The sequence below is a fragment of the Anolis carolinensis genome, chromosome 6 (genome assembly GCF_035594765.1).
Source record: "Anolis carolinensis isolate JA03-04 chromosome 6, rAnoCar3.1.pri, whole genome shotgun sequence".
Taxonomy (NCBI): Eukaryota; Metazoa; Chordata; class Lepidosauria; order Squamata; family Dactyloidae; genus Anolis; species Anolis carolinensis.
In genome coordinates, this window is record NC_085846.1 from 67,998,505 (window position 1) to 68,486,091 (window position 487,587).

The 487,587-nt window shown below is 40.4% G+C and overlaps 8 protein-coding genes across 14 annotated transcripts in view; 2 read left to right on the forward strand and 6 right to left on the reverse strand.

The window, feature by feature from the left end:
* Positions 1–96,982, reverse strand: part of LOC100563610 (phospholipase A and acyltransferase 3) — a 192,691-nt gene extending 95,709 nt beyond the window's left edge. Inside the window, exons 1-5 of one of the 2 annotated variants that reach the window (XM_008112776.3) lie at positions 96,725–96,981; positions 92,217–92,316; positions 91,110–91,375; positions 90,918–90,985; positions 86,292–90,815 (exon numbers count right to left, since the gene is read on the reverse strand). In XM_008112776.3, coding sequence (XP_008110983.2) covers positions 90,737–90,815; positions 90,918–90,985; positions 91,110–91,375; positions 92,217–92,316; positions 96,725–96,742 — 531 coding nt within the window. In that variant the 5' untranslated portion in view covers positions 96,743–96,981 and the 3' untranslated portion in view covers positions 86,292–90,736. Of the gene's footprint in view, positions 1–86,291; positions 90,816–90,917; positions 90,986–91,109; positions 91,376–92,216; positions 92,317–96,724 lie in introns of those variants that run through there. The other variant, XM_062957329.1, reaches the window with a different exon arrangement.
* Positions 96,983–122,598: 25,616 nt separating this feature from the next.
* Positions 122,599–188,082, forward strand: nphp3 (nephrocystin 3). Its single transcript, XM_062957376.1, has 29 exons — positions 122,599–124,845; positions 131,464–131,589; positions 131,802–131,952; positions 133,517–133,624; positions 139,973–140,017; positions 141,891–142,024; positions 143,788–143,948; positions 146,966–147,113; positions 148,271–148,345; positions 149,545–149,724; positions 150,421–150,524; positions 152,518–152,632; positions 154,814–154,957; positions 155,608–155,705; positions 156,576–156,678; positions 160,690–160,772; positions 164,506–164,644; positions 166,066–166,230; positions 167,307–167,401; positions 168,020–168,142; positions 170,820–171,009; positions 173,284–173,525; positions 175,035–175,110; positions 175,756–175,883; positions 177,803–178,043; positions 180,659–180,784; positions 182,343–182,458; positions 184,962–186,345; positions 187,771–188,082. The coding sequence occupies exons 1-28, from the start codon at positions 124,492–124,494 to the stop codon at positions 185,140–185,142; spliced, it is 3,951 nt and encodes a 1,316-aa protein (XP_062813446.1). The 5' UTR covers positions 122,599–124,491; the 3' UTR covers positions 185,143–186,345; positions 187,771–188,082.
* A 390-nt stretch (positions 188,083–188,472) lies between these two features.
* On the reverse strand, positions 188,473–203,463 carry uba5 (ubiquitin like modifier activating enzyme 5). Of its 2 annotated transcripts, XM_003222197.4 has the most exons (12): positions 203,154–203,463; positions 198,678–198,723; positions 197,997–198,086; positions 196,881–196,990; positions 196,270–196,356; positions 195,640–195,724; positions 194,301–194,405; positions 194,004–194,131; positions 193,762–193,897; positions 193,499–193,574; positions 191,254–191,360; positions 188,473–190,858 (listed from the first exon to the last, which is right to left on the reverse strand). In XM_003222197.4, exons 1-12 carry the CDS (start codon positions 203,312–203,314, stop codon positions 190,775–190,777), a joined length of 1,215 nt encoding a protein of 404 aa, XP_003222245.1. In that variant the 5' UTR covers positions 203,315–203,463; the 3' UTR covers positions 188,473–190,774. The 2 variants fall into 2 exon arrangements, with proteins under 2 accessions (XP_003222245.1, XP_016849893.1); XM_016994404.1 differs by lacking the exons at positions 198,678–198,723; positions 203,154–203,463 and having other exon boundaries at positions 198,002–198,088.
* Positions 203,464–207,032: 3,569 nt separating this feature from the next.
* Positions 207,033–255,168, forward strand: acad11 (acyl-CoA dehydrogenase family member 11). The gene is made up of 20 exons (XM_003222207.4): positions 207,033–207,301; positions 210,887–210,986; positions 212,115–212,240; positions 214,269–214,430; positions 215,231–215,395; positions 216,279–216,417; positions 217,697–217,818; positions 218,436–218,542; positions 220,098–220,224; positions 221,525–221,602; positions 224,271–224,409; positions 224,513–224,620; positions 227,519–227,617; positions 238,314–238,380; positions 239,041–239,126; positions 247,554–247,625; positions 250,587–250,741; positions 251,227–251,343; positions 252,899–253,008; positions 254,572–255,168. The coding sequence occupies exons 1-20, from the start codon at positions 207,165–207,167 to the stop codon at positions 254,684–254,686; spliced, it is 2,331 nt and encodes a 776-aa protein (XP_003222255.2). The 5' UTR covers positions 207,033–207,164; the 3' UTR covers positions 254,687–255,168.
* ackr4 (atypical chemokine receptor 4) lies at positions 232,281–236,979 on the reverse strand. Its single transcript, XM_008112775.3, has 2 exons — positions 236,834–236,979; positions 232,281–233,614 (listed from the first exon to the last, which is right to left on the reverse strand). Exon 2 carries the CDS (start codon positions 233,604–233,606, stop codon positions 232,539–232,541), a length of 1,068 nt encoding a protein of 355 aa, XP_008110982.2. The 5' UTR covers positions 233,607–233,614; positions 236,834–236,979; the 3' UTR covers positions 232,281–232,538.
* Positions 255,169–256,586: 1,418 nt separating the features above from the next.
* Positions 256,587–360,157, reverse strand: dnajc13 (DnaJ heat shock protein family (Hsp40) member C13). 3 transcript variants are annotated; one of them, XR_506603.3, is made up of 58 exons: positions 359,887–360,157; positions 329,071–329,151; positions 323,979–324,054; positions 322,314–322,463; positions 321,137–321,178; positions 319,444–319,644; positions 318,680–318,886; positions 317,483–317,578; positions 317,193–317,284; positions 315,743–315,909; positions 315,535–315,614; positions 315,282–315,451; positions 310,669–310,768; positions 309,715–309,822; positions 309,285–309,440; positions 308,975–309,031; positions 307,873–307,994; positions 307,512–307,587; positions 304,767–304,862; positions 304,439–304,582; positions 303,168–303,182; positions 302,453–302,535; positions 302,114–302,267; positions 298,540–298,643; positions 298,297–298,456; positions 297,404–297,466; positions 295,509–295,610; positions 295,308–295,412; positions 294,613–294,815; positions 293,683–293,767; positions 293,265–293,419; positions 291,793–291,838; positions 290,652–290,806; positions 290,246–290,447; positions 289,814–289,929; positions 288,956–289,034; positions 286,064–286,199; positions 285,328–285,512; positions 284,478–284,552; positions 283,843–283,962; positions 282,094–282,273; positions 279,512–279,679; positions 276,938–277,051; positions 275,897–276,013; positions 275,262–275,439; positions 274,930–275,021; positions 271,139–271,238; positions 269,899–269,973; positions 269,684–269,796; positions 267,723–267,892; positions 267,395–267,437; positions 266,923–267,096; positions 265,013–265,192; positions 262,117–262,257; positions 260,689–260,832; positions 259,459–259,558; positions 258,916–259,027; positions 256,587–257,425 (listed from the first exon to the last, which is right to left on the reverse strand). XR_506603.3 is itself a non-coding variant. In XM_008112773.3 (57 exons), exons 2-57 carry the CDS (start codon positions 329,136–329,138, stop codon positions 257,328–257,330), a joined length of 6,738 nt encoding a protein of 2,245 aa, XP_008110980.2. In that variant the 5' UTR covers positions 329,139–329,151; positions 359,887–360,156; the 3' UTR covers positions 256,587–257,327. The 3 variants fall into 3 exon arrangements, 2 of the variants coding, with proteins under 2 accessions (XP_008110980.2, XP_003222244.3); XM_008112773.3 differs by lacking the exon at positions 258,916–259,027 and having other exon boundaries at positions 359,887–360,156; XM_003222196.4 differs by lacking the exons at positions 258,916–259,027; positions 303,168–303,182.
* A 20,732-nt stretch (positions 360,158–380,889) lies between these two features.
* Positions 380,890–419,631, reverse strand: LOC107983016 (prostatic acid phosphatase). Its single transcript, XM_016994674.2, has 11 exons — positions 419,482–419,631; positions 411,923–412,018; positions 410,280–410,366; positions 408,604–408,756; positions 403,726–403,824; positions 400,766–400,870; positions 394,176–394,308; positions 390,118–390,200; positions 388,541–388,647; positions 386,308–386,487; positions 380,890–381,091 (listed from the first exon to the last, which is right to left on the reverse strand). Exons 1-10 carry the CDS (start codon positions 419,587–419,589, stop codon positions 386,328–386,330), a joined length of 1,131 nt encoding a protein of 376 aa, XP_016850163.2. The 5' UTR covers positions 419,590–419,631; the 3' UTR covers positions 380,890–381,091; positions 386,308–386,327.
* Positions 419,632–425,216: 5,585 nt separating this feature from the next.
* acp3 (acid phosphatase 3) lies at positions 425,217–469,204 on the reverse strand. Of its 3 annotated transcripts, none has more exons than XM_016994403.2 (11): positions 468,826–469,202; positions 453,989–454,084; positions 446,449–446,535; positions 441,456–441,608; positions 439,704–439,802; positions 438,005–438,109; positions 437,136–437,268; positions 435,068–435,150; positions 432,819–432,925; positions 428,213–428,382; positions 425,217–426,098 (listed from the first exon to the last, which is right to left on the reverse strand). In XM_016994403.2, the coding sequence occupies exons 1-11, from the start codon at positions 468,937–468,939 to the stop codon at positions 425,935–425,937; spliced, it is 1,311 nt and encodes a 436-aa protein (XP_016849892.2). In that variant the 5' UTR covers positions 468,940–469,202; the 3' UTR covers positions 425,217–425,934. The 3 variants fall into 3 exon arrangements, with proteins under 3 accessions (XP_016849892.2, XP_062840380.1, XP_062840381.1); XM_062984310.1 differs by lacking the exon at positions 468,826–469,202 and adding an exon at positions 447,460–447,772; XM_062984311.1 differs by lacking the exon at positions 428,213–428,382 and having other exon boundaries at positions 425,961–426,098; positions 468,826–469,204.
* Between the last annotated feature and the right edge of the window lie 18,383 nt (positions 469,205–487,587).

Genomic DNA, 487,587 nt, shown 5'->3' on the forward strand with positions numbered 1-487,587 from the left:
GGGTGAACTACAACTCCCAGATTCCCAGAGCAATCTTCTTGAAACACCTGCCAGTATTCACAGTTGGCCATGTTGAATCTGTGTGGCATGTTTGGTTCAGATCTGTCATCTGCTGGATTCAGTATTCTCTGAATACTGGTGAACTATAACTCCTGGATGTCAAGGTCAATCACACCCAAACCCCAGCAATAGGCAAATTTGGCCTTGTTGGATCTGTGTGCCAGGTTAGTTCCAGGTCTATCGTTGGTGGGGTTGACGATGCTCTTAGATTGCAGGTGAACTATACATCCCAGTCCCTACAACTCCTATACATTCTCCCCAAACCTCTCTCTAGTATGTTCAGTTGCTGATCAATTTCTCTATTTGCTGTGTGCCATAGGAAAGGGTAGGAAAGGGTTAAGGGAGAGGCAGTGGGTGTGGTCATGCAAATAGAGAGAGAAAGGAACACTGGGATGTGCTCACTGTAACCTGCAATGTCCTGGGAGGGAATGACTTGGTGGCTCCTCAGCACTGTTTGTGGAGACTGAAGGCTGTCTGTGTGAACGGACACCCGTGCCACATTCGCACATACAGATTTTTTATGTTAGATGGGGAATTCTGGGAGCTGTAGACCAAAAAATTTCCATTCAAGTATTAGAAAAGACAAACAGAAGCTACACTGTAGACAAGTGTTGGTTTTGCACCCTGTTCAGAACCTAATTTAAACCACATGACAATTCTTCAAGCTGACCTTCCACTTTATACAGCTTTAATCCATTTATAATAAAGAACTTATATCAGAAGTGAATTTACACTATACCCCATCAAGAGCTTTTCTTTGCATTCTCCCAGTTTGTGTATCAAGCTTCTTTTAAAAAACTCCAAAGCTCTCCCCAATGTAAGAAAAAAGCAGCCTAAAATATTGCTGTTGATCCCTGAACGAAGAAATGATCCTGTCGTATCCATATGGAATGTGAGCAGTACAATCATTCAGAATATACAGAAAAGAACCTAAGGAAAACTAGTCAATTGATATGGAGTGGGAAGTTAATGACAAATGCTTCTTGTCCAAGAATACAGGCTGGACTTATCAAACCTTTATAGATATGACACATACCAACGTTCTCACTGCAGTACAGTTGACTTGCTCTTTTATGGCAGGTCAAAACCATTTGTTCAGCTAGCCTCTTTTATACTTTCCTCTTACTATGCAAATGTCTGAGGCTTCCATTATTACAACTAATCCTTAGAGGCAAAAACGTTTGTACAGCCAAAGCAATGCCGCTCTTTTTGAAGTCAATGAGCTCCTTATTTGAATAGTCAAGTCATAGCGGCTTGGAGAGTAGCATAAGAAAGCAATTACATTGTTTGAAAAGTGAGTGGGAAGAGGCATAAAGATTTATTAATTTCTTCTCCCTTAGGACTACACAATTATTTTCTTTTTTAAAAAAGTATACGGAGTCATAGAAGCACACACACATGGGAAGCAATATAAGGAATGATCAGAAACTCATCAGTTCATAAAGGTTTGTATTTTTCCCATTGTGACCTTTGTCCTCTTTTGTTGTTATTGCCATTTTTAAATTTTGCATTTAACTGGGGTCTCATCTGACTCCTGCAGAGGTCAGAGGATCGCACCTGCCTTGGACAGACAAGAGTTCTTTCTCCCACCCTGGGCATTCCACAGATATATAAACCCCACTTGCCTAGTTTCCAACAGACCTCACAACCTCTGAGGATGCCTCCCATAGATGTGGGCAAAAGGTCATGAGACAATGCTTCTGGAACATGGCCATTAGACTTGTGCATTTACATGGAATTACTTACAGTTTCTGTATGTTCCATTCGTATGGCCCCATTTCCATTTCTGTCTGCCGCTTATGAAAATGGGAGCCTATATGAATGGACTTTTCAGTCCAAGGTCTTAAAAAAACAAAAATTCAGGCCTTGGGTGGCAAAGTGCTGGGCCCAGTACGCAGGGTCTACGAGCACCAAGCGCTCAATGTCTTGTAGCCCCGGCTGCCGGGCCTGTGGTCGAGCACTCAATTATGGCACGTAGGTCCTGGCTGCTAGGCCTACTGTTGAGCACTCGACCGTAGGCCCGGCAGGCAGGACCCATGAGAATCGAGCGTTTGGTGCTCAACTGTAGGCCCTGCAAGTTGAGCCTACTAAACATTGAGCCCTCGATGTTCAAAGGCCCAGCAGGCAGGACCTACAAGCATTGAGCGTTCGGTGCTCAACTGTAGATCCTGCAAGTTGAGCCTACTAAACATTGAGCCCTCGATGTTCATAGGCCCGGCAGGCAGGGCCTACAAGCATTGAGCGTTCAGTGCTCAACTGTAGACCGTGCAAGTTGAGCCTACTAAACATTGAGCCCTCAATGTCCATAGGCCCGGCAGGCAGGGCCTACGAGCATCGAGCGTTCGGTGCTCAACTGTAGGCCCTGCAAGTTGAGCCTACTAAACATTGAGCCCTTGATGTTCATAGGCCCGGCAGGCAGGGCCTACGAGTATCGAGCATTCGGTGCTCAACTGTAGGCCCTGCAAGTTGAGCCTACTAAACATTGAGCCCTTGATGTTCATAGGCCCGGCAGGCAGGGCCTACGAGCATCGAGCGTTCGGTGCTCAACTGTAGGCCCTGCAAGTCGAGCCTACTAAACATTGAGTGCTCGATGTTCATAGGCCCGGCAGGCAGGGCCTACGAGCATTGAGCACCCGGCGCTTGGCTGAAGGCCCTGCAAGTCAGGACTCACAGCCAAGCACCGAAAATCAGCCGACCAAACAGCTACCATTCCCCCTCTGCCTTTAATTTCTTTTGTTCCTGTGGGGTTGTACTGTTCTGTGCAATCCGAATGGATGAAAAAGTACAAAAACATGAAACAGATGAAACAGGATTCAAACCCTACTCTAATGCCCATACAGCCCAGAAAACTTACAGCAACCCAGCTTTACCTTTTTTTCATCTCCATGAGAAGTAGGTCTTCTGTAGAGCCAGTTATTAGTTTTCTATTCAAGGGCAAGAGATCCCCAAATGCTCTGTTTTAAAAGTAGTGATAACTTACAACAATATATTGTTGCTGGGGAAATCTACATTCCTTCCTCCTACACATGAGTTAATTTGGCTTTAACCCTAATCGAAACCATATCTAGCAAACCTTAATAAAAGACAAGCATCCTAACTGTGGTGTGGTGGTTAATCACCATGTATGAATTGAAGAGGCAGCTGCTATTATTTAGAACATTTACAAAGGCATGTTATGTAATGAAACTTGACAGGAGTCTCCATGATATAGGCGCTTGGTTTGGACCTTGAAAAATGCATACCACAATCACATAGATTTAGAAAAATGTGCTCAGTAATACACATGCAGTTTGTTACAAGGGGAAACATATAACCCTTGCAATCTGATACGGATGCAAATCACAATAAGCTTCAAAGTAGAAATTGGAGAGCCTCGACGAGCTTAAATTTTGCTTGTTTGCACATCATGTAATTTCATATGGTAAATGGAGAATATTAAATTGATAAAGTTTGTCTAGTCAGGTATCCAAGCTAAAGTTTGTCTATTCTCTGGTGTCTTTGCTGCTTTACATTTGTAGGCATAAGTCAGAAAGAATCTTATTCTAATGCAGGTCTTTGTTCATTAATTTTGCCTCCTTTTTGTTGTTGTTTTGTTTTCCCTGCTAGACAGTAAAGAGAAGGAGAGAGACTGGGAAGGGGTTTCTTGATGGTTGCCCCCAGGTCTTTGAAAATTCTTGCAAATGAAGATTTAAGCTAGCTCCCTCCCTGATATCCTTCCACGGGCACAGAAATATGTTTTTATTAAGGCAGGCTTTTGACAAATGTATGACTGATGAGAAGGGAGCTTTGAGCAAATGGATGCTGTAATTGTTTTTTTAAAAAATTGATGTTTTCATTTGATTTTAAGTCCATTGTGTTTTAATATAATTCTTTTATAATTTAATTGTGGTTTAGTATCTGTGTCTGCTTTTACCTCATTTTTAGCAGATTCTCTGGGTTGACTGCTCTCTGGATAAGGATGAAGCAGAGGCTTCAGGATTAATGGAAAGGAAGAGGATGGCATAAACAGGAATCTGGAGGAATATGTGATATAGGAGCAGAGGGATGCGCTTGAGGCTGAGCAACATCTGCGAAGTGTGTTAAAGCACTGAGCTGCTGAACTTGCAGACCGAAAGGTCACAGGTTCAAATCCCGGGAGCGGAATGAGCACCTGCTGTTAGCTCCAGCTTCTGCCAACCTAGCAGTTCGAAAACATGCCAATGTGAGTAGATCAATAGGTACCGCTCCGGCGGGAAGGTAACGGCGCTCCATGCAGTCATGCCAGCCACCTGACCTTGGAGGTGTCTATGGACAACACCGAATCTTTGGCTTAGAAATGGAGATGAGCACCAACCCCCAGAGTCAGACATGACTGGACTTAACGTCAGGGGAAACCTTTACCTTTTTACAGCTCCCAAAATCAAAGTCAATTCTCACAAACCCCTGCAGTATGTTCAGTTGATCATGGGGCTTCTCTGTGCCAAGTTGGGTCCCAGTCCATTGTCAGTCAAGTTCACAGTTTCTCTGGATGCAGGTGAACTATAACTTTGGTAAATCAAGGTCAATGTCCCCCAGACTTCTCCAGTATGTTCTGTTGGTCATGAGAAGTCTGTGTGTCAAGTTTCACCCAGCTCTGTCATTTTTGGGGATTTCAGTGGTGTGTTGAAATTGGAGCTGAATCGGGTGAAGGTACTGCAAATCCCATTATCCATGGTCCATCCTCCCCAAAAACCACATAATGCGTAAAGTGGGTAATGGGGGGGGGGGGTCAGTGTGCCAAGTTTGGTCCAAGTCTGTCATTTGTGGGGTGCAGATTGGGGGAGGATGGACCACAGATGATGGGATTTGCAGTACCTTCACCTGCTTCAGCCCCAATTTCAACAGACCACTGAGACCCCCACAAATGATGGACCTGGATGAAACTTGACACACAGACTCCCCACGACCAACGGAACATACTGGAGTAGGTTGGGGATCATTGACCTTGACTTATGGGAGTTATAGTTCGTCTGCATCCAGAGGAACTGCGACCTCTACCGACAATGGACTGGGACCCAGTGATTTAGTGAGGCCCAGGACATCCCTGGCTGAGCAGTTTAAAGGCTCCTCCCTAAACTATACACCCCAGAATTCTGTAGGAGGCTACCACAAGATTTCAAATCACAGTCTTTACCTCTTCTTTAAGCTCTAATGTGATAAGGTCAAGTTGGACACTGAAGGGAAATTGCATGTATGGGGAGGTGCAATATCCTCACACTGTCTATTTCTAGCTATACCTGTTCTGTCACGTGCTGGGCCTATAACTATTGTCTTGGTATAGGACGTATACTTTATGCCCAGTAGGAAGCCAGGGCGCCTCAAAGAGAGGTTCTTGAGGATTTTCCTGAAAAGGATAGTCCTTTGAGTCTTTAATGAGATAACAAAGCCTTTATTGTTGAACAAATAATAAATCTTCAAGGAGTCAAATAACACTTCGAGGTTTCCTTAATAAACTGTTGGCCCTTTCAGTCTTGTCCTCAGGGGACAGGCAATTGGCTTTAGATAACTGTGAAAACCCCTCTTATAATCTCTCCCAGGCTGTCTATTATATGGGCCTAGCTGATGTGGGACACACTACCAATTCCAAATGCGTCTGGGTATCGAGTGGACCTACCAACCAAGGCTTGTAGATGTTTCAGCTGGGGTTCCATGGATCTGTGGGGCAGTTCTCTTTCCGAGGTTTCTTTGGAAACTTAGGGCTGTTTCCCTCATGAGCTGTGAGGCTGAGAGGCTGTAAGCTCTCAGCCAGAGCCTTTGGGACCTTTTCCCCTGGAATTTCCATTTCTGTTTTCTCGGATGTTCTATATCCCCGGATGTTATTGAGATATGAAGCTTCTCTACGGGACGAGCTAATCTACGTTGTATAGCTTAGCTTCCTTAAGTAAGACTGACTTAAAAATGGCTCCTTCCCTCCCAGAGCCCTGAACAAGGGGTGGAACCAAACTTGATGATTGACAGGCGGCCTGTCCTATGATTGCAAATGTTAGCAGCAAGAAAATAAAGTCGGAGCTTCTGGTACAGCTGTACCAGCACAATACATCTAAAGGACTTTAACTTACTTCCAGAAAAGTGCATGTCCACTGTCAATCCAGTTGGCTTATGTCCATGTTTGTGTGTGCACCAGTGTGTCATCTTATTCTTTGTCCCAGGTAGCCAGATAACTTGGGCAAGGCTAAGCTGACTGATGAGTACCTATTGTAATATCGTCTAGTACTTTATTCCCAACACTGACTGCAGTGGAAATGCACTTGTTCCAATCATCTGCATTGCTGGCAATGAAATTAATCACTGAAGGCCAACAATATAAGCAATGTGTTGGGATTTTCATAATCATCGAGAGCTATTGCAGATGTTGCTCAGCCTCAAGCGCATCCCTCTGCTCCTATATCACATATTCCTCCAGATTCCTGTTTATGCCATCATCTTCCTTTCCATTAATCCTGAAGCCTCTGCCAAGGAAAAAAGAGAACATAGCTTTGTAATACAAGTGTGCTATTCAGACTAAGAGAAATAAAAATCCCGACATAATGACAGCAAGTAATGGAGGAGATTCCCCATTCTTTTAATGAGAGCTGAGCAATAGGAGCTAAGCTATAAATATTTTAAAATAATTAAAATATATTGCCAGCCCTAAGGAAGCACCGGGCTGCTGAAGTGTCAGCTTTGGTGCTAAGGGAAATTGTTTTCTGAAGAAATGAATAAATGGAACCGCTTAAGTAATAACATTTTATATTTGCCAGTCCTCCCACCAAAAGGGAAGTCACTGCAAAGCAGGGTCTTTTAAATGTCACAAGATTAATCTCCAAGACTGGCAATAAAAACATTGATTTCTTCTTGCAGCTCTGCATATTTTGATATTTGGTAATAACAACACCATGAGGCTTATGGCCTCTTTCTTTCATATCTAATTATGAGGAAGCATAAATAATTCAATTATCTATAGCAGGGCTTGGTTGGTTCAGTGACAAGGCAAAATGAACCCTACTGATGTCATTAACCAGCCAAATCTTCCTTATTATCTGGGACCAAGACAGTATCCTCATCACCGTATGGGAACTCACTGGTGGAAAACAGCCATGTGATGGATCAAAGAAGCAATGGTGATTAGAGGGAGTCATATCAAAGCAACAACAAGAGTGGCTGAAAGCAGGTTGTTTGGTTTCCCCCCCTGATGTTAAGTCCAGTCGTGACCGACTCTGGGGGTTGGTACTCATCTACATTTCTAAGCCGAAGAGCCGGCGTTGTCTGTAGACACCTCCAAGGTCATGTGGCCGGCATGACTGCATGGAGCGCTGTTACCTTCCTGCCGGAGCGGTACCTATTGATCTACTCACACTTGCATGTTTTCGAACTGCTAGGTTGGCAGGAGCTGGGGCTAACAGCGGGCGCTCATTCCGCTCCCGGGATTTGGACCTGGGAACTTTCGGTCTGCAAGTTCAGCAGCTCAGCGCTTTAACACACTGTGCCACCACCAGCCCTGAAAGCCGGACCAGAGAAGGATTATCTCATTAGAATTTTTCAGAAACATTTGTTGTCCCTGTGACAGGTTTTGAATTCAAGGAAGTCAGAATACCATAACATTTTTGTTGCTATATCTGTTCAAGTCACCTTCAATAGGTGACTCTATCCTCAGTTATTTTGGCAAGACATATTCAGAGGATTTTTTGGTATGCAGTTTATTATAGCTATGGTACACAACAGAACAGATCATAGCAGATATAATTAATAGGCTTGATCGATCCACGAAAAATTTGATTCTAAACTCGTTTCAAAACTAGAGGGGGGCAGCTTTTCGTTTCTGATGGTATTTCCGAATTTGGCCCCCCAAAAAATTCGAAATTAACGAAAATTCGTTATTTTCTAAATTAATTCGTTAATGGCGGACGCGCATGCGCAATTCCCAAAAACAGCACAGAGGGAGAGGACTTTACAGGACTCTCCCACCCTCATTTTTTGAGTGATCTTCTTCCAACTTGGTACAGTGGTAGAACACATTTAACACTGATAGCTCACCAAAATTTGGAACGTTTCCCTTATCCTCTGATTTTTGGCGAATTTTCATAGCTTTTATAATAAACCATTTTTTAATAATTGCAGAAATCTGTTCCTGGTTTGAAAGTTTTATTTCCTGTTAAATTGGGTTGTCTTTACTGTGAAAGTCATTGTTCTACTTCAGAAACTTTGTTTTTGTGGCTGAAACTTTGTTAAATTGGTGTGTGTGTGATATATACTGTGTATATAGTCCCTGCATAATGTGTGTGTGTGTGTGTGTGTGTGTGTATATATAGGTAAAGGTAAAGGTATCCCTTGACGTTAAGTTCAGTCATGTCTGACTCTGGGGGTTGGTGCTCATCTCCATTTCTAAGCCCAAGAGCCAGTGTTGTCCATAGACACCTCCAAGGTCATGTGGCCGGCATGACTACATGGAGTGCCATTACCTTCCCGCCAGAGCGGTACCTATTGATCTACTCACATTGGCATGTTTTCAAGCTGCTAGGTTGGCAGAAGCTGGAGCTAACAGCGGGCACTCACTCTGCTCCCGGGATTTGAACCTGGGACCTTTCGGTCTGCAAGTTCAGCAGCTCAGTGCTTTAACACACTTCGCCATCGGGGCTCATGTATATATAATATACATACACATACACACAATGTGGAGAATATGTGGAAAGGGATAGATAGATAAGTTGGGAGCCACAGCGAAGGCACCTTCCTGGGAGCAAGGTCTAATAATAATAATAATAATAATAATAATAATAATAATAATAATAATAAAAAATCCCTTACAATATCCAAGATGGGTACCATTATTGGCAGAGAAAGCCAAGCTGTAGGAGTTGAAATCCAATCATTTATCCTCCCTATAGAATCAATTTTATATGCATTTTTAGCTACAGAAAAGCTAAAATCAGGACAGTAAAAGAACAACACCCAGAAAATGGGAATTCCAGACAGGAAACAATCAGGGCCAGCTAATACCTCCCAACAAAGGATTCCCCCAGGTAGGAAGCAGCCAGGCTTTGAAGCTGCAAGGCTATTCAATGCTAATCAAGGTGACCAATTGCAACATTCACACTTGCCTCCCACAGACAAGAGTTCTTTCTCCCACCCTGGACCTTCCACAGATATATAAACCCCACTTGCCTAGCTTCGCACAGACGTCAAAACCTCTGAGTATCAGGCCTGAGCTGAGGCGAGGCGGCGGCGGCCATTTCCCCCCTCCGTCTTCCTCCTCCTCCTCAGCCTCCTTCCCCCTCGCCCCCTCCCATTGGCTGAGCCCGTGACGCCCCTTTTGCTGAGGGGCAAAAGGAAAGGGCCTGAATGGTGGGAGTTTGGGTGATTTGCAAAAGCTTTTTTTTCCTAACGAAAAAAACGACGACATAACGAAAAACGGCCTCTCGCGATTCGAAACCACGATATCCAGACGTGTGGACAACCAATGCTTCAAAATTGCTTCAAAACAAACGAAAATAACGAATTAATAACGGTTAACGGGGAAAACGAATTATTTGAGCAAGCCTAATAATTAAGTAACAGTAATTTTGATATATACATGCATATCTACATTAGTCAATTGACTAATTAGTCTGACATTGAATGCATATTAATATAAGTAACTTAACTTAAATAATTTAGTCTTGCTATTTTTCTGGAGCCCCTGGTGGTGGCGCAGTGTGTTAAAGCGCTGAGCTGCTGAACTTGCAGACCAAAAGGTGCCAGGTTCAAATCCCGGGAGAGGAATGAGCACCCGCTGTTAGCCCCAGCTCCTGCCATCCTAGCAGTTAGAAAACATGCCAATGTGAGTAGATCAATAGGTATTGCTCCGGCGGGAAGGTAACGGCGCTCCATGCAGTCATGCCAGCCACATGACCTTGGAGGTGTCTACGGACAATGCCGGCTCTTCAGCTTAGAGATGGAGATGAGCACCAACCCCCAGAGTCAGACATGACTGGACTTAACGTCGGGGAAACCTTTACCTTTACCTTTTTACATAACATTACCATGTATTGAACTGCTTTTTCTGTCAATTTGTTGTAAAACATGATATTTTGGTGCTTAATTTGTAAAATCATAATGTAATTTGATGTTTAATAGGCTTTTCCTTAATCCCTCCTTATTATCCAATATTTTCGCTTATCCAACGCTTTTATTTTTCAGTGATCAGTTTGGGGGGGGGGGGCAAAATTCTGTTCGCTTACACTTGAAAATTACCTTGGGCCGGCCCTGCTGACATCACAAATATATGTACCGTTGCTTCCTGGTTGAAATCATAATTAGAGTAGGGGGCTTTGAGTTATTTTAGAAACCTGAACCTGACTCATCAACTTCTTTTTGTTTGAAGTAACAGGAGCCTTTCTGCTGCCACCTGCTGATTGAACTCCATACAAATCACATACCTGGTTTGCTATTCCTGGAATCTAATCTCTAGCAGCTCATACTGGAGAGATACAGAGACACACGCCATCTGTTAGAGGACATACAACACATTTTAAAATGTCTCCATCTTCGTGGGTCATGTAAGGGACACATACTCATTAGCTCTATCTTTGAATTAATTGTGAACAAAGTCAAAGGACGTAGGAGGCATCTACACTCTAGAATGGGCTTCCTGGCACAATTCAATGTGCTGATTATTGCCCTTAAAACCCTAAACAGCTTGGTTGCAAGACAGTGAATGCCCAGCCTTTCCCACATGTCTCTGCTTTGGATCATATTACCATCTGAGGTTTAGCTGGCAAGCATGTGGGGCAAGATCTTCCTTCTCAGCCATGGCACTTTGCCCTGGAAATCCTGTTTTGTGGTCCATCTATTGGCATTCCAGTGCATATTTCCCATTTCCTATGCTTTGCCATTGGTCTGTTTTTTTATTTCCAGCAGATTGTTTCATGATTCGACAGCTAACATTTATTGTTGGAGTGATATTGTTTATTTTTGCTGGATGCTTTTATAATGCTATTTTGTTTGAACTGAGTTTTTGTAAGCCTCTGCTGTGGGGGAATGAAATGCGGGATACCAATATTTCAATAAAAGTAAATATTGGAATGCAAAGTGCACCAGATGTAAACTAGTAAATTACAACAAGAAGAGAACAGACAACCTCCGCTTTCTTCACTGTCATGCTAGTTGAGCAATATTTCATGTCCACCTCTAAGAATAAGCTTGATAATACTCATGCTGAGTTAAATCCAGTGCCCACAGGGACATTGTCACATTTGCATATGGGGGGGAAAAAAGCAAAACTGTATCATGAGACAGAAATAACCTCTGAAAATAGGTTGGGTGTCCTGATAAAGTAATGCAGACTGAACACCTCTCATATTATTATCATCAGGATATTAATTTAACAAATGCAGTGTACTGTATAATTGAACTATTACAATCAATTCCAAGTCAGTTGATCATTCTGTACAATCCATAAATTTTAAAAGGACATTAAAGATGCTACTTTAAATTTTTTTTGCCATATTCTCGTCAGGCAAAAAGGTTGTCTAGAATGTTCTTAAAACTGAACACCATAAAGCAATCACTCACAGGCTTCATGCCATGGAGAGAGGGAACCAGTATATGTACAAAGAATAGAGGAGATGACCCCCGAGGGATAGTCTTCGACTCAAGCTGTGCTGGGCTTTATTTCTAGTGTGCTTTTGCACTGTGCCCCTCTTAATTAATCCCACAGATTTTATTACTCTCTTACTGAATCAACATAATAATTCATCTTTAAATTTCACTTGAGAGAAAATCTGCATTAAGGCCTACCTCACATTCAGCGGCTGTGAAGATAGGCTGCCTAATGAATATTCTGTGAAATGTGCTGTCACGCCTGGGGCTATAACTCTTAGCAAAAGAGGCATGGACGTGACATCTTTCCCCAGGAGATTGCTTCTTGCCCTCCTTTAGGGAAACTGCAAGGACCAAAACACTGTAGAAAACTCAAAAACTGGTTTTATTGTTCACAAAAGGTTATCCCAATAAGCTGGAAGTTTCAAAGAGGTAAAGGAAAATATACATTACAGTCTTTGGTTGTTTTAAGTCCAAGGAGCTTTGCAGCTGAGAAGCTTTTCCAGGTCCCTCTTTCTCAATGGCTGTGAATGCCAGAGCAATCCTCAACCTCAGTCCAAATGGCCTATGTTTGAAGACACGGTCTTCCTCTGTTGCCAAAGGACTGATTTGAAGGCGCTTGAGACTCCTCAACGTCGTTCAGGTTGGCTCTGAACATGAGGCGTAAGTCTCAAGGGTAAGAACCTCAGAATTGGTGCTGAGAGGTAACTTAATCAAGGGCTTTTAGAGCCAAGTCTCTCTCTCACGTCCATCTGGTAGAAAGCTTGATGGTGGAATGAAAAAGGAAACACTGTCCTACTTCAGGAAAGGGTGGAGTCAAACAATTGAGCTGAGGGAGCAATATAACAGGTGCAAACAACATTGATTGATAGCTACAAATAACCAATCAATCCAACTACATTTACAGGGTAAAAGCAAAATCAGGCATGATATAACAATTCAAATCTTGGAACTTACAGTTCCACATATAGATGGCGCCACTCGCGCCATCACAGAAATCTGAGGGAACGGCACTATTTTTTTTTTCTTATGGGGCATTAGTGACCTTTATAGCTTATTAGCTTGGGGACCTGGTGATGCCCAGATTATTTGAAAAAAGCATTATTAGTTTTTGAATGTTAGGTATTCTCAGTTTAGTGTGGGTGAATTACAATTCCCAGAATCATGTGTCAATTCTCCCCAAACCTTGCCAGTATTCAAAGTTGTCCATTTTGGGTCTGTGCACCAAGTATGGTCCAGATCTGTCATTGGATGGTCATCATCTGGCTGCAGTGCTCTCTGGATAGGGGTGAACTACTACAACTCCCAGATTCCTGGGGCAATCTTCCTGAAACATCTGGCAGTATTCACAGTAGGCCATGTTGAGCCTGTGTGCCAAGTTTGTTCAGATCTGTTGTTGGTTGGGTTCAGTGCTCTTTGTATGTAGGTGAACTACAACTCCCAAAATCAAGGCTAATTCCCAGAAACTCCTGCAGTATGTTCGGTTGTTCATGGGCCTTCTCTGTGCCAAGTGTGATCCAGATCAATTGTTGGTGGGATCACTGTTTCTCTAGAGTTTTGCCATATCAGGATGCATCTTTTTTTGTTTTTTACGATTACACAACAATAACAACCCTTTTGCTCTGCAACCTAGAAGTGAAAAATGTGACGGTGTGAGTGGAGCCATCTATATGTCAAACTGTAAGTTGCAAGATTTGAATTGTTGTATCATGCCTGATTTTGCCTTTACTCTGTAAATGTAGTTGGATTGATTGGTTATTCATAGCTGTCAATCAATATTGTTTGCACCAGTTATATTGCTCCCTCAGCTCAATTGTTTGACTCCACCCTTTCCTGGAGTGGGTCAGTGTTTCCTTTTTCATTCCACCATCAAGCTTTCTACCAGATGGACGTGAGAGAGAGACTTGGCTCTAAAAGCCCTTGATTAAGTTACCTCTCAGCACCAATGCTGAGGTTCTTACCCTTGAGACTTATGCTTCATGTTCAGGGCCAACTTGGACGACGTTGAGGAGTCTCAAGTGCCTTCAAATCAGTTCTTTGGCAACAGAGGAAGACCGTGTCTTCAAACATAGGCCATTTGGACTGAGGCTGAGGATTGCTCCGGCATTCACAGCCATTGAGAAAGAGGGACCTGGAAAAGCTTCTCAGCTGCAAAGCTCCTTGGACTTAAGACAACCAAAGACTGTAATGTATATTTTCCTTTACCCCTTTGAAACCTCCAGCTTATTGGGATAACTTTTTGTGAACAATAAAACCAGTTTTGAGTTATCTACAGTGTTTTGGTCCTTGGGAGTTCCAGTTTCCCTAAAGAATGACAAGAAGCAATCCCCTCGGGAAAGATGTCATGTCCATGCCTCTTTCACTAAGAGTTACAGCCCTAGGTGCGACGGCACAAAAAATATAGAACAAAATGATACAGAAGAACAATAACGACTCAACAACTTTAGGAAACAAGTCACTACCAAAGATGAAAATAAAGCTTGATGTCTAATGTTGTTGTGTGTTATATTACTGAACTTTAAGAGTCAGGGAATAAGTTTTGGAATAAGTTTTGTTGCCTGAGGATAACCTGCCTGGAGCTCATGGAGGGGAAGTAGACCTCAGAGTTTTGAAATCAGTCTTGTGAAGGTTTATCGGAAAGACAGCCCTGTTGTGGCCAATGGGGTTGCATCCTTGTAAATGTACAAAGGACTGTAGACTCCTGCTCCCATTTGTTCAGGGAATTGCATTAAAAGTTTTGGTGGGCGTGATTGAGACAGATTCTTAGCAACAAAAAGGGAAGGAAAAGAGAAAGCTTGTCTCTTCTGTTCAAACAAAGATTCCTTAAAGCTTGCCAAAGGCTCTGCAATGCTTTAATGTCACATTTTATTTACCCCTTTCATAGTGAAAGACATAATCTGCAAAGGCATAAGCATAAACAGATTTTGTTATGGGTTAGTATTGAGATGCTGTGAACTTAAAAAACATTCACCCAAGCATTGTTACTGAGCCCAGTGAATCTGGAGATCAAAGAACTTGTCATCCAACCTAGAGATAATCCGCAAACAGCCTAAAGAGGATTCTCCAAGTAACATAGTTGTCTATAAACACTAGAGAATTTTACTGCATCCGATAGTGCTTAGTAACATGCGGTATAAAAAGATTACACCAGTGGCATGCCACTAAATCAATAGGCTAACAGGTCAACTGAGCTTTATTCCCTAACAAGAATCGAAGCATATGTATTGTTCCACAATCTGAACCATATCCAGTGCATGGCTCCATCCCCCTTCAGAGTAAAAAATGCTTTTTAGAGAGTTTGAAAGGAGACAAGACCCTGAATATTAATACTGTGCATATATATGTAAGACTTGGAGATCTCACCGTTTTTATTTCCCTAGGTGAGAGAAAGGATTAAGGGAACAAAATGGATTAGAAAATTTCTCCATAAATGCTACATGTTATGTTATGCAATATCTGTGTGCTGTTTCTGTGAAACAAACAGCTTATATGACAAAATTTTAAGGAAGAAAGGAGAATGTGTCCATGCTTTTTTTTCTTTGCGTATGAGATTTCTTGGGTATAAACTCATTTTTTCAGATGCTGCAAAGGGTAAATTAAGGCCTTAGGTATAAAACACCTTTATACAATTGTGGGAGTGGGATGAAATATAATAGGTGACACATACTGTACATCTTAAATTCAATGTAGTACTTACATCTATAAGTCTGGTGACCAAAAGGTGAAGGGTGGTGAAATTGAAATTAATCTTTGGATACATTTTGGAATAACCTTTGAAGTGGTTTGTAGAAGATTCTTAATATTCTTGTTTATTTGTACAATATTCACGTTGCAGCCCAGCTGCCTGCATTACTCCTTTTCACCCAAACACCACACAGTTCAACAATAAATAATAAGTTTATCAAGAAAAGATTATATAATAGAACAGGCATTTTTAAAAATGAGTAGACAATAATCCAAAAGTCATTCAAAAATCAGCAGACTAAACAACCACTAAGGTACAACCAAAAACCAGATTGTAAAAGCATTTTCAAAATTATAAACATAAGCTTGATATTCTTGAGCATAACAAATAGCAGTGACCAGCTTTGAATATTAATCTAAAATCCCAAAAAGTAAAAACAAGAAACTGTAACACAGGGGTTTCAACACTTAAACCAAAACTATATCCAAAGGCTTTAAAACTTGTACAAAACTATAATCTAAAGCAGGTATGGGCAAACCAAGGCTCGGGGGCTGGATGTGGCCCTTTAAGCTCTTTTCTCAGGCCTCCTCTCTCTCTCACTATCCCCGGACAGAGCCTCTTCCTGGCCTACTGCTCTTTGTTGGCACGCTCCCCTTCTTCACAGCCCTCTGGGTGATGAAGAGGGCAGTTCCTTCTCTGCCTCCTCTTCCTCCTCTGCCACCTTCTTCAAGGGCAAGTTCCCCCTTGGAAAGTTACTCCGTGAAGATACATCGGCTCCAAGGAGGAGGCCTTTAGGTGTCAGCCCACATTGTTGCCTGAAGAAGGAGAAGGATGGAAGGGATAAAAGGAGAGCCCTGTTATACCCCAGCCGCCTTTGGGTTCTGAACTTGATTCAGAAATGAACTTCGTATTCTGACCTGTTACCCAGTTCTTCTACGAGCTCCTTTCAATTACAGACCCTAGCTGTGGATAGCTCCGATGCTTCCTTAATTGGGTGAGATACTGAAAACATTACTCCCGTGGTAGAACCAGATTCCCGAGTTCCCCAGAGAATGCATCCTTTAATAGAAGGGAGTTTTTGCATCGCCAGAGATCACAGAAATAGGAACTTAGAAGGAGTAAACGATTGGCATCTAGAGGGGATACTGGATAGGAGATTCCCTTGCGAACCTTTGGGGAGTTGGTTTCCCTTCTCTGTGATTAGATCCAAGTTCCATAAAAGTGTCTTACACTGTGAACAATTCACGGTGTCAATGTAGCGTCTCCCTTGAGAACACTTCACCAACTCCAGTTCCCTGATTTCACCAAGCCGAACCTTCTGTTTCCTGGCGGCCAAGCCGAGACGTGTCTCCTGATCGAACTGGGGTAAATTCACTTCCTTGCCTTGTTCCTGAATCCAGATTGGTTTTAACTCCGTCTCGTTCCTGCCTTGATGACAAAGACTATCTAGTGACTTTGGACCTTGTTCTTTGAACCTTGCTCTTTGGACCTTGTTATTTCACTCTTGCTTCCTTGTTGTTTTTCCCCGCTCAAGAACTTTCAACAGTTTTGAGCGTGTTTCGGTTTCTGGACTTTGGACAATAATACTGGACATTTCTCTTCAACTCTTTGGACTAATTCATACCATATCATAAAGGACTATTGCTCACTCACCCTTTCCACTTATTCTTTCCTGAATTTATAATTGTTTTAATAAAGATATTAGATGATTATTGGTCTCTGTTAGGTTTCCAGTGCTCACGCTGCCTTGGAGTGCAACAAGCCCTGGGCAGCCGCTTGCCGAGAGGAGGATTTGACACGCTCTGCAGGCTCTCCTTCCATTCCCTTTTACTCCTGTTCTTCTTATTTCCAAGGGAGAACTTACCCTTGAAGAAGGTAGCAATGGCAGAGAAGTAGGAGGAAGAGGGGACAAAGAATTCCCTCCTGGTCCGCCCATCCCACTTTGTCCCATCATGCGGCCCCCAAGTTAGGAATTTTGCCCATGCCTGATCTAAAGGCTTGAAAACTTGAACCAATAACTGCAATCCAATCAAGAGGTGTTGATCTTAAATAGGAACGCAAAATACAGAATCAAAGACACGAACTCCGAATTTGGAGTTCCCACGACAGGCAACTTGACCATGAAATCCAAGGTTGATCTCCCAACAATCATTATCTTTAAACGATTAAGAATTCTAATTCTTACCCATGACATCACTCTTCTTACACCTGGGTTCCCTTTGCTTATGTTTCAGCCTCTGGGAACAACAAATTTGTCTCTGCTTTGCACTATCTTTTCGTAACGATAATAGTTGAGTTATAGACATAGCTCTGTCTCTTCCACATTCCTTTCAGAGTCAGTCCCTGGCAGATTCTCATGAGAAACATTTTCTTTTTCCCTATCAACTGTGATGAGTCATGGGCCATGTAGTCCCGCTCATGGCACTGTAGTGCCAGATGAAGAGGAGAACTTGGGTTTTTCACCGTCTCAGTCAGAATTGGAATCTTCCCAGCCAGATTTGGGAACCTTGCACCTGCAAGAGATTTGTCTTCCAGAAATCTGTCAAACAAGCCCTGAGCCTAAATCTCCTGTGTTTTCTCGCCACGAGTTTTGTAAACAACAGAGAGGAGTTCAAGCGGCCTCTCGCAGGAGTGCTAGGATAGCTGCTAAGAATTCAGCTGATTAAGCCTGCTTTCCATGGGAATCTTTAAGGAGTCATACATCTGGACTCAGAGATTAGCTTTCGTTTCTGGTTCCCCAGAGAACTGTTCCTTGGTGGGAAAACTAGACCCTATTTAGGTGTTTTACCCACAAAGGGATCTTGCGGAGTCAATTCGTCAGCTACTGGAGTAAGTTGTGTGTGGACAGCGCGCTCCGTTTCCAAGCCTCGTTCCTGTTTCAAGCCTTGTTCCTGATTCCAAGCCTTCGCTCCTGTTTCCAAGCCTTCGTTCCCGTTTTCAGCCTTGTTTACCTCCACGGACCTTGCCTTGTTTTCCAGGGCTCAGCCTTGCCTTGTTTTCCGGATTTTGCCAAGTAATTCCACGGATCTTGTTCTTGCTCCTCGTTGCCTTGTTGCCTTGAATCAAGCCTTGTGTTCCAAGTATCAAGTTATTTCCTAGCCTTGCTCAAGTTCATGGACTAAAGGACCTTGTCATCTCCCCTCACTTGCTTGGCAAGTGAGTGTTTCGGTTATTGGATTACAACTTTGGACCTTAATATTTCATATTGGACATTGTTTCTTTGGACTAATTTTGACCTTTCCTGAAAGGTCTACTTCTGGACTATTTCATACACTTGCTTTTATTAACTTTATATATTTCCTTAATAAAGATATTAGATAGATTCTGGCCTCTGTGTATGGTTATTGGTGCTCTGTAGCCTGGGTCGTGACATCAACAGATCTAACCAAAACATTCCCATCCTCAGGAGGAACAATTTCATTTTCCCCACAGAAGTGATAGGCTCAGAAGTAAAAACCTCAGACTCCACCAAAAAGTCCCGCTCCTCATCCTCAGAGATTTCACTGGCCTCAACAATTTACCTAACCTACATGTTTTTTTAATGTTTTTAATTCTTAATTAAAAAATCTGCTAAAATACAATCAAGCTGCTCTTGTTTTTTGTGGTGAGGGGACCAGTTCTGATTCATGTTCAAGCTACTCTTGTTTTTTGTGCTATCAAAGCCTATCCATGTTCTTTCTATGTTATTTCTGCCCTGGTAACACATTTTCTGCTAAAGAAATAATGTCTAGGAACACATTGCTGTTGGAGGGCAACCTGAAGATTCATGTCTAGCACTAAATAACACTTTTCACAGGAAGACAAAAAACTGTATCTTGTTAAGTTTCAAATATAAAAATGAAACCTGTTTGGGAAATGAAAAAGTTCAGGAGCATAATGATCTCTCAGTCATTTATTTTAGAATCACCAGAGCTTGGGTAGATCTCACAAAACATGCGCCTTTGTACGAGGGCTATCCAGAAACTATATTATGTTTTGGAATTAAAAATTAACGAAGTATAGGATAAAATATTTATTATTTGCAGTTAAAAGCCATACTTCAATAGTACCTTTAAACATAGTTCCCATTCAAAATTAGGCCCTTTTGGAACTATTAAGGAGTTTACAAACTTTTTACCCTCTGCAGTTTCCCACCGCGTAATGAAACTCAGCCAGCTGAAGAATGAATGCAGGAGGGAGGAGAAAGCAAAACACCCGCTCTCGCTTCTTTCGCTTCTTTCGCAAGATCTCAAGAATCAAAACATTGACCCTTCCCCTTCCTGTCAGCTCAAGGAAAAGGCGTGGGTTTATCTCTCTTTGTGAGGAGGAACAGCCAGAATCGGCCAGGACTGTGGCTGCTTCTCCTCGGAGGCTACACCGCTTTCCTCCGCACGCGGGTTTACCTCTCCTTCCGAGGAGAAGTCCTGGCCAATTCTGGCTGTTCCTCCTTGCAAGGAGAGATAAACCCACGCCTTTTCCTTGAGCTGACAGGAAGGGAAAGGCTCAATGTTTTGATTCTTGAGATCTTGCAAAAGAAGCGAAAGAAGCGAGAGCGGGTGTTTTGCTTTCTCCTCCCTCCTGCATTCATTCTTCAGCTGGCTGAGTTTCATTACGCGGCGGGAAACTGCAGAGGGTAAAAAGTTTGTAAACTCCTTAATAGTTCCGAAAAGGGCCTAATTTTGAATGGGAACTATGTTTAAAGGTACTATTGAAGTATGGCTTTTAACTGCATATGATAAATATTTTATCCTATACTTCGTTAATTTTTAATTCCAAAACGTAATATACTTTCTGGATGGCCCTCGTATAATATACATACAATTCAGATGTCAAGCAAAAAGAAGTGATGTTTATGGCATACATATTCATGATATCTTATGATCGCCAATAGTGTATCATTATTATTTTTATCGTGTCAGAAGTGCCTTGTTTATCCCGCATATTAATCCCACTTTTTTGTGCTGTCTAGAAGCGCCCTATGAAAGGTCCTTGATGAAATTATGCTCTGAAGCTGTTCTTTCCAAAGGAAAACTGGCCCCTTTAAAGGTAAAACCTTGGTTTGATCATCACCTATAAGAAAACCTTTTCAGGAAAAACTGAACAGTTATAAAATGAAGCATTTAGAAAATGAAACATAAGGCCCAATTGATGGGTTTTATAATACATTGGTTAGAAAAGAAAAGAGCTGACATTTCAATTGCTATTTTTCTTGGGGCTACACTTTATAAATCTCTGCTCTACCTCCCGAGAAACTAAAATACGTATCCAATTATTTTGATTTGCCTGCATCTGAAATTGGTGTCTTGATGAATTCTTTAAGTGGCATGTGAATTGGTTTCTTCTGCTACCTTTCCTTCTATTTCATCATTGCGCAAAAGCAGAGAACTGAAATGCAGAGAGCAGTTACTCAGGGAACAAGTGAATAATGATTACAACTTGTGAATCATGGGTCAAGTACTGTCTGTTTAGTAAAAGCAATTACTGTATATACTTGAGTATAAGCCTAGTTTTTCAGCCCTTTTTTTAAGACTGAAAAAGCCCCCCTCAGCTTATACTCGGGTGAGGGTCCTGGTTGGCTTATATTTGGGTCAGCTTATACTCGAGAATATATGGTACATTTATTATTTTTCTCTATTATTATTGGTATTATTACATTTATTATTTTTCTCTCTTATTATTGCTACTATTACATTTATTTTACTCTATTATTTTATTATGTCATAGCAAACAAGATAGATATGCTGGATTTCATATCACAAAATCACAAGTTGAACACTTCCCAAGTGTCTAGGACTGTGTGATGTATTTTCGGATGATGCGTGCAGATCCCAGCAGGGTGGCCTTTTGCAGTTGGCAGATCGCAGGTGCCACCTTGACGTGGTGGTGGGGCTTAACCATTCCGAGGACGCTGAGGGTTGTGCTGGCGGTAGTGTGACTACCGGCAGGTCCAACCAAGCCAGAGAGGTCTCAGCTGAGGAATGGAACCAAGAGCACCTAACCCATTAGCATTATGGAGAATCAAACCAAAACAAAGTCTATACTGGCTCGGTCGTCGCCCAGAATAAAAAGGACCGCGGTGGATGCTGCTGATTCTGGACATCCATCAACAAGTGGGCTACGGAATCATCAAAATCCAAATGAACAGTCACAGAAGCAGCAGAAATATACAATGCCATAAAACCGTACAGTAATGAAATGCTATTACATTATTATTATTATTATTATTATTATTATTATTACATTTACTATTTTACTTTGATATTATTATTATTATTATTGCATTTATTGTTTTACTCTATTTATTATTACATGTATTATTTTCCTGTATTTACTATTATTATTATTATTATTATTATTATTATTATTATTATTATTATTACATGTATTATTTTACTCTATTATTATTAAAAGGATACATAAGCACATTTACATTGAAGAAGGTGGGAATAATGATTTAATCAGAGGTAAACAGTCTTATCTTAAATTAGAGCTTGATGGAAAGATTCAAAACATTTAACCTACTGATGCCTCAATTAATGTAATTTTTTGGTATCTGTTTTTATTTCTGAAATTTCCTACCCTCGGCTTATACTTGAGTCAATGATTTCCCAGTTTTTTTGTGGTAAAATTAGGTGCCTCGGCTTATATTCGGGTGGGCTTATACTTTAGTATATACGGTACTTATTTCTAATGAACCCAGACTCAGAACTATTCTCTCTTCCTTCTGTGCATGGAATGAGAAGGGTATGCCATCTTCATTGTTTGCTTAGGCAACTTGGTCAAGTTTCCTACAACGTTTAGGGTGCATCTAGAATGAATGCAATTGGATACCACTTTAACTGCCATGGCTCCATGCTATTGAACCCTGGGATTTGTTTGATGAGATATAAACACTCTTTGGCAGAGATGCCCAAAGACCATGTAAAACAACAGCTCCCGTGATTCCAAAGCATTGAGCTCCAGCAGTTAAAGTAGTGTCATACTGCATTAATTCTACAGTGTAGATGCACCCTAAGATAACACTGAAGAAAGAGACAGATGCTTAGGATGATGAGAATGGGATAAAGCACACATTTTCTCACTGCCATCTGCACTCTGATATCACCATCAAGCCCTCTATAATGGCAAATATAATAACATACTTGCTGGCTTACATTAACAGGTGAAACCGCATTAGTCCCAACATGCATAGCATGTTAGCTCAGCCTTTGTTTCTTTCCTTTGCACAAAATGCAGAGCAGGTAACAATAAGCCGTCCTAGCTTTTCCCATCCAGGTTAATGAGGCAGCTGTCAAGAGGGTGTCACCAACATCAAAATGGCCTCGAGTTGACCTGAGCGTCCAAGGTTTTTATTTTTCATTGTTACCACAGAGAATGCCTGTTGTAAGTTAATACCAGTGACCCCCTTCCCTCCTAGTTACTAAGGCAAGAAATTGCTCTGCTCTTTCTACGTTGTCAATGCTAGCCAGCAGTTCTTCCCTCCTTTTGATGTGTGTTCCCAAAGGCTTTGCTTCCAGATGGTTCACATTCTCATTAAGTGTGGTGAGAGTATCACATGGGACACCAAGCAGGCTCCAAAATAGAAATGCACCTTCTCTGAGCACAAGATACATAACAGGTGGCTCCCTGGGAATTTGTAAACTGTAGCCTTCTGGGAACTTGCCAGATATAGTACTAAACTATCCCTTGTACAAGGTGATGCTCCGATCTCTTTTTCAAAGGCACATTAAATTTCAAGCCAAGGATTGGTCCTAATAAAACATGTAAACTGCAGTTGAAGTAAAGTACAATCCTGAGGAACTGTTGTTTCATTCCCACTAATTTCAAGTAGCAGGATTAAGCACAGGAGAAGGAGGCGTGAAAATTGTTGGAAGGAACATCTGTAACAGATTAGCCTACCTTACAAGGTCGGTGTACAGGTAGTTTTCAGGCCTTACTTGCAAAAACTAAGCAGAGCAGGGGGGAGGAGCGATCAGGCAGCCATTACTTGGAGTACAGTCTGATTGGCTGAGGTAAATGGGAAGAGTTGCTTAGCAAATGGAGATGGGCGGAGCCAAAGTGACAGTTGGAGCTATGCAGCCAAAGAATTTTTCATTCAGTTGGGGGTTGGTGTTTCAAGTGTGAAGATAGAGATAGATTTTGGAACTGTGTTATCAGAGAGATACCTCTTTGAGAAATATAGTGAGATACCTCTTTGAAGGATATAGTTAAGAGCCTTCAGGGAAGAAAGGCTGAGAACTATATTGAGCCACTATAGTTTAGAGTGCTGGTGTTGAATCCCAGGAGAAGTGAATTTAAAAGTTTAAATTGTCCTGTTTGTATTTCCTGTGTGAAGGAACATATTTCCACAGAATTCAAGTTATAAAACTATCCTTTGTAAGAGAAAAGCCTAACTTATTATTGAAACCGCTACACATCTGTACTGTTCAACTACAAATAAACAACAACTTCTTGTTTTTCCTCACATAAAGTGTCCCGCGTGATTCTCTAAGTATCCTAACACAGAGGAGGCTCCTGAATATAACATTGGTAGCAACGTTAGTAATGGTAACGAGTTCAAATCCTCAATATATTAGTGTCAGTGAGAGGTGGTCTGTCTATCACCTGTCGAGTCCTCCATATTTTTGGAGGCAGCTGAAACCAATCCTCTGCAACATCAATAATTTAAAATATGCAGGGGAAACCATACCACTAACAGAAAATCCCAAAGACCTAGAATGATTCCTGAAGAAATTCAAAGAAGAAAGTGCAAACTCAGGTTTTCAGTTCAACAGTAAAAAAAAAAAATCACAAATAATTTTCATAACTTTAAAAGCAGACAATGAAACCATTGAATAGTTTGAGATTTTCTATACCTTCAGTCAGATTGAAGACTGGGGCCAAGAAACCAGAAGAAGACTAGATTTTGAAGGGCAGCTATGAAGGAACTAGGTCATATCTTGAAAAAATCAAGATGTATCATTAAGTCAGGACTGTCCATGCCATTGTGTTTCCCATTTGTATGTATAATTGTGAAAACTGAACAGTAGAAAAAGCTGATAGGAAGAAAATCGACTCATTTGAAATGTGGTGCTGGATAAGAGTACAATGGATATCATGAATGTCTAAAACAGGTGTAGGCAAACTTGGGCCCTCCTGGTGTTTTGGACTTCAATTCCCACAATTCCTAACAGCTGGTAGTGTTGTGACTCAGCTGGAGTCTCAGATGGGGATTGTGGGATTTAGGTTCCAGGTGTTCAAGATGATGGGATTCAGGTTCAAGATGATTCTGATGAGAATTATGGGATTCAGGTTCAGAGCATCCCTGCTGTAAGAGATGAGGAGCAGGGAGGCATTCCCACGGCAGGGAATGGTGTTGATGATACTGGAGATGATACCGAAGCTAGCCAGGTGCAAAGGGAGGACAGTTCCCATTTAGATAGCATGCAGACAGAGGGTACTGCTAACAACCTGTCTGGCCTTGACGAAACGGAATCTCTGGATCGAGCTGGCCGTTTGGAATTTCGGGTTCACAGGAGTGTCAGAATAGCAAACAAGAAAGAGGTCAGAGGCCAAAGAAATGCGTTCATGCTATGCAGGCAATATTAGAGTGTGTGCTGAGAGAGAAATCTTTGTCAAAAGCAACGTCTCGTTTTGAGTTTAGAAGCAAGCTCTTGCTTTCCTGGATTACCTTGCAGCTTTGGGTATTCAAGTTCATGGGACTTTGTCATGCATTCATGGAACCTTGTTTTATGCCTAATGTTTTCTTGGATTATTCTTTATAGCCTTGGTTTTGCAACAATCTTTTGGATATTTACTTTTGCTTTTTAAGAACTATTTATTTCCTATTTCCTAATAAACTACAAAAGACTTCAACCTGTGTACAGCCTTGTGTGTTCAGCAAGGTGAAATTAACCTGAGGTGCAACAGGTAGGCTGTTACGAATTGTGGATGTTGAAGTCCAAAACACCCAGAGGGCCCAAATTTTCCCATGCCTGGTCTAATCATTCTTTATAAGAGAAAAACTTAAGCCTTTGTTGAAACTGCTACACATCTTTACTGTTCAGTGGTAATGAAACCGCTATGCTTCTTTACTGCTCAAATACAAACAAACAGCTTCTTGTTTTTCCTCACATTAAGTGTCTTACCTAACATAGAAGAGGCTCCTGAATAATACATTGGTTGCAGCATTAGTAGAGGAGGCGAGTTCAAATCACTATGCTGGCTGTTGTATTGGATCACATGTCGGACTGTATATAGGACTGTGTGATGTGTCGGCGAATAACGTATGCAGATCCGAGTAAAGTGGCCTTTTGGAGCTGGCAGTTGGTAATTTTGTCAGCGCCGATTGTATTTAAGGGCAGGTTAAGGTCTTTAGGCACTGCACCCACTGTGTCGATTACCACAGGGACCACCTTTACTGGTTTGTGCCAGAGTCTTTGCAGTTCAATCTTTAAATCCTTGTATCGTGTCAGATGATGATGATGATGATGATGATGATGATTATTATTATTATTATTATTTCCAAATCACAACCTCCCCGAACAACTGCAAGCTGGATAACAAATGTCCCAGAGGCAAGCAAAAATGCAGCAGAGTTCTTTTCACAGCAAAACATGTGCTTCGGCCTGTCTATTAGCAGAGTCCAACAGAGTCCATCTGACCTTATCTACACACTGTTTTAGTAAACTCACAGATGCAGGTTTTCATCCAAACTATTCGGGAGCTTTAATCTTCACAGTTGCAATATATACAAGTGTACAAACAGGATACCCAGATCCACTTTCCTTGTACTTGCAAACAGAGTATTCAAATAGTCACATACAACATAGGCAGATACTCACATTGAGTCACACAGGAGAGAGAAATATGGATTTTTTCATCCTCCTTATATAGCCACCTGCTGATAGGTCATCAGGAAGGGACACTGGCTGCTGCAACCCCTTTGCAATACATCTCACCTCACATAGTGACTCAGTCATTACCACATTCTCTTAGGTATTTGCATCATGACATTCACAGTCATTATCCAGGGGTTCTCAATCAACCATATGTTTATCAAATAGTATTTTCTTCCATGATTAGAAATGCTTTGTCATTTCTATCAAACATAATTATGTTGCCCTGGCATTGAAAACCTCGTAGCCCGCATAAAATTACGTGGCAGGCCAAATTCGGCCCGCAGGCCTTGCTTTTAACATGTGTGGCTTAAAGCATTTTTAAAGGATGCGTTTTTGAGATGCCTTTCCAAATGGAAATGTTTTTGCACTTGATATGTGACATGCAGAATGCTGCAGCAAATCCTGTTTACATGGTTTAAATAAATAGGTGGTAAGTGACCGTGCAAAGCCAGTAATGTGATTTAAAGCACCATGTTTGATCTCAGTGTAATATATTCTGAAACGTTACAACAGTTTTCTGACCTACCAATCTGATATAGGTACACAGAAAGCAATTTTAGCTTCATGGTTGTATTAGAAACTAGAAAGGATGGCGGAGCTGTTCATTTCTTATTCAAGAACCGTGGAAACCTCACATGGACTATTTCCCTAAATACAGGTAACACAGAGATGAGCAAAGAAGCTACTTAGCATAAACAACGTTGTGTGACAAGAAGCAATAGGTACGATGCACTGAGTCTTTTGGAGGCATAAATAGAGTTAAGTAAGAAATGAGAGGCAAATAGTTAACACTTGGAAGTGTACAAACAAAAAAGTAGGCTGAATATATTCTCCTGAAATTTAGGAAGGACTTTGATATTATATTTTTTGAGAACCAGGAGTTCATATATACTGTAGAATTAATGCAGTTTGGTACCTCCTTGATTGCCATTACTCAGTGCAACGGATGTAGTTTTACAAGGTCTTTAGCTTTCTCTGACCAAAGAGCTGGTGTCTCAGAAAACTACAACTTCCATGAGTCCATAACATTAGCCCAATACTGTAGATGTTCACTAAATTATGACTTATTCATTTGGGGAAGGTTTTGCCTTGTCTGTATCTGATTTTGGATTTGTTGTTATATGCCTTCAATTTAACTCTAACTTATGGTGGTCATCTCACAGGATTTTCTTGGCAAAAATTGGTCAGAGGAAGTTTGCTAGGATCACCTTCATGTTTTTCCCACATATGGGTTTCCATATATGAATGAGGATTCAAACCCTGGTCTTCTAGCTTTTGTTAAAATGCATGTCCACATAAGAACTTACAGACACTTAGTAAATTTCTATAGGGGGGAAAAGCAAGTACAGTAAAACCCCGCTAAATCGAGCCCTGCTCGTCCGAGCGTCCAGGCAATTCGAGCCAAATTCCTCCCCCCCCCCCTCACTCACCCCGACATATCCCAGTGCTGCCGGAATCCAGCTGGGTGAGTGAATGAGCGAGGGATGGAGGGTGCGCTCTCTCTCTCACTCCTCTGCCATGCTGGGCACCGGTGCTGCCGCCCCCCCCCCCCCCAGCATGGCAAAGGAGCCGAGGAGACAGTCTCAATACAAAGCTGAACATGAATTGAACTACTATACAAAATCCCAGAATACTTGTAAAGTATCTACACAAACACAAGATGGTCTATGTACAAAGAAGTTTAGAAGATTCTTTCAGTAGGGTGGTTCTATCAATTTTTTCAGCTTTAATTAATGCTTTTTTAATGACATGTTTAGGATAGCCTCTATTTCTAAACTCCTGGCTTAAGGTATGGTTTTCATGAATGAAGTGTTCATTAGAGCTTGAGTTACGCTTTAGTCTAAGTAGTTGTGAAAATGGAAGATTGGTCTTTAAACCAAAGTGGTGGAAGCTGTTATAATGGAGAAAAGAATTTTTATCATTTTTTTATTTTGGTCAAGAACTTCAGAAAAACCTCAGATAAAAATTCTTTAATGAATCACTTAATTTTAGCTGTTTCCTTTAAGTTACCAAGTACTCTTTAAAAACCTTTGAATGAACCTCCAGAATCACTCGCAGTTGAAATCACCACAAGCAGAGTCACTCTGTGTAAACAATTAGGCACTATGTAAGTATATAACTACCTTTACTTCTGTTAATACTGCTGGTAAAATACTTGTTACTCTATGTTTTGTTTTAGATATAAGTTCATTGTTGCTGAGTATACCAACTCCTGAAGAAGAGGATTTTCTCCCCGAAACAAGGTACCAAAATACCCGGGAACCCCTGTAGACTTGGGACTTTATTTGGACTTCACTTGCGAAGACTTTTTTGAGAGTGGTGCTCCATCATTATTTTCTTCATTCCAGTATACAGCAACATAACCAACCATTTGTTTACTTTGTTTGGAAGATATTTTCACTGACTATGTATCCCTGAAGCCTATATACATTGGAACGAAATATCAGACTTGGATACTTTTGTGTTAGAGCTGTTGCTCCTTTTCATTTTGTCTGGTACTGCCAAATTGAGCTTTGTACGGGGAACTTTAATAACAATATATGCTATTTGGACATATTTTCTTTGTACATAGACCATCTTGTGTTTGTGTAGACATGAATTGAACTACCCATCTAGTTTGCTTCTCTGTGTAGAGTCAAGAGGATGCACACTTGCCCTTGTGTCAGGCAACAAAGTGCCTTTGGACACCCAGATACACACAAAATATATACAAACAGGCTCTGTGTACGTAGTCAGGGCTCCCGCCTTTCATAGTTGGCACTCATGTGAATTGTTTCACATGGATGTGCATAATTCTCTTGCTCATTTGGGTAAAGATCTGCACATATACATTCGTGGAATTAAAAATGACCCACCAAATTGTTTCAATTCCTCCCAACCATGAACTTCACCCACCTCACATTTCCTAAGGCCTAAGACTGTGGAATGACCTGCCAGAATAGATTAGACAGCTAAATCAGCTGTCGGAACTTAAGAAGCAACTGAAGACCCATGTCTTCCGGCAAGCCTTCCTTGTGCCTTTCATTAGCAAATTTTAACTTGTATTTTAATTCTCTGTATCTTGTTGTATCAGTTTTAATACTGTTATATCTCTTGTTTTGGGAGCCCCCGGTGGCACTGCTGAACTTGTTGACCGAAATGTTGGGAAATCATCCTGGACTACTCAAGTCCAAATGTAGTTAGATAGATGATAGAATTAGATTGAGGGAATCCTTTCCCTGTTTCCAAAGCATGCCTAGACAGGCTTTACTGTGTTTCACTCTATCCTGTTTACGTCACGTCCCTTACTTTGAAGTTGGTAGAAATGTGAATCTTTAGGGACACTAACTTCCAATTGGTCAGAGTGTCTTTTATGGCCCCAATAAACTGGACCATGAGGTTGGAACCATTTTGGTTCTCTCTCTTCTCTCTTTGTTCTTCAAACTAACAAGCAGCATCCTGCCATCTCTCCTGGCAAGATGTAACTATGTAGATGTTTGTTATTTTTCCTTACTTATTTTTCCTTAGAATCCAGTCTATAGTAATCTAGACAGCTCCCAAGGCTTTCTATCTACAATGGAGTTCCTTTTACCTGAATAAATACTTTTTTGAACTTTTATTGAGACTCTGCAGTCCATTGCAATCCTAAAAAGGCTTCTCTTGCTCGCCAGTGTAAGTAACTGTTGCATTTGAAAGCTTTGCTTTTGCTACTCTGCTGATTTTGGTGGAATCTCCCCCAGAGAGGGTTAAATTGAGTCTAACCGCTCAGAGATTACCACAACAAAGGGTTTACGGGCCCAGACACTGCGAGCTGAGCAAAAGGGAAATAGCCTGTTTTTTAAAAGGATTGAATTGAAATAAGGAGCAGAGGAAAGTTCTCAAAAGATTTGAGACTTAATTTCAAGATTTTTAATTTTTTTTTTGATTTTTCTGGATTATTCCAAATATTTTGATTTTTGGAGATTTTTAATCTTTTTTGGAAATTGAAAGGATGGAGCAAAACAAAGAAACCTCTTGGAGCCTACCCAAGCTGCAGGATAATGGAGAGAACTACCTGAACTGGAAAAGAAGACTGGAAACCATGCTCAAACCAGCACAACTAAAAGTGCTGCAAGAAGGCGGGCCACCAGAAGGAGCCGGGGAGGAGGCTATCCAGACGTGGCGGGAAGATGATCGTTTGGTGAGATGCATAATAATAAATTCCCTATCAGAGAGAGTTTTTCAATTTGTAAGAGATGCTTCTAATGCAAAAGAGATGATGGACTATTTGCAGACTAATTACAGTAAAGGGTTGGAGGCAGATATTATATTTGCATATAAAAGACTCTTTAATTCAAAAATGCATTCAGAAGATGATTTGAATGATTACCTGCAACAGATAAGATCTCTAGTTGATCAATTGAGATCTAGCGGAGAACCAATTACTGAGAGAATGTGCATAGGATTAGTTGCATGTGGGATCCATCCATCTTACAAAAGTATTATTACAATTTTACGTAATACACACAGACTTGAAAGTGAACAGCTTACTCTTAAATCTATCACGGCTGAGTTGAAATCTGAATATCTCGAAAGAAATGGATCTGATCCCAAAAATAATATGCAATCTGAATCTCAGTCAAAAAGCATGGCTCTGAAAGCTGGGCACAAATTTAAACTCAAGAATAAAGTGATTTGTAATCTCTGCCAAAAGGCAGGACATTTGCAAAGGGACTGCTGGTTTGCTAAAAACAATCAAACTAGTTCTACAGCTTCTCACAGCAGGAGTCAAGGATCAAAGCCTAGGGCTTTCAATACCCAGGTCAGAAGACAAAGCCAGTTCTCTGCCAGTGAAAATGCAAATGAGAGATTAGGTCAGCACACCTCTGCAAAGCATGCAAATTTGGTGTTACCAAGTGACACAGCTGAGTCAGAAGGAATTAATGATTTCTTTGGAAGTCTTGCATTACATGTGACCAATAAGCTTGTTAATGAAAAAGATATCTTATTAGATTCTGGAGCGACGGACCATTATTTTTGTCATTTGGATTATTTTATTGAAATCGAGAAAGAAAAATCTACTGTGAAAGGAATTGGATGTCAAAAAGTTAATTGTACAGGGCTAGGCAAAGTGAATCTTGCATGTGCAGACTCTGGGATCAATCTAACTCTCAGCAATGTTTACTACAGTAAAGACATTGGAACTAATTTGATTTCTGTGGCAAAGCTGATGCGTCATGGATGTAAAATTGTTTTTGAGAATGGACTATGTAAAGTGCTGAAAGATGGAAAACTTGTTTTAAAGGCTGAGGAATATCATGGGATATTCAAAGTTATGTTTGAGCCAAAGTTTTCAGGATTAGCCTTACCAGAATGTGAGAAACGAAATTGTGCTTGTTTATGGCATGAAAGATTTGGTCATGCAAATGAGAAATATGTCTGGAATGCAAAAGAAGTATGTAGAGATATGGAAGTAAATTCATGTTGTAAGGAGATATGTGAAACTTGTATAAAGGCCAAGGCATGTGCTCCAAATGTTCCAAAAGACAAAGAATTTGAAGCGCAATGCCCTTTGCAGGTCATATCCAGTGATGTATGTGGCCCCATGTCTACATCATTGGGGGGGTCTTTGTACTTTGTGGTTTTCAAAGATTCATTTTCTGGATATACCAAAGTCTATTTCATGAAGCACAAAAATGAATTATTTAACAAATTAAAGGAATATTTGGCCATGGTTGAGAATCAATTTCAAAGGATGCCAGAAACTCTGAGGACAGACAATGGAGGAGAATTTTGCAATAAAGCAGTGGATGATCTATTGAGGAAATATGGGATTAGACGCCAATATTCTCTTCCCTATTTTCCACATCAGAATGGCATTGCAGAAAGAAAGAATAGAAGTTTGATTATAATGGCAAAATCCATGATTTATCATGCAGGAATTCAGCGTAAATTCTGGGCTGAGGCCATTAATACTGCTTGTTATTTGCAAAATAGAATGCCCAATGCAAAAAGTCATGTAACCCCATATGAATTGTGGTTTGGTCATTCTCCAAGTGTAAAGCATTTGCGTGTTCCTATGTGTACATCCCAAGAGAAAAGCGAAGTGGGAAGTTTGATTGCAGCTCTAAAGAATGCCTACTGGTTGGTTATTCTGATGAACATAAATCTTACCGACTTTATGATCCAGAAAAGAATATAATTTTTGTAGGAAAGACGGTTTACATAGATGAAAGAGTTGGAAGAAATTTACAGCCTCCTGTTGATGAGCCTTTGTTAAGAAATGACTCTGATGACTTAACATGCGGTCTGCAGAGTGGAAATGAGCCAATTGCGCCATCTGCTGGAAAAGTCCTGCCATCGCTGGTCAGAAGGGCTGATCAAAGAAATGAGCCAACGCCACCCAGTGGAGAGACCCTGACATCTGAGGTCGAAGGACCCGATGAAAGGATTGACCCACATAGTGGCATGGCAGAGGAACATCAATGGCACCCTCAAGGACCAGATGAAAGTGCAGAGACACCTGATGGACAAAATGAGCAATTACCACGCAGATCTCAAAGGACAAATCGTGGGGTCCCTCCCCAGAGATTTGCTTATCTTACCAATGAAGCTGAACTACAGGAACCATCATCCTGGAATCAGATGCTGAAGTTTCCAGAGGATGAAAAAGAAAAATGGCTTACTGCTGCATCAGATGAAATAGAGTCATTACATAAAAACAAGACATGGACACTTGTACCACCACCAGAAAATAGGAATGTAGTTGGCTGTAAATGGATTTTCAAACTGAAACGTGATGAAAATGGACAGATACAGCGATACAAAGCCAGACTTGTAGCTAAGGGCTACTCACAACAATATGGAGAGGATTATGATGAAGTTTTTGCACCTGTTGTAAAACACACCACCTTGAGGACATTGCTTGCAATTGCAGCCTCTAGAAAAATGAATGTTGAACACCTTGACGTTGCTACAGCTTTTCTTCATGGCGAATTAGAAGAAGAGATATTTATGCAACAACCACCTGGATTTGAAGACAAGGCACACAAAGGATATGTATGCAAATTGCAACGATCTCTCTATGGTTTAAAACAAGCAGCAAAATGCTGGAATCAGAAATTAAATCAAATGTTAATTGAGAAGGGGTTTGCACAAGGGAAAGCTGATCCTTGCCTTTATTCTAGATTCAAAAACAACAGATGGACATATGTTCTAGCCTATGTAGATGACATAGTGTGTTGCTTTCAACAGAAATCTGACTTTGATGATCTTGTACAACATTTGAGCCGTACCGTTGAAATCAAACAACTTGGCAATTTGAGTCATTATTTGGGAATACAGGTTGAAAGAGAAGAAGATGGGAGCTTTCTCCTGAATCAGAGACAAAAGATTATTGACTTGCTAAAACATCTTGGACTCTTAGAAGCAAATACAGTGACTACACCCATGGAAGTGAACTATTGGAAAAACACTTCAGAAAGTGAACCATTGAGTGACAACACCTTGTATCGAGAGGCAATTGGGAAAATGTTGTACATCTCTCGAATCACAAGACCAGATATTTCAGCAGCGGTTGGGATACTATGCAGGAAGACTAGTAAACCAACCAAATATGACTTAATTGCAATCAAAAGAGTTGCTAGATACCTAAAAGGCACACTGAACTTCAAGTTGAGACTACAAGCCACCAGCAACCCTACACTGACAGGGTATGTGGATGCTGACTGGGCCAATGATATTACAGATCGCAAGTCTACCAGCGGCTATCTATTCTTCTACGGAGATGCACTGATAGACTGGACAACACAGAAACAAAAAGTAGTAGCTTCATCTTCAACAGAAGCAGAATATGTTTCCGCATCAGAAGCGTGCAAACAATTGAAATGGCTACATATGATGTTATTTGATTTTGGAATCGAAGAACCAACACCAATACAAGTTTTTGAGGACAATCAAGGTTGTCTGAAGTATACTCAAACAGAGAAGATCAGTGCATTGCTCAAGCACATTGACACAAGATACCACATCGTGAAGAATGCACACGAAGAAGGATTTATGAGGTTGGAGTTTTGCAGATCTGAAGACATGATTGCCGACATTCTGACAAAACCCCTGCCTAGACATGCTCATGATAAGTTGAAGAAGATGTTGAACCTGATGGACATGAGCAGCCCAGGCTGAAGAAGGGGATTGTTGGGAAATCATCCTGGACTACTCAAGTCCAAATGTAGTTAGATAGATGATAGAATTAGATTGAGGGAATCCTTTCCCTGTTTCCAAAGCATGCCTAGACAGGCTTTACTGTGTTTCACTCTATCCTGTTTACGTCACGTCCCTTACTTTGAAGTTGGTAGAAATGTGAATCTTTAGGGACACTAACTTCCAATTGGTCAGAGTGTCTTTTATGGCCCCAATAAACTGGACCATGAGGTTGGAACCATTTTGGTTCTCTCTCTTCTCTCTTTGTTCTTCAAACTAACAAGCAGCATCCTGCCATCTCTCCTGGCAAGATGTAACTATGTAGATGTTTGTTATTTTTCCTTACTTATTTTTCCTTAGAATCCAGTCTATAGTAATCTAGACAGCTCCCAAGGCTTTCTATCTACAATGGAGTTCCTTTTACCTGAATAAATACTTTTTTGAACTTTTATTGAGACTCTGCAGTCCATTGCAATCCTAAAAAGGCTTCTCTTGCTCGCCAGTGTAAGTAACTGTTGCATTTGAAAGCTTTGCTTTTGCTACTCTGCTGATTTTGGTGGAATCTCCCCCAGAGAGGGTTAAATTGAGTCTAACCGCTCAGAGATTACCACAACAGTTTGAATCAGGGCAGTAGGGTGAGCTCACGCTGTCAGCCCCAGCTTCTGCCAACCTAACAGTTTGAAAACATGCAAATGTGAGTAGATCAATAGGTACCTCTCCAGTGGAAAGGTCATGATGCTCCATGCAATCATGCTGGCCTCATGACCTTGGAGTTGTCTACGGACATCGTTGGCTCTTTGGCTAGGAAATGGAGATGAGCACCAACTTCCAGAGTCGGACACAACTGGACTTAATGTCGGGGGAGAAACCTTTACCTATCTCTTGTTTTAATCATGTTCTACCCCACCTCGGGCCACAAGAGAATTCGGGTAATACAATTATTATTATTATTATTATTATTATTATTATTATTATTATTATTATTATCTGCTCATTGAGATGTATGTGTGTGTGTTACATTTCACTTAAATATAAATGTATGTATGTGTTGGGAGGCATTTCATTTCCCTCCCTCAGTGCAGGGGGGAATGGGGATTAGGTGGGAGAAGCAATGAAGGTGAGGAAATTGACAGGGAAACAATAAACACTATATGATATGTTGGGAAGAAAAGACGTGCATCACTTTCATAACAATTTGAATTCAGGCATGGAGATGTGTGTCTATTCATTTGGAGTCTGGTTTATTTGGAGTCAGACCAACAGGGTGAATCTGGGGTGAATCCAGGGAAGAATACTGCGCATTGCAGCTGAATTATTTTGCTGGTACAGACAACTTCATAGTGTGCAATTTAGCTTTCAGATCTTGACAGAGTACTTGGCAAACAAAAATGTAAAATATTTATGCCCGTGATGATGCTGACTATGAGGTACACTATAAATCTTTCCAGTTGTACTGGATAGCATCCTTGGAATATGCCTGCTTGCTGTTTTTACCCCTTTGGCTTGTAATAAAACAGACTTCAGGCAATTCTTTTACTATCCTTTTAACATCCTATTTTTTTTATTACAAGCACAAATACAGCTCTATGGGTTGATTGATGACCTGACTGAGATTCTATTACTCTTAAAAACTTGTCTTTCCAAACATTGAAGTAGCTAGGAACTTCTCGATCAATTATTGTCCACAAGGGACAATTTCATTGCAATCTTCAGAAACATTTCATTTACAGTAGAGTCTCACTTATCCAACATAAACGGGCCAGCAGAACGTTGGATAAGCGAATATGTTAGATAATAAGGAGAGATGAAGGAGAAGCCTATTCAACATCAAATTAGGTTATGATTTTACAAATTAAGCACCAAAACATCATGTTATACAACAAATTTGACAGAAAAAGTAGTTCAATATGCAGTAATGCTACGTAGTAATTACTGTATTTATGATTTTAGCACCAAAAATCACAATATATTGAAAACATTGACTAAAAAAATGCATTGGATAATCCAAAACGTTGGATAAGCGAATGTTGGATAAGTGAGACTCTGCTGTACTTGGTTTTAAGTGGTTAATTTCTCTCAACAAGTAGATTTCATTACTTTAATATTCAACTGTTGTTTTTTTTCCTTTCTCCATTTCAGGCTATTGGGATGTCATCTTGTCTTATTTGAGATTTCTAAAGGATAGAGAAAGAAAACAATGTACTGAAGAGCTTGGAGCAAGTGTTCTTCAGGGTTTTTTGTAATATTTCAAACACATTGATGGAGTGATACGATGAGAAGCCAAAAGCTCAAAGGGGAGAAAAAGCAGCCAAATAGTACATACTGCAAAACTACTGATCTGTGCTGATGTGTTCAGAATTAATTATAGTCTTCCAGGAAACAATTTAGGAGTTATCAAAAGCAGTTGGATTTGGAGCTGAGCTGTGAATTTTCTTGTAAAACTTTTTTTTTAAGTAACAGTTCTTGTGTGCTTTGTTTTTTCTTCTCAGATGTCTCTTCTCCATCCCAGAAATAGATGCCACTTTGAAGATTTGACTCTCATTATTCTCCATCCCCCTCTTTTCTCTTTTTCAGTGGTAGTTATTGCTCTATGTACGTATATTCACAGCTGTGGAATGGCACTGTGCCCATTTTATTTATTGTGTCAGAAGTGAATTGAGAATACAATTATAATGTACTTAAAAACACAATGTTAAAAACTTGGGATTATACTATATCTCCTTTGACCAGAAACTGGCCACTTGGTGTAGCTGGGAGAAGGTCCGCTATTGTGCATGTGGCAGGACTCAGGTTGCATTGTAGTAAGTGGTCTGTGGTTTTATCTTCTCCACAGTCGCATGTCGTGGACTCCACTTTGTAGCCCCATTTTCTAAGATTGGCCCTGCACCACGTGGTGCTAGGGCGCCATTTGTTCAGCACCTTCCACGTCACCCAGTCTTCTGTGTGTCCAAGGGAGATTTTCTCATCCGGTATCATCCATGGGGCTTGATGAATCCAAGGCTGGAGTTAAAACTGCTGGAAGAAACATTAACAATCTTAGATATGCAGATGATACCACTTTGATGGCTGAAAGTGAGGAGGAGCTGAGGAGCCTTATCACCAAGGTGAAAGAAGAAAGTGAAAAAGCTGGGTTGCAGTTAAACATCAAGAAAACCAAGATTATGGCAACCAGATTGATTGATAACTGGCGAATAGAGGGAGAAAACCTGGAGTGACAGTGACAGACTTTGTATTTTGAGGCGTGAAGATTACTGCAGACGCAGACTGCAACCAGGAAATTAGAAGATGTTTACTTCTTGGGAAGAGAGCAATGACCAACCCTGATAAAATAGTGAAGAGTAGAGACATCACATTGGCAAAGAAGATCCTCATAGTTAAAGCTATGGTATTCCCCGTAGTAACCTATGGATGCAAGAGCTGGACCATAAGGAAGGCTGAACAAAGGAAGATAGACACATTTGAATGATGGTGTTGGAGGCAAATTCTGAGAGTGTCTTGGACAGCAAGAAAATCCAACCAGTCCATACTCCAGGTAATAATGCCCAGCTGCTCACTGGAGGGAAGGATATTAGAGGCAAAGATGAAGTACTTTGGTCACATAATGAGAAAACAGGAAAGCTTGGAGAAGAGAATGATGCTGGGGAAAATGGAAGGGCAAGATGGATAGATGGTATCCTTGAAGTGACTGGCTTGACCTTGAAGGAGCTGGGGGTGACAATGGCTGACAGAAAAGCAACTGAACAAATAAGCAACAACAATCATCCATGGATTGAAGTTCTGGGTTTTAGCCTGCCACTTTTGGACACTCACTTGCTGAGGTGTTCCTGTGAGTATCTCTGTGGATCTTAAGAAGCTGTTTCTTGATTTAAGACGTTGGCATGCTGGCTGATATCTGAACAGAGATTGGGCCGGAGATGTCAATGCCTTGGTCCTTTCATTACAGGCTGCTACTTCTCGATGGATGTCAGGTGGTGTAATACCAGCTAAACAATATAATTTCTCCAGTAGCGTAGGGCATAGGCATCCTGTGATAATTCAGCATGTCTCATTAAAGGCCACATCCACTGCTTTAACGTGGTGAAGTCCAGAGGACTATGAATGATAGAAAAAGATGCTCAGGCTTTCAGTGCACTTTTAGTACATTTAGTTTTGTTTCCATGAATAGCAGCTGGATAAAATAAGTAAAAAATTGTTTAAAAAAAGGAAAAGAGGCAAGAGATGATGTGTCATTAGTGGTGAAGAACATCTTGAAGAACTGCTGGAGAATGTCTTCTCCTCTTGGAGAAATTCCACGAAATTGCCCTATTGCCATATTTCTCTGTGGGAAAGATGTTTAAGACTCTGTTTGTCTAGCAGCCATGCTATTTGGCAAAAAAAAAAGTAGAAGAGATTTGACTAATTAGGGTAATTTTAATTTCATTTTGATTATTTAGTGCAGGGGTCCTCAAACTTTTTAGGTTCATGGTCTCTCAGACTATTTGGGGGCTGGATTATAGTTTGAAAAAAAATGAACGAATTCCTATGCGCACCGAACTGTCAGCTCACCACAGCCGCTCCTGAATGAACACACAAGACTCTCTGTGATATCACCAGAAACTTTTACTGTAGGAAACATGAACATCAGAAAAGCCAAGAATGGGATACTACGGCCAACCCTCCTTTATATACCCTCCCCCTCATTTGAACAGTCTCTTCCCGCTCAGTAAAACCCCGCGCAAATTCCCCGCCAAGTCCAGCAGCCGTTTCTTCTCCAAGTCCTGAGCCGCAGGTGTCTTATCAATGTCAGTGACCCTGAAACTCAGAGCCACATCCAGGCTCTAGTAGCAGGGTTCTGACATGGCGTCCTCCTCCCCTTCATCCTGGAAGGAAAAGATTAAACACAACTATTGTTCTCCGCCGTCCAGAGTTCCTTTATACTTTTTTAACAGGCTGCAATGGAATACCGGGTGTATCTTTCCTAGGTCCTTGGGTAGCCTCAGCTCATAGGTCACTTCGTTTATTCTTTTTGCTACCCTGAATGGTCCTATATAGCGTGGAGCCAATTTCTTGGATGGGAATCCCAATTTTAGGTTTTTTGTGCTCAGCCAAACCAGATCTCCTTCGCCCAATTTGTCCCCCTCTCGGCGCCTACGATCCGCAAAGAGCTTGTACTTCTTTTGTGTTTCCCGCAATGCCTCTACCACGGTTTGCCACCCTTGCTTGATTTTGGCCGGCCATTCCTCGTCGGTCTGGCCCTCCCCTTCCTTCCACTCGGGTAGCCTGGGGAAAGGTGCCACCTCCTGTCCGTATACTATTTCGAATGGGGCACGACCTGTGGCCGAATGTACGGCCCCGTTAAAAGCCATCTCAGCAAACGGTAGAAGGTCCGCCCAATCATCCTGTCTATAATTGGTGTACATCCTTAAAAATTGGCACAGTGTCTGTTGGGTACGTTCGACCCCCCCGTTGGTCGCGGGATGAAAGGCCGAGCTCAGGTTCCTTTCTGCTCCTAACAGCTGTAAGAATTTTCCCCAAAATTTTGCAGTAAATTGGACTCCCCGGTCGCTAATTATTTTGTCGGGACACCCATGTAGGCGATATACATGCTTCACATACAAATCAGCAAGTTTTTCAGCTGAAGGGAGTTTTGGCAGGGCCACAAAGTGTGCCTGTTTTGAGAATAGGTCCAATATTGTCCAAATGTATCTGTGGCCTCTGCTGGGGGGTAGTTCGCCTACAAAATCCATGGCTACGCATTCCCATGGCCTCATGGGCTCCACCACCTTCTGCAATAGCCCCTGGGGCTTCCCCGGTGGTGTTTTTCCCTCTGCACATAATTCACACTGCGTGACGTACCCCCTGGCGTCTTTCCTCATTCCGGGCCACCAGCATTGTCTGGCCAACAGTTTAATAGTCCTGGTGGGGCCTAGATGACCCGCACCTTTGTTATCATGGTACTTCCTTAACATTTCTCGTCTTAAACATTCAGGGATATACAATTTCTTATTTACAAACACCAAATCCCCACACAATTCTCCCTTTTCTTTGTTAGTTTGTAACCATTTGTCCATTCCATACGCTCGCTTCAACTCTTCCTCCCATATTTCTCCTCCCCCCGTGGAAATGGCAGTACGTTTGTTTTCTTTGGCCGCTTGTGCTCGAGTTAGTACTGCCAGGCCCCATTGCTTATCTAGGAATAGGCTCCCTTCAGATTCCTGAATTCCTCCCCCGTGCTGAGGCATCCGAGAGAGAGCGTCAGCGAGTATGTTATGTTTCCCCTGGAAGAATCTGAGTCTGAAATCAAAACGGCTGAAATATTGGGCCCATCTAATTTGCTTCGCTGATAGTTTACGAGGGGATCTTAGATACTGTAAATTTCTATGATCAGTCCACACCTCAAACGGTGTTCCACTTCCTTCCAGAAAGTGTCTCCAGCACTCTAGTGCTTTTAGAATAGCTAAGGCTTCTCTCTCCCAAATTGGCCAGTTTTTTTCTGTATCGCTAAACTTTTTTGACAGATAGCCACATGGCTTCAGGTTCCCCCCCTCGTCTTTCTGTAGCAGAACTGCCCCATATGCCCGGTCTGATGCATCGCAATGTAATACAAAGGCTTTAGACATATCAGGGTGCTGTAGGACAGGCTCCTCAGTAAAACGCTTTTTAAGGGCTTCGAAAGCTTCCTGGCATTCTATTGTCCATGTCAGTTTGGCCCCTGGGGCCTTCACTTTGGCTGTTTCTCCCCTGCCTTTAGTCTTTAACAAATCCGTTAATGGCAAAGTGAGGCGCGCAAAGTCCTTGATAAATGTTCTATAGAAGTTTGCGAACCCTAGGAAGGATTGCAGCTGCTTCCGTGTTTTGGGGGCTTCCCACCCCCTCACGTCTTCTACCTTCGCAGGGTCCATCGCCACTCCCTGGGAGGAAATCCTATACCCCAGAAAGTCTATCTGGTCTTTATTGAACTCGCACTTGGCAAGCTTCGCATACAGTTTTGCTTCTCTCAACTTTTGCAGGACTTCCCTGACTAGTTCTATGTGTTGCTCCTTAGTCCGAGATATTATCAATATGTCATCTAAAAAAACAAAGACCCCCTTGTACAACAATGGATGCAACACTTCGTTGATTAATTGCATGAACGCGGCACCTCCGCCGCACAAACCGAAGGGGAGCACACGATAATTGAATAATCCGAATGCACAGGAGAAGGCCGTCTTCCACCTGTCCTCTGGTTTGATCTGCAATTTATGGTACGCTTCAATTAAGTCCAATTTAGTGAATATCTGTCCCTCCGATAACTGGGCGATCAAGTCCTTCACTAAGGGTAGGGGGTATTTATTTACAGAACTGATTGCATTCAGGCCCCTGTAGTCAATGCAGAGCCTCAGCGTTTGGTCCTTTTTCCGCCTGAACAACACAGGCGCCCCTAGAGGGGAATTTGAAGGCTCTATGAAACCCCTCGCTAGGTTTTTATCAATGTATTTTCTCAGTTCCTCCTTTTCCCTAGCCGACATTGGGTATATTTTTGCCTTGGGAAGCTCTGCTCCTGGGACTAGCTCTATCTTCACTTCAACTCTCCGCTTCGGTGGGAAACTGTCTGCTTCCTTCTCATCAAATACGTCCACAAAATCCCGATACTCTGGGGGTAATTTATCTGCCAGTTCTGCTATCCTGATAGAGTCTTCCTCCCCCCTTTTCCCCGGCTCTCTCTCCACTTCCTGGCTCCCTTCTTCCAACTTCATCCTGAAGATCATGCTCTTATCCTCCCAGTTGATTTGCGGGTTGGCCTGCCCCAGCCATGGCATGCCTAGTATAACATTATAGCTGGCTATTTGTGATATCACAAATGACACCTTTCCTTCCCAACTCCCTATCTTACACTTTACATCTTCGGCACTGTACTTAGCTAATGATCCCGATGCTGTGGATCCGTCCAACTGCGAGAAAGCTATTGGGGATTCTAGGTTCGTTCTTTCGCATCCCAATCCCTCGGCTAATTCAGGGGAGATGATGTTCCTGGAACATCCACAATCCACAAATGCTTTGCAGGTTGCTTGTTTGCTGCCACTTTCAAGCTGAATGGGGACCACTATCATGGCTTTGTCCTGACTTACCAACCCCCCCGAGTGGTGCCTCATCGGTGGTTCTTCCTCGGCGCGTTTCCCTGCCACGGCTCTTGGTTTGGGCGGGCCTCCGCCTTCCCCTTTTCTCTGCCAGCACTCGGCAGCCCTGTGGCCCAAACGGCCGCACACGAAGCAGCCCCTCCTGCTGGTGCTCACGTTCCCTGTCGGCTCCGTTCTCCTCCCGGCTGGGGTTGATCCCTCCTTCCGGCTCCCCTCTTTCATCTGCGGCCGCTGCTGTAGCCCTCCTCGGTGCCTCCTCGCCTGGGCCAGCGATGTCTCGATGCGCCCCGCCAGCTGAATCCATCCGCGCAGTGTGTCAGGCTCATCACGATGCACCGCCCAGGAGAGGATCTCCCGCCTGAGACCCTCTTTGAAGAGTTCTATCTTTGTTACTGCAGACCATTCCGGCACCTTTTCAGCGAGGCATTGGAACTCCTCCGCATACTCAGATACTGACCTCTGCCCCTGGGAGACGGTCTTCAACTTCTCCCTCGCCCGGATCTGCTCCAGTGGATCTCGGAAACGGGTCTCCAGGGCCCCCATAAAGCGTCGGAGTGACCCCAGACATGGGTCGCGCCGCGCGTGCAGTTGAACGTACCAGCTGGCCGCTCCCCTCTTCAACACTGCACCAATGGCCCGTACCCGGCTGGATTCCGTTCTAAAAGTGTGAGCATTGTCCCCCATATAGCCCCTCACCGTGGTCAGGAAAAAATCCAGTTCAGAGGACTCTCCCCCAAACTCGATCCTTAGTTCCTCTCGTCTCGGTAGGGGTCCCTGTGGTGGCAATCCCCAATTCTCCGCCCGTCGCAAGCCCCCTTGCGGACCAGTGGGCCCCGCTGCTGCTTCTCTTGGCCCTGTGCCACGCCCGGCATTCGCCAGGGGCACCAGGGTCTCAGTTGGGAGCGTAGCCGGGATTCTCGGAGGCTTTTCCCCTTCGTCGTCACTCTCCTCCACCCGCGTCAGGCTTGTTTGGATCTTGGGCCGGGCACCGGGCTCCTTTCGCATTTCCCTTCCCTTCGGTGCTGGGAGGTCTGCAAAGCCCTGGCTGCTTCCCACGCTCACGTCCCACATTGAGCTAGCCCGAAGTTCCCTTCCTCTCTCCGGCTCCGCCAAAACCGCCAGGCGCTCCATCGCCCTCGACATCACTGCCAGGGTGGTCTCCATCGCCGACATCCTCTCCTCCAGAAACACCATCCTTTGTGGGCCTGGGGAAGGTGAACCTTCCTCTCCTCCGGTGCTGTCTCCCCGCACCACTCCACGCCTCTGGGTTACCCCATTTGGCTGGGCATAAGCGGTGGATGACGCCAGGGCCGCCAGCTGGTGGAACTCAGCGTCCGGCTCGGGAGTGGCCCTTTCCGACCTTCCTCCTCCTGCGCCCAAGAGCTCTTCATCCTCCACTTGCATGTTACACCTCACCGCTACAGCGGGATGGTGTCCGTATTCTTGGCTTAGTGTCAGCTCACCACAGCCGCTCCTGAATGAACACACAAGACTCTCTGTGATATCACCAGAAACTTTTACTGTAGGAAACATGAACATCAGAAAAGCCAAGAATGGGATACTACGGCCAACCCTCCTTTATATACCCTCCCCCTCATTTGAACAGTCTCTTCCCGCTCAGTAAAACCCCGCGCAAATTCCCCGCCAAGTCCAGCAGCCGTTTCTTCTCCAAGTCCTGAGCCGCAGGTGTCTTATCAATGTCAGTGACCCTGAAACTCAGAGCCACATCCAGGCTCTAGTAGCAGGGTTCTGACACCGAACACTTCTCATTTGTAGTGCAAAAAACCATGAGAGAACACAACAATATTTAAAATGAAGAACAATTTTAACCAAACTAAACTTACTAGTATTTCAATAGGAAGTGTGCGCCTGCTTTTGGCTTATGAGTGAGTCAGGTTAATTAGGATTGTTGTTTTTGTGTGTTTTCAAGTCATTTCAGACTTAAGGTAAAGGTAAAGGTTTCCTTTTGACATTAAGTCTAGACGTGTCCGACTCTGGGTGTTGATGCTCATTTCCATTTCTAAGCCAAAGAGCTGGCATTGTCTGTAGACACCTCCAAGATCATGTAGCCAGCATGACTGCATGGAGCGCTGTTATCTTCCGACCGGAGCGGTACCTATTGATCTACTCACATTTGCATGTTTTTGAACTGCTAGGTTGGCAAAAGCCGGGGCTAACAGTGGGAGCTCACCCTGCTCCCTGGATTCGAACCACCAGACTTTCAGTCAGCAAATTTAGCAGCTCAGCGGTTTAATCCGCTATGCCACTGGGGGCGACCTTAAGTTTAAAGTTTAGGGCGCGGGCTGGGTAAATGACATTGGAGGGCTGCATTCGCTTCATGGGCATTAGGTTGGGGATCCCTGATTTAGTGAATACACATATAATACATCCTACAAAATCTATTACAGCTATTTCTAACTCTGAGGTGCTTCTCTTTAGAGTTCTTCAATCACATAGCACTTTTCAATTATACAGTCCAGTGACTGAAGGGCAGCAAAGATGATAAGGAATATGGAGAACAAAACACCTTAGGGATGCTGGAAGGAGAGGGCATGTTGAACTTGATGATAAGCAGAATGAAGGGTGATATTATTTTATTTTTTCAGTACCTCAAGGGCTGCCACAGAGAGAAAGAGGCAGGTTTGTTCTCTGCTGCCTAAGGAGATAGGACCAAATCTAATATTTTGAAATACCGGGAGGCTAGGCTTTGATTGAACCTTAGAAGGAATGTCTTGATAGTAAGAATATTTCAGCCATGGAACCTATTGCCTGGAAGACACACAACAAAGAAAACATTGTAAGCTCACTAACATCTGTCCCATAATATCATAAAGGTTGATCTCTAGATCTCAGGTTTTGTCCCTGGCACAGTAGTGGCACGGCAGTCTTAACAGTGGCACAGGCTTAGTTTGGAAGAAATGTGGGGAAAATGAAGTTACTTCAGTCCATAGTTTTTGCTTCCAGGTAACAACTCATTCAACTCTGCCCAGCCTAGCCTATGTGGATAACCGAGAAGGAAACAGTAAAAGTCAATTATACACTGGAGGCTGAGGGTTAGGGTTAGATGATAATCATACTTGGCCACGAGTGATCACATATAATAGTGATAGTAGAAAGGGAAGGCAAACAAACAGGCAACTAGATCACAGCAAACAAAACAGTCTGCCCAAGTAAGACATGGCAACTTTATTTGCTGTTCTAAAGTTTGCACTTCCCTGCTCCCTGATGGTTGAACCCAAGGATAGTAAAGGTAAAGGTGACATTAGGTCTAGTCGAGTCTGACTCTGAGGGGTGGTGCTCATCTCCATTTCTAAGCCGAAGAGACAGCGTTGTCCATAGACATGCAGTCATGTGGTCAGCATGACTGCATGAAGCACCATTACCTTCCTGCCAAAGCAGTACCTATTGATCTACTCACATTTGCATGTTTTCGAACTACAGTAGAGTCTCACTAATCCAAGCTTCGCTTATCCAAGCCTCTGGATTATCCAAGCCATTTTTGTAGTCAATGTTTTCAATATATCATGATATTGGTGCTAAATTCATAAATACAGTAATTACAACACAACATTACTGTGTATTGAACTACTTTTTCTGTCAAATTTGTTGTATAATATGATGTTTTGGTGCTTAATTTGTAAAATCATAACCTAATTGATGTTTAATAGGCTTTTCCTTGATCCCTCCTTATTATCCAAGATATTTGCTTATCCAAGCTTCTGCCGGTCCGTTTAGCTTGGATAAGTGAGACTCTACTGTACTAGATTGGCAGAAGCTGGGGCTAACAACAGGAGCTCACCCAGTCCCACGGATTTGAACTGCCGACCTTCCAGTCAGCAAGTTCTGCAGCTCAGCAGTTTGACCCGCTGCATCACCACTGCATGTCTCTAAGAACATGGTCTTCTTAACAATGGGACCTTTCCCATTTTTATCCCCCTCACATAACCACTTGGAGGATAACACCTAAATAGTGTTTTAAGGTAAAGGTTTTCCCCGGACGTTAAGTCCAGTCGTGATCTGGGGGTTGGTGCTCATCTCCATTTCTAAGCCGAAGAGCCGGCGTTGTCCATAGACATCTCCAGGTCATGTGGCTGGCATGACTGTATGGAGCGCCGTTACCTTCCCACCGGAGCGGTACCTATTGATCTACTCACATTTGCATGTTTTCAAACTGCTAGGTTGGCAGGAGCTGGGGCTAACAGCGGGCGCTCATTCCGCTCTGGGATTTGAACCTGGGACCTTTCGGTCTGCAAGTTCAGCAGCTCAGTGCTTTAACACACTGCGCCACCACCAGTGTTTTAGGGACTGGTAAATACATTAACTCAAGACTTGGCTGTTTGGTTGTGCATTTAAGTAAATCAGATCTAATTTGTAAGTCGCTCGGAGCACTCTGGTGGAGAGTGACTAATTAAGAAATAAAGTGAAGTGAAGTGAAGTGAACTACTTGCTGTTGTTTCTTTTATTGTTATTTATTTTTTTTTAATCCTTTTAATAATAATAATTATCATCATCATCATCTTTATTTCTAGACCACCCTCTCTCCTCCAAAGGGCTCAGGGCAATTTACATACAAAAGTAGGCAAACATTCAATGTCCTACATAAGTACAAAACACATCAAAAATACAGAATAATAAGCAATAATAGCAATAAACGTATAACAAAGGAATTAAGTGTCTAAATGAAAACAGAATAAAAATGATCCAATAAAATAGAATAACACCAATAGCATAAGTTGACATTTAGATATATCCCATTGTGGCTCTGAGCACATAGTATCAAGCCTGGGGAACATTTGGCCCTCCAGCAGTTGATAGATCAGCACAACCCATAGTCATGAAAGCGGCAGTCCAATAATATTGAAAGAACTACAGATTCTCTAGTCCTGACACAGCAGCTTCTTGCAATGATCTGCAGGATCTCACAGAGCAAAATGCAGGGCAATAGGTAACCACTGAACCTGCCACATATACACAAACTGAAGCTTGAAACATTAAGACTACGGCCCTGTGTCTAATTTCTTGGGAAAAATCTATAAAATCAAGTGGAATTTGTACCTGAACAGAAATGTCTAGAATTTATCTGTAAGATATCTTATGATGTCAAACTCATGTACTGTACATTCTCAGTTCATTTCAGCTATTTTAATGTCTCTGGCTTTCTTTTTTCCCTTCTAAATTTTCTCTAATTAAAGAGGAAAAGGAAGAGATGATGATGATGATGATGATGATGATGATGATGATGATTGATGATGGAGAAGGAAGAGGAAGAGGAAGAGGAAGAAAGGTGGATTCAGATTGGATTGCTGTTGCCTGAAAATATGACACCATTCCAATATGTCCTGCTTTTTGAACACAACAGGAAATACATAAAAGGACACACAAACACCCCTAGTCTGATGCTTGGAAACTGAAACAGAATTCCAAATTAGGTATTTTTGTTTATCTGTCAGTGGAAATCTCAAACAATGGCAGGAATGTTGTCAAAGTAACATACGGTTCATCCACATTTACAAAAACAGATAATATATTCTATTTCTGAAGAGTAATAAATTATTCATAATACACTTACACCTTCATCGCTCAAGTGCTTTGTGGGCAATTAAAATGAAATCATCACAATAAAGGAATAAATAACCTTAATGAAAACAGTGCATTGGAACGCTGAACCAAGATGTAGCTGTGTAGTCAACCGGGACCTGCCTGTTAACATGCAATTTTACATTACTGTCAGCTAGATCTAATACAGATCTTAAAAGAAAGGCTTAAGAGACCAAAATGTGGATTTTATGAATTCCCGGAAGAGCTGTAGATCTATACACAGATGAAATCATTCCTATGCACATTCAAAAATCTTGCAAGTTATGGATAATAATTAATGTAACAATTTGCTCTGTCGTTATTCTATTGCACTGATGGAATGGATACCCTGCTCTAATTTCCTTAATTATCCAAATCACCCGTTATCTTTTTCCCCAGATCTTTATCGGATTATGTTTATCCAATGATGAAAAAGCTATATTAATTAGTATAGTAAATTGATTTAAGAAATATGGGGAAGCATCTGTTGTCTAATCATTTCTATTTCTGAAACACATGTATACAATGCAAATAAAGGGGGTGACTTTGGTTTTGTATATTAGCTCCACATACCCAGATTAGCATGACTGTAAACAATCCTTCTTCTTTTATCTGATGCTGATATGGCAATAACATCAATTTTTTAAACATGACACTTCATAATTGACACACTGAATGGCACCAGTAAAAGTGCTAGAGATCACTTTAAGGCCTCTCTAATTCAACAACTGTGGTGAACCTTGTCTTGAATTTAAACGTGGATGAAAAGAGGCTCCCTGTAATAAGTCAGAATTAGCTGAGTGCTAGTGATGGAATAAATATGGAATTAAATATATTGTCCAGCATATTTTCTGTTAATCCCATCTGGAGTGCTGCAATCTATTCTTCCAATACAATTGGAAACAGAAAAGGGAATGTGTGATAAATTTACTCCTCTTTAATTTTTTAAAACATGTCCCGAAGGCTGTGGTTTCTTAATAGGATTACATCTGGAATTGTATTATTGGGTTATTACACACTTAAAAATTGCAAAACACATAGAATCATAGAGTAGGAAGAGACCTCATGGGCCATCCAGTCCAACCCCCTGCCAAGAAGCAGGAAAATCACATCCAAAGCACCCCCGATAGATGGCCATCCAGACTAGCCCACACCCTGGCTATATTCTATAAACATCTGAAAACCTGGCTATTTAAATGTGTGTTTGATTAAATTGGCATAAATTGACAACTGTTCCATACCTCCACTTAGACCCAGTTACTGCACTTCTTCTGGTCCATTCATAGAATCATAGATTCTATTTTTCACAGACAACATTTGTCTTACCCCCAGTGGAATATGTTCACTGTGTCTGACTATTCGCTATTTGTTTTGAGTATGTTTTAATGTATTATATGTTTTATAATTTTATGTTTACATGTTTTAAATGTATTTATGTGATTGTATTTTATTGTGTATTGCTAGGCTTGGCCCCCATGTGAGCTGACCCGAGTCCTTTCGGGGAGATGGAGTAGGATATAAGAATAAAGTAATTATTATTATTATTATTATTATTATTATTATTATTATTATTATTATTATTATTATTATCGTGGGGTTGCTTTTCATAGATCAGTGTAAGAACCCAATTTTTGCCATTTCAATGGACAAAAATACAGGTGGGCCACCTTTTTGCTCTTTCTATATGAAGGCAGAATGTTTTTTGTGGGAGGATTTCGATATTTTATTGTGGTCTAATAACTGAATATGTGAGGATTTGTAAAGAGGCACCATGGTGTAATGGGTTGACTGGAAAGGCATGTGTTGACCGCTGATTGGCTGAGCCAGCCAGGAGCCAGAATTCCAATTGGCTACCGTCTCTAGTTTGCTGCTTAGACAAACAATTTTAACTGCCACTTTCACCTCGGAGAGTGAAGAGGGCGCTGACTAGAAATGGTTAGGAAAGAAATTGCCACCAACTCTCCAAAGCATGATTATTTATAAGGCAAATGAGGCATATTTAAATACTGTTTAAAGGGACTGTTTATTTCCTCCATTCTCTGTGTAAATTCAGAAAGACTGCTGTATATATTGTTGCCCTGTTTGATCTTTTGAACTGAAGTAAAGATACTGTTACTTGTTACATAAACCTGAGTGACACTTTATTATACTGCAGGGTTTATCTTGGCTCAGAAACTGTGGTAAAGCTTCTATTTATTTATATCTACAACATACAACATAATATTCACAATCAGCCATAGAAGTCATGTCAGTAAGTACCATTGGATTCCTTTTGTTCTACATAGAAACGGGTTTATTTATTACAATATTTATATCCCGCCCTTCTCATCTAATAGGGGACTCAATAGGGTTCTGCTATTTATTTCTATGGGATTTCTGTTTGGGGCTATAGACAGACTGGAACATTTTGAGATTATTTTTCACAGCACTTCATTGAAGAAAAGGTAATTTTTCTCTCTATTTTCATACCATGCATATCTTAGACTTTAAGAAACGGAAGCCTTTGATATTCATTAAACAAAAGAATTGTTTGCTGTGATTTAGGGGTAGAAACCCTAAAATCATGGCTTATACAATAATTATCTGTGACAGCTCACTTTTATATCACTTTTAATGCCAAATCTAATAGATTTTGTCTTTAATTTCTAACTTCTAATCAGAAAAGAGGAAGTGTTGACTGAGTGCTGAGATGAAATTCTGATCTTCTCAAGGTAACATTTTTAGAAATACCACTTTTTAAACTATATGTATCAGTCAGCTTCTTTTGTCCATAACTTCTCACTTGGAAGGAATATTTTAGCCATGCTTTTGAATTCTTACAGATGACTAATTATTTTGGATAAGAGGACAGGCATGTGTTTATTAATAAGCAATATCTAAATGTCATATCCTCAAATAAACAGTCTATGCATTCTGAAAATGGGACTCTGGAGCTCTTACCTGAATGATTTTAAAAAGCTTTTTTATTTACTTATTTTAATTGTGTTTGAACTGCTTTGTTCTAGTACTTGTACAACTTGAATTCCATTTCAATATTGACCTTTTGAACATTTTAAATGTTATTGCTTTTTAAGCGCATATTGAATCACAATACTGAGAAATAATAATGATAACGATAATAATAATTGGCTAGGCATAAGTTCGCTGTTGTGTCATGTTTTGGAGAGGTAGTTTGTTACGCCTTTTCCAAGTCACAAGAAGCAAATTGTTCAGAAATGGAAGCAGATTTTGTTATCCTGACTCTGACGGGTTTTCTTTTAATAGCTTTAATAGTTTTAATGGTTTTAAACTGGAAATTTTAACATATGTTTATATTTAATCCTGTTTTAATGCAGCATTTTGGAGACGATGCGCGGCTGGTTGATGCGCGGCAGAGTTTTTTGGGGAAGGATTTGCCAAGCTCATTCATTGCTATAAGTGCCTAGATTTGAATGGCGACTATGTTGAGAAGTGGTATTTGGGTGTGGTTTTCAACTGCATAGGGTAAATGTTTTCTCCTATACTTTGTTCATTTTTAATTCCAAAACATAATCTACTTTCTGGATAACCCTCGTACATTGTTCTGACTGGTTCGAATTATGATCCACTGTTTTATTTGTTCAAAATACATTCAGGTTATCATATTTTACACCTTTTGATTGGCAGAGTGTCTATGGCAGGAACTTTAATAAAGTTTTCATTGGTGGAAAATGGGAGGTCTTCTGTGTTGTTGTGGCGGCAAAATGAGCCGGCACCTGAATCTATCTGTTGTGCCTGAGCCTTTAGGATGGAGGGGATTTCCTGGGAAATGGGTGTTGATTGGAGACAATGATAACTCTCAGGGAGGAATAACCTTTAGGTGATGAGATCTTCTAATCCCTCTGATGAAACAATGGGGAGTTTTTGGATTGCTTTGGTTAAGATCTATTAGCCCTGGTATGATCAGCTTGTTGGCTGATGCCCAAAAGGTTCAAGTCCTATTGAAACAGCAGACAAAGGTTTGAGGCAATGAGACAAAGAGAGTTCCGAGCGCTGAAGAAAAATGTTTATTCTCAGTGGCCACAGAGAATAAGCATAGGAAGGACCCTCTCCTGTAATCAGGAAAGCAAGGGTACACAACAAAGAAACACAGGCCTTTTAATGCCATTTTGCCTTCATCTACCTACGTCATATAGGCATTATCCATCACCAATTAGTGTCAAAAAAGTCTTACTTTGCACTTTACTAAAAGCTACTTTTGCATTTTCCTAAAACATAGGCTACTTTCAAGACCTCTGACCCTCCATAAGGCCTTATCTAAGGAATTCCTATCTAGGCTTTCTGGGGTTCCATTAATTGAGGAATTCCCCCTATCTTAGCTTTTAGGGAGTCATTAGCCCCTCATGGCGCCAGGTTACCTCAAGCTTATTTTGACATCCCAAAAGCCTTAATTTGTCTTTTGTCCATTAGCATGGAACTTATCTAGTCTTATTGACACTTGACAGATGTCTCTGCCACTTTGGGTGAACTTTGGTCTCTGCTATGAGGAGACTAGGCAGAAGGTATTTTGGAAAATATATGCACACATTCTGCTTGTGATTATATATATATTCTATTCCCATTTCTAATATGATTACATTCAATATATAGTTTCCAATACAAGCATTTTCCCAATACACCTTCATCACTATCAAAAGTGGGAGGGACAGAGCCCAAACCCAAGTTCTGAATCTGGGTTAGTCTCTCTCCCCCCACACACACTTTCCTGATTTAGATGAATCTGGAAAAACACAACTCTTCAAGCTTTTGTGGACATAAAGCAGCAGTGGGAGAAATAAGAAACTTCTTTAAAGACATATAATAATAATAATAATAATAATAATAATAATAATAATAATAATAATAAAAAAACTTTATTTATACCCCGCCACCATCTCCCCGTGGGGACTCAGGGCGGCTCACAATGTTACAAAAGTAACAGCATTAAACAATATACACAGTTTAAAACACAAATACATTAAACAATATACACAGTTTAAAACACAAGAAGATGATAAAACAGAAGTTAAAACAAAGGTTTATATAATAGTAATAATATCAAACAACCACCAATGCAAATCCGTCAACTTCAAAGGTGGGGGGGGGGGGGGCTATAGCAGCAATATAAGATAAAATCATTAGATTAAAATACCCCGATGAAAGGAGCCTAATAACATTCAGGATAGAATTATTATGAGGCTGGTCATCCAATGGCTGTCTCTCCAAAGGCCAGCCCGAACATCCAGGTTTTCAATTGTTTCTTAAAGGATGGTAGGGAGGGTGCCAACCTAATCTCCCTGGGGAGGGAGTTCCAGAGCCTAGGGGCCACAGCCGAGAAGGCCCTCTCTCTCGTCCCCACCAGACGTATCTGTGAGGAAGGCGGAAGTGAGAGGAGGGCCTCCCCGGAAGATCTCAGAGAGCGCGTAGGTTCATAGGGAACGATGCGGTCACGAAGATAGGCAGGTCCTGAACCGTTTAGAGCTTTATAGGTAATAACCTGCACCTTGAATTGGGCCCGGAATATTATCGGCAGCCAGTGGAGCTGCTTGAACAGGGGGGTTGACCGCTCCCTATAAGCAGCTCCAGTTAGTAACCTGGCTGCCGACCGTTGTACCAACTGTAATTTCCGGACCGTCTTCAAGGGCAGCTCTACGTAGAGTGCGTTACAGTAATCCATCCTTGAGGTAACTAGAGCGTGGACCACCGTGGTCAAGCCAGACTTCTCGAGGTACGGTCACAGTTGGTGCACAAGTTTTAATTGTGCAAAGGCCCTCCCGGCCACCGCCAACACCTGGGCATCAAGTGACAGCGATGAATCCAGGAGGACCCCCAAACTGCGGACCTGCGCCTTCAGGGGGAGTGCGATCCCGTCAAGCACAGGTAGCCACCCTATGCCCCGATCGGTCGAACGGCTGACCTGGAGGACCTCTGTCTTATCAGGATTAAGCTTCAGCTTGTTGGCCCTCATCCAGCCCATCACAGCGGCCAGGCACTGGTCTAGGATCCGAGGGGTTTCCTTGGAAGTAGGTGGAAAGGAGTAGTGGAGTTGAGTGTCATCTGCGTAGAGATGGCACCGAACTCCAAAACCCCGGATGACCTCACCCAGCGGTTTCATGTAGATATTAAAAACATATGACCTTGGATGAGAGTCCTGCAGATATCCTGAATGACAAATGGAGGGATTAATGAGCAAAGCAAATCTGAACTCTCCCTTGATGACAAAATGACTGAGACTTTGGACATATCAAGAGAAGATAGAAGACATTGGGAAAGACAATGGTGGAGGGCATCAGGAAAAAAGGGAGAGTGCATAAGAGATGAATGGATTCAACCACAGAAGCCACAGCTGATGTTTTAAGTCTGCAACATCTGAGCAGTGCTGTTGAGAACAGAGGGACTTGGAAGTCTCTCATTTCCAGGGGCATCATAAATCTAAGTCCATCCGATTGCTATTAACAGCAGCCAAATCTTTGTTCTTGTTGTTAACAATAACAACAACAACAACAACAACAACAACAACAACACTTTATCTCCCCAAGGGGACTGTGAGCGGATCGCAGTACACATACACGGCAAACATTAGGCTGGCCTCATTTCTTTTAAGCTTCCGATGGGCAGTCAATACAGCACTGTTTCACTTGACATTCAGAGTTTGAAATTGCTGTTTTGACAGTTTTAAAATTGGACTCCCTTATTATTCTTTGAGTTTTGTTGGTTCATCACCTCAAGAGCCCTTGAGTGCTGGGAGGCAATACGGACTGCATCTACACTAACATATAATCCAATTTCTGAATTCAGATTATCTATTTTGAACTGGATTGTATGAGTCTACTCTGCCATATAATCCTGTTCAAAGCAGACTGAATTTAGCTGAATTTAGAAACGGAATTATATAGTAATGTTCATGGGGCCAGGTTCGAATCCCACCCGGGGAGAGCGAGGATGAGCTCCCTCTATCAGCTCCAGCTCCATGCGGGGACATGAGAGAAGCCTCCCACAAGGATGGTAAAACATCAAAACATCCAGGCGTCCCCTGGGCAACGTCCTTGCAGGCAGCCAATTCTCTTACTCCAGAAGCAACTCCGGTTGCTCCTGACACACACACACACACACACACACACACACACACACACACAAATGGGGCCATAGAAGCATTTCAAACAAACAAAAAAGTGAATATTTTCTCTTCTGGGACTGGATACAGGTTAAATGAAAAGAGTATAATCCTTACTCTAGGGGGAAAAAACCCAAACCTGTTTATGTACTGTCGGTTCTGTACAAAATTGCATCTATTCTAGTTATTCTTCCAGCATTTAAAAACGATTTTAATGTGCTTCCTCCTAAGTAACCAAGCCTTTATTACTCATTTAATTGGGAAACAATTACTTGCTGTCTAGATTTATCTTGCAGACTTTCCACATCTCAAAGCTCTTTCAACAGTTGATATTTAACGAACAAATGGCAGGTGTCCTCATGAATCCAAATGGAATGCTTTCCTTTCTTTAATGAAACGGGGGAATTGAAGCAACCTTTCTGAATCCCCAGTTCTTCCCTCTGCTTGAACCTCCAGAGACACTGGGACCAGACCTGAAGGCAAATGGGAATGATAGAGCATGGAAGGGGAAATGAAACTGAAAATGCAAGCTAGAAAAAATAGTTGTTTTAATTAGAGTTGAGGAAAGTGGCCTTAAGCAAATATCACTCAAGAGAATAAATGTTTTCCCCATAGATCTGAGTTACTTCGCTTACTTCAAGCTCATCATGCTTTCCACTTTCTCCATTATTATTAGTATTGCCGCCACAGCAGTTGCTCCTTTTCCTTTTCTTCTTCCAATGACTATTCTATCCTATGCTATATCACGAAATCTCAAGACAGTGTACAAATAAAATCATTATAAACAGATTAAAAATAATTGACAATATATTAAGAATATACAAAGCACATAAATAACTTAAAACAGGTTTAAAGCGTTTAAAAGTTACAAACATTTTAAAGTCCATGTATTGAAGGCTTTCATGGCTGGAATCACTGGGTTGCTGTGAGTTGTCCGGCCTGTATGGCCATGTTCCAGAAGCATGCTCTCCTGCCATTTTGACCACATCTATGCATCCACAACTAGGCATCCTCAGAGGTTGTGAGGTCTGTTATAAACTAGGCAAGTGAGGTTTATATAACTGTGGAATATCCAGGGTGGGAGAAAGAACTCTTTGTCTGTTTGAGGCAAGTATGAATGTTGCAATTGGCCAGCTTGACTAGCATTGAATGGCCTTGCAGCTTCAAAGCCTGGCTGCTTCCTGCCTGGAGGAATCCTTTGTTGGGAGGTGTTAGCTGGCCCTGATTGTTTCCTCTCTGGAACCCCTGTTGTTGTTTTTTTAGTGTTGCTCTTTATTTACATCAGGAGACAATGCTTCTGGAACATGGCCATACAGCCTAGAAAACTCACAGCAATGCATTTTGAAGTCAATTGGTTAGACCCAAAGGCTTCGATTTGGCTCATCACCAGACATCACTAGTTTGGAGAATAACTGTTCAGCAACTGAAGTTCAGTGTAGTAATTATTTTGTTTAGGTGAGAATAGGTGGGATAAAATGGAAGTCTCATCTGCCTTGAGACAGAGGCTGGCTTTACACAGTAGAATTAATCCAGTTTAACTGCCGTGGTCCAATGCTATGGAATCCTGAGATTTATAGTTCTACTAGATTTTTACCCTTCTCTGCCAAAGAGTTCTGGTGCCTCACCAAACTACAATCGACATTTATACAATTTTATTTCTAAGTTGTGAAAAGCAACCTCTGTTGTGTATTGCAAGCATGACACCAAATTTGCATGTAGATCAGTGGTTCTCAACCTGGTTTCCCCAGATGTTTTGGGCCTACAACTTCCAGAAATCCCAGCCGGTTTACCATCTGTTAGGATTTCGGGGAGCTGAAGGCCAAAGACATCCGGGGACCCCAGGTTGAGAACCACTGATGTAGATATTTCCTGACTATTCCAGCCCACAAACTGACTTATACTCACAATGATCACCACTTTCAATACACAAAAACAATGTCCCTTTTTTCCTAATGGCAACAAGTTCCATGCAAAATATACTTACAGTATTTGTGATTTACAAGCATTTTTTTTGCCAATCTGATGACTATATTGTTTTTGGATCATTCCTATCTTTTGGCCATGCTAGGTAGAGTGGATCGGAGTTCTTGTCCAGTGTATCTATGGGGCATCAAGCTGGGGAAGAGAAAAACAACATAAAAGGTAAAGTCCTAAGAAGAAGCCTTGTTTCTAATGGTTTCCTTGAGTTCTTTCAGGGCTAGAGTGCACACAAATCATTCATTAAATTATTATTAAACAGGGGCTGAATGGCCATCTATCAGGATTTCTTTGATTGTGTATTTCTACATGGCAGGGGACTGGACTGGATGGCTCTTGAGGTTTCTTCCAACATTATTTCTATCATTGTGCTTCCAATGGCAGCTGGTGACTTCCTGGTCAGTGGCACATTGAAACGGCCTCAAGTTTTAGTTCAAACTTTAAATGAGTTGGGTTGCTGTATAGCCATGTTCCAGAAGCATTCTCTCCTGACGTTCTGCTCATATCTATGGGAGGCATCCTGAGAGGTTGTGAGGTCTGACCTCACAACTCACAGCAACCCAGTGATTCTGGCCATGAAAGCCTTCAACAACACTTTAAATGGATTGTCTGAGGAGTTGAAGCTTATCATCAAAACAGGTTCAGCCCCTCCAACAGTCCCTAAAAGACTAAAAGTGGATTCACGGTTCTACTGACAACAGCAGATGGTCCCAGCCACCACTGTCTGCTTCATACTCTATTTTAGAAAAATAAGATGATAAAACCACAAGTTGCTTTTGAAAGAAGCTTTGTGCCTATAACTCCCCATAGGGAAAGTGTAGCAGGAGGAAGCCTAAGGGATTACTTTCTATCCCCAAATGATGACAGAGAACATTAATACTTTCATGCAGCGTTAAATCTGATAATAGAAGAGAAAATGAAGGACTTGATGCTTTTCCCCCTCCTTGATAATTATGAACATACACATTGACTGGAAATGAAAGGATCCAAATTCTTCTGTTATATATTGCTTTCAGTTAGTAGCCATTGAAACAAAAGTGTTTCAGGGAGCCTGTCCTGTCCCACAACTAAACTTTCTGCTTAGAGTTTTGTAAATTTACAGTGTTTAGATTTCCAGAACACGCAGCTGGCATGACCAGTAGATGATGGAAGATATTATCCCATCAAATGCTAGTTAGATCATCTTCCATAGATGTATTTATTTATTTGCAGTATTTATATTCCGCCTTTCTCACTCTGAAGGGGACTCGGCGTGGATCACAGAACATACATATGCGGCAAACATTCAATGCTGTTTATACACTGACAAGACAGACAATTGTACATAGAAAGAAATATATAGGCTTTTCCCATCTTCAGCATCTTGGAGGCTTGTGCTCGGTTCTGGCCACGGGGAGGTGCTGTCGCTCCATCTCCCTGCTGAAGAGCTTTGTTTGTAAACTTTTTCCTTGATCAAATTGCCGGCATTTTTCTGGCATTTTCTTATGGGTGCCTTAAAATACCTCCCTGCTTTTAAGCAGTACCTATTTATCTACTCACAGTTTGCTTTTGAATCGCTAGGTAGGCGGAAGATGGGCTAAAGGCCAGGACCTCACCCTGATCCGGGCTTTGAACTGTCAACTTTTCAACTGACAAGATTTACTGCAACTGGTGGTTTAACCTGCTGTGCTATAGCCTGGCTTTAATTTCATAAAAGCATTAAAGGCCATAAACAAACAAACAAACAAAAACGTATAAATATCTGAGACCCCCCCCCCCCCTTCAATAATGTCAATCACTGGAAATTGTACTCATCTGTAAGAAATTGGCCAGCAGAGCTTACTAGATACAAAAGAGCACCACACAATTGAACTACATAATATAATACATAATGACAGACTCACTCATTCTGTCCCAATTGAATACATTTTTCTATGGCAATACTCTAATGTCCATTCTTATTTGTAATATCTCTTCCCTTCAAGACTGTGAATACATAAAGACCAAACACAAGCAGCTAACATTGTAAAAAGTTATATCCAGATTTCACTGAAAAAGAAATAGAGTTGTGCTAACTTTTAATTATAATGGATGTGTTAGGCTCATCATAGAGTGATGACACGAAAATAATAGGGGCCTATTTTTATCACCATGAGACTCCAGGCTGCTGCAGAGAATATGATTGAAGACAGAGGGAGGAAAGGGGGAAAATGTTCATCTTCAATTGGGGTGTCAAACTCATTTTCATCAAGAGATACATTAACCTTATGGTTGTCTTCAAAAGGCCATTGAATCAATGGACAAAGAATCCATGGATACAGAGGGCCAACTATACTTTTTTTCATAGTGGTTGATCTTTAGTTTCCCTGCAGATATTATTGAACTACAACTCCCATTACTTTTTATTATTCACCATTCGGACTGGGTATTATGGGAATGACAACTCAACAGCACTTGTGACTCTGAGGTTGGTGAAAGGTTAAAATATATTTTAAAGTCAGACATCATTCTCACAAGCCTTGTATCTAAATTCAGACCCCGCTATCCTGACTAAGCTTTCTTCTCTGCATTCATTTATGGATTCATATCCAGCTGAGCTGTTCAGAGTGGTTAGAGGTTTAATAATAATAATAATAATAATAATAAGAAGAAGAAGAAGAAGAAGAAGAAGAAGAAGAAGTTTATTTATATCCCGCCTCCATCTCCCCTGAAGGGGACTTGGGGCGGCTTACAGCAAAATAAAAATACAAGCAATGATAAAATATGAAACATCAAAGGACAACAACAGAAACCAATAATAAAATATACACAATAGGCGAAAAAACACAACACAGAATTAAAACATCAAATTAAAAACAATGAGGTTGCAATAGTGGATAAGCAAGGTGCACATTATGAGTAACAAATTCGTAAATAGATAAAGTGCAATAGAATTATTTAAGGTCACATTAAGTAGGGAGGAGTCCTGAATAATATCAAGCAATCAGGAATCAGGAGAAGAGCGACCAGTACAAAAGGTTGAGGAGCATAATAATGGTGATGGAGAAAGGCGATCTTAACCAAAGGCCTGGGTGAAAAGCCAAGTTTTCAGACTCAGGTACCTACCCTCCCCTCCAAACCCATTGCTAGAACCTTCAGTAGCTCACTGTGATGCCTTTAACAATACTTTTATAGCTATAATCTCTCGAATGACTGACTTGGATGATATTATTGGAGCAGAAGCCAACAATGAGGTGTTCAGCAACTCTGTAGGTGGGATTACACTGGATCAGTTTCAGTTAGTGAGTACTGTGGACAAGGTGCTGGGGTAAGTAAGGGCGCTTCCAGACTGGGTTCAAAATGCAGGGTTTTTATCTGAGGCATCCAAATGACACCTCAGGTAAAAGCGAATTCATTCGAGACAAAGCAGGTAAACCCTGCTTTATCCCAAATTAATTTGATACCCTATTAGACCTGGACCTTCCTGAAAGACCCGGGTCTAAAAGGGTATGGGGTCTGTGGGGCCTGACCCACCTGCTTCCACAGTCTTGGGGCCAGTCCCCATGGCCCATCCCAGTTCTTCAGGCTTCCAAAAGCCCGGAGAATTTGATCTCAAATACAACAATTATTAATGCATCTCCCAGGAAGGAGAATTTTCCATTCCATTTAAAACAATCAGTAGTTAGACCATTGCTGAAAAAGCCTTCCCTGGATCCCCTGGACCTTACTAACTACAGACCACTGTCTAACCTTCCTTTTTGGAGGGGCAAAGTGATTGAGAAGGCTCTCCAACTGCATGCAGTCTTGAATGACACACACTTCCTTGACCCATTTCAAATTGGTTTCAGAGCAGGATATGGAGTTGAAACTGCTATGGTTGCCTTAGTGGATGATCTCCATCTTAACATTGACAAGGGGTGTATGTCCCTGTTTGTGCTTCTATTAGGAAATGACATTTATAACCCGGGAACAAAAATCATGTTACATTGTGTTATAAAACAGCAAGAATATATGCTATAGCACTTCGGTTTCTAAAAATGATTGCTGGGTTTTTAACCATTTCGAATTTCAACATCATCCACTGTGGAGGAATTTGTTGTAGTAACATCAAAATATGATTCCTTTTAAAATAGGAGTAAATGTTGCTGTTTGTTGTTTTTTACAGTAATTATGCCTCAAAATGAAATGCAATTTCCACAGTAGACAAGTTCGAGTTTGAATTCTTAGTGGTGAACATGTTTACATATTATTTCCTCCTGCAGCTTCAAAAGATAATGCTGTGTGTCTCAGAGCTTAGAAAAGTTACTTTTTTGGATAGACCATGCTGCCAGAAAATTCTGGAATCTGACATCCATATGCCAGATTCACCAAAAATACCATCTGTCTGCCTGTTCAGCCAGTTTCCCAGATGCAAAAATGAGTATTCAATTAATTCTTTCTTGCTATATCATTATATTTATATCAAATCCCTCACTCATGATTAAGGATAAAATTTCGCACTCATGCTTGATTGGTTATTATTAAATTTATATGTATATATAAGTGAAATAGAACAAGTGTTAATGTACTTTAATTGATGAATCAATGTGATTTTGAGTATGCTATTGAACACTGATGCCGAACTGAAAGAAACCAGATTGCCTAGGGTATTAAGTATGATATTGATTATGCCATTGACGCTAATACATCTAATTCTATTTCTATTTCCATGTGGCTAGTACATTTAGCATAACATTGGGCAACAGCTAGAGAGCTTCAAACACAGCTGGAGGAGGACACACAACCAATGCTTTGTACTATTCCTACCCCTGATACATTAGTTTGTCAACATATTTGGGCTGCAAATCATTTTATCATTTTTATAAATCATACAAGAAGCATGGAGGAACTGAAAAAATGGATATAGGAGGTATAAGTGTTGTAGTGGGCTCTATAGAGATGCAATCATACTTGTACTTGACCTATATTCCAAAGCTATGTATGTATGTATGTATGTATTTATTTATTTATTTACTACATTTATATCCCGTCCTTCTCACCCCGAAGGGGACTCAGAGTGGCTTACAATGTATTATATTATTAGCGTAGCACAATATTAACATTATAAATTACTATATTGTAGTTTACCATTATACTATAATAGTGTGATATAATATTGGCTGCCATGGATCTATTCTATGAAAGCCTGGCATCAGTAATTTACTTTGGTGAAGTACTAAGAATTCTCTGCTAGAGAGCTCGAGGGCACTAGGGTTGTCTAGCAAACAATTCTCACTACTTCACCAAAAGTACAAATTGAATGACATGGTTTGATGCTATGAGATCCTAGGATTTGCAGTTTGGTGAGACATCAGTACTCTTTGGCAGAGAAAGCTAAAGACCTTGTAAAGCTACAACCTCTATGATTCCATAGTATTGACCCCTGGCAGTTAAAGTGGTATCAAATTTAATTAATTCTGCAGTTAAATGCATCTTTAGCTGCTTTTTGTAATGAATTTGAAGCTCTGTTCAGGCATTTTCCTGAACATACTAAGGCTAAAACTGGGGATTGGGACTCGAGTCTGCATTAGAGTTGTGCAATCCGGGTAAATCATGAGCCATTTCATGTCCCGGCTTTTGGTGGGGGTCCCAATCTGTTTTTGGAAGCCTCTCGATTACAGGAGGACAGATATCTGTTTTCACTCTGGGGGTGCCAAAAGATCCGTTTTTTATCGTCCCATTATGTGGGGGGCTCCCCAGGCTCCCCTTATTATTATTTTAGGCATTTAAGCTGTTTGTTTCTACTCTAGAGGAGAGGCGCTCGGCTGCAGACAGGCACCGCACTTTAAGGAGGCTTCTTATTCGTAACGTAAAGCTGTTTTTTCTACTCCAGAGGAGAGGCGCATAGCTGCAGGAGAGGCAGGCCCATGTGCTTTCTCTCAACAGCACTAGCACACCAAGCAGCTTTCCAAGAGGCATTTTAAGGAGGACCAGAGGAAGAGTGATGACCTGGGAGCTCAGTGGAACTGTATCCTCTCTGAACTACCTTAAAAATCCCCTGTCTTGCCTGCAAGGCTGCAATCTTCATTCTGCCTAGGGTTTTGTTTCTTTAGCTGTTTCTACTTTGTACTCCAGAGGAGAGGTAGGCTCTTTTTGTTTGCTGGGATTACTATTATTATTAATAATTGTTATCTTTTAGAAGGAGAAAAGAAGGTAAAAGGGTGACTCTGTGCCCCCAAGCCTCCAAAAGCTCACGCATGCAACCCACCCACCGTCTATCAGGTCCCCAGTTTCCAGTCAGTCCCACTAAATAAAAAGAATCAGGAAAATAAAGGAAAATAAAAAAGAATCAACTGTGATGCCGAAAAGGGGAGGAGGAGCCGAGATCAGCTCCTGCTTGCTTTCATGTTGGACAGATTTTCGTACGGGGAGGGCCATTCCCATTATGTGCTCCTGGAGTACCGAAGGTACCAGATGAAATGGGGGAAACGAATTCCATGCACATCATGCCACCCAATATCCCTGAAACCATTCCCTGAAAAGGGTTTAAATCTTATTGATTTCAATGAGTCGTTTTAAGGGCCCTTCCAGACAGGCCCTATATCCCAATATGTGATCTGCTTTAAAGTGGATTATATGAGTCCACATTGCCAAATAATTTGGGATAAACAGAAAACCTGGGATCAGACCCTGGGATACAGGGCCTCTCTGGAAGGGCCCTAAGTGTAACTAAATCTGGATGCAACTGACTGATGTGATTTGTATAAACTAGAGGGAGTGTGTGGCGGCTGCTTTTAATTGAAGTATATTATGCAAGTCAAAAATGACACAGCAGGCAGTATATCATTTCAGTTCTTTATAACATTGTGGAATTGTCTATGAGCTATGAATGAAATGGTCCAGCTGTTCTTCCCCATCACCAAGATCCTAAAGCTGTTGTTGCTAGGCAACTCATGCCTTTGACTCCACATCTGTTGCTGTGACACATTTGACTTGTTGTTGTGTGCCTTCAAGGTTGTTTCCAATATTTGGCGACCAAAGGATGAATTTATCATGGTGTTTTCTGAGCTTGAGACTATGTGCCTTGCCCAAGGGCACCCTATGGGTTTCCATGGATGAGTAGGGATTTAAACCCAGATCTTCAGAGTCATATGGTACAAAAGTCAAACCACTACACCAGGCATGTCCAAACTTTGCCCCACGGTCCAGTTTTGGCCCGTGTTCAAATTTCCACTGGCCCTCTCCAGATCTCCCTCCCTCCCTTGCTTCCTCCCTCCCTTCATTGGCTTCCTTCTTCTCTTCCTTTCCTTCCTTCTTGGGGATCAGGGCCCCAGAATAGGTGAGCCCCTTGGGAGGAGAGGAGAGATCCAATTTGTCGTCAATCCACTCCTTTGGGCTTCACGCAAATATACCACTTGTCAAAATATATGTCTGGTACATTTACGTTGGTTAAAATTGTTCTTTGTTTTAGATATTGTGTTGTTCTTTCATATTTTTTGCACTACAAATGCAGTGTGCATAGGAATTTCTTCATGAGGTTTTTTTTTTTCAAACTATAGTCCGGCCCCTCAACAGGCTGAGGGACCCTAAACTGGCCCTCAGCTTTAAAAGTTTGGGGACCCCTGCAATACACCATGTTAGCTCTCCCGATCTGATTTTACTAGATTAAAATCACACTGCCCTTAAGAGGTTTCCTGAGACAATACGATAATGTCACCAAAGGAAGGCCCATTACATGGACTTGGGATGGGGGCATCTGAATAAGCTGGCTCTTATTATTAGACAGACTGAGGAACGTGCTTAAGATGGCAGTTATGTGTGGTTGGGAGAAAGAAACCACAATTGCAGAATCCTGGTCCTTTTTCTTTGATCCTTTTTCCCATACTCTCCAGCTGATCTCTCCCTCTTCAACATTCCTAATTCCACAAACCCTTAATACAGTTCCTCCAGGCATTCTTGGTAGACGCTGATTTTCTAGATCCGGCGCAGTCTGGCTTCAGGCTAGGACATAATACCGAGACAGCCTTGGTCACCTTAGTAGATGATCTACGCCGGGAACTGGACAGGGGGAGTGTGTCCTTGCTGGTTCTAATGGACCTCTCAGTGGCCTTCGATACCGTCCATCATGGTATCCTTCTGGGACACCCTGTCAGGATGGGTCTCGGAGGTACTGTTTTGCAGTGGCTCCGGTCCTTCCTAGAGGGTTGTTCCCAGATGATGTCACTGGGGGACACCTGCCACAGCCATTGTCTTGTGGGGTCCCGCAGGATTCAGTATTGTCCCCCATATTGTTCAACATATCCATGAAACCGCTGGGAGAGATCATCCGGAGTTTCGGGGTGCGGTGTCATCTGTATGCAGATGATGTCCAGCTCTGTTACTCCTTCCCACCTGTCAATAAGGAGGCTGTCCAGGTCCTGAACCGTTTTTTTGGCCGCTGTGTTGAACTGGATGAGGGCCAACAAATTGAAATTGAATCCAGACAAGTCAGAGGTCCTCTTGGTCAGTCGCAGGGCCGAACAGGGCATAGGGTTACAGCCTGTGTTGGACGGGGTTGAACTCCCCCTGAAGACACAGGTCCGCAGTCTGGGTGTTCTCCTGGACTCATCGCTGAGCCTGGAACCCCAGGTCTCAGCGGTGTCCAGGGGAACATCTGCACAACTGAGACTTGTGCGCCAGCTGCGCCCGTTCCTTGGGAGGTCTGACTTGGCCACGGTGGTCCACGCTCTGGTCACATCCCGGTTGGATTACTGCAACGTGCTCTATGTGGGCCTTTGAAGACGGCCTGGAAGCTCCAATTAGTACAACAGGCGGCAGCCAGATTAATAACTGGGGCGGCATACAGGGAGCGTACCACCCCCCTGCTAAGCCAGCTCCACTGGCTACCGATATGCTACCCAGCCCAATTCAAAGTGCTGTTTTTGACCTATAAAGCCCTAAACGGTTCTGGCCCAATCTACTTGTCTGAATGTATCTCCTCCTATGAGCCAGTAAGATCCTTAAAATCATCTGGTGAGGCCCTGCTCTCGGTCCCACCTGCCTCACAAACATGGCTGGTAGGAACGAGGGACAGGGCCTTCTCGGTAGTGGCTCCCCGGCTGTGGAACACCCTCCTCAAAGATATTCAACAAGCCCCAACTCTACTGGGCTTCAGAAGAGCCCTAAAAACATGGTTGTGTGCTCAGGCTTTTAATGAATAAATGACAAAGACAACATGGCTAAAGCATGAGGTTTCTTGGATGTATGGATCTAACCATATGTTTTAAATTTTTATATTGTATTTAATAATTTTTAATTGATTCTATGTACTGTTGTGATTTTTAATTATGTGTAGGCATTGAATTTGTTGCCATGTGTTGTAAGCTGCCCTGAGTCCCTTCGGGTGAGAAGGGCGGGATATAAATGTTGGAAATAAATAAATAAATGTTGTGGTGACCCCCAACCATAAAATTATTTTCGTTGCTACTTCAGAACTGTAATTTTGCTACTGTTGTGAATTGTAATGTAAATATCTGATATCCAGGATGTATTTTTATTCTCTGGACCAAATTTGTCACAAATACCCGATACGCCCAAATTTGAATACTGGTGGGGTTGAGGGGTTGATTTTGTCATTTGGGAGTTGTGGTTGCTGGGATTTACAATCAAAGAGCATTCTGAACTCCACCAACAATGAAATTGAACCAAACTTGTTACAAAGAACTCCCATGATCACCAGAAAATACTGGAAGAGTTTGGTGAGCATTGACCTTGAGTTCGGGAGTTGTAGTTCACCTACAGCCAGAGAGCACTGTGAAACCAAACGACAATGGATCTGGACGCTGCTTTTAAAGGACAGAGTTGTGTATGTCCTGGAATCCCCCAAATCAGCCTGCTGTTTCCTTAGAAACTATATTTATTGTTTAGTGGCTTGCTTGCTTTTATATCCCACCCTTCTGTCAAAAAGGGTTCCAGAAAGACTTTGCATCAGCTACTAGAATGGATTCGCCCCGCTGCCTCTCTCTTTTTTTGGGTGAAGAAGGACACTTTGCCCGGTCTTTGTAATAAGGCCTATAGTCCCATTGCCAGTCTACATGGAAGACACATTTATAGTCATCCCTCCACATTCACTAGTGTTAAGGGCACACAATCTTCGTGAAAAAAAACAAACCTATAAATAAAGACATTGCTATTTTTTTTACCTGAGAGAACATCTCTCCGGGAATGTGTAGATCTCCTAGCATGACTGTGTTATCAACTCTTTCTGAAGTTGACCATAAAATTGCATTGAAGGATCTAGAAATTCCTAGAGAGGTAGTTTCTTTAGAGATCTCTAGGTTATCCATAGAATCATATTGGAGGATTCAGGGCCTTTCTAGAAAAAGCATTTGAAATCGAATCCACTAATAATCAGAAAAGCTCACAAAAGCCAGGGAGGATGACTATACTAGTCCTTTCAGCTCCTGTGAAGGAACTAGGCAGACATGAGTCCATATATATCAAGAAGCAAATATGTATGGATAGAATTTAATGCAGTTTAACGGCACTGGCTCAATGCTATGGAATCTTAGGAATTGTAGTTTCGTGAGGCACCAGTGTCTTTTGATAGAGAAGATTAAAAAGTTTGTAAAACTGCAACTTCCATGATTCAATAGCACTGTGACATGGTAGTTAAAACTGTGTCGAACTCTATTCATTCTACAGTGTGGATTCACTGTAGCATTGAACCATGGCATCTATACTCTAGAATTAATAGAGTTTGACACCACTTTAACTGTCATGGGTGAGCCATGGTGACGCAATGGGTTACACCCTTGTGCTGGCTGAGCTGCTGACCTGAAGATCTGAAGGTCAGCGGTTTAAATCCGCAAGATGGGGTGAGCTCCCGTCTGTCAGCGCCAGCTTCCCATGCGGGGACACAAGAGAAGCCTTTTACAGGATAGTAACACATCCGGGCATCCCCTGGGCAACATCTTTGTAGATGGCGGATTCTCTCACACCAGAAACAACTTGCAGTATATTCTCAATTCGCCTCTGACACGATTTTAAAAAACTGCCATGGGGTGAGTTCATAGCAATTCAGGGCTGTGCTAAATGGTGAAGTTGTGTCTGATCACAAGATGCAAAGGCTGTGTTTACTTTTGTTTGCCAAATGCTGAATATTCATGTTTACAACTATGGAGAAAAGACAGGTCATTTCTGGGGAGTGGGGCCTGTCACTTCAGACAACAGCATTCAGTGAGAATTAAAACTAATCAACAGCTATCCATAATGAGATCTTCTGAGATAATCCCTCTGAACCAATCAAAGGATTCCAATCTTCAGCTCGTGTGGTGCCCATAATTATATGTTTATTAATGCATCAAGCTGATATTTTCCCCTCTTGAATTGTTTTGTGCCAGTTAAGTCAAGATGATTTTAAATCAAGATAATTTTACAATTATCACTTGTGGTCATGAAGGAAAGCTTCTGGTGGCATTTATAGATACAGCTTATGGAAACTGCAAATGTTTATATTGCTGCTCTGTCACCACTGAGCAAGGAGCACCCGGTGATGCAATAGATTAAACCCTTGTGCTGGCAGGACTGTTGACCAAAATGTCAGAGGTTCGAATTCGGGGAGTGGGGTGAGCTCCCATCTGTCAACTCCAGTTTTCCATGGCATGAGTATTCAATATGCCCAAATTTGAACTCTGGTGGAGTTTGGGGAAAACAGATTTTGACATTTGGGAGTTGTAGTTGCTGAGATTTATAGTTCACCTACAATCAAAGAACCCCATGAACCCCACCAATGGTAGAATTGGGCCAAACCTCCTACACAGAACCCCCATGACCAACAGAAAATACTGGAGGGATTTGGGTTCTTAAGACTATCCGAAATATGTGTTGTCTGATGGTTTTTGGGAACCCCTCTGAAACCCCCTTTGCGACCCTTCAGGGGTCCCAATCCCCAGGTTAAGAAACGCTGGAACAAGAGAAAAATGGTTGACGTACAAACAAATGCTTAAATTGGAACATCAAGAATTAACCTTTAAGACGCACGAAGAAATTAAACAAATGGAGCCAACCATGGTTGACATACTGGCAAATAAAGGAAAGCTTTGTAAGGGACAAAAAGAAAGGTTTTGAAAGGAAGGATACAAATTGGGACAAAATACTAAAAATGGAAACAAAAGTAATAAAGATATTGTACCAACAGTTACTAGAATGGGATACAGAAGAAGTGTTAGTCAAAGAGACAATGACAAAATGGGCGAGGGACGTAGGCCACACTATAAATTTTGCCAAGTGGGAAAAGATATGGAGAAAGAAGCTCAAATTTACATATGCGGCTGAACTAAAGGAGAACTGGTACAAGTTATTTTATAGGTGGTACTTGACATCGGATAGAATAGCAAAATTCAGCAAGGGGAAAGGTGACGGGAAATGCTGGAAATGTGGAAAGCATAAGGGTGATTTCCTTCATATGTGGTGGAGGTGCAAGAAGATTAAAAATTATTGGCAAGGAATCCATAAAGAAATGGTGAAACTATTAAAGATTAAGTTCGACATAAAACCGGAATACTTTTTGCTAGGGATAACGGACTTCCAGATGGACCCCAATATGGACAGGCTTTTCACATATATGGTCACAGCAGCTAGGATATGCCTAGCAAAAGTCTGGAAGATGCAAGAAATTCCTACCGTGAAAAATGGATGCTGAAAATATTAGACATAAGGAATATGGACTTACTCACACAAGCAGTTTCACAGAGTAATCCACCAAGGGAAAAAACGGACTGGACTTGTTTAAAAGCAATCATTGGCTCATAAGAACCCTAAGGGCATTTGGAGGGGAAATGCCCAAAACAAAGGAACTTGATTTCATAATGCAGGAGATCTGGGAGGGTAGGGGGTGGGCACTGGTTCATATATTCATATGCATATGTATACCTGTATATATATAATGAGACCTTTTTCTCTCTCTCTTTTCTCTCTTTTTTATAATCTTATATGATCCTTTCTTCATTATACTATTTTATGTTCTCACAACTTTTTATGTATTTGGGAAATCATAAATAAAATTTAAAAAAAGAAAAGAAACGCTGGGACAGAGGATGAGCTGAAGATGTCAATGCCTTGGTCCTTTCATTATTGGCGGCTATTTCCCAACGGATGTCAGGTGGTGCAATATTGGCTAAACAATATAATTTCTCCAACGGTGTAGGGTGTCGACATCCTGTGATGATACGGTACGTCTCATTAAGAACCACTTAATGAGAAATGCCACATTATCACATTTATGTACAATGTTTAAATCTGATGTATAATGTTTAAATCTGAATCCAACCTTGTATCTTGAAATCATCATCATAATCACTATCATTTTTCTGGTCATTTCAAATATTCATTACTCACTTCCAATCCTCCTTTTATTTTTTATGTGCTCATCATTCAGAGGCACAGCTTCAAAAATGCATTTTTCTATTGTTGATTCAACTGCATTACATTTCTCTAGTGTGCTTTTCCTCAACTGACAGGTGAACCTAAATAGACAAAAGAATTTTATTCTGTAGCAGTAAGAAATGCAGCCAGCAAGTAACTTCCAGATTGCTGCCCAATTTGCATAAATATTACAGTTGGCATTTATAACCTAGACTTTGAAACTGGGAGAATAATAATAATAATACTCTTCAATTTTTTAACTTTGCAAGTTGGTTATCAAAAAATCAGATGGTTGCATTGCAAAATGGTATGCCTCTCATCCATTACTTTGCCAGATGGGTTTTCTTCACTGAAGATTTTAGTAGCCTCATTACTCCAAAAGCCCCATATTGTAATCTAATGTAACATTGCAAGACAGTAAAACAGATGGTAGTAGCTAGCTAAAGAACTATTTATGGCTCGAGTCACTTCTATTCTGTTTTTATCATTTACCCCATGTAAGTAAGCAGAAGACAAACATGCCATCCGATAACTTCATGACCCTTGGTAGATTGTTTCACCTGGTCAGGAGAAGACAGGGACATGAGGGATGGCAGTAATGAAACTCTGAAATTGAAGGCTTTCTTGTGTGACCAAACTGTTCTAAGCTACTGGAATGGAAAAAAGAACAAAATAGGCATCGCACCCCTTTTCCAGTTCTGCATTTTATAGCATCTTTTCGTAGACACCTTCTGCATATCTCTCCGTTTACAAATTCTCCTTTTATTTTCCATGTCTCACTATAGTTCGTTATTCTTTTCAAACTTTTGCTTGGTAGTAAAGGCAAAGGGGAGTTGTGGGTTTTCATTCATTTGATCATAAAACGTTTTAATTCTATAGATGATTTGCCTTTGTTTTTGTTTTTAAATAATTTGTATACATGTATATTTCAATAGATATTTTGTTCTAATTTTTGTAAGTTTCCTTGAGAGCCAGTATTTGGTGTGTATGTGTGTGTGAAACAAATAAATGGTTGATTGATTGATTGACTGATTGAATAACTAAATGAATATTATCTATACACATAATAAAAGGAGCCCTGGTGGCGAAGTGCGTTAAAGCACTGAGCTGGAGACTGAAAGGTCCCAGATACAAACCCCGGGAGTGGCGGGAGCGGCCGCTGTTAGCTCCAGCTCCTGCCAACCTAGCAGTTTGAAAACATGCCAATGTGAGTAGATTAATAGGTACCGCTCCGGCGGGAAGGTTTTTTTTTTTCGTGTCAGGAGCAACCGGAGTTGCTTCTGGAGTGAGAGAATTGGCCGTCAGCAAGGACGTTGCCCAGGGGACGCCCGGATGTTTTGATGTTTTACCATCCTTGTGGGAGGCTTCTCTCATGTCCCCGCATGGAGCTGGAGCTGATAGAGGGAGCTCATCCACACTCTCCCCAGGTGGGATTCGAACCTGGCAGCTTTCAGGTCAGCAACCCAACTTTCAAGTCACTTAGTCCACTACGCCATCTGGGGGCTCCGGCGGGAAGGTAACGGCGCTCCATGCAGTCATGCCGGCCACATGACCTTGGAGGTGTCTACAGACAACGCCGGCTCTTTGGCTTAGAAATGGAGATGAGCATCAACCCCCAGAGTCAGACATGACTGGACTTAACGTCAGGGGAAACCTTTACCTATACACATAATAAAAGTGAAAATGTGTATGGGTGTATGTGGCACAAGTGTCAATTTACACAGACAGCCTCCACAAACTGCTACAACTCCCAGTGGTGAAGAGCCACCAATGGCCCTCTCTCCAATGACATTGCAGGTTATAGTGAGTGCCATGAACATGTCCTCCACAAACACCATACTGCCCACCACCCAAGTGAAGACTTTCATACAGGGACAATTTCATCCTAGATTTTCTGTTTTTCCTCCATCACAGACATCCCAATGTTTCTTACTCTCTCAATTGGTGTGGAATTTGCATGGCTCTGCCCACTGCCTCTCCCATAACCCTTTCCTATTCTTTTCTATGGCACACAGAAAACAGAGGAATTGATCAGCAACTGAACATACTAGAGAGGTTTGGGGAGAATTCACCATGATTCATAGGAGTTGTAGGTACTGGGATGTATAGTTCACCTGCACTCTAAGAGCACTCTGAACTCCACCAATGATGGACCTAGAACTAACTTGGCATACAGAATCCTCATGACCAACAAAAAATACTGGAGGTTCTTGGATGGATTTATAGAAGTGGTAGTCCACCTACATCCAGAGCGCACTATGTACCCAAACAATGATGGATCTGGACCAAACTTGACATGCATACCCAAATTGCCCAAATCTGAATACTGGTGGGTTTTGAGGGGAATTGATCTGGACGTTTTGGAGTTGTGGGTACTGGGATTTATAGTCCACCTGCAATCGGTGAGCACTCTGAACTCCAACAATGATGGACCTGGAACTAACTTGGCATACAGAATACTCATGACCAACAAAAAATATGGGAGGTCTTTAGGGAAAATTCACTTTGATTTGGGGAAATTGTAGTTCATTTACATCCAGAGAGTACTGTGAACCCAAACACCGAGGGATCTGGACCAAACTTGGCACACATACCTGATATACTGCAATTTGATTGCTGGAGGAGTTTGGGGTGAACTGATCTTCCTTTCTGGGAGTTGTAGTTCACCTACAACCTGAGAAACTGATCTCCACCAATGATGGACCTGGACCAAACTTGGCACACAGAACCCCCATGACTAACTCAACCTACTGGAGGGGTTTGAGGGGACTGACTCACCAGTGTGGGAGCTGTAGTTTATCCTACAGCCAGAGAGCACACTGAACCTTACCGATGATGCATCCAGAGCAATCTTGCCCAACATAACAAAAGTTAAGTACTGATGGAGTTTTTCAGGGTTAACCTGGCATGATGTCAGTTGTACTTCACCCACAACCTTATGCATTTTGTACAATTGAAAATTGACTTTAAAAAAACCCAGGCAAAGGTAATCTAAATCTAAATCTAAATCTAATCTAAATCTAATCTAAATCCATAATAAAAGTGAAAACCCGTGTGTGTGTATGTGGCACAGGTGTCCGCTCACAGACAGCTTCCGGCCTCCACAAACAGGCTATAGCTTCCACTTCTGAAAAGCCAGCAAGTCACTCCTTTTCACTGACATTATGGTTACAGCGAGTTCCATGAGCATGTAGCCCAACCCCTGCCAATGTCCTTACCAAACACTACAGCCCACCACCCAAGGAATGCTTTCATTTGGGGACCATTTCATCCTAGATTTTGCTTTTTCTTCCACCACAGGTAGGTATCCCAGGGTTCTCCATTGCTGTGGAATTTGCATGACCCCACCTACTGCCCTTCCCTTTCAAATCTGTCTGCATAACAAACAGAGCACAACTGACCTACAACTAAACTTACTACAGGAGTTTGGGGCTTGGCTGCACAAGGTGGAAGTTGTACTTCACCCTGCATCAAGTCAGAGCACTCCCAACTCCTACTGGGAAATGTAGAGGACTTGTAGTTCATCTACACCCAGAATGCTATGAACTCAAACAATGATGGGTCTGGACCAAACTTGCCATGCATACCTGATATGCCCAGATTAGAATACTGGTGGGTTTGGAGTGGAATTGGCCTAGACATTTGGGAGTAGTGGGTACTGGGATTTATAGTTCACCTGCAATGAATGAGCACTTCGAACCCTACCTATGATGGACCAGTACCACACTTGGCACACAGAGCCCCCATAACCAATACAACATATTGAACAAGTTTGGGGAAAAAGGAGTTATAGTTCACCTGCATCCAGAGAAACAGTGACCCCCACCGACAATGGATCAGGACCACACTGCACAGAGAACCCTCATGACCAATTGAACATGCTACAGGTGTTTGTGGGAAGGGGTCTTTATTTTGGGAGTTGTAGTTCACCTGCATCCAAAGACCACTGAACCCAGCCAATGACGGATCTGGACCAAACTTGGCACACAGACTGAACATTGCCTGCTGTGGATACTGACACATGTTTCGGGGCAATTGCCCCGGGACTCTGAGAGTTGTAGTAGTTCACCCCCCATCGGGTACTGCAGCCACCCGATGACCAGCCAACGACAGATCTGGACCACACTTGGTACACAGTATCAAAATGGCCAACTTTGGATACTGGCAGGGTATGGGGAGGATTGCGCCACGATTCTGGGGATTTCAGTTCACCCACTCCAAACAGAATACATAACATTGCAAGACAAATAATATCATTCCCAAATGACCCGGGCACCGCCGGGTCCCCAAGCTAGTATAATAATAAAATGCATACAGGCACTTCAATCCATGGTGCATGTCCATTTTAAACTAAAAAAAATGCAAAGAATGCCATGCTTTCTTTTCCAGAGAGGAAATATTCAACCGAGGAGTTTTGTGAATGGAAAAGGAGGAAGCTGGCAGAAATAGACTTGGTATATCTTTTCAACCTTACTACTCAGCGTTATGTCAACGGTCATCCTTCTCACTCATCTCTGTTGGCACTCACCATCCACATTTCCTAATAGAGGAAGTATTATAAATGTTATCACTCCAAATTTATTTAAATTAAAAAAAACCTGCAAAATTCCAACCCCTTACAGATCATTGTGAAGTATAACACTCCAGAGTTTTAGTACAAATTGAAGCCTTTCATTTAAAATGAGAAAACAGACATTCACATCTGACAGGAAGGCAGCCCTAGACTGTCAGGTTGAGAAAGGCTTGCTTTCAAAATATGCCACTGTCAGGCTCACTTCAAAGGACCAGTCTGAACGCAGATCAAAGATAGCTGCTCTCAAATCCAATCTTTATTGAAGAATACATGACTTTGGAAAAGTCGAGAATGACCTAATGTTTACATACATCCATTTTTATCACCTCTGATGCAACGTAACACCACACGCAAATATCATCATCAAACCCCACCCTCTGGATCACATTACTACTATTCCCACACACTATACCAATTATAATTGTTTATACTTTCAACCCTGAGTTCCCAGGCTCATACTATCTTCTCCCGCCAGGTGCTTTCAGGGTTATTTATGTTATGACGCCAGATCCAGGGCTCGGGAATTCAGCCCTGGGATCTGGCTCCATGACATGGCGCCCTCGTTTTCTTCATCCTCCTCTTCGGTTCTTCTTTCATCACAATCCTGAAATAAATCAAACAATAACTCTATGTGTCCATTTTGTCCAAAGTCCCCATATACTTTTTCAGTAAGTTGCGATGGAATACTGGGTGTATTTTCCCTAAACTCTTTGGCAATGCCAACTGGAAAGTTACTTCATTGATAACACCCTGTATTCTGAATGGTCCAATATATTTGGGGCCCAATTTTCTCGAAGGTAGCCCCAATTTGATGTTTTGGGTACTTAACCACACTAGATCTCCTTTCCCTAATTTATCGCCTTCCACTCTTTTTCTGTCTGCGAACGTTTTATACTTTTTATGTGCCTCCTTTAAGGATGCAGTCACTTGACTCCAGCATTCTAGCATTTGAGCTTTCCATTTCCCTGCCCCTGTTTCTTCATCCTCTGTCCATCTTGGCAACTGGGGCAAAGGCTGTATTTCATACCCGTAAACTACTTCAAAGGGAGTTTTATTTGTTGCTGAATGTATAGTCGAATTAAAAGCTAGTTCCGCAAAAGCCAGCCACCTAGACCAGTCATTTTGTCTCATGTTAGAGTACATTCGAAGGAACTGCCCCAGTGTCTGTTGAGTACGTTCTACTGCCCCGTTTGTCATGGGGTGAAAAGCAGAACTTAGACTCCTTTCTGCTCCTAGCATTTCCAAGAATTTTTCCCAAAATTTTGCTGTGAATTGAACTCCTCTGTCACTGACCACTCTACTGGGACATCCATGAAGTTTGTAAATATGGTTTATGTATAATTCAGCTAGTTTCTCTGCCGATGGTAATTTCGTCAGTGCTATAAAGTGGGCCTGTTTAGAAAACAGGTCTAATACTGTCCAAATATAACGATGTCCTTTGCTAACCGGCAGTTCCCCCACAAAATCCATAGCTACACATTCCCAAGGTCTGGTAGGTTCCGCTACTGTTTGTAATAATCCCATTGGCTTCCCTCCTCTCGATTTATTTCTGGCACAATCGTCACATTGAACAACATGATTCTTTATGTCCTTCCTCATTCCTGGCCACCAACAATGTTTTGCTATTGCCTTTGTTGTTTTTGTAATTCCTGTATGACCAGCGCTCTGGTTATTGTGAAAACGATGCAAAATCTTAATCCTTAATATTGCTGGGATATACAGTTTCTTGTTCACAAACCAAAATCCCCCCTTCTGCTCCCCCTTTTCTGCGTTGGATGCGATCCACTGATCTCCTTCATAAGACTGTTTCAGTTCTTTTCCCCAACTATTTTCCCCGTCGATTTCAACAATAGCAGTGTTCTCTTTTTGGGTTTGCGCTCTTGTCCTGACAACTAAGCCCCATTGTTTATCAGAGAATATTGTTCCCTCTTTGGCTGTGGTTACGCCTTCGTGTTGAGGCATGCGTGAAAGAGCATCTGCCAAGACATTCTGCTTCCCTTGGAAAAATTTTAATTGGAAATCGAACCTGCTGAAGTATTGTGCCCATCTAATTTGTTTGGGGGACAATTTCCGAGGCGATTTTAAATACTGGAGGTTCTTATGGTCAGACCAAATTTCAAATGGGATTCCGCTTCCTTCGAGGAAGTGTCGCCAGCATTCTAAGGCTTTTAATATGGCTAATGCCTCCTTTTCCCATATGGGCCAACATTTTTCAGTTTCACTGAACTTCCGGGACAAATATCCACAAGGTTTTAAGTTCCCATTTTGATCCTTTTGCAATAGTACTGCCCCGTATGCACAGTCCGAAGCATCGCAATGAATTATGAAAGGGCTCCTTATATCGGGGTGTTTTAGGATGGGTTCTTTTGTGAAGCATCCTTTTAGGGTTTCAAATGCCTTTTGGCATTCTGGCGTCCAACTCAGTTTGGCGCCAGGAGCTTTCACTTTTGCTGTCTCCCCTTTCCCTTTGTTTTTAAAAGTTCAGTAAGGGGTGCGGTCATTTGCGCGAAGCCTTTTATGAAGGATCTATAGAAATTTGCAAACCCCAGAAATGATTGCAATTGCCTCCTAGTTTGAGGTACTCCCCATTCTTTTACGTCTGATACTTTAGACGGATCCATAGCTAACCCTTCTGGAGATATCCGATACCCCAGAAAGTCAATTTGAGTTTTATTAAATTCACATTTGGACAGTTTTGCGTACAGCTTTGCTTCCCTTAGTCTCTGCAAAACTTCCCGGACCAATTCCACGTGCTTTTCTTTATCTTCGCTCACGATCAAGATATCATCAAGGAATATGAATACCCCTCGGTACAACAATGGGTGTAGTATTTCATTTATAAGCTGCATAAAGCAACCGCCGCCATTTTTTAATCCAAATGGCAAAATTTTATATTCAAAATGGCCGAATGCGCAGGAAAATGCAGTTTTCCAAGTATCCTCAGGTTTGATTCTTAATTTATGATATGCTTCAATTAAATCAAGTTTAGTAAATATGCTCCCTTTCTTCAATACGGTGATTAAATCCTTTACTAAGGGCATAGGGTATTTATTGTCCTTAGTAATTGCATTTAAGTTTCGATAATCAATGCACAATCTTAGGGAGTTGTCTTTCTTTCTCCTAAATAACACTGGGGCTCCGAGAGGAGAATTGGATGGCTTAATGAAGCCTCGCGCCAGGTTCTTATCGATATATTTCCTCAATTCCTCCTTCTCCTGAACAGACATGGGATACACTTTTGGTTTCGGTAAGTTTGCTCCTGGGGTTATTTCAATTTCTACTTCTATATTCCTCTTGGGAGGTAATTTACTTGCCTCTTTCTGATTGAAAACATCCACAAAGTCTCTGTATTCAGGTGGCAATAGCTGTGGGTCTATTTCACCTGCTTCATCTCCCTCGTCCTCCTCTCCTGCAATTTTGCTTATCTCCCATTGCGTCTGTTGTTCTTTAAATGCTAGGCTCTTTCCTCTCCAATCTACTTCAGGATTTGCCTGTTCGAGCCACGGTATCCCTAATATTACGTGGTATGTGGCGATAGGGGCTATCACAAAGGATATTCTTCCTTCCCATTTGCCTATTTTACATGGGACCCCCCGTATTTCCTTTGTAGATACTTCCCCAGCCGCAACTGATCCATCTAGCTGCGAAAATGCAATTGGGGAGTCAAGCAACATCTGCTGGCATTTCAGCGCTCCTGCTAGTTCCGGAGTTATAATGTTCCTAGAACAACCACAATCCACGAATGCCCTGCAGGTGGCCCGGTTCTCTAGCCCCGATAGGCAAATTGGCACTACTAGCATGCGTTTGTCTCGACTCACCAGCCTTTCCGAAGATTTTGGGGCTTGCACCTCCTCCTCCGCACGCCTCCCGGTTGCTGGCTTGGGCTTTGAGGGTCTTGGCGGCTCCCCCTTCCGGGCCCAACATTCTGCTGCTCGATGGCCCGTCTTCCCACATACAAAGCATCCCGGTTTGGGTTTGTTGTCATCTCCTCTGAAGGGGATCCCCGGCCTCCCTCCGGGCTTTTCTTGCTTCCTCGTTTCTCCTCGACCTCTCGCCACCGGTCTTTGCTGGCCGCCGCTGCTCCTGAAGCGCTTTACTTGGGCCAGGGTGGATTCAACGCGCCCCGCTAGTTGGATCCAGCCCTGGAGTGTTTCGGGGTCATCTCTGTGCGCTGCCCAGCTAAAAACCTCGGGGTGTAGTCCCTCTTTAAATATCTCCACTTTGGTCACTTCAGACCACTCTGGTACCCTTTCCGCGAGGTGGAGGAATTCCTCTGCGTACTCGGGCACCGTTTTGTCCCTCTGCTTTATCCCTTTAAGCTGGTCTCGAGCCCTCAGTTGCTCTAGCCGGTCTCTGAACCGGTTTTCTAGTGCGGCGAGGAAGCGAGGCACTGACCTCAGGCATGGGTCGCGTCTGGCATGTAGTTGTACATACCAGCTGGCAGCTCCTCTCTTTAGTGTGTTGCCGATGGCTCGAACCATGCTTGCTTCGGAGGGGAATGTGTGTGCATTATCTTCCATGTATCCTCTGATGCTAATGAGAAAAAAGTTCAATTCAGATGATTCCCCTCCGTATTCTAGTTTGAGATCTTCCCTCCTTTGCATCCACTCTGCGGCCCGTTGATGCTGTCTGGGGGGCATGGGGAAGGGTTGCATCGGGTTTCCTTGGGCGGCCCCTTTGAACACGCCGCGCCCCACTCCGGTAGTCGTTCTGCGCGGCTCCCGACATTCTGCCGCTGCTGTCGGCCCTTCCACCCATCCGAATGCGGGCCTCGCTGTAGTCCCCGCACCTCGCCTTTCCTCGTCGTACGGCACATCCTCCTCCTCTTCCTGGATCTCCGGCTCCTCTCCGCCTTCGTCTGCTAATCCACTGGACCCGATCCCTGGCCCCAGTGGCCTTTCCACCCCGACACCCATTCGGGGGGTTGGAAGTTCTGTTGGAGTTGGCGGCCTCAGAGTTCCCAGAGCTCGCTGGCGCTCCATTTCGCGGGCCATTCTGTCTCGGAACTCCAGCTCCCGCCAGTATTCCTCATCTCCCTCGTCCCTCGCCGCCACGGGACTCTGCGTTGATGCGCGCTGGCCCCTCTGGCTCCAATCTCCTTCTTTACTTGGCTCTCTCTCGGCGCCATATCGGATGGGCTCTTTTTGGAGATTCTCTTCCAATAGTGGGACCAACCTCCCCACGGTTTCCGACAGCCTGGATAAATTAGTTTCCAGGATGGATAACCGCAGGGCTACGGTCTCTGGCATGCTTCCTCCAGATCCCCAACTGGTTTCTGCAGCCGCAGAGGCGCCTCTTCCTCCTCTGGGAATCCTCTGAGTCACGCCGTTCGGCCTGGGGTACCCCGTAGAGGAAGCTACGGCTTGCAACGTCTCTTCTCCCAACGGCCGGGCCCCTGCTCCATTTGGGCTTTGATCTCCTTCTCCACTCATTATCACTTCACTGCGAATCCGCAGGAGGGTGAGAACGGGATTCTCGACTTAAATGTCAGGCTCACTTCAAAGGACCAGTCTGAACGCAGATCAAAGATAGCTGCTCTCAAATCCAATCTTTATTGAAGAATACATGACTTTGGAAAAGTCGAGAATGACCTAATGTTTACATACATCCATTTTTATCACCTCTGATGCAACGTAACACCACACGCAAATATCATCATCAAACCCCACCCTCTGGATCACATTACTACTATTCCCACACACTATACCAATTATAATTGTTTATACTTTCAACCCTGAGTTCCCAGGCTCATACTATCTTCTCCCGCCAGGTGCTTTCAGGGTTATTTATGTTATGACGCCAGATCCAGGGCTCGGGAATTCAGCCCTGGGATCTGGCTCCATGACATGCCACGACACTAACAAATTAATGCATGCAGTAAAGTGCATTATGCTTGATGGCTAGGACATATTGTTGAGAAGCTTAAGATGTGTTTGACATTTTCTCATAAGGTTATTTTAAAATAACCCAGTAGAAATGGCCCCAAATGAGGCTGTCCAGTGCTGGTTTGGTTCCACAACAAAGCAGCATAAGTAGCCAGGATTTTGAAGCTACCAGTCAATAGACAGCACTTGCACTTTAGCAGATTGCAACTTGAACTATATTGGCAGTCTCACCTAAAACAGACCTACTGAATGGATTATTGAATTGTGTGTCAACTCTTATGTAAACCACATTGATTCACTGTCTCTATTGTAGTTGGGATTCAAAAGGCATCCGGGTCATTCTGTCACAGTCTTCACTGTACTGAAATAAGTCGTCTTTTCTTTTTAAATAATAGTGATTATTTCTAAATCTGTATCCCATCAAGACATATCAAAATGTTCAATTTTTTTCTCATCCTCACTGAGAAAGACTATCTTGATGCAATGAGTTGTCACACTGAAAATAATAGTCAGCTACTCTGATATTTTTCATGTTTCTGTTCTACCCAAAGTATATTTTATGTAAAATCACTTCGGGTTTTTTCACAAACAGCTTTCAAGAAATTTTCATCAAAAAGTCTAAATATGTGAAAATCCACTGGAAAAAAGTGCTAATTTTTATAGTCTCTGCAATAAGGAGGAGATTTGTCAATTGCCCATTTTCATGAGTAAGAACCAGAAAGCCCCTGGTTTTAGCAGATTGATTAACATATGAGGATTTTATGCAAAATCCCCATCAGTATGGGGTATAATATTAGTTCTGATATTAGACTATTAGCTATTGGTTTTGAGTATACTTTTATATGTTTTATGATTTTATGTTTTAAATGTACAGTATTTATGTGATTGTATTTTATTGTGTATGGCTGGGCTTGATCCCCATGCCACCACGAGTCCCTTCGGGGACATGCGGCAGGATATAAGAATAAAGTTATTATTATGTTTATTTTTCACAGTAACTCTCAAGCAACCAGGCACTACATTTACTTTTATCTATCAAACCCCATGTGCGCTGGTTAACTGAGACCCCATATACACTGCCATATAAAATCCAGATTATCTACCTTGAACTGGATTAAATGGCAGTGACGACTCATATAATCCAGTTCAAAGCAGATAATGTGGATTATTTGCTTTGATAATCTGGATTATATGACAGTGTAGAAGGGTCCAGAGAGTCTACAGTATTTATAAAATAAATAACCGTTGTTGCCTAAAAACTATTTTAAAAGACTGTCTTACAATACAGTCATTCATTTCAGACCTATTGATTTTAAATTTGAGTTTTGTGAAACGGAAGTGTCACAAATTATTGATTTGTATTATATAATCCTTGATGGATAAGGTGAATGTCAGATTGAGTATGAGACCAGCAACACATCAACAGAAAGATAACTGAATTTAATATTCCTCAGTAGACGTTCAATCCATTACTGAGACTAAATTCATTTTAGTTATATTATAGCCTTGCTTCCTTTGGATGGCCTCAGAAGTCATGTTTTACTTTGTTTCAGTTTATTTTATATTTTACTGTCATGAACCATCTTTGGGAAGCTTTGCATTGAAAAGGAGCATAGAAATATTTGACATGAAATGGGTGCTGTAATAATAATAATAATAATATAATAATAATAATAATAATAATAATAATAATAATAATAATAATGATAATAATAATAATAACAACATGTAATATTACTAATAATATTACAGTATACTGGTATAGTACAATATTGTAATATATAATGGTAATATTGTGCTGTGCTAATAATATAATATATTGTATGTACTTTACATATAATTTGTAAGCCGTTCTGAGTCCCTTCAGGGTGAGAAGGGTAGGATATAAATGAAGTAAATAAATACATAAACAATCAAATGAATAGATAAACAAACAAACAAATCTAAAATACCACAATATAGAAATCTTAATATGATTAGCTTGCTTTTCTTTGGTTTAACTTTTGGTGTAAAACCTTGTAAAAGCTAGAAATTGACTCTAGAATCATCAAACACCAATTTCCTTATAGTTGAAGGTAAGCTAAATTGAATCGTGTTTTTCTCTCTGATATAAAAGGCATCTTTTACTCTGACATTTCACTTACTTTAAAGGAAACCACATGAACCAAATGACCTTCTGACAAAACTGATAAAACTCAGGACTGCTGTTCAAAAGCTGTTTTTTTGTCTTTGGTTTGGATACAAACAAAAGCACATCTCTCGGTATTTTGAGATTTTAAATGTCATGTAGGTTGTACTTCTTATATGTAAAATTTCCCAAGAAATGGGTGCTGCCATGATTTTTTCCTCTTTTGATTTAAAGATCATACAACTTTTGACAGTTTGAACTTTGCCTGTTAATGGGGATATTTTGTTCAAGAATAAAGGGGATGCTAACAATAAATTTATGGGCAGACTGGCAGTGGACTTCCTCTCCTATCTTAAAGCCACGAAAAATGGCTTTGAAAAGCTGAGTAATAAAACCCAAGAATTCATATCTGATCAGTACAGTAGAGTCTCACTTATCCAACATAAACGGGCCGGCAGAATGTTGGATAAGCGAATATGTTGGATAATAAGGAGGCATTAAGGAAAAGCCTATTAAACATCAAATTAGGTTATGATTTTACAAATGAAGCACCAAAACATCATGTTAGACAACAAATTTGACAGAAAAAGTAGTTCAATACGCTACATAGTAATGCTATGTAGTAATTACTCTATTTATGAATTTAGCACCAAAATATCACGATATATTGAAAACATTGACTTCAAAAATGCGTTGGATAACCCAGAATGTTGGATAAGCGAGTGTTGGATAAGTGAGACTCTATTGTATTAGTAAACATGTCCTAAATGTTTGATTTATATATTTAAATTTCTATTTTTGTTATTTTGGAGTTGTTCGATAAGTACACCTGATGTTGCTCATTTTATTGTTTATGATTTGATCAGTCTGTTATGTTTTCTAATGTATGGTTGGCATTTTGCCATTATGTTGTAAACTGCTTTGAGTCCCCCCAGGGGTGAGAAAAGCGGTATATAAATGCAGCAAATAAATAAATACTTATGGGGGGCCATTCTTATGCAGAGGTTCTACTATAGTTGAAAGTAATCCATTTGACAATTTAAAGAAAAACATCCCCTTAGGAGTAAGCATAATTTCCATTTTGTTTTGTAAAGGAAATAATATAAAGTAAAAATATTAAATGCCTGTTTAACCATCTCTGTTTTCTGGCATTAGGTAAAGGTAAAGGTATTCCCATGATATTAAGTCTAAGGGTAAAGGTAAAGGTTTTCCCCTGACGTTAAGTCCAGTCGTGACCGACTCTGGGGGTTGGTGCTTATCTCCATTTCTAAGCCGAAGAGCCGGTGTTGTCCGTAGACACCTCCAAGGTCATGTGGCCAGCATGACTGCATGGAGCGCCGTTACCTTCCCCCGGGAGCAGTACCTATTGATCTACTCACATTTGCATGTTTTCGAACTGCTACATTGGCAGGAGCTGGGGCTAACAGCGGGCGCTCATTCCGCTCCCGGGATTTGAACCACTGACCTTTAAGTAAGCAAGTTCAGCAGCTCAACAGTTTAAACCACTGTGCCACTCGGAGCTGACATTATCGGGGAGGGGGGGAGAGAAAAAATGGAAAATATACTAACTTGTGTATTTCTATGAAGACAGCATTCTAAGGGCAAAGATCAAAACTGAGGCTCCTGCTACTAATAAAGAGGATATGGATCTTCATTCACTTTATTTTAGCTGCATCTTAACCACTTGTCATGAAGCCTGCTTTTATCCATTAGAGCCTATTCCTTACGTGTCTTGGTGTTGTGAAATGTTGAGAAATGGCTTTTATATGTACACATAAGGGACCATCTAGAGAACTTGGAAAGTTACTTAGAGCAGTTTGTCCCTAGCAGCCATTTAGGAAAAGGCAATTCACTGATGTTGCTGACTGCAGTGCTTAAAAGCTAAGTTGTTGTTATGTTCATAACTTTTTATTACCTCTTTCTCTCTCTCCCTCTCCCTCCCTCCCCCCCCCCTCTCTCTATATATATATATCCTATCAAAATTACCCCAGAGACACCCCTTAAACATTAACTTTTAGAAGTATTTAGAAAGCCTTTAGCCATTGCTTCAAATAAAGTAACTTCATTTGGCCATGTTGGCTGGAAGATCCTGACGGCTGTAGTTTTTTAAACAAGGAACATTTTCAAGGTTTGCTTACTTCCAGCCAATATATTCAAAGCAATGTTCATAATGTTTTGGCTAGAAGCCAAAGAGAGACTAATTGCCTCAATTGCATGAACGGTTTACTAAAGTTTCTTTTTGGTTGGAATTCCCCTCTTGTAGAAGGAGTATTTCTTTTTTGCATTAGTATGCTTGCTTCCTTCCTGAACTGAAAAGAAATAATGCTAATAGCAGTTTATTTAAAAAGGTCATATATAGTCCTGGTTATTGTTCTGTGCAACCGAGGCTGTATCTTTCATATCTGATCCCAGATTATCTGCTTTGAACTGGATTATAGGAGTCTACACTGCCAGATAATCTGGGATAAGAATATAATTTGGGATCCGATCCTGGGATATAGAGCAGTGTAGATAGAGCCTAAGTCATTTCCAACTCTTGGAGACCTTGAAGTGACCCCGTCCTGGGATTTTCTTGGTAAGATTTATTTGGAAGGGGGTTTGCCTTTGCCTTTCTGTGAAACTCAGGAAGCCAGTTAGGAAGAATATTATAGGCGGGAATTTGGAACAATTTTTATCCAGTATTCACAAACTTGAAATGCTTCAGGAAACTATTATGTGCAGAAATAACTGGGGTGTTGGTGTGGTGGAGTAGTTTGCTTGAAAAATATGTTTTGCATAATCCCTCATTTTTGCCAAATATTCCAGTATTTACTCAAGCCTAATGCTCACTTTTTTTGACTAAATTACATTGCCAAAATTGAGGGGTGTGTTACATTTTATGGTATGTTAGACTTGACTAAATACAGGAACTTTTATGTAAAATTTGTTTTATTCAAGATATATGTTTAGAGTGGGTTGCCTGTGAAGCTGAGGGCGTATCCAAGGCCCTCCTGTGGTTTCCATATCCAAGCAAGGACTTGAACCTTGGTCTCCAGAGCCATAGTCTAATGACAAGCTGGTCCTCACAGACCAAACAAAGGTTCTTAAACCTGGGGTCCCATAACTGAATCTGGAGGTTGCAACTGGCACCTCCCTCCACAATTCTGCTTTTGCTTTTTAAAAATAGTACATACACACTCATACACATAGGCCATTATTATTTTTAAAAAATAGTGCAAAAAGGTCCTGCTCAAATTACGTTCAAGGACACATTGTAAAACTGAGCTACTCTTAGTACAAATCATAGCTTTATTGGTTACAAACAGGTTTTATTTTTATTTATCGTGTCACATGCGAATTGAGAATACAATTACAATGCATAAAAAACCATGAATAGTTAAAAACATGACATTATGCTAAATTTCCTTTGACCAGAAGCTAGCCACTTCAAGTGCCTCTGGTGTTGCTGTAAGAAGGTCCTCCATTGTCCATATGTGAATTTTCATTGTGCATTTTATATATGAATTTTCCCCTTGCTTGATTGCAAGTTTCTGCGCATCCTATATAGATATAGATATCAAAAAATATAGAGGTATCTATATATCTGTAGTGTTCCCTTGCTACTTCGCGGTTCACTTTCTGCAGATTCGCTGTTTCTCAATAAACTCTAAAAGACTATTATAAATCATAAAAAATTACAATTTACAGCTTAAGGAAGGGAGGAAGGAAAAGCCAAAGTGAGAGAAAAGGAGCAACGGGAGGAGGTGGTTTATCAACACACGACTGGTTGATAAAAGCTTAAAATAGTGTATAACTACTAAAACAATGTATAAATATTAAAATAAATATAGTGTCCCTACTTCGCGGATTTTCACTTATTGCGGGTGGTCCTGGAACCTAACCCCAGCGATAAGTGAGGGAACACTGTATATCTCTCTCTGTGTGTATTTGTGTGTGTATGTGTGTGTATGTATGTATGTAAATGGAGAAAAAGTGGAGGCAGTGACAGATTTTATATTTCTAGGTGCAAAGATCACTGCAGATGCAGACTGTAGCCAGGAAATCAGAAGACGTCTACTTCTTGGGAGGAGAGCAATGGCCAACTTTGATAAAATAGTGAAGAGCAGAGACATCACACTGGCAATGAAGGTCCATATAGTTAAAGCAATGGTATTCCCCATAGTAACCTATGGATGTGAGAGCTGGACCATAAGGAAGGCTGAGCGAAGGAAGATAGATGCTTTTGAACTCTGGTGCTGGAGGAAAATCCTGAGAGTGCCTTGGACCGCAAGAAGATCCAACCAGTCCATCCTCCAGGAAATAATGCCCGGCTGCTCACTGGAGGGAAGGATATTAGAGGCAAAGATGAATTACTTTGGCCAAATAATGAGAAGACAGGAAAGCTTGGAAAAGATCATGATGCTGAGGAAAATGGAAGGAAAAAGGAAGAGAGGCCGACCAAGGGCAAGATGGATGGACGGTATCCTTGAAGTGACTGGCGTGAACTTGAAGGAACTGGGGGCGGCGACAGCCGACAGGGAGCTCTGGCGTGGACTGGTCCATGAGGTCACTAAGAGTCAGAAATGACTATGTGATTGAAGAAGATATATATAAATAATTGTATATATATATTTATTTATTTACAGTATTTATATTCCACCCTTCTCACCCTGAAGGGGACTCTGGGCAGATCACATTATATACATATAGGGCAAAGATTCAATGCCCATATACACATAAAATCGAGACAGAGACAGACATAGAGGCAATTTTTAACCTTCTCCTGAGGGGATGTTCAATTCTGGCCACAGGGGGGAGCAGCTGCTTCATCATCCACTGTGACGGAACTTCCTCATTCCAACGTCGTAAATTAGTTAAATTTGCCTCCCCACTTTATAAGTGGTACCTTATTTCCTACTTGATAGATGCAACCATCTTTCTGGTTGCTAGGTCAGCAATGAGCAGGGGCTATTTTTTTTTAATTGATGGGTGCTCACCCCGCCACGGGCTGGCCTCGAACTCATGACCTCATGGTCATGGTCAGAGTGATTTATTGCAGCAGGCTGCTTCGCCAGCCTGTGCCACAGCCTGGCCCCTCACATGTTTGCACAGTGGCACAGTGTGTTAAAGCGCTGAGCTGCTGAACTTGCGGACCGAAAGGTCCCAGGTTCAAATTCCAGGAGCGGAGTGAACGCCCGCTCTTAGCTCCAGCTTCTGCCAACCTACCAGTTCGAAAACATGCAAATGTGAGTAGATCAATAGGTACCGCTCTGGCGGGAAGGTAATGGCGCTTCATGCAGTCATGCCGGCCAAATGACCTAGGAGGTGTCTACAGAAAACACCGGCTCTTCGGCTTAGAAATGGAGATGAGCACCAACTCCCAGAGTCGGACACGACTGGACTTAACATCAAGGGAAACCTTTACCTTTATCTATCTATCTATATATATATATATGTGTGTGTGTGTGTGTGTTATGTTCATTTTATTTTGGAATAAACAACAAAGCCACTGAACCAAATCACACCAAATTTGACCACAAAAGATATAGTCATCCAAAATATGTCTTTCAATTAAAAAAAGAAAAGAAAAATAAAGTCCTAATTAGAGGAAGAGGAAGAACTGTTTTTTCCCCATTGCTGCCAGTTAGAAAGGTAAGCTCCGCCCACTTTGTCTCTAGCAATGGCGCCCAGGGCCTCTTCAATCAGGCCTCTTCCACACTGCCTATAAAACAAATTATCTGATTTGAACTGGATTATATGGCAGTGTAGACTCAAGGCCCTTCCACACAGCAATATTACCCATTTATAATCTTAGATTATCTGCTTTGAACTGGATTAACTTGAGGCCACACTGCCATATAATTCACTTCAGTGTGCATTTTATACAGCTGTATAGAAGGGGCCTCATATAATCCAGTTCTGAGCAGATAATATAAGATTATATATATATATAACAGAGTCTCACTTATCCAACATAAACGGGCCGGCAGAACATTGGATAAGCGAATATGTTGGATATTAAGAAGGGATTAAGGAAAAGCCTATTAAACATCAAATTAGGTTATGATTTTACAAATTAAGCACCAAAACATCATGTTATACAACAAATTTGATAGAAAAAGTAGTTCAATGTGCAGTAATGCTATGTAGTAATTACTGTATTTATGAATTTAGCACCAAAATATCACGATGTATTGAAAACATTGACTACAAAAACATTGACTACTAAAAGGCAGACTGCATTGGATAATCCAGAACGTTGGATAAGTGAATGTTGGATAAGTGAGACTCTACTTTAATATGAAATAATTGCTGTGATATAATAATACAGAACAAGATAATCTCTAAAACCAGGACATTAAATAAAGAGCAACACTCTGAAAGCAGGGAAATTGGGAATTCCAGAAAGGAAACAATCAGGGCCAGCTAACACTTCCCAACAAAGGATTCACCCAGGCAGGAAGCAGCCAGGCTTTGAAGCTGCAATGCCATTAAATGCTAATCAAGGTGGCTAATTGCAGCATTCATACCTGTTACACTGAGACTATTAATTGCTATTCAAACTGGCCAACCAAGGATTCTGCAAGGTAGAAAGCGGCCAGGCTTGAAAGCAACAAGGCTATTCAGTGCTATTCATCCTGGCCAACCAAGATTTCCCCTAGGGGAAAAACCCCCAGGCTTTGAAGCCACAAGGATGCTCCGTCCCATTCAACCTGGCCAACGAAAGATGCCCTATGTAGAAAGCAGCCAGGCTTTTAAGCTGCAAGACTTTTCAGTGCAATTCAAGCTGGCCAAACAAGGATTCCCCTACAAAGGAAGTAGCCAGGCTTCAAAGCGGCTCTTTGATTGAGCGTGCTACTCCAGCTACTTCAGAAAGCGGCCAAGCTTTGAGGCTGCAAGGCAATTCACTGCTATTCCACCTGGCCAACAAATGATTTCCATAAGCCACACCAACACGTGGGTGGGCAAAGCTAGTTATCTATATATAGAGAGCTGTCTAGATAGATATATATAGATATATAGGTTTTGCAAATATTACAGGGGGAAATATACACACACAAATATATATAGACATGTTTAGATAGATATGAATATAGATATATAGGGCTTACAAATATTGCAGGGGAAATGCACACAGATATATATAGAAAGATGTCTAGATAGATATAAACATAGATATATAGGGTTTGCAAATACTGCAGGAGAAAAATGCAGAGAGAGGATTTGCAAATGTTTCAGGAGAAAATGCATATGTGAAATTAGTATATATAATTATAGATCTATATCTAGATCTGCATTGTTTATATAGGCATTGAATGTTTGCCTGTTACTATGTTGGAAGCTGGCCTGTGTCCCATGGGGAGATAGGGCAGGATACAAAGTTTATTATTATTATTATTAAAGTTATTGTTGATACTTTATTGTTTTTGTTGACCCTACCTTTCCACTTAGAGAGCTAGGTTACTGTTTTTCTTTGAAATACAGTAAATATTCAAAAACATTAAACCCACTGATGCCTCTATTAGTGTAATTTTATTGGTATCTATTTTTCTTTTGAAATTTACCAGTAGCTGCTGCATTTCCCACCCTTTGTTATACTCGAATTAATAAGTTTTCCCCGCTTTTTGTGGTAAAATTAGGTGCTTCGGCATATATTCAGGTTGGTTTATACTCGAGTATATACGGTATTTGGATTGTTCATGCTATTTATCATACACTGAAAACCCTATTTTACTGATGGGTAAGTGAGTTATTTCTAAACAACTGTAGGGCATTTTTCATCAACTGCATCACTGGATGCTCTGGGATTCTGTAGGAAAGAAAAGATTTCAGAGTTTTTATACACAGCAATTGTCCTCCAACAAGATTTATCTGAAACTTTGCTAAAGCTTTCTATATTTGGAAATATTACCTTGATGTAGCAGGAGCAGCAGCAGGAGCAAAGAGCGCTTCCTTAAGATGCTCGATTAGTCTGAGGACCTGCAGGAAATGGGATTTGGGGGTTTTGACACACAGCAACTGCTTTCCCAACAATATCTCTCTGAAATTTTGGAAGGTTTGGGGACCTCACAGTTTCCACCAGCAAATATGCATTCCTACATACCTGGCCACTTTCAGGATGCCCGTAACGTAGGTCGGTAGCAAAATGCTCACAGTTCATTTTCAACAGATTGTAGTCTATTTTTTCTCCAACCATTTGGAGTGCAGTTATAACTATTTCCCATATGGGTTTGGGCTTGTGTTCTTCATCCAGCTTATTGTTGACTCGCCACTTATTTTCCCCTGAGGCTTCTGAAAGCAACTGACACTTCACTACTGCCTTTTGTGTTCTGACAGACAGAGAAAGAGGTGGATTTTCACGAACCTCATCTAAGAACAATAAAAACAAACACAGAAATAGTAGTTCTTAGTTCAGAATGTTCTGCGTTTCATTAATAATATACAGTGTTCCTTAACTTATCATGGGGGTTACGTTCAAGGACCAATAAGTAAAAATCTGCAAAGTAGGGACACTATATTTTTATTTATGCATGATCTTAGTAGTTATACACTATTTTAAGTCTTTATCAACCAATCATCTGTTGATAAATCGCCTCCTTCTCCCCCGTTGCTGCTTGGGTTCCTTTTCTTCAGCTTCTCCTTCCTCCCTTCCTTAGGCTGTAAATTGTAATTTTTTATGATTTATAATAGCCGTTTAGAGTTTACTGAAAAACCACAAAACAGCGAATCCGCGAAAAGCAAACCACGAAGTAGTGAGGGAACACTGTAACTCTAACTAGACACTTATTTTATATTCCATTTTCCCCCCACGTAAACATCTTTAATGAAAAAATAAATAGTGTGAACATTATGGTGTCACAGAAACGAAAAGGAGATGCTTGGTAAGATCACTGAGGGCCCATCAACACAAAATCCAGCCCTAGCGCACTTCTAGACATACGTTAAACCCACTTCGGAGCACGTTTAAAGAAACCCACTGTGAAGCGGGTTTAAATCCCCACACCCCAGCTTTATCCGTTGACTGTCCCTGTGCCATCCTGAAAACTTTCAGGCCACCCAACCCCTGCCAAGCCTTGAAAATGGACCATCACCCTTATCTTGGCTGTTACTGGAAGCCTTTGCCAATGACGGGAAAGGCACCTACACAACTTGGGGAGGGGAGGGAATCTTCTTCTCCGTAAAACCTTTTTTTTCATTCTTCCAGTCTTACCATCGGAAACCAGATGCACCACATATCCATCATCAATATAGACGGCCCAATGTTTGTAAAGAACTCGGTCAATCTCAATCAGGTCTCCTGGTTTTGGCTCCTGCAAAAATAAAATGAGACAAGAAATAACCTTACCTGGGAAGCTCTAATTCTACAATATTTCTTGTTGCTAAGCTTTTTGTAAGGATGGTATGTGGATCACCAATTAGCATCTCAAATGCAGTTGTCATGTTGATACCTCATTGCCTGTTGTATCAATATTTTATTTCAATTGCAGCCTTGGGAGACTGAGGCTGGATTTACACTGCCATCCAGATTATCAAACTATAAAATCCAAATTATTTAATTTGAACTGGATTATATGGTTCCACTCTGCCATATAATCCAGTTCAAAACAGATTATCTGGATTTTATATGGCAATGTGCTTTGAAGGTACTATTTTAAAGGAACTATTTCTGAAGATGATGCGGTCAACTGGGCTTCTGGGACTACGTTTTAATTTTCCTTAGCAAATGTCTACTGGCAGGAGAAGAGGAAGCAGGAGGAAAGAAAATCATAGTTGTGTTCCCTGTCTTCTTGAAGGCTTGGCTGATATTGCATGGAGGAGCCAAAGAGGCCCAGGGACAGAGGAGGAAAGTGAGAAGGAGAAGCAGCTTTTAAAAGCAGCTGAGAAAATGGAACAGCTAAGGATTAACTAGATTCATCCAATTCAAACTAGCATAGTTGGATGGTGTGTTATCATAAATATCATAAAGTCACTCCTTGGGTAAACTAGTCAGTCGGCGGCAAGGCTATCAAAAATAGGGATGGGACTTCCTCGGCACACTAAGGGCCCTTCCACACAGCCCTATATCCCAGAATATCATGGCAGAAAATCCCACATTATCTGAGTGTGGACTCAGATAACCCAATTCAAAGCAGATATTGTGGGATTTTCTGCCTTGATATTCTGAGATATAGGGCTGTGTGGAAGGGCCCTAAGCCACCAATAAGCTTTTCTCTGATCAAACTAAATAATATTTAAGGCAGCACACCATTCAAATATTCTAGTTTGAGAAGGATGAATCCAATTAAGATTCTGATGTCCCACTTTCTCAGGCCCCTTCTACATTGCCACTATCAGATTATCAAATCAGTTAATCCACATTATCTACTTTGAACTGGATTATATGAGTCTACACTGCCATATAATCCAGTTCAAAGCAGATCTCTGGATTGTATTTAGCAGTGTAGAAGGGGCCTCAGTTACTTTTCATATGTCTCACTTTTTCTCTCCTCCTCTGTCCTTGATTTACTTCAGGTGCTACATACTGAGTTTAAAGTACAGGCAGTCCCTGGATTACAAACATGCCACTTACAAATGACTCATAGTTAAGAATGGGGGTGAGACAACAGGAAGTGAGAGAAATCCTTTGAAGGGAAATTCACTCCTGAAGGAGTTATCATGGGAAAGGTGTCTCAACTGAAGATTTATCAACAATCCTTGTTTCCACAGCAAACCAATATTTCAAAATCCATTTATCACAGGGACAGAAAGTGAGGCTGAAGCTGGAAAGTTTGGAGTTTTGGCAAACCCATGGATTCCGAGAGAAAAAGCCTGGCAAGTTCCGCTAACTGTTAAATGTTTTAAGACAAAAAAAATTGGATCTCACTAGCATGAAGGCAAGCGACAGAAATTTTATTCAATCTGCAGAAGTGATGCTCACATGGCAACAAATGCTTGAAGTATGTAAGCATACTGAGTATAAAAAGGCAGGCATCTTTATACACAAAAACTCCATGCATTAACATTTCTACCCACTTGAAATTCCCTCCCAGCCCACTGATTGGTCCATTTGGAGAAGCCAGCTGGCTTTTTCCGGGCCTCTAATTGGTCCGGAGGCCAGACCTTGCCAGCTCGCTCCCTGATAGGCTGCAGAGGTGATGATGCAATCAGGATTCCCCTCACAGCTGGGCAGGGAATCCCTGGAGCCTCCAATGGTGATGTGAGGGACAGCTTGGGGTGGAGAGGTCAAGTTCTCCTTAGGGGATGTTGCAATGTTAAGCCCAAGACAATGAAGGTCTGGAAAATTGAATGAGTGGATTACACGAGTATTGAGTCCAGGATTCAGGAACAAAGGAGACTTGGTAGACCCAAGTACGTTCTCAGGTGAGGGACAATGACAGGGTTCCGCATGTCAATAGGAGACTTGAGTGGATTATCGGTGTCTCCTCTCAGGTCATTGTCCACAGATGGTGTTGATCTCCCAGAGGAAAGTTTGGGGTGGCATGTTGGAGCCCTCCTGCTGTTTGTCAACACGTGTTTTTCTCAAATTGATGGTTATCTGAAAATGGCCGGGACGAGGAGGGTTCCTAGAGTGAGACTGTTTAGAAGTTACTGGAATTCATTTATGCTTTCTAGAGAGGGAATTCCAGAGCCAGGGGGCCACCACCGAACTCTCATTGACCACCAACCATGCTTAGGAGGGAGATGGGACTGAGAGAAGGGCCTCCCTGGAAGATCTCAGAACCTGCATAGCTGGAGTTACTCAGAACCTGCATAGCTGCATAGCTTGTTCGTAATTTGGGGACTGCCTGTACTGAAATAGTCTATACTCCGTTAACTCAGTCCCCTTTTACACTGCCAGATAATCCAGGTTATCACACCAGATGATCCACATTATCTGATTTGAACTGGGTTATCTTAGTCTACACTGTCATATAATCCAGTTCAAAGCAGATAATGTGGATTGTATACAGCAGTGTAGAAGGGCTCTCAGCAGGAGGGGCAGGAGAGAAGGAGGCATAGGTTTGACCTGTCCAGTAATCTCTCCCCCCGCCCCCCGGCCATTTCTTTCTTTCTTTAAAGTAAAATAAAGGTAAAGGTTTCCCCTGACGTTAAGTCTAGTCATGTCTGACTCTGGGGGTTGGTGCTCATCTCCATTTCTAAGCCGAAGAGCCGGTGTTGTCCGTAGACATTTCCAAAGTCATGTGGCCGGCATGACTGCATGGAGCACCGTTACCTTCCCGCTGGAGCAGTACCTATTGATCTACTTACATTGGCATGTTTTCAAACTGCTAGGTTGACAGGAGCTGGAGCTAACAGCGGCCGCTCACGTCGCTCCCGGGGTTTGAACCTGGGACCTTTCGGTCTCCAGCTCAGTGCTTTAACGCACTTTGCCACCGGGTTTACGGAGCAACATGTATTAAAAGATCGAGGAAACCGTTTGACAACACATAAAACTATAAATGTTTGTCAATAGTATTGTACTTTATTTGGCTTTACTTAATTAAGCACATATATTCCAGGAGTTCTTTTCTTAACACAGTTGTTTTGAGAATTGGCTTAGCCACATTGTTTTGACCACACTGATGTTGGGAGAGAAGTGGGCAAAGTGGGAGGGAAAGTAGCCAACGAATGCTCCCTCGCTCACTGAAGGATGGCATGGAAGAGCTCTTTTCTTGACCTCTGCTGGATTTCTTTATAGCAGTGGTTCCCAATCACTGGTCCCCAATAACTAAAATATGGTCCACGGCCATACACCACTGCAACAAGAGCGGCTGGTCTCACGAAACCCTCATATAGTGCAGAGACAACGGGGATATAGTGAGGGGAGAGGCTGACTACCCACAAAAGACGCAACAACAAGTCTCCTGACTGCTGCTTCTCCTCCCTCCCTCTGAATGGAGCCATTCAATGTGGCGCCTGGAAGCGGGGACGCCTTGGTGTGTTTGTTTTTAGGCCTGTTTCTGGGGTTATTTGGGGTGTTCATTCAGAAAATTGCATTGGATAGACCACATTAGCTCTAGATTATTAAATATGGTTTTCTGTGGGCGACCAGATGGCAACTACTGGATGGCATATCTTCTGTATTATAAACTGGAGCTGATGTGGTCTATCCAATGCAATTTTCTGAATCAACACCCCAAATAACCAAACCAAATCTAAAGCTGACCAAAAATGGATTCATAACCTTTTTAGTACTAATGCTGGAGAGTGGTCCCTGCTCAAAGGGGTCCCTGATAAAAAAACAAAAAAAAATGGTTGGGAACTACTGCTTTATGGTATATAGTCAGAAGGGTTCCCCCTTCCTTCTCCCTCCTTTCCACACATTTACAGTAGTTTCCTGCTTCACCTCCTCTCTTTTGACATTGCCGTCATTCCTTTAAACAATTAATATTACAAAAAAATCAGCTTAATTTCCCCTCTCCTCGCCATACACACAACTGCTCTCCAATCAGCAAAAACAACTTTTGAAGCCAGTAACAGCCCCTTGCAGTTCTTCCCACTGTATGCTATGGCATACTCTGATTTGCAAAGACAAATATGGGCTAAATTTGCAGTTCTGATTGCCCAGACACACACTGTCTGCTGCTACGCTTTTTCACAGACCAGCCACCCTTCTCTGCAGCTGCTCCTTCTACAGTGCCTGGGAAACAAGGAAGAAACAGTGTTGTGTACATGCCAAATCCAGCAATACAAACATAAAACAGAGTTATATTTCTAAAGAACTTGCATAATAATTACCAAATTTTCCTCAGCCATGGCCTTTCTCCTTGGGATCTTAGCTGCCTCTGAGTTACTTTCGTTTTCCTTTTCCAAATATATAGCCCTGTGGACCTCCTAGGTATGCTGCTGTTTTTGTTTTTTCAGCTTCAGGGGAAAAGGACAAAGACACATTTCCATTGTAGTTTAAGGATAATCCACAGGCTTGGCAAAGGTGTTACCCACTATGCTCAATAAATGTGACTAAAAAGCAAAAATATACTATTCTAGGAGTAAGAACATGATTTATACTAGCCTTAATGAAGTATAGACTTATCATAAATGCACGTTATATTATCCTTCTATGTCTCTCTGTTAACCAAATGATGACATACTGCTTGGAAATCCTGACTATTTGTATTATTATTATTATTATTATTATTATTATTATTATTATTATTATTATTATTATTCCAACTGTTGTACCGGAACAACAATGATTGTTTAGTTTAACTTTAACAGTTTTTGGCAGTTCTTTGTTAGAACATTACCAGTGTCAGCTGCTTCTAACCTAGCGATTTTACTCGAAGTGTTTAGTACTAATGCTTTTTTGCTTTTGCTTTTTGGTGTGTTTCTTTGCCAAGTAATTTTGCATTTTTATATCGCCATTTGTCCAGATTTATTATTTTTATTTTTTATATAAATATGGACACTTTAGCTTTGTTTTTGGTTTTTAGTTTTTTCTCTCTATCTCCCTTTTTGATCTTTTTTAATCTCAGTTTTCCTACTTTCTATACAATCAAATGTTCTCACTCTTTTGATGTTATCTTATAAGGTAAAACTACAGTAGAGTCTCACTTATCCAAGCTAAACGGGCTGGCAGAAGCTTGGATAAGTGAATAACTTGGATTATAAGGATGGATTAAGGAAAAGCCTATTAAACATCAAATTTGGTTATGATATTACAAATTAAGCACCAAAACTTCATGTTATACAACAAATTTGACAGAAAAATAGTTCAATACGCAGTAATGCTATGTTGTAATTACTGTATTTACAAATTTAGCACCAAAATATCACGATATATTGAAAACATTGACTACAAAAATGGCTTGGATTATCCAGAGGCTTGGATAAGCGAGGCTTGGATTAGTGAGACTCTACTGTATATATATTTTTAAAAAATAATGGTTACAACAGCCAAGGGCTCAAACCACAAACCAAGACAATCCTTGATTTGAAGGTGGTAGAAACTCAATGAGATACTTTATTGAAAAACTAGAGCAAAATGTGTTATAGAAGGATGATATTCTTCCCACAGAAATAATTTTTTTGCAGATTGATAAAATAATAATAATAAATAAATGTGACTTTCAAACTATTGTTGTTGTTGTTATTTATATTTCATTTATAAGTGATGCATTTTCTTCTGTTTCCCACTTCTCTTCTGTATATTTCACCATGGTTAATGCAATTTGTCTTGTAAACTGTGTAAAGATACTCAAAACTAATCAGTCCTGCAGGGGAGAGATAATATTCATACAATATTTGAAGTTACAGTTTTTGTAGGTAAACTCAAAAGAAACCTAGGGAGGAAATAATATCTATGTTAACTTGAGATGAGCAACTTTGAGACAAGCAATACATTCAGGTTTCGAGAATGGTCCTTGAGATACCTAAACCACCAGTGAGCAATAGGCCATTTCACATCATTTGCACTCAGCCTAATCATTCTTGGTTTTTAAAAAATGGCCCATACGTATGTGTACAATGCTCCATTGTTGTTGAGCCACAATGACCTCGGCCAAGATCCATAGTCCGCCAAGGGCTTCGTAATAAATATATTATTTTTTATCTTTTTTTTATTGAACTTTTGCTTTTTCAAAGCAACAGAGATTGGGAACAGACCAGTGGCAACTCCCCCCCCCCCAATACTTTATCATTCTAACCCTTTAATAAACTCTATCTGCTTTCCTTGACTTTCTGTGTAACTTGTATTTTTCCTTGTACTGTATCTATTTCTTTTATATAAAATGATAAACATATTTATAAAATGTAACAAGCTATATCCCAGAGACAATCACTTGTCCATAACTCTGCTGAGTATTTCCATGATAACAAGAAGATTGGAGAAATCCCCCTGGCTGTTTCCCAACCAGGCAATAATCAAAAATCCATTTGTTCTTGTTTGTAGAGATGGATACAGTTTCCCCTGTTAGCCCAGATAAGCCCAGAATTATTTGTCTAGATAAATGGTCCACTTGAGGCGGAGAGATTGCTGACAGTGGAAACAGAAGCTCAGAGTGTATACATTTGTGAAACCTCTTTATTGACAGCCCACCCATTGATTGCCAAAGATCATTAACTTTTGTTTTAGGAGTCTTGTGCCTTTGTCTGCGGAAGCCCCTATCTTTCTCAAACACAAAACTGAACAGTTGAACTAATCAAAAGCGCATTATCATTTCTTTAACATTGTCTTTGCAAATGACACCTCCTCTCGGGGGGGGGGGGGGGAGGTATGTGCCACCAGCTGATTGGTCCTTCAACCAGTCAATTCCAAGCTGTCATTTCCCTGCAGAATCCCCACCTGGAGGCGATGATCAGGGTGCGGATCAAGACCAGCCCCTCTTTCACCCAACCAGGGAAGGGAGTGGTGGTTTTAAATAGTTGTCAAACTGTACAAGACATCTTGCTTTCTTTGTATATTTTATACTTGTGCATTTTGAAGCATCTACTTGTACTTGCATCCCTTTTGGCTGAATTGAATAAACCTCTCTGGCTTGTCTTCAACCTGGCCCATTTGGTTTAGCATGAGCTCGCTGGGCACATCTCCTTTTATCCACAGTCCTAGTTATCCACTTCACCATTGTTCCCCCAATTGTTCATTTTTGTGGGCCAAAATTTTTAAAGGAGGGTCAGGACTTAGGAGGCTGGAGTTAAAATTGCTGGAAGAAACATTAACAACATTATGTATGCAGATGATACCACTCTGATGGCTGAAAGTGAGGAGGAGCTGAGGAGCCTTATCACCAAGGTGAAGAAGAAAGTGCAAAAGGTGGGTTGCAGTTAAACATCAAGAAAACCAAGATCATGGCAACCAGACTGATTGATAACTGGCAAATAGAGGGAGAAAACGTGGAGGCAGTGACAGACTTTATATTTCTAGGTGTGAAGATCACTGGAGATGCAGACTGCAGCTAGGAAATCAGAAGACGTCTACTTTTTGGGAGGAGAGCAATGGCCAACCTTGACAAAATAGAGAAAAGCAGAGACATCACACTGGCAATGAAGGTCCACATAGTTAAAGCAATGGTACTCCCCATAGTAACCTATGGATGCGAGAGCTGGATCATAAGGAAGGCTGAGCGAAGGAAGATAGATGCTTTTGAACTTTGGTGTTGGAGGAAAATCCTGAGAGTGCCTTGGACCGCAAGAAGATCCAACCAGTCCATACTCCAGGAAATAATGCCCAACTGCTCACTGGAAGGAAGAATATTGGAGGCAAAGATGAAGTACTTTGGCCACATCATGAGAAGACAGGAAAGTTTGGAAAAGATCATGATGCTGAGGAAAATGGAAGGAAAAACGAAGAGAGGCCAACCAAGAGCAAGATGGATGGATGGCATCCTTGAAGTGACTGTCTTGACCTTGAAGAAACTGGGGGTGGCGATGGCTGACAAGAAGCTTTGGCGTGAGCTGGTCCGTGAGGTAATGAAGAGTTGGAGATGACTGAGTGAATGAAAACACACACAGGACATAGGAGAAAGCAGGACTTGGAGGCTCCAAAAATGCAGAAACAGTGTCTTTCACTGTACAGCTTTTACTTACAAAAGGGATATATGATAGCACAATCTTAACTTTAGCATTCAATTACTGTATTTCAATTAGAAGGCACATTTTCCCCCATATACATATCTGCAAAAACAAGGTGCATCTTACAACTGCCATGGAAGTGCCACTACTGACTCTGACTGCTAACTCAGCCATTACAATTGCAGGAACAGGAGCATAGTGGTTGAGAGAGCAGTAGGCAAAGGCAGCAAAGAGAAGAAAGTGGAGGAGATGGCAATGGTGACTAGATGATGGTGCAACAGTCTGGAGACCAGAAGGCACACTTTCTTGCCTCTTGCCACCACTGCCACCACTAGCTGCTCTTCATTGCCATTGCCTTGCACTCCTGGCTCATGTGGCTTCTTTGCATTTTCGGGCTGCTGCAGACATGCCTCATCTCTTGACAGCCACTTCTTGCTCTCTGCTGGCTTTGCCTCCCACTCTCTCGGCCACCAATGTCTTGCAGTTGTATTGGCTGAGCTAGCAGTGGGAATCAGAAGTGATATTTCCAAGGCAGTGCAAATTGGGTCAATTGAGAGACAACATTGAGATGGTAACAACAACAACAACAACAACAACAACAACAACAACAACAACAACAGTAGGGTTTTCTGAGCGAAGTCACAGTGGGTTTTCTTGCCCAAGATTACCCTGTGGATTTTAATGGTTAAGTAGGGATTCAAATATGTTGTTCAGAGTTGTAGTCCAAGACTCAAACCACATCATGTTGTCTTATCTGGTGTATACGTGTAAAACCATTGCTCAACAATTTGGATCATGGATTGAAGGTGTCAATGGTTTATAGTCTTTTCTCTCTCCCTGCTCCCCTCCATTTTTTATTTATATATCTCTTCCTTGATTCATGCTAGCTTTTCCTTCCCCCAACTTTCCATTTTCTCTGGTCACAGTTCATTACTACAACTCTCCTGAAGGAAAATGTCTCGTGGCAGGAATCTAGAATGTAATCATAGACCTTTCCACTATCAGTCTGAAGGTCTCCCAGCAGAATTAATGCAAAAGGCTGTTTCAACAGAAAAAAAGCAACTAGATTTTTGATTGCTCTTACCTTCCCCATTGCCTGCTTCAGTTTCTAAAAATACATACCAAGTTAAGGCTGTTCTCTGTGCAACAATGTATGCAATCCCTGTTTCATGCAGAAATATTTAATTATTATATCTAAAGAATCAGAAATATTAAAAGTCATTCAGATGTTAAATGGGATGTGCATTGCCCCCAGCGGCGCAGCGGGTAAAACCGCTGAGCTACTGAACTTGCTGACCAAAAGATCGGTGGTTCGAATCCAGGGAGTGGGGTGAGCCCACATAGTTAGCCCCAGCTTCTGCCAACCTAGCAGTTCAAAAACATGCAAATGTGAGTAGATCAATAGGTATCGCTCTGGTGGGAAGGTAACAGCGCTCCATGCATGCCGGCCACATTACCTTTAAAGTGTCTACGGACAACACAGGCTCTTTGACTTAGAAATGGAGATGAGCACCAACCCCCAGAGTTGGACATGACTGGACTTAATGTCTGGGGAAAACCTTTACCTTTACCTTATTGATAGCACTCATGGTGTTCAACCATTTGTAAGGGACAGATCTTACAATATGTCAATACACACTAGATAGTTATTCCTGAAGGAAATCTGAAAATGTTCAGCTGCTCAATGGAGTCATCCACATCCTTCAAATGCTGAACACCTTGCTTAACTTAAGCAATTCCTCCCAGATCAACAAATTTTAGCACTAGTTGTATTTTTCTGTATGGTCAACATGGCTCTCACTGAATATGTTGGTTTTTTTTTTTTTTGGATGTACATGTGCAGTACATGAACTGTGAATTCAAATCTCATCTGAATGATAGAATAGGAATCGTTCCCAGTCCTATGTGGAGGTAATATGGAAGTTGAGATCTTGCACAAACAAAACATGTACCGTACCACTAAGTTATAGCACTTTCCCACTACTATCTAGTACAGTGATCCTCAACCTGTGGGTTCCCAGGTGTTTTGGCCTTCAACTCCCAGAAATCCTAACAGCTGGTAAACTGGCTGTGATTTCTGGGAGTTGTATGACAAAACACCTGGGGACCCACAGCTTGAGAACCACTGATATAGTGAGATACTACTTAACACTTAGCACATCACTTAGGAGGTTTTTTTAGAGACCTGCATTCATTAGTTTAATATTTAAATGTTATTAATAAAATGTAGCCAGATTGATTTAATTTGCTTAATAAATACATAAAAATGTGGCAGTCCTATTTTTAATACAGTAGCCACAATGTGATAAAACAGCAGACTGTAAATCAGAAATGGAGAAAAGCGGCACTGCGGCATTGAAATACTGTACAGTCACTCCCAAATGATGAGCTAGCGCACCTTCTGAGTTCAATTGATTAAAGTATGGAAGGTAAACACATGGTTATAAATTCTCGCCCATGTATCATTCCAAGAACTAGCGCTAATTCCTTCTAACCTCTGCTGTGGGCAGGGAATGGCACATGTGTATTGCACGCCATTGCTTCAGGCAGTAGATTATGGGTGTCATGTTTGGGTAGCAAATTGTGCATCCTAGTAATGCAGGAAGTTATTTAAATTATTATTGTGGAATTCATATTGTGAGTACGAACACTGTTGTATGTGCCAAAATAACTTGGCAGACTTTGAGTGTCAGTGGGTGGACGCTATTTGCTGTTCTATCTTAGACTGCAAAATGTGTAGTGCTGTCATTCCTTTCTACATTTTTAGACCCTTACAACAGTACCAAGCAGTAGGGCATTCCTATATTGAAAATCAGGGACCAGGGCTTGGATGAAGCATCTTGCAAACAGGTGACCTGTACATATATGACTGAATAGGTCTGTTGATGTCACTGGCTTAGCTGGTGGGACCATTCTGGGAAATGGGAGTCATCCACCTCAAATATTTTCCCAAGTTCTGCTCCTTTTCAACTCCCTTATTATGCATTCATGTTGAAAGGGAGATTTTCACGTGCTGAGATTCTGACTCACTGTTTCATAGACAAAGTTTCTCGAAAGAATGACAGTGAGATGAAGCTGTTACAGAAAGACATCTGAGATTGGAACAGAGCCAGATTGCTGAATCATGAGACAGAGTGAAGATTTAAAGTTTTCTTTGACACTTGACAGCTGTCACAACGTTCATCCCACTTCTCATTATCAGTCTGAAGTTAACAGATACACTTCAGATCAAAACCTGATATTGTACTTGACATCAGGTATGATTAAAGGAGAAAGTGGGAAACCCACAAATACTAGAGTACAGTTCCCTACAGAATAAGGCATTCAGCTGCATCCACTGATATTTCCACCCACCTCCATAGAATGAATGGGTGAGAATTTCAGCTTAATTTATATATGAAGAAGCTCACATTTCTTTATATTCAGTATGGAAAATTTTATTTGTTTTAGAAAATGTGGATGCATGCAAAAAACAAAACTGACAGATTTATCTATCAAAATGTGAATACCTTTATCAAGGTTGCCACCTTTGAAGGATCTCATGCGTTGGCCTAGGGCAAGTGTGAAGCTCTATCTGTTGTTTCCACTGTGTCTACCTGCAATCGAAATACTACTAAAATCAAAACGTGTCTATGTGTCTTAATCATGTTGAAAAGTCTAGTAAACACAGGCTCATATAGACTGGGATAGGCTCTCTCTTGGAGGGCAACACTATACTATTTTGAGCTGCAGCAGCAGAGCTCCAAGGGTCACAGTGTTACAACAGTCATTTTGGGTGACATCAAAAGTGACACAATGTCAGGAAGGGTCATTTGGAGCCTTTATTGGGACAGGGCTGTAGGAGACATTGTTAAGTGCAATCTGCCCTGCCTGGGGATTTTTGATCAATAAATGTGCTATGTGTTGTCGAAGGCTTTCATGGCTGGGATCACAGGGTTGTTGTATGTTTTCCGGGCTATATGGCCATGTTTTAGATGTATTTTCTTCTGACGTTTTGCCCACATCTATGGCAGGCATCCTCAGAGGTTTTGAGGTATGGAGAAACTAAGCAAGGAAGGTTTATATATATCTGTGGAAAGTCCAGGGTGAGAGAAGAACTCTTGTCAGTTGGAGGCCAGTGTGAATGTTGTGAAACTGGCCTCCAACTGACAAGAGTTCTTCTCTCACCCTGGACTTTCCACATATATATATATATATATATATATATATATATATATATATATATAAACCTTCCTTGCTTAGTTTCTCCATATCTCACAACCTCTGAGGATGCCTGCCATAGATGTGGGCGAAACGTCAGGAAAGAATACTTCTGGAATATGGCAATACAGCCCGGAAAACATACAACAACCCAATAAATGTGCTTGCTGCTTAAACATTTAGGGGATGCTGAAGCTTTTTGTTATATGCTCCTCTTCTTCTGAGGAGGAGGTAGAACAGGAGGCTGAAGATGTAGGAGTTGGGGATTCGGGGCCAAGTGTTGAGAAGGAAGAAAAGGGTGAGGAAAACATACTGCTGGTTCCTACATTTCAGGAACCCCGAAGGGAGAAAGAAGAAAGGAGAAGGTCAGCGAGAATTGCTGCAAGAATGCTGAGCAATCAGACCTCACCCTAGGAACACCTTTGCTGGGAGCTGGGGGCTATAAATCAGCCATAAAGCAAGTAGTCAATGCTGGCAGCAACCATTCTACTTTGTGCTTCTGTGCTCTGGTTTCCTGTCTTGCAGCTCCAGCGTCTGTGAAGTGCCTCACAAAGACCTTTTGCCAAATACTCTTGTTTCATATCTGATGTAAAACTTTTCGCTTTGCTTTTAGGATTCACCTTCTTCTCCCTTGGTGCTGTTTGTTACATCAATATCATTTTGTCAAAGTAAAGCTTTCTTTAGTTGCATTGACCCTTGTTATAAAGCTGTTTCTAGGGCAAAACAGGACACTTTTGGGGGACAGTTGGAGTCTCCCAAGTGCTGCATAGGATTTCTCTTAAAGGATCACACTATTCATGCCTTTAATTTAGATGCTGGATATATGCTAGATCATTTTATTTATTTTCTAAAATTCTGAATATTTTTGTAACTAGTGTCAAAATAAAGATGGGGTGATCATCCTTGGGCCCTTCGATACTAGACAATTATAGTACTATGATTCAACTGCCATGGCCAACTCCTGTTGAATCCTGGGATTTGTAGTTTGGCGAGGCACTAGAGAAGATCTCTGTTTAGACTTCTCCCATCCCAGAATTTCATAGGATGGAACCATGGAAATTAAAGTACCATAATTCTGCAGTATAAAATAAAGGTAACAAAGGATTTTTGTTCGTTTAAAATCCAAAGGGCTGCATGATATTATTATTTATTTATTTATATTTATGTTATTGTTTATGCACTTCTATGTACCATGTATGTACTTAGTATGTTCATATTTTATACTTTAACTATGTTGATTGGGCTTGTCCCATGTAAGCCGCCCCAAGTCCCTTCGGGGAGATGGACGTGGGGTACAAAAATAAAGTCGTTGTTGTTGTTGTTGTTGTTGTTGTTGTTATTACTATTATTATATTTATTTAGGATATTTCTATCCCGCCTTTCTCTGCAACACGGACCCAAGGTGGCTTACAAATAGAATACAAACATTCAAATCCTTCAATCAGGAGAACAAAATAGATCAAACCATGATAAAACAACAATCAATAAAATCCTACATTTCAGTTAGAACCATAACGTCCTCCCCCATGTATCCCTCCTCCCTCCTGATCATAAAATCCCCAAATCCTGCCATGGCTCAATTAAAGGCCTTGTTAAATAAGAGCATATTGACCCCTTTCATAAAGCTGAGCAAAGATGGAACAGCCCAGCACTTAGTTCTTCAGGGAGGGAGTTCCAGAGGGCTAGAACTGCACATATTGGCAGGAGCTCATGTGTTGATTCGAGTTTCCCCGCTTGCTCTAAGATGTAACAGTGAAAATGGTGCTCAAGATAAGCTGGACCGAAGCTGTATATGGCTTTATAGGTGATGACCAGCACCTTAAATTGAGCCTGGAACCGGACAGGCAACCAATGGAGCTGCTTCAGGGTAGGCGTAGTATGCTCCCTGAAGTCTGCACTCATCAGACATCTAGTCGCTGCTCTCTGAACAAACTGCAATTTCCAGACATTCTTCAAGGACAGACCTAGGCAGAGCATGTTGCAATATTCCAATCTGGATGTAACCAATGCCTGCACCACTGAGGCCCTGGTCCAGAATCTCCAGGAACAGGCGCAGTTGGTGCATAAGCTTTAGTTGTGCGAAGGCCGATGTAGTCACCACCGCCACCTGGGCTTCCAGGTTTAAAGCAGTCTAGGATGATGCCCAAACTGTGCACCTGAGATTTCAGGGGGGAGTGCAACCCCATCCAGCTCAGGTTGAAATGCCGTTCCCAAATCCCTCCTCCAACACACCAGTAGTACCTCCATCTTGTCTGGATTGAGCTTCAACTTGTTCATCCTCATCCAGTCCATCACTGCTTTCAGACAATGGTTCAAGGGCAGGGTAGCTTCCCTAGCATTAAGTGAAAAGGAGTAGTAGAGTTGAGCATCATCCGCAGATAGATGATACCTAACTCCAAAACTCCAGATGATTTCTCCCAGTGGTTTCAGGTAGATGTTAAATAACATTGGGGATAAAGATGAACCCTGTGGGACCCCACATCCCACCAGCCATGAGATCAAGCAGAACTCCACCAAAACCACCTTCCTGGACCAGTCTGCGAGAAATAATTATAATTATTATTTATATCCCACTTTTTCTTTTTACAAGGAGACTCAAAGTGGCTTACATTAAAAACATTTCAATACAATTTAAAATCTACAAATATACAAACATTACAGAATTAAACATCAATGGTATTTTTAAAAATCATAGTTAAAATACATATAGATAATAGTTATTTTCCATGATAACAGTATTCCTTCTTTCACCCTTCTAAATACTGTATCAGGTTTTCTGCAGCCGGAGTTCTCAGACTTTAAGTAAATGTATAACATAACTTTGTTGATCTAAAGGTTCTTCCCTATTTTTTAATCTATTAAAGTTCATTTTTATCATGCCCATGTTCATGTTAAATACAGGGATTTCAGATTTACTAGCATGTGCTCAGATGACATATGGCTGTAGGGTCTTAAGCTATGCAATTCACTTAGGAAGACGTAATGGGTACAAATAACTGTAATGCTACCCTCCTACAGGTGGGAGATAAGCGTTAATATATTTCATATCTTTCACTGTTCTTTCACCTCTTTAAATGAAATGAATGAAATTGTAGTTCAAGGCCAATAAAATAGATAACTCATTGATGTTTCACCTGCACCACACTGGGTCCCCACAAATGGGGGCAGACAGGAAGGTTACACATGACCAGGCCCTGGAGGTCCAGAGGAGCTTGAAAATGTAAGCTACATTGCTTGGAGCAATATATATATTTATCTCTGAATTTAAAGTGTAGTTAACATCCGAGGATATATATAGAAACCTATTTCCTTGTATCCATTTATCTATTGGTCAGATCTTGTGAGATTTGCTGGAGCCAATCAGAAGCAGAGTTGGAAGAATTTCCCGCAGCTTTCTGAATTGCTGAGCCTTTAGCCTAATGCCCTTCTGCAAAATAGAGAAAATATGTTTATGCTGTTAAGCTTGGATATTACATGATAATAGCCAAGAGGCTGAGAAATGAGGGTAGTCTGGCTGCAACATCTGTCACCTCATGGATAGTCAGGGTTGAATTGGCTGATCTGACTGGCTAGCTGTCACCTCCCTCCCTTATCATGCCACGTGCATATCTTTTGAAGAGGACAACTGCCCCAGATGGAATAAGTGTACTGTATAATCAGCCCTATATATATTCTCTAGAGCTAGAGGCACAGGACCCCCATGAAAGTGAAAAACCGTGAATAAAGGAAATATTTGTTTTAACGGAGAGAACACCTAGTAATTTCTAAGGTCTTCCCGCATGTCTTCTATGTTGGAAACTGAGCATAGAAGTGCATTGGAGAACAAAGAGTTTCCTGGAAAGGCATTCTCCCTAGGTCACACGAGCGGACCTAGAGACTCCCGAGAAGAAGATTTTTAATCAAATCTGTGAATAATCAAATCTACAAAAGTGGAAGAATGATTACATTGCTCCTCAGCCAAAGGCATGCTATCATTGCACTCACCTCTATTGCATGAAGACATAGAAGTCCCAGAGGTCCTTGCACATAAGCAGAAAAAAGGGATGTCACAGACCAGACAGACTGACCTCAGTAACAGAAAGCTATGCAGTGATCAGTAGTTGCCAACAAGGGTTTGTCAAGAACAAATCCTGTCAAACTGATCTTATATCTTTTTCCCAATCAGATCAATAATTTGGTAAATGCTAGGAATGCTATGTCGTTTATCTGGATTTCAGCAAAGCATTAGATAAAATCCCCTATGATATTTTGATTAGCAAATTGATTATATTTAGAAAATATGGCAATACTGTCAGGTTGATCCATACCTGGTTGCAAGGCTGTACTCAAAGAGTACATCAGTGGCTATGCTGCAAACCAGAAGGACCCATAGCCCCCATTTTCCATTATCCTTGGTAGGTGTAATTTTGTGAGATCGGGAATTCTCCAGCACAGTCCCATGAAATGCAGTATTAGTTCTGTCTATTAAAGTATCTAAAATTGTGCAATATGGACAATACTGAGAGCAAGTGCTACTGTTTCTTCTGGTAGGTGGTGCATTCCTCCCACCTTCAATTAGGTGCCTATTTTATTTGGGACCTCATCATGAAGGCCAGGCAAACCATCCCACTTTGCTGGCATCATGGCAAAAGGAGAGGGGCAGTGGGGCAAATCTGTCCTCACCCTCCCGGAGAAGACCCGTGCTGGATCCATTGGAGCCGGCAATCCTCCTGTGTTGTGGGGAAAGTATCCAGTGATACTTTCACTCCAGTTCAGGGTGGGGCTTCTGCAGGAGGTCACATGACATCGTGTGATGGCTGGTGTGGGACTCTGTCCAATAGACAGGGTGAAAACGTCCTAGGACGCTAAATTCTCCCTGGAGGCCCAGGTGTCAGAGGTGGCTGGGAGGGTTTTTGCACAGTTAAACCTTGTGCACCAGCTGCACCCATATCTCGAAAAACCCAATCTGGCCATGGTAGTACATGCCTTAGTCACATCTAGACTAGACTACTGTAATGCGCTCTTCTGGCTGCACCAGAAGAGTGTTCGGAAACTTCAACTGGTGCAAAGGTCAGCATCTAGACTGCTCAAGGGAGCTGGATATAGGGAAAGAACGACCACACTCCTGAAGCAGCTACCAGTTTGTTTCCAGGCACAATTCAAGGTGCTGCCCTAAACAGTCCGGGCCCAGCCTATTTGAGGGACCGCATCTCTTCCTATCAGCCCGCATGAACCCTGAGATCATCAGGAGAGGCTCTTCTCTTGGTCCCAACACTGTCACAAGTACGGTTGGTGGAAACGACCGAGAGGGCCTTTTCAGTGGTGGCCCCATGGCTCTGAACCTCCTTCCCCAAAGAGGTGTGCTTGGCCTCCTTATTACTGGCCTTTCGCTCCCAGGTTAAAACCTTTTTATGGAAGCAGGCCTTCCCTGACAACTTGTAATAAGCAGACTATCTCAGTCTCAGCCAAACATTTGGAGCTTCATGCTTTTTTAGTACAATGTTTTAAGGACAACCTCAGTGGCCTGAGGCCCAGGGATTTTTAATAATAAGGATGTCATTGTTTATTAGGCTTATTTTTATGGTCTATGTAATGTGTTTATGCAATGTCTTGGGTTTTTTTATTTGCTTGGGTTGGGGGGATGGCGTTGTGCTCCTGCATTGTGCAATTTTTGTTTTTAATCCATTTGGGAGAAAAATAACAACAACAACAACACACAGTCCTAAATGCTTGGGAAGTGTTTGACTTGTGATTTTTGTGATACAAAATCCAGCATATCTATCTTGTTTGCTGTGTCATACTATGTCATTGTGTCAATAATAATAATAATAATAATTATTATTATTATTATTATTTTATTATGACACAGCAAACAAGCAACTATCTTGTTTGCTGTGTCATACTATGTTGTTGTGTCAATAATAATAATAATAATAATAATAATAATAATTTTATTATGACACAGCAAATAAGATAGAAATGCTGGATTTTGTATTACAAAATCACAAGTCGAACACTTCCCAAGTGTCTAGGACTGTGTGATGTATTTTCGGATGATGCGCGCAGATCCCAGTAGGGTGGCTTTTTGCAGTTGTTATTATTATTATTATTATTATTATTATTATTATTATTATTATTATTATTATTATTATTACCCATGGTTCATGAGACCAAAGTTGATGTGGAATGGAGGCCTCTGTCCTGAATTTGGACTCTCCTCCCTCACCCACTCTGCATGGACTGCAGTCCTATTGGACATATTGACAACATTTTTCTTGATTCTCTACGTCTTAGTGCCCTCTAGTGAGAGATGCTGCTCTCAGGGTGTTTGCAGCCTTGTTTATTTTAAAGAGAAAGATTTTCTATACAGTGTTATTATTCTGAAGCAAATATTACTAGGTTATCATGTTTAAGACTGTAGCCTAAGGCTGTTTCAACTCCTTGAGTTTTGTTGGCAAGAAGCATGCATCTGAATTCCCAAACTTGCCTTTTAAAAAAAAGCATAATAAGAAATAGGACACTTTATCATGTAGATTCTGTGGGCTGCCTCCTGCATTTCTGTTAGTGCAGCTGCAGCATAGAAATGAACTCTTACAATAGAATCACTTTGTTGATTTGAATGTTGAAATTGATCCAAGTTCCCTATTGTTGATATTCAGGGAATATTTGCTGCTTAGATTTGCTGATCCAGCCAGGTAGACATTGGTTTGGGCATAAAGTAGAAATGTTTTGCTTAAAAGAAGAAGAAGCTCTGAATACAAAAGCATAAAGGAAGTGATGGCTAGACCCAACCATCTGCTAACATTTTAATTTTCTTATTCGAGAATGTAGGAAGGTATCCTTTATTCCCAAGTCCTGCTAGGGCCATAATTCTACCAGAATACGCAGAGCCCAAAACATAATCCAAGTTGGTTTATCCCTGTTTTAAATCCAAGGATCTGTATGCATCTATATTCTGTCTGCATGTTTGTGTTAAGATTAAATGCAAAATGGGAAAATACTCATTTAAAATTGCTATATGCTGTGCATCTCTGGAGCAGTTTTAATAAATAGAACCAAAGCAATAGCACACATTATAATGAGTTCTTTGTTTTATTGCCATATGAAAATGGGAGGTAATGCTGTAATGGTTTCAGATTTTACTAAATAATGCATAATTTTTTGTGGGTAAAGGGAAAGCTCAAAATGCTAAATGGAAGCAAAAATTCCAAACACAATCACATAGAAATATATTTCACTAAAATCACTGGCCTTTACTTTTAAGTAAATCCATATCCATTTTTTTTGTTATCATGTCAGAAGCAAATTGAGGCAAGTCACTTCTGGTTTGAGAGAATCAGCCGTCTCCAAAGACGTTACCCAGGGGACACCTGGATGTGTTACCATCCTGTGAGGGGCTTCTCTCATGTCCTCGCATGAAGCTAGAGCTAACAGATGGGAGCTCACCCCATCTCGCGGATTCAAACCACCAGCCTTCAGGTCAGCAGTTCAGCCGGCACAAGAGTTTATTGGGCTGATAGTCTAAGAATATTCTCATTGCTTTCAGGTGTTCTTAAAAATATTTGGTGTGTTTAAAATTGAGCTGAATTTAAATTTGGGGAAAAAACATTTTATCTATGACTGTGTTTTACTTAAAGCTTTTGGTGTATCTAAGGCTATAATTTATCTGCACAGCACCTTAGTGAAAAATACATTCCTACCGCACAAACAGAGCATGACAGCTCGTGCTTTGAAAAGCTAATTTCAGACGCATATGATTTTCGCTGCTAATTTCCATACCTCTTTATATTAAATTCTGCTGAATTCCTAATGCGACCAGCTGCTGAATTGGTGAGCTTTATAAGCCGAACATCTGCTTAATTCAGGACTTGCATTGCTTTCATAGTATAAAAAAAAAGCACTGGGATATGCATGACAGATAGTAGCAATTTTATTTGTACAATCAAACCTCTAAATCTACCTTAATTTTGCATGAATGAATAATACATAATACATGTTTCACTGGTAGGCCACTGTCAGAACCCTGCTACTAGAGCCTGGATGTGGCTCTGAGTTTCAGGGTCACTGACATTGATAAGACACCTGCGGCTCAGGACTCGGAGAAGAAACGGCTGCTGGACTTGGCGGGGAATTTGCGCGGGGTTTTGCTGAGCGGGAAGAGACTTTTCAAATGAGGGGGAGGGTATATAAAGGATGGTTGGCCGGAGCCTCCCATTCTTGGCTTTTTTGATGTTCATGTTTCCTACAGTAAAAGTTTCTGGTGATAACACAGAGAGTCTCGTGTGTTCATTCAGGAGCGGCTGTGGTGAGCTGACACTAAGCCAAGAATACGGACACCATCCCGCTGTAGCGGTGAGGTGTAACATGCAAGTGGAGGATGAAGAGCTCTTGGGCGCAGGAGGAGGAAGGTCGGAAAGGGCCACTCCCGAGCCGGACGCTGAGTTCCACCAGCTGGCGGCCCTGGCGTCATCCACCGCTTATGCCCAGCCAAATGGGGTAACCCAGAGGCGTGGAGTGGTGCGGGGAGACAGCACCGGAGGAGAGGAAGGTTCACCTTCCCCAGGCCCACAAAGGATGGTGTTTCTGGAGGAGAGGATGTCGGCGATGGAGACCACCCTGGCAGTGATGTCGAGGGCGATGGAGCGCCTGGCGTTTTTGGCGGAGCCAGAGAGAGGAAGGGAACTTCGGGCTGGCTCAATGTGGGACGTGAGCGTGGGAAGCAGCCAGGGCTTTGCAGACCTCCCAGCACCGAAGGGAAGGGAAATACGAAAGGAGCCCGGCGCCCGGCCCAAGACCCAAACAAGCCTGACGCGGGTGGAGGAGAGTGACGACGAAGGGGAAAAACCTCCGAGAATCCCAGCTACGCTCCCAGCTGAGACCCTGGTGCCCCTGGCGAATGCCGGGCGTGGCACAGGGCCAAGAGAAGCAGCAGCGGGGCCCACTGGTCCGCAAGGGGGCTTGCGACGGGCGGAGAATTGGGGATTGCCACCACAGGGACCCCTACCGAGACGAGAGGAACTAAGGATCGAGTTTGGGGGAGAGTCCTCTGAACTGGATTTTTTCCTGACCACGGTGAGGGGCTATATGGAGGACAATGCTCACACTTTTAGAACGGAATCCAGCCGGATACGGGCCATTGGTGCAGTGTTGAAGAGGGGAGCGGCCAGCTGGTACGTTCAGCTGCACGCGCGGCGCGACCCATGTCTGGGGTCACTCCGACGCTTTATGGGGGCCCTGGAGACCCGTTTCCGAGATCCACTGGAGCAGATCCGGGCGAGGGAGAAGTTGAAGACCGTCTCCCAGGGGCAGAGGTCGGTATCTGAGTATGCGGAGGAGTTCCAATGCCTCGCCGAAAAGGTGCCGGAATGGTCTGCAGTAACAAAGATAGAACTCTTCAAAGAGGGTCTCAGGCGGGAGATCCTCTCCTGGGCGGTGCATCGTGATGAGCCTGACACACTGCGCGGATGGATTCAGCTGGCGGGGCGCGTCGAGACATCGCTGGCCCAGGCGAGGAGGCACCGAGGAGGGCTACAGCAGCGGCCGCAGATGAAAGAGGGGAGCCGGAAGGAGGGATCAACCCCAGCCGGGAGGAGAACGGAGCCGACAGGGAACGTGAGCGCCAGCAGGAGTGGCTGCTTCGTGTGCGGCCGGTTGGGCCACAGGGCTGCCGAGTGCTGGCAGAGAAAAGGGGAAGGCGGAGGCCAGCCCAAACCCAGAGCCGTGGCAGGAAAACGCGCCGAGGAAGAACCACCGATGAGGCACCACTCGGGGGGGTTGGTAAGTCAGGACAAAGCTATGATAGTGGTCCCCATTCAGCTTGAAAATGGCAGCAAACAAGCAACCTGCAAAGCATTTGTGGATTGTGGATGTTCCAGGAACATCATCTCCCCTGAATTAGCCGAGGGATTGGGATGCGAAAGAACGAACCTAGAATCCCCAATAGCTTTTTCGCAGTTGGACGGATCCACAGCATCGGGATCGTTAGCTAAGTACAGTGCCGAAGATGTAAAGTGTAAGATAGGGAGTTGGGAAGGAAAGGTGTCATTTGTGATATCACAAATAGCCAGCTATAATGTTATACTAGGCATGCCGTGGCTGGGGCAGGCCAACCCGCAAATCAACTGGGAGGATAAGAGCATGATCTTCAGGATGAATTTGGAAGAAGGGAGCCAGGAAGTTGAGAGGGAGCCAGGGAAAAGGGGGGAGGAAGACTCTATCAGAATAGCAGAACTGGCAGATAAATTACCCCCAGAGTATCGGGATTTTGTGGACGTGTTTGATGAGAAGGAAGCAGACAATTTCCCACCGAAGCGGAGAGTTGAAGTGAAAATAGAGCTAGTCCCAGGAGCAGAGCTTCCCAAGGCAAAAATATACCCGATGTCAGCTAGGGAAAAGGAGGAACTGAGAAAATACATTGATAAAAACCTAGCGAGGGGTTTCATAGAGCCTTCAAATTCCCCTCTAGGGGCGCCTGTGTTGTTCAGGCGGAAAAAGGACCAAACGCTGAGGCTCTGCATTGACTACAGGGGCCTAAATGCAATCAGTACTGTAAATAAATACCCCCTACCCTTAGTGAAGGACTTGATCGCCCAGTTATCGGAAGGACAGATATTCACTAAATTGGACTTAATTGAGGCCTACCATAAATTGCAGATCAAACCAGAGGACAGGTGGAAGACGGCCTTCTCCTGCGCATTCGGATTATTCAATTATCGTGTGCTCCCCTTCGGTTTGTGCGGGGGAGGGGCCGCGTTCATGCAATTAATCAACGAAGTATTGCATCCATTGTTGTACAAGGGAGTCTTTATTTTTTTAGATGACATATTGATAATGTCTCGAACTAAGGAACAACACGTAGAACTAGTCAGGGAAGTCCTACAAAAGTTGAGGGAAGCGAAACTGTATGCGAAGCTTGCCAAGTGCGAGTTCAATAAAGACCAGATAGACTTTCTGGGGTATAGGATTTCCTCCCAGGGAGTGGCGATGGACCCTGCGAAGGTGGAAGACGTGAGGGGGTGGGAAGCCCCCAAAACACGGAAGCAGCTGCAATCCTTCCTAGGGTTCGCAAACTTCTATAGAACATTTATCAAGGACTTTGCGCGCCTCACTTTGCCATTAACGGATTTGTTAAAAACTAAAGGCAGGGGAGAAACAGCCAAAGTGAAGGCCCCAGGGGCCAAACTGACATGGACAATAGAATGCCAGGAAGCTTTCGAAGCCCTTAAAAAGCGTTTTACTGAGGAACCTGTCCTACAGCACCCTGATATGTCTAAGGCCTTTGTACTACATTGCGATGCGTCAGACCGGGCATATGGGGCAGTTCTGCTGCAGAAAGACGAGGGGGGGAACCTGAAGCCATGTGGCTATCTGTCAAAAAAGTTTAGCGATACAGAAAAAAACTGGCCGATTTGGGAGAGAGAAGCCTTAGCGATTCTAAAAGCACTAGAGTGCTGGAGACACTTTCTGGAAGGAAGTGGAACACCGTTTGAGGTGTGGACTGATCATAGAAATTTACAGTATCTAAGATCCCCTCGTAAACTATCAGCGAAGCAAATTAGATGGGCCCAATATTTCAGCCGTTTTGATTTCAGACTCAGATTCTTCCAGGGGAAACATAACATACTCGCTGACGCTCTCTCTCGGATGCCTCAGCACGGGGGAGGAATTCAGGAATCTGAAGGGAGCCTGTTCCTAGATAAGCAGTGGGGCCTGGCAGTACTAACTCGAGCACAAGCGGCCAAAGAAAACAAACGTACTGCCATTTCCACGGGGGGAGGAGAAATATGGGAGGAAGAGTTGAAGCGAGCGTATGGAATGGACAAATGGTTACAAACTAACAAGGAAAAGGGAGAATTGTGTGGGGATTTGGTGTTTGTAAATAAGAAATTGTATATTCCTGAATGTTTAAGACGAGAAATGTTAAGGAAGTGCCACGATAACAAGGGTGCGGGTCATCTAGGCCCCACCAGGACTATTAAACTGTTGGCAAAACAATGCTGGTGGCCCGGAATGAGGAAAGACGCCAGGGGGTACGTCACGCAGTGTGAATTATGTGCAGAGGGAAAAACACCACCGGGGAAGCCCCAGGGGCTATTGCAGAAGGTGGTGGAGCCCATGAGGCCATGGGAATGCGTGGCCATGGATTTTGTAGGCGAACTACCCCCCAGCAGAGGCCACAGATCCATTTGGACAATATTGGACCTATTCTCAAAACAGGCACACTTTGTGGCCCTGCCGAAACTCCCCTCAGCTGAAAAACTTGCTGATTTGTATGTGAAGCATGTATATCGCCTACATGGGTGTCCCGACAAAATAATTAGCGACCGGGGAGTCCAATTTACTGCAAAATTTTGGGGAAAATTCTTACAGCTGTTAGGAGCAGAATGGAACCTGAGCTCGGCTTTTCATCCCGCAACCAACGGGGGAGTCGAACGCACCCAACAAACACTGTGCCAATTCTTGAGGATGTACACCAATTATAGACAGGATGATTGGGCGGACCTTCTACCGTTTGCTGAGATGGCTTTTAACGGGGCCGTACATTCGGCCACAGGTCGTGCCCCATTCGAAATAGTATACGGACAGGAGGTGGCACCTTTCCCCAGGCTACCCGAGTGGAAGGAAGGAGAGGGCCAGACCGACAAGGAATGGCCGGCCAAAATTAAGCAAGGGTGGCAGACCGTGGTGGAGGCATTGCGGGAAACACAAAAGAAGTACAAGCTCTTTGCCGATCGTAGGCGCCGAGAGGGGGACAAATTGGGCGAAGGGGATCTGGTTTGGCTGAGCACAAAAAACCTGAAATTGGGGTTCCCATCTAAAAAATTGGCTCCACGCTATATAGGGCCGTTCAGGGTAGCAAAAAGAATAAACGAAGTGACCTATGAGCTGAGGCTACCCAAGGACCTAGGAAAGGTACACCCGGTATTCCATTGCAGCCTGTTAAAAAAGTATAAAGGAACTCTGGACAGCGGAGAACAATAGTTGTGTTTAATCTTTTCCTTCCAGGACGAAGGGGAGGAGGACGCCATGTCAGAACCCTGCTACTAGAGCCTGGATGTGGCTCTGAGTTTCAGGGTCACTGACATTGATAAGACACCTGCGGCTCAGGACTCGGAGAAGAAACGGCTGCTGGACTTGGCGGGGAATTTGCGCGGGGTTTTGCTGAGCGGGAAGAGACTTTTCAAATGAGGGGGAGGGTATATAAAGGATGGTTGGCCGGAGCCTCCCATTCTTGGCTTTTTTGATGTTCATGTTTCCTACAGTAAAAGTTTCTGGTGATAACACAGAGAGTCTCGTGTGTTCATTCAGGAGCGGCTGTGGTGAGCTGACACACTTTATGTTTTCTTTTATTTGATGCCTCATTGGCATCCAGTGGCTAGAATCCAAGAAGAATTCCCAGTTACAAACAGAAGAGGGTTGCTATGAGTTTTCCAGGCTAGATAATATTATTTGTGATTGTATGAGTTTGAAGACAAAATGTAGTGGCTATGGCAAGATTTCCCAATATCTGTATCATATGGGTTGCTGTGAGTTTTCCGGGCTGTATGGCCATGTTCCAGAAGCATTCTTTCCTGACATTTTGCCTGCATCTATGGCAAAAATCCTCAAAGGTTGTGAGGTATGTTAGAAACTAGGCATGTGGGGTTTATGTATCTGTGGTTGGATTAGGAACATGAAGGCACTGCAAACTAACTCAGCCACAGAAGTCAGCCACAGCAGAACACTTGATGAACCAACCTGGACACAGCATATTATTTAAGAACACAGAAATGCTGGACCACTCTAACAACTACCATGCCAGACTACACAGAGAAACCGTTGAAACCTTGTTTTCTCAAGGCAAATGCCAGATCAGCACACAGGAGCTGTCATCACATGAACATGCTCTTATGCCCCAGGCTATAGACTCCAGGAAAACGGCACAAGAGAAACAATTGTCATCCAGTGACTAAACTTTAAATTTCTGTAGATCATTTAATGCATTTTGTAAAGTAAACCACCCTGTCTCCGCATCCTGGGAGGCTGGAATTTTTTTAACAGCTGTGCAGGAATATGAACAGCTGGGTGTCTGGCTAAATTATACTGAAGGGTGATATAATAACTAATTCTTGTCAATTGAAATTTACAAGTTAAATGGTGAAAAGAATATGCAAACGCCTTCCAAATAGGACTCATTTTCAATGCTTTTCAAAGAATGGGCACATCAGCTCCAGATCCAGGAATATTGCTTAGGGTGGCTCTAAGTAACTTTTTTTTCTTTTTTTTTAATTACAGACAGCCTTTTGTGTCCACAGATTCAACTAACCACGGCTCAAATATATATATTTTAAAAATCCCAAAAGAAAATCTTGATTTTGACACATGCTGAGCACTGTGCTGATGCATAAACATATCCTGCTGTAGCTTCAGACACGTTTGAATTGTTTGCCACTTTACATAAGGGGCACCATTTTGCTATGCCGTTGTGACATATGTGAAAGATTGAGAAGCCTTGGTTTTTCTTTGGAAGATAAAAGGGAATAATATAACTGGATTTTGATAACAATTAGGTTTGGATTAGTAGAAGTGTATGAAGGTTTTTTTGTGTGTGTGTGTGTTTTGCAGAAGTAAGATTTTGTAGATTAGGTTTTATAAGCACTGTGATGACTGCCATAAGCCCTTGAGATATAACCTCTTCATTTCAGTTTGAACAGTTAGCTCTCTTCATGCTGGTATTGAGGGACATAAGCTTTTCAGCATACTATTGACACATCAGTATCTCTCACACTAGAAGTGACTTGAAGTATGCAACCAGACAAACAAGCAAACAAATGGACTAAAATCTAAAATCAGGACAGTAAATAAAGAACAACACTCTAACCAGGGGAATTTCAGACATGAAACAATCAGGGCCAGCTAACACCTCCCAAAAAAGGATTCCCCCAGGCAGGAAGCAGCCAGGCTTTGAATCTGCAAGGCCATTAAAGAGTTCTTTCTCCCAACCTGGACTTTCCATAGATATATAAAGCCCACTTTCCTAGTTTCTAACAGACCTCACACCTCTGAGGATGCCTGTCATAGATTTGGGCAAAACTTCAGGAGAGAATCCTTCTGGAACATGGCCATACAGCCCAGAAAACTTTCAGCGACCCAATAAATTGACCTTTTCAGGACCGACTATGACAATAATTTCAATTGACATCGAAGGCATGTCAGCTGCCAAAGAACAGTGGCTTTATGAACTGTGTCAAGATAGGAAATGTGATGTGATGTGTGTTCAAGAAACACAAAGGGATAAACAACAGAAATGACCAAAAGTTCCAGGAATGATTCTAGTGGTGGAAAGACCACATGCACAGTATGGAAGTGCTGTCATTGTAAAACCAGGCCTCCAAGTCAGCAGTGCCCATAACACTGAAGAAAACAATATAGAGGTTAGTAACATTACAATTACCTCTATGTACAAGCCCGCAAATGAAGAGTACTGTTACTCCTCTCCTGAGAACTTTGATAGGCACCAAAGGACAGTAGTAACCGGTGAATTTAACAGCCATAACCACGTATGGGGTTATGGATCAGGAGGATTAAAATGGAGAGGCTGTCCTTTCCTGGGCTGAATTGCATAAACTATTACTTATTCATGATAGTACCCTCCCACCATCCTACAACAGTGGGAGATGGCACTGAGGATATAACCCAGGCCTCCTATTTGTGAGTGACAGTAATGTGCAACAATGCATCAGACGATAATATGCCAATTGCTTCCAACTATAAGGGCTCAGGAAGTTCAATTTAAATGAAGATTCATGCTGGTATTGTTGCATTCTTCCATTTTTGTGCTAATAACAATCTTGCTGCAATGGTAATATATCATAATGGACTTCCATTTTTCATTTCCACCTTTTCATCCATATGTCTTAAAAAAGAATCCAGGTTTTAAATGAATATTAACTTCTAAAATCTTTGGTATTCTTCTTACAGCCCTTGCAGAAGTACAAGCAGTCCCCGAATTACAAACATCTGATTCATAGTTAAGAACAGGGATGAGACAACAGGAAGTGAGAGAAATCTACCCCTCGGAAGGGAAATTCACTCCTGGAAGAGTTAGCATAGAGAAAAGGTGCCTCCACTGAAGCTGTATCACCAATCCTTGTTTCCACAACAAGTCAATTTTTTCAAAATCCAATTATCACAAAGATAGAAATGAGGTGAAATCTTCTGAACAGGGGCACAGACAGCAAAACAAACACTACAGGGGTGTTAATGTAAACGCTTCCCTATGCTATTCAAAGCTTATCTATATATGGGCAGAGTTGCACATAAAAACCTACCTGTTCCAACTTACATACAAATTCAGTTTACATACAAGCAAACAAAACCTACCTTGTTTGTAACTTAGCAACTGCCTGTACCAAGGAGGTTGAGAGACTTCTGCTTTTCCTTGGGCAAGGAGAAGAGATTGAGGAGTACACGGCAATATCAAATCTGTTGTTAACTGCCCTCAAGGATCCTCATAAGTCCCTTTGCAGTCCAAGGCACTCTCAGAATTTTCCTCCAACACCAAAGTTCAAAAGCATCTATCTTCCTTCGCTCAGCCTTCCTTATGATCCAGCTCTCGCATCCGTAGGTTACTATGGGGAATACCACTGCTTTAACTATGCGGACATTTGTTGCCAGTGTGATGTCTCTACTCTTCACTGTTTTGTCAAAATTGGTCATTGCTCTCCTCCCAAGAAGTAAGCATCTTCTGATTTCCTGGCTACAGTCTGGGTCTGCGGTAATCATTGCGCCTAGAAATACAAAGTCTATCACTGCCTCCACATTTCCCCCCTCTATTTGCCAGTTATCAATAAGTCTGGTTGCCATAATCTTGGGTTTTTAAAAATGTTTTACCGCAACCCACTTTCTTCTTTCACTTTGGTTGTAAGGCTTCTCAGCTCCTCCGCGCTTTCAGACATCAAAGTGGTATCATCTGTGTATCTAAGGTTGTTAATGTTTCTTCCAACAATTTTAACTCCAGCCTTGGATTCGTCAAGCCCCGCATATTGCATGATATGTTCTGCATACAAGTTGAATAGGTAGGGTGAGAGTATATAGCCCTGCCGTACTCCTTTCCCAATCTTGAACCAGTCTGTTGTTCCGTAGCCTGTTCTTACTGTTGCTACTTGGTTGTTATACATATTCCTCAGGAGACAGACAAGGTGACTTGCTATCCCTATACCACCAAGAACTTGCCACACAGTCAAAGGCTTTAGAATACTCAATAAAACAGAAATAGATGTTTTTCTGAAACTCCCTACCTTCCTCCATTATCCAGAGGATGTTGGCAATTTGGTCTGTCATTCCTCTGCCTTTTCGAAACCCAGCTTGGACATCTGGCAACTCTCACTCCATGTATTGCTGGAGTCTATCTTAGTGGCATGTGAAATAAGTGGCACTGTACCAAAGTTTGAGCATTCATTAGCATTTCCCTTTTTGGGTATGGGGGATATAAGTTGATTTTTCCCCAAGCTGATGGCCATTCAGGGAAGGCTTATGCCAGGCATGGGCAAACCTGGGCCCTCCAGGTGTTTTGGACTTCAACTCCCGCCATTCCTCACAGCCTCAGGCCTCTTCCTTTTCCCCCTCAGCCGCTTAAGCGGCTGAGGGGGAAAAGGAAAAGGCCTGAGGCTGTGAGGAATGGCGGGAGTTGAAGTCCAAAACACCTGGAGGGCCCAGGTTTGCCCATGCCTGGCTTAAGACTTTGTAAAACTACAAATCCCAGTGGAGAGACATCCTTAGAAAGTCAGCTTTCCCTCTCACAAGCCTCTAAACCAGACTGAGGAAAATTGCCACGTCATCACTCTCCTCTCCGTCCCGCCCCCTACTCGAATTCCGACGAGAGCGAAGAAGAGGAGGAAGGCGCTGATTGGCCAACCCCCGCCTCTGTCTCCGCCAATCGCTTTCGGCTCCGTGAAAACTTATGGCGCGCCTCTTCCTTCGGCGGGGCTTCTTTCGGGCTTTTCCGGAGGAGCCTGCCGAAGGCTGTGAGGCCAAATCCTGCTCTTTTCTCAGGAGTGTCGGGATTGGAAAAGTTACAGCTGGGGGATGCTAAACTGTAGATCTTGGCAGAGCGGGAGGGCTTGCAGCTTTGATGGGGCCACGTCTAGGTTTAGTCCCGCCGACTTTATTGGGATTTACTCAACTCCCTGAATCTTAATTTAATTTGCAACATTTTAAGGTTAGAGCTTTCCCCCCTTTGTTGTTGTGTGTCTTCAAGTCCTTGATGCTGGCCTTGATCATGGCTTGATTGGCTGAAAGGGTCTTTGCCTCCCTATGAAGCTGAGAGAGTGTGACCCTCGTGGGTTTTCTACTGCACTTTTCTTTTATTGGGTTGCTGTGAGTTTTTCGGACTGTCTGGCCATGTTCCAGAAGCATGCTCTCCTGACGTTTCGTCCACATCTATGGCAGGCATCCTCAGAGGTTGTGAGGTCTGTTGGAAACTAGGCAAGTGGGGTTTATATATCTGTGGAAGGTCCAGGGTGGGAAAAAGAACTCTTGTCTGTTGGAGGCAAGTGTGAATGTTGCAGAGGGCCACCTTGATTAGCATTGAATAGTCTGTCATCTTCAAAAGCTGGCTGCTTCCTGCCTGGGGGAATCCTTTGTTAGCTGGCCCTGATTGTTTCCTGTGTGGAATTCCCCTGTTTTCTAAGTGTTGTTCTTTATTTACTGTCCTGATTTTAGAGTTTTTTAAATACTGGTAGCCAGATTTTGTTCATATTCATGGCTTCCTCCTTTCTGTTGAAAATGTCCACATGTTTGTGGATTCAGTGGCTTCTCTGTGTAGTTTTGGGTATATTACTAACAACCAAAAACTACATTTATCTGGCATCCCCCATGGGTACCAGTTACGGTAGCTGAGTTACAATAACACTATGTAAGAAAAGTTGAATTTTTTTCTGTTCCTTGTTTGAAAGTGTTATTTCCTTGTGCAATCCTTACTTTGATAGTACAGTGTTCCCTCACTACTTCGCGGTTCACTTTTCGCGGATTTGCAATTTTGCGGTTTTTTGAATAAACTCTATAAAAGACTATTATAAATAATAAAAATATAATTTACAGCCTAAGGAAGGGAAGAAGGAGAAGCCAAAGGGAGAGAAAAGGAGCCCAAGCGGCAATGGGAGGAGAAGAAGGCGATTTATCAACACACAATTGGTTGATAAAGACTTAAAATAGTGTATAACTACTAAAATAATGTATAAATATTAAAATAAATATAGTGTCCCTACTTCGCGGATTTTCACTTATTGCAGGTGGTCTTGGAACCTAACCCCAGTGATAAGTGAGGGAACACTGTAATTGTTATACTCTAGAAACTTTTTTTGTGGATGCCACAAACTATGTTGAATTGGTTGAGACTGAGATTTTCATTGAAAAACTATAGGAAAATGTGCTGCAGGATGTCCCGCAAAAACAAATATTTTGGCGTTTAATTAACCTTTTCCATATTTTTATGATAAAACCAATTAGGAAATGACATTAATAAGCTGAGAACAAAAATTGTGTTATATAGTGTAATTATAAACGGCAGAGTTTCCGTATTGAAGATTTTGAAGGCTGCCTAGAGAGATTAAAACCATAGCCCTGTGCTGTATCTAAAAGTCTGTCCAAAGGAAAGCAAACATGAAGTATCTCGCCTGTTAGAGGATAACTGGGATGAGATGAGAGGATCACGATCCATACCACAATCGTGGTTTGAGGTGTAAATAACAAGGAGAATGGCTCATCTTCTGGCACAGAAATTGGGGGCATTATCTTCTATCCAGAGGAAGTAGAATTGATGCGGATCCTCTGCAGTTATGGGAACTGCCTCCTCCTTAGTAAGCCCTGTAGGCACAGTTGGTGAGGTGATCGAGGACACCTATGAAGGCGGTGGCGGCGAGGCCTGCGAGATCCCTGTGGAGGTGAAGCCCAAGGCTCGCCTCCTGCGCAGCTCCTTCCGACGCGTGGGGACGTCACGGCCCGGAGGCCTGATCGGAGCCAGCTTCAAGTCCACGGCCTCAGTCCAAGAACTTGAGTGCATGGCTGAGTACGAGCGCCTGAGGAAGGAGTACGAGATCTTCCGCATCAGCAAGAACAACGAGGTGGCCTCCATGATGAAGAAGGAGGCCAAGTTGGACAAGGAGAACAAGCGCTTGCGAGCAGAGCTGCAGGTAATTGGGGAAGGTGGTGGTGCTATGAGATGGCAAAGGAGCAGAGGGTTTCACTTTGGAGCACAATTCCTAAAATCTCCCAATACCATAGCAATAGTATTGCCAACTGGAATATTTTGGGAGTTGCAGTTCCCTAAAATCATAATTACAATAATCATTACCTAGTTCCTGAGGTTATTAGGGGTGCTGATTTAGAAAATTGCATTGAATAAATCGCATTAGCTGTAGTTTCTTAGATATGGTTATGATTTTCTATGGGCGAGCATATGGCAATTGGTAGATTACTATATGTTCTGTATCTTAAAAACTAGAGCTGATAGGGGAAAATTTATTATTTATTTATTTACAGTATTTATATTCCGCCCTTCTCACCCCGAAGGGGACTCAGGGCGGATCACATTATACACACATAGGGCAAACATTCAATGCCCATAAACACATCAAACAGAGACCGAGACAGACAGACGCAGAGGCAATTTAATCTTCTCCTGAGAGGATGTTCGATTCTGGCCACAGGGGGGAGCAGCTGCTTCATCATCCACTGTGACGTCACTTCCTCATTCCAGGTCATAAATTAGTTAAACTTGCCTCCCCACTTTTATAAGTGGTACCTTATTTCCTGCTTGATAGATGCAACTATCTTTCGGGTTGCTAGGTAAGCAACGAGCAGGGGCTATTTTTTTATATTTTTAATTGACGGGTGCTCACCCCGCCATGGGCTGGCCTCGAACTCATGACCTCATGGCCAGAGTGATTTATTGCAGCTGCTCAACAGCCTGCGCCACAGCCCGGCCATTTTTGGAATCAGCACGTCGAATATAGCCAGAAACCGATCTAACATCTGAGGCACCAAATGCCAATGTTTTGGTTGTTGTCATCATCATTATCATTATCATTATTATATTTATTTACTAGCTTGGGGACCCGGCGGTGCCCGGGTTATTTGAGAACTGAATTGTTTGCCTTTGTTCCAAGTTTAGTCTCGATCCAGTGTCAGTTGGTATTAGTTGGTACGGGTGAACTACAACTACCATATGCAAGTCCATGGTCGACCCCCCTCCAAACAGCTTCAGGATGTAAAGCAGGTCATGGGGACTCGATGTGTCAAGTTTGGTCTTGATCAGACATTGGTGAGGGTCACAGTGGTCTGGGGAAGTGAGTGAAGGTACTGTCAATCCCATCATCCATGGTCTGTTACTCCCTCAAATGATAGGAGGATGTAAAGTGGGCCACATTGCACTTATATGTCAAGTTTGGTACAGTTTCATCATTCATGGGCATCACAGTGGTCTGTGGGAGTTGAATTGGATGAAGGTACTGGAAATCCCATCATCCTTGGTGCATTCTCCTGCAAACCACACCAGGACATAAATTGTGTGACATTGCACCTGTATGCCAAGTAAGGTACAGTTTCGTCTTTCATGGGTATCACAGTGGTCCGTGGGAGGTGAATCGGATAAGGGTACTGCAAATCCCATCATCCAAGGTCCATCCTGCACCAGACCAGATCAGGACGTAAAGGGGGCCACATTGCACCTTTGTATCAAGTTTGGTACAGTTTTGTCATTCATGGGAATCACAGTGGCCTGTGGGAGGTGAATTGGATGAAGGTACTGCAAATCCCATCGTCCTTGGTCCATCCTCCCCCAAACTGCTGCAACATATAAAGTGTGTCATTTGGGATATATATACCAGATTTGGTTCAGTTCTGTCATATGTAGCAGTTGCTGTGGTCTCAAGAAGCGAGTGAAGGTAGTGCATGTCCCATCTGTGTGCCAAGTTTGGTCCAGTTCCGTCACTGGTGGGCATCGCAGTGGTCTGTGGGAATCGTAGCGATTGAAAGTACTACATATCCCATCATCCATGGTCCATCATCCTGCAAACGGCACCAGGACATAAAGCGCATCATGGGGTAGGCTCTCTGGAATTGTGGGAGTTGGAGTCCAAAACACCTGGAGGGCCCAAGTTGGCTCGTGTCTGGTTTAAAGGCTTCTATACAATCCTAGAGTTAGAAGGGGTGCCCATCTAGTTGAACCCCCTTCTGCCATAGAGGAAGACACCATCCAAGCCCTCCTGACAGATGGCTATCCAGTCATAAATACGATTGGGAGATAGATAGAGTCCTAGATTTGAAAGGGGTCTCTGAAGGTCATCCAGTCCAGCCCCTTCTGCTGTAAAGGAAGACACCATCCAAGCCCTCCTGACAGGTCATTCCAACCATACATACGATTGAGACATTTATTTATTTATTTATTTCTGATATTTCTCCCCCGCCTTTCTGCAATGGACCCAAAGTGGCTTGCAAGGTCATTAAGCCACGTGCTAACATCCACCATATAAATAAAACATAAAAGTAATGTCAAGCAATAGTAGTATAAATAAGAAATAGCTGTGTTCAGTGGGGGCAGGTGAACTACAACTCCCATATGCAAGTCCATCATCCATGGTCCATCCCACCCCAAACAGTGCCCGGGTGTATAGTAGGCCATGGGGACTGTATGTGTCAGGCCTGTTAGAGTTAGTAGGCCCAAGCCTGCTCTGTGGTAGTTTTTTGCCTCAGTAAAAACTGGGGGGGGGGGGGAGTAAACCATCCTTAAAAGGAAAGAATAAAAAGATAGTCATTATTTTCTCTTTAGTCTGCTGTGAATAGTACTGTGTCCCAATGAGCCAGGGAAAACCTGTCTTCTTTGGAGCAATTTTGAAGAGGCAAGATGGCCCCTCCTTTGCGGCCTAGCAGGGCCTAGCAGCCTGCAAAGGCCCAGCCCAGACATGTCAGTAGAAGCGCTGAAGGAGGTGAGGTGAGGGGGTAGAAGTTTTCATAAACATACCCGTAACCATTGTTGAAAAGGAAGCATTAAAACATAATTATTTTCCATCATTAGTTGGATGCAGAATGCTGTGAATGTGTGAGTGAACTGTAATTCCTAGCACCCAAAGTTTTTTTATAATCAATATGACAGTTGGCCATGTTGGGTCTATGTGTTGTCGACCGCGCTTTAGGGGATCGGGCCCTTAAGGAGAGTCCCGATCCGGTCCTGAGAGAACGGACCTTGGCGGAGCCAATAGGAGAATATGAGCCGCAATACAACCTGAGGCCGAAATGAAGAAGGTCCGCCAAAGTTGAAGGAAAATCCGCCAAGGAGTCTTTATTGAGCGATTCAGCTGAAAAGGACTCTAGTAGTGATCATTCAGTCTACTAGGGTACCATATAACCAAAATAAAGCCATATTTATACAATGTTTCAGTCTGACAGCCCCTTGAATTTCCCGCCCCGCTCCCCCGCCCATCTGATCGCGGATAGGCTAGAGGGTTGAACGAGGCGGGCTTTCGTTTCCCGCCTTGCTCTGCTGGCCCAATAGGGAGCTGCTTTTTGTCCCCACTCGAGCCAATCAGGGAGGAGAAGGCGGGAGTTATTGAAACAATGAAGTGACTGAGCAGGAAAGATCGGATTAATTCCTGCCCGGCCGAATTCTAAAGGGATTAATGACAGCAATCAAGGGTTCCTGTCACGTATACAGATTTCAGATATGCCTTGGGGTGTCAGAGGTGGAAGTAGGGATGGGTGGTGATGGGCTCAGCAGGGCGCCTTCCTGAGGTGTCCTGGATTTCCTTTTGGAGGAGATATGACAATGTTTGCCTTGAGGGCGAATCACCTTTAGGTCAAATACTCCAAATTCGGCGACTCAAGCCCTATATTGTCCATGCAATCTGAATTTGATTGGGTTAAGCGGCAGCGGATTAACCTTTTGTTTTTGGGAAGGTAAGCCTGGGTCATAGAAAATGGGGCAGGTTCTGGGGTTCAAGTTGAGTTCGAAATATTCCCTATTTGATTTCATGACTTGGCAATTATATGAAATAAAATGAAAAATAAAATAAAGTTGGAATATAAACCCTGCTGGGAAAAATACATATTTTCCGGGGATCCCAAAGAGTACAAATACATATAGGCAGATAGATAGATTTCAAGGAAGTAAGGGAGAATCCATAGAGGTGGGTTACATTGCATAAAGGGGAATCATGAATGATATAAACAATTGAAAACATTTGATAAGAACGAAGTTCACAACATCTGGGGAACCCAATATGGAAATTCATAAAAGTGGAGTTTTAGCAGCATGATTTTACAATTCATGAAGTTAGCCCAACGATTAGAAATTCATACAACAGTGATTCATGAGGGTGTCCAGGTACATAGAATATGAAAATTCACGGATACATGAGGAAAAGAGTTCATCTGTGGTGGAAGGAATTCATAGAGATGGCATGGGGAAGAGGCACATGTGGGTTGCAGTCTTTGGAAGTATAAGATTTCATAAGTTCAGGGATAGGTCTGGGGAAGAGTGTTCTTCTCCTTCATAAAATTATGAAGGTATGAATGAAACGTGGAGGGCGCCCGTCCAGGCACCCTCCTGGCAGCTGTAGAGAGGGTGAAGGTCCTTGGAGAACTATGTCTCCCCAGCGGGAGAGCGATCCCCCATCCACAGTTCACAGAAAGGGACCAGTGATCTCTTAAAAACCATCCCGCGGGTCGCGGGGATAGAAAAGTCCGGGATAAGGCTGGAAGAGAGCAGTCCGGCTTGAAAAGAGCAGTCGGTTCCGTTTGACAGTCAGCTGATGAGGTGCCGAGAACTGGACCGATTTTGGTTCTGCTGGTGGTCCTTGGGTCAGGAGCCTTAGAAAGGGTTAGGACTAAAAGAGGAGTGTGCTAGGGGTAATTTTGGTAAAGATATGAGCCAATTTGTATCGCCCGCCGTATTAATCTATGGCGGAGGAGCCTCAGCCAGAGTTAAAAGGACGGACGTGTTAGATAGAGAGAGAGAGAGAGATTGCGTGCAAAAGAAGGAGTCAGGGAAAGACACAAAATAACCAGATAGAGAGTGTTACTGTTAAAAATGAATGCTACTTTTATTGGGGGATTTGTTACATAGTTCAGGGAAGGGGAAAGTGAAGAAAAAAAGATCTTTTAACAATAGTCTGCTGCGGTCCCGCTCCGTTCCTTAGGTGATGGATCTGCGGAACTCTCCGCTGCGGGTTCAAATCAATTTGAAAGCTGGGGCCTCGGTCATCATATGTGGTCCAGATCCGTTGTCAGTGGGTTCATGGGTCGTAGGGGTGATGTGTATCAGGTTTGGTCCAGTTCCGGCCTTCCTGGTGGTCCCAGTAGTGTTTTGGATTACCAAAGTGTAGGCCGAGACTGTTAACTGTCCCAAAGCTAGCATCGTTCTGAGGAGATAAGTAGGCCGAACGAAGCCAGTTGGTAGTAGTTTTTCCCTCAGCAATCCCAGTGGCCTGTGAAAGTGGCGGCCAATCAGAGCTGGGCCATATTCCGGCTGGCCAATCAGAAAGCTGACCTATATTCCGCCAGGCCAATCAAAACGCGAGCACATACACCGCCCGACCAATCAAAACACTGACACAAACATACAAACATTCACTTTTATTATATATATATAGATATAGATATAGATATGCTTACTCCCTCTATTAAAAGAGACTCAAAGCAGCAAACAGTTCTAAATGCAATACAATATAGACTGGGTCTACACTTCCCTATATTACAGGATCTGATCCCAGATTATCTGCTTATCCCAGATTATCTGGCAATGCAGACTCAGATAATCCAGTTCAAAGTAATCTGGGATCAGTCTTGGGATATAGGGCAGTGCAGACCCAGCCCTAGAAAATCTAAAAGCTATAAACACTAAAATATAATAAAAGCAAGCAATGTTTACAATTAAACAGTTCATACCATTAACAACTTACTTAAGAAACATCTTAAATAAGTTTTTACATCTGACTTGGTCTTAAAACTTTCTAAAAGATAGGGAGAAATGCAGGATGTTGGTGATAAAAAGCAGGATATAAATATTATCTCGATTGAGATGCAAAGAAGCATACAGCATTAAAAATCAGTGCAGTTTAAAATCAGTGATAGTAAAGGTAAAGGCTTTTCCCTGACATTGGGTGTAGTTGTGTCTGATTCTGGGGGTTGGTGCTCACGCCATTTCTAAGCCGAAGAGCCGGCGTTGTCTGTAGACTCCTCCAAGGTCATGTGGCCGGCATGACTGCATGGAGCGCTGTTACCTTCCCGCCGGAGCGGTACCTATTGATCTACTCACATTTGCATGTTTTCAAACTACTAGGTTGGCAGAAGTGGGGGCTAACAGCAGGAGCTCACCCCGCTCCCCGGATTCGAACTGCCAATCTTTCAGTCAGCAAATTTAACAGCCCAGTGGTTTAACCCACTGAGCCATTGGGGGCTCCAGAAAATCTGTGATATATAAATTTTAATACAGAATTAAACAAACCAGTCAATTTAAATCAAAATTACTCAAAACATCAACGACATGCTTTTTACATTCATTAAGACCCATTGAGTTCAATGGGGAATGTTTAAAATGACAGAAAAAACTATGCTGTTGGCCTTATAATTCCGTAATTGTAAAACTGCAGCTGAAATATAAAGCAGTTCCTCCTTTGCTGTTGGGAAGCACCAAGAGACACTTTCTGCAAACTGCTGATTTTTTTTGTTCCACATTTCAATAGTTAGCACTTAAACGCTTGCAGGCTGCAATTTTTCACTCTGGGGAAAGAAAACTAATGTTGGTCTTTTTTCAGGCACTCCAGAAAACATATCAAAAAATACTTAGAGAGAAAGAAAGTGCTCTCGAAGCCAAGTATCAAGCCATGGAGAGAGCTGCTACATTCGAACACGATCGAGACAAAGTCAAAAGACAGTTCAAGGTAAATTGCTTCTTCAAACAGCCAGTTCAGGTGTTGGGTGCAAAAATGGGGTCACTGAGAAACAAGAGGAAAATATAATCATCTTTGAGGAAAACCCAATAAGTTCAAGAATTACAAGTTCAAACTAGGCTGTATGTCAGCTTTACAAAGAGGTGCATATCATTGCAGGCCTGGTCATCATTTTTACACATTTAATTCTGTTTCGCATACAGATTTTTAGGGAAACTAAGGAAAATGAAATCCAGGATTTACTGAGGGCCAAGCGAGAGCTGGAAGCAAAATTGCAGAGGCTGCAAGCTCAAGGCATCCAGGTATTTGATCCTGAAGAGTCCGATTCAGATGACAGCTGCACAGAGGTTACTGGTAAGATTTCCATATACAATAGAGTCTCACTTATCCAAGCCTCGCTTATCCAAGCTTCTGGATAATCCAAGCCATTTTTGTAGTCAATGTTTTCAATATATCATGATATTTTGGTGCTAAATTCGTAAATACAGTAATTACAACATAACATTACTGCGTATTGAACTACTTTTTCTGTCAAATTTGTTGTATAACATGATGTTTTGGTGCTTAATTTGTAAAATCATAACCTAATTTGATGTTTAATAGGCTTTTCCTTAATCCCTCCTTATTATCCAATATATTCGCTTATCCAAGCTTCTGCTGGTCCGTTTAGCTTGGATAAGTGAGACTCTACTGTATTGTCTTTTTGTGTTATTTATTATACAAGTTTCTGAATTATAAAACCTGACACAAAGCTATTAGCTACTGTTCCTTGTGATGGTTTTATTTAAAAATCTTAACTGCTATCCAGTAAAAAAGTCTGAACAACATTTTATGGAATAAATTCATCTAAACCAGTGGTTCCCAACCTTTTTTTGATCAGGGGCCACTCTCCAGCCTTAGTACCAAAAGGGTTATGAATCAGTTTTTGGTCAACTTTGGATTTGATTTGGTTATTTGGAGTGCTGAATCCGAAAATTGTATTGGATAAACCACATCAGCTCTAGTTTCTCATATGGAACATATGCCATCCAGTAGTGTCTCCATCTGCACGCCGACAGAAAACCATATTTAATAATCTAGAGCTGATGTGATCTAGCCAATGCAATTTTCTGAATCAGCACCCCAAATAACCCCAGGAAGATAGCAAGAAAAAAAATTTTTTTGGTTGGGCTGTGTTATTATCCAGTGAGGCTGCAGACCATATTTTAGTTCTTGTGGACCACTGGTGGCTCACGGACTACAGGTTGGGAACCACTGATCTAAACCAATTACTCTTCCATCTCCTATCTGCCGCCTCTTTTCAAACACAGATTTATTTTCCAAATGTAAGGGTGGCATTTCAAACTTTGAGGAAGAGAATTTAACAGAGAGCCTTATTCAGATGCTCAGTGTAATAAACTTTTCTCAATCTTAATTTGGTTAGTACTGTCTTGATTCACCGAGAAAGTGCTCTGTATGTGAATGTATGAGAGAGAGAGAGATAGGAAAGGGATTTTTTTAAAAAAAATGGAAAAGTAGGATGGAGGGAATTAAATAATGTTTTTGAAGAATAATGATCATTTGATTGTGCGTACATTTTTTCAGACTAGCTGGGAAATTCATTCCCTTTGCAGACCTGATTGGTGCCAACCCTGTCTTCCTTGTCGTGGTTGATCAAGACATATATCAAAGCCTTTGGGGGTTTAACATCTGTACCCAAATCTTGATAGATTTTTAGCAGTTTTCATCCAGCCAGAAAAAGTAACTTTTGGGAGCTGTGGCTCTCAAACTTTCCCAACCAACATAACTACTGCTTTTGTTTACTTGCTACTTCTGAGAACTGTTGTCCAAAAATAAATCAAATAATCTGCCATTAGAAAAGAATGGTAATTTGGTTGTATTCATGCTGTTTCAATTTGGTCTTGGTTTTTATTTTAAGCCGCTGGCGCTCAGACTGAATACTGGACAGGCGGAGCATTGGGGAGCGAACCATCCATGGGCAGCATGATGCAGCTCCAGCAGTCTTTTCGGGGCCCAGAGTTTGCACACAGTTCCTGTTATGATTGAGCCTCGTGGCTCTGTTTCTGACAGGCGTGGGCGTAAGACTCCTCGAGAGTCGGATACTCTCGAGGAGCGAGAGAGAAAAAGACTGCGAGACATATTTGCAGCACCCTCTGACGAAGAGTCTTTCGAAGGGTTCACGGAGAGAATGGAGGAAGGGCTGGTTAGCTCAGAGGAGGATGAGATGGATTGGACTCGGGTAAGGGAGGAATTGGGGGCCACTGGCCATGATGGGGCAGAAGATGAATGGGGACCTTCAGGATTAGACCCATGGCTTAGCTGGAGGGATGGGACGGGATCCACAGCTGGAGATGCTGTTGGGCGTAGTCAGAGGTGTTCCAGCTCTGACGAGGAAAGTGATGAGGAAACGCCCGGGTTAAGGAGGGCAGCTGACAGTGATGAAGATTTGTAACTGGCATAAAATGGGGCTTGGGAGCAATTGCAAATTGCGTCGGGCAAGGTAATCTGGGCAAACGCTTGGGATTCGTGTGTGTGTGTGGGACGCTTCCCTGAAGACTTGTGTACTTTCCTGTGCTGAGACGTAAGTTGATTGGAATCCAGGGTCAGACGGCGGGAGGGATTGTGTGGGCATTTGTTTGTGCAAACCTGTGCTTACTCTTATTAGCTTGACCTTCCGTCGTCTTCTTGACGGACGCCATCTCCTGCTTTGAGAACTCGGACTGAACTGACCACGGCTTGTCTTCCCCCCCTTCTTGGACTTGGAAAAACTACAAACGTCTGCTTCTGGCTTTGATCTACGGAACGGAACTGGTCTACTCTACTGCTAAAATCCCTGGCTGATTTGTTCGTGTTGGAATCCTGTCTGCTGTGTGTGTGGGAGCGACGCAAGTTACTCTAAACTCAGTGTTGGCAGCAGAGAGGAATCTGCTGCCAATTAGTTGCATTCTTTGTATCTTTTGTTCCTTGCCTTTCGTTTTGTTTATACCCAGGCTGAAGAAAGCAGTTTGTTTTTACCCGGATTAAACTCCGGTTTAATCCGGTTTATCTTTTGAACATTTACTTTTGTCCCTTTTTTGCTCCTAAAGGCAAAAATTGCCTGGCCCTTGTGTTTTACGGGCATTTTTGAGTTCTGTAATCTAATAAACTCTGTTACTTTGAATCTTGTGGCGTTCTGTCCTTGACAGATTGCCCGACGCCCATAAAAGGTTTATTGCAGCAATAAACCCGTCAGGAAGACGATGGATGAGTTAAGGGTCAAATTAGACCAATTGCAAACGGCTTTTACCGTTAGCCAAACCGCTCATGCCGTGAAAGGACATGTTTTGACTCCTGAACGCTTTGACGGAACCAGGTGCAAGTTGCCAACCTTTTTGGCACAAGTGGAGCTTTATTTTTCTCAGCTCAGTGCTCATGCTTTTCCTACAGACACTAGCAAAGTGGCTTTTATTTTGAGTTTGTTGACCGGTCCCGCAGGACAATGGGCCACTAATTTAATTTTGGGAAATGACCCAGTCAAGGACAATTTGAATAATTTCAAAAAGTTGTTAACTGATACTTTTGGGGATCCTCTCCGCACGGAGAACGCTGGGTGGGCTCTGTATCGGTTGAAACAGGGAAAGGGGACTGTTTTGGATTACTTAAATAAGTTTAACCTGTATCGCCACCAGCTGGATTGGGGGGAAAATGCATTCATGCTTTTATTTACTGCCGGGTTAAGTGATATGCTCCAGGATGAATTAGCACGCTTGGAGCCGGCTGAAAGCTGGGACGCCTTAGTAGCTAAGGTGCTGCGTTTAGACGCAAGGTTCGAGGCTCGTAAACATTCAAAAGCAATGTGTGCGCCACCCATGCATGTAACCAGGGCACCTGTGGTGATGGGGGAAGAGCCCATGGAGCTTGGGGTCTTTAAAAAGCTGTCTACAGAGGAAAAGAGCCGTAGGAGGCAGCTGGGCTTGTGTTTGTACTGTGGGAATGCTGGGCATTTTGCCAAAAGTTGTAATGTGAAACCTTCCCAGCTTTCGGGAAAAGGCCAGCCCTAGTGCGACGTGAGTCCAACGCACTAGGGCTCCTCAAGCAGTCAACTGAGGGGAGGAAGCATGTTTTCGTACCCATTACATTATCTGTTGGGGGAAGGGAACTTGTTTCTACTTTGGCACTGCTGGACTCAGGAGCCACGGTCTCTTATGTAGATATTGAGTTTGCTAAGAAGCATGGCATTCCTAAGGTGCGCAAGGCATGCGACGTGTGGGTGGAAGGAGCAGATGGGAGACTGCTGGAGACTGGGGTGGTTAACCAGGAAACCTCGGCAGTAACGTGGGAGGTGCAGGGAGTAACGGGAACGTTTGTGTGGGATATTACGAGCTTGCCTAGATATGATGTGATCCTGGGGATGGATTGGCTAGCTGTAGTAAACCCACAAGTAGATTGGGCAACACGTAAAGTGATTTTAAAGAGGCAGGATTGTTGCACTCTAAATGTTACTCATTCTGATATGGAGGGAGTGCCTGCTGAGTATGGGGAGTTCTCTGATGTATTTTGTAAAAAAGAAGCGGACAAATTACCACCGCACAGGCCATATGATTGCGCCATCAAGTTGGCAGAAGGTGCGAAACTGCCAGCAGGGAGGCTGTATGCCTTGACTGTACCGGAAAGGCAAGCTTTGCGGGAGTTTCTAGATGAAAATTTAGCCAAGGGGTTTATTCGCCCATCTAGTTCTCCAACTGCGGCACCAGTATTCTTTGTAGCCAAAAAGACTGGGGAACTTAGGCTGGTCTGCGACTATCGGATCCTAAACAAATACACCATTCGGGATAGGTACCCGCTCCCTTTAATCTCGGAACTGTTATCAAGGGTGCAAGGGGCTAAGGTCTTTACCAAGCTTGACCTGCGGGGGGCCTATAACTTAATCCGTATACGGGAAGGGGATGAATGGAAGACGGCATTTAACACGTGTTTCGGATGCCACGAGTTCCGAGTCATGCCTTTTGGGCTTTGTAATGCTCCTGCGGTCTTCCAGAGGTTCATGAACGATGTGTTCAGGGACCTAATTGACCAATTTTTAGTGATTTATTTGGATGATATCTTGATTTTTTCTAAGGACGAGAAAGAACATCGTCAACATGTCAAGCAGGTTCTGCACCGACTGCGGGCTAATGGGCTTTTCGCCAAGGCTTCCAAGTGCGTCTTTCATGTGCCTGAAGTGGAGTTCCTAGGTCATGTAGTGTCAGGTAGGGAACTTAAAATGGACCCACATAAGGTTGACGCCGTCAACTCATGGCAGGAGCTGAAGACTAAGAAAGATGTACAAAGGTTCTTAGGTTTCGCTAATTACTACCGGGAGTTTATTCCGAATTTTGCAAAGCTCACGGTACCTTTGACGCAGCTTCTGCGCAAGAAACAGCCATTTATGTGGGGGCGGGAAGCTCACGAGGCATTTCTACAACTTAAGTCTAGTTTTCAATCGGACAACATACTAACCCATCCTGATGTTGACAAACCGTTCGTGGTAGAAGCGGACGCTTCTAGCTACGCGTTGGGGGCTGTATTGTCTCAGAAGGATTCCTCAGGGACCTTGCGTCCCTGTGGATTTTACTCGCGGCAACTAACACCCTTCGAGCAGAACTATACCATATGGGAGAAGGAGTTGTTGGCGATTAAGGTGGCGTTTGAGGTGTGGCGGCACTGGCTTGAAGGGGCACGGCACCAGATCGTGGTCAGGTCTGATCATAAGAACTTAGAGCACTTGCAAACAGCAAAGAAGTTAAACCAGCGTCAAATTCGCTGGGCTTTGTTTTTCTCCAGGTTTAACTTCAAGGTGCAGTTCGTGGAGGGGAAGGCAAACTTGCGGGCCGATGCTTTATCCCGCAAGCCAGAATTTAAGACCAATGAGCAGGTAGTATGTCAGACCATCTTGCCTACTGCCTCGCTGTGTGTTGTAGATAATGAGCTCGGGTTACATGACCAGATCCTTGAGGCTCAGAAAGATGATGTGTGGACTCAGGAGCAACTGATGTTGCTCTCAGCAGGTAACCGTACCATACTGCCGCATCTCCAAGATCAAGACGGGGTATTGGTGCGTAGGGGTCAGGTTTACGTACCAGTGGGGGCCCTCAGGTTGGAGGTGATTAGAGCCCACCATGACGAACCCATGGCTGGGCACTTTGGCAGGTTCAAGACCGTACAGCTTATCACCAGGAGCTACTGGTGGCCAAAAATGCGGCAAGACATTCTGCGCTTTTGTGACAGCTGCGCCGTTTGCCAGCAAAGTAAGACGCCTGTTGGGCGCCCTAGAGGGTTGTTGTCGTCTTTACCTGTTCCGGAGAGGCCATGGCAAATCATTTCCATGGATTTCATTTCAGATTTGCCTAAGTCTGGGGGTTATACTTGTATTTGGGTGGTGGTGGATTTATTTAGTAAACTGGCTCATTTTATTCCTTGTTCAACCATTCCGGCGGCCCCTACGTTGGCCTTACTATTTACAAAGCACATCTATCGCTTGCACGGAGCACCCGAGGTGATTATTTCCGATAGGGCTCCGCAATTTGTGTCACGCTTTTGGAAACACTTCCATGAGTGCTTGGGGACTAAGTTAAACGTGTCGTCCGCCTTCCATCCGCAAACGGATGGACAGTCGGAACGGGTTAATGGGCTCTTAGAGCAGTATTTGCGTTGTTTTTGTTTAGATCAACCCACGGCTTGGGTGAAGTGGTTACCGGTGGCGGAATTTGCTTACAACAATGCGGTGCACACGTCTAGTCAGCATACGCCGTTTGAGCTTACTTATGGCTTTCACCCACGGGGAGGTGTGGCGCCGTCGACCAATGTGGTCTCTTCGGACCCTGTGTACCGCTCTACGGAAATGGCTGCATTGCATGATGTTGCCCGTCGCTTACTGTTGGAAGCTAAGGCAACGCAGAAGACTCAGGCTGACCGCCACAGGCAGGCAGGGGAGGAGTTGGAAGAAGGGGATTTGGTGTGGTTATCTTCCAAACATATTAAACAGGCTGGGGGAAAGTTTGCGCCTCGGTATTTGGGTCCCTTTCCTATCGTTAAAAAGATTTCTTCTGTTGCGTTTCGTTTGCGTTTACCGTCTAGTTTAAAGGTCCATCCAGTCTTTCATCGTTCGCTGTTGAAACTTGATACCTCTAGTCGTCGTGGTGCTATAGCGGAGGGTATCACTGCCACTTCTCCGCCATCGGGGGAGGAGGCCTTTGTGAGAGGGGATAGTGTTATGATTGAGCCTCGTGGCTCTGTTTCTGACAGGCGTGGGCGTAAGACTCCTCGAGAGTCGGATACTCTCGAGGAGCGAGAGAGAAAAAGACTGCGAGACATATTTGCAGCACCCTCTGACGAAGAGTCTTTCGAAGGGTTCACGGAGAGAATGGAGGAAGGGCTGGTTAGCTCAGAGGAGGATGAGATGGATTGGACTCGGGTAAGGGAGGAATTGGGGGCCACTGGCCATGATGGGGCAGAAGATGAATGGGGACCTTCAGGATTAGACCCATGGCTTAGCTGGAGGGATGGGACGGGATCCACAGCTGGAGATGCTGTTGGGCGTAGTCAGAGGTGTTCCAGCTCTGACGAGGAAAGTGATGAGGAAACGCCCGGGTTAAGGAGGGCAGCTGACAGTGATGAAGATTTGTAACTGGCATAAAATGGGGCTTGGGAGCAATTGCAAATTGCGTCGGGCAAGGTAATCTGGGCAAACGCTTGGGATTCGTGTGTGTGTGTGGGACGCTTCCCTGAAGACTTGTGTACTTTCCTGTGCTGAGACGTAAGTTGATTGGAATCCAGGGTCAGACGGCGGGAGGGATTGTGTGGGCATTTGTTTGTGCAAACCTGTGCTTACTCTTATTAGCTTGACCTTCCGTCGTCTTCTTGACGGACGCCATCTCCTGCTTTGAGAACTCGGACTGAACTGACCACGGCTTGTCTTCCCCCCCTTCTTGGACTTGGAAAAACTACAAACGTCTGCTTCTGGCTTTGATCTACGGAACGGAACTGGTCTACTCTACTGCTAAAATCCCTGGCTGATTTGTTCGTGTTGGAATCCTGTCTGCTGTGTGTGTGGGAGCGACGCAAGTTACTCTAAACTCAGTGTTGGCAGCAGAGAGGAATCTGCTGCCAATTAGTTGCATTCTTTGTATCTTTTGTTCCTTGCCTTTCGTTTTGTTTATACCCAGGCTGAAGAAAGCAGTTTGTTTTTACCCGGATTAAACTCCGGTTTAATCCGGTTTATCTTTTGAACATTTACTTTTGTCCCTTTTTTGCTCCTAAAGGCAAAAATTGCCTGGCCCTTGTGTTTTACGGGCATTTTTGAGTTCTGTAATCTAATAAACTCTGTTACTTTGAATCTTGTGGCGTTCTGTCCTTGACAGTTCCATTGATGTGGAAGGGCCATTTGCAAATGTCAACAGGGGTAAGAACTTCATTCTTTCTCTGAAACAAAAATTATATACAAACACACACATATACGAAGGTTGAATGAAAAGTAATGCCTCAATCTTCGTAACTCCTCAACAGATGGCAGTACTGCTATGCGGCAGGTACTGGCTTGTTCAGTAGATTCTCCTCTACAGTTCCATTTGGTGGGAAGCCTTAGCATTGAACGGTTGTGTTGTTAAAGTGCGAAGTATGGAACCCTTCAAAGACTTAATGCGACTTAAACAACATGCAGTCATTGAATTCTTGACAGCAGAAGGTGTCACCCCAAAGGAGATTCTCAGAGAATGCAAGCTGTTTATGGTGATTGTGCTGATGTGAGTACTGTGCATCATTGGGCGAGTAAGTTTAAAGATGTTGAGGTGGGAACATCTGACTTGCATGACAAAGAGTTGGATGTCCTGTGACAGCAACCACCGAGTTTCACAAACAAAAGGTTGACAGATTGATTCAGGACGATTGTTGTATCACTCAAAGAGAAATTTCAAGCATAATCGGCATTTCACAAGAACATTATTGCTTTGCTTGACTATCTGAAGATCTGTGCACGATGCGTACTGTGCGACGCTGGTTGTGGAAACAGAGTGTTGACTTCTTCCGTGACAGCTTCAGAAAACTTGTTCATCATTGGCAGAAATGTATCCAAATGTCTGGTCATTATGTGGAAAAGTGAATAGTGGTAGTTAAAGAGCACATTCTAAGGATTATTTCTGCATTTGATTTATTAAAATGTTCCCATCCAAACCGAAGTAACGAAGGTGGAGGCATTACTTTTAATTCAACCCTCATATATTGATACATAGACACTCAGAGTATTACCACTGTACCCACCACACTAATATGTGTGTTTTACTTATCCAGATGTGACGAATATGTCCTCTCTAGGTATTTTCTAGGTCCTCCAGAGAGTACTGTGCTATGTTTCAGCTGGAGGTTAGCATAGTGTCACCAAGGCATTCATTCCAATAGAGTTTCCTATTATCTACGGTTTCCTGTTTTCGTTGTAAGTCGAGGAACAAATCTCCTGCGGATAAGGTTGTTGTACTTTACATTTTGTATTTTAAAGAGATTTCCATCAGGCTTCATAGCTACTGGAGATGGATGTTGGGAGCTGCAGTTTGACAACTTTGGTTGGCTGCAAGTTTGAACTGTGATAGTCCACTTGTTATAAAAACTTCGTGTGTTGAGTTTTAAAAGAGACTTTCTCTTTGCTTTACTTTAACCATGGCATTGTACATAATGTTTTCATTGCCTTCTCTGATGGATGCATCTTCTTATTGGCAATTTGATTTATAACAGAATAATTTTTTAAAGTTGTAAATGTATAAATATTGATAACTCTCTAAGAAGGTGAGAAGGAAACCAGGAAAAATATTAGTTGGAAGGAACAGTCTGAGCTCAGCATGGCAGCTGTTGTTCTGTTAGTAAATAAAGATCATCAATAGTAAACATACATGCAGAAATATTAAACATTTTGGCCATTATTGAACAGTTATATTAATAGTCTTGAATTGTAATCAGCTTTGAAGTCTCCCACTGAAATAAAGGGGACCACCTTTTAGATAAACATGCTGAGAACTGGGTTGACCTAGAATTTCAACTACTTTGCATATTTTACATCAATGCATGTTATTACTTCCAATCAAACAAGTAATTTTTGCTGCTAATTTTGGAAGCATTCCTATGCATTTCATAGCTATCTTATTATATGAACCCTTTGCTATTTTTTTTTAAATCAAAGGCACATTGTAAGTATTACTTATAGTTTCAGGAGTTCAAGATAGTTATCTTATTCTTAACATGCCAAGTAAAATATTTTTTTTCACTCCTTTTTTCTTTTTCTTTTTTAGATGATTGGGATACAGCTGTTGCCAGTTTGTTGCAGGTAACGCCATTGTTTTCCCACTCTTTGTGGAGTAACACAGTAAGGATATATCTCATCAACACAGAGGAAACTCATCCAGAAGTGGACATTTTCATACAGGTATGAAAAGCAAAATATAATATAGTGATTTTGCAGTTTCTTGTTGTCCAGCATAGAGCTGGCTAAACACTTCTGGAAGTTATAGGCCCAAAAAGTAATATTTAAAGCTCTACAGTGATATGTGATATCACTCTAGAGTGATATCATATCTATGATATGATAATTGTCCGAATTTTACAAAATTCAGGAGGGGAACCCTATCTCAATAGTAAGACATTTTGTTTGTTATGTGGCAGATCTTAAGTTCATTTCTTGGCATTAAAAAAACCTTTCGCTTAGCAAAATTCCTCCAATTCAACTCTGATATGGTTTTGAGTGCTGAGGCACTGAAAAAGAGATTACATTGGGCAAGTGTTTGATGAGTGAATTCTATTGGCTTCGACTCGGTCCGGATTAAGGTTTATGTACAAGGTTTTGCGGACGAATGGTTCAAGGATTTTATACTGTATGGTTTTAAATGTATTTATTGTATTTTGTTAAATTATTCAATTGTTTTAATTGCTTATGTTTTATCTTCTTGTATTGTATATTGGCATTGAATTTTTGACAGATTGTGAGCCGCCCTGAGTGCCTTCTGGTGAGAAGGGCGGGATAGAAATGAGGGAAATTAAATAAATAAATAAATAAATGGCTTGTAAGTGAATATGATAAAACTAATATAACGAATACTTTCCCTCACAAGCCATTATCAAATTCAGAACTTGAAAAAAATATTTTGCATGACAGTTCCCCATGCTAGCTGGTGAATTTCTGGCTTTGTAGTCCAGAAAAGCAATGTTTCCATGATCAGATCATGCTTATAGTTAACAGGAGATCATATAACTGGGTTGGGGTTGATGTCTAATGTATTACAGGCTTTATACTAAGAACAGCACAAGCTTAGACCTAAATTCAGTTGTTGATCCCTGCCAAATAGATATGTTACATCATAGAAAACTTGGTAAATTAATGCTGTTGTAAATTTCATTGATTCATAGGTGTACTGCAGTAGGAGCTAACAGTTAACATTAGGCCTTTACTCATGCTTAGTGCATATTATGGCTTGTATTGTGCACTTACACCTGGAGTAGACCCATTGAACGCAATGCACATCGTCCGCTGAGGTCCCTTTCACACTGCCCCTATATCCCAGGATCTAATCCCAGATTATCTGCTTATTCCACATTATCTGTCAGTGGAGACTCATATACTCCAGTTTAAAGCAGATAATCTAGGATCAGATCCTGGGATATAGGGCAATGTAGAATGGGCCTGAGTGTGATCTTAAGTGGGATTATTGTTGGATTTAGACTGTGCTTTATTATATTAATCCGGCAACAAGGATAACACATGGCCAAAAATGGAAATGAATAGAATTACCAACAACGGAATAATGGATATTAAAAGTGATAATGAAATCGGATTTATTAACACAGGCAATTACCCAAGATTTACAGAAAAGAAAAACAACAGATTGGTCAGTAATGATTCAGTTTATGAAACAGGAAAAAATGAATTGGTTAGAAGAATCCACGTATTGAAGTAAAACCAGCTCCTCAAAATGAGACGTGAAGAGAGGATAACACTAAAGCAAAATTAGAAATAAGATAGCAAGAAAAACCTACAGACAAGATTGGAAGTTAAACACATGTTTTCTTCACTTTTGAAATATACACAATTCAATGTTTTTTCTTTCTTTTTCTTTTTTCCCTATTTCTCTTGTGTATAGAACTTCTTGTTTGTCTCCCCAAAACAAACCATGGCTTTTTTTCTTACTTTTTCAGAAATATTCGCCAAAACTTCGGAAATATTGTGAGACAATGGAATACTTCTTCCAAGTTGTCCATTTTGCAGTGGAAACGGACAGTCCTTTCCAAGCCGTTAGGAAATGGGAAATTGAGAAGAGTTCTTTAGCCATTTTATTTCTACATCTCAGTTTGCCTAGGTGAGTCTACAGTTTTGAAAAGGGATAGGAAATCTACATTCTAGAAAAGGGATTTTTGTGTGTGTCAGGAGCGACTTGAGAAACTGCAAGATGCTTCTGGTGTGAGAGAATTGGCCATCTGCAAGGACATTGCCCAGGGGCACCCGGATGTTTGATGTTTTACCATCCTTGTGGGAAGCTTCTCTCATGCCCCCATATGGGGAGCTGGAGGTGGCAGAGGGAGCTCACCTGCTCTCTCCTGATTTGAACCACTGTCAGCACAAGTGTTTAACCCATTGCACCATTGAGGGCTCCAGAAAAAGGAGAGGACATAAAAATACGAAATTGTTTTTGGAGAAAACAGTATCTTCAATCATTTTGTTTTAAATGTACTGAACTTTTCTTCATACTTCAGGCTTCCTAACAAATACTAATTAAAACTACCCTTTTGCCCTAAATGACATTGTTCATTCCAGACAGCATGGACTTAATTGAATCAGTGGGAAGTTTTTTTAAGCACTCACTTACGCAGCTTATATTGGTTCATTGTAATTGCGACTATCAATAGGATTTAATTCATTTTGGTTACCTAACATTTATCTAAACATAAAGCTGCCTGTTAAAAGAAAACCTTGACTGTTTCTAGATGCCATGGCCTGTAGACATTTCCAAATATGATTGAGATCAAATGAAGGGAGCAGATGGGCCATGAAGGTATCTAAATCAGATAAGGACACTGTGTGAGCAGCCTGGCTGGCAAGAGGGCAAAAAATGGCCCTGTCCCCTTTGCATGATTGTAATTCTGTGTTTGATATTCAAATATAGAGTATGGAATGTTATTTTAAAGAGTAATTATGGTTGCAAACTTCCCCACTCCATAGTTCATTATCATTGCAGTAGTAGCTGTTTGTATTACCTTTTTGTGAAGTGCAGTTGGAATGGTTACTTTTCCAGCTGTCCCTCCAGATTTTGAATTTTGTGGATTTGATTATTCATGGATTTGATTAAAACATTGTCTCTAGGAAACTCTAGGCCCTCCAGTATGATTATGATCAACTTCCTTTAACATTTATTTATTTATTTATTTAAATGTTATTTTTCTCTCTTAAAATAATAATAATAATAATAATAATAATAACAACAACAACAACAACAACAACAACAAATCTTTATTTATATCCCGCTTTTCTCTCTCACGGGACTCAAAGTGGCTTACAACATATTAAAAAAAGAACCCCAAAGCAGCAATTTAGATCTCTAAATATGCAGAGAAAACACCTCTAAGAATCTCTAGGTCCTTCATTGTAATTAGATGGCTACCATCCAGCCGAAGTTGACCATAGAATCATACCGGAAGACCTAGAAATGATTAAGACAGGTGTACTCTTAAATAATAAAAAATATTTGTGGTTTTGCACTTTCACTGAAGTCGTCTGGCTCTAATCCCAGAGAATATGGAGATCTGACTGTAATTACTTTTTTATAATTGTGGGGCAAAACATGCTATCCTCCTGTTACAGCAAAGCATGAAGCAGTAGCGTGAAGCAACTCTTGAAGCATATGATATTTTTCCTCTATCATTTAGGGAGGTTATACCCCATGATTATAAAAATAATAAGTTGTATTGCAAAAGGAGTGAATTGTTTCTCATTTAGTTATAATTTTATGTAATATGGTTATGCTTGTGGTGCTGGGAAGAAGAATTATTTACAAAAAACAGCCATTCAATAGCATAGCTCAGGGTCTAAACTATTAGGAATTGACTGGATTAGACCTGTTAGGATCACAACCCATCGGGGTATAGATTATGACCTGTTAGGATCACAACCTAATGGGATAGCAGAGTTTATTTGGTAATGGATGATCGCTGGGCACGTCAATATTTGGTTTCTATTTGATGCTTTCTGCAGGCAAAGATGCAAGCAGACTTCTTTTAAAGATAACGAGTTTGTTTACTGATAACTTCATGTATTTAAAGATATAGGCACATTTCTTCTCAGGTTAAACTTCAAAACATTCAGAGAGTTTGTATCTTAAACTTATAAACTTCAACAGTCTCTTCATAAACTATTGCTTTATACATCTCTTATTCATAAGAGTTGACCTCCTGAGAAAACACAAGCCTCAACAGTTCTAGCTCCTAACACTGCCTCTGCTCTCAAGCTGACTCAAGGCTCAACACTGACTTCAGTTGACTCAAGCCCCAACTGACTTTTCTAACTGTCATCCTTTAAAAACTGAACATTTTAAACCCGCACTGAGTCAGTCACAAGACCTGCAGCCCCTCCCACTACTTTAGGTATATAGAGATAAGGAAACTACAAAACACTAATAGGACACATACTTCAGGATATAAACTGACACAATATAAAACAGACAAACATCAAATAGAGGAGGCTTGAGAAGGTTGCTTCCTCCAACATAAAGTGATGGCCCAGATTTTTCATCGATTTTTCCGCTATCCCTTTTGCTCTACCAAAAATGCAACTCTTAGTGTGGTGGAAGGGGCAGAGGTGAAAGGCATAACTAGTTACTATCTTTTTATGTATATATAAGAGTTACCTTCCATCTAGGTGTATCTACACTGTAGAATTAATGCAGTTTGAAACCACTTTAACTGCTACGGTTCGGTACTGCAAAATTATGGGAGCTTTAGTTTGGCGAGGCGCCAGCACTCTTTGTCAGAAAAAGCTAAAGACCTTGCAAAACTACAACTCTTAGGATTCCATAGCACTGAGCCATGGCAGTCAAAGTGGTATCAAATTGCACCAATTCGGCAGTGTAGATGTGACTTCAGCCTCTGTTTTTGCAGACGTCATGTTCAATACAGCTATGTAGATAGGATGGGTTAGATGTTTAAGCATTTCTTTGGCTCAATACTTCATTTGGTCTTGGTTTTTGAAAACACATCATTTGAAATGGCTTGACCTTTTGCAGTGGAGTTGTTAACAGAAAAAGGCACCCTTGGGGGCTGATGTTCATTGGACTTTTTACTGTAGCAAAAGAGTATCGTTCAAGCATGCTGGTTTCCGTTGCAGCTGTCTCATGGATGAGTGTGAAGAAGCCTTTTTGAAGAACCCCGAAGGGAAACCTCGGCTTATTTACCGCCGGCTGGAAGAAGGCCAAGTCAGTTCAGATGCCGTAGAGCAGTTAGTTGAGCAGGTTCAAATTGTGAACAAAGCCAAGGTAAGGAGGAGTTATGCATTCTTGGTATATTTACTGCGGCTGCTTTTCTTCTTGTTTATTGTACAGCATTTGTTACAACCAGTGTTAACAGAATCTCCACATTGTCCTCCCTTTCCCCTAAATACTAAGGGTACACTGGAGTATCAAAGAAGCTAATGGAATTGCACACACTAATAAGAGCTGACTCTAGCATGCTGGCTAGGAAGTTCGTAGGGAACTGCCATTTTCTATAAGGAATACAATGTTATTACACCATAATATAAATGGGACTTGATGTTGTGACTCAGCTGGCACCTCAGAGTGACTTTGATGAGGATGATGGGATTCAGGTTCAAAGTCAAGTTCAAAATGTTCCTGTTGTAGAAGATGAGGTTCTATTTCCCAAGGCAAGGAATGAGGTTGTTGATACTGAGACTAGCCAGGTGCAAATTGACTGGGAAAAGGAGGACACTTCTCAGTCTGATAATGAGGCTCAGCCAACTAACAAGCTGGCTGACCTTGACAAGACAGACGAAACAGATTTCTTAGATCGAGCTGACTGTTTGGAATTCAGGGTTCGGAGGAGTGCGAGATTAGTAAATAAGAGGGAGGTCAGAGGCCAAAGAAATGCTTTCATGCTGTGCAAAGGGTATTAAAGTAGCATGTTTGGAGACAAACCTTTGTCAAAGCAACTTTCGTTTAACCAAGAAGCAAGCTCTCGGTTTTCCTGGATTATTTTGCAGTCTATGGATTCGTGCAGCCTATGTGTTCATGTTTGTGGGACTTTGCCATGCTTTAATGGGACTTTGTCATTCCATGTGGTTCCCTGGATTATGCTGTAAGGATTTATTTTGTAACAATCTTTTGGAACCTTACTTTTGCTTTTAAAGAACTCTTTTATCTTTTATTTTCTAATACACTAAAAAGACTTCAACTTGTGTGGAGTTTGGTGTATATAGCAAGGTGAAGCTAGCCTGAGGTGCGACACTTGAGTATCCACAGATTTTGGTATCCAGTTTAGCTTTGGAACTAAAGTGTAGTGGATATCAAGACCCCCACTGTATATGCTTTCTGACTAGGATATAGCTCTTGTACAAGGCCTTGTAAAAAAAACTCCTTTTCAGTCTTGGCAACATTGGAAGACCTAGTAATTTCTGTCTCATTTTCCCTTCCTCCAGATTATCAACCATACAGGAGGATTAGAGGAAGGAGCCTATGAAGTCTATAATTATGTTGAAAAAACCATAAAACAGGTATTTTTCTCACCCCTGCTTCAAGTATCATGTGTATGATGGAAAAACAGCATGTTGCTACTGTTAGGTATAAATGTATTATGTATCTATTAATGTAACTCATAAGGGAGACGCAGTGGTGCAGCAGCTGAACTGCTGACCTGAAGGTTCGGTTGCTGACCTGAAGGTTGCCGGTTTGAATCCACAAGACAGGATGAGCTTCCGTCTGTCAGCTGTAGCTTGCAGAGAATGAGAGAAACCTCCCAGCCTGATGGTAACACATCCGGACGTCCCCTGGGCAATGCCTCTGTAGTCGTTGTCTCACTCATTCAATCGTTTTCGACTCTTTGTGACCTCATGGATCAGTCCACGCCAGAGCTCCCTGTCGGCTGTTGACGCCCCCAGTTCCTTCAAGGTCAAGCCAGTCACTTCAAGGATACCATTCATCCATCTCGCCCTTGGTCAGCCTCTCTTCCTTTTTCCTTCCATTTTCCCCAGCATCATGATCTGTCTCTGTAGACAGACAGCCAATTCTCTCACACAATAAGTGACTTGAAGTATGTTCTCAAATCGCTTCTGACATGATAAAAAAGTAATTAATTGAACAAAATATTCACTTCCCTTTCCCTACTACTACTAACAATAAGCACAGATTGTTACTTCATTAAATTTCTTAGTGCTTTTTAAAAATCCATAAGCACTTTCAAGTCTTTAAAAAAAACTTTCAATTGGACACCTTAATTTGGCAGTTTGGGCCAACTCAACAACAACAATCCACTCTTCCATCATTGGTGCTTCATTCACTTTCCATGCTTATGTCTTAATTGTGCCAGAGACATGAATTAAGGACAGTACAGTATGATTATTATTCACAGATTCGATATCAACAGTTTCATTTATCCACACTCCAAGAAAATTCCCTGTGGAGGTATTTGTCGGCCCCTCTAGGTCCTCCAATGTGATTTTATGGTATAATAAAAATATAGGGTTTGCTATTATCCATGATTTCATGGGGGTCTTGGAATGTTTTGCTGTGGATATGAGGGTCATACTCTATTTGAGTTTTGGCTTCTGTCCTTAGTATATCAGCTTCTTTTAGGATTAGTAAGGTATGATTAAAGGGTAAGTCTAAACCCAGTACTTTCATTTTTTAATTAGCTGCTTCTTAGCAAAGAGTTGTTCACTGCCTCTTCATAGGATCTCCTTATGTTCCCCCACAGGATATATTAGGCTGTGAAATTACACAGCTAGAAAAGAAAGACATAACCGATAATAGTGACTCTTCTATTCTTGAAGAGGAGGTTTTTGGAGATGTCCTGTGGGATGCTCATGACGAACAAGAACAGATGGAGGCTTTCCAGCAGGCTTCCAATTCTTCTTGTGAGCTAGGATTCGAGAAGGTAGGTTCACCCACGTTTTTAAAGCCAAGGAAGCATCTGCATCTGTTTTTCCTTCCCTCGCAAGAAGGCTGCTGCTCTGTAGAAGGAATAGCCCTGGAGGCTTTCAGTCCTCAAGCTAAAGAAGGCCATATGTGTAGGCAGATGACACACTTGGCTCTGGGAGAGATGCCAAAAGTGTCTACATTAATGCCTCGTCAATGTGGTCCTCATTTCTCTCTTTGGCAAGGGAATGTTGTGATAATATTGCAGCATATTCTATGCTTCCAACTATGGAAGCAGAAAGGAATACTTCTTGAAGTCTTTAAAACAAACAAACTTAAAGTTTATGGTATTCCAAGGTTGGGTAGATGTACGGGTGGAGATCGAGGAAGTAAGAATTGCATAAAACCCAATCTATCAGGACTTTCTAATGTCATTATAATAATTTTAAACACTCTAGCATGGCTGCAAATTAAAATCAGTGAGACTTAGAATCATAGAGTTGGAAGAGACCACATAGGCCATTCAATCCAACCCCCTGCCATGCAGGAAAAGCACAATCAAAGCATACCCAAAGTAACAGAGTTTAGGTTGAGATTTGGGCATTTCAAAATGTATAGCTTGCTATATGATACCAAATGTTACGAATAAGTGGGGATGGTAGTCCTTTCATTTTTTGAGTTGAATTCTCCATTGTTTTGTTTGTTCTGTCCGCAGTATTATGAACGACTAAATGACTTAGTCGCAGCCCCAGCACCAATCCCCCCACTTCTTGTCTCTGGAGGACCAGGATCTGGGAAATCTCTCCTTCTGTCTAAATGGTAGGTACCACTTTCAAAATGTCTTTTCCAAGGCATTATGGTTTTTTGTCTTCTTCCAAATTGACATCTCTCACCGCAGTATCAGAATAATACATAGAAGATGAAGCAAAGAAAAGTCAGATCACATTTTTGAAGCTAAACAACTAGTTCAAGCGCAACAGGAGCTTAGCAGACATAAAAGCTAGATTCATACATACAGTAGGCCTGTCTATTATGTGCAAGCTCATTGAGTACAATTTCAGTCATATACAAATAACTTTGCACTATATGAATTTTCTCTTTACACCTTCAGTACAGTTCCATGGACAACTTCTGCTCAAAGCTCAAGACATTTTTCATTTCGGATAAGAAAAATAGGGTTTTAGATTATATGTGAAAATTGTATTACTCGAAGGGTCCTGAAATGGATCCCTCACATGGGCCTACTGTACTGCTAAACTTGTGTTGCAAGCATAAATACTGGATATTATGTGGCTGACCATTCTATGCACTATGCAGAGTACCATTCTGCAAAGTGTTATGTTCAGTCAGTGTTCTCATTTTCTTCCAGCATAGTACAGCCAAAAGAAAGAAAAATAAACATTTCATTTTGATTTATGACAAGTACGTCACTAAACATGGACACACACACATCTGCTACATACTGGTAGTGTTCTTTCCATGCATGCATAAATAATAATAATAATAATAATAATACACAATACTCTTGACCTCACAATCATGTTAAAAAAACAAAGGATGGATTGTCGATGTTGCAATCCCAGGGGACAGCAGGATTGAAGAAAAACAATTGGAAAAGCTGACACGATATGAGGACTTAAAAGATTGAATTGTAAAGACTCTGGCACAAGCCAATCAAGGTGGTCCCAGTGGTGATCGGCTCACTGGGTGCAGTGCCTAAAGACCTTGGCCTGCACTTAAACACAATCAGCGCTGACAAAATTACCACCTGCCAGCTGCAGAAGGCTACCTTACTGGGATCTGCACACATTATTTGCCAATACATCACACAGTCCTAGACACTTGGGAAGTGTCCGACGTGTGATTCAATACAACAGCCAGCAGAGTGTCTGCTATGGACTCCTCTTGTGTTTCTAATAATAATAATAATAATAATAATAATAATAATAATAATAATAATAATAATAATAATTTTATATCTGCTGTATCTCCCCAGAGGGACTCAGGGCGGATTCCAAACATAAAAGGCAAGCATTCAATGCCTGAACCCAACAACAATGAAAATTGACCACCCAACATATAAAAACAAATTATGACTTAACAACTTAAATTCAATTAAGGATGCAACCTGTTATTTTGGACAAAAAGCAAAACATTGAGCAGAAGCCTTCCCAGTTTCTTGGGGCTATAGATTGATCATTGCTCAAGATGTCTATTGAGCTGGTGGGGTGAACAGGGCATGGATACAGATAGTGGTTATTAAATCAAGGAATAATGGTCGTATTACCATTTATTCCTCATCCTTGTAAGCCAGTGAGCAAAGGTATGTCTTCAGCTGTTTCTTGAAGGTGGGGAGAGAGGGGGCCATCTTTAATTCCTTAAGAAGGGAGTTCCAGAGGTTGGGGGGGGGGCACAGACAAGACCTTTTCTCTCATTCCCACCAGCCTCTCTCATTCCCATGAGACCGAGAGCAGGGCCTTCTCTGATGACCACAGTGTCAGATTTGGTCTATAGTGGGAGATGCGGTTCATCAAATAGTCTAGACCTAAGCCGTTTAGGGCTTTAAAGGTAAGAACCAGCAAAATTAGTGTTTGGTGAACCAGTTTTATGACTTGTGATGCCCTACTGTGATTTTCTCCTCTTTCCTCTGTTTTAATAACAGATAGGTAAAGCAATTTGAAAACATTAAGGAAAGGTTTACATTTACATTAATAATTGACATTATGATAGCTTAACAGGGCCATTTAGATGTGAACATGCAGTTTCAAGGGACATGGTTTGATGAACACTTTTCTTCCTCCGTCTGTCATAGGATTCAGTTGCAACAGAAGCATTCACCAAATACACTCATTTTATATCATTTTGTTGGGAGACCCATGTCGAGCAGTTCAGAGCCTTCACTGATCCTCAGACGTCTCACTTTAAAGGTATCCCCATTTTCTACTATGAATCATTGCATGCTTTTAAGGAATTGAATGCCTCTCCCTTCAATAATAAGATTGGAACACTATTTCACCAAAGCACATTATAATATACTTCCGTATATTTCCTTTTTGGCTGAACTCAGTACCTATATTGTCCTAAATTCCTATAAACCTTTTTAAAAATGCAATGACTATAGCGTGCATATGCATGTATTTGTGTGTGTGTGTGTGTGTGTGTGTGTGTGTGTGTGTGAGAGAGAGAGAGAGAGAGAGAGAGAGAGAGAGAGAGAGAGAGAGAGAGAGAGAGAGAGAAATGTTTTTGTAGCTATTTCTAGCCATCTGGTCAAGGAAGAGAAGACATGTGCCATTTCTTTTGCTTATAGCCTTCAGCAATTTCAGCCTACGGTTTTTTCAGTTGGCAGCACATCATACTGCCATTGGGGTTTTCTCACTTGATTTAGAATCATAGACTCATACATTTTGGAAGAGACAGCAAGGGCCATCCAGTCCAACCCCTTGCCATGTGTTTAGAGTTATGTGATACAACCATTTTAAAATACCTTCTATGCACAGATAATGATTTTGAAGAGATGTGAAATTTCTACTGATTTTCTTAGTACAGCTAGTTGTCTTATCTGTGATGTCTGAAAGTGGAATCCTTGATGGAGTATATTGATTTGGATTTGTAATTTTATTTCTGTTTTTAATAGAATAGTTTTGGTTCTGTCTTATGATGTTGTTTATTATGTTTACTATGTTTAATTTTGTTGTATGGTGTTTTTTGACAATTGAATATTTTTATGTCTATGTTGGAAACTGCCTGGGTCCTCTTGAGGAAATGGAGTGGTATATAAATATAGTATGTTATTATTATTATTATTATTATTATTATTATTATTATTATTATTATTATTATTATTGTGTGACACAGCAAACAAGATAGATATGCTGGATTTCGTATCATAAAATCACAAGTCGAACACTTCCCAAGTGTCAAGGACTGTGTGATGTATTTTCGGATGATGTGCGCAGATCCCAGTAGGGTGGCCTTTTGCAGTTGGCAGATCATAATTTTGTCAATGTCTATAGTTTCCAAATGCCAGCTGAGATCTTTTGGCACGGCACCCAGTGTGCTGATCACTTATTATACATTATTATTATTATTGTTATTATTATTGTCATTATTATTATTATTAAGTAGGCCCTGATGCAACACTCGGCCAACACACATTTTGGTGCTTCAAATGTTAAGACTTATTTTTGGGTATATTTAACCTGCTGATTTTTAAAAAATTGCCTCAGTTTTCTCCTATCCACTCTAGTTTTTGAGATATGCCATCTAGCAGTTGCCATCTGCTCACCCATAGAAAATCATAATCATATCTAAGAAAATAGGGTTGTTGCAGTCTATCCAAGTGCAATTTTCTGTATCGGCACCCCAAATAACCCCAGGAAAAGGCCTAAAAACGACACCAAGAAAAATTTGTTTTGGTTGGGCTATGTAATGAGTACTTTCTCCCAAACCTAAATCAGTGGCCAGGTTCTCCATCTGCTCTTCTTATGCTTTTCAGCCCTATTTGGAGTACGTGGGTTTACCTAATGCTACAATCCATTTTCGTTTCTTAACATTTTGCATTTGGACACCACTAACAATTAGAATATAAGAAACAATTTTATAAAGTCTGTAGGACTGGACTACCCAAATTCATGTATCAATGTCCATTTCTCTAAACTGAATAGTATCACCATAAAACCAGCTTTTGCCTCCCAGCTCTAAGACATCACAAAAGCGTTCTTCCGTTCTGACGTCTTTCACACATCCCCAGCAAGAATGCTTCATCTTCATGCAAGACATGTTTTTAATTTTCCAATGTTAACATAATTGTGTTTTCATTCATTTTTGTATCTTCCTTTTCCAGTGAAATTTCAATTAACAGGAAATGTCATGAGATAATTGATTGGAAGGTTTATCTTGAATTTCCAAATGCAGAGTGCTTAAGACAAGAAAAAGAATGGAAGCTTGGTAAAAATGTATTCTCTGGATTACTGTTCCCCAAATCCACCAACCAGGGAGTTCTAGTCCAAAAATAGTTTTTATAATTGCTGCTTGTTATGTGTGTGTGCCTGTTTCTTTTTTATATAAACAAATGTAGATAACACGCTCTCATATCTATCACTGTGTAGCTTATGCAACATTCCTGGTCAGTCTCTCCTTTGACTCTGGATCCCACAAAGCTATTGGAAGAATTTCCTCATTGGTTGGAGAAACTTTCTGCTCATCACCAAGGGGGTGTTATTATCATAATTGACTCTATTGATCGGATCCAGGTAATATTTTGTAACATTTTTATCTCTCACATTACCAAGAACTGCATGTATTTCTCTGTATAGCTATTTTACCTTTCAATCTTTTTGTTTCTGTAAATGCAGTTGGGTCCAAGGTTATCTGTTTTGTAAAACAGATGAGCTATGTGAGAAATCAGCAGAGTTTTTTTTTTCTTTTTAACTTTGCAAAGTGGAGAGATTAATCTCCTTCCAGAATAAACACACACAGAAAAGAGAGAAACATTATTGGGACTGTGTGACCTGGCAGCATTGCTTACCGAAATCAAATTAATATTAAGCTTTTTGCTGCGGTTGTCTGCAACACTGATACAAAAGTTGAAAAAGTTACTTTTTTGGACTACAAATGGCCATTCGGGGTATGGGGCACTGACAATGATAGACCGAAAAAGTAATGTTTAGTGCTCAGGCCCACTGACCCTCATTGGTATGGAGTTGTTTCTAATTGGAGAGTTTCAAGCCTTATACATTAAAGTAATATTTATGTGAGAAATAACAGACCTGTGATGCATATCCTATATAGAGGCCGCTGAAAGAGGAAAATCTTAAGATGCTATTTCACTAGAAAACAATACTCATGTATTCAGCGTGCTTTGGACGTCTTGATTTTTCCTTAAAACCATCTTGTTTTTCAGCAAGCTGAAAAGCACATGAAGTGGTTGATCGATCCTCTGCCAGTGAACGTAAGAGTTATAGTATCCGTGAATGTCGAAACTTGTCCGCAAGCATGGAGGTACATTGGTTTTAGAAATGCCTTAAAGCAGCCTTTCCCCAGCCCTTATGGAATATTGTCATTTGTTTTTCAAAAAAATTTCTCTGTGTTGTTTTAAATAATTGGCTTATTGTATATTGCTTCAAAACTGCAGAGGCCAGGGAGATATGTAATACTTTAAATCAATAAATAAATCTTGTGCTGTCTCAGTATATCCAGCCACCATTTCTGTTTCTATTAAGTTGAAATCAAAATAATTAATATTAAAATCAGTTGAATATGTGTAGTATTACTCCCATTCAGTATAACACACTTTCCCAGCGTAATGAATGGGGAAGTTTGGTATGTAGGGAGAGCCATCCTATATCTTCTGGCTAAATGAGGGTCAGAGATAAAGGATATGAAATATCTGTTAAAACTTGGAAACATTAGTTTTTTAGACCCCAACTTCCATAATTTCCCACCTAGTACATACTAGATGGAGAATTCAGAGGCTTGTTGCCAGAAAAGTAACTTTCCACTCAATTCCAGATTCAGGTGAAAGAACTTGTATTTATTTGCGCTCATGTTTTTTTTATTTTAAATAAACGTCTTCTGGAATAATTTCCCTGGCTTTCTGGATATATTTTATTTGTTTGTAGCTCTCACTATTGAATATGGTTGCTTTACCATGTTAAGTTTTTCTCTGTTATTGCTGAGTTACTGCTGGATTTCTTTCATGCAGTAAATTGTAATGATAGTCAATAATCTGTATAATAGAAATTACAACATATGCAGATTAAAATGCAAGATTTTTTAATCTGCATATGTTATAATTTCTACAGACTTAAGTATATTGTATCTAAATATATTAACAATCTAGAAAGTGATTTTCCATTTTCTCACTGAAAGACTATGGCCCACCCTTCATCTTGATCCATTAAATGCTGAGGATGTGAAATCTCTCATTAATGAAGAGTGCAGTTCTGCAGATCTCAAACTGACTAAAGAACAGGTATCGATGTTTTATATCTGCATGAATATTCTACCTTGATAGCTGTCAAACCCAGTTACTGTGGTACCTTCGTAGGTCAAACAAGGAAACTATTATATTCCTCAGTATAACTGTGTTTCATTAATTTTAAAAAGCGCTGCATGTTGATAATAGATAAATCAACAAAGGTGGAATTCTCCCAAGTGGAACGATCCAACATATATAAAATCCCAGGGAGCTTCATTTATGTCTTAACTGCATGTTTTACATATTGAGTACATTGTTGCTTGGCATATGCTTCTGGATTGTTTCTGTAGGGTTTAGCTTTCAAAATGCTGGATGAACAATTGGGAAGAAAAGAACCAAACAATCGATAATCTGAGTAGACATATCTAGTGACCAACCATACCTATGTCCTTATTATCAACATTCTTATCTTCAGTTTAAGGCATTATACTTAACCAAAGGCAACATAACTACGGTTTGGGATGCTTTTGCTGACAAAAGCTGACATGGTTTGGGATTGATAAGAAAACTGGCATCAGAAACAATATTTTGAAATGTCTCAACAATGGCCATTTATGTTAATTACAGTTATTGAGAACTGCTGGACCACTACGCTTCCTTAGGAGGGCGGACTCAATAATATAGAAACTGGAATATTTAATAATATGGAAAACAAAATTAGCAGACTATTTCGAGCTATGATTTTCCTGAACTCTTGAAATCATGGTTTGGATTTTAAATAGTATTTAGTATACTATTATATATATATATATATATATATATATATATATATATATATATATATATATATATACACACACACACACACACACACACACACACACACACACATATATATATACACACACACATATATACACATACACACACATATATATATATATTATACGTGGTGTGACATTATTTTTTAAATGAAAAAGGAAGTGTGTTGAGAAGGCAGATTGCTACTATAGTAAAAAAAAAGGCACAATTGCTGTATAATATGTGAATAATATTTTTGTGAAAATGATATAGAATCATAGAATAGTAGAGTTGGAAGAGACCTCGTGGGCCATCTAGTCCAACCCTCCGCTAAGAAGCAGGAAATCGCATTCAAAGCACCCCCGACAGATGGCCATCCAGCCTCTGCTTAAAAGCCTCCAAAGAAGGAGCCTCCACCACAGGAGAGAGTTCCACTGTCGAACAGATCTCACAGTGAGGAAGTTCTTCCTGATGTTCAGGTGGAATCTCCTTTCCTGTAGCTTGAAGCCATTGTTCCGTGTCCTAGTCTGCAGGGCAGCAGAAAACAAGCTTGCTCCCTCTTCCCTATGACTTCCCTTCACGTATTTGTACATGGCTATCATGTCTCCTCTCAGCCTTCTCTTCTGCAGGCTAAACATGCCCAGCTCTTTAAGCCTCTCCTCATAGGGCTTGTTCTCCAGACCCTTAATCATTTTAGTCGCCCTCCTCTGGACGCTTTCCAGCTTGTCAACATCTCCCTTCATCTGCGGTGCCCAAAATTGGACACAGTATTCCAGGTGTGGTCTGACCAAGGCAGAGTAGAGGGGGAGCATGACTTCCCTGGATCTAGACGCTATTCCCCTATTGATGCAGGCCAAAATCCCATTGGCTTTTTTAGCTGCCGCATCACATTGTAGGCTCATGTTTAACTTGTTGTCCACGAGGACTCCAAGGTCTTTTTTGCACACACTGCTGTCAAGCCAGGCGTCCCCCATTCTGTATCTTTGATTTCCATTTTTTCTGCCAAAGTGAAGTATCTTGCATTTGTCCCTGTTGAACTTCATTTTGTTAGTTTCGGCCCATCTCTCTAGTCTGTCAAGATCGTTTTGAATTCTGCTCCTGTCTTCTGGAGTGTTAGCTATCCCTCCGAGTTTGGTGTCATCTGCAAACTTGATGATCGTGCCTTCTAACCCTTCGTCTAAGTCGTTAATAAAGATGTTGAACAGAACCGGGCCCAGGACGGAACCCTGCGGCACTCCACTTGTCACTTCTTTCCATGATGAAGACGACGCATTGGTGAGCACCCTTTGGGTTCGTTCGCTTAGCCAATTACAGATCCACCTAACCGTAGTCTTGTCTAGCCCACATTTTACTAGTTTGTTTGCCAGAAGGTCGTGGGGGACTTTGTCGAAGGCCTTACTGAAATCCAGGTACGCTACATCCACCCAACTCGTATCGACCCAACTCGTAACTCTATCGAAAAAAGAGATCAGATTAGTCTGGCATGACTTGTTTTTGGTAAATCCGTGTTGACTATTAGCAATGACCACATTTGTTTCTAAGTGTTTGCAGACCACTTCCTTAATGATCTTTTCCAGAATCTTGCCTGGTATTGATGTGAGGCTGACCGGACGGTAATTGTTTGGGTCGTTCTTTTTTCCCTTCTTGAAGATAGGGACCACATTCGCCCTCCTCCAATCTGCTGGGACTTCTCCTGTTCTCCAAGAACTCTCGAAGATGATTGCCAGTGGTTCTGAAATAACTTCCGCTAGTTCCTTCAATACTCTTGGATGTAGCTGATCTGGCCCTGGCGACTTGAATTCATTTAGAGTGGCCAGGTGTTCCTGGACAACTTTTTTCCCTATTTGGGGTTGGATTTTCCCCAATCCTTCGTCCATTCCATGTTGCTGAGGTTGAAGATGGCTTTCTTTTTGTGAGAAGACCGAGGCAAAGAAGGCATTAAGCAGTTCTGCCTTTTCCCTATCCCCTGTCACCATCACCCCATCTTCTCCTTGCAGTGGCCCTATCGCCTCCTTTTTCTTCCTTTTTCTACCAACGTAAGCAAAAAAACCTTTTTTGTTGTTTTTATGTCCCTGGCAAGCCTGAGCTCATTTTGCGCTTTAGCCTTGCGAACATTTTCCCTACAGGTGTTGGCTATACGTTTGAATTCTTCTTTGGTGATTTCTCCCCTTTTCCACTTCTTGTGCATGTCACTTTTGAGCTTTAGCTCAGTTAGAAGTTCTTTGGACATCCATTCTGGCTTCTTTGCATTTGTCTTATTTTTCTTCTTTGTTGGCACTGTTTGCATTTGCGCCTTGAGTATTTCACTTTTGAAAAACTCCCATCCATCCTTAACTCCCTTGTTTTTTAATATTGGCGTCCATGGGATGCCACTCAGTAGTTCCTTCATTTTTTGGAAGTCAGCTCTCTTAAAGTCCAGAATGCGTGTTTGACTTGTCTTAGTTTCAGCATTCCTTTGTATTGCAAACTGCAGGAGCACATGGTCACTTGCCCCTAAGGATCCAACCACTTCAACTGTATCGATCAGGTCTTCCACATTTGTTAAGATTAGATCAAGAGTTGCTGATCCCCTTGTTGCCTCTTCTACCTTCTGGACCATAAAATTATCTGCAAGGCAAGTAAGGAATTTGTTGGACTTTGTACTCTTAGCCGAGTTTGTTTTCCAGCAGATATTGGGATAATTGAAATTGCCCATGACTACTATATCTCTTCTTTGTGCCTGTTTGGTCAGCTGTTGACAGAAAGCTTCATATGATACATAAAGTATAAATAACACAATGTAACATGATTTTGGTTCTATCATAAAAACATGAAAAAAAGTTTATTAAACTGCAAACACTTTGTTTTTGCGAGACATCCTGCAGCACATTTTGCTATAGTTTTTCAATGAATATCTCATAGAGCCTCAAGCAATTCAACATAGTTTGTGGCAGCCATAAAAACCAAGTTTCTGGAATAGAACAACTATTTTCAGTGTAAGTACTGCAGAATTAAACAGGAAACAGCACTTTCAAATCAGGAACAGAATTTTTTTCAAATTTTGTTACATGGTGACTCCATAAAAGTATTTTTATTGCATCCTGTAAACCAATGATAATTTTGAGACATCATATTTCCTATCAATTATACTCTCAAGAACTTAGTTTGTGGGGAGTGCTGCTACAGTGTGTAACTGTGACAGATGTTTTTATGACAATGTGTTTTTTATGTTTCATTTGAGGTTGTTTGTGTACAGTTTGCTTTGTGTGTTCAAACCTCTTCTAGGAAAAGAAGCTGGAGAAACACAGTCATTCTACTACAACGTGCAATGCTTTATATGCCAAGCTTTTGGGCAGAATGGTGGCTAGGTATGTTGAAAAACGCTGCGGTTGTGTAATGTTTTACAAGTACTTTGTCGGCAAGTAGTTATTTCCAGTTTAAAAGATAAAATTGTGGGTGAAATTTCCCCCAAATCAATAGATTTGTTATAGTCTTAGTGGCATGATTTGTATGTAATTCAGTATCATAGTTTTAGCATTTGTATGAACATGCTGCAGGTTTGCATGTTCCATCTCATCTGTTTTAAACAAATTAATGTTTACCATCATTTCTGAACTGGAGAGTAATCTTGGCTAATTTATACCACATCTGGGAAAAGTGTAGCTTTCCAAAAGTTGCAGTCTCTTCAGCCTTGTACAGCACTGCAAATGGTTTAAGTCTCTTTTAAGAGAGAAAAAACAGGATATGTGATAGATGATGATGATGACGACGACGACGACAACGATGTTGGGAGAAAGGGTCATAGAATTTCTATTTGTAATTCTGGCTTGTTGTCAAAACATATTTTAAACAAAACAAGGTACCGTATATACTTGAGTATAAGCCGGCCTGAATATAAGCCAAAGCATCTAATTTTACCACAAAAAACTGGGAAAACTTATTAACTGGAGTATAAATAGTCCAACAAGAGGCAGCCAGGTTAATAACTGGGGCAGCGTACAGGGAGCACACAACTCCCATGTTGTGTCAGCTCCACTGGTTGTCAGTTTATTTACAGTATTTATTATTTATTTACAGTATTTATATTCCGCCCTTCTCACCCCGAAGGGGACTCAGGGCGGATCACATTATATATGCATATAGGACAAACATTCAATGCCCATATACACATAGAACCGAGACAAAGACAGACACAGAGGCAATTTAACCTTCTCCTGAGGGGATGTTCGATTCTGGCCACAGAGAGGAGCAGCTGCTTCATCATCCACTGTGATGGCACTTCCTCATTCCAACGTCATAAATTAGCTAAATTTGCCTCCCCATTTTATAAGTGGTACCTTATTTCCTACTTGATAGATGAAACTATCTTTCGGGCTGCTAGGTCAGCAACGAGCAGGGGCTATTTTTTTTAATTGACGAGTGCTCACCCGCCACGGGCTGGCCTCGAACTCATGACCTCATGGTCAGAGAGATTTATTGCAGCAGGCTGCTCACCAGCCTGCGCCACAGCCCGGCCCTCTGGTTTGCTACCAAGCACAATTCAAAGAACCGGCTTTGGCCTATAAAGCCCTAAAAGGCCTCGGCCCAGTTTATCTGTCCGAATGCATCTCCCTCTATGAACCACCGTGGAGATTAAGATCTTCTGGGGAGGTCCTGCTCTTGGTCCCGCCACCATCACAGGCGCGATTGGCGGGGATGAGAGACAGGGCCTTTTCAGTGATTGCCCTTCAGCTATGGAACTCCCTCCTTGGCAAGATTACATAAGCTCCCTCCCTCCTGTCCTTTAGAAAGATGGTAAAAACTTGGCTGTGGGACCAAGCCTTTGGGACAGTGCAGTAATGGCAGCAGTAGGAAATTTCACCCTGCTGACCGGATCTGGTATGGCTGACTTGTGATAGTTTTAAATAATTGTTTTAATGTGAAGATAACTGATTTTAGTGTTTACGTATATTTATAGTTTATTTTATGTTCCGGCATTGAATGTTTGCCGTGTATATGTTACTAGCTGTGCCCGGCCACGCGTTGCTGTGGCGAAGTATGGTGGTATGGGAAATAAAGTATATTATCTGCTTAGAACTGGATTATATGAGGCCCCTTCTACACAGGTGTATAAAATGCACACTGAAGTGGATTATATGGCAGTGTGGAGTCAAGATAATCCAGTGCAAAGCAGATAATATAAGATTCTAAATGGGTTATATAGCTGTGTGGAAGGGCCTTGAGTCTGCACTTCCATATAATCCAGTTAAAATCAGATAATCTGTATTTTATAGGCAGTGTGGAAGAGGCCTAAGTGAAGCCTAACTCTGTCTGTCCCCTGGGCTGAGTGGGTTGCTAGGAGCCCAAGTGGGCAGAGCTTAGCCTTCTAACTGGCAGCAATTGGATAAAAACAATTATTCCTCTCCCTCTAATTAGGACTTTATTTTTCTTTTCTTTTTGTTGTATGAACATAGAGGCATGGATGAGGGGTTGTGCTGCCAAGTTTAGTGTTTCTGGGATGTGTAGTTTTGTTGTTTTGTCCTAGGCCGAAATTTCATTACCCTTTTATATATATAGATGCTCTGCCCTGACTCCCCTTCGGAGTGAGAAGAGTGGAATATTAATGTTTTAAATAAATAAATAAGACGAGGGTGGAAAATGCAGCAGTTACTAGTAAATTTCAAAAATAAAAATAGCAATAAAATTACATTAATTGAGGCATCAGCAGGTTAAATGGATTTGAATATTTACATAAAACTGTAATTTGAGATAATAATAAGACTTTAATAAGATAAGATTGTCTAACTCTGATTACCTATATACAGTAGAGTCTCACTTATCCAAGCTAAATGGGCCGGCAGAAGCTTGGATAAGCAAATATCTTGGATAATAAGGAGGGATTAAGGAAAAGCCTATTAAACATCAAAATTAGGTTATGATTTTACAAATTAAGCGCCAAAACATCATGTTATACAACAAATTTGATAGAAAAAGTAGTTCAATACGCAGTAATGTTACATTGTAATTACTGTATTTATGAATTTAGCACCAAAATATCATGATATATTGAAAACATTGACTACAAAAATGGCTTGATTAATCCAGAAGCTTGGATAAGCGAGGCTTGGATAAGTGAGACTCTACTGTATTCGAGTATAAGCCGACCCGAATGTAAGCTGGCCAGGATCCTCACTCGAGTATAAGCCGAGGGGGGCTTTTTCAGCCTTAAAAAGGGCTGAAAAACTCAGCTTATACCTGAGTATATACGGTAATTACTTTGAAAGAGATGCTTCTGATCTTCTTTTCTTGGCTGTGCATAGGATGAAAGAAGGTCATACGCTCATTTTTGCTAGTTCCATTGTGTTTTAGTGTCGAGAGTGAAATTGATTGTGGTGTGCATAAAACCCCAGTATTTTTTTGTTTCCAGACCAGCCTTTTACTCTGCCCTGTTACAGAATCTGGAATATATATATCTTTTGACATCACTTTGCTTTGTGATAGAGATAGAGCTGCCATCTGCTTAACAGATCTATCTCATGAGTGAGGCATTGAGACCAGTAAAACCCCACAAGCTGTGACTCAATTCTGGCACAGATGTTGGAATTCTTAACAGTTACTGTAAAATATTCACCAAACTAAAGTTTATGAAGCATTCTTTTTATTGTACTTTAATTGGGACTTGCTCATTCAAAGCACAATAAATGCTTACCTTGATTTGAACATTCTTTAAAAAATAAAGAAGAAAAGCTACCACTGAATATTTTTAGCTTCCATTCTTTTATATTTCAATCCTCTTATTTTGCAAGGTTTTTTTTACCTGAAGGCTTTTCTTTGTAGTAGATATTTCACTGTCTAAATGTCAAGATCAGAGGGGTTCTTTGGGGGAAAGTATTTCACAATATACCTTAAATGCAGGTAGTGCTTTGGTTTCTTTTTCCTTCCCTTATCTTTCCAGCAAAATCTGGTGTGCATTAGCCCACATCTTTGGGACATAATTATAAATATGCCTAGCAGTTGCTGAAATTCGTAATAGTAAGCACTGCCTGTAGTTATTACACTTCAAATTTGATGTGTTTTTCTTTTCTAAGTCTTTTCTATCTCCCTGCCTCCCCTCTTTTTCAGTGCTGGAAGCATCGAAAATAGTGATGTGATTCTTCAAAACTGTCTCCGCTGCCAAGATACGGTGTCACTGTACAAGCTGGTTCTGAGATCAGTTGAAGAATCTTTGAAAAGTGATAAAGACAAAGACCTAATGAAAGAGGCAAGTCTGCACCTGTCTTTTTTGCTTTGGAGAGATGTGTACACATCCATACATCGGACTTTAAAAATTAGCACAGTACTAACTAGAGCTTGGAAAAATGATATGATTTTAAACAATTCCACAAATGCTCCAACTAGTATAGCTCCACTCACCCTGCTCTTTGCTTTCCTCTTGTATCCTATGAAATACATCTCAGATGTAGGAAGCTTTATCTGTGTCTTTATTATTTTGTTTTACTATATCTCTGTTTTAAAGATTTACCAGTGGTCAGGACAGTCAGACCAAATGATTGATTTGTTAACTAGTTAAGCCCCTGGTGATGCAGTGGGTTAAACTGTTGAGCTGCTCAACTTGATGCCCAAAAGGTCAGTGGTTCAAATCCAGGGAGCAGGGTGAGCTCCCACTGTTAGCCCCAGCTTCTGCCAATCTAGCAGTTTGAAAACATGCAAATGTGAGTACATCAATAGGTACCTCTCTGGCGGGAAGGTGACAGCACTCCATGCAGACATGCTAGCCACGTGACCATGGAGGTGTCTACAGACAACGCCGTCTCTTCGGGTTAGAAATGGAGATGAGCACCAACTCCAGGGTCAGACACAACTAGACTTAATGTCAAGGGAAAACCTTTACTTTTACTGTGTGTGTGTTTCATGTCAGGAGTGACTTGAGAAACTGCAAGTTGCTTCTGGTGTTAGAGAATTAGCAGTCTATATAAGAAGGTTGCCCAGGGGATGCCCGGTTGTTTGGATGTTTTTATCATCCTTGTGGGAGGTTTCTCTCATGTCCTCACATGGGGAGCTGGAGCTGAGAGAGGAAGGTCATCCATGCTCTCCCTGGCGAACTTCAGGTCAGCAAACCAACCTTCAGGTCAGCAGTCTTGCCAGCAAAAGGGTTTAATCCATTGCACAACCAGGGGCTCTTTTAAGTGTTTGAATAGTGGGTTAACCCTAAGTGCCATGAATGCTTTTCACTGAAAGAACGAAAACCCGCATGGATGAATCTTACACATAAAATTAAAGAATTCAATCTCTTGTAGATATCTTGTCTTCAGAAAAAAGCCTATTGAAGCAAAGAATTGAATTATGTAGCTCCACAGATCATCTATTTTTGGTTTCATAGCATTTTAGTAAGTAGTAAGTTGGCCCACCATATCCATGGAGCCTGCATCCATGGATTGCTCCATCCCAAAAATATCTCAAAGCAAACCTTGATTTCTGCATTGTATATAAAGGATATTATTTTCCTAAGCCATTGACTATAATGGAATTTGAGCAATCATGGATTTTGGTATCCACAAGGGGTACTGGAACTAAACCCCAGCTGATAGCAAGGGCCCACTGTAGTCAGATTTGGTCTACCCGATTCAGTGAGCGGATGATGCTAATAAATCTGTCAAAACTGCTTATATGTTTGCTGTATAGGTTCTTTGCCTCATTAGTGTCAGTCACAATGGAATCAGTGAATCAGAACTGACAGAACTGTGTCCTGAACTGTCTTGGGAATTGTTGGCCTCCTTAGTTTACAACTTACACAAGACGTGTTTTTTGACCTATGGCTGTGGCTTGCTAAAATTTCGGCACCTCCAGGTAATGCTCTTTTGTCAAGGATATTAGTTATCTGCAAGTTTCTGCTTGTGTTTGCGGTAATTTTAAAGTTTAGAAACATAAGGCGAAGTAAATTAATCAACATTCAAACATCTAAACATCTACCCAATCTACACTTTTAAGATTCTACTAAAATTGATGACATTGCTTTTAATTACACTATTTAACATGATTTTTGTTCCTCTGTTATACATGCCATTTCCTAATTGGTTTTATTTATTTATTTATTTATTTATTTATGTACAGTATTTATATTCTGCCCTTCTCACCCCAAAGGGGACTCAGGGCGGATCACAATGTACATATACATGGCAAACATTCAGTGCCATTAGACAAACAACATATATAGACAACCACGTATAGACAAACACAGAGGCAATTTAACATTCCAGCTTCTGGCTTCATGAGGATATGCTCGATTCTGGCTACAGGGGGAGCTGCTGCTTCATCATCTACTATGATGCTGAGTCCTTGATGGAAGTACTTCCCCATCTTCCTCACACTGTTGGAGTTTTTATGGCGTTGTAAATTAGTTAAATTAGCCTCCCCGCATAAGCAGTACCTAAATTCCTACTTGACAGATGCAACTGTCTTTCGGCTGCATAAATCAACAGCAAGAGGGACTATTAATGGTCAGGAGGTTACCCTGACCCAGGCTGGCTTCGAACTCATGACCTTTCGGTTAGTAGTGATTTATTGCAGTTGGCTACTAACCAGCTGCGCCACAGCCCTGTCTATCATAAAAATATGGAAATAAATACCTCATAAGAGCCTCAGCCAATTCAATATAATTTGTGGTAGCAACAAAAACAAAGTTTCTGTAGTGTAAGAACTATTTTCAAAGTTAGTACTGCACAATTAAACAGGAAATAACACTTTCAAACCAGGAACAGAATATTTTTCGAATTTTGTTTCATGGTGTTGTTAGATTTATCTACCATCCATCCAACTTAACAAATGATCCAAGTGTAGCTTGCAATCAAAGAAATCTAAAACAGTGAGAAAATGAATAATAAAACGAGCAAAACATGAACAGTACAAATAATGTCCTTTTTCAGGCTTTGGAAACTGTGAAGCTGGAATACATGGAAGAACAGAACACTTTGGCTGCTTATCGAAAAAAACTGATTGCATACTTCAGCATGCAATTAAGGTGAGCTTTCTAACATACAATGAAATGAAATAATTTAGTTAATATATAGGTACCTGTAACAATTAACCAATATATATTGTATATAGTGAGGAAGGGAATGAGCTGTAAACCAAGTCCCTCTTTTCAGATTTTGTTATGATCACACTAAATTGGGGATGATCTACTGTAGGAAGCTAAGGGGGCACATTGGTTTCAAGTGGGACTTCTCCTGCTCGTAATTGCCCCTTTTTTAAAATGACAAAGCTTGGGAAAGTTATTTTTGTATTACAACCCCAAAAATCATCAGTGAAGATGAATCAAGCTCTGTTTATAAATACATGAAAAAATGAATAGAATAGAAGACAAAGCATTAGTTCTATGAATTATTTTGATGTTACAAGTGGCCTCATCTTATTATTTTTTTAATTACTGTTACAGAACCTTTAAAAACGAGTGTATTGTCTTCTCATTATCATCATTACTGACCACTTCATATATTATAGGCAGAAAGGCAGAATGTTATAATAAATTTAAAAATATCCAAATAAGTGTTTTGGCAAGTACAGTGCTGTTATTTTAAGTGTAAAGCAGATTGTTTTATTTTTCCTTTTGCTTTCCCTCTCTCTTTTCCTTCATCAGTGAAGAGAGAGTGACTTGGCGGAGTGCAGATGAACTCCCCTGGTTGTTCCAGCAACAAGGTGACAAGCAGAAGTTACACAAATGCCTCCTGAATCTCTTTGTATCTCAAAACTTGTATAAAAGGTAAGGAGTTTGGACTTAAGGTATTCCTTTGTTTGCAAGTTCTTGCTGCCAAGGCTTAGTTTTTTGAAAGAGTTCAACCATGTTTGTATTCTAGAGCCAAATAAAGAATTATACTGCTAGCTAATATAGCTTCGGTAAAATCCTTCTGAACAGCAACAGAGATTTGCAAGGTCCGTGTGACTCATTTGCCTTGTGTTTTGATCCATGCACAAATATTAGCATCCAGGATATGTGAGAGAAAGAGAGATGTGAGGGCTTTTGTCATTCTTAGTCCAGGGTTGGACCAGGGAGTCAAAGATCTCATTCTGTGTGTCTTGGTGTGAGTAAAACAGATTCATAATAGGGAAGGAATATTCTAAAGAACAAACTGTTAGGAGATCAGAGCTGTTGAGAGGAGCTGCCTTTGTCCAAACTATGTAGGATTGATGAATGGATGGAAGTGATGTCATTTGTCTCAGTATGATGATAGCATAGGGAAGGCTATGTATTTTTTGAGGAGAGGATTTTCTTGAGGAGAGATAGAATATAAATAAATTGCAAATGTGTGTAATAAGACTGGGGAAAACCTCTTTCTAGGGCTCCTTCTACACTAATATATGAAATCCACATTAACTGCTTTAAACTGGATTATATTGCAGTATAATCCCGTTCAAAGCAAATAATGTGGATTGTTTACTTTGTTAATCTGGATTACTGTATATACTTGAGTATAAGCCTAGTTTTTCAGCCCTTTTTTAAGACTGAAAAAGCCCTCCTCGGCTTATACTCAGGTGAGGGTCCTGATTGGCTTATATTTGGGTCAGCTTATACTTGAGAATATATGGTACATTTATTATTTTTCTCTATTATTATTGGTATTATTACATTTATTATTTTTCTCTATTATTGTTGCTACTATTACATTTATTTTACTCTATTTTTATTATTATTAATACATTTATTATATCACTCTGATATTATTATTATTACATTTACTATTTTACTCTATTTTTATTACATGTATTATTTTCCTGTATTTATTATTATTATTACATGTATTATTTTACTCTATTATTATTAAAAGGATACATAAGCACATTTACATTGAAGAAGATGAGAATAATGATTTAATCAGAGTTGGACAGTCTTATTTTAAAATTGAGCTTTATGTAAATATTCAAAAACATTTAACCTACTAATGCCTTAATTAATGTAATTTTATTGGTATCTATTTTTATTTCTGAAATGTACCACTCTCGGCTTATACTTGAGTCAATGTTTTCCCAGTTTTTTGTGGTAAAATTAGGTGCCTCGGCTTGTATTCAGGTCGGCTTATACTCGAGTATATACGGTATATGGCAATGTAGAAGGGGCCTAAGACTTTGGAGAAGAGCTGCTAATAGGTCTGAGTAATCCTTGGTGAGATGACCACTTGGTCGGGTTGCATTTTTGAACTGCAGTTAGCAGAATGTTTTCAACTATGCTGGTTGCAGGGATTTTGGAAATTCTATTTGTGTATTATTTTAAATATTCAGATTACAAAACAGTTCTTACATGTTTTCAGGACTGATTGAACTAAGTAGAAAAAAACAACCCAGAGAACTCACTGTAACAAGATTAGCACATAGAAACAGTGGGGGAAGCAGAGGTGTAGGGTTTCTGGCTTGTTGACTTCTTTTATGTCCTTCTGGTGCACTCAAGATTTCTTAAATTTCTCAAATGATGAGTTTCCCCTTCTAAGCTTCTTAACTACAGTAGAGTCTCACTTATCCAACATAAATGGGCCGGCAGAACGTTGGATAAGTGAATATGTTGGATAATAAGGAGGGATTAAGGAAAAGCCTATTAAACATCAAATTAGGTTATGATTTTACAAATTAAGCAGCAAAACATCATGTTATACAAGAAATTTGATAGGAAAAGTAGTTCAATACAGTAATGCTATGTAATAATTACTGTATTTACGAATTTAGCACCAAAATATCACAATGTATTGAAAACATTGACTACAAAAATGCGTTGGATAATCCAGAACGTTGGATAAGCGAGTGTTGGATAAGTGAGACTCTACTGTAGTTAGGAATTCCTTGCAGCTCATGATTTCCGTGTTAAAACTTCCTTCTTCTGTGCTAAGCATACAATTCTACTGCATTATCCTGTTCCTCTGCTTGGGAAGTGGTGCTTTTATGTTTTTAACTAGCTAGAAGTCTGCATTCTTGTGCTGGCCTTGGAGAAGAGCAGGTTTCTCATTCCCGCACAGATAGCAAGGTGTGCTGTCCTGTGCCTTTAAGTCATTTTCTGACTTAAGGCAGTTCTAAGGTGACTCCATCAAGATTTGTTCAGAGTGGGAGTTGTCATCACTTTCTCTGAGGATGAGGGGGGAAGGTAATGTGTGTGACTTGCCCTAAATCGCTCAGTGGGAATTCTACGTCAGTTGAGATGCTAAGCCGAGTCTCCAGAGTCATAGTCCAATGCTTAATCCGCTACACCATGCTGACTCTCAGTTGGGAAATATGAACTTCTAAAAAAAGTGCAACTTGTCATGTTTGTGAGTTGACGTACAAGATTGCAGTGATGTACTGCTTATTACACTCCTAGTGCAGATGGACCATGCTGGAAACAAAAGTGCTTGCTGTTAGTTTGCTTCATTAGAATGTGCTCCTTTGACCTTCTCATCCGTTGTATTTATTGCACACAGGGGCCATTTTGCAGAACTATTGAGCTACTGGCAGCTCCTTGGCAAAGACAAGAGCTCTATGGCAGCAGAATATTTCAGTTCTCTGAAGCTCTATGAGAAAAGCTGCGAGGGAGAGGAAAGCATGATCACATTGGCTGATCTCTATGAGACTCTGGGGCGATTTCTTAAAGATCTAGGTCTTCTCAGTCAGGTGAGGGCTTCTCCGTGGCGTGTGTCTTATCCTGACTCAAATGTGTGGGTTTTTTGTGGAGAAGGGGATTCTCAGAGTGCTTCAGTTTTATTTTCAGCAAAGCAAGCTGCTCACTTTTATACCTGTAGAGCTGGCATGGGCAAACTTCAGCCTCCAGGTGTTTTGGACTTCAACTCTCAGAAATCCCAGTCAACTTACCGGCTGTTCAGAATTGTGGAAGTTGAAGTTCAAAACACCAGGGCTTTGCCAGTACGCAGGCAGAGGTGAACCAAAACAAACACCCAGCTTGTGTCAAGCTGTTTAATTAAAGCAGCACTTACTGTCTGACTGTTTTCATAGTCCAAAAGAAAGCACTCAGCCACAGAATATAAAACAAAGACTGATAGCAAACACCAATGCATGTTCAGGAGAACACAGTAGTCAAAAGGTTCAGTCCAGTAGTCAAACGCTGAGAGTTCAATGCTTAAAGTCCAAGGATCAAGAGTCTATACTGTAGTCAATAGCCAGTCCAGAGAATTAAGGTTCCAAGAGTTCAGGAGACAGGTCAGGATACCGAAAATTCACAAACCTGGGGGGAAAACCAGCAGCATCTACAGCCAAATAGGACAAATACGTTTCTGCTGAAGATCAGTCTCCAGGCTAGCTTCTTATATTCAGTTAAACCCAGCTACATCCTATCTCTTGCATGCCTCTACCCTTAATTGCTTTCGTCTGAAAATTCTTACTTACAGATTACTCTGCCCTTTAGAGCTAGAATTGACATTAACCCCTTCCATCACCAATTGCTAGATCTGACACCACCAACTACCATCAACTGTGGAACATGATACATTACATGCAGGGCCAAAGTTTGCCCATGCCTGCTGTAGAGATTGATGTGTAAACATGTGTATGTGATCTTCGCAGAGGCTTAAGAGTCTTTGGTTCCTTATTGCCTCCTAGCTTAAAGTGTTCTGAGTGAATTCCAAAAACAGTTATTCAAAACCAAATAAATGTGGAATGAAGTGCATTCAGGCAGTTACTGTTGATTACTTCCATATCAGAGGGTAAATCCACTCGGTATTTTATGTGAATTTGAAAGGATCTGTCGAAGATGATCAATATATTTTGGGAGATAAAGGGTTCAGCAGCTTGGATAGGCTGGTCTAATGTCTAGACTCAAGTCCAAAGCGGATTAACTTTCTCACTGATATGGAACCATGGCAGGCTTTCTGGATAGGATTATTTTAGTGGTCCCCTCTGAGCACCCAGCAAAATTACAGAATCTAGGTGACAAAATCAACATAAATGCAGCACCAGAAAAGTAAATGCATAGCAACCACAGATTAAAAAATCGAAGGACCCAGACTATGTGAATTATTTAATTAGCTTGAGTTAAAGTGCAGTTATGAAAGTGTTGTAGCAAGGAGCTCCCTTATATGATGTAGTTGGGGATGGGGAGAACCTCTGATCAAAAGCATCATCTACAAGTTCCTCACTCTATCCTCTTTCATTGAAAGGGGGAGATAAGTCCACATAATCTCTGATAAATGATTAGATATAGTAATGATCCCATCTCTCAGTGAGTGTTCCAAGAACTGCTTAGGATCTTAGGACACAGCTGGGTCTTAAAATGGATGGCCAAACTTCACCCCTATTTCCTATATGAGGGGGAAGAAGAGGATCAAAATCCTAGTTCCTCAATAATAGATGAAAAAGATCTGTCCAGTGCTTTGGGCGGGAACCAACAGACCTGAGGCCTGTGGAGAAGAGGGCTAAAGGTTTGTATTCAGTGGAAAAGAACCAAAAGTTGACCCACTCAGCCCCAATGCCATCTTTTTGTGTACTTTCCACATATTATTTCAGAGCATTGAAGTGGTGGTCCTAGGATCAGTGCTGGTCCATTAGCCATCAATTCCCAGCATAGGCAGAATTTTCATAAAAGAAATAGTTGTAGAGCTCGGGTAACAAATATTATACTGGTTCCTGGCAAACTGGGAAAAATTACTCATTTGGGTGTTTTCACACAACACAACAATAATAATATGAGTATTTTGGTTCCATTTTAACTTCCATGTAATTTCAGGATTTGCAATTCAAGGGGGAGATAGGTAGAATTCTCAGCCAGAGACTATAGTGATTCATTAAACTACAAACCCCAGAATACCTAAGGATGCAGTCATGTTGAAATTGTAATATTACAATAGTGTTATTGGGGAAAGACTCAGGTAGCTGAAGCACTGTTGTAATTTACCCTTTCTGATCCTCATATCTCACCTTTTACTGTCTTGAAAGTCTATTGCTCCCCTGCAACGCTCCCTGGAGATCCGAGAGACTGCCCTCGATCCAGATCATCCCAGAGTAGCCCAGTCCCTCCATCAGTTAGCAGGCGTTTACATGCAGTGGAAGAAGTTTGGCAATGCTGAGCAGTTGTACAAGCAGGCCCTTGAAATCTCTGAAAGTGCTTACGGGACTGAACATCTCAGGGTTGCTCGGGAACTGGATGCTCTCGCCACGCTGTATCAAAAGCAAAACAAGTAAGGAAACACTGCTCCTCATTAAGGATTTTACTTTAGAGCAGAGGTGGAATTTCATGACAGAGTGGAAGACCTATTGGGCAAAGATTCTGGCCTTGGGAGATATTGGGTGTGTAGACTGGGAAGAAGATTGTTGCAGTTTTTAGACTAGTTCAGGGAAAGAGAATTTCTTTATATTTTGAGTCAGTTGAGTGAGATGAGTCTATAAATATTTGGAGTACACAATAGAAGTATTTATAACAATGTTTATTTATTTTATTTATTTATTTACAGTATTTATATTCCGCCCTTCTCACCCCAAAGGGGACTCACATTATATACATATAGGGCAAACATTCATTGCCCATAAACACATCGAACCGAGACAGAGACAGACAGACGCAGAGGCAATTTAACCTTCTCCTGAGGGGATGTTCGATTCTGGCCACAGGGGGAGCAGCTGCTTCATCATCCACTGTGATGGCACTTCCTCATTCCAATATCGTAAATTAGTTCAACTTGCCTCCCCACTTTTTATAAGTGGTACCTTATTTCCTGTTTGATAGATGCAACTATCTTTTGGGTTGCTAGGTCAGCAACGAGCAGGGCTATTTTTTATTTTTAATTGACGGGTGCTCACCCCGCCACGGGCTGGCCTCAAACTCATGACCTCATGGTCAGAGTGATTTATTGCAGCAGGCTGCTCTCCAGCCTGCGCCACAGCCTGGCTTTGAGAACATTAGAGAGGACTAGGAAAAGAACTTTTGTGTGAAGCAAAGGATACTATTAAACTAATAGCACCTGTGTGAAACCCACTCTATTAACTTTGTGTGTCAGGGCAGGGGGGAATTTAACAACAACAAATGTAAGTGACAGTTTTTATTTGGTTACTTGTATGCTTACATTTCCCCAAACATTAAACCTTTGTGCATTCCATAAATGGCTACATGAGGAGAAATGTCCGTTTTCTATTACTATGCTAAATGGCATATACAGGCTGAGTATCCCTTACTGGAAATGCTTAGAACCAGAAGTATTTTGGATTTCAGTTTTGTTTTTGTTTGTTTTTTGGGAGGGGGGGATTTTGGAATACTTGTATTTATAGATATTGTAAACAATGAGACACAGTGGATATGGGACTGAAGTCTAAACATGAAATCCATTTATGTTTCATATACCTCTTAAACACAAAGCCTGACAATAATTTTATACAATGTTTATGCACTCCAAACAATCAGAAAATAAAGGGGTCACTATCTTAAGCATCTGTGTAGACTATTTTGGATTTTGGAGTATTTCAGAATCCTAGAAAATCGGATGAGAATGAAAGTAGATATTTTGTGATATTGTTTGATGGAGTGTATCCTCACTCCATCATTCAGTCTTGATACCATTTTCTCATACATTTTCCTCCTGAGGAACCCAGATATTCCAATAACATGGTGATACAGAAAGATTATATTCTCCTGTTAAAAGCTGTATTGGTATCCTGGTCATGCTGTTAATTGGGTCTCTTTTCATTTGTTTTAGATATGAACAAGCTGAACATCTGAGGAAAAAATCATTCAGAATTCAGCAAAAAGCTGCTAGGAGGAAAGGCAGCCTGGTAAATAATAATAATAATAATAATAATAATAATAATAATAATAATAATAATAATAATAATAATAATAAACTTTATTTATATACTGCCCTATAGTACACCTTCATTTTGTTATTTAATCTATATAACAAACCACATCAAAACCTTTTAGCTGTTAGCTTAGTGTCTCTTTTGGTAGAATATGAGGTGACAGTTGTATTCAATAAACACAAATATGGTGCCCTTCCTTAGCACATGATGGGCCTCACATCAGTTCACTTAGGAAGCACTAGTGGAGATGGTGGCATCAGGAAATCACCATAACAGCCATGAAGGAAATAAGGAGCAAGAGATATAGGCTTCTCAGAGTTGGCAAATTCTTTCACCGTTCCTTTACCACCTGGAAGAAGTGTAACTACAAGTGTAATATTTGAACTTAAAAAGCCAACTAATACAATTTGGGAACAGATTTCATGGCTGGATGAGAAGATTCAGCCCATAAGCAACTAGAGATTTAGAAGATAATGTGCATGTTGACTCCAAGCAAATCATTGGTTTGAGCAAACATAATACAGGTCCTTTGGTGTAACTCACTGTGCGTGTGATTTCTCACTTAAAGATCTTAAATAATTATGTCAAGGCAGTAAATTTCTCATTGTCCTCTTTTAGTATGGATTTGCACTTCTTCGCCAACGAACCCTTCAGCTGGAGGAATTGACTTTGGGTAAAGATACCTCTGATAATGCTAGGACACTTAATGAGCTTGGAGTCCTCTACTACCTGCAAAATAATCTTGAGTAAGTAATTATTAGTGGTTGCCTACCTAGACTTCCTTCATTGAAGGCATGAGCAATACCATAAAATTTTTATTTATGACAGTATTTAATATAGTAGTAAAAATTTCAATTATTTTGTGAGGATATATTTTCCACAAACACACATATGTAATTGTCCATGACTCAGGGTTGTATTTCATGTAAACAATAGCCAAAATGCACAGGTATTTTCTCGTGTGAACAAGTTATCCGACGTGGGAAGGAAAACACGAGACCACATCGTGCACTGGTACTGAAGCATAATTTTATAGCTAGCTTTGTGGACCAGAAATATGGACAATGTAGCGCCCAAGCATGATAGAGGATAAGGATCTATTGACCTAATCTCAAGACTTCTCTGTCTCTCTTCTCTTATTTTCGTATTAAATATTTTAAAATTCCAAAACATTAAAAAATAATACAGTTGTCTTATCACATCTTCTGTTCCCAGATCTATATCTGCCAATCACCCCATTACTCACATAGCATTATAAAAATACATTGCTGTCAATTCTGTGACTTCTATGTTGTTCTAATTTTATCTGTTACATATAATTATTGTGATCTGTTTACTAACTGCTCAACCACAGTCTTGCATGGACTTTTTGGTTATTTAAATTCACCATTGCTTTTACACATGAAGCTTAATACATGGTTTTCAAATGCTATCAAATAGATCTTCTTTCAATTCTCCTTTTGCTAATCTTAAATAGGTTAACTTTTCTCATAGGGCTGTCATCCATATCCTATTTGGCCAGTTCTTTATTGTCAGATTCTCAAACATTTCCTTTATTTTGAGTCTTGTGGCACATAGCCTGAGCAGTATAACATTTTTATTTAGCAAATCCTTAGACTCACTTTTGAATACAGAAATTATTAATGTATTGTTTCCCCTAGTATTTGCTTATCCATGATAGAACTTCATCCCAGAATCTCCATACTTTTGGACATGTTAGCTACATATGGCTCCAGTCCTCTATTTCTCCGCACCTTTTCCAACATATTTTAGAGATCATTATTCTATGTAGTTTGAGTGGATAATATTACCATTGATCCATAATTTTCAGCGTATTTTCTCTCAGTTGTGCTGGGATTGATTTATGTGCTTGGGTTTTCCAAATTGAGTTCCGTTGTTTCTCTTCTATTTTGAACCCATAATCTGATTTCCATACTAATCTCAATGCATTGAACGATTCAAGTTTTACTTCCTGAATTTTCTGATATACAGTAGAGTCTCACTTATCCAAACCTCGCTTATCCAAGCCTCTGGATTATCCAATCCATTTTTGTAGTCAATGTTTTCAATATATTGTGATATTTTGGTGCTAAATTCGTAAATACAGTCATTACAACATAACATTACTGCGTATTGAACTACTTTTTCTGTCATATTTGTTGTATAACATGATGTTTTGGTGCTTAATTTGTAAAATCATAACCCAATTTGATGTTTAATAGGCTTTTCCTTAATCCCTCCTTATTATCCAAGATATTCGCTTATCCAAGCTTCTGCCAGCCCGTTTAGATTGGATAAATGAGATTCTACTGTGCTTTTGAAACGTATCCTTTGGTTTGATTCGATTTATCATTGTAGGTTGATTCAAATAACGTTAGCATCCCAGGGCAGGGGTGCTTCCTTTCTGATTATATTTTTTTCCAATGTCACACATTGTATTTTTTTCTATATAGAGGCAACTGAGACTTTCCCATGAAGCTCCCAGGCATCCCACAAGTGTCTGCTAAAAGAAATACAATTACCCTCCCAAATGTCAGAAAATAACTGAAATCATTGCAGTATCAAGCTTTCTAGCCTCCTCTCCACAGCAGGCAAATATTTACTTTACGTGTCTTGGTGAACTTAGTGTACATTTATACTAATTATAAGTTAAACTCCTTTATAGGACAGCAGAGCTTTTTCTGAAACGTTCTCTGGAAATGAGAGAACGAGTTCTTGGGCCTGAGCATCCAGACTGTGCCCAGTCTTTGAACAACCTGGCAGCTCTCAACAATGAGAAGAAGAATTATGAGAAGGCAGAGGAGCTGTATGAGAGGGCCCTGAATATCAGGAGGCAAGCATTAGCGCCTGACCACCCTTCCTTAGCATACACCGTTAAACACCTGGCTGTACTCTACAAGAAGTTGGTAAGAATTGGTGCAATATGTGTGAATTTTCTATTTGTCATTTAAGTGTTACAATAGCTCCTCTAATATCATTCTTCTGTACACTGTACAGCTGGGTGCTTTTAGCATGATCTGCGAAACTACAATCGAATTAAATATCAAGATGCAAATGGTTGTTTCCAGAGCAAACAACTACAAATTCCATATTAAAATGCCACTTCCATGCACCAAGCCAATCTAATGTTTTATGTTTTTAATTTGGCAAATAATGCCAACAAAAACCTCTAGGAAAATTACAAAAATGGAAGGAGAATACAGCAAAAATTAAATAGAACATCTGTGCTTACATCACAGAAGGGACAGATCGTGCCATCACTGCTCAAGCAGGGAGCTTTGAAATGGTTGAACAGAAGCTCTCTGAAGCTTTAGGTGTTCTTACTGCCTATTACAGAGAAAACCAGTTCACTCCTAATCCATCTAAAATGCAGATGTGTGCATCTTGAGCAGACAAGCATCTTGAGCTCTGAGGATTACCTGGGAAGGAATCCCACAGGAGCATTGTTGTGCATCAAAATACCTGGGAGACACTCTGGACCGTGTTCTGACTTATAAGAAGGACTGCTTGCATATTAAGCAAAAAGTGGGTGCTAGAAATAATATCATACGAAAGCTGACAGGCACAACCTGCAGATCACAACCAGATTCAGTGAAGACATCTGCCCTTGCGCTTTGCTACTCTGCTGCTGAATATGCATTCCCAGTGTGGAATACATCTCACCATGTTAAACCAGTGGATGTAGCTCTTAATGAGACATGCCGCATTATCACAGGATGTCTTCACACTACAACGCTAGAGAAATTATACTGTTTAGCTGCTATTGCGCTACCTGACATCCATCGGGAAGTAGCAGCCTGTAATGAAAGGCATTGACATTTTCAGCCCACCCTCTCTTCAGACATCAGCCAGCAATGCCTTAAATAAAAAAACAGCTTTCTAAGATCCATAGAGACCCTTGCTGGAACACCTCAGCAAGCAAGTGTCCAAAAGTGGCAGGCTAAAACCCAGAACCTTAATCTGTGGCTGATACTAGATGAGAAACTCCCCTCTGGGTACACCGAAGACTAGGCAACTTTGAAGACGCTGAACAGACTATGCTCTGGCACCATGAGATTCAGAACCAATCTTAGGAAATGGGACCACAAAGTAGAGTCCACGACATGCGAGTGTGGAGAAGAGCAAACCACAGACCACTTACTACAATGCAGCCTGAGCCCTGCCACGTGCACAATGGAGGACCAGAGGCATTCCAGGTGGCCAGCTTCTGGTCAAAAGAAATTGAGTATAATGCCAAGTTTTTAACTGTTTGTGTTTTTAAATATATTATAACGATCCTCAATTCACTTCTGACACGATAAATATTTATGTGCTTACATGAGAATAGCAGGAAACCAACATATAGAAAGATGAAGGAACAAAGACTTATGGCAAAAGAGGAAAGAAAAGAAAATGAATTGTGAATGTTTTTGCAATGGTGGAAGTGCATAAACTGCTTATGGTGAATGGAGAAAATACAGAAGAACTTTGTCAAGGACTGGAAATCATTTTTGAATTTTGTGCAAAGAAGAAAAGAAAGGAAGATTTCTTATAGAAGGCCTTGTAATTTGGTCTTTGTTAGAATCTGTGCATGAAATTTGTAGCTCATGAAGGAAGAATGGGAATGTTCCACTGGGAAGGAGGGACATTGTTGTTTACGAACGTCCTCGTCTCAAGTAACAAGAGATCACTTCAAAGGGACGGGTGGGTGGAGGGAATAATATAATGGGAAGCAATTACTATATGGAAGTTAGGCAAATATATTTATGTCTGTGCATATACATATGTATATATTTTTGTTCTTTTATTAAATGTGCAAATTTAAACTAAAAAAAATTAAATGAAAAAATACAGATTGGTCCCTGATGCTCCCTATGAACAGCAGAAGGATAATAATGAATGTCAAACATAGTATATGCAACTATATATAGTTCTCCACATTTGTGGCTTGGTCTTGCAGATATTACGTATTTGTAGATTTGATTAATATGGTGTCTCTAAGATTTTATGGCTCCTCCAGCATAACTCTTTGGTCAAATCCTGCTGGCAGTTCAACATGGAGCTGTGCTGGAGGATATAGAGATTCCTAGAAATAACATGTCTCTTTGAATTTCTAAGTCTTCCAGTACAACTCTGTGATCAGCTTTTGCCAGAATGTGGCCATAAGGCTGCACTAGGGCAGGTATGGGCAAATTTAGGCCCTCCAGGTGTTTTGGACTTCAACTCCCACAATTCCTAACAGCTAAGTCCAAAACACCTGAAGGGCCAAAGCTTGCCCATGCCTGCACTAGAGATTCGTAGCAAGGTGTTTCTCAGGTAAAAAAAATAGTTTTATATTGGTGTTTTGTAGAGGCCCTGATCCTCTCACCCCAGATGAATGTGAAAGGCTGACTATATATTTAATTTGAAAGAATTAGTCACGTTGTAGCGTTCTGTTCTTCTTAATTTAGAATATGCTGTTTATGATAGCATAAATTAAGTGTTCTGCACTGCTTTAAAAAGCCTTTAGAAATTATTCAAGCATGTTTCATTTGTTCCCTAGGGAAAGCTTGACAAAGCTGTGCCCCTGTATGAGCTGGCTGTTGAAATCAGGCAGAAATCCTTTGGTCCGAAGCACCCGAGTGTGGCTACTGCTTTGGTGAATCTGGCAGTTCTTTGTTGTCAAATGGTAGGTTTCCTTCCTCTTTTCTTATTACACAAGATCCTCTCCCTCAACCAAATCCATTTCTATATGTTCTCTCAGACATCCTAAGCATCATTTTTTTCTTTGCATTGTTTTTGTCCTAAATTATTAAAACTGCTTCAAAAGACAGTAGTTTTGTTTTGCCTGCCTTTTCACTGCTTGCCAAATCCTCCAAGGGGGAAAAAATCTAGCCAGAAATGATCCCAAAATGACATTAGAAACTATCTCCACCATTTCTAGTTTTGGAGAAGTACCAACCAGTGGAGTTTAGGGGAAGAATGGCTCTCAATAGCATTCGTAGCCCAGCATAATTCCAGGCTCTGTATCATAGAATCATAGAATAGTAGAGTTGGAAGAGACCTCATGGGCCATCCAGTCCAACCCCCCGCTAAGAAGCAGGAAATCGCATTCAAAGCACATATGGCCATCCAGCCTCTGCTTAAAAGCCTCCAAAGAAGGAGCCTCCACCACAGAAGAGAGTTCCACTGTCGAACAGCTCTCACAGTGAGGAAGTTCTTCCTGATGTTCAGGTGGAATCTCCTTTCCTGTAGCTTGAAGCCATTGTTCCGTGTCCTAGTCTGCAGGGCAGCAGAAAACAAGCTTGCTCCCTCCTCCCTATGACTTCCCTTCACGTATTTGTACATGGCTATCATGTCTCCTCTCAGCCTTCTCTTCTGCAGGCTAAACTTGTCCAGCTCTTTAAGCCGCTCCTCATAGGGCTTGTTCTCCAGACCCTTAATCATTTTAGTCGCCCTCCTCTGGACGCTTTCCAGCTTGTCAAAATCTCCCTTCAACTATCTATCTTTTGATTTGGCAATGCACCTCCTTGTTTGTATTATGCTGTATCCAAAACATGGACATAATTAGGGTTTCCTCCCTTAGGCTGATAAGATATTCCGTTTATGCAATACAAAATTTCATTCAAAAATCTAGGACATCTAGATTGTCTAGATCTATGTCGTTGTGTAAAAAAAAACATTAAATGTTTGCCACATTTGTGTTCTGTAATCTGAGTCCCCCTGGGCAGATAGAACAGAATATAAATAAAGATTATTATTATTATTATTATTATTATTATTATTATTATTATTATTATTATTATTATTTATTTTGTTGTATGACACAGCAAACAAGATAGATATGCTGGATTTTGTATCACAAAATCACAAGTTGAACACTTCCCAAGTGTCTAGGACTGTGTGATGTATTTTCGGATGATGCGCGCAGATCCCAGCAGGGTGGCCTTTTGCAGTTGGCAGATCGTAATTTTGTCAATGTCTATTGTTTCCAAATGCCGGCTGAGATCTTTTGGCACGGCACCCAGTGTGCCCATCACCACCGGGACCACCTGCACTGGTTTCTGCCAGAGTCTTTGAAATTCAATCTTGAGGTCCTGATAGCGGCTGAGTTTTTATTATTATTATTATTATTATTATTATTATTATTATTATTATTATTATTATTATTAAGATGTATTTCAATTGAGGGGGTAATACATATTTAACAAGTTTTTGCCTGGTTGTCTTTTATGCTTCCTCTCTAGAAAAAACACTCTGAAGCCTTGCCTCTTTATGAACGGGCTCTAAAAATTTATGAAGACAGCTTTGGGCGTATGCATCCTCGAGTAGGAGAAACGTTAAAGAATTTGGCTGTGCTGAGGTATGTTCTGTCCAGAGAATTGATCTAATGTTTATGCTGTTTGTGTAATTCAAATGCTGTTTAACCTTTAATATACCCTGAGACTGCCCTGTTCACTTCAGCCAACAAATCAAATGAGATAGCACATTCCTTTGTGGCTATGAGCCCACAATTTCCACTAAAATAAAGGTGTAGCAGTTTAGAATGCTTCCCCAACAAAACCTCTTGCATCCATTTACAAAAATGAATCCCCAAATGGGAGCAAAAAGATCAATCCACTTTATGTTGTAGTCAACCACAAACCTCCATTCAAGATTTTTAAAATGTAGTAAACTGGTATAATGATTTCCTTCATCAGTTTGTTAATTTGGGGGAGCTTTATAAGGCTCACCTAGAAAGTCTATATTGATTAGAGGAAATCATGTTTTATCATCTTGTAATTAAGAAACACTTACAGAACCACAATCAAAAATAGGCTTTTTGCGAACTAAAGACTGGTTATTACACAGATCACGGTTTCTTCTAGAGGTCAAGGGCCTTAAAAAAGTTAATTGGCTGAACCATAGAAAAAGTTCTGTGAATTGTATCGAATGAAAATAGTAATGATGAGTATCATCTAAAAGCTTGCAAGCTGGAAATGAGTTCAAGGGGGGTTTGCTTCAAATACTATAAAGTAATGATGGACACCGTCTTTGTGTTCAGGTGATAAATCCGTGGTGGAACTCCACCAGGCTATAAATGAAGGTTTACATGGCTAAATATTCTGTATTTTAAAAAAGGAAAACAAAAAGTCTCCCGTAATAAGAAAACCACATATAGAATGCCACAGGGAGACTAGGCTTAGTTAATGTCGAAATCAGCATAGATTTTCTCCTGTAGTGAGAGCCAGGTCTTGAATTGTCTAAGACACTTGAAGCAACACAGTAATTCTTCTGATCAGTGGATGTTTTTGCAAGATGTAGAAGAAAAGAAGATTGGTGGAGGGCCTTGAAGTGAACTCCTGGTCATAACCAAGCCCTCTATAGATCTCTGTTGACTATGGGGATCTTTAGAAGGTTAGGTTTGGCCTGGGAATTTTTAGCTAGAGTCCTCTTGGTGACACATTTTAGGTTTGTGTGTGACGAGATGAGGGGAAAGAAAAGAAATGTCTCCATCACCAAAAAAAGAGCTGCTCTGTTGACAACCAAGCTTACTTACTTACTTAGGCGATCCCTCATTGTCTTGAGTATGATGGTCTTCCAAGTGTAGTTCCTTGGTGGTAAATACATAGGTGACTGTAGAGCCCTATACTTGATCCACATGTTCTTCCACAGTGAGGACATCGGTTTCCAGATTGAAGGTGATCCTGGTCAGGGTCGGCTTGACACACTTTCCTCTTTTCTCCCTTTCGCCCCCCCTTCATGCCCCTTCAAATTCCACAGCACTGTTGGGCACAGCTGACCTCCAGTTAGAGCGCTCAAGGACCAGGGCTTCCAATTTCTCAGTGTTGATACCACAGTTTTTAAAGTTAGGTTTAAGCCCATCTTTAAATCTCTTTTCCTGTCTACCAACCTTCTGTTTTCTGTTCTTGAGATGGGAGTATAATAACTGCTTTGGGAGACGGTGATCGGGCATTCGGAGTTGATGGCATAGGAGCATCGCTTCAATGCTAGTGGTCTTTGCTTCTTCCAACACACTGACATTTGTCCGCCTGTCTTCCCAAGAGATTTGCAGGATTTTGCGGAGGCAATGCTGATGGAATCATTTCAGGAGTTGAGTGTGATGTCTGTACATAGTTGGGGGACATTAGGTAAAGGTAAAGGTTTCCCCTGACGTTAAGTCCAGTCATGTCTGACTCTGGGGGTTGGTGCTCATCTCCAATTCTAAGTCGAAGAGCCGGCGTTATCCGTAGACACCTCCAAGGTCATGTGGCTGGCATGACTGCATGGAACGCCGTTACCTTCCCACTGGAGCGGTACCTATTAATCTACTCACATTGGCATGTTTTCGAACTGCTAGGTTGGCAGGAGCTGGAGCAACAGCGGTCGCTCACACCGCTCCCAGGGTTTGAATCTGGGACCTTTCGGTCTCCAGCTCAGTGCTTTAACACACTTCGCCACCGGGGCTCCATGGGGGACAATAGCTTTATAAATAAGCACCTTGGTATCCCTATGGATGTTCCGATCCTCAAACACTCTCTGCTTCCTTCGGAAAAATGCTGCACTCGCAGAGCTCAGGCGGTGTTGTATTTCAATGTCAATGTTGACTTTTGTGGAGAGGTGGCTGCCAAGGTAGCAGAAATTGTCAACATTTTCTAATGTTACACCATTAAACTGTATTTCTGGCTTTTCTGACAACAAAGCAATCCAGAAGCTGTCAGAACAGCTTACTCTCCACCTGTATCAATGTTAATCAGTGCCTCTAAATACTATTTTTGTAGCAATGCGGATTTCATTTTAGGGGCTATGTTCCTCACATTGTGTAAATGGTAACGCTATGATCTTTCAAAACTTATTTATTCAACTCTCATTTCTTTTTCCCTAAGCTATGAAGGAGGGGATTTTGAGAAGGCTGCAGAGCTGTATAAGAGAGCCATGGAAATCAAAGAAGCAGAGACTTTGTTGATGGGCGGAAATGCAGCTTCCCGTCACTCGTCAAGTGGAGATACTCTCAGTTTGAAAAGTGCATTATCTCCCAATGTGCTCCTGCAGAATGCTCGAAGGTGATGCGCACACAGGCCAAGAAGCAATTGCCTCTCCAGCACCAAGAGAATCGAGAGTTTCTTCCCTTTTCTCTTTTGCTGCAGCCCTCCATGGCAGCAAAATACACTCTGAAGGATCTCCCTGTCCCCTCTCCCAAGAGCAATTTTAGTTCCAAGGTGATTGCAGACTGGATGAGTGATGCCTTGTACCAATCCAACTAAGCGCACTATTGGATCCTGGCCAGAAAATACGTTAAAATGTCAGTCTTTTAAATGCTGTAATTAAGTGTCAAAGTATTAAAGTGGTAAATGGTGGACACTATATTGAGAAATAGTGGAACAGAACACGTGTTTAGAACACTAACCCACTTCAAGACACAAACATTAAACCATTTTCAGTGTTGCAAAATACTGTGGGGATTTATCCAAACAGTTTAAAAAGTAGTGTTATTTACGATATCCAAAACTTCAATATATTATGAGGGTTTAGGTCCCATTTATTTCAAGACTTGAGTTGTTAGGCACTTGTTTACCGATTTCTATTCTTTAGACTTTACTGAACCTTTATTAAGGTTAGTATGTATTTGCACTGTAGGAAAACTATGGTAAACTTCTACCTCTTTCAGGCAGATTTTGAATTAGGAGTACTATTTTTAAGATAAAGAATGTGTGGACATCACTTCGTGATGACTGGGCTTTCAAGAATATTTTAAGTGTATGATAGTTTGTAAAGGAAATTCCATTAAGGGTTTTTATACTGAGCACATTTCACATTCTTCTCTCCACATGTGAACAGTTTGTATATGCAATCATTAAGTTCAGGCTTTTATTTCAGTGAGATTAATATCCTTTGATTACTCTTTTAGTCAAATTTAATTCTATTAACATTTGTATGAGTGGAATTGCCAAGGTCTATTACTGAAAGAATTAGAGGTATCGTGAAGGAATTCTTCACAAATATGAAGTTAGTATAATTTTGTAAAAAAAAAAGTGGAATGGAAAATTGTTCTTTAAAAAACCCCACCTGCTTACATATAACATTAAATGGTGGCTGGATATTGCTCAAATGAGACAAAGGCTCATTTATTCCGCCCTTTGTTTTGAATTGTGGCAGTGCATTAGATCAAGCCTGCATAGTGATAAGAAGAAATGGATCTACAGAAAAGGGCCTTTTGAAACAAGAAAACTTTGAACTGATTTATCAGGCTCTTAATAAACCATAATTAAGGTCAGGGCCGGTCGGAGATAAATTTAAATATTAAGCGGGGGCGCTGAAAAGCGCCCCCCGCCGGCCCCGCCTCCTGCGCCCTGGCCCCGCCTCCCAACCAGCGTGCCCTGGCCCCGCCTCCCGCGCTGCGTGGGAGGCGGGGCCAGGGCACGCTGGGTGGAAGGCGGGGCCAGGGTTGGCCCCGCCTCCCATGCTATTCGCCCTGGCCCCGCCTCCCACGCAGCGTGGGAGGCGCGGCCAGGGTTGGAAAGAGGGAGGCTTCGCCGCCCGGGGAGGGAAGGAGGGGATCTCCCCTCCCCTCCCCGGGCGGCGAAAGAAACCGGCTTCGCCGCCCGGGGAGGGAAGGAGGGGATCTCTCCTCCCCTCCCCGGGCGGCGAAAGAAACCGGCTTCGCCGCCCGGGGAGGGAAGGAGGGGATCTCTCCAACCCTTCCCGGGCGGCGAAAGAAGCCGGCTTCGCTGCCCGGGGAGGGAAGGAGGGGATCTCTCCTCCCCTCCCCGGGCGGCGAAAGAAACCGGCTTCGCCGCCCGGGGAGGGAAGGAGGGGATCTCTCCAACCCTTCCCGGGCGGCGAAAGAAACCGGCTTCGCCGCCCGGGGAGGGAAGGAGGGGATCTCTCCAACCCTTCCCGGGCGGCGAAAGAAACCGGCTTCGCCGCCCGGGGAGGGAAGGAGGGGATCTCTCCTCCCCTCCCCGGGCGGCGAAAGAAGCCGGCTTCGCCGCCCGGGGAGGGAAGGAGGGGATCTCTCCTCCCCTCCCCGGGCGGCGAAAGAAGCCGGCTTCGCCGCCCGGGGAGGGAAGGAGGGGATCTCTCCTCCCCTCCCCGGGCGGCGAAAGAAGCCGGCTTCGCCGCCCGGGGAGGGAAGGAGGGGATCTCTCCAACCCTTCCCGGGCGGCGAAAGAAGCCGGCTTCGCCGCCCGGGGAGGGAAGGAGGGGATCTCTCCTCCCCTCCCCGGGCGGCGAAAGAAGTAAGGGCCAAATGAGCTATCTGCGCTGTGCGCACGAGCACAGCGCAGATAGCCCATTTGGCCCTTACTTCCTGGTCGCGGCCGCCGATCGCCCGGGCGATCGGCGGCCGCGACCAGGAAGTAAGGGCCAAATGGCCTAGCTGTGCTGTGCGCGTGCGCACAGCACAGATAGCCAATTTTGCCCTTAGTCTACAAACTAAGGGCAAAATGGCTTATCTGGCTGTGCGCATGCGCACAGCACAGATAGGCCATTTTGCCCTTAGTTTGTAGACTAAGGGCAAAATGGCCTATCTGCTTGTCGTGGTTTGGCATGGGCGCGGGGATTGAAGCCCCGCGCCAACACCGGAGGCGTCGGTGGCGCTACGGGTCGCTGTCGACGCCTCGACAGCGCCCCTAGCGGCCAGCGCCCGAGGCGGCCGCGTCAGCGGCCTCGTAGAAACAACCGGCCCTGATTAAGGTTGACTGCTTTTTAGCAAGTCATCCAATCTGTGTATTTAAAAAAAAAAAAAAAGCAAACACTTCCAATGCTTATAGTGTTATACATGAGTGAGTCTTATTCCAGTTAATACTAATCTTGAAGTCTTTTATAGATCAGCAGCAAATAGGTGAAAAATAGATGCTGATTTCTTCTGTGTTGACTGCTGGTTGTTGTATCAACTTGACCATGCAAGTTAAATCTTTTTGAGATTTAAAAGCAATATAGGAAGTCGCCACCAATGTTACTTTCTTTGCAGATATATTATATGTCAAATAAATTACTTTGCAATAATCTTCTTTCAAGACTTGTTATATAATAATCAAAGGCTGCGGTGATGGAGAAAAATGGACTTAAGAAAATAGTGAGACTGAAAACAAATAATTCAGAAAGCTACACTTTTGCAGTCCTTATTTTCTTTTAAGAGTTTTTTTGCCCCATCTTCCCAGGAATTATAGTTCACAGTAAATATCTTCTCTTTGGTAAGTGATACACTTTATGTATAATCTCAGAGCCAACAGTGTGGGCAAGTGAAACTCAGCAGTGAGGTTTTTAATATGCTGGTCATGTATGCATGATTTGAAATGTTAGGCAAGGTTGCACTGTTGAATCAGCTCAAAAACAGAAGATGCCATGTAGTCCCTAATCATTTGCACAACGTTAAATAAAATAATTATAAGTGGGTTTTGTAGAGACGTATCAGAGGATTTTATTTCATAGTGTTGATAGCAAAATGTACATAAAACAAGTCATTCTGCTGGAAGCTGAACTCTTTTGCAATTCAAACTTCCAAAATCCATTACTATCACATAACCATTGAATAGTTACAATTTCATTCCAAATTCTACAGCAGAAAGCTTCAGAGGATCACATACATTAGGGAAGAAGGAACTGTCTGCATTTTGAAAGCATGAATTTTATACATAAATAGGAGCAACTCAAGCTTTTTAGTATTTATTGGCATTTGAGGCTGGTAGTGCCAAAGAAGAGGTAAGAACTGTTTTTGTTCTTTTTCTTCAAATTGTTACCGATTTATAGAGACCCTAAGGTGACTTTATCATAAAGTTTTCTTTGGGGAGGGGAAAGTTGTCTTGGCCTCCCTCCGAGGCCAAGGAAGTGTGACTTGTTCTGCCCTGTTCTCCAGAGTCCTAGTTCATGCTGACTCAATACAGATAAGAATACAGTTGCAAAAATGCACTGAAATTACAGTGTAATCTACAGGAATCGAGGTTTTGAGTCAATTGTGAATTTGTTTCAAGTGTCAAGGTCCCATACATACATGTATATATACACAAGCATGTTTCTTTCTCCTCCTGCCTGATTACAGTTGAATAGTCTTTAACAAGAAGTCTGTCAGTTTAGAGTTCAGTAGAAAAGCAATTTTACAAACAGTTTCCGAAATATATCTAGTGTTATTCCAGCAAGCAAAGATGGACTGAAAGGAGTGCTTAAATCCTACAGTAGTTGAAGTGAACCCCACTAATTGTAGGACTGCTTCTCTTCTGGATTGAAGCATCTCATTCAGATAGCTGGAGAATAACTTACAAATATGTACAGTACTTCAGAAAAGTAACCATTACTTTAAATTTGTATTATTAAAAATACTTGTTACAGGGTACAGCAAAGATGGTGACAGACTTTCACAGGTTTTAACTATTCCTTATTCGCCTTGCCTCCACCATTTTTGATAGCTGCATAATCAACAGGCAGGTTTTTATGCAGAAGTCTTATTCTCTCCCAACACAGTACAATTTTTATTATATTCAGTTTTGCGTTCACAAGTAACAGGCACAGAAAAACGTGATTTTTGGATTCAAGGAACACTTAAGACCTCATGATTCATACTGAGGCAAAGTGTTGTAAAGGAAGTAACAGGCATGTGTGATGCATTACAAAATGATGGACCTTGTTTACAATACAATGCTAAATTATGATGTAAGGTGACATGTCCTGTCAGCCTAGCGAAGTTTTAGGCTGCCAGAAGAAATATAGGAGAAATAATTCTTTCACTTTTCTCAGCTCCTGGCTTGTAGTTACATATAAACCATTCATCGTGCAATTCCACTGCAAAACAAATGATTGTGTAATGAAACTGGTTAATTTAACAACATAGTCCTTCAAAGCCATATTTCTACATGACAATAAAAAACCAGTATTCTAATACAGACAATGTGACAATTAGAGAGTGCTCAAGCCTGCAGTTTTTCTTATGCTAGCAGAGATAAGTGCATAAGAAAACTGTTTTTTACAATATAGACCCCTTTAATTGGTTTGACTGACAACTCCCAGAATTTCATCATCCACAATGAGCCCCCGGTGACGTAATGGGTTAAACCCATGTGCTGGCAGGACTGCTGACCAAAAGGCGGTTCAAATCTGGGGAGCAGGATGAGCTGTCTGTCAGCTTCAGTTCATGCGGGACATGAGAGAAGCCTCCCACTGGATGGTAAATAACATCTGGGCGTCCCCTGGGCAATATCCTTGCAGACAGCTAATTCTCTCAAGTCACTTCTCACACCAGAAGCGACTTGCAGTTTCTCAAGACGCTCCTGACGTGAAAATAAATAAATCATCCACTGTGACTAAGGCTGATGGGAGCTGTAAGCCGAAACATTTCAGAGCTGCCTATGTAGAGGAAGGTCTATGAAATTACCAAGTAATGTTTTAAATAGGAACTAAGGTTACAACAGCTATTAAGGTATTTGAGTCTAAATTACACATTTTAGAAAATATTAGATATTTTGTACAATTACTTTATGTCTGTTTTTCTTATATTGTCATGCTAGCAAGTAAACTGCTTACCATCCATACTTGGTCTACAAGGCAGTTGCCATTGTGGATTACACACAAGTAAATTTTGTTGGACCCTCATACATTCTGAAAGATGTGAGTTTACAGTTATTAAGTTAACATAAATAAGCGGACTAAAAATGGGCCGTCATCCATGAAAGGCCAAACATGATACAAAAGTAATGCTGAAGTAGTGCTACATAGTCTTCATTTTAGCCATAAGTTCTTCTAGACTTTCCTCGGACTCAGCAACAGTTTCTCCATCTATAGAGTTTTCTTCCTGTTAAGGACAGAAAAGAAGATTAACATGATCCCCTGCTTCTTTGCCCAAGACAAATGACCCCAACAAGCTAAGCCTCTCAAATGCCACATAATACAGGCCTTGAGTAGAACGTGCTGTATCCCATCACATAATAGCTCCATTTTTGCCCTTTTTTGTTGGAAAAAAGGGGGAATGCAATAATTACGTGATAGAAAAATCTATCTTTTATTCTCTGGTTTCTGCAGAATTACAACTATTGCAAGAAATGGGCACTCTAATAGATATACATGAAAGAAACAAGCACGACTAGAAATTAACATTCACATCTTATTCTGAAGTAAATTCAAGTACAAAGCCAGTCCAAATTGAAAATATTACATTTAAAAAGTATGGCATTGAGAAATTCTAGTGACCTTGTTAGGTATTGTATATGCCAGTGTGATGCCTTCTGGAAGATCAGGAACTGGACCTGAAGCAGCTTTCAACTCCTCTTCAGAAACTTCTGAAACCAATTCTATACCTGAATCACATAATAAAAATGATTATCTGGTGGAGGTTTTTAAAGTCACTATTGCAAATTGATCCTCTTTCCTTGGAAGCGGAACAGCAAAAGTTTTGGCATGCATCATAAAAGCTTCCCTTTGCAGTTTGGGTCAACAAAACTCTTGGTCAGATAGTCCTCAAACAAGTTACTGACATCTCAATTACTGACAGGCAAGTTACTGACATCTCTTATCATTTCTTCTTTATAGGACACAGATTTAAGGGCAAATCCTCCTGTCCTTTTCTCTTCCTCCTCCCAGCTCCACCCTTCACAATTAAAGCCTCAGCTCACATCTCCTTCCTTTGAAGTCAGGATTTTTCCCCCCTAAGGGCAGTTCACTCCTTACTGCTTGTGATAAATGTGATGTGTGGTTTGAATGAAATTGTATGAAAGGTGTATGACTGAGGCCTATAGAGGCTGAAGATATCATTCTAAGAATATTGAAGCCTAGAAAGTTGCAAAAGGAGGCAAAGAATTCATGAACTGCAGAACTGTGATTGAAAGTTGCTGATGAAAACTGTTGACATGACCAGAGACAATTATTAACTGTGGTGGAAAACAACATGTTTACATAGTCAAAGACAATTATTCTTTAAGGAAGCAAACACAATGCACCTTACTTAAGAAGGAAAACCAACATCAGTTAAAAAAACCCCTAACTTCTGTCTGGAACTGCAAAACAACCTGTCAGTTATTTACAACCATTTGGAACAACAAAGCAAGAAATATGCTAGATAAGAGACCTCTTAACTATTTTACACCATCCCAAATCAATTCCTTTTTCAAACAATCCTGATAGCAAGTAGTTTTTAGAAGTGTGTGTGTCATGTTGCAGTCAGAATTTCCTAACACTGATATGCCAATGTTTTATACAACAGAAACACTAAACATGGCCATAAAGTTACCACAGCAGTAGTAGAGCCCTTGTTGCAGCCCAGCCGCCTACTTGATCCCCTTTTCACCCAAACACCACACAGATGAACAAGAATAGTAAGTTTATTAAGAAAAGAGTATCTAATATAAAAACAGTTTCAAAATGCACCCATGAGCTAGATTTCCAGAAACTTAACAAAAAGCAATGACCAACTCTGAACAGGAATTCCAAAAATCACTTAAGGCAAAAACAAGAAATTGTAATCAAAGGTTTGCTGCACTTAAACTAAAATTATATCCAAAAGCTTGGAAGCTTGATATTTGAACTTGATTATAATTCCAAAGGCTTGAATCTTGAAACAAAATTTGTAATCCAAACAGGAGGCATGGAACTTGAACAAGAAAACAAGATACAGACCCAAGAACAACTCCTAACAGGCAACTTGGCACATGAAAATCCAACGTTGATCTCCCCGCCAAACATTGACTCCAATTCCTTAAGAATCTTTCCTCTTGCCCATGACATCACTCTTTCTCACATATGGGTCCCCTTTGTTTATCTTTCAGTTTCTGAAAATCCTCATCTTCATCCTCAGAGGCTTCACAAGCCTCAATAGCCCTTTACCTTGTATTCAGCCACACTTCTGTACCTTAGAGACAACATTCAGTGGGGATAAATTAATTGGGGGGCCCTCCATCACTGACTCTTTGTGCATATTGTCAACATATGAGTGTTTCAAAAAGATGGACCCAATTTGAAATCGCTGCATCTCTGCAATCATGAAGCACCCATAAATGAAACTTACCACTTGAAAAGGTGAGGCACAGAGTTTCAAATTATTGCTGCTAAAGATGCTTCTCCCGGGTCACAAACAGCCCCTGGCCTCAGTTAATCGCAAGATGGCGACTGTACAACATTAGATCTAATGAGACATTCTCCATTCGCAGGATAATTATTTTCGGTTTGTTTCTGGCTCAAAGTGGTTAGTAAACTTCATGGCTCGTTAAACCGTTTATAACTTTTTGTGTAATTGTAACATGTTGCCATCATGAAATATATTGCTTTGAAACTGGGTCCATCATTTTGAAATATACTGTTTGGCACTCTGAAGATTCCCCTCTTGCCATTTCCTATGAGAAGGAGAAAGACTATAGGACTCTGGTTAGTCTTCTCTGAGCAGGGTCCCATCTCAATCCCCCATTAGCCTTGATAATCCTGTTTTTAAAAAGTCAGGGCTCACCCCAATCGTTTTCTTCATGTACTATTTCTTCTGCCTCTTCACAGACCTCTTGTTTAGGGTTAATTACTGCTTTTGTCTGCAAATACAAAGGCACTGTGAATGACAACAGCAAAATTAAACAGTGGCTTTCAAAGGACTTAATGTGAGCATTTATGCTGAGAAAGTATTTATGGAAGAGTTCACACAATACTTTAAAGGTCATCCTGAATGAGTGACCCATCGCTTTAAAGAACTTTAAAACGCTGATGTTTTATTAAATATACCTTGTATTCTTCCTGTTGCTTTCTACAGTTTTTGTCATCACACTGTGGATTGGGCTTCATAGTCATGGAGGGAAAGAAATCCTGCATTGCATTGTAGCCAAGGTAAAAGCTGACAGTACCGAAGTTTAATAAATATCTAGAAAAAATGTGACAATACATGAAACACATGTCAAAAGGTAGATTCACAATATGCTCATGATGACCTAGCTAAAAATCAAAGCAACTTAGGTTTAGCCACGTACTTGAGGACATTTTGCACAAGGAGGCCAGCAACAACTCCCATAGTCGTGGGCAAACTGGCTGCGCATACACCCTCCCGTTTCAGTGTTTTCTCATCTATATTTGCTGCAACAACAAGTGGTGGTGCACACTGAGCAACAGGGAAAAAAGAGAAAATATGTTTAAGAAACAATATGAAAAAGGCAGAGAAAAAAATCAATTGAGTGAGTGAGTCACTGAATATCAAAAATTTCCATCAGTCCCCACCCATCCTTCTCCTAGGAGGCCAAAGAATAAGAGATAAGTAGAGCAACACATACTGCGAAACAAGCTGATTCACCAGGTATGATTAGCTGGATATGGCCGGAGACAGCATTTTCACTTACTCCTGATTCCATCCATACTTGTCCAAGTTCATTGCAAACCTTTAAAAAACCAAAGTGAGAGTGCGATCAATTTATACACAGATAATCTGTATCTACCTACCTATAGAATAACAGTAAAAGTATGTTTGTTTGTTTGTATGTATCTGTTTGTATATCACAAGATGGTTCCCACATCCAGAGAGAACTATGAACCCCATGGATCTGCACCAAACTTGGCACACAGACTCCCCCCCGCACCACATGATCAACTTAAAATACTGGAAAGGTTTCAGCTGAGATTGAATGGGAATGATGGAAGCTGTAATCCATCCATATCAAAAAAACTCGTGTATATCTGGAAAGCTACCTGTATTTCTAATGGGACCATTCATAAAATCCCAAACCAAACAAAGACTATTTCTAATACTGATCATTAAAAAATGTCTAATCCAGGCATCGCCAGGTGCCTAAGCAAGTCTGCTATAAAATCTATAGCAGACCAAAGGAAGATCTGATCCTGCATCATGTCTCAAAGAGCAACTATAAGCAGGGTCAACAGAGAACAGATCTCTCTCACCATTATTCTCTAACAACAATATACAGGCAAGCTCTCTCTGATCCTAGATGCTGCACAGCTATCATGGCTAGTACCCACTAATAGACATATTCTCCATCAATTTACCTTAGTTACTGCAACCTATTCAAACAAATGTCTGTGTCCCATCATTATAGTTCACTGAATGGCTCTAGGCTCTAATGTTATGAGAAGTAGATAATACACTTTTCATCCATTTTCTCCATAGCATACTATTTTATAAACTGCTACAATTAAAACCCCGCTTATATTATTTATTTACTGCATTTATATCCCAGCCCGAAGGGGACTCAGGGTGGCTCACTTCTCTGAACCAAATCTTTCCGAACTTCCTGATGATAGTGATAAATCACTTTGTTAGATCCTGTGCCAGGCCACAACGCCTTAACCTCACTCTCCAAAAGAGAGACACCACAGTAATTCACATCATACAGGAGCCCTCTGCATTCATCACATGTATAACTGCTTTCAATAGAAATATTCACAAGACTAAAGAAAAATATTTACAACTGCAATACCCTAAAATGCAACAACTGTGTGATTTTTTTTCCTGCACTGATTAAACAATTGAGCTTGTGTAACATTGGTGCATTAGCACTTACATTCACAGTCTCTGGCAGCATATGTCTTATCTATATGTAGATGGGAGTAGGTTATCAGAAAGAAAACATTAACCCACAGATGTTATATTGTACTTACTGTGTTAATTGCCATACGGGCTTCAAAGTTATCCACACAGCTTAATACCAGATCAACTGGTTTCCCTTCTTCTAATCCACCATTACTAAAAGCAAAAAAATAAATAATAAAATCCAGATTTCTAAAGATAACTAGCAAGTACAAGCTTTTTCAACAGCTCCCCTTTGTTCCCCTAGCACCATAATCACATTTGACTGAAGCTGAGAATGTGGGACCTTTTTTTTGCTCGAAGAGCCTTTTTTTCTCCAAGCAGTTGCTCCAAAAAATATTGCCACCTGGAAGTGTTTTGAGCCTCTCTAGGTCCTCCAGTGTGATTCTACATTATGCTTCTGACCCAAGTAAAGACAGAACATGGATTACAGACAAGATAGATTCTGTAAGTTTGTTCTCTTGTTAAACTTGTATGTAAGTTGGAATAGGTACATTTTAAATGTAATTTCAGCCCCCCCCCCACACACACACAAGCTTTGGATGCCTGTATTGTCAAAATATAAGATTTGCTCTTATCCATGATATCAGGTATACACTGGAATGGGGGAGGGTCTCTGACTGTTTCCTTGGTATACATACTGTAGTAAAAACATTTAGGCTAAAAGAACACCATGCTCTTAACTTTAAAATGAACTTTACCTGATCCTATCCATAAACTGTTGAAAGTTCTCCATAGTTGTGATGTTGTAGTTATGTACTTCAAACTGGACATCAGGATTGATGTTCCTAAAATGCAAAAAAAAAAATTGTGTTGTCTAAAGACCATAAGTGAAAACATCCAACAGAAATTCCTACACATTACTTTTGCAAGTTCTAAGGCTGCATTCCTTCTTGAAAGAAATTCTGTGGAAAGTAAATGTGCTGGGGAGGTTGGAAGTTTTAAATACAATTTTAATTGTATTTCTTATATCTTAACTGTATTTTAACTTATTATATCAATGATATAAATATTTACTTGCTTTTAAATTGTTTTTAATGTTTGTATTTGCCGTTTTTAAATTTATTGGGTTGTGTCATGCAATTATGAGCCACCTTGAGTCTTCATGGGGAGAAAGAGTAGAAATAAAGTACATAAATAAAATAAATACATAAACCAACTTTCTAATAACAACATGCAGTATTAGGACAATCAATTTTTGAGATTTGTTTATTTGCAAGTGGCGTTTTTAAAAAAAGATCAGATTATCTGAAAGTTTGGGTTTACATCCTATACTCCAAACACTTGGGCTGCCATTTCTCCCACCACATACCTCAGTGTATGCTCTGCTGCTTGAACTTTACTTAGTCCAGCCTGATGGGGTTGGAAAAAAAGCCGGTTCATATTTGCCAGCTCCACCTTGTCATAATCAAATAGGAGCAGCTAAAAGAAAAGAGTATAAACAATACATGAGGGATTCTACTTTAGAAGAAATATGGGCAAACCTCTTGGCCTTGCTAATATTTATTCAATTTATGCATGTGGTTTTAAATTGTTTTTGTATTTGTTTTAATTTTGTAAACTGCCTGAAGTCCTGCTTGCAGGACAAAAATGTCGGATTTAAATAAGGCAAACATCTTGGCACCACAGACTGCTGCAGAAAGGTATATATACCAGTCAGTACAAAGCAAAAAAAGCAAATCCAAATGGCAAATGTGGAAGGGGTCTTTTCTTTACTTACAAACCTAGACCTCAGTTTCAGGCTGATCCGAGTACCCCCTTGGTCTTGTTAATATCCAATAAAAATTAACTTAACATCTTCTATTAAAAAATCTCTCTTTTGTCAATAAAATCTAATGAAATAATTGGGGCATTAGCAATATTCCTTTAAGAACAAATAATAACTTCCAAAATGAGAACTACATCAATTTCTACAGAATTAACACTTTTAAAATTTCATGCACTTGTCATGCATCTCAATTTTCCATCCATTCAAAAGAAAAGCTTTTATGGTTTACATGTTATGAGAAGGAGGAGCTCCCATTTGTTTCCCACTTGTCTCTCCAGAAGACAGAAAGACTAGAGTGGGATACTGTTCAAGAGTGGCACTCAAATATAGCTGTACCTTGGATCATGGACAAGGAGAAAAGCAGGATTCTAATAAAATTGTACAAGCACACATACATGGAAGTGGATGTGAAACCGAGAGATTTGTAAACATGAAATGTAATTCATGTTTCAAAACACATGGGCTGCGATTCTGTTTGAAGCCAGTGGAGCATAAACATTTTGCCAGCACATTTATGTTACAAATTCAGAAGCAGGAGGCTGCTGTTTCTTCCCCAACCATTGGTTCATAAGGTTAATGGCATGGGCACTGAACTTTCTCTAAGCACCAATGATTTTATGCAGGATTGTGTTGTTGTTATAATGAATAAATATATATTACCTTACCAATGCCACATCTTGTCAGCATCTCAGCCGTCACGCTGCCAACTCCACCAACACCCACAATGGCTACTGCAAAGGAGCGGATTTGCTATGACAAGAAACCAATTCTGATAAGTATAGCAGACTCTCAGTTAACCAGAATTCAAGCAACTAAAACTCTCAAGTAATTGGCAAAATTATCAAAGAAATAATACTTTTTAGCTTTGATTATGTTTTTATAGACTTTAACTGATTTTTAAATACCATTTATATTTAATTTTGTTGTAATGTTTGTATAATTGTAGCTGTTAAACTGTACTGAAAAGCTCTTAATGAAAGCCGCTTTGAGTCTCCTTATTGGAGAGAAAATGGGTATAATTAAACATAATAAAAAATTAAAAAGCTGTTTTTATAATATAGTAAAAAGTAAAACTTTGCTACATTATGATACATTTCTCTTTATTTCCTTTTTTTTTACTGTATTTCAACATTAATATCAAGTCAATACAGAGTTTATGGTATGGTCTAGTACGGGGTATAGTATTAGTTAGGCCTATTTTTAATAGTAGCTCTCAAAGAACCACTACATTTATCTGGCACCTATCAATTCCCATAGGTGCCGGTTAACTGAGTCTACTGAACTTTTGTTCCCTGAGGCTATCCCCATGAAGCCAAATGTCTACAAGAAACATGGACCCACCTCATAATTATTCACAATTCCCATTCTTTTCAGTGCCATCAAACGACTAGAGAGAGAGAGAGAGGAGAAAACAAAAACACTTTTATTAAGAATGAATTTTCTCAACTCACACACACACACACCATTGCTATTTCAACTGCAGTTTGAAACCAACAATTCAGCCCTTCATGACACAATCCTGATACATCATCATCAATTCAGTTTTTTTTACTGAGGCCCAGTTTGGAATTCTTCCGAAGTAGTAACCAGAAATAACAGTACAGTAGTCTCACTTATTAAACATAAACGGGCCGGTAGAACGTTGGATAAGCGAAAATGTTGGATAATAAGGAGGGATTAAGGAAAAGCCTATTCAACATCAAATTACGTTATGATTTTACAAATTAAGCAGCAAAACATGTTTTACAACAAATTGACAGAAAAAAGCAGTTCAGTACACAGCAACGTTATGTAGTAATTACTGTATTTACAAATTTAGCACCAAAACATCACAATGTATTGAGAACATTGACTACAAAAACATTGACTACTAAAAGGCAAACTGCGTTGGATAATCCAGAACGTTGGATAAGCGAATGTTGGATAAGTGAGACTCTACCGTAGTTTCCTTGATATACTGACATTCTGTAACAATACCAAATAGCTTTCAGTTTAGGAAAAAAGACTAAACAGAAGAACTGAAACCCTTTAAAATAAAGCTTTCTGCATGGTGTTTTGGGACACAATAGTCAGCTGCAGTGTAAAAATGTGCTACATGAACATAAAATGTAAAATAATAAATCATTTATTTTTAAACATACAAATGAAAGGTTTTCATGACATACGTTGTGTCTCCGTACATTTCATTATTACAATATATGTATATGTCTATCTCATACAAGGGGCTTGTTTAACCTCTGGTCTGCTAGGAAAACTGGATTGCTGTGTCATGAAATGATACATGTCTAAAAAATGTGTCACCAACTTTAAGTGTTTGGAAAGCTCTGATCTAACAACTTTCAATTTAGCATAAAAGACGAAACGGGAGAAGTGAAACACTTTAAAGATCCTGAAACATTGCAGATCTTATAAACACCAACAATCTCTGCACTGTATTCATGAGCAACCATAGTCTTGCTCTTATTTTCTTCCGTTCTTTTTACCTATACAAACATCTCTAAAGATGGAGTGTATCTCAGAATCGCAGGCATATCTTAGGTATTTTTGTCATGTTATATAGGGACCACATCTCCCCCTACCAGCCCATAACAGGTAATGATCAGACAGCTATGGGTAAGGCATATCAATAAAGGCTATCTCGAATCTGACTGTTTACACAGCCTAAAGAAGCGGAGCTGCTAAGATTTTTAGTACAATGTTTTTATGGATGACCTTAGTAGCTTAGGTCCAGGGAATTTTAGTGGCATGTGTTGTCTTTATTAAGCTTGTTGTATATGGTTTATGTAAGTCTGAAAGCCAAAACCAAGGTCACAACAACATCTGTATAGGAATTCCAATATGCCGATGATAATGTAGTCTGTGCACATTCAGAAGAAAACTTACAAGCCACTCTAAACACCTTTGCAGAAGCATATGAGAAGCTTGGCCTCTCATTGAATGCTGAGAAAACCAAAGTGCTTTTCCAGAGTCACCAGCCAACCCCCCTGCAATGCCAGAAATACAGCTTAATGGTGTAACATAAAATGTTGATCATTTCCACTATCTTGGCAACCACCTCTTCACAAAAGTCAACATTGACAATGAAATACAACACCACCTGAGTTCTGCGAATGCAGCATTTTCCTGAATGAAGCAGAGAATGTTTGAGGATCGGGGCATCTGTAGGGATACCAAGGTGCTTGTTTATAAAGCTATTGTCCTCCCAACCCCGTTATACGCCTGAGAAACATGAACTGTCTACAGACATCACACTCAACTCCTGGAACAATTCCATCAGTGTTGCCTGCAAATCCTGCAGATCTCTTGGGAAGACAGGCGGACAAATGTCAGCATGCTGTAAGAAGCAAAGGCCACTAGCACTGAAGGGATGCTCCCACGCCATCTACTTCGCTGGACTGGCTACATTGTCCGAATGCCCAATCACTGTCTCCAAAAGCAGTTACTATACTCTCAACTCAAGAATGGAAAACCGAATGTTGGTGCACAGGAAAAGAGATGTAAAGATAGGCTTAAAGCTATCCTTAAAAACTGTGGCATAGATACCAAGAACTGGGAAGCCCTGGCCCTTGAGAACTCCAACTGGAGCTCAGCTGTGACCAGCAGTGCTGTGGAATTTGTAGAGGCATGAATAGAAGCTGAAAGGGAGAAACCAAAAGGAAGGCGCATCAAGCCAACCTAGAAACCTATGTCCTCACTGTGAAAGAACATGTGGTCAAGAAAAGGACTCTACAGTCACCTACGGACTCACCGCCAGGACACTACACTTGGAAGGCCATCATATTCTGTCAAGAAGGGATCGCCTGAGTCAGTGGTTCTCAACCTGTGAGTCCCCAGGTGTTTTGGCCTCCAATGCCCAGAAATTCCAGCCAGTTTACCAGCTGTTAGGATTTCTGAGAGTTGAAGGCAAAAACATCTGGGGACCCACAGGTTGAAAACTGTCCTAAGTAAAGTAAGCATGGTAAGTATGTAATGTGTGACTGTCTGGGGGTGTCAGAGCTGTCACCATACACCAACAGAAACTACAATTACCATAATGATGGGTCAGACCCCCCTCAAACCATATCAGTATTCAAAGTTGGTTGTATTGAGTATTGTGCCAAGTTTGGTCCAGATCCATCAGTTGGGTGCACAATGCTCTATCGAGGTGGGTGATCTATACCTCACAACCTCTGAGGTCAGTCCCCTCGAAACCCCACCAGTATTCAAAGTTTGGCATGTTGGGTATGTGTGGCAAATTTACTAGTTCCATCACCAGTTTGGTACAGCGTACTCTCTGTGTGTTGGTGGACTACAACTCCCAGAATGTCAAGGTCTGTTTTCCCCAAACTCCACCAGTGTTCACATTTGGGCATATTTATTTATTTATTATTATTTATTTACAGTACAGTCTCACTTATCCAACATAAACGGGCCGGCAGAACGTTGGATAAGCGAATATGTTGGATAATAAGGAGCAATTAAGGAGAAGCCTATTAAACATCAAATTAGGTTATGATTTTACAAATTAAGCACCAAAACATCATGTTATACAACAAATTTGACAGAAAAAATAGTTCAATAGGCAGTAATGTTATGTTGTAATTACTGTATTTACAAATTTAGCACCAAAATATCACGATATATTGAAAACATTGACTACAAAAATGCGTTGGATAATCCAGAACGTTGGATAAGCGAGTGTTGGATAAGTGAGACTCTACTGTACCATCATGATGGGTCAGTTCCTCCTCAAACCATACCAGTATTAAAAGTTGGTTATATTGGGTATTGTGCCAAGTTTGGTCCAGATCCATCAGTTGGGTGCACATTGCTCTGTTGATGCGGGTGAGCTATAACTCCCAACATCTGAGGTCAGTCCCCTCGAAACCCCACCAGTATTCAAAGTTTGGCACGTTGGGTATGTATGTGTGGCAAGTTTACTAGTTCCATCACCAGTTTGGTACAGAGTGCTCTCTGAGTGTTGGTGAAGTACAACTCCCAGAATATCAGTCTATTTTTCCCAACTCCGCCAGTGTTCACATTTGGGCATATTATTTGTGACAAGTTTGGCCCAGATCCATCATTGTTTGAGTCCACGGTGCTCTCTGGATGAACTAGAACTCCAGAACTCAAGGCCAATGCCCACCAAACCCTTCCAGTATTTTCTGTTGGTCATGGGAGTTCTGTGTGGCAAGTTTGGTTCAATTCCATCATTATTTTTATTTATTATTTATTTATTTACAGCATTTATATTCCGCCCTTCTCACCCCGAAGGGGACTCAGGGCGGATCACATTACACATATAAGCAAACATTCAATGCCTTTTAACATAGAACAAAGACAGACAAACATAGGCTCCGAGAGGGCCTCGAACTCATGACCTCCTGGTCAGCGTGATTCATTGCAGTGATTCATTGCAGCTGCTCTCCAGCCTGCGCCACAGAGTTCAGAATGCTCTTTGAGCATAGGTGAACTATAAATCCCAGCAACTACAACTCCCAAATGACAAAATCAATTTTCTCAACCCCACCAGTATTCAGATTTGGGCGTATCAGGTATTTGTGACAAATTTGGTCCAGGGAATGAAAATACATTCTGCATATCAGATATTTACATTGCGATTCATAACAGTAGCAAAATGAGAGTTATGAAGTAGCAACGAAAATAATGTTATGGTTGGGGGAACTGTATTAAGGGGTCACGGCATTAGGAAGGTTGCGAACAACTGGTTGTTAGGAATTGTGGGAGCTGAAGTCCATAACACCTGGAGGGCCTAAGTTTGCCCAATGCTAAGTTTGCCCCACAGGCGCCCCTTCGACCTCGCAGGCCCCTGCCCACCTGTACGGGTTGGAGTCCGTGACCTCCGGGCTCATTTGCTCGATCCGCGCTCGGCAACTCTGCCCCTCGCCGCCGCCCTTCGCCCTCTCTCGGGCCAGTTCTTCCTCCAGCTCCTTCACGCGGTCCCGCAGCCGCTCCACCAGGCCTTCTGAGGCAGCCATGGCCGGCCTCCCCGAAACGACGCCTCAGGAAAAGGTCCCAGGATCCTCTGAGGCTACAAGGCAGCCGCTCTCCTCTTTGCGACTGAAGAAACTCGGCCGACAAGAGACACGTCGCCTTGAATGGCTCTTCCTGGAGTAACAGCAAAAGGCGTCCGCGGTTTGCTAAATCTCGTTGCTGAGGTTCCGGCTACAAATGGTTCCTCCCTCTATCCCAGGCATAGGCAAACTTGGCCCTCCAGGTGTTTTGGACTTCAACTCCCACCATTCCTAACAGCCTCAGCCCCTTTCCTTTTCCCCCTCAGCCGCTTAAGCGGCTGAGGGGGAAAAGGAAAGGGGCTGAGGCTGTTAGGAATGGTGGGAGTTGAAGTCCAAAACACCTGGAGGGCCCAAATTTGCCCGCCATGCTGTAGTTTCTCCTGCCAACCTAGCAGTTTGAAAACATGCAAATGTGAGTAGATCAATAGATACCGCTCCGGCGGGAAGGTAACGGCGCTGCATGCAGTCATGCCGGCCACATGACCTTGGAGGTGTCTACGGACAACGCCGGCTCTTCGGCTTAGAAATGGAGATGAGCACCAACCCCCAGAGTCGGTCACGACTGGACTTAACGTCAGGGGAAAACCTTTACCTTACCTTGCTGTAGTTTCACAAGGCCTTTCACCATCTCTGCCCGACTTGAGCATCGCCAAACTACAACTCCCAGAGTCCCATAGATGTTTCAGACATGGCAGTAAAAGTGGTATCAAACTGCATTTATTCTACAATCTAGATGCATCCTTGTTTGTCATTGGGATTCCACAGCATAGTTGAGGCACCTTACAAATTTGGAGGCCAGGGTTTGAATCCCTGCTCAGTCAGAGTGCCTTGGGCGAGTTGCACTCTGTCAGCCTCAGAGGAAGGCCATGGCAAAACAAAAACTTGTCAAGGAAACTCCACGATCGATGGGTTTTGACATCAAGGGCTTGGGCCGGGCTGTGGCGCAGGATGGTGAGCAGCCAGCTGCTGGCTGCAACAAATCACTCTGACCAAGAGGTCATGAGTTCGAGGCCAGCTTGGAGTCTGTGTTTGTCTCTGTCTCTGTTCTATGTTAAGGCATTGAATGTTTACCTTATATGTGTAATGTGATCCGCCCTGAGTCCCCTTCGGGGTGAGAAGGGCGGAATGTAAATGCTGTAAATAAATAAATAAATAAATAAATAAAACACACCTAAGGATAGAATATAGCATCATTGTGATGTGATTTTATAAGCTCTTGTGGTTTTAGTTTTAATATTAATGTTGTTTAAAATATTGTTTGAATATTTGTATACTACTTTTAACTAGACCTATTGCTTACACCAGCAAGAGCAGGTTATACGAGCAGGTTAATGTTTTATATGTCCTAAATAGAGTCCCCGGTGGCTGAACTTGTTGACCAAAAGGTCGACGGTTCGAATCCGGGGAGCGGGGTGAGCTCTCGCAGTTAGCCCCAGCTTCTGTCAACCTAGCAGTTTGAAAACATGCAAATGTGAGTAGATCAATAGGTACCACTCCGGCGGGAAGGTAACAGCGCTCCATGCAGTCATGCTGGCCACATGACCCTGGAGGTATCTACAGACAACACCGGCTCATCGGGTTAGAAATGGAGATGAGCACCAACCCCCAGAATTGGACACGACTAGACTTAATATCAGGGGAAACCTTTTGCTTTACTTTTGTGTCCTAAATTTTACTTAGTTTTATACTTATGAGTGATGTTAGAGTGATACTCAACGTGTCTATTGTTATTTTTCTTTCTTATGAATTTTATTTGGCTTTACTTTGTTGATTTAATTCTCCCGTATTGTTATGCGCCTACTTTTATTTAATGTGTTGTCAAAGGCTTTCATTTATATTGTGTTTTGTTTACTTTTATTTACTTTTATTTATATTGTGTTCCTGTTGTAAGCCTCTCTGAGTCCCCTCAGGGAATGGTGGCGGGATATAAATGAAGCTTTATTATTATTTATTCATTCATTAAATATTTATTTATTTACTTTATTTCTACTCTGCTCATCTTGCCCCGAAGGGGACTCAGAGCAGCTTACAGTTGAGCCACCTCAGTGCCATATTGGAAATACAAAGTGTATAAATATAATACAATACAAATCAAAGCACATTTAACATAAAATACAAGACAAAAATCACACAAAGCATAATAACGTCCAGAAACAAGATATAAATAAATATTAAGCATTAAAAACATTTAAAACCAATTACAATTATTGTGGAGACTCATCAATTAAACAGTATATTTCACTAAGCTCAGTCATCAGTGATAAACATGAGCCAGTGAGAAAATTAAGAGAGATCTCCACAAAATTATTTACTTATTTACTTTATTTCTACCCCGCTCTTCTCACCCTGAGTGGGACTCAGAGTGGCTTACACATTTTGGTAAAGATTCAATGCCACAGTTATACAATAAATACAATATATCATTAAAATCAATAAACATATAAAATTACAATTAAAACCAGTTAAAACATATATAGCTTTTATGCTGTGTAGTTCACTTTACGTTATAGTCACTTCAACATAAAGGACACAAAGAAAAAAAATAATGGCTCTACAGCTTTGTTAAAAAACAAATGGAAGAGAAACTATTTATTTATTTATGTAATTTCTATCCTGCCTTTCTCACCCGAAGGTACTCAAGGCGGTTTACAGACCTGGCAAAAATTCAATGCCAATAAAAAAAATTAAAAACAATTTACATTAAGCATTAAAACATATAAGACACTATACAAAACTTAAAATATAAGAAGTGATTAGAAAAGAATTATTGAGTGAACACAAACACTGCTGTCATTGTTCCTAGGCAAAGTTTAATAATAATAATAATAGTAGTAAAACTGCAATTTTTACTATTACAATAGAGTCTCACTTATCCAACACTCGCTTATCCAACGTTCTGGATTATCCAACGCATTTTTGTAGTCAATCTTTTCAATACATTGTTATATTTTGGTGCTAAATTCGTAAATACAGTAAATACTACATAGCATTATTGCGTATTGAACTACTTTTTCTGTCAAATGTGTTGTATAACATGATGTTTTGGTGCTTAATTTGTAAAATCATAACCTAATTTGATGTTTAATAGGCTTTTCCTTAATCCCTCCATATTATCCAACATATTCGCTTATCCAACATTCTGCCGGCCCGTTTATGTTGGATAAGTGAGACTATTGTATTTACAAAAGCTGCTAAACTTGCAGACCGAAAGGTCCCAGGTTCAAACCCTGGAAGCGGCGGGAGCGGCCGCTGTTAGCTCCAGCTCCTGCCAACCTAGCAGTTCGAAAACATGCCAATGTGAGTAGATCAATAGGTACCGCTCCGGCGGGAAGGTAACGGCGCTCCATGCAGTCATGCCGGCCACATGACCTTGGAGGTGTCTACGGATAACGCCGGCTCTTCGACTTAGAATTGGAGATGAGCACCAACCCCGAGAGTCAGACATGACTGGACTTAACGTCAGGGGAAACCTTTACCTTTAATAAAACTGCAATTATTCCATAGCATTGAACCTTGGCACTGAAAGTGGTGTCAAATTACATTCCTTCCACAACAGAAAAAAAAAATGCAAGAAGCTGCAGGCAAAGACTCTTGTGTTGTTAATTGGCCTGGGCTTTCATTCCAGCAGGCGGTACGCAGTTTGCGTGAGGTAGTGTCTCCCAGCTGTGAGAATACGACTTTGCCGCTACCAATCGGAGGCTTGACGCTGTTGTCGCGAGCGAGGGGCGTGGAGCCTGGGCCCTTTCCCTCGCGGGGCAATTCTCGCAAAGTCTTTAGACAGGCAGGCTGTGGAGGCAGTGAGGGGCGACTCAACATGGCCAGTGAGCCGGACACCACCGAAGTGAGGGCCCAGCACAGGTTTGACCAAGGAGCCTTGGAGAGATACCTGTCCCAGCACCTCTCGGGCTTCCCTCAGCAGCAGAACGAAGCGCTGGAAATCAAGCAGTACAGGTAAGGCTGGCCAAGGCCCTGAAATTACCATCCTTGTGCAAAGGTTCTTCACAGGTAAATAGGTCCTGAATCATTGCTCCCTATTTAAGCCAGTTCTTGTCAGCCACAAAGGACAACAGTTTCCACAACTGGCAAAAGTTTCTTTCTGTTTACTTCTCCATTCTTCTTATTTACTTTACATGCCATGACCCCTTAATACAGTTCCTCATGTTGTGGTGACCCCCAAACATAAAATTATTTTCATTGCTACTTCAGAACTGTAATTTTGCTACGGTTATGAATCGTAATGTAAATATCTGATATTTATTTATTTATTTGCTACATTTATATGCCGCCCTTCTCACCCCGAAGGGGACTCAGAGCGGCTTACAAATTAAATTTACATACAATATTATATTATTAGCCTAGTACAATACTGGTAATAAATTACTATATTGTACTGTATCAATATATTGTAATATTTTTAGAAATATTACATGTAAAATATAATATATAATTAATATTATTATATTGTATTATTAGTATTATATCGTATTACAATATAATATTATGAATATTATATGTATATACAATATGTTATAATTATTATACATTATTGTAAATTATATTGTGTATATATATACACACAAACACACACACGTGTGTGTATATATATATATCTACACATATATACATATATATAAAACTAGCATAGCATGTTATTGCGGGGAGGAGCCTTCAGCTGATGCAAAGAGATAAGATGGAACTCTCTTCATGGCTCCCACTTAGCTCTGGCACCTGAGCATCAGTTGGACATGCAGGATGTATTTTGATTCAATGGACCAAATTTGGCACAAATACTCGATACGCTCAAATTTGAACACTGGTGGTTTTGGGGAGGGGTTGATTTTGTCATTTGGGAGTTGTAGTTGCTGGGATTTACCGTTCACTTATGCTCAAAGAGCATTCTGAACTCCACCAGTGATGGATCTGAACCAAATTTGGCACACAGAACTCCCATGACCAACAGAAAATACTGGAAGAGTTTGGCAGGCATTGACCTTGAGTTTTGAAGTTGTGGTTCACCTACATCCAGAGAGCACCGTGGACTCAAACAATGATGGATCTGGACCAAATTTGGAACGAATACTCAATATGCCCAAATGTTGACTTCTGGCAACCTCGTTAATTTCATAGGGTTTTCTTAGGTGAGAAATCTGTCATTCGTTGGCAGTCTCCCATCCAAGTACTAACCAGGACTGACCTGCTGAGCTTCCAAGATCAGACAGGATCTGGAGCCTTTTGGATACTTACAACAATGTAAAAACTGGAGACAATGCTGGAACCTATTCTTACCTTTTGACATCTGTGTTTCTCATGCGCAACTTTGAGAAATTTGGATGTCACCGAATTAGAGTTACGTACAGTTTCTTAAAACCAGCTGCCCTTCAAAAACACCAGAATAATTCCTCCCCATTGCCAATTATGCAATTGGTGGTATAAGGAACAGGCCCAGCGTGAAGCAGCCGCCCCAAGCATTACCAAACGGCCCCAAGTTGTTACTTAATTTGTCATTGTTACATTTTCTTTGCTGCTTTTTGTCAGATTTATCTTGTCTCCTTGCTGACTTTGGACTTTAATACACTATTATGCAAGTTCTCCAGGGAGTGAAGAGTTTGGAGTTGCAGGTGGGCCGGGGGGGGGGGGGGGGGGGGAGAGAGAGAGAGAGAGAGAGAGTTTTGTCAGGTTGGGTTTTCTTTTGGTTAAAATTGTATACCTATATACAGGTTGAATATAGGTAGTACGCCACACCAGAAAGCTCCAGCTGTCACCATCACCCCATCCCTGAATTCTAGAGAGACATTTGGCAGTGTGATTAAAATACCTACAACTTCTTCAGTTTCACTCCAAATTCTTTACAGACAACTAATTTATAACTGGATCCTTTAAAATAATATTATGAATATGATCCACGTATTGGGTCTTGATGTTATAACTTGTTATGTTTTGAGTTTTACCTGTATTTGGTCATGTTGTGGGGACCATGGGTCGTGGTATTGCTTGAAAGGCAGGCTATCAAACAAATTAACTCATCTTTCTGGGAGTAAAGGGAGAGAAAGGGCTGTCTCTTATCTTGCTGAGCTTTTTTTTTGTTCCAGGGCAATGAGATTTACCTGACAAACAATAGTTGGTAACTTTGCAAATAATGCAGCTTACAGCAGTGACCCTAGATCCATTAACTCCTTCCTGTCCAGTCTACCAATTTTAGTACAATAGTAAACAATTTCCAGTTAATCTTGCTCAACTTCTTACCTCTCAAGAAAAAATGAAGCCTCCTTCTAAGTTCATAAGTTGGTATGGTTTGGCAATTGCTTTATTAGAATCAGCCCACATGCACATGAAATTGTGCAACCTTAATGCAACTTGCTTGTGCTGGTTGCATTTGAACAGGTTTAGGAGAGGTTGGGGAGGATGCAAAGGAGATTATTGCTTACAGTTGTTGTTGCGTCCCTTCGTGCTGTTTCCAGTTTATGGCAACCCACGGGATTTTCATTCCAAGAGTATGTTTGCATATGCCTTCACCTTCCTCTGAGAAAGTGTAACTTGCCCAAGGTCTTCTAATGGGTTTCCATGGCCAAATGGAGATTTGACCCCAGCTCTCCAGAGTCATAGTCCAATGCTCAAATAAATCATTATAGCATTGCTGGCTCTCGCATTGCTTACTGCAGTTGCTACTACTTAACTAGTTTTGAAACAGTGTTAACAAATAGAAATATTGTGATATTACAATACTCTTTGTTCTTCAGAATCGGTTAGCGTTTGAAATGGGCATTGTAGAACTAAATTGTTTCTCATACCATAAAGCAGAGAAACACATTGTATTTTTCTTTCAGACTGTTTTCCCATTGCAATACAGAATAGGAGAAAGAAATCACCCCCTATGTAGTTTTCAAGGATTAAATTCATTAATCACGCTAGTGCATGTTTTGACTATCAGTTACAGAGTTGGCATCTGGGCCAAAGGTGTGTCAGTTTTATCAGCAAATCATTATGTTTATGTAATGGAATTTTATTAAAGACTATCATAGGCATGGTTGTTCTCCCATGTACTCCCTGACATAACTCTCCACAAGGTAATGAAATACAGTACTATAGTCTGTGGGATTTAAGCAACTGGGGCTATGGGTTTGTAGCGATTACAGGTATTGACCCGAAGGATTAAACTGTGTTTATATGGGAGGTATATATACAAGATCAGGGATCTTGGGAGACAAACTTAAGGTCTTCAGAAGGGTTGCACACAGCCTTTGGCATGTAAGGTGTAGATTCCTGATTTAGGGGAACCATGATGTTTGTGGGATACTGTGTGGATTAATCCCCATCTAGAATGTTTCTATGGCTTTCTTAGGGATTGATTTGCATTTTTTCATGACTCCGAAATTAGAATTTGCCTCTTGAATAACATGTAACATCTGTACTGATTTTTGGCCACTTCAGTATCATTTGGTTAATAAAGCATATTTCAGAAATGTTTCCAAGTGAAATAAAATGCATGCATTTCTCTCTGGCCCACGATGGCTGTAATCTGTCTCTTTACTCACTTAGCTCTGGACAATCCAACCCAACCTTTTATTTGAAGAAAGGCTCAAGAACATATGTGCTTAAGAAGAAGCCTCATGGTCCTCTACTCCCTGGAGCTCACAGGGTATAGTAAAATTAGTTCTAACACTCCCTTCAGGATATATGCTTGTGGAATGGATTTCATTTAGAAGCACTGATGCCTTTAGTATTATCATATGTAATTTGGACAGATAAGGATTGGGAAACCTGTGCCCTCCAGATGTTGCTGTACTACAACAGCCATCATATCTGACATTGGGCATAGTATTGTGATGCGAGTCAGAGTTTAATTAACATCCAAAGGACTATGAACTCCACAAGTTCTTCACCATAGGGTAGGTGCTAAAGACTGTAATGATGTGATTATATCTCTGTTATTTCAGTGGTGCTTACTCCCAGGAAACTGTGAGATTGCAGCATTCACACTGTAGTCTTTAAAACATTTTGTCTGGAGGAACAGCCTACCATTAGGCAGAATAAGGCATCTGGCTCAGGCACAAGGTGCTGAAGGCAGTAGCAATCCCATTTCTCCTGAATGTCTAACCATTCTGGTTTGTTTAAGTGCTGCTTTTACAGGGCCTGCCCAAATAGTTTTCTTCCTGCTATTGCCAATATGGTTGGTTGCTTTGTATAAAAAGGAATGGAGTGTCATTTTGTCATTTGCCTTGAGTAGCAAATTGTCCCATACCAACCATAGAGTAGTTTCCATTTCACTTAGTAGAACATGCACAATGGGATGTAGTCACGCAATCCCAATTTTGACCCCTTTGAACTTGCGGCAAGGCAACACTCAACATTAATGCGGGCTTTGGTTGCTTTCACCCCATTCTCAAAATAACTAGAAATTTACCTAAAGTTTTTATTTTCCCACTCTATTGCATACCCATTTGGTAAAGCAAGACCTAATTCCTTGTTTATATTTCAAGGATAATCACCATTTCTGGAGGGAATTATTTATCCTTGTTTTATTCCAAAGATATTTTTCTGGTGAGTGGGGATGAGATGTCTAATTTCCCACATAATTGTCGGGCACACATAAGGCACATGTTGCCTCATAACTTTTTCTTAAGACTAATGGTAATCTATATAGATCAAGCAAGTAGTTGAATTACTCACTTCTGCTGATCTGAAAGGGTCAAGAGCATAATTTTCTGTGATTACATCCCAAATCATTTATGTTTTTACCTTCTCTCGTCTGTCATGTCCTGTTCAGATTGACAGGGAATACCGTGTTCAAAAAGCCTTGCTTGCCACTGGATTTCCTGTTCCTGAGCCCCTCTTATACTGCAGTGATACTTCTGTGATTGGAACAGAATTTTATGTGATGCAGCATGTTCAGGTTAGTATTTTCCTTTTCGTATTTTGTGAATTTTAATAAAAAAATTTTGTAAGATCCCTTGGTCTCAAGCTGGGAAAATTACTGGATAGAAATAAATATCATCATCATCTGAAGCATATGTGGAATGCTACTGTATTCCTTCTAGCTCCCATCATCTCCAGCCAACCTGGCCAATGTTTGGGGGATGATGGGACTTGCCTTTAACATCTGGAGGGACATGATTGACCCATCTCCCTCTCTTCATTTGAATATTTTTGTTTCTTTCATGTATGTTATTTTTAAAATTGATTTCTGTTTTTTACCTATATCTCAGCTAACAAAGTAGATATGTTACTGGACCTTCCTTTGGTACTTTGGTCAAAATAACATGAACAAAGAGGGACAGGTTCCTGCACCACAAAAAGGAACAGTGAACTTTTTATTCAAAACCAACATTCTAGATGTGTGAAATTAAAGAACCAGATCAGATAAGCCTTATATAAATGAAAAATTTCTGCATTTTCAAGAGACAATTTGAAAGCTTCTTCCAAAATACATCCAGAGATGATCTTTCCCTTTCAATAGTCTCCAGTTTTCTTGTCTCTTTTATTTCAATGGCCAGACTTATAGATCTATGCTTTTTTAAACATGGTGGATGTATCTGGTGATACATTTTCTCTCTCCTTTCTACATGTTTTAGGGCTTGTGCATATTTTGCCTATGTTTATCTTGCCAGTTGTAGGCAAGCACCCATGGGCAACTGTGGGATTGATTTTCTGGATTTCTAAATTAGAATCCCAGTCTTTCATACCTCTGGCTATTATTGCATTACACACTTGTCTTTCCAACCCAGCACCAAAAGTCTGTTTCTTTATCTCTCCTTCAACATCCTCCCAATGGTGCTGCTGTTGGAAAACTTCTATACAGATAGAATGAGAAGTTGGGACTGGAGGCCCTTAAAAAAGACTTTGTAAAAATGAGCTTCATTGTCAAAAGTTTGTTAATTGAAGTATTACCACAATTTTATTGTATATTTAAAGTTGTATTGTAAACTTACCAGATAATGACAATCAACCACTAAAGGAAAAGGCATGCATTTCAGAAATAAATATTTAGTGTCAGTATGGAAACTGGGTCATTGCTGGTATTATACTGTTCTGTTCCCAATGCTTTTTAACCTTCAATGAAAAGGTGGAAGAGATCATCTGAATGCATGGGGTAGGGTGCTATTAGTATGCTGATGATACCAAAATATATTTCTCCATGCCTTCCAAAACAGCTAAGGATCACATATTTCCTCTGAATGAAAGCCTGGAGGATGTAATGGGCTGGATGAGGAAAAACAAATTGAAACTGAATTCATATAAGACAGAGGTGCTTGCCATTAAGGGTCCTAATCTGTGGATGGAGGTGTGTCAGCCAGCCCTGGATGGGTTTACATTCCTGTTGAAAGACTGTTCACAGCTTGGAAGTGCTCATGGATCTGTCTATCCAAATGTCAGCTATGGTGAGGAGTGCTTTCTACCAGCTTTGGCTGATACACCCAATCCGAGAATTAGAATAACTAAAGATGGCAGTGCATGCACTGGTAACCTCAAGGCTGGACTTCTGCAATGCATTATATATTGGGCTACTTCTGTGCCAAATTCGGAAACTCCAATTAGTTCAAAATACAGCAGCCAGACTAGTTACAGGAACATCTAGGAGTTAGTATATTAAAACCAATTAGTTATTGTGCAAAGAACAAAATGTTGGTTTGATCTTTAAAGCCCCCCATACAATGCGCATGGTACACTTTGGTCCTCTGTGGGCGGCTGCTCCAACCAGTCAAAACCCAACTGGTGACTGTCACCCACAGGACCTTTTCATCAGCTGTTCTGAGACTGTGGAATGACTTGCCAGAAGAGCTCTGACAGCTAAATGAGTTGTCAGAATTAAAAACACAACTAAAAACCCATCAAAGTTAATGTTGATGTATTAGATTCATCTTATTTTTGTCAAGTTTTAATGTTACTCTGTCTTCCAATGTCTAACTCACAATGTCCATAGGGTCGCATTTTTCGTGACATCACACTGTCTGAAGTAAGCCCAGTAGAGCGGTCTGCCTTGTATGTAGCTTTGATGGAAACCTTGGCCCAGCTGCACTCATTCAACATGAATTCACTTGGACTTCAAAGCTATGGAAAAGGAGCTGGCTACTGTAGGAGACAAGTAAGTGCCTAAATTCTCCACTTTATTGTATGATTTCTTGTGCTAGTATTTTGTATGCAAACACTCTCCTTGCCATTTGAAGAAAGAATGAGTGTATTTTGCATTTCAGACATTGCAGGTTTAATTCCAAATTTGCAGGTTTAACTTTTGTGGATTTGATTATTCACATATTTGATTAATGTCTGGTAGAAGTTGACAATACAGCTACTTTGGAAGTTCTAAAATTTCCTAAAGAGAATAACTCCATGGCCAACTTACAGAGTCACACTGGAGGGCCTAGAGATTCCTAGAGGAGTGTTACCTCAAGTGAAAACAATAGTATTTATTATTCATGCTTTTGTCACTTTCACAGTGGTGCTGCACCCCTAACACCTACTAAAAGTGAAGGGCCTGGGGTCATATGAACATCTGAATTTCCACAAAATCTGTCATTTCTTTATTTTTTGTTGCAGAATCCCTATAGAAATAGACCTTCAGTACTGACCTTCGATGACTTTGTCAAACAATTATAAATGGATTGCCATGTCCATTTCTTCTATAAACAAACAAGGGAGTGGGTGGGAAATCTGGAACAACTCCCTCCCCAACAAATCTACGATTTCAAGTGGCGTATCCCTCCCACACACTCCATAACATGATTTATTACTACAAATCATGCCCTATGCTTTTTGGAAGATTGCCAAACCATGATGCAATGGAGTTGAACTGATTTAGTCAGTGTCATTGGATTCAGGAGGATGTGAAAATTCTCACTGAGTTGAATAAATGCAAATTGCATATCCATTTGGATTTGTTTTTAGGTATCTGGTTGGAAAAGACAGTATAAAGCAGCTGCTCATACCGACATCCCCGCAATGAATGAGTTGGCTGAATGGTTAATGAACCATCTCCCTTCCAATGATAATGAAGACAAGATAACCCATGGAGACTTCAGATTAGAAAACATCATATTTCATCCACGAGAGGTATCTGTCAAGCGGCTTGTAACATTCTCAATTCTGTTTGTAGTGATGGGGAACCATTCCAAAGGTTCAGACATTGGTAGTGGTTGGGGGTTGTGGAAGCCTTAGTTAAAATGGAGGACCAAGATTCCCTTCATTTGGCATAGAGGCTTAATATCAACATAAATACAGAGGCTGAATTTACAATCCTAATCTAAGTGCTAAATTGAAAGTGACTGAGGAAATGTCTGCGTGAAAGACCACAAGAACACTTCTCCCCCCCCCAAAAATCCAAGGATTGTTTTTTCTTTCTTTCACTAGTCTCTATTTTTGTTATGATTCCATTTTGATGGCCATACTTATATATCTCTGCTTTTTTTTACATGCTGGATGGAGCTGATGAAATAAACTTATCTGCTTTTTCCTCTTTTCTCAATTTTGCTGCTCACACATGGTCGGTATGGGGTTCTGGAAGCAGCTTCTGTTCACCTTGCCCTTTTGTAAACATGCCGGCCACATAACCTAGGTGGCGTCTATGGACAACGCTGGCTCTTTGGCTCAGAAATGGAGATGAGCACCACCCCCAGAGTTGGACATGACTAGACTTAATGTCAGGGGAACCTTTACCTTTACCTTTTGAAATGGAGCGGTTATGGCCCAAGAATACCATAGAGTCATGCTGGAGGATATAGAAAGTGCCTAAAATGAACATGGTTTGTTGGACAAGGATAAATGAAACTACGCATAACAGTCCTTTAGATCCAGAGGGTTGTACCGTATGTGCAAATATATATGTTACAAAATTTATAACATGCATATAAATTTACTCTTTTGAGGTGGTGAATCTTTCTAAACCATTTTATAGCCAATTATTCAAAGTTTTCTTTCTGCATTTCTCCACCTCCAGACTCGTGTTGTAGCGGTGCTGGACTGGGAACTTTCAACTGTGGGACATCCTCTCGCAGACTTTGCTTATGCTGCTTCATTCCTCTTTACCCCCAGATCTCTTAAGCATGTATCCTTCAAGAATGTAAGAAATGTTGCAGGTATGTATCCTTCTGTATTGGATTCCTTCTTTATGTTGTCCCCACAGTTCCAAACACGTGGGTTCCTGACACTCATTTGTCCCCTTGTCTGCTTGTTATCCCTCCATGAATCAAATAGTTGGGAGAGGGCCTTCTCCATGGTGGCCCCCCGGCTCTGGAACTCGCTTCTCATGGAGATCAGGCAAGCCCCCACTCTGGCAGTATTTAGGAAGAGCTTGAAAACCTGGCTCTTCACACAGGCCTTTGGATAATTAGGATTGCCAATCTCCATGATAAATCCTGTATCTATGACCAATTCCCCACCGGTTGTACTTCTGCCTTTTTAATCTGATATAACCGCAGGGTTCATTCCCAACCCAAATTGCCCTCTCATGAAGTTATAGCACTTTATCTTCTACCTTGGGTTTACAAAATTCACATGGCACACTTTACCCAGTTTGTTTTATAATCTTTCTGTGTTTAAATTATGTTTTATTAAGTTTGCTATTTTATTTTTATATGTTAATGCTTAAATTTTATAATTGTGCATGTCTTTTTATTGATGTGTTTTATATTGTTATTGTTTTTATTTGGGCTTGACCCCATGGAAGCTGCCCCGAGTCCCTTCGGGGAGATGAAGGCGGGGTATAAAAATAAAGTAGTAGTAGTTGTTGTTGTTGTTATTATTATTATTAGTGACTGTCTTTTTTATTGCAAGCTGGCAAGTTCTGTATGAGCTAATATGGATTTCAGATAACTTAATACAGCATATCTAGAAATTATATCTGCAGCAACACTTAATTTCCCAGAATAATGTAATTAATTTTATTCTGGGGACTGTTTTTGTAGAAATATTAAATTTGGTGTGGGTGTGCACACATTTTTTTTTACTTAAAAAGAAGGGAACATAGAAATAGAAGCAGGAAAAGATCAGGATAGTGCTTTTGTGTTGCAATCCCTCACTCCCCACATTCCTGAGAAATAAGATAGGCCTGGGATCAGGAGAGGAGTATGTGCAATAGTGAGTCAGGGCACAGAATCTTCTTTTTGCAGACCTCCTTGTGTAAATGCCACATTGACTTAACCAATCTGCTTGAAGAGAGATCCCATTCAAAATTTGGAATAGTTCATTTTGGGAGGCTTCAATATGCAGAAGTCCCAGTGGCCATGCTGACTGAAGCCCAAAACAATGCCCAAGCTTTGGTTCAGCATACCTGAGGGGGCTGTAGGTTTTTTAAACACCTGTGTAAATCACGTGCCAAAATCAAAATTCTCACCCCATTCTGTGTGTTTTTTCTAGGAATTCCTTCATTTGAAGAACTCTGCATGGTTTACTCTCGCAGCAGAGGTATCAGTCATGCTCTGCCTGACCTGAATTTCTTTCGTGCACTAGCATGTTTTAAATTAGCATCAATAAGCCAGGTAATATACCCACTGTTATGAATATATGAAAGTTGTGTAAGTTTCAAATGGGAATGTGAAGAACCCTATTTCTCAGTTTAATGATACTAAAGCAATCTATAAGAAATAAAAATATTATAAGCTATTTTAGCTAGGAGCAATCTCTCAAATGTATCAATTATTTCTGAGGAAGATTTGTTCATTTGTGTTGTATTATACGTTGTAGATTATTCAGGTATGTCTCAACATTATAGCATTTTAGACAGATTCACCTGTCTGTACAGTTATTGTACTATAATTCCACTTTAACTATTGTACTATAATTCCACTTTGACAACACCCATTGGAATACTAGGATTTGCTGTTTGGGGAGAAGCATTTTGAATTTTCATTTAGAAATCTTGAACTCTAATATTTTACCAAACTACAGGTCACAGCAGATAATTGTATACTGTGAAGAGAACCCAGATGTTCCATATTTATGTTCTGGGAGGAAGTGATAGAATGTATTTCTTTCTTTAGCCACTGTTCACATTTGCCTTTCATATTTTGATACTTTTTTTAAAAAAAACCACAACCAAATCAATCTATCTGAGCTGCTAGCTCCATCACTCAGATGTAATATATTTGTTCTTTAGGGTGTTTATGCCAGATACCTCATTGGAAATTCTTCCGCAGAAAGCAGTGTTGAGTTTGGTGAGATGGTAAAACCTTTGGCAGAAGTTGGATTACAGTTCACAAAAAAGTAAGTACTGTTTATTTGGAGGGTTTTTGGCATGTATCTTGTTCATACCAAAGTAATTGCTGTGTGTGAGTGATAGTGGATGTATGGCAACTCTCCATTCTGTTGTTGTATTCAATGCCTGGGATAAAAATTGTTGAAATTTGAAATATATATAGTTTGGAGTGGTCAATAGTTGTTTGATCTTGGGGTTCTCGTGAAAAGTCGGCAGAAGTCTGGCCCTCCCTAGTCCATTTACATGAAAATGCAAATTATAATCTTGCCTAGTCCAAAGGAAAGATGTTAATTAATATTTGCAAAGCTTTTAGAACATCTATAGCCCTAAACCAGTAGCACCAGTGTCAAGCTTATAAGTGGCTGGGTAAAACTATTCTGCTGTTGAAGACAAAGGACAAAATGGTATCTTTTTGTTCCACATCCAGCAACTTACTGATTTGGCAGTTGAGTTTTACTGGCAATGAGACAGTATCTTCCAGTGCATAGATGGCAACAGGCTACTTTAGGGACACACAGGGCATCCTGAGCAATATGCACATCCAGGCCCATATTCAGAAATTTTTTTGGGAGGGGTTGAAACTTCTTTCTCCTGTGGTGACTTTTCAGGCCAGTGTCTCCTGATCTCGCACAAGATCACAACAAGGCCCTGAAATTTCCATTATTATGCAAAGGTTCTTTACAGGTAATAGATTCTGGATCATTGCTCCCTCTTAAATTCAGTTCTTATCAGCCACAAAGGACAATTGTTTCCACAATTGATGCTTCTTCTTATCCACAGAAAATACATATCCTGGCAATGTTGTCCATGGATTTTGCACTAACTGAGCATTCACTTGGTCATCAGAAACAGTCTCGTTTGTATAGAGTTCAAGGTCTAACAATGGCACAGCTTATCTTTGCTCCTGTTCCATGGTTTCCTTGGCAGGACTTGGATTAGATGAGCTAGTGGGAGATACCTCAGTTTCCACCTGCAATCCAGGTCAAATCCTTCCCTTCTGCCCCGTACCTTAGGCCTCGTCTGCCGGCTACGGGTAGACCATCTTGGTCACTTTCACTATGTCAGCTATTGCTACTATTGCAATGTAAATTGGTAGAAAGGTAGCTAATGACAGTGTGAATAATTAAAATTTGATTGAGATGGTGCTTGCAGTTCTGGAGAGACTCTAATTTTTGTTTCTTATATATTTGGCAGTTAATATTCATAAATAAACCTGTTTTTTTTATTTGAAGAGATTCAGGGATGGTTTGAACCCCAAAACTGTCTTCTTGGCTACAGGCTTGTGCACATCTTTAGCCCACCATATCATATTGTTTACCATCCATCAATAACTGTTGCTTGAGGTACCACTACTTACTAATTACAGTGTTAGTGTCTCAGCTCTTTGGCAAGGTGATCAAAGGGATAAAACCGTTCAGTTTCATAGTAGAATAAATTTTCTTCTTATTAGGTAACCCTAGACGCGATTCCATTCTTACCAACAAATGGGAAGGAATGTTGTTGTTGTTTTGAAAAAAAAAGAGTTGAAGTTTTGTTCAGGCCTCATTTTAGTTTTTCTTCCAGAACATTTGTCCCCACTGATACCCAATGTGGTAGCACAGGGGAAGGGTTCCAGCAGTCTAAAGAGGGCATGGAAATGCTCCAAAAGGTGAAGGAATTCATGAAAAAATATGTCTTCCCAGCCGAAAAGGTGAGATATATTAAGAACATTGATGCAAACAGACAGAAATTGGGGTCCTACCATCACTTTATGAACAGGAAAGAGACTTGATTTTACTTTGGTTCATATTGTATTTGTATGTGGACTGAATTGTGATTCCAAACGTGAGACACCATTTTTACTCCCTATCACAGTTCAACAGCACTAGTAAACAGAACCTTGTTTCTCCCACATTAGTTCCATGCTTACTAGACAGAAGGAACCACAGGTGAAAAAGGTCAGGATTCCTGTATCATTAGTAAGGTTTATAAAGAGGAGATTTCCATGGGTCTCCTGAGTAGGTGCATAATGAAGAGGTTTCAGTTGGTTTTGTGGCAAGGACTACCTTTAGGCTGTTAGCAAAGTGTCCTTTAATGGGAAATTATTTTCGTTGTTGCCCCCTCGGACCCACCAGGTAAATAGTGTAGTGTGACTTGTATTAAGCATCTGAGAGCTCTCTGCCATCTTAATTTACTGTAATTGTAGAGTGATCATAGCCTGAATCGTGTTGGTTAATCCCAACTATGGCTGACTTGCTAAATGATTATTTAAAACATAGACATTCCTTGTACTCAGTTGGTATATTCTAATTAAGGCTAGTAATCAGATTCAAGGTCATTTATCATGTTTTGTAAAAAAAAGTAGTTCCAAATTTGTGGATGAAGGCAGTCTTCTATTTAAAGCTGCCTTCTATATGAAATACAATGTATTCCAAATCTGGTATGAAGATAAAGAACTGTAAGAAGGAAAAATGGATATCTTGATACAAACAACTCCTGGGCAATTGTTGAGGCAGATACATAAGTTGCCTGGTCACATTCTTTCTCTTTATTGTGGGTTACAGTTCTTTCAAAATTTGTACTTCTGTTTCTAAATTTGTGCCACACTTTTTATGCCACTGTGTCTTGTTTTGCTTGGTGATGTTTAAATGGCTGTGTTAATAACAAGGAAATAACAGACACTGAAACAGTGTGTAACACAGTTATTTTCTGATTGAATTGATAGGTAAAATATTAAGTAATGTGTAAGTTTAATGGTATTTTACTTTGAAGCAACTTAATTATGGTTTGTATTATTGTTATTTGTCCATTCTATAGCTCTTGTTATTTAAAGTTGAAGTTACTAAATTTTAATGATCTTTCCTTCAGTTATTTATATATTCTTATCAATTTGAGGAAAATAGAATGACGTTGTAATAGTAATATGATGAGGTGTATATATAGAAATATTATGCACTGATCTCAGTATATTACCTTATTGTGTTCTCTATTGATTTGATTCATTTTCTCAGGAAATGGCAGAGTATTATGTCAGAAATAAAAATTCCCCTGATGTATGGAAAAAGCCTGCTGTGCTCGAAAGACTGAAGGTACTCACCTTTCCATTTTGCATACTGTAATTGCAAGACATATTTTATGCAGCTTTATACCCCTTCAGTGATTAGTTGAAGAATATTGTATACAGTATATGTCTTTAAAAATAATGTGTACTTAGAGGCTGTTATGTAATGTAGAGGAGTTTATACATCTTGAAACCGGGAGTACAATGTATTTGCTCGGTTCATAGGCCAGACAAAGTGAGTCTGATGATCGAGATTTGAAAGAGATTTCTCCCACTGATTTTAGCAGCAGATAAGAAATGCCAAGTTCCTCTCTATTTTCACTGGCTTATGTGTCAAACTATTCATTACAAAAGTTTTACTAAGGATGTTCTCTGCAGCACTTTAAGCTTTTGTATCTGTGTTATGATTTTTGTATAATAAAATAAAAACATATTTTCCAAGTAATACTGTGGGTATTGTTGTCCAAGTAATACACATGGACAACAATATAAATATTGAACTGTTTTGTCCTTGGAATCAGGACAAATAATCCTCCCTCTCTCTCACAAACACACACACACACACTGCTGTGTTGGTGTAGTATTTGTACATCTTGAAGTGTTTAGGGAAACTCTATGCAGAATATATATGAGAACCATGGGTTTTTGGGAAAAATTTATTTTGTGCAAAACACAATACAAATACAGTACCGCAATCTGGCACCAAAAATAGCCAAGTGTGTGAGTGTGTGTGTGTGTAAGATTACTCTTTTTGTGTGCATCAAACAGCAATTTTGCATATGCCTATTTGTTAACTATGCCCCCTCTGTATGTATGTATGTATGTGTGTGTGTATAGCCACTTGTGCAGTATAATTTGCCCAAAAAACTAGGGTTATTGGAATACTTGTAGGTAAAAACCATGCAAAAAATTCACCTCTTTTTATTCTTCCTGGCTATTGTGAAACCATTTTTTGGCCAGGAAATGAAAAACTGAATATTCCAACCATGTAGGACTCATTATTATGTATAGATTCAGTTTGTACAGGACGAGAGTTCAAGAAAGGTTGGGTGTGGATATGCATGGAACTGATAATATTTCTAACCATACTGATTTCAGTTCTAGCTTGAAAAGAGAGCATTACTGTCTTTTAAAATAGTATTAAGATTTTGTCCTTAAGTCAATTTCCAAAAGTTCTGTAAGCATCTTTGTTGTTAATTTATTTTTATATAGTTTGTGTCTTCAAAAAACATATGTCTTTTCTAAGTAAAGTAGTGAAAAACAAGAGCTTAGTCCATTCCAAGAGAACCCAAAAGAAGCATTGATCCACCCTCTCTCTGCTATGGCACCATTTTTGGTCTTTTTGAATGCCTGTTTTGGAAAATGGATAGAGCTACTCGACTTATCCAGAGGTTATATGTAAGGCCATCAATTTTAGCTCCAAAGCCTGCCCTAGACTTATACATGAGTATATGCAGTACTCAAAAAGTATCACCTTGTCCTAGCTACCATATTTACTCGAGTGTAATGCACAATTGAATCCAAAGCACATCTCAATTTTCAAAACCCTGAAACCAAAAAATGTAATGCGCAGCAGCAAAAAGTGCACTCTTTGAAATTTGGATTAAAAAGGTGCAAATTACAATGGCTGCATGCTTATAATTCCTTCTTTTAAAACAAAAATGTTAGAACACCAAAGCTTTCAGCAATGGAAAAGAAAACGTTAGGGTGCATCTGTGCTATAGAATGAATCCACGTTGACTTTAATGTGAGCTCCAGGCGCTCCTGAAGTACTGGGTTGCGGTGATTTTCTGGGCTGTATGGCCATGTTCCAGAAGCATTCTCTCCTGATGTTTTGCCCACAACTATGGCAGGCATCCTCAGAGGTGTGAGGTCTGTTGGAAACTAGACAAGTGGGGTTTATATATCTGTGGAAAGTCTAGGGTGGGAGAAAGAACTCTTGTCTGTTTGAAGCAAATGTGAATGTTGTGAATGTCGCCTTAATTAGCATTTAATGGCCTTGCAGATTCAAAGCCTGGCTGCTTCCTGCCTTAGGGAATCCTTTGTTGGGAGTGTTAGCTGGCCCTGATTGTTTCATGTCTGGAATTCTCCTGTTTTCAGAGTGTTGTTCTTTATTTAGTGTCCTGATTTTAGAGTTTTTAAATACTGGTAGCCACTAGCCAGATTTTTGTTTTCATGGTTTCCTCCTTTCTGTTGAAATTGTCCACATGCTTGTGGATTTCAATGGCTTCTCTGTGTAGTCTGACGTGGTAGTTGTTAGAGTGGTCCAGCCTTTCTGTGTTCTCAAATAATATGATCCTGAAGTAATTTGCACTTTTGCTTTGGCCCAGCACAAAGATTACAAATTTACCGTATTTCGCAAATCTAATGCACAGCAACTCTAATTTTGGGAAGGTAACTTAACCAAAACAAGGTGAGCATTAGATTCAAGTAAATATAATATTTTTACATGTACATGTTTGCCACTGATTTCTGTACAAATAGACCCCAACCAACATCTGCTTAGGATTTCAATTATATTACAATTAGTTTTGAGCACCTCAGATTTGAAAAGTTACTTTTTTGAACTTCTACTCCAAGGAATCTCCAGTACAATTGCTGGATGAGGGATATGAGGAATTATATCAAAATAAAACCCTCCCACCACTTTTTCATATTGTGAACATATTGTTGGTTCATCTTCCTCCTGTTCTCAGGAAAAGGCCAAAGAAGAGGGTCTCTGGAATCTTTTCTTGCCTGCAGTCAGTGGTATTGGCCAGCTGGACTATGCATTAATTGCAGAAGAGACTGGGAAATGTTTTTTTGCTCCAGAGGTGTTCAACTGCCATGCACCAGGTTTGTGAAACTCCAACTTCCTTGTCAATTTTTTTTTTAGGTTTTATACCTTATGCAATTTGGTATAGAGCTTTAAAATCGCACCCTTCTTTGTGTCCCTTAGATACTGGAAACATGGAGGTCTTGCACTTGTATGGGACAGAGGAACAGAAGAAGCAATGGTTGGAACCTCTCCTAGATGGGAAAATTAGCTCTTGCTTCTGCATGACAGGCAATTATTATTTTTTTCTTTTGTAGTTAGAACTGTTCCCCATGCAACATGGGGGAATAACACAATTTTTAAAGACTTCTTGGGCATAACTTCTGTTATAACAGAAATATAGATTAACATGTTTCCAGATTTTCTCTCTCTTCCTCAACATCCTGTATCTTTCTGTGCCTCATAGAAGTAAACATCTGTGTAGTATTTCAAATCTAATTAGAAAGCATAGTTCAAATGCACATGTCTCTGTCAATATATTGTAGGGATGGTTGAGGTTTTCTAAGCTTATAGAAATCTAGAAATTATTAAATATCTTCAAAAAGTAAATGTAAAATCTCTTTTAATTTTTTTGAGTTTCTTTCAGAAAACTTCCAGTCCTTTTGACTCTAAAGTCTTATTTATCTTTACTCTCAGCCAGAGCTTGGAAAAATTACTTTATATTAGACTTAATTTCCCAGCAGTGTATCCCAGTATTTCTCAAACTGTGTTCCTCCCAGAAATCCTAGCTAGTTTAGTAGCTGTTAGGAATTGTGGGAGCTGAAATCCAAAACATCTGGGGGAACACAGTTTGAGAAACTCTGGTGAAGTCAATTTTAGAGTTATAATCTTTAAATGGTAGCTTTTCCTAGTTCTGCTTTCAGTCCTGAAAAATCATCTTGCCTCTCCTTCTACGGTTGATGATGGCAGCAGCTCAAGGATATATTGAGGAAGAAGGAGGGGAAGGAAATTGATTTCCCTTTTGCCATTCCTTCTCCATCTCATCCTTACATCTTTATAGGAGCATTGGATGCATGATGAGGAATTGTGTATGAGAGATATATCTGCAAATACACAGTCCATGCATTTTGACATGCTGCTACTCAGAGTCATGAAAGAAAGGGAGAACTAGGGACTGAAAGAACGTTTTATCTTATTCATTTCCCAGTTCGAACTAGGTTTTTCTGACAATAAAAAGGAAGCATACTGGTAATAAAACTTGGACATTTTTGTACACTCTGTGCACAAAACACCCACCTTTTTTGCACAGAAAAATTATAACACATAGTAACACTAACATATGGAAGTAATAGTGTGTAAAGTATTTGTACTCTCTTACAGTAGTGAGATTATTTTTCCACACAGGTGAGGGGAAAACAATTGAAGAGTTTCAACCCATTCTTGTTGTGTGCCTTCATGTTGTGTCTGACAGATGACAACCATAGAACAAAGCTATCTCGGCAAGATTTCTCTTCCTCTAAGGCTGACAGAGTGAGCCAACATGCTGTAGTGGGACACTGGAAAACCAGGGTTTGAATCTCCACATAGAAACCTTCAGGTCACACTCTCTCAGCCCCAGAAGAAGGCAATGACAATCCTACTCTGAACAAATTCTGCCAAGAGAGCCTCATGATATGTTTGTAGGGTTGTCATAAATAAAAAATGGTTTGAAAGCACCCAACAGAGCTGACGGACTGTGACTTGACCAAGTGTATTTCTATGGTTGAGTGGAGATTAAAACCCTACTCAGCCATGGAAACCAGCTGTAGCTCTCCACCTATTATTCCATGCTGCTTCTCATCTTTTGCAGGAGCTTACTTCATTCCTCTCCTTGCCTAGTAACCCTGATAATATTATTCTCACCTGCTACTTGCACGTGAGAAAATATTTTATTTATTTATCATGCCAGAAGCGAACCTAGGGTACAGTACATGTGAAAAAGATCTTGGAGTCCTTGTGGACAACAAGTTAAACATGAGCCAGCAATGTGATGCAGCTGCTAAGAAAGCCAATGGGATTTTGGCCTGCATCAATAGGGGAATAGCGTCTAGATCCAGGGAAGTCATGCTCCCCCTCTATTCTGCCTTGGTCAGACCACACCTGGAATACTGCGTCCAATTCTGGGCACTGCAGTTGAAGGGAGATGTTGACAAGCTGGAATGCGTCCAGAGGAGGGCAACTAAAATGATCAAAGGTCTGGAGAACAAGCCCTATGAGGAGAGGCTTAAAGAGCTGGGCATGTTTAGCCTGCAGAAGAGAAGGCTAAGAGGAGACATGATAGCCATGTACAAATATGTGAGGGGAAGTCATAGGGAGGAGGGAGCAAGCTTGTTTTCTGCTGCCCTGCAGACTAGGACACGGAACAATGGCTTCAAACGACAGGAAAGGAGATTCCACCTGAACATCAGGAAGAACTTCCTCACTGTGAGGGCTGTTCGGCAGTGGAACTCTCTCCCCCGGGCCGTGGTGGAGGCTCCTTCTTTGGAGGCTTTTATAAGCAGAGGCTGGATGGCCATCTGTCGGGGGTGCTTTGAATGCGATTTCCTGCTTCTTGGCAGGGGGTTGGACTGGATGGCCCATGAGGTCTCTTCCAACTCTACTATTCTATGATTCTATGATTCTAGTTGTAATGCATTTAAAAACACAAACAAAGTTAAAAACTTGACATACTAAATGTCCTTTGACCAGTACCTGGGCACTTGGAGTGCCTCTGGTGTTGCTATAAGATCCTCTATTGTGCATGTGGCAGGGCTCAGACTGCATTGTAATAGGTGATCTGTGGTTTGCTCTTCTCCACACTCGCATGTCGTGGACTCCATGAGAAAAGATGAAAGTATGCTAAGTCTCTTTAGTGTGGCTTCAGAAAGAAGTGATTGATGGCCCAAGCAACAAGGCATGTTTTATACCAAAATGGTTGCGTAAGCCTCCCCTTTTCACTTGGATCATGAACGTCTAGATCAGAGGTTTCCAAAGTTTTCATGCTGGTGATGTGCTTCTTAGACATGCATCCTTTTGTGACATACATGGCAATTCAGTTTTACTAGCAAATGGGAAGTTAAACCATCCCCTTAAAAGAGTTTCATACTATATATATAGCATATAGTACTAATATATATGTTTCATATGTTTCTGTCATTCTGCTTGATACAGAACCTGATGTTGCTTCCAGTGATGCTGCCAATATGCAATGCAGCCTTCAGAGAGATGGGGACATCTGTATTATCAATGGCAAGAAATGGTGGAGCAGTGGTAAGTCAAAAATATTTCCCATTGCAAAATGTGTTGATTCTACTACTTAGTCTATTCCTCCCATATTTTTGCATTTGCTTCACGAATGCTAGAAAGATAGACTCTGGAGAGCATATGTTTTGTTTGAACAGCGTTTGCAAACATGAAGTTCCAACTTCAGTGTTTATTTCACTCATGGATTAGCTCATATATGACTTAAATATAGAATCATCTATTTTAGTTGAAACCTGAACTCAGTTTATCTCAACCGTTCTAAAAATAATGGAGAATTGTTTCTGAATCTTGTTATATATCCGGTGTCTCTTGGATGTAAATAAATCCAATAATGTTGGAATATGTTTTAAATATTTTAAATAATTTAAATAATTCTTGTAAATGTTTCAAAGGCTGTTTGAAAAACAGTTTTATTTAGATACAGTGTTTATGTTTTATTCTGCGTAATATAAACAAATTCCAAACAGTTTACATCAAGCATATTTCCTACCTTTCCCTAATCGTTGAGATTCAAAACCACTTACAAAATTTAAATAAAAATGATTAAAATACATACAAAAATAGCAGTAAAACATATAAAAGTTTTTTTTAAAAAATGCAGGTAAACAATTCATAGAGTTAAAAGACAGTATAAAAGATACAATACAAATCTTGTTTAAACATTACACATTAACGTAACTGTATTATTCAGTGACAGTAACTTACATTATTATGGTAAATCTGGAATGATATCCTGTTAACTTCCCAAATGGCAGAATACAATTCCTTACTTTTTATGAATTGCAAAGGATGCAACTGTGTTACCACTTATTTGAAAATAATCCAAGTTGAACTCACTGGAATGTCTGTATAGATGCAGAAACACTGTTCCATCAATTCAAGTCTCATCTGTTTTGTTTACTAGATCTGCTTCTACTTTGGTCCTCTTTTTTGGGGGGAGGGGAGGAATAAATGCCGCCTACTTGATTTGAAGGATTGATAAATCTAGGCTTTGGATTGTCATGATATCTCAGTGTCCTTTAAGTAGCACATAGAGATGCCTTTAGATATGTTATTATCATATATAGAGTATACTTATTATTAATATGTCATTATAATATATAGAGTATAGTTTGGAGTAGCTTGCCAGAAGATATTTGACTACTGAATGAGCTGTCAAAATGTAAAACAGAATTAGACATCTATCTTCTGGCAGGCCTACCCAATCAATTTTAAATAATGAATTCTAACTTTTCATTAGTATTGGTGTTTTCATCTTTGTCCTATGTACTTTAATGTAACATATTTTAATGGCATTGTGTTTTATCTCTCTGTTCTACGTTGTATCTGGCTTTGAGCCATGTGGGGAGGTGGGTAACAAAATTTATTATTATATTGTTATTACATATTGGAATTCAGCTCTGACATGAAGACTGTTGCAGATTCAAGCCTTGAAATCTCCAGATCAGACTAAAAAAGACGGAATGTTTGGCCAGAAAAAAAACCATTGGCAATGGGAAATTGCATTATTTCATTAAGACATGTGAAAATGAAGTATTTCCAAAGTTGGCTTCCTGTTAGCTGAGTTTATAAGTGTTTTCAAGTATTTTTTTATTATTTGGGGACTCATAAGGAATATTTTTGCTAAAATTCTGTAAAACTATATTTCCACCCAAAATTTGTGTTTTTTTTAAAGCATATTTTGTTTTTCATAATGATATTATTTCCTGCAAAATGCAACAGTGTTGGCTTGCAGGTATAAAAGAAAACAAAGTATGAGGTTGCTAAGCAATTGAGTACATTTTTCTACAATAAAACCAAAATCAAACATAGCACTAAGATGATAATGTGGAAATAAAATATAGAAACAAGTGATGCAAATTAAAATGGTTGTAAAACAAACGCAACATGGGATTACATTTAATCAACAAAGCTCAAATTATAGTTAAACAATGCTCAGAATGCAACAGCTAAAACCAGAAGCAAATATTAAAATAGCAGCCATTTGAAAATTATTGTAACGGCAGTTAACATATTCTTTAGAGTCCTTGAATTGTTCACTGTACTGCCTCCTGGCCAGTTAATAAAAGCTTTTTGAATTCCTGATTTTCAGCTACATAAAATTTTAATCAAAAGAAAATTAAGGAAAGGGTGATTAAATCCACAGCTGAAGCCTGATAAGTTAAAATAGGCATGTTTGAATCAAAGTCTTTAAAAACTAGCTTCTTTAAAAAGATTAATTTAATTGTTCCTATTTCAGTATGATATATGTTGTCTTCTGGACTAAATTCTACAGTTAATACCATTAGAATAGGTAGGGATTTACAGTGTTCCCTCAGTTACCACGTGGGTTACGCTCCAGGACCACCTGCAATAAGTGAAAATTCGTGAAGTATGGACACTATATTTATTCTGTTTGTGGAGGAGAGCAAACCACGGACCACTTACTACAATGCAGTCTGTACTTTATTTTAGCAGTTACAATGTACAGTACACCGGCAGAGAAGAAGAATGGAAGCTAAATAACCCTTTTTTATTTCCAACCCTTCCCTACCCTCCCCCCTCCCTTTATTTCTTCCTTATTTCTCCCTACCTCCCCCCTTCCAAAACCCTTTGCACACCGCAATAACCTGCGAAACAGAGAAAATACCACGATAAATGATTACATTAATATTTATTGAAAACCCACAAAACAGCGAGGGAGCGAAAAGTGAACCCCTAAGTAGTGAGGGAACACTGTGTATTACCCAAGCATCCACACTGCATACTTGTGAACAGTTTGATCTCATGTGTTGTCGAAGGCTTTCATGGCCGGAATCACTGGGTTGCTGTGAATTTTCCTAGCTGTATGGCCATGTTCCAGAAGTATTCTCTCCTGACGTTTCACCCACATCTATGGCAGGCATCCTCAGAGGTTGTGAGGTCTGTTGGAAACTAGGCAAGTGGGGTTTACATATTTGTGGAATGTCCAGGGTGGGAGAAAGAACTCTTGTCTGTTGGAGGCAGGTGTGAATGTTGCAGTTGATTATCTTGATTAGCATTTCCAACCCTGGACATTCCAGATATAGACACCCCACTTGCCTAGTTTCTAACAAACCTCACAACTTTGAGGATGCCTGCCATAGATGTGGGCTAAACGTCAGGAGAGAATGCTTCTGGAACATGACCATACAGCCCAAAAAACTCACAGCAACCCAGTTGATCCCACTTTAAAATGATGACTCCCTCCAATGGAATTCTGGAATGTGTAATTCATTGAAGTACTTCTGCTAAAATACTAGTTATCTGGCTGACAATTCTAAGGACAGCCGCAAACTACAAATCCCAAGATTACGTAAAGTGGGATCTAATTGTTAGGAACTGTGCAGTATGGAGATCTCTTTTATTGCATATCTACTGCAGTTAATAAAAGCACAGTACATACATTCAGATCTATTCAGCAGTAAAAAGTTGGTGCAAGCATCACTGTGATCATCATAATCCTTTGAAGATACATATTTGTGTCAAGATTCTTTGATTGTGTGATTATGGCTGGGAGGGGAGGTCACATGAAATACTTATTTGAAGGGTTTATTTCTCAATGTCCCTGAAATTTCTTGCTTGGTTACTTGCTCCATCTTTCTGACTTCTTCCGCGTAAAATGGGATTTCAAATTAGTTTTTGCAAGGTAGAAAAAACTCTCGAATGTTTTATTTAAGTTGTGGGATTACTTTGCTCTCTATCTTTATCAGTAGGCTCAAACTTCAGTTACTTCAGGTACTAAAGTTGTATAGGAGTCATAACAGCGTTTTTAGCTTGCTCTCTGATCTAAATAAAGCTCATTCGGCAGATTTGTGTGTTTCCTTTTACATTCCAGTCCCAAGGACAAACCAATAACAGAGGAAGAAAGGAGTCTGGGGGAAGGGGATAATTATAGCCCAATTTTTTGGCTCAGAAGAAAATCCAGACATGCCTGGTCCTCCTTCCTTTTTCCTAGAAACCCTCCAGTGGATCAGATAAAACAGCATCCTTTTTTCTGATCCAGGCTCCCAGACAAAAAATGTCAAAGGAAGAACAATAGTTTTTGAATGCTTCTGAATACCCCACTTCCCTGCTTTAAGCACATCCCACATTTTGCCTAATACAAATTGCTTGAAATAAAGTATTTGCTCTACTTGTAAATTAGGTTGTATAAACTAGATTGCATTCCAAGGGGGGGGGGGGGGGGTTCTTTTCAGAACACAACTCTCATTATATCTATGTGACCATTCTGGCAACTGATTGGGAAATTCTGGGAGCTCTAGTCCACTGAAATAAGTTATTTTTATTTTTTTATTATATTGCACTATAAGGTGTAAATAAAACATATATGTTATGCCTGTGTTGACTGGAGGTCAGATAACTCCAGGTATCCCTTTAAAAGTGACCTTACTAGAGCTACTCAGTTTAATCAACATGAAGTTTTTAATTAGCCAGTCTTTTTAGATGTCTTGGAAACTGTGGACTGCTGGAAAGACAGATAAATGGGCCCTAGCTCAAATTAAGCCTGAACTACTCCTAGAAGCTAAGATGATTAAACTGAGACTTGTACTTGGGATACATAATGATAAGGCATAACCAACTAGGGAAAAAACCAGTAACGCTTCATATGATGGAAGGCAGGAAGCCATAGCCCTGAATCTGAAGAACCTATTCAGGGCTGTTTATGACTTGGAAGACTGCCATTCACAGGGTCACCATAAATTAATGGCGGTTAACAACAACAGAGGAATTATTCCCAAATAATTATGCAATGAGTAGCCAAAACAGACTGAGTTTAACAGTAATCTATCTCTGCGTTTTCCAAAATGGTTGAAGACCCTGTTGTTGGTAAATTTCAGATGTTGCAAAACTTCAGATCCCATCAGTCCTGATCAACATGGCTAGTGGTCAAAGATATTGAGATGTCCAGCAACAGGCTGGCCATTTCCTAAATAATAAGACTGCTTGTTTGTTCTGCTGACTCTTCATAGTCCATGGGAATCTCTTCAGGTGGTATGTTCTGTTGTCTTCTCCAATAGCCATAACGTTTTGCCAGTTTCACCATATGCATTTTGAGGGATGCTCCCATAAAAAAATACAAGAGCGGGTTCAGGCAACTATGAAACAAAGCAATGCTGTTTGTTACTTCGAATGCAACATCCATGGCTTTGCTTGCTTTGCAGTTTGTGATCAGGGGATAGATAATGTCTATGGCTCTCCAAAGTTTGATCACATTGTAGGGCAGCTGGGTGACAATAAAGACAGAAACAACTGCTGCAAGAACTTTCAGAGGCTGGGTCTTTTTAACACTGGGACTCTTGAAGAGAGCCCTGGCCACAGCTGAATAGCAGGTCAGCATGATGAAGAAAGGCAACACAAAACATAAGGCCATTTCTCCAACTTCAATTGTTACTTTAATTATTTTGCTCAGACTCTCTGGAAATGTAGAAACACATGCAATCTTGCCATGAAACTCCTTGACTTGGTTGAAAATGAGATCAGGAAGGCAAAGAAATGTACCCGCCATCCAGACAAAGAAACAGATTTTACTGCATAGTTTTGTGGTTCTTTGTTGACTTGGGGATTTGACAATGGCATTGTACCTATCCACACTGATCCAGGCCAGAAACTGCATGCTGACACTGAAGGTCATGGTGTAGATGGCAGTGGTGATTTTGCATAATGGGTTACTAAACACCCATCCATGTACAGCATTCGTAGCCCAAAATGGAAGAGTAAAAAGCAGTAATAAATCAGCAATTGCCAAATGCATGATGTATACGTCAGTCCTGGTCTTTAGCTTCTTGATGTAGGCATAGATTGCAATCACAAGCGAATTCCCAGGAAGTCCAATAAGAAAAGCAATGGAATAAAAGGCTGGTAGAAAAGACTTGTTGAATGTTCTCACTTCTTCTTTGAGGCAAAGCATTTCATGTAAGGCATAGTCCACAGTAGCATTAGATTCATCATAATAAGAGTCGTAATATAGTTCAGAAGGGTTTGTAGCAGATTCCATGGAAGAAGCTGGCAGATGATACAAAAGGTCACTGTCATTTATATTGTGAAACATTTATGAGCATGTTTTCAATTAGTAAAGAACGCTTTCCAGATAATTTGAAAGTGAGACTCTAAATACAAATGTATTTGAATTATGCACCTTTTCTGCATGTCAGTCAAAACAAGATGAAATAATGAATACACAGTGTTGTCAAAAATGGAAACTGCAGCAGAGTGATTTAGAACAGTGGTCCCATCCTTTGTTCCTTCATAGGTTTTGGACTTCAGCCCCCCCCCCCCCCCCAAATGAAGGTGGCTAGGGCTTCTGGGAGTTAAAGTTCAAAACACTTGAAGAAACAAAATTTGGAAACCATTGACCTAGAACAGTGGTTCTCAACTTGTGGGTCCCCAGGTGTTTTGGCCTACAACTCCCAGAAATCTCAGCCAGTTTACCATCTGTTAGGATTTCTGGGAGCTGAAGGCCAAAACATCTGGACCCGTAGGTTGAGAACTACTGACCTATAGGAACTGGGAGAGGGGCAGGGCAAAAAAGAGGACAGTTTGTCAAGGGATCCTTGATCGCTGCCCCAGGCCTATCATATTGGTTGCCTAGACCCCCACACAAACATGGGTTCCTGTGTAGGGCTGCGCTGACACTTCCAACATAATGTTTCATTAAGGACCCATAAACCCTTTGGTTGTATGCAAGGATAGAAATGAAATCTGCACTAACTGAGATTTTTTAATGAATTTGTCCAAATGCTGCTCTTATGAGATTACTAACATTATTAACATTTAACATTATATGCACATTTTTTAGTTAGCTGCCTGCAAATGTGAATGAAAAGGTCTTTTCTTGAGCCTATTATGTTGTTACTGATTAAAGACTGCTATTGTGTGTGAAGCCTCCCGCATCTGATTTAATCAGTATGAAAATGATATCACTGAACAACATTCCCAAGCTTCTTTGATGTAAGAGACCAGGATTTCAAGAGCTATGTTTGATCTATGGGGATTTCTCAGCCTTTTCTTTACTCTTTCTTAGTGAAAATATTAATGGTTGTAGGGAAGTAGACGTTGGGTTCTTCCAGTCCAGGCAAATGTGCAAGGTGGTTGCTGGAAGTTGAAGTATTGGTTGCTGTCGTTCTCAAGGAGCGGGGTTGTTTTGTTTTAAAAAAATATCCAAACAATGGTTGACATCCTGTTTGGGACATCTGCATGTTGAAGTTTCCCTTATCCATGAGAATCTTTTTGTTTTCCTTCCTCTGTAGAGTCTGATCTGTACTCCTCTTCAGCTTACTGAACAGTCTCTGACACATCCTCCCTTGCAACTACTGTCATTCCTTGCTTTGTGGGGAGCAGAAAGGATTACAGAAATACTTCCCCTTAGCCTGATGCAAAAATGTTGACATCAGACTAAGAATTGTCAGGGTCTTCCATCTACAGGCCCTCTTGATCCCCATGAAGCAGGTAGTAGCAGTGGGGGGCATCAGAAGTTGTTCAGTAAGTCAAAGGCTCAATTTAATGTAGGTCTTCATGCCAACCTACTATGCAAGTACAATATTGCGTCTAAGCAAATATACAAAAGAGAAAGAGAAACCCATGAATGTGGAAGGTTGATTATAGTCTACAAATTTCCGCTTACAAAGTATCTGTGGTTTGTCCAGTTTTTGGATTACAGCCTAAGGAATGTATTTATTTTGCCAGTAGGGAGGTAAATAAAGAATATGTGCACAATCCGTTCTCAAAAGGAGAAAAGCTGGAAGTGGCATCTAGCCATCCTAATTCCTTCACCAAAAAGATTCAGAATACATCTAGCAACTATCCGTCTTACTAATTATAAAACCTGATGTTGCAAGACACTCTGGTAATAATTAGCAAAGTAGAAATGCAAGAGCCTATTCAACTAATTAGTCAAATAGTTTGAACATGTTTTCGAAATGCTTGACATCGATTTGCTTTGGTTGGAACTTTGAAAGTATGTGAAACATTTTGCTGCAAATTCATGACCTTTCTGGTTTTGCCATCTAAGACAGAGAATAATTTGTGGGCAGATTTGACTGCCACAAAATTAAAAAAATCCAATTAAAATAAGGGTGTTCACTCACAAAATAGGCATCCATTATCTACCCTTCCACTCAAATAAAAAAGTCGGAGAATAACCAATGTGTGCGTATTAAAAGTATGTTCCATCTTCAAAAGGAAAGTTAGTAATACAACAAGATAAAAACCATTCTTGGATTATAACATTTTCTTAAATCAGACGGCATTCCTGTTTCCATCACTCATTTTATCTCCACATTTTATCTTCACTTGTGAAGAAGATTATACTTTAAGACACTGACTAATTTGAGGTCACCCAGTGAGTTTCCTGGTTTTTGGAAGATTTTAACTTGGTACTTTGTAGCTCTAACTGGATACTATGACCTACAGCAGGGATTTTATGGATTACAACTCCCATTATCTTCCTGTATTAGACTCAGGCTGAAACTTGTCCTGTATCTGTTTGCAGTGTTCTTATCCTTGTTCATATGCATCTTGTATTGCATGTTGTCCTGTGTTTAATTAGTTTTATCAGTTTATTAATCTGTTTGCAGTTGTGCACCTTTTACCGCTGAGCAAATTGGGTCTTTGGACTGTAATAAAGTTTTAATTGATTGAATTTCTGTCCATCATCACTGGTTCTAGCTACACACACACACACACACACACACACACAATTGCTTACTTTTCTATAGCACTTTGGTATCAACAACACCCAAAGGGGTGGCCGGATAGATATAACTTGACTATGAATGATGTTTAACCTCAGTGGTGTCATCATATATGCTCTTTATTCACATTCATTCCACATTCATTCCTCTTCAAGATAATTTTGATAGAAAATGATAAGGGGAAAAGGAAATCTTTAGACTTGTCAACATCAGAGCAAGGGGAACAGAAACTGTCCATCATTCACCATGGATGCAGAAGGTCCTGGGTTTAATTCCTGGCACCTCCATGCAAAGCTATGTAAAATCATTATAATAGAATTTCTAGAAAGCCTATTCTGTTCCACTTAGTGAAGATGAGACAGAGACAAACTAATGAGAGTTAATACAAGACAACGTCTTCTGTCTCTTCATCCCCTTGGTTCTATGATGGAAAAACTGCTAATTGTTTCTAAACAAAACCCTCCCAGATTTTCCTCCTTTTTTCAAATGCAAGTAAGCCTGCTACAATTCAGAATAAAAAGGAAAAACCAACCTGTTTTTTCCTTCTCAGTCAAAGGAGCTGCCGTTTTGATCTTTGCTGGTGGAATGCAGTTTCCTTTTCAGCTTCAGGATTTCTGTCTCCCCTCCAACACTACCACGCCTTTTGTTTCCAATGCATCATTGCTCATGAGTTGCCATTGTCGGCATGGGTTGGGATTTCCTGAAAATCATCAGTCACATCTGGACTGCTCCAAATTGGCCTTCAACCTAGAAGTCCAAAGCTTTGCAAAAAATCAAAAATCTCACTAAAGTCACAGAGCTCCCAAGTGTTAAGCTTAAGGAATAGTGAAGCCATTTGGGCAAAGATATGGCTTTGGTGTGGTCAGTGGTATGAATGCAGTCCATAGGGCAAAGATTTAGAGAATCAAGACTTCACTTCTAGACAGCATGGTCAATGTTGAAAGATGGAAGCAGTAAGCCATCACATCTTGAAAGCCACAGGTTTTCCACCCCCCCCCCCCCCAAATAGGGTAAATACCTGACTTTTCATTTACAGTATCTCTCTCTCATTCTTTAGTACTAATTTTAGTAGGATAGGTGTTAATCACTAGATTATGCTCTAAAAGAAATGAAAAATCATCCCAATATAGGCTGTCAATGAGGCCTGTCCAACCCTTGGCCCATGGTCTAGGAAGGCTATGAAAACAATACAAAAACGTAAACTTACTTAAAACATAATGAGATTTTTTGCGATTTCAACTGCATGGTTCTCAGGTGCAAACTTTGTAGATGAAAACGGAATGGAATAAATTAATCATAGTATGTTATATCAATGAATATTGGAGTAATTCACATTATAATTGCAAACAGTTCAGCTAGAAGAAACAAAAAAACCTATAATTTTCTAATGAAGAGCTAGAGGTACAATTGTGAAATTGTAAATTGCAAAAACAGAATTCAGAATAGTGCCGATGCATGCTGCACTCTTGTTATTTGTACTCTTGCGTGACTCAGGTTTTACAGTAGTGTGCAGCCCAAAACAATTCTTCTTCCAATGTGCTCCAGGAAAGCCAAAAGATTGCTGTAAATATATGCATTACTCAAAATTGTATGTTAAACATGTATCAGATTTCAAGTCTATTAATGGATGCATTCCCAAATCACTTAAGTTAGTTGAAATACAAATACTCCAGTTTTGTCTGTTTTGTGGGAAAATGCTAGTCAACAAGATTCACCAGATTTCTTTCAGGTTGCTAGCCTTATACAGAGCTTGGAGACTTTCCTTTTCGGATTCTCAGAACTGTAATCCAAACAAGTAACTTTTCCAAGCATTTATGACATATCAATATATTAATCAATCTAACCCAGTATTTTCAACTCTAAATGATAGCAGTTCTCTAGGATCTCAGCCAGAACGTTTTTGTTTCACCTGTTCACAGATACATTGTTTTGTATGCATTGCCAAACAGGACTTACAGCCCAATCATTTTAAAACTGTTCCAAGAGCAGTCTTCTTTCTGTTTGCCTCTTAGGAGCAGGAAATCCAAATTGCAAGTTTGCTATTGTGATGGCCAAAGATAAAAACACATCTGGATCCAGGTAAAAATTATGTATAATTTTAAAATAATAGCATCAGGAACTGAAATGTTTGATGGGCTTCATATTGCCAGAGAAGCAAAGAGGAACAGTTAAAATGATTGCCCTTCATTTTTCAGCATTGTATTTGGAGACAGAAATGTTTATGCACCCTCATTTCTCTGTTGGTCAACACCAGTGGTTCTCAACCTGTGGGTCTTCAGGTGTTTTGGCCTATAACACCCAGAAATCCCAGCCAGTTTACCTAGCTGTTAGGATTTCTGGGAGTTGAAGGCCAAAACGTCTGGGGGCCAACAGGTTGAGAACCAATGGTCTACATAAATTAGAGAAAGAAAGGAAACTCTGGAATGGCTTTGTACTATTCTGAGAGTAATCGTGTGTGAATAGCTCTGCAGCATTGGGCTGTGCTCTTTTCAGTGTAGAGCTTTGAAAAGTTCCTTTTTGCACTCAAAACTCTGGAGCATCTTGCACAGGCAGCATTGGACTAATTCACCCCCTTGCCAATGTAATCTTGCTAATGTTAAGTGCCTGGATAGACTTTGTTTAAGATGCATTGGTAATAAAAGTTTGGAAATCCCCATAACATCTTGAGAGCTTATTTCCAGTGTATCACGTTACTTACATTTTAAAGACTGAGATTCAGTTATGTTATCTTTCCGTTAGATACAAACAGCACAGTATGATAATTGTGCCAATGGATACGCCAGGGCTCAAGATCGTAAGGCCACTTTCCGTTTTTGGATATATGGGTAAGTAGAGTTGTTGAACATATGAAAGTTCAGCCTGACAAATAAATTTTAAATCTGGTGCATTTCAGAGCTGGTTCATCAAAAAATTGATGTTGTTGATCTCACATCTTGAATTGTCAAGATTCTATCCTATTTCTGCCTAGGTTTGCCTGTTAACCTAGGATTGTGTGCACTATAAATCAGTTAGGCAGCTTTCTTGGTGCCTGTTTTAAATCATTCATCTTTGTGTACCTACCAAAGCCAGTATCAGGATTCTTAGTAGTCCTTAGATTTATGTATAACTACTATATACAGGGAATATTTTTCTATGTCAGCTAGGTAAGATAGCAATAGAACACCTAGAAATCTGGACTTGTCCTTCTCTTACCTAAATCCAGGGATGGACAACTTGCGGCCCTCAGACCAATTCTGTGTCCCTCAACCCAATAACAATATCCCTCTGTAAGTAGTATTTTCAAACCTTGTAGCAATTGGAACAGCTGGGCTGAGTTGGAGCAATAATGGAAAGAAAAAGAAGGTCTCATTCGCTTTTGACTGTGACCCCATCTATAACCAGGGAATGGGTTTCCCAAAAAATGCTGCTCATAAGTTTGGAAATCTCTTCCATTTTTCTGGTTGTTCATGTCAGTCCATGTAAATGTATGTAAATCAAAACTTGGAGTAGATAAGAGACAAAGGACTTGCTCAAGGCCATCAACAGAAACAGAAACACAAAGCCTTCAGTATTTCTCTTTTTTTAAAATCACTACTTTGCCTGCTGTTTGCTGCATGTCCTGTATTACCCTCTCTCCCCCTTTCAGTCTTTCTGTGTTTGCAAAGGGAAAAAGAAATGAATCCACCCAGCCACCTTATTCACACAAGGCAGAATGAATTTATAGAACTTCCTCCAGTGGATGGCCACATATTTAAGTTTTTTCAAGAGGTTACGCAAAACTGGAAATTCTGAGAGTGAAATAGAAACTACATTTCAGGCATTTGTTGTTGTTAACTGTAACTCCACCTATCATCCCTTTACTCCTCTGCCTCCACTTTAAAGGAGTAAAAAGACTCCGAGGAGCAAAACCTTTACAAGATAAGACATGTGACGTTTAGTCATTGGAGAAATAGTCATGTTGCAAAGACAAAAAAGGGGGTAGAAGAAGAATCTAGCACTAGTGGCCCTTTTAAGACTATCTTATCTATTTTTGCATGAACTTTCTTAGATTTTTCCTGCTTCTTAGCAAGGGGTTGGACTGGATGGCCCATGAGGTCTCTTCCAACTCTACTATTCTATGATTTCAATTTAGGTATCAGATCCTTTGATAAAGTGACATTAATAGTTCAGTACAGATTGAGCATCCCATATACAGAATTCCAAAATCCCAAACTTTGTTTCATGTGAAAATTATTTTAAAATAATAATTTTATGTTTGGGTTTAGTTCTCTGCTCCAATGTATGCATGTATATGCATATCCTGTAAAGGCATTCCAAAATCTGAAGAAAATCCAACATCCAAGACACTTCTGATTCTAAGCATTTTGGATAAGGGATACTCCAACTGTATTTGATAGTTTAAGCAGATCTTGACAGACATATATGATCTTGCACAGCTCTTTGAAGGTTTACGGCCAGGGGCACAATTTTCATCTTTTAGTTCTATATGGAAGAAATGGATTGATATCCTTTAAAGCACATGCTAAAGTCCCCCCTCTTTCCCACCTTTTTATGTAGTTGGGTCAGCAGCTCTTGAAGTAATTAATTAATCTGACATTACAACACTAGCTGAGCTAGGAAAAAACCTGCTTTGATTGCAGCCTTTAGACCAGTCATTCCCAACCTGCGGTCTGTGGACCACCAGTGGTGCCCAAGAACTAAAATATAGTCCGCAGCCTCACCATTACTACACTGTTGCAACAAGAGTGATGGGTGTTGCGAAACCCTCTATAGTGCTGAGGCAACAGGGATGTCGGGAGGAGAGAGGGTGACTACCCACGAAAGGCAAGTGACAAGCCTCCTGACTGGTGCTTCTCTTTCTCCCTCCCCCTGAGCAGAACCATTCCATATGGTGCTTGTAAGTGAGGGTACCTTGGTGTCTCCGTTTTTAGGCCTGTTCCTGGGGTTATTTGGGGTGCTGATTCCGAAGATTGCATTGGATAGACCACATTAGCTCTGGATTATTAAATATGGTTTTCTGTGGGCGAGCAGATGGCAACTATTGGATGGCATATGTTCTGTATCAGAAACTAGAGCTGATGTGGTCTATCCAATACAATTTTCTGAATCGGCACTGCAGACAATCAAACCAAATCTAAAGTGGACCAAAAACTGATTCGTTTTTGATGAGGTGACAGAGAATGGAATCCTTTCGAATCCCACCGCTGCCACCAATTTATGTGGAGATCTGATGGTGGCAGGGAATGGAATCCCTTTTAGAATCCCTCAGCTATACCACCAATATGTACAGAGGTGAGGTGTCTGACAGGAAATGTGTGACAGAGATGGAACCTTTTCGATCCCACACACACACACACAGATACCACCACTTAATAAAGATGTTTTATGAGAGATGATGTTAAATAATTATTTGTTTGACTATCTTCTTCTTCGCTGCCACCAATAGAAGAGACGTCAGGCAGATGGTACTGGTTCTTATAAGCTTTCTCTAGATGTTCCACTTTAGATGTTGATGTTACTTAACTTAATATAAGATTATGACAGAGGCTTGGTTAGAATAAAAACAAAACAAGTTTATTGCAAGTACAGAGCTTGATGGTTTCATATAACTTAGTAAAGGCACTTCGCTTAATGGTTACAAACGGTTATGAGGTGGTCAAACTTTCAAAATACTTCTTTCTCTGGATTACACTAAACCCTGATCCTCCTGGATCCCCTGGGATTAATGTTCCCTAATCCACAGACTCTATAACTGACCCTAGACAAATCACCTAACTTGCATAGTCTGGTCCAACCTAAATCTGACTCAAATCTTTCTATTTAAGCCAGCCTGATTCTCCACACAAGAATCAGATCCTTCTCTGTGACTAGAAAATCACCAACTGCTTCTGGGTTTTAAAATATTCCCCCTCTTCCTTTCCAGGCGGCGGTTGGCTCCGCCCCTGTTGCTATGGTAACCTGTTCTAGCACTCTAAGATGGCTACCTTCCCCCATACATATTGTCAACTTAAATACTCACCATTTTAAACTTAGCCAAACCTGACTGTTTAAACAAAATTAAATACACATTTCATCTATATACAAAATATAATTATACACTTCTTTACACACCTCCCAACCCATAAAGATTATTTTTGACTTTTCTACATCCTAGAATGGTCAAAAATAATAATGTGGATTGTAATTAAAAATATACAACAATACATATTAATACACTCTTAACATATAATATCAACACATTATCATGCAACATATATAAACACAAACCTTTATTGTTGCAACCTCTAATATGTCCTGGAAAGTGAATCCGCTACAATGTTGTTTTTACCTTTTACATGTTTTATCTCAAAGGGGTATAAATGGTCATACTTATTTAACAATTTCTTAACTTGTTTCTGTTGACTCTGGGACAATCCCTCGTCAACTTTTACTTGCTCGCTGCTCCTATAGGCTTTCCTATTCCCTTCCGAAAAGGGAAAAGTACCTGTTTCCTCCCCCGAAATTATCATACATACATTTACAGATCTATTTACATATGGCTTTAACATATTTACATGCACCAGCTTTTCCACATTAGACTGTTCATCATATATAGAATAGTTCACGCCACTGTGTCTTTTGATGACTTTCCATGGTCCAGTCCAATCTACTTGGAGCTTGTTGGTCTTGGTTGGTGTAAGATACAGGACCTCATCCCCTATCTCGAAGCTCTTGCATCTGGCAGTTGAATCGTAGTGGGCTTTCTGTCTTTGCTGGGCTGTCGCTAGATGTTCTTGGGCGGTGTTCCTGGCCATTTCCATTGTTGACTGTAGATCTTTGATGTATTTAGTTACTGAAACAGGTTCCGGTCTTGGACTTGCTTCCCAGAATTCTCGAATTAAATCAAGCGGTCCTCGCACTCGCCTCCCATACAACAATTCAAAGGGGCTATAGCCAGTGCTGTCCTGGGGAACTTCCCTATAGGCAAATAACAATTGCTGGAGCTTGATGTCCCAGTCATGTGGGTGTTGCTGACTGTAAGACTTAATCATGCGAACCAAGGTCTTATTTAAGTTTTCAACAAGGCCATTGGTTTGTGGATGATAGGCTGATGATGTCAAGTGCCTTATTCCACACAGTTCCAGCAATCTTTCCATTAATCTAGAAGTGAACTGGGTTCCCAAATCTGATACTAGTTCTTTAGGGTAACCTGTTCTTCCCCATATTGAGAGCAGTGCATTGGCTATGGTTGTTGTCTCGATGTTTGTTAGGGCCACTGCCTCAGGATAACGAGTTGCGTAGTCAATCATAGTCAAAATATATCTGCATCCTCTCCTACTGGGTTTGGGAAGAGGACCGATGATATCTATGCCCACTCTAGAAAAAGGTTCCCCAATTAATGGCATTGGGACTAATGGAGCCTTAAGTTTATCTCTTCCTGAGCTGATTCTCTGGCATGTGTCACAGGATTGACAAAACCTTTTAATTTGCTGGTACATGCCAGGCCAAAAGAAATTTTTAGTAATCCTTTGAGTGGTCCATCTAATTCCTAAATGTCCCCCTTGTGGGCTGTCATGGGCTACCTCCATCAACTGTTCTCTATACTTCTGAGGTACCACAATCTGCGTATAGGAAGCGGACATCTCTGGGGCTTTTTGATTTAAAACTTCCCTGTACAAAACTCCATTTTTACTAATAAATCTGGTGGGCTTTTCTAAAGTTAAATCTCCCTCAGTGTTTTGGGCTTGCTCAAACAAAGGCTGCAATGTGTCATCAGACTTTTGCTCCTTTAGGATTTCTCCTTCCCCTTCAGTCTTATTTACCAAATCAGCCATTACAGAACTTGCCTCAGGATTTTCCTCTAAGTTCTGTTGTATAGGTAAACAGATAACTTCTTTATCAGATTTTTCCTCTATACATTCACCCTCATTAAGAGTCTTTGGTAACTTTTTGACTTCTCTGGCAAGGTCATTACCAATTAGGCATTTATATGGAATATCAGAACTAATAGCAAAGTCCCATACTCCTTCCCACTTGCCATATTGAACAGGTAAAGAAACCACTTCGCTTGGGATCACGGGACCCAAACCTTTTAAATTAACTTGATAAGTAGGGTGTTGGCATTTTGATGGTACTAATTCAGGTCTAATGATACAGACTTCTGAACCTGTGTCCCTCCATCCCTGTATTTGGTTTCCATCAATGTTGATGTTTTCCAAATATTCATCTGATGTTTGATCTAACAAAACAAACAGACATTGCCTCTCCTTTTGAATTTCCTGAGGTAAATCTTTTTGAACCTTAGCTGGTTCCTTAGTTGCCTCTTTGGTTGGGACTTTCTTAACATAGAAAGAGGGTTTTTCTTTCTTTAAAAGACCACATTGTGACCTATAATGTCCTGTTTTACCACAGTGAAAGCATCGAATATTTCCCTCCATTTTGGCAGGGTTCATTACACTAGCCATCCTCCAGGTGGTGTTTTCTATGGAAGCTCCTCTCCCTTGCTGTGCGCGCGTGAGGGAAAAAGATGGCTGTTTAAACTGTTTTTCCTTAAATCCTCCTTCTTCCCTTTTAAAACCTTCCTTCAATGTAATTAGTTGGTCCACCATCCCAGCTGCTTGATTAGCAGTCTGAGGCTTTCTATCTTGTACCAGCCATCGATAATCTGATGGAACTTGCTGGTATAGCTGCTCTAATTTTATTAAATCCTTCAGCTGCTGGAAGTCTTTTACCTCAGAATTCCTCAACCAACTCTCAAAATATTGTGCCTGTTTGGCAGCTAGTTGTAGGAAACTTTCATTTTTCTCTCTCCTCAGTGTTCTGAATTTTGTTCTATAAAATTCAGGAGTTAGCTGTAACCTTTGTTGTACCAGCTGTTTAAATATGGTGTAATTTCTGCGTTCTTCTTCCACCATTTCGCTATAGATCTCCAATAGCTTTCCACAAATCTGTGGCCTGAGGTAAATCATCCAATTTTCCTCAGCTATTTCCAGATCTTTACAACACCATTCAAACGAAATTAAAAACTGCTCCACATCATCCTCCTTGTTGTATTTAGGAAACCTCTTTAAGGCTGAATCAACAGGATTAATGATGGGAGTCCCTGGTTGTGCCTCCCCAGAAGGCTGAGACAGTGTCAGCTTCTGTTTTTCCCATTCAATCTCCATCCTTCTCATCTCTATCTCTGCCTGTCTCCGTTTCTCTTCTGCTTGTCTCTCTTTATCTTTTTCGTCTGCTTCTTTCTCCAATTTCATCTTCTCCATCTGTGCCTGTCTCTGTCTTTCTTTCTCCTGTGCTTCTGCCTGTCTCTCTCTCTCTCCTGTGCTTCTAATTCTAATTTCCTCATCTCTAATTGATATTTCATCATTGCTTCTGACATGGTGGTCTGTTGTTCCGAATCTGAACTCTCTTCCTCTTGGTACACCTCTACCTCTCCTGCTCCTCTTTTCTGCTTTCTGGTGGCCATTCTTTATAACTTTTACCTCAGAAATTTTAATGAGCGATCTCAGGCACCAAATTAGGGATGTTATACGTATCCCGCCGCTTGCCGCCAATTTATGTAGAGAGGTGATGGGGTGACAGAGAATGGAATCCTTTCGAATCCCACCGCTGCCACCAATTTATGTGGAGATCTGATGGTGGCAGGGAATGGAATCCCTTTTAGAATCCCTCAGCTATACCACCAATATGTACAGAGGTGAGGTGTCTGACAGGAAATGTGTGACAGAGATGGAACCTTTTCGATCCCACACACACACACACAGATACCACCACTTAATAAAGATGTTTTATGAGAGATGATGTTAAATAATTATTTGTTTGACTATCTTCTTTTTCGCTGCCACCAATAGAAGAGACGTCAGGCAGATGGTACTGGTTCTTATAAGCTTTCTCTAGTTGTTCCACTTTAGATGTTGATGTTACTTAACTTAATATAAGATTATGACAGAGGCTTGGTTAGAATAAAAACAAAACAAGTTTATTGCAGGTACAGAGCTTGATGGTTTCATATAACTTAGTAAAGGCACTTCGCTTAATGGTTACAAACGGTTATGAGGTGGTCAAACTTTCAAAATACTTCTTTCTCTGGATTACACTAAACCCTGATCCTCCTGGATCCCCTGGGATTAATGTTCCCTAATCCACAGACTCTATAACTGACCCTAGACAAATCACCTAACTTGCCTAGTCTGGTCCAACCTAAATCTGACTCAAATCTTTCTATTTAAGCCAGCCTGATTCTCCACACAAGAATCAGATCCTTCTCTGTGACTAGAAAATCACCAACTGCTTCTGGGTTTTAAAGTATTCCCCCTCTTCCTTTCCAGGCGGCGGTTGGCTCCGCCCCTGTTGCTATGGTAACCTGTTCTAGCACTCTAAGATGGCTACCTTCCCCCATACATATTGTCAACTTAAATACTCACCATTTTAAACTTAGCCAAACCTGACTGTTTAAACAAAATTAAATACACATTTCATCTATATACAAAATATAATTATACACTTCTTTACACAAAGTTTGGGAACCACTGCTTTAGACTTTGAGATCCTGAGATTTGTAATTCCCTCTTACCCCAAAAGTGCTTCTCTGGATTTGGAAATTACCCGTTCTCTGACTTTTTTCAGACAATCTCTCAGCCCCTAAAGACGGTTTCTATAAGTAAATGAAGGATGAATAGTAAGCAAGGAAAAAGCATTGAAGTGACTCTTGTGCAACTGTGTTGTCGAAGGCTTTCATGGCCAGGATCACAGGGTTGTTATATGTCTTTCGGGCTGTGTGGCCATGTTCCAGAAGTATTCTCTCCTGACGTTTCGCCCACATCTATGGCAGGCATCCTCAGAGGTTGTGAGGCATGGATAAACTAGGCAAGGAAGGCAACTGATTTGCATTTTGGTTGATGATACACTGCTCTGAACTGAAGGGAGAAGAATACCAGAAAAGAAATGGGGAAAACAACGTTGTGTTGATGTAATAAAAATCAGTGCATGCATACCAGAGTTCTGACCCAGAGATGTGGATAAATAAAGAGAAAAAAGAAATGAAGAATATAGCAGTCTCAATTGCTAGCATAAGATCAAGAACTGTGCTGAAAATATTTCTTCCATTAAGTTCCTTTGTTTATTTTTCAAATAACAAGCAGATTGTTTTTTGTTGTTTTACCCTTAAAAAGGTTCTTTGTCATACTTTCTGTGTACACAAAGAATGACACAGATCTGTTACTTTAAATAAATATTGACATTAGCAGAATTTATCTCCACTGACCTTCACTTTTGTTATTGTCTTGGTTTTCTAGATTATTTCCATGGTGGACATTTTGAAGTTCATTTTAACAATGTTTGTGTGCCTGCCTCCAATTTGATACTTGGTGAGTATTTATTTTCTTGACAAAACCTGGGAAGCTTTGTGAACATCTGTAGGTAGGAGGAGCTTCGCCAGGTTTATATCTACAGTTCTGTTGGGCAGTTCAGGACTTTGAATTAAACTTCATGCCACATTTAGTGCACAGCTAAATTTCACTAGAGCCAAGGTGACATAGTAGTTTGAGTATTGGACTACAGCTCTGGACATTAGTGTTCGAATCCCCACTTAGCCATGGGAGCCTACTGGATAAAGATTCCACCTGAACATTAGGCAGAACTTCCTAACTGTAAGAGCTGTTCAGCAGTGGAACTCTCTGCCCCCGAGTGGTGGTGGAGGCTCCTTCTTTGGAGGCTTTTAAACAGAGGCTGGATGGCCATCTGTCGGGGCTGCTTTGAATGCATTTTTCCTGCTTCTTGGCAGGGGGTTGGACTGGATGTCCCATGAACTCTCCTCCAATTCTATGATTCTGTTATTCTAAGTCATATTTTCTCAGCCTCAAAATTAGACTTACTGGCACACTTTTCCAAGAAAACCCTGTGACAGCTTCTTCTCTGGTCACCATAAGTCAGAAACTACTTTAAGGCATACAACAACAAGAGTATTTTAGCTAAACTAGGTACTTTATTTTTGGGTGGGCTATTTTGCATGGGTACGTGGCACAAGCTTAAATTTTTCCTTTTCTTTTCTGTGGGTACATGATATAATCTTACCCCTAACCAGGGAATTAAAAAACCATTGACATCAATGGTATTTCATTCTCCTTTAGGTAAAAAAGCACTGGTAAAAAGGTTTAAGCTTTTCTTTTTCTTTTTTGTCCATAGTAGTCAATATGTAGATTAGGATCTTGTGTACCTACCTGCGATTCAAATAAAAGTAAAGTTTAATTGTGTATTGAATGTGTTACATCTCAACAACAGCAAATTGTGTAATTCACTTGTTGAGGATCTGAGTGTTATGAAACCATTTAAAGAAAAGGCAACACGTTCTGGTGATGGATTTAGATCACTATTGTAGACAGGCAAGCAGTTCAATCTCTGGGACTGGGACATAAGAAATTAGTTTCCTACAAAATGGTCTATGTGTCTACTGAGGAGTAGCCCAAGTTCAACATAATGTAAATAGTATTGATATAGAGCATTGCATTGTAAATCTTAACCTTTTGGTCCAACAGACAGAGATGTTAGAGTATATTCCCTCCTCCAAGGCTGATAACATTAATGATGATGGCTGATTTACAAAATTAGTATATGATATGATTTTTGAATAATAAGTCAGACTGTAAAGCTGAAGACCATTTTCCCTTCTGTCTCTGAAACAGATTTTTGCAGATAGCTACAGAGAGATATTTGCTACATGTGATTTTGTGGGACTCTGAGTGCAAAAGATTTCTAGAACTATCTGCAGCAGCCCTTCTCAGGTCTTGCAAACTCGTGGCTCTGGCTTCCTTTACTGAGTCAATTCTTCTGTAACACGCTCTTCCTCTTTCCATGATCCTTTAACTTTCCCCAGCATTATTGTATTTTCTTCTGAGTCATGTTTTCTAATGATGGGTCCAAAGGAAATGGTGATTCTCTGATTTTTAAATCAATGTAGCTAATTCAAGATCTGCAGGACTAGTAACTCTACCTTTCAGTGTCATCTTTCAGAAAAATTATGAGTGAAAATATGCTTCCACCTCACTACTTATCTGCAGATATCTGCAAAGATTTGAAAAATGCGCACAAAGGTGCTACAGTCTATGGCTGCATTAAGAAAAATATAAAAAATACATTGTTGTGTGCCTTCAGGTTGTTTCTAACGTATGGCAAATCTATCATGAGTTTCTTGGCATGTGTTGTTCCGGTGAATTTTCCTATTGCCTTCTTTGAAGCCTCAGAGATTGAGATTTGTACAAGGTTGCCCAGTAGGCTTTCATGTCTGAATAGGGAATTGAATCTTGGTCTCCAGAACCATAGTCCAACATTCAAACCATTGCACTATGGCAGCTTTCAAAAACCTACAATGCATATACAGGCAGTCCCTGAGTTACAAACATCTGACTTACAAATGACGCATAGTTACGAATAGGGATGAGAAAACAGGAAGTGAGAGAAATGTATTTATTTATATATTTACAACATTTATACCCCGCCCTTCTCACCTGAGGGGACTCAGGGCGGCTTACAAAAATTGGCAAAATTTAATGCCCAAAATGCAATCATAAAAGCAAAACAATATAAACAAATCCATTAATAACATTGTTAAAACACATTATAAAAACCTTAAAACGTATATATAATTATCTATCCCTAGAAATCTATCCCTAGGAAGGGAAACTCATGCCTGAAAGAGTTATCATGGGGAAACCATCTCCACTGAAGTTTTATCACCAATCCTTGTTTTTGCAACAAGCCAAATTTTTCAAAATCCCATTCTCACAGGGACAGAAAGTGCAATGAAATCTTCTGAATAGGGGTATAGACAGCAAAACAAACATCACAGAGGTTTAGCCCTTCCCTATGCTATCCAAAGCTTTAAAAGATATATTTTTGGCTGGAGTCACACTTAAAAATTGTATCTGTTCGGACCTGGATTCAAATTCAGCCTAAGAACGAACCTACAGAACCGACCTTGTTAATAACTTGGGGACTGGATTTATTAGGAAAATTACATCCAAATTTCACCCATCCAAATACCATATTGGATTGGGGCAGCTGATGGGTTGCTTCTGTACAATCCGATATGGTACTTGGAGATCTGAATGCTAAGAAATGCAATCAAAATCAAACAGAATTCATTTGGTAATTAAAATATATCCATGGATCTCAGCAAAATCAATACAAACAAACATAAAACTGTTCCTGCTTAGTGAAATCCCCAGTTTTGTGCCAGCCATCTAAGGATGTCAGTTGCCATAAGGTAGATGATGCCCCAGAAAGGCAAATGTCACAACTGAAAGTCATTTCTTTGATTTTTTGTTACACAGGAGAAGGAAGAGGGTTTGAAATTGCTCAGGGAAGACTTGGGCCAGGCCGCATCCACCATTGTATGAGGTCAATAGGGGCAGCTGAAATTGCGCTGAAGATCCTGTGTGAACGTGCAGCCCAGAGGGTGACATTTGGGAAGAAACTGTACCATCATGTGAGTCCATAGTCTGTTGTCAATTTCTATGCCCTTAAGGCCCGATTCAGGAAGAAAGAAGAATTTCTTGTTTTGTGCTTTTGAGAGATGGTAAACATTCAGTAATGCTATTTATCTCTGTTTTGGGGGTGAGGAGAGTATGGCTCCTCACCAGGAGATTTTTTTGCGCCCCCCGTCATGCCATAGCCCTCTAGAGCCTTATTCCAATTTCTCGGTGCCAAAATTGCTCCAAAAGTGTTTCAAAAGTGTTGAAAATATTGGACCACTGGTCGTGGAGCCCCAGAAGAGCTGCAGTTTGTACTCTGATATCCCTTCCATTCTCTTTTTGGTATTTTTAGCAGTTGTACAAGGGTTTACACATTAATATATGGACCTGATTTTTTTCAAAGCTGGTTTCTGATTCCTTTTTAGATTCATGACTATGTTTCTACAGCAGGGTGATTACCATTTTCTTTTTCCTTTCTTTTCTGTTTATGTTCCTAAAGGAAGTTGTGGCTCACTGGATTGCTGAATGCCGCATTGCTATTGAACAGGCAAGACTACTTACATTGAAAGGAGCCAGCAAAATAGACTCTTTGGGCAACAAAGCTGCCAGAAAAGAGGTAACAGAATTATGTGTCTAAGTGCAAAGGGACGGGAGGAGAATTCTATTGCCCAAGTTGAGAACGGAAAGGATTGTCGGGCTTCATAACCACCTCTGAGCAATATAGGCCTAAATCCTATTGGTTAATCCTGATTAGCATAGACCCATTGAATCGCGTCCTGAGTGGTGAGTCCAAAACATATGCAATGTCTAGTGATTCAGTGGATCTGCTCAGGTTGGGACTATCAATAGCCTATAGGCCACAACAGGTTGGATCCATAAAGTGGGCCTATTGAAATGCAAAGAACTTTAGTAATGAGTAAGGTAAAACTCATTTATAGGTTTACTCACATCTGAATCTAACTCATAATTTTTAAATTACAAATGAGTAAATGCAGGCAGTCCCAGAGTTTGAAATATCTGACTTATAAATGACTCACAGTTAAGAACGGGGGTGAGATGACACGAAGTGTAAGAAATCTAACCCTCTTCACTCCTGAAAGAGTTATCATGGGGAAAAGGGGTCTCCGCTGAAGCTTTCTCACTAATCTTTAGTTCACAGCAAGCCAAATTTTTTAAAAATGCAGTTAACACAGGGACAGAAAGTGAACTAAAATCTCCTGAACAGAGGCACAGACAGCAAAACAAACACCACAGGGGTGTGAAGCCTTCTATTTGCTTCCTCTCCTCTCTCTGTGTTTGTATCTGTGTCCGTCTCTGTGTTTGTCTGTCTTTGTGTCTGTCTGCCTGCGTGTCTGCCCGTGTGTCTGTCTGTCTGTGTGTGTGTCTCTGTCTTTGTCTGTCTGTGTATGGTTGTGTCTGTCTTGTCTGTTGCCAGAATGGTCCCCTTCCTGCTGCCCTTCTGACAGCAGGTTAAAAACTTTTTTGCTTACATACAAATCGTGGTGACTGCCTTTAATTGTAATGGTTTCATGTTATTCGAAGGTACATATTTCTCTTTCTGTCCACTTTATGCGTGAAAAACCCCTTCTCAGACCAACCAAGGGGTGGGAGTGCCTGCTCCCAAACTTTGGAATCCTGTCTTGAGAGAGACCCTTGCTCTTCTGGTATTTTTATGCCATCAGGCTTTTATAAGAAGCATAGGCAGAGTGTCTGAAAATATACTTTACAATTTCAACTGACACTCCCCCCCCCCCCCCCCCCCCGGTATCCGCAGATTCTGCATTCACTGATTCAATTATCCATGGCTTAAAATATGTTTTAAGAATCCAAAAAGGAATCTTCATTGTGTCCATTTTATTTAGTGTACACCTTTTAACTACTTGACTGTATATAATGGGATTTGTGCATCCAGACGTTGATATTCACAAAATGTCCTGAAACCAAACCCTAACAGATATAAAGCACCTGTAGTATATAGAATTGAAATTGTAATTTTTGGACACCCTGTATATTAACTAAAGACTCTTCTGCTTTTTGTTACTTTGGGTCCTGAAGAGGCAGATTAACAAACAATAAAAGCAGATACATAGTGTTGTTTTTTTTCAGTTATGCAGTAGAACTGTGATTCTATACCTGAAAAAAATCTAAGCATTTCTCACTCATCTTTGCAGGTTGCGATGATCAAAGTGGTGGTGCCCCGGGTAGTCGTTAAAGTAATTGACTGTGCCATTCAAGTGTGTGGAGGTGCTGGATTTTCAGAAGACTTCCCATTGGCTCATATGTGAGTGAAAGATATTATACAGAGAGATACACAAATCCAAACTTTTTCCTACCAAAAATAGGTGGAAAATCATGGTGGAAATCCTTTAGCAGAGCATAAGGCTTGCTGGTATATATGCATGGATGCTGCTGCTGTGACTGGTGGTTTCCTAACCATTCTGGCTGCCAGATCTGGTTTCTACTTCAGGCATATGCCTTGCATAAATGGTTTTGCTATATAATATGGACTCAGGTGGCTAGTAAGTTGTGAACATTGGGTTGCTGTGAGTTTTCCAAGTTGTATGGCCATGTTCCAGAAGCATTCTCTCCTTACGTTTCACCCACACCTATGGCAGGCAACCTCAGAGGTTGTGAAGTCTGTTGGAAACTAGGAAAGCGAGGTTTATAGAACAAAGAGTTATGTTTTGTAATCCGTCTAAAGCCCCCAAAAGATTTGGGCTCAAGTCTCTTACTTTTGCTATTTACTTGCCTGGACATAACATAATTACTAAAATGCAAGTTTGCTACTCTGTGTTTTTGTCTTGAAATTGAAGAATATCAATGCTGGGTCCAGATATCAGCTCTTGGTAGGTTGACAGTAGTGGACAGCTTAGTTAATGTACAAAGGCTACATAGTAATTTAGTTCCCACCTTTTCCTCTAGAGCAGGATGCCTGGTATGGATGATGCCATCCTTGCACAATACTGCAAGGATCGAAGCATTACATTAGGGTTATTTCATCCAGTTGTCAACTTTATGATGTCTTGTTTAGCACTAAATGAAGTTAGTTTAGATTGATGATTTTTTTAATGTTAAAATTCAGTATATTGTTTTGAGATAAAAACAGTCAGTTCTCCACATTTGCTGGATTTAGAAGCAGAGGACCTACATGAAAATAATGAACCGTAAATAAAGAAATTGCTATTTTTTACATCATAGGAATTTCTAGGTCTTCCAGTATGACTTTCACAGGAGCCTAAACACAGTGATAGAAATTTTAAGAGAAGTATTCTCTTTTTGTCCTTCAGTATGACTGGAGGAGGTTGACCATAATAGTCACACTGGAGGACTTAGATATTCCTAGTGAGGATATTTTTAATCAAATCCACAAATGACCAAATCTGCAAATGTGGAAGGATGGCTGTAGTTTAAAACATTGTCATTTGGTGCCTGATGGGGAGTTGTGGCCATCTGAGAAATGCCTGTCCCCAAAACCAGACCATGTTCTTTGGAGGACCCCAATGGATCTAAGAGGATGCCATCTGGCTCTGGGGATGTATCAAGCCACTCACCTCATTCCCTTCCCTACTAAATGGCAAGGGGTGGTGACAGTAAAAGGGATAATGTAGTCCCCCTCCCCCCGAAAATGTTTGTTACTCTACGAGTTATGAGATCTTGACTAATAGCAAAATTCTGTACTTGTAGAATATCCGTCCAGTGAGCCTAAAAAATGCTGACCATTTATTATTTCTGGCTGTTTCATCTTAAACTAATTTTGATGTTAAAAATATAATTTAGGAAATACCCTGAAGTTCTTTCATTTAGTCAAAAAGATGTTTACAAACATATCTCATCCCTTGCATAGGTTTGCCCACATACGGTCATTGCGTGTCGCTGATGGGCCTGATGAAGTTCACCTCTCAGCAATTGCAAGACAAGAACTTCTTGAACAAGCCAAGCAACTGAATGCCCACCTTTAATATTTTGTTTATGTGCCTTCAAGTCATTTCCAACTTATGATGACTACAAGGTGAATCATATCATGGGGTTTTCCTGGCAAGATTTGTTCATGGGGGATTCAAAATCTGGTCTCCAACTTCGTTGTTCAATCGCTACATCGCATTGGTTCAGTCTTTAATATTACGTCAGTAATTTAGCTGTTATGGAATCACCATGATTTGTAGTTCTGAACTAAATCCCCCCTCTGAAAACTGGATGGGAAATCTAGAGCATAAGATAACAAAGCTAACAAAATTTCTAAAAGTATTACTTTTGATTTTCTCTATCTTTGGATATTTTTAATAAGTTTAACTTTTACTATTCCTACTGATTCTTTCATCTGACCTAATATATGAATTATTATTTCACTTAGTGTCAATGGAAATTGTTGTAACTGTACTTGGACTTCTCACCCCAAAGTTCAAATAGTGAAACATTGGTGATATAAAAATATTTCTACTTATTTGCACAGATGGTCTTGCATGAAGCCAGTTGCTTAAAACCAGTACATTGAAGCACAATACTGTACAAAGCTAACATTTAACCACCTTCCGGGAGTAGAAGGTTTTTTTTTTTTCGTGTCAGGAGGAACTTGAGAAACTGCAAGTCACTTTTGGTGTGAGAGAATTGGCCATCTACAAGGATATTGCCCAGGGGAGGCCTGGATGTTTTTGATTTTTTTTTTACCATCCTTGTGGGAGGCTTCTCTCATGTCCCCGCATGGAGCTGGAGCTGATAGAGGGAGCTCATCCACGCTGTCCCCGGGTTGGATTCGAACCTGGCAGCCTTCAGGTCAGCAACCCAACCTTCAAGTCACAAGGCTTTAACCCTATGCCAACAGGGGCTCCTGGGACTAGAAGTACCCTTCACAAAATATTTTTCCCCCAATAATTATAATTGTAAGTGTGATGTCCCTACGAACTGAGCCATTTATTTGATAAACTTCAAATAAAATTAAACTCGTTGATGCTGTAGATGTGCAATCAGAGGTGGGGATATCTGGTTAGGCAATCTGATCTGCTCCTTCAGTCATCTAAAACACTGCTTCTTAAACTGTGAGTCTCCTTAGCTCAATTTTGAGTTTACAAAAAATTTTGGGAACATTAAGTTTCCTGTTTATACAAATCTGTTAGCAATAACATGCAGTGCAGTGCTTTTCAACCTGGGGGTCCCCAGATGTTTTGGCCTTCAACTCCCAGAAATCCTAACAGCTGGTAAACTGGCTGGGATTTTGGGGAGTTGTAGGCCCAAACACCCGGGGACCCACAGGTTGAGAACCATTGACATAGTGTTTCCTTGGACTCCACAAAAATAGCCTGTTCAGCAAGCCTTGGAAATGTTGATTTTTTGCCAGTAAATATTTGGTTTTTATACCTGCTTTATATACCTATACATCTGGGGTCTGGGAGCCCCTGGTGGCGCAGCGTGTTAAAGCGCTGAGCTGCTGAACTTGCGGACTAAAAGGGAGTAGAGTGAGCACCCGCTATTAGCCCCAGCTTCTGCCAACCTAGCAGTTCAAAAACATGCAAATGTGAGTAGATCAATAGGTACTGCTCCGGCGGGAAGGTAATGGCAATCCATGCAGTCATAACAGCCACATGATCTTGGAGGTGTCTACGGACAATGCCAGCTCTTCGGCTTAGAAATGGAGATGAGCACCAACCCCCAGAGTCGGACACAACTAGACTTAATGTCAGGGGAAAACCTTTACCTTACCTACATCCAGGGTCATGAATGGAAAAGGTTTAAGAAGTTCTGATCTAGAAAATGTGCTGAAGTACTATTTCAGGTGCCTTGCCAGAACACAGAACTGCTGGGACAAGGGGACAATATGTGCAAAATCCTCTTCCCAGACTTACAAAGGAGCCGTAGAGTACGCACTTTTGTCTCATCAACAAGGCTTTCAGTTCCCTTTATTTTTAAAATTTTATGTACATATGAATGATTTGTATAATGTACATTCAATATAGAAAGTTTTTTTATACTGGATAATGTATAGAACAGATCACAATTACACTATGTTTTTATATAACATGTTAACATCATTTTTAAATAGTCTTTTTTGTGCATTTTAATTTTTCAATTTGGTAAAGCCAGTTATACATACAAATATCTCATTAGGTCTTGTAAGGGAAATGTTAATGATTGAGGACAAAGGCGAACACCAAATCTGTCAAGTTCTGGGAGGATGTTCCCTGGGAGAACAGTTGGAGAAAGCCATTTTTCTAGTGAGGATCAAGTGATTTAGCCCAATTCTTGAGACTGCAGTTCAACTTCAGTCATGCTAGTTCATAAAATACAAAAAACTAGGAAAATTGTTTGATTCACAGTCTTGTAAACAAAAATATAAAGGAACAAAATGTGCTTATGTACAACAAGAAAAAAAAACATTCTTGTGTACCCATCTAGGCTGATCCACAAAGTACTCTTTTCTTATGTTACAATGTGATAGAATCGTGAATTTTTTTCTAAAAAAAATAGATTCATAGAAAAAGGAGTAACACTGTCATGAAACTGGGAAGGCAGGCAGATTTTGTTCCAACGGCTGAAACCAACGAATGGGACCTCCCTTATCGCTGGCCAGTCTGCCTTGGAGATTGTTGAACAGGCGTTTCAAGTCCTTTAGCCGGTATCTCCAGCTTCGTGGTCGACTGGAGGAGGAACGTTGGGCAGGACAGAGGAAGTCCTCCCTGCAGTCAAGTAGCCAGCCACTCCAGGTCCTGTTTCAGGGATGAAAGATAATGCATATAAGAGAAGTACATTTGAAATTGTTAGCTACAAGAACTAAACATCAGGTTGCAATTACATCCAACATTATTTTTACTGGGACTTCCCAACAACCCAACAAAAAATTCAAGTCAGTACATTATATGATAATTGCAGCAACACTACTCTATGCACATACATGGAAAATTAAAAAACTACTCCTAAAAGAAAGGTGGATTTCAAAAGTTTTAGAATGGGCAGAAATGGGCAAGTTATCTTGCTTGATTAAGGAGAAGTCCAATGAGATCTTTTTTTTTAAGAATGGGAATATTTATATATTATTCATAAAGAAAAAGGGAAATGTTAAACCACTGGTGGGTTTGAAGATTGGGAAAAAAGATAATAAGGTAGAATGAGGAAGATGTCTAAACTGTTAGATCAGGATGGGCAAACTTTGGCTCTCCAGGTGTTTTGGAAATCAACTCCCACAATTCCTAACAGCCTACTGGCTGTTAGGAAAGGTGGGAGATGAAGTCCAAAACACCTGGAGGGCCAAAGTTTGCCTATGTCTGTTAAACTACTGGGATTTTTTCACTTAGTCTCTTTAAGGTGGGAAGTTGATTTTAATCGTTTATTATTGTTTTCATTGTCAAAGACTTTCATGGGCGGAATCACTGGGGTGTTGTGTGTTTTTTTGAGCTGTATGGCCGTGTTGCTAGGACACAGCCATATTGTGTTGTCGAAGGCTTTCATGGCCGGGATCACAAAGTTTTTGTATGTTTTCCGGGCTGTATGGCCATGTTCCAGAAGTATTCTCTCCTGACGTTTCGCCCACATCTATGGCAGGCATCCTCAGAGGTTGTGAGGTATGGAGAAATACCTCACAACCTCTGAGGATGCCTGCCATAGATGTGGGCAAAACGTCAGGAGAGAATACTTCTGAAACATGGTCATACAGCCCGGAAAACATACAACAACCTTACAGCCATATTGCCTGGAAATCACACAAAACCCCATTTTCATTATTGTTTTGCAATGGGAATGGTGGGGGAAACTAGTTTAAATTGGTGTATATAGTGATATAAGTCAGAGAGGAAAAATTATTGTCTTTATAAATTATATAATACTTATATTGCTGAAAAAATAACAGATTTTTAAAAAGGATTTGTACAAAATTCATTTCTATCAGGACTAATGATTTGCCAATCTATCTATAGCATAGTTCACGTTTAAAAATCTCTCACTTGAATGTTATCTCCTACTGACTTCTCCTTTCCCACCATTCATTGTACAAACAGATGGTTCAGGACACCCACAAAAACACATACAGTTATCATTTAAAACATGAAGTCACTGTTGCAAAAAGCACAGCATGCCAACTATAGGATTCTGCGGCATTCTACAAATATCAAATGTTTGCTATAACTATATGCCATGCATCTAGTAAGCATTTAGTCTAGGAACACTGCAGATGCGACATGCACTGAGCAAAAAAGATATCTACCTGCTTTAGAGAGTGCTAGAAAGTTTAGCAAGCTGCCTGCCAAAGGAGATCTAAAGCCCACTTCTGAGATGAAGGGGACTGCTACCAGAGAGAAGGGAAGGAGAGGAGATACCTGAAGGAGAAAGAAACCAGAAGCAAGGGAAGTACGGACAGCAAAGCACTTGGAAGCAAAAGTGAAGCATAGCTCCATTGTGTCTTGAGGAAGATTCTGGCACAACATCAGTAACCAACACAACACTCTACAGTTCTGGGAGAACCAGCTGTGCTTCCCAAATGCAGAATTAAAGGTGGGACATTTCGTTTCACCCATTTTCTGAAATCAACTGGCAGTTATTATTGCATATGCATCTCTAGTTTCGAAACAGAACAGGAACCCAGCTTTACCAGGAGTTACTTTAGCCCATTTAAACTTTTTTTTCATTAACAAGTTTGAGCACAGAGACATGTAAGAGGAGGTAAGTGAATTAAAGGTGGTTCCCAGGATAAACAAATCACATGGGGAACAAAACAAGCAAAAGGACACACGTTGGGATATTCACCCACCTGTGAGGTACCCTGCCGTTTGTGTCTCAGAAATGAACAAGTCGTGTTTCTGATCTTTGAAGGCACTCCATACAGAGGAACGAGACAGAATTTCATTCACCTGAAAAAGCAATATATCAATAACCAACTGAAAACAAAGCACTGCAACGTTCTTGTTTTTGGGTTTACTTTCTTGGTGCCCGTTCCAAAGATGTGGAATTCCTCACCAAGGTAGTAGTAGTAGTAATAATAATAATAATAATTATTATTATTATTATTATTATTATTATTATTTATAGCCTGCCACCATCTCCCAAAAAGGACTTACAGAAGCACATACAGTGCCATAACCACATAAAATACTGATAAAATCACATCAACAAATTAGACGATGACAATAATGTTAGCTTGGCTGGCCCTTCCTTGTCTTATTCCTGAAGACTGGCCTTAGTTTTTAATCAGATGAAGGCTGATTACTGAGAACTGCCCTGCACCCTATTTGTGGGCAAAGTGGGGAGAAAGGCTGGATATATATATCCAATCAAATGCAATGAATGAAGTGTGTGGTCTCTTAGCTGCAGGGTTTTTTTTTTTTGAACTGCACATTTATGAAGAATTGGTCTCCTCTAAATGTAACTGTAAAATATGAGTATTGTACCTTATGCGATTTACAAAATACCGTATTTCATCACAAAATAGTCACACTTTTATCCTTTTTGATAAAAAAGGGGGAGCGACTATTATGCGATGAAAAAATCTGCCTTTGTTATAAAAAATCAGAAACCGGTGAGTCAAACTGCCTTACCTCTGAAAGAAGAGGAGGGGAGAGGGATAATCAAGCCTCAAACAGCTCAGTTTCAGTTTTTTAAAATAAAAAACCTGATTTCCCTTGGAGGAAAAAGAAGGGAGGAATCCCTTCTTTTTCTGAAAGCAAGGCAGTTTACAAAGTCTGAAATGGAGCTCTTTGGAGAAAGGAGGGAGGAAGGAAGAGCCGAGTTCCAGAAACATCAATTTGAGGGCTTTTTAAACTGCCTTTCCTTGGAAGAAAGAAGGAAGAACAAAGCTCCAGAGACCCCCCATTTCATATTTTTTATACTTCTTTGCCTTTGGAGAGGAAGGAAGGGAGGGAGAATAAGCCCCATACGGCTCTGTGATAATTATGTGAAGAACACAAAAATACAATTTTTCCACCCAATTATAGTGGCTACTATTATGCAATGAAATAATTGATAAAATGTACAGAATGTTTACCTGCTCTCCATATTGTAGACTTCGAGTCATTGATTTCAATGCTTTAACAATCTGTGCTTTTGTAGCTGAAGGGCTATCAAGATTCTCAAGGCCAACACCTTCAAGCAATTTTAGGAGATAGGGGACCAAATCCGCTTTCAAAGCCTGAAAAAGATGGTTATTATAGCACATTTCACAGATCTGTTCAGGCACAGCTCACATTTTCTTCCACGAGGGAGTAAGGATCATCCAAGATATCACCTGCCTCACTCCCAATGTCATTATCATGTGGACATGATATGCTTGAAAAATAAAACCTGACAGGGAGGCTTTCCATGTAACCTGAATCACCAGTTTTCTGAATGATCATTTAAGTGATTCTTGAATTCTCGCCCATGTGAACAAAAATGCCTCTCAGTTACATGTGAAGAAAGTAACTAAAAAGGGGACAATGACCCAAACCAAAGACTGATGACCCCTTGTATCTTACTAGACTTACATGAGAACTGGGAAAAGATACAGAAGTCTTTCTCATCCAACTTTCACTTATCCAACGTTCTGTATTATCCAACGCAGTCTGCCTCCCGCCCGAATCTACAGCAGTTTCTCTAGGCAGCAATGCGCAGCGGGCTAACGCCCAACAACAACACAAGTGCAACTACACTTCCAAACAAGTGGCAGACTTGTTGTAAAACATGTTTTGGTGCTTAACTTGTAAAATCATATGATAATTTGACATTTAATAGGCTTTTCCTTAATCCCTCTTTATTATCCAACATTTTCGCTTATCCAACATTCTGACGGCCTGTTTATGTTGGATAAGTGAGACTCCACTGTATAATAACTTTCCGCCCAAGTATAATAGCAAAATATTTCAAGTAACCTGTATAGACTAGGTTCATCCTTGAAGAGATTGCTCACATCAAGAAATCTTGAAATACAATAAAAATGCAAGATGAATTTGCCATCTCACCAGCACTGAAGATCATTTTTCACAGAATTGTGGTGAAAATCTGATTACACTGGCCAACAAACATTTTGGTGCCTCAAATGTTAGCCCTGTTTCTGACTCCAAAAATGGCACCAATTTCCCCCATCAGCTCTAGGTTTTGACATAGAGAACATGTACCATCCACCAGTTGCCATCTTCTCGTCCATAAAAAACCATGATAACCATTTCTAAGCAACTAGAGCTATTGTGGTCTACCCAATGCAATTTTCTGAATCAGCGCCCAAAATAATCCCAGGAATAGGCCTAAAAATCAAGACACCAAGAATTTTTTTTGGTTGAGTATACCTCTACCACCCCCACCTATACAAAATATGTATTTTCTCCCACTGACACAAAGAAGAAAACCTGCATATTCTAGTATAGGAAGGCTAGATGACTGCAATGTAGATTATTACAAAGTAAAACACAATGCCCTGGGAAAATGAGAACTTGCTTACTTGGACTACTAGATCATTTTGTTCTTTTTGAAACATCCGATTAAGTGCTTCACAAGCCACGGCAATAGTATCTGCCCGTTTCTTCATTCCATTCATTATGGGGCCTATGGTCTCTAGTGCTGCCATCGAACGAACACAAAGCTGTGTGAAAGGAAAAAAAACCCAGCATTCTTCCATCTGTCAATGTTTCAAATCCAAGAGATGAAACATACAGTATAACAATGTATGATTGATCAACTATGTTACAAGTTGCGTTTCAAAAGATAACATGTGAAGCTAATGGAAGCTAACTGTTCATAGTGAGGATTAATTTCAGCTATTCCATTATGGAATTCAAAAGGACTTGAGTGAACAATAACTCAGTAGTGTGTTTTAGGAGTTCCTTGACTGCTCTGGCCTTTGGTGTTCACTGGAAAAAGTTTGCTCGCAGAGGAGATGGTGACTTGTTTTCATCTTGGTCCGCCCCAGGAGACTTATGGATCCTGAGGGATTCCTGAGGTCTCTTGGGGATCTGTCTGCCATGGAGCCTGACGATCCTGTCTATGCCTTGGTCGCTCGCTATAACAGTGAGTTGTCCAGGGCAATAGACATGATCGCCCCCGAACGTCCCCTCTCGCTACGTGGAGTTGCCCCAGCCCCCTGGTTTACTGGGGAGCTGGCGGAGATGAAATGTGCGAGGAGGAGACTAGAGTGCCTCTGGCGGACAACTCGCGATGCATCTGACCGAGCACGGTCTAGAGCCGCTATTAGGGCCTATTCCGCGGCGCTGCGGGCAGCCAGGAAGGCTTTCTCTCAATTTTTGGGCAAGGTCTTGGAGCGGGTGGTTGCCTCTCAGCTCCAGGGATTCTTGTATGATACGGATTTTCTGGACCAATCGCAGTCTGGCTTCAGGCCTGGTTTCAGTACTGAGATGGCTTTGGTCGCCTTGGTGGATGACCTCCGCAGAGAGCTGGACAGGGGGAGTGTGACCCTGCTGGTTCTCTTGGATATCTCAGCGGCTTTCGATACCATCGACCATGGTATCCTTCTGGGACGTCTCTCCGGGATGGGCCTTGGGGGTACTGTTCTGCAGTCCTTCCTAGATGGGCGTTCCCAGATGGTGAAGCTGGGGGACACCTGCTCGGATCCCTGGCCATTGTCCTGTGGGGTCCCGCAAGGTTCTATTCTGTACCCCATGCTTTTCAATATCTACAAGAAACCGCTGGGCGAGGTCATCCGGGGTTTTGGAGTTCGGTGCCATCTCTACGCGGATGACACCCAACTCTACTACTCTTTTCCACCAAAATCCAAGGAAGCCCCTCGGATACTGGATCAGTGTCTGGCCGCTGTGTTTGCCTGGATGAGGGTGAACAAGCTGAGACTTAATCCTGATAAGACAGAGGTCCTCCAGGTCAGTCGAAAGTCCGATCGAGGTATTGGGTGGCAACCTGTGCTTGATGGGGTCACACTCCCCCTGAAGGCGCAGGTCCGCAGCTTGGGGGTCCTCCTGAATTCGGGGCTGACGCTTGAAGCTCAGGTGTCGGCCGTGGCCGGGAGGGCCTTTGCACAATTAAAACTTGTGCGCCAGCTGCGACCATACCTCGAGAAGTCTGATCTGACCATGGTGGTCCACGCCTTAGTTACCTCTAGACTGGATTATTGCAATGCGCTCTGCGTGGGGCTGCCTTTGAAGACAGTCCGGAAACTGCAATTAGTTCAAAGCACGGCAGCCAGGTTTCTAACTGGAGCAAATTACAGGGCACGTTCCACGCCTCTGTTTAAGGAGCTCCACTGGCTGCCGCTTACTTTCTGAGCCCAATTCAAGTTGCAGGTTCTTACCTACAAAGCCCTAAATGGTTTGGGACCTGCCTACCTTAGAGACCGCATTTCCCCCTATGAACCCGCACGATCTCTTCGCTCGTCGGGGGAGGCCCTCCTCTCGCTCCCACCACCCTCACAGGCGCGGTTGGTGGGGACGAGAGAGAGGGCCTTCTCTGTCGTGGCCCCCCAGCTTTGGAACCTGCTCCCTAGGGAGATTAGGCTGGCCCCCACCCTCCTCTCCTTCCGGAAGAATCTGAAAACCTGGCTTTTCCGGAAAGCCTTTGATGAGTGACTTTTGTTGGTTTAAGATGCCTGCCTATGTAATAATAGACCCATTGATCTGCCCTTTTATTGTCACTATTGTCATTTATAGTACTTCACTGACTATGTCAATTATGTAACTATCTCCTCCTGATTTGACACATTCACCTTTCGGCCCAGACTTGTGTTTGATATACCTGTTTTAACATTTCATCTTGTAAGATTGTCCTTTTTGATTGTTTTACCGATATTGTTGATTTATTGTTGTAAATTTGTGTTTTTGTTTTGATTTTATATTGTGATGTTGGACAAGGCCCCATGTGAGCTGCCCCGAGTCCCTTCGGGGAGATGGGGCGGGGTACAAGAATAAATTATTATTATTATTATTATTATTGGTAAACTTATATTTTAACTGTGTGTATCTTGTTGTATGTGTTTTAATAGTGTTTTATATCTTGTTTTAACAATGTACCTACTTTGAGCTGCAGGGAGAGGTGGGTAACAAATTGTTGTTGTTATTGTTAGTAGTAGTAGTAGCAGCAGCAGTAGTGAATGATTACAGCCAACTGTCAGATTGCAATGAATATGGATCAGGAGACATTTGGATCTATTCAAAGGCCAGAGTGAGTTTTGCAAACTGTATATCCAGCAATTTTTTTAAAAAGCTGATCAGGTTTGTAAAGTCTGATACTTGCCTCATTTGAAAGATTTCAACCTTCATAATAGATTATCCAGGCTATAAATTAAACACACACCAGGAACAGTAACCATTCTGGAAGACCCTACCTATTCTTGTTTAAGACATAATTGCTGAGCCTGACTTAAAGTAGCATACCTCATTATCTGACAGGATGTGTATGACACGCATGGCGCTTTTAGGGATGGCATTGTTCTTGTGATTCATGGCGTGGAGAATCTTAGGAAGGTGGCCAAGTGGGGGGACTTGGTCCGCCAGCTGAGGCTGAGCACTAAAGAGGCACACAGTTGCTGTTGTTACAGTTTCTAATGTTTCCCCCTGTTTCAAAACAAAACACATAGTCAATTTGTTATTTCCAAATCTGAAAAATTCAATTTGTTTAAAGTCAGTGAATGAAGTGCCACATTCACATGAAACTCCTTAGCAACACTTAGGATTCATATCATTGTAGCATCTTAAAAATACCTGATGACAATAAAGGCTTATTATATTTAGACATTTAGAGTGATGGCCAAGTCTCAACATACTGAACAGTTGTTTTCATAGGCAAGTATCATGAACCATCTAAATTACATCCAACAAATCTGGATATTTGTATATGCCCATTTCTCCAACTCAACTGTTTGTATAGAGGAGATAATCTTTTCGGAGTCTTCATTGTTACCTAACTGCACTAAGAGCCAGTATTGTTCTTTAGCCATCTTCAATTATCACCAATCTGTTAGTAATATATAGAGTGTCCCCCAAAAACATATACATTCTTAGCAGCTTGTAATTCTGGAAAAAAGTTTTGGCTTTTTTTTTAAAAAAAAAAAAACATGTCTTTGACATGTTTAAAGATTATAATAGTAGAGAAGTGTTGCAAAATTATAAGAGAAAATATAAATTAGGTTTGCAACTCAGCATTTGCTAGGCAGGAATGACAATTTGAACACCTTACATAAAATCGTAAATTAAAATGAAACGTGATAACTGAATAAATCAGTTATCACTTATACTTTAATATGAAGGTATTTATTTAGCCTTCAAATAATCATATCGATGATTAGCAGTTCAAGGGTGTATACATTTTGTGTCTCCCTGTATACTAAACATTTTGGGGTGCCCTGTATAGTAAATACTTTACTATGGATAAAACAACTACTTCTGGGGGGGGGGGGGGACCCTAACTGGGCAATCCTATCAAGTGTTGCTCAGAAGCAAGTTCCAATATCATTTTTTGAACTCTACATTAAACTCCAGTTTTTTGAATCTTGCTATCAGGGTGAACACTTTACTTCAGCATTGTACTGAATTATAATTTATTTATTTCTATTGTATTTCATTTTATTATTTCTATTCCATGGGAACTCCAGGCGGCTTACAACAAAACGGTACAACACAATACATTTGAAATCACGGCAAATAAAAAAGTTTAAAAAACATAGGTAAAGGTTTCCCCTGACGTTAAGTCCAGTCATGTCTGACTCTGGGGGTTGGTGCTCATTTCCATTTCTAAGCCGAAGAGCCGGCATTGTCCGCAGACACCTCCAAGGTCATGTGGCCGGCATGACTGCATGGAGCGCCGTTACCTTCCCGCCGGAGCGGTACCTATTGATCTATTCACATTGGCATGTTTTTGAACTGCTAGGTTGGCAGGAGCTGGAGCTAACAGCGGCCGCTCCCGCCGCTCCCGGGGTTTGAACCTGGGACCTTTCAGTCTCCAGCTCAGTTAAATGCATTAAAAATAGTCATACAATTAAAAGTAAAATTGGAACTAAATATCCTCTCACTTGAGCAGGTGATGGGACAGAGAAAAGCCCCTTCCCAAATGATTGCAACGTTTTTACAGGCAGAGAGAGAGAGAGAGAGAGAGAGAGACACACACAGAGACAGAGACAGACAGACAGAGACAGACAGACAGACAGAGAGAGAGAGATATGCAGTTCTTCAAACAACCTGGACCCAAGCTATATGAAGAATCTGAACATTCTTCTGAAGCGCTTCAACGAGTTGGTGTTTGTTTTAAAAATGTAAACTGTTACACAAAACATAGATGCTCTGCTTACATGGGGGTTGTTTTTCTCCAGTAGTTCAGTGAATTTTTCTAACAGTGCAATGAGAAATTCTCTCGGTTTCCGTAAGACCCAGGCCGGCTGGGCGATAAAGATCCTGAGGAAGACGCCCCCCACGGACAGTTCGCCTTCCGCTTCGCCATAGACCACAGCAAAGTCCTCTGGCAACTGGATCAATCAGAAAAGGAGAAATGTCATGCTGTTCATCCATTAGATAAATTCATTAAGATACAATGGGAGATAGCTAAAGATGTGAATCCAATTGCTACTGCAAGGATGCATGTTTTAGAATATTCTATAGTATTGCCTCACTTGTCGCATCTAACAAAAAAAAGACTGTGCACTGATACAGGAAATACCTGTGACAAATTAAATGTACATATTATATATACACACACACACACACACATACACACAAGCTAAGAATCTCTCTTAACTCTTTTTGTGGATATACACTTTTTTTTACCTTCCAGTTAATGTCAGGGTTGTCCCTCTGTAGTTTAAAGTGCCTTTTAAGAAAAGAAAATAAGAGTATTAACACATTATCTTGCTAACAGAACAGTTTTAAAAATGAATGAATTTTACTTCTGCTCAGCTGAGACTCAGATCAAAACAGCTTTTTAGATTCAGTGTTCTAGTGCTCTACGCATTCCAGCAAAACTATGTTAGTATTATATCCTTTGAACAGACTGTTTACAACAATCCTAAGGGACTCCAGACCAAATCAAAGCCTGTGTTTTACTACAATTTTGTCTACCCACGCACAGCAGTTATTTATTATTTCTGTGACATACTCTAACATCATTTCACGAACAGTTGTAGACACTCTCTCTCTGGAGTTGTCGTTCCATATCAACTCTGGATTTTCATGTGTTCCTTCAAAAATGTGGACGGCAGCTTCAGGATTATCTCTCATGGCATCCATAAAGACACCAGGCAGAAACTTCATTAGGATAATTCTAACCTAGAAAAGAACCATGTACAAATTAGAGAGTTCATCGAAGTATTATAAGTTATACTGAGAGTTAAGCAAATGACTACAATGTTTTTGAAAGAAACGTGACTTCTCAATGAAAAGGCCCATTTTCACATGTTTATTCAATGTGCTTGAAAATTCCCATTTCCAGAAAGGTCCCAGATGTATTGTATGACCACAGATGAGCTAAACTGGAAATAGGGAGGGGTATAATTGGGAAAACTGGCTTGTTAAGGGGCTTGAATTGTGGGTTGCAACCCCATCTCATAACTGAATGTGAGGGTTGTGAAACAAATTGGCAATAGTAAAAGGCTTCTAAAATGTTTACAGCAATAGACAATTTTATAATGGAAAATAACCTTTTCAAATATTTAATAAATGGTAAAATTATATGTATAGCAAACAATTGTTTTTAAAATAAATTTCTTTATTATTTATTTATTACACTCTGTAAAATTTGATTTAATTTCCTGTTCCTAGTTTGAAAGTGTTATTTCCTGTGTAATTGTGTGGTAATTACTTTGAAAGTGTTATAAACCAGAAATTTTGTTTTTGTAGCTGAGGTTAGTACTATTATTTCCTTTAGTATAGGCACTTCGTTTGCAATTTTCCTTAATGACAATATGCCTTTTTAACGTTTGTGCAGAAAACAAAACAAAGTTTTTGCAATTTAATAAACATTTTCCATGTTTTTGTGATAGAACATATTAGGAAATGCCATTTATAACCCAGGAACAAAAATCGTGTTACAAATGTCTGATTTGTATATCTATATACCCAGGGTCATGTAAAGATTTCTTGAATGTAAGGGGGTCATGAATGGAAAACATTTATGAAGTCCTGCTTTTGACAAGTGGGGATTTCAACACAATCCAAGGCGAGTCAGTTTTAACTATGAATTTTTAAATCGCATTCTAAGTTTATTGTGTTTTAATTTTTGTTCCATGCATTTTACTATGTGCATTTTAATATGTGCTTTTATGGATGTATGTTGTGCTCTTCCTCGAGGCACCTCGTAAAGAGGGGCAAGTTAATAATAACAACAGCAACAACAACAACAACAATAATAATAATATAGTAAAGAAGTGTACAGGCAGGGTAATTTGTGTTGCGGTTTATATGGAATATAGTCCATCAAAGACACAGTAGCTTCACACAGATGAAAAAAAAACAAATTTACTCTTGTGCAGCAAAGCCAAGAACATAAACTTGTGGCACTGCATCAAAAATAAATCCTTCAGAATAACAGAATTTACGTAGCCCTTGTATGCATCACATAAACTTTTTCAATTTCTGCCCCTGCCTTATGGAATGCCTTGCCGCCCCATATGAGAGTCATGCGTGAGTTAGGGCCTTTTACCCTAGCATTCAAGACCTGGCTCTTTACTAGAGCTTTTAATCTATGTTAATTTTATCAATATTTGTATGTATATATTTTTATCCTTTACAATTTTATCTTGTAAATCGCCTAGAGAATCGTGGATGGGGGGCGATTAATAAGTAATTAAATGATGATGATGATGATAAACGCAGAGAGCATGGCTTCTCCAACTCTCATCACCCCAGAGAGTAAGCAAGGGAGAAAGCACCATGTATCCCAAAGCACACAAAGTAATTACTAATTATGTCAAATCTTCACGCAATGCTATGACAACATTTTGGATGTGCATGCCTCAAATCAGGTCCAAGTATGGGATAGTGCCACTTTAATGCACACTATAAAAAGCATAGACCTTTTTTTAAAAGTTCATTTCAAATAGCCCCTAATAACTTCCTTACCTTTGGACCAACAAGCTTGTCTGCTGTCATCTTAGCAAAGAGCTCTGCTGTCTGAGACCGAACTTGTGGGTGTGTTGAATTGCAGAACATATCAAGTAAGTAGATTAAAGCACCTAGGGAAGGACAGAACTGTTGATACTTTTAATCACAATGATTCTGGAGCCATTAATTTTGGAATGTTGTAATGAAACAAACTGAACAGAAAGCAAACATACCTTTTGCCATGGCCTCCTTAACTATTTTGGTACTGGAAGTCAAAGCATATAGAGTTTCAAGAACAAGCTGTCGACCTGCCAAGATTAATGGTTGTTAGGGAAACATAGTTTTTATACCTACTTGACAGAGAACAATGACACAAGTTTATTTAAAGAAAATCTCTGAGCAACATGCTCAGATTATTTGGTTCAATAAAAAAGAATGATTTAAAATACAAGAAAAATCTTACACAAATGTAGTTTCAAAAACATATTTCTGGTTAGCTACAATAATGAAGGCTTTCATTTTGTAGTTTTACCATTATTCATAAAATCTGGAATGTTAATATTTTATATGGACATTTGTGTTTGAATGTGTAATTTATATGAAAAGACAACAACTGTTTTATCCCAAATGCTCACTAGAACAGTGGTTCTCAACCTGTGGGTCCCCAGGTGTTTTGGCCTACAACTCCCAGAAACCCCAGTTTACCAGCTGTTAGGATTTCTGGGAGTTGAAGACCAAAACATCTGGGGATGATACTAGAGGCACAAGGAAGGCATGCGTTTTTGGCATTTCTTAAAGACAGGAAGTGAATTAAAATCACTTCCTGTTCCAAAAAGGCCTCTCTTGGTCTTAAATTGGGCCAGGATGGGTCCAAAACCCAGTGGAAATATCCCTGTACCCAAGAGGGTATTTTAAAGGCTAAAATCATTTTAAAATCTTTTTGCAATCTTTGACAATGCTTTTTGAACCTCAGATGTAATAGAAATACCCTCCATACCTTCTATAGGGCTTTGGGGCCATTTCGCAGGTATTTTTGAACCCCCCGCCCCCAAACTAAATTGCAATGGGGTGCTACTCACCCATTTAAATATATTTTGATTGTCAGGACAAAAACCTAGTAAATGAATGCTACTGAATACCTGGTGGGTGGTTCTGCTTCAACAGTGAGCAACGACCACAGTGGGCCTTTGGTATCTGCTGGGGTTTGGTTCCAGGACCCCTGTGGATACTAAAATTGATGGGTGCTCAAGTCCCATTACAAATAATGACATAGTAAAATGAAGTCCCTTATACAAAATGGCAAAGATCACAGTTTGCTTTTGGGATTTTTTTTTTCGGGGGGGGGGGGAGGAGTATTTTAAAGCTACAAATGGTTGAATCTGTGAATATAGAGAACTGACTGTGGTTATTTTACCTGCTACATTTCACATTTAGAGGCAAGGTCTACAAGTCAGAGAATTTCTTTCTACGTACTTGAAGGTAGTGAATGCAGGAGGGCTAGCAAGTTGGAAAGAACCATGGCTTCTGCAATATTATTTACACATTCCTGGTTACTCGTTACAATGTTCACCACCTAATAAAGAAGGGGAAATCATTAAAACGATTAGATCAGCAAACCTTTTAAGAAGCAGATAATTTTCATACAAAGACAGGACTGTCAGACTAGGAACCTATAGCCTTCCATACTGTTGTGAACTATTATAGCTATTATCATTCAATAATGGCCAGGCATATTTCCCAATACTAGACTAGGAAAAATTAGCAAGTCTGATTTGAGATTTTCCCTGTAAAGATCTACTATACTTTACCCTCTTATCTATATTTCCCAAAACTTTATTTTTCACAGCCATTCATTTCATGATCCTTCCACTAGCTGCTTTTTTTCTGGCTCTCTCTCTCTATATGATCCCAGCAAAGGAAGGGTCATATATACAATGTAATATGACACAGACAAATCAGATTTGTCTACATAAGAGATGAACAAAATGTGACTCTGAGGCTGCCTGCAGCCAGCCAAGATTATTTATGTAGACCTCAACCTTTCCAGTCCTTAATCTTTCCAAGCCTCAACATTAGACTGCTATGTTTGATCTCTCTCTGAATAAATGTGGAGAAATTAACCCAGTGCTTTGCTGCTCTGGTGAGGGGTGGGGCAGGGGATAGTAAAAATATTTTGAGAGGTATTGAGGGGAGGGACCGTAACTGAATAGTAGATTATTCTCTGCATCAAAAAGCTCCATGCTAATTCTTTGAAATAACATTATAAAGCTACTACCAGTTATCCAAGGCAGCGCTTAGCCACATGTCAAAGTAGCTTCCTATGTTGACTTTTTTCTTGATTCCTATAAGGACATTCCTTAAAACCCTATTTACATCTATATATATAAAAGAGTGATGGCATCAGGGCAGTGGACAAAACAACAAAACTACAGGCCCCCCAACCTCGAAATTTGACAACACAACCCATCATCCACGCCTCTAGGTTGATACAACAAAAAGAAAAGAAAAATAAAGTCCTAATTAGAGGGAGAGGAATAATTGTTTTTATCCAATTGCTGCCAGTTTAGAGGGCTAATCTCTGCCCACTTCGTTGCCTAGCAACCAAGGGACAGCCAGGTTTCAGTTAGGGGACAGGCAGATTTAGGCCTCACTTAGGCTTCTTCCACAGATTATCTAATTTGCACTGGATTATATGGCAGTGTAGACTCAAGGCCCTTCCACACAGCTATATAACCCATTTATAATCTTATATTATCTGCTTTGCACTGGATTATCTTGACTCCACACTGCCATATAATCCACTTCAGTGTGCATTTTATACAACTGTGAAGAAGGGGCCTCATATAATCCAGTTCTGAGCAGATAATATAAGATTAGAAATATACAGTAGACTCTCACTTATCCAACATAAACAGGCCGGCAGGATAAGTGAATATGTTGGATAATAAGAAGAAATTCAGGAAAAGCTGATTAAACATCAAATTAGGTAATCGTTATACAAATTAAGCACCAAAACATCATATTATACAACAAATTTGACAGAAAAGGTAGTTCCATGCGCAGTAATGCTATGTAGTAATTACAGTAGAGTCTCACTTATCCAACACTCGCTTATCCAACATTCTGGATTATCCAACGCATTTTTGTAGTCAATGTTTTCAATATATTGTGATATTTTGGTGCTAAATTCATAAATACAGTAATTACTACATAGCATTACTGCGTATTGAACTACTTTTTCTGCCAAATTTGTTGTCTAACATGATGTTTTGGTGCTTCATTTGTAAAATCATAACCTAATTTGATATTTAATAGGCTTTTCCTTAACGCCTCCTTATTATCCAACATATTCGGTTATCCAACATTTTGCCAGCCCACTTATGTTGGATAAGTGAGACTCTACTGTACTGTATTTACAAATTTACCAGTAAAATATCACAATGAATTTGAAACACTGACTACAAAAACATTGATTATGAAAAGGCAGACTGTGTTGGATAATCCAGAACATTGTATAAGCTAATGTTGGATAAGTGAGATTCTACTTTGATATGAAATAATTTCTAGGATAGAATAATGCAGAACAATATAATCTCTAAAACCAGGACAGTAATAAAGAAATAAAGAAATAAAGAAAGTAAATAAAGCAAGGAAATTGGAAATTCCACAAAGGAAACAATCAGGGCCACCTAACACCTCCCAAGAAAGGATTCTTCCAGAAAGGAAGCTGAGAAGGCAGTGAAGCACTATGTATTACCAAAGTCATTATTATTACTATCATTACTATCCTTACTATTATTATTATTATTATTATTATTATTATTATTATTATTGTGTTGCGGTCAATCGTGAAAATGAATATAATCTGGCTCCAAGTATTCAAAAACACTAAAATCAGAATATATAAAAATTAATGTGGTATAATAAAACAGAACAATACAATCTCTAAAATCAGAACACTAAATAAAGAACAACACTCTGAAAATAGGGGAATTCCACACAGAAAACAATCAGGGCCAGCTAACACCTCCCAACAAAGGATTCCCATCATCAAAGTCTGGCCAATCCTCTGTTTTCTCAGGTTCTGCTTCTCACAGACAGTAGAAGCATATAAAATATCGCAAACAACACCACTCTGAAAACAAGGTAATTCCAGACAGGAAACAATCAGGGCCAGCTAACACCTCCCAACAAACAAACTACTCAGGGAGGAAACAGCTAGGCTTTAAATCTGCAAGGCCATTACATCCTAATCATTTTTCCTAATTGCAGGATTCATACTTGCCTCCAACAGACAAAAAAAAAAAAACCAAAACAATCAGAAATATTGCATATTCACAACCTTTAGGAAATAATGTCCCCTGGTGGCACAGCATGTTAAAGCGCTGAGCTGCTGAACTTCTGGACCGAAAGGCCGCAGGTTTGAATTGGGGGAACTGACAGAGCCCCCACTGTTAGCCCCAGCTTCTGCCAACCCAGAAGTTCAAAAACGTAAATGTGAGTGCATCAATAGGTACTGCTCCGGTGGGAAGGTAACGCCGCTCCATGCAGTCATCCCACATGACCTTGGAGGAGTCTACGGACAACGACGGCTCTTCGGCTTAGAAATGGAGATGAGCACCAACCCCCAGAATCATACATGACTGGGCTTAATGTCCGAGGAAAACCTTTACCCTTGACCTTAACTACCACTAATTCCTTAATACTTTATTTCCCATACCACCATTCTTCGCCACAGCAACGCGTGGCCGGGCACAGCTAGTATTCTATAAACCTACAATCAGAGGTTAAAATAATTGGCAGTAACTATTTGGTTACTATTTGGTTATTTGGTTATTCACCCTCAAGCTATAAAATTCCAAATCTGAATCACTGTTGGCTCAGAGCGATTCTAGAATGGGGCCACATTTATTGGTGTCAGGGGCACAATAAAGGGGTGGAAAACATATACATACAAAAAATACTCATTTTTTACCTGAGAGAATACCTCTCTTTGAATTTTTAGATCACCAGCCTGACTCTTTGGTCAACTTCCAACAGAAGCTGACCAGAGTCACACTGGAGGATCTAGATTCCTAAAGAGAACATATTAATCAAAATCTGCAAATAATCCAATTTGCAAAATGTAATCTCCAAATATGGCCAACTGTACTTAAATTTATTAGATATTATGAGAAATGGACTATCACCTTTATTCATCTACACACAGGACAGTAATTAACATTTCTGCTACAACAAGCCATGTTTAAAAGTTATTATTTTACCTCCAAAGCCAATTGTTGCACTTGACCAGCTCCATGGACACGCAGCAGTGAGAATATTAACTTAAAGTGACCTATGCATTCACATTCTGAACCTAAATGCAGAAAACAAAAGAATGACTATAGTCAGAGTATAAAGAGGAACTAAAGCTGGCTACTTAATTTTAAGGAGAGGAAGCAGTATCCCAATGTGGTTTTTTTATTTTAAAAGTAGTCATGTTCTTGCAGTAAACAGATGTGAAGATGTACAACTGAACTTTCATCCAAACCCTGAAGATCTAAAGTTAACCTCTTTTTAGCGTATGTGTTTAAGCCATCCAATACACTTCACTTACCGGGGTTGTGCTTTATTACATTTCTCAAAGCCTCCAAAGCCATTTCAACCCTTCTGAGCCTGTCTCCATGTTGGTTAGACTCAACTTTTCCTGTCTGAGTCATAGCCATTAATGTATGAAGGTACTGTGCTTGTGAGCCTATGTAATCCAAAAGGCTTGCAGCAAATGCTTTTGGAACCTGTAGGTCAATAAACACACTAGTTGGAAGTAATGTAGTAAATATGAAGGTATTTGTTTGAAGGTAGTTGTTTTCAAGAAATGTAAACCATCAATCACAAAATATTTACAAGTAATCACAAATATCAAACGCAGTATCAGGGTAGATTGCCCAATTTTAGTTAAAATATATTCCCTGGTATATGGCAGCCTAGGCAGTTATCCCATTCTGAATAGTACCTCTGTCAATTTTTGTATTGTTAACAAAGGAAGAGGCAAGCAAACAAATAATGAAGACAAGAAAATGGATATGAACTTTTTGAAGATATGCACTAAGCTGAACAATGAGCTCAATTCGAATCAATTTTTTTTCAACTGATAAAATCCAGAGAAAAGAATCAGCCTGGCATATTTTATGCAAATATGTACACAATTGATTAACTTTCCCCCTTTTATATACCAAAAAATTAGAGTCTCACCTCTAACTGGAATGTGGGCACTTCATTGTAAACTCTGACAAAAATCTCTCCTACAATAAGTTCTTTTGCATGATCGCTGAAGAGAAATTCTGCTCCATAGCTTTTATCACAGTCGCCCTTTAGAAAGAAATGTTTGATTTTGTATCTGCATATAGTGAATACTATTCTGAAATAATTTACAGCTCCCTGGAATATTAACTGAATTAAGAACAATGTGGCATTATCTACAACCGTATGTTGTATTTTAAACATTTACTATTTAGTCATTAGATTAAAACAATATAAGCATTTGAGTTATTTTTTTAGAACATCTGAGAATGTAGGAAGAAAAGACTGGAAGGAATCTGACCTATATATATATATATATAGAGAGAGAGAGAGAGAGATAGATATAAATTCAAGTCTTTCTTATGACTTTTACTTGCTACTTATTTCTCAAGCCCCACTCTCAGCCTTTGTGCTGTTATAATCCACAAGCATTGCTGCAAAATGAATCCTGCAAATAAAAATCTTGCCAATTTGAACAGAATTTCTGCAATTGTTATTTCAATTGCAGAATTTTAATTATTTGCAAATAATATTGCTCACATGCAGGGTAAAAGACGACAAAAAATGAAAAATGTAGAAAGCTACAGCATTACTGTGTTGTAACACTGAGAAGAACACTATTGGTATCTCTTGAGGGTAATGTCTAGCTTCAAATATTTTTTGAAGGCATGCTATTAAGAAGTGATGTTGTTTATATACATGGCATACAGATCAAATCTAATGGATCCAGTGGCCACTTTAAGTGGATTCAAGATGTTGCTAAATGATCACAGTAAGCCTCAAAAGAAGAGGCTAGAGAAAATTTTAAGATTAAAGAAATCTATAACCACCAGTCACAGAAGGCCAGCAACCTTTACTAGGGTAGCATATGAAAACAGAGCTCTAAAATAACCACACTGCCTGCTTATTTACCGATTATGAAAAATGTACCAATGGGGTTTGATTGCCTCTATTATAGTATCTCTAGCTTGGAAACTTTGAAAAAGGGCTTACTCTTTTAATCATGCTTTCCTGCTGAGTTTCCAAAAACTCAAGGAGTTCAGCTCTTGTCCGATTGTTCCAAATTAGATAAGGGCTCTCTGTATTGCTATTCAGCATTTTCAGAATCTAGGTAAGAAATAAACAAAACAAAACACATTTCTCACAACAGTAATAACATTTTTTCTACTTCTAATCGGCTTCAGGTCCCTGTAATACTTTCAGGATCACCACTGGCCTTCTGTTTTTTAATACTCCAAGACAGCACTTTTGGTTCATCTTTCAGACATTTGTATTCACAATCTTTCTTCATTTAATAAATACAGTTCTAGCCAATTAGGTCCTATATTTAACAGAAGTGTTTTAGGATCCAGCTCAAACAACCTCCACTTTATAACTGTTGCATGCAGAGAAGGATGTGCAACTGTTTACATGCCGTTTTGCCACACAGATCAACTTCTAAGATGTTGTTTTTCTCTCAGTGCAGATATCCAACCTCTAATATCAATCAATCAATCATGCTTTTATTACAGTCAACAAACCATACAGCACTGCAATAGTTATATACATCTTACACACATATAGAAAGAAATGTGTGCACACTATATTGGGAAACATAAATATATGTTGGGATGGTACAAAAGAATAAAAAGAATGGAAAGGCATTGTAAAAACTGCCTAATAAAATGTTTAAAACTCAATGCAAAACAGATACAATTAAAACCAAGCAATTATATGAATTAAATGTACATTAAAACCACACTGCCTTATTCTTACTGGTAAGCAAGAATTTGATAGCCCTCCTGTTCCCGGAACTAAGATCCCCAAGTTTGTTGTTTATTCATTCAGTCGCTTCCAACTCTTCATGACCGCATGGACCAGCCCATGCCAGAGTTCCCTGTTGGCCATCACCACCCCCAGCTCCTTCAAGGTCAAGCCATCCATCCATCTAGCCCTTGGTCAGCACATCTTCCTTTTTCCTTCCATTTTCCCCAGCATCATTATCTTCTCCAAGCTTTCCTGTCTTCTCATTATGTGGCCAAAGTACTTCATCTTTGCCTCTAATATCTTTCCCTCCAGTGAGCAGCCGGGCATTATTTCCTGGAGTATGGACTGGTTGGATCTTCTTGCGTTCCAAGGCACTCTCAGAATTTCCCTCCAACACCACAGTTCAAAAGCGTCTATCTTCCTTCGCTCAGCCTTCCTTAATGTCCAGCTCTCGCATCCATAGGTTACTATGGGGAATATCACTGCTTTAACTATGTGGACCTTCATTGCCAGTGTGATGTCTCTACTCTTCACTATTTTGTCAAGATTGGTCATTGCTCTCCTCCCAAGAAGTAAACATCTTCTGATTTCCTGGCTGCAGTCTGCGTCTGCAGTAATCTTCGCAACTAGAAATAGAAAGTCTGTCACGGCCTTCACATTTTCTCCCTCTATTTGCCAGATATCAATCAGTCTAGTTCCCACAATTTTGGTTTTTTATGTTTAACTGCAGCCCAGCTTTTACACTTTCTTCTTTCACCTTGGTTATAAGGCTCCTCAACTCCTCACTTTCAGCCACCAAAGTGGTATCATCTGTATATCTAAGATTATTAATGTTTCTTCCTGCAATTTTAACTCCAGCCTTGGATTCCTCAAGCCTCACATGTCTCATGATTTGTTCTGCATACAAGTTAAATAGGTAGGGTGAGAGTACTCCTTTCCCAATCTTGAACTAGTCTGTTGTTCCATGGTCTGTTCTTACTGTTGCTACTTGGTCCTCAGTTAGACAGGCAAGGTGACTTGGTATCCCCATACAACCAAGATCTTGCCACATATATTATGATCCACACAGTCAAAGGCTTTAGAATAGTCAATAAAACAGTTCTAGATCCCTAGGTAACACCTAGCAAGTTTGGTCCATCGGCAAATCCTTACATTATGAAAACAGTAGCAGTCAAAGTCATATCAAACTGCATTAAATTCTGCAGTGGAGATGCCCCATTGTCTTTACATCTTTCTTTTGAATGGCATGCATGGAATTCTTTTCATTCATCTCAATGAGAATATCTTTGAAAGCATTCTCGTCAAAGAGAAGGTTTCTTCCAAAGGGAAATGTAAGCAGCAATCTGGATTACATGTTGGTTTTAGTCAGATTAATCTCTTCAACTCAGTGGGGACAGCTGTTCAAGGAAGGAGGAAACAGCAGCAAGTCTGGCGGCATTAACCACAAAAGCTCAAGATTTATCAATGTGAGAGGAAGCAGACAGAGGAAGCAAAATATGAAGAAAGTATAGAAAGAAAATCTGAGACAAGAGTCATATCCTTTCCTGGGCATGGCAGGAGAAAATATTGAGGAACGATGTGGTGACGGTCCAAGACAAAGACTCTGTTTAAAAACATGCAATGCCTTGCTTCACATGGACGGTGAAAAAAGTTAGTGCATGACTCTTACTCCACTGGCTAAAACGTATATTCCAACACACTAACAGACAAATTATTTTCTTCCTCAACACTCTATCAGCCTATATATACTTGTAACTAATCTGTCATTGTATTCTTTTAAAAGTGAAGTGCATTATTATCAATGTTATAGTACTCTCATACCTCTGTTGGACTAACCACTGCAAGTTTCCTTGCAATATAAGGGGTCAGCATGCCTGCAAGACTTTTTCTTATCGTCGGATTTTCAGGTGTAGCTTGTTCTCCCGGAAGATAGCCACCAAGGCGACTCAAAGCAAGGAGACTCAGCTTGGCAAGGGTATTAGCTACTTCCTGTTAAAAGAAAATAATATCATTTAAGTGGTCTGAATAAATAAGCTAGGACCTTCTTCTTCCACAAGTCATACACCAAAGAAATACTGGCATAGGCTCTGGCAGATGTTCTTCCCTCACATGAGGCAACTGCCTTTCCTCACTAAAGCTTCCAGGGCCCAAGCTATCCTAAAATCAGGAAGCTGTCACACAGCATTGTGAGTTGAGGCAAGCCACTTTTGAAACACTTCACTGGGAGCCATATAAACAAGCAAACAAGACTGATCTTCAGGAACTTTTCTGGACATTTCCTTTATGAGAAATGGAAGGTCTCCTGATTTTGCCCTTCTTCTAGGTTTATGATGCAGGACATTATTATTTATTTAGAGTATTTATATTCTGCCCTTCTCACCCCGAAGGGGACTCAGGACGAATTACAATGCATATATACATGGAAAATATTCAATGCCTTTAAACATACAACATATAGACAGACACAGAGGCAATTTAACATTCCCAGGTTCCAGCTTAATGAGGGTATGCTCGATTCCAGACACAGGGGGAGCTGCCATTTCATTGGCCATTTGTGACACCGATTCCTTGATGGTAGTACTTCCTCATTCCTTTCTGCTCACTGCTGGCAGTTTTTATGATGTCATAAATTAGTTAAATTAGCCTCACCGCATAAAGCAATACCTAGAATTTTCTACTCAACAAATGCAACTGTTTTTCAAGCTGATTAGGTGGGCAGTGAGCTAGGCTATTAACGGTTGGGAGCTCAATCCAACCCAGGCTTCGATCCCATGACCTCTCGGTCAATAGTGATTTATTGCAGCTGGCTATTAATCTGCTGCGCCACAGCCCGGCCCATACACTAATGAATTATTTTTGCTTCTTCAGAAGAATCTTTGCCTAGCTGTGCAATAAAGACATAATTATGGCTTAATAGGTTAAGATCATTAAACTAAGATTTGGGGACAGAGATTTGGGGAATGTCTTCCCACTGTTCATTAGGTTGCAGAATATGCATAAAGATGAGGTAATGTTAAGAGAGCATCAGTATTATGGATAGCGTAGATGAACCCAACCTGAAACAGCAACTCCCTTAACCAGACATGGAGGCAGTAACTTCTCAACCTGCTGGACAAACTCAAGTGGGGTTGATGGAGCAGGCTAGGGAAGGGTTAAAAGAGCGCTTTTGTTCTGGAGCACAGAAGGGAGAAAGCACAGTCAAAATGATCTATTACATTAGCAGAGAAATTGGCCAGAAAACTGCTGTAGAAACCAGATTTAGGGTATTGCAGCCTGCTGGTGGCAATTTCTTACATTCAGGCCTGAGAACTGGTAACCTGAGTGGGGTGGAGTCTCATTTCTTGTTGAATGATAATAATGTTAATAATAATAATAATAATAAAACTTTATTTATACCCCGCCACCATCTCCCCAATGGGGACTCGGGGCGGCTTACATGGGGCTATGCCCAAGACAATACAATATAACCATAACATAATACAATTAAATAATACATTACATAAAATAAAACAGTACAACATAAGATCGAAACAGCAATATAACAAGAGTGGGTTGTTGAAGTGGTTGTTAATGAATATGAAGTGTCAGACCTTGGAACAGACTATTAAAGATTATTTGGAGATTCCTTGGCAAGGTATTTGAAAAGCAGACACAGAACACAATTACAGGAAGAGCTTGATGATTGTCTGTACACCAGTAAGACAGTACTGTAATTGTCGAAGTACTGTACTGTAATTGTCAATACTCTTTTCTCTGCTGGTTGGTTTACAGATCTAATCTGTAGACTTGTATTAATATATTAATGGGAGGATCAAGTAAAAAACCAAGATTTCTTTCAAGGAAAGTGAAAATGTTGCTTGACTCTTGGCGCTAGGTAATGAAGTAAAAGCAAAACAAGAATCTATTAGCATGCCCCTTGTCTCTTGAATTGGTAAGAGAAGTTGCCTTGTAATATATACAGTAAGAAGTCACAACATTATATAACCCACAGGTTGTCTGCATCTCCCTATCCATTTTTGTCGCTCAGTTCATCAACAGTCTCCTGCTGCTATTACTGCTAGTAGTGAAAAAAGCATAATTTTATCATTTAAAAAGCATGTTTTCTTTTACAAACCATTCATATTCCACACATGCCTAATTTACTAACAGGTTTCACTCCCAGAAACAAGGCACATGGCAAAGCCAAAATCAAAGCACTGCTTTTTTGTTACTGTGGCAGAAAATTCAGTTGTGGGGGTGGAATGGCTCTTTGTCACCTCAGAGGATATAGATCCAACCCCCAAATCCCCAAAGTAACCGGAAAGCACAGTATGTTAAAATAATGAACGTGAATTTAAAATAATTAGCACAAGTTCCCCAAACCATTTTTAAAATGTTCAGTAGTATATTTATAATATGATTACCTGCTGATTGGAGTCTTCACTCTTTTGGATACCACTCTCTTCTAGTGTGTAATCATAGTTGAAAAGGTAGCCCAGCAAATACCACAGAACTCCAGCTTGAAAGAGATGTGTCTGTAGCCAATAATCCACAGCAAATGAGCTGACACATTCTACACCCAGAGAAGCCACGCGTGCAATGTTCTAAAGAAAACGGAACATATTTATTCACTTTGCTATGTGAACAAGACATGTTGCAGCCCAGCTGGCATGAAAGGGGATATAAACAAATGCAAAACACACAGATGAAATAATCTTGAGATCTACAGGGAAGGGTTTTTATTTTGTTTGGCCACCATCACAGGTTGCAAGTTGAGGACAGAAGAGACAGCATTCTCAGTGGCTGCTCCAATCCTCGGCAGCTGCCATCCTCTGGGATTGCCTTCTGTAGGATGCTAGGCTGTCCTCCTTTCAGTGGTACACAAATATCTTTTTAAATAAACAGACTTTTGATATCTACTGTATTTCAACATACAACGATTGCATTTCTATACCATTTTTTTTTGCAAAAAATAAGGGTGTGACCATTATGTGAAGAAAAAAATTGTGTCTTAAATTCACTAGTTTCTAGTTGTAAAAAAAACCTGTCTTAACTACGAGAGAGGAGGAGGGGAAAGAGGGAAAGACCCAGCCAATTCTGGTTCCTGGGTTTTTTTGTGGTTTTTTAAACCCACTTCTCTTGCCTCCTGGAAATGCGGAGGGAGGAAAGGGAAAAGGGAGGGCTCAAGACCCTGCTAACTCCATTTCTGTTTTACCTCTGAGAGATGAGGAGAGGGAAGGAGGGAAAAGGGAGGATTAATGTGACAACTAAGTGAGAAAAGGCAAGAAACCAATTTTTGGACTAGAAAAGAGGGAAGCAATAATTGTGCGGTGGTGCCTATTACACGGTGCTTGAAGGGAGGCTTCTTATTGGGGCATGTGCTTTGTTTTAAACATCTGTATGCCTTTTAGATGGCATATAAATGGAATCTATCCTCAGTCTTCTTGAGGTTGGTGGTCAGCTGTTGTTGGGCTGCAACTCCAGGCATCTCTCAGAACTAAGTTGGTCAGATCATAGGAGTTGTAGTCCAATTATATTTCGAGACCTACATTTGCCTAAACATGTTGCAGGAAAGATGAAGTATAAGCCCAATGAATGTTTGTTAGGAAACTACACAAGAAAGAAATGTCTTAAACATGTCTCAAAGACCTATTTTGTATTAGGGTGTTTTCCAAACCTTACAGAATTCAAGAGTGCTCCATCTATTTAATGGATGTCTCCAATGTGCTCATTTTTCTCGTCACACGCAGGAACTATTCCATAAAAGGTCAAAGGAAGTCAGAACACAGTAGCCAACCCACTTGTATTATATGGCTGCTGATACATCTTAAATGAACCATCTTATTGATCATTTTTAATGTAACTGTATTTTAATTGCTTTTAGGGTATATGTTACAATGTTTACTCATGTTTTAGTTTATTATATATCTTATTGGATTGTTTCTGTTTTATTTTCATTTTGATGCTTAATTCTGTTGTTGCAAATTTAATGTTGTTATTGTGCATTACCCTGTATTATTTTGATGTGTTTGTACTAATTTGAGGCATTAAATGTTTACATTTTTTGTGTGTGTAAACCACCCTGAATCCCTTCAGGGAGAGAAGCTGGTCTAGAAATAAAGATGATGATGATGACGACGACGACGACGACTACTACTATTAATTGAGCCTACCTTGCCATGATACAGCACTCTACAGAGATCCTTGATGATATTTGGCATTTCAGTTATTTTCTCTCTGCAGTCTTCAAATTGGGCTGCCACGCTGTAACATTTACTGATATGTCCGCATACCTATAAATAGAAAGATTTTCTTAAGGTGCAAAATAGTAAGACGGTGTATAACAAAGGCTACAAGGGAAGAATAAATATGTGTGCTTTTTAAAGGAATGAAAGAGCTTCAAACAATGTAGATACAGCACTACTATTTGCTCAGATTTATCTTGTTGTTCTCTTGCCACATACTGCCAACTGATGTTGCGCTTGGGAGGATTTCAATTTCTACTTGATGTGCAACAGAGGATTACAAACAGCAATCTGTCCAAAGTCATTCAACAGTTTGTGGATAATGAAGTGTGAGGAGAGCTCTTCACAAATACAATTCTTGTATTCTACAGACAAAGCTGGGAAAAACTCTTGTCAGAACTGCTGATGTTCGGTTCACAACTAATACTGAACTATATGAAATAACGGACAGACAAGGTTTAAGGCAACTTTCCTGTTCCCATGAACTTGACCATGTAACAGTTTATATTTGAGTTTAAGCAGCTATACAGAACGAATTCTTCATTACAGAATTTAAAACTTACTTGAACTGACATATCGTCTGGTTTGCTAGATCGTGTCAAGACTGCAACACAACGATTAAAAGCCTCTTGCAAGATCTGTGGGGAATAAACATTTTTTTCTGTAGCTTGCCAAGAAAGCTATCAAAATAATAAAGATTTTTCTCTGTAAACTTCTAATACTATTTTAGAACTATGAGATAAAATTGAATATATTCTGTATAAGCAATATTCCCAACCAGACTGCTCAAACTGTTTATAGAGTAGTATAGCTTTCTCCAAAGCAATATACCATTTCTTTTTTCTGGAAGAAAATAAGCATTTTAACATTTTTTTTTCGTGTCAGGAGCAACTTATGTTGCTTCTGGAGTGAGAGAATTGGCCGTCTGCAAGGACGTTGCCCAGGGGACGCCCGGATGTTTTTGATGTTTTTACCATCTTTGTGGGAGGCTTCTCTCATGTCCCCGCATGGAGCTGGAGCTGATAGAGGGAGCTCATCCGCACTCTCCCCAGGTGGGATTCGAACCTGGCAGCTTTCAGGTCAGCAACCCAACCTTCAAGTCACTTAGTCCACTACGCCATCTGGGGGCTCCATATTTTAACATTAATTCATACAGAGTGAAAATAGCTTAGAGTAAGCAATGTGCTTAATATTTTTCACTAATTTAGTGTAATATATGCATTTTAGTGTTGTTTATACAAATTTACTGACTAGCCAACAACAACAGTTTAGGAACATCATCACATGAACAGCTAGCAAGACTACTTTCAAGAGAATATGCAACTATAGTAATAAGAGTGTTATTTAAACGAAAGTTTAACAGAAAGACAGAAATAAAACTATTTTCTAAGCTCCATTACAACAGGATTCTACCTCTATTCCACTCTCTCTTCTTAGTTCTTCTGCATTAAGTGCTGAACAGTTGACAGTGTAGAAAGCCAGCTCAGTAGCAGCAGGCAACAAGGGAGACTCTTTGGAGAACAAGAGGTCATCTGAAGTCTCTATTGTGATTGTTTTGATCAACATAGGGTAGCCTGCGTATTTATAGGGCTTCAAATCTTGAAAAAGAAGAGAATACAAAAAAGATGAAATCGGTTGAGTACAGACATTTAGTTCTCCGGTCCCATTTTTGACTTAATTCCCCCTTACTTCATCTATAGCAGGGATGTCAAACTCAAGGCCCATGGGCTAAATCTGGCTCAAAATGTCATTTTATCTGGCCCTTCAGATGCTGGACTACAACTCCTATATTCCTCATAATCAGACATTATCATGATCAGAGCTGATGGGAGTTGTAATACAGTAACATCTGGAAGGTTGTCATTTGCTCTGTTTAGTCAGGAGAGTGGGTTCTGAATTTAGGTGCAAAGCTTGTGAGATGATGTCTGCCTTTAAAATATTCTTTAACCTTTAAGCTATCTCAGAGCAACAAGTGTTGTTGGGTTGCAATTTCCCAATACACCTGTGCCTTCAAAATGAGTCTACCACGAGACATAAAATGGAGTAAAATACCTATTCTATAAAATAGAATACAGGTAATTTTCCTTATTTGCTGCTTCTGGTAATGCCTCAATGTAAGTTTGTATATGCACATGCTAAGCCAAGTTACCTTCTTTGTGTCTGTTGAAAAGGATGCTTTGAGCTTTCAAAATCAAAATTATGTTCTCAGGGTCTGGACCATCTACCATTTTGGCTGACTTTGTACACAGAAATTCATATGCCTTATTCACTTTTTCAAACATATCCTGTAGATATATGCATATAAAGAAACATGAGTTTCATTTTAAAATACATTCACATTTGTTACAAAATAGTGAAAAGACTTATCAACCAAGCTACATTTCAGAGAAAAGCTGGATTTTACTGCATCACCTTCAAATATATTTACCCATTTCTCAGATCGCTTTAATGTATTTCCAACTTCCAACAAAGATTTTCTTCTGTAAAGTCCTGAAACATTCACCCCCACCCTTAGCAAGCTTTGCATGCACAAAATCAACTTCAAAATATGTACAATCTATTCAAAACCAAATGGTGTTTAGTATTCCAATGCTTCAAATATTTTAAGTGTAGGAATATGTTTGACAAGGTCCCCCATGACATTCCCACAAAAAAACAAATAACGTGGGCTAGACAATACTACTATTAGGCGGATTGGGAATTGGTTGACTGACTGAACAAGGGTGCTTCCCAATGGCTCCTCATCCTGGAGCGAAGTGACTAGTGGGGTGCCACAGGGGTCTGTTCTGAGACCAGTGCTACTTAACATCTTTATCAATGATTTGAATGATGGAATAATAATAATAATAATAATAATAATAATAATAAAACTTTATTTATACCTCGCCACCATCTCCCCAACGGGGACTCGGGGCGGCTAACATGGGGCCATGCCCAGAGCAATACAATATAATAAAATATAAAAACAACATATCATACCACAATTAAAACAATACAATAAATAATAATATATATTACATCAAGAAGTCAAAGAAACAGTAAAAACAAGGGCAGGCCGCATGAACACAGAGATAAAAACTCGGAGTGAGAGAGACAGAGGACACTGGGGACAGGAACATATGAAAGTGGAACAGTCTAGAGGGTAGATGTTGGAGGGGAGTAACAAAGAAATATATGGCAGTAATTACTCACCAAAAGCACAGCAGAAGAGCCATGTTTTTAAGTCTTTTTTAAAAGCTAACAGAGTGGGAGCTTGCCTGATTTCAATGGGCAGTGAATTCCATAATCGGGGGGCCACAGCAGAAAAGGCCCTCTCTCTTGTACCCACAAGGCGGGCCTGGGATATAGGCAGTGGCGATAAAAGGGCCTCCCCGGATGATCGCAAAGATCGGGCAGGTTTATGGTAGGAGATACGGTCACGGAGGCAGGTGGGTCCCAAACCGTTTAGGGCTTTATAGATGATGGTCTGCACTTTGAATTGGGACCGGAAGATGAACGGCAGCCAGTGGAGCTCCTTAAACAAGGGAGTGGATCTCTCCCTGTAACTTGCCCCAGTTATTAATCTGGCAGCCGAGCGTTGGACCAATAGAATAGAATAGAAAGCATACTTATCAAATCTGCAATGACAGCAAACTGGGAGGGATTGATAATACCTCAGAGGACAGGATTCAAAATTACTTTAATAGATTAGAAAACTGGGCCAAAACTAACAAAATGAATTTCAACAGGGAGAAGTGTACGGTACAACACTTTGGCAATAAAAATGAAAATTACATATATAGGATGGGAAACACCTGGCTTGAAAATAGTCTATGTGAAAGGGATCTAGGAGTCTCAGACCACAAGCTGAACATGAGTCAATAGTGTGATGCATCAGATAAAAAAGCTAATGCAATTCTAGGCTGCATCAACATAAGCCATAGTCCCCCTCTACTCTGCTTTGGTCAGACCTCACCTGGAACACTGTGTCCTGCTCTGTGCCCAGCTCTGGGCACCATAATTTAAGAAAGATTTTGACAAGCTGGAATGTGTCCAGAAAAAGCTAACCAAAATAATCAAATGTTTGGAAGCCAAGCCCAATGAAAAATGGCTTAGGGACCAGGGGGTGTTTAGCTTGGAGAAAAGGAAGCTGAGACATAACATAATAAGGTAAAGGTAAAGGTCTTCCCCTGACATTAAGTCTAGTCGTGTCAGACTCTAAGGGGAGCTGCTCATTTTCATTTCTAAGCTGAAGAGCCGGCAATGTCCGTAGACACCTCCAAGATCATGTGGTCGTCATGACTGTACGGAGCGCCGTTACCTTCCCGCCGGAGCGATACCTATTGACCTACTCACATTTGCATGATTTCAAACTGCTAGGTTGGCAAAAGCTGGGGCTAACAGTAGGAACTCACCCCTCTCCCAGGATTCAAACCGCCGATCTTTCAGTCAGCAAGTTCAGCATTTCAGTGGTTTAACCCATTTTGCCACTGGGTTTAAATATTTGAAAAGATGCCACATTGAGAAGGGAGCAAGCTTGATTTTTGCTGGTCTAGAGCCCAGGGCACATAGCAATGGATTCAAATTATAGGAAAAAACATTCCATCTAAACATTAGGAAAAACTTCCTGAGAGTAGGAACTGTTTGGCAGTGGAATATGCTGCCTTGGTATGTGGTGGAGTCTTCTTTTCTGCAGACATTTAAGCAGAGGCTGGATGGCCATCTGTCAGGAGTGTTTTGTGTTCTTCTGCATGATGGGGGTTGGACTGGATGGCCATTGTGGTCTCTTCCAGCTCTATGATTCCATGACCAAGAATAACTTAATGTAAAGACACAACGACTGAACGAAACAGAGTTGCATTCACATTATGATGAAATTGCAACACGAGCTGCCGCAACAGTATCCAGTGAAGGAAGTGAGTGAAATACGAGTTCAAGTGCAAAATCTCCTCCAAATTGAGCAGTTACAGATATGCTCTGGAGATCGTATAGTCGTAATAATCAACAGACCAGGAAATACACCTTTAGCAGGCATAATGCATATTTAATGTGTAGTACTTACTCGACCTTCTGGATTCTTGTCAGGGTGATATTTCTGAGCCAGTCTAAAATAAGCTTTCCGGATCTTGCTTTCTTCATGTCTAACAGAAAAAAATAATAATTCCTTACCTAGGATTCAATATCTCATCATTCAGAGAAAAATGATTTAGATTTTACACACAGAATAGTAATAGATAAATTGTATTCTGTGTCCTCTGGAGATGGTTATTTTGAGTTACAGATTTTAGCCCATTGCCCAAGCATTTTTCAACTCATTTTTTCAAAAACAAGACACACATAAATCCCAATCTCCTGCTTTCTGCTGAATGCTGGCAGTAGCAGTAATGGTACACTTACAACTCCTTCAAAAGGAATGTACTACCAACACTTAGGACATGGTAGATCCCTAACAATTTTGTAACTGCAGGAGGGCCAGAGCTTTTTGGTATAGTGAACTAGTTATAAAATATCGAATTCATTCCCATTACACCAGAGTTAGGTGAATGTGTTACCCTGTGATTATTGTTGGATTGTAACTTCCATCAGCCCCTGGCCGAAAGAACAGATGGTAAGGGGTGATGGGAACAACAATCCAGCAACACCTGAAAGATTAAAATTTCCTCGCCCTGACACTATATTTGTACATACAACTAGTATTCTCAACTATGCGATACAGAGCCAAATCAGTGGATACAGATATTCTCAAACAGATTTGCTCTCCATGCTGAATTACTAGAATACTCGTACCACATAAAAATGTAACTATATCCTGACAGTCACTCTTCCATCTTTAGAAGCTAACCAGAGGTTGATTAAGTATAAGGCAATGTAAGTAAGGTTCCTTCATATTAAAATTTCATGTTAATTATGAAATACTTACTGTCCTTGTCCCTTTGGAAGATGCAGGACTTCATAAGCATCATCTATTGACATTGTAGGTGCCTTTTTCTCTACCTCCTTCTTCCAAGCTTCTAAGGTATCTTTCAAAAGTTTAACCTGTGTGAAGGAAATTCCCAATGAATTATTTTAAAGGAGGGGTGGAACCAATGTTGTGAAGCAATTGCTGTAGCTCTTGAGAGTTGCAGTTCAACAAAATCTGGTGGTTGAAACAATTCTGTTCTTCTTCTAAAGTGCACTTTGGGCTTTTCCAGGAGAGGATATTCAAAAGTTGATAAGTACTTTAAGCTTAATTTTTATCAGTAAACTGAGGATTTCCAGCTATGCAATCACAGCTTTAATCATTCTTTGTGAATGTCATCTTATTTCTCATTTTGCAGTGTTACCGACTGAGAAGAGTACAAGTATGACTTACGGGATCTTTAATTGGCCAGTCAGGAAACCGGAGCTTATCACAAAGATGCCTGAGGTAATAAATGTTACAAAACAGCTCATTTTCCAGTTGAGGGTAACTGATGATGGGTATGGGACAGTACTGGTAAAGTGCCCTTGTATTGCTCTGAAGACGAGGAGTGAAGTCAGCGAGATGAGCAGCTATCTTCTCTATCATGAGGCGCCTGTGAATTGCAGAAGCAAGCAAATGCTGATGTTCAGAATCAGATAACTTATACTCTCACATTATTAAAGACAGTTATTTGTAGCAAGACAAAAGACACTCAAATGATTTAATCAAAGCAAGAAAATTACCAAAAAAAACCACAGCTCAGGTTTGCCTTCTACCCAAAGCTCACTATTTATTTTACATAAAACATATACATTACCTCATTTCATTGCTCCAAATAGCCTCTGGAGTGTCGAATTCACCCAAAAAAATTTCAGAAAACTTTTCAGCATCATAATTTTCTAGGTAACACACCATAGCTTCTGGTAGGATATGCCCAAGGATACTTCTCTGAACTATATCTTGCCCCTTGGTCTAAAATGAAAGAAAAAAGGGATGAACTGAGTCATAAACTAGGAGTGGAACAACAACTAAAAGTTCTTCTCCTTCAGGGCTTAAAGTTATAAAATTATATAAAAGGAAAAAGGAAGGGGAGGAAGTAGGGAACAAACAGTTGTTCAAAAGGGCTGTTTGACAGGTCTGCTGATCAAATGCAACAATATAGCAAAAAATAACATGATATTTGCAAACCCATCAAAGTTTTCTGACATTTTTAAACCCATCAAATTTTTCTGACAGGAAATTTGGCCCTCTTTATCCATAGGTTCTGCATCCATAGATTCAATCAACCATGAAAATATTAGAAAAAATATTTCAAAAAGCAACCCTTGCTGTTTGCCATTTTATTTAAAGGATACCATTTTACTATGCCAGTGTACATAATGGAACTTCAGTAGCAACAGAATTTGGTACTTGGAGGGTTCTGGAATCTAACCCGTGAGCACCCACTGTATTAACATTAACTGCTATATTTCCATTTATATATGTAGGGAAAGCAAAGTTATCTCTAAATATTGGAATGCATTGGTTGTCTTCAAAGTAAATTCAATAAAGTCTATGGGACTTTTGCAATGAATAAGTCCCATACCCCTTTTTTGGGGCGGGGGGGAAGGATGTCCCTGCATATACGACTAAATTAGGCATAAGCATTCTGCCTTCTGGGAATTTTGGGCTTCAGCTCCCACAATTTCTAACAGCTGGTAAGCTGGCTGGGATTTCTGAGAGTTGAAGTCCAAAACACTGGAAGGGCCAAAGTTTGCCCATGCCTGGACTAAATAATCATTTTTGTCTAACTTCTAGGGAATTAGAAACTTCTGAATGCGAACTACTTAAGAGGTTGGTATACAGGAAAATTCTAGCCAGCACGCAGCTACAAATTCATATATTAATTGCTCAATAAATCACCAGAGCTGGTTACTTGAAAGAATATTACAAACTTTATTCTAATAATTGCCATTTACCTCCTCAGATTTGAAAGCCTGCTTTGCATGTGTATACTTCAGAAACCTGGAAGATAAGTTACAATTTAGTTTGAAGGCAAAAGCTTTTAGCATACAGTTTAATGTATATTTTATGCAATCTCTGAAGGAAGTCACATGTATTTTATGAAATTCCTCATCACTTTCACAGGTATCCACATAGCTGCTATTTTCTTTCCAGGTATTGTGAAAAGCCACTGGAGAAACTACAAGGGGTCGTTTTTATATATTTGTCAACTTTTCTGAGTTAAAACAAGGTAATGTTAAAATAGTAAATGTAAAGTCTCTGAAGTTTTATAACCTTTGTTATATGCCTCTGAGCTTTACCTTCAACTTATCCATAAATCATATTAAAAGCAATATTTTGGCCCCAAAACCTGCCCTTGACTTACACATGAGCATATACAGTTTATAACTTTAAAGCAGATGGAGATGATACTGAATTAGATCAAAATTATCCATATCTTGTCTCAATGATAAACCTGAATGGAGATTGCAGTCAAAATATCAGAAGAACATTTGGACAAAAAGCTATCAAGGAACTGGACAAGAGCTTGAAGTGTAAAGATATATAATTGAATAATGAGGTTGGGATTGCCTATGCCATTGTATTTCCCATTTCTATGCATGGTTTTGAATGCAGTGAAGAAAGCTGTTAAGAAGAAAATCAACTCATTTGAAATGTGGTGCTGTTGAAAAGTTCTATGGATACCATGGATGGTTAAAAAAACCAATTAAACGATTCTTAGAGCATTTTTAGCCTGAACTCTCCCTACAAACTAAATGGCTAAACTGAGAATTTTGTACTTTGGACAAGATATGGCTCAATAAGAGAGACAATAATGCTTGGAAAGTTTGGAGGAAAAGAGAAAATTCATATTACAGATGGATAGACTCAGCCAAGGAAGCCACGGCCCTGTCTGTAAGATCTCAGCATGACTGTTGATGACAGGGTGACTTAAAATTTTCTCATTTATAGGCTTGCCTTAAGTCAAAGTTGATTTGATGGCTGTTAACAAGTGTGACATAAGTAAATGAGCTGACCCGAATATAAGCCGAGGCACCTAATTTTACCACAAAAACTGGGAAAACGTATTGACTCGAGTATAAGACGAGGGTGGGAAATGCAACAGCTACGAGTCAAATTCAAAAATAAAAATAGATATTAATAAAATTGCATTATTTGAGGCATCAGTAGGTTAAATGTTTTTGAATATTTATATAAAACTGTAATTTAAGATAATAATAAGACTTTAATAAGATAAGACTGTCCAACTCTGAATACCTATATACTCAAGTATAAGCCGACCTGAATAGAAGCCAGCCAGGACCCTCACTCAAGTATAAGCCGAGGGGAGCTTTTCAGTCCTAAAAAAGGGCTGAAAAACTAGGCTTATACTCGAGTATATACAGTAAGTAAAAAACAAATGCTGATCAATTTTTTTTGTTTTCACCTTGCAACAGGGAGTACATTGGAACCAGTGTACATCATAATGAAGAAGAATACTCCACTGAGGTAAAGACGAGGTAATTGTGGGTTATCTTGCATGATGTAGAAAAGTAATATGGCGACTTTCTCAACGAGAATGGGATCAAAAGTCAGCAAAAGCTGCAATGTAAACAATAACAATTACAAGTCATGTACAAATTAAACTACTGTTCTCTTTTCTAGTTAAAACATGTATTTCATAAAATAAAGAAACAATAGCAAAGCAGAAGCTGCAATGTAAACAATAACAATTAAAAGTTGTGTTCAGTTACTGTTCTCCTCAATTAAAACATGTATTTCTTCAAACAAAGAAAGAAAAGCAGAACACACACTGAAGAGCAAACAACCTAATTCTAAGAAGATCAGTTGGCAGCTCAACATACCTGAATAATATGTGGAAGGCAGGTGCTGTCTGAAAGAAGCCGCTTCACCCTGGGTAAAGGTCTTATAATAGCATTATCTTGATCCCTAAAATGAAAAAAAAAAGTTTTCTGAATTGGGTCTATGAATAAATTTTATTCTAATTGCTTTCCAACTTATTTTATAGAAGTGGAAAATTATTTTACAGACATTCAATTCAAGATGCACTTTTTCAATGAACTATCTACACTTTCATTCTATTGTCAATTGTGAGTCACAAAGGTCGGAGTAAACTTGGCAGCAATTTAAAATAACTTTTCTAATTGTTTAAACTGTTAACTTAGGGCATCATTATACCTTTTGCAATGTTAGCAAAAGTTATACCTTTTGCTATGAGAAATTGTTTTCTATTTTTGGTCAAAATGGTTTTCTATTTACAGGTGGCCTAAATACTCCAAAAGCAGTGTTTCTCAAACTCTGCTCTTCCAGGAGTTTTGGACTTCAACTCCCAGGATCCCAGCCATTTTACCAGCTGTTAGGAATTGTGGGAGCTGAAATACAAAACATCTAGAGGAGAAGAATTTGAGAAACACTGCTCTAAAGGCAACAGATCTCTTCTGATTTTGGAAACTAAACAGAACCAGCCCTGGTTAGTACTTGGATGGGAGATTATCAACCAATACCAGTTACTGTAGATTATATTTCAGAGGAAGAAACCGGCAAAACCATCTCTAAGAAAGTCCCATGTAATACATTGGGTAGCCATACTTCGACAGGTGACTGGAAAGAATGTACACACACACATTCCTATTTATTAATTTTGAATTTACATCCTGCCTTTCACTTCCAATGTGAGACTCAAGGTGGCTGGATCCAGTTCTATTCTAGATCTTTGTATATGAATTCATTTTACTACAGAGAAATACTTATTTATACAAATCTAAATTCCTTACCTACTGGGAAAATAGCTACACATTGTGACGAGCATGTTAAGGATCAGCGTGGCAAGATCTGTCTCATTCAGCACAGCCTGTCCGGTGGCAAGCAGGCACCACTTTAGCTGAGGGATAACTTGCAGCGGGCGCCATCCATCCATGCCCTGAGCCCAGCAGCGTGTTTTCGAGGTGAGTGTCCCTTTGTTCCACAGCTCCTGCATCTGTTAGAAATTATTTCAGTGAACATGAGCAAGGGTTTTTGTTTTGTTTTGTTTCCTAAGTTGTTCTGAAAAAGAACCATACACTTTCAAGCATTTTCAACTAATTATTGACATAACCATACTTTTAAGAACAATTTATTATAGGAAGTATGAAGCAATTAAGAGAATTAGTGAAAACACAAGGGCCTGTGATCAAATGAAAACAATCCATCCAACACATCTCAAAACTAGTGATTCACAAGATGGCTGTGGTGCAACAAAATTAGATAACACAAGCAGGTGAGTTTCCCCACAGCGTCGTCGTCGTCGTCATCATCATCATCATGATATTTTATTTTTAACCCGCCCTTTCTCCCCAAGGGGATTCAGGGCGGCTTACAATAAAAAAACATTTCCTGTCTTCTAAATAATGCTTACATTGACACGTCTGATGATATTGAGCTTTCATGTAAAATACCTTCAAATTAACAAGAACAAATCCTTATCAGTTACCTCATGAAAACTGTAAGGACCGCTCCTTTCCTTGTCTGCATTTCCAAAGTACCATTCTTTTTCACTCTCTCTCTTCATATCAGGTGAAGCTTCAATAACATTGCTCTAAAGAAAGAAAAACAATTTATCTAATCATTACTTTAAACAAGGAAATACAGATTAAGCAAATTTACTTGTTAGTAGTTGATTATGATGCCATACTTGCAATGGGACTGTTGCCCTGCTTGTATGAAGATGAGCCAGAGTGAGGAGGTCTACCAGGATTCTAATGCCATTTGAATCCATAAGCTCCTTGACATTTTTCTGCAAGTGAAATGAAAAAAGATCTCAAAAGTAAGTCTTTTAAAATGTAAACTCTTCAACAGTTTGTTTTGTAACACAGTAGTGCAATACTGGAAATAAAGGTTTCTGCTAGCACAAGTGCATTTATTTAATTTATATCATGCCTTCTTCAGAACTAGACTTTGTAGCAAACAAAACCAGTAATATTTTTAAAGCCATTTAGATAAAAACACCCACAGATGAAATGTAATTTAACTATACATAAAATTAACATAAAGCATACCAATAACAAGTTCAATACATTATTAAAATTCCTTTTCTTGGGAACGGTTTCCAGGAACCTCTCAGAATAAAATATGACTTTATCTACAAATATAAAGACAACAAAGAAGAAGCCAATCTAGGGACGCCAGAGCCTAGGAAAACCACTCAGGAACATCTAGCAAAGCTTCCAGATTTTGCATACCTGTAACTGTGATTCTCTAAGTGGTAATACATGGCACAACCCATATATGTAAGTCAAAACCACTACTATATTTTGTTTGGATGACATCCAGCAGGCTCCATCCCATCTGGGTTTTAGAAAAAAGCTGAAGACCTGGCTATGCATACAAGCATTTAAAGAATAAGTTTTTTATGGCTTAGACATGGTCTGGATTAAGGATTATAGGCAAGGTTTTTGGATGAATGGAACTATGCACTTTCTATGTTTTAAGTTTTGTATACTGTTCCATGTGTATTAATACTTAATTTAAATCATTTTTAACTGTTTGTTTTTACTGTATTGCTGTTTTCATCGGCATTGAATTTTTGCCAGATCTGTAAGCCACCCTGACTCCCTTCGGGCAAATAAATAAATAAATAAATTTTGATAAATCACTCTCTAGAAAATAGAATTGCATTGTGAAATCTATTCTTACCATTTGTATTACAGTGTTCCCTCACTACTCCGTGGTTCGCTTTTCACGGACTCGCTGTTTTGTGGTTTTTTAATAAACACTAAAATAATAATATAAATCATAAAATAATATTAATCCCTCTTTCTACTTCCTTCCTAAGGAGAAGCCTAAGGAAGGAAGGAAGGAAGGCGAAGCTAAAGGGAGAGAAAAGGGGGCTGAAGCAGCTTTGTTTTCACCTCACAAGATATGCGCATGCTTGAGAGGCGAAAACGGGACAGAGACGTTACTTGCCAGTGAGATTGTAAATAACACAAACATAGTGTCCTGAACAACACACAAAGAAATATATATCTATTCGGCACGCATGAAAGACTATTAACAAGAGACATGTTCAGATAACCATGGCCTGAAGGTCATTGGCAGGGCCCTCCTATCAAGATTATAGCAACAACAACAAAGCCACAATGCTCTGGGAATCAAGCTTGTTTTAAAGCACAGTTAAGCGGAGTATGATTTTGCTTTAAAACTAGGCACACATTTCCTGTGTACTTTTGTTGGGTTTTAAAAACTGTGATTTAGTTATTGTGCAAAATCCAGTGATGCAATGGTCTATTTGGTAATAAAGAAATACTGGGTAGCTCTCCTGTTTGGGCGCTAGTTTGTCTAAGATTCTAATCAACTGGAACATGACAAAATTATGGAATTATTTCTAGACTTTTGAGATGTAATTTTTAGGTAAACTGATGATTTAATCACTTCCTTTTTGATACCCCTAGAAATAAGGGGAAATTCTAATAAAGAGCTGTTCAGGAGAAAGATGTCTTTATGGTCATCTTAAACTGCCACGGTGCTTTAATACTTCTTCAAAATTTCAGAATGTAACAATTCTAATGGCCTTGCAGTACTGCTGCTCACCTTGTTTAGGATCAGTTTGTTAAGGAATAGTATCAGCCGGTCCCGCTCAAGTCTATCAGTACACTAGAAAAAAATACAAAAATATATTTTAATAAAGAATACAAAGAGATATTTTAATTGGAAATAAAAGCCTGAGATATAAAATATATATGCATGCTTTTATTTTCTTTAGAGTAAATACATGTCAACAGCAAAATTTAGACAATATTATCCTTGAATTCCTCAATTTTGCATGCTCTCTTTGTGCAAAAAATATAGTGAAATGAGAACTTGTTTATTGTAATAATAAGTTAGAAGCCAAGAGCAACACAAGTCTTTTGAATTTGGCTCTAGTAAAAAATGATCTAGAACTCAGATCATATTAATGAAACGATTATAAAAGCTGCCTCGATAATGAGTTGAACTTTGGCCTCTTTCTTGTCTTACTTGCTAGCTATAAGTATTTTTTTCTCCAAAAAGGGCTTTATTATTTGATAAATGTGGTAGTGGTGGCTGGGCCAGGGTAGGGAAAAGAGCAGTGTTGACCAGAAAGATTTGGGAGAAATTTTAATACTGAAAGATCTGTCTTAGATATAGGCCACATTTTATGCATGGAGAATTTTGACTGTTATACAGAATTTCACAAATTGCACTGCTCAGATATGATGCTTCACAGCTATAGGAACAAAAGCTGCAATACTGTGATCTAATAATACCCAATCTGAAAGAAAAGAATAATTAAATTATGTTCAGAATAAACATAATTAAATGTACTGCTTTATTACAGTACAATATGAAAACAGCAAATGATGTGTCTCTGGAAGCTGTTTGAAAAATTCCAGAGGAGTTTCATTAAGTGATGCTTGCCTGCTCCATTCTTCCCAAATTACATGCAGTAATAAAAATCAACTCACCCTTTCCAACATCCCTATGATATATCTAGTGTCACCAAATGGACCTATCTCTTCACAGCATCTTCCATAAACAATGGCTAGGGCTTGTAAGCACAGGCATTTCATATTTATTTTAGGGGTGAGAAGAAAACGATGGTACAATTCATTGAAAAATTCATACCTGTGACAAGAAAGAACAAAGGGTTTGAGGGGCATAATAGTAGATTTAAAGCCCAAGAGGATATCTGAATAATAGTAACTCACGATTTTTTTATTGCTCCGCTTTCGTCACTTTCATCTTCTTCCAAGAGCAACCTCAAGTAATAATCACCTATTTTTATTTCCTCTGACAGGCACTCATATTTCACCTTTAAAAGAAAATGGGAAATTAATTGGCATTTATCTTATCCCCTTCTTATGAAGTCTGAAGACAGGGGTGCTTTGAATGAGATTTTCCTGCTTCTTGCAGGGGGTTGGACTGGATAGCCCGTGAGGTCTCTTCCAACTCTACGATTCTATGATTCTATGACAGGCTATCTTTCCTACATTATCCAGGACAGACAAAATCACATATTAATAATTGAGGAAGAGGTTATAAGTCTCTGGCTTGTTTCAACTACTGCTGAGCTTAGCTCATACTTAAAGGGGCAATGAATGTTTTGATCCAAGGAAAAGTTGATAGGTGGGGAAGAGGGTATACCTGCCAAAGTCTGATTCTGCTGAGAGATATTTATTTATTTATTTCCATCATTTCTATCCCGCCCTTCTCACCCGAAGGGACGCAGGACAGCTTACAAAACTGGCAGAATTCGATGGCAATATACAACAATATAAAAGAATAAAACATAAGCAATTAAAAACAGATTTAAAATAATACAAAATACTTGAGCCATTCATCCACAATATATATAGATAGATAGAGATGCATATAGCAGTGGCAGGTGAATGGATGGGCCTATGTTACCATGCTTGTTTCCACCTTAAGGTTGATACGTTGATAAAGCTTTGGTTCACTATCTGATCAAATGTGTTTCCACCACTAAAGGGCACTAAAAGGCACAGAAGCTACTGGAATCAGTATGGAAACCTTTGAGGTTGAAGACACAACCTGTCTATCAAGGCCATGGAAGTTAATTGTATCTCTGGTTTTGGGCATACTCATGTCAGCATTTCAAACGTTGGTTTGAAATGCTGTGAGGACCGACAGCATTTGTTCTCCTGGGTAAGGCAAAGAAGGAACTGGATGAGGAGGTGAATATGTCAAGCTTTTCTTATGTTAACAACTTATGGTCCTGCCTGTCCAAGAAACAACCTAAATTCTCAGATGTCCCCCTGTGACTTCCTAGAGAAGTTTTTAGTATCAGTCTTGCAAGAAAACATACACCATGAAATGAAGTGTTTTTCAATAAAGAAATAACTGTTACGAGGCTGCAGTTGACAAGTATCAACTTAGGTGTAGCATTTTTTCCTATGGAAGAGAAAGAGGAACACTCCAATGATATATAGACGCATCACCTAAAAACATTTTTTTTTAGTACAGGCAGTCCCCGAGTTACAAACATTTGACTTATAAATGACTCATAGTTAAAAATGGGGTGAGACAACAGGAAGCCAAAGAAATTTACCCTTCAGAAGGGAAATCCACTCCTGAAAGACTTATCATGGGGAAAAGGTGTCTTCACTGAAACTTTATCACCAATTCTCATTTCTGCAACAAGTCAAATTGTTCAAAATCCAATCATCACGAGGACAAAAAATGAGGTGAAATCTTCTGAACAGGGACACAGACAGCAAAATAAGCACTACAAAGTGTGTGTGTGTATGTGTGTGTGTGTATGTGTGTGTATGTGTGTGTGCGTGTGTATGTATGTGTGTGTGCGTGTGTGTATATATATATATATATACACACACACACACACACACACACACACATACATACACACGCGCGCACACATACGCACACACACTTTATTGTGGGGCTGGCTGGAGTTACACTTAAAAAATGTACCTGTCCTGACTTACATTCAAAATCAACTTAAGAACAAACTTACAGGACTTATTTTGTTTATAACTTGGGGACTGCCAGTATTATTCTTATTTGATCCAGCCATTAATTATCTATCAAGAAAGGATTCTATGAAGATTAGTTTGGAGTTAGTCCCACAAATTTAATAGGTTTAACTCAAAATAGGGAGGAATGCTCACTTGAACAATTGCACAGCAGAACTCATTGGATGAACTGACTTGATTTCTTTAATCAAGCAATGGTCCTAATGATTAGCAATGTGAATAGGAACTGCACAGACAAAGAGTATATGCTTGATAAAGGATATTTTATAAATATAACCACACTATTTCAAATAGAACCTTATGCTTTATGAACCTTTTATGTAACTATATATACATCTCTGTGCTAATAAAGGTATATTAAAATTAATAAAACTCTGTGTGCAGAACACATTGGGTAAAGACATACTGTTGTGACTGCGCCTTCGGGGATTATGGTTGATGGTGATGGGATTCGAAGAGGAAGAAAAAACCCTCGTGATGAGGGTTCACTGGAGGAGTTGCGCAGGAAGTGACTTAGAGAGCTATATGGGGGATCTTCTGAGGAAGATTCAGATGGGGAGTTTGGGGAAATGGATGCTGAGGAACAGGTGGTGGCTGGGGAAGTGGGCACTGAATGGGCACAGCCACCGGAGATGTCTGGGAATTTGGGGCCTATGGATACTACTGAACCTGGGGTTTTTGCAGGAGCTGATCCCACTTGGGATGCTTGGAGAAGGGAGGATGGTTCTTTAAGTGTTCATGGGGCTAAGTGTGGGCAGGATGATTGGGACTCCGACGAATTGCTAGGTACTCCGGATCCACGAGCTCTAGCTGTGTGGAGTTCGGACTCTGAGTAGATTTGGGACACCTGGTGTTTGGGCGTGAGTGTTTGGTCACCCAGGAGGAAGGGGAATAAAATGGGAATGTTTGGCCACTGCACTTTGCGTGTGGCAAGGTGTTGCTGAGGCGCCATTGGGATCTCTGTGTTTCCGTGAAGACTGGACTTGGACTGTGATTCGGATGTAAGTTATCTGGGACTGCTCTGCAGCAGAGCGATGGAACTGTGTGGGTTTCCCTGGACTGCACTCTGATTACTATTTCTAGCTGCTGATACCATCTGGCTTGGCTCTCGCTGTGTCTTATCGTGGACCTGGTTTGGATGACTGCACCCTCTTCAGACTTTGGATTGAATTTGACTTGGCTTCTGTCTACGCCTTCTGACTGACGACTACTCCCAGCTTCTGACTACTGGTTTGCTTTTCGGAATTTGCTGCTGCCTCCTGACCTGACCTTGGATTCTCCTGACGACGGCTATTCATCATCCCTTTGAAGCTTTCGGCTTTATCTGCACCGTGGAAGCAGTTTACTGCTCTTCTAGTTTGTTTGTTTTCAAGCCAGTTTGCTGTTTTTCTTTTGGGAACTGTCCCTTTAAATCCGCAGAGCCGGCTGTCTGTTTTCAGAAACGGTTTGAAGCCAAAAGAGGCTTTTGCACTTTCAGTTATACTCTGCAGCTTCTGGAAGGTTCAAGCCTTCGTTTATTTTGCATATTTTCTTGCAGTCAACTCTATTTGTTCTCCAAAGCTGAATTGAAGTGTCTTTTAGTTTTTATTGAATGCCAGCATGGGAAAATAGCGTGGCTTGTTTTTGAGTTATTTTTGTCCAAACTACTCTTGAAACACTGATAAGTGAAGTGTTTCAAGGATACTTTCTGTGTTTATGTTATTTTTGGCTTATCTTCGGAATAAACTCTGTTTTGTTTGTTAACTGGCGTCTGACTCTTGACACATACCTCAAATTCATGGTGATTCCAGGAAATGACATTAGCACTGCCAAGTTCTCTGTCAATCTGAAATGCCCGCATTTCAGACTCCAAAGTATCTCTCAATTCTTCTCGTGTTTTGAAATTCCAAATCAGATTGGATCTAGCATGATCTTGAAGAAATCTGTACAAAAGAAATGAGAAGCAGTTTTGTTGTTGTAGAGTGTCAAGACATTTTCAACTTATGGTGACACTATCATGGAATTTACTTCATATGATCTGGTCAGAGAGGGTTTGCCATTGCTTCCCTCTGAAGCTGTAAGTAAGACTGCTCAATTCCCCACAAGCATTTTACCCCTAAATATTCACCTATAATAAAAGAGTTCCCAGTTTGCTTGTATCTTTATTCTTTGCCGTCGCTTCCTCAATATTACAGGCTTTTGATTAATATTCTGCAAAGAAGATGCCAGATTTGAGTCCAGAACAATATCACAACATATTATGAAATAAGATGAGAAACATGATTATAAAACATTGATGAAAATAAATGGAAAGAATAGAACAAAACTCCAAATTTGAATATATTTTCTTCTATCGACAATAAATATTTCTGAATTTAGAAGCATTCTTCACCCAATGAAAACAGTAAGAGGGATTATACAGGATTTAGAATGGACCAAATATCAACATGAACCAATTTTACAGAATATAAGCAAATAAAATATATTTATCCATGCTGAAACACTCTCTTTACCTTAGAATTGGTGACATTTGACTACCAGTGAATCCAATTTGTTGTTTAATCAGGGAGGGGAGGGCATATAATAAACCATACCATGTTACAGAAAAACATATGCATAACTGCATATTTTCAATAACAGGAAATATATATTTTAATTGGGAATTGAATATGCATAAAAGGACGAGAAAGTTTAGAACAGAAAATAGAGCGTATTAATTCCTAGTAGAGCGGAAATGCTAAGGATCAAGCCAAAGGCAGCCAATGAGTTTTTCTAATGTAATACATACATACACTACATGCATTCAATACAATCTACAGAAAGGGATAAGGATTCAAACTCACCATATTGTTTCTGTCCTGGTTGGATTTGGGAGTAGAAAGAAAAATAAAATTGAACATTTTACAGGAATGCCTCTCAAATGTGTGAATAGCTTGATCAATCTACTACAACCAGCCTTCCAAGTTAACTACTTGAAAGTGCAGTATCACAAACCACCTCTTCAGTCTCTAACCTATGCAGAAACAAGTTCTGGGATACATTAAAAATGCACCTTCTGCATAATACGTCAGCCTGGAATACTGAACTAAATCCAACATTAGTTCGATTTAACTCAATGAAATGTCAGTAATTCATTTCAACTATTTTTCTTTAGGTAACGTTAGTGTTGAATTTAGCCCTTTAATTTTTGCCCCATGACATTTGCCACCTATGAGGGAAAAGCATGTATAAAACAAAACATGGCTGTTTCTTCTTCTATAATATTTTGTTCATCTTATAAAAAGTCCTAAAACCTTGGGAGTCACCATATTATACAGCACAATATAAAGATAAAAGTGTCTTAGGGTCTTTCACATAGTTTCTTCATTAATACCATATCCATTGAACAATAGGGATTTCGTAAAGCACACAAATGCATCTTCCTTTCTACTTGCCATATCCACAGCAGACAACAATTCCTCAGACACTAAAGGGCAGCATATTTAGCAAATGGAATTCTGATTTTGACTTGTTAACCATACCAAAGTACAGAATACAAACAAAAAAACCACAAACCAGCCATATGCACTAGGAATAAAGAGTGAGCAGAAGGAGGAAGGAGGAACCAAACAAGATGCAAGAACACACATCCAAATTCCACAATAAAAATATGGCTGCTACTCATTCCCACCTATTTTAAAATTTATCAACAAAGAAGAATAAAACTTGATTATAAAAAATATACCCAATAACCACATATAGAACAAAAAATGACTCAATTTCATTTAAGATGAAGATTTTTAAAAAGAAAAAACAACCAATAGCTTCAATACCCTTGGTCTAAAATTATTGAAAACATTAAGGGAAAACCTCCAATTCAAATGTTCAAAATCCATATGAAACAACCCAGAATTGTTGTCGCCAGTATTAAAGGAGACAATTTACACAATTGACAGTGTAGCCCCCTATTTTGATGCTTCAGAAAATACTGATGTTTATCTCCAGTCATCATTTTTTTTAAAAAATTGATTGCAATGTCTCGTTGTTTTAAATCAACATCAATAATATCAGTCAAACAGAATAATCTTGAGTTTTGAAGGAGCATTTAAATGGATAAAACACAAAGAACTCTTACCTCTTTCTGTGCTATTCCCATTTTGTCTCTCCAGTGCATCAAAACTAAATCTACCTTCTCTTTGGCAAATTTCTCAACCTCTTTAGCAGCTTTTCCTGCAAGTCTCTGCCACTCCGGCACTTTATTGAACTTTCCATACTGATCCTGTACAACAAAGTTTATCTTTAATAAAAAGTTCATTTAATAGGAATATGAAATACAGGTTTGCAAGATGCCTGAAGCTATTAGATTGTGCTTTGCCCTAATATTACAAAACAAGTTCTAGGCTGTGACAATGCACAATAAGAGAATTCAAACCCATTTGCAGCTAGGGAAAAATTATACTTACATTTGCAATTTTTAAATTATCCCTAATATGCATCCGATCAGAATCCTTTTCAGGAACAGGGTCATTACTGTCCAGGTATAAGAGCAAACCTGATGGCTAAGGCCACAAAGAAGAAAACATAAGTTGAGCAATTTAGAACACAATTGAAGGATTAATTAAAACTAGAGAAAATTGTTAATGGGCCTGAAAGGAATCAAGCTTACAGTTAGCCTTTCCTCAATGGACTGTAGCTCTTTTTATCAGATACTTTAAGGGATTCCTATCCAGCCTTGGTTTTCATCCATTCTTGCAACTAAAAGTGACTGAATTCATTCACGATTTGCTATCACTGGAAGTGTCCCAAAAGGTTTGTAGGGCCTGCTGCACTGTCTATCATAAAAAAACACCAGACACATCTTGTCTGTTTTTCTGTAGTTCATACAGTCCCTGAAAGATTCCAGTAAAAGAAACCCTCCCTCTGGACCCACTATAGTTGTCCAATCCTGTGAAGAGCGGCTGTAATACACATGCTTTTTTTTTTAAAGTCATCATGTCATATGTAAAGCTACTCACACATTTCCTCTGGATGCCCTGTATAATTCATTTATGCAAGTGCTATTTCTTGTGTATGGTTAAATTCAAAACAGGTATGTTAAGACTTGGTAATGGATTGGCATATTGGGTTGGTACATTGGAGACTTTACCATGATGGTTCATTCTTGCCACGGAGAAGGAGCCATCCATGAATGGGTTAACCTCTGTTGCTGCTCAAGCTAGGCCATTTATCACATTATTTAAAATTATCTATTAATCTTCATCTCTTCCTGCTTCAGTTTCTTCACAAGGGGAGACACAGAAAAGAATAGAAACATCTTCCTGTGTCCAGTAAAGGATTTAGATCCTGCCATCCGGAGTGGGGCTGAAGGGCTCCTTCTCCTTGGCAAGAACGGATCTTCAAGATAAGTTCACCAATGTGCCATTCTCAACTAGAGGAGAAGAAGCCAACCATGAATGGGATCTACTCAAGCAGACATGTGAATTAGGGCAGGAGATGGGAATAATGTGTTTTAATCTGATACTTACTTATTGTAAAACCTTTCTACCAAAGGAGGCTTTGGCTGAAGTAAATTGGTCTAATTGATAATGTTTACTGAATGTGGATGGAGTAGCTCATATGGCTGTTTGGCAGATTTCCTCTAGGGACGCATTAGTAGAAAATGCAGTAGTTGTGGATACTGATCTAGCTGAGTGTGCTGTTTGACAGTTTTAAAGTCTCATAGATTTGCTCTAGATTGTATGTCAGCATTTCAATGTTTGAGCTACTACTTCTCACTACTGTGGAGGCAGAGATAACATGGGCTGAGAACAATAATGAATCTCTAGTGTCATCTACTAAGGATTTATAGATATTTAGGAATGGGAGCTGTGCAGGGATTTTGCATCTAAATCTGGGTTGGTGAAAATATCCTGAGAACAGAGCATGGCTAATCTGGCTATCAGGAAAGCTGTAGAGGACATGACAGAGAAGGCTAATGTCTTATTGGCACGTGTAAGAGTTGCATCTGTCCTTTTTTTCATTTTGGATCCTTAAGAGAATGGTCTTGTTTGGGTGCAAAAATTTCCATGAGAAGAGCCAAAATGCCCTATAAATAAGATGATTCCACCGTTTTGTTAGCATGTGCAGCTGCTATTAACGTGCTGGTGTGTGTGTGTGTGTACTGCCATTTGTACATCTTTGTGGTTCCTGGAGAAACAGTAAGGAGTGCAAACATGTCCCGGACTAAATGGAAGTGTCTTTGGGCAGGAGAGCTCAAAGTAGAGCTTGGTTTGGCAGACTTTCCTCATCCTGAGGGTAGGTTTTGCAAAGAGGAACAAAGCAGAGACAGAATAACAGAAAAGGAAGGGGAAACTGTGAGAGACAAAACTGGTGTGTGTGTGTTTTGGGGGAAGACTAAGAACTTATTAAAAATAGTAGATGACTGCAGAAGGAAAAAGATAAAACAGAGAAATGTAAATACGTAGAAGTAAGGCTAGAGAAAGAGGAGATGGACATACAACCTTTCTCGAGAGAGGCAAGAACTAAAGCAGAAGATGAGGATCAATAGAAGTTCTTTTTAAAAGAACATTATCTCTCCTAGGAGTTAAGCCATTCACAAGCTCTTCTCCACTGAGAATGTTGGTTTTGTTCTTTCTCTCTAAGCAGCCAGAAATATCCCTCAAAAATTAAAGTACAAGCAGTCCCTAAATTACAAACATCTGACTTACATATGACTCCTATTTACAGACGAGGATGAGACAGTAGGAAGTGAGAGGACATCTACCCCTAGGAATGGAAATGCACTCCTGAAAGAGTTATCATGGGGAAAAGCTGTCTCGACTGAAGCTTTATTACCAATTCTTGTTTCCACAGCAAACCACAATTTTCAAAATCCTACTGTCACAGAAAGGTGAAATCCTCTGAACAGGCGCACAGATAACAAAACAAATGTTACAGGGACATTAATCCCTTCCCTGTGCATTCCATTTTTTATTGGGTGGGAGTTACACTTTAAAAAGAACCTGTTCCAACTTGCATACAAATTCAACTTAAGAACAAGACTACAGAACTTATCTTGTTCGTAACCGGGGGATTGCCTGTAATCCTGTTTTAACCAACAAACCTTTGCTGAGGAAAACCAGGAGGCGCCTCGTTTAGCTTCAAAGATATTCTACAGTTTGTGAACATGCAATTACTGAAGCGATCCATGAAGGCAGGTTTTCACTTACCAAAATACGTTTCAGCAAGTTCAAAGCAGTTGCGTTTTCAGCTGTCCAAAGACCCACAAGATGCCTGCTCAACTGTCTGATAACAAATTATGAATTGTATTACTGCCCAGTTTCTTTATGCTAATTCCCAATTAAAATATTTGCTACATTAAGATCTCAGGATAAAGCAATCATATTGATCTTAAAATTCAAACATTACTAAAAGTTCTACCATTTAAAATTAGTTTGTCATTTTAAATTCAGTTGGCCAATTACGGGGCAAAAAAGCCGCATATTTTGCTCTGATGTGATCGGTTTTAAAAAGGGAAGATTATACAATGATCTATAAGTGATAACATGAGATATATCATTCTAGACTTACCTGTTTGTAAGCATCCTTTGATCTGTGCTAATTGTAAACATAGCAGTGTGCAAGTGTCGAGGTAAGGCACCTTCACTGAGGGCAAGATCTTGCATTTTGGTGGCTATCTCTTTGTCTCCCTCCTTTGGAAATGGAAAGAAAATAGTTATAGAAGTTAATTTACACCAATGTATGTATGCCTGTGTGCACACCTTCAAGTAGCCTGTCAACTTAGTGACCTCATAAATTTCATAAGGTATTCCTAGGAAAGAAAGCACCTGGTGTTCATTGACAGTCTTCCATCCAAGTTCTAATCAGGGCTGACCCTGCTTAGCTTCCCAAATCAGAAAGAATCTGCTACCTTTAAGTCCTTTTTTACTCTACTTACAGTATTAAATGCTGAAGTGCTGGAACTGATAGCACCGTTTGTATTTAAAATTGAAGCCAAGGTACTTCTCTGAACAATGCTTTTTTTTTTTAACTTTTCCTTTGATTTAGCAAGAATCCTGTGAGTGCTGACTAATGATACCGATTGGTTCTGATGTTTTCAAATATAGCCACCAAACATTTCTCCAAAAGTAATCAAATGACCCAGTAAAGAATCTCCAGAACATTATCTTAAGATAAGCATACAATTAAAGTGCTGCTCATGCCGTTACATCTAATAGAAAACGGCTACCACCTTTAATTTCTTGGTCAACACTTATCCTGAGGAAAAGTTCCATGAAGCTAGAAAGCTAGATCACTACTCTATGATTTTTAACTAATCCTATAATTGCGTGGTATTCCTCTGCTCAGGATATTTAATAATTGCCACAACAGCCCTTATAAAGGGGACATCTGATACATACTGTACTCGTTTCAAGTGGAACATCTCTCCAAGAAAGGGTTTTTGAAGACAGTCTTTAACTATGAAGGTTTGGACCAAAAGTCAAACCTAGCTGATATGGTTGATTACTTTCTATATGGCTAAATATATCTGGACAAAATAAATAAACATGAAACTATTTTTCTTCCCCAAACAAGCTTTTCTAGATGTTTGTTTTGCAGGTATTGACTGTCCAAGTCAACTGTTCTTTATAAAAGAAAACGAACTATTACAAAAGTGTTACACAAGTCTTACCTCTATTATTGCCTTCATAACCAATCCAGCCCCTTTCACAATAGCCATGGAAGGATGCTGTGAAAATCAATTATAAGAGAGCAAAATATCAGTATTTCCTGGGCTGGCACTAACTGACCACTCTGAAGGGAAATAATTTACAACAGAAGCACAGGACAAGCTGTCATGCTAGCCCCAAGTAATTTTTGAATGAAAATTTTGACATGTTTTATTTTTCATAGTCAGTTTTTATTTTTATTTTTTAATGGAACTCACAAGAACCAAGTAAAACTATTTTATCAGTCTTATTATTTCTTGAGGTTAAGCTCACCTGAAAGAGCTTGAAGAGGGTTCTCCCATTAGATGCAACCATCTCCAGTAACATATCAAACTGTTGCCCCTCTGTTGTCTCACTATACGGGGCACAGAGGGCAAAAGTGAGGAAGTCCAGAAGTGAACTAATAACTAGGGCACCCGTTCCATATTCCTAAAATTAAAAACATTTGACACATGTTATTATAGTGTTAGCTTTATTTAGAAAGCCTTTGTAGAAAAAAAATATGGCTCATGCTTTCAATTATAATTGCACATCTAGTGCCATATTCAAGAGTCATGTGATCACATCCACCATCATGTATCCCCAAAGCCATGCAGAGATAAAATCCTTGCAGATTTTTAGATTATTCAAGTTGAATGACCTCCTTCCCCCCTGCACTTTCAACACAGCAGTCTTTAGTATTTCACTGATGTAAAGGACTTACCACATGGGAATTAAATTTCTCCAATAAATTTTCCAAGAACTTCTTTGAAGAAAGAAGGGATGCTTTGTTTAGCTGCTCTTGCCTCAAGTCATAGTCATCATGCATAGGCTAAAGAGAAAGGCAGTCTTTCATCAGAACTGTTTCAAATCCTCAAACAACTTTAGGAGTCTCCTTTCTGAACGCTCTATGCTTTAAGGCTTTATCAATGAGAGCAGGAAACCCATGATTCACGGTCACAGCTTGTTTTATTTATTCCAAGATAATGAAGATTACATCTCTATTTAGGATATCACATGGAGAGCCATGCATTTTACAAAGTAAACACATTGCAGTTTCTTCCCCCTAAAGCTAGTTTTAAGATATTAAAGACCCTTAGGATATAACGAAGGCTTTCACGCCACCTTACTTCCTCTTACCACCAGTAAAGAGTACAGGAAAGCAAAAATCTTTTTTTTAACCCTGCTCTCACTACTCAGCCAAATGACGCATAGCCATCCATGTTGGGGAGGGCTCATAAGACAGATCTGATGGATCACTCAGAACATGTATTGAAATATTAAGGTGCATAGAAGGCAACTCCTACTTCTATGCAATTTTATGTTTCCACAAGGAAGAATTTATCTACTTAAGAATCACTACTTAAAAATGGAAAGCCAACTTAATGTAGTGGTCCAGACTACTGAGAGGTGGAACATCAACCTTCGTGACTCTACTGAGCTAAGTAACTCACTGGTTTGCTTAGGGTCAGTCACAGTCTCTCAGCATGATCCACCTCATGGGGTTGTTTTGAGGTCAAAAGGCAGAAAAAATGGCCTTGAGCCTTGAGCTTACTTATGGGAAGGTGAGATATAAAAGTAACTAATGCACAACACTCCATGGATAAATACACGTATATATTGCTGTTTCAAATATTCTAATTATTCTGGTCCAGCAAACTAAGATTAAAGTACTTACACACATGAGGGCACAAAGCATATCAATGGAAGCATGAGTTACTCCATCATTGTTCCTTTTAAGAGCCTTCACTACCTTCACACCCAAGCGTTCCCGAAATCTTTCAAAATATAGAAATAAATAATATTAAGGACCTAAATGGCAGAAATATCTGTGACAAGTAGTGCAGGTGCAAATTAAAACTGGTCTTCCAGTTTGAGATGCAGACCGGCTAGGATATTAAATAAACAGATCTCACATCACCATATATAAATGCTTTAAATAAATAAAGTTGGCACGGTGTAGTAGTGGTTTGAGTGATGATCAGGGTTCGAAGCTCGGCTTGGTCTTGGGAAAACACTGGGTGGCCTGGAGCAAATCACATTCTTTCAGCCTCAAAAGTATCAAACTGTTTTTGGTTGTATTCAGTGACTATTAATGACTAAACAGTCAAGAAAAGATACAAGATTTCCCACCAGCTGAACACTCCTTTACAGATGCAAACACTGAAATGAATGCATGCCAGCACTGATATACGGCATCTATCTATATCTATATCCATAATAAAAGTGAAAATTCTGTATGTGTGTTTGTGGCACGAGTGTCCGCTCACACAGACAGCCTCCGGTCTCCACAAACAGGCTATAGTTTCCAGTGCTGTGGAGCCACCAAGTCACTCCCTCACCTGACTTTGCATGTTATAGTGAGCACCACGAACATGCAGCCCAAACCCTGCCAGTGTCCTCTACAAACACCATTCTGCCCCCCACCCAAGTGAAGGCTTTCATGCAGGGACAATTTCATCCTAGATGTTATGTTTTTCCTCCAGAATGGACATCCCAGGGTTCCTTCACTTGCATGACCCCGCCCACTGTGTCTACCGTAACACTTTCCTACCCCTTCTTATGGCACACAGTGAACAGAGGAATTGATCAGCAACTGAACAAGAGGTTTGGGGAGAATTCACACCATGATTTACAAGACTTGCACTTGACCTACATCCAGAGAGTACTGTTCACCCAGGCAACAATGCACCTGGACCACACTTGCCACGGATGATGGGACTTGCAGTACCTTCACTGGTACTGTGACCCCCACTGATGATAATAATAATAATAATAATAATAATAATAAAAAAACTTTATTTATATACCGCCCTATCTCCCGAATGGGACCCAGGGCGGTTTAGTCATAAAAGCAACACAAACATTACATAACAACATAATTTATTTCGTGTCAAAAGCATTGCATAACAAATACATTTTTAAAAATGATGGAAAATCATTTTCCGGGGCTGTGGCGCAGACGGGAGAGCAATGAATCAGTGACCAGAAGGTCATAAGTTCGAGGCCCGCTCGGAGCTATGTTGTTGTTTGCCTTTGTCCTATGTTAAAAGGCATTGAACGTTTGCCTAATATGTGTAATGTGATCCGCCCTGAGTCCCCTTCGGGGTGAGAAGGGCGGAATATAAATGCTGTAAATAAATAAATAAAAATAAAAAATAGAGGAAATCACAAAACAACTAAATAGTTTTAGACCAAAAGTGGGCAACAGCAACTGCATTGTCCGTAGCCTTAAGCAACTCCTCCTCTGTACATGAGGTAGGACATTGTGGGCAAGCATACATATGCGGAGTTGTTTGTTCTGCTCCACAGTCACACAAGGTGGAGGATTCCTCCAGGTAATGCCACCTCGCCAAGTTGTCAAGCATTGGATGAATGGATGAATACCAAAGGTCTTTATCAAGACCATTGCTAACGATTATGTCTATTAATATAGAAGGTTTGTCACTTGCTAAGGAAGAACTATTAGCCAAAATGTCTGAGGACATTTCGTGTGAAATCCTATGTATACAGGAAACACACAGAGACATCACAATGAGAAGACCAAAAATTCTTGGAATGCAACTGGCAGTGGAACAACCTCACAGACAATATGGCAGTGCCATTTTTGTACGATCTGGTGTAGCAATCTCTGCAACTTCCCTTACAGAAGTGAACAATATTGAAATCTTATCTGTGGAACTTGATAGTTGCATCGTATCATCACTCTATAAACCACCTGGGGCTGATTTCTATTTTACGCCCCCAACCAATTGCCACAATCATGAAGCCCATTTTGTTGTGGGAGATTTCAATAGCCATAGCTGTGTCTGGGGCTATGACGAAGATGATAGAAATGGCGAAGCAGTTCTAACGTGGGCCAACAACAGTAGAATGAGCCTCCTCCATGACAGTAAATTACCACCATCTTTTAATAGCGGCCGATGGAAGCGTGGTTATAACCCTGATCTGATTTTTGTAAAGGAAAGCATAATCCACCAATGCATCAAAAGGGTATTAAACCCGATACATAACACACAACACAGACCAATATGCTGCGTAGCATATGCAGCTGTAAGACCAAAAAGTGTCCCATTCCGCAGAAGATATAACTTCAATAAAGCTAACTGGACAAAGTTTACAGAGACCTTGGAAGCTGCTATTTCTGATATAGAACCTTCTACAGAAAATTATGACCTGTTTGTAGAAACTGAAAAGATCCTCAAGGCTCTCAATCCCTAGAGGCTGTCGCACAAGCTACCTACCAGGCCTAAACGAAGAATCGCTAAATCAGCTACAGGAATATCTCAGACTATTTCAAGAGAATCCATACAGTGATGGGACTATAGCAGCAGGCCAAAAACTATCTACAGCCTTAGCTAATGCTAAGAAAGACCGTTGGATAGAGCTGCTTGAGAACCTTGACATGTCCAAGAGTAGCCGAAAAGCCTGGCAACTGCTGAGACGCCTGGATAGTGACCCTCTGGTCAACCATGGACACGCAAACGTGACACCAGACCAGATAGCTCACCAGCTAATTCAGAATGGGAAAACCAACTGCAGCAGAATAAAGATGAAAATCAACAGGGTGCCAGAACTTGAAACCCACTAGTTGTCTTCTTCTCTAAACCTGAAAGAACTCAGAGAAGCCATCAAGCGATGTAAGACTGGTAAAGCACCTGGCCTAGATGACCTGATGATGGAGCAAATCAAACACTTGGGCCCCAAAGCTGAAAACTGGCTTTTGAAATTCTACAATCAATGCTTGACACACAAACAACATAATAACACATTATTAAGCAAAGTAAAATAATACAATTATAACAATAAATGGATAACCGACAATGGATTAGGATCGAATTTGGCACAGAGAAGCCCCATGACCAACTAAACATACTGCAGGAGGTAGTGGGAATGGACCTTGATTTTGGGAGTTATAGTTCACCTGCATCCAGAAAGCACTGAACCCAGCCAATAACAGATCTGGACCAAACTTACATCCCAAAACAAATAGTGCCTTCTTTAATGACCCGGGCACTGCCGGGTCCCCAAACTAGTAATCATATATAAGTTGATATCACGTATAAGTCAATGGCAGGTTTGGGGTCCAAAATAATGGATTTTGATTATGAATAAATCAAGGGTCATTATATTGAGAAATGAAATTGTCAGCACCATCTCAGGAGGCCAGCAGCCCCAGGCCATTGCCATCACCATCATTTTCCTGCCCAGGCATTCAAAAAAGTGTTTTGCCACTATATTCAGAGATGGGGATAATTCTTTTTTGTATATATATAAAAGTTAAGGTACAGAATTAGCAAACCACTGCCTTCTTGGAGGAGATGATGAAAGGAAAGAGCTTGGCCCCTCAAAAGAGAACCTTAAAGAAACACTAACCCCTCTATCTTTTCATAGAATCACAGAATCATAGAATAGTAGAGTTGGAAGAGACCTCATGGGCCATCTAGTCCAACTCCCCGCTAAGAAACAGGAAATCGCATTTTCAGCACTCCCTTTGAGGCAAAGTGCCAAAGAACTGCTGCCACTATTTTACCACCCAGGCATTTAAAAGGGCCAGAAATGGTACCTTGGCAGAGACTGTGCTACTTTTAGGTTCTCCCAAAGTGGACTGTTTTTGCCTTTTGTCACTCTGCTCAGAGAAAGGAATAGTTCTTTGTTTATTAGCACAAGATTTTTTTAATGTAGGGAACTGTAGATACATTGACCCAAGTTTTAAAAACTGTTTTTTGACTAAAATTTCTAAACTTATACACAAGTATATACAGAAATTTTAATCTAAGGTCTTCATAGGAATTGAGAAAGCTACACTCAGGTAGCATTCCGAACATTCAATTTTGAAATACAAACCACTTCAACATGTAAGCAATCTTTGAATCGTCACAATGGATGTCTTCTGCATCAATAATATGCTAAGCATGTTTCTTCTGTATCATCAAAATATGAATTTATAACCATCTGGTTCTGTAAACAGGTAAATTCAGCATAGTCTATAATCCTTTATTACATGTACTATATAAAAATAAACAGAAAATACAAAGGGAATGAAAACCTGAAGGCTATTTCCTGGGCACCACCCTCTTTAACTGCAATTAAATAATTAAGTAGTCTATACAAATAACATTGAAGATTACATGCCACTGGCATCACTTAATAACAGTTAACAGTAAAGCAGGAATTATAACTGTCACTACAGCATTGGGGTTACTTTGCAGAAGCCCTAAATTTACTATATGATGAGAAATAAACATGTATAGAATACTATTTGGCGGTTGTTGAAAGTCAAGTACTTACTTTGGAAGCTGAGTGAAAGCAAGGAATCCGGCTTTAGAAGCAACTAATCTTCTAACAGCTTGGAATTGGCTTTCAAGCTCAGCAGTTGATGCTGTAAGGTCACCCTCTTGTGAGAGCAATGCTGTTATAGCATTATTTATTAGCTTCTCTTTATTTTCTGAAAATAGGCCCTAAGAAAAAATGTGCATTGGTGGGTTTTTTTTATCAGTAACAGCTTAATTTTAAAGAATAAAATGATTTTATTTTAACTCACATCTTGTGTTACTGCATGCAGAACCCCACTGTATGAAATGTTAGAATTGAACCGGAAGACAGCATCTGCAAAATTGCCATCTGCAAAAGAAAAAGAGTGGATAAATATTTAAGATGGAGCATTACAAGATATCAATACAGATTGGATTGATCATTTTGCAGAAATCTTACTAAGCATTCACTTCAAAGGCTACAAACCCAAAACTTACTGGGAGGTGCTGCCAGGAACCTGAGATGAAGACTTTCAACTTCCTCATCCACCGGCATACTCAACAAGCCCCAGCGCTGGCCTTTATCTGTAGGTGTCATTTTCACACAGACATCCCTGTTGCCAGAGGCTCTTACTCCATCCAGCAAACTGGCTAACAATGAATCCCTAAGGAAATGTTTTAAAAGTTAGTTTTTCATACAACTGAACTAAATATGATCATAAGTAGTCAAGGACATGTGCATTTCAATATGAGAATTCTATGCAGACTAAGTATTTAATGGAAACTGCTGTAAATACAGAATGTTTCATAACACAATGTTTCAACTTGATTCAGCCCATAAATGTATATCACTTTACATGTGGTGGGGTAGAAAAAAGACTGTCCTGTAAAATATGTTTTGATTTGATGCAGCACATTAACATTTGAGGACTTGATTAACACTGATATTTGAAGGTTTGGTTGCCAATCAATTTCTGGCAACATATAAAGTATTGGTTCTAATCTTTAAAGCCCCATATAGTTTGGGTCCAGGCTATCTACAAGATCATTGTCTCCCATATAATCTACCCCATAAACTTCAGTCCTCTGGAGGACGTTTACTCCAACCAACCAGAACCCAATTTGCAACCGTCACCCAGACGGCCTTTTCATGGGCCGCCCCAAGACTGAGGAATGACCAGCCAGAGGAGTTTTGACAGCTAAATGTACTGTCAGGATTCAATTGAAAACCTATCTCTTTCAACAGGCCAACCTAGTCAATTTTAAACTGTGAATTTTAACTTTACATTTTATTAATATTGGTGTCACTCTTTGTACTCTGCATTTTAATATATGCATTTTATTATATTTATCTGTGCATTTAAATCATACTGTACCCGACCCACAACCCGTGAGAAGCGGTGGGTAAAAAACAATAGCTTGTGAGATCATAGGAAGTATGTGATTTAATAAAGAGCTTTGGGCAAGGCAGTGGGCAAGATAACAGAACCTAAGTTTCTTTAACTTCCACATCATTTGCAAAAGGAAAAAAACTAATCTGGTGTTTTTACACACTTGATTTCACTATTTCTGCAAAAGAAATTCATATCTCATCTCCCACAAATGTGGCATTTTTCTTTTAGGAAAGTGCTATTGTGCTCTGATTGGAAACTGCCATTCTGTCTATCTGTCTACCCATCCATCGGAAATCTTATTTCCAGAATCCTACTTGAATTCTCTCTACTTTTGCAGGGCATGCTATCAAGATCAGGAATCTACTGCATTCCATTTCTAGATTCAGCATAGCCATAGGTTCTCTGCAAAATGAATCAAGTGTAAATGTAGGCACTCTGTGACCTAGTTACCGCAGTGAAACTATTCATGTAAGTTCTATCTGCTATGCATAAGTTTACTATGTAAACTAACACTTCAATAAAGGAATTGGTAGTTCAAGAAGATTTAAAAATACCTCTCTGTTGAAGAATATTTTCGGATTTGTCCCTTGATAAATTCAATGGTAAAAAGCTGTGGATTTTCAGAATCACACACTAGTGCAAATACCTTTAAAGAAAGGGTACATCAAAGAGGCATTTACTAATTTAGTACAGTGTATAATTAAACAAGTCAAAACTTTCAGCATAACAAAAATATTTTAGTTTTTTTTCTTCTACAACAAGTGAACTGAAACAGGCTATTTCTTTATTCTATTATTCTTCATATACTAGCCAATTTTCTAAAACAAACTTTCTTTCCCCTTACCTCTCCTAAGGGTTTCAGTGTTGCAATATTGTATGTGGCTGGGTCACGTTCTACTAAGCATGTTTCTGTGAGAGCCAATATCCTTTTCACTGGTTCCTTGAAAAAAGAGGGAGAGCACCATTAAACTGTAATTGTTGTAATTGTAGAATTTTTTTCTAAAATGTTTCTAGTAGCAACATATAGCTGAGATAGCTAATGGCACTAATTTTATTACATTTAAGTTATTATGGAACAGTGATCATGAAACCCCAGAAACATATGCCAAAATGTTAAATACAGGAACCCTACAAAATATTTTACACGACTACACCCAGTTTGCTAGCTCTGACTTACTGTAATCAAATAAACAAGGAATCTTAAACTCTGTTTTGCAGAAGTAAATTGCAGATATTTATGACATGGAAGAAAACTATCATGAGGGTACCATGATAAGGAGTCATCATGAGCAATACTTACAATATGTTTCTGATCTTTTAATTATAACTCTGGACTTGTTTTCCTCCCAAATTTAAATATGATAAACAGATAAATATCTCAGAAAACAGTTACAACTAAGATTGCAACCAAAATATTGCACAGAAATTAAATACATTTTCAAACCATGTTTTTCTTCTGATTTTATGTTTGCCAAAAGTTTTTTAAAAAATAAGGCCATGATGATCCAAGTACTGATGTAGCTCATAAAAATAACACAATTTGTTGAGTACAACTTGCTAATCTTTCTTTAAACTGTTCACTACCTTCAATATATGACAGCATTCTCAAAATGCCCATGATATATGAAGGGCTACTGTTCTATAAAAAGACATAAAAAGCCACGTCTTCGCAGAAATCGTTTCTGTTCTCCAGTTACTAGATGTCCTACACCAGTGGTTCTCAACCATTGAAATTCTAATAGCTGGTAAACTGGTTGGGATTTCTGGGAGTTGTAGGCCAAAACACCTGGGGACCCACAAGTTGAGAACCACTGTTCTACAGTTAAAAGATCTGTCAAGATATTTTTGAAAAAAGAACCTTTAGGTATGGCACAAAATAGCAGTGTGTATTCTCTTCAGAAAAAAATATAGTCATTAAAAAGAAACTTATGAATCAAGTATAAAAATGAGTAGAGCCAGGGAAGAGCCAGCAGAGATGTATGAGAAAGGGAATTTTCCATTTTAAAGTCACAATCAATGCATTAAAATCATTAGGCCTTACCGAATGCCTAGGAGATATCTTTTGGACCACAAATTCTGCTAATGATGTAATTGATTCATCATTGCTGTATTTCCCAAAGCGAAGACTCAAATACTGTTCAAACTCTAAAGGTTCTTTTCTTATTCTCAAGGAGATGCCAACGTAATTGCCAGCATGTTCTATTGCACTTTTGATAATGTCTTCCCTTTGCTCAGAAGCAAATAAATGCTGCAAATTTCAAGAGACTTTGATAAATGTATTGGTATGAACATATTAATAACAGAGATAAACTGAAAAAATAATCATTCAAAAATTTTAAGGCACTGCCATTTCTAAAACCGAACAATGAATATCATCAGTCAATAAACTAAGCTTTTCTTAAGTGAAGAAATAGCAACAGATAATTAAAATATCTAAGAACAATCAGCAGGGAAACAGTGTTCATCTAATTAGCTAAAACAGTAATGCTTTCTGATTAAACAGAATAAAAAGACATAATCATAGCTTAATAAAGTTCAACTATATATTTTAGTTCAAATACTCTTTTTGGCAGTTAAGACACAAGAAATATACAGTACTAAATGCAATTTTAGTCATGACTAGAGTAGACTAATTGGAATATAAGATATATTACTGTTAACTAATAAGGTTTATTCATTTCATTCAATAGGCTAATTGAGATTAATGTTGGATACAGCCTGGAAATGCTAAATAGCATTTCAAATTTGCTAAACTAGCCATCTAAATCTAAATTCACATTCACACTGCATTTTAATAGTACTTACTAGTCTACTAAATCCTCCATAAAGTATACAGAAACCTCCTGGATAATCAGATAGATCGACAAACCCTTCAATATTTCGGTAATCATAAGAACACAGTACTTTATTTGTTGCAGGATTAATTTGGTCAAAGCCTCCAGGAGTCACCTCTAGAATTACAGGTATTCTTGTATCACTCCAATGATGTTTGTAACAGTTGTATCTCTATAGTTAAAAATAATGTATACAAGAACATATCTTAACAGAACAGTTAACATGGAAACCAAAATCTAACAATATTTGGCTGATGCAGTTCAACATTTTAAGTGTGTTTCAATTAAAACATTTTAGGCTCTCTTCCTTGTAGATGTAGTCTACAAGTAGACCATACTTGTGTAGGAAGTGCTGTTCTAATTCATCATTTTACATCATGTAAATGCTGGAAAACCAGCACCAATAGTGCTTTCCCAAAATAATTACAAGCTGCAAAATAGCACATGTGCACCCCATCAAATTCTACACAAGTTTCTGATTCAATCCTACACAATTGCTTTCTCTCGAAGAAAAATGCAATATACAAAACAGCTCTAAGGAAAGATTAGCTAATAATGTTCTCTTACTGGAAAAAATGAGAAATCTAATCCTGAAGTAAATACAGTAGAGTCTCACTAATCCAAGCCTCGCTTATCCAAGCCTCTGGATAATCCAAGCCATTTTTGTAGTCAATGTTTTCAATATATAATTATTTTTAGTGCTAAATTCGTAAATACAGTAATTACATCATAACATTACTGCGTATTGAACTACCTTTTCTGTCCAATTTGTTGTATAACAGGATGTTTTGGTGCTTAATTTGTAAAATCATAACCTAATTTGATGTTTAATAGGCTTTTCCTTAATCCCTCCTCATTATCCAAGATATTCGCTTATCCAAGCTTCTGCCGGCCCGTTTAGCTTGGATAAGTGAGACTCTACTGTAGTTGTAATAATGAGAAAAATAGAAGAATAGCAATTTTTTATTTCCCTTTCCTCCAATATAAATGTTGCCTAACCGAAACAAACTACAGAACAAAATATTTACCAAAACCTAGAATAAAGTAAGCGTTTTTACAGAATTTAACTTCATGCAAACTCTGTAAGCTAAAATGGTTACAACTTTTATAGGTTATGCTTTTGTTTATATTTTGTTTAGTGTAGTTTATCACAAACATTAGTACTTGATTCCAGTCCTCTGGTACTGGAGATGCAAGGCAGGAATGATTCCAGTCCAACATATGCTGTGCCAGGAACCATGCTGTGCCAGGAACCTTCACTGCTAGCAACTTTAGCAAATTAGCGAGTTTATTCTGAATATAGTTCAAGGAAACAAAAAACCAACCCATACGCCTAGAGGATAAAAGATATACCTCATGAATACATATGGGTCAGAAAAGTTATTTTAATATTTAGAGCCCATTTATCTTCAAAATTAAATGTGTCTCGATGCAATTTAAAGACACTGAAACAACATGAAGGCTGGACATTATAAACTTCCCTGTCCGACTGCAGTTCCAGGGCATGTGAATTAGGCTTATCATAAAGGAAATAAATGAAAACAGACAGACTGATCGGGTAAATTTGTCATTCAGTTTGAGTACAACAAAAATCAACTGAGCTTCTCAGGATGGAGCAGAACCTAAACTTCTAATAAAAATGTAGAGAAATGAAAGATACTTGCCCTTCCTGTGATTTTTCCTTCAGCAAAATCAGTTCGGAATCTCTGGAGTGGAAATGAGGGAGTAAAAGATTTAAAGGCAATTGCTAAGTTATGTTAGATGTAGTGGAAATAATTAAAATTGTAATATGGTTCCTTAAATTTTTGCATACTCTTGATTTCTGAAGTAGCCTTCAACCAATGGAAATAACCTCACATCCAAAGCAAAGCTAACTGACCACCTGAATAGTATAACTACTTGAGAAATGTCAAACTGCAGTTGGTCCTCCACATTTGCAGTTTTCACTTTTGTGGATATGATTATTTCTGAGTTTATGTCTGTTACTTAACTATATTGACCTCCTCAACCCCCAGTATTTTCCCTGCATCTCCACCAGTCCTGCCAAGAGTGCCAGCTCTTCAGTCTCTTCTTCTCTTTCTCATCAAAGCCTCATCCAGATTGTAAACTCCTTCCTCTGTTACTCCATTTGGGTGAGCATAAGGAACAAGTGTGATGGAGAAAAGGTAGATTGATTGGAAGGAGCTTTGAATTTAGGTTGGAGCATGTGGTGAGATGATGGGCAATGGAGTGGGAGCACTGGAGTGGGCAGGCGAAGAGACAGTGAGAAATTGGGAGAGGAAAAGGAGTGAGTGAGGAAGAGACAGATGGGTGAGGAAAGGCTTCAAAGTTATGCTGATGCATGTGAGAAAGGGAGTAACTAGCCAGGACTGTTGGCAGGAAATAACTCTAAAGTGTATGTCTGGTTGGTCCTAGAGGCTTTTTTCCACATTTTAAAAAACTTTTCTGGCGATCTTGATAGCCCCTGAGGAATGTGGAGGCCTAACTGTAAATCCAAAGATAATATGTGTACAAGGCTGCAGAAACAGAAACAGTAAAACAGAACTCTTTAGCAAACACTTCAAATGATGGTAGAATACTAGTTTTCTAAAATAGCAATGATTAATTTCAGCTTTTGAAACCAACACAAAAATACAAAAACAAACCAAGCTCTCTGCAGAATCTGCATTCAAACCCGTTAGTGGGATCTAACTGTTCTTGCATGATTTATCTATAACAAAACTGTAATTAAAATTTTAATGCAGCATGTAAGATTCAGAAGAAAACGTATATTTAATACAGTTAGCAATAGAACATGCAAAGCAAAATAAAATTCAGATCTTTAACTCTACAAGTTCTTACCAGAGCTTCTGTAAGGAGTTCTGTTCTGTGTTCTGTAGAAAACTTCAGGGTTTCAGACTTCTTTCCACTTCCCTTACGAAATGTAAGATTGAATTCTGTTCCTTGTCCTTTTCCAACAGGGCTAATGCCACAGATATCTCCATAAGGCCACTAAACCAAAAGATCAGAATCTGAGAGGCTAAAATGAGGTGGCCCACTCTATATTGAAATATATTTCACGAGAAAAACCCACTAATGGCTCTGCCTATTAATTCCTACAAAATTAACTTCAAGAATTATTTCTGTGCTATATTTTGAAATCTTGGGTGAAATCTTAGAAGCTATTAGCTTTATAAAGCATGAAACAAAAGAGTTTTGTCTCTACTAATATGGTGACAGACATCAGCGATGGGAGCTTCAGAAGGCAATGCAAACAGAAGACTGGAGGAAGCTACCAAGATAATTCTGACTCTGTCCCATCTATCCACAAAACACAAAATGTAACTTCTGACTTAAGTGTATTGTTGCTACTCCTTCAGGAACTCTAAAATCACAAGACATAGAGAAAATCAAATTAACATTTTGATTATGTATTCTAGCACCAATAGCTACAATTACATATAGATATATTTAATGAATATGTATTAGTTAACTATGTCAATAAGCAAAACATAGTCAATTTCCAAATTAACAGTTTATGTCTCTTGACTATAATGGACGATACTATACATTTGTTCTGTATGTAACGCTCAGTGGCCTAAATTTAATTGAATGGATGAATGAAATACATTCATTCAGCTCATCTAGTCTAGCTGAGATTAGCAACTGGATTTAGGCCAACACAAGTAGCAGTTGAACTTCTGCCAACTATTATTGTCATTATCTAATCCTACCAATACCTCTCCAAAAACCAAAAGCAGCATACATTTTTCTTTTCCATAATGATGCAAACAACTCTCTAATTCAGTGTTTACAAATAAAGACTACAATTCCCACCCCCTTTTTAAAACTTAAAAATGTTTATCAAAAGGATGGAAAAATATTTCCTTCGATGTATCTATCTGACAATGTAGTTGCACAATATATCTTGGTCATGCAGCTAAATACAAATCCAGTGACATAAATTAAACAGAGGGAGAAATACAAAGATTTCCTGACAAAGTCAATATTCCCTGCCTTTAAAAAAGTGACTGATATGCCCTGGATACCAAAAGGTACTTTACTGATTCTAAAGGAGTTGAAATGTTAGCGTCCTTCATTTTGACCCCTACAATGCTAAAAAAGGGGGAATGAACTTTTGCCTACACTGAGATCCCTACAAATCAACTGAACAACAGAAATAACATCTAGCACAAAATGGAAGCCTGTGACTCCAAGAACATCACTTTTTTTCTCCTGTATGATTTTCTAGACATCTTTTGCTTGATGAAGAAGTAAATTGGGTTTGAAGTATTTTATGCATTTTGGTTGCCTGATATAATCTTTTCCAGATTTTATATTTTGTTTTATTTCGCTGTATAGCCAACATGACTACCCTTAAATATGTTACCAAAATCATCATTTTTCGTTAACCAATACAATTTACCTAAGTCCTCTCAGTATTCACTTAATCTAAGAACATTTGTCAACTTATTTTCACTTTGGAGATAGTATATGCTAAGAAAGCCACTGTCTAAACACCATTACCTGATTTGTAACTTCTAGTGTGTTAGGGTTATATGTTGTGATGGCATGAGTTCCAACTGAGAAGACTCTTTTATACCTACAATGATAAAAGAGAAGAATTTTAGTCTTTGCCTGTCCCACGTCCTAATGAAAACATATAATACAGCTTCTGTCTATTATAGGGGATTATTCTATGTACTGGTCTATACATATACACAGAAGTAACACTGTTTCCCACATTCATCTAGAGACACTTGGTGACACTAAATATTTTTTTCTCTGGAGAACATAAGATAATATGTATGGTATGACTCCTAACTGTTATAGCTTTGGCACACTGCCTGAAAAGATAGAAAGAAGCTGAAGTGAAAAAAGTAATGTTGAAGTGTCCAAATATAATTACATAAGAACACAGTACATATGACTGACATATACTGACACAAAAGTACTGCTGGTAGGGTCTCCCATGTCACATAGGGTTTTGTTGAGGACTGAGGCTAAATGTGCCACAGCTACTAGGCAGCAGTACTAGTGAGAACTAACAGTGGCAAAGAATCCTTCAGAGACAAGAGCAAAAGCACCAACCATATCTAGCATTTGTTAACACTGTACAGAGGGGAAACATTGTAAACCCCTGATGAATGGTTTCTGCCATGAAAACCCTATCCTAAGAAAATCCAAAATGGAACAAGGGATTGGGCCAGAAAATGAGACTCCCAGGTCTCTGGAGGGAAAAAACCCAGAACTTTAAGTGAATGACACATGAAATAATAATAATAATAATAATAATAATAATAATAATAATAATAATAATAATAATATCAACTTTATTTTTGTATGCTGCCTTCATCTCCCCAACAGGGACTTGGAGTGGCTCACATGGGGACAAGCCCAAACTCTTCAAGCAGTTATGGACAGACAGAAAAGAAGTAAAAGTAAAGAGACAGAAACAGCATCAGAATCCTGAATGCAACCATTAAGCAACTTGGGCAGAGGAACAAGTAGAACTACAGTAGAGTCTCGCTTATCCAACCTTCGTTCATCCAACGTTCTGTATTATCCAATGTAGTCTGCCTTTTAGAAGTCAATGGTTTCATAGTCAACGTTTTCAATACATTGTGTTGTTTTGGTGCTAAATTCATAAATACAGTAATTACTACATAACAATACTGTGTATTGTACTGCTTTCCCTGTCGATTTGTTGTAAAACATGATGTTTTGGTGCTTAATTTGTAAAATCATAATGTAATTCGACGTTTCTTAGACTTTTCCTTAATCCCTCCTTATTATCCAACATTTTTGTTTATCCAACATTCTACTGGACCGTTTATGCTGGATAAGAGAGACTCTACTGTACTATAATATCCAATGCAGAGAAAAAAATGACAAGAAAAAAGAAAGAACAAGAGAACTTTTCTACACAGCCTGAAAAAAAATAAAGGGAAATTTAAGCCAAGAGTGTGGATGCCATATGACCAACAGGGAAACAATTGTTTATTATTTAGTTAATTTTTATCCCACCTTTCTCCTAACACAGGGACAAGAAAACTGAGAAAACGTTCAATACAGTGCTCATAATACAATGCAAATATGTTAAATTAGAAATATAAAATATAGTACAAATAAAAAAATCGATGGAAACAGTACACTGAAGAACTATATAAAAGGGATAAGGATAACAGATTGATTTAAGGAAAAAAATTGAAAATAAATCAACAATTTTAGAAAATGAAGAGAAGCGGTATTCAGGGCACTTAAGAGAAATAAATTACAAGGAACATATGGCATATCAGCAGAGCTGCTTCAAGCTACACGGACAGATCACCACTTTCCCTTAAAATCTGTCAGCAAATATATATATATATATATATATATACCGCTTCTCTTCATTTTCTAAAATTGTTGATTTATTTTCAATTTTTTTCCTTAAATCAATCTGTTATCCTTATCCCTTTTATATAGTTCTTCAGTGTACTGTTTCCATCGATTTTATATATATGGTCCATAGATTGGAAATGTTCAATATACATATCAGTCGTTAACAACAAACATGTGATGGAGCTCAGTAAAACTGAGGAAAGGCAAGAAACATCTCTAAGTTATTCAACAAGAGCCTGAAGTGTATAGAGTACTAAAAAATGTGAACCAGGAAAGAGAAAAATAATTTGGTTATTGACTAGAGCCAAAAAAAAATCTATAAAATTTATGTACAGAGAGGACAAAATCCAATATTTCAAAGAATGCCAGATGCATACAAATACTATACTTTTCTCCTGCAACATTGATCCAATTTATGTGAATAGTTATTCTTAAACAGATCTAGATCAGATATTATGCAGTCCATGTAGGTCGTATATGCAATACTGACCTGAAATAAACTTTGTAAAGTTTGTCATTACATGCAAACTAGGAAGTGTGTTTTAAGTAAACTGCTAAAATCAAACCACAATAAATCAAAGTTGTTCTCCTGGCTTGTTTAAAAGTTAAAATTTTAACTCCCAAATCCTGTTCTGCAAGCAAACCAGAAATATAATACAGCAAAACTAAATTTTGACCTATTCTTTCTCTTGCTGCTATAAAGGAATGAAAGAAAGTGCAGGCTCCTTTCTGCTTGAACAAAGAGCAATGCATTATACAGTAAATTATAAAAAACACTGGCGGTCCTATATACAATATAGCAGGGGTCCTCAAACTTTTAAAGCAGAGGGCCGGTTCACAATCCTTCAGACTGTGGAGGGGACGAATTATCATTTGGAGGGGAAAAAAAGAACAAATTCCTATGCACACTGCACATGTCTTATTTGTAGTGCAAAACAACAACAATGAAAACAATTGTAACCAACATAAACCTATCAGGATTTCAATGGGAAGTGTGGGCCTGCTTCTGGCCAATGAGATAGTCAAGTTAATTAGGATTGTTGTGCCTTCAAGTCATTTCAGACTTTGGGCGAGCCTAAGTCTAAAATTATTTATTTATTTATTCATTTACTACATTTACTTATTACATTTATATCCCACCCTTCTCACCCCGAAGGGGACTCAGAGCAGCTGTATGTACATACAATATATTATATTATTAGCATAGCACAATATTAGCATTATATATTACTATATTGAACTATACCACTATACTGTAATATTATATGTAATATATATCATATAATTAATATTATTATATGGTATTATTAGTATTATATGGTATAACATAATATTATTATCAATATTATATGTATATACAATATATTATATTATTTAAAATGATATAAAAATATTATATTATAAAACTGAGGGCGGGGGCCAGGTAAATGACCTTGAAGGGCCGCATCCGGCCCCCGGGCCTTAGTTTGGGGACCCCTGCAATATAGGTTTGTCTTAAAGATAAAAATCAGTATTGATCCCATGTCAAAAAAGAACAGTTTAGGAATTTATTTGAAATTACTATTATGGATGAAGAAATGATGGGAAGTCAGAAAACAGGTGTTGTGAACAGTAAAATGATAAACTAGTACTTAGAGCAGGGATCACCAAACTACAGCCCGTGGGGCGAAATCTGGCCCACCAAGGTCATTTCCCGGCTCCTAGCACTTCTACCATGTACACTCAGGCGGCATGCACATATGGATGATATATAGATGGTGCATGCGAGCACACACATGACCGACGCATGCATACATGTGGCAGAGGTAAGTGTGTGTGGGGATGGGTTTTGGCGGCAGGGCGCGTGTGTGTGCAGCAGCAGTGGATATATGGCATGGCCAGCATGCAGCTGGACGCAGCTAAAGCCCCCCCCCCCGCCCCCCAAAAAAAACCAAAACAAAAAAAAACAGTCTGAGGGACTGTGAACCAGCCCTCCATGTGAAAGTTTCGGGGACCCCTGACTTAAAACAAAACTACCTGTTTTGTACAAAGAAAGCCATGATTTCTCATATAACTTCTTCCATACATATTACCAGTATGGCTCTCTTAGTACCTCAAATGATGCAAAGTACTTCCTCCATTCAAGTGTGTATGTTCTTCTAGATTTGGTTTTGTGCATACCTTCATACTGGCTTTTAATTTATGGGGTCTCTATAAATTTCATATGATTTTTAAGGCTATGAATAGGGGGTGTTCCTTTGAAATATAGATTACAGCACCTGGTATACCTTGGCAGTCTCCCATTCAAGCAGTAACTAGGTCTGGTTTAGCTTTTAAGATCAGACAGTGTCTAATGCTTTCCATGTGCTTAATAAAATAAAGGTGATTTATTCATTATGGAACTTAAACATAACTAAAATTACACAGGCAATATAGGTAGATACATCAGAACACGAATGCACCACAGAGATAGAGAAGGTGCACCTCATTCTTTTTTTGTGGCCTACAAGCTCTCTGCTCCCTGACTCACAGGTCTTTTTTCCCTGAGGGAAACTCAAAAACTGATCTACTGCCCATCACAGAGGCTGTAGAAGCTCTGGGTTACTTAAAATCATTGCCTCACATCTGATTTCAGTAGATAATGTAGTGCTTCAGCTACTCATCCTTGATGAACGGATTTTCTAGGACATCCTGGAACTGAACTCTACCATGGAATACTCCTGCCCAGGTTTCCTTCTATAAATCCCCTCTTTCAAGATATACTATTTCAGCACTCTCAATTTCCATTCCACCTTCTATTAACCAGTACCAATCGACACTGGACTGTTTGGGGCATTTTCTTTCATAAGCATGTGTTCCCTTTTCCTATAATTAAAAAACACTAAGGGCAATTTTGCTATGCTCCCAGATGGTGTCAATTTGGCAACAAAAGGATCATATTGTCTATAGAATATGATTCCTATAATGTGTAGGAAGAACTCAAATTGACAACTCATCAACACAGTTTTGCGATATGGTATGCAGACTAAGAAACCAGCTAAAAAACAATTTCACATTCGAGCAGGCTGTGTAGATAATTTAGTAGTGATATTTATAAATTATAAATAATCAAAGGGAGATCTAGGATGAATAGTGTTTTCTATTAAAGTTAAAGAAATTTTGAATACAGCAATTTGAGAACTCACAGTGGAATATCAGAAGTGCAATATAGCATAATAACCCCAAACTGAAGAACAAAGTAAGGCAGACTACTTACTTCCCCCTCCATGAATGCTTTGTTGTGTAGAAACAGGCCAAATCTTTATTTTCCCTAATTATATTCATTTTGTGTCAGGACCTGTAACAAAATAAGCTATGTATTAATAAGATGTATTAACTATAACAAATTATTCTACTAAATACCAAAACATTCTGAATACAGAACTATAAATACAATGCAGTTTATTGATGAGGCTGATTATCATTCAAAATATTTCAAAGAACTAGAAGTGAAAAGCTATTTTTTCAGCAATATATCAAGAGTGTTATATGCATTTTTAAGCAGCTACAACTGGGTCCATATTTCCACGAATAAACTATTAAAGAAGACTACCCTGCTTTGTATCGAACCCAGCACTTTTACTATGCTCCTTTTTTAAAAAAAACTTATAAAAAGAAAAATGAGTAGATCAGAATAAAATATATACAATATATACTCATGTATTAGTCCACCTCATGTATGAATCAGGGGCAGATCTGGGGGCCAAGATTATAGATTTTTAAATGAACTATGGATAAAACAAAGGTCTTTCTGTGGAGAGAGAAAAGCATCAATATCACTTCAGAGCACTGGCTACTACCATCTCCCCACTCAGGCATTCAAAAGCCAGAAGTAGCATTGTGGTGGAAAGAGTAGAGGAGGTAATGCTTCTTTTAGGTTCTCCCAGGAGACTAACCTTTGTCTTTCACCACTCTATGCAGAAAAGAGTATGGTTCATTTTTTGGATAAAGCTTAAATCAGGGGTCCCCAAACTAAGGCCCGGGGGCCGGATGCGGCCCTCCAAGGTCATTTACCTGGCCCCCGCCCTCAGTTTTATAATATATTTTTATATCAGTTTTAATAATATAATATATTGTATATACATATAACATTGATAAAATATTATAATGTTATACAATATAATACTAATAATAATACCATATAATATTAATTATATGTTATATATTACATATAGTATTACAGTATAGTGGTATAGTTCAATACAGTAATGTATAATGCTAATATTTTGCTATGCTAATAATATAATATATTGTATGTACATACAGCTGCTCTGAGTCCCCTTCAGGGTGAGAAGAGCAGGATATAAATGTAATAAATAAATGTAGTAAATGTATAAATAAATAATTTTAGACTTAGGCTCGCCCAAAGTCTGAAATGACTTGAAGGCAGACAACAACAACAACAATCCTACTTAACTTGACTATCTCATTGGCCAGTAGCAGGCCCACACTTTCCATTGAAATCCTGATAGGTTTATGTTGGTTAAGATTGTTTTCATTTTTAAATATTGTATTGTTCTTTCATTGTTGTTGTTGTTGTTGTTTTGCACTACAAATAAGGCATGTGCAGTGTGCATAGGAATTTGTTTGTATTTTTTTTCAAATGATAATTCGGCCCCTCCATAGTCTGAAGGATTGTAGACCGGCCCTTTGCTTTAAAAGTTTGAGGACCCCTGGCTTAAATGCTCACATTCACTTGCTGATAAGTCAACTCAGCTTTTTTTGGGCTATTTTTTAAAAGAAAATGTTTAGTCTTAGTCATGAGTCTATAGTTTATGTGGTAAATATCAACATTTACAGTGTGTGTTGCAATAACAATCAAACAAAAGGAAAGGCGTTTTGCCAGTTTCTTCCTTTTGAAACACAGCCTATAGCACCTAGTATTCACTGGCAGTCTCCCATACTAGTACTAACCAGTATTGACCCTGCAAGATCAGAAATCATTTGATGTCTTTATTTGTGTTCCTACTGTGTTCTCCAATCTAAGAAGTACAGATTAATGGAATCAAAACAGTTCTTTAAATCCGCGAGTCTCCTTGAATCTCACTTTAGGAGAAAATGGCTTATAAAATAAACAAGTACAGGCAGTCCCTGAGTTACAAACACTTGTCTTACAAACTACTCATAGATAAATGAGAGAAATCTACCCATAGTAAGGGAAAATATCTTCTGAAAGAGTTAACATGAGGAAAAGGTGTCTCAACTGAAGCTTTCTCACCAATGCCTGTTTCTACGACAAACAAATGTTTCAAGATCCAATTATCACAGGGTCAGAAAGTGTGGCAAAATCTTCTGAACGGGCACAGACAGCAAAACTAACACCACAGAGGCGCTAACCCTTTCCTATGCTATCCAAAGCTTCTCTCTCTGTGTGTGGCTGGAGTTACACTGAAAAATGTATCTGTTCCGACTTACAAATTCAACTTAAGAACAAACCTACAGAACCTATCTATTTGTAGCTTGGGGACTGCCTGTAAATCAATTTTTAAATTGCATTCCAAGGGACCCTAAAAGTAGACTGAATATCTGCTTTTCTCAACAGACTCCTTTTTAAAAGAAACCTCTCTTTCATTTTCAGCCTTTCCAAGGGTGTGCAGATGCAGAAGGGTGCCAGGCTTTCTAAACTGCATTCATTTTACAAGCCAGTGACAAGGACCAAGATACCCAAGGGCAATGTTCTTGTTGAACATATCACTGGGACAGATCACAGCAATTTCTACACTAGCATTCATGACAGATGTAGAAGGGTTCCTCTGCATACAACCTCATGTGGAAATATTCAATGTAAGTATAATATGTGAAAATGGTTGTGTTAAAACAGTCAAGTTCTGAGACTATATAGAATTTAACTTTAATTAGTAGGTGAGCCTATTAATTAAGTTTTCCAGTTTCTTCTTTGCACTTCAAAAATGATCCATATGCAATTTCCCATTTTCCTCAACAATAAGGAAGTGTGCATATCCACATTCTAAATTCCTGGCAGCCAACACATATGAAATGTTGTCTTTACAACAGTAAAAATATATACATTCCATAAATAATAAATAAAAAGCACAAATACTAGAAAAAGAAAGAAGAACCGCGGGGGGGGGGGGGGGGGGGGAAGGGGGAGGAGACACCTGAGCCAGTGTCTGCATATAACAGAAACAAATCCAATATCCAGTGTCTTCATAAAATCTCTATTACAATACAAACAAAAGCGAGCCAATTTTCTCACACCTCTCCTATCTTCACTCTCACACTTGGCAGAACTTGAAATGTCACACATCACATCCCGTTCCAAGATGTGGCCTGAGAATAGCAATTTTTATTATTTTTGTAAAGGTTGGGGTGGTGGTGAAGTGAGGGACAAGGAGAGCCAAGCCAACACAGTTGTATGTGAACATTTTTCAGATGACCAATTTGTGATATTTTTTTTTTCATTTGGGGGAAGTCCACATGAGAGTTTTGAGGGCTTCAAAAAGAGTCTTAAGGACCACATGTAGCATATTTTCTCCACTCCCTGCTATGAACTCATTCGTGCACAAAGGTTTTGATGCAGAATTTCTAAACATGTAAAACCATGCGGTAATTATTTCTATGGCTGCCAAAAAAGAAAGAAAACCATGTACTGTTGGTAGGATGCACCACATAGTAAGATTTAAAAAAGAAAAAAAAAACAGCTCCACCAAAAAGTAGGCTGAATCTAAATAGCACATTTATCAGGTGAACCACAGAAAGTATAACCTGCAGAATGCCATTAAAATATCATTAAAGGAGCAAGTTGACACATGATTATATATTTTCAACAAGAAAAAAAAACCCTTCTAAAGTTTGCTATATTAAACAAACCATTCAGTTAACTAAAGGCATTCTTGGGTTTTAAGCATTCTTGTTTTAATATTGCTTTATAGACTACAGTGCATGTGTAATAAGAATTATATAAGATTTACCATATCATTACCTGCAAGTTAAACATTCTATGTCTGAAAGACGCTATCCTGTTATAGACAGAGATTTATTGAGAGAACAAATTTGAGTTTTAACTCACAACAGCTGAGCTAACCAGTTGTGATATAGTGAAACAAACATGGTGTCTATAAAAAGAGGCAATATTAACAATCGTATGAAGAGGCGCAATCATATGAAGAGCAGGAAGCCACAGGCAAAATGAAAATTTTTGGCCTCTGGAACCAAGCTGGAATGTGAAGCAGTGAAAGTTGTTTGTTGTTAGTGCACAGAGGGAAATGTAAATAATATTCTTGCAAGTTCTATAAAACCAGACTGTTCGAGACCAAGTTGTTTATAGGCATTTATGTCAGAAGAAGCTGCTGTCTAGCTGTAATGCCATGAGTGAGAATATTTATTTACAATGAAATGTCATCCTAAAAGATAGAAATTTACATTCTGCAGCAATAACTTTGTTGAATTAGTACTGTTATGATTGAGCCTCATGGCTCTGTTACTGGCAGACGTGGGCGTAAGACTCCTCGAGAGTCAGATACTCTCGAGGAGCGAGAAAGAAAGAGACTGCGAGATATCTTTGCAGCACCATCTGACGAAGAGTCTTTTGAGGGGTTTACGGAGAGAATGGAGGAGGGGCTGGTTAGCTCGGAGGAGGATGAGATGGATTGGACTCGGGTGAGGGAGGAATTGGGTGCCACTGGCAATGATGGGATGGAAGATGAATGGGGACCTTCAGGATTAGACCCATGGACAAGCTGGAGGGATGGGACGGGATCCACAGCTGGGGATGCTGTGGGGCGTAGTCAGAGGTGTTCCAGCTCTGATGAGGAAAGTGATGAGGAAACGCCCGGGTTAAGGAGGGCAGCTGATAGTGATGAGGATTTGTAACTGGCATAAAATGAGGCTTGGGAGCAATTGCAAATTGCGTTGGGCAAGGTAATCTGGACGAACGCTTGGGATCTGTGTGGGACGCTTTCCTGAAGACTGGTGTGTTTTCGTGTGCTGATACGTAAGTTGTTTTGGAATTTGGGGTCAGACGGCGGGAGGAATTGTGTGGGCTTTTGTTTGTGCAAACTTGTGCTTAATCTCATTAGCTTTGACCTTCCATCGTCTTCTTGACGGACGCCATCTCCTGCTTTGGATTTCAGACTGAACTGACCACGGCTTGACTTCCCCCTACTCGGACTTGGAAACTACAAACGTCTGCTTCTGGCTTGAACTATGGAAAGGAACTGGGTCTACTCTACTGCTTCAATCCTCGGCTGATCTGTGTGTATTGGAAATCTTGCCTGCTGTGTGGAGGAGTGACTCAAGTTACTCAAAGCACAGTGCTGGCAGCAGAGAGGAATCTGCTGCCAATTAATTGCATTCTTTTGAACACTTTGTTCCCCGGCTTCTGTTTTGTTTATCCCCAGGCTGAAGCAAGCTGTTTTGTTTTTACCCGGATTAAACTCCGGTTTAATCCGGTTTATCTTTTGAACGTTTTTCCTTGCCCCTTTTTGCTTTTAAAGGCTAATACTGCCTGGCCCTTGTATTTTACGGGCATTTTGAGTTCTGTTATCCAATAAACTCTGTTATCTTTGATCTTGTGGCGTTCTGTCTTTGACAGATTGCCCAACGCCATAAAAAAGGTTTATTGCAGTAATAAATCCCGTCAGGAAGACGATGGATGAGTTAAGGGCTAAGTTCGATCAATTACAAACGGCCTTTACTGTCAGTCAAACAGCTAATGCTGTTAAAGGACATGTTTTGACTCCTGAACGCTTTGACGGAACCAGGTGCAAGTTGCCAACTTTTTTGGCACAAGTTGAGCTTTATTTTTCCCAGCTCAGTGCTCATGCTTACCCTACAGACACTAGCAAGGTGGCATTTATTTTGAGTTTGTTGACTGGTCCTGCAGGACAATGGGCCACTAATTTAATTTTGGGAAATGACCCAGTCAAGGACAATTTGAATAATTTCAAGAAGTTACTAACTGACACTTTTGGGGACCCTCTCCACACGGAGAATGCTGGGTGGGCTCTGTATCGGTTGAAACAGGGAAAGGGGACTGTTTTGGATTACTTAAATAAGTTTAATTTGTATCGCCACCAGCTGGACTGGGGGGAAAATGCATTCATGCTTTTGTTTACTGCTGGGTTAAGTGATTATCTCCAGGATGAATTAGCACGCTTGGAGCCGGCTGAGAATTGGGATGCCTTAGTAGCTAAGGTGCTGCGTTTGGACGCCAGGTTCGAGTCCCGTAAACACTCGAAAGCAATGTGTGCGCCACCTATGCATGTAACCAGGGCACCTGTGGTGATGGGGGAAGAGCCTATGGAGCTTGGGGTCTTTAAAAAGCTGTCTACAGAAGAAAAGAACCGCAGGAGGCAGCTGGGGTTGTGTTTGTACTGTGGGAATGCTGGGCATTTTGCCAAAAACTGTAATGTGAAACCTTCCCAGCTTTCGGGAAAAGGCCAGCCCTAGTGCGACGTGAGTCCAACGCATTAGGGCTACTAAAGCAGTCAACTGAGGGGAGGAAGCATGTTTTCGTACCCATTACATTATCTGTTGGGGGAAAGGAACTTGTTTCTACTTTGGTGTCCTGCTCACTTCAAAGGATCAGTCTGAACGCAGATCAGAGATAGCTGCTCTCAAATCCAATCTTTACTGAAGAACACATGACTTTGGAAAAGTCAAGAATGACCCAATGTTTACATACAATCATTTTTATCACCTCTGATGCTACGTAACACCACACGTAAATATCATCATCAATTCCCACCCCCAATATCACATTACTACCATTTTCACACACTAGACCAATTATAATTGTTTATATTTTCAACCCCAAGTTCCCAGGCATATTCTATCTTCTTCTGCCAGGTGCTTCTAGGATTGTTTATGTTATGACTCCCAGTTCAGGGCTTGGTAATTCAGCCCTGTAACTGGGTTCCATGACATGGTGCCCTCCTTTTCTTCGTCCTCCTCTTCGGTTCTTCTTTCATCACAAATCTGAAACAAACCAAACAATAATTCTATGTGTCCATTTTGTCCAAAGTACCCCTATACTTTTTCAGTAAGCTACGATGGAATACAGGGTGTATTTTCCCTAAACTTTTTGGCAATGCCAACTGGAAAGTCACCTCGTTGATAACACCCTGTATTCTAAATGGTCCAATATATCTAGGGCCCAATTTTTTCGAAGGTAGCCCCAATTTGATGTTTTGGGTACTTAACCATACTAGATCTCCTTTCTCCAATTTATCGCCTTCCACCCTTTTTCTGTCTGCGAACGTTTTATACTTTTTGTGTGCTTCCTTTAATGATGCAGTCACTTGATCCCAGCATTCTAACATTTGATTTTCCCATTTCCCTGCCCCTGTTTCCTCATTCTCTGTCCATTTTGGCAACTGGGGCAGAGGTTGTATTTCATACCCGTAAACTATTTCAAAGGGAGTTTTATTTGTTGCTGAATGTATAGTCGAATTAAAAGCTAGTTCTGCAAAAGCCAACCACCTAGACCAGTCATTTTGTCTCATGTTAGAATACATTCGAAGGAACTGCCCAAGTGTCTGCTGAGTACGTTCCACTGCTCCGTTTGTCATGGGGTGGAAAGCAGAACTTAGACTCCTTTCTGCTCCCAGCATTTCCAAAATTTTTTCCCAAAATCTGGCTGTGAATTGAACTCCTCTGTCACTGACCACTCTACTGGGACATCCATGAAGTTTGTAAATATGATTTATGTATAATTCAGCTAGTTTCTCCGCTGATGGTAATTTCGTCAGTGGTATAAAGTGGGCCTGTTTAGAAAATAAATCTAATACTGTCCAAATATAACGATGTCCTTTGCTGACCGGCAGTTCCCCTACAAAGTCCATAGCTACACATTCCCAAGGTCTGGTAGGTTCCACTACTGTTTGTAACAATCCCATTGGCTTCCCTCCTCTCGATTTATTTCTGGCACAATCATCACATTGAACAACATGATTCTTTATATCCTTCCTCATTCCTGGCCACCAACAATGTTTTGCTATTGCCTTTGTTGTTTTTGTGATTCCCGGATGACCAGCGCTCTGGTTATTGTGAAAACGCTCCAAAATTTTAATCCTTAATATTGCTGGGATATATAGTTTCTTGTTCACGAACCAAAACCCCCTCTTCTGCTCCCCCTTTTCCGAATTGGATGCGATCCACTGATCTCCCTCATAAGACTGTTTCAGTTCTTTTCCCCAATTATTTTCCCCGTCGAGTTCAAGAATAGCAGTGTTCTCTTTTTGTGTTTGCGCTCTTGTCCTGACCGCTAAACCCCATTGTTTATCAGAGAATATTGTCCCCTCTTTTGCTGCGGCCAGGCTTTCGTGTTGAGGCATGCGTGAAAGAGCATCTGCCAAGACATTTTGCTTTCCCTGGAAAAACTTTAATTGGAAATCGAACCTGCTGAAGTACTGCGCCCATCTAATTTGTTTGGGGGACAATTTTCGAGGAGATTTTAAATACTGGAGATTCTTATGGTCAGACCAAATTTCAAATGGGATTCCGCTCCCTTCGAGGAAGTGTCGCCAGCATTCTAAGGCTTTTAATATGGCTAATGCCTCTTTTTCCCATATGGGCCAACATTTTTCAGTTTCACTGAACTTCCGGGACAAATATCCACAAGGTTTTAAGTTCCCATTTTGATCCTTTTGCAATAGTACTGCCCCGTATGCACAGTCTGAAGCATCGCAATGGATTATGAAAGGGCTTTTGATATCGGGGTGTTTTAGAATGGGTTCTTCTGTGAAGCATCCTTTTAGGGTTTCAAATGCCTTTTGGCATTCCGGCGTCCAACTCAGTTTGGCGCCAGGAGCTTTCACTTTGGCTGTCTCCCCTTTTCCTTTTGTTTTTAAAAGTTCAGTAAGTGGCGCAGTTATTTGTGCGAAGCCTTTTATAAAGGATCGATAAAAATTTGCAAATCCCAGAAACGATTGCAACTGCCTCCTTGTTTGAGGTACTCCCCATTCTTTTAGGTCTGATACTTTAGACGGGTCCATAGCTAATCCTTCTGGAGATATCCGATATCCCAGAAAGTCAATTTGAGTCTTATTAAATTCACACTTGGATAATTTTGCATACAGCTTCGCTTCCCTTAGTCTTTGTAAAACTTCCCGGACCAATTCTACGTGCTTTTCTTTATCTTCAGTTACGATCAAGATATCATCAAGAAATATGAATACCCCTCGATATAATAATGGGTGCAGTATTTCATTTATGAGCTGCATAAAGCAACCGCCGCCATTTTTTAATCCGAATGGCAAAATTTTATATTCAAAATGGCCGAATGCGCATGAAAATGCAGTTTTCCAAGTATCCTCAGGTTTGATTCTTAATTTATGATATGCTTCAATTAAATCAAGTTTAGTAAATATGCTCCCTTTCTTCAATACGGTAATTAGATCCTTTACTAAGGGCATAGGGTATTTATTGTCCTTAGTAATTGCATTTAAATTTCTATAGTCAATGCACAATCTTAGGGAGTTGTCTTTCTTTCTCCTAAATAACACTGGGGCTCCGAGAGGAGAATTGGATGGCTTAATGAAGCCTCGCGCCAGGTTCTTATCAATATATTTCCTCAATTCCTCCTTCTCCTGAACAGACATGGGATATACTTTTGGTTTCGGTAAGGTTGCTCCTGGGGTTATTTCAATTTCTACTTCTACATTCCTCTTGGGGGGTAATTTACTCGCCTCTTTCTGATTGAAAACATCCACAAAGTCTCTGTATTCCGGCGGCAATAGCTGTGGGTCTATTTCGCCTGCTTCATCTCCCTCGTCCTCCTCTCCTGCTAATCTACTTATCTCCCATCGCGTCTGTTGTTCTTTAAACGCCAGGCTCTTCCCTCTCCAATCTACTTCAGGGTTTGCCTGTTCAAGCCACGGTATCCCTAGTATCACGTGGTATGAGGCAATAGGGGCTATCACAAAGGATATTCTCCCTTCCCATTTGCCTATTTTACATGGGACCCCTTGCATTTCCTTTGTAGATACTTCCCCAGCAGCAACTGATCCATCTAGCTGCGAAAATGCAATTGGGGAGTCAAGAAATGTCTGCTGGCATTTCAGTGCTTCTGCTAGTTCCGGAGTTATAATGTTCCTAGAGCAACCGCAATCCACGAATGCCCTGCAGGTGGCCCGATTCTCTAGCCCCGATAGGCAGATTGGCACTACTAGCATGCGTTTGTCTCGACTCACCAGCCTCTCCGGAGATTCTGGGGCTCGCACCTCCTCCTCCGCTCGCCTCCCGACTGCTGGCTTGGGCTTTGAGGGTTTTGGCGGCTCCCCCTTCCGGGCCCAACATTCTGCTGCTCGATGGCCCGTCTTCCCACATACAAAGCACCCCGGTTTGGGTTTGTTGTCATCTCCTTTGAAGGGAATCCCCGGCCTTGCTCCGGGCCTTTCCTGCTTCCTCGTTTCTCCTCGACCTCTCGCCGTCGGTCTTTGCTGGCCGCTGCCGCCCCTGAAACGCTTCACTTGGGCTAGGGTGGATTCAACGCGCCCCGCTAGTTGTATCCAGCCCCTTAGTGTTTCTGGGTCGTCTCTATGTGCCGCCCAACTAAAAATCTCGGGGCGTAGTCCCTCCTTGAATATTTCCACTTTGGTCACTTCAGACCACTCTGGTACCTTTTCTGCGAGATGGAGGAATTCCTCTGCGTACTCAGGCACCGTTTTGTCCCTCTGCTTTATTCCTTTAAGCTGGTCTCGAGCCCTCAATTGCTCCAGCCGGTCTCGGAACCGGTTTTCCAGCGCGGCGAGGAAGCGGGGCACTGACCTCAGGCACGGGTCGCTTCTGGCATGTAGTTGTACATACCAGCTGGCCGCTCCTCTCTTTAGTGTGTTGCCGATGGCCCGAACCATGCTTGCTTCGGAGGGGAATGTGTGTGCATTGTCTTCTATATATCCTCTGACGCTAATGAGGAAAAAGTTCAGTTCAGATGATTCCCCTCCGTATTCCAGTTTGAGATCTTCCCTCCTTAGCATCCATTCTACGGCCCGCTGCTGCTGTCTGGGAGGCATGGGGAAGGGTTGCATCGGGTTTCCTTGGACGGCTCCTTTTAACACGCCGCGCCCCACTCCGGCGGTCGTCCTGCGCGGCTCCCGAAATTCTGCCGCTGCTGTCGGTCCTTCCACCCACCCGAACTCGGGCCTCGCTGTAGCCCCCGCATCTCGCCGTTCCTCGCCGTACGGCACATTCTCCTCCCCTTCCTGGATCTCCGGCTCCTCTCCACCTTCATCTGCTAATCCACTGGACCCAATTCCTCGCCCCAGTGGTCTTTCCACCCCGACGCCCATCCGGGGGGTTGGAAGCTGGACAGGAAGTTCTATTGGAGTCGGTGGTCTCAGAGTTCCCCGAGCGTGCTGGTGCTCCACTTCGCGCGCCATTCTGTCCCGGAACTCCAGTTCCTGCCAGTATTCTTCATCCTCTTCACTCCTCGCCGCCATGGGACTCTGCGTTGAGGCGCGCTGGCCTCTTTGGCTCCAAACTCCTTCCTTACGTGGCTCTGTCTCGGTGCCATATCGGGTGGGTTCCTTCTGGAGATTTTCTTCCAACAGTGGCACCAACCTCCCCACGGTTTCCGACAGCCTGGATAAATTCGTTTCCAGGATGGATAACCGCAGGGCCACGGTCTCCGGCATGCTTCCTCCAGATCCCCAACTGGTTTCTGCCGCCGCCGGAACGCCTCTTCCTCCTCTGGGAATCCTCTGGGTCACGCCGTCCGGCTTGGGGTACCCCGTAGAGGAAGCTATGGCTTGCAACGTCTCTTCCGCCAACGGCCGAGCTCCTAGCAAAGGCCTCTCTGCTCCGTCATGGCTTTGATCTCCTTCTCCACTCATTATCACTTCACTGCGAATTCGCAGGAGGGTGAGAACGGGATTCTTGACTTAATTGTCCTGCTCACTTCAAAGGATCAGTCTGAACGCAGATCAGAGATAGCTGCTCTCAAATCCAATCTTTATTGAAGAACACATGACTTTGGAAAAGTCAAGAATGACCCAATGTTTACATACAATCATTTTTATCACCTCTGATGCTACGTAACACCACACGTAAATATCATCATCAATTCCCACCCCCAATATCACATTACTACCATTTTCACACACTAGACCAATTATAATTGTTGTCACGACCCAGGCTGCAGAGCACCAATAACCATACACAGAGGCCAGAATCTATCTAATATCTTTATTGAAGGAATATATAAAGTTAATAAAAACAAGTGTAGAAAATAGTCCAGAATTAGACCTTTCAGGAAAGGTCAGAATTAGTCCAAAAAAGCAATGTCCAAAAGAAATATTAAGGTCCAAAGTTGTAATCCAATAACCGAAACACTCACTTTGCCAAGCAAAGTGAGGGGAGATGACAAGGTCCTTTAGTCCATGAAACTTGAGCGAGGCTAGGAAATAACTTGATACTTGAAACAAGGCTTGAACGTGGAACAAGGTAACTAAGAACAAGAACAAGGTCCGTGGAATAACTTGATAAAATCCGTGGAACAAGGCAAGGATTGATCCTGGGAAACAAGGCAAAGTCCGTAGATAAACAAAGGCTGGGAAGCAAGGCGAAGGCTGGATAGCAAGGCAAGGCTTGAGCAGGAGCGAGGCTTGAATCGGAGCGCGCTGTCCAGACACAACTCGCTCCGTAGGCTGACGAATTGACTCCGCGAAGTTACTACGCGGGTAAAACACCTAAATAGAGTCTAACTTTCCCGCCGAAGCAGTTCTCTGGGAATCAGAACCGAAAGCTAAACTCTGAGACCAGATGTGAGACTCCCCAAAGATTCTCACGAGAAGCAGTCTTAATTGGCCACATTCTTAGCTGCAATCCTCGCACTCCTGCGCGAAGCTGATTCCAAACTTCTCTGTTGTTTACAAAACTCCCGGCGCAAGAACACGGGAGAAGTAGGCTCTGGGCTTGTTTGACATACTTCTGGGAGACAACTTTCTTGCAGGTGCAAGGTTCCCAGATCTGCCTGGGAAAGATCTGGCTGAGAGGAATCCAGTTCAGACTGGGAAGGTAAAAAACCCAAGTTTTCATCTTCATCAGGAATTACAATGTCCTGAGCAGGACTACAAGGCCCATGGGTCATCACACTATCCCCCTCCTCAAGGCCCCTCCCAAACTGGGGCCCTCTCCCCGAGGCGCGAGGTCGCGGTTTGGTGGGATAGGTCTGATGAAAGCGACGGGTTAGATCAGGAGCATGGACTGTGGAGGCGTCTTCCCAAGAGCGTTCCTCAGGGCCAAAACCCACCCAGTCAATGAGATATTGTAGGCGGCGGCGGTGAAAGCGAGAATCCAAAATGTCCTCAACCTCGAACTCCTCCTCCCCATTCATCAAAACAGGAGGGGGGGCCGGTTGGTCTGTATCAGGTCGCACACCATCCGCCGGAAGGAGCAGGGAACGGTGAAACACTGGGTGAATGCGCATTGAACGCGGAAGTTGGAGTTTGAAAGTCACGGGGTTTAATTGCGCCACCACTGGATAGGGGCCAATGAAACGGGCATCTAACTTCCGGCAAGGGCGGTGGGAGGGCAGAAAGCGAGTGGACAGGAAAACCCGATCTCCTACCTTGATTTCGAGGCCCGGCTGGCGATGTTTGTCAGCGTGGCGTTTATAGTCCTCCTTGGCTTGGTCCAGTTGCTGGAGCAAAAGTTGTTGCACCGCTGTGAGTTCCTGCAGCCAATCCTCTGCTGCGGGAACTTCTGAAGTTTCAATGACAGGGGGGAAGAAACGTGGATGGAAGCCGTAGTTTGCAAAGAACGGCGTTTCTTTTGTAGAAGCTTGAACTCCATTGTTGTAGGCAAACTCAGACAGTGGTAACAGAGAAGCCCAATTGTCCTGTTGGTAGTTTACATAACAGCGAAGATACTGCTCCAAAGTGGCATTGGTGCGCTCCGTTTGCCCATCTGTTTGGGGATGATGAGCTGAAGATAAGCGAGAGTCTATGCCCAATAGTTTTTGTAGTGCCTTCCAAAAACGAGAGGTGAATTGAGATCCACGGTCTGTGACTAAACTCTTGGGCAATCCATGTAGTCTGAAAACATGTTGGAGAAATAGATCCGCAGTTTCTTTGGCCGTGGGGAGGCCTTCGCAGGGAATGAAATGGGCTAACTTGGTGAAAAGGTCCACCACCACTAAGATCGTGGTGAATCCACAGGAAGGTGGTAGGTCAGTGATGAAATCCGCGGAAATTATTTCCCATGGGCGAGATGGGGTAGGAAGGGGGTGTAAAAGCCCTGAGGGCTTCTCCCTTCGTATCTTGGAGCGCTGGCATACTGGGCAGGTGTTGACATATTTTTCCACATCCTTGCGGATCTTGGGCCACCAAAAATCCCTTAGGATCAAATGCATAGTTTTAAATAGTCCGAAGTGTCCTGCTGGTTTGCAGTCATGACACAGACGAAGCGCTTTTTCCCTGCCCGGTCCGGGTGGGATATAAACATGATTTCTATAGCAGAGCAGCCCATCTTTAAGCGAAAAGGGAAAATGCAGACCTTGGCGAAGTTGGTCCTGCGCCCAGGCATCTGCTTGCTGACTAGCCCTGATTTCTTGAGCACAGATGGGTCCTGGAGTAGGGGAAGTTGAACCAATGGGAATGGATTTGGTGTTCCCCACCGTGAGCGTGGCAAAGTTCTCGGGTTGTAGCAGTTGGGATTCAAAGGTCTCCTTGCGTCCTGCAGCGTATTCCGGTTTACGTGACAGGGCGTCTGCTTGCTTGGTTTGGGCTGGGGTCACATAATGGATCTGGAAGTTGAAACGTTCAAAGAATAAAGCCCAACGTTGCTGCCTCTGATTTAGTTTGCGGGCAGTTCTTAGATGTTCTAGATTACGATGATCAGTGTGGACTTCAATGGGAAATTTGGCCCCTTCTAGCCAATGTCTCCAAGTTTCAAAGGCTGCCTTTATGGCCAGTAGTTCTTTTTCCCAAATGGTGTAATTCCTCTCTGGTGTGGTTAGTTGACGAGAATAAAAGGCACAGGGATGGAGGTGATCTCCCACCGGTTGTAAGAGTACAGCCCCAATTGCCACATCAGAGGCGTCCGCTTGCACCACAAAAGGGGTTCCAGGATTTGGGTGCTGTAGAATTGGCTGGGAGGTGAATAGTTTCTTTAGTTGCTGGAACCCTTTCTCTGCTTGATCAGTCCAGCGGAAAGGCTGCTTTCCACGGATGCAGCTAGTGATGGGGTCGGACCAGCGGGCAAAATCTGGAATGAACTTGCGGTAATAGTTCGCGAACCCCAAGAAACGCTGCACCTCTTTCTTGTTAGTTGGCGCCCGCCATTCCAATACTGCTGAAACCTTGGCTGGATCCATGGAAAGCCCTAGAGGCGAGATGCGGTAACCAAGGAAATCTACCTCTTGTAGATCAAAGGCGCATTTTTCCAGCTTGGCATAAAGTCCATGATCCCGCAATCGTTGTAACACCATTTTGACGTGGTTCTCATGTTCTGATTGTGATCTAGAAAACACCAAAAAATCGTCCAGGTAGATTATCAAGAACCTGTCTAGATAGTCCTGAAAAATGTCATTGACAAAATGCTGGAACGTTGCGGGGGCTCCGCATAAACCGAAATTCATAACTCGGGACTCAAATAATCCGAATTTGGTCTGGAAGGCGGTCTTCCACTCGTCCCCTTCCCTGATGCGAACTAAGTTGTAAGCCCCCCGAAGATCCAGCTTGGTGTAAACCTTGGCTCCTCGAAGCCGATCCAGTAGATCCGAGATTAAGGGCAGGGGATAGCTGTTCCGCTTGGTGATATTGTTCAATGCTCTGTAGTCCACCACCAAGCGTAGTTCCCCTGACTTCTTCTTCACAAACATCACTGGGGAGGCGGCTGGGGATTGAGAGGGTCTGATGAATCCCTTGCGAAGGTTTGTCTCTAGGAATTCCCTGAGAGCTTCTTGCTCTGGTTCAGTCAGGGAGTAGAGATGCCCTCGCGGGATCGGGGCCCCCTCCACCAAGTCAATGGCACAGTCATAAGGTCTATGTGGGGGTAATTTTTCGGCTTCTTTCTCATTGAATACATCCCAATACTCGGAGTACTTCTTTGGCAAGGTGATGATGGGCTCGGTGTCTGTGGCATGGCATACCTTGGCTACGAGGCAATGGTTTTGGCAGTACGGTGAAGCAAACTGCAGTTCTCTGTTGGACCAGGAGATGTTAGGGTCGTGGAGAGTCAGCCATGGAATTCCCAAAATCACAGGGAAATGGGGGACCTCGGTAACAAAGAAGGAAATCTCTTCCATATGTTCCCTTATCCACATCCTGGTGGGTTCCGACCACTGACTTACGGGGCCCGTCTTGAGGGGGCGGCCGTCTATGGCTTGCACCACACGGGCATTCTTGAAATCATGATATTGTAATCCCAGAGAGTCGGCATACTCTCTATCGATGAAATTGTTGGTAGCTCCAGAGTCTATCATGGCGTGGATCATGACGGGTCCCCTTTTTGCTGACCATAATGTGACCACGAGAAGGAACAGGACCCCGGTTGGCGGCTCTTGGATGGATTTTTTGACCGGGTTGGCGAACCTCTCTACACCCGGTCGTTGGCTTCCCCCGCCGGCTGTGTGCCAGTCGGCTCAGACGCCTTCGTCTCCGTGGAGGACGCCGCCGCAAGACGGGCGGCAGGCCTCCCCTTGGCTGGGCACTCTCTGGCGAAGTGGCCCCCGTTCCCGCAGTACCAGCAGAGGTTTAAGCGTTGACGACGGGCCTTCTCGGCGGCATCTAGTCTGGGACGCACATTGCCCAACTGCATCGGCACCTCCTCGCCTCCTCTGGGGTATGGGGTTGGCGGTGGGGGTCTCCACACCGGACGTGGCTGAACGCTGGCGGGAGCGGGGGGTTTTGCCCCGGCTCTACTGCCCTGGCCTCGAACCCACTGTTTCCTGTTGGCAATCATGACTTCAGCCCGTAAACATTGATCAATGAGTGCCTCGAGGGTCTGGGGAGGATCCACCTTGGAGATTTCTTCCAGCATTTCAATGTTGAGACCCTCCCGGAATTGTCCCCTGAGGGCTACATCGTTCCAGCCGGTGTTGTGGGCCAGCACTCGGAACTCGGCTATATACTGAGACATAGGTCTGTCTCCTTGGAAAAGGCGACGGAGTTTGTGACCGGCTGCCTCCAAATTGTCCTCGATTCCCCAAGTCTCCTTGAGGTGGTCCAAGAAGTGTTGCGCTGATCTTAGGTGTGGAGAGGCTTGGTCGTACAGTGCCGTCGCCCAGCTGGCCGCTGGCCCGTCTAGAAGACTGTAAACCCATGCCACTTTGATGTCTTCTTGGGGAAACTCGGCAGCACGGGCCTCTAGATAAGCTTGACATTGGCGACGGAAGACATGAACCTTAGAAGCTTCTCCAGTAAACTTGGTTGGCAACGCCATGGCCGGAAGACGAATTCCGCGTTCCTTCAAACCCCTTATTTCTCCATCCTGTGCATTGAGCTTATCACGGATTCGGTCCACCTCATCCTTGTCGATGGTGTAGGTAATCGGCTGGCCGCTCGGCCCAGGTACGACTCCGGTAGACATTCTGGCCGAGGTTAATTGGTGCTTAGGGTGGCGGAGTCAAACTGTCACGACCCAGGCTGCAGAGCACCAATAACCATACACAGAGGCCAGAATCTATCTAATATCTTTATTGAAGGAATATATAAAGTTAATAAAAACAAGTGTAGAAAATAGTCCAGAATTAGACCTTTCAGGAAAGGTCAGAATTAGTCCAAAAAAGCAATGTCCAAAAGAAATATTAAGGTCCAAAGTTGTAATCCAATAACCGAAACACTCACTTTGCCAAGCAAAGTGAGGGGAGATGACAAGGTCCTTTAGTCCATGAAACTTGAGCGAGGCTAGGAAATAACTTGATACTTGAAACAAGGCTTGAACGTGGAACAAGGTAACTAAGAACAAGAACAAGGTCCGTGGAATAACTTGATAAAATCCGTGGAACAAGGCAAGGATTGATCCTGGGAAACAAGGCAAAGTCCGTAGATAAACAAAGGCTGGGAAGCAAGGCGAAGGCTGGATAGCAAGGCAAGGCTTGAGCAGGAGCGAGGCTTGAATCGGAGCGCGCTGTCCAGACACAACTTGCTCCGTAGGCTGACGAATTGACTCCGCGAAGTTACTACGCGGGTAAAACACCTAAATAGAGTCTAACTTTCCCGCCGAAGCAGTTCTCTGGGAATCAGAACCGAAAGCTAAACTCTGAGACCAGATGTGAGACTCCCCAAAGATTCTCACGAGAAGCAGTCTTAATTGGCCACATTCTTAGCTGCAATCCTCGCACTCCTGCGCGAAGCTGATTCCAAACTTCTCTGTTGTTTACAAAACTCCCGGCGCAAGAACACGGGAGAAGTAGGCTCTGGGCTTGTTTGACATACTTCTGGGAGACAACTTTCTTGCAGGTGCAAGGTTCCCAGATCTGCCTGGGAAAGATCTGGCTGAGAGGAATCCAGTTCAGACTGGGAAGGTAAAAAACCCAAGTTTTCATCTTCATCAGGAATTACAATGTCCTGAGCAGGACTACAAGGCCCATGGGTCATCACAATTGTTTATATTTTCAACCCCAAGTTCCCAGGCATATTCTATCTTCTTCTGCCAGGTGCTTCTAGGATTGTTTATGTTATGACTCCCAGTTCAGGGCTTGGTAATTCAGCCCTGTAACTGGGTTCCATGACACTTTGGCACTGCTGGACTCAGGGGCTACGGTCTCTTACGTGGATATTGAGTTTGCTAGGAAGCATGGCATTCCTAGAGTGCGCAAGGCATGCGACGTGTGGGTGGAAGGAGCGGATGGGAGACTGCTGGAGACTGGGGTGGTTAACCATGAGACCTCAGCAGTAATGTGGGAGGTGCAGGGAGTAACGGGAACGTTTGTGTGGGATATTACAAGCTTGCCCAGATACGATGTGATCCTGGGGATGGATTGGCTAGCTGTAGTAAATCCACAAGTAGATTGGGTGACGCGTAAGTTGACCTTAAAGAGGCAGGATTGTTGCACTCTGAACGTTTCTCAATCTGATATGGAGGGAGTGCCTGCTGAGTATGGGGAGTTCTCTGATGTATTTTGTAAAAAAGAAGCGGACAAGTTACCGCCGCACAGGCCGTATGATTGCGCCATTAAGCTAGCGGAAGGTGCGAAATTGCCAGCAGGAAGGCTGTATGCCTTGACTGTACCGGAAAGGCAAGCTTTGCGAGAGTTCCTAGATGAAAATTTAGCCAAGGGGTTTATTCGCCCATCTAGCTCTCCAACTGCGGCACCGGTATTCTTTGTAGCCAAAAAGACTGGGGAACTTAGGTTGGTCTGCGATTATCGGATCCTAAACAAATACACCATTCGGGATAGGTACCCGCTGCCTTTAATCTCGGAACTGTTATCAAGGGTGCAAGGGGCTAAGGTCTTTACCAAGCTTGACCTGCGGGGGGCGTATAACTTAATCCGAATACGGGAAGGTGATGAATGGAAGACGGCATTTAACACGTGCTTCGGATGCCACGAGTTCCGAGTCATGCCTTTCGGACTTTGCAATGCGCCTGCGGTCTTCCAGAGGTTCATGAACGATGTGTTTAGGGACCTAATTGACCAATTTTTAGTGATTTATTTGGATGATATCTTGATTTTTTCTAAGGACGAGAAAGAACATTGTCAACATGTCAAGCAGGTTCTGCACCGTCTGCGGGCTAATGGGCTCTTCGCCAAGGCTTCCAAGTGCGTCTTTCATGTGCCTGAAGTGGAGTTCCTAGGTCATGTAGTGTCAGGTAGGGAACTTAAAATGGACCCACATAAGGTTGACGCCGTCAACTCATGGCAGGAGCTTAAGACTAAGAAGGATGTGCAAAGGTTCTTAGGATTCGCTAATTACTACTGGGAGTTTATTCCGAATTTTGCAAAGCTCACGGTGCCTTTGACGCAGCTCCTGCGTAAGAAACAGCCATTTGTGTGGGGGCGGGAAGCTCACGACGCGTTTTTACAACTAAAGTCTAGCTTTCAATCAGACAACATACTAACACATCCTGATGTTGACAAACCGTTCGTGGTAGAAGCGGACGCTTCTAGCTATGCGTTGGGGGCTGTATTGTCTCAGAAAGATTCCTCAGGGACCTTGCGTCCCTGTGGATTTTACTCGTGGCAACTAACACCATTCGAGCAGAACTATACCATATGGGAGAAGGAGTTGTTGGCGATTAAGGTGGCGTTTGAGGTGTGGCGGCACTGGCTAGAAGGGGCGCGGCACCAAATCGTGGTCAGGTCTGATCACAAGAATTTGGAGCACTTGCAAACAGCAAAAAAGTTAAACCAGCGTCAAATCCGATGGGCTTTGTTTTTCTCCAGGTTTAACTTCAAAGTGCAGTTCGTGGAGGGGAAGGCAAACTTGCGGGCCGACGCCTTGTCCCGCAAGCCGGAGTTTAAGACCAATGAGCAGGTAGTATGTCAGACCATCTTGCCTACTGCCTCTCTATGTGTTGTAGATAATGAGCTTGGGTTACATGACCAGATCCTTGAGGCTCAGAGGGACGATGTGTGGACTCAGGAGCAACTTATGCTGTTATCAGCAGGTAACCGTACAATACTGCCTCATCTACAAGATCAAGACGGAGTATTGGTACGCAGGGGGCAGGTCTATGTACCAGTGGGGGCCCTCAGGTTGGAGGTGATTAGAGCCCACCATGACGAACCCATGGCTGGGCACTTTGGCAGGTTCAAGACCGTGCAGCTTATCACCAGGAGCTACTGGTGGCCAAAGATGCGGCAAGACATTCTGCGCTTTTGTGACAGCTGCGCTGTTTGCCAGCAGAGTAAGACGCCTGTTGGGCGCCCTAGAGGTTTGTTGTCGTCTCTACCTGTTCCTGAGAGGCCATGGCAAATCATTTCCATGGATTTTATTTCGGATTTGCCTAAGTCTGGGGGTTATACTTGTATTTGGGTGGTGGTGGATTTATTTAGCAAACTGGCTCATTTTATTCCTTGTTCAACCATTCCGGCGGCCCCTACGTTGGCCTTACTGTTTACTAAGCACATCTATCGTTTGCACGGAGCTCCCGAGGTGATTATTTCGGATAGGGCTCCGCAATTTGTGTCACGCTTTTGGAAACACTTCCATGAGTGCTTAGGTACTAAGTTAAACGTTTCTTCTGCGTTTCATCCGCAAACGGATGGTCAGTCGGAACGGGTTAATGGGCTCTTAGAGCAATATTTACGTTGTTTTTGTTTAGATCAACCCACTGCTTGGGTGAAGTGGCTACCGGTGGCGGAGTTCGCTTACAACAATGCGGTGCACACGTCTAGTCAGCATACGCCATTTGAACTAACGTATGGTTTTCACCCACGGGGAGGTGTGGCGCCGCCGACCAATGTGGTCTCTTCTGACCCTGTGTACCGCTCTTCGGAAATGGCTGCGTTGCATGATGTTGCCCGTCGCTTACTGTTGGAAGCTAAGGCAACGCAAAAGACTCAGGCCGATCGCCGCAGGCAGGCAGGGGAGGAGTTGGAAGAAGGGGATTTGGTGTGGTTGTCTTCCAAACATATTAAACAGGCTGGGGGAAAATTTGCGCCTCGGTATTTGGGTCCCTTTCCTATCGTTAAAAAGATTTCTTCCGTTGCTTTTTGTTTGCGTTTACCGTCTAGTTTAAAGGTCCATCCAGTTTTCCATCGTTCGCTGTTAAAATTAGATACCTCCAGTCGTCGTGGTGCTATAGCGGAGGGTATCACTGCCACCTCTCCGCCTTCGGGGGAGGAGGCCTTTGTGAGAGGGGATAGTGTTATGATTGAGCCTCATGGCTCTGTTACTGGCAGACGTGGGCGTAAGACTCCTCGAGAGTCAGATACTCTCGAGGAGCGAGAAAGAAAGAGACTGCGAGATATCTTTGCAGCACCATCTGACGAAGAGTCTTTTGAGGGGTTTACGGAGAGAATGGAGGAGGGGCTGGTTAGCTCGGAGGAGGATGAGATGGATTGGACTCGGGTGAGGGAGGAATTGGGTGCCACTGGCAATGATGGGATGGAAGATGAATGGGGACCTTCAGGATTAGACCCATGGACAAGCTGGAGGGATGGGACGGGATCCACAGCTGGGGATGCTGTGGGGCGTAGTCAGAGGTGTTCCAGCTCTGATGAGGAAAGTGATGAGGAAACGCCCGGGTTAAGGAGGGCAGCTGATAGTGATGAGGATTTGTAACTGGCATAAAATGAGGCTTGGGAGCAATTGCAAATTGCGTTGGGCAAGGTAATCTGGACGAACACTTGGGATCTGTGTGGGACGCTTTCCTGAAGACTGGTGTGTTTTCGTGTGCTGATACGTAAGTTGTTTTGGAATTTGGGGTCAGACGGCGGGAGGAATTGTGTGGGCTTTTGTTTGTGCAAACTTGTGCTTAATCTCATTAGCTTTGACCTTCCGTCGTCTTCTTGACGGACGCCATCTCCTGCTTTGGATTTCGGACTGAACTGACCACGGCTTGACTTCCCCCTACTTGGACTTGGAAACTACAAACGTCTGCTTCTGGCTTGAACTACGGAAAGGAACTGGGTCTACTCTACTGCTTCAATCCTCGGCTGATCTGTGTGTATTGGAAATCTTGCCTGCTGTGTGGAGGAGTGACTCAAGTTACTCAAAGCACAGTGCTGGCAGCAGAGAGGAATCTGCTGCCAATTAATTGCATTCTTTTGAACACTTTGTTCCCCGGCTTCTGTTTTGTTTATCCCCAGGCTGAAGCAAGCTGTTTTGTTTTTACCCGGATTAAACTCCGGTTTAATCCGGTTTATCTTTTGAACGTTTTTCCTTGCCCCTTTTTGCTTTTAAAGGCTAATACTGCCTGGCCCTTGTATTTTACGGGCATTTTGAGTTCTGTTATCCAATAAACTCTGTTATCTTTGATCTTGTGGCGTTCTGTCTTTGACAAGTACAATGTATATACCATATCTGTAATACACACAATGCTGAACTATGAAGTCTTTGAACAAAGTACTGTACAAGTAGCTAAATGCCTTATTTGTAATGAAACGTACAAGAAATAATGAAATGCTACCAAATTCTGAAGTATACTGTAATATACAGTAATGCCTGTTTGAGTTGTGTTCTTTCCTCAAGGTACAGTAGAGTGTCACTTATTCAACACTCGTTTATCCAACATTCTGGATTATCCAACGCATTTTTGTAGTCAATGTTTTCAATATATCACTATATTTTGGTGCTAAATTCGTAAATACAGTAATTACAACATAACATTATTGCTTATTGAACTACATTTTCTGTCAAATTTGTTGTATAACATGATGTTTGGGTGTTTAATTTGTAAAATCATAACCTAATTTGATGTTTAATAGGCTTTTCCTTAATCCCTCCTTATTATACAAGATATTCGCTTATCCAATATTCTGCCGGCCCGTTTATGTTGGATAAGTGAGACTCTACTGTATTTGTTTTGATTTGCCTATTCGAAACACTGATGCATTCTTGGAAGCTTAGGGGATCAAAATAGTAAACCCAAACAATTTCAGCTAGATGCAGATTCACAAGCATTAAGGCAATAAGTCTTCAAAATCTCAGCTGAGAGATCAGGTGGGGTAATTAGTGGAAAAGGGAATACTATTACTGACATATATACCTCCATCTTAAGTCATATCTTCACCACAGTTTACAATAAAGCAATACTGCAAGAATGTGAACATATCCAAATATGAAGTCTACAAATAAGGAAATATTTAAAAGTTGCATAAAAGTAATATAGGAAACACATTAACAGAAGTTTAAAAAACTGGGAATATAATGAATTTACTTGGTAATGGAACGATAACAGACTGAATGACAGGAGGACATTCCAAAGCCATCAATGAACAGGCCCTTCCCTCAGGAACTACTTACGGTACCTCAAGGTGTTAGAGAAACTTAGGACCATTCCACACAGCCATATAACCCAGAATATCAAGGCAGATAATCCACAATATTTGCTTTGAACTGGGTTATCTGAGTCCACACTGCCATATAACCCAGTTCAATGTGGATTTTATACAGCTGTGTGGAAGGGGCTTTATAGAGGTTTACTTCAAAAGTATGGGTAGGTGGAAACAGACAGAAAGTCTATTTCCTAAACTTTATTTGCCTATGCAGAAAACAAATCAAAGGAGCAAGAATAAATAGCTCCAATTAAAATCCATAGTTGCTTTCAGGTGAAAAGTTAACCTAAAGCAATAATTCATCAACTTTGCTTATTTGTTTTCCTAACTTTACAATATGGAATCAAAGCACAATTTCTGCTGCACTCTTTTTAATAAGGTTTCATACAAAGAAAGAAAAAGTGATAATACAATGATCTGTTGCTTCAAGTTTCCTATATGCCCATGTATAAATCAAGAGATTTTAGCCAAACAATAACAATCCGAAAACTCTGAGTCAACTTATCCATAGGTCAACATGAGTATTGTATCTTTACTCTGACCAAATAAGTAAAAAACAAAAGCTTAGTCCATCCCAAGGAAACCTAAAAGAATCACTGAACCACTCTACCCTCTCTGCCATGGCGCTGCTTTTGGCCTGTTTGAATGCTTGAATGGAAAAATGGCAGTGACAGCTAGGGGTGGTTGGTCCCCCACAAGTCACGACTGGTGTTTTTCCCTCTCCAAGAAATGGCCTTCGATTTGTCAACAGGTCATATCAAAATCCAAATGTTGGTCCTCAAATCGTCCCTTGACTTATCCATCAGGACAATGTATACATGAGTGCAGATGGTAACTATATCCATAGCCACAGCACTAAACATGGGAGAAAAAGGAAGTGGACAACTGTTGGCTAAAGCTTCAGAGAGCCAAAGCTGAAACTGCACACAGTTTCATTAAGAAAGAAAGCATTTCCTTGCAATGATTTGCATATACCCTGAAATTCTATTGTGCTGTAGCTACTCACTAGGAGTTTGGGTGCAATGTTCGACTTATCGAGTTGCTGGGTTACTCAATTATGCTCCAATTCATGAAGCAACTATGTTTCGGTTTGTGAAATTTAATTCTTTACAGCGAAGATAAAATCATAGCATTCCTGCTTTTGTGAAACTTAATGCCACTGTTTCCAACATGACCTTTTTATTCAATTTCTTGAACAGAATAGAAAAAGAATTTACTGAATAACAGTGGAACAACTAAGAAATCTAAACCCTCTGAACAGTGGCTCAAGCAGAGATAAAAATTTATCACCACACTACATTAGCTCACTAACACAAATATGCCTGTGTTGCAACCAGCTGTGAACATCCACCGATAATAAGACAACCACAAGTCTATTTTCAATGATCATTTCCTCTCTGACTTCAATGTTTAAAACTGACTGGAATTCAGAGGGGTGTCATCAAGACTGCCAACATACAGTGTTCCCTCACTTATTGCGGGGGTTACGTAAAAATCCGCGAGGTAGGGACGCTTCTCCTTAGGAAGGAAGTAGAAAGAGAGGGGGAGGAAGGGAGGGAAGAAAGAGGCAGGGGGACATGGCACTGTCTCCTCCTCCCGCTGCCATTTGGGCTCCTTCTCTGCCCCACCGCCACACCCAACTGAGACCACTACCACTATAAATATTTTTTATGATTTATAATAGCAAAATAGTGAGGGAACACTGTACAGCCCTCTAAGACAGTGGTTCACAACCTGTGGGTCCCCAGATGTTTTGGCCTTCAACTCCCAGAAATCCTAACAGCTGGTAAACTGGCTGGGATTTCTGGGAGTTGTAGGCCAAAACACTGGGGACCCACAGGTTGAAAACCACTGCTCTAAGACATTATTTCCAATAATTCTTTGCCACTACCCATGCTAACTGAGAATTCTGGAGAGATTACAGGACATCTACCATAGCATATACACACTATTTGTAACTCACAAGGCTATTTGTTGTTCCTAGACTCAAGGAATCACTGGAAAGCTTTTTTCTTTCCATAAAAAGGGACATGTTTATATTAAGTTCTATTATAAGAGTTTAACACATTCTTCAAATTTTTATTTATTTGAAATAATATGACTTCAAAACAACATAGAACTAAATTAAAGCTTTAAGTGGGTGAAAGTTTCACTGATTCTACAGGCATTATTTACTTTGCCAGAAGCTTCAAGCAATATAGTTAAAGGTGATAAGGCTACATTTTTTTTTACATTTTTACTAATCTGAAGGTATGTAGCACTGTAGAGTCTCACTTATCCAACATAAACGGGCCGGCAGAAGTTGGATAAGCGAATATGTTGGATAATAAGGAGGGATTAAGGAAAAGCCCATTACACATCAAATTAGGTTATGATTTTACAAATTAAGCACCAAAACATCATGTTTCACAACAAATATGACAGAAAAAGTAGTTCAATATGCAGTAATGCTATGTAGTAATTAATGTATTTATGAATTTACCACCAAAATATCACGATATATTGAAAACATTGACTACAAAAATGCGTTGGATAATCCAGAACGTTGGATAAGCAAGTGTTGGATAAGTGAGACTCTACTGTATATTTAAAGGTCTTGCTTATATAAAGCAAGAAATAAAGAGAGAGGAAACCTAGCAGGTATAATCCAAAGTAATATTTAGGTAGTTTTCCCCTTATTCTATTCACGTCAAACTCAGATTTTACCAGCAAAACTTTGCGTAAAATCCTACTTCCATTCCTACCCAGGCCCTAATAGTTCTCGCATCTGAGTTGACTTGCTTTGGACAGTTCTGTTAGGTTCACCTACCTGTTTATCTGTTTTACAAACGGTTTTCTACAGAAGGCCAAAATATGAGTATTTTGAATATTTTAATTGAACACTGAATTTTTCTCCAGGCTTCATTTTATGCACATTGTGTTGTGCAATACTTTGAAAGTAGTCCATATTTGAGACAAAAATTGAAAGCATTATTGTTATTATCATCTACAAACTGAATATTTATTCATGACTAGGTCATAAAATACCTTGCAAAACATAATATTTTCCAATAACCTCACAAAGATTATAACCAAAAATGCACAAAAGATAAATGAATGAGAAAGAAAATTATGGAAGAGGAACCACAGAAATTGTATGCTGTTGAACAATGCCTAGTCTATAGATTTAGTGAGTTTGAAAATCAATCCAGAATCCTTCCAATTCATGAAATGTAGAGTATAGCTCGTAAAGTAAAACCATAACACTGAAACTAAAGTCATGGAGAAAAGTCTGTGAGATTAATTTTGAAACACTTCCTTCTAACAATAAAGGAGCAACCATTCAAGAATACAATAGAAAACACTTTTATCAAGCATGTCCCACCAAACTCAGTTTTTTAAATAGGCCTGAACTGTATATTGCAGTCAGAGATATAAAAACCTTCCAAAAACATGTTGAATACAGAAAAAATTAAGACATTGATACTACTCCTGTCACAGACTATGGTTAATGGTAAAAATGTTGATGCCATCCCCAAGCTACATTAAAACCACCTGCCCTTGAATCAACATGACAAAATTGTCAAGCCAGCCATTTATCTTCTATCTGATAACGTCATGATATAGCACAGACATGGTTGAAAAGAAGATGAGATTTATCTATATCCAGGGTCCAGAACTGAGTGTGCTTTGGACTATATATCTTATATGGGAACCTGCATACATTCCTAGATAACTAACTTGTAGCTCCTTCAGCTTGCATTCCTAAGCCATATTACTACCCTTGTCAGAAAGCTTTAGATCTCCAATTGTCACTTTAATTGTTTAGCAATCATTAAATTACAGATAATGTTATAAAGACTGGTAACAAAATACATTAGATGCTAATGTGTTAATTATTAAGTCATGATAAGTGGAGAAAGATTTACGCAGATCACTGGGAAAGTAAACATGCAAATTCAAATTATTCACAAGACCAAGACAACAGATTCCAGAATTGTCTGAGTCTGCCTCTGGCATGGAAGAGATCTTACTTATTAACATCTTAGGGTCAGTCCACACTGCCCTTTATCCCAGGACTTGATCCCAGATTATCTGTTTTAAACTAGAATATGAGTCCCAACTGTCAGATAACCTGGGATAAACAGATAATCTGCGATCAGATCCTGGGATATAGGGGCAGTGTGGAAGGGCCCTTGTTTAAAATCTATTGCATACATTGTTTTTTTCTATATTAGCCCTCTGTGAGAGAAGAGGTAGCTCCTAAGAAGATTCTCTTTACAAAGCCACAGCTTGCACAAATGTAAATATAGGTCCCTTTTACACTGCCTGAAATTCCAGGCTATCAAAGTAGAAAATTCACATTATCTGCTTTGAACAGGGTTATCTGAGCCATATATCCCAGTTCAAAGCAGATAATGTGGGATTTTATTCAGCTGTGTGGAAGGGACCACAGTGGGCCCTTGCTATCTGCTGGGATTTGGTTCCACGGCACACACAAATAGACACCCTGGATACCAAAACTCATTGATATTAAAGTCCCAAAGTATATTATGGTAAAATGAAACAGAGTCTCTCATACAAAATGGCAAAATCAAGGTTCTCATTTAGGATTTCTGTGTATGTGCATGAATATTTTCAAATCATTAAAAGTTGAATCTTTGGATGCAGAATTCCTAGATCAACCAAACTGTTTTGCAGAAAAAGAAAATTCTCTAGGCTGTGGTAAATTATATAAAATGATACCTCTTGTCATAAAGTTACAAACAATATAGCACCCAAACACGCACATTGGTCAAAAACTAACACCAACCCAGTCTTTAAAATATATTACTACTGGCCATCACAATTGTTAGACCTGTTTCTGGGTATATTTGACCTAATTTCAAAAATGGCAACAGTTTCCCCTATCAGCTCTAGTTTTGAGATACAGGACATATGCCATATACCAATTTTCATCTGCTTGTTCATAGAAAACTATGATAATTATATTAAAGGAAACTAGAGCTGATGAGGTTTATCCAATGCATCACCACAATCAGCACCACAAATAATCCCATGAACAGGCCTAAAAGCCAATATTGGTTCAGCTGTGTAATAGTTACAACTGCCTAGTCTTTCATTTCCAAATATAGTGGAATTTGCTTTAAAATGCCAAGATAGCTGAATTGTTTTGCGATGTCAATGGATGGATCTGTGTTATAAAATTAATGTACAGTAGTTTGATACCATTTTAACTGTCATGGCTCAATGCTTTGGGAGTTGTAGTTTGACAAGATGTTAAGCCTTTTCTGTTGAAGGGTGTTACAATCCCCATGATTCCATGTCATTGAGTGTAGAGTGTATTACACATAGTAAATAGGAATAAAATTCTCTAAAAGGTACTGCCCACACAGAAAGCAGCAGGAAAGAGTAAACCAACGTTTTCCAGAAAAAGTTCACAAACACTCAGAACTAGGGCCCATCCACACAACTATATAAAATCGACATTGAACTGGATTATATGGCAGTGTGGACTCAGGGCCCTTCCACACAGCCATGTAATACAGCATATCAAGGCAGAAAATCCCACAATATCTGCCTTGAACTGGATTAGCCGAGTCCACACTGCCATATATCCCAATTCAAAGCAGTTAAGGTGGGGTTTTTTCAGCTATGTAGAAGGGGCCTCAGATAACCAAATTCAAAACAGATATTGTGGATATCTGCCTTGATATTCTGGGTAATATGGCTGTGTGGAAGGGCCCTAAAATATAATATGAGCCTGTCCATTTCCCCCCATGTATAGAACAGACATGGGCAAACTTGGGCCCTCCAGGTGTTTTGGACTTCAACTCTCACAATTAGGAATTGTGGGAGCTGAAGTCCAAAACACTTGGAGGGCCCAAGTTTGCCCATGCCTGGTATAGAGACTTTGGGAATACTGTCTGGTTTGTAAAAAGGCCACCTTGAGTTCCTTGAGAAAGGCGGGATACAAGTACAGTAAATAAATGAAATAAGAAATGGATAGGCCTCTTCTACACTGCCATAAAAAATTCAGATGATCTGCTTTTAGTTGTAGACCAACCTATCTCCCGAAGGGACTCAGGGAGGTTTTCAACAAAATAAACACAATGGCAAACATTCAATGCCAAAACAACAAATGTTAAATCAAACCAATGCTTTGAACTGGATGATATGACAGTGTAGACCAGGGGTCCCCAAACTTTTTAAACGGGGGGGCCAGTTCACGATCCTTCGGACCATTGGAGGGCTGGACTACAGTTGGCCACCAAGCAATAATAATAATAATAATAATAATAATAATAAAAAAGAGGGTTGGAAGAGACCCTTTGGGCCATTGAGTCCAACCCCCTTCTGCCTTTGTGCACCAAAAGCACAAGCAAAGCACCCCTGACAGATGGCCTCCCCGCCTCAATGTTAAAAATAAAAATAATAATAGTAATAAGAACAACAACAGTAATAAAGAGGGTTGGAAAAGACCCCTTGGGCCATTTAGTCCAACCCCCTTCTGCCTTTGTGCACCAAAAGCACAAGCAAAGCACCCCTGACAGATAGCCTCCCAGCCTCAATGTTAATAATAGTAATAATAATAATAATAATAATAATAGAGAAGAGGAGAACCCTTGGGTCATTTAGCTCAACCCCCTTCTGCCTTTGTGCCATGGGGGCTGGTTAAATGGCTTCAATGGGCCACATCTGGCTCCCGGGCCTTAGTTTGGGGACCCCTGGTGTAGACTCATATAATCCAATTCAAAGCAGATAATGTGGTTTATCTGCTTTGATATTCTGGGTTATATGGCTGTGTGAAAGGGCACCTAGACAAGCTTGAGAGAGGCAACAAGCATCATTTTTGAAAGCCTGGAATATAACAGTCAACATGTTATATTATAGTGTATACTTCTGCCTGCCGCCGTGGCAGAGTACATTTCGGGAGGAACGAAGGTACAGAGCCACCCTCGACCTTATTTCCCCAATTTACTACTTCCACAAGGTGGGATGCAATTGATTGTTTTTTTTATTATTGTTGTTGTTGCTGCTGTAGTTGTTATTATTGGAGGCATTCAATCAATGAAGGAGGAAAGGACTCCCCAAGGAAGGATTATCCCCATCCCTTCATGCCTCCTCTTCCCTCCCTCAGGGTCGGCCGAACGAGAGCGTTTTCCCCTCAGCTTTTCCCTGAGGTAAATCCCAGCCATTTACCTGGACAGGGAGCAGCGCTGCCCAGAGCCTCCAAGCCTTCCAGGCCAAAGAAACCCGACAAGCCAGCCTCACCCAAGGCTGCTTGGCTTGCCGCCGTCCTCGCTTTGGCTCAGGGAAAGAAAGCTCCCCTCCCCGGCTGGTCTACACCCGCTGCGCCTGAAACTCGCCTGCTTCCCCTCAGAGCCAGGCTCTGGAGGCCGCCATCTTCGCTCGGGCAGGGAAGCCGCCCTCCCTCCCGTACGCAGGCGCAGTCGCCGCTTCCCAGCGTGTCACGCGACGCGTTCAGCTGATGCTCCCTTCCCTCCGTTGCCCGGAGTTCGGAACATGCGCAGAAGGAAGAGCCGGCAAGGCAAATTCCGGGCGGGGGGAGAGAGGGATGGGAGTACTGTGTTCTCCTGGAATGAGAGCAATGAGGAAAGGCTTCGTCTCGCCTTGGAAGCTAAGTTGGGTCGGCCCAGGGTAGTACTTTGAGGGGAGACCGACAAAGCATGCCAGGTGCTGCTAGCTACATTCCAGAATAACCACCTGTGATTATTCCTTGCCTTAGGGCCCTTCCACAGAATATCAGAATATCACGGCAATTAATCAACAATATCTGCTTTGAACTGGGTTATCTTGAGTCCACACTGCCATATAACCCAGTTCAAAGCAGATATTGTGGGATTTTATTCAACTGTGTGGAAGAGACCTGAGAAAACCCAGTGGAATTCATGGGGTCACCATTAGGTGACAAGTGATTTTGAAGGCATCTCTCTCACACACACTATAGGCTTTTGGAGACGACCAGTTTTAAATGGAGGTATTTTAGTAAGTCAATGGTTTTATTTATTATTTATTACTTATTTATTAGCGACATTTATATCCCGCCCTTCTCACCCCGAAGGGGACTCAGGGCGGCTTACAAGCCATATGTACATACAATATATTATATTATTCGTATAGCACAATATAAGCATTATATATTACTATATTGTACTATAACATAAATTGTAATATTATTAGTAATATTATATATAATATAAATATACCATTATAATAGTGTATTATTATTACATTGTATTACATTATAATATTATTAATATTACATGCATATACAATATATTACATTATTAGTATATCATAATATTATATACAGTATTGCTATATTGTTATTGTGACACAGGAAACATGGTGGAATGATGTCTTCCTGCCCACTTCTTCATTCTGGCTCAGAAATATTTTAATGCTTTCATTTCAGCCCCTGATGGCGCAGAGGGTTAAACCGCTGAGCTGCTGAACTTGCTGACCAAAAGGTCAGCAGTTCGAATCCAGGGAGTGGGGTGAGCTCCTAGTGTTAGCCCCAGCTTCTGCCAATTTAGCAATTTGAAAACATGCAAATGTGAGTAGATCAACAGGTACAGCCCCAGCAGGAAAGTAATGGCGCTCCATGCAGTCATGCCAGCCACATGACTTTGGAGGTGTCTATGGACAACGCTGGCTCTTTGGCTTAGAAATGGAGATGAGCACCAACCCCCAGAGTCGGGCACGACTAGAATTGAAAGGAAAACCTTGGATGCATGTCAATTTTGAATGAATTCACTTTAATTCTCTTGGTTCAATGCTATGGAATCATGAGGCTATAATGTACAAGGTATTGAGCCTTCTCTGCCAAAGACTGCTAATGCGTCATTAAACTACAAATCCCAGAATTTCGTTGGATTGAGCTGTGGCCCTTAAATGGGAGATAATGTCCCTTAAAGAGGAGCTTCAGTTAAAGAAGCTTCCCCTTTGGCTCAACACAAAGATTACCATATTATGCAAACCTAATGTGCACCTTAATTTTGGAGAGGTAATTAAGGCAATAAAGGTGAACATTAGAATCGAGGGTATGTAGGCCATATATACACATGCATGTAGGCCATATATACACATGGGAGGGATAGCTAACACTCCAGAAGACAGGAGCAGAATTCAAAACGATCTTGACAGACTAGAGAGATGGGCCGAAACTAACAAAATGAAGTTCAACAGGGACAAATGCAAGATACTTCACTTCGGCAGAAAAAATGGAAATCAAAGATACAGAATGGGGGACGCCTGGCTTGACAGCAGTGTGTGCGAAAAAGACCTTGGAGTCCTCGTGGACAACAAGTTAAATATGAGCCTACAATGTGATGCGGCAGCTAAAAAAGCCAACGGGATTCTGGCCTGCATCAATAGGGGAATAGCGTCTAGATCCAGGGAAGTCCTGCTCCCCCTCTATTCTGTCTTGGTCAGACCACACCTGGAATACTGTGTCCAATTCTGGGCACCGCAGTTGAAGGGAGATGTTGACAAGCTGGAAAGCGTCCAGAGGAGGGCGACTAAAATGATCAAAGGTCTGGAGAACAAGCCCTATAAGGAGCGGCTTAAAGAGCTGGGCATGTTTAGCCTGCAGAAGAGAAGGCTGAGAGGAGACATGATAGCCATGTACAAATACGTGAGGGGAAGTCATAGGCAGGAGGGAGCAAGCCTGTTTTCTGCTGCCCTGCAGACTAGGACACGGAACAATGGCTTCAAATTACAGGAAAGGAGATTCCACCTGAACATCAGGAAGAACTTCCTCACTCTGAGGGCTGTTCGGCAATGGAACTCTCTCCCCCGGACTGTGGTGGAGGCTCCTTCCTTGGAAGCTTTTAAGCAGAGGCTGGATGGCCATCTGTCGGGGGTGCTTTGAATGCGATTTCCTGCTTCTTAGCGGGGGGTTGGACTAGATGGCCCATGAGGTCTCTTCCAACTCTACTATTCTATGATTCTATGATTCTATGATTCATATATTGAGATTAATGATTTTTACCATGTTTATCAACAGGTGTAAGGTTAAGGCATCCTGTGATTATTCTGCATGTTTCGTTCAGTGCTATGTTCACCTTCTTCGCATGGGCAAACTTGTGCCAGACGGGACAGACATACTTAGCAGTTGAGAAAGACAAGGCCAGGGCTGATGTTCTTATTACTTGTGGGTCTGCACCCCATGCACTGCCAGTAAGTTTCCGCAGGATGTTGTTGCGGGCAGCTACTTTGTGCTTGGTGTTCATGCAGTGTTTCCTATATGTTAGTGTTCGATCATAAGGTGACTCCAAGATATTTAATATGGAAACAGTGTTAGAGCTCTTGGCCTTCCCAAGAAAATTTCAGTTTCCTGTTGGTTTCACGGTTACGTAGGTGAAAAGCACACACTTTTGTCTTGGCAGGGTGGTTATCTTTGTAGTAGCTGGAGAGATTTTTCAAGGCATTAGTGAATTGGTTTCCAACTGTTTCGAAGTCTTTTGCTTGTGTTGTTAGGCCAAGGTCATCAGCATATATAAAGCTCTTTGCAAATGATGGTTGTGGCTGATTGTTCGTGAAGATGTTAAACAAGGTCAGTGCAAGAACGCTGCCTTGGGGTAAACCATTCTTTTGCCACTATCTACTTTTCCTGCCCTGAAACTCCACATAGAAGTTGTGGTTTTCCAGGGGGGTCTGGATAGTTTTTGTAAAGTCAAAGTCCCAGGTAATATGGTAGACTTTACGCAGCATTTTCTATGTTGCACCGTGTCATATGCTGCCGTAAGGTCCACAAAAACTGTTCCAATAATAATAATAATAATAATAATAATAATTTTATTCTTATATCCTGCCCCATCTCCCCGAAGGGACTCGGGGCGGCTTACATGGGGCCAAGCCCAGTCAACAACAATAAAATAACACCATAAAACAAATTAAAAAACAATGAAAACCAGTCATAAAAATTCACATATAAGGACAAAAGAAAAAATCTAGATAAAATCAGGAGAAACCTGGCCAAAGTGCTAATGCAGCCTTTCTCCTATCCTTCCTCTATATGCTCAGTCAGATGAAGAATTTGACCTGTACGGTTTTTCCCTGGTCTGAAACCTGCTTGTTGTGCAATCAGCTTGGGTTCGATAACAGGTCCTAATCGATTTAATAGCATCCTCTCATATACTTTATATAGATGACATAAGAGAAAGATTGGTCGGTAACTCCTGGCATTGGAGGCATCTTTACCAGGTTTTAAAATGCTTTGAACTGAGTTATCTGAGTCCACACTGCCATATTTTCCAGTTCAAAGCAAATAATGTGGAATTTTATTTGTGTGGAAGGGGCCCAAGATGAGCTTAAGAAGTTTTTCCTGTTTGACTTAAGTCAGGAGGCTGCCATTCTCATGTAAGAGAAGGCTAAACAAATATAAATAAATTAGACTTCTGAATAGGTAGCCCAGCCCCTGGTTATTTGGGATTCTAACCTTTTGTCCTTTGGGTATTGCACCTTTGTCCTGACAACACTGGACACTTACATCCATCAAGGAATTATCTGCATATCGATGTCATCACCCCTTTCTGTTTTGCACCCTCCACTTGGGCATCTCTGCAATGGACTGAACTTTCTTCCTGCCACAGGGATCTTTTCCTGTCAATAAACCCCCAGCCAATCCGTGCATTGATCCTAGCCGGCATGGTTTCTCAGCCAATCAGTGGGAGGCACAGGAAGTCTGAATAGCTGTTAGAACTGCATAAAATGTCTTTTATTTTTTGATATATTTATGCTACATTTTGTACATTTTGTACATTTTGAGCATTTACTGGTACTTGCATCCCTTTTGGCCAAACTGAATAAGCCTCTGTAGCTTTGCCTTCAGTCTGGAGTGCTTGTTATCTGTTCTGGTTAATCTGGTTTAGCAGAAGCTCACCAGGCACGGACCTCTCTATTTGCGGTTCTAGCTGAAATCTCTACACTAAAAATTTCAATTTTCTCCCTCATTACATACATCAAACATTTCTTGTTGCTAATTTATACAGCCAAGAGGGCAATATAGTCTGCAAAAGCTGATGACAATTTTCTGACAAATTAACACATAGAGAGTTCCTTTGAAAAGGTTGCTCAGACACCTTCTAATAAATCTTATGTTGGGAGTATATCAGTGATAATTTGCTATTTATTTATTAAGTGGATTTATATCCTGTCTTTTCTCCAGTGAACTCAAAATAGCATACATGGCAGTCTTCCTCCATGCTATCCTTTTAAACATGATCCTATTCAGTAGATTAGACAGAAAGGCATGGTGACTGGACCATTATGAACTTTAACTTTTTTTTCAGCCCATCCCTGGTGACTAATCATGTAGGATGTTGAGAATAGAAGTTCATCAGCATTTAGAGATTCACAGGCTCCTCATCTCTGCTTTTACCTTTTGTTTCAAACAGGATATGTTTTATCTTTTTTTCCTTGTGTACATGTGGAGAATGCGTTATGATTATTCAGAAATTATGCTTCTTATAACTTCAAATAATACAGGTTAAGTATCCCTTAACCAAAATGTGCTTTGATTTTTTTTTAGTTTGAAATATCTGCATTTGCGTACATAATAATAATAATAATAGCTGCTGTAAGAAAATCGCACAGACAGACTACAAACAGAGGCACAACCATGTGGCCCAAATGATTCATTGGAACTTATGCCTCAAGTACCACCTCCCAGCAGTAAAGAACTGGTGGGATCACAAACCTGCAAAGGTTGTGGAAAATGAACACGCAAAGATACTGTGGGACTTCCGAATCCAGACTGACAAAGTTCTGGAACACAACACACCCGATATCACAGTTGTGGAAAAGAAAAAGGTTTGGATCATTGATGTTGCCATCCCAGGTGACAGTTGCATTGACGAAAAACAACAGGAAAAACTCAGCCGCTATCAGGACCTCAAGATTGAACTGCAAAGACTCTGGCAGAAACCAGTGCAGGTGGTCCCGGTGGTGGTGGGCACACTGGGTGCCGTGCCAAAAGATCTCAGCTGGCATTTGGAAACAATAGACATTGACAAAATTACGATCTGCCAACTGCAAAAGGCCACCCTGCTGGGATCTGCACGTATCATCCGAAAATACATCGCACAGTCCTAGACACTTGGGAAGTGTTCGACTTGTGATTTTGTGATACGAAATCCAGCATATCTATTTTGTTTGCTGTGTCATAATAAAATAATAATAATAATAATAATAATAATAATAATAATAATAATAATAATCTCTTGGAGTGCAGCCTATTTCTAAATGTAAAATTCATTTATGTTTCATATACACCTTATGAAAATAGCCGGAAGGTCATTTTATACAATATTTTTAATAATTTTATGCACAAAACAAAAATTGTATCTATTGAGGGCTCGGCAAACATGTCAATATCTAGTCACCCATGTGGACAATTCCAGATTTTGGAGTATTTACGATTTCTGGAAAAGGCTTGTTCAGCCTATATTTGTTCTGCATTTCTATCATAAGACATTTTGCATTTTAAAACACTCTTTTAAAATATTTGTGCCCTTCCTCTTTTGTATATAATTTATCAGTCTTTCAAAACACACATAAAGCAATGCTCTGTGCCAGTGCTTATGGAACTGCATTTGCATGAAAGCACAGAAGTCATTCTTAAAAGTCAGCAGCTTGTTATACTCTGAAAACAATTTAGGTTGGAATAATCGCTTTAGGTTTCCCCCATTTATGTGTATGATTACCATAGAACCGGCTTATAGCTTGAAATATAAGCATCATTCTGTTTTTTAATCAACTTTAAAAGGAAAAGTGGTTTCCGATGCTAACTTAATCTCATTTATCCCTACTCTGTTGCTAAACTCTTTATTTGATCAATTAACTGTACATAAGTGCACACAGAATATACCTCTTCTATGTTCCTTCTTCCCATGATCTCATTTGGAGATGGGATCCTTAAAAGTGCCTTCTATTTGTCTGCAATAAGAAAGACAATTAATGCATTCTAAATTGAATGCTAGAGATACAGTTAATATCTTGCTTGCTCTTGGGCAGCATTATCTTCTACAGTCACATCTATATATATAAAAGAGTGATGGCATCACGGCAATTCACAAAACAACAAAAGTACAGGGCCCCCAACCTCAAAATTTGACAACACAACCCATCATCCACGCCTCAAGGTTGATACAACAAAAAGAAAAGAAAAATAAAGTCCTAATTAGAGGGAGAGCAATAATTTTTTTTATCCAATTGCTGCCAGTTTAGAGGGCTAATCTCTGCCCACTTGGTTGCCTAGCAACCAAGGGACAGCCAGGTTTCAGTTAGGGGACAGGCAGATTTAGGCCTCACTTAGACTTCTTCCACAGATTATCTAATTTGCACTGGATTATATGGCAGTGTAGACTCAAGGCCCTTCAACACAGCTATATAACCCATTTATAATCTTATATTATCTGCTTTGCACTGGATTATCTTGACTCCACACTGCCATATAATCCACTTCAGTGTGCATTTTATACAGCTGTGAAGAAGGGGCCTCATATAATCCAGTTCTAAGCAGATAATTTAAGATTATCAATATACAGTAGAGTCTCACTTATCCAACGTAAACAGGCCGGCAGGATAAGTGAATATGTTGGATAATAAGAAGGGATTCAGGAAAAGCAAATTAAACATCAAATTAGGTAATCGTTATACAAATTAAGCACCAAAACATCATATTATACAACAAATTTGACAGAAAAGGTAGTTCCATGCGCAGTAATGCTATGTAGTATTTACAGTAGAGTCTCACTTATCCAACACTCGCTTATCCAACGTTCTGGATTATCCAACGCATTTTTGTAGTCAATGCTTTCAATATATTGTGATATTTTGGTGCTAAATTCATAAATACAGTAATTACTATATAGCATTACTGTGTACTGAACTACTTTTTCTGACAAATTTGTTGTCTAACATGATGTTTTGGTGCTTAATTTGTAAAATCATAACTTAATTTGATGTTTAATAGGGTTATCCTTAATTCCTCATTATCCAACATATTCGCTTATCCAACGTTCTGCCGGCCCGTTTATGTTGGATAAGTTGAGACTCTACTGTACTGTATTTACAAATTTACCACTAAAATATCACAATGAATTTAAAACACTGACTACAAAAACATTGATTATGAAAAGGCAGACTGCGTTGGATAATCCAGAACATTGTATAAGCGAATGTTGGATAAGTGAGATTCTTCTTTAATATGAAATAATTACTGGGATAGAATAATGCAGAACAATATAATCTCTAAAACCAGGACAGTAAATAAACAGGGGAATTCCACGCAGGAAACAATCGGGGCCAGCTAACACCTCCCAACAAAGTATTCCCATCATCAAAGTCTGGCAAATCCTGTTTTCTCAGGGCCACAGACAGTAGAAGCACAAAAAATATCACAAACAACACCACTCTGAAAACAAGGGAATTCCAGACAGGAAACAATCAGGGCCAGCTAACACCTCCCAACAAAGTATTCCCATCATCAAAGTCTGGAAAATCCTCTGTTTTCTCAGGGCCATAGACAGTAGAAGCACATACAATATCGCAAACAACACCACTCTGAAAACAAGGGAATTCCAGACAGGAAACAATCAGGGCCAGCTAACACCTCCCAACAAAAAATTCACTCAGGGAGGAAACAGCCAGGCTTTAAAGCTGCAAGGCTATTACATCCTAATCATGTTTCCTAATTGCAGCATTCATACTTGCCTCCAACAAACAAAACAAAAAAAACAATCAGAAATATTGTATATTCACAACCTTTAGGAAATAATATCCCCTGATGGTGCAGCGTGTTAAAGCGCTGAGCTGCTGAACTTCTGGACCGAAAGGCCACAGGTTTGAATTGGGGGAGTGGAGAGAGCCCCCACTGTTAGCCCCAACTTCTGCCAACCCAGAAGTTTGAAAACATGCAAATGTGAGTGCATCAATAGGTACTGCTCCGGCGGGAAGGTAACGCCGCTCCATGTAGTCATTCCACATGACCTTGGAGGAGTCTACGGACAACGCCGGCTCTTCGGCTTAGAAATGGAGATGAGCACCAACCTCCAGAGTAATTGGACACGACTGGACTTAATGTCTGGGGAAAACCTTTACCCTTGACCTTAACTACCACCAATTCGTCAATACTTTATTTCCCATACCACCATACTTCGCCACAGCAACGCGTGGCCGGGCACAGCTAGTCTTCCTATAGATGCATTTAAAATTCATTGGCCAACCCAATTGTGTTCTGAATAATATAGAAAGAACAGTCAGCCAGTGCAGGAACATTGATCTTTGCTTATTTTATGAGTGTCTTTTTTCTGGACTGCTTGTCATGAAAGAGGGGGTGATTCATTTATAGTTTCCAGAAATTATGTTACAATTCAGAATAAGGGAAGTATCCTTGAATGAGGCTGAGCAGTGATTCATTCACTGCCAAAAGGAAAATATCTCCTATTTTTTTTTGGGGGGGGGGGGGAACGAGCAAGAAGATATTTTGTACTATACTTAGCAAGGGATATGCTATTAGGTCTTACCTTGTTAGCTCATTTGCCAACTGTTTGTGTACCATCCTGTGAGTTCACTTTGTACTATTGGTAAAGAAGGCTGTTGTTTGAGAAGCTCTTGTGCCCAGTAAATCAGGCAGTGCTGTAGCAGTATTGCCTTATTATTGTATTACAGTTTGCAGTGCTGTAGGCAATGTGTTAAAATCTACTTTTGGAAGCTGAAGAAAATCACGTCTCAAGTACAGACATGCACATTCTGTCCTCTACCAAAAAGGATGCAAAGGGCTTCTTGCTGGTTGTCTTGAACATTTATATTCCACCAGAATATGTTAAGCTCCCAGATTTGTAGGAAAAATATTGTAGCTTGCTAATAACACATAGACTTCCCATGTAGAAAACTCTGTGTTCAATACAGAAGAGTCTCACTTATCCAACACTCGTTTATCCAACGTTCTGGGTTATCCAACACATTTTTGTAGTCAATGTTTTCAATATATCGTGATATTTTGGTGCTAAATTCACAAATACAATAATTACTCCATAGCATTACTGCATATTGAACTACTTTTTCTGCCAAATTTGTTGTCTAACATGATGTTTTGGTGCTTCATTTGTAAAATCATAACCTAATTTGATGTTTAATAGGCTTTTCCTTAATGCCTCCTTATTATCCAGCATATTCGCTTATCCAACATTCTGTCGGCCCGTTTATGTTGGATAAGTGAGACTCTACTGTATAAGGGTGAAATTGGACATCATTTTGAACGAAACACTTGCTATACCTGGAATCTTTGTTCAACTAAATCATATTGTGTGTGTGTGTGTGTGTGAAGACTGCCTCATAGTTGGGGAGGAGTGATTTCTTTTGTAATGTCGTTGCAGAGCCATCTTTATTAGGTCTGATGTCAAGGAAGGAAAATGACATGCACTGTAGACCTGAGACAAGGCCTTTTTGGTGACTGCTCCTTATGGTGGCCTTCCTTGCTATCCTTCCAGTGACAAATAAAGACTTAAAAATACAACAAACAATTACAATGGAAGGCTTTTATATAAAATGCTTTTCAATGTTAACCCTTGAAAGTTGTAGTCTACAATTAGCCCTCCTTATCCTCAGTTAGTTTTAACTATCCCTCCTTATCCATATAGTTTTAACTATCTGAGGTTTGAAAATAGTTTCATCCTCCCCCAGTAGACAACAGTGGGCTACAGCAGATAAATTACCTGATGTAATGTAAGCAGAGCTTAGAAAAATTACGTAAGGAGAAGGCATTTTTTTCACACTTTTTAAAATATAGTTTACAAAAGCTTCAGAAAAGTCTACTACAAACACATGAAAGAACCTTCAGAAGCTACCTGAAGAAGGGATTTTGATCCAGAAACAAGGATTACAAAATACCCGGGAATCCTTGTTGTTCTACATTGCTTTGTTCTACATTCCTTTATGTTTTACATTCCTTTTGCGTATCTCCAAAACATTAACTTACATGGGAGAATGATGAATTTATCTAAAGTGTGAACCACAATATACAGTTGTTTATTCCTTTGACTATGCATTTCTAAGACTTTTATCTACGTGGGACAATACTGGACTTCAAAGTGTTGTACTCAGTTACTGAACATACTTATCTGTTATTGAAAAAACATACAAACATGAATATAATGTTTGATGTAATGCTGTAAACAGTTTGCATTTGTGCATTACTCATGCGCCTGTAAGGATTATAATTTGTCTGTTACCATTGTTCTATTCTGTATATTAGTTAGTAATAGGACAACTGTATCTTTACACGTATTATAGATTTCTGTGTACTTTAGTGTAATGTCTTCTTAAAAGACATTGTTTCCTTTTACAAATCCCATCAGACATTTTATTTTAGCCAGCCTTCACCCAATCTGTCCCGCGTTCTCATGAGCGAGTGCAGTTCCCACATTCGTTTTTTAAATCAGGCAACACTTTACTGCGTTTTAACAAATGTTTTATACTGTTTATTGTCTTATCTGTTTACTCTTTTTACTCTGCTTTCTCTTTATACTGACTAGTCATTTATTTTGCATTTATCGTTGATTGTATTTATTTATGCTGTAAGCTGCCCCGAGTCCTTTCGGGGAGATGGGGTGGGATATAGATAAAGATTATCATTATCATTGTTATTAATAATATTGAAAGCCAAGATTACTATCGACCTCATCCCATTGGGGGGGGGGGGGGGAATTTGCCTTGATGTGTTTTTCCCATACGTTCCTGCCCTGCATTAGACCAGCATTACTACAAACCACTTTGTCATGATCCCTTCCTCCCATGCCTTCCTTCCCTCAATTAGATCAGTGTTATTATAAACCACTTTGCCATGATTCCCTCCTTCCAGGCTTTCCTTCTCTCTATTAGGACCTCATAGCAACTTGTACATTAGGACCTATTCAACTTGTACGCAGAACACATAATGCGACATGGGGAGCTTGAGGAATCCAAGGCCGGAGTTAAAATTGCTGGAAGAAACATTAACAACCTTAGGTATGCAGATGATACCACTCTGATGGCCGAAAGCGAGGAGGAGCTGGGGAACCTTATCACCAAGGTGAAAGAAGAAAGTGCAAAAGCTGGGTTGCAGTTAAACGTCAAGAAAACCAAGATCATGGCAACTACACCTATTGATAACTGGCAAATAGAAGGAGAAAACGTGGAGGCAGTGACAGACTTTATATTTCTAGGCGCGAAGATCACTGCAGATGCAGATTGCAGCCAGGAAATCAGAAGACGTTTACTTCTTGGGAGGAGAGCAATGGCCAACCTTGACAAAATAGTCAAGAGCAGAGACATCACACTGGCAACGAAGGTCCGCATAGTCAAAGCAATGGTATTCCTCATAGTAACCTATGGATGAGAGAGCTGGACCATAAGGAAGGCTGAGCGACTGCAAGAAGATCCAACCAGTCCATCCTCCAGGAAATAATGTCCGGCTGCTCACTGGAGGGAAGGATATTAGAGGCAAAGTTGAAGTATTTTGGCCACATCATGAGGAGACAGGAAAGCTTGGAAAAGATCACGATGTTGGGGAAAATTGAAGGAAAAAGGAAGAGAGGCTGACCAAGAGCAAGATGGATGGACAGTATCCTTGAAGTGACTGGCTTGACCTTGAAGGAACTGGGGGTGGTGACGGCCGACAGGGAGCTCTGGCGTGGACTGGTCCATGAGGTCACGAAGAGTTGGAGACGACTAAACGACTGAGCAGCAGCAGTAAAGGTCCATGGATTTGCCATGCATCGTGGCGAATCCATGGGGTCCGGGGGGGGGGGGGGCTGGAGAATCTGTCTATGCCTAATTTACCTGAAACCTTCACATGGGGGGAGCTTCATTGCCCAGTTTCCCCCTATTGTCTTGAAGGCAACATGGGATCACCACTTCCTCTCCTCTTTCCCAACGGAGCCCATCTGGAAGTAAGTGTGCATCGTGTAATGGGCTCCGTTGGAAAGGGGAGAGCAAGGGGTGTATGATAGGGAAAGGAGCCCATCTAATGAGGTAGTTAGACCAGTTATTAAAAAGCTAGGAAGAGCACAATTTCAAAATCCTAGACTATTATTAAGGAAAAAATGCAGTGAATGCAAGTGGGGAGGAACGCCCATTACTCCACATCACTGAAATGATTCAACATGGGCAAATCTGACAGATCCCATCACTTCCTCTTGTTTACAGGCACATCAGGAGCTCATAAGATGGTTTCTCCTTATCTCCTGCCTCCCCTTTCTCTACACTTCTACTACATTTTAGAGATGAAGTGCAATAGATGACAACTGGAAGTAGTTTTACGTTGTGTGAAGGGCTCCATGGTACTTAATCCCTGAAATGTCTTAGAAGTGTGTGGAAACGGGGAAGGTCTTGCATCCTAGATGTTGTAGTCCAAAAAGTAACTGCTTTAGGTTTTGAGTATGACTAATAAGTACAAGACAGCTTTCTCTGTTGTGTCTCAAGTTTGAACCCAATGCAGAAATAACAGCCACCAATAGGAAGATGGTCAGCTTTCAAGGAGAAAAATATAGAGATGTGAAGCCTTGTGAATACAAAAAAGAGCAGTTCTGTTGTGTGCAATAATACAGAGGCAAACAAAGGAGAGAGAAACAACCTATACAAAGGTGATGGGGTGGTTTATCAGACCCTGGAAGGTTGCCATTAGGAGTAAGGACTACTGTATATGCCTATGTTGGATAACTTATACTTCTGTCCCGAGAAGACTTTTATTGTGAAACCCTAGTCTGTGCAGATTGACAGATGTCACACAGTGTTGTTTCTGTTTCCTGAATGGTGTGCAATACATTCATCATTTTGTAATACATTTCTGTCCCAGGAAGGAAGTAAGAATTACATTCTGGTGAAAAAGGAGAGTGTTCTGATATGAGACAGGGTGGAAGCCACGCAGTTCTTCAAATGCAACCAGACTGCAACTCCCAGTATCCCTCACCATCAACTATGCTGACTAGGGCTAATGAGATATCTAGATGTCCAGATGATTCTCCCAACATAACAACATGTAAGCAAATACAATTGATGACAGACTTCAATTTGAACACAGGGATTTTCCTCCCTCCTGTACATCCTGAAAGCCATGAGTGAGGTGAGGCTTTAAGCTGGTATTGAACATTTTTTTTCTTGACCTCACCCTTCTATTTCTGCAGTCATTGCTAACTGTTGCTGTAGATTTCCTTCTTTTCAAAACAACTATACAAAGCTATGAATACAGGATGTGACAGAGGCTCTGAATGCTGACTCAGCAGACAGATACCAGATTCTTCTGAACAGGAAGCATACAATAGGAAAGCACAGGCTCTGCTGATTAGATGCAAAACAAATTGAAACCAGAGGTTGCCAAAAGTTCCAAGTTCAAGTGAAATGGTCACGTGTGTGATTGTTTCCTCTGATATTCTAGCAACCAATGCACCAGAAGTCATAGCTGTTAGCTTACTGCTTGTGCCAGCTGCACAACTTGCAGAAGCTGGCACACTTTTCACCATAAGTCATAGGCAGTTTACAGATGAGACAAAGCTTATTCAAATACCGTATATACTCGAAGATAAGCCGAGTTATTCAGCCCTTATTTATGAGCTGAAAAAGCCTCCCCCGGCTTATAATCAGTCAAGGCCAGCAACAGAGCCTGCAGGCTATTGCTTGCAATATGTGATCTATTTCTCTCTTCTTCCTTATCAGTGTGTTTAATTTTGCAAAGTCTCCCTCGCTCTTAATCAAGGGAATGTTTTGAAAAGAGAAAGACACCCTTGCAAGTCAGGAAGAAGATATATATATATATATATATATATATATATATATATATATATATATAAAAATTAATCTTATGAAAGCATTTTCCCCTGAAATATTTGTTAAACTCTCCTACAAATATATAGGCATTAACCCCTTGCAAGCTTTTGCAATCTCTATGTACCTTTATATGTGTATCTATCTATATGCATTTATTTTATATATGAATTTCCCCTCATATGTTTGCAGGTCTTTGCAAATACTTTATACATATACATCCATGTACCTGTGTATCTGTAGCTATAAATATACATTATTTTTATATATGAATTTACCCTCATATGTTTGCAAGTCTCTGCAAATATCTATATAAAGAGAGATGTCTGGATAGATATGAATATATTCTTACCTACCTATATGTAGGGCTTGGAAATATTACAGGGGGGAAATGAACACACAAATATATATAGACATGTTTAGATAGATATGAATATATATATATGGCTTACAAATATTGTAGGGGAAATGCGCGCGCGCACACAGAGGGGATTTGCAAATGTTTCAGGGGAAAATGCATATGTGAAATTAGTATCTATAATTATAGATCTATTTCTAGCTCTGCATTGTTTATATAAGCATTGAATGTTTGCCTGTTACTATGTTGGAAGCCGGCTTGAGTCCCCATGGGGAGACAGGGTGGGATCCAAATGAAGTTTTTATTATTATTATTATTATTATTATTATTATTATTATTATTATTATTAGGTTATTGTTGATATCATATTGTTTTTGTTGCTACTGCATTTCCCACCCTTGGTTTATACTTGAGTCAATAAGTTATCCCAGTTTTTTTGTGGTAAAATTAGGTCCCTCTGCTTATATTTGGGTCGGCTTATATTCAAGTATATATGGTAGTTGTAAACGCCTTCAAGTGCTATTTTTATGTATGTTAATGGAATTCTTTCCTCCCACTTCCCTGGGTTTTTAAAAGAAACAATTTTCTATTTTCTGTTACACACCCCTGTAATAAAATAAATGTAAACAGCCTGAAACAATATAAAACACTTATGATTACTTGAATCTTTTATTCAATAAGTAATGTAATAATGTAATGTTTAATTGTTAATTAAACTAATTACAATGGCGCACCTAAACCTTGCCTATGCTTCTCCGTCAGGCTGAGACTAGCAAACTCACAAGCCTTGGCCTGGAGGAGGAGCAGCAGTTCTCCAACTGATATTATTTTGGGAGAGCTTTGAGTCCCATTCCACAGTTTACTAAGAATGGATGAATGGCGAGGATGATGCCATCTGGAATTATTTTGCCACTTTATAAAAAGTTGATGTATGCAAAGTAGACCTTCTAAATGCAATGTGGAAGGATTCCAATAAAATGAAATGAAATAGGTTTTAAAGAGTAGAGTGACCTCTAGTGATTACATTGTTTTTCTGCAACAGCCTTTAATGTAAGATACTTTTGAACACATACAGTAGAGTCTCACTTATCCAACGTAAACGGGCCCGGCAGAATGTTGGATAAGCGAATATGTTGGATAATGAGAGAAATACCGGAAATAAATAAATAAATAAATAAATAAAGGAAAAGCCTATTAAACATCAAATTAGGTTATGATTTTACAAATTAAACACCAAAACATCATGTTAGACAACAAATTTGACAGAAAAAGTAGTTCAATATGCAGTATTTACTGTATTTACGAATTTAGCACCAAAATATCATGATGTATTGAAAACATTGACTACAAAAATGTGTTGGATAATCCAGAACGTTGGATAAGCGAGTGTTGGATAAGTGAGACTCTACTGTACTTGGAAATACACAGTAGCCTTCCTCTGCCTTGCACCATTTGATATGTAGTTGGTCTACAACTCTCATGATTGTGTAGCCTGGGTATGATGTAAAACACAAATAGTGCATATTTGGGAATGTTTAATGTGTGTAATAGATCTCTGTTACTCCTTGTTTGTTACAGTACATTCAGATTATTCATGAAGTAGCCATGAACACAGATACCATAAATGGCTCAAAAGACAATTAAATGGCTAATCAAGTTTGAATTCTAACTATATGACTTTGGGCTCTTCCATACAGCCATATAACCCAGAATATCAATGCAGAAAACTCACAATATCTGCTTTGAACTGGGTTATCTGAGTCCACACGGCCATATATCCCAGTTCAAAGCAGATATTGTGGAGTTTTATCCAGCTGTGTGGAAGGGGCCTAAGCTGAGGCTGAGACACCCAGGACGGATTTTTTAAAAGATAATTTACAGTTGGTTAAATCTGTGGATGTTGAACCCACAGATATAGAAGATTTGACCAAAGATCCTGGCATGGTTATTCCACATAACAAAGTCTCAGTGGATATATTGTGCAAGCTCTTCCCTTCAGTTCAGTTAAGAATATATTGAGGAAATTTTAGTGGGGTAACACCTTATCTCCTGTTAATCTCATTGGTCTACAGATATAGTGGACCCTTGTTATTCACTGAGATTTGGTTTCAGGAATCCCTGTGGATACCAACATCAAATAATGATTTTTTTCTTTGACTTAAAGCTTTTGATGTTTAACAAAACAATATAATTACTGATTTCATTTAAAAGTGATGATAGAAGATGCAGTTAGTGTAATTGGTGTGGATGCACAATTCTCTTTATTAGTTTGAATGATCTGAAGAGTTTAAGTGTATTCAATTAATAAAATTTAGAATCAATTAATTGAAATTAATTAAGTCTGAGTCTTGTGAGAGCACTCTACTTGGTGAAGCAGGCTGACAAAAATTAATTTACTGTGCAATAATTACCAAAGACATGTGACAGGATTTGAAGCTGTCCTATAAAGATCCAGATAAATATAGTGATTTGTGCTTCCAAGTAGATAACATCTAGTGCCACAAAAAAGTGCAACAATTCTGTTTTTTTCCTACCCTATTCATTTCCATACAAGGGACAGGACCATTACATGATGAAATACTCACATGGAAGCATTAGGCTTGATCGATCCACGAAAAATTTGATTCTAAACTCGTTGCAAAAGTAGAGGGGGGCAGCGTTTCGTTTTTGAAGGTATTTCCGAATTTGGCCCCCCCAAAAATTCGAAATTAACGAAAATTCGTTATTTTCTAAATTAATTCGTTAATGGCGAACGCGCAAGCGCAATTCCCAAAAACAGCACAGAGGGAGAGGACTTTACAGGACTCTCCCACCCTCATTTTTTGAGTGATCTCCTTCCAACTTGGTACAGTGGTAGAACACATTTAACACTGATAGCTCACCAAAATTTGGAACGTTTCCCTTATCCTCTGATTTTTGGCGAATTTTCATAGCTTTTATAATAAACCATTTTTTAATAATTGCAGAAATCTGTTCCTGGTTTGAAAGTCTTATTTCCTGTTAAATTGGGTTGTCTTTACTGTGAAAGTCATTGTTCTACTTCAGAAACTTTGTTTTTGTGGCTGAAACTTTGTTAAATTGGTGTGTGTGTGATATATACTGTGTATATATATATAGTCCCTGCATATGTGTGTGTGTGTTTGTGTGTGTGTGTGTATAGGTAAAGGTAAAGGTATCCCTTGACGTTAAGTTCAGTCATGTCTGACTCTGGGGGTTGGTGCTCATCTCCATTTCTAAGCCCAAGAGCCAGTGTTGTCCATAGACACCTCCAAGGTCATGTGGCCGGCATGACTACATGGAGTGCCATTACCTTCCCGCCAGAGCGGTACCTATTGATCTACTCACATTGGCATGTTTTCAAGCTGCTAGGTTGGCAGAAGCTGGAGCTAACAGCGGGCACTCACTCTGCTCCCGGGATTTGAACCTGGGACCTTTCGGTCTGCAAGTTCAGCAGCTCAGTGCTTTAATACACTTCGCCATCGGGGCTCATGTATATATATATAATATACATACACATCCACACAATGTGGAGAATATGTGGAAAGGTAGATAGATAGATAAGTTGGGAGCCACAGCGAAGGCACCTTCCTGGGAGCAAGGTCTAATAATAATAATAATAATAATAATAATAATAATAATAATAATAATAATAAATCCCTTACAATATCCAAGATGGGTACCATTATTGGCAGAGAAAGCCAAGCTGTAGGAGTTGAAATCCAATCATTTATCCTCCCTATAGAATCAATTTTATATGCATTTTTAGCTACAGAAAAGCTAAAATCAGGACAGTAAAAGAACAACACCCAGAAAATGGGAATTCCAGACAGGAAACAATCAGGGCCAGCTAATACCTCCCAACAAAGGATTCCCCCAGGTAGGAAGCAGCCAGGCTTTGAAGCTGCAAGGCTATTCAATGCTAATCAAGGTGACCAATTGCAACATTCACACTTGCCTCCCACAGACAAGAGTTCTTTCTCCCACCCTGGACCTTCCACAGATATATAAACCCCACTTGCCTAGCTTCGCACAGACGTCAAAACCTCACCGCCAGGCCCCTCTCTGTCTCTCTCGGTCTCTCCATTCCCGGCTCCATCCGCCGCCTTCCCGCCTCACAGAGAGACACCAGGCCTGAGCTGAGGCGAGGCGGCGGCGGCCATTTTCCCCCTCCGTCTTCCTCCTCCTCCTCGGCCTCCTTCCCCCTCGCCCCCTCCCATTGGCTGAGCCCGTGACGCCCCTTTTGCTGAGGGGCAAAAGGAAAGGGCCTGAATGGTTTGGGTGATTTGCAAAAGCTTTTTTTTCCTAACGAAAAAAACGACGACATAACGAAAAACGGCCTCTCGCGATTCGAAACCGCGATATCCAGACGTGTGGACAACCAATGCCGTATATTGCTTCAAAACAAACGAAAATAACGAATTAATAACGGTTAACGGGGAAAACGAATTATTTGAGCAAGCCTAGGAAGCATGCTAAAATTAACATTTTAAATATAATAAGCAAAAGCTTACATCTGATTAATGATACTATATTAAAAGGGAGTAATTTCAAAGACACTACTACCCCAAGTCTTCAAATAATCTTAAAGTTTTACAACTTTACTTGAATGTAAAATGACATAATTACATCATGGTTACATATTAGTTATATTACATGGATATATTGTATGGAAAATAGTCTAGGAGAAGGCTATTGTATTTTATATATTGTGCATGAAATAGAATTACTCTTAGATTGGCTGTCAATAGAATAGAAGCGGTATGCAGTGCTGTGCTGATCCCTCTGAGCTGATACACAGGTTGTCCTTATTTAATAGTACCAGAGGCGGTCCACTGGCGAGGCCATTGAGGCGCTCACCTGTGGCACATTATTACCGGGGGCGCTGTCAAGGTGCCCCCGCATGTGCCGGGAGTCCTGGCCCACCTGGGCCGCTTCACACGGCGCCAGGCCAAAGCAATCACTCCGCGTGGCACCAATCGATCGACTGCATGGACGGATGGGCCTCCCGTGTCCGCGAGGGCAATTGGAAGGTCTGTGCATGTGTACAGGCCCGTCGACCATGCTTTTTGGGCGATGGGCCTGTGCACGTGTGCAAGCCTTCCAATCGACCGCGCGGTTGATTGGAAGGCCTGCACACGCGCACAGGCCCATTGCCCAAAAAGCATGGTCAACGGGCCTGTGCGCATGCGCAGACCTTCCAATGACCCCTGCGGACGGGTGGCTGGGCCTTCCGTGTTGCGTACGCCGGCATGTGCGCTCTCCAGGGGGCTGCTGCTGCCGCTGCCGCCGCTGCATATATTTTTCAGGTAATTGTTTGGGGGGGGGGGCGCGCCAAAATTCTGGTCGCCTTCTCCCGAAAATTACCTTGGGACGGCTCTGAATAGTACCTCTTGTCATCTCTTGCCTCTGACTAGATTGTCTAAGGCTGATGGGAAGTTTAGTCAAAGGACATCTGGAGGGTTACAAGTCGCTAATGCCACTATAATATTTTTGAAAAGTTGACTAACAACAACACCCCCCTTCCCTAGCTGTCCATAGTCTGCATATTACCTATGTTGCGTGGGTTGTGGGCATCCCGCCTAACCATTTGTGATTTGGGTTGCCGTGAGTTTTCCAGGCCATATGGTCATGTTCCAAAAGCATTCTCTCCTGAGAATGCTCCTGGAACATGGCCATACGGCCCTGAAAACCCACAGCAATCCAGTGATTTCGGCCATGAAAGCCTTCGACAACACATCAGTGATTTGTTCTTAGATAATTCAAAATAATAGTTAGGGAATCTGAGGTTAAAGCAGAGAATTTTGATAAAACGGGCCTCTGAGAAAGATTACAAAATTCTATAGCATTTTGGAACAGATATTCTTAAAATCCAAATTTTCATTGTTGTCAAGCAGGCGGCAAGATGAATATCTGTTCACAACCTTTTTTCATAATGACACTGTAGCATAGGCCACATTAACCACAAAATTATATGGCAGCTGATTGCTTTTCAGATTAATTTAATGTAGCTTTACACGTTGATTTTTATACATTTTATTTGATTAGGAGTAATTGTGAAGAAAATGAGAAGCATACTGGATGATTACAAAGAAAACATAATGTAGGGTTCCTGGTGGTATATGTTTGCCATCCTCCTTCTTTCCACTTGAGATTATAATTTGCTGTTTTGCCATTCCTTTGACTTCTTTCTGACAGCAACATGGCAAAAAGGCAACAGTACTGTAAACATTAAGAAAATATATTTGGGAAATATAAATGTTCTTACTTCACATTATATATACACAAACACATTTCCATGCATTTTAGATAACTTTCCTAATACACTAGAGTCTCACTTATCCAAGCCTCGCTTATCCAAGCTTCTGGATTGTCCAAGCCATTTTTGTAGTCAATGTTTTCAATATATCATGATATTTTGGTGCTAAATTCATAAATACAGTAATTACAACATTACTGCATATTGAACTACTTTTTCCTGTCAAATTTGTTGTATAACATGATGTTTTGGTGCTGAATTTGTAAAATCATAACCTAATTTGATGTTTAATAGGCTTTTCCTTAATCCCTCCGTATTATCCAAGATATTCGCTTATCCAAGCTTCTGCCAGCCCATTTAGCTTGGGTAAGTGAGACTCTACTGTATTAGCAATTAAAATAGACAGGTATATGGCACTTTAAAGATAATAATTTCATGGATAGGCAGAATCTGCAGAAAGACTTTCCAGAGATGTGGGAGGAGAGTAAAAATTGGTATTTCAGGCCCCTTACACAGCTGTATAAAATCACACATTATCTGCTTTGAACTGGGTTGTATGGCAATGTGGACTTGGATAACTCAGTTCAAAGCAGATATTGTGGATTATCTGCCTTGATATTCTGGGTTATATGGCTGTGTGGAAGGGCCCTCTGTCTCCCTCACTACTATAACTTGCTTTCCAACAAATGTTTATCTTTCTATCATCAGAGTGCAACCTTTGAGATGGAGAGGGTTGCCTACAAATGCAGAATTTGGAAAACATTCTTTGTGGGACCCTAGCTTCCAAAACCCAGCAACCACCATGTTCACGCTGGCTGGAAGATTCTGGGAATTCCAGCCTCTGAGTAGAAAAGAAAAATAAGAGAAAGAAATGTGAGTGGACAACTGTGAGATGCCTGGAAAGCAGCCTGTTTCAGTGTTTTTCCCTTACCTTCTTTTATTTTTTAATTTTTTAATTAAGTTTTACCTTATAAGATAGAGTAAATTAACATCAAAAGAGTGAGAACATTTGATTGTATTGAAAGTAGGAAAACTGCGATTAAAAAAGGATCAAAAAGGGAGAGAGAGAGAGAGAGAGAAAACTAAAAACCAAAAACAAAGCTAAAGTGTCCATATTTATATAAAAATAAAAATAATAAATCTGGACAAATGGCGATATAAAAATGCAAAAGTACTTGGCAAAGAAACACACCAAAAAGCAAAAGCAAAAAAGCATTAGCACTGGCATTAAACACTTTGAGTAAGGTCGCTAGGTTAGAAGCAGCTGACATTGGTAATGTTCTAGCAAAGAACTGCCAAAAACTGTTAAAATTAAACAATAATTGTTGTTCCAGTACAACAGTTGGAAAATATAATAATAATAATAATAATAATAATAATAATAATAATAATAATAGCAGTAGTAGTAATACAAATAGTCAGGATTGCCAAGCAGTATGTCATCATTTGGTTAACAGAGAGATATAGAAGAATAATATAATCGTAACAGGATCCCAAAGTGTTGTGGGTAAAACAAAGGCCAAGATCTTATTACTGGTTGTGCAGTATAACATTATAGTTACATTGCAGTTTTTGAGACATACTATTGTTCAACTGACTGTGTGATAGGTAGTACATTCACATGCACTTCCATAGCTCAACCTGCCACCTAATGCTAAGGACTGCACTTTTAAATAGTTCACACTATCTTGTTTCTCTTGGATACAATACCACTCTTGCACAATCTCAATGAAAGATGTTTGCTTTTATGCCAGTATAAAACCTAAATATCTTAAAGGCACTGCATCCTGTCTTATCTTGGAAGCCAAGCAGAGTCAATTCTGCTTAGAACTTGGGTGGGAGACTACAATGAATGCTGTAGGCTGTATTTCAGAGGAATAAACTGACTGAACTATATTTAAATATTCCTTGCCTAAAGGTAAAGGTTTCCCCTGACGTTAAGTCCAGTTGTGACCGACTCTGCGGGTTTGGTGCTCATCTCCATTTCTAAGCCGAAGAGCCGGCATTGTCCATAGACACCTCCAAGGTCATGTGGCCGGCATGACTACATGGAGCGCCGTTACCTTCCCACCGGAGCGGTACCTATTCATCTACTCACATTTGCATGTTTTCGAACTGCTAGGTTGGCAGGAGCTGGGGCTAACAGCTGGTGCTCATTCTGCTCTCGGGATTTGAACCTGGGACCTTTTGGTCCGCAAGTTCAGCAGCTCAGCGCTTTAACACACTGTGCCAGCAGAGGCCCCATTCCTTGCCTATAAATATTCCCATAGTTGCCATAGAGCTGAAGGCTGGCCACACACACACACACACACACACACACAAACACAGAAGCAACAGGGCCAAATTCAGTATTACAGTAGAGTGTCACTTATCCAAGCCTCACTTATCCAAGTTTCTGGATCATCCAAGCCATTTTTGTAGTCAATGTTTTCAATATATCGTGATATTTTGGTGCTAAATTCGTAAATACAGTAATTACAACATAACATTACTGCGTATTGAACTACTTTTTCTGTCAAATTTGTTGTATAACATGATGTTTTGGAGCTTAATTTGTAAAATCATAACCCAATTTGATGTTTAATAGGCTTTTCCTTAATCCCTCCTTATTATCCAAGATATTTGCTTATCCAAGCTTCTGCTGGCCCGTTTAGCTTGGATAAGTGAGACTCTACTGTAGTACTTTTTTTTTTCGTGTCAGGAGCAACCGGAGTTGTTTCTGGAGTGAGAGAATTGGCCGTCTGCAAGGACGTTGCCCAGGGGACGCCCAGATGTTTTGATGTTTTACCATCCTTGTGGGAGGCTTCTCTCATGTCCCAAGATGGAGCTGGAGCTGATAGAGGGAGCTCATCCGCGCTCTCCCCGGGTTGGATTTGAACCTGGCAGCCTTCAGGTCAGCAACCCAACCTTCAAGTCACAAGGCTTTTATCCCCTAGGCCACCGGAGGCTCACTGTAGTACTGTTAAGGAAGTGATCAACCTGGGGTTTTAAAGAATGCAAAATCAAATTTATAGACTTTTAAAAATACCATTCCCACTTCTAATATCATCATACCTTTTGAGATACCACACAAGACATGGGTATGAAGAGTGTGAAAAGTTACTATTTGGATTCTAACATCCATAATCCCCAGACACTATGGTCATGCTGAATAGGGAATTATGAAAACAACTGTCCAAAGAAGGAACTTCTTGAAGTGCTCCAATGTATATTTATCACATCTGCTAAATTACCAGCAGCAATAAGATCTACTAACTGAAAGGTTGCCAGTTCGAAGCCCTGGATCGGAGTGAGCACCCAACTGTCAGCCCAGCTCACTGTTTATTAAGCAGTTCGAAAACAGCTTATAGCTGTATGTAGAGAAATTAGGTACCCGACACCATACAAGAAAATACCAGAAAATGCCCTGCGACCAAAAGGAAGGAGGAAATCCTAATGGCTCTTTGTCATAGAGAATGAAGCGACAGCACCTTCCTGTGGCTGGATTTGAGCACAATACAAAGAAAGGATTCCCTGAAATGCACAGGCAAGAGGCCACTATAACTAGAAATGTAATCCAATAATATAAACCAGGGGTCCCCAAACTAAGGCCACATGCGGCCCATCAAAGCCATTTATCCGGCCCCCGCTGCTGCAGCAGCTCCCTCCTCCTCCTTCATCCAGTGCATGCCTTCCAAAGCTTTTTAAATTTATAATGGTATTTTTATTATTCTTTTATTAATTATTAATTATTAAGGGGTGCTTTGCTAGTGTTTTTGGTGCACAAAAGCAGAAGGGGGTTGGACTAAATAGCACAACGGGTCTCTTCCAACTCTTTGTTGTTGTTGTTGTTGTTGTTGTTATTATTATTATTATTATTATTATTATTGGCATATTATAACACAGCAAATGAGATCTATATGCTGGATTTCGAATCACAAAATCACAAGTCGAAAGCTTCTCAAGCGTTTAGGACTCTGTGATATATTATTATTATTATTATTATTATTATTATTATTATTATTATTATTATTATTAACAATAACATTGAGGCTGGGTGGCCATCTATCAGGGGTGCATTGTTTGTGCTTTTGGTGCACAAAGGCAGAAGGGGGTTGAACTAAATGGCCCATGGAGTCTCTTCCAACCCCTTTTATTATTTATATAATGATGATTATTATTACTGTAATTAACACTGAGGCTCTATTTGTTCCCATTTTGTTTTTTTACTTCAAAATATGATATGTGCAGTGTGCATATGAATTTGTTCATAGTTTTTTTTTTAAAAAAACTATAGTCCGGCCCTCCAACGGTCTGAGAGACCATGAACTGGCCCCCTGTTTAAAAAGTTTGGGGACCCCTGATATCTTCTATATATATAAAAGAGTGATGGCATCACGGCAGTGGACAAAACAACAAAAGTAAACACCCCACAACCTCGAAAATTGACAGCACAACCCCTCATCCATGCCTCTAAGTTGATACAACAAAAAGAAAAGAAAAATAAAGTCCTAATTAGAGGGAGAGGAATAATTGTTTTTATCCAATTGCTGCCAGTTAGAAGGCTAAGCTCCGCTCACTTGGTCTCCTAGCAACCCACTCAGCCCAGGGGACCCTTTACCTTAACTATCACCAATTCCTCAATACTTTATTTCCCATACCACCATACTTCGCCACAGCAACGCGTGGCCGGGCACAGCTAGTAAACTATAAAACAGTAATTTCTATATATGCTATTGTCAGAGAACATTCAATGTGCAACCAAGGATTCAAAACTGAATATAGAGTTTTACTTTCTATGAATGTATGTGTGTTGGTAACACATGGATTATATTTTGGTTTAGAGACGTGTTTTTGAAGCATTTAGTATATTTTGAATCTTTATCATCCTTGGTTGCACATTGAATGTTCTATGACAATAGCATATATATAAATTACTGGTTTATAGTTTATATTATTGGATTACATTTCTAGTTATAGTAGCCTCTTGCCTGTGGATTTGAGCACAACCTCCAAGTCACCAAAAGCTGGACATCGACACAACATACTTTCTTTCTGTCTGTTCTGTCCTGTCTGTCCAAACAGCATTTAATGTTTGCCGTGTATGTGTACTGTGATCCGCCCTAAGTCCTCTTGGGGAGATAGGGCAGAATATAAATAAAGTGTTGTTGTTATTATTATTATTATGCAAATACCTTACCTGTCATTTATGATTCTGTCCTAGACTTTGTTACATTCTTCTTCCACATTATCTGCTAGGATAGGAGAAACCAGTTTTTTAAACTTCTCCAGTGGACATGCCTTTTCACAGCCAGGTAAAGTGAGCAGACGACGTTCAGCATTGACATCAGCCCGATAGTACATCTCAATGGTGTAGCCACTGATTTAGTGGTGCCCCCCAAAAGAGAAGAAAGTTAGAAAGTTTGAAATTTCTTTATTTTTATAAATGCAGACCTCTGGTACATATGCGCAATAATAAATATTTATTTCAAAACTGTTTTGAAAACCCTTGGGTGCAGTTCTCTCCTGCTTATAAAGAAAGGCCGAAGATGCCTTTCTGACTTTTGGTACAGTAGAGTCTCACTTATCCAACACTCGCTTATCCAACATTCTGGATTATCCAACACATTTTTGTAGTCAATGTTTTCAATATATCATGATATTTTGGTGCTAAAATTCGTAAATACAGTAATTACTACATAGCATTACTGTGTATTGAATTACTTTTGCTGTCAAATTTGTTGTATAACATGATGTTTTGGTGCTTAATTTGTAAAATCATAACCTAATTTGATGTTTAATAGGCTTTTCCTTAATCTCCCCTTATTATCCAACATATTCGCTTATCCAATGTTCTGCCGGCCTGTTTACGTTGAATAAGCGAGACACTACTGTAGTAAGCATGGCAATTGATCTGTAAATCCATTTCAGGTTTTGGACAACTTTACAGAAGCTATCTAAAGTGATGAACTTGGTCACAAATAGGGTTCAGAACTCTGGTGGGCTTTTAATATCCTGGATCAAAAGCTCTGATTGACACAGGAGTCATCAAATGCCACTGGTTATAAGTCAACATCTGCAGTGTTTGGTGTCTTTAACCAAGTGGCGATAAACTGGAAATTCAATTTTATTTCAGCACACACAATGGAACAATATTCTAAACTGTATCTAAAGGTAGCCGGCTTCTTCAGTTAGGCATATTTAAGTTACAAGGATTGAAATGAGCAAATGTTACTAAGGTTTGCATGTGGGGTTTCTTTGTTAGATCAGGAGTTGTGTGAATTAAAATCGGTTATGAATTATGTCAATTGGATACAAATGGACATGCACGCATGGATGGAAAGCATTCATAGGGATACCTCTTCACATTGTAACCTGTTGATACATATTTTCATGTATCTTGCAAATATGTTTGCATATCGCCCTATCCATCTAGCAATTCAGCTATGTACCCTAAACTTACCATCTATAAGAATTGGAATCTTACATAGAATTGGCATAACACAGAAATACATGTAAGCAAAACAAAAAAGAAAGCAGTCACCATAAATGCGATCCAACCCTTTTTGTCTCCTTTTGTCTTTCTTAAGTACAGTAGAGTCTCACTTATCCAAGCTAAACAGGCCAGCAGAAGCTTGGATAAGCGAATATCTTGGATAATAAGGAGGGATTAAGGAAAAGCCTAGTAAACATGAAATTAGGTTATGATTTTACAAATGAAGCACCAAAACATCATGTTATACAACAAATTCAACAGAAAAAGTAGTTCAATACACAGTAATGTTATGTTGTAATTACTGTATTTACGAATTTAGCACCAAAATATCACGATATATTGAAAACATTGACTACAAAAATGGCTTGGATTATCCAGAGGCTTGGATAAGCGAGGCTTGGATAAGTGAGACTCTACTGTAAATGTAAAGCCAAATCTAGGAAAATAGTTTTCAATAGCATTTGAACATCACATTTTCAAGCATAAAAGATACACAACGGATTCTCTTCACATCTTTGAACATACAGTAGAGTCTCGTTTATCCAACCTTCACTCATCCAGCGTTCTGTATTATTCAACAATGTTTTTGTAGCCAATGCTTTCAATACAGTTTTGGTGCTAAATTTGTAAATACAGTCATTACTGGATAACGTTACCATGTATTGAACTACTTTTTCTGTCAATTTGTTGTAAAACATGATGTTTTGCTGCTTAATTTGTAAAATCATAACGGAATTTCACATTTAATAGGCTTTTCCTTAATCCCTTCTTATTATCCAACATTTTCGCTTATCCAACGTTCTGCCAGCCTGTTTATGTTGGATAAGCGAAACTCTATTACTAATTTTGGGGAGAAATGGTATGTTCAGTCTGGATTCAAAATACGAGTAGTGTTTCAGTAAACCATTGTTGATTATTTAATGTTAACAATACTTGCCCATTGTCTTCTTTATATAGTTCAAAAAACTGGGAAGCAGCATAGGAAGGCAGATGTGCCTCAAAAACATTAAGGGCTACTTGGAGGGCAGCTATTGTCATATCATGCTATGTAAAGAAAGAAAATAAAATTGTAAAACCATCATAATCGAAAATATGTTAGTGAACACAAATAGTACTACTAGAAGTAATTGTGAAGCTGATGTTGGTGATGCCACCTTTCTTTCAAAGTTTGTGAGAGGCCCCATCTACACTGCCATATAACATCCTGATTAACTGCTTTGAACTGGATTATATAGCAATATATACTGACATAATCCAGTTCAAATCAGATTACCTGGATTATCTGATTTGATAATCTGGATTATATGACAATGTAGATCCAGTCAGAGAGGCTCCAGTTAATCTCAAGTGTTACAACAGATTTACACTGCAGTCCTTATCAACACTAAGGCCCCTTCTACATTGCCATATAAAATCCAGATTTTCTGCTTTTAACTGGATTATATGACAGTGTGGACTCAGATAATCCAGTTTAAATCAGATAATATGGATTATCTGCTTTGACAATCTGGATTATATGACAGTGTGGAAGCGGTCTAAGGTCCCATCTACATTGCCATATAAAATCCAGATTATCTGCTTTGAACTGGATTACATGGCAGTGTGCACTTTTAACCTGATGTTTTAATTCTGCGTTGTGTTTTTAACTTATTGTGTATATTTTTTATTGGTTTTGTTTTTGGCCTGATGTTTTATATTTTATCATTGTTTGTATTTTGATTTTGCTGTAAACCGCCCCGAGTCCCCTTCGGGGGAGATGGAGGCGGGATACAAATAAACTTATTATTATTATTATTATTATTATTATTATTATTATTATTATTATTATTATTATTATAGTCCACTTCAAGACAGATCATTTGGATTATCTGCTTTGATAATCTGGATTATATGGCAGTGTAGATCTAGCCTAAGGCAAGGCAACTATCAGTAACTTGGGTCGCATCTACACGGCCATATTATAAAATCCATATTATCTACTTTGAACTGTATTTTATGAGTCTACACTGCCATATAATCTAGTTCAGATCAAATAATCTGGATTATCTGATTTGATAATTTGGATTATATGGCAGTGTAGAAGGGGCCTCAGTGGATGATAACAGTTGTATCTTCAGGTCCTCCTGGAGATCATAACTGGCCATAGAAGTCATGTTACCTCCTAGACAATTTTAAAGTCCCAATAATTTTTAAAATCCCAATATAATCCAGAAAATCAAAGCAGAAAATCCACATTATCTGTTTTGTACTGGATTATGTGAGGGCCTTCTACAAAGCCATATAAAATCCAGATTATCTGCTTTGAACTGGATTGCATGGCAGTGTGGACTCATATAATCTAGTTCAAAGAAGATAGTGGTGATTATCTCCTTTGATAATCTGGATTACATGGCAATGTAGAAGGGGCCTTAGTTTAAACTTGAATTGAGAAAGGACATTTCTAAAACCCTCACTGGCATTTTGAAGTGGAATAGCAAGAGAAAAGAAGTTATATGTATGGTCAATAATACTTACTCCTGAATACATTTTCATTTTCAGTTCATTGTTAGGATAGGTAGCTTTTGTCATGTCATCCAGAATAGCTTTCACAAGAACACCTAAATTGGTATGAAAAAGAAAAAAAGTGCTAACGGAATTGCGAGGCATTTCAGTACATATTGCTGCTTACAGTGGGTCTGACTACTGTAAAAAAAGGATGGTTATTATTATTTGAAACACAACAAGATGAGTCTACAGCAGACACTCTGCTGGCTGTTGTACTGGAACACTCTTCCCAAGTGTTGTTGTTGTTATTATTATTAACACTTCCCAAGTGTTGTTGTTGTTGTTGTTGTTGTTGTTGTTGTTGTTGATCTGACTATTTAATCTGCATGATCTCCTGATCCTCTGAATTGCAGCTCCTTTCATAATCAAAAGCAACTTTTAAAAAAATCACACATGGGCCACTTCTACACGGCGAGATAATCCAAGTTATCAAGCCAGAAAATCCACATTATCTGATTTAAACTGGATTATTTCAGGCCCCTTCCACACAGCTGAATAAAATCCCACGTTATCTGCTTTGAACTGGAATATATGGCAGTGTGGACTCAGATAATCCAATTCAACCCAGTTCAAAGCAGATATTGTGGGATTTTCTGCCTTGATATTCTGGATTTTATGGTTGTGTAGAAGGGCCCTTAGTCTACACTGCCATATATTTTAATATATTGGGTTTATGGTTCCCGTCCCCTTGATCTGGTCATGTAAGTGTTATTTATTGTTATAATTGTATTATTTTACTTTGTTTAATAATGTGTTATTACATTGTTATGTAATCTTTGTGTTGTTTTTATGACTGGAAACTGCCCCGAGTCCCATCCGGGAGATAGGGCGCAGGGCCGTAGCCAGAAAAAAAAATCGGGAGGGGTTTTGAAAATTTCAGGGGGGTGGGGTGGGGGGTGGGGGTTGAACCCCTAGCACACACCTCTCCCCGCTACAAACCTGTCAATATCTGCTTGAGATAGTGCCTGGAGCGACTCTTAATGTTTTGCATCTCATAGACTTAGCATGGGGATTTGGTTAACCAGTTTAAATTCATGAGTAAACCAGGTTTTTTTTATAACCTGAAAAATGCCCGGGGGGGGGGGGGTTGAACCCCTAAAACTGCCCCCTCGCTACAGGCCTGATATAAATAAAGTTTTATTATTATTTTATTATATAATCCAGTTCAACTCAGATCATGTGGATTTTATATTGCAGTTTAGAATGGGTTGTAGACTCATAGAATTCAGTTCAAAGTAGATAATGTGGATTATCTGCTTTGATAGCCTAGATTATATGGCAGTGTACAAGGAGCAATTGGCAAAACTTGGAAGTAACACATTACAAGTAGTGATGTTACCTGTAAAGTGCTTTAATTTAGGGCAGTGGTTCCCAACCTGTGGTCCGTGGATCACCAGTGGTCCACAAGAACTAAAATATGGTCCACAGCCTCACTGTTGCAACAAGAGCGACTAGTCTCGCGAAACCCTCTTATAGTGCTGAGGTTTATTAAATGTAGTTTTCTGTGGGCGAGTAGATGGTAACTACTGGATGGCATATGTTCTGTATCAGAAACTAGAGCTGATGTGGTCTATCCAATGCAATTTTCTGAATCAGCACACACAATAACCAACCTGAATCTAAAGTTGACCAAAAACTGATTCGTAATCCTTTTGGTACTAATGTTGGATAGAGGTCAAGTGGTCCCTGGTCAAAAAAAAAGGTTGGGAACCACTGGTTTAGAGAGTGATGAGGGTATAACTATGCTCCTTTGACAAAACAATTGTAACTTTTTAAAAATTATTTTAAATATATTTTTATTGAAGTTTTACCTTATAAGATAGAGTAAATTAACATCAAAAGAGTGAGAACATTTGATTGTATAGAAAGTGGGAAAACTGCAATTAAAAAAGGATCAAAAAGGGAGAGAGTGAGAAAAAAACCCAAAAACCAAAAACAAAGCTAAAGTGTATATGTATGTGTGTGTGTGTGTGTGTGTGTATATATATATATATATATATATAAACGAATGGCGATATAAAATGCGAAAGTACTTGGTAAAGAAACACACCAAAAAGCAAAAGCAAAAAAGCATTAGCACTGGCATTAAACACTTCGAGTAAAATCGCTAGGTTAGAAGCAGCTGACATTGGTAAAGAACTGCCAAAAACTGTTAAAGTTAAACTAAACAATCATTGTTGTTCCAGTACAACAGTTGGAAAATATAATAATAATAATAATAATAATAATAATAATAATAATAATAATAATAATAATATTAGTCAGGATTTTCCAAGCATCATTTGGTTAACAGAGAGATGTAGAAGAATAATACAACGTGCATTTATGATAAGTCTATATTTCATTAAGGCTAGTAATAAATCATGTTCTTACTCCTAGAATAGTATATTTTTGCTTTTTAGTACATTAAAAATACTTTTTAATGTATTTCCTTAGATGGTAGAATATAAATGCCTGCATTTCAGGCAGAACTATCCTATGGTCTGTTGTATCACTTTTTATTTTAGGAATGTTCTTTTATTATATAAAATAAAGCATAATAAATTATAATATGCAGGCAGTGAGTCAGAGCATTTCTACAAATAAATAAACTAGGATGTCTTAATGAAAATATCAGTGTTGAGTCCATCCTGTTCTAATTATACTATCTATTGTTCCAGATGTCATCAATTAAACAGTCTAGCTCCCTCCTTTTCCAGTAAAGCACTCCAGTAAGATATCCCAGAGATCTCCATGCTAATTCAGATATTCCCAGGAATATAACAATTTCTCCACAAATATGCTCAGTTAGTTTTCTATTTTGCACAAGGTCCAGAATCCCTTGAAATACACCTGAATTATCTGCTTATTTTCACTGTTTCAATTGTAACTTTTTTCTGATGAGGAAAATGTTTTTGAGAAGACACTCAGGCCCCGTGTACACTGTCAGATAAAATCCAGATTATCTGTTTTGAACTGGATTATATTAGATTACATTGCCATACAGTCTAGTTCAGGTACAGTAGAGTCTCACTTATCCAAGCTAAATGGGCCAGCAGAAGCTTGGATAAACGAATAACTTGGATAATAAGGAGGGATTAAGGAAAAGCCTATTATACATCAAATTAGGTTATGATTTTACAAATTAAAACAGAGCCAGAGCCACTAATAAGAATCGTGCTAAGCACAATAAAATTAAAACAGACACGACACCCGAGGAAGTGATAACGAAACAAGGGGAACAGCCTGGGAGACCTTGTTGTTTTCCAGTTCTTGGCGTTGCGAAGCAAACGAAGAATTCCTTTGAATATAGAAACTGTCATCTTGGACACTGAATATTTTTACTACTATTGACATTGGCCCAAGATTCTACTCAACTCCAGGAATAATATGGACTTAGTTGTCTCTTTATGTCTGTTATTTACTTCTGATATAGTGTACTTTGTGAGAGTATGACATGGATATTGTACCTTTGTTTATGAAATCCTGAAAGCAATTCTGTTATATGCAATATAGTTTGAAGAGAATTACTTTAATATAGAGTTGTAGAAACCTGAATTGTATTACATTTCTTGGGATTGTTACAAGAGTGTATATACACATGCATTATTGTTCTGTATCAGTTTACAAATTAAGCACCAAAACATCATGTTATACAACAAATTTGACAGAAAAAGCAGTTCAATACGCAGTAATGTTATGTTGTAATTACTGTATTTATAAATTTAGCCAAAATATCCCGATATATTGAAAACATTGACTACCAAAATGGCTTGGATTATCCAGAGGCTTGGATAAGCGAGGCTTGGATAAGTGAGACTCTATTGTATATACTGCTTGCTCAAAGAAATCAGGGTATAAGGCAAGCATAAATAAATGTTGGCCTTTCAGGTGTTTTGGACTTCAATTCCCACAATTCCTAACAGCTGGTGGAGGGCTGAAGTTCGCCCATACCTGGTATAAGGTCTGGATTGCAGCATACTTGTCAAGGAGCTAGGAGAGGCTGCCTTAGCCTACCGGGAAGGTGTTGTTTTTGGTTTTGTGCTTACCTCCTTGCAGCCGTGATTTCTCTTCTCTTTTGTGAACCCCAAACAAGGCACTTAGAGCCAGCCCCATCAGCTGTTTCATTTGTCCCATAGCTTGTGGGGTGGCCCAAGCCGGTAAAGGATGAGAATGAATTTGCTACAATAAAGAAAAAGAAAGATTTCTCTGTGGCACACCCGTCCCTTTTTCATTCCCATTTGCTCTGTTGTTTTATAGCCTTTCCTATTTATATATGTCTTAAAACTCCTCTGCTGCACTTTTTGGCTTACACAGGACCCAAAGTTGATGAACACAATGCACAAAATTGGTTTTATTTTTTTTAAAAAATGAAATAAAACAAACAGATGCTATATGGGCTAATTCTGTGATGGAACTGCTCCTATTAGGGCCTGGCGGTCAGGACCCCTGTGGGGGGTCACAAAGGGGGTCTCAGAGGGGTCCCCAAAGACCATCGGAAACCACATATTTCTGATGGTCTTAGGAACCCCTTTGGCAGAGAAGGCTAGATGTAGGTGACCCACATCTCCAAAACTCAAGGCCAATGCCCACCAAACCCTTCCAATATTTCTGTTGGTCATGGCCTGGCTGTGGCGCAGGCTGGTTAGCAGCCAGCTGCAACAAATCACTCTGACCAAGAGGTCATGAGTTCGAGGCCAGCCCGTGCCTGCATCTGTCTCTGTTCTATGTTATGGCATTGAATGTTTGCCTTATATGTGCAATGTAATCTGCCCTTCGGGGTGAGAAGGGCGGAATATAAATACTGCAAATAAATAAATAAATAATGGTAGTTCTGTGTGCCAGGTTTGGTTCAAGTCCATCCTTGGTAGAGTTCAAAATACTGTTTGATTGTAAGTGAACTATAAATCCCAGCAACTACAACTTCCAAATGATAAATCAATCCCCCACAACCCCACTAGTATTCAAATTTCAGCATATCAGGAATTTTTGTGCCAAATTTGGTCCAGATCCGTTGTCGTTTGGGTTCACAGTGCTCTCCAGAGGTTGGTGAACTACATCTCCCCTAAATTACTGTTAGTTCCTCTCAACCCCCCCCCCCCCCCAGTGATTTCTGTTGGTCATGGGGGGTTCTGTGTGGGAAGTTTGGCCAAATTCTACTGTTGGTGGGGTTCAAGGGGCTCTTTGATTGTAGGTGAACTATAAATCCCAGCAACTACAACTTCAAATGTCAAGGTCTATTTTCCACAAACTCCACCAATACATTTGGGCATATTGAGTATTCACGACAAGTTTGGTCCAGATCCATCATTGTTTGATTCCACATTGCTCTCTGGATGTAGGTGAACTACATCTCCCCTAAATTACTGTTAGTTCCTCCCAGTGTTTTTTGTTGGTCATGGGAGTTCTGTGTACCAAGTTTGATTCAGTTCCATTGTTGGTGGAATTCAGAATGCTCTTTGATTGTAGGTGAACTATAAATCCCAAATGACAAAATCAACCCTCCAACCCCACCAGTATTCAATCTGGGCGTATCGGGTATTTGTGCCAAATTTGGTCCAGTGAATGAAAATACATCCTGCATATCGGATATTCACATTACGATTCATAACAGTAGTAAAATTACAGTTATGAAGTAGCAATGGAAATAATGTTATTAAGGGGCCGTGGCATTAGGAAGGTTGAGAACCACTGTATTAGGGGAACTGGGGTCCCTTCTATACTGCCATATAACATCTAGACCAGGGTTCCCCAAACTAAGGCCTGGGGGCTGGATGCGGCCCATCGAAGCTATTTATCCGGCCCCCACGGCACAAGGGCAGAAGGGGGTTGGGCTAAATGACCCAAGGGGTCTCTTCTTCTCTTACAACCCTTATTATTATTATTATTATTATTATTATTATTATTATTATTATTGACACAACGACGTTGTATGACACAGCAAACAAGATAGATATGCTGGGTTTCGTTTCACGAAATCACAAGTCGAACACTTCCCAAGTGTCTAGGACTGTGTGATGTATTTTCGGATGATGCGTGCAGATCCCAGCAGGGTGGCTTTTTGCAGTTGGCAGATCGTGATTTTGTCAATGTCTATTGTTTCCAAATGCCGGCTGAGATCTTTCGGCACGGCACCCAGTGTGCCCATCACCCCCGGGACCACCTGCACTGGTTTCTGCCAGAGTCTTTGCAGTTCAATCTTGAGGTCCTGATAGCGGCTGAGTTTTTCCTGTTGTTTTTCGTCAATGCGACTGTCACCTGGGATGGCAACATCAATGATCCAAACCTTGTTCTTTTCCACAACTGTGATGTCTGGTGTATTGTGTTCCAGAACTTTGTCAGTCTGGATTCGGAAGTCCCACAGTATCTTTGCGTGCTCATTTTCCAATACTTTTGCAGGTTTGTGATCCCACCAGTTCTTTGCTGCTGGCAGGTGGTACTTGAGGCATAAGTTCCAATGAATCATTTGGGCCACATAGTTGTGCCTCTGTTTGTAGTCTGTCTGTGCAATTTTCTTACAGCAGCTGAGGATATGATCAATGGTTTCATCGGTTTCCTTGCACAGTCTGCATTTTGGGTCATCAGCTGATTTTTCGATCTTGGCCTTAATTGCATTTGTCCTGATGGCTTGCTCCTGGGCTGCAAGGATCAGGCCTTCTGTCTCCTTCTTCAGGGTCCCATTTGTGAGCCAGAGCCAGGTCTTCTCCTTATCAGCTTTTCCTTCAATTTTGTCAAGGAACTTTCCATGCAATGTTTTGTTGTGCCAGTTGTCAGCTCTAGTTTGTAGTGTGGTTTTCTTGTACTGGTTTTTTGTCTGCTGTGCTTTGAGGAGTTTCTGATTTTTGACTTCAATCAAAGCAGGTTCTTCACTTTGCTTTACATATTCTGCCAGGGCATGTTCTTCTTCTTTGACTGCTTGTTTGACTTGTAAGAGTCCTCTGCCCCCTGATCTTCTAGGCAGATATAGCCGGTCAACATCGCTGCGGGGGTGCAGGGAATGATGGATGGTCATGAGTTTTCTTGTTTTTCTGTCCAAATTGTCCAGTTCCATCTGTGTCCAGTTTATGATGCCAGCAGTATATCTTATGACAGGTATGGCCCAGGTGTTTATGGCCTTGATGGTGTTGCCTCCATTGAGCTTGCTTTTGAGAATTTTTCTGACCCTTTGTGTGTATTCTTTGCTGACCACAGTTTTCACATGTTCATGCTTGATGTTGTCCAGCTGTAATATGCCCAGATATTTATAGGCCTCTGGCTGGTGACACTTTATTGTTTGGCCATTAGGCATATTTATGCTCTCACTTTCAATGATTTTTCCCTTCTTCAATGCCACTGTCGAACATTTGTCCAAACCAAACTCCATGTTGATATCAGTGCTAAAAATTCGGACAGTGTTGGTCAGAGACTGAATTTCAGTTTCTGTTTTCCCATATAGCTTCAGGTCATCCATGTACATCAAATGTGAAATTTTGTGAGAATTCTTAGATGTTTGGTAGCCGAGATTTGTTTTTTGTAAGATTGTTGACAGAGGGATCATGGCAATAATGAAAAGCAGAGGGGACAATGAATCTCCCTGGAAAATTCCTCTTCTGATGTTGACAAGTCCATAGCTTTCATTCCCAACAAACAGTTCAGTTTTCCAGTGCTCCATCATGTTTTCAATGAAGGTGCCAACGTTTTTACAAATCCCGATGGCGTCCAGGCACTTGATGATCCAGCTGTGTGGGAGTGAGTCAAAGGCCTTTTTGTAGTCAATCCACGTCATGTGAAGATTAGCTTTTCGGCTCTTACAGTTCTCCAGGATCATTTTGTCAATCAATAACTGGTCTTTTGTGCCCCTGCTTTTCCGTTTGTTGCCTTTCTGTTCATCTGGCAAGATGTTTTTTTCTTCAAGATAGTCTTGAATTCTGTCAGCTATGATGCCAGTCAGTAGTTTAAACATAGTGGGCAGACACGTTATTGGCCTGTAGTTTCCTGGTGCTGCTCCTTTTGTTGGATCCTTTTGTATCCAACAAAACCCCTCCGCAGGTGCCACCTTGACGTGGTGGGGGGGCTTACCTGCTCCAATGATGACTGAGGGCTGTGCTGGCGGTAGTGTAACTACCAGCAGGTCCAACCAAGCCAGAGAGGCCTCAGCTGAGGAGCAGAACTAAGAGCACCTAACCCATTAGCATTATGGAGAATCAAACCCAAACGAAGTCTATACTGGCTCGGTCGTCGCCCAGGATAAAAAGGACCGCGGTGGATGCTGCTGATTCTGGACATCCATCGACAAGTGGGCTACGGAATCATCAAAACCCAAATGAACAGTCACAGAAGCGGCAGAAATACACAATGCCAGAAAACCGCACAATTATTATTATTATTATTATTATTATTATTATTATTATTATTATTATTATTAACATTGAGGCTGGGTGGCCATCTGTCAGGGATGCTTTGCTTGTGCTTTTGGTGCACAAAGGTAGAAGGAGTTGGATTAAATGGCCCAAGGGGTCTCTTCCAACCCTCTTTATTATTATTATTATTATTATTATTATTATTATTATTATTATTATTATTATTAACATTGAGGCTGGGTGGCCATCTGTCAGGGGTGCTTTGCTTGTACTTTTGGTGCACAGGGGCAGAAGGGGATTGGACTAAATGGCCCAAGGGGTCTCTTCCAACCCTCTTTATTATTATTATTATTATTATTATTATTATTATTATTATTATTATTATTATTATTATTATTAACATTGAGGCTGGGTTGCCATCTGTCAGGGGTGCTTTGCTTGTGCTTTTGGCGCACAAAGGCAGAAGGGGATTGGACTCAATGGCCCAGACTATCTGCTTTGAACTGGATTATATGGCAGTGTAGAAGGAGCCTGGGATAAAAGGCAAGAGGGGAAGGGAATCTCATAGAGGCCCCTTCTACACTGTCCTTATGTCAAGATTTGATCTCAGATTATCTGTTTATCTGAGATTATCTGGCAGTGCAGACTCATATTAAATCGGAAAACCTGGGATCATATCCTGGGAGATATGGCCTGTCTGGAAGGGCCCTTATATAATCCAGTTCAAAGCATATAACCTAGGATCAGATCCTGGAATATAAGGACAGTGTAGAAGAGGCCAGACTCAGTTTTTGCTTGGTGCACTGAGCATTTCTGTCATCTGTGCAAAATTTGGTTTAGGTCACTTTCATTAAGCCCAGAGGCATTTTTTAAAACAATGCTCACAATAATCATATTTGCTATGTGCTGAGTAGGGGATGAAATCCAAGCTGGAAAGAGAAGTTCACTACCAACCCTATTCCAACCATCATTTTGTTCCATATCTGTGGAGAAGATGAGTGATATTGTAGGCTGTCATTTCAGCCTTCATAGCACATGTAAAACATAGAGCTCAGGCCCCTTCTACACTGCCATATAAAATCCAGATTATTTTATCCAGTTCAAAGCAGATACAGTAGAGTCTCACTTATCCAACATAAACGGGCCAGCAGAACGTTGGATAAGCAAAAATGTTGGATTCTAAGGAGGGATTAAGAAAAAGCCTATGATTTTACAAATTAAGCACCAAAAACATCATGTTTTACAACAAATTGACAGAAAAAGCAGTCCAAAAGACAGTAACGTTATGTAGTAATTAATGTATTCATGAATTTAGCACCAAAACATCGCAATATATTCTAAACATTGGCTACTAACAAATTGACTACAAATAAAGATAGAATCACATAAAATGAATTTACAGTAGCAACATTGTCGGAAATTAAATCCATAAAAAGTTCAATCCTTGCTGCCTAGAGAAACAGCTGTGGATCGGGATGGGAGGCAAACTGTGTTGGATAATCCAGAATGTTGGATAAGCGGATGTTGGATAAGTGAGACTCTACTGTAATATGGTTTATCTGCTTTGATAATCTGGATTATATGTCAGTGTCGAAGGAGCCTCGGGGCCCTACCACACAGCCATATAACCCAGAATATCAAGGCAGTTAACCCACAATATCTGCTTTTCAACTGGGTTACCTGAGTCCATACTGCCATATATCCCAGTTCAAAGCAGATAATGTTGAATTTTATTCAACTGTGTGGAAGGAGCCTCAAACTCTCCAATATATCACAGAGGAAAACTGGGAAACATATGGCAAAGCAATGTCAGTGTGTGGTCAAAATGGCCAAAGTTATCCATGAAGAACGTAAAAAATGGGAGATGTTCAGTGGTTTGCTTTTTGCCTGAGGCCCCTCCTATACGGCCATATAATCCAGATTATCAAACAGATAATCCACTTTATCTGCTTTGAACTGGATTAAATTAGTCTACACTGCCATATAATCCAGTTTAAAGCAGATAATCTGGATTTTATATGAAAAGAAAATGATGACTTCTTGGCTTCTTGGGGAAGGTGCCTGCATAGAAAAAGCCTTCACTACTGGTAGTAGCATCACTGTTGTATTCTATTTTATGACAGTTGGAGGGCCTTTCCAGGTTGTTTATCCCAGGTTATCTGGCAGTGGGGCCTCATATATTCCAGTTTAAAACAGATAATCTGGGATCCAATCATGGGATAAATGGCAGTGTGGAAACGCCCATAGTAGTTTAATACCTGGACAATTAAATATAAATTAATATAAATTAATATAAATACCTGGACAATTAAAGCATCATAGGCATTCCAGAGTTTATGATTGGTAAAATCGAGAACACTCTTTGTATCAAATCCCATTTTAGCTGCCATTTTACCAATGAATTTCTGCAAAATAAAACAAAAGAAGTGTCAATGGTTTGTCCAATCAGATCAATGTGTGCACATTTCAGACCTCTTTCTGCAAATATGTTTTTAAACAAACTTTTCTGACCAATTTGAAACTTGGTATTCAGTGCTCAATTCAAAGGCAATGCGTAAAATAAATGAATGAACGAAAAATTGAACACAAAGCCAATAAAATCAAACTTAATGAAAAGGTAAGAAATTTTTTAATATCTAATAAAACCAGCATTAAAAGGAATAAAAGAACCCAGTAGCAATTTTGAAATTAATTTGCTTATTCTAACATGTGCTTTTGTGGATATCCGTCATTTTCTTTGGACGCCTCTGAAATAATTGTTTGATGTGCACAAAAGCTTGTATAGATGTGCCCAAGTCTGAACTTAAAAAAAAAAAATCAGGTTCAGCATCTTAGGTAAAGGTAAAGGTTTTCCCCTGACATTAAGTCTAGTTGTGTTAGACTGGGGGTTGGTGCTCATTTCCATTTCTAAGCAGAATAAAATTCGTTTCTGACACAATAAATAAATGTGCAGAGGGTCACATCTGGTGGTCAAAATAAGTCATTGCAGTCAGTGTTTTCTTCTCTTTTACTTTTGCTGATATTATGAACTCTGGACTTAGATCTAAGATCAGAGCATATGAAAGAAGAGGATCAGTAGAAATGACAGGAAAATCTGGAGCTATGTCACAAGTGAGTTTAGATGAGCTGAAGTCCTTAAAACTTACGATAGCACAAACGGACTCTGATTTTAAAAGAGAGTTGAAACATTGTAGATGGGAAACGAGAAATGTAGAGAGAGAAGTGAAATACTTTGACAAAACTGTAATGCATAAATTAAAAAGTCTAGAATCTAAAACAAGAAAGAGAAGTTGTAGAGAAAAAAAATGGAAAAATCGAGAATGTGAGTGTGATTGCATTGACTGAACTGGGAGGAATGTAAAACATGTCAATATTTTCGGAATTACAGTAGAGTCTCACTTAACCAACGCTCACTTAATCCAACGTTCTGGATTATCCAACGCATTTTTGTAGTCAATGTTTTCAATACATTGTGATATTTTGGTGCTAAATTAGTAAATACAGTAATTACTACATAGCATTACTGCGTATTGAACTACATTTTCTGTCAAATTTGTTGTATAACATGATGTTTTGGTGCTTAATTTGTAAAATCATAACCTAATTTGATGTTTAATAGTCTTTTCCTTAATCCCTCCTTATTATCCAACATATTCGCTTATCCAACATTCTGCTGGCCCATTTATATTGGATAAGTTTGACTCTACTGTATTTCAGAACAACCAAATGAAAATATTCAAGCTACTCTTATGGAGAAGCAATGTGATGAGTTGGAAAAGATAGCTGTTATCAAATTACATAGGTAATTCCATAGTAAGAAAAATACAAAATTAGATGTGATTGTTCACTTCATCAGGAATAAGATTCGAGATCCCGTACACAACAACATAATGAAAGGAGAATGAAAGCAAGAAGGTGGTAGTTTTTATAGAAATACCCACCGTATTTCTACACAAGAGAAAATAATATGGTTTCATAATAGATAAACTGAAATAAAATAAGATCTCATTTAGATGGGGGAAACAGAAGGGAATTACTTTCACTGTTGAAATTGACTGATTTACCTAAAATGACATATTATTGATGAGAAGTCAGCGGTAACATTTTCAAAAGAATGGGAACGATAGTCTTTTTTCAGAAAAAAAGAGAATAATATGTTGATGTAGATAATTGGTTTTGATAACTGGCTTGGGCAAGCTGTAGAAGTATAGAAATAGTAATTATAATGGGGAAAGTTATTTTATATAATAGAATTAGCTGTGCCCGGCCACGCGTTGCTGTGGTGAAGTATGGTGGCATGGGAAATAAAGTATTGAGGAATTGGTGGTAGTTAAAGTAAAGGGTAAAGGTTTTCCCCTGACATTAGGTCTAGTCGTGTCTGACTCTGGGGGTTGGTGCTCATATTGAGTCTACACTGCCATATAATCCAGTTGAAATCAGATAATCTGTATTTTATAGGCAGTGTGGAAGAGGCCTGATTGAAGTGGCCCTGGGCTGAGTGGGTTGCTAGGAGACTAAATGGGTGGAGCTTAGCCTTCTAACTGACAGCAGACCAAGTGGGTGGAGCTTAGCCTTCTAACTGGCAGCAATTGGATAAAAACAATTATTCCTCTCCCTCTAATTAGGACTTTATATTTCTTTTCTTTTTGTTGTATGAACGTAGAGGCATGGATGAGGGGTTGTGTTGCTAAGTTTAGTGTTTCTGGGATGTGTCGTTTTGTTGTTTTGTCCTAGGCCGAAATTTCATTATCCTTTTATATATATAGATGTACAGCCATTGTTAGGACAGGTTGAAGTCAAATGTAGATTTCTTTCTTTTCTTTGCTGATCTTTTTTAAAAATCATATTACTTTTTGTTTGTATATTATTTTCTCTCTCAATATATGCTATTGTTCTGTAAATTAACTAGTAAAGTTTTTTAAAAAAATAAGAACAGCAATAGTGGGTTGGTGAAAGGATCGAGGTATAGAAATGAAAATAAGGGAAAAGATGGACAACATGGAGGGATGAGGAACTTGACACACCTATTTTGATTGTTACAGTTCACACGACGGGATAATGCATTGATTAAAAAACACCTTGTCTTTCAGGTAGGAAAACTATTCAGGATACCATAAAAAGGGAAAATAGCCTTGTGTTAGCTGAGATCCTGCATTGCCAGATATCACTATAATGATTAGCTCTGACATTGCAGTTAGTCCACCAATCAATATGCCCACTTCCCAAAACATTTGTCCCATGTTTACCTCCAGTTTCTTACCATTTTTGGCTTTACTTTACCCAGGACTTCTTTTGCAGCCATGGTTTCTTTTAGAAGGACAAGAAAACGCTTACAGGTGCGACTAGGATATGATAGCAACTAAAATACAAATAAAAATGTTATTAGCTGATAATATTTATTTCCTGATAATATCTATTATTTATAATAATTGGATTCATTATTATTCCAAGTATGATGTCTTCTTCACATATTAGGGATTTGGGGCAGAGTAAGTATGCTCAAAGTACAGTACAATGTTCCCTCACTACTTCACGGTTCACTTTTCACGGATTCGCTGTTTTGCGGTTTTTCAATAAACACTAAAATAATATAATAAACCATAAAAACTATGACTTTTCCTTCCTTCCTCTCTCTTACTTTCTCCTTCCTTCCTAAGGAAAAGCCTAAGGAAGGAAGGAAGGAGAAGCCAAAGGGAGAGATAAGGAGCCTGAAGCAGCTTTGTGAGGTTGTAAACAACACAGTCAGACAGGATCAGTGGGATTATAAACAACACAAATATAGTGTCCCTATTTCGTGGATTTTCACTTTTAGTGGGTGGTCCTCAAATGTAACCCCCGCGATAAGTGAGAGAACACTGTACATTCATATATGTATGCATGTGTCCATGTATGTGGACGTGTGAGGACAACAAACACATTGGGAGCTGCTTGTCTGTAGGTGGCCAATTCACTTTAGACCATGACCTGCACATGTCTGATTCATGCTCCCAACATACTTATCCAGAACCTATAATCTGACCCTCAGGTTGAAACATTTTCTCACTGCAAAGTAGAGAATATGAACAAAAGAACAATACAAGGTGGAGATAGGTGTGGTAGGACACAACCCTGTTTCTTAACCAAAGGTTGTTTGCTCTACATTTTCTTAAATTACTCTGTGGGAAGATAATAAGCTTAAACTCTCTTCCACCCATGTTTGATGTTTTCAAAACTTTGACTTAATTCAATTACAACAGAGAGCCTTCTTTGGCAAATCTACCATGGGACGAAGCAAGGCAAAAGGGTTTCTCTACTTTCAAAATATTCTGGTCATTGCCTGAGAGATGATTGATTACCAGGACAGGTGAAAATATTTTCATCATCTACCTGCCAGGCATAAACCTGTTGGGCAGGGAAATCTTGAAAGCAAAGGGAAAAGGGGCCGGGCTGTGGCGGAGGCTGGTGAGCAGCCTGCTGCATTAAATCACTCTGAGTTCATGAGTTCGAGGCCAGCCCGTGGCAGGGCGAGCACCCGTCAATTAAAAATAAATAATAGCCACTGCTCGTTGCTGACCTAGCAACCCGAAAGATAGTTGCATCTATCAAGTAGGAGATAAGGTACCACTTATAAAAAGTGGGGAGGCAAGTTTAACTAATTTACGACGTTGGAATGAGGAAGTGCGGTCAGAGTGGATGATGAAGCAGCTGCTCCCCCCTGTGGCCAGAATCGAACATCCCCTCAGGAGAAGGTTAAATTGCCTCTGCGTCTGTCTCTCTGTCTCCGTTCTATGTGTATATGGGCATTGAATGTTAGCCCTATATGTGTATAGTGTGATCCGCCCTGAGTCCCCTTCGGGGTGAGAAGGGCGGAATATAAATACTGTAAATAAGTAAATAAATGTTTTGGTGAAGTCATTTTTTAAAAGTATTATTTTGTTTTATTTTGTGTGTGTACAGTTTCACAAAGTCATGCTTTCCCTATGGATTATGCCTAAGACTTCTTTGATGAATCCAAGAATCAGTTCCCTGTATGGTACAGTTTGGGAATAATTATATGTGCCCATTTGCCCCACCCAACCATCACCATCCATACAGATGGATTTGCCATCTGTAAAGAGAAGAGCTGTCTGCTCACAGAAGGTGCTCTTACTAAATTTTCAGCAAGTCCACTCCTGTCTAGCTCGGTCTAGCTCAGTGGTTTTTAACCTGGGGTCCCCAGATGTTTTTGGCCTACAACTCTCAGAAATCCCATCCAATTTACCAGCTGTTAGGATTTCTGCAAGTTGAAGGCCAAAAACATCTCGGGACCCCAGGTTGAGAACCACTGGTCTAGCTCATCCCATTCAGCAGGGTCCTCCAAATTTCAGTGTAGTGTGTTCAATGATGTAGAAGGATTCATAGTTGTTGGGAGGAGGTAGGGCCCGGGCTGTGGCGCAGGCTGGTGAGCAGCCAGCCAGCTGCAGCCAGCTGCAACAAATCACTCTGATCAAGAGGTCATGAGTTCGAGGCCAGCTCGGAGCCTATGTTTGTCTTGTCTTTGTTCTATTTTAAAGGCATTGAATGTTTGCCTTATGTGTGTAATGTGATCCGCCCTGAGTCCCCTTCGGGGTGAGAAGGGCGGAATATAAATACTGTAAATAAATAAATAAATAAATAAATAAATAAATAAATAAATAAACATTACTATTCCCAGCCCTGTTGTCCATATGAAACCAAAGCAATGTTTTAAAGCAGCTAGTCCCTGTATTCGGCCTATGCTAGGTTTCATTCACCTGGATGCAAAGTTCTCCAAACTCATGCAAACTGGGGTTCTTTTTACATGTTTGGTTTGGATCAAAAGTTAAATAAGGAAGAACTTCAACTTTCCTTCTCATCTATTTTGATGTCTTCCCTGTCATTTTATACCATAAGGTCATTCTTACCATATCACTCACAAATACCATTTCCCCTCCTCATCCTTTAAATCTGTAGCAGTGCACAAAAAGCAATAAAGGTGAATAGCAAAATAGGAAGGGGAAGGTTTTTCCCCCTTGGTCCCATGTTGCCACCCTGTCTTGGCTTCAAGGAACTATGATTATTATGAGAGCTGTGCCTAGGCTTGCCGTACTCTAATTTCTCAAATTTGCATATTGTGAAAGCTTTTCTAATGGGCAAGTGTGACTACTGTACACCACTACTGTAATATTGCAATGTTGCCATCCTAACTGGACGCTTTCCAAGACAACATAGAGAGGCCCCAGTTTTATATTTCGCTAAGTGTATATATTGGTAAGTGCCTTCAACTTGCCCATTGAATTATGGCAACCCCATACATTTCATAGGGTTTTCTTAGGCAAGGAATGTTCACAGTTATTCTTACCAGTTCCTTCTTCTGAAATACTGTTTACTGCACCTGGTATTCATTGGCAGTCTCCCATCAAAATACTAACCCTGGTTAGTTTCCAAGACCAGGTAGCATCTGGTTTCTATGGTATGTATTTACTGAATAACTACAGTAGAGTCTCACTTATCCAAGTCTCGCTTATCCAAGCTTCTGGATTATCCAAGCCATTTTTGTAGTCAATGTTTTCAATATATCATGATATTTTGGTGCTAAATTCGTAAATACAGTAATTACAACATAACATTACTGTGTATTGAACTACTTTTTCTGTCAAATTTGTTGTATAACATGATGTTTTGGTGCTTCATTTGTAAAATCATAACCTAATTTGATGTTTAATAGGCTTTTCCTTAATCCCTCCTTATTAGCCAAGATATTCGCTTATCCAAGCTTCTGCCGGCCTATTTAGCTTGGATAAGTGAGACTCTACTGTGCTATATAACTGCAGAAATACACACAATACATTTTTTGACACTGTATTGAGAAGAAAGACAGAGAAAATCCTTCTCTTCACCACACCAGTTTTCTATACATAGGAACAATTGATATCTAATTCCTTTGTCTGCATTCTGAAATGGTTAAATTAAATAAAAATACAACCAATATGGTGCAGTGGTTTGGGTGATGGACTACAAGTTCATGTAACCAGGATTTGAATCTGGTCTCAGCCACGGAGACCCACTTGGTGACCTTGAGTAAATCACATTATCTCAGCCTCAAACGAGGGAAATGGCAAACTTGTTCTGAATAAATAGGTAAAGGTAAAGGTTTTCCCCTGACGTTAAGTCCAGTCGTGACCAACTCTGGGGGTTGGTGCTCATCTCCATTTCTAAGCCGAAGAGCCGGCGTTGTCCGTAGACACCTCCAAGGTCATGTGGCTGGCATGACTGCATGGAGCATAAATAAATTATGAATAAATAAAGCCCAGAAATTCTTAAAATGGGGTTACTGTGAATTCGAGTCAACTTGAAAGCACATAACATCAAAGCCGGGCTATGCCATATATTTTTGAATGTGTAGATTAGCTTTTAGCAGATTATACTGATCCTCAACTCTCCTAGCTTCTTTTATATATCCATATTTACGTCATTCTCGTGTCAGAGTTATATTAATAGGGGACTGTGACTGTCATTTTTGCCCCCTGCTTTTGCTTTGCACTCTGTATGGAGGAGAAGGAGGAGGCCGGCTCTCATTTAAGAAAAGGAAGAAATGCCTTTGGGTGGAGGAAAAAGAAGGGAGGGGCTGATTGGGGAAAGGAAGGAGAGATATTTTATACAGTAGAGTCTCACTTATCCAACATAAACGGGCCGGCAGAACGTTGGATAAGCGAATACATTGGATAATGAGGAGAGTTTAAGAAGAAGCCTATTAAACACCAAATTAGGTTATGATTTTACAAATTAAGCACCCAAACATCATGTTATGCAACAAATTTGACAGAAAAAGTAGTTCAATAGGCAGTAATGCTATGTAGTAATTACTGTATTTATGAATTTAGCACCAAAATATCATGATGTATTGAAAACATTGACTACAAAAATGCGTTGGATAATCCAGAACGTTGGATAAGCGAGTGTTGGATAAGTGAGACTCTACTGTATAACCAAATATCAAGGATCGCATAATAATTTCTCAGGCAAAAACGAGTTGCAACTGGAAATAGTTCAAGAACCCCTGTTATGATCTCCACCTTATCAAAGTAGGAACTTGGTGTCTGTATCACAAGGCTAAGAATTCTCTTATTTGATACGTTAAAAGCATCACATATTTACTTGCCTTTTCCTGTGACTGAGGCATTGTATGAACCGGTATTGGTTGCCAAAGGAGTTTATTATTCCAGATCTGCTTACCCACAGGGGGAAAGAGACCAGCCAGATTGGCCTGAGCACTCATAATGGTTCGATCATAATCTGTACTGTACACATAGATCTAGAAAAGAAACCGGAAAAAATGGCTTATCTGCCATGTCGATTCTGTGTTGTTGTTATTTTACCATAATAATACACACAGCAGCCGTGTTAGCACTTTACAGCAGATGAATCCTTATTATTATATTATATGTGAAAAAGATCTTGGAGTCCTTGTGAACAACAAGTTAAACTTGAGCCAACAATGTGATGCAGTGACAAAAAAAGCCAATGGGATTTTGGCCTGCATAAATAGGAGTCTAGTGTCTAGATCCAGGGAAGTCATGCTACTCCTCTATTCTGCCTTGGTCGGACCACACCTGGAATACTGTGTCCAATTCTGGGCACCACATATGAAGGGAGATGTTGACAAGCTGGAATGTGTCCAGAGGAGGGTGACTAAAATGATCAAGGGTCTGGAGAACAAGCCCCATGAGGAGTGGCTTAAAGAGCTGGGCATGTTTAGCCTGCAGAAGAGAAGGCTAAGAGGAGACATGATGGCCATGTATAAATATGTCATGGGAAGTCAGAGGGAGGAGAGAGCAGGCTTGTTTTCTGCTTCTTGGAGACTAGGATGCAGAGCAATGGCTTCAAACCACAGGAAAGGAGATTCCACCTGAACATCACTGTGAGAGCTGTTCAGCAGTGGAACTCTCTGCCCCGGACTGTGGTGGAGGCTCCTTCTTTGGAGGCTTTTAAGCAGAGGCTGGATGGCCATCTGTCGGGGGTGCTTTGAATGAGATTTTCCTGCTACTTGCAGGGGGTTGGATTGGATGGCCCACGAGGTCTCTTCCAACTCTATGATTTTTTGATTCTAAGCCATCATGTGCATGAGATCCTCCATATGTGTTGTAAACAGATTAGGAAATCATTGCATGTATCTCCCAAATTGAAAGAGAAGAATTACGTTTTGTACCCGTGAAGTAGATACAGTAGCAATTGCAAATCTGGATTAAAACTTGATAGGCCACCAGGGACCAATGTAAATTGATTTATGAGCCGTATTTGCCTTACGGACGGGAAAGTAAAATTTCACCATTTTTATTCTCTTTTTCAGACTCTCACCAATAATGTTTTTCTGCTCTCATTTTGTGTTAAGTTACGAGATTTTCCTTTCTCCTCCAAATGGAAATTTGTACATATTTTGGTATATGTGCTTCTTAAAGTATGCTTATCAATTCCATACGTTTTTCGTATGGTACACGTTTTGATACATTTTCTTACTGGTTGTAGTATATATGTGCACATATTTAAAAGATGTACATATTTTCCACACACATTTTCCAACTGTATACCTGGAAATATACTTTACTGAAACACAAACTGGATGTGGAAATGCATGGGTTTCTGAGACAAGGTGCACTACATCTGTTGCTGCTATCAGGTGTGAAACAGTGACTTTTTTAGAAATGAATCCCCATTTTGTATCCCATATTTGCTTGTCTGAAACAAAAAACCCTGATCACAAGTACTTTCATCATTGCATTCATGCTAATGCTACTGTTAAATGAACAGGAAAGATGTATTGTTGATTCCAGTACTTGCCTCTTTTCGCTTGTATTCCTCACTTAATAATTTTGAATATGTCTTCCTTATGTATTGCCCAAGGGAATAGTGCTGCTGAATTCCAATCTATGGGGGGAAAACAATATACAGTAGTTTTTCAGTTAACCAGAACTCAAGAAACTGGAACTCTCAAGCAACAGGCAAAAAAAGAAGAGAGAAACAAATCTTGAAAAAAGCTGTTTTTATAATACAATAAAACAGTAAAACTGTGTTACATTACATTTACTATTATTTGTCTTTATTTGCTTTTTAACAACTGTATTTCAATATTAACATCAAGACAATACAGAGTGTATAGTATGGTATAGTATTAATTAGGTCTGTTTTTTAATACTGTAGTAACTCTCATGCAACCAGAAATTATCCAGCATCTTCCAATCCTCGTGGATGTCAGTTCACTGAGAGTATACTGTAAATATAAATATATGTATTTCTTAATGCCTCTTTGAGCTATCTCTGTGCTAGCTACTATGGTAGTTCAAAGGACCCTTGCATTTTACCCGAACAGTGTTGACTACAAATTGAAAGATCATTAGTATCTATATATATAAAAGAGTGATGGAATCCTGGCGACCGACAAAACAACAAAACTAAACACCCCACAACCTCAAAAATTGACTGCACAACCCCTCATCCATGCCTCTAGGTTGATACAACAAAAAGAAAAGAAAAATAAAGTCCTAATTAGAGGGAGAGGAATAATTGTTTTTATCCAATTGCTGCCAGTTAGAAGGCTAAGCTCTACCCACTTGGTCTCCTAGCAACCCACTCAGCCCAGGGGACAGGCAAAGTTAGGCCTCACTTAGGCCTCTTCCACACTGCCTATAAAATACAGACACCACCAAACAAAGCCACAGCAATGCGTGGCCGGACACAGCTAGTACAGTATAACGAAAGAAGCTTTGAATTTTGACTTCATAACTTTATGGCATCTATATACATATCAGCAATATCTTTAACTCAATGACTAATTAAAATAGGGACAGGATACAATCTCCTATACATAATAGGAAAAAAAAACTCTGATGGTAAATGAATTTACTGGCATTTTTCTAGAACCAATTGAAGCAAACCGTCCTATTTTTATAGCTCCATTTGTAGGCTAGAAAACTGGAGGTCCAATTTGAATTATTACTTTTGAGTAGGGTTGTCAGAATAAAAACTCGTAACAGCTTCTGTACCACTAATGATTGTGAAGAAGAGGAAATTTGAGAAGGTAACCTGATATAATATCTGCTGAAATTCCCCATCCTATGCAACATTATATGTACAAGAGACATTACAAGTTTTTATTATGGCAATCCTTGGCTGGGCAATATGCTAGCTGAAGAATTTTGGGTGCTGTAGTTTAAAAAGAATGCTTCTGCCCATGTAATTAAGTAACTGTTCCAGCCTCTTTCACAGGTTGAAAATACTAAAAGACAGAGGGAAGGAATTCTTTAAAACATGTAGGAATGTAGAATTGGCCTCTTGGGAAAGCAAACTGAGATTTGAATTGCACATGCCATCTTTAATATACTGTACCAAACTGGCATGAAAAATGTTTGGAGCTTGAAATAATCATGTCACAATATATTCCAATTAATGATTATGTTTTCATTTCTAAAAGAAACTTAGCAAACCTTGGTGAGTTGTTCATAACCTTGTGGCCAGACATCTTCTTTGACCGGGTTAGTGGGAAAAGTTGAAATTGGAGTTCGGTCGCCATGTCGGAAAACCTGGTGAAATAATTGAAAGACTATATCAATGATCAGAAAACTCACTATGATTTAAAGTAATTTAAATATTAGCAACGGACCTCTGTAACTGGAGTGGGCAACTTTCATTTAACTATATTCTATGCAGGTTTACTCAGAAATTGTAAGTGTGGCTGGACATGTTAAATGACTCCATTATGAGTTTACTGTGGAATTTATAAGAGCCACCAGTGGTGCAGCAGGTTAAACCACTGCACTGCTGAACTTGCTGACCAAAAGGTCAGCAGTTCTTATCTGAGGAGCGGGGTGAGCTTCCCCTGTTAGCCCCAGCTTCTGCCAACCTAGCAGTTCGAAAACATGCAAATGTGAGTAGATCAATAGGTACCACTCTGGCGGGAAGGTAACGGTGCTCCATGCAGTCATGCCGCTTACATGGCCTTGGAGGTGTCTACAGACAATGCCAGCTCTTTGGCTTAGAAATGGAGATGAGCACCAATCAGAATCGGACACGACTCTTTACCTAAGTCGAGGTTATGAATACTGTCTCTAAAATAGCTTCATTACCCGTTTAAAATTTGGATTTAAATCTGGAGTGGATTCATTATCACATTGTTGTGAAAGCCTAAGACTTGTTTGTAGGGGCGACCCTAAGCTTAGCAAGACAAGACATGGCATTAAGAAGATCCTGTAAAAATATTGTAATAAATAAATAAATTCTCAAATAATGCAATGTCTTTATGACAGGAATATGGGCTCTGGCAATTTTTGATGGAGTTCTGATGCATGGTAGAAATTTGTAAGGCCATCTGATTATGGGGAATGTGCAAATTTAACAAGGCACCATTAGGTATTGTTCTTTGAGTTATGGTCAGATATTTCACAATCTTGAACAGGATACTTTAGGTATTTATTTTTCATTTATATGCTACCTTTGTCTTGGAGTGGAAACCACTGCACCACACACAAAAATTTAGCAGTAACACTAAAACTTTAAGCACAATTAAAAGCATCACATTGAAACAATATGTTACAAACAGAATAATTACAAAGCATACACATTTCTTTAAAAAATAAGCACTCCGTGTAAAACTCTCTGTTATCAGTTACATATTAAAAGTCTGCTTGAATGAAAAAAATTTTTTTTTCCTGCCAGCAAAATGAGAAGAGGGAGGGAAACAGCCTAGCGTTCTAAGGAAGGTAATTTTGGAAGGGAAATTAGTTCAAAATTGCATTGAAGACAATACAAACCAAAAAGTAACCTCATCAGACTAATTGTTCATTTTACTTATTGTTTATTTCTTATGTCATGATTATATTGACTTTCACTTATCTTTTTAAATTGTGTGATTTTTAAAATTTAAGGTGGCAAAAAAATGAGATGTCAGAGCTGGCCATGGCAATGCATGCCTTACTTATGTCCGATTTGGATTGTTGTAAAATGCTCTCTGTGATGCTCCCTTTGAAGGGCATTCAGAAACTTTATCTCCTCCAAAGAGCTTCAGCCAGATTGTTAACTTAGGATGGTGACAGGGAATAGACAACTTGGTTCTGACCCAGCTTACTTGTCCAAACGTGTCTCCTACTATGACCCACCACGTAATTTAAAATCCTCAGAGGAGGCCCTGCTTTCGGTCCCGCCAACCTCATAGGTGCAGCTGGCGGGTACGAGAGACAGAGCCTTTTCAGTGGTGGTCCCCCGCCTATGGAAAACCCTCCCAAGTGAGATCAGGCAGGCTCCGTCTCTCCTTTCCTTCCATAAAAGCGTTACGATTTGGCTGTGGGACCAGGCTTTCGGACAGTAGAGGCAGCTTCAATTACAACATATGTTCTAGGATATAGGTGACTATGCCGTCACACCCAGGCACCTTTTAGAGCTTTAAGATGTGCTTCTTTCTTTGCCCGGGTGAACTGCGGGGGCCTTACTTTGAAGCTCAGGAATCCCAGTAACCAAAGTCACTTCAAGTTGAACAATCAAACAAGATTTTATTTTCTCAAAGTCCTTGGCAGACTTGGCACACGTAGTTAAGGTTACAAATACAAATAGTCAATTTATAAAACCTTGCAGACATTCCTTTCTTGCTTTCCCCCTTAGTTGCTGGGTTAACTTCTTCCAAAGGCGAAGAGATCCTGAGATCCTCTCTATCCTAGCCCTGAGCTGCTATATCAAAAAGAGCAGGTCTTTTACTATCTAAGCTCAGAGCTAACTTGGAGGCGAAGTAATTAGAGCTTCTTCCAATGGCAGAGAAATCCTGGGATATTCTTTGCCCCAGTGCTGAATTGCTATCTTGGAAAGAGCAGGTCTTTCCCTATCTGATCTCAGCACCAGTTTTATAGGCAATATAATAATAATAATAATAATAATAATAATAATAATAATAATAATAATAATTTTATTCTTATATCCCGCGCCATCTCCCCGAGGGGACTCGGGGCGGCTCACAACAATAATAAAAACAGTGACAAATTACACATTGTAAAATCAAACATGAAAAGCAGTCATACAATCAATTCATACATCACATGTTAAAAACAAGGAGATAAAACAGTTCTAGGCCGAAATAGAGGGCTTCTGTAGCTTTGTGGCAGAAGTACTCAGCAAGGTATCAATAATCATGGCAGAACACTCTCTAATTAAATTAAATGGGCAGACAAATCAACCCCCAAAAGAGGTCAGTACTTGTCTAAGCTGGCCTGGCTTGACCACACAAGCACATCTGAGTTCTTTTCTCTTCTGTGGAAAGGCAGAAGAGGCTTCTCAAAATGGAGATTTCATCCCCAGGAAAAGGGGTGGTCTCAAGAACAAAAGAATACTTTGCAAGCTTTCAGTAGCAAAGGCCTTGCAGAATGGTTACAACTCTCTGCTAATGGCTAACTGTCAGAGTGCTACTGAGTCTGCAGCAACCTTGGAAAATGCAAAAAAGAGTGCTATTCCCTACAACCATGAGAAAATGAAAACCAAACCCCTGAGAGACGGAACAGTGACAGACCCGGTTGAATTCGAAATGCAGCTAATTGTATATCTATATGTGTATTTATGAATGTTTCAATGCAACTTAAGTTTTAAATTGAATTGTAATGTTATTGTAATTGTTTATATGCATTTTATATTGTAAGCCGCATATTGTAAGAGTCCCTTTATTGGGTGAGAAGGGCAGGGTAGAAATACTGTAATAAATAAATAAATAAATAAATAAATAAATAAACACTATTGTTACAAAAGCTCCATTGATAGCAGTCCATTTCCAGACATAATTCAAAGGGTTATCTTGACCTAAAAAGCTTGATACAGTTTAGGTCTAGGTCCCAATGCAGAATGGACACCAATCTGCTCATGTTTTTGAGATCCCATGGAGGCTCTTCTTTGTTCTGCTCTTCTCACATCTACACCTATGGGAGGGCCTTCTTGGTGACTGCTCTTAGACTCTAGAACTGCTTCCCAGGGTGCATCTATACTGTGGAATGACTGCAGTCAGACACTGCTTTAACTGCCATGACTGAATGTATGGGAAGGGCATGGAAGATTCCTGTGTATTTATTTGTGCAGGTTTCTATTTTGCATATTTAATATTTGTGTAAGAAAGAAGAGTTCCCCATTCTGCAAAATTCAGGGCAGCCTAATAATATAATGCCAATTAAGGCATCCCCTATTGATCCAAGCAAGGGGTCAGGGGAGAGATAATATTTTAAACCAGGAAAATTATTTGGGGATAGGGAGGCAGAAAATTGGCAAAGCAACTCTCCCTATTCTTAGCATTTTAAATGTAATGACCATAATATAAATAATTATCTTATGTTCTTTGATGATATCCAGTATCTGCAGTCTGCCGCTTACACCACACACTGCCTAATGGCCCTACAAAACCTGCTCTATTTGAATGAGATAAGGACCCAAATGCCACTAAAAATTTAAAATAAAAAAGTCTGGCTCAGGAATAGTGAGCTGAGGAGAGAGTGGGAGAGGAGTGGTATCCTGTCTCCTGATGTCACTTTATGGCAGTATGCCATCACAGAAGCAAAGTGGTTCCATCTCACTAGGCCAGCAACAGGAATGTTGCAGGATTGACAGGTATTTATGACTTTTGCCCACCAATAGCGGTGGATAGTTGATCATGTAAAAGAGGTAGACCAGCTGTGGGATGCATATGACAACATACAACAACAACAACAACAACAGCAACATTTATTTGTACCCTGCCACCATCTTCCCGAAGGGACTCAGGCAGCTCACAAAGCACTCCGAAGTGCCACACATCAAATAAACAACACATAGACATAAAAACAATCACAAACACACCTAAAATATCACATAATAAAATACTAAAATTCGTAAAATGCAGTCATGACTGCAGATAAAACTGGTTGTTTTCAATTAACGAGCCAAGTGCCAAGATGAAACAAATACTAAAGCCACAGACTAAACCCTAAAATCTACTCAAAATCAAAGGCTTGTTTAAAAAGCCATGTTTTTAAACTGGATCAGAAGAGGGGATGGAGAGAGGGGGTTAACCTAATCTCTCTAGGGAGGGAATTCCAGAACCTGGGGGCCATCACCGAGAAGGCCCCCTCTCTTGTCCCCACCAACTGTATTTGGGATGGTGGTGGGACCGAGAGAAAGGCCTTCCTGGTAGATCTCAGAGCCTGTGTCGGCTCATAGAAGGAGATGCAGTCTTGAAGATAGGTTTGTAAGTAGTAGTCTTGCTTTAATGTCAGTTTCCCTCCCTTGTGCAATAAACTTTTGCGTACAAGTGAATCTGTAACTTATCTCACATCGCATTTTTCTAATCCAGTCCTGTTTTATCAAGTGAAAATGTACTTATTTATTACTGTTTAGGATACTGATTGTTTGATGATGTTGTTTTGTGTTGCTATAATGCTGTTAATTTTGCTGATTCATGTTTTAATCTATGTTTGATCAGGCTAGTCTCCATGTAAGCTGCCTCAAGTCCTGTTGTAGTTGGGCAAGGGGGCAATAATACTACTACTAGTAGAACTGCTAGCAGGAGGAAATGAGCTAATAATGAGCAGGTGTTTGATGAGGAACAGCAGTTAAAACGGGTCCGGGAAATACTTACGGCTCCTTCTGAGGACGAAACGTTTGAAGGGTTCTTTAGTGATGAGGAATCAATGCTGGAAGAAGAGGGGTTAACAGAGAGTAGAGGAACTAAAAGGACAACTCGGGAGCAAGAGTCAGATGAGGAAAGGGAAAGGAAGAAGATCCGGGATTTACTCACTGCTCCCATGGAAGATGAAACATTTGAGGGTTTTTCTGGGAATGATGGGTCTGGGAGTGAGATGGAAAGTGCTGCAGATTGGACTCAAGTAAATGTGAATGCAGAGCCAGTTTCTGAGGTTGCGTCAAGGGAATGGCAAACTACTGATACACCAGGGACACGGGGAGATCTAAGTCTTGAACGGAGATGGAGGGACTGGAGGGATGATGAGCAAGGTTCACATGTGAAATCAAGATCAGCTGTGGATAATGATGACAGGGCGGAGACCTCATCATCAATAGCGATGTGTAAGATAAAAGTGGATTTGGAAGTAAAGACTCTTTGCAGAAGGCAAGGTGTCATTTTGGACATTGGATTGTCGCTGCCTGTTCTTCTGTTGGGCTTGGGTCCTGGCTGTACAGCTTCGTGTTCCTGAATTCGGCTTCTGACGACGGCATCGCTTGTTCCTGGTTTGGCGTTTCCTGGCTTCCTCTTGGTTCCTGAATTCGGTGTGGCTTCTGACGATGGCATTGCTTGCTCCTGGCTTGGCATCTCTTGGCTTCCTCTTGGTTCCTGAATTTGGCTTGGCTCCTGACAATGGCATCGCTACTCCCGGTTGGCTTTCCTTTCGGTTCCTGAATTCGGCTTGGCTCCTGTCAGCGGCATCATCTGTTCCTGGTTTGGTGTCTCCTGGCTTCCTTTTGGTTCCTGAATTCGGCTTGGCTCCTGACGGCAGTATCGCTTCCCCCAGTTGGTTTTCCTTCTGTTTCTGAATTCGGCTTGGCTTTTGGACGACGGCATTGCTACTCCTGGTTGGCTTTTTCTGGTTCCTGGAATTTGGCTTGGCGTTTTGGACAACGGTGCTGCCTGTTCTTCTTTCAGGAGTACATTTGGCTCTCTCCAGCTTTCTGTACTGTAGTTGAGCGTGGCCATAGCTTCAGAAAACTCTTGGTTAGAGTTAAGACAGATTATCAAGGAGGATAATCCGGATTATTTTCTGTTCCTGCATTTTTGCCTTTCTGGAATCTTAAGGCATTTACTTTTACCAGGAACACTGAAGTTAAGTGTTCTTAGGTTCAGAATATAATTTAATAAAAGTTTGTTAACCTTACTTTCTTGTGTGTGGCCTTTTCAAAGGGGTCTGTGTCCTGACAAGTCCCTTCGGGGAGATGGAGGCGGGACATAAAAATAAAGTTATACTATTGTTATTGTTATTGTTGTTACACAGTTAAGTCTGCGGATTGCAGCTAAGAAAAGTTCTTTGACAACAGACATAAACTGCTTATGATTTTTGTATATTAAGACCTGTATTATCAGGCCTGGGAAGCAATGTGTGAAATGTTGTCTGAAGCATCTTATCAATTATTTCAGGTGCACTGAAAAAAAAGAGAAAGTGAACAAGAACTACCTGTAATGAGAATATCAACATGTGTCCAAATACTTGGAATGCTTAGCCCAGATGCAATCCAGACATTTGTCAGGGCATGAAACAAGTTTATGGTTAACAGTAACACTAAATAGGAAGAGAAACACTGGTACAATCAAACGATAGTAAGGAATTGTTTGTAGTGGCAGAAATAACTCACAGTTTTTCTTCTAATCCAGAGAATCTGATGTACAATTAACTTATTATTCTGAATAGGTTTGCCAGTTTCTTTCTGACTAACTGAAACCTGGCATGCTGAAATTAAACATGGAAAGATTTCTCAAGCTTTTTTTCCCTTGGCAATAAAAAATCTTTTTAAACTTTCTAATCTACTTGATTAAAAAATTACTTTATTTATAAATGTTTTAAAATGTGCCAATACAGTTTCAGAACAATCTAGAAAGCCGCATAAATGTGGGCAGAATTTATTTGAGAGTTTATAGATAACATCACCAGAACACTGTGTCTACAGGAGAGACAATAAAATCAGCCACACATCTAGCGGAAACAAACTGTAGATGATAAATCAGTGTGGCGAAGCTGTGACGCGGAAGGAAGGCACCAAAGTTAAATCAGAGTCTTAATTTACAAAGTCCATTAAAGAAAAGAAATTGTAATTCGGTTTTTATGGTAACTTTGCCTCTCTTTCTGATGTGTTTTGGATGCTTGGTTTTTGTCTACTACTCCATTATTTTACATGAGGGTGGTATAAGAAATGGAAATATGTCTTTTTAGCCAAAGGGAAATGTACAAGGCTGGATTAGTTAAGGGAGCCTGCTACAGAAAAGGAATTGTGGGTCTAAACTGCAAGGGTCACAGGCAACAGTGAAAACAAATTTTATACTTACTGTAACCAAAAACTTTAACTCTCTTCCGCTGGTGCTTTGAAGAAGTAGACCAAAGAAGATGCTAAGGAAAGTGAAGCTGTACATCAGACACACCACTGATATGCCCATTCTGACAGCTGTATGAAAAAGCTTTTTAGTGGAAAGTAGCCCATGAGGAAAAAACCTCTGCTTTATACAGAGCAAAGAGGGGTGGAGACTCTCTTTTCCCTGTTTGTTTAATCTTAGATTTTAATTGAACATTATGGCTAATGATCTATTTTGTTGTCATTTAATTAGGTACAGAAAATTCAGTGTGGTGGGTGGCCACAGTAGATGCCCGGAGGCTTTTCCTCCTCCAAAACTAATAGCAAACAATCAAATATTGGTGGAACATAGTGACCAAGAACACAAACTATGAAGTGATATCTTTCAGTTCAGAGTATTGGCTGTCTGAAGCAAAAGACAGGCTCTGGGTGTATGTACACAGTAGAATTAATATAACTTTAACTGCCATGACTCAATACTATGGAGGACTGGAAATTGTAGTTTTGCAAAGTCTTTGGCCTTCTGCCAAAGAATGCTGCTGTTCCACCAAGCTACAACTCCCAGGATCACATAGTATTGAGCCATGGCAGTTAAAGAGAGCATCTACACTGGCCACAAATGGCAATGCTGATTTGGAGTAGGGTCTCCAGATCAGCGTCGCCACAATTCACTTGGCTAGTGTGTAGAAATTTATCTGCCACAGATATGGGGGGTCATATTGTAGTCCAAACAGGGCGTAACTAAAGCATATTTAATTGTGACCAGACTGAATAGTTCCAGGAATGGGAGTAATAGAACACTTACTGTGCAAATGTTTTCCTGGTTGATGCAGAAACCAGCTCAGAGCTGAATCCAGCAATGTATCTAAACTGCAAGTCTGTGGGCCCTTTTACACAGGCCCTAAAATCAGAGAGAAACCAGAATAAAAGGGGTGGCGGTGGCTAGATGATGTTTGCTAAAAATGCATGCTGGATCACATTATAGGCTGAAAAACATGGGTTAAAAAGGTACACTTAAAATCCGAGATCAGCTGAAAACTGCGCACATCATTGTATATTCCTGCAGTCAAGAAAAACACAGGACTTCATTGCGATACACTGGTGTGGACTGCTCCAACGCAGGTGTGCATTTTGAAACTGATGAGGGCTGTATACAAATTAAGCCACTGACACAGAGGTGGCTAAATGGAAGCACAATTGAAAAGCAATTCCCATGTTAACTTTCTGTAACCATTCCTTTGGTCTCATATTTATGAAATGTATCTGAGGGACCGCCTCACCCCCTACCAACCCCAGAGATCCCTCTGCTCTGAGGACCAAGATCTACTGGAAGTTCCCAGTATTAAGACCTTGTGTCTAACAACTAGACGCAGAGCCTTTACGGCAGTGGCACCATCACTTTGGAACATTCTGCCACCTGAAGTCCGTGCCTTACGGGACTTATCAGCCTTTTGCAGGGCATGTAAGACACACCTGTTTTGTCAGGCTTTTGATTTCTGTTACTGCTATTTTTAAATTGTTTTAGATTTTAACCTGTTCTTGTAAGCCACCCCAAGCCCTAGGGGAGTGGCGGCATATAAGTCTGAATAATAAAAATAAATAAAATAAAATTAAACAGAACTTGAATTTGCACAGTGGGCATCAGCACAGCAGGCAAGTGACCTCAACGGGAAGCAGGGCAAATGTAAAGGCAGCAGGAGGGTGACGAGTGATAATAACAAGAAATCTGCTTGTGTGCGCATTCCACACCAGCGCTTATGAGGTCCAATGCATCTTGGAGTGTCAATAAAAAATAAAAGCATAATTCCATGGTATACTTCTGCCCAAAATATAGTCAACATATAGGATTCACTATTATCTGTGGTTTCAGGTGGAGGTGGGGGGTCATGAAATGTATCCTCTGCAGACATGGTCGTCATGTGTATTTTTTAGATGTGTGTGTGTGTGTGTGGGGGGGGAGGGTTTAAAAAAGAATGATTTTACTCTATTACTTACAAGAGTTATAGTACATCAAGTGGACAGCAGGTGATTGTGATGGAGTTAAAACAGTGAAGGATTCTGACCTTCAGTGTGAGAGAGTTTCTGTTGAGTAGACACAGATGGTTTTGGATATTTGAAATACTGCGTGGGCAAATAACCATGGACATCAACGTTGATATTAGTTAAGGAGGACAGTCAGTCAAAGAAGACATTAGTACAGTACAATACCATTAGCTTGATAGATAAATTTATTCTGTGATCATAAAAACAGAGAACATTAAAAGGATTGGGTACATGATATTGCAAGATGAGAAACAAGCAGTGCTCCATTATGTACATTAAACATGACATTAATACTTCAAAGTTGAAAGTCTGGCATCATATTTGTTGCATAGCCAAGAAGCAAACATTTGGAGCAGTCCCAATTGAAATCAGTGAAACTTTAGTCTTGACTTAAGCGCCATCAGTTTAAACTGATCTCCGCCAAATATAGTTGAAACACATGAAGATGGAGGCTGGTAGCTTCCATGCTAGTGGTGAACTGTCCATGGTGCTAAACCTATTTTGTGACTCAGGATATTTGGGCCTTCTTGGAGATCTCCTTTGAAGTTCAATCTGGAACCCAGAACAGATTCGGTGCCTCACTGGCACATGTAACACAGACTATTTAACCTGGGACTGATCAGGAATAGAGGTCTTTGAATCTGTCTTGGGAAGTCTTCATGGCCAATTTCTGAGCTGGAAACACCAGCATGACTCGGAGTGGGAATGGGAAAAAGGACGGATTAACCCCATTCTTTCACCCTTCCCTCTGCAAGTCATGCTAGTGTTACAGCTAATGTTAGCACCGGTGATGAGACACTATGAGTTCACTATTGATCAGTTTAATTTATACAGAATATACATTATTTTGCCTTGCTTGAAACAACTGAAATCATTACCATTCTGTGCAAACAGAATAAAACCGATCTGCCTAGACACATGGACTCTTCCTAAGTTCAAGATTTTAAATCCTATATTCTAGAATAAATGAAAATGCATCTATGTTTCCCGCACTTGGAAAGTTTTTTGAACTAGAGCTCCCATAATCCACAAGTCAGCATGGCCACTGGTCATACTGGTCAAAAAGATCCTATACAAAGAATAACTTATCTAAGTTCTGGAATAAAGTAAGCAAAAAAAAACACTGAGCAGAAACAGATTGATCCATCCACTTGTGCACCATGCTATATGGTAAATCCTAGCAAACTACAAAACAGACAGGTTAATTTCTTAAATTTTAGGTAAGGAGAGAAAAAATAGGAAAGCTGATCAAACTACAGTTAAGTGTAGAATGATACACATTTGGAACAAAAGTGTAAATACTGACTTCATATATTCGCTGGTGGGTCTGAAGCACAATGACTAACTAGAAAAAAACCCTGCAGTTATTATGCTTAGAGAAAAAATAAAATAAAAATAAAGCCCCTTCAGATTGATGAGTGAAAAAACTCAGACTCTTCCATTAAAAGAGAGACTGAAAGCAAACATCCAGTACAAAAGACTGTAGTCTTTCTTGTCAACTTGTGAAACACTGTGGAACATTTTGGTTATCTCATCTCAACAATATATTGCAGCACTCCAAAAGATCAGGAAAGGGCAATGAAAGTTATGAAGGGGCTTTCCTATGGGAAAAGCTAACTCTGCCAAAACTTTTTAGTTCAGAAAAAGGATGACTAAGCAGAGACATGATAAAAATTGTAAAAGGACACCGAGTATGGAGCCATGAGCAATACAGCTAACAAGATAGGTCTTTGGTCCAATCCATCAGGGATCTTTTTATGTTCTTAAAAAGGATTCTAGTTAAATAGACCTTTGGTCCAATCCAGAGAGGATCTCCTTGTTTCCCCAATCACCCTGTAACAGGAACAACCACACAAAGGAAGTTGCATGCCGAAAGAAGTCATGCTTTTGTTGGCATCGCTCCTCTAATGTTATGATCTTTTCAGGCTTTTAAGAAGACTGAATGTCTTATTTCATGTAGCCTTTGTGTGGAGCTATTGTTACTACTATGCAGCAACTTGGTTATTTCTGTTTAGCACTCTGCTAAATGGAGCTAACTGAGTACAGTTAAATAGGCTTTTCAGTATGCTTGAAGTTTTATTTCAAAAAGGGAACTTCCACTGTGCCATACTCTAAACACAACCAGTTTTATGATTTTTGGGAGTTAAGTAGAGCTAGACCTTGTCAGGACATGACAGGATAACACTAAGGCTGGATCTACACTGTTTCACTTCATTGAACTGCATTATATGGTTCTACACTGACCATGTAATGCAGTTCCAACTGCATTATATGGCAGTGTAGATCCAGTATGAGGTTCCATCTACCCAGGTGCTATAATTTGGCTTGAAGTCTGCTCAAGGTCAGGGTGTCTATAAAATGTTCACTCCCAATGAAACCTCCAATATACATCCCGCTGGAAACTATGTGCTAAAAAAACTAACTGGAAAGTGTGAAATCAGACAAAAAACTGCTGAAGTCGATCAGGGTATGGCTGCTGCAGAGCAGGAATTTGGGATCAATATGTGGAGCGCACATGGCTAGTGCTGGAATATTCAGATACAAGAACCAATTATACAGCTCAGCTCAGCTCAGGAAAGTAAATAAACACACCTTCCCCTTGGAGAAGAAATTATTTTTCCTTTTCTTCTTTGCCTTGAATGGCTGTAATACCAATCTTTACTGGATAGGCTTTACAATGCATCTTGCTGGAGGAGGGGGGGATGTGTATCAGGTTAATTTGAAATCTGCAGATTTCTGTGGACTCTGTGCTAGCTTCCAGCCAGTTCCCAGGGTGCCTGTGTAGGCTGTCCAAAGTGAACTGGATCTCTATAATCCAAATTCTGTTCCGGCTTCATTTGCTATGTAGAAGCCTTTCCTAGGCTCTGCTGAATATAGGGCTTTAAGATTTCTTTGATCGAAGGATATGTAATGCAGGTACAGACTTCCACAGAGAGTTCATATTTGCATATGACTGAATGACTCAGAATAAACACAAAACCTCAGTGATCCACAACATGATCATTTAGAGAGGACAACCATACAATACAGCACCATTAACTCAATAGAATTAACATATAGTACAGTATTAACTGGAGAGTGAACATTACGGTTATTAAATGCATGGTAATGACAATCCTTGCTACAAAGCAGCATAACATTGGTTACCTCAAGCTCTTTGCAGAAAAGTAAACATAGCAATCACAAAGATGATCAGCATTTACTAACTTTGCTTATTACCATTGATCTCAGCCCACCTGGGAGCCCTGCTACTTTTTAAAAGGTTTCCCTAGTTTGACCGGCAAAGTACACATAACATATGCTACTGGCATGATTCCCTATATCAGAGCAGCATAGAAAAGTTAGGAATATATTCACAAAAAAGTAGTCTAGATGTTGTCATACATTGGAAACACCCACTGAGAGTAACAGGCTTGAAGTAAGTCACAATTCAATCCCATTGAATATCAGAGCAGCATAGAAAAGTTAGGAATATATAAACAAAAAGTAGTCTAGATGTTGTCATACATTGGAAACACCCACTGAGAGTAACAGGCTTGAAGTAAGTCACAATTCAATCCCATTGAATATCAGAGCAGCATAGAAAAGTTAGGAATATATAAACAAAAAGTAATCTAGATGTTGTCATACATTGGAAACACCCACTGAGAGTAACAGGCTTGAAGTAAGTCACAATTCAATCCCATTGATTTAATTTGGTATACTTCAACAATTGGCAAATGAGAACACTAAAAATGATGCATGCGCACACGCACACATAGAGGTGAGATCATATTGGAGAATGAATCATGTGTCTAACAGTTGAAATCTCTAGAATTCATATATGCATTTGCCAACAAGTACATAAATCGTAACTTTATTTAAAACATATTTAATTTTCAAGATGTGCTAACTTATAAGAGTTTTTTTTAAACTAATTCATCCAGTGAATTTTGAAAAGATACTTTAATAGAAATTGTTAAGCGTATAGAGAATTAAACATGGAAAATCATAGTCCTGAAACCTGACTTTTCTTTACCAGATTATATCTAGCCAGTTGGGTATCTTTATGATATTTTCCTTTGCCCATATGGGCAGAAGAGACACAAAAAATGCCAGCCGGCTTGTATCTTGTTTTACATTTTAGGGGGAAACCCTTGGGTAGGGCAGGGCAGGGCCTAGTGAGTCACTTACCCCAATAAGTTCTTGGACCAGACTAGTGTCTTTTTTGCCTCTACACCCAGAACCCTACTCATCTCTGGCTTTGCCCCCTCTATGAAATGTGAAAGCCTTAAAAGGACAGGACTTGGACCTGCAGCTGAGCACCCCTATCTCTTTCCAAGAACTCTTGCCAAGCACTTTTTTCATGCTGATGCCCTAGCTTAATGGGTTGTGGTCCATTGTTGAATTAAGGGAATGCAATGCCCGGTCTGAGATTGGCAATGACTGGTTTACGAGTCCCAGTTATCTTAGGCTTGGAGATGTATGGTTCACTTGAGGTGCTGATGTCTAGTGTCTCTTCCATTGGTACTGTTGGTCTTTCAGCATCTGGATTCATGTCCAAGTCACTATCTGTGGAAAATAATTATGACAAAGATTAAGAATAAAAGAGATTTCTGCACATCTTTCCAACCACAAGTTTTTGAATATCAGCAAAGTGCAAATCTTGAGCCACCTATTTAATCCATAAATGTCATCTAAATGGTTCCTGAATTAGTGAAATGCACCTAGATGTGTGCTGTAGCCTGTTGTTGCAGTTGTGCTCAGAAATCAGCTGCCTAGCTGGCAAGGGATATACAGGCATGGACCAGAAATGTTTTCGTACTATATACATATATGGCATAGGCAGTCCCCGAGTTTTTTTGTGTGTGTGTCAGAAGCAACCGGAGTTGCTTCTGGAGTGAGAGAATTGGCCGTCTGCAAGGACGTTGCCCCGAGTTAGAAATATCCAATTTACAAATTACTCATAATTAAGAAAGGGGGTGAGAACAGGAAGTGAGAGAAATCTACCAATAGCAAGGAAAATTCACTCCTGAAAGAGTTATCATGGGGGAAGGGTGTCTCAACAGAAGTAGATTCTCATGTTAATGTTGATATATTGCATTTTATGTTTTGTATGGCACCAGGGTGTGCTGTTTGGTAAACTGCCTCGAGTCCCTATGGGAGATGGTGGCGGGGTATAAATAAAGTTTATTATTATTATTATTATTATTATTATTGACACAAAGACACAGTATGACACTGCAAACGAGATAGATATACTGGATTTCATTTCACAAAATCACTTCCCAAATGTCTAGGACTATGTGATGTATTTTTGGATGATGATGATGACGATGATTATTATGATTATTATTTGAAACACAACAAGATGAGACCACAGCAGACACTCTGCTGGCTGCTATATTGGATCACACGTCGGACACTTCCCAAGTGTCAAGGACTGTGCGATGTATCGGCAAATAATGCATGCAGATCCCAGCAAGGTGGCCTTCTGCAGCTGGCAGATGGTAATTTTGTCAGCGCCAATTGTGTTTAAGTGCGGGCCAAGGTCACCACTGGGACCACCTTGACTGGCTTGTGCCAAAGTCTTTGTAATTCGATCTTTAAATCCTCACATCGTGTCAGCTTTTCCAGTTGTTTCTCTTCAATCCTGCTGTCACCTGGGATTGCAACATCGACAATCCAGACTTTGTTTTTTAACACGATCATGAGGTCAGGAGTATTGTGCTCAAAACCCCTGTCTGTCTGAATTCGGAAGTCCCAGAGTAGCTTGACATATTCATTCTCTGTAACTTTTTCCGGCTTGTGATCCCACCAGTTCTTTGTCGCAGGTAGATGGTATTTGTGGCACAAGTTCCAATGAATCATCCGAGCAACTGTGTTATGCCTCTGCTTGTAGTCTGTCTATTATTATTATTATTATTTTATTATGACACAGCAAACAAGATAGATATGCTGGATTTCATATCACAAAATCACAAGTCGAACACTTCCCAAGTGTCTAGGACTGTGTGATGTATTTTCGGATGATGCGCGCAGATCCCAGCAGGGTGGCCTTTTGCAGTTGGCAGACCGTAATTTTGTCAATATCTATTGTTTCCAAATGCCGGCTGAGATCTTTTGGCACGGCACCCAATGTGCCCATCACCACCGGGACCACCTGTACTGGTTTCTGCCAGAGTCTTTGAAGTTCAATCTTGAGGTCCTGATAGTGGCTGAGTTTCCCAGCTAAGCCCATAAGATAGACAGCCTGGGAGAGGTTATAAGAGGGTTTTCACAGTTATCCAAAGCCAATTGCCTGTCCCCTGGGGACAAGACTGAAAAGGTCAACAGTTTATTAAGGAAACTTTGATGTGTTATTTGACTCCTTGAAGATTTATTATTTGTTCATCAATAAAGACTTCGTTATCACATTAAAGACCCAAAGGACTATCCTTGTTCAGGAAAATTCTCAACAACCTCTCTTTCGAGGCACCCTGGCTTCCCGCTGGGCATAAAGTATGCGTCCTATACAAAGACAATAGTTACAGGCCCAGCACGTGACAGAACAGCTATGCTTTATTTTCCTACTGAATTGCAAGCTGATGTTTAATATAGTAAAAACATTGAACAAATGTATGTTACAATAATTCGCAGGTACTCATTTCTACCATCGGATGCAACTGACTCAGTTATTACGCTACCTTTCTTTTCTTCTGTTGTCTGGCATTCACGAGCCCAATCTTCGACTAAGATGGGAGAAACCAGTTCTGCAAATTGTGATAGCGGACACGCAGATGAACAGCCAGGTAGGGTAAGTAGATAGGGTTCTTTTGTAGTGTCATTCCGAAAATGCATTTCGATTGTGTACTCCCTGATTTGCAGGAGCCAGATAAAGAAAGTTGGGACAGAAAGAGAGAGGAGGAAAAACATAAGATTATCACATTTTCAGGGAGTCTCTTCAAAATATAGTGCTGATCTCCATAGGCCTAGATTGAAACATTTATCTCAGGATGGAATAGATGACCTAGGGCCACATAATATTAATTCCCATGCTTTCATCCTATAGAATCCTGGTATTTCTGGTTTGGGAGATGCATTTAGAATTCTAGGCCAGAGAGTTCTAATGCCTCACTATGCCACAATCCCCAAGGATTTTATAAGATGTAGCCATGGTAGGGGCCGGGCTGTGGTGCAGGCTGTTGAGCAGCTGCAATAAATCACTCTGACCATGAGGTCATGAGTTCGAGGCCAGCCCGTGGCGGGGTGAGCACCCATCAATTAAAAATAAAAAATAGCCCCTGCTTGTTGCTGACCTAGCAACCCAAAAGATAGTTGCATCTATCAAGTAGGAAATAAGGTACCACTTATAAAAGTGGGGAGGCAAGTTTAACTAATTTACGACCTGGAATGAGGAAGTGCGGTCAGAGTGGATGATGAAGCAGCTGCTCCCCCCTGTGGCCAGAACCGAACATCCCCTCAGAAGAAGGTTAAATTGCCTCTGCGTCTGTCTGTCTCGGTCTCTGTTTGATGTGTTTATGGGCATTGAATGTTTGCCCTATGTGTGTATAATGTGATCCGCTCTGAGTCCCCTTCGGGGTGAGAAGGGCTGAATATAAATACTGTAAATAAATAAATAAATAAATAGTAATGCTATAATTGTGTAATATGAAAGAGTTCCTGGTGCCTTCAAGATTTTGAGGGTTCCGTAATTCCTGGCTATTGGCCTTGTTGTCTGGGACTGATGAGAGTGGTAATCCAAAGCATATGGATGCTTACTCCGATGTAGACCAATTCAGAGATTGTAATTCAATGTTTCACATGATCATAAGCAGATTTAATTGTATTCATATGTTCAAAATTAGAGTTTAGAGAAGGACCTTTAAAAGGTATTTTTATGATTCTAAGTCCCCTTAGGTACAATTTTGAAAAGTGTCTTGCTTCTTTCTTGTTATTCAGAAGTATCTAGAACTGTTGCTTTCTAGAAAAAACCCCCCATAGAATTACTGCAAGCTTCTAGCCCAACGCTTTCCAAATTGTGTGTTGTGACACATTCATGTGTCATCTGTCATCTGTAGGTGTGTTATGCGCATATAACGAGAAATGACAGAAATCTTGGAAATGTGTGTAATTATCTTACAAATCATATATTTTAAAAATATATAAATGAAAGGTTTTTAGGTTGCTGTGAGTTTTCCTGGCTGTATTGCAGAAGTCTCTCCTGACATTTCGGATTTTCTTAGTGGGTCTGTAGATAGTTTGTACGTTGTGTTTCTTCATCAGCTTCCCTATGTAAGGTTTTTTTGAGCTATGTAGAGTCTTCATATACTTTGTTCTTCAATTTATGTATGTTTAACCTCTGGTTTGCCAGTAAAATGAATTACTGTGTCATGAAATGATGCATATCTACAAAGTGTATCACCAACATAAACTGCTTGGAAAGCAGCCTGTCATGTAAGTCAATGGTGAAGTCACAGAAAACCCACAAAAGGAGTGAAATTATTCTTCAAATAACCTAAACCATGCCTTTGTATAATACTAGGCCATCCATGATTGGTAACCAGTATCTTAATCGAAATCCTTTCTCTGAGAGTGACTTTATTTTGTCATTTCGGTCTTCGAGGTATTTAGAAACAGCAGGTAATACAAAATAGTATAATGCCGAAGGATCAGATTATACATTAAGTAGAATGTATATGCCCAATAATTAATCTATTTCCCCTCTCTTCATGGGATTTCTTCATATACATGTCTCAGCAGTCGGATTTGCAAATCAATCCCATGTTACATTCCAATAACTAATTAAAAACAAAACTCACTGAATACAAGATGCTAAGAAAAGGGAATAATGTGCTATAACAAACAGGCACCTTTCTCCACTTTGAAAAGCATGTCACAACCTCTGAGGATGCCTGCCACAGATGTGGGCGAAACGTCAGGAGAGAATACTTCTGGAACATGGCCATACAACCCGGAAAACATACAACAACCCTGTGATCCCGGCCATGAAAGCCTTCGACAACACATAGAATCATAGAATCATAGAATAGTAGAGTTGGAAGAGACCTCATGGGCCATCCAGTCCAACTCCCTGCAAGAAGCAGGAAATCGCATTCAAAGCACCCCCGACAGATGGTCATCCAGCCTCTGCTTAAAAGACTCCAAAGAAGGAGCCTCCACCACAGCCCGGGGGAGAGAGTTCCACTGCCGAACAGCCCTCACAGTGAGGAAGTTCTTCCTGATGTTCAGGTGGAATCTCCTTTTCTGTAGTTTGAAGCCATTGTTCCGTGTCCTAGTCTGCAGGGCAGCAGAAAACAAGCTTGCTTCCTCCTCCCTATGACTTCCCCTCACATATTTGTACATGGCTATCATGTCTCCTCTCAGCCTTCTCTTCTGCAGGCTAAACATGCCCAGCTCTTTGAGCCTCTCCTCATAAGGCTTGTTCTCCAGACCTTTGATCATTTTAGTTGCCCTCCTCTGGACGCTTTCCAGCTTGTCAACATCTCCCTTCAACTGTGGTGCCCAGAATTGGACGCAGTATTCCAGGTGTGGTCTGACCAAGGCAGAATAGAGGGGGAGCATGACTTCCCTGGATCTAGACGCTATACCCCTATTGATGCAGGCCAGAATCCCGTTGGCTTTCTTAGCAGCCGCATCACATTGCTGGCTCATGTTTAACTTGTTGTCCACAAGGACTCCAAGATCTTTTTCACATGTACTGCTGTCGAGCCAGGAGTCCCCCATTCTGTATCTTTGCATTCCATTTTTTCTGCCGAAGTGAAGTATCTTGCATTTGTCCTTGTTGAACTTCATTTTGTTAGTTTTAGCCCATCTCTCTAGTCTGTCAAGATTGTTTTGAATTCTGCTCCTGTCTTCTGGAGTGTTAGCTATCCCCCCCAGTTTGGTGTCGTCTGCAAACTTGATGATCGTGCCTTCTAACCCTTTGTCTAAGTCGTTAATAAAGATGTTGAACAGAACCGGGCCCAGGACGGAGCCCTGCGGCACTCCACTCGTGACTTCTTTCCAAGATGAAGACGACGCATTGGTGAGCACCCTTTGGGTTCGTTTGCTTAGCCAATTACAGATCCACCTAACCGTAGTTTTGTCTAGCCCACATTTTACTAGTTTGTTTGCTAGAAGGTCGTGGGGGACTTTGTCGAAGGCCTTACTGAAATCTAGGTACGCTACATCCACGGCATTCCCTGTATCGACCCAACTCGTAACTCTATCAAAAAAGAGATCAGATTAGTCTGGCATGACTTGTTTTTGGTAAATCCGTGTTGACTATTAGCAATGACCACATTTGTTTCTAAGTGTTTGCAGACCACTTCCTTAATGATCTTTTCCAGAATCTTGCCTGGTATCGACGTGAGGCTGACCGGACGGTAATTGTTTGGGTCGTTCTTTTTTCCCTTCTTGAAGATAGGGACCACATTTGCCCTCCTCCAATCTTCCGGGACTTCTCCTGTTCTCCAAGAACTCTCGAAGATGATTGCCAGTGGCTCCGAAATAACCTCAGCTAGTTCCTTCAATACTCTTGGATGTAGCTGATCTGGCCCTGGGGACTTGAATTCGTTTAAGCCGCCAGGTGTTTCTGGACAACTTGTCTCCCTATTTGGGGTTGGATTTCCCCAAATTCTTCGTCCATTCCATGTTGCTGAGGTTGAAGATGGCTTTCTTTTTGTGAGAAGACAGAGGCAAAGAAGGCATTAAGCAGTTCTGCCTTTTCCCTATCCCCTGTCGCCATCACCCCATCTTCTCCTTGCAGAGGCCCTATCGCCTCCTTGTTCTTCCTTTGTTATGTCAACATGTCAACAATAACAACAAAAACATTACAAAGTCAATGTTGGCTTGAAACAATTAGGTGATTAACTGATTATTGAATATAAAGAACACATTATTAAAATAAAGGAAGTGGGATACCAAGGTTCCTGCCCTCAAATTTTTCCCTGCATGAATCACCCATAGATACATTTTTTTTCTGCCTCTGCATCTTTACTCTGCCCTAGTCCATGACATAGTACAGCCTTTCTTATGTTTCGCATGGAAAGAAAGCAGTTCTTTGATCCACATTCTACATACAGATTACATATTTGTACTTAATTTTTTTTTATAAATAATAGATAGTGGCTAGGAGCGCCATAATTGGAACTGAATGGCTTTGTTATATTATTACACTGAATGCATTTATATATAAAACTATAAAGACATTGCAGAACACACTGAAACATAGCAAAAGTACAAATGAGTAGAAACTGGCATTTGGTAATAAAGGAATGGTGATTGTTGAAAGCACAATACAATACGTACCCATTATTTTCTTGATACAATTCAAAAAACTGACAAGTGGCATATGGAATTAGTTTTTCATTGTAAATGTTGAGTGCCATCTGCAGGGCTCCAAGTGTTGTATCATGCTGCAAAAAGACAAATGCGTACATATATTGCATATTACGGTTCTATCAGCATGGTCAATGGAAGGCAAAGCTTTCAATTGGCAGTATCACAAAATTCTATATAGACCAGTGATGGCCAGCCTATGACACACGTGTCAGCACTGACACGCCTAGCCATTTTTGCTGACACGCTGCTGCATGCAGATTGATTGGATGATTATGTCTTTTGTGGCCAAATTCGGTGTGATTTGGTCCAGTGGTTTTGTTGTTTACTCCATGGGAATTATGCAGATTACATTATCATTATATCATGCTATTATTATTCTATAATTATTGTAGTATATTATCATATTATTACTATTATATTAGTATTATATTATTAATTATTCATGACTACATTGAAATTAGAATAGAGAGAAATCAGTGTGGAAACTGCAAGAGGTACCAGAGATTGTTGTACATGGAAATAATGGTAGTAAATAGTTTTTGATTTATTAAATACAGTTATATATTACAAATATACATTTTTGTTATTCAAACTATACATATTGCGAAATTATGTTTTTTTCTCTCTCGAAATGGCACACTACCCAAGTTATGCTAGGTTTTTTTTGGTGAATTTTGACACACCAAGCGCAAAACGTTGCCCATCATTGATATAGACAATCTGAAAACAGATCTTAGTTAAGCAGGTCAGAGAATATATAGTGGATATTCTTCCTTTGCTTATTATCCTCTGCAAGAAATAAAAAGCAGCACACATGCTACACCACCACTATGTTCTATCCGGAATGTGGATTTTTGGCCCTATAGTCATCTGCCCTCATGGCTGGGCTAGTGGGCCTGATGTGAATTGTAGGTTAAGGCTTAAATCCAGCTGTTAGTCTCTCTCAGAATATATGAATTATATCGGTTGGAATGTGTAAATCTCTTTTTTTTATGGATCTTCTCTAGGTGTGATTACAATTAAATCTAGGCCAAAGATCTTCCCATACCTGTGTAAACTGCTACATAGTTCTAGCAGGGCAATAAATCTTCAAAGCATTACTACTAGTATAGGTCCAGTATATGACACTTTATGTATTCCCAAATCTCCTTTCCAGGAAAACCTGCCTCTTTTCAATTTCTCTTCATCATGAAACTGTTAAAAGTCCAAATTAAAAGAAGCTGACAACAAAGAGGATGTCCCTTTGTGTCTGGGTTTGGCTGTGAAATTTGAGGGCCTGGGATTGTATTGACTGGGTTTTAGATGTAGGGCAAATATTTCCAAAAGTGAGTAGCATCTTAGGGTTATAGACTTTAGAATTGCTGTGATAAAGGTTAGAACAGGGGTCCTCAAACTTTTTAAGTGGAGGGCCGATTGACAGTCCCTCAGACTATTAGGGGGCCGGACTAGGATGAAATAGTCCAAAATTAAGATTGTTGTTGTTGTGTGCCTTCAAGTTATTTCAGACTTAGGTCAACCCTAAGTCTAAGGTTTAGGACAGAGGCCAGGTCAATGACCTTGGGGGACCACATCCAGCCCATGGGCCTTAGTTTGGGGACCCCTGATCTAGACGATTTCATAAGACCATAGGTAAGCGAAGAGACCTCCAAAGACCATCTAGATGGTCTCATAAGACCATTGGTAAGGAAAGGGACCCTTAAAGGCCGTCTAGATGATCTCATCAGGCCATCAGAAGACCATAGATAAGGAAAGGGACCTCAAAGACCATCTAGATGGTTTCATAAGACCATAAGTAAGGAAAGGGACCCTCAAAGGCCATCTAGACGGTCTCATAGGACCATAGGTAAGGAAAGGGACCTCCAAAAGCCATCTAAAAAGTCTCATAAGGTCGTAGCTAAGCAAAGAGACCTTCAAAGACCATCTAGACGATCTCATAAGGCCATAGGTAAGCAAAGAGACCTCCAAAGACCAGGTAACTTAGGTCAACCCTAAGTCTAAAGTTTAGGACAGGGGCCAGGTAAATGACCTTGAAGGGCCCCCGGGCCCCGGGCCTTAGTTTGGGGACCCCTGGGTTAGAATCTTCTAAAGATTTTACCAATATAATCAGACTTAATTAGTTTGTAGAGCCAGATAATATGAACATATACAGCCAAAGATTTAATAATAATAATAATAATAATAATAATAATAATAATAATAATAATAATACAACTCACTGCAGAATAGACCAGCATTTTTCTCTTGCCTGGATATCTAGCGGCATTTGACATCTTTTCTAAGATATCTTTCACAAGGAGTCCTTCATAGGGATGGAAAAAAGTGTTAATATTGGTTCAGAGGAATATTACAGTACAAAGAGTGTCCTAAACTTGTATCTCTTTCTGGAGCAATAAGGTAAGTAAGCTCTATTGAGCTCATTGGGATGGGTCAGTCTGACAATAATAGAGGTTGAAATTAAAAATAATTATTCCTAAGTCTGTAGCTAAGGGGATGGTTTAGGGTTTCAACCCCACAAAAAATTTCAGGTAAAAAAATCTGGTTTTAACTGGTTAACCAAATCCTCATGCCAAGTCTATGAAAAGCAAAAATTAGAGTTCCCCCAGAACTGCAAGCACTATATCAACCAAATTTGGATTATTCACACTGTCATTACTTACCTTTCTACCAATTTATATTGCAACAGCAGCAATAGCTGACATAGTAGAAGTGACCAAGTTAGCCTACCTGCAGCTGTCAGGCAAAGGGAATTTGACCTGGATTGCAAGTGAAAATGGAAGAAACTGTGTCTATCACTGACTGGTAAAGGTGGTCATCAGAAGCTTGGTGCATTGGTTGCTAAACCATTTGTGCAATGGAAAGATGCAATACAAGTCTTCAATGGACACCAAAAACCATCAGAACACCTTGTGCTTGGCTGAAAACTACTTGCTAATTCACAGTGGAAAACATCTTGATGGAACCCTACATCATGATAAAGGAAATAAGAAGAAAGCAGAAGAAAACAGAAAGAAATGTCTGCCAATTGTGGAAAACATTGTCCTTTGTGGACGACAAGAACTGGCTTAAAGAGGGAGCAATGATTCAGGATCTTTTACCTGTGAAGAACCTTTGAACAATGGTGGTAATTTCAGGGCCTTGCTGAGATCTCGTGCCAGATCAGTTGACACTGACCACAAAAATCATTTCAGAAAAAAAGTTTCAACCCTCATAAATTTTGCCCATAGAACTATAAACCATCTGTCACTGTATGCTTCATAAGGTGTGTCTTAAACTTTATTGTTTTCCCATACTTTGAGGAAATGACAAATTAAATGTAAACAGTAAAAGATTGTTTACAGGGTCCCCCGGTGGCGCAGTAGGTTTAACCACTGAGCTGCTAAACTTGCTGACCGAAAGGCTACCAGTTCGAATCTGGGAGCAGGTTGAGCTTCTGCTATTAGCCCCAGCTTCTGCCAACCTAGCAGTTCGAAAACATGCAAATGTGAGTAGATCAATAGGTACTGCTTTGGCGGGAAGGTAATGGCGCTCCACGTAGTCATGCTGGCCACAGGGCCTTGGAGGTGTCTACAAACAACGCCGGCTCTTCAGCTTAGAAATGGAGATGAACACCGACCCCCAGAGTCGTACACAACTGGACTTAATGTCAGGGGAAAACCTTTACCTTTACATAATAACAGATAGTTTTGCTTCCATCACTGTAACATATGTATATTATCTGAGCCAACAAGATCTGGATGTAACAATCATTTATAATTATAAATACACTTATAGTTGCGTAATAAGTGGGAATAATAGCTAGAATATAATAGTATAAATACAAATAACACATTTCTAAGAAATTTTAACAATTTTTAAAAAAACATAGTATAACATTCTAAGATAAAACTAAAAATAGAAGGCATGATACTGCCAACGTTTTGTGGCAAAATACAGCCAAAATGTTTGCATTTATTTAATGGGAAAACTGCACTACACTGGAATAGCTGGGGGGTAGGCTGCAGTCTCCAAATCTACTACCATAAAATTGCAGAGCCAAAACAATTTTTTTAGAAAATTGAATTAAATATAAATGAACACACAAACATTTCCTTAATTCAACTTCCTTTGCTGATTAAAACTGGTCTCCACTGATTAAACAGCTGAAAACTTTTGTTAATTAATATATCAGTTAAAGCAATTAGTGCCTTGAGCCTTAAGTACATTGCAAGGTTGTTTTTTTTTAGTTATGGTTGGGAAAATGTGTCAATCATCATCATCATGGCTCAATTAATTCTTCTTGTTTACCTCCTTGCAGCTGTGCTTTCTCTTCTCTTTTGTGTAAACCAAATAGTACTGACACAGACATCACTGTTAGTTCATCCAGTTTGGCCATTACATCTTTGGTCACCCATTCAGGTAGTGTATAATTGTGAATGGACTGCAATAAAAAAGAAATACATTTTTAAATTCCTGAAACTGCAGATCTCATAATCCTCAGTCAGTCCCCAATAGCCATTAAAACCATGTCATCTGTTTTAGATTTTTTGCCTGGTTCTGGAGCTTTCCAGCTTTACTAAACCCTAAATTGTCCAAGGAAGTTGCGAAAATATTTACTATACTGTCTGTTCTTGAAGCCAAATAGTTTGTGATCTTCGATGTAGTAAAAATATGCATTATTAAAGGAATAATAAGGGAGCCCCCAGTGACGCAGTGGGTTAAACCGCTGAGCTGCTGAACTTGCTGACCAAAAGGTCAGCAGTTCAATTCCGGGGTGAGCTCCTGCTGTTAGCCCTGGCTTCTGCCAACCCAGCAGATGCAAATGTTAGTAGATCAATAGGTATCGCTCCGGCGGGAAGGTAACAGCGCTCCATGCAGTCATGCCAGCTACATGATTTGAAGATGTCTATGGAGATGAGCACCAACTGTCAGAGTCAGACATGACTAGACTTAATGTCAGGGAAAATTTTACCTAACCTACCTAAGGAGAAAATATTTCCCATGATTCCATATTCTAGGGAACTATTTTAACAATATTTAACTATTTATTTAAAGAGATTGATTGAAAGAGAATCGATCAACTGCCACATTTATATTTTAATTACAATTCAATGCAAGTTTAACAAACCAAATATACTTTTACAACTTTAGAGATTTTTTTTTAAAGAGAAAAGTACCTCACATAATAAAGTATCCTGTACATGCCAGAGTTTGAAATTGCCAAAATATGCCAGAGTCTCGGGGTTATATCCTGAATGCAAAGATATTGTTTTTATAAATTCCTGAAATGAAATAAATAAAAAAGATCTTCATACACAAATCAATACATTTACCTGTCAGGTGAGCAATGATTCTGCATACCATTCAGTATGGATGAGAATGTAATTTGTTGCACCTTGAATTTACAGAAAACCAAATCATAGTTTATTTGCTTTCACCCTTTTTCTCTGTTTTGCTGTTTATAGCTGCTCAGTGCAATAACCTAGAGACAGTTGCTGTTTAACTTTCCTGTTGTAGGCAGGCACACAGGCAAACTTGACTAGAGCTGATTCTTTCCCAGCTCAGGCTTTTATTTTATTGTGTTGTCAAAGGCCAGAATCACTAGGTTGCTGTGAGTTTCCAGGCTATATGGCCATGTTCCATAGATTTCTGTGTTTCTCCAGTCCTCCTTCACCATCCTCCTAATGCTGATGCTGGTAAAAAGACCTTCCAGCCATACAGAAGACAAGGAGAAAAGGTAGGGCTGTGTGGCTATAAAAAGGAACTTCTTTGTCAGAGGATTCATAAATTGAAGTATCCTATGCAATTTAGTTATGTCACAATCAGAGTAGATTCCTAGGCTGGAGTAGGCTAATGGTTTGATGGCCAAAGTAACAGTAATGTAGCAATTACACATGGCAATATGATGAGGTGCTAGGCCAGTGGTTCTCAACCTGCGGGTCCACAGATGTTTTGGCCTTCAAACTCCCAGAAATCCCAACAGCTGGTAAACTGGCTGGGATTTCTAGGAGTTGTAGGCCAAAACACCTGGGGACCCACAGGTTGAGAACCACTGTGCTAGGCTATATTAGAAATTTTACTGATCTGCAGAACCCAGACATGCACAATCCTAGGTAAGGTAGCAAAGGATAGGAACATTTTATAAAGTTTATAAAGTTTATGACCTGATGAGCAAAACACTGTCTACCATTTATGTTCATGAACCCATTGGAAGGAAAATTCTTATCACATGCATCTCAGTCAAATCAATCTATTTTACATGTGGTGGGAGAAGCCAAAGCTGAAGTGATGCTGCATCCATATTTGGTGGTAAAGGGTCACGTTTTTTCACATTTACTGTAAATATTGAAAATCCTAAATGCTTTAGAATTGATCTGTAGGAGACCATGTAAAAAAGCTCCCTTGATAATGGACAGCAATAGATGGATTATTCTGTTCTACAGTGCTTTCTAAATACAGTAGAGTCTCGCTTATCCAACGTAAACGGGCCGGCAGAACATTGGATAAGCGAATATGTTGGATAATAAGGAGAGATTAAGAAAAAGCCTATTAAACATCAAAATAGGTTATGATTTTACAAATTCAGCACCAAAACATCATGTTATACAACAAATTTGACAGAAAAAGTAGTTCATTACACATTAATGCTATGTAGTAATTACTGTATTTACGAATTTAGCACCAAAATTTCACAATGCATTGAAAACATTGACTACAAAAATGCGTTGGATAATCCAGAATGTTGGATAAGTGACTGTTGGATAAGTGAGACTCTACTGTATAAGATCATATATGGTTAGACAATAGTGGATATTTCAGGAATAATACAGGTTTAGCTTTCTCTCCCTTATCACTATCCTTTCCCATTTTTAATACCTGATATGGCTGCAGCATGAGCTGGAATTCACTTGAGACAATTGTTTCCTTCAGAAGTTTCAAATAACGTGGACAGTGAAACATTGGATATCGTAATTTCTGAAACAAAAGTAAGACTGATTATAAGCAGGCTCTGTTTCACTTTGAGTTTCATTGCTAGGGCTTTTATATAGATCAAACTTTATCTTTATATATTCTGATAATATCTATAGCCATCCTTCAGTTGCCTATCTGCAGGGCAAAATGCATTGGTGAGCAATCATAATGTTCAGTCAATTTCATGAACCTCTGCAGATCTGGTCATTGGTGGGACAGGAAACCTCCTGGGAAGCCCTTGACTTACACCTTGAATTCCATGGCACAGAATCATCAACATTATCCATTTTATTTCTTACCCACTTTTCCTCAAGGCTCGAGGTGGAGTCCACTATACTTAAAAAAAACATAGATAAAAGATAAAAGTATTGAATTGTGGTCAAACAAGATCTAGAGGGCCACATATCTACTCCATCACTACTATATGCACTTACCTAACAGTACGTCCAATTGAATGGAATGTGTATAGTGTAGTAGACTATTTGCTGTTCAAAAAAAAAATGTGCATTATGCACAAAAAATAACATTTCAATACGTAATAAAAGTTTCTGTGCAGAAATGTTACTTGTTGTGGATAAATCTGTTTTCTGTGCGGCAAATTTATTTTCTGCACAGAAATGTTATTTGTGTTTGTGTGTGTAAAAAATCCATTTTCCACGCAAAATCAAACCCACACAATTTTCTAGCTTACTTCACACCAGTGACTCCCAAAACTTGGGAAACCTGTTTCTCAATCATTAGTCCAATGTTTAGAATACTCTTTACACCTCCAGGATAGAGCTAACACAGAAGAGTAATGAAGAAAGCCTACGTGAACTAAGAATATCATTGCAACCCTTCAGCTAGCTCTGATATTTTTCAGTTGGAAGCTCACTATAACAGGTTGTGGGCCTGAAGAGATTGGAAAAAGTTACCCTTTAAGCTCTAATTTCCAGAATCTCCTAACAAATATGGGCCATTGGCAACACAGGAAGCTTCCTGTGTTAGCATGGTGTTGGCCTCCTTCACCCATGGAGCCACGCTGGCATCGTTTGATGGAAGCCAGCAGTCTCAGTGGGTGACCTGGGCTAAACTGGAGCATGTCACCAATTTTAGCCCAGTGTGAAGAGGTTCTAAAATGAGATAAAAATCTGAATTTTTCAAGAGCTGTCCAAGATGAAGGATTTATTCAGGGATTAGGAGCCAGCACTTTAATTGGTTCCTATAAATGGTACGGGGGCCCTGGTGGCACAGTGTGTTAAAGCGCTGAGCTGCTGAACTTGCAGACCAAAAGGTCCCAGGTTCAAATCCCAGGAGTGGAATGAGCGCCCGCTGTTAGCCCCAGCTCCTGCCAACCTAGCAGTTCGAAAACATGCAAATGTGAGTAGATGAATAGGTACCGCTCCGGCGGGAAGGTAGCAGTGCTCCATGCAGTCATGCCGGCCACATGACCTGGAGATGTCTTTGGACAACGCTTGCTCTTCGGCTTAGAAATGGAGATGAGCACCAATCCCCAGAGTCGGTCACGACTGGACTTAACGTCAGGGGAAACTGTTACCCTTTACCTTTATAAATAGTACACTAAAACCTGGAGCAGATTAACTGGTTCTCCTGACTCGAAAGCCACTAACTACCATTTCACAAAAGACTTGGGATTGTTTTATTGTTGATACTCACTGGATTGTGTTCCTTGGGTACAATATGTACTGGAATAGGTTGCCAAAGGAGTTCTGGATTCCAGATTTCATCACCAGAAGGGGGGAATAGACCAGCAAGATTTGCCTGAGCACTCATAATGGTTCGATCTGTTTCTGTGCTGTGGATCAAAACCTTTTAAAAAGAAAAAGAAAAACAGGGCATGTCATATCTTCTGGGGATGATGGGGTTGAGAATCAGGAGGATGGGATGACAAGTCCAGACGATGAGGTAATGGACTGGACTAAGGTGCGGGAGATCCAGGACATCTTTAGAGAACCCACAAGTAGTGACACGTTCGAGGGTTGGCACAGTGGGGATCCAGTTGGGTCTTGGGGAATTATGGGTTTGGATAAAAGATGGACTGGGTGGAGGGATAGGCAAGGGGCTTCAGCTGAAAGGAGGTCTGGTGGGGCGTTGTCTGATTCTAGCTCTGAGGAGGAATTGAGTCAACAGGCTGCAGCTGCTAGCAGGGTGTTGGCTGATTCTAGTTCTGAGGATGATTTGCGAATAAAAGTGGGTTTGGGAAATGGATCACCTTTGCAGTCGGCAAAGTATTGTTGGGTGTTTGTGTGTCTGTGTGAGCTGTTTGGGAAGACATGCTTTGGGAAGACTTCTGTGAACGTAAATTTAATCTGGATTATCCATGTCTGTGGGGGTTGGAACTGTGGGGGTTTTCTCTGGACTGCTTTGTGTTGATCTTATGCATTAGTTGCCGTGCTGCATTCTACGCTTTGGCTCTGTGTATGACCTGGATTGGATTTCGTATTGCTGACTTCTCCTTCTCTGACCTGGACTGGATTTCGTATTGCTGACTTCTCCTTCTCTGACCCATATTGGACTCAACGACGTTGACATTGTGTTTGGGTGACTTCGACAGACGTCTTCGGGCCCCTGCTGGTCATCAATTCCTGCCTGCTGTCGTCCTGCTGGGAATTGGAGTGCCTTCTTTGTTGTTTTACAAAGTTTGTTTTTTAACTGGGTTATATTCCGGTTTAATCCGGGTTATTTTCCAGGGTCTGGGGTTTTGTGTTGATTGCTGGGAATTCTGTGTTTCACACTGAAGATTAAGTGTTCTGAGCCTTTTGAGTTTGTTTTTGGGCTCCTTTTGGTTGTGAACTAATAAAGTGTTTTTTTAAAACACTAAAGTCTGGTCTGGCGCTTTAAGGAGTCTGTGTTGCAACATGGAGTGTCTCTGGTGTTGCTATAAAAAGGTCCTCCATTGTGCATGTCTCTGGACTCAGACTGCATTATAATAGGTGGTCTGTGGTTTGCTCTTCACCATACTCATAGAATCATAGAGTTGGAAGAGACCTCATGGGCCATCCAGTCCAACCCCCTGCCAAGAAACAGGAAAATCGCATTCAAAGCACCTCCGGCAGATGACCATCCAGCCTCTACTTAAAAGCCTCCAAAGAAGGAGCCATGTTGTGGACTCCACTTTGTGGCCCCATTTCTTAAGGTTGGCTCTGCATCTCGTGGTGCCAGAGCTCAGTCTGCTCAGCGCCTTTCAAGTCGCCCAGTCTGTTGTGTGACCAGGAGGGAGTCTCTCATTCAGTATCAGCCATGGCTCGAGATTCCGGGTTTTAGTCTGCCACTTTTGGGCTCTCACTAGCTGAGGTGTTCCTGTGAGTCTCTGTAGTTCTTAGAAAACTATTTCTTGATTTAAGGCATTGGCGTGCTGGCCGATAGCTGAACTGGGGATGGGCCGGAGATGTCACTATCTTGGTCCTTTCATTATTGGCTGCTACTTCCTTATGAATGTCAGGTGGTGCAATACCGGCTAAACAGTGGGCTTGGGACCCTCAGGTAGATCTCTCTTTTAATATTTCAGGTATCCATAACCCCTACCCAAAAATCACATTTGGTTCCATCTTTACCACAGTGCTAGTCTCAGTCCCATTAGAATTCATGTTAAATCATGAAGGGTGTCTGAATTCTGAGAATTGGATGTTATGAAACATATAGCACAGGATGTATTTGAGTCATTAACATTAAGTAACAGAGATAAGGAAAATGGCATATTGGAAAAAGGAAATTGAATGGCTACAAGTGGTGAGAACAGATGGTAGGATCACAATCTAGGAGCATTGTATGTTTGGGCTATGTCTTCTTTAATATCCCAGTCAGGATGGCCATAATAATTGGTATTAAAGATAAACAACAACAAAAAATAAGGAGCATCACACAATTCTGCAAATCATAACATTGTTTAAAAATGTCTATTGATTTTATAGGAATTTGGCATACTAAGTAAAATATGGCCTCAGAATCACTCCAACACATACAGTGTTTTTTAACCGCTTGCTTTGGCAGTTTTATTTTTTGATATGTGATTGAGCAAGATTTCCTTAGGGAATAAAGATTAAACAGTAGGCAATGGGTTAAAATTTTCTAATAATGCCCGTTTTATAAGAATGTGGCATTACAAAACCATAAAAATGACCTCAGATTTGTTCCATCCCATTGTTTTTTTTTTCATAACTTGCTTTGGCTTTTTTATTTTGTAATATGTGACTGAGAAAATTTCTTTGGGGAGGAAAGACTAACCTGTTAGAAAGGGGTAAAAACTTCTAATAGACTTTTGAACCACTTTAATGCACTGATATGAAACTCCATTGAAAAGCACTAAAAGAACTCTCACTGGAACATCAGTGTCCACACTTAAATCAAAACTGAATAAAAACTGAATTGATAAAAATATCAGATTAGTGAAAGAACTTTGTGTATGAAGTTTTTATTGTGGCTTTCAAATTTAACACCCCAAAATACATCAAAAATAGCGACAATATTGAAAAAAAACTTTTTTCATCGCAGCCCTGAGTTATTAAAGTAAAGGACAGACAGAAGGAGATTAAATTTTTTGTGGAATTCGAAAGGGCAACACTTTATTGATTTTGCCATGTGTTTGTGACTGGCTCCTTTCATTCCTATCTCAAGTATCCATTTGAAACAGGCAGCTTATATGCTTCCAGTTATTATTGGATACTAATTTGCAGCATCTCTCCAAGTTGGCTATGAAAGCTATGGCTGATATACCAGGACATCTGGGCTCCAAGTTACCCGGCCTGATTTAAATGAAGCCATGAGCCCAACTGCTAAATGTCTGTCCATAGCTGGAGATACCTTTCTCACATACATTATATTTAAATGCTTTTATGTTGTTTCAGAGTAGAAGTTTTTAAATAAGGTAGTAAGCTACACTTTTGGGAGCAAACCATAGATAGCTATATAGATATAGATAGATCAGCGTTTCTCAACCTGGGGGTCATGAGGAAGTGTCAGAGGGGTTGTTGAAGACTGTAGTGAACCTTACCTATTAGGCTGGGAATGAAGCCTTGGTAACAGTGAGTGAGGCAGCCTCCATTTTGTTGAGGAATGCCAGGCAGCCATCTTGAGTGTGGTTAGAAAGGGGGAGGAGCTTAGAGAGAGATTCTTAGGATTGGCCAACCAGAGCAGATGGGAGGAGCCAAGTCTTAGAGTGCAGAAAAAAAAGAGCTCCAGGCAGTTCTGTTTGAGGATTTGAAGAGAGCAGTTTGGTTTTGGAGTGTGTGTGAGAGAGAACTGAAAGCTGTGGAAAAGGACAGGCTAAGTCAGGCAGCTCTGGATCTCTTGGGGGGAAAGATAACTCAAGGGATTGTCTCTCACTACTGGGTTGGTTCATAGAAGGACTCTAGGTTAGAGTTAATTAACAACCCAGGGGAACTCGTGACTATTCTCAGCAAATAGAGCGAGGGTTTTTGTGACCAATAGATAGATTGGTTGGTTGGAACTGTTTGAAACTAAGTGAAATAAATCTGAAACATACAACTAAGTTAAGCTGAAGAACGTCTGTAACCGATTACGCTTATGAACCTCTCTGAAGTAATCATTTACCTGTTTTTAAGAAAATAAATTGTGATTCTATTTTCAACTTTCAAGAGCCTCCACAGTGTATATTTTCCATTGAGAAGACTTAATAAAAGTTCCAGCAATACAACAATAAAATACCACAGAAAAGCCTCATAGTGAACATCAGTTTGGGAGCCAGGGGTAGAAACAGTGTAGGCAGGGAATGGGAGAAGTTTGCCTCAGACACATTTAACAAAAAAAATAAATCCTAAAGACATTTTAGGTTGGTGGCAGCTACCGTTTAAAAAGAAAATCTGTTATAATTAGCCTCTCCCCACTCGCTCATTTCCTTTATAAAGACCATCAGAAAACACATATTTCTGATGGTCTTAGGAACCCCTTTGTCAGAGAAGGCTGAAGATCTCTCTGCCTGTTTGGTCCAATTTTATCATTGGTTCAAGGGGCTCTTTGGTTGTAGGTGAACTATAAATCCCAGCAACTACAATGCTCAAATGTCAAGGTCTATTTTCCCCAAACTCCACCAGTGTTCAAATTTGGGCATATTGAGTATTTGTGCCAAGTTTGGTCCAGATCCATCATTGTTTGGAGTCCACAGAGCTCTCTGGATGTAGGTGAACTACAACTCCAAAATTCAAGGCCTATGCCCACCAAACCCTTCCAAGTATTTTCTGTTGGTCATTGGAGTTCTGTATGCCAAGTTTGGTTCAGTTCCATCATTGGTGGAGTTCAGAATGCTCTTTGATTGTAGGCGAACTATAAACCCCAGCAACTACAACTTTCAAATGACAAAATCAACATCCCCCAACCCCACCAGTATTCAAATTTGGGCATATGGGGTATTTGTGCCAAATTTGGTCTAGTGAATTAAAATACATTCTGCATATCAGATATTTGCATTATGATTCATAACAGTAGCAAAATGACAGTTATGAAGTAGCAACAAAAACAATGTTATGGTTGGGGGTCACCACAACTTGAGGAACTATATTAAGTGCTCGCGGTATTAGGAAGGCTGAGTACCACTGAGATAGATAGATAGATAGATAGATAGATAGATAGGTGGTAAATATAAATAGAGAGAGAGAGAGAGAGAGAGAGAGAAGATAGATATTCTAGTACACACCTCTTCCCGTTTGTAGGTACTACTCAAGAAATTGGAGTATCTCTTCTTTATGTACTGCCCGAGCTCATATTGCTGCTGTATTCCAATCTGTGGGAACAACAATATAATTATGATCTTAACCAAAAATTCAATCATATACATTTTCTTGTGACTGAAAATAGCAAGGATGTGATGGCAAAAATGTAGTAAATATGACCAGATCTTAAAGATGGCGGGTTTTCTGTACAGCTGTCCTTGCCACGTTGCATATTTTTTAGTAGTAAATCACAACTGATCCTCTTTTTCATCTTGAAGAAAAACGTATTTTGCATGATTATTGGCCAGAGTCCTGCTGTGGAGCTATAAATGTGCAAGCACTGTAGTTACTGTGCTACACAGTGAATCACATCCTGATTGATGCGGGGAGCGGTGTGTGTGTGTATCTGTTCCTCTGTTGATTGAGAGTTAGCTCGCTGATGTTTCTTCGCCCCCATTTTTAAAATCATGTCAGAAGCGATTTGAAAACATACTGCAAGTGGCTTCTGGTGGGATAGAATCGGCTGTCTACAGAGACGTTGCCCAGGGGATGCTCGGATGTGTTACCATCCTGCTGGGAGGCTTTTCTTATGTTCTTACAAGCTAGAGCTGACAGATGGGAGCTCATCCGTCTCGCGGATTTGAACCAGCAACCTTCAGGTCAGCAGTTCAGCAGGTACAAGAGTTTAACCCATTGTGCCACCGTGACAATTCAACCTTGTGTCAGAAATTGCTCGTGTGTGTGTGTGTGTGTGAGGGAGGGGGGACTGTCAATCAAACATATTCCTGTTTATCTCAGAGGCTACTGTCTGATGAATGGGCATTGTGGGACATTTATATAGTCCCAACATATTTCCTAAACTAGGGGCTATGTAGAGATCAGAGGGATCCAACAGAACATCAGCTTTTTTTTCCCATGTATTGGTCCTTAGTATGAAAAATTCCAGATAATAATAATAATAATAATAATAATAATAATAATAATTGTCAGCTCACCACAGCCGCTCCTGAATGAACACACGAGACTCTCTGTGATATCACCAGAAACTTTACTGCAGGAAACATAAACATCAGAAAAGCCAAGAATGGGAGACTCCGGCCAACCATCCTTTATATACCCTCCCCCTCATTTGAAAAGTCTCTTCCCGCTCAGTAAAACCCCGCGCAAATTCCCCGCCAAGTCCAGCAGCCGTTTCTTCTCCGAGTCCTGAGACGCAGGTGTCTTATCAATGTCAGTGACCCTGAAACTCAGAGCCACATACAGGCTCTAGTAGCAGGGTTCTGACATGGCGTCCTCCTCCCCTTCGTCCTGGAAGGAAAAGATTAAACACAACTATTGTTCTCCGCTGTCCAGAGTTCCTTTATACTTTTTTAACAGGCTGCAATGGAATACCGGGTGTACCTTTCCTAGGTCCTTGGGTAGCCTCAGCTCATAGGTCACTTCGTTTATTCTTTTCGCTACCCTGAACGGCCCTATATAGCGTGGAGCCAATTTCTTAGATGGGAACCCCAATTTCAGGTTTTTTGTGCTCAGCCAAACCAGATCTCCTTCGCCCAATTTGTCCCCCTCTCGGCGCCTACGATCTGCAAAGAGCTTGTACTTCTTTTGTGTTTCCCGCAATGCCTCCACCACGGTCTGCCACCCTTGCTTAATTTTGGCCGGCCATTCCTTGTCGGTCTGGCCCTCTCCTTCCTTCCACTCGGGTAGCCTGGGGAAAGGTGCCACCTCCTGTCCGTATACTATTTCGAATGGGGCACGACCTGTGGCCGAATGTACGGCCCCGTTAAAAGCCATCTCAGCAAACGGAAGAAGGTCCGCCCAATCGTCCTGTCTATAATTGGTGTACATCCTCAAGAATTGGCACAGTGTCTGTTGGGTACGTTCGACCCCCCCGTTGGTTGCGGGATGAAAAGCCGAGCTCAGATTCCTTTCCGCTCCTAACAGCTGTAAGAATTTTCCCCAAAATTTTGCAGTGAATTGGACTCCCCGGTCGCTAATTATTTTGTCGGGACACCCATGTAGGCGATATACATGCTTCACATACAAATCAGCGAGCTTTTCAGCCGAGGGGAGTTTTGGCAGGGCCACAAAGTGTGCCTGTTTTGAGAATAGGTCCAATATTGTCCAAATGTATCTGTGGCCTCTGCTGGGGGGTAGTTCGCCTACAAAATCCATTGCCACGCATTCCCATGGCCTCATGGGCTCCACCACCTTCTGCAATAGCCCCTGGGGCTTCCCAGGTGGTGTTTTTCCCTCTGCACATAATTCACACTGCGTGACGTACCCCCTGGCGTCTTTCCTCATTCCGGGCCACCAGCATTGTTTGGCCAACAGTTTAATAGTCCTGGTGGGGCCTAGATGACCTGCACCCTTGTTATCGTGGCACTTCCTTAACATTTCTTGTCTTAAACATTCAGGAATATACAATTTCTTATTTACAAACACCAAATCCCCACACAGTTCTCCCTGTTCTTTGTTCGTTTGTAACCATTTGTCCATTCCATATGCTCGCTTCAACTCTTCCTCCCATATTTCTCCTCCCCCCGTGGAAATGGCAGTACGTTTGTTTTCTTTGGCCGCTTGTGCTCGAGTCAGTACTGCCAGGCCCCATTGCTTATCTAGGAAAAGGCTCCCCTCAGATTCCTGAATTCCTCCCCCGTGCTGAGGCATCCGAGAGAGAGCGTCAGCGAGTATGTTGTGTTTCCCCTGGAAGAACTTGAGTCTGAAATCAAAACGGCTGAAATATTGGGCCCATCTAATCTGCTTCGCTGATAGTTTACGAGGGGATCTTAGATACTGTAAATTTCTATGATCAGTCCACACCTCAAACGGTGTTCCACTTCCTTCCAGAAAGTGTCTCCAGCACTCTAGTGCTTTCAGAATCGCTAAGGCTTCTCTCTCCCAAATCGGCCAGTTTTTTTCTGTATCGCTAAACTTTTTCGACAGATAGCCACATGGCTTCAGGTTCCCCCCCTCGTCTTTCTGCAGCAGAACTGCCCCATATGCCCGGTCTGACGCATCGCAATGTAGTACAAAGGCCTTAGACATATCAGGGTGCTGTAGGACAGGCTCCTCAGTAAAACGCTTTTTAAGGGCTTCGAAAGCTTCCTGGCATTCTATTGTCCAGGTCAGTTTGGCCCCTGGGGCCTTCACTTTGGCTGTTTCTCCCCTGCCTTTAGTCTTTAACAAATCCGTTAACGGCAAAGTGAGGCGCGCAAAGTCCTTGATAAATGTTCTATAGAAGTTTGCAAACCCCAGGAAGGATTGCAGCTGCTTCCGTGTTCTGGGGGCTTCCCACCCCCTCACGTCTTCCACCTTCGCAGGGTCCATCGCCACTCCCTGGGAGGAAATCCTATACCCCAGAAAGTCTATCTGGTCTTTATTGAACTCGCACTTGGCAAGCTTCGCATACAGCTTCGCTTCCCTCAACTTTTGTAGGACTTCCCTGACTAGTTCTACGTGTTGCTCCTTAGTCCGAGACATTATCAATATGTCATCTAAAAAAATAAAGACTCCCTTGTACAATAATGGATGCAACACTTCGTTGATTAATTGCATGAACGCGGCCCCTCCCCCGCATAAACCGAATGGGAGCACACAATAATTGAATAATCCGAAGGCGCAGGAGAAGGCCGTCTTCCACCTGTCCTCTGGTTTGATCTGCAATTTATGGTAAGCCTCAATTAAATCCAATTTAGTGAATACCTGTCCCTCCGATAACTGGGCGATCAAGTCCTTCACTAAGGGTAGGGGGTATTTATTTACAGTACTGATTGCATTCAGGCCCCTGTAGTCAATGCAGAGCCTCAGCGTTTGGTCCTTTTTCCGCCTAAACAACACAGGTGCCCCTAAAGGGGAGTTCGAAGGTTCTATGAAACCCCTCGCTAGGTTTTTATCGATGTACTTTCTCAGTTCCTCCTTTTCCCTAGCCGACATCGGGTATATCTTTGCCTTGGGAAGCTCTGCTCCTGGGACTAGCTCTATTTTCACTTCAACTCTCCGCTTCGGTGGGAAATTGTCTGCTTCCTTCTCGTCAAACACGTCCACAAAATCCCGATACTCTGGGGGTAATTTATCTGCCAGTTCTGCTATTCTGATAGAGTCTTCCTCCCCCCTTTTCCCCGGCTCCCTCTCAACTTCCTGGCTCCCTTCTTCCAAATTCATCCCGAAAATCATGCTCTTATCCTCCCAGTTGATTTGCGGGTTGGCCTGCCCCAGCCACGGCATGCCTAGTATAACATTATAGCTGGCTATTTGTGATATCACAAATGACACCTTTCCTTCCCAACTCCCTATCTTACACTTTACATCTTCGGCACTGTACCTAGCTAACGATCCTGATGCTGTGGATCCGTCCAACTGCGAAAATGCTATTGGGGATTCTAGGTTCGTTCTTTCGCATCCCAATCCCTTGGCTAATTCAGGGGAAATGATGTTCCTGGAACATCCACAATCCACAAACGCTTTGCAAGTTGCTTGTTTGCTGCCATTTTCAAGCCGAATGGGGACCACTATCATAGCTTTGTCCTGACTTACCAACCCCCCCGAATGGTGCCTCATCGGTGTTTCTTCCTCGGCGCGTTTTCCTGCCACGGCTCTTGGTTTGGGCTGGCCTCCGCTTTCCCCTTTTCTCTGCCAGCACTCGGCAGCTCTGTGGCCCAACCGGCCACACACAAAGCAGCCACTCCTGCTGGCGCTCACGTTCCCTGTCGGCTCCGCTCTCCTCCCGGTTGGGGCTGATCCCTCCTTCCGGCTCCCCTCTTTCATCTGCGGCCGTTGCTGTAGCGCTCCTCGGTGCCTCCTCGCCTGGGCCAGCGATGTCTCGACGCGCCCCGCCAGCTGAATCCATCCGCGCAGTGTGTCAGGCTCATCACGATGCACCGCCCAGGAGAGGATCTCCCGCCTGAGCCCCTCTTTAAAGAGTTCCATCTTTGTCACTGCAGACCATTCCGGCACCTTTTCGGCGAGGCATTGGAACTCCTCCGCATACTCAGATACCGACCTCTGCCCCTGGGAGACGGTCTTCAATTTCTCCCTCGCCCGGATCTGCTCCAATGGATCTCGGAAACGGGTCTCCAGGGCCCCCATAAAGCGTCGGACTGACCCCAGACATGGGTCGCGCCGCGCGTGCAGCTGAACGTACCAGCTAGCCGCTCCCCTCTTCAACACTGCACCAATGGCCCGTATCCGGCTGGATTCCGTTCTAAAAGTGTGAGCATTGTCCTCCATATAGCCCCTCACCGTGGTAAGGAAAAAATCCAGTTCAGAGGACTCTCCCCCAAACTCGATCCTTAGTTCCTCTCGTCTCGGTAGGGGTCCCTGTGGTGGCAATCCCCAATTCTCCGCCCGTCGCAAGCCCCCTTGCGGACCAGTGGGCCCCGCTGCTGTTTCTCTTTGCCCTGTGCCACGCCCGGCATTCGCCAGGGGCACTAGCTGGGAGCGTAGCCGGGATTCTCGGAGGCTTTTCCCCTTCGTCGTCACTCTCCTCCACCCGCGTCAGGCTTGTTTGGGTCTTGGGCCGGGCGCCGGGCTCCTTTCGCATTTCCCTTCCCTTCGGTGCTGGAAGGTCTGCAAAGCCCTGGCTGCTTCCCACGCTCACGTCCCACATTGAGCCAGCCCGAAGTTCCCTTCCTCTCTCTGGCTCCGCCAAAAACGCCAGGCGCTCCATCGCCCTCGACATCACTGCCAGGGTGGTCTCCATCGCCGACATCCTCTCCTCCAGAAACACCATCCTTTGTGGGCCTGGGGAAGGTGAACCTTCCTCTCCTCCGGTGCTATCTCCCCGCACCACTCCATGCCTCTGGGTTACCCCATTTGGCTGGGCATAAGCGGTGGATGACGCCAGGGCCGCCAGCTGGTGGAACTCAGCGTCCGGCTCGGGAGTGGCCCTTCCCGACCTTCCTCCTCCTGCGCCCAAGAGCTCTTCATCCTCCACTTGCATGTTACACCTCACCGCTACAGCGGGATGGTGTCTATATTCTTGGCTTAGTGTCAGCTCACCACAGCCGCTCCTGAATGAACACACGAGACTCTCTGTGATATCACCAGAAACTTTACTGCAGGAAACATAAACATCAGAAAAGCCAAGAATGGGAGACTCCGGCCAACCATCCTTTATATACCCTCCCCCTCATTTGAAAAGTCTCTTCCCGCTCAGTAAAACCCCGCGCAAATTCCCCGCCAAGTCCAGCAGCCGTTTCTTCTCCGAGTCCTGAGACGCAGGTGTCTTATCAATGTCAGTGACCCTGAAATTCAGAGCCACATACAGGCTCTAGTAGCAGGGTTCTGACAAATAATAATAATAATAATAATAACAACTTTATTTTTGTATCCCGCCCCATCTCCCCGGATGGACTCGGGGCAGCTCACATGAGGACATCAAAATACAGTATAAATACATTTAAAACAAGAACACATAAAACAAGCATGTAGAACAAGCATATAACCAGTAAAACATAATGAACAATAAAAGCACTATTAGAGTATTCGATGGGGTCATTATCTGTTTTATTATCAGTGGTATGTTGTGAATCCTTGGTTTTGGTTGAGGTTTGGCTCCAGGTTCCCCATGGATACTAAACTCTGTGGATGCTTAAGTTCCATTATATACAATGACTTAGTGAAATGGTTTATATGAAATGACAAATCAAGGCTCATATTTTTCATAATCATATTTCTGAAAAGAAAAAGGCTTCTGTTAGTTTGGGAATGTTCATTTGGTTAGAAGCTTTATACCATATTAATGTCACTATTCTGAAAACCTCGTCACTGAATCTCTAAGGAAGTCAAGACTTTTCCACTAATTCAGGACAAGCATCTTACAATATTGGAGTGCTATTTTGCACAGATTCAGAATTCAGATTTCAGATTTGGAAATATTATGAATCATATAAAACGAATGTATGTACCATTCCGAATATTCAGAGGAATGTGTCTGTGCTTGTTTTATGCTGCACTGTTATTCAGAGTTTGGCAGCATTAACTTTTTAAATTTTTCTTTCTCAGAATTCCCCAGCTTGTTGTATAACTAAAATAAAATGTGTATAGGGAACAAGTTTATTAAATATTCTTAGATTGTAGGAGCTGAATCAGGGAAATTTTATTTAGGGGAAGTTTCACTTGTTGATTTCTGTACTTTGAAGAAGTTGTCGATTTTTGCACTTTGAACAAGTTGCTGATCTTTGTACTTTTAATAAGTTGCTGATCTCTGTACTTTAGATAATTTGCTGACCCTTGCATTTCGTTTCCCAAGCCTAATCTAAGATTTGATCACTACTTTCCCAGTATGTCCTGTTTTAATTAAACTGGAGCCTGAAGGCAGGGAACGTCATTGTCAAATCAATTATTTGTTAAGTTATTTGTAAGTTGATCCATGAGTATAAATACTCTAAAGAAAATTCATCAGAAGAGCACGAAACCCATCCCTCCTGTGAAACTTCAGTTGAAAAATGAATGCTTTGTTAGTTACAAATGCTTAAATGTTAGTTTTAGGCCAGACACGTTTTCTATGAGAAGTCAACAAACCTTAGTTAGTTGTCCAAATCCTTGTGGCCATTCACTTTCACTGTGTAGGTCGGTAGGATAATTGTCAACGGGGCTTCTGTCACCATGTCGATAAACCTATGATTTGAAGACTATGTTAGTTCACTTTCTTTTCCGTTGGCTACAAGTTGACCATTATTTTACAGATAAGTGGAAAATCGGTTCAGGATTCCACAACCTTGTCTCCACATGGACCTTTCTGAGTGTAAATAATATTGTAATTAATTTCATTCTGTTTTAATATTGACTTTTGTATGTTTATAATTGTACTAGCTAAACCCAGCCACGCTCCGCTGTGGCTCAGTATGATATGAAAGTAAATAAAAATAGCTGCAAACACATCATTCAGTTCAATAACCTGCCTTGCGTTGTTGTGTCTATGTGAAATGTATAGAAAGAGAGGAAAAAGAGTTTTTTCCCAAAAATCTTTTTTATTGTAAAGCTGGTGGATTGACTACATTTTAGTTTGTCTTTTTTCTCCATAAATATGAGCCGGGCTGTGGCGCAGGCTGGTGAGCAGCCCGTTGCAATAAATCACTCTGACCATGAGGTCATGAGTTCAAGGCCAGCCCGTGGCGGGGTGAGCACCCGTCAATTAAAAAATAAAAATAAAATAAAAAATAGCCCCTGCTCGTTGCTGACCTAGCAACCCGAAAGATAGTTGCATCTGTCAAGTAGGAAATAAGGTAACACTTATAGAGTGGGGAGGCAAATTAAACTGATTTACGATGTTGGAATGAGGAAGTGCCGTCACAGTGGATGATGAAGCAGCTGCTCCCCCCTGTGGCCAGAATCGAACATCCCCTCAGGAGAAGGTTAAATTGCCTCTGCATCTGTTTGTCTCTGTCTCGGTTCTATGTGTATATGGGTATTGAATGTTTGCCCTATATGTATATAATGTGATCCGCCCTGAGTCCCCTTCGGGGTGAGAAGGGCGGAATATAAATACTGTAAATAAATAAATAAACAAATTAAGATAAGACGGTTTATTGACTCTGGAGCATGCGACATATAATTGCCCATGAGAGAAGTATTTGCTTTCTAATTTCAAACCACCCACTTGCAAAGATTGCCCCTGCGCTTTACTGATAGTCAATGTGATCACAAGGCATATTGCTAATGGTAGTCATTTGAACTCTAACGCCATGTTGGTTGGAATGAGTGGGATTCCCAGAGCAATCACCCTCAACTCTTGCGTGTATGTCATGTTGGCTGTGTTGGGTCTGTGTGCCAAGTTTGGTCCAGATCCGTTGTTAGTTGGGCTTAGTGCACTCTGGATAAGGGTGAACGACAAGTCCCATAATCAAGGTAAACTCCAACATACCACAGTAGTATGTTCAGTTGGTCATGGGGGCTCTCTATGCCCAGTTTGCTCCTGGTCCATTGTTGATGGGGGTCACAATTTCTCTGGATGCAGGGGAACTATAACTCCTGTAAATCAAGGTTGTTATTCCTCAAACTTTTCCAGTATTTTCTGTTCGTCGTGGGGAGTCTGTGTGCCTTGTTTTGTCCATGTCCATCATTTGTGTGGATTTCTGTATTCTGTTGAATTTTGAGCTGAATCGGGTGAAAGTACTGCAAATCCCATCTTTCATGGTCCATCCTCCTCCTCATGGTGTGAAGTGGGTAACGGGGTGTCTGTGTGCCAAATATGGTCCATTGTCAGTCGTTCGTTGGGGTCATAGTGGTTTGATTTGGGTGAAGGTACTGCAAATCCCATCATCCGTGGTTTGTCCTCCCCTAACCGCACCAAGATGTAAAGTGTGTGTGTGTGTGTGGGGGGGGGGGTTGTGTGCCAGTGATTGAAAGTGCTGCATATCCCATCATCCGTGGTTATCCCTCCCCCAAACTCATTATTAAAAGACGCGCGTATTGGTATGCTATGTTGTGTCAAAATTTCAAGTTGATCGACCAACTACTTTTCGAGATCTGCTTGCACAAACATATGCAGGCTGTGTGTGTGTGTGTGTATATATAAACACACATACATACATACATATATACATATATACACATACATACATACATACATATATATATTAGCTTTGCCCGGCTTATGGGAATCCTTTGTTGGCCAGGTGGAATAGCAGTGAATAGCCTTGCAGTCTCAAAGCCTGGCCGTTTTCTGGAGTAGCTGGAGCTTTTTGTTGTACTAGCTGTGCCCGGCCACGCGTTGCTGTGGCGTTGTCTGATGGTGAGAACCTTTTGTGGTAGTGGTGGTATTGAATGTCTGTTGTATGGTTGTCTTTATGTTTAGTATGCATTTGGTTGTTTGTGTACTGTGAAAGTGGTGAGGGCAGAGGGGATAATCCAGTTCAAAGCAGATAATATAAGATTATAAATGGGTAATACAGCTGTGTGGAAGGGCCTTGAGTCTACATTGCCATATAATCCAGTTGAAATCAGATAATCTGTATCTTATAGGCAGTGTGGAAGAGGCCTGAAGCCTAACTGTACCTGTCCCCTGGGCTGAGTGGGTTGCAAGGAGGTTGCAAGTGGGCAGAGTTCTAACTGGCAGCAATTGGATAAAAAACAATTATTCCCTTCCCTCTAATTGGGACTTTATTTTTCTTTTCTTTTTGTTGTATGAACATAGAGGCATGGATGAGGGGTTGTGTTGCCAAGTTTAGTGTTTCTGAGATGTGTAGTTTTGTTGTTTTGTCCTGGGCCGAAATTTCTTTATCCTTTTATATATATAGATGAACGTAGAGGCATGGATGAGGGGTTGTGCTGCCAAGTTTAGTGTTTCTGGGATGTGTTGTTTTGTTGTTTTGTCCTAGGCCGAAATTTCATTACCCTTTTATATATATAGATATATAACTTTATTATGGTCCATGGACCCACAGCTGTTAAGTAAATAACATACAAACATACAAGAGTTTACAGAATAGTCAAACCGGGGGAATTTCTAAACAAACACAAACTACACAATGTCACAATGTCCTGATTGGAGACTAGACTCTTTCTCAGCCTTGCTGCCACTGCAAGGAACTTTGCCACCGTGAGATCAGATATCTGATGGAGGATAAGCACCATGAGACCCTCATGGTGCTTATCCTTCATCAGATATCTGACCTTTCCTTGTGGGGCAGGATCAGACAATCGAGTCAGGATTGGGTGAATGAGTTGACCTCGTTGGGATGAGTAATAGCGGCACTGCAACAAGATGTATTCTAATGATTCTATTTCATTTCCACCACACGGGCATAATCTTCGGGAGTAGGGGATACCAGATAGTCTGCAATTTAGCAGCTCTGATGGAAGTACATTTAGTCTTGCTTTTGTGAAGAGTCTTTGGTAATTAGATGCCGTGAGACTCTTAAGATAATTACATGACTTAAATGGTTTGGTGTATGGTAAATTCAAGTCCCATGGGGAACATGGAGAATTTGAGCAATCTCTGAGCTCTCCTAGGGCAATGTCCCTCATCCGTTGCTTCAGTAATTTCTGTGCTGTTTTAAAACCAAGGTGCAGTAAAAGGGACACTGATAGACCAATTGAGGTCACTTTCTGATCGGCCCCCCTTGCCCAAAGGGGTTGAGTGGTTTCAAACGGGATGAAATGTGATCGGCCCATTCCCAATTTAAATACAATTATTTTCAGCCAGAGATTCATTTTCAGAATCCAGGCCCTTATGCTTAGTGGACTTTTGCGCATTTCTAGCAACAAGACTGCATTAGGAACGCAGTACGGCACGTTTAGCAGGTCTCTTATAAACCTTGCTTGGACTCTGTCTAAGTTTACGTCTGTTTTTTCCCACCAAATGGCTGCATTGAAGAGAAGTTTCGAAACAATTTTGGCATTAATTTTTTTTATACCAAGGGGACGTGCTGTCCTCCTTTGGTGTAGTAAAATCTTAGTATGGCAGCTCGGCTAGCCTTAGCTTTTTGGGTCACAGTTTCTCTATGTTCTTTCCATGATAATGTATGGTGGAAGGTCAGTCCCGGGTACTGGAAGCTTTTTACCTGCTCTAAAGGGAATTTTCCGGTAGACCATTTGTATTTTGTGTATTTGCGTTCAAATACAAGGACTTTTGATTTGCCAAAATGGATATTTCACAATAGTCTGTAAATATCTTGAGTTGATGTAGGAGCCCTGGTCAGGATCTGGACAGGATGGCTGTGTCATCTGCATAAAGCAGAATGCGGACTCTCCTTGTGCCCAGGCTGAAGTGTCCTTGAGGATCCATCGTATCTTCTTCTAGGTCATTTAAGAATATGTTAAACAGGGTAGGAGCTAAGATACAACCCTGCCTGACCCCTCCGATCATTTGAATTGGCTTAGAAATTTGGCTCTGAGGACTACATCTAACCTGTAAATGACTGTCCCTGTATAGTTCTTTGATGAATGACAACAACATTGATAGGTGATAAGAGGGAAAATGGGAAGTAAAATAAAGATGAATAATATTGAGTCTCAGTGGTTGGGAGGGTCTTCACACAGTTAAAACTTATGTGCCAGCTGCGGCCGTACCTTGAAAAGCCTGACTTGGTCATGGTGGTCCATGCCTTAGTTACATCTAGAATGGAATACTGCAACACACTCTATGTGGAGCTGCCTTTGAAGACAGCTCGGAAACTGCACTTAGTGCAAAGGTCGGCAGCCAGATTACTAACTAGCTAACTATAGGGAGGATACCATGCCCCTATTAAAGCAGTTCCACTGGCTGCCGACAAGTTTCCAGGCCCAACTCAAAGTGCAGGTAATCACCTACAAAGCCCTAAATGGTTCGGATCCAAACTATCCTTCTATGAACCAGCGGGCTCTAAGATCTGCCAGGAAGGCCCTCCTCTCAGTCCCACTGCCGTCTCATACGCGGTTGGTGGAGATAAGAGAGAGGGCCTTCTCGGTGATGGTCCCCCGGCTTTGGAATGCCCTCCCTAAAGAAATTAGGCTAAAATCCACACTCCAATGTTTCTGAATAAACTTGAAAACATGGTTCTTCAAACAGGCCTTCGAACTTGATTAGAACTCCATGTTGAGGTTTGTAAAGACACTATTATGGCTGCGTTAACTGGAAAAGCTGATTGGCTGAGCCTGCGAACACCTAGCAAACTGCTTGGTCAATTTGTCTGCCATGCTACTGGGGAACCGATTTGAGCAGTGTGTGTACTCTGACTGGAAACAGCCAGGAGAGAAGATGAGAATATTATTGCTCTGTTTGATCATTTTGAAGTCAGTAAAGTTCCTGTTAATTGTTTTACAAAGCTGAGTGGCACATCATTACCCTATTACTGTATATGCATGTATTTGACTACGTTTCTGTGGGATCACTACTTGTATATGTGTGTGTTAAGGGAAAAACACCTGGTCAATTACAACTCATAGTTGAGTAATTAGAACAATCAAGGCTAACAAGCTTGAACCACTCCCTGAATGGGGTATATTTGGGAAATGTTTGTAATGTCTTTTGGGGACTTACTGAATACTTGCTGAGAGCCTACTACGAAGATGCATGAATTTAATGCAAGGAACTTTATGTGAGTTTTGTTGCTGGAAGTTTTATTATGTTTTTTTTTACTCTGCTACATAAGAGTAAATTTTTGATTTTTCTTCCATTTTCCTGGCTTGTTTTCTTTTGCTCATTGTGGATGCAACAAAAGGCTGGATAAGTCTGGACAGGACTGCACACAGTTTGTTTTTCAACAAACCCGTAACATACCCTGCATGATGACTTTGGTTCATAGGTGGATGCAAGAGCTTCTATTTAATGTCACCTATAATCTTTAACACCCCAGTTGTTAAAATTTGAGGCCCTGGGGACTCCTCTCATTCTAGCACTTTAAGTGACTGATATTGGATAGCGCCTATTTCAGATCTGCAGCCACTGCTGTGTTTTAGTGAATCTTTTAATTCAGCAGGGGTTTTATATGATGTTGTGATTGTGATTGTTTTATGTGTACATATATTTTCTTGTATTTTGTGTATTTTTGTTGCACTTTGAGTGCTTTTGTAAGCCACCCTGAGTCCCTTTGGAAGATGGCGGCGGAATATAAATAAAGATGATGATGATTAGAATATAACCTAGAAATTTTCCTGACCATGATTTTGCATGGTGCTTGTCGACAAATGACTTCAGGATGACTAAAGGTAAAGGTAAAGATTTTTCCCTGACATTAAGTCTAGTCATGTCCAACTCTGGGGGTTGGTGCTCATCTCCATTTCTACGCCGAAGAGCTGGCGTTGTCCGTAGACACCTCCAAGGTTATGTGGCCAGTATGACTGCATGGAGCGCTGCTACTTTCTCACTGGAGCAGTTCCTATTGATCTACTCACATTTGCATGAAGAGCCGCTAGATTGGCTGAAGCTGGGACTAACAGTGGGAGCTCAGCCCATTCCCTGGATTCGAACCGCTGACCTTAAGTTTAGCAGCTCAGCAATTTAACCTACTGATATAATATTTGAGTATTGTACTAGGACACTGAGAAGACCAGGATGTGAATCCCTGCTTGACTACTGGATAATCTTGAGTAAGTCACACTATGTTAGTCTCAGAGGAAGGCAAAGGCAAACCCTCTCTGAACAAATCTTGCCAAGAATATACAATGATAGGTTCACCTTAGGGTCAGAACTGATTTGAAGGCAAACAACAATACAGTCACCACCAATATCAACAAATGACCACTGATTTCATTTGTTGTTTGTTGTTCTTCTGGCAGCATGCAAAAGTTTCCCAGCTGGTTTTCCAGCCAGACTTATGTAAGGGTTGGTTCAGCCCTAGCAAAGGCAGAAGAGTAATTGAGGAAGCTGCTGTTTACCATGTTGCCTTTGTTATTTATTGTTACATAATTCCACAAAGTTGATAGGAATATGCTTAAACAAAGATGGAGTGGGTTTGACTGCTGGCACAAATGCATCCTTAAATCTGTGTGTCACATTTACTTTACAACGTTGCCATTCCTGTATTACAAAAGAATGTGGGGCAATTAGAGCTGCAATGAAACCTCATGACAACTTTATTTTCTCCTCCTCCTTCTCCATCATTTGGAATAACCTAATGTTCAGTGGAATGCTTTATACTGAAGCAGAATCCTTCAGAAAAATGTGGCATGTAAACTAACCATTTTATGGGTGGATCAAAAAGTTATATTTCTGATTTTTATTCCAAATTTTAAGTTTCAGAAGATAATAGGAAATATGAGAAATCAAAGATGTTTGGAATGAGAAGTACACACAATGTCCTAGATCACAGTCTAGATCAGTCCCGGATTTTAATTCCCAGATATTATTGGAATTTTAACTCCCAGAATCCCTATCCAGGACAGCGAATAGTCAGGAGTGCATAGAGTTGTAGTCCAGTAACATCTATGACAGTGGTTCTCAACTTGTGGGTCGCCAGGTATTTTGGCCTACATCTCCTATAAATCCCAACCAGTTTACTAGCTTTTAGGATTTCTGGGAATAATAATAATAATAATAATAATAATAATAATAATACCGTATATACTCGAGTATAAGCCGAACCGAATATAAGCCGAGGCACCATATTTACCACACAAAAAACTGGGAAAACATTGACTCCAGTATAAGCCGAGGGTGGTAAATTTCAGAAATAAAAATAGATACCAATAAAATTACATTAATTGAGGCATCAGTAGGTTAAATGTTTTTGAATATTTACATAAAGCTCAAATTGAAGATAAGACTGTCCAACTCTGATCAAATCATTATTCTCATCTTATTCAATGTAAATGTGCTTATGTATCCTTTAAATAATAATAATAGAGTAAAATAATACATGTAATAATAATAATAATAATAATAATAATAATTATAATAAATACAGGATAATAATACAAGTAATAATAAATAGAGTAAAATATTAAATACTGGTGAGCAGCCTGCTGCAATAAATCACTCTGACCATGAGGTCATGAGTTCGAGGCCAGCCCATGATGGGGTGAGCACCCGTCAATTAAAATAAATAAATAAATAAATAAATAAAATAGCCCCTGCTCGTTGCTGACCTAGCAACCCGAAAGATCATTGCATCTATCAAGTAGGAAATAAGGTACCACTTATAAAAGTGCGGAGGCAAATTTAACTAATTTACGACATTGGAATGAGGAAGTGCCGTCATAGTGGATGATGAAGCAGCTGCTCCCCCCTGTGGCCAGAATCGAACATCCCCTCAGGAGAAGGTTAAATTGCCTCTGCGTCTGTCTCTGTCTCGGTTCTATGTGTATATGGGCATTGTAAGTTTGCCCTATATGTATATAATGTGATCCGCCCTGAGTCCCCTTTGGGGTGAGAAGGGTGGAATATAAATACTGTAAATAAATAAATAAATAAAATCCGAGTGAAAAAATAAATGTATTAATAATAATAAAAATAGAGTAAAATAAATGTAATAGTAGCAACAATAATAAAGAAAAATGATAAATGTAATAATACCAATAATAATAGAGAAAAATAATAAATGTACCATATATTCTTGAGTATAAGCTGACCCAAATATAAGCCAACCAGAACCCTCACCCGAGTATAAGCCGAGGGAGGCTTTTTCAGTCTTAAAAAAGGGCTGAAAAACTAGGCTTATACTCGAGTATATACAGTACTTTATTTGTACTGGGAGATTGAAGGGGGGAGATTGAAGGCCAAAACATCTGGGGACCCACAGATTGAGAACCACTGATCTATGGGATCAACTTTGAGAACTGCTAGATTTGTTATTTGATAATGGTAAATTAGCACTCATGAATTTTTATAAAAAGGACTGCGTGGTCTTCCTTTCTTATGAACCATAAGACAATTGCATGGAAATCGGATATGTATTGGTTTAGATTTTTAAAAATGCTTTTGCAATTTGTTTTATCTTTCTATTTTTTTACAATTATGGTTTGTACATAATCCAGGTCACAAAAGCACAATTAAAGCCATGGCAGACCGTGCAAAAATAATCTGCAAATCCCACCTCCTCCAAAGTGAACTGAACCACCTAAACTGGGCTCTATAGACCAATGGAGACTCCACCACAGACATCAGAAGAGCTGCAAGACCAAGAACAAGCCATGAGAGTAAAAACAAAGATCCACCCAGAGGAAAAGTGTTCTTGCCATACATCAAGGGAACCACTGTCCGCATAGGGAAGCTGATAAAGAAACACAACATACAAACTATCTACAAACTCACTAAGAAAATCCAACAAATGCTATGTTCAGAGAAGGACAAACGGGATCCTCTCACCTCTGCGGGAGTCTACATAGGGACCACCAAATGCAGCATTGCCCAAACACGAATCATAGAGCATGAAAGGCACTACAGACTAATTCAACCCGAGAAGTCAGCCATAGCAGAGCACTTGATGAACCAACCTGGACACAGCATATTATTTGAGAACACAGAAATGCTGGACCACTCTCACAACCACCATTGTGAGAGAAGCCATTGAAATCCATAAGCATGTGGACAATTTCAACAGAAAGGAGGAAACAATGAAAATAAACAAAATCTAGCTACCAGTATTTTAAAAAACCTCTAAAATCAAAACAGTACATAAAGAACAACACTCAAAAATAGGGGAATTCTAGACAAGAAGCAATCAGGTCCAGCTAATCACCTCCCAACAAAAGATTTACCCAGTTAAGAAGCAGCCAGACTTTGAAGCTGCCAGGCTATTTCATGCTAATCAAGGCGGCCAATTGCAACATTCACACTTGCTTCAAACAGACAAGAGTTCTTTCTCCCACCCTGGACCTTCCACAGATATATAAACCTCACTTGCTTAGTTTCCAACAGACCTCACAACCTTTGAGGATGCCTGCCATAGATGTGGGCAAAATGTCAGGAGAGAATGTTTCTGGAACATGGCCATACAGCTTGGAAAACTCACAGCACCCTATGGTTTATATTTCACAGTAGCTTTAAACTGTTGTGAATCCCTTCAGGGAGACAGGACAGAATAGAAATAAAATTATTATTATTATTATTATTATTATTATTATTATTATTATTATTATTATTATTTTATTATGACACAGCAAACAAGATAGATGTGCTGGATTTCATATCACAAAATCACAAGTCGAACACTTCCCAAGTGTCTAGGATTGTGTGATGTATTTTCGGATGATGCATGCAGATTCCAGTAGGGTGGCCTTTTGCAGTTGGCAGATCGTAATTTTGTCAGTGTCTATTGTTTCCAAATGCTGGCTGAGATCTTTTGGCACGGCACCCAATGTGCCCATCACCACCGGGACCACCTGCACTGGTTTCTGCCAGAGTCTTTGAAGTTCAATCTTGAGGTCCTGATAGCGGCTGAGTTTTTCCTGTTGTTTTTCGTCAATGCGACTGTCTCCTGGGATGGCAACATCAATGATCCAAACCTTTTTCTTTTCCACAACTGTGATGTCTGGTGTGTTGTGTTCCAGAACTTTGTCAGTCTGGATTATTATTATTATTATTATTATTATTATTATTATTATTATTATTATTATTATTATTATTGTGAGCTGCTTCTAGTTGTGCATAGGAAAGCAGGGAATATAAATTACTAACTAAATCACTTATTTTTAAAAAGTTGAAATTTCATGCAGGTTCTTGACTTTACAGTTATTTGGACATCACACACTTAAACTAAATGGGACTTCTGAAGAGATGTATCTAAAGCTGGAATCATAATTACCTGTCAACAGTGCTTCTTCTGGCTAACACCCATTATGAACTCTGAACTTTTAATTTAAAACCGGAACTTCAAGGAGATAACTGATGCTTGTAAATTATATGTCCCAGTATTGTTTCTAACCAGGACAAATGTCTCAAAGCAAATTGTACAATGTATTAAGTTTTAATAACAAATGTATACCTGATTGGGTTGTTGTGAGTTTTCCGGTCTGTATGGCCATGTTTCAGAAGCATTCTCTTCTGATGTTTTACCCACATCTATGGCAGGCATTGAGGAGCCCTGGTGGCGAAGTGTGTTAAAGCAGTAAGCTGCTGAACTTGCAGACCAAAAGGTCCCAGGTTCAAACTCCGGGAGCGGAGTGAGCGCCCGCTGTTAGCTCCAGCTTCTGCCAACCTAGCAGTTCGAAAACATGCAAATGTGAGTAGATCAATAGGTACTGCTCCGGCGGGAAGGCAACGGTGCTCCATGCAGTCATGCCGGCCACATGACCTTGGAGGTGTCGACAGACAACGCCGGCTCTTCGGCTTAGAAACGGAGATGAACACCAACCCCCAGAGTCAGACATGACTGGACGTAACGTCAGGAAAAACCTTTACCTTTTACCTATGGCAGGCATATATAGATGTAAACCTGATTGTATATATCAGGGGTAGGGAACCATATACTTTGCAGATGTTCAGGACTATACTTCCCAAGGCCCACTACTTTTGACTATGCTGAGAATTGTAGGTAAAATTACTGATTACTTATGGCTTCTCTATCAATGGTGTAATATAGTGACTGGATTTTGGATTGTTGTGTGGTTTCTAGGCTGTATGGCCATGTTCTAACAGCATTTTCTCCTGACGTTTTGCCTGCATCTGTGACTGGCATCTTCAGAGGTTTTGATGGTTGGTAAAGCAAGCGGAGTATATATACCTATGTAATTATATAAGGTAAAGGTTTTCCCCTGACGTTGTCCATTCGTGACCTACTCTGAGGGTTGGTGCTCATCTCCATTTTTAAGCTGAAGAGCTGGCGTTGTCCGTAGACACCTCCAAGGTCATGTGGCCAGCATGACTGCATGGAGCACCGTTACCTTCCCACCGGAGCGGTACCTATTGATCTACTCACATTTGCATGTTTTCGAACTGCTAGGTTGGCAGGATCTGGAGCTAACAGCGGGCGCTCATTCCGCTCCCGGGACTTGAACCTGGGACCTTTCGGTCTGCAAGTTCAGCAGCTCAATGCTTTAACACACTGTGCCACCACCAGGGTGTGTGTGTGTGTGTGTGTGTGTATGTGTGTGTGTGTGTGTGTGTGTGTGTGTGTGTGTGTGTGTGTGTATATATATATATATATATATATATATATATATATATATATATACACACACACACACACACACATATACATACATACAGTAGAGTCTTACTTATCCAAGCTAAACGGGCTGGCAGAAGCTTGGATAAGCCGGCAGAAGCTTGGATAAGCAAATATCTTGGATAATAAGGAGGGGTCTGTTCTTACCATTGCTACTTGGTTGTTATACAGATTGCTCAGTAGACAGACAAGGTGACTTGGTATCCCCATACCACCAAGAACTTGCCACATTTTACTGTAATCTACACAGTATGGATATGTTGGTGAATTGTATGTTTGTAAATTTGTAAAATCAAGTAACATGTATCCAATTGTTCCAGTGTGATGACCCTAGTTAGGACTAACTTTTGAAATTAAATACTGAGATCCGAACTCCTTGTCCCAGGTTAGGGAAACTACTTTTAATTTTTTACTTGTTCTTTAAACATTCCCTACAGTCCCCTTCAGGGAGCAATACACCACACAGTCTATGGCCTGCGTATCGGCTGACTTGTAGGTAAAAGTACCAAATACCATCACACTTTCTTGGTTCAGCTTACTAGGCATGTCCGATCGATGAAAAAAATGTTTCAATTCTCGTTTCTAAAGTAGGGGGCACTGGCGCTTCGATATAGAAAGTATTTCCGATTTTTTCACCCAAAAATTTCGGATATTTCCGAAAATTCATAACAATTCTAAATGTTTCCAAAATGGCAGACGCGCATGCGCAATCGCTACACACCGGGCTTGTATGTCAATCTTCCATGTGGACGCAGAGGACGTTAGCTCCCACCTTTGCGTCCATTGTGGAAGCTTCTGATTGGCCGGGGAGCCGCAGCCATGTTAGGCTGCGCTAAGCTCCCATTCAAGGTAGGTTGCAGAAACAATTTTTTAAAAATATTTTAAAAAATATATTTTCAAAAATTGGGGGGAGGGGGGAATTAACAAAACATTAAGAGACAATTAGAGAATGGGCCAACAATGGTTCGAATTACATTGCTGGTTGCGCTGTGAGACAATGTCTCAGAATGCGTATCAAAAAGCGAGAACAATCCGAAATAATCCCGATATACGATTCAAAATGATTTTTTGGACATGTCTACAGCTTACACATCTAACAAGGAATTCCCCCCCCCCCCCCACAAATTTAAGAACCATAATTGCTTTTCTAGATTTGGTCCAGATTTTCACTAACTATTTTGGGACACAAAATAAATGACTGACAAGCTCAATATACCTGTAAACCAAAATAATATAAAAATGCAAGAACAAAGTAACCTCTAGATCAGTGGTTCTGAACCTTTCTAATGCTGTGACCCCTTAATACAGTTCCTCATGTTGTGGTGACCCCCAACCATAAAATTATTTTCACTGTTACTTCATAACTGTAATTTTGCTACTGTTATGAATCATAATGCAAATATCTGGTATGCAGGATGTATTTGGGAGATAGGGCGGAATACAAATAAAGTTTTATTAGTTTTATTATTATTTTCATTCACTGAACCAAATTTGGCACAAATACCCGATACGCCCAAATTTGGATATTTGTGGGGTTGGCGGGGCGGGGGAATTGATTTTGTCATTTTGGAGTTGTAGTTACTGGGATTTATAGTTAACTTACAATCAAAGAGCATTCTGAATGATGGAATTGAACCAAACTTGCCACACAGAACTCCCATGACCAACATAAAATACTGGAAGGTTTGGTGGGCTTTGAGTTTTGGAGTTATTGTTCACCTATATCCAAAGAGTACTGTGGACCCCAAACAATGATGGATCTGGACCAAACTTGGCATGAATACTCAGTATGCCCAAATTTGAACACTGGTGGAGTTTGGGGAAAATAGGCCTTGACATTTGGGAGTTGTAGTTGCTGGGATTTATAATTCATCTACAATCAAATAGGCCCTTGAACTTCACCAATGATAGAATTGGCCCAAACTTCCCACACAGAACCCTCATGATCAACAGAAAATACCGGAGGGATTTGGGTTTCTAAGAACATCAGAAATATGTGTTTTCTGATGGTCTTTGGTGACCCCTCTGAAATCTTCCCTTGCGACCCCCCCTCAGGGGTCCCAACCCCCAGGTTGAGAAATGCTTCCTCTAGAGAATGACAGGCATCTATTTTCTGATTCATAAGGCATGGTACAAAGTTATGTTAACATTTGAAACACCGAAGAACTCAAAGAGTTTCCATCACCTTATAGGAGGAAAGAAAACAGGGGTAAAATCTTTATTTTCTGTAGCTATTTTAGCCTGTGGATTCAGGATTTGACCACCATACATTAAAAATTATTTATTTATTTATTTATTTAAACATTTATATTCCGCCCTTCTCACCTCAAAGGGGACTCAGGGCACAGCGCAACATATATACGGCAAACATTCAATGCCGGAACATAAACTATAAATTTACATAAACACGACAATCAGTTCTCTTCACATTAAAACAATTACAGTAGAGTCTCACTTATCCAACATAAGTGGGCCGGCAGAATGTTGGATAAGCAAATATGTTGGATAATAAGGAGGGATTAAGGAAAAGCCTATTAAACATCAAATTAGGTTATGATTTTACAAATTAAGCACCAAAACATCAAGTTACACAACAAATTTGACAGAAAAAGTAGTTCAATGCGCAGTAATGTTATGTTGTAATTACTGTATTTACGAATTTAGCAACAAAATATCATGATATACTGAAAACATTGACTACAAAAATGCGTTGGATAATCCAGAACATTGGATAAGCGAGTGTTGAATAAGTGAGACTCTACTGTATTAATAAATGTGGAAGAGCACATAAAGCAAAACCATTAAAGACGCCTTCTCCATTCTTGTACTTACTAAGAGCGCAAACTTCAGCTCCCGTCCAGAGGCAGACTGGAGAAGAAAAAAAAGGAGGCTCAGAAGGGATGAGTAGAGCTTCTTGGAGCTTGTTGTTAGACTTGTTCCTCCCATCCTGGCAGCAGATACACAAATGATTTGTCACTAAGGCATACAGATTTTTGAATGCTCAGAGGGTGGATGCTTCATCAGAATTTCAAATAGGAAGTGTTTTTTTTTTCCTCCTCCAATCTTCCTCTTCAGTGAGCGTTCATGACATTATGCAAATTTTATTGTACAAGTATTAATTTATTGGCATTTCAAGTTGTCCGGCCTGAATGCTCTCCTTTCCTCTCTGGTTCAGTCTGCACATGGCTGGCATCTTCCCTTTTTCCTTTTCCTTTTCTCCACATTTAGCAGGGGAACTCAATGTAAATCTGGAAGTTCAAGCTAATTAAGGCCAATCAGCATCTTTCTCTGTTTTGCTGTTTATGCCTGCTCAGTGGAACAATCTAGAGGCAGTTTCTGTCTAACTTTCCTGTTGTAGGTAGGCACACAGGCAGAATTGACTAGAGTAGAACTGATTCTTTTATTTTATTGTGTTGTGGAAGGCTTTCATGGCTGGAATCACAGGGTTGTTGTGTGTTTGGCTATGTTCCAGAGGCTCCTGACGTTTCACCCACAACTATGGCAGACATCCTCAGAGGTTGTGCGCTGCTTCTGGGACATAGCCATACAGCCCGGAAAAGACACAGCAACCCTACTATGGAAAGTCTTTTCAGCTCCAGATCACCGAAGCACAATGCCTCCCCAGTCTCATTTGGTTAGCTTCCAGCAAATCATATTTTTCACACAAATTCATAAGGGTGCTGACCTCTCTTTTGCCAAGCAAACAGCTTTGTTATTCTAGTGAGATCTTCAAGGAAATAAAAATAGACCTGGAGCAGGCAATTTCCTGGGCTCAGGATAGAGAACGATAGGGCTTCTTCAAATCTGCATGGTACTGGGGTTTCTATCTCAAACAGATATGCTACTGAAATTGCTGCACCATAAAACTTTTTAAAAATTGAGGGTTTTGTCAACGATATCCCTATCCAAGTTTGGTAGTAAGGCTTTGTTGGCTACTATGCAGTGTGGGTTACATGTGCTTACTCAGGACATAGACACTCAATCGGGGAACATTTTTTCACTGATTGCCTGGCATCCTTTTCAGTGCCAGGCAATAAGAGCCAGAGCCCCCGGTGGCACAATGGATGTAACCCTTGTGCCAGTGGGACTGCTGACCGAAAGGTTGGCGGCTCGAATCTGGGGAGCGAGGTGAGCTCCCATCTGTCAGCTCTAGCTCCCCATGCGTGGACATGAGAGAAGGCTCCCACAGGATGGTAAAACATCCAGGTGTCCCCTGGGCAATGTCCTTGCAGACGACCAATTATCTCACACCAGAAGCGACTGGCAGTTTCTCAAGTCCTGACACAAACACAGAAATATCCCTTCCAGTAGTTATGACATGATGAACTGGATTTATAATCTCCCAACTGATGGAGATGCTTATGGTCATTAAGGTAAAGGTAAAGGTTTCCCCTGACGTTAAGTCCAGTCATGTCTGACTCTGGGGGTCCATTTCTAAGCAGAAGAGCCAGCATTGTCCGTAGACACCTCCAAGGTCATGTGGCCGGCATGACTGCATGGAGTGCCGTTACCTTCCCGCCGGAGCGGTACCTATTGATCTACTCACATTGGCATGTTTTCGAACTGCTAGGTTGGCAGGAGCTGGAGCTAACGCCGCTCCCGGGGTTTGAACCTGGGACCTTTCGGTCTGCAAGTTCAACAGCTCAGTGCTTTAACACACTTCGCCACTGGGGCTCCCAGTGACTCAGTCATTACCGAGACCCAATCTGATTCCTGGAACCGATCATGTCAGCCTGGTAGCCCTTCAGCTGAAGGGCTTCCAAAGGGCTTCACATTGGGGTGCTGGTAAATTACACCTACAATAAGCTCCAAGTCATGGGGTACTTTGAGACAAACAATTGAGGCAGGACCTCAAGGAGGTCTCTCCATCCGCTTGTGCTGTTCTCAACACACCCTATATGGAAGAGCACTGCAGAATCATTTCCTGTTCCCTGCAGAGTCTTGCAAGTCATGTGGCTGAGGTGCTGCCACGCAGAAAAGATAGGGTTTTGTTCTTTGTGTAGTAGGGGTTGGCATCCATAGGTATAACTAAAATGATGAAGCTCCAATGATGTGGAATCTTACATAACTGTATACGTTTATATCCTTTTATCTTTCTTTCAATGAGAAAACAGTGCTCCTTTTTAAAGTCTAAACCTTGTATCTTGTCTCTTAGTGTCCATGCTGTGTGCAGTCTGTAGCAATGTTGCTCAAACTATCTGATGTGTGGAACCAGCAATGTCACACCATCCCAAGTGGGCCAGGAACATATTTCTGCCAATTGGCTACACTTGTTTCTTTATTTTCTTGCTGTAAACTGACAGCCAAGGGCTTGTGCACCAGCACCTGTCCCTCAACTGCCACTTCTCCTAGCACTGATCCATGGCACCTTATTATTAGAAGAAAGTGACTTATAAGAAGCACTGCTTGAATATCAAGCACAAAGTGGGTGCTGGAAATAATATTATAATATTATTATAATTGATGCTCAGGCTTTTAAGTAACTGTCTTGTATGTTGTTCTGTTTATTGTTCGAATGTTTAATCTGCTGTTAAATTTTATACATGAAATGTTATGTTGTTGTTTGGGCTTGTCCCTGTGTAAGCCGCCCCGAGTCCCTTCGGGGAGATGGGGCGGGGTATAAAAATAAAGTTGTTTATTATTATTATTATTATTATTATTATTATTATTATTATTATTATTATTATTATTTTATGACACAGCAAACAAGATAGATATGCTGGATTTCGTATCACAAAATCACAAGTTGAACACTTCCCAAGCGTCTAGGACTGTGTGATGTATTTTCGGATGATGCGTGCAGATCCCAGTAGGGTGGCCTTTTGCAGTTGGCAGATCGTAATTTTGTCAATGTCTATTGTTTCCAAATGTTGGCTGAGATCTTTTGGCACGGCACCCAATTATTATTATTATTATTATTATTATTATTATTATTATTATTATTATTATTATTATTATTATACCAAAGCTGACTGGTACAACCTGGGGATCACAACCAGATACAGGGAAAACACCCGTTTTTGCGCTTTGCTACTCTGTTGCTGAATACATATGCCCAGTGTGGAACACATTTCACAATGTCAAAACAGTGGATGTGGCTTTTAATGAGATATGCTGCATTATCACAGGATGTCTACGCCCTACACCACTGGAGAATTATACTGTTTAGCCGGTATTGCACCACCTGACATCTTCCAGGAAGTAGCAGTCAATAATGAAAGGACCTCAACAAGCAAGAATCCAAAAGTGGCAGGTTAAAACCAGGAACCTCAATCTATGGCTGATACCGGATGAGAAACTCCTTTCTGGGCACACAGAAGACTGGGCAACTTGGAAGGCTCTGAACAGACTGTGCTCTGGGACCACAAGAAATGGGGCTACAAAGTGGAGTCCATGACATGCGAGTGTGGAGGAGAGCAAACCACAAACCACTTACTACAAGCACCTTAATCTTCCTTCTTGTTTACAAGTTCCACTCAGTGCACTTTGCCCAGCTCATTTTATGTTTTTATTGCTGTGTTTGTCATGTATTTTATAATGATCGTGATTTTTAATGCCTTTTAAATTTACTTGTGTGTTTTTGTAAAACCGTATACTGTATGCTGGTTTTATATCTGTAAGCCGCCCCGAGTCCCTCTGGGGAGATGGTGGCGGGGTACAAAAATAAAATTATTATTATTGACAGAACGACGTTGTATGACACAGCAAACAAGATAGATATGCTGGATTTCATATCACAAAATCACAAGTCGAACACTTCCCAAGTGTCTAGGACTGTGTGATGTATTTTCGGATGATGTGTGCAGATCCCAGCAGGGTGGCCTTTTGCAGTTGGCAGATCGTGATTTTGTCAATGTCTATTGTTTCCAAATGCTGGCTGAGATCTTTTGGGACGGTACCCAGTGTGCCCATCACCACCGGGACCACCTGCACTGGTTTCTGCCAGAGTCTTTGAAGTTCAATCTTGAGGTCCTGATAGCGGCTGAGTTTTTCCTGTTGTTTTTCATCAATGCGACTGTCACCTGGGATGGCAACATCAATTATCCAAACCTTGTTCTTTTCTACAACTGTGATGTCTGGTGTGTTGTGTTCCAGAACTTTGTCAGTCTGGATTCGGAAGTCCCACAGTATCTTTGCGTGTTCATTTTCCACGACCTTTGCTGGTTTGTGATCCCACCAGTTCTTTTCTGCTGGGAGGTGGTACTTGAGGCATAAGTTCCAATGGATCATTTGGGCCACATAGTTGTGCCTCTGTTTGTAGTCTGTCTGTGCGATTTTCTTACAGCAGCTGAGGATATGATCAATGGTTTCGTCAGCTTCCTTGCACAGTCTGCATTTTGGGTCATCAGCTGATTTTTCGATCTTGACCTTAATTGCATTTGTTCTGATGGCTTGCTCCTGGGCTGCAAGGATCAGGCCTTCTGTTTCCTTCTTCAGGGTCCCATTCGTGAGCCATAGCCAGGTCTTCTCCTTATCAGCTTTTCCTTCAATTTTGTCAAGGAACTTTCCATGCAATGTTTTGTTGTGCCAGCTGTCAGCTCTAGTTATTATTATTATTATTATTATTATTACAATGCAGTCTGAGCCCTGCAACATGCACAATGGAGGACCTTCTCACAGCGACACCAGAAACACTCCAAGTGACCAGCTTCTAGTATAATGTCAAGTTTTAAACTTTGTTTGTGTTTTTAAAAATACATTACAAGCTGTACCCTCAATTTACTTCTGACACGATAAATAAAGAAAATTAGAAGAAAATCAAGACAGCTGGAGTGACTCTTGGAGTGAACAATGGATCAGGAAACTATTGGGTTTCTGGTCTCTAGAATCACACCTTCCAGGCAGGCTGTCTATGAATGCCTCTAGACTTGAATGGTCTGTAAAGGCTTATTAGTTCTAAGCAGTGACATAAATTATCAACTATATTATCCTCACATGCAAAGATACATAATTATGGTATTTTACTTCCATTGTAGCACTCTCCTCAAAGCTGAGTATCCTTAAGTGTGACAGAGGAATTATTTGCAGAGAAAAATACTTTGGTGTGTTTTTGTTTTTGCTTTGCACCAAAATTTAAAACAAATCCGATTTCCTGTGCAGAAAAGTGTTTTCTGCATTGGGATACCATATCATGGCTAGAAAATGGTTGTGTGTGTGTTTCGTTGCAGAATAATTTCTCTGTAATACTTTGGGATGATCATACCAGAAGAAAAATGTGCAAAATTTTTGCTGGCCTATTAGTCTTCCTAATGAAGTTTCCTAACAATCCAGAATCTCATTTTTCAACATGGGAAAGTATCATTATTAATACGTTTTTCATCACCAGTTCAGGGTGGGACTTTATCTGAGAAGCCGAAAGCATCCAGTGTGATTAGTTTCTGAGGGTTGTTGTATGTTTTCCTGGCTGTATGGCCATGTTCCAGAAGTATTCTCTCCTGATGTTTCTCCCGCATCTAAGGCAGGCATCCTCAGAGGTAGTGAGGTATGGAGAAACTAAGCAAGGATGTGGCGAAACGTCAGGAGAGAATACTTCTGGAACATGGCCATACAGACCGGAAAACATACAACAACCCTGTGATCCTGGCCATGAAAGCCTTCGACAACACATTGATTAGTTTCTCTTTGATATATGACTCCTTGTTCCCTTCTTGCCTATATAGTTCAGAGCTAAAACCAGTGAAAAGTAAACAACACAAATATATTCTGTTCCCGAACATGGATTTTTTTTGAGACTGTGCTTCCATTAACATCTATTGTATATACTTGTGTATAAGTTGAGCTTATGTACAGGTCAAGGGCAGGTTTTGGGGACAAAAAATATGACCTGTTGATAAGTCAAAGGTGATACTTAGGGACATGTAACAAAGGAGGTAAAGGATAAAGGAAAGGAAAACGATGCTGAAAAACTTACAAAATTTTCGTTTGTGCCCATATTGTAGACTGGATTGATTTTTTCATTACAGGCGCATGAGTAATGCACAAATGAAAACTGTTTACAACATTACATCAAACATTATATTCATGCTTGTATGTTTTTTCAGTAACATATAAGTATATTCAGTGACTGAGTTCAACACTTTGAATTTCAGTATTGTCCCACGCAGATAAAGTCTTAGGAATGCAGGGTCAATGCAATAAACAACTGATAATTTCTTCTGTAAATTGTGGTTCACACTTTAGATAAATTCATCATTGTCCCATGCAAGTTAATGTCTCGGAGATGTGTATAAAGGAATGTAAAAAATAAAGGAGTGTAGAACAACAAGGATTCCCGGGTATTTTGTAATCCTTGTTTCTGGATCAGAATCCCTTCTACAGTTGCTTCTGAGGGTTCTTTCATGTGTTTGTGATAGAATCTCCTGAAGCTTTATTTTAAAAAGCTTTTAAAACTATATTTTAAAAAGACAACATAATAGATTTGCTGTTGCCAGCACCCAGTAACATTAAATAATTTCTCATTAGTTTAACACTCATTAATCAAAGAAAAACACTTACTTCCACTAAGGAGTTTGTGGCTCTGCTGTAGCACTTCAACTGTGGATAATGATCCTTCTGCCTTCCGTTTGTGAGCAATTAGCTCATGGAGGTAGCTCCCTTTTTAAGGATTGCTAGCTAATTGGAGAACTCATTAAGGGTAATTACAAAAAACAAGAGAGATCTAATTTATCATTTAAGTGATGTGGATGGACTGTATGTAATTTAAATATCCAAAAGGCTTCCCTCTGTAGTAAAATCCTTTTCATGTCCCCATGGGGTTTTTTGTGTCCTTTCTAGGGCTCAGAATCTAAAGCTTGTATAGGAACGCAATTTCTCTAAAAATGTGAGTAAAGGGTGCAATCTGATGATTTATTCTTGATGCGTGAGCGATGTTCTAATATTCTGGTCTTTAGAGGTCTGGAAGTCAAGCCCACATATAAGAGCTCACAGGGACACAGAAAAGCATAAATGACCTGGTTGGTGTTACATGTAGTGAAGCTTCGTAGTTGTATATTGAATTTTAAAGTAGGATGTACAAGTTGTTTGATTCTGAGTGACTGAGAGCAAACAACACAATGTCCACAGTTTGTGTGGCCTCTCAGGTTGGATTTCTTATAGGACAACTGTATTTCTAATAAGACAACTGTATCTATAGATTTCTGTGTACTTCAGTGGATGGAATTCTTTTTCATGTCAGGAGTGACTTGAGAAACTGCAAGTCACTTCTGCTGTGAGAGAATTGGCCATCTGCGAGGATGTTGCCCAGGAGACTCCCGGATGTTTGATGTTTTTACCATCCTTGTGGGAGACTTCTCTCATGTCTCGCATGGGAAGCTGGAGCTGACAGAGGGAGCTCATTCGCTCTCTCCCCAGGTTGGATTCAAACCGGCAGCAACTTCAGGTCAGCAACTCAACCTTCAAGTCAGCAGTCCTGCTGGCACAAGGGTTTAACCTATTGCACCACTGGGGGCTCTGTTGGCTGGATGGATGAGATGGGAACTACAGAAAATGTTGGCAGTATGATGTGTTGGGGATGCAACCAAGTGCTGGTGGGCCTAAGAAAATTCCTCACTTGCACATGATCACGTACTGAGAAATATCAGTAAGACTCTGTAGAGAGAGTTTCCAATGAATAGCAGAAGCTCTCTTCACTTGAGGAGAGTGACAGAAGGAGGATGGAGCTACCATGCTCATTCCAATACAAATTTACTTCATTATTTTCATAGGTGTTTAGTCTTTTCTCTTGGTATTATTAGGAAAAATGGAATTTGGAATAACTACTGGATACTGTATGGAATTATATTCATGGTGCCTATAGTGGCATCCAACCAATTAACATGATGACAGTGAAATTCCCGTATAAGGAAATAGTATAAAGGGATTTTTTTTATTTCTCAAGACCTTGTCACAGGTTTTCAAGATGATTCAGAATGCAAAGACAGGATTTAATTAATGTTCCTTGCAACTTGACAGGGACTTTTCACCCTTCCCATCAGGCCTGTGAGAAAATCACTTGAAAAGAAGTTTTTTTTGTGTTCTGAAAGAGCACTTTTTAATTTTTTTATTGTTGGGGAGGCAAGATATGTTAGTGGGATTCTGAAGTGATAAAGTTAATTTCCTGGCTTTTGATATTACACACACACACACTTCTATTGTTATTATTATTATATTTATTTATACCCTACTCTTTCTCCAGGATGGGGACACAAAGCAGATATATACCCTGATATGGGTGGCAGATAATTTTATTATCTGCTGCATCTTAGGCAGAGATGGGAAATCATACTTTAGATATTGCAATTACAGTAGAGTCTCACTTATCCAACATAAACAGGCCGGCAGAATGTTGGATAAGCGAATATGTTGGATAATAAGGAAGCCTTAAGGAAAAGCCTATTAAACATCAAATTAGGTTATGATTTTACAAATTAAGCACCAAAACATCATGTTATACAACACATTTGACAGAAAAAGTAGTTCAATAAACAGTAATGCTATGTAGTAATTACTGTATTTACAAATTTAGCACCGAAATATCATGATGTATTGAAAACATTGCGTTGGATAATCCAGAATGTTGGATAAGCGAGTGTTGGATAAGTGAGACTCTACTGTATTTGCATTGCATTATTATTTTTCTTTCTGTATGTTTAATGAAGGAACAGCAATCATAACAGATCAAAAATAAGATAATGACTGGCAAGGGCGTTTGCTGCTTTGATGTAATGAGTAATGCACTCCATTAGTTTTAAGTAATATTTTAAAGGGCGTTTTTAGAATAGTGAAGTTTTTTTTCCTGAGTATTAAGTTATTATTTTCCACACAATAATTGATGTTTGAAAAGCAATTTGTAGCTCCTTTCCAAGGAGGACTGGGAATGAAAAGTGAGTCACCAGATTGCTGGCCAAACTCAGATGTACGGCTTGCTAAATGCCATGTTTTAAGGAGAGCCGTTCCCAACCTGGCACTTTCCAGTTGAGCAGATGAGCTGAAAACCATGGTCAGTCAGATGGTGTATATGTGTCTAGAACAGTCATGGCCAACCTATGACACGTGTGTCAGCACTGACACGCCTAGCCATTTTTGCTGACACGCTGCTGCCTGCAGATTGATTGGATGACTATGTCTTTTGTGGCCACATTTGGTGTGATTTGGTCCAGTGGTTTTGTTGTTTACTCCATGGGAATTATGCACTTTACATTTATATATATATAAATATATAATACAGTATAGTCTCACTTATCCAAGCTAAACAGGCTGGCAGAAGCTTGGATAAGCGAATATCTTGGATAATAAGGAAGGATTAAGGAAACGCCAATTAAACATCAAATTAGGTTATGGTTTTACAAATTAAGCACCAAAACATCATGTTTTACAACAAATTTGATAGAAAAAGCAGTTCAAAATGCAGTAATGTTATGTTGTAATTACTGTATTTATGAATTTAGCACCAAAATATCACGATATATTGAAAACATTGACTACAAAAATGGCTTAGATAATCCAGAAACTTGGATAAGCGAGGCTTGGATAAGTGAGACTCTACTGTATACACACACACACACACACATATATATATCTCCGGAGCTCCGGTGGCGAAGTGTGTTAAAGCACTGAGCTGCTGAACTTGCAGACCAAAAGGTCCCAGGTTCAAATCCTGGGAGCGGAGTGAGCGCCTGCTGTTAGCTCCAGCTTCTGCCAACCTAGCAGTTCGAAAACATGCCAATGTGAGTAGATCAATAGGTACCGCTCCGGTGGGAAGGTAACGGCGCACCATGCATTCATGTCGGCCACATGACCTTGGAGGTGTCTACGGACAACGCCAGCTCTTCGGCTTAGAAATGGAGATGAGCACCAACCCCCAGAGTCAGACATGACTGGACTTAGCGTCAGGGAAAAACCTTTACCTTTAATATATATATATATATATATATATATATATATATATATATATATTTGTAGTATATTATCATATGATTACTATTATATTATTATTATATTATTCATTATTCATGACTACATTGAAACTAGAATACAGAGAAATCAGCGTGGAAACTGCAAGAGGTACCATAGATTGTTGTACATGGAAATAATGGTAGTAAATAGTTTTTGATTTATGGAATACAGTTATATATTACAATTATATATTTTTGTTATTTAAACTACACATATTGCAAAATTATGATTTTTTTCTCGAAGTGACACACCACCCAAGTCATGCTAGGTTTTTTGGTGAATTTTGACACACCAAGCGCAAAAGATTGCCCATCATTGGTCTAGAATGTACCAGCTTGAAACTGGTAACTTACACTCCTGAAAGAGCACCTTTGATATAGACAAAAATATTGTATGCTTTTATGCGCAAGGCTTTTCAATGCTAATCGAGGTGATTAATTGCAACATTCACACTTGCCTCCAATAGACAAGCGTTCTTTTTCCCACCCTGGACCTTCCACAGGTATATAAACCTCACTTGCCTAGTTTTCAATAGACCTCACAACCTCTAAGGATGCCTGCTATAGATGTGGGTGAAACAGCAGGAGAGAATGCTTCTGGGACATGGCTATACAGCTTGGAAAATTTATTTATTTATTTATTACAACATTTATATCCCGCCCTTCTCACCCGAGAGGGGACCCAGGGTGGCTTACAATAAACACACATTTAAAAATTATACAGTACACATAAATCAGATTAAAAATTATTACACTCACAGCAACTCAAAATACACCCTTTCCTTATAGTTTTCTGATATTAATACTTAATAATATCAACTATGTAGAAAATTCAGCAGTTACTTGTAGCATGGATATCAGTGGAGTGGAGAATGCTCATACTTTGGGTTTTAGTTCAGACTTTCCGGAAAATATATAAAATTCATAACCTATTTTGGAGATTGGGGTCAGCTGTTTGGATGGTTCCTTTAAAACTCTGATTAAAACCTGAGTGGGGAAGTGAAAATTCACCACTTCACCAAACGTGGTTGCTGTAAAATTTCCCCTACTTAATAGTCCCCAGTGGCACAGCGGGTTAAACTGCTGAGCTATTGAATTTGATGACTGAAAGTTTGGCGGTTCGAATCCGGGGAGCAGAGTGAGCTCCCGCTGTCAGCTCTAGCTTCTGCCAACCTAGCATTTAGAAAGCATGTAAATTTGAGTAGATCAATAGGTACCGCTCTGGCGAGAAGGTAATGGCACTCCATTCAGTCATGCTGGCCACCTGACCTTGGAGGTGTCTAGGGACAATGCCGGCTCTTCAGCTTAGAAATGGAGATGAATACCAACTCCCAGAGTCGAACATGGCTAGACTTAACATCAGGGGAAAACCTTTACCTTTAGTTAATATTCATGTGAACCGATTAGGAGTTTGTGCTCATTAACCATTAAAGAAATATATTACAGTTTTTCAATTAAAATTCTAAACTCTAGTTTTAGGCAGCAAAATATCTTGGTCAGGTCTGCTTCTCATATAACATTTGTGATAAAGAGAGTGGGAAATTAGGGCTTATTTCTTTGTGTTCACAAAACATTTTATCATGTCGGTGGTCCTGTTAAATGTTTGCTCTATCCCAAATAATCCTGGGTGATTTTTGTGCCTGAAATGCTTGAAACTCCACTATACAGCTAAGATAAAGTAATAAAATTTTTAAAATAAAAAAATTAAAAAGCAGCCATAGCAATAGCATCAGCCTCTAATCTTTAAAGCCAACTTTTGAAGAGAACAGCTGTTGAACTTCTAATGTGTCTCTGGAGAGTTTGGTTGGATTAACAACTTGCTTGGAACTTTCTTTCACACGCTGACAACTGTCAGCTTTCTGCTGATGGCCTCCTTCCTTCTAATGCCATTCTGTCTTCTTGCACCAAAAGATTCCCCAAAGGACATTGGTATCAAAAATAAACAGGCCTGTCTCAGATCTCCATTACAGGCTTCAAGTGAATTTGAAATGCACCAAACATGATGAATTACAACGATTACCGTTTCAAAGTTGCAAAGCTTCAGATAGTTCCAATATTCTTCAAACGCCCCAGGGCTCTGAGGTTCTTATTACATTGAGCTGCTTGCAAGCCATGTCCAGTCCATTGAAGCCCTCCAGTGTGGCCACCGATAACTTTAGCTACTTCCATTGCAAAGGCAAACAAACAAATACCGTATATACTCGAGTATAAGCCGACCCCAATATAAGCCGAGGCACCTAATTTTACCACAAAAAAGCTGGGAAAACATTGACTCCAGTATAAACCGAGGGTGGTAAATTTCAGAAATAAAAATAGATACCAATAAAATTACATTAACTGAGGCATCACTAGGTTAAATGTTTTTGAATATTTACATAAAGATCAAATTTAAGATAAGACTGTCCAACTCTGATCAAATCATTATTCTCATCTTCTTCAATGTAAATGTGTTTATGTATCCTTTTAATAATAATAGAGTAAAATAATACATGTAATAATAATAATAAAAATACAGGAAAAAATACAAGTAATAAATAGAGTAAAATAATAAATGCAATAATAATAATAATAATAATATCAGAGTGAAATAATAAATGTATTAATAATAATAAAAATAGAGTAAAATAAATAAATTTATTTATTTACAGTATTTATATTCCGCCCTTCTCACCCGGAAGGGGACTCAGGGCGGATCACATTATGCACACATAGGGCAAACATTCAATGCCCATAAACACATCAAACAGAGACCGAGACAAACAGACGCAGAGGCAATTTAACCTTCTCCTGAAGGGATGTTCGATTTTGGCCACAGGGGGGAGCAGCTGCTTCATCATCCACTCTGACCACACTTCCTCATTCCAAGTCGTAAATTAGTTAAACTTGCCTCCCCACTTTTATAAGTGGTACCTTATCTCCTACTTGATAGATGCAACTATCTTTTGGGTTGCTAGGTCAGCAATGAGCAGGGGCTATTTTTTTTTAAAAAAATTTAATTGACGGGTGCTCGCCTCGAACTCATGACCTCATGGTCAGAGTGATTTATTGCAGCTGCTAAACAGCCTGCGCCACAGCCCGGCCCCTGTGTAATAGTAGCAACAATAATAGAGAAAAATAATAAATGCAATAATACCAATAATAGTAGAGAAAAATAATAAATGTACCATATATTCTCGAGTATAAGCTGACCCAAATATAAGCCAACCAGGACCCTCACCTGAGTATAAGCTGAGGGGGGCTTTTTCAGTCTGAAAAACTAGGCTTATACTCGAGTATATACAGTACTTCCCTCCCCAAATTGAGATACCTTTTCAGGAGCTTCTAGCGCAGTGGTTCTCAACCTGTGGGTCCCCAGATGTTTTGGCCTTCAACTCCCCAAAATCCTAGCAGCCGGTAAAACACTTTTCATTAATCCCACTTTTCATTAACCTCAATAAAACTAAGGGTTTTCTTGTTAATACTTGTAATGGAAGGTGGCAGTATAGTCTTGGATTGCAGAGTAGACTACAGTATGAAAGCATGCAATGCGAGTAGATCAATTGGTACTGCCTCGGCGGGAAGGTAAAAGGGTGACCATGCAGACATGCTGGCAAAAACACCATCGGTGATGTCTATGGACAACAGACTCCTCAACATGGAAAAATGGAACAAGAGCACCTTCCCATGGCTGGAGTTGAGCATCGCTTCCAGACGCCAGAGATGAAAAGGGGAAGGCTTTTACTTTGTCTGTGTATTGTATGTCATTGTGTAAAAGGCATTGGATGTTTGCCTTATATGTGTACTGTAATCTGCTCTGAGTCCCATCAGAGAGATAAAGCGGAATATAAATAAACTGTATTATTATTATGACTCAGCCTAGTTTGGTCTTGCTTTGTTTCTTTAAGGCTGTTTTGTCCTATTTTCCTTATCATTTTTAGAGGTATATGCAATTAATTCTGCTTATTAATCTTCGTCCTTACAAAGTGTTTACTAACAGCCCAGTTATGTATACGTGGTGTCTACTCCAAAGCAGTGCCAAACACAAGTCTAAACTTATATTTGGAACTGTTGATCATGCCAGTAGAAAGAGCTAATTTTTCACTGATATGTATTCAGAATAAAAACCCAGATAAAGTCAAATAATCTGTTGCAAAGCATTCCATTTTAGTGTCTTACATTAATTAGTGTAGCACATATGAAGGAAGAGAATGACCTCTAGTGGCTATTCCTTTTCTACACAACATCTCTGTCTGGGATGTTATACAGTCTACCTCCTCCCCATGAAGTTGAAAAGTCTTTTGTGTTTGATTTGCAAGTAAAAATCCATGCCAGTTAGGGATGAAAATTAATTTATCATATCTATCTATAATTAAGGAAAGCATATTTTTTGTTTCACCTCATTTGGAGGAAACAGCATCCGGTTTATATAGCCGGCCTTCTGTATCCAGAATTCATCTATTAATGGGTTGAAGATATTGGGGGGGGGGGGGGGGGGGAAGCACAATAGCAAACTTTGATTTTGCCATTTTATATAAGGTAATTAGGTCCGGGCTGTGGCGCAGGCGGGAGGGCAAGCCAGCTGCAATTAACTGCAATGAATCACTCTGACCAGGAGGTCATGAGTTCGAGGCCCGCTCGGAGCCTATGTTTGTTTGTCTTTGTTCTATGTTAAAAGGCATTGAATGTTTGCCTATATGTGTAATGTGATCTGCCCTGAGTCCCCTTCGGGGTGAGAAGGGCGGAATATAAATACTGTAAATAAATAAATAAATAAATAAATAAATTGAATATCCATGAATTTTACATTCATGGGGAGAGGATCTCGAGGCCAAACCCCAGCAGACAACAAGGGCCCATGTAACAGATTTTTTTTTTCGTGTCAGGAGCAACTGGAGTTGCTTCTGGAGTGAGAGAATTGGCCATCTGCAAGGACGTTGTCCAGGGGACGCTCGGATGTTTTGATGTTTTACCATCATTGTGGGAGGCTTCTCTCATGTCCCCGCATGGAGCTGGAGCTGATAGAGGGAGCTCATCCGCGCTCTCCCCAGGTGGGATTCGAACCTGGCAGCCTTCAGGTCAGCAACCCAACCCTCAAGTCACGAGGCTTTTATCCCCTAGGCCACCGGAGGCTCCATATGTAACAGATGAAACAGGAATTTTAGAATTCTATGTAAATAGCTATTGTTAAAGATAACACACAAGAAAATGTAATCAATGAGAAATATTTGTTCAAATGTAGAAATATACTGAAATGGTTCCTTTAACCAACTCTATCTTCTGAAAAATTATATCTGAAACTGGGCAGCCAACTGAGGGTCTTCAGGGCACTTCCAGACAGCACCAAAATGCAAGACAAAGAAGTGGGTTTTTAAAATGTGGGACCTCAAAGGGAGTCCAAATGCTGACTTGTCAGTCCTGTTGCATAAACCCCTGCCATCCTCACAGCTCGTTTTTTTTTAGGGCAGATGGGGGACATCTGGTGGAAGTTTAAAAAAATCACTCCAGAGATGTGCATATGTCCCTATGAGGTCCAGAGCATAATGGAGAATTAAAAAAAAAAAACAACTTCCCTCAAATTTCTGTCTTCCCCCAATAGTTGATTCAAGCTCTGGTTACGTTACAAAGTGTAGAGGAGAGAATTTGAGAGAGTTGTATTTGCTTTCCACTTGTGCTTCCTTGAGCTACCTGTGTCTCTGTTTTGACAGCTGATCAACTATTTTGGGCTTTTCAGAAATACATGTACTCTGGAGGAGTCCACACAGGGGGAGGGAAGGAAAGCATGTATTTTCCATGCCTGCTGGGATAAACAGGCATGGAAAGGTGCTTGTTTATCAGGAAGAATCGGGTTTAAAGGGCACCTTTAGGGTTTTCCAGCCCTTAATCCAATTCCTCCTGATTCCTCCCGTACTTTGGCTAAATATCATTTAGCCACCCCCCCCCCCCCCTTTTAACCTGCTTCTGCTCAGGTTTTAATGCATATATAGAAGGGCCCTAGACTAGGGAAATTATTGCTACCAGTCACATGGCACATTGGAACAGTCAAATGGAGATACCCCCTTGGATTTGTTGGTCTCAATATATCCTGTGATGGGGAGTGTACTGCAACCATCATTTCCCAGAAGATTTGTAGCACTCCAGAAATTTCTTTGTACAGTCTTGAGACGGCAGAATAGACTAGAAGTCAGAGGTATCATTTTTAACAGAATGGCTTATCTAATTGTCCCTTCAGTTAAAAAAAATCACAAGCCTATGTGCGGAAATGGCATTAAGCTTTTGCTTGGGACAAATAACTGAGCAGTATAATCTTGCTTTGTTTCCTTGTTTCCTTGTTTACATTTTTTCATCCCACTTGGTGATCATGTCTGCTCATTAATGGCCATAAACACAAATTCCCCAAATAATGAGATCACAAGTCTGGCATACCATCTTGTAAATATTCAACAGAATGCCAGTCAATATATTTAAAAGTGCATACATTAGGGAAAATGTGGGCCCCAGTTCATGTAAATATTATTGTGGGAAGGAAAAGCAAAAGTCTGCAACATAATATGGAAAAAAAGAAGAAGAAAGTGTAGGTGGTATTTAGGGATATGCAATGAAACTGAAAAGTTTTCACATCTCGGTTTACAATTAGCAGAGATGTTTCTATTCTGCTTTCATTTATCACTGTGACAACGATGAAGACATAATCATAAAGATGTTGCCACACACTGGAGAAAACTTTTGTGTTTGTGGGTTGCCTTCCCCTACACCCTGGAGGCCCTAATATCATCTCTCTTAGACAGGATAATCTATCACTTGCAATTACAAATTACAGTTTTGACTGCTGAATAGAACATTAGGTATTCTTTATGTATGATTGTTGTCTGTTCCTAGACTGAAGTAATCAGGATGGAAAACAAAGTACAGTAGAGTCTCACTTATCCAATGTTCTGGATTATCCAACGCATTTTTATAGTCAATGTTTTCAATACATCGTGATATTTTGGTGCTAACTTCGTAAATACAGTAATTACTACATAGCATTACTGCGTATTGAACTACTTTTTCTGTCAAATGTGTTGTATAACATGATGTTTTGATGCTTAATTTGTAAAATCATAACTTAATTTGATGTTTGATAGGCTTTTCCTTAATCCCTCCTTATTATCCAACATATTCGTTTATCCAACGTTCTGCCGGCCTGTTTATGTTGGATAAGTGAGATTCTACTGTATAGCAAACCATACGGTAAGAATAAGAGCAAAAGGGGAAAGTCACAATTGTTCATCTATCTGCACGTCCTCTATTGTTCATCTATCTCTATATCTATTTGCAGGTGTGACATCATTCCCGCCGGACCTTTCAGAATTAAAGATTGATTGGCTTGAAATTGGTGGTAAGCAGAACTCTGATTTTTTATTATACTTTCTGGAATTCTCCAGCGGAGCCACAGGGATTCTAGGAGTTATATTCAACACAGTAACATTGCCAAGCTGTTTGAAAGCCTACAGGCTGAATACAATCTTTGACGGACACCTCCAGTTCTTCTGTCAATTTTTTACTCCTGAGATTAAGAATAATATTTCTTGTCTATAAGATAGAGATAGATAGATAGATAGATAGATAGATAGATAGATAGATAGATAGATAGATAGCAGTGGGAGAGAATGCACACCACCTTTTGTCTGGCTTTATGGCAAACCAACTCTGACACTGTATTTTGTTGCATAATAGTTACCACTGCATACAAGTTGCACCCACATTTTTAGGGTGCCAAGTGTGGGGTTTTTTTTTAATGTTTCTTGAATAATAGTCACACCTTTTATTCACTCACCCGCACACCTGCCTGGGCAAGTGAATGAAGGGTGCCTGCCCTTTGCAGCTACAGGGCTTTCCTCAGCTGCCCCATAGATGCAAAGGATGCAGACCCATGGGCGAGCGAGGCTTCACTCACCCCATGGAGCTATGAAGGTTCCCTTGGCTACCAACCGAAGGAACCCTCACAGCTGTAAAGGTGCAGGCACTTGGGTGAGTGAAGCCTCACTCGCCTATGCACCCGCACCTCTTTTCATCAGATAATAGTCGCCACCGTATAATAGTCGCAGGAAAGTGCAACTATTATGTGTTGAAATATGGCATTCATGGAATTATCACAAGTAAACAGGAGTCTTGAAGGGACAAGCATGCATGTGTATGCGCACACACTAACACTTACAAATGATGTGAATGTTCAATTCTCTTTCTGACAGAAATAGAGCAATTATGCAAACTTTATGCTTGAAAGCATGAACCAAAGACATTTGCTTGGAATGATTATGACATTCCTTGCACAATAGCCTTTGTTGAATTATTTCACCTGAGAGAACCACGCAAGATTAAAACCGTTGGTTGTAAGGCCATTAAAAATGAATTAAGAAATAGGCATCCAGATTTTTAATGGGAGCTTCTCTTTATCTTTTCAATTTGCTTATCTTTTGGTAGATACATGTTCATACTGCTTTCAGCTTTGCACCATGGCAAAAGCACTGGACAAATCAATCAGAAAAGGTAAAAAAGTGAAATACATGATGTAGAACTAAAGAAGATGAGAAGGACTCCCCAGATTAAACTCTATAAGAAAAACGTAAGCTTCCAAGTATATAACAACTATGATAATCTGTGCTTGTTTTAAAAGTTTATACTTTATTTTCTCTGAAACTAT

Excerpts from the sequence above, each read along its gene's own strand:
- dnajc13 (XM_008112773.3), bottom strand. The coding sequence starts at position 329,138 with ATGAATATAATTAGGGAAAATAAAGATTTGGCCTGTTTCTACACAACA. Across the intron at positions 315,615-315,742 it reads GTTCCTGGCAGCACCTCCCA|ATGGCAATTTTGCAGATGCT; the intron begins GTAAGTTTTGGG and ends TTTCTTTTGCAG. Across the intron at positions 265,193-266,922 it reads TGGAGAAAAACAACCCCCAT|GGGGAAACATTAGAAACTGT; the intron begins GTAAGCAGAGCA and ends GTTTTGAAACAG.
- LOC107983016 (XM_016994674.2), bottom strand. The coding sequence starts at position 419,589 with ATGGGCATATCAGTGGTGTGTCTGATGTACAGCTTCACTTTCCTTAGC. Across the intron at positions 412,019-419,481 it reads AGTTAAAGTTTTTGGTTACA|GTTTTCCGACATGGCGACCG; the intron begins GTAAGTATAAAA and ends TTATTTCACCAG. Across the intron at positions 388,648-390,117 it reads AAATGAAAATGTATTCAGGA|CATGATATGACAATAGCTGC; the intron begins GTAAGTATTATT and ends TTCTTTACATAG.
- ackr4 (XM_008112775.3), bottom strand. The coding sequence starts at position 233,606 with ATGGAATCTGCTACAAACCCTTCTGAACTATATTACGACTCTTATTAT.
- uba5 (XM_003222197.4), bottom strand. The coding sequence starts at position 203,314 with ATGGCTGCCTCAGAAGGCCTGGTGGAGCGGCTGCGGGACCGCGTGAAG. Across the intron at positions 195,725-196,269 it reads CAGTTTATGGATAGGATCAG|TAATGGTGGATTAGAAGAAG; the intron begins GTAAAGTTCATT and ends TTTTGCTTTTAG. Across the intron at positions 190,859-191,253 it reads CATATACAATACCTAACAAG|GAAGAAAACTCTATAGATGG; the intron begins GTCACTAGAATT and ends TGTCCTTAACAG.
- acad11 (XM_003222207.4), top strand. The coding sequence starts at position 207,165 with ATGGCCAGTGAGCCGGACACCACCGAAGTGAGGGCCCAGCACAGGTTT. Across the intron at positions 214,431-215,230 it reads CTGGCTACTGTAGGAGACAA|GTATCTGGTTGGAAAAGACA; the intron begins GTAAGTGCCTAA and ends ATTTGTTTTTAG. Across the intron at positions 238,381-239,040 it reads AAAAACACATCTGGATCCAG|ATACAAACAGCACAGTATGA; the intron begins GTAAAAATTATG and ends TCTTTCCGTTAG.
- acp3 (XM_016994403.2), bottom strand. The coding sequence starts at position 468,939 with ATGGGAGGAACAAGTCTAACAACAAGCTCCAAGAAGCTCTACTCATCC. Across the intron at positions 441,609-446,448 it reads GTACCTACAAACGGGAAGAG|GTTTTGATCCACAGCACAGA; the intron begins GTGTGTACTAGA and ends TCTTTTTAAAAG. Across the intron at positions 426,099-428,212 it reads GACAACAGAAGAAAAGAAAG|ATAGTGACTTGGACATGAAT; the intron begins GTAGCGTAATAA and ends TATTTTCCACAG.
- nphp3 (XM_062957376.1), top strand. The coding sequence starts at position 124,492 with ATGGGAACTGCCTCCTCCTTAGTAAGCCCTGTAGGCACAGTTGGTGAG. Across the intron at positions 171,010-173,283 it reads ATCTAGGTCTTCTCAGTCAG|TCTATTGCTCCCCTGCAACG; the intron begins GTGAGGGCTTCT and ends CTGTCTTGAAAG. Across the intron at positions 173,526-175,034 it reads CTGTATCAAAAGCAAAACAA|ATATGAACAAGCTGAACATC; the intron begins GTAAGGAAACAC and ends CATTTGTTTTAG.